This window comes from Diuraphis noxia, unplaced genomic scaffold (assembly GCF_037042655.1).
Source record: "Diuraphis noxia isolate RWA-SAM2 unplaced genomic scaffold, SU_Dnox_SAM2 contig0004, whole genome shotgun sequence".
Lineage (NCBI taxonomy): Eukaryota > Metazoa > Arthropoda > Insecta > Hemiptera > Aphididae > Diuraphis > Diuraphis noxia.
The window spans coordinates 52,775,747-53,352,462 of NW_028301714.1; the positions used below are offsets into that span (position 1 = coordinate 52,775,747).

The 576,716-nt window shown below is 27.8% G+C and overlaps 17 protein-coding genes, 2 long non-coding RNA genes, 1 other non-coding gene and 1 pseudogene across 28 annotated transcripts in view; 5 read left to right on the plus strand and 16 right to left on the minus strand.

The window, feature by feature from the left end:
• LOC107163325 (solute carrier family 25 member 35-like) overlaps window positions 1-4,685 on the minus strand; it is an 8,204-nt gene extending 3,519 nt beyond the window's left edge. Inside the window, exon 1 of the mRNA XM_015510693.2 lies at window positions 4,526-4,685. The gene's annotated coding sequence lies outside the window, so the exon portion shown is untranslated. The remainder of the gene's footprint in view (window positions 1-4,525) is intronic.
• Window positions 4,686-4,914: 229 nt separating this feature from the next.
• On the minus strand, window positions 4,915-5,742 carry LOC149056187 (uncharacterized). The gene has a single exon (XM_089227456.1). The coding sequence runs from the start codon at window positions 5,643-5,645 to the stop codon at window positions 5,010-5,012; it is 636 nt and encodes a 211-aa protein (XP_089083582.1). The 5' UTR covers window positions 5,646-5,742; the 3' UTR covers window positions 4,915-5,009.
• A 3,114-nt stretch (window positions 5,743-8,856) lies between these two features.
• Dd (CTD nuclear envelope phosphatase 1-like protein dullard) lies at window positions 8,857-10,866 on the minus strand. Its single transcript, XM_015510696.2, has 6 exons — window positions 10,666-10,866; window positions 10,364-10,558; window positions 9,992-10,058; window positions 9,732-9,922; window positions 9,423-9,651; window positions 8,857-9,349 (listed from the first exon to the last, which is right to left on the minus strand). Exons 2-6 carry the CDS (start codon window positions 10,460-10,462, stop codon window positions 9,201-9,203), a joined length of 735 nt encoding a protein of 244 aa, XP_015366182.1. The 5' UTR covers window positions 10,463-10,558; window positions 10,666-10,866; the 3' UTR covers window positions 8,857-9,200.
• Window positions 10,867-52,412: 41,546 nt separating this feature from the next.
• On the plus strand, window positions 52,413-99,174 carry LOC107163342 (uncharacterized). The gene is made up of 4 exons (XM_015510721.2): window positions 52,413-52,982; window positions 69,360-69,705; window positions 72,949-73,768; window positions 97,348-99,174. The coding sequence occupies exons 1-4, from the start codon at window positions 52,925-52,927 to the stop codon at window positions 97,603-97,605; spliced, it is 1,482 nt and encodes a 493-aa protein (XP_015366207.2). The 5' UTR covers window positions 52,413-52,924; the 3' UTR covers window positions 97,606-99,174.
• Window positions 99,175-116,326: 17,152 nt separating this feature from the next.
• Window positions 116,327-117,158, plus strand: LOC149056188 (uncharacterized). Its single transcript, XR_016191783.1, has 3 exons — window positions 116,327-116,521; window positions 116,622-116,781; window positions 116,874-117,158. It is a non-coding gene; the product is annotated as an uncharacterized LOC149056188 (long non-coding RNA).
• A 10,222-nt stretch (window positions 117,159-127,380) lies between these two features.
• On the minus strand, window positions 127,381-370,920 carry Epac (Exchange protein directly activated by cAMP). 2 transcript variants are annotated; one of them, XM_089225496.1, is made up of 20 exons: window positions 370,886-370,920; window positions 318,045-318,187; window positions 233,894-234,000; window positions 175,635-175,772; window positions 151,597-151,648; window positions 148,366-148,475; window positions 138,882-139,125; window positions 137,220-137,403; window positions 136,963-137,108; window positions 135,197-135,341; window positions 134,940-135,098; window positions 134,671-134,841; window positions 134,457-134,595; window positions 134,150-134,390; window positions 133,630-133,883; window positions 132,917-133,045; window positions 132,652-132,830; window positions 130,390-130,619; window positions 129,879-129,998; window positions 127,381-129,253 (listed from the first exon to the last, which is right to left on the minus strand). In XM_089225496.1, exons 1-20 carry the CDS (start codon window positions 370,903-370,905, stop codon window positions 129,129-129,131), a joined length of 3,036 nt encoding a protein of 1,011 aa, XP_089081622.1. In that variant the 5' UTR covers window positions 370,906-370,920; the 3' UTR covers window positions 127,381-129,128. The 2 variants fall into 2 exon arrangements, with proteins under 2 accessions (XP_089081622.1, XP_089081621.1); XM_089225495.1 differs by lacking the exon at window positions 370,886-370,920 and adding an exon at window positions 357,267-357,652.
• Window positions 319,672-319,754, minus strand: TRNAL-CAG (transfer RNA leucine (anticodon CAG)). The gene has a single exon. It is a non-coding gene; the product is annotated as a tRNA-Leu (tRNA).
• Window positions 365,976-369,913, plus strand: asun (integrator complex subunit 13 asun). Its single transcript, XM_015508296.2, has 2 exons — window positions 365,976-366,740; window positions 367,426-369,913. The coding sequence occupies exons 1-2, from the start codon at window positions 366,265-366,267 to the stop codon at window positions 368,975-368,977; spliced, it is 2,028 nt and encodes a 675-aa protein (XP_015363782.1). The 5' UTR covers window positions 365,976-366,264; the 3' UTR covers window positions 368,978-369,913.
• Window positions 370,921-371,455: 535 nt separating the features above from the next.
• LOC107161729 (uncharacterized) lies at window positions 371,456-378,475 on the minus strand (annotated as a pseudogene).
• A 3,169-nt stretch (window positions 378,476-381,644) lies between these two features.
• On the minus strand, window positions 381,645-385,172 carry LOC107161751 (glucose dehydrogenase [FAD, quinone]-like). The gene is made up of 3 exons (XM_015508272.2): window positions 384,382-385,172; window positions 383,607-383,922; window positions 381,645-382,462 (listed from the first exon to the last, which is right to left on the minus strand). The coding sequence occupies exons 1-3, from the start codon at window positions 385,117-385,119 to the stop codon at window positions 381,777-381,779; spliced, it is 1,740 nt and encodes a 579-aa protein (XP_015363758.2). The 5' UTR covers window positions 385,120-385,172; the 3' UTR covers window positions 381,645-381,776.
• A 4,917-nt stretch (window positions 385,173-390,089) lies between these two features.
• On the minus strand, window positions 390,090-397,000 carry LOC107172421 (glucose dehydrogenase [FAD, quinone]-like). Its single transcript, XM_089226300.1, has 3 exons — window positions 396,269-397,000; window positions 395,251-395,566; window positions 390,090-392,421 (listed from the first exon to the last, which is right to left on the minus strand). Exons 1-3 carry the CDS (start codon window positions 396,986-396,988, stop codon window positions 391,736-391,738), a joined length of 1,722 nt encoding a protein of 573 aa, XP_089082426.1. The 5' UTR covers window positions 396,989-397,000; the 3' UTR covers window positions 390,090-391,735.
• Window positions 397,001-400,125: 3,125 nt separating this feature from the next.
• Window positions 400,126-416,498, plus strand: Flo2 (flotillin-2). The gene is made up of 4 exons (XM_015508274.2): window positions 400,126-400,487; window positions 412,587-412,681; window positions 412,778-413,547; window positions 415,187-416,498. The coding sequence occupies exons 1-4, from the start codon at window positions 400,400-400,402 to the stop codon at window positions 415,545-415,547; spliced, it is 1,314 nt and encodes a 437-aa protein (XP_015363760.1). The 5' UTR covers window positions 400,126-400,399; the 3' UTR covers window positions 415,548-416,498.
• Window positions 400,357-404,376, minus strand: LOC107161750 (glucose dehydrogenase [FAD, quinone]-like). The gene is made up of 3 exons (XM_015508271.2): window positions 403,581-404,376; window positions 402,050-402,365; window positions 400,357-401,306 (listed from the first exon to the last, which is right to left on the minus strand). The coding sequence occupies exons 1-3, from the start codon at window positions 404,346-404,348 to the stop codon at window positions 400,618-400,620; spliced, it is 1,773 nt and encodes a 590-aa protein (XP_015363757.2). The 5' UTR covers window positions 404,349-404,376; the 3' UTR covers window positions 400,357-400,617.
• On the minus strand, window positions 410,449-419,424 carry LOC107161748 (glucose dehydrogenase [FAD, quinone]-like). Its single transcript, XM_015508270.2, has 4 exons — window positions 419,194-419,424; window positions 417,589-417,730; window positions 412,433-412,561; window positions 410,449-412,367 (listed from the first exon to the last, which is right to left on the minus strand). The coding sequence occupies exons 1-4, from the start codon at window positions 419,422-419,424 to the stop codon at window positions 411,010-411,012; spliced, it is 1,860 nt and encodes a 619-aa protein (XP_015363756.1). The 3' UTR covers window positions 410,449-411,009.
• LOC149056190 (uncharacterized) lies at window positions 418,789-425,085 on the plus strand. The gene is made up of 4 exons (XR_016191482.1): window positions 418,789-418,941; window positions 419,000-419,110; window positions 419,203-419,468; window positions 424,660-425,085. It is a non-coding gene; the product is annotated as an uncharacterized LOC149056190 (long non-coding RNA).
• Window positions 425,086-459,383: 34,298 nt separating this feature from the next.
• LOC107161747 (glucose dehydrogenase [FAD, quinone]-like) lies at window positions 459,384-469,320 on the minus strand. 2 transcript variants are annotated; one of them, XM_015508266.2, is made up of 8 exons: window positions 468,964-469,320; window positions 463,846-463,991; window positions 462,796-463,074; window positions 462,589-462,715; window positions 461,881-462,257; window positions 461,158-461,550; window positions 460,010-460,408; window positions 459,384-459,921 (listed from the first exon to the last, which is right to left on the minus strand). In XM_015508266.2, exons 3-8 carry the CDS (start codon window positions 463,024-463,026, stop codon window positions 459,562-459,564), a joined length of 1,887 nt encoding a protein of 628 aa, XP_015363752.2. In that variant the 5' UTR covers window positions 463,027-463,074; window positions 463,846-463,991; window positions 468,964-469,320; the 3' UTR covers window positions 459,384-459,561. The 2 variants fall into 2 exon arrangements, with proteins under 2 accessions (XP_015363752.2, XP_015363753.2); XM_015508267.2 differs by having other exon boundaries at window positions 468,960-469,320.
• A 40,341-nt stretch (window positions 469,321-509,661) lies between these two features.
• Window positions 509,662-519,573, minus strand: LOC107161742 (glucose dehydrogenase [FAD, quinone]). Of its 3 annotated transcripts, none has more exons than XM_089227144.1 (3): window positions 519,359-519,573; window positions 518,837-519,297; window positions 509,662-512,403 (listed from the first exon to the last, which is right to left on the minus strand). In XM_089227144.1, exons 2-3 carry the CDS (start codon window positions 518,972-518,974, stop codon window positions 510,682-510,684), a joined length of 1,860 nt encoding a protein of 619 aa, XP_089083270.1. In that variant the 5' UTR covers window positions 518,975-519,297; window positions 519,359-519,573; the 3' UTR covers window positions 509,662-510,681. The 3 variants fall into 3 exon arrangements, with proteins under 3 accessions (XP_089083270.1, XP_089083271.1, XP_015363744.2); XM_089227145.1 differs by having other exon boundaries at window positions 518,837-519,063; window positions 519,126-519,573; XM_015508258.2 differs by having other exon boundaries at window positions 518,837-519,573.
• A 4,020-nt stretch (window positions 519,574-523,593) lies between these two features.
• LOC107161761 (glucose dehydrogenase [FAD, quinone]) lies at window positions 523,594-536,310 on the minus strand. Its single transcript, XM_015508293.2, has 6 exons — window positions 535,925-536,310; window positions 530,946-531,637; window positions 529,019-529,351; window positions 527,991-528,162; window positions 525,320-525,846; window positions 523,594-524,382 (listed from the first exon to the last, which is right to left on the minus strand). The coding sequence occupies exons 2-6, from the start codon at window positions 531,586-531,588 to the stop codon at window positions 524,141-524,143; spliced, it is 1,917 nt and encodes a 638-aa protein (XP_015363779.1). The 5' UTR covers window positions 531,589-531,637; window positions 535,925-536,310; the 3' UTR covers window positions 523,594-524,140.
• Window positions 536,311-540,943: 4,633 nt separating this feature from the next.
• Window positions 540,944-559,993, minus strand: LOC107161730 (glucose dehydrogenase [FAD, quinone]-like). 4 transcript variants are annotated; one of them, XM_089227379.1, is made up of 9 exons: window positions 559,836-559,993; window positions 555,883-556,117; window positions 555,673-555,783; window positions 554,821-555,076; window positions 551,383-551,540; window positions 549,722-550,272; window positions 549,308-549,573; window positions 544,673-545,055; window positions 540,944-544,611 (listed from the first exon to the last, which is right to left on the minus strand). In XM_089227379.1, the coding sequence occupies exons 2-9, from the start codon at window positions 556,051-556,053 to the stop codon at window positions 544,594-544,596; spliced, it is 1,914 nt and encodes a 637-aa protein (XP_089083505.1). In that variant the 5' UTR covers window positions 556,054-556,117; window positions 559,836-559,993; the 3' UTR covers window positions 540,944-544,593. The 4 variants fall into 4 exon arrangements, with proteins under 4 accessions (XP_089083505.1, XP_089083503.1, XP_089083504.1 ...); XM_089227377.1 differs by having other exon boundaries at window positions 555,673-556,117; XM_089227378.1 differs by having other exon boundaries at window positions 540,944-545,055; window positions 555,673-556,117.
• Window positions 559,994-565,347: 5,354 nt separating this feature from the next.
• Window positions 565,348-572,246, minus strand: LOC107161743 (glucose dehydrogenase [FAD, quinone]-like). Its single transcript, XM_015508259.2, has 3 exons — window positions 570,987-572,246; window positions 567,272-567,777; window positions 565,348-566,780 (listed from the first exon to the last, which is right to left on the minus strand). Exons 1-3 carry the CDS (start codon window positions 571,723-571,725, stop codon window positions 566,127-566,129), a joined length of 1,899 nt encoding a protein of 632 aa, XP_015363745.1. The 5' UTR covers window positions 571,726-572,246; the 3' UTR covers window positions 565,348-566,126.
• Window positions 572,247-572,474: 228 nt separating this feature from the next.
• Window positions 572,475-576,716, minus strand: part of LOC107161744 (glucose dehydrogenase [FAD, quinone]-like) — a 6,952-nt gene continuing 2,710 nt past the window's right edge. Inside the window, exons 2-4 of one of the 2 annotated variants that reach the window (XM_015508261.2) lie at window positions 574,529-575,009; window positions 573,866-574,370; window positions 572,475-573,743 (exon numbers count right to left, since the gene is read on the minus strand). In XM_015508261.2, coding sequence (XP_015363747.2) covers window positions 573,044-573,743; window positions 573,866-574,370; window positions 574,529-575,009 — 1,686 coding nt within the window. In that variant the 3' untranslated portion in view covers window positions 572,475-573,043. The remainder of the gene's footprint in view (window positions 573,744-573,865; window positions 574,371-574,528; window positions 575,010-576,716) is intronic. The other variant, XM_015508260.2, reaches the window with a different exon arrangement.

The window sequence follows — 576,716 nt, forward strand, 5'->3', positions numbered from 1 at the left end:
TAATGTGCATTGCAATTAAAATTTTTAAATAATTTGATAAAAAAATAAAAATTATACTATTATAACGAAATAATAGAACTTATACTATATACGGTTACTGCGAATTAACAATAATTTAGGTTCGCACCAGATAAGTAAATATCAGTATTGTGGAGCATGTCTTCATTAGTCTTAGTCATCTACTCGTCTATAATTATCTTAATTATGATAGTATATAATCATATAAATGTATTAAAAGGTCGACCACACATTAGGTATTTAATAACACGTGTTTAATATAATAATAATGTTAGTATGTTACCATCATTAAATTTAAAACGATTAAGTATTATCTCTTATAGTGTAACTTATTTTTTTTCTTTAGACAAGATCATAATTTATGTCATAAAAGTTTATTGCTACACAATTTTTATGCTGTTATTCCCATATGTTTTTTAAATAAATATTAAAAATTTGGTAATGCTATTACGCAGCTAAAAAATCAATTTTTGTGTAAAATATAACGATCTAATAAATAATGTTATATTGCAAATTGTTCTGAATGTCAAACTATTTTTCCTTTATATTAGGATATTATATAAATAATTATCAATAATAATATAGGTATTAGATAATTTAAAATGAGTACCAATCTTGATTTAATTGTGTCGATGAATGATATAATATACAATAAAATACGTAATTACTGTACAACACCAGTCGATTATTGAATTTCAGAATTTGTTTTCAAATTTTAAATTTTAAATAATATATATTAGATTGAATAATCGAAGAATCATAACAGAATAATACCAACAGTTAGTATACATACGGATACGACTACTCACTGCGTAATAAAAATATATAACAGTATATATAGCATGAGTAAGCCTAGACAGTTGATAAGTTAATATAATTTGTTAGGTATATCTATTTGGTATGGTGTTTATTTAACATTTTTAAATCTTCTTATGTCGGGATGTATGAACAACCACTAAAAATGTAATGCATCAATAGTATACAAATGGTCCCTTAAACGTGATTTATTAACTATAATTTATCAATTAAATAAGTATTAGTAAACCATTAAATTAATTAAATTTTTATGAAATTCTACATTATATATAATTAAGCCTAAATGTATTTGTATCAAAATAAAACTGTTTTTAGAATATTTTAAGTAAAACTATTGTCCTACATTCCTAATAAATAATAATACTATATTATATTGTAAAATGTTATCAAAAACCATTAATATTATGGCTATCATAAAATTTGACAATTTTTGCTACATATCACCAAGACTTAACTATAATTCTGAATAGTAGATAATAAGTATACTTATTAAATTCAATTTAAAAGTAGAAATCAATTTATTCTTTAAAATAATATATAATTTGAATAAAAATTATAAAAGGTAGGTACGTTAATTAAAATGTTATGCTTTAATTATCTATAAATTATTTTAATTGACTGTATACTACAATTAGTACAATTTAACGATCATCAACGTCATCAATATCTATTATCTATATGGATACATAATTCTGAATCAAAAAAATCACAATATTGAATTATATAACGATATTTTTAAGCTGTGAATATAAAACTTAATACGGAATTTATTGAAAAAAAAAAATCTTTAGGTTGATTTGTTAAAAATTTCAAGTGGTTATTTGGATTATTGTATAAAAAATGACAATATATATTTTAGAGTATCATTATCAAACATTTTTCAAGTGGGTGTAAGTTACACACCGTGTAACAGTACTATTTGTAATGTACATTTGTTAAATAGTCTCGTTACACCTTATATATCGTAATATTACTTGAAATGCTCTTCAACATTTCAACACGACCACGTGTCCACGTGTCCACGTGTATAGTTTAGTTTACGGTCAACGGTTAAATATAGAGTTGTATTACTGTAGTCAACTGCGAATGATAGGTATGTGATAAAGTGTAATTATTGCAAATATCACAAATACCTAAGAAAAAAATAATACTTCTGAGTAATAAAACTTCAGATTATAATGATGACATCCTATATTTGTGTAAATTGGCAAATTACCTAAAGCAATACAATCGACGCAGTTACAACTTACAAGTAAAGACACACATCGTCACATATCGTACGCCAACCTGCAAAATCGACAAGATTTGAACATCCTAGTGGGTATAGGTACTTTAAAAATTACAGTACACCAATAAATCTACTTGTATATTATAATTTTATAAATATATTTTAGGAATGTTAGTTATCGATATGTATACTCCTTTACTCCTTTTATACTTCTTCGATATTTTTTTCCATATAGTAATTATTATTATAGTTTTGTAATTAGTTATATTGAAAACAACGATTAATTTACCAATAGGTACCTACATTTAATTAAATACAAAATTAATCTTCTTCTTATAATCGAGCCCGGTGCTAGACTTAATAAATAATAAATAAATAATAATAATTGTTAATAGAACAAAATATATAGGTACACTCGTAAAAATAAAGATCTGAATAAAGAAATCAGAGAATTCACTTTGCGTGTAGTAGATTTCGAGTGTATTAAGAATTGAGTTGGAAACTGTAGTCTGACTAGTCTGTAATGGATGTGTTGAATTTGAATTCAATGATACATTGATAAATCATATAGCACGAGAATTAAAAAAAAAAAAAAAATTATTAAAAACTTGTTTGGACTGTATTTCGATTATTTTTTTGACTTTTTCATTTATTTTTAACCCTCCAAAGTATATATCAATTAAATACAATTTTCTTCCAGAAACCACCATCAAAGTTAAAAATTCTAGCATTTTCAATGTTTCAATAACCAAGAGATGATAAGTGATAACAGACAAAAAAACTCATTATTGTAAAACCAATACATTTAAAACTCAGCTAAGAATCTGAAAGCATAGTAACAACCTACATAATAATTAATGATAATCTGTATATTTTATCTTTATGCGTGCGAAATTTACTAATCAATAATATATACCTATCAAGCACGGATATAAATTCTTATAAAAAAAATAATAATAGAACTTCAAAATAATCAAGATTACTCCAAAATACCTCAAATAATAAAAAAAGAAATAATAATAAGCCCCACGAGGACAAGCACATAAACACAGACTCTAAATAGTACTATTGAATATCTAAATGAATTCCATAAAATATTTACTGATGCCTCCAAAAATTATGAAGGGGGACGGGTAGGAATAGCTTTAGTAAAAGAAAATCTACGAACATCATTCAAATTACCTACATGTTCCAGCCATCAGGCCTATTAAGTTCATTAACAAAAATCAAAATCAAAAATACATTATTCTAAGTGACTCGTTAAGCTCCTTCATTAGTGTAAAAAACAAATTTAATTCTAGTGACATAGCAATACAAAATTCAAAACAGATTAGAGGAAGCAAAAAAAAGAAACAATACTATAATCCTTATATGGGTACCTCCAGGACACAGGAATAGATGGCAATGAAAGGGCAAATAAACAAGCCAAATTTGCTATCCGCTTAAATGACGCAAAATTCATAAACATTTCCCAGTACACTGACGTAAGAAAACAGATCAGACAAAACACATTCTCCCTTTGGAAAAACATTTGGAACATCCAAACAAACAAATTAAACCAAATTTAAAAAAAACTGTATTAAGATGGAAAAGAAACCCAAACATTAGTACCACAAATTAAAAAAAAACTGAATTGAGCTAGAATTGGACACTCAAAATTGATTCACGGATATTTTATGGCGAAAAACGAACCACCCATATTATGTCAAACTTGTGGCACCACACTCAAAATTAAACACATTTTTGAAGAATGCAGAATATACCAAACACAAAGAGAAGAAGTAAATATAAGCCACGACATCGGAATAAGTCTAGGTCCAAACCCTGAAAACGAATCCAACACAATAGAATTTTTCAAAACAATAAAAACAATAAAACTACTGTAAGTCACAACTAAAATATTGTTAGACTATTTAAATTATATAATTGTATTTTACTAAAAATGTAACGCTAGTGGCCCGTGTTGTCGAACCGGAAATTTATTTATGTAAATTTCAAGATCAATAAAAAAAAACATTCTTATAGATTTTTTTTAACTAGTAATAAATATACGTACTAGTTTATTTTAATTGTAATTCAAATGATTGGCTTACTGATGTGTAATTTAAGTAAAACATAATACTATATTTTTTAAATGTTAGTAATATTAGCTTAATTTATATAGAAAAAAGAATAGTACCTAGTTTTAATTAGAAAAATGATTATAAGATTACATCATATCGCCTCACACAAGTGTATAATCAATACATTAACAGTACGACTTGTGAATGAATAAACGAACGTTATCGACTAAATTAAATTACTACTAAATACTATAGACTATAGTCTATAGTGTACCTACTGTAGAGATCAAAATAAGGCTGTAAAGGTAAAATATGAAACAATGTAATAATTTAAAGAGTTAATCAAAACAGTATAGATGATTATACGTATTTATTTCTATAGTCACGTAGAATTTATTACCTTTATTAGACTTGAAACAAAAACGATCGATCGCCCGCCGCCAGCAACTTCAACACGCGGACTTGAAACGAGTAGTCACCACCAACCGACTGACGGCCAATAGCAACTCCATATTACACAGAACACGAACAAATCGTGAATTACAACTGACAAACGAGCGAGCGAGTGCCGAGCGTGTGGTGGTGCGCACGAGGACGAGGTTACGCGACGACACTCGTTAACGGCCACGGCAAACGCTCAGCTGATTACATTAATAATATTTTGTCACAACCTTGACAGTGATGATGCCTATAATAGCCCAGCACCAGTAGCACTTCCTTTGATCACTACTGTTTTTTTTTTTTTTTCAAAGTTTATTAAGGCTTCAACAACACAGGTTTTTAGCCTACTTTAGTTAAAATTTATACAAGAAAAAGAAAGGAAAATATATATATGTATACATTAAATTTTGGAATACATTTTACTACATTATTATAGTTATTATTTACAATGGGTGTTTAGTGTTTATATTATGGAAAAATGTACTGATTGCAACTGTGTTTTCATCTTTGAAGGCTTGATAGAGTGATGCTGGATTTTGGAGTATCTTGCGTGCTTCAGTGAATTTGGGGCAGATGATTACGATATGTTCAATTGATAGAGTTACGTTGCAAGTATCGCATATGGGTGCTGGTTCTTTTTTGATGAGATGTACATGGGTTAAGAAAGAGTGGCCTATTTTGGCTCGAGTAATTGTTACTTCGTCTTTTCTTTTTGTGCCGGGAGGATGGTTTAATTTCTTGACGAGTATTTTGGTATTTCTCAGTTTGTTGGTAAGGGGAATATTTTCCCAAAAAAGTTGCCATTCTTCCATTATTTTCCGATGGATTGTGCTGAGGATTTCAAATGAGGATGTAGAGTTGATTTTAATGGACTGTGGAGATGTAATGGCTTCATAGGCTGACGTGTCTGCTTTGATCACTACTGTTTTACGGCTTTTATTGAAGTATTCGCATATTACACCGCGATTAAACATTATAACAGGTACGATTGATAGTTTTGATCGAAATTCCTGAAACAAATTTCTAAAAGATTTGTCAGACCATAGATAAATTAAATAGGATATTAATATATCAGGCATGTTGCAATTGTTGGAACGCAGCCAGTAGAATTGTTGTAATTATTGTTGGGATCCGCGACCGAGTCTGGAATGAAAATACGATATTTAATCAATCATAAATTCGTGTTGATCAATACTTATAAAGTTATAGACGAATAGACGATATTACTGTATAGTCATAATTATATAATAATACTTAAAAATGTATAATTGATTATTATTTTAAGCAATTATTAAACGCGCATTAAAGCGGATGTTGTATATTATTATAGATTTTGATCAATGCATTTTTCGTAATGGCACAAATCCTATACAGGCATGTCATTGCCCATAGGTATACTTGCCAAATTATGATCGCAAGAAGACAAAGATCAGCACAACAACGTAATATTGTAACAAATCAACATCCAACATATGTACATATCGTGATTTACGATTGAGGTAATTAGAAATTAATATTAATCATATAATATATGTTTGACATCCATTGTTTGTCATTGCCAATTTCCGCAGCCGTATACTTAACCACTAGACATTCTCGATACCTACCTAATCATAATTTATTATTTAATCGATCATAGATTTTAAGCATATTGTTCATTTGTTCAATAATTTAATTTAACCGATTGAAATATTTCTATCTCACATTTAGCAGCGCTAATTGAAATGCGTAACCTTTCAGTATAATTATCAATAATAATTCATAATTAAAACGTTCAAATTATATAAAAAGTAGATATACATTTTAAATGGACGTGATAAATTAATTTGTCATCACCGTTTATTTTTATTACAGATAGTGTAAAATAATAATTTATTATAAACGTTCATAATTATAAATGAGTGAAATGTAAACATTATACATTGAATCTTGCGTTTAGCCACCTGTAACTGATATCTATTCGAAAATAATGCAATAGTGCCCGTAACCATTGTCGTATCTATGGGGGGGGGGGGGGGTGCTTTGGGTCTTTAGCACCCTCTGAGTCGAAATTAACCTATCCGTCTCTCAACTGGCCTAGACCCACACCACCGAATACATATTTTGATAGTGTTCAATAATTTAAAAATAAGTTCTTAGGCAAAACGAGATATAGAAGTACATATTAGAATATTATACACGATTTTCATAGACTTGGGCCGGGTGCACACCAGTGAGAAAAACTGCATAAACCAATTGTATTCCCACAACAATAACCTGGCCGCCCACTTCGCATTGCTTTGGTGTGCACCAGTGCACCGGGTCTTACGTAGTTTTTTCGGATTAAGTCATTATTTGATTAGGTGATCACCGAGATTTAAAAAAGTTACAAAGCAGTACAATTTTATATAACCATAAAATTTTGATTAATCAAAACTGAGTAACTTATTTTACTGTATAGTTTAGTAGATATTATAGTAAGTTATGACTTCTAAGTTATAAGTTATGACTTATTGTGATGTCGAGTTTTAAATATAATATTCCCGGTTTTAACTGTTTTAAGGAAAAGTATTAGAATTTTTTTAATTAAGCCCCTTCAAGCATCTAATCTAATTCGGTACTAGTAATCGTCTTTGAATATTAAGAATGAAGTAATTTCTCTGTTACACAAATCTTTGATACCTAGGCAGAAAGTAAATAAAGTAAAACCAATTACACACATCATTGCAGAATCAAGACATCTTCACATCATTCAAAATCTAAAATAAAAAACATTTTTTACATTTCATTATAAACACATAATTTGTATTTCATTGAAGACACGTTACAGTTTTTATGTCCATGCTAATGTTAAAAAATAACAGGTAGATTGAATACAAACAAAATTTAATAGAAAATATTTGCAAGTTATTAATTTTATTACAGTGGATTACAACTTGTATTAATTTATTTACAAAACATAATTTTTTAGTTTGTAAAAATTATAAAATTGTATTACAATATATTTAACTATTATTGATTTGTTAATTTTTAGATTAATATTTGGCTAAAAATTATCTCCTGATAAACATTATTTAAAATAGTTGATTTAACTGTATATTACTTTTTAATAACTTGCATAATATATACAAATATTTTGCTGTTATCACAATAATGAATGGTCCAAAATTAAATATTAAGTAGAAAAAAATGGAGAATAGTTGAAAATAATTTGGAAAACATTAAAACATAATATTATACAAATTACAGCGTCAATTAAGTAACATGAATATTTTTTTTAAAACCACAAAACTGTATACAAAGATTAAGATCTTTACAATGGTTACAATAATTTATACAAATATATGTACGTAAATTATAAAAACCAAATAAGACAATCTATTTACATCACGGTTTGGTGGCATAGACTTCACATTAAGTACTAAATGACAATGATAACATTAATTCTTGGACATAATTTTAAAATTATGTGTTTATACATAAATTACATGAGTGTTTATACATAAGAAATGTCTTAATATTTATCACATTAAGAAAAAATATTTCACAACTATTTTTGGGGACACACAGTAAGCACACAACTAAATAATAAATTAAATAACTATTCATTAAATAGTAAATCAAATGCAAATAAAATAATTATTGGAATAATATATTATTATCATGAAGTTAGGTTTATTTAAATGCTTACAATTGTAATAATTTTTTTTAGTTCTCAAAAAATGCTAAGTTTATTTTTTATTGGCTAGGTGCCATGATTTACGAGTCTAATAAATTTAATAATGTATAATATTTATATTTTGTTTTATTAATAATTGCGTACGTAAATTATTTGATGATTCAATTAATTTGCAGTTAAAAAATAATATTAAAACAAGAAAAGTTTACTTAAATTATTTCTTCTTATATAAAAACTAACAAAAATGACTTAAAATGTTTAAGTTAAAACTTTATTAGGTTATTGAATATCAACAATAAAAATATATTTTTAAAAGAGTGCATTGACAAAATATGTTTTCATTTTAATACTAAAAGATATGCATCAGAATTCGAGAAATTAACCTATGTAATCAGCAATAATTTGCAATAAATATTGTAAGGAAATTATAATCTATAATTTTGATCAAAATCAAGTGAATACATATGTTTCACATTAATGATTAAAGTTTATAAATTTTTACGAATGAAAAATTAAAATGAATTAATCATAGGTACTACTATACAGTTCAGTACTTATAATACTTTAACTTAATTTTACTTATTATAATTAATATTGTAAAGTACATATTACAGATAACAGCGACTAGAACCTTACAATAGATAATTTATTTTTATTTACCTAATAATAAAAACACAATTATTATAATCAATATAAACTTGGCCAGTCTATAGACTTAATTAAATATGTTTTATAAAATAACAAATTTCTTTTAAATTTTATAAATATTAATTCACAACACATGGACATAAAATAAATAAATGAACATTAATGTATTGCTGTTGACATAAAAAGTATCCTTTTTTAATTTTTATACTAATATAAATTAAATATTTGCGCTTTAAGTCAGTTAAGTTAGTTAGTATAATCTCATTATATCATTGAAATCGTCAAAAATATTATTTAATAAGTAATTCAACAGGTTTTATTAAACAAATCATTGCCATAAATTATGATTGTGTAAATTTCTACTTAATACACTGCGTACATCATCTGTAAATCGTAATGCATCCAACATTGGTAAGAGGTTTAACAATGCTGTATCTGAAGTATCTGAAAACCAAGATTTGATTGGTATAGCATTGTCTGAAAAATGTAATGAATAAATATTATTTTGAAATAAACATATTTTAAAACAAATCAAAATGTTTTTAATTACCAGGAAATGCTCTGTATGCCGCTGGTGAATTGTCGAGTATAAAGACCCTCGATAAATCACTTGAAACTGATGTTAAATCTTTAGTATAAGAACCCATTTCAGGTGTGCAATGTTGTCTATAGAATCGTCTTCTTAGTATGCCCCTTCGATTGTCTAATTTATCAGCGACTGCAGCACCATAAATTTGCATACTAGCTGTAAAGACTACCAGCTCATACCACTTAGAGACCTATATTTTGTAATATCCAGGAGTATGAAATTTAGAGTTTACAAGTATGTAATAAATATTTAAACATTTTTTAAACTTACAACGTCTAAGAAAAAGTCTACGTGGGGCCTCTTATGAACATAAAATCTTACTGGGTGCCGCTCAATGGTAACTTTTAGAATAAAATCTGGTGGCATTTCTGGTTTGGACGGATGGCGCAGGACACCTTCATGGTGTGAATGTATTAATGTCTCATCTAAATCTAGCACCAAAACTTTCCGCTTTACCATACCTAAGTAAGATGAAATTATTTAAATTGTCTTAATGACATTTGATTATGTAAAAATAATTTGTAACATACTTATTCGATGTCTGGACAATGGTAATAAAGGAAATACTCCATATTTAACAGGTTGATATTGGCGAACCTGCAAAAAAAAATTGCAAGGTTTAAATTTTTATAAAACTATGACAATGTATTTGATAGTAATATAGAAAATATTCACTAAATAAATCATCAAGTTTTTAATTTAACTTGTAAGGTTTTTATATACTAAGAGAATTGTAAATATAATATACATTATACATAATATAACACAATTTTTTTTTTTTTTTTTGAAGCTTATAAGAATAGAAACAGTAAGTTTATCCACAACACAATATTTATTTTATAGTGAAAACTATAATCGTTATAATTTATAAATCAAAAGAATATTTAAATTTTGAAACTTACAGTTTTTATTTGCCGTTTTATTAGGAAGCATATGCAGGCCCACACCTTCGAGGCTAACACCATGAAAGCTTGAATGCCCATCTGTATGACTTTCAACATTTGAAATGTAAATCTTATAACAAATGACTCATAACTCTTAAACAGTTTGACTAATATACATTGTATACTGGTACAAAATATGGAAAATTATGATACCTGGAATTCGTTTAAAATAAAACTGTGACTAAATATAGTGATTATTTATACTTGATTTTTGGAAATAAATAAAAACAAATGTGAACTAATTACTAATTCACTAATACCTTTCTAAATGTCAAAATGTACGTACTGTTTTGAACATAATATTTTGAACTTAGACGCCAAAGGAAAATTGATTTCGGTCAATTAAAAACAGAAACTGGTATACAATTATAATTCAATAGGAAGGTTTAATTACAAACAAAATTTATAACGAGATCAAATTGAAAACTGAAAAATAACTGTGAAACATTATTAATTTCCTACTTATTTTCTCATCTGTAATCAATCTTTTACAAACAACAACAAAACGAGATAAGGCCTTGCGCCATGACGGCCAAAGAGATTATAAGACGATTATTTCATCTGGTGGCGAATACATTCGTCGACTGTATTATGTGTTGCCTACCAGCGTTTATTTTGAGGAGCTGCATCAAACACAGTAGTATTTAATAATATTATTATTACACAACTATTACCTAACCGGCATAGTCACGATGACAAGACTATCAAATTTCTAACTATTGTCATTAATGTTGTATAGAATAACTTCAAATAGCATATTTTTTGGGTGTCAATTTATTTTAAACGAAATGTACATGTGTGAGTGTCAAATTTATCAGTTTTGCAGTGTTTCACTTGTGAATCGGTTGGGTTGTAATTGTTACGTATTTTCGCAGTTTTTTCAGTTGCTCTCGTCCTAAGTTAATGATAAATCATTTTCAGATGTAATTTTTAAATATTTTTTCACGCAGCAGTTTTGTAAATTACTATCTGATGTAAACGGCCATGTTAACTTGACGGAGCTGCAAGATAATATAGGCACCAATTCATCATAACTATGCTTTATAATATTTTTTGAACCTTATCAAATAAGTTTTAGATCAATTTCAATGAATGTATTGATTTTACACGTTGTATGTGCTTTGTGTTCGTCATCACCTTTTTGGGGTGCAATAAAAATGATTCGATTTTCTATATTAGCATCTTTACTGAAAGAAAAGTAAATTTGGTTGGTACTTTGGGGTGTCAAAGATAAAAAAAAAAAATCATAATAATTTATAAAAGCATCGGGGAAAACAAATAAAATTTAGGAAAAAAGATTTTTATTTAAAACTAGTCTCGAAAAATTGATTTTGACTAGTTTTGAAATATTTATAGACATTACAAATTTTGATTTTGATTATTTTTTTAAAATATTGTTGTCGATAAAAAAAATTAATATTGAATACAAGGTTCTTCATAAGTTTCTGTTAGTGGAAATTAAAAGAATAATTTAATGTAAATCCACAATAATTGTTAATGAGCTTTTGATGTTATAGGCATTGGATTATTCACTAATAAATTAACAAATTCTCTTAGAATGACTTTTATATTTGATTTTCATTCAAAAATGCTTAAACTTAAGTTTAACAGTCTCATCAAATATTTATTTTATTATTTTCTATACATGGTATAATTTTCAAAATATTTTAATTTGTTTTGAGCTATTTTTAGGTATTTTCAATTTTACGTAATACAAAGTTCCTCATTATCATAAGTTATTATAATATCAGTGAAGAAATATTAAAGACCTTAATTTTAATAAATATCTTAAAACGAAATTAGATATTTAAGTAAAGAATAACGATTTCAGTTACATTGTTGTAACTTAAAAATATTATTAGCAGATAACTTTTAAAGTATACTATTATATACATGAGATTTTTATATGCAATTTTCGAAAAAAATGTATTCAACCTACTTAATTACTACAATATCGAATAGTAAAATAAATTACTTTAATATCAATAACAATGCAAAAAGTCTGATTTAAACAAAATTCAAACTTTTCAAAATATAGCACTACCTACGTATATTATTAAATGCCTCTTTCTATATATGTACCTAACCTTATTATACATTCAGGTCAATAATGTACTATGAATCTAAATATTAATATAAACGTTTCCCCCTTTGCTTAATATCTCATCCCAATCTGCTTGCTAGAAATCTCTCTACTTCTACGATTTCTGGTAACTATCCAATAAGGTTAAAAGTTGTAACTTAAAAAGTTAAAAACATAAATTATGTCGTGATCTGCTTTTATAAAAAAGATATATGTTTATATACTATCAAACGAAAGTATCGCCAATGAATGGCTGCCTTCCTCAAACGTATAATGTACTATAGGTATCTATAATTTATTGTAAACTATTTTTTTAAACATCTAATGTTTTAATACCTTTATTCCGGCATCATTTTACTCATTGAGCTGTTATGTACAGATTTTAAATTTTATGTCAAATACATATCAATTATATTGTAAAATATATTTTGTGATATATGCAGACAAACCATCTCAACTCAGAATCATTTTTACGCGTAACAATGGTTATATGGTTAATGGTTATATGTATATCGTTCTCTATAAAAAATTCTAGAATTCTAGATTAGCTTCGTTTTTTCGAAAAAAAAAACAGTTTTATCATCAATATTTTTTAAACTATTTTTATTTTTATTTCTAATTTATACTTATCTTCAGCTAATAAGTTATTAATATTGAAAAAATGCTTTTAACATTTGTATTTGAACCTTATTTATGCACATCAAATACGAATATTATTTCTGATAACGTTTTGAATTATTGAATATTTTTCTTTTGTTTTACATGTTGTTCTTTTATAATTTATTGTGGAAACCTAACCGTAGTAACCAGTAGTTATATTAAGTGTTATTATCTTGAAACCAAACAACAACAACAACAACAAAAAAGCGGGAAAGTGGGTATCGCTCTGTTGTACATTAGATGGTGGGGGGGACCTCTTAGTAGGGTAGGTTAGATTTGAATGCAATGATAAGTACCATTGTATACGAAAAACGATTCTGAACGGAGATGATTTGCCAGTCTAGGATATATTATATTTAAATATTGTCATATATTCTATTTTGAAACAAATATTTTATTTTTCAATTAAGACGCATTTTGCATAAGGCATTGTGAATCAATTTTTCCAAAAACATTGCATGTAGTTATCATAATTCATAAAACCTTATATTATCATAGATAAACATATACCTGGTTTGAAAATTACCTTGGTGAATCATTACACGATTTCATAAAAATTTAAAACTCAAACGCTCAAAATATTTTTCCTATAATGACGGCTTCAAATATCCTCTATAATAGCTATTTGAAGCAAAACTTATGGAAAACTTAGTGTTAAATTTTATAACCTTAGATATAAAAACAAACAATATTATGAATTTTGAACTACAAAATAATTTGCAAATATTCATGGTTTTGACGAATTTTTGTCAATATTTGAAATTCAAATGCTAATAAAAATTTAATTTGAATTTCCGGTGGACATTTTTTTTTGTGATAAAGATTGAAAAATTTGTAAGGAATCTCGTATTAAATTTTCAAATCTTAGATTTAAAAAGAAAATTTTTTATGAATTTCTAGCTTAAAACAATTTGCGAATTTTTGTGATTTTTACGTATTCTGTCAAAATTCAAAATTTTAATTATCGACACTTCAAAAAAAAATTTTCAGAAATATTGAAAATTTCAGTTGTCTATAAATATCTCAAAAAAAGTCAAAATATTTTGAAAATTAAATCATGTAAATAAAATCCCAATCTAAATAACTGGTAAAATTTTCATGTATCTACGACTTATACTTTTTGAATAATAACAAATGTTTGAGGTTAAATCTTTATCGTTATGCTATTTCGTAAAAATTTAAAATTCAAACGCACTTAAAATTTTTCTTCTAATGATGTTTCGAGTTTTCTCTTTAGCTACTTGAAGGAAAACTATTAGAAAACTTAGTGGTGTATTTTTAATCCTTAGTTATGAACACAAAATGTTTTTTAATTTTTCAACTTTTACGACAGATTTCGTAATAATTTGAACTATAAACGCTTATAAAAAAAAATTGTGACTTACGATTTTTAATTTTTTTAACTACAATAAGAACATTTCATAAGGAACCTTGCATTAAATTTTCAAGGGTTTTTGGTCATCCAACATTTTTTTACCGACACTTCAAAATAAAATTCTCAAAAAAAAAATCGAAAATTTCAGTGGTCTATAAATAACTCAAAAAGTCAAAAAATTTTGAAAATTAAACTGTATATAGATATCACTAACATAAACATTTGGTGAAAATTTCAAGTATTTATAGTGATTAGTTTTTGAATTACAACCATATAAAAATATCGATTTGGTCGAAAACTGGTTTTGCCTAAAAATTACCGTTTTTCTGTCATTTTTTTTTTTGTTTTTCTCGATTTTTTTGAAAACTGTCGGAAAATGTTTACTTTTAACCTCTATAATGCACCAAGGATATTCACTTTTACATCGGAAACCACCCCCAAAGTTTGAAATCGAAGCATTATTTCGACTAGTTATGCTGTACACAGACACAGACAAAAAAAAAAAAACAAATCATTGTAAAATCAATACATTCATCACTTCGTGATGGAAAATGGAACATTAAATACAGATACGGGAGGTCTGTCATCCTTAAATATTTTATCTATTCTAACGATTTGACAGTTATGTTGTCCCAAAGTGATGTGCTAATCTTTAAGATTGTGTATTGTAGTTTACCTATATAAATAATATGTTATAGAAATAATTTTAATTAAAACTTGTTTATAAGAGCTCTTTTGTAGGTTATTATGAAATTATAACTTATTGGTTTATAAATATTTTTACATGATTATATTATAATATACATTTTTTAATTGAATGAAAATAAATTTAACAGACAATCTCATAGAATTAGAACTAAGTAAATAAACATACACGCACAATGGCTATTACAGAATTTAATATCAGGCTATAATAAGTAATCTAACAGCAAACAAATAAATAATTTTTGGTTTTACATTGGTTGCTTTGCACTTGCGAGTACTCTCGACAGGCATAATGGTTGTAACTGAAAATATCACACAATAACCAGGTGAAGAATAAAAAAATAAATCACACAATGATCATAATCGACGGTCATTATGATAGGGAAAAAGAAGCAGGAAACCAACATTACCGTCAAACATACAAATGAAAAAAATAAAGAAAGATGAAAAAGTTTTCAAAGGGAGATACATAATGTACCTACCTTTACCATTCAACAAATATAATTTATTATTGTTGTGAATCTCTGGGTGCATAGAAGTGGTACCGCGCACTATTCATTCATATTTTTTACTTGGATGATATTGCGGAGTTTTCTTTCTTAGTACGTTTTGTAAGTATTTGTATGTACAATTGGTGACGATTTCATTTAGAACCATAAATCAGAACTTTGGGTTTGTTATGGTAATCGTTTAAAAACCTGTGGCTATGTAATACTGCAGTGTCAGTGGTCATAGTATTCATTCAATTGTAAAATATTCTAATGGTTATTTTATATTTATTTATCTTTATATCTAACGTCTTTATTTTAATGTACCTTGTATTTAAGAAATATGTGGTTTAAAATAAAATACTTTTATAATTTATAGGTATTCTATGATGAAAACCATACTAATTTAAATACCAGTGATTTAGAAAACTTATTATAGATTACATTATTATACTATGTCAAAGTACTACTTTAAAAATAATACCTATCATTTGAATTTTCGTTAACCTATTTTATAATATTTTTTTCAAATCGTATATTGAATACCTCGTCTGATTATTGCTGTGTAAACAATGTTTTTGCATAATGGATAAACATTTTGTTGAAAATGAATCTTTCAATTGATTACAATAGTGTATAAAACAAACCGCACTGATTCCAAAATTCCTAAGGTTATCGGTTTGCCAGTAAAAAGAATCATTCTTTTCAAATGCATTTAGTGCTGAAAATGGTTGCTTTTATTATTATTGTGAATACATATACATGAGTAATACAAGTAGCCAATACACAATTGGATAGCATTGAAAACAAAAGACCCAGAGGCCCCAGAGCTGACCTGCGGCTTATTAACGGACCGGCAAAGAAGCATAGAACGCACAAGAGTTCGTATGCTGTTTTCCAGGTTTCCATAAATGGTTGCGTTTTATTATTATGCTCTTGGTTGAGGTTAAAATGTCACCAGTTATATGTAAATCGCGGGGGCACGTTCATGCGAGGACGAATGTGTCGGGCTCACGTGCTCATTACAGCGAACCCCCTGCCACCACACACATGACTATTGGTCATCGTCAAGGGCGTGGACTTGCATCTTCACACAAATGCATTCTTTAAGAAATCATTTTAACATAATACCCACCTTTATCTTTGTAATCCTTCATCTATACTATAAATATATACTAACTGTAGGTATCTACCTATTTCAATATACTGTGGTTATAAGATTCATTTATTATAATATGTATAATGATGTATAATGTATTTCTCGCTATAAATATACCTATATCAGGTATCTACTATGCCTTTTGAAATGTAAAGTGAATATTGTGAATAACAATCTATGCATAAGTTATATTATTAAAATATTTTTATCGTATCCAGTGATAATTTTAGTAAATACTTACTGAACTCAGTTTATTTTTTCTAAAATAGATTTTTAATTGTATAAATAGTAAAATAGCTTATATAATTACATTTAAATTAATTACAAGGAAAACTATTCCCCAGTAGCTTAATTCAGAAAAGTAAAATATTAATTAATTCAAAAGTCTTAAAATCGATGATATCCTTACTTTATTCTCACTTATTTAAAAAATAATAGTATACCTATTAGGATAAATAATTTGAATACTTTAAACCATTTTCTAAAAAAAAATTATAGAACGAACATTTTTCTTTTTCTCCTGGGAAATAGTCATTAGTGCATGTTATCCGTTTTCCACGCACGGTTTTGTATGTTCGTTGTTTAATTTCAGTTAGTCAGCAGTTCTTTTTTTCCTATTAACAAAGTAGCGTTCTTTCACGGTGGATGAAAAATATCTTGTTCATGTATATGGCTAGTTTTCGGACCACATAGCTGATTTTATGCCATGTTGGCATTTTTTTCGTTTTGTCTTTACTCAAACAGACAACCCCGTAAGGAAATAATGAATATAAGGTTACGATAATTTGACTGAAACTTGTTTGCGCACAATTTATAATTTTTACTTAAAAAACCGGAACTCGTTTGCGTACATGGTTTTTTATTAAATGTACAACTAGTTTGTGCACACAAAAATAATTATATTATTTTATCTCGGTGACAGATGGGCATTGATAATCGTGGATAAAGAGTACGAAAATGTAGACTAAATTAAATACTTACTAATAACGGGAAACTGTTATTACCGAAAATAATAGACACGTATATTTACCCATCATATTATATTAAAATTAACATACATTTGTAATTTGAACAAGTATTTTTATTTATTAACAATTATTAATAAGCAAGTATTAAATTATTAAAGTCTAAAAGGCGACTGTGCGCAAACCAAGTGTATGGTAAATGGTTACGGCTCAACTATTCCCAAACAAGTTGTCTTTTTGGTAGGTATGCCTAACCTGCAGTAGCGCCCGATAATTTAAAGAGTGATTCTTATATATTATTATGCCTTGTAGGTAATTCAGATTTCTATATTATATATATGTATTAGACTCTTTTGGAAAGAAAAGTAAATTATTTGGCTTTAGTTTCAACTAAATAGGTAGTTAGTTGGAAACTATTTCTTCTGTTCATTTATAAAACATAATAAATCTACGATTTAGGTGTATTTTTATTCTGCTGGGAACCAAGTCAAGCAAGGGCTTCGAGGACTTCTCGATAAAAGGGTTTCGTCTAAGACGACTAGCTAAAGCCGGTCTAAGAATGGAGGACCTACTTAACTCGACGCCCGGCGAGACGAACTTGGGTCAGTTCAGAAAGACTTTGTGTTAAACTGAATAAAATATACATTGTATAATATACTTAAATTCTTATAAGGAATTAAGGTACCTAGGACACGCTCTGTTTATTTCTATGCTACTGGTCGATGTAATTGATTTCCAGTTCTTATGATATTCGTTATTCACTCCTCCCTGGGCGGATGCTGCGAAAAGTGGACTTCGACATTATGAGAGCTTACCAAAGTTGTATTCATAATGATTTATTTATTATTTTTAATCAACGATTCTTAACGGGGGTTCAGTCATGTGAAAACGATTCGGCTTCCATGTCATATGAAAAAAAGATATATTTTTTTATAATTATTAATTAAAATAATATATTATATTCGTAGATATTAATTAATCAGAATTGATTTTTTATACTACGCGGAAACATCCATGATTAAATTATTAGTAATTAAAACGTAACTGTATTATTAGTCTACATTTAAACATTTAAATGTTTTATTTTTTTAACTTTTAAATAAGGAAAAGAAACATCAAATATTGCGAAAACATTTTGTGTGATGTAATATATAACTGTATGAGTAATAAACACAAAAAATTTGATTGCGTTATTTTAATTATGTCAAAGTATAAACAATTGAATGTTGGTGTCAAACACAATTTTTGTCAATTTTGACACAATTCAAATGTGAATATTAAAAATATTGAGCAAATTTAAAATAATATATAAAATATAATTACCTATATTTGATTTAAATAAAAAAATGTCCTCGTTATATTATGTTTGTGACCATTTTCGGTCAATTTGCTTATTGTAAATTTTTAACTATGTTAGCATAGTTAGTATAAATTGTAAAAATATATTTTATGTTATATCATTGAGTAGGTATATTTATACCTATTAACCAAAAATATGTATTTAAAAAAAGGATACTGTAATTAGGTGTGTATATTAATTTAAAAACCCAAATTTAAAGCAATTATTAGAATTCATAACTTATAGTATTTCAGATAATAGATTATTTGATTTTATATACTTAATCAAAACTATTTTATTTATGGTATCGTATATTATATTTGTATTTAGGTATTATCGTTATGTATATAATTGTAGATGTTTCTTTTTTAAAACAATGTCGTGAGTCGTGACTTAAAAAGTACATTGTTGTTGTCGCGATAATAATTGTAGGATATAAATTAGTATTAACTTGTGTTGAAGAAAAAAAAAATGATAATATTTGTTATTATAACTCGTATATAAACATGGTTCGGGTGAAAGTATAAATTTAGGCGTGTTAAAAGGCGTGACCGATCCTCTGAATTAGGTGTTTTTTTTTTTTTTTTTTTGATTTCTTATAAGTTATCAATGTGCTGCATCAAAAATGATTGATAAAATTGTGATATGTTAGGTACCTACTTATGTCTACCATCTTTGCAGCTTTTTTTTTATTCAAAATTATTTTTTATTATTTTATATATTCTTTTATTATATTTTTTTGGACGGTGGGGATTGTCCTTATTTCCCCCCTTGTATCCACTCTTGTTTTAAATTTCTATATAGCCTATTATGTATACTCTTAAAATTAATAATCATACAATTGATTTGTTTTTGAGGTCTTATTTATACACATTGTAAATGTATTGTTCTGGCCATTGTTAATGTTTATTAAACATTCTTGAATAATAGGTACACTGACATTTGAAGGGATGTACTTTAAGCTATTGTTGTTTTAAATAAGTTAATAAGTAGAGATAATACTTCGAAAAAAATAAAAAATAATTTATAACTATAACTGTATAATCTAAGTTGTAAAAACAATTACATAATATTCATATTTTATAAGTTTAAAGTAAATAAAACAGTTTAATTTTTTTAAAATAAATTTACTATAATTACATTATAATACAATATCATCAGATATCTTAATATATTCATATTGAACAGAATGAACCATTTAGGTAAATACTTTAACTATTTCTTATTATCTTTATTATTATAGTAAACAATTTGCATAAAAATACTGCAAATCAAAAGTGAAAATTAACTTAACCTGTTAATGTTATAAATTATAATAAACCTGTTCATTAATATAATGTGTGAAAAAAAATTAATTGTTGCCACATTTAAGTATTTAAAATATAGTTGATGTTTATATGGCTTAAAAATTACTCGCATTTTATATTACTACAAGTTATTTTAAAAATAACTTTAAAAACAAAGAAAAGTATGAAATAAAGTATACAGAGCGATCTACCAATTATTTTCATCCTAGTTTTCTTAAATAATGCTGTTATTTAAAATTTAATTTTTAGAACTTTTAAAAATACTCAAAGATCATATTTTCATATTTTTGAGTTTTTTTGTTTATACTACTCAATGAATGTCCAGTGGAGATCCAAACTTTTGTTTTTCAAATGAAAACATCCCCTTTTCAATTGTAATTTATTCTGCAAATAATATCAGAATCAAAAATCAAAATTAAAATTAGTATGAGTAGTTTTTGAGTTATTTAAATTTGTGTTAAAAGAGGATATAATATCCATGGTAATAAAGTTTTGAGGCTATGGTGGTTTGATAATTTTAGTCAGTAATACTAATTTATCATATTTATTAAATACTATAATAGTTCTAATATTACACCTTTTTTATATTTTTGTAAAATTATTTTTAATGATAATTTTTCTTAGTACAAACATTTAATAACCAAGAAACAACTCATTCGATTTTTAACTAGCTACATCAAAATTAAAAAAAAAATATTCATTAAATAATTTACAAAAAAAAGGAGTGTTTTCAATTGAAGAATATAAGTTTGTATCGTCACAATCCAAAAGACGCATATTGTGTAGTAAAAAATAATTTAAGAATTCGAAAAATATGTTTTAATGTATATTTAAAAATTTAAAAAATCAGGATTTGAATAAATTCATTATTAAACGAAAAAATGGGGGTGGAATGCTTAGTGAATTACCCTGTATAAATGTTTTTTTTTTTTATATATACCTATGATCTTTGTATGTTACTAATTTAAAGTTTAAATAAAAAAAAGACAAATGTGTATAGCGTATATGTTATAATATTAGGTACTAATTCAGTTAGTTACTTGGAATAATATAACATGATTGATCATTTAAAAATAGTATTTTTGAACTGAAAACCCACAATACTGAAAATGTACCCAGCCAGATGGTGCTGCTGAGTGCCTGCCCACAAATGTTCAATTCTCCTCTCACTTACCATTAATTATCAAATTTGCTCATTGTACATAATATGTTGTATAGATCGTAAATTACTTAAAATGTAATTTAAAAAAAATCTTTTAACTGGAAAAAATAACGATTTATACGTGGTAATAACAGTAAGTTCATGTCTCGAAAAGTTGAATACGGAACAGTTCATTAGTACCTACCTCATATTTAAAAAAAAATATTAAGATGCATTGTGACTTTTTTAAGTGTGTTAAATCACAACTATGAAAATGTCTGTTTATGAACGTGATAATGTTAATATGTATTTATAAGAGTAAAAAGTGAAAAAGTTAATTCAACACTATTGTTAAATGGTTAATCTATATTAAAACTGCTAGTGATTAAAAATTTCAATAGGTAAAAACATTTACTTAAAAGAAATGAAATAGTTATAGTTCAAAATGGTTTATTTTTAAATTACCCTAAAAATGTATTCAAAAAATTGGATCAATTAACTTTAAAACTTTTATTTTATATAAAAATAAAAATGATTGTTGTACAATGTCCATATAATTATCTAAACAAATTACTAGTGATAAACTTTTTTCTATACATATATAATTTGTATAATTTAATGGTTTATGCTATGTTTACAATATGACGATAAATATTAAATGTAATTTGAGTATTTTAATTAATATTTAATAGTTTGTAATTGCATGGTAAGTAGGTACCTAGTAATTCAATTGATGCAATGCGTCCAATATTGATAGATTTTAGTCATATTAAAGTTATGATATTATACAAAATATTCTCTTATCCTATTGTCCGATAAATAATGTCTTTGAAACGGTTACGGTTGAAATAGTCGCCAATAATTTTTTTTGTTTTCGTCTACGTTGATTTCACATAGGTTCACACATTCACATACAGTATCTCTGTATAATAAACTGTGAATCCATTGTTACGCATGTTATACTGCTACCACCGTCACTCAAACCTCAAAAGAAGTGTATAAATATAATGTACATATAAACCTATATATATATATTTAACCACATAGCTGGCGGTCACGTATCGGGGCCAAAATATAGACCAAGGGCGAGGGTGGGGGATATATGTGGTGTAGATAGGTGAAAAATAATCGACCATGATGTGTTGTGTTGGGAGACAAAAATATCATATTATCCGTGGCCGTCGCAGGTCATTGGTTTTCTTCTGCCAGCTAAAGAGTTTGAGAAAGAAAAGAGAAATAATAAACTCGAGGCCATTGTAACTGTTGGACTAAAAAAAAAAAAAAAATAAAAATCATAATAATAGTAATAATAATAAAATATATAATATTCCATGCTCTTAATAATAAACAGCTATAATAGGCAATAGGTTGACGACGGAACGCCCACAATAGAACTCGTCATGGGAAGCGAATTACACGAGATGACACCCTGCAGGATACGTCGAGTGTTTGCCACAACAATGTAATACGATGATTGACGTTAAAATTGATACTGAACCGAAAAATATGCGATACGTATTTATTTGAAATTATTAGGTAGGTATTTGTGATCGAAATAAAAGGGCAACATTTTTAAGTAGGTACCTAATACATTTTTTCTTTATGTATTCTCATGCGTAGAACAAATCGAACATTGAACAGCTTGGTGAAATAAGTCAAATCATTGTATTATGGTTAGTTTAAAATCTTATTTTCCGCTATAATTTGACTGTTATAAATACATATCTTTCAGTACAGATTATTCCGTTAAATGAAGTGTAATGTACTTAATATTTATTATTATAATTAATTCTAGAATTAAGCTGCAAAAAAACTTGATAATACCCGGTAGATTACTGTAAAAATTATGATAAAATATATTTAATTATATTTAACATTTAATTTGATTTTTCAAAATATTCCAATTTTGTGTACCTACAACATTATTGGTATTTTAAACTTAGGTGACTTTCTTCGCGGTATATGCCGTGTACTGTTTGCAGACAATTGAAGTCTTGATCTTTGTGTTTAAATAAATTTTAAAATAAATTAATGTTTAAAAAAATACAACTTATAAAATATGTTTTCAAAACTTGTCCATCCACCATGAGCGTATAACATAGCAAATTTACGTATCGAATTCGTACTCAGATTATTTACACTTAATATTGATGCAAATTCACTTATTTTTGAATTGATATAAATTCATTATTAACGGAAAAATAGGTCTTTCGTGGATTGAATAACAATTCAAAAATAGCTCTATGCCTATTTATGTACATTTTAATTACATTCATAACGATTTATATTTTATAAGAATAATTATGGCTAAAATATAATTGCCGTATTAAAAAATATCCAACTCTGAACCTCTTAAATCAACCACAATGCCAGGCCAAAAGTATAACTTAATATTATTTAAACAACTGAAAATCTAATAATGTTAAAATTAATGCATGCAATAGCTATTAGTTATTACTTTATTACTTTAAAACCACTTTAAATAATATAATTTTAGTTTTAAACGTTGTAGGTATGTTATATGGGTTTACTTACTCAAAGTTATAATGATAAGACCTGCTGTCTGCATTGATTCTATTTTAAACAATATTAGGTATTGAGAATCCTTTTAATGAATTATGCATTCAAGTGGTATAAAAATACTACTAACCTTATCATAAAGACTAACACATTTACATATTTAAAATCTATGTATGTTATTATAATCGTTCATATTTCGTATCGTCTAATATTTAATAACTATAGGTACCTACTATCAGGAACACTAGTAATCTAGTACACTGTTGATCAATTTCAAAATAATATTAGTTTGTTATCAAGTTATTATTTTTTATCCAATTTTATCATTATACTATATAGAGTTGACGACACCATGACAGTATTGTGCAATTCATTATTACCTATATTATAATATATTGGTGTCTGTCGTCTGGAAATTATAAAGTTCAAATTTCATCCTTGAACACAATGTCAAAGTCCAGAAAAAAGGTCAGTACAGTCTTAATGAAGTGTGATTTCCCGTAACTATTCAGTTTGAAAACTGAAGTTGTTATGAACACGCTAATATTGTTGTTATAATATAACGAATCATTTTTTTAATATTTCAAATTTCGTTATATTTATGAAATATGATGTAAAATGTATGTATGTTGAATATAATTCATTAATATTCTCTTTAGCTACTTAGTCGTATTTTGAAAATTTTAAATCAATACAAATAATCTCTTTTTCTCTGTTAAGTTTTCTATAATAAAGACATTTTATATAAGATTTCCATAAAAATAAGTAATTACCAAATAAAAGTCTCACGTAAATTATTGTGTATAATAACCTAGAGATTTCGTTCCGTTTAAAATCGATTTAACGCCAGATGTAAGCGTACATATTTTTTTCTGATATCGATTGACGATCAGTCACGATGTTGTTATAAGTAAAAATGCAGCTTATGTACAACTATATTTTACACATTATGTATACTGAGTACTGAGCACTATATACCTAATATTGATATGATTATTGCATATGTTTTTTGTTTTAAAGCAAAAGTGTTAAGTGTTAGTATATGGTTATAAATATATATATATATTAGTTTTTTGTTAAAATAAACTATTTATTGTCTTTACTCAAGTTTAAGGTTGAAAGTTAAAAGTTATTGGACTACCAATAGTATGCGATCCTCCTGTAAATATCGCGTTATTAGTTAAATCGTTAAATGACACCAATATTAAGATAATTAATAATTATACATATATTATTCGAAATAAAATCCATTCATTTATTATGAGTGATGGTTACTGTATGGTTATGAATGTTATGATAGTTTATTGCTATTTATTAGATAGTTTGTAATAATATCTCGATTTCATATTAGGTAATTGTTGTATTCTAGAATATGTAATTTCCTTTAGTTATCAATTGTTTTTATCGTTTTTATCGTTTTTTATTTTTATTAAATATTCAATCTGTTTTACAGTAAAAAAAAAAAATAATAAGAACTAGGGATAACAAAGAAGGTATAGAAACATGAATAACGTGAAGAGGAGACAGTTCATTAACAGAACCTCAGAATTTTTTTTTTTTTACCCCAGGGCTTATTCTAAGGATTTTTACCTACTGCCCAAACATACTGAAGTTTGTTTCATGAAATTTATTTGGAAAATTATACTTATCCCCCCCAAAAAATGTATATAGATATACAATGATATTGATATTATAATATCATATTATATTATTATTATGATATTACATTTGATATTTGAGAAATCGGAAAAAATATTATATGGAAAAATATATAAAAAATACGGATTTTTTCCGTTGTACCATTATTTAAATTGAAATTTTTATTACGTAACCCCAGTTAATAACTGTATACAATATAATATATTTATATATGCATTAGTTACATAAAAATAGTTTTAATAGCAAACATTTCGAGAAATAGGTTAGTGAGTATATTATAAGTTTTAACTAAAACATGTCAATATTATAATTTTGCTTTTTATTCTTATTAGATATTATTAATTACAATTTTACAACACTACAATACAATTCAAATATCTAAATAATGAAATTGTATTTTATATATTTAAAATTTTCTTTTTTTTGAATGATTTGTATCCTCCTCTTCTAGGACATCGTTTTGTAAGACCTGAGAATTCAATGATTGATCATAAATGCCTTTAAACCAACCTTGTTCTCGTGCTTTTGAAGTTTCTTTTAATCGTCGGTTTGATGAGTTTATCCATAACAAAGTTGCAGGTCTTGGATCCCATAATGTTAAAGGTGGCATGTTAAAGTGGACGAACAAATATTCATTTTCTGTTTCAACTATAAGACTTTGACGATCTGAAGATTTTAAAATATTACTCGTACTTATGAGACGTTCTACGTCTGCACTGTGTGGTTTGGCCACTAGAACTCTAGAAATAATTATTAATACTGTATTGAATGAAGTATAAGTTGCAAGATAATCTACTAATTTAGCCATAGGCATTTTGCGTAAATTTTCGATTTCTTCTAATTCTAGTACTTCTGCATACTCCAATGATAGTCTTGTTATATCTAAATCATTTCCAATAATCTGATGAACTTCTTTTAACTGAACTTGAGTTAATGATTTAAGGTTTATAAATGGTTTTAGAACATGTACTAGCTGATCATTAATATTAATTCGTTGTAATAAAAAATTAGCCAAACTTTCTACGATTTCTTGACATACAGCATTAACATTTCGAGATTCTGTCACAAATAAGTGATGTCGATTTTGTCTTTTTAGAGAGGAATTACTTTCAGTCAACTTTATACCTTTTATTGAATTTAAGGTTTGATCTAATTCATCTTGTAATGTGTTAACTCACCCTCCAAGTAAATTTTCTGTGTATAATGATTTTAGTTTTTGAGCAACAAAATTTGTTTCTTTAGTCAAATCTAAAATCGTTATAAAATCAGACTGTAACTTTTGCTGATAACGACTAAAAACTAGCAAAGTATCAGCTAAAAATGATAACAAACGTAAGTTATCAAGGTTGGTCAAAAATAACAGAAAGCCTTTTGCTTCTTTTTCCTTTGAATCTTGCATAAAAAGAGTAAGAGCGTGCCATGAAATCAGTATAGAATTTATTAGTGAAAAAGTAAACTCAGTCCAACGTACTTGAAAAAATGCTGGTATTCTCATAAGCTTACAATTATTTTTTTTAGCAGTATCATGAAGCTCTCTAGTTCGGATTGCTGAAGTATGAAAAAATTTAGACAATCCTACTAAAGTTTGGACGATATGTTTAACTTCAGAAACAGTGTCACTTGCATCTTTCCAAGCTAAATTGGATCGATGAGCTGCGCACCAAATTTTTATTAATGGAACATTTTGTTCACATAATGATCGCCATTTCTGTTGAAACAATGTCCATAGTCCTCCACGCTCGCCAATGTTTACTGAAGCACCATCGGTTACAATTGACGACATATTTTTAAAAATATACTCTGATACTTCGATACCAAGTATATTAATACAGGCAGTTTCAATTGATTCTAAAATACCTACAGCTCCACGTTTACACACCTCACCAGCGCCAAGAAAAAACTGTTCTTCTTTCCCAAATTTATTAATAACTTTAATAATTACATATATTTTATCAATCTGAGCTCGGTCAACTGATCCATCACATCTCAGAGATATGGCTAATGCATTGTTCATAATTTTTGAAGCAAATTCATTTCTATAACTTTCAACTATAGTTTTTAAAAAATGTTTATGCGCGGTTGGAGTCAAATATTGAAAATCATGGTGACTCTCATTGTTTTCTTCTCCAAAATTATCGAATTTAAATTTTGAAGATAACTCACTTGTTATTACTCTCATAGGATAGGAGTAAGCGCTCAAAGTTAATTTTTTTGCATCACCGTATACATGAATTAACAAGGACCCTATTCTATTGGCCAGTTTTTCTTTAGATTTAATTATCATTTGTCCCATAGTAGTTGATTTAGAAATTTCAGTTTTTGTCATTTTACGTAGTTTAAAAGCTTTTAAGCATTCTTGGTGGTAGGTTTGTTCTAAATGATCGATTTTTGTTTCTGTTCTGAATCGTGCTCCTAAATCTTGACATATTTTAGGTATTTGTGTTTTTTTCGAAAAAAGTTTAACTAGATCAGGAAATTGATAGCAAACTTGACACCTTATAAAATGTCTTCCATTTCTGTGCATATCAAAAAATATATTGGAATTTGAAATTTCATTTTTATCTATTATTGCTTCAGAAGTTGATGCACTAATATCAAAATGTCTAGTTGTATTATCAAGTTGTGGTTTTGTCGTAATCGAATTTGTTAAAGTGGTTTCATTTTCATAAGTCAATTCAGAATTCGAAGTGGTAGTGGTAGATTTTATGATAGGTTTAATTAACCAATTCGTTAAAGAATTTGATGTCATATTTATATGATATTAACCTAAAAAAAATTAATTTATGTAATATAATATACCCACACAACAATTATGTAGGCATTAGGCAATTCTTTTGTGTGAAAAGTAAATTAACGTGAGTCGTAATTTTCACCGAAAACGTGAACATCTGATAACGACGCAAGACAAGTATTAATATTATCTTTGATAATTAATATTAATCGATGTTGCATCGGTGTGTGCACAGTTAAATCGTGTAAGTGTTTTTTTGAAATTGAATGATTATAATATTATTTGTATAGAATATAATAAGAATTATTTTTAAAATTAAAAGATAAGAATAAAGGCTTAAAAATCGAATATAAAATATACGGTCTTAAAGCTACTAAAGTATAATTTATTAATAAATAATAATAAAAATTATGAAAAATAATAAAATAATTATTCACACGTACCTATCACGATGTACCCCTCTGCAAATTTGATTATATAGGAAATAGCTACACACCATATACACTCATGGAAGACTGGAACGTTATGACGAAAGTTATAGATATAATAATGAAATTAGGTACATATAATATCTTTTTCGTTCTATATCATAATATAGAATTTACTAAAAACCAAAGATAAAATAATTGGTGGTTATTCCGTTTTCGAATTTCGTATCCGTGCGCTTTAATGTGTGTACAATGGTCTATATGGTCGCGATAAGCTTAGTCGATAACATAGATAGTACCTAATCGTAATTCGTATTTCTATTTCAAAGATTAATCAATCATCGAAGTAGCAAAGATTGTAAACTACATAATTATTACTTATTAGGTACTAGGTTAAGTTTATAAATTACACATAGGTATTTCAAATATTCAGTAGAAATTCAATTATTCTATAAGAAAAATTATATTTTTTTAAGGTGCCCATATTCATAAAGTCAACTGCCCGTTTGATTTTTCCTACTGCCCAATTTGGGCCCTACTGCCCGTTAGAATAAGCCCTGTTTTACCCCCTATTTAAGGAGATCTCTAGCCCAGTTTCTTTTTAATCAACGGCGAGTTGGTAATGTAAGAGAGGACATATTTTGAATGACGGGGTTTGTGTGATTTTTTAATTTTGAGTGGAAAATTTTGTAGTGACTTTTCGCAAGCTCATTTACTGTTGGTATTTTTAAGTCGTTGTGGAGGGCTGCATTTGTTAAGTACCATGGAACACCGATGATGTTATCAATTGTTATTAATGAATATTGAATATTTCAAAATTTATGAATTTATTTAAATATTTATTAGTTTAAAGGCATACCTATTCATCGTTAATTATTACTCCAATACTACAATGATTTTTGTCTAATTTTCATTGCTTAAGTAAGTAATATACCTATTAATATGAATAAGAAAACAATATAAATTTTTGTTTATATTTTTTTTTGAAATTCATTTCGTATTTGATTTAAGCAAGTTACACAAAACTATAAGTGTACTTTTAGTTTTTATAACATATACTTATTAAATAATTAATGTTCTTTAATAATAATTCTATAATAAAAAATGAATTAAATTTACTAAATAATATTTCAATTTTTGTGTAATATGCGAAATCATTTGCTAAAAGTTTCTCGTGATCCATCTGAAATTATTAATTTTATTACGTACATCATATTATTCATATCTATGTAGAAACTAAACATCAAGTTAATTTTTTAATGATATGGTGTAGGCTATGAGAATTTTCCAGCTAATCAATCTAAAATGAGTACATGTCAGTGCCCATAGAACGTGTGCATAAACTCTTTTGCATAACTTTGTAAAAACCGGTTGTGATAGTCGATCTGGCCACTAATTGAATATAACGTGTGAACTTTGATTATATTTACCAATAAGTTTTAAGCATGATTATTTCGATACTTTTAAAATTTTTAACAATTCCAACAATTATTATTTGTAAATAATTGCAAGGTATGCTAATTTTATTGCAAAGTATAAAATCTATACTATTCAAATGTTTATATATATAAAAATTATGATTACAACTACTTGTAATTTTTCAAAAATATATAAACAATGATACATCTTATTGAGTCTTTAATTTACTGAAAATTGATACCCAGATTCGTAACAGATTCACGATTAGGTATAAACATTAAGAAATATATACCTTTTGGAATGTGAAAATCATTTTTTCCAAAAATTATGAAAAACTTACTTATAGTTATGAAATTATAACTTATATTATGTAGTATGCACGATATGATATATCACTAGGTAGTATTAATATTTTTGCTGAACCCATATGGGATATAATATTTATTAGATTATTAATTAAAACATAGGTACTATATTAGGTATTCTAATTGGTAGAGCAATTAGGTATTATTATTAACTATATTAAAATGCTCATAGTAATATTTAATATTTGCATAATGTAAGATATACGAAGTATGACTTATAGTCTATATAAGCTACACTCACTGTAGTCACTACAGTATAGATAATCTATAGTAATGTATGAAACATGAATCAAGAATTTTTAACCTTTTATTAGTTTGTTCTTTATCAAATAAGATATTTGTAAAATGTTATATGTTTAGAAGTAAAAAAAAATAAAAAATGGGGTAAATTGTATATTATAATAAATTATACATGACAAATTTGTCACCAATTTATAATTTATATATGATTTGTTTTATCAATACACTATAATACTATATGATGTGTGTGATGACAGAGTATGATATTATTATATGGAAATTCGCCCTAATAAAACGAAAACTTTAGAATTATATTGTAATAATTTTAGTCCATCATCTGTAAAAATTTTATAGCAATATAGTAGGTAACATTAAACATGTTTTAAATAGTTGTGCATTTATTTTTAATGCTTTTATTTACGATTTTCACTGTTTATATAGGTACAGATAAACAACTTAAGTTAGTCGAATAGTTAAAAAATAATAAGTTTATTTCCACGTATCTAAGTTTATTGCCTATATTAATGTAAAATGCACGAAAACGTGTTAATTCCAACTTCGGCGGTATGAAATGATACGGTATTAAACAGTTACTTAATTCATAGCAAGCACGTGCGTTCACACGTACACTTTGGGTTGCAAGACCTTTTGTGCGATTTATGAATTTCGGTTTCTCTTTCGGAGCAGCGATCGGTTGCATGTACAACGCAGACTCGTTACACATGTATAGAGCCGAGAAACATACCTATAAGTATCTATATATAATATAATATACATAAAAAAATATGTGTTCATATTTCATGTCTTAGAGAAAGTTTTTATTTCTTTTTTACAACTTGGTATCTATTCCACGTATACACCATTTGCGTTGACAGGAAATCGTCTAACAAAAAAATAAATAACAATAACTGAATATTATTAACAATGTCGTCGTGAGCCCTTCGACTGTGAATCTTAACATGATATAATAATATAATATGTCAATAATGCTGTGTACATTTTGATAATTATTTAGGTACTCCACGCGGGCTCGAATCGTATAACCATTTAATTATTTAAATAGACATATTAATACGATAGATAGATAGAAACGCGTGCGTATCATCCACGCATGCGCGTAACACAATAGCTTCGATTGTTAACGTATTAATATTATTATTGCCACGATCGCGATGGTCCATATATTGCGGGATGATAATGTTGTGTAATAATTATAATAATAAAACGTGATTTTATCGGCGTCAAAAACGTCGTCAGTTTGGCTGTTTATAATTATTGGTCGTCATGTACTTGCACATTAATGTACAAAAGACGGCAGATACTGAACGTCCGATGATAACACGACCTCATGGGTCTTATTATTATTATTGTAGCGTAGCGAATGGTTTTATGTTTTAATTATTTACAGACGAATCGCGCGCATAATAAAGGTGCACAGCATCAATTTAATTATTATTATGGACGTTATAATAATATTATTTACTCGCATGTCAGCGTACGGTCGAGTTATGTCAGACAGCACTTAACGTAACTGTTTTTATTTGTTTTTTCAGTATATGTTTACAGTTTATTTTCTCACACTATATAATCATTAAGAGAAGTCACCTGCTTGCCTATCTACCGAAAGGTAACACTCGAATATTATTAGTTTTAATCAAGTCGCGTAATTTCATTTCATAATAATAATATTACGAAGACATAACTGTATGACCGTTATTGTATAACGCAATCGAAAATTCTAGTTTATGTTAATTATAAATTGAAATTCAATTAAATAATAATCCAGTGATGAATTTTTGTGCAAAGTGATATTTAATTGAAAAAAAAAACCAATATTTTAATAAATTAATATTGTTTAATATTAAGTAGGTATTTAATAAATTTATTAGTACTAATGTCTGATAGGTACACAGAGTAATAGTCATTCGAAAGACTTTTAAAAAATCATATAATGTATAATACCAATATCTTATTGAAGCAATAAATGAAAAAAACATATTTTTTTTACTTACAAGTAAATAACAGGTACTATAATTCTTTGTCGTAAATAACATTTTGTTATTCACGCATTAATAAGCTATTATACAAGGTTTTAGGACAATCTAAAGAATAAAAAAGAAACCAAGACGATTCGACACATGATTTACTTTTTTTATTATTTCTCATGTGCATTTATCACCATATATTAGCCTCAAGATAAAAATAATATCATTTCAGTATTCAATAATCAAATATTTTCTGCATTCGTATGATCGCATACAATATATTATTATACAAGCCCGGTTGTAATAGTACATTATAATAGTATAATACTATAATATAGTCATTAAAATCATTATTCCAACGTGAAATGTATAAAACGACGAATGTACAGACGTTGCGGTCGTGCTCTAGTTTACAGCTAATAAAATTATTGTCATGTGAAATTTCGTAAAACTCGTACGGGTCAACCGCAGCGTTTTTGGACAAGATCGCATCAGGCGGAGTTCTTTAAATTCAACGAGTCATGCAAGTTTATCTCTGTTTCTTCCCGACATAAATTAAACGAGAACGTGTTAGGAAAATGAATTATGATTATTACGCAAAACTCGTCTGTACACTAAACACATAAACACAATACGCACCTATACCCAGGTGTATGTGCGTATAATAATATAATATAACGTTGTGCGGTCGGTATGTCATCATTTCTGATGCATTGTTGTTTAATCATTGTAGAGGTTGGGCCTTGTGTTGGCCCTATACAAATTTAAAAATAAAAAAACAATACAATTGTGTGTATTTTGATTGACTTGTAGTGTTGATAAAACAGTGTGATAGTTTTATAGGAGGCGCTATATTTTATTGTAACTTGTAAGTGTATTTTTTAAATAGCGGACAGTGTTATTTATCTGCAACGCACATATTCTACCCATTTCACCGGTTAAGTTCTCAAAATTACTCCACTGTTTTATGTACAGTATAATTCGTGATGCTAAACCAGTTAACAAGATGAATAATATATAAAGAGAAGCCAAGTACCTATCACGCATGTAACGTGGTCGACTTGGTCCGGCTTTGAGCATAGTTTTTAAATGGATGAATTCATATTAAATACCAACTAGGAGAAAATGTAAAGATAATATTAGCAGTAGTTACAATTCTATTATACACTTTTTAAAGCACTTGTAAAAATCCAAATTAAAATTTCGATTCATTTTTTAACAGTGTTAAGATATTCTCTCAAATTTATTGGTGCATTACGTATTTAAATATTTTCGTCAACTATTGAACATTAAAAGTCATTATAATATTAATATAATAATGATAATAATAATAATAATTACAAACCATATTTAATATTATATATATTATCAACATTTTTAAGTAATGCAAGTGACACACACAAATAAGAATAACTGTCTTAAGTAACAAAACTTTTCAAATTATGGTTAAGTCGTACGTTTACTAACTTTAGTAAGAAGCAATTTTCCGAAGCGGAAATTCATAGAAATTTCTGGGGGGGGGGGCAAATTAACTAAAAAAAAACTATATTCAAGTAAAATCACATTTCACATGAAACCTGGGGAGGGCTGTTACAATATTTGGGGCGCTACGTCCCCCACCATTTATACCTAGTATGAATGAGATATAATATAATATTTTGGTTTAGGATACAATATAATTATTTTATTAATTGGACAATGTATAGGCTTATACAAAGTAAGAAGTGACATTTTTGCTATTTACTATGAACATTTTTGTGACTCTTGCCAAATGGCAAATGCTACTATACCGAAACAAAGCATTACACTGTACACTACCTACGTCGTTCAAAAGAAAACAACATTCACTACTACTGTAGTAAATATACACTCTGCGTTGCTAAAAGTAATACATATTTCTAACCACAGGATGGTACTATTATGATGACCTGACAAAATAATTAGGTTGGATGGTCTGATATAATATGTCTCAAATATGGTACAACACTGTATAGGAGTTGTATTTACCGTAATAATATTCTAATTTATATAAGTGAACATATTCAATGTATATGTTTTTAAATTTATTTCTATTACTGTAAGTGTACAGTTCTTTCTTCTGCAGCCTTAAATTGTGTGAGTTTGTACCTTCGTCTGCAACCTACTAACTTTGTTCACATAAATAATTTATAGTGATTCTCCGAGCTAGCTCTTATATTTATAACACATAATTTCTTTTACTTTGTGTTTTGTAGGTACTCCGGTTTACTGAAATCGTCTGTGCATAATATTTCTTTATTTGGTCTTTATCTGTATAAATGTAAACTACTTTTACTAATTATTTTTTATTGTTTTCTTTTCTCCGTATTTATTATTATCATTTAATATCTTTTTGTAGAGTTTGATGCATTATTAGTATCAATAGTAGTACATAATAATATGTACGAATGTTTTGTGATTTAATGTTGATCCAACAGTTAAACCTATATTGTATACCTGATTATTTTATAAATGTTTACAGTCTTTAATCAATATAATCATGAAAACATAATAATTTTAAATAATTGTTCTCGAAATACACGACAAATGAAAAGTTTAGTAATATACTATAAAAATTATACAAGATTTATAAACTATGTGTGATACTGTAAGCGGTATACACTATACGTTCAACAATCTATACTTGTTGATAACTTAGAATTTTTATTTCTAAACTTAATCGGGTTTATCTTAATATTTATAATAATCTGACTACGTTCATATTATATTTTTTAATGATTTTTCATTTTTTTTACGACTTTTCGGTATTTATATGGGATGAAATGAATCTATGAGCACAATTATTATTGTACAAATAGGCATACCTATACCTAATACAAGCATTATAAGCAGCGAATAAGCGATATATATATATATATACGAGTATTTAGATACTTATATAATAATATAGACTAATATACTTTACCAATACCATAAACAATGTCTATAAACTGTCGACTGCTCTGCAACGTCGGTTGTAAACGTTTCAAACCCGTATAGGTATAATATATTAAAATCAACCGAAAAAAAAAATTAACTAACGCGACGTCGAGACACGTCACGTCGTGGCGCGGACACGAGTCAATTAAAATTCTTACAGTGCACCTATACCTATCTTATAATATCAATGTGCGCGCGTATATTATATTTAAGTAGCGATAGTGTATTATCGGACGTATATTACTGCAGTCTTTACAGGACTTTTTACACCGTATAAACTGTATAATATAATAAATTTAATGATATTGTGTGTGTGTGTGTTAAAAATCGTGACCAAACGCCGCTGCCGCAGCAACAGCTTGCTGGCCGTCGCGCAATCATCACTGTCGTCGTTATATATCCGAATAAATGTTGTTGTCATACGGAATCATTAAAAAAAAATATATAATATTATACTATTATATATACATATAATAAAAACGACACGAGCTCCTACCGCGCGCGAGGCTTACCCTCGGCCATCGTGTTGCTGCAGTATACCTGTAATAATATTGTGTTGGTCATATCTCTCGTGTGTGTATGTGTGTGTACACCAGACCATGACTGCACATGTTCTTCGACTTAGACGGAGGAGACTGACCCTCACCCCTCTCCTGCCGGTTAAGGGTCAACTCCCATAACTACATATAGCTGGATGTGTGCTGTGTGTGTCCGTACGTCCTCCTTGTCGTCGCCGCCGCAGCCGCGTGTGCGTTCGAAAAACGTAGTCTCTATTGTGCCCGTGATGAGTCTGCAACAATGTTTCCCCTCAGAAAAAAAAAAGAGTTCATCACGAAATACTATGAGATACTCTTCGGTCTCTTCGCATGTACTTACACGATATTTCTATGATATGTGCGTGCGTGTGCGCGCGACAGTGTGAGTGTGAGCGTGATGTGTATACGTTTTGAGCTGATTCACACGATCCGTGGTAAAAGCTCTTTTTTTTATTTCGTTTTCTTCTGTTTTATTTGCACAGATAACTCGGGTCTGTACGTATAACGTGGTCGTTCTTATCACACGCTTAGCAGCCACGGGTATTTGTGAAAGGAATTGTACCATCACGCGGATTGGATGTGATGAATTCGTGTTCTGAGTGTAGAAGTGGTGCTCGTAGCCATCATCGCTATATATACTTATATACGTATACGTAAAAAACCAATTGGTAGGTATAAAATCACTTCCTCGTTGCGTGCAACTATGTAGGTATACATAATAATATAATAACATGTGCAACTACACATATGTAGGTACCTGGTACATTTAACTAATCTATATTCTGCAGTACCTACTTGTAGCGTTTCAAATTTAGAATTTTTATAGGATGTTTTTTTACTAACTTTTTAATTATACGCTGTTTTTCTGTATGCTATTTAATAATTATTTTGATTATTCTTGGATACAGTTTTAAATAGTTTTGATTATCCATGGTTTAATGGTTATTAATACAACGAATTGTAATTTGTAATGGTGGACGACGCACTAATCGCACTATATACGCAACAAACAGTAATAACTACGAAAGATACAATAACAGTCATAGAACTCAAAATCTAAGCATATATTTGCAACGAACCGCTTATAAGCACTTGCAACTCCTATCGTACTTGTGACAAATTTCACAAGTGCCTACCTATACTGGCAACCAACCATTATTTGGAGTTTGTAGTGTGTTAGTGTCTGAGCGTTGGTAACTTATAGGGTCTAGGTCGTCTTTAAATGGTTTGTTGTTAGTACTTATGCCTTATGGTTTGTTTGTTTATCTGTCTAATGTATGTATGCGTAGTAATTTGTGTCAAAAACACAATGTTATAAAATAAATAATAATACTTAATTTATATTAATTTACGTATATTGTATAATACAGTGTACAGAACTGTGGCAAGCCGAATATTAAGAAATTAATAATTATAGCTCGTTGGTAAGTAGTACTTACCAAGTACTATGTATATAATATCATAATATCCACATTGATACAGTAATTATTTTAGAAATTCGAATCTCATAATTTGTTGAGATTACGGTTTTTATGTTTATTTTACTTCGAAAACTCTAACTGTATGTATAGTTAGTGTATAATATTTGCTGTTCATTAACAATTACTGTAATTAAAGTATTGAATATAATATTAATATTGCTAATGAGTTTTCATAATTATTTTCTCAACCTGTACACTATTTACATGGATAATTTTTATTTTTTTAGTCATCCCACATTCGTGAACGTACATCATGTTTCGAACGATAATCTCGTCATGGGCCTTAGATTATCAAGATAGTAATTAGTTTGTACATCCATATAGCAACAGTTTATACGTTAAAAGATTTAATGAGATTTGAGGAAATCGTAGAATGTCACAAAAAACTACCATGGCTACATCTATTTTTCATTGTTAATTTTCTACAAGTATACGGTTCGATGAATTTTACGAGTTTGCAAGCTTACAATGGCGCTCCACTTGTTTATTTTTAAGACGTGTTTAAGACGAGGATATAATAATATACACTACGTTAATACGTACCTACATGTAAATATTATGTAGGTAACATGCATATACATACATTATGAACAAAATAATATTAAACCATGATATAAATTTATTATTATATATATATAGGTACCTACGTGCGTGTGTTTAATGTTTATGACGGAAGGCTTAATCGCTCTTCTGACCGGTGTTGGCTCTTTTAATTGTTATTTTTGTACCAGATCGTTTTTTTTATAATAATATATGTAAGAAGTAGGATGGGTATGAGTATGATAATATATAACTATATGTGTACAAACGTACAGTAATCAGGCAGTATGAAAAATCGAGATCCCCGGTGCAAGAATAATTATTTATTCCGCAATTAGCCAGGGAACATCTGCATCATGGACGTCTTATTTACAAATTTCATTAGATAATTTTCTTTTTCATTTTTTCTTTTCATTATTTTAATTAATATACATAGGCGTGGGCGTGGTCGCTTGTAACTGTATCCATTAATTAATGGCAGTACATGTTTTATATTATAATATTGTGTACTTGGTATATAATAATATCGTTGACGAGTACCTATTATAAGCTACATGCCACGACTATACATGCTATATGTTGCTGTTATAATACTATAATACAAGCGATAGGTGCATAATATTATAATAAAATTAATATATATATATATAAATATATATAGAGTACCTATACTTGCCAAAGATTTCCAATGACCGATATTCTGATAATTATATAACAATATTTTATAAAATAAACGCTGTCTATTCTTTATGTTGAGTATGCGTATATATTATGTATCAAACAACGCTTATAATTTTCGGCTCATTAGGCGTGTCGTGTTCGCTAAATGGAGCAATCACAATCCCTTCACCGTATAGGTAATGAGATTTGCGGTCGCTATTGAGAGACACATTGAGAACGTCGTAATTAAGAATAATATTAAAATGGTAGGTATACATACCTTACCTATACGGTTATAATATTGTATTATAAAGTGCTATCTGGAATAACGAGACACCGTAACTTATAAAAATAATAAAAATAAATATTAAGTATTGTGTTATGAATTATTATTGTATATTATACGAAAAATTATACAAATATTATTTACTTTAGTATGATGCTAACAACGTTGTGCACAGATGATGTTACCCGCATAATATGGTGGGATAAAATTATAATTTTGAATTTTGAATATGATTTTATAGGTACCTAAATGTATGATATATACACGTCAAGGTGGCTATGAAATGTACAAACAGATAAATAATTAATACAAACGTATCGTGTAGTTAGTGTTATACACTTATACTTATATTGGTTAATCATTACTGAACAGGTATGATAACAGAGTACTTATAAATTATGTGTTGAGTTTTTCGAATAAAAGTAACGAGTTTAAGATAATAATACAACTATAAAAGATGTACTAACAATCAATATACATATATTTTAATAAATATATATATGGATTCCTAGCCATGTCAGAATCCCTGGCAACAAAACAGCAGACATCTATTCTGAAAGAGCTATAAGCTCCCCCGAAGCCTCCTTAGTGCAAATTTGCTCTCTAAATGACATCAAAGGAGTTATACAGTCTCCGACACTGTAACAATGATAACTACGTTGGGCATCGTCACAGATGAAATCAATCGAAATCAAACTTTCTATCGACCCTTGGACATCACCCATTACCAAAAGACGTCACGAAGTCATTATCAATAGACTCAGAATTGGGCATACGTGGCTCACATATAGCTTTTTCATGAGACGTGAAGACCCTGTCCATTGCTTAACCTGTGGGGTTAACCAAGGTCTTACGGTTAAACACATCCTTTTACACTGCCACAACTACACCGATGTCAGAACATCTCTAAACATTCCGGATCATCTATAATCTACAGGGTGATTCTTTTAAGTGGGTACACTAATTATCTCGAAAAGTATTTACTTTTTTTTAAATATTTTTTTACATGGTTTCAAGTTGTTAAAAAACCAACGTTTTTATTAAAAAATTATATTTTTAAATATTTTTTATCCTTATCATTTTTTAAGTTTTTTTCTTTTTTGAATGACAACATAGAGTTTTAATTTCATATTCCAAAGCAGAATATTTTTCTAAGTATTTTGATTCATAAAAATCGAATTTAGGGCTAGCAGTTTTTGAGTTATAAGTATTTAAAGTATTGAAACCATGTAAAAAAATATTTTGAAAAAAGTAAATACTTTTCGAGATAATTAGTGTACCCACTTAAAAGAATCACCCTGTATATGAAGCACTTGGACCCAGTTTTGAAAACTACAGCAACATTATAACATTTCTACAAAGAACTAAACTTTACAACCTTATATAATGTATCAATGCATCTTTATTAATGGTTAATGTTAACCAATAACCTTAGTTGTTGTCTTGTTGAGGCTTAAATGAATAAAATAAAAAAATAAATAAATATACTATGTATATTGTATAATATAATATTATGAGCCGAGGTTAATATCTAACATGATAGGGTATTATACTATGAGAATAAAAAGTGTAATAATATGTCCAAAAATAATCTTGTTAGTTTTTTACTCGTACTGTTATAATTATCATTCCAATTGTAGATATTGATTAATATTAATTTAATTAAGTATACTGAGGTATTCATGCGATTAAGTAAATAAATGTATAGTTTTAGGTACCAATTATTGATAGAATATATCCATAACGTGTAGGTGTAATTGAATACACACCTATAATCTATATAATATACATAGATATATCATATTATACTATACCTAGCAATAATAGTTTGAGTATAGATTATTTTTTTTTTTTTTTTTATCAGTTGATAATTATTATCTTTTATAATATATTTTTGTTTTAAGTACGTAATTTATATGACACTTTCTAACAGAAAAAATAAATTACAAAAGTTCGTTAGTAAATATTAATGGTTATTTTTCAATTTGTAAAAGGGAAAAATATTTTAAGTTTAAATTATACTTTGCAAAGTTTCTAACCTATCAAATTTGAATGCTATAAGGATTCAATTGGCAGATTTAGCTTTTCAGTTTATTTTATACAATTTAATTATTATTTTATAGTTATTACTATGGAACTGATAAATTTTCAATTATTGCACTTAATAAGTAGATAAAACATAAAATAAAGAAAGTTCATTTATTTTTAATTTAGGAAGTATTAGCTTGGTATTTATATTAAATATGTTCATTAAATTGAATTATAAAAACATAAATTATTCTATGTACTTTTTAAAATAGTTGGAAAAAATGGGGGAAAGTTGGTAACCGTTCTGCGTACTATACGAGTCAATACTATACCGCGCGATTGGATAGGCACTATAATGGATGTGTTAGATTTTAAATCATTTTAAATGATGAAAAACGATTTTGATCGAAAACCTAACTTTTAGTAATAATAAGTTATTTTAATTATAATAATACTACAATTTTAACAAATGTATTATTTTTTCAAATATTTTAAAATGTCCAAAGCATTTTCATCCAGAATTTGACATCACAAAAGAACTAACTAAATTCAATTTTCTACCATATACTTCTTTAGATTTTAATGATCAGATGGTATTTTTAATAGGAAAAGAGTCTTCAGACATACAAAAAAAAATCCTCGCCATTGTAAAATTAATATACGAGCATTGCTTCAATCAGAATCTAAAATATGAACATTTTTTGAAATTTTAATATTATTATTAAAATAACCCTGGTTATCAAAAATTAAACCGTCTCCATTCAGATTCATTTTTCGTATATGATAATAGGCGTATCATTAAATTCAAATTTATCATATCCTTTGGTGTTATCTAATTAATAACAAAGGTACACACGACACCGACTCGACAGCAAAGTTGTTATTTACTTACCCACTTTTAAAATTTTTTTTTAAATTTTAAAAGTCAATTCATTCTAATTTTTAAACTGACGGAGCTAAACGTGTTCTGCTGAGTGTGAATTTGCATTTGTAAGACGGAGACAACAAAAACAAATAGATTAGTATAGTGTCCTTTTAAGTAATAATGATCTTATCAAGCAACAAACGGTAATTGAACACTACGAAGTTTATTTTAATGACTAAGAATAGGTACATTTATTTTGTATCAACCCAGTATTTCATTATACTCGTATTTAATACTTATATTAGAAAATAGTAGAAATAAAATAATATTTACATTTCACACTTAAGTAACAGCTTAAGTTTCTAAGAAGAGGTGTTTACCATAAAATAAAGGTTTAAAATTAAATTATTATTATTGATTACTCAGTAAAATATACTTGATGGAGATAATAAAGGTGTGAAGTATAAAACATAGGTATTATAGGTAATATTATGGTAGTGGAATAGTATGGTGACAATAATATGGAGTCCAAACTGATGATAAAATTATTGGCTTTTATAATAAAACGTTTCCGTTATCGGTTTAGTTGTAATTTATTATCTTTCACTGTTCTACTGGAATTACTACCGGCTAATTAATTATTATAATCTACTGCCTATATATTATATTAAATAAAAACGATTTGTTTATATTGCGCAGTATCTCATTAAACGTGCAATTCAATTTGTTCCACGTTTTCCTCTTTGATAATTGTATTCCTAATACAAATTTACCATTTTCACGGTGTCATTGTGCGCGACCAATAGGTAAATGGTTTTTTTTCCACAAACAATTCCTTCTCGCACTATCATTACACGATTCCTGGTAATTCTGCGTATACTATAACGCAGCATTGGAAAAGTTATTTGTGTTTGGCATGACCTTCTGCGCACAAATAACTATAACATGCGTACCTATGCTCACAAAGATTTAGTGAGAAAGAGAGAGAGAGGAAAAAATCCAGTATAAAATACATTCCTCGCCTCGCTCAGAATCTAAAAGAAGCTATATAATGTAACGCAACTTTTAAATCATTTGACCTGTGAACCTTTTCCGGTTACACACACGGAGCACGTTTTGAAAACGTCAGTTATACTTGACAACCTGCTGTCGGTGCGAATGATGCGAAAACTTAATCAGTAGTGTGCCACTCACTTTATAAATGTTATAAGGTCGAAAAATAACCATTGTACCTACCTGCATTATGTCTAACGTGTATCGAATCAATTAAATTAAATGTGAAAACTCGATTATACAAGCAATGAAACACGATCACACACGATTCTGTCTTAGAATATAATATATGAATTGTATATTTATATAATATTATGTTTGTCTAAATAATTATTGTATTTAAAGCGGTCAAGTATTTTTTTTTTTACTAACGTAATGTTTACCAAAACGTGAACGGTTATTATATAGGAAATCTCAATTGTAATAATAATAACATAAAAGAATAAAAATTACAATTATACCTACTAAAAACTCAAACAAATATAACCAATATAAAATTATATTGTTTTTTTTTTCTTAATTGTACTTATACCCTCGGCAACATGGGTCATTGGGCTTAAAGCAAATATATTGTTTTGCTGAAGTACGTTTATAACAATTGGTTATATTATATATGGTTGATTGTACCAAAAACTAAATAACTATAATATTATTATATATTTATATGTCTTAGTTTTAATGATGTATGGAGTTTTCAACAATCGGTATCTTTTATGCTTACTATACCTATATTAAATAAACCAAACAAATGAATCATGGGGGTAAGGATTTAGAGAAATTAGTCTTTTCCAAACTTTATTTGTTTTAAACTAGATCCAATATTTCGATGCGATTTTGCATTAAATTTAGAGGATAAACGTGCATAATATGTATTGGAAATAGATTATTAACAAATAATAGGTATACATAATAATAATATATAGATTGTACTCATATGTTTTGTATTTTAATGATCAAATAAAAAATTATGTTACTTTGTAATGTGTTACAAATTAAAAAAAAGCTACGTGAGATTGACTTAATTTAAACTGACAGAACATTTAAATGTTGTGCTCGATTTTGAACTCAAGTGTTTACTCCACATGGCTCTAAAAATGGAAATTATATTCCATTGTTATAAATGGAAATTTAATTTCGAAAGAATCAACAAGAAAGAAATCAATTTAAAATTTCACAATAAAAATCTGATCATCTCACATGGTACGAGTTTATCAAATCTATATGCCAAAATGTGTTGAAAAATAATTTGATTTTTAATTAATATACTATTTTTCTTACAAAATTCTAAAAGATAAATAAATAACATGTCCAATAATAACAATAATAATAATAGATATGAAATAGTAATTTAAATGTTTTTCTTTTACTATAAATAATATTTCTTTAGGCGAAAACCAAATGCTTCATTTGGGACTAGGTAAATCGGGTCCGAGATAAGTTTGGTACATTTTGAAGGCGGTAAATTGAGTCATGGGAAAAAACAGGTAGTAGGTAAGTTTGGTCGCGTGAAAAAAAGATTGTCCTAACTACTAATTAAAAATTTAAAAACTAAATTTCATAAGATTATATATTCAATTTATATTAATTAAAAATATTACAAATACAAATTAATAAAATTAAAAAATAAATGTTATTATGGTATTTAATATAGTTCATAATGTACTCAGTAAAAACTTAATTATTATTGATTTAATAAACTCAAATAGGATTATTACATTACTGGTGTATTTGGTAATTTGCTCTCCTGTATAATAATAATAATGAAATTTATTTTTATATAGCATATAAAATATAATCATAATAATAATAAAATTTATTTTTTATTTTTTTCATTAGTAGCCGGGACGGCGTGACCTACAATCTTATTTTCCCGGGATCCAACTTACCTACCATCTTTTTTTTTCTGGGAATCAACTTATCTACTACCTATTTTTTTCCCGGGACCCAATTTACCAACCTCGCTACATTTGGGTGTTTAGGTAAGAAAGGTCATTTAGGCGAAAACGAAAAGGTCCATTTTGTACAAAAATAACGGGCGTATATCGATTCCGCCAATTTTATATCAACTCCGCCGGCTACTGTTTATAATATCTACCCATCGATTCCGCCAGACACTTTTCATTCCCCCCCTTCCCCATTGTATATGTTATTTAAAACGCATAATCTAATTAGAAAGTTTCTAAGTTCACTTACCTATTTAAAATACGTGTCCAAATATTATCAAAAGTAGTTACTTATATACATTTTAATTTTATACCTACATACAATTATTAATATCAGTTTATTCAATTTAGACACGTGACCAAATTTGATCAAAAGTAGTAAAATTTATATATTTTTATTTTGAATTATATAATTATTATAATTTTATACAATTTAGATTATACATTTTATAATATATTCACATATTAATAAGATTATGCATTTTCATTTTGAATTATATAATTATTATAGTTTTATTCAATTTAGACATGTGATCAAATTTTATGAAAATATTATAAAATTTGATCAAAATTAGTTACATTTATACATTTTAAAATAGACATACAATTGGTGGTGGGGGGGGATGAACAGTGTCCGGCGGAAACAATGTGTAGATATTATAAACAGTATACAGAGGAATCAATATGTAGGTTTTATAAACAGTAGCCGGCGGAATTAATAGCCAGTGGAATCAATATAAACCTTTTTCTTAAGCAGGTAATTTCGGCGGAATCAATAAATCCCCAAAATAACTAATATAATATAATATTGTATTGTATTTTAAGACATATTAATAAAGAACCTAAAAAAAAAGGTTTTTGAGTAAGAAGATAAATATTGTATTTATATATACTATATTATTCATTAGAGTAGGTTAGAATTTCTATCAGTTTTAATTTTTTTTAAGCGCTCTTTTATTGAATAGGTAAACTAACTTGGGCTTAACCTTAAGTATTTATATTGAATAACGGTTGACAAAAATATAATAAAATATGTCATATAAATATTTAAATATTATATTAAATGTAATGCTTATGGCCTCAGATGTAGAAAGAGAAATTATTAATAATTTCAAGATCAATAAAAAAAATAAATATATTTAAATGCTTCGTATTATACATAATAGGCTAATAGGTTATATACTATAGTACCTATAGTCTATAGACTATAAACTATACATGGTGCGATATGGCATCGTTGGCATGTAAATCACTATTTTCTATTTAAAAACATAACCATAACCAATCGCTGCTAAATGTTCATCAACTAATTTTTGAGTAAGATTTTTTTTCACATTTGATTACTTACTAAAAACAATGGTATTTTACATTATAGAACAAGGCTATAAATCGCTACTGGTTTGTATAGCCGTATAGGCAATATATTCCTACCGATTATTAATGTTCTTTTCACTCTTGTAAAAGAAGACAACACGTTAGACTCGATTTCAAATTATATTTATATAAAAGAAATACGATATAACAGTGTTCTCCCCTCCCCCGAAACGAAGTTTCTATTGCGATATCGCTTAGAAAAAATATACTTATAGGGTACCTCGCCTAAAAACCATTGTTTTTTCATCCTTTTCAAATCGAATATTAGTAACGGTATACAATTGTATGGAATGTCAATGCTCATTATTATTATAAAGCGGACCACAATGATAATAAGTGAGTGTTTTCTTTGATAGTCACGCTACCAATATCCTTGTGACCCATAGCATTATGTAGGTTCCAGAAAAACGCTACCTAATGTCCACTACATGGTGGTAGGTATATACTATGTATAGACTTTCTCGGTTTTAATTTTACAAGCATGCTGCATATATTATATAGGTATCCGTTACAATAATATTATAATTTTACAAATAGCACTTGTCCAGGTAATATAATATATAGGTAAATTGGACAGATACATAATATAAATATCGATTGCGATCAAAATCTATATAATGAAATGTCCATGCGATATATTTAATATTATCCTATTGCTACAGTTATTACTACAGTGTTTCTTTGGAATATAGCTATTAAATTGTGTATAATTTGTGAATACTAAGTATAGCGTAACTGGTCTAGTTTATATATTAATAACTACGTTAGTTAGATAACTACTTTATATTCATCGTAATAAATTATGTTTGTGTCAATTACTTTATTTTTATCTAATTATACTATATATCACAAATTTATAATATATAAATACGTATTTCACTGTATTACACATTTACACTAGTTTTCCTTGTTAAGTATGTACATAGTTTATAGTGTGAAACTGTGAAATGTAAAGTTGAATAATGTGTAAAACTTTTGACTTTAAAATACTATAAATAAAACGAAGTCTATTTCAAATTTTTCAACTTATCAAATAGATGTACACTTTTTTAATCAAATTTCTGATTTGCATATTATTTTTTATTACAATGAACTATATAGATAAAAAAAACTTCATTAATATAACGTGTAAAATAAACAAAATACAATGTGGCGTATTGTGTTCATGTAAATGTTAATCAGGATCAGTTGTCACAAAAAATGATTACCAATTTAATTAGTATTTGAAATAGCAAATATTAAATAGTTGATCTGAGAATTTTTCTTCATTGAATTTTAACAAAGTACTGTAATTGAATTTATTGAAAATATAGGACGACTAGAGAACTATCTTGATGAAAAAATTACATATACTAGGTATTAGGTTAGGTAAGACTTATTTTGTCTAGTGAAACTTAATTATTTGTAATCGTTAGCACCACCTCGTTTACATTACCCGGACTTGCAATATATTATTGCTTCACGTTTTAACAAGTACATACTATATAATAATCGTCAATCTCTTTATAGTCAGTATAAGAGATATTAAATGTTACGGTGACCAATGATTATTGCGACAATTTACAGACATAAATTTAAAAAAAAATACTCACAACAATATAATATTATTTAGTTAGATATAAAGACTTTATCAATGAATATGCTACTATTATTTACAAAATTGGTTGATATTACATAATTATACATACAAAGATTCTCATAATATCTATCTATATTTATTCCTCAATACCTATGATGTCCAATAAACACAACTTCTGATCACTGTGTAAATTATCATACTTCATACAGCATTGTTTATATTTTTAACTAGCAATATTTTACTATGTAGATTTATACATTGTTCTGTTTTCCACCACAAATATGAAATCGATGTGTGAAAGGGAAGCAAGTTCCTAAATAGTGAACATTAATCTCTGATAAGTAAAACCCAAATATTTTCATTAAGGATAAATATATTGCGAGGTACAATTGTTAATATAGGTAATATACTAAAAATGCTTTGATAAAATCCTATTAACATTCCTTTTATAATACTATGATAAGTAGTAGTATAATTCAAAATTGCAGTAGAATAACATTGATGAAATATCTTAATCATGAAGAATGGGAATCTGTTTCTTGGCTTTCATCCGTCACTAATTTCAGATTTGTTCAATAAAAAGCAAAGTGAGCTGGAACTATTAATTAGATATGTGACCTATGACTATATTACCTATAAAACCTACAATGATCAAAACGTGGTGTTTGATAATTTTCCGTTGTATTAAAACCTAAATATGTATCTGCAATAAATCTATTTAAAAAAAAAATGGTTAGATTATTATGTTCAAATTTAAATGTATCATGGTATACTTATACCTGGAATCCATTATTTAACTTTAAAAATATGAATAATATCAATGTACGATATAAATATCTAAAATAAACGTTTCAATGTCACGTTGTGGCATATGAAAGTATTAGGTGGGTATAATTTAGTTTTGTATAGTTATAACAATGTTGTTAAATTACAATATGACTTTATTATATGTAACTTATTTTACATAGTAGCAAGTATCATGATAAAAGTAAGCGATTATATATCTTTTTATAATAATTTATATGGCTTTTTATTCAATTAATCTGATGCTACCTACTTTAAAAGTACAAAAATTAAAAATCATTTTAACGCATACAAAATTGTATATATTGATATTATAATTAGGTTTTTTAAATACTTTATATTGTGTGGGTAATTGACCTACAATTATCGATAAGAAGTATAGGATAAGAGACTTTATAGGTATCTAAGTACATATATACGATAGATATGTTTTATTTTTATCTAATTATTTCTGTAATAAAGTGTAAATGTAAATGAGACTAACCAGGATTAAAAGTATTCAAGGCCTGTAGGCCAATAAATTGATCATTTGGTTGTTTAGCTTATTAAACAGTCAAATTTTAATTTAAGCCAATCGAACTTCTTAGTAATATGATTTTTTCATCACTAGTCACTACAAATAATTGCAATTGAACAGTATTTTTAAATTACTATAAGATTTATTTACCGTAAAATACTTAATAAAATTATCATTTTCGGTGCTACAACTTCTTTTATTTTTCAAATGAGAATCTCCAACCATTAATATACAATTTAAATTTCTTGAAAATTTATCACGCTTGAAGCTGGAATCTGGAATGAGTATATAGTTTAAGGGATATTAATTTATATGGCGTTCATAAATCTGAGATTTGGGTCGTTTTATTTTACGTTACAATGATGAGGGCCAAAATAAACATCAAAAGATTTTTAAAATTTTTGGATAATACGCCCACCAGTGACGTATTTCGGTATTTTTCACCTTAGTAGAAAAAACATTCCCATCCAAAACAAATTTCTTCAGAAATATATTTATAAACAATCAGTTACATCAATGCATTCTTCGTTTTACTAGAGTTTAAAAGGCATATTAGGGGTATTAATTATATAAATTGTACAAAATGTATAAAAATACAATATTGTAGGTTAAGTTAGACATTGTGGTTTTTTAAAAAATGATTATTTATCAAAATGTTCTCCAAAATTTACCACCCCTTAAATTGTCCAGCTCGAGGGAAAGCTCCCTCCACCCTCCCCTCCCCACAAAAAAAATATACTTTACTGTACCCTATGTTACACATCGAATTTTATTTATGAAAATAAGAATACCTTTTGAGTACCTACTAAAAGTGAATTTTTTTTAAAAGTAGTTATATAGGTAAAATATTATCACAATAATACAAGTCAAAATAATTATCATTAGGTATAAGGATATGGAAACACGTGATAGCATAAATGATTTACAAGGAATTATTTCTAACTTTTAAGTTCATATTTTCATGAAAATTTGTTATAGATACTAAGATACGTGATATTATATGTAAAATATTCCAGATTCTTTTGAAAATGTTGATATATCTACCTTTTAATCTCAAAATCAATATTTTTTATTTACAAGCCACAAGGTATTTGCTTTTTCACCAATTAATTATGGAATAAAAGTTACTTCATATACAATCATTATTTAATTATAGAATGCTATTAGTCAATTACAGTATATAGTATAAGCATAATACATAATTATTATTAATTGTGAACTTTAAAAAAAAAAAAATTAATCACCTTTACAAAATTATAATATGTATTTTCTGAAGCTAAACGAGCTTCAATTATATTATGTTTAGGATTTTATAGGCGGAACTTTTCTATGACTGTCATATATAACATTTCTAATTTTATTCATATCGTCATTGGTGAAGAAGTTAGGTATCTATGAAAAAACTATTTTATATTAACTGTTTTAGTATTTTTTTTTTTTTTTTTTGGATTAGTATATATGGATATAATCTATAGCTTTATGTTTACACGATGTAAATATAATTTGTTTATTTATTTCATTTTAACTTGATGGTTTGCTATCGTGTATTTGAATGGAATCTAATTATCTAATGCACTCGTTACTGTTTCATCAATATATTATTTTTATTTTTATTAAACAATTATTATGTTTAATACAGCACCAACGAATAGAGCTAGTTGCAATATTTCCCGAACCAAATTTATACTCGTAGTTCTTGAAAGCAATAATTATTTTTCCTCTTTTACTGACTACAATTATGGCCTTTTCAAGTAGTATATTTGTTGTAAAGTATCGGTATGTAATTTATCTCGAATTTTATTATATCCATACATTTAGCGGTAATTTAAAAATTCTCAAGAACTGAATTGTTAAAGGAAAAAATAAGATATTGAGCATAAATACATGGTTGGTTATAGGATAACTTATCCTATTTGACACAATGAAAGGCGATCTCTTCAACTTTTTTCAAAGAAACACAAGAAAAAACCTTCATATTAACCAAAAAAGATAATTATTATTTGATACAACACTGTCCGAATAGGTACTATTATGCAAATAGAATTTGGTATACTTGGTATAGGCCCCTGATTAATGTCTATATTATATAATAACATGTTACTATGTTAGTATGTGTTATTTATAGGTGTCGTACGTGTTTATATATAAGGTATCTATACTTGTGCGCTTGATAATTCGATTTATACATTATTATTTTATCTGGCACTCGAGAAAAAAAACGCATGCTTACACGATAACTCGCTCCGCAGCGTTAGGGCGTGTTTCCTGTGAATCATAATGTTTTAAAGTTATAATAATATAGGTATCTATCACTATTATATTATGTAATATGTACCTAAAAAGTAACGAAGTCTTATATTTTATGAATGACGCGTCGTTTAATAATGATTTGCCAACAACACAGCAGGTATATATAAATTAGTACCTAATATATTATAGTGTGTACTTTTGTTGTTACCGTGCGTGGTAACCGATATCTGGTGGATTGCAGTGGTCGGGTTACCGGATGCCGGGTGGCGTGGAGGAACGCTCGCGCGGTACGGCTGCGGCGGCGGCGACCGCGATGAAGACGACGATTATTACCACCTGATGACCGCTGCCGACGATGCGCAAGCGCACTTGTTTGTTCTCGTACAGGTGCCGCCGCCGGCCGAATATACATCGTGTGTGTGTGTGTGTTTGTGTATGTGTGTATGTGTGTATGTGTGTATGTGTGTATGTGTGTATGTTGTGTTGTGTGTGTGTGTGTGTGTGTCGCTACTGCCGCCGCCACTGCTCTCGTGTCTGCCGGCGCGCGCGTCGTCAACGGTCAAACGTCCTTGCCGCGCTCCAGTTCGTCCGCGACACGACGTGCGCGTAGTCTGCCGTCTTCTACGCATGTCCGTCGCGCTCGTGTTTTTTTTTTTGTTGTTTTCTGATATTTTTGTCTCAATTATAATAACAAAATCCTATAACGTTTTTTTTTCATTTCGTTTTTCTTTTTTTTCCCTTGCTATTGATGGAAAACGGTGATTATATTGCTATCACAACGATACATAATATTATCTTTATCACAGTACATTTATCATCTTTTTTCACGTCGATATCGAAACGGGAAAATCGTTTTGACGACGTTTATTAATTCTCATCATAACATTGTGATCGGTCCGAATTCGGTTTCTAGTGTTTCTCTTTCTATAGAGTGATTACTTAATACTTCCACACGTCTGAAGAAGATAACGCGCGTTTTTTAGCAATAAAATAAAATATTAACAGTTTTTTTTTTCAAAAATAAAAGTGTTCTTGTTTTTATCAAGTGTACCAAGGATTATCATGCCGGTGATAACATGATGCGGGATTTGGACGCATCCAGCCCAGTCGTTTGGCCTCCATGGTGTTATTCAGGTAATAATATAATTCAATATAATATATTTGTATTACAATAACAATAATATGATTATCGCGTTGCTTCTCGTAATAATTGCTCTAATTCATTGGACCTGGCGTTTTGTCTGCATACGGTGTGTTTGTCAAATGGTCTAAGCGATACAATCATACAGTCAAAATATTATTAATGGCGAGTAAATGCCGCACTTTGGCTTAATATTGAGTAATTAAATTTTTCGCTATAATATCAGTAGTGCAATAATTATATTACACTTAATAAAGTACCTGACAAGCCCTACGACCGAACTATTAAAAAAAATCTGCCAAGTAGTAGTAAATATTTTACAACTGCGTGTTTTGAATAAAGTTATTTATTGCCACCGGTATTAAAGGTAACCGTATAACCGTTTTAAATTTAATGCAAGTCGTAGAAGGTCGAAAAAAATCGCTTATATACATATATACATTTATCGTACAAATAATTATAGTTATTGTGGCCATCAAAATACCTATATTTGAATTGACAATTGTACAATGAAAGTCTGTAAAGTAGTAGACGATATAAATCTAAATTTTACAACAGGTTTTTTCATTTGGAATACCTAATTAAACTTTGATAAGGCACTCGAGTGTTTCAAAAACCAACATTTGTTATCTAAAGTCCCGGTTGTTCTATTATGAATCAGATAGGGTCATAAGTTCAATGGCCTTTTAATCCCATTAACTAGATATATAAAATGTATGTTTTCTATTTGACTAGTGTGTTCGGTTATCATTTTACACGAGGAGAGTATACCTATAGAATAGTAGCTCGACGTTATATTATTATTTAATACGTGTGTCCGTTAAACAATGGTCTGATATCGATCATAATTTTCCCAAAAGATGAAAAATTACGATTAACTGCTTGCGATATGAACCAAGTCACTAAGGTGTTGGATGGAGGGAGGGATCTTAATTATTTATTTGATTGATTATTACTATTTTGGCAATATTAAACCAGTTATATAGTTTTATAGAGATCGATATAATATTATACACTAATATCTCATATTATTATGTTGTAGATGTTGATAAAATTGACATATTTCGATTTATTTTGTTTTTCAACATTTTGTATGTGTTATATTTTGTTAATATTCTTTTAATTAGATTATATATCTATTACTTATAAGAATTTCGTATTGGCATTTGTGAGTAAAATGCTACAATGAATTATATCCGTATTGGGGTTTGTGAATTCTCAGAGGCAGTAGGTCGTGAACAGATAACTAAATCGTTTTAAATAGTTTCCTCGATAGAGAATTGCATAATTTAATTTTGACCTTTATGGTCTCCGAGAGTGTGTATGAAATAATAGGAAAAAATATATTATATCGGATAGGCGAATGCACGAGCACTCTGCAATCCTTGACCCGAAGACTTTTTAGACCATCACCCGTGTGACACATGACCCAATCGACCCGGTTCTTATCGATAATATATCCCTTACATGTGACGCAAAACTCTGAATTAGAGTAATTAATATATATTATAAACCACGATAAATGTTTAAGAAATTAAATTAGACTTATAAAGTTACATATAAAATGTGAGGTTTACACGAGCAAATTGTTAAGTTGTCATACGTGCCATATAAAACTTACATTTTAGATTCTGAGCGGAGCGAGGAATGTATTGGTTTTACAATGATGTTTATTTATTTTTTATTCTGTAAACACTTTTTCTCCTTCTAAACTTGTTCAAAAGTATCAAGTATAGCATATTTTCTGAAAGGTAATGTTCATGTTCTTGAGCAGGTACTTTAGAGAGGTAATTTTTCGATTTTCGAAACGGTACTCGAAATAAAAGCGGTTAAAGGAGAAAAAACGTACGATTTCACGATTTTATAATATTAAATAATTACGGACAACGTTTTCTACCAGAAATATTACTTCAAATAAAAAATAACAAGAGATCTTTTTGTTGTATTTTGCATTTTTGAGCTATTTATAGACATTTTAATTTTGGGAGTTTTTTGTTGTAATTCAGTGAAAAACATTCGTAAAAACTTGAAATTTGGGTTGTTTACTTATATTAGCTTTACCTAGACATGGTAAAATTTTCAAAATATTTGAATGACTTTTTTCTTTTTAAATCTAAGATTTGAAAATTTTTAATTATCTGTAATATATTCTAGACATATAAACCGTCTCCGCTAAGAATCATTTTTCGTATACTTATAATGATATAATATCATTGGATTCAAATTTAATTCCGTCAATTACAGTAACCCACTTGTAACCTACTATACAGCAGAGCGACATCCACGACTTACCCGCTTTTTAAGCTTTTTTCAATTATTATTATTTTATTACTTTATTTTAAATATTTTAAATTACTTATTAAACATAAACTATAATATTAAATAAATAATATGTGTATAATATATAATATGTATAAACTTTATATACTATAAAGTAATAAATATATGTAACGGTGTAATAATCGGAGTAGGTACCTACCATATAGTATATTAATTATATATTCTTTTTTATTATATATTTATTTTGATTAAAAGATGGAATACATAATATTTGATTAATAATAATCAACAAAAATATTTTTGTGTGATTTAAAGTAACCATATTAAAATATTTGTTGTATTAATAACGTCTTAATTGCTATTGTGTTATATATAAATGTATGTGTTGAATTTTGTTAGTAAATATATAGGTATATAGGTCTTTGAATATTATTATAAGACCTCTGTTTAGACCATAGACATAATATAAACATTATCATTTTCTAAAGATTATTGTCCCAAAATTGATCTCACTGTGTTCAGTCCATATCTTTATTTTTTATATGCTGTTGGTAAAAACGGTTCGTCCATAATTCGATGACAACATTCTCTAACAGATAATTTGTTACTCAATAAATGTTTTGAATGTGAAGTGCTGTATAGAATAATAATGAATCGTGATCGGTGACAAAATCTAATTCATGTCTGACCATTTCTGGAAACAATAATGATATTCCTATCTAAGAATGGCATTGCTTGTCAATGAGTAGCATATGGGCATTTTACATTGGTAAATTTAGATCTATAGTACCACCAATAGGTCTAATAATGACATATTAAAGCTAAGATTAATTTGGTGGTTTTTATTTTTCGATTACTTACTATAGAGATGCGTAGAAGTATTCAAAATATATTTGAATAGGTAATAATATATATAATTAGTTTTCGTTTTGCAATATTCCACAGTCACGTGAACTGCGTATAATAACGCATATTCATCGCAGTCAAGGTAACCGCCAATTGGTACGTCTCTAATTATATTCATATACCACTATACCTACACATTTTGTGGACTCGTTTTAGCCGAAATTTGTTTTTTCATCCTTTAAACAAAATATTAGTACGTTTTCGTTTATATTAGTGTGTGTATAGTATATCAGCACAACCTTAATATCACTCATGATAAATGACGATATATGTACCACTCTGTATTTCTTTGGAATGTCTTTAATTAGTTGTGTTTAGTATGATGATTTGATCTCTACCTAACCCCGAGGGAATCTAATGAGATGGTCACGGTCAAAAATAAATACACACTTACGTGTGTACTAAAAAAATGATGTTCGCTAATAAATCAGCAGTTTAAAAAAAACACCATTGCTCTTTTTATAAATTTTGGATGGGTAAACGAGCGGAACGAGTAAAATAAATTTGAATACGGACGTTAATTTATTTCAGTGAAAGTAGTGTTGTATTTCAGAGAAGAGGGGTAATGCCGAGATTTCGTATATTTATTATAAGAAACGTGGTTTTTAGGATGTTTTCTACTATAGGACATTTCTTTAAATTAATAAAAAAAAAAAAATTGAGAAATCGATTCGAATTTTATGCTAAGAGGTTAACTTCGTAAAAATAAAAATAATAAATCATATCGTTGGTCATCTGAGATAAGCTATTTATGAAACCCTATCATTATTTAGTACAACATTACAACTGGTCTACAAGAAAAAAACCCGTCAGAAAATCAGATCGCCGGTACATAGTGGGGATTTGTAATGGAAAAAAAGAAGATAGCCTATATATTTATGGATAAAAAATATAGGTAATAATTATGAAGGAAAAAAGAATATAAAAAGAGTAGGGATTGTTTTAAGCACAGGTGAAACTATAGATTACACTTATATTATACGTAGACTATTACGAATATAAGTACTCAAACACTGCACATAACTTGACACACTACTGGCTGAACTGGTCAGCTGATAAATGGCAATAAATATTTTATCTGGTAGGATTTTATTGTATCGATTATCGGGATAGCTACTGCCGTCTTTAATTATGTACTGGATAAAATATTATCATTAAAATGCGTATTACCTATGCTATAGTATATACCGTCTCGACTACGACTCTAGCTAAGGCGGCATATCGACAATCAATTATTATATTATTTATAATTCTGGTTGGTTTATCATGAAAACTGAAATATTACTCGTATATAGATTCGCTAAATGGTTACTATATTATGAAATTTTGAATTTTTAAAACAGAAAAAATGAGATTTTAATAACCTATACGATTTATAATTATATATTGATCCACAATGGTAAATGTTACCACTTTCAATGAAAATTCAGTAAATATCAAAGTAATGTATTTATCATTTGTACATTTATTTTTTGTTGTTTTGGAAATCAAGTACAGTTGTAAGTGCCTAATTCATATATTTTAGTAAAAGCGTAACAAAATTAAAACAATGCGTCATTTTGGTTATATAAATAATAATTTTACTAATTTTAGTAATTGTAGTAGGAGAATTACCATTATTTCTTGAACCATAAAGTGTAAATAATATTCCATTTGATTGAATAGCGTAAAGTAATTAAAAAAATAGTGTGATGATTGAATAATATGTATATGATTGTCGAATTTTGTCTTATTAGAATATTTATGTTTTAGGAAACAAAGTTACTATTAATTTTAATAAAATTGTTGCAGTTATGATGTTTTTGCAGTGTACAAATTTATTATTCACCCAGAATAGTCGACTTAGATATTTTCCAAGAATTTAAAAAAATATTTTAAATACGTCAAGGTTTGATACTTTAAAGTGGTTTAAAATTTTACGTTACCTAAAACATTGGATATTAGATCATTCGTAATATGTGAATAATTATGCTTTATGTCTTCAGAAGTTCAGAGTAAAATTTAGCGATGAAGATAATGTTTTAATTTTAATTTTAAGATGTTTTTTACATTTATCTAATTTAATTTAATAATTATAAGGCCTTGTTTTCTAATATTATTGCCAAATTTTTATTCATCATGATTTATTTTTATTGACTTTTTTATTATGTAAAAAAGTTTCTTCTTACAGCAGTATGGAATTACATCTATAGCACCGGTATAACGGTTGAAACAACATAAAGAAATATATCATATCGACCACGCCATTTATTGTCTTATAAAATAAACTTATCGTTTAATTAACATGATTTAGATTGAAAGATTTGAATCTTGACTTGTTTAAAAGTTTTAAATGACAATATAGATTTACAATGTTAAAAATAATTGTCCAATACGATAATGATTCGTAAAATATTTCGGCTGTGGTCTAAAAATATGACTTATTGTTTTCCTTGACAGCCTATCAAAAGGTGTTAATCTTAAGTTCAATCCAAAATCTGAAAATTGATAAAATGTAACACTGGATTAATTGTCACTTAAGTATTTCTTTGTTTGAAATATTTAGTAGTATTTTAGCTAGATATATCGATAAAAAGAAAGACGTATACACGTTTATATACATTTTGTTAGTACCTCTATATTTTCTTAAATATTTATATTAGTTTATAAATCAAATTTAGGTTAATTTATAATCAATATATACAAATACATTTTGAACAATTAAAAAAAATCAAAATTGTGATGTAGACATCTTATGTGGTAATAAAACAAAATAAACAGCTATTTAATTTATTCTATAAATTAAAAAAAAAATAAAAACAGATGTAAGCGAATTTTATGAGTAGTTTATTTAACATTTAAATTATGGGCTACACGGTCATAAAATAATAATACCTACAATGTTCGTATACGACTTTAGTCCTTTAATAATAGTTCGTAAACATGTAGACCATATTAAGGAATTTTAAACAAATTAGTACTTATAGATGAAATTATTAAAATAAAAACCAATTTGCAGAAAATTTAATCGATAGTTAACACTAGGTACATACACTTTTAAATATTGGAAACTTCAATTTTTCCACTTCCGAAAAAAATAAATATCACTTCTCAACGATATTTTTTAATCGATAGTTTTCAAAAACCATGATGTTCATTATTATTTAATCGATATATAATGATAATTTTGTGAAAGTGTATTAGTGGTAGATCATTGACAACAGACGGGAAACTATTTGAAATCAAGAGCTCGAAATTGGAGCGTTTTTTTCCCATTCTGCGCCTATAACCTCTTCAGTAAATTTTATAAGGTGAATGACGAAATATAGCATTTCTATTAACATGGTAGCTATTCAGACACAAACCACATTTGGTATACAGTCGAAGTACTTGTTTATTGTAGGTAATACGATATATATATATTATAAAATATTGATTTATTGCCACGCTCTCCGATTACGCGCGGCCGTACACATATGTACGTGTGACTAATTCATATTGTGCGTACATGTGTGGAGACCTACTTGCGTATTTTTTTCTATAATTTTAATTAATTTTTTTTACTAGCCTAACCTTTTCTCGCCTCCTCGTTATGACGATATTATATTCCGGACACGAGTGTTTGGGGCCGGGCCAAAACAATGGTATAGAATTATATAATATATTATGGTTGGGTGAAGTACTTACATAGGTATTAGTGCACATATTGTTGACCAGGGGTCAACGGATACGAGCTGACCATTGAGGTCGAATTGTTAATTTTAATAAAAATAATAATAAACGAATTTTGTTATGTGACCTAACACGATGCTATACTGTGTTTTTTAGACTCTAGAGGCTGAACGAAGGTCGTGTGACATTTAACACTTTTCACTGACCCGGAACGTTTGTTATAATTATTATGTTGGGTATAAACTATGACTACTATTTTATCGTTGAACTTATTTAATTTTCAATCATACATATATAAATATTTTATGGTTATATCATTTGTCGATTTATTTTTTAATTTCAAAACTTGAGAAACTAGTATGTAATATGGATATGATTTTTTTGCATAACATATAATTAATGCAAAATATGTATATAAAACAATTAAATATTTTGCTCATCCATCCAATTACACAAAATAATATAATATCTTACCTACGTCTATAATTTAATAATTACAACTGTTTATGGATTATGTGGCGATCGGAGTATATAGGTGACGCAAATCAAATAAAAATTTACTGATTAATGTTCATTAGAAAAAAGTCTAAGAGTATACGGTAGGTACTTGTATACTAGTTGATCTTAAAACGTGTAATGGTAACGCACAGACGAAATGATGACACTGTCTAGCTGACTAAAGAACTTCAGTTAGTGTAGTTGAAGAGATTTGCACTTCTAAGAGTAATTCTCTTTTTTTGGTGTCAATTAGAGAGAGAGAGAGAGAGAGAGAGAGCAATACATCAACACATTTGTCGGTGTTAGATTATACAAAAACATATTGAGTTATTATACTCCACAGAATACAAATAATTGTTGTGCCCATTCTTTTCATTGATGGGGTGGGTGATGATCAAAACAAGATTATAACCTTAAAATATTGGTCTTGGTCTTAGGTATACATATTAGTATTGGTCTTGAGGACTCAGTCTTGGAAGTTGGAATTAGTTTTGAATTTGCACAAATCTTGCAAAATTAAATACCTTTTATTTGCTATACGACTTCTAAGTTGAAACTTAAGTCCAATATAATATATATATATATATATATATATATATATGTATGATATAATTATTATAAAATAATATAATATAGAAAAAAGTAATGCATACCTGTTAAACATGCACGTATTAACAACAAGATGTATGACCAACAAACTTCAAGTTTATGACAGTAATTACATATTGACATGTTATGCACAGACAATGGTTTAGGATTTTTAGGTACACAATACCTATCCAATATAACAATACCACACAATCGACACAAACTATACAAACGAAAATAAAAATTTGTTTACAATTAAACGATACCTATCATAGTCCGTAATGACTTCTAGTAATTTATAATTACTAGTCTTTTTAATGGAATAATAATATTCGATTCAAAGTAGAGGTGTATTATGGACATAAACTATTCTTTTAACAAGACAGAAACTTTCGACGTCTATATCGATTTTGGGAAAGTAATATATTAGAAATATCATGCGTTATTTTAGCGTTTCTTAAACTGCGTTCCGTAGAACCCTGAGGTTCCACGTAGATCACATCAGGGTTCCACGAAGCTTAAGTAATTTTTTTTAAATGTTCAAGAAAATTACTTTAAAATATCCATTATGGAAAAAAAAACTTGTATATTAAATAATAATGTATAAGCCATATATGGAATAATCTATCAGCTAACTCTGTACCTATTCAATAATCTATACTTCTACTTAATATTATAATTTATTTGCAAATAATCCTAAAAAAAGCTAAAAAGCTAAAAACAATTAGTAGTTCTACGATAAAAGTGGACATCAAAAAGGGTTCCACGGATAAAAAAGTTTAAGAAACGCTGCGTTATTTTATAATAATAATTCCAACTATTTCTTATATTTTTCCAATAATTCGCCATTTTCTTAAATATTGACCAAATTTAATAAGTACAAAAATCATTTCTTATTATTTTCGTTATAAATTGTTAGTTAAATTTACATATAATAATATGTTTTCGGGGGAAAATGTTGTTTTCTTATAGTATTGGTCTTGTTTTGATATTGATCTTGCAAACCTTTAACTTGATTTTAGTCTTGGTATTGGTCTTGAACTTGTAGTAAGTCTTACGGTCTACGTAACATTAAGACCAATTTTAATCATTAATTAATGGGGAGGTGTAAATGGGTGTTCGTTTAAACGATGCTCAGTTTCTTTGGTTGGCAAACTTTGTTTATTTATGAATTTTTTTTTCCAATTGTATAATATAATAAATATAATTAAAATAAAATAGCAAGGCAATATATACTAAAAGTGATTTTCGACAAAATACATGATATGTTATTATTATATGGGAATTTAACTGATTAAAAATATTTTTGATTAACTTTTCTCTCTGAAAAATAATTTAGATAAATCATTCAAAGATATAAAATATACATAATATACTTATAATAGTTATAATAAACTTCCTGATTAAATATATACTTTAGTTACCAAAGTCTTAGAAATATGCAAAAAACATATTGGATTTAATTCAATATATCACACAAGGAGGATATTTATTAGTCTCTCCTATTTATTTAGTGTCAAAAAAAAAATTTGCGAAAAATGCTAGATGTCTCTAAGCCAAAAATTATATATAAAATAAAATTGTCACAACTGAAAATAAATTTTAAATTTACGATAAATGTATAATAATGTTTAGCAATATATCATATTTCAATTATCATTTGTTTATGTTTTTAAGACTAGCATGACGTTTTATTATTTAATAATTGTTTTTAAAATTGAAATCAAGTTTCATTAGTTTTTAACTGTAATAAGCATTAGAATAGTAGGTATACTATCTTTAAGTTTAAGTTCATATTATTTATTAATGTATTGTTGTGTAACCTTTTTATTACTATGTAATATATTTATATATTATTCAATATTTTAATATTCTCCGGCAACGATGCCGAGGGTTATCTTTAATAGTAATAAGAATAAAAAAAAATGACTAATAATATTTGTTTTTCAAGAATTAATTTATGACCGTTTTATTTTTGGTCTAAAACCATTTTAGTATTTAATTATATTAATTTACTGTAGTTGTAACTTGTAAGTTTGCTATTATTAGATGACTAATAAACGTTTGATCTTTAATTTATACTTAGTAGTATAAATACGAAAAAGACACGTGCGCATGTCAGTAATAACAATTAGTTTATACTTCAATGTAATTTTAATTTAAAAGTTAGATTTCTGGAAATTCAATATTTAGAAAGTTAAAACAGTAATACAATATGTGAACAGTGAACACTGAACATTCAATACTAAACCATTGCATACAAACGTGTTTCGTGTAATGATATTTAATAATAATATAGTAATAATCTTAACGCATTTTTTAAATATTGTTTTGTATTACTTATTGTACTAGTAAAATTAAAAACAAACACACCATAAATGATATTCGTATCGTGTTATATATAGTATCAGGTGATAAATTTGAAACGTAAATAATATATATATTATATAATATAGGAATACGTTTTTTTGAAATTCGAATTTGTTCGTTCTACGCTAAATAAATTAAATTTATTAGTTTGATAACTAGATGATAATGTTGATACGTTATTTTGATAATATTTTTAAAAATAAAATCATAGTCAATATTAATAATATGTAGATATTTTACCTATTGATGAAACACCTGGTCTTATCTATCGTCAAGTCTTTACTGTTAGTTATTTATAAAATACGTTTTATGCACGCGCTTGTCATAAGTATATACATATATATATATATATATATAAGGCGGTATTCTTTTTCTTTCAAGACTCTAGACACTAGAGTGTAGAACGTTCTCCTTGGAACAGTTAGAACACATTATAATGTGGTATATTGTATGTTCTTTGAGCTCTCGAGCCGCAACGATATTATACACACGTTCCCCACAACCAACAGCGTTGACCATCACGGTCCGTTCAATAATTGATTGTGCTTATTAGCGTGTCATAGTTCAAGCGCAGCGTAATCACGTAGGATATTTATGTGGCAGTCAACACGTCTTTTTCTTGACGTTAATTTCCCAGACACAAAGTTATACAGAAACTATCCGGCAGCTATTCGTTAAAATTAATGACAATTACTATATTATAATGTTATGTGTGCTGTAATGTAACAAAAACGAAAACTATTTTTTTTTATTGCCATACCTACCCTATCTTACCTGTTGCGCACTTGCCAAATACAAAACTAATATACAATAGGAATATTATAGAACCGCTATTAAACTATTATAATTATTATTACAATAAATTCGATTTTTGATCGAGTACAACAATATTTAGTCATGCTTCGCATAAATATATAATAACACATATAATTTACGGCAAAATTATACGCATCGTGATGGCAAAATAAAACAAATCACTAAGTACATAGTTTGAAGTTTATAATTTTGTAATTATTTCGATTAAATCTATTTATCATATAGCTTTGCAGTCAAATAACTGAATAATATGTTCTAAGTATTTAATAATATATGTACAAAACAGAGCCTTGCATAACGCGTCTATTTAAAGAGAAGTATTGAAAAACTCTACTACAGCTTACAGGTACGAAAAACCAAAATTAGGGTGTTAAGTTCATAATTATTCGAGTTTAGTAATTAACTTACTATTTTAGATTGTAATTATTATAAGTATTTATGGTATAATAATACACCAACTCTTTTGTTTGGTTATATTTTTAAAAATTGTATATTATCTGGAAAATATATTGCTATTAAAATTTGGAAATGTGTATTACATTCTTAGATTAAACCAGACATTATAATTTCAATTTTAGTTGCTGGAAGTCTTAAATATTGCTTATTATATAGATTTAAATAGTAAGTACTTATTTGAATTTTTAATATTCACATTTTATATTGTTATGCCTGTAATACAGCTGTTTATGAGGCGCGATATAACGTTTCTGTTTCGAAAAAAAGTTATACATTATGAGATTACAATAATGAGTTGCAGCAGATCTGATTGTGATATTATAATATTGCAGCGAACTTGCAGCATACTTATATATATAAGACTTTTATGCGTTGAATTTATTATACATAGTATACTTATATGTATCGTATAGTTCGTAAGTATTGTAATATTACATTTCAATCTCTATATTATTGCTTCAGGCAATAATATTATCTACCCACGATGGAGTAATATGACAATCAGTGAAATCTTGTGCGATCTTTATTATAATATCATCGTGATACATGGCTACTGTTTAATTTCTGATTTTGGGTGGATAAAATATAAGTTCAGATAAATCGGGACCAGCTTCGGTTGCATTATTTGTGGATATAAAAGTGTGTACTTACTATATACGCACGAATACCTTGATCATAATTAATTCCATAATATGTGTTTATTAATAATTATAAATAATATTTCTACAACCTACAATAGTATATATATATATAAATTATTAATCGGCAGCTGGTACTTGGTGGAATTTATACTGTACTAATATTATGTTGTTATTGTTATGAGTTATCATTTATTTGTAAAAAATTATATCTATTCAAAATTATAATATTGTCAATCGGTCGGATCACGTCACCACATCAACGAAGAATTATAATAATATAATATAAAATCAATGAGCTCCTCATGTTATAATATAACATTTTTTTTTTTCATATCATTTTTTATAGTACTGTGTACATATTATAACGCTCAACTTTCTGGTTTTTACTTATTGAGTCGAATTTGATAGATCCGCACGCTTCTCGTGTTTTAATGATAATATATACATATCTAGATTTATACGGTCGTAATAATATTATGTACTATTATTTGTGTAGGTCTACAACGATGGGACTCTGCTGCAGAGTGGCGAAGGCATATAATTCTAAAATATATAATAATGGCTGGTGTCCAATTGGCCGTGAGCTGCGAAAAAAGCGTGGAAAAATACGGCAGCGTGGGTGGATCATTTTGCGGCGTTATTTTTTTCACGCACGCACGCGCCCATATTACTTGTATAGTTGATAGTTATACATATTATATACGGTTGTACATACGGTCAATGGGTGCCAAAAAAAAAAAAAAAAAAACAAAAAATATATACAGACGGTCGTGGTATGCGCCTTATGTATGTATAATAATAATATGTGGGATAATATAATCAGTAATCACGTGTAACGAATCGTAAAGATTATAATAATAACAATGCGATCGAATGAGATCTCTTCGCGCAGAAAAATGATATATTTTGACGTGCGTGCCTATATAATATTATTATACACAAACAGTTGGTGTTATCGTTTCCGCTACTCATTTTCATTGTTGGAAATTTAATATAGGTATATTATTATGTAGTTTTATGTTTATTAACAAATAACAACGAACTATGTTCAGACGTTCTTCTTATATACTCATGTGCGAAGATTTTATTTCAACAAATTTGTATAAGCACGTTAAAAAAATCTATTACGTTATTGTCATGTGTATAATATATAACTATTAAGTATTATGTGAAGTCGAATAGACTAACCACGAATCAAGATTCAGATATCGTTGGTACATGAGTGAATTCAGCTATAAGGTTTTACATATAGATTATAAACCCTACAATGCCCGTATCATTATTACTTCCGCAGATTAAACAAACATTTATTAGGTATGATATTTCATAAAAAGTTTAATATTTGTATATACAGATATGCATCAGTTTTTTTTGTTTGTATTAAATACTGAAAATTCGGGATCTGTGGTTTTGTAGGTGTATAGATTTTCATTTAAATCCCTCAAGAATTGGTTGTAATACATAGTCGTCATGTCAACTTAAACCTCTGTACCTACTTCATATAAAAATAAATTAGTGAATTATTTTATTTATCTCTGACCTACGCGCAATATACCAAATTGCGTTTAACTAAACCATTTTTTTTTTTTTATTATTATCCCGTGGCAACTAAGGCCATTGGGAAGGGGGTAGTACTGTAGGTTCTTATGGAACTGTAGGTTGGTTTTACTCGTGGGTGAGAGTTTTTGGTAGAATTTCTATTGGGGCATCCGTAGGTTTCTGCTAATAAAAATAAAATAATAAAAACTAACTTGCCCGGAGAAAAATGCCTCCCGATGGTCGAGGATTGATTGGATCGAACCCGGTCCGGCTGAGCCACAGCCGACGCGGTAGACCACTCGGCCACCTCGTCCCCCTAAACCAATCTTGTTTTGTTAACTAATGGTATATCACTGTTACTGTAATTAATAATTTGTTTATAAATATATAAATTCATATTGATCCGTTTAAGAGTATTAAGATATTGTTTATTATTTGGTTTAAAAAATTAAAACATTCCTTTAAATTTTGTTTGAAATGATTAACAGTACCTACCTATAATTGTGTGTGGTGCGCAAAGATGAAAATTACTGTAACAAAATTAGTCGAGATGGAAATAGTAATTCAGTGAAATATAACTGTTCAATTTTCAGATGGTTAATTTTCAGAAGAATTATAAACGCAATTGGTTTATATAGAACATTTTTAATTAATATTCTTCAATTTAGATTTTATGCATAACTATAATAATATATACTTAAGTAAAGGAAATGTATTATTATTTACTACGTGTTATAAATAATTTGGGATTAGGATGGAAATAGGTTATTTATTTAAGTTACTCGGAACGGAACTGGTGCCTAGGTATATAATTTATCATTACATTTTTATTTAAGATTAAAATTAAACTAGTATGTTGCAGCAACTTCTACATGAACGCTGACTGTCTCTTAGCACACCAAGTGTACCAGTTTCCGTATTTCGTACTGCATAGTATATCTATTTCGATTTCATGATGCTGATAAATTAAGTTTGACGGTCATTTTGGATTTGTACTTACTGCATGTAGTACTGCATGAGAGGCTACGATTATCTATATTAGTCAGTAAATCGATGTCGAAGTGCATCCAAGTACGAGCTGATGAAACCAGTGAATAACATACATTACCTTGTGATTGATGTGTTTGCAATCTTCGGGAAACAGCTGGTGATAAGTATCGTTGGACCTGCAGAATAATGATGAGGATCAAACTCAGACGTGTATAGAAGACTTATCTTACAGAAATTTCTTTGAGCTGCACTTTAATCAAATCTGTTAAAATATTGTGGTTACTTCTTACTTTATATAATATACTATTATCCCTTATGCCGGGATTCACATCTACGCCATGTGATCTATAAATTGTATTGTTATTGGACTTTGTTTTGCATCATGTAATATCCAAGTTGCAACTGAGTATGAGTACTAAGAATTTACTACAGCTCTACTTCAATATAATTACCAATTGTAACCATTGTACGAAACGACACACGGCGTAGCTATGAATCCGGCTGAAGTCAGTTTCCAAGGAATCATTGAGAATCTGTCTGATACAATGAACAGCGGCCATAATTTCCTGTAACACTGATCTTTAGAGAATATCGCGGTTATTCGGTAACGATTTGATACTAAATATTTGTCTACAGTAGTCGATGTGACTACCGTATTTATTTGATGACTGCGGTTCACGGCATTGTACATGGTTACTCACGAGCGTGTAACCGCGACATTTTCTGTTGCTGATTAGTCAGCCTGAAGATAACGCTGTCCTCACTGGGATTTTCGAGTCACGGACGAAACATGTTCTCTAGTCTTTTAGGTTTTTGATTGTTATTAGTTTATTTGTTGAAGGAATGCGTAGGTACCCCTTTCCACACTTAATTATGCCCCTGGGCCCTGAAACTTAGCGTCTGAAATTTATGTATACTTCAAGTTGAAATAAATGGTAATAATTATCATTGTACTCTATATGTATATTATATATGGAATATAATGTATAAATAATACATAAAACCTTATGAGAATAATTTTAATTAAAATGATCTTATCAATGTGCTATTTAAACATAGGGAATCACAAGTTTAAATTTAACATAAATTAGTATGTCATACCATGTTTATAAGTATGTTTAGAGTACCTACCTTATTTCATCTTGTGATGATGATTAAAATATTTAGTATTTTTGAATAACATATTTAACAAATACCAATATAATAATGATTTAATTGATTTTTCCATACATTAATATAATACTTGGGTAACATTTTAGTTCTTAATCTGATTCTATACAAGTCGGACGTGTGAATATATAATTTGCATTTGAATTATAAATATTTATAATTCAAATGATTATTTTATTATAATTAGTACTGTTCAACCACGTTTGTTCTTAATAACCTATAAATATGTCCTAGAAACATACAAAATGCCTTAAAATATAATAAATTATACATTAGAGATATAAAACAATAAATTGAAAGGATGGTATCGAATATCGACGACAATCTGCATTATTTTTTTTTACCATGAAATTGCTGATAAATAATCCAAGACGTTCCAAAAACATATGTAAAAATTATTGACATTCAGGTCTAATAAAAAAATATTTTATCGGTTTCATTAACGATTTTGTTTGTTTTCCGCAGTGGACATCAAAAGAGACATCGACTTGTTTGGTTTGTCTAAGAGCCGACGTTCGGGGGTCGGTATGCAGATTGAGCACTCAGTGAATAACAACAATACAACCAGTGCCAACAACAATAGAGTGGCGACCGCGGCCGACGTGAAGACGGAACGCCTGAGCCCGGTGGCTGCGACGGGCGGTGACTCGGCATCGTCGCGTAGCGGCACGCCGTCTTCGTCGTGCTACCCAGGTACGCCACCCGGTGTCGCAGCCGCGGCGGACCGCGTGTCCAGTCCTGCGCCCAACCGAAACTGCAGCGACCTCATTCGAAGTCTGGCCGCCAAGTACCAGAATGCCAACCCTAGCGAGTGAGTATTAATTTACGACTTCTATTTTATATAATGATAATCTAATATAGACTTACTGGTTTTCTCTGACGGATCGTCGTGGATTATTTTCGAAACACCTACCAATTAATATTTCAAAACACATTTATATTGATACTTTTTTGCATGGTCTGTAGAATGATTTTCGCCTTTCTAGGAATTTTTATTGGTCGTATAAAAGGAACTAGCGATGACTATTTCGAAGTGATATAATACACATCAAAATTCAATCGATTTACATTTATTTATCTCGGAAATTCGTTTAAAAGACCTTGCAGTATTAGATATATATTGTTGTTTTCTAATAATTATTCGACTACTGTAAAAGAAAAACAAAACACTTAACCGATATAATATAGTAATTACATAATATTACAATAGAAACGACGAAGTCAAACAATTGGACATTAAAAATAATAGACAATATCCACGGCAGACACCCAACTATATTAACCTGTGAGACACGTTTAATAATAGCATAGAAACAACATGAGCTGAAGGGTAATTAAATTAATATTTACGATCAAACAACTGTTTGATGAACATATAGGATAAGCATGTTATTATTTTGCACAAGTTTTCCTTTTAACACGATTTTTATGGGGTTCATAATGTTTTCCTATACATAGCTGCAGTCCACATTAATATTTATTACGATAATACGATCTCATTGTATTCTTTTATAAATCGTATGTATTCTACAATATATATATAATATATATACTATTATGTATGTAGTTAAAATTGCGTAATTCGCGATGGACTAATTAATGCGGAATAATATCGCTAGTCGTTATTATATTATAGAAGATATTATCGTGTGAAGTCTTTACGAGATCGATTTTATTGTTTATCATCGTATATAATATGTATACCTATAACTGTTCGAAAAATTCGATTACCTAGCATAATATCATGTGTACTCTACATTTATATACAATTTTATACTATTTCAACCCAAAAGATTACGTTGAAATCGTGTTTGATTGGGTACTAGTGGCGCACTACAATATGATCATGCATTTTATTTAAAATGATAATTAAATAATGATAATTTCTGTAATATTATAGACGCATAAGTATATTATATCATGATAAAAGTTAATTGTGGACTTGAGCTTAGTATTGTAGAAATATACATAGTTGCAGGTGAGTTATATAGTGTAACTATACATTAGTGCTTAAGTTTGTGTCTGAAAATGTCAGTAAAAAAATTCAAATTTTCGTGTGAACATCGCCCTCCTCAATCACCATATACTAAATATTTATAATTAATTAGACGATAGGTTTTGTAGTTATAGTGCCGAAATCGTTGTCACTCTGCAGATGTAGTGGAGGTGAGAAAATAATAATAATAATAAAATGTGTGTCGATGCAACGAGCGTTCATTAAAAACATAAAAAGAAAATTATAAAAATTACTGTCACGATCTTCTCGTACACAAGTACACAACAGCTATTATATAGACGGAATAATTATTATCCGCCGTCTCTAGCATACGCTTTCCTTCCGTAAAAAAATGCGTTCGTTTTAAAAATCGACGGACAACGACGCTCGGTGGCAATTCTCACGAAATCAGCTGAGTGTTTTTTTCTTCTGACGATTAACAGGACTAAATTATGATTATTATTATTATTGCGTACACGACCCGTCTTGCAGTGCCTTGTAATCATTGTGTGCGCGCGCGCCAAATAGTGTATGAGCTCATTGAGCTCACTGCACCTATAATAATACTATATTTATAGTTACTTAGTAGTAATCATCGTCTAATAAACGATAAACGATAATCGTATTAAAAATAATAATCTAGCGAACATGCACAGTGCTTAATCCATTTGTGTAGTAAAATAGAGTTCGTTTTTTAAGGAAGAAAAAAAAATAATATCTATTCATCATCTAGTTACAGGTCAGTTGTATATCGTGTTGTACACTGGTACATACTAAGTACTTATATTAAGTATCATTACTCTACCTCTTAACTTAACATAACAAATTATGTGCACGACAAATAAATTATTACGTTGATTATGATGAAACGATTTCTCTGCAAAGGAGGCAAAGAAAATAAGTTTTTTAAGTATTTCAATATCCATATTATTTTTATCAATACAATTTTCAAGGATTTTTAATAATAATATACAATTTTTGTGTTATATAGACATTGGTAGTGTAAGAGTAGGAGACAAATTTAAGAAATCAAAAATTAACGTAGAAAAAACTGTTTACAGTCAAATGCCGAATTTTTTCATTAGAGTGTTGTGCATAAAATGGCCTAGATACAGTCTAAAGCACACATCTAGTTGAGAACGCGTGTATAGCAGAATGAGCTTAATCTTTAAAAACATGTGTACCTATTATGTACCTGCGTATTTTATCTTAACTGTTATACGATAACGTTTGACATTTTACGCCAGTCGTTCGGATATTTATCCTAATTAAATTAGGTATATTGGTATTTAGGTCAACGACGTGTATCATCAATTTTCTTTCATCACTCTATTTGCTTGAATCTCCAGATCACAACAGTACTACAGTAAAGTCATAGTCGTAGTAAATTAAACCTCTTTACGATGTCACGGAATTTCAATAGTATAACCTATATATAATACCTTTTCCCTGTTTATTTCATTAATTAATCAAGTGTTTCAATAACTTTGCATGGAATCTATAATATTATGATATGATATAATATGACATACTAATCGATTAATAAATCCATAATGGTATAACACTTGTCACTTCTGGTTGCGGAGAGGGCATATAATTTACTATGAATTCAACCTAAAGCAACCACTGTATTTGATGATGTGAATTTTTAACCTACTAATATTAATCGTTTATAATTGATTTTTTTAACGATTTTAAATTGGAAATTCTTTCTCTTCTTTTTGTATTAATTTATCTTATATTAATTCTTCATTTTCAAATAACCACATCTAATCAAAATGTTCGTACATTCAAAGCTTGATACTGCAGGCTTTAAAATTTTAATTTAATAATTCTTTATTTTTTATGCACACAATGGACATAATTTTGATCTTATTAACCGATTATGTTAATACTTATTTATTTTAATGGTTGGAAAATGAAAATGTGTATATAATAATACCTTTGCTGCTGTTTCGATTGGGTGGTTAGGTTAGGTTAAGTACCTAATAGTCATATTATTATAACATAATGAGGTTTTAAATGTATATTGAATTTGTTTGTCTTCTGTTGATGTAGGTACATGCCTTCGCGGAACGGTTTAAACTTGGGCATACTATCAGCTGCGACCGCTGCTGCAGCGGCGGCGGCTGCCGCGGCCGCGTCGACCAAAGACAACGGCTGCGACGGAAGTCTGCTGAACCCGGGATTTCCGTTTGCGACACCCAACATACCTGGGACCAACGTGCCTATGTTCCCGCCCATGATGGACATGTCGTCCACGCAGGCGCTACTGTCCATGGTCCGGTCATCACAGTTTGACGCGTACATGAGCGGCAAGACCGGCGGTGGTACCAAGCGGCCTTGCTCTACCTCGTCGTCGTCGTCCAATCCGCTGCACCCGCAGAACATCGGATCGGTGGCTGCGACCTCGGCGTCCGAACAGAACCCGCTTGACCTGTCATCGTCGTCGAGTCCGTGTAAAAAACCTCGCAAAGGCCATCTTCCTGCGACTGGCCACTGGGAAAGTGCCGCGGCGGCCGCCGGATCGTTCGCCGAAACGTTCCTCAACATACCAGCTTTCGGCCTAGCCCTGCAAAAGTCCCGAGAAAAGGTCGCCCTGACATGCAATGGAGTAGGCGGCAACAACAAGCGGCTGGGCAGCGTGTCTCCGAAACCGTTAAAGGCGCCGTCGAAACAGTCGCCGTGCCATCAGGCCGCTCCTAGCCGAGTGTTACCTTGCGCCTCGACCTGTTCCGCTCCGTTGACCACTTCTGCGGCTACCACCGATAAACACACCTGCCCAAATGCGGCCGACAAGTCAACCGTGTCTTCGTGGACGGTGGATGACGTGTGTGATTTCGTTGGCACCATCGACTTGTGCGCTGAGTACTCACAGGTCAGTAGTGTTGTATAATATATATTTGTTAAAGTATATAAGTAGTAGTAGTATATAAGTATATAAGTATATTAGAAGTAGTTATAGTTTTATTAATATATATTTAGAGCTCACGAAAGGTTATTGTGCCCTTAAAAGTTAAAACGTAAACATATTCATGAATATATTGTATATAATTGCAATATTATAAGCATACGAATCAAATTGTTTTAATTAAATTTTAAATACGGCTGTTGTGAAATATATCATAAACTAAACAATCCCATAGTGTCACTTTATTTAAATGTGGTAAGCTTGAGGGTATATTTTCTTAACTAGCCGCAATTATCTAATATTGCTAAATCGTATTTTGATGTGTGTGAAATTAATTTAAAAATAATAATAAAAGTTTAAAATTAATATACCTATGGTCCATCAATATAATTTAATCGTCTATAGAAATAATAATTAAACCTGCATTTTGATTTAAAGAAAATAATACATTTTGTCCATTATAAAGTATAAAAGTATAAACAACAAGATTCAAGTTATTTATAGAATATGATCGATTTTAATGCCTATTAGTTCGTAAAAAATAAAATTCATCTACCGTTCTTTATTAACGTCTGTAATTATTTAAGGAATTTGTGATTATATATATTGCACTGTATGAACTTCATGTACATATTCTTAATTCGGGACAATATTATAATGATATTATGTATATGTATTATTTTCTTTTATATCTACTGTTTTTTAAAATTTCAAAATGCGTACAATCACTATAATATATTTTATAACTAGTGAAAATTTTGTGTTAACGTTCGACCTTGCTCATCAAAATAAGATTTTTGTCTGAAAAATTCTATAAAATGGAAGAAATCCAAAAAAAATCATTATAAATATCTATACGATTATTGAATTATGGTCAAACTGTAGATATTATACTGTCCTATACGATATACGATTTTGCACGTGAATTAAATAATCGACTGTATTGTATTAATACTCTAATCTTGCTATCATTATGAACTTAAAACATTGGACAGTGAATGTAATTATATACACGTAACCATGGATCGCAGAGAAGATAACTAATAGTAAGCTCCAGTGTTGTTATTATTATTATTATTATTAATATGGGCGCCGTGACTTGTCCGAAGATTCAATAGTTGCATAATATTAAAATTTCTGAAAGGCGTTACGGAGCACGATGCACCACTAAAGCCATCAACACTGCATCAACAGTAACATCAGCAGGTGGTCTGAAGACATGACATATCGCAAATGAAGATTTAACTACCGTGATCCACATTATAGACATGTACATAATATACCTTTACTTTTTGTTTTCTCCTCTTTATGAAACCGTCACGACCGATTATTTTTATTTTTATTCCTTAAGAGGTAAACGTTGCGAAACGACAGTCGGTCGATTTTCGTGCCCCGATAGGCCCGCTATTTGCTCTAGTTACACACACACACTTGCGTGTACTCGCGTGTGCACACATATACATATCTCGCGAACGACAAGTGAAAGGTCACACGCAAAACTAACGCGAGGTCAACATATATATATATATATATATAAGTCGATTTATGTATGTAATATAGAGTGTACACACAAGCGAGAGGAAATTAAGTATAGTTTAAAAAAATATACGTATTTTTATCCTTTTCTCCATCCCTCAGACAAGGACGTGACAACAACGTTTTCATACGTGTAATACTCTTGTAATTTTTGATTTATCGCGACGTTTTTCTGCGCTTTCTCGCAATTTGTATTCCAAGTAACGTGGGTTTATTTTATACTGATCCCATCCAACGTCGAGGTGTGACGTGGTGAATACAGTTTTGGTTTAAACCTTTCAAATATAATATAGGCTGGGCTCAGAATTTAACACATAAAATTCAAAATAAATAATAATAATATTATGCACTTAAATAAGTTGAATTATGTAATCAAATATGCACCATCGATAATATATGCGGTGAAATCAGAAATATGCAATAATAAAAGTAGTTAAAGAAATGTATAAACCTATTTTTATTAAGCATATTTTTCTATGAATAATTTTTAAAATGATGTCCAAAAGAAAAAAATAAAGAATATTTTTGTATCATGTAAAGTATAATTATGTCATTTTATTCATATAATGGCAAAGCAGTTTTTTTTAACGTATGAATTGTTTAAATTATTTTAAATGTAATAGAAGTTATAAAATATGTAATAGTAACCTACACATGTCTATTAAAATAACAAATTAATAAAAATATACTCTCAGAAGTTTAAAACACCACGAAGCAAATTTGTATAATTTCAGATTTTTTTCCTTCAAAATTACTCCAATGCATAAAGTTCTGAGAATTGCACTGATAGTTGATCAATTATTTTTTGATTATATTATTCATATAATCATTGTAAATTTAGGTAAATATTCTTTAGTCCATATCCGATGCAAAACTGTTTATAATATTTTTCCATTTTTCCACATTGGGATAATGAACTGATATAGTGATATGATGGTTCATTTATTTAATGATGTAGTGCAAATATTCCGATACATTATTTTTATACCGATTTTAGCAAGGAAATTTCTTATCAATTGTTTTTGCTAGTAACATTTGGTGGATATTTATTCGATTTCATACTATTACTCACCTAACCTAACTGGGGCGCACTTGATTTCGCGCAGAAATCTGAAAAACGCCTATAATAGTATAATATACCTACGTTTTCGTTCTATTATTTTTTTACATTTAGACTTCACCAATTGTTGAACCCAGTTTCGTGAGGTTTTTAGTACGTAGAAAGCACAAATTGGCTTATGGCGTATATAACAATAACGTATTTATAATTATTTATATATTTGAGTGTATTATGTGTAGCGATATGTATAATAATATTATAGGAGTTGATCTCCGGACATGTCTGCACGTTCGTAATTCGATTGTGTTTCTGATGATTTTTTAAACCGAGAATCTTAATGATCCACAGCGGGAAACTCGTACGTCTTTTTGCGCCTAAGTCACGGGCAAAAAAATAGTAATAACCTCGTATTTCCGGTCCGCAGATTACCTGTAAATTATAATATATCAGCGCAAGACACAAACAGTGATCATTCCATCCAATAAGTCTTTAACCTAATACAAATGGCAAAAATGTTTTCATTTGTCAGCACACAATCTGTTGCAAAGTGTATAGTATATTTTGGAAACAGTGCAAATAGCTGATATACGGTATTTATAGTGGTTAGGGAATCGACGGATCTAGATCAAAACAATATTATTATCCGTTTATCACGAAAATTCTGTTCAGGAATTGAGAAAACCTTTAATATACGTTCACCCACTATCTGCATTGCGTGTAAAATATAATAATAATATATACTCTCACTACACTCAATTTTCGATATAGATGCAGTGAAATCCTAACGTCGGACAATGAATTATTATGGTATTATGATTATTTTTTGTGACGTGCGTTCGCTCATTAGATCTGTCCCAAGTTTTCTTTTATTATTCTGCCTAAAGGTCATATATGTATACTATATTATACGTAGATTGCACATATATAAGAGATTTTCACCCTGCACGAATTGTGAGTTATTGTTATAAGAACTACCGTTACAATATAATAATTACAGTTCTTTTCAATAAACGCATTTTCTTTTTGGAATGAGTTTAAGAAGAACGCCACGACTGAGTTGTATATCTATTATACGTTGTGTCTATCCACTCCAAAACACCCGAATACTTAACAATAGAAACTTGTGCAACTTACTGATGAGTGATGAAAATATGTAGACATGTAGTACTCATAATTATTAGCATTGCATTCATTGAGCATTTTGATATTAACACATCAGTGATGGACTAGGTACTGATATTTAACTTAACAAAGAAAATATAGGTATTAGGCTGACACTAATATTATAAAATTATTCCTGAAATGGACGACTGAGTTAACTATACATCGCGATGTATAATAACGATGCATCGTATTTATTCTTCTAGAGCTTTTTTTTTTGTTGGAAAAGTTAGATTTTAGGTTTTAGTAGATTTTATCGATAAAGATATAAGTTTGTTTTTACAACTTTTTCAAACATACATTTTTGTTGATATACCTAATTAATACGAGTATGTATTATACACATTAATACGTTAGACATGTATGATTATATATTAAAAATTAAAATCTGGTACAATTATTTTTATGTTTCGATTTATTGCTCGATTGATATACTAATTACCTAGTATAATTAGTTAATACGTACCTATAATTTAATTGCGTGGGGAAACGAAACTAAGCAATAAAAATTCTAAGTTTTAATTAAAATGTAAGCATAATGCTAATTACACTTACGTATACCATCTTAAAGCATTTTTTTTTTAAAGTAATTTAATTTCAATCAAAACTAATATATTTTTACAAGTTTATTACCTGTCTGAATTTTAAAACAATTTGAGTAAAAAAGTTGTGTTCTTGTTTGAAAATATACTATTAATCGAATAATTTCACTATTATATCGTAGGTATATGAACTCTTTTATACCTCCTCAAAAACACTAAAGTTTATGATTTAAAGATTTTACTGGTTTTAGTTTAATATCCTCTTGTGTGTTCTGGGATTATAACAACATTATACCGAACCGTACTAACTAAGTAGGTAATATTGAAGATATTTATAAAAATTTCTTTTGCACAAAATTATTACCTCATGTACTACAATACACTGGTAGTGTTAACTGTTTATAATTAGCACGGTATTTTAAAAGACACTTTCATTAGATTGTGAATAATATGATCTACCCCAGGCAATCATATACACGAGTAAACCAATAAAAACTTAATGAACTAACGTGGAATGTAATAAAACTCATTACAAAATGAAATATTGATACGTGTTTCCTTAAACTATATTTACAATATATTTATGCCACATTAAAAGTCCGAACATTTTTATATCAAGATATATTATGATAATTGTACTGTTATACAACAAATTGAATTGATGTATTGTGTACATTGCACATTGTATGGTATTTTTGCATTCTCTATACGTATTCATCAGGAACATACATTCAGAACAAAAAATTTTTCCAAAGTTGCATCGCATCTAATAAAGTGCATTTTTTTTGCATATCTACATAATTTATTACTAATATAAGGTAAAATGTATTTTAATTTATCACGTCCTGTGTAAATTTTCGATTCGCTCCGCCGACGCGACTATATAGACCGTCTCCGTGGTAGAGTTATTTAGACGAAAGTAAACGTAATGGTAATAATAATATATTATGTTAAGTCGCGTTATAAATTATTATGAGTTCAGGAATCATGACGTATAACCAGGTATACCCTCGTGGATGTATATTAGCCTCCGTCGGTTATTTTCAAGTTGCAGTATAGATAATAGGTATATATTAATAATGCGCGTGTGCCGTGTTCGCTCATCATCGTGTCCCATTCATATGCGTCGAGTAGACCAGGTTCGTGATCGACGATAATTGCCGGGCGTCATAAATCCAATATTCCATTTTACTATTGGCCAGGTGCAAAATTATTAATTGCCAATTACCAATCGCCAACGGTTGTAAACACTTCAAACGGTCGTCATATTATTATATTTTATGTTATTATGGTTCGATTGCGCGAGTATAATATTATTATTATGTACACGGCTCAATCAGACACAGGTGCGCTTTAAATATTATCATCGGAGAGTACATCCCCACGGGTGGTCATCGATGACAGCCTACTACCGATTATAATGTTATTACTTACACATATCATTACATCACACATGTACCTAGCTATTTCCTTCAATAATAATATAGTGCGGTCGTTAGGTGAAAACAGTTTAAAATACGATTTCAACATCTAGGAATGGCTGCACTATTATAGTACCTAAACAAAATATTATGCTATTATATATAATAGGTTGAATATATATTTTTTAAATTTTTATTTATATGAAAAGTACTTGATACCATCATTATACCTTTTAAAGGCTTAAGCCGATTAATAGTTAACATTGAATTTGGGTTTGTTACAAGAAAACAAATTGTATCTGTAAAAATAATCCGTTTCGATTTCAATATACCCCATCCAAACTTACATATATCTATAAATTAATTTTTGCACAATAATCATCGTAATGATATTGTAACCTGCAGTTAGGTTCATATAATTAATATCAGTGAATAAAAAAATAAATAACGTCATTGTGCGGAGAAATTTTCGAAACATTAGACGAGTCCGAAAGATGCTTATGATTTTAAATTTATTTCGCTTTTAATCAATTTTCGGAATTCCTGCAAAACTTAAAATATAATCTATAATATTATTTGTACAGTTTCAACGACTGATCGTTACTAAACATGTCCAAATGTTTGGAATCTGACATTGTGTTTAGATAAAATGTGATGGTACTTACATAATATAATATATTATAATAATTGTTTTGCGTCCCGCGAGAGGAGTTCCTACAAATATACGAAAAAACAGACCGTATACGTTTTCGTGGGCGGTGTTCGTGTATAATTTATACAAAGCAGACTCACACCGCGACCTATAACATGTAAAACCATTTACATTATAAACATCACACACGCATACATCCATACACACTCACTGCAAGACACGCACACTTATTAAATTATGCGGGTAAAAATATCGTATTATGTATTATAAAATAATATAGTTTGTCGGCGACACGGCACGATCTTGTCGACATCTGTGATTATTATTAGGTATAATAGTCATAACAGATTTTTATTTTTATTAAAAATTATAAAACACCATTGCAGTCATGCACTCACTCAGCAGTCGCCATATCGGGCGTGTACATTTATTAGTAGAAACGGGTGATCCATCGTATCCTGGGTTTTTTTTAATAATCAATTTATTCAAATTAAGGTTTTTAGTGTTTTTAAGTATGTTTTCATATTTAAAATTATTTAGATTTTTTGCTATTTAAATAGTGTCTTGTAGATATACAATCTTCTTTTTTTTAGATTATGATTTAAAAATTATATAGAAGCAACTAGTATTAGGTAAAGGTAATCAATATTAATTAATCAATCAATATTTTACTACATATTTATAATAAATACCTAGATTCATTATTAAATTTATTGTATATTCTTCTAAAACCATCTTTAAGCACTGTTTTTCTTATTTTAAATTTTAGGAACTACTTGTTTGAATTTTCATTTTATAAATTTTCAATAAAATTAACTTAATAATAATTTATTATAAAAAAAGTTGGTTTTCATTAGAAGAAAAAAAATGTTGAATCACCAAAGGACACTCCTTATATGGTATAAAACCTAAATAATTGAAAATATGGTAAGCTTAAAATGCCAAAAGTCAGAATTTGAATAAATTCATTATAAAGGGAATATGGGGGTAAGTTTTCTTGGCAAATCACCAGCTATTGTATGCATATAATATTATTATAATTAAGACTCAAACCTTAATGTACAATAACAACGTACTTAACGTAATTTATAATATCCACTATGCTGTCACGTGCTTCATAAACAAAAATTATGTGCTTATTATTATTTTTGTGATCTTGGATTTGCTTATTTTTACATTGCAACTATAGTAAATAAGATTTAAATTTCGGTGCATTTTATATCATAAAAAATATTAATATTATCATGTTCAAAATCTATTTTCATGAAAAGATATTTACAATAATAAAATATACCTAGGTATTGAATGCTCATATCATAATATTAATTATTCTATAAAATATGCACTTCAAATATTGTATTAAATCGGGAAATATAAAGTAATTTAACTAATATTTATAGCGCACTTAACAATAAATTCATAAATCTAATAAGCCGAAAAATACCTATTGCTTATGTGACAATAGTTGGACTTCTAATAAAAATAATAATTCTTGCGCCTGGAAAGTGCATGTGCATATTATGTTGTGCGCGTTATTATAATATTTAACGTGTGTATGCACCGAGTTTTACTACAATATTATATTATATAAATATATTATGATGTATAAGTAACAATGGCCGGGTGGTCTTGCGTGCCGTCCGCCTCCCTCTATATAAACGTTTCAATTAAGTCGTTACGCCGACAATTTTCTTGCGCACAGATATTCCGCGTGATTAGAGCACACTAATGGACGGTGGCTGCTACGGCGGTGGTCTCCCCTTCATCTGTATCCCTTATTGGAGGGGGCATAAGTCCTCGTTGTCGGTGGAACATTCGGCGTGACGAAAACGGCTTAAAGTCGAGCGTAATCTGAACCTATATAGTGCACATAATTATACAAGAGAGAGAGAGAGAGAGAGAGAGAGAGACTTCGTATTGGACACGTATGTTGAATGTGGTCTATATGTATATATAGTGTATATATAGACCACATGACCGGAGTACGGCGCGAATTGTGTGTACATATAATTATAATATATACGTACCAGGTCACGACCGGTGATCATCATATGTATATTGTCGTAATAGTGTCCGCCTGAGTCGTAGAAAATGATCGAGTCCGCTGCATTACGGTATAAATATATAAATATGTACCTATATAAATTAATATAGTGCTGCGCATATATTATGTACCATGGTAACCACAGCGGTCTGTATTCCGATGGACGGCGCCGCCGCCGCGCGCCGTCGAGTCATCCGGTGAAAAAGTGATTTTTCAATTTTACATGTGTAAAAAAAACTGATGCATGAGCCGCGAGTGTTGTTGCAGTCTCACCACGGGTGGTAATTATATTAATAATATTATCATCCGGACATCTATATAATAAATACCATTATATGATCTCATCCGTGCAATGATAGTGGGTTAATAAATAATGTATAATTTATTATTGTTATACGTTATGATACACTAGATACCTATTTTATTCTATTATATAATATAGACGAGGTATTCTGTGAAATGTTTTTATTTTATATCTATTTCAATTTTTCATTTATTTTTACTTCATAACTTTCGTCGATAATATACATACATTTTATAATATTACCTATAATAATATGTACTTCAGTGGAGCCTTATACTTATATGAAAATATATTTAAGCCCGAATTGAAAGTACGTACAAAATATGAACAGTTCAAATGTTAAACAGTTTCGAGTGGGGAATCTTCAATGATAGATGAGAAACTAGATAAAGGAAAAGTTGGCAATGTATTGTGCTTTATTTTTTTTTTTGGTACCAGTGTATTACTGTTACAAGAAAAGTTATTAGAGCCACTAAAGTATAAAAATGGTTAATTTAAAATATAAATTATATTAAAATTACAATAACTTTTTTTACACAGGTGTTATAAGTGATAAAAAACAAAAACAATTTGATTCAATTATTAGAGTTCTCTTTTTATGGCAGAAATTTGATTTACCACAAAGATTATAGGCATTATAGCCCACGCAAAGTATATCTAATAAATTATATGAACGCCCTATTTATATGACTGATTACTCTTACCACAATAATTGTGTATTTTTTTGATGGACGGTGGAGGTAGAGGTGGTAGTAAGCTCGCTATGGCAGTTTGTCCTACGCTGATTCAGGCGTCACCTGTGCATTGCACCGATTCTGGTCAACCGGTATTTGGCAATAGCCGAAAACATTAATTTTAGTCGTCAACGGTGGCGGCTAAAAACTCAGCCAGACGTTTTGGCACGATCCAATTCTGGGTTAAGGTCGACTATTATGTACGTTTAGCAAAATCTTATATTATTTTTTCGTTGATTGTTAATGACGCGCCTATATAATTATTAATTCCTATGTAATAGAATCATAGTTTCGCGCATTATACAAAAAACATCAGAATATTAAAAACAATTGAATACATACCAATGGCCAATATATTCTGCGTTTGCATTGTAACTGTGCACGTATAGACATTGATATTTAGTTTTTACACACAATGTTAGCTTACGTTTATCTATTTCACATTGCAGCTTATTGTTATTAAGTTAATGATTGCATACAAATATACAATTGTCTGTTTTGAATTTACTCAACTGTTGGTGTGTTTTATTTTATTTATGTCCATATACGCCAACAGCTAGAAATTATATATGTGTTTATATTTGGTATGATACGAATACATTTGTACAGTTTAAAAGGTGCGTGTGTTCTGTGCTTGTGTAAAAATGTAGAATAACGTGTATAATATTATATTTATGGTAGCTTCAGCGAATATTTTCTTTGCACCGCAACGTAATTTCTAAGTTAATTAGGTTAACGACTTGTTAGGAGAGCATACTAAGAAGCTGTCGGACATTTTAATGGCTTCTTGAACGGTCTAGTATTTTATTTTTTTTTCGTAATCGACAGTGGACATTTCAAATCGAACACCATAATGGCCGTGCGTTGAATATTCAAACTGGTATATAAATATATTATGCATATATATGTATATATAGTATTGACCACTTTGTTATTGCAGCTTAGATATACAGAAGAGTATATATTTTTGATAAATTGAATAGTATTATAGTTTCAAAATTATTATAAAACGTATTCATTTTCGATAAATTTCAGTGTTTTGTTTTAAAACTAAAAGTGATATCAACACAACATTTTGAAAGAAAAAATAAATTTATAAAAATTTATGTTCAGCATCATAATTCAAGTTTTAACTTTTTAAGTAATAGTAGATATACCTATATATTTTTAATTTCATATACTCCTATGTCAAATACTTTTCTGTTGATTTCGATAAATGAAATTCGAATTTCGAACCAATTTTCGTGAATTGGGTTGGAGTTGTCTGTTATGCACAAATATTTTGTGGAGTGTAGGGCATTCCTGTGTTACTTTGCTCAATAAAAATCTACATAATTCACGTCAAAATTTTATACTTTGTGATAATTTATAAGGTAATCATTCTGTATAGATACTATATGCAATATGCATATACGTAATGTATATTATAAATTTATAACTTATTGTAACACGCGTGTAGATGTGTATAAGTCGTCTATAAAAAAATTTTTTCATTGACATCGACGCACGTTGATTTGAAGGAACCAGTCTTACTCGTTCTTTGTAAAAAAAAATATTTCTCTTTAAATCGAATTGCTTAAAAATTACTTCGTCGCTCACCCACCCCACAGATGTGCTCAGCCTTCAGACGGCTCAAACTCGATATTTTTTTTCCGCATGACAAAACCGTCTGTCTGCACCGTATGACACTCTTTGCCGAGCTGTAATGGAGTGGTTTCTCCTAACTGATCGCACAAATTAATAATTAATAATACATATTTTATACCACGAGTCGTCTCATCGCGATACATTAAACGCGTTTCGGAGCATTCACTGATATAATGATATTTATGTCCTAATATTATTACTATTATTATTATTACTATATATAGTGACTACGACTGCCGTCCGAAAGCGGTCTCAAGCGGCGACTTTTCTGCGACGTGGCCAAACCGCGCGGTGCGTCTGCCGCGACGATCGTCCGCAAGACGATATTATTATTATAGTTTCAACGACCGACCGTATAAATCCGGATCGAATTCCCTTCGCCAAAGCCCCGGAGACTTCTTCAGCACGACCGTCCTTTCAGTTTTTTTTTCTGTTCGTCACATGCTGACCATTATAATAATATTCTAGATCAACAGACGCACACACGCACACACACACACCTGATTTTATATTATAGTTATTTTCATTTATCATTATTTGTATTCGTCGTCCTCGACTAAACAGCGAAGAGGGGAGGGCATGCAACACACGCACGGGTCGCCATTAACCGCCTACCATGTCGTCGGCGGACAAGGTCGTTTACGGGTCACAAGTCATCGCGGCGTTTTACCATAATGAGCACTGCGCCTTTTTCATTATTATTATTATTGTTGTTATTTCTTTTCATGACGTCTGTCAACAGTGGCAGTGGTGACGGCGGCGGAGAACACTGGCGGAGAACACTGCTGTGCCTATCCTATACACGAAACTTATAATATTATAATGTCCTACCTACACACACAACGACACACTAATGTACACGTATTACATAGTATGTAGAAGTGCAGCACTGTTGTATTTATTATAACACATTAAATTATTTTGTTGCACGTACAACACACCTCTTTCATTATCGTTGTATGTTCACCGTCGAGATAATATTGTATTGTCTGTATTGTTTACTCGGTGACATCATTTTCCGGAAAGTTTAATATTTGATTTCGTCTAAATAACTGGCTTATCCGGTGATAAAAAATATAAAAGATATACCTAAAGACATCTCTCAACACAAATTTAATAATATATCAAACAATATGTGACTACGGTTTTACGTCTCACACTTAAAATAATATTATATACGCCCACGATGTGAAACGAGCGTTCACGTTGCACCGGTTGACGTCGTTATCTATCGTTAATTTATTGTGTGATGCGTCGTATTGTTGTCGTTTTTGATATTTGTATAGCAATAGGTTCATCACACATTGCAGGTAATGTTCATAATGAAGCGTTCATATTATTATTATACATTGATAAGAACGCGGTGTACGCCAAGTCCACGTGGATGTTATACACCTTATACGATAGTATTTTTTTTATGTAATATAATATTATGGTATGACGTACAGCCGTACAGCCGTACAGGTACATTATATTAATTACATTATTATATCGTTTGACAATGACATTTTTATACGGCTTATTACAACATTATTCGTTCAGATTGTCGATCACGTTATATAAGTACGCGCGGTGCTGGTACACGATCGCGTGTACATAATATAATCGTACATAATAATTTTATTATTGTACATCGATATAATATGTATGATTACGAGCTGGTTAAGAGGATTATAAGTTTACCGCAACAACTGCAACACCGTGGGTCGACTGACGACGGTACAGCGGTTCGGAATGGGTGCCCGGAGGTCGGCAGAACCAGATCTCGGGTCAAACGGGTCATCGGAAGAAAAAACAACCGTAAAGATAATATTATTATAATATGTATATCGAACGCCCACCGGGATGATGCCCACGCCTTTACATTTTTTTTTTTTCGTTTTCGGAATTGACCTCGGCGCATATAAACATAACCCCCCGGGACAAGGATGTTGGTTTTTTATTGTATCTATATACATTGTTTTGTTAAATTTTTTATGTGAAATTTAAGATGCAAAACTGTGCGGGGATATGCCGATACAGGCTGTATAATATAATTATTGCGTGAAGAACGAATAATAAGATTCAATTGGCATAAAAATTAAATACAAATGTCGTGTGTGGTGCGTTTGCATTTGTTAGCTGTGTGTGTGTGAATGTAACCGAAACCAACTTTACGTCTGACCAAATGCAGAACAAAATCCAATGGGAATTCGTCATGGTTCGCTGTGGTTTTGAAAAAAAAAACATGTGAAAAACTATCGTCTTCGGAAACGCGGATGAACAATGAGTGTCCAGCAGATGACTGACACACAAAGAGATACAAACAATATTATACTATTGGCGTGAAGGTTACCTACCGTGAAAAACTGTGCATACAGAAAACCTTGAACTCTCCACCCTATCGTATAGTCCCGCGTTGTAATCCGTTCACCGTATTCTATATTATATTATTATTTATGCAATAAAATATAATATAGGAGCTTGTCGGCCGGCTTGTCTATTCCTCCGGGGAAACGATCGACTGGCGGCGGCAGTGGTGAAAAATGTTACTGTGGTTATATTTTTGTCATTAACTATGTAAAAACCTTTCATTTTAATGCAGTTAGTAGTTTGTCGATCGTAGAACATACAGATTTTGAAATTAGGTTTTTTACGTTTTGTTCTCTTCTGAAGCCGCTGAGTTCAAAGTTACGCCTGCAGCAGCGCACAGGCTATGCATAATATGATAATACTTGGGTAAAAAAAATCAAATGACAAAATTATATACTCATGAATAGCACAATAAATGGAATTCTCTATATTGTGTAATATAATATTTATTGAGATATAATTTTTGTTTTTTTGAATTATCAAAATGCGTTTATAATATTTATATATATATATATATATAAATAGCTAGTAGTTACTATAAATAGTTGCATTATTACTTGTATTATTACTATACCAGCAATTACTAGTGCGATGAATTTAATCAAGAACATTAGTATAAATCTTATTTTGATTAAAATAATTAATAATTTTAAACGTGTTCAATAATTATATAACCTAGAAAATAATAAAATAATGAAGGAAAACTTATAAATCATAAAAATAAGTGATTCTATCAAGTATAATATGTATAACTCGAATGCCCAATGTTTTTCAATCTGGTGTATAATTTTATAATAATATCTATAGATATTCATCGTGACATGCGAGTTGTATTAATAATATAGCTTAATATATTATATTTACTTAACTTATATTAATATATTATCATAATTTAATTAAAATACGTATAATATGTCATTCATATATTAGAGACTTTTAAAGATACTTAAAGATTTACCGTTTTACTAACTTAAGGCTAATACGTGTCTCACATATCAAAATATAGAGGTACATAAACATATATAAACGTATATTTTTAGTAAAGATCTGTTTCGTATTTTCTTCTTCAAAATATTAATTTAATATAAATCCTGAGGGCTGCTGATTCTTTAATGATACAATTTAATGTAGTTATTGTATAACCATATAATGTTACCCTACTTCATCTGCATATTTAAATAAATTGGTTTTTAATTTATGTGTAGAAAATCAAAACAAAAATCGTTATTTCGTAGGTTTATATTATTATTATGTGGAGTGTGGACCATTTCGCAATGGGAAGTTGGATAACACCATTAATATGGGTCAAAATAGAAAAGGTCGACGTGCCTTTAAATGTCATAGGACCATGAAATCAATCCATGACTAAATTCTACGGAGTGTCCGGACATGCAGTAAAATTTATTATTTTCAATCAATTCGTGTTATATATGTATAATGTATTACACTAATTAGATTTGTGTGTGTGTGAATTACGTATAGAAATTGAAGCCATTGTACAACGGCCCAAGGCTAAAGGTTCAGGATAACATTTTGTAAACCGTTCGTCATTCATCTCATCACCGACACCGACACGCAGTATATACGTACCTACTGCAACTGTTATACTCAAAATAATAGTCTCTGAACTTTACCCAATTTATCCATCCTAACGCGATCGCAATAATGGTCTTTCACCCTCACTCACATATAACATCACTGACGTGAACTATACACTTGACCGATCTTATATTATATAATAATCGACGCGAGATTATACGTGCAGTAGGGTTCGGATAAATCGGAGACGAAATAAACTTTTTAACAAGCACGTACACATGTATACATCGGTACGTCACACTTTTTCAAAAATGATTAAACTGGTATTCAGTATTTAATATTTATATATATATTAGTTTATATGATTTCGTACTGTTGCTTATATGTATTTGTGACTATACTACGATGAGTATTCTCTGTTATTTCGATAGTCTCAAAAAAACATGGTCAAGAACTCTGGATTCAACTCGTGAGTGTTGTTACCAGCTTGCAGCACCGCTCATATATGTGCAAGTAATGTTTTTATAATTTTGACTAAGCCGCATAATTAAGTACGTAATTCATAAACGGTCTTATGAAATCGTGCCAATAACATACTAAAAATGTTTGTTAAAAAAACGAATGGGCGTGATCAGCCGAGGTGATGTATGTCTTCTAAACAAACTAACTGGATAATTGTTCATAATTTGATCCTCCTTTGCAGCAGGCTTTGAGCATGTATAGTTAGCATGGAGACTGTAATTTTCTGTCGAATATTATGCTGCAGTAGCGCATAGTCATAAAAATTATATGATTATGTACAAGTCTTAAGAAAATATCATATCGAGTGGAATCTAACTGATGATGTTATATTATTATCACATTATATTTTTCACGAGTGAAAATATTACGCACGACCGTATTAATGCCTCAAACAAATCCTATTAAAATTAATTTACTCCCGTTTTTGGATACTAAATATACTGCAGTTCGGATCTAACTTGAATATTAACTGGTAATGACTATACTATTTCTTACGATATTATAAATCATAATATGTCGAGAGTTTTTTCGATGATACTTTTTTAATCGTGACGGGTGAGCCATACTTCGCGGCGGGTAAACTACCAATTATTATTATTATTCCATAAAGATTTATTATTAGAAAATTTCGCCGCAGTAAATCTATTGCTACTGCTACCGCCAATGATTTAAAAACCAGATGGCATTACCAAATAAATTTACGATGGTTATAAAAGTATGCGTAATTTGGCACACGGATGTCGTGGAAAACACCGCAGTTTTATATTTTTTATTTCGTATTTATCGGGTCATCGAAACCGGTCAGACGTATAATATTATACAAAGTGCAACAAGTGCGCCTAAAATACTTAATCGATTTTATCGGGCCCGGTGAATATCGGGCGATTTGCCCGATTTTTCCTCGTTTAAAATAATTCGCTGGGGGCGCCGAAAACCGATGACCACGTATAATAATAATTATAATAAGCTTACTTTTTTTACCACAAAACGCACGCTCAACGAAAACAATACGTATTTATACGATTATAGTAAATATATATATATATAAACATTGACTATAGCGTCGGCCCAGGGCGTGTTTTTTCCGAAAGACAATGCATGCAGCGCCGCATATCGCGTTTTGCGCCACGCGATGTCGACCGCACGTTACTGCACCGTTCGCAGTTGCTGCGGGGGAGGTGGCGGCGCCCCTGATCGCTGCACCGAAAATTACACGGTCCGCGCGTGCCCGACGATCCCCGGAGGCTGGCACGCGATCTCTTCCACCGTCGATGTAGGTATATAATAATAATAACAATAATATTATAATATCGCTGTGGCCTATCACTGTTGCTGTTGTTGTTGTTGTTGTTGCCGCTGCTGCTGTTGTTGTTGTAGGTCTCTTTCTAACGCTCTGCAGTGCACTCAATCTGTATATAGGCGCGGCCCCGTCCAGACGTGGTGCTGAGAGTCCGGTGGTAATTATTATTACGCCGGTCCGGAGGAAGTTTATTTTTTTATATATATTTTTTTATTTAGACAGATATGCGTCGGGTCGTTCTGGGGTCACGGCGCGCGTTGTACATGCGTGCAGGATATACACAGTGTATATTTTAATATACTGTGCACACACACACACACACACACACACACACACACACTGTACCATTAACTAGCCAGCAGGTATCTGATATTATAATAAAATATTATGTATATACGAGTTATGACGATACCTATATCTACGTATACAGCTGCAAGTACCTTATTTATCCCCGCCAGGTTATTATTTATCTACCTAAGATTTACCAGCAATTCCAGTAATTCCGAATTTCAGGAATTTGTCGATTGATTTCGGTAAAACCCAGGATATAAAAAAATAACTTGGTCAAATCCCAATTGAATTTTGTAGTTAGTACTTTTACACACGAGATTTGATAAATCTTATAGGATAAACAATCTGTGATGATAGAAGTCAGATACTTTGTACCAATTGTGTGATATTTTTCCCTTCGTTATTTGGTACCTGCCTATTATACTTAAATTTTTACTTAAATCAACGTAACGTCTTTTAATTATGTACGAGTTTTATTGCTATATAGGCAGAGGAAAAAATATCACACATTGGTTATCGATTTCGGTATTTTACAAACGATGATTGTTTATCCTAAGATTTTCCAAATCTCGTTTGTAAAATTCCAAACTTTAAAAATCGGAGTTCTCTCAAACTATTTTGTGTATCAGGAATCCGTACTTTTATCGTAACATAAATATTATGTTTAAATATTCGTTTGAAAACGTTCTTGTGGTGTACTTATTACATTATCATGAAGTATATATTATGTTCAAAAGTCTAGTCGTCAAGTCCAATTTTAAAACACGTAGGTATATGACGTGTATTTTTTTTTCTTATGAATAAATTTTCTTATAATATTTGAAAAGAAAAACCTTTACACAATCCTTCATATCCTACGACTTATAACAATAATATAATATTTAATGATATGTCGATGAAATAATAGAAGAAATAAATCAGTTTTGAGAAGCTAGGGAAGGGGATGGGGTGAATACAAAATTATAAACGTTAAAAAAATGCAGCCCGCTGACCAGTGACCACGACCGACGACGACGGGCGGTCGTGCGTACACTAATAATAATAGGTACACGCTGGACCGTGAAAAACGTTAATTTTTTATATCCATTTAGATTGTTTCGTTTTTTATTTTTACATTTCGCGCACAATACAATTGAACCGACAACTGCTGCGTTGAATGATAAAAGAAAACGAAAAAAAAAACAGTATTAGAAGGAATGGTCGAGCAAAGCAATCGAGCGAGGCTTTAAACTTCGCCGCCATAGTATTGACCTCTATATGGACGGTGTTTAGTTAAAACTTAAAAGTGTGTAGACCAATTTATTTTCAAAATTGTGTTTTTGACAGAGAAGTTGATTTCTTTTTAGTTTTTTACAGATTTATTCGGTAACACTGTCGATATGATACAACATAATGTAGTCTTTTTTGAAAAGTATTTATACTTATATAACACTATATAATATTATACTAACAATATAATAAATATGCACAGTTAAAATCAGACACCTTCGTTTTTTTTTGGTCTTTACTATGTGTGACTACTGCGTGTATACCCATTGCACATCATTAGCATAGTATAGTCAGCCGGTATAGGTTTTACTGTCGTCGTTAGTACAATAATATTATTTTATCGGACGGAAATCGTATTTGGAAAAAAAAATCACAGTCATCCCGAGTGCGTTTTATTGCTGATGCTTCCTCCAAATCAGTGACAATAATTTACAGTTCTATTGTTTCGGTTTTTATATTTTGCTACTAACGAACTCCTCCTTTAAAATACCGTAAAATCGTTATTATTACATTCGCCGCCACTGTTTCGGAAAAGTGACTAACCCACCCTTTATTATATTATTACTATTATCATTTTTATGTATGGTAATTACACGTTCCCCGAAAAATTACTCAGTCATATTATTATCCCTCATTTAATACTTACGTAATATACTTTTAAATCTCGATTTATAATCAAGTTTGATTATTATCTAATAATTTATTATAATATTTTGACTGTTTAAGTCTGAGCAACGTTATTTATACTGCAATATAGTTTAAAATATTAAAAGAATAATTGACATAAATACATGATTATAAAACGAATTGAATTTCATGAGTACAGTTAGATGTTAATAGTATGTATTTTAGCACGTATAGGTGATATACAAGGTGATTCTTTCGATACAACAAACTGTGACGAATTATTTAAAAAAAAATATGCAAGTTTTTGAAAATATTTTTTACATTATTTTTAATTCATTAATTTTCAATATTTTAAGGAGTACCACGATATGCGTATCACTCCATTCCACTTATCAGAACATTAAATATGCGTAATGTGTTACAACCTTCTGCTTATTCGAAATTTGATTTTTATAAACGAATATTCATTAAAAAAAAAATAATTTTAAATAAGAAATGGTTTGCTGGGCAAAATAAAATTTAAAATGATAAAAAAAAAATGTTGTTTTGTGATAACTGCAAACTATGAAATCAATATATTTAAATATTTTCAAACCATTGATGATTTTCTAAATGATGAGGATAATGAATGTTCTTTTTATTATTATTAAGCATCCAGTAGTAGGGCCTACCTATAAACATAATATAGATGTATACATATTATTTTATTTAAGCAAACCCGCGTTCAGTAGTCACTAGATATATCTTCAACGTGGTTACAGACCCAAATCTTAATCATAATTATTTTCCTAAATAAATATAATGACAACAATGTCTATGAAAAAAACGTGATATAATATATACTAAACGAAAGAAGCAAAAAAGAATAAAAATATTATAATTCGTAACAACAATGCGAGAAAAACATGTAAGGTATACATGTAACAGGTAACATGTAAGGTACGTGGAATAACTAAAAGGCGACCGGACCAGTTATTTTTTTAGTAGTGGTTAATTTTTTGTTTCATGTGGTCAAATTTTGACAGTAACAAAACGTAACAAAAAAAAAGAAGTGATTGGGCAACGGTAGGAACCAGCTGACGGCGGTGCGCGGTGGATCTAATCGCCGCCGCTGCTATATTGTATAGGTATACTATATGCTATAGGTATATGGTAAAGACTAGTTTTGAGTTTCGACGGTATAATAATAATATATACATACATATACGAACCGGTTGATCCGATCTGGTTTTGATCGGTCCTAAAGGCGGCGGCAGAGACGACAACGGCGACGACGACGATCGACCGTAGCTCGGGTCCCCGCGAGCGGAACGAAGAATGTGACCTCTACCTTTTGCCTCCGCCGCCGCCGCCGCACGTCGAACTTTTGAGGAGAGAATACACACACACACACTCATACATACACGTGCGCACGCACACATATGTACAACGCACACCCGTCCGGCCACGGCAGTCCTTGATCTCGTGAGGTCAGTGTTAAAGGTCAGACGTGATGGTTTCACCGTGAGAGACGTGTGGCCGTCGCACGTACATTATAACCAACGAGGAAGCCGCTCGTTCGGTGCAACAGTAGTAGTAGTAGTAGTAGTATAATCGTGCTAGTATGAGTAGTATATTATAAACTTGTGGTGTACCTACAGACGTATAGTAGTGACTTTATAATGTGTGTGTGTAGCTGTACAGGCAAAATATTATGTATTCAGTAAATAGTTGTGTATTATAGTTTTATTATATTGTTTTCCTTGTGCGTTTTGCTGTATACCTATATGTATACGAATTGGGCAAAACATAAATAATATACCGAATAAAATTATATATACATATATGATATAATAAAAAATATTATGATACGTGCGCGTCGTCGTCATTGGCTGTGAGCTTAGATTTTTCGATTTGTATATGATTATTAGGTTGGTATAATATCACCGTAAAAGTTATATAATTGAAATACTTTTAAATAAATATTAGGTATGTTTCTGTTAATTAGCTACGTTTTAGTTTCTGAGGGGAGTGATAAATGTTTAAAGAGTGTGATTTCAGAAAATTAGATAATATAAGGTTGGTACTTTTTGGAATAATTGAGAAAACAATAAACAAAAAAAACGAGTAAAATACCTTTTTAGACTTTTTTCGAGCTGAAATGACAGTAAAATGTACCATTTTTATTAGGAACCATAATTTACATAATATGTATTAGTGTATTACCACTCAGTAGGATTATAATTTTAGACAAATCATCTAAAATGAATTTAATAAAAACTATCAGATTTATCATGAAGTTGTCAAACACATTGATCGATGAACGCAGTTTCATAAAAACCGACTTTGGTGCACTTTTTTTTCGATTTGTCAAAAATGAACTGTGTGATAACTCTCTGACAAGAGCCAGGTTGATAAATTAAACTTCTGATAATTAACCACTGCAGGTACGATCGACAGTATGTCGTTCTGCGTGTTCGAAAGAATTTGAACAAAAAATTCTTATACCATTGGTGAGATTTATAGTATGAGAAAATACAAAATAAGTGAATTTCTAGAAATACCCATCGTCGCAGGTTATTAAATTACTTTTGGCGTACTTAACGTTGAAAAAGTCAGAAACTGTGTCTGGGTAGCGTTTTTTCATATGCGGAGCACGTTTAACTGTAAATATATGAAAATAATAATTTTCGGTCCACTGACAACTCTATATATAATGGTAAATGCTACACCGCAACAATCGAATAGGGTGCAAATCACGACTAATTGTATATACTTAAACGCGCAGTATTATGTCCATCGAATTGCAATCGATTGCAGTTAAATTTCATTTTTTTTTTGTACACAGGTATTCGATGGTATTCGATGGACGTTAGTGGCACACGACCAGTTTCTTGTTTTATAGAATGCCTGCATTTTATCATCACGTTCAATAATTATACGCCGTTTACTCATTTGCGGTAATAATAACATGTAGGCATCATATCTCCGGTCGTTTGGCCGTTTCTTGCACATTTTCGGAAAAATACAATAAAACAAAAAAATAAGATCGTCAAATGTAAGAAATAAAAATTAATTTTAGAAATTGCTAACTATGGGTATAATAAAATGGGGAAATTACTATTTGTGTATATCTCATATTATGTCACCTGAATTTTATTGCACGATATAGGTAAAAACAAAATTGTGTAATACTTTGATTCAAAATCAAATGGAATATTTTATTATGCTTATACAAATCTACATAAAACTAATAAGAGGTACTGTCGGAGACTCTAAATTGGCCTTTTCCTACTAGATTCTATACCATATAATCACGAGTAAAAGTTGGTTCTAGCTTCTCCATTCTCCCCAGATCACTAAGATTTTTGCTCCTGATTATGTCTGAAATGATTTGTGTTGAAAGTGTCTCTCCAACTCGTTATTTGATCCGTTTTCCACTCCTTCGTCTCCTCGTCCTCGATCTGTCCAAAAATCTTCCTTAGAATGTATAAATGTTATTGGAACGAAATAAACAGCTACCGTCCGTTTAAAATGAACAAAATGTTCAGTAGCTGTGCAGCACTCTGCAGAATATATCTTAAGTTTAAATACGTATGACGATTCCATTCGAAGTATATTCTACAATGTCACACGTATGTATATGTATATATGTATAAGATAAGTATACCGTCGATAAAATCTGATCGTTCCAATGAGATCGTGCTCTGCGTAATAATAATTTATATTTTATTAATAATATGCGTCTTAGAGTCACCTCGTCCTTGCACTGGGCGTAAAAGACTGGCAGTGGTAGACGATGTGCCAACATTCAGAGGCGTTAGGTCATACATATATAACAATATTAAATATTTTATTTTTGTATGGTTACCATGTTATATTATTTACAATATACCAACACTCACTGGCGATTAAGCATGAAAAACTTGCCATCCATCGTTACAAGACAAGTCATACCTGTAATAATATCACTAAATAATATATATACATATAAATACATACGTGATGTCATCTTTATTTCTTCTATAGTATAGCATACAACATTGACTGGTTTTGTCTCAATGCATCAGCCATCAATAGTGAAAGTTATGGCTATAATTATTGTTAAACTTGATCTTAAGATGCATGACGTAAAAAGTTGAAATGACAATATGTTCATACCCTAATCATTCAAGTTTTAGTAACGATTCCTGTAAATTAGTGTTAGAATACGTATAGTTTATATAAAAGGTCAATTTTATTCAACTTCTTGGACTTAAAGGTATGCAGTTAGTCGGATCTAAGTAGTGGGAATAATAAGTAGAAATATTGGCCAGATTTGAAAGTGGTTTTATACAGAGATAATAATACGACACTTCAAAATAGTGGCAAATATATTTTCGAGTGTGCATAGTTTTTGTCATAAAGGAAAACAATCTATATTAGTGAAAAGTCTAACAATTCATTTGTTATACGTATATTATAGATACATAAAAAATTAATTCTAATAATTATTATAATTATATTATAAATAAAAAATGTCAAACCTTCATGTATTAACGTACTTGTGTTTTTAACGTTTTCCAGTGTTTCCGGGAGCAGTCGATCGACGGGACAGCGTTACCACTGCTCAGCGAGGATCACCTGACCGGCACCATGAACATGAAGCTGGGACCAGCGCTCAAATTCCGGGCCGTGCTGGCTCAGAAGTTAGGAAACTGCGCGGTGTGCATGCACTGTGCCCACTGTCACGGAGCCCAGTCACACGGTGCCGGCCGAAACAGCCCCGGCCCCGGCGGCAACAACAACAACAACAACAATAATTCGTCGTCCGCACAGTGCTAAGCAGTACCGTTCGCGCCGATGGCTAAGTCCGTCCACATTACACGTATACAGGGAGTTCAAAGTGTTTAGAAACGGATATACATGGACGCCCTGTATGATCGGTAATATTATTACCGTCAAGCGTCTAAACTTAATGTATATTACAAACATTTATATGGTGACCGCGCAAATCGCCGTTCGCTTTACAAAAACACAAAACTTAGTTCATTAAATCATAATAATATGGTAAATGATACCAATCGTATTTGTGTCTATTGTGTCGAATTGGCTTAAAACAAAAAAAAAATACATTATTATTTTTTATTATTTAAATCATGGTAAATTCAAAAAGTCACAGATTTCGCTGTTTCCCTGACTTGTTTTTCTCGCGGTGGATTTATCAGTATTTTTACGCATAGGTATTTATTTAATAGTTTGCATGGTCGGAGAGCTGATGGTCATTTTTATTTTTATTATTCTTTGAGCTTTTGTTATTATTTTCTCTATTGTTTTACCTAAATATTCTATAACGCGATTTTTGTCTATATATAATTATTAAAACATCTGTAATTATAGTTAGTTTAGTTTAAAATCTATTGTATAATTGTAAAATATATGAAATATCATAGTTTTCTGTTGATTATTATTATTATTATTATTATTTTTTTTTTTTTAACGGTTCTCGAAATTAGTTTATTACGGATTGGCCTAAATGGTTAAATGTTATAACTTTTAATGTAATATGAAATAGTATGAATAAAATATACAGGTCGATTTTATTGTCAGGCTATATCTTGGGAAATATATGGTACTTAAAACACACACAAAAATAAGAATAAGAACATGCTATTTTATAACCTATTATAATTAATTATTCTGAAGAAAAAAATATTGTACTTCCAAAGATGTTGCCAGTGTTTAGTTCAATTAAATACCTTAAAAAAATTAGTCTTTACTTTAATGCTCAAAATTGTCTAATTATACTCGAGTATATTACAATAAAATAGTATGTTGTTTAAAAATATTCAAATCGTATATAATATAATGTATTATTTACCTACAGTGTACACAGTGCCTTTGTTGTGCCTTCGTTTTGTATTATATTTTTGTTATGTGAAACTGTTGAAATACTTATAAATTTGGTTTATGTTTTTATTTTCAAAATTATACTACATATTAAATATTTTATAACGAATGTCGATTACTCGTAAGACATTTAAAGCATTGATGTTATTTGCCAACTTTTAATTAATTGTATGACTTAAATGAATTTAAAAAAAAAAAAAAAATGTGTATTAATATTTGTGTACTGCTGACATTTGTTTAGATATGTTTAGTTTTTTTTTTAAATATATATATATAAATATGATTATTCATTAAGACATTTGTAATTGAGAAAAAAAAATTTCTCGGATTATCAGGGCTGATCTAGTGCAATTTTCATATGCAAATTATTACGACGATTTCAACCATGGAATCAGAAATAGTATTTGCATACATGTATGGCATTTTTTTGTTTAATTTTTTTTTAATTATGTGAAAAAAAAAACAAGAAAAATATAAGCTGTTATTAAGCTATTATGTAATTTATTTATGTTTGATGTGTTCTTTTTTACCGCGAAAACTTTCTAGAAAATCTTCGCGTTTTTCTCCTATAAATAGATGTTTTATTTAAAGCCGTTTGTGTTCATTTTTTAAACATGTTTTACCAAATATCTTTGAACCTAATATGGTAGCTAAGTTGGACGACCGCATGTATAAAAATTAGAGAGAAAACATATACGCGTAGAGTTACCTAAACAAATTGTTAATAGTTTACAATAGCTGGAAGTTTAACGAAAAGGTCGATGAGTTAAAATGGCTATCGAACGATTGAGAACATTATACCTTTTTGGCCGAACGATTGAGAACACTTAAAAATAACAAAGAACTTACCGCTGACCCCAACAAAACCCAAAAAAGGATACGATTGAGAACGAATTTACGTGCAACGTTGCCATATCATTTATTATTTATCATTTAACAAATATTCTTGAAGAAAATCATATGTAACATAAATAATATATGTTTAAAAATGAAAAAAATGTAGAATTATAAGAATATGTATTCCATATCTAAAAAAAAAGTAAAACATGTAGAATATAATAAAAATATGTAAAAAAAATGTAATAAATATGTAATGAGTATATGACAAATGAGTTACCTATGAATTAGTTAAAGCTGGATAGTATAAATAGTATAATCCAACATACTTTAGATATTTTAATAAATTATTAGAACTTTTATTTGCTACATTCCACATATATTTATTATGAATATTAATTATTTTTTCCTTTTGTAACCCTATTCTATCGTTGCTATTTTTAACCGCGAGTGCGACTATAATACGAATACTTCGTTGACGTTTTCATGTGCGATGACTAAAACGCCTATTAAGTCATTCTATCGTATATCTGGTATAAAAGTTACAAATAACATACGGTTAATTCGATAAACGTCCGATAAATATTAATAATCAACTGTATTAATCGTTCAGTCAAAAAGGTATAACGTTCTTAATCATTCGATAGCCGGTTATCGTGCTCAAATTATTGTTCGATTAAATTTGGCAACGTTGAAAAAAAAAATAAAAATATTGAGCGTTCTCAATAATTGTGTTACCAAAAATAACGTTCTCAACCGTAACGTTCTCAATCGTATTTTACCGGTTAAAATAATAACATTTAGAAAATAAACCATTTATCATTTATGATAAATATATATAAACTGCAGTTGTTTTAAAAATAATGAACGTGATTGATTTCACTATAAAAAAAAAAAATATAGAAAAATAGTTATAAAATTACTTTTTTATTACAATAATTGTTATTAATGAAATTACATTACTTCTATAGTTTTATCAAAGAAATGCAGTCTGTGTACAAGACAACGTGCAACGCGTTGATTTTTCAACTCGTTCTCTAAATTTATATATTTATTGGAATATTACAATCTAATGGTATTTATAATAAGCATATTATCTGCATGGTACATCCTACAAATACCTGAATATATGAGAAGAAAAGTTACCCAGTAGTACCACTTATAGAATACAAGATACGAAAATTAAATTAAAAGCAATTTTTTTCAAACACAACAATTTGGTTTATTTTACAAATACATCTTTAATTGCATGTAATTTATAAAAAACTAAAATAAATAAATAAGACATCAAATAAAATATTTTAGTATAATTCTATAATATATTATTTTTATTTTTATGATCAAATGATAAATCAACACAATCTTAGCAATCGGAAATCAACTTTTGATGCATTTCATTATACTACTCGAAATGAAATAAAATTCATAAAAACCATCGATCTATACTTTAATTCACGAATGGCTGATAAAAGCATTTTTTTTTTTATTATTTAATAATATTTAATTATAGTATTTAAATGTGATATGTCTTGGTGGAATGGGACAATTTTAAATAAATCTGTACAATTTGCCAAACACGAATCGTGCTGTATGGTTGTAATGTAAATTCAATATTTTGTAAGATGTGTACATTTTTTTAAATATAAAACGAAACTCATTTATTTTAGTTTACTATCAAATATCATTTATATTTTTTGAGTTAGAAAGTGTAAATATTTATAGGACGTAGCATTCAAAGTAGGTAGCGAAATTTGCGTTATTCACAATGGAAAATTGTATTGTCACTCTTGTTAACTCTTGTTCACTCTTGTAAACCTGATAGCATCACTTCAAAAGAAGGTGTGTAGTATCTACTGTAGCTTATCCTACTGATGTCGGCGATTCGAAAAACTCGATAGTTCGAAAAACTAAAAGCTATTAATATAAATGATGTTTTATGAATCACATAAAATGTCTTTTAAAAATTAATTTCATTAAAAATTACATTATTCGTACTAGATTTTAACTTAATTATACCATCATCGCTCGCTACGTTACTTATAACATTAATTAATACTGAAATCAAGCGTACAGTGCATTATGTACATAATATATTTACTTGAACCACATTGTAATTTATGGAGAGTGACATAGTGTATATATAAAATACAAAAAATTTTTATTTATAAAATGTATTGGAATCGAATGTATATATGTAAGTATGTATGTATGTATGTATGTATATATGTATGCAATATGCGTGTACTGCGTATATAGCCGTGTATGACGAACGCGTGTTGTAAAAAAGTTGTACATAATATATATATAAGGATTTATGTCTCGTTGCACATAGTTTCTGTTACTTTGATAGACGCATAATAAAATCGTATTACACTAAACATCAGCAATATTGTTGATTGTAAATACCTTATACGTACAAGTTCATATAATTTAATATATTTAGTATGGTATATTATAGGTACAAAATATAACATTCTGTGATAATTTTATGTTTTTGCGTTTATAATATTTTAGATTCTGAGCGGAGTGATTTTTTTTTATTTTCGTTATTAATAAAGTATTTTTTTGGTACCTAACAGCTAGTATATTTTGAAAAATATACGTATATTTTTATTTCAAAAATAACAAATTCAAACCAGTCCATAATGATCTGTCTTTCCTAACCTGTCAGAATGTTTTTGTAGGTTACTTATGCGTTTTCTTTACTTTTTTTATTTTCCTTAAAAATCCAAATATATAATTATATATCAGAGTTTTAAGATGAACAGTTGAGATTACGTTGTAGATGTTTTGAAATATTTCTAAGTAATTTATACAAAAATAAAATTGTAAATGAGTGACGGAATTTTTAAGACTACTGGCTAATTACAATATTCGCTTTGTTATGTAATCCTTATTGCCTTAACACACAGAATTCTGACTAAATCTACAACACAATGAAAACCCCAAAACAATATATACATACGTTACACAATAGTTATTCAGTCATTCATCCGTTCACGTGATTGAATTTGTAATTGTCAACGAATTATTTGATATCCTTCGATTCTTGAAGCTGCCCTTGATTATTTTTGGTAGGCAAGAGGTTTTCCACATTATTGATAGTTTAATAATTGATTTTTTTTTTCCAGATTGTGATGTCAAATGTGTAAACTGAGAGATTATAAGATTTAAAATGTCTGAACAAAACAAATATATAACTAAAATAAAAGATTGTGTAGAATAATATAGTTAATTAAAAGTATAATACATAATATACGACATATTATGTATAATATATATAAAATTTGGTTTCATTTAATCATTAGGTTCAGACTTCTCCTCCCATATTTATTGTTATTTTCGTACATATTAAAAGCGATTTTTAAACTTTGCCATTAAATAAATACTAATGCCAACCATTTCGATTTCGATAAATTCACATTATAGTAATTTATATATGTAAGTACTTTATCGAATGATCCGTTACATTTATGGTGGACGAAGTTTATAGGTTTTATTTCAAACATACATATATAAACCAATAGGGGTTCAAACATTTAAGTGTCTATAAAATAAATCGTTTAAGCCCGTGTACAGCATAATATAGGATAAAATATGTAAAAGTAGTACAACCATGCAGTATATAATGATAAATAATGCTATTGTACACTATTACTGTTTAAAAAGCATTCGGTGCCGTGGATTTTCAGCGTTTTAAGTGTTTGGCAATACAACACGAATATAATTATAATATTATGCTACATAGTTGGCATGTCATTACCAAATCTGTAATAGGTAGTGTAATATAGGGAAATGTGGAGGTCGTTTGATGTACGGAGTGAACCATTTAACTGCGGGACTCACTTAATATCGGTATAGATATTTGTGTAAAAAATAGACATTATTCTAAAAATAAAACGGAAGTGTACATCCATTTCTTAATAATATTAATATCTTAATTTTTCCAACGGAAACCTTAACATTTCTTTGAATATAAAATAAAATCAAAAATAATATATAACGGAAACGTTGATTTATTATACCATAAATATTGAGGATTAAGCAAATTGTTTTTTTTTTTAAATTGAGACGATTGAAGAAACTAATAAATACGCCTAAAAAGCTAGGTACCCCACTAATTTTAATTAAAAATATTTTAATAGATTTTGTTTGCTAACAGTAGAGTTAGGTATACTTGCAATAAATATCAACAACCCGCTTTAAAATGCCCAGATTATAGACAAATATTTTTTTTTTTTAATAAAAAATTATTTAGCCAGTTATAAGAAGAACTCACTATACACCACGTAAAAAGTGTATAAAATAAAAATAGTTGTACAATATTGTTGATAACAAATATTTTTGTCTTTAAATAAACTGATATCCACTATATTTCCTTCTGGTTTTGCGTATTATAACCAATACATTATCGTCTATCGATTTAGAAAAGATAGCTTTACGAAGAACGTTCACACCCAGAATGTCTGTATTGCAATCTCGACCCAGATTCGCGTATTCATACATACTGGATATAAGCGTGTCTGTGTGTAGATTATAATATTTTTTATGTGTTTCTATGTTTGTCTTCTTGTCGTTAATCGGGCCGACAATATATTGGCATACCGCTATCAGATTTTCTACACGGTCCGGTGGCGACGACGACGCTCGTTCGAATCTGCAGCAGAGCAAAATCATCATATTTTTTTTACCTATTCGGGTCGACCGCGTGTATACAGGTACTTGTGCTAAAAACTCTTCGTATCTATATGATATAAATAATGAGGCATTTGCGTTTATTTTTTCAATACTTATTACTTCATTAGGTTATGTAGAAAAATTCTCAAATCGATGATTTATAACAACACTTGATTACTTACTGCAGTGTAGATTTTAAAATATAATTATTAATTATATAATTACGATTATAGCTTTGGTACTTACTACCTATCATATGTTCTACACAGTAGTTGTTACTAATATGTATTACTAATTAATGTTCCAGGAAATTGATTAGTCCGTGATGTGATATAAATAATAAATATTATGTAAAAATAAGTACAACGCACCTGCGTAATTTTATGTTGCTTGAAATCGAATACAATTAATTATTCAGATCAAGGTTTAAAATTATTTACATTCCAAATAACTAACAAAATTACAAATACTCAAAGAAGTTAGCTGGAATAAGGTGTCAGTGAAAAACTGTAAAACCAACTTTAGGGTTGAATATCGAAAAAAAAATCTCAAGTAATATCTCATGTTTACATCTCTATTAATTCAACAACAATATAATATATCCTACATTTGCTAAATATAGACAGGTATACTTATGTACAATTATTGAGATTTGTAATAGTTAATACTATGAATCTAATTACTTAATTTGTATCATGCCCAATGGTATTGGTGATGTATAATGAATACGTGAACTGTATGAGCTTGTAAACTCACAGTTAATGTTATTAATTCCCATCAAAAATTACCGACGCAATGTCTCTACATAGTAGTGTAATGACGTTAAAAAGTTTTTCGAATATTTTAATTTTTCAGTTAAGTGAACTGGCCGCTGGTCACCTGGAGCTTCATGGTGTCCACACGTCGTCTGAAATGACAAATGACCACGAGTACGTGGTCAAGGAAAATATTGTACAACTGTAGACAACGGTGATGCGGTCCACAGACTTATGGAAAAGTAGCCGACATAGACAGGCTGGTTGACAGACAAGCTCGATTTTCTAGGGCAACCTGTTTTACTCGGTCTCCATGCAGCTAAAATTTCAGCCGAATATCACAAATAGCAGTTTAGCACTCTTACACGACACATTAGGTGAGCAGGCTGCTCGTATACTCTCTTTAACTTATAACAGTTACAATTTTAAATCATAAAAAACTTACTTAAATCTTAACAAATAACAAAGTAATAGGTATTATAATGTTAAAATTAATTTTTGTAGGTATTTTCATACTTATATACTTTATTAAATGGTGAAATCCAACAAAATAATCTAATTAATATTATGTTAATACATTTTTGTAACTTAATAGTCTAAAATTTTTCGTGAAGTGATAGTAAAACTTTTAAAATTTTAATACGTAATCGAATTCTTTATTAGATTATAATTAATTATATTTATAATATTAAATATTATTAAATTTATATTTATTAGTGAGATTAAAAAATTTAAACAAACCATTACTTCATTATAGACAGTTTAATGTAATATATAGTAATATAAATATCAAAATCAATTTAGTATGACACTTTTAAATAGTCTTTTCTACATTTATACATTAATAATTAACAAAAAACATATGCCATCATTATATTTTATCTAATAGTATTACTCGAGTGTTAAACTGTTAATACATTAAAGTTATATTTGTTGATTACACAAAAAATAATAATTATTTTTATTATTAGAAAAAAATTATAACTATTAATAAAATATTAAATAATTAATACCTGCAGTAATAGGTACTGGGAAAATTAATTGCTTTTTTATTTTCTCAATAATGTTTCCTTTTATAACTGTTCTGTTTAATATCCATTTATTATGTTTATTATATTCCATGAATATGAAATTTATTACACTACTATTATAAAAATTTATAATTTATTCTTTAAAGGCCATTACTAACAAGGCTTCTGTATGGATTTGTATTTGTAAACATAATTAATCATTATTAGAAACCAAAAATAATCCCAAACATTGACAGTACAATTTAGTAGGTGCCTATTTAGAATACATATTATAACATTGTACCAGTGATCAAAGTGGTTAAATAGGTAGAGGGATGTCCTTGATTTATATAGCTATCATGTACGACTTGAACGATCGTATATCTTGTACAAGTTAGAAATCCTTTATATTATTATAATTATAATTTTTTTTTTTTTTTTTTGTTAATAGTAAATTTGTATTCATTGCATTATACATTTTAATTTTGTAATTTGGTGTCTAAATTTAAATATATTCTGAATTTCAAAAATAAAAATTCTTCAATTTATGATGTATGGGAAATATATTATATATATATACCTAAAATTTACATTTAACTTATAAATACTAATATTTGGTACTATAACATGAGGTTACAGAAGAAATAATATAAATAGAAAAACTAAACTTTTGTGATGTACAAATTGTATTTATTGTGTATTTATTAATTTGTAAAATTAATCAAAAAAGTTAAGATTATAATATTATCTTATCAACATAAAATTGAAAGAAATAATGTTTGAATTCATTAGATCTAGTTGTCATCATATAGATTCGATTTGAATGAGAAAATAAATGGTTTTTTTTTTATCAAAAATGAAAAATGTAATAGGCAACATTTATTTTATTTACTTACATTATAATTCAATGTATTATTGTACAACTAATTTAAAAATCTGTCTTAAAAATAAAACTTTATGGAAAGCACTCAACAGAATTTGATGAATATTTTTCTATAATTATTATAAAGGGATATATATATTTTTAATGAAAAAGTGGAGATATTGCATTCCTATTAGTCTGTCCCTCACTTTGACCATTGCATTATAAACTCTACGGTTTATTTTATGGCTCAAGTATACCAAGTTATTGCAATAATAGCTCCCTACATCATTTTATCACTTTAAGGAATGAATAGAAGTAGCATAAGAGGACGATCTATACTTAAACCATTGACTGTACCATTACGCTGCCATAACACGTCGAAAGGTGCTGATTACTGGTTAATCACTTATCACAGTGGTTCTACCGTTTCGAGTGTAATGATATATGCTTTTATATATTTATAACAAATTAAATAAAATGGAACAGATTAATAAATGATGGCTAGACTGTCGTACGTAGAAATCGGACATCCTAGAAATAAACGATATATATTATATGGTAACGAATTAAGGAATCGGAATGTGTCTACTTGAAATGGAAATCGTAGGGTGTGTGGCTTTCTTATATAGGGCCAGAGAAAAGATATTGTCAAAAAAGGTCTTTGCCGCCGAGGAGAAAACACCTGGAGAAAGGTAATAGCGTAATTCTAATATTTTCATCTGGTATCATTCTCCAGCATTTATAAGTGTAGAAATTAATACAGGTTTTTAATAATTAATATAACTATTGACAGGAGTAATTTTGATAATTATGAGTGATGGGTGGAAGAGGGGACGTTACACCATTATATTTTTGTGTTATACCAAGAGACTGCGCAATTTTTCCAACCTCATTTATTAAATTTGTATTACGTTTAAATAATATTAATATCTCGAAATATATTCATATAAAAACTTATATTAGGAAAACAATGAATTCAACTTGGAAATAAAATCAACTAACTCATAATTAGTTACAGCTCATCGTGGACCATGGTTCATGTTACTTCTAAAAAAAAAAATAAATTCGTTATGTAACTTTATAACTTCTAAAATTAACTTTAACTTTTTGATTCGTTAATACTCGACCTTGCTTCCACTTATGACATTGTATTACACACACACACACACACACACACACACACACACACACACACACACACACACACACACACACACACACACACACACACACACACACACACACACACACACACACACACACACACACACACACACACACACACACACACACACACACACACACACACACACACACACACACACACACACACACACACACACACACACACACACACACACATACATACATAAAAAATAAATTCGTTATCTAGCATAATATTATTTAGGAGTTTTACCAATTGCGCTCAGTTATATTATATTTCTGAATTGATATATCAATATTGCGCTATTTACCTATAATAATTATTTAAAAAGAAGACATTAACGTGCTCACTCGAAAACAATAGTAAAGATTTACTATATGATTGTTTTTAAATGCAGTATTGCTGGTATTTTCATGTTATCTTATTGTTTGTTCTTAACTAATACTATTTGTGTAATCGTCCACCTTTACTTACACCACCCAAAGATAGCAAACATCGAGACGGTGAACCTATGTTGATTTCAACCGTGTATATTGTAATATATTTGCACAATTCGGAATTTTCGTTAGGATAATCATAATCAACAAATTATAATACACCAATATATTATGATGTTTAGTTAACTACGTGGCATAGGTGAAATTTTAGTTAAAATGTATAAATCTTTCATAGGTGGGGGATGGGCTATATTCTATACATTTCTACGTTTTCCTTAATTGGTATTTACTATTATTTAAGGAATATTAAATAAATGACAAAAAACATAATTTAATTCTATCATTATTGCTTATTTTGTTTCAGTTTAAATTGTATATTGTCAATATGAAAAAAAAATTCTTCTTATTTAAAATAGATAATTGAAGAATGCACTGAATGCAGGGTTGGGTGATTTATAAATATTGTTTTTTTTTCTTCATAAAACGATCGCTTCCACCTTTGCAATCACGTGGACATTACAATTAAAAAACTTAACTGTGTTTTTCAAACATCGTACCTACGTGTTTATCGTAATAGGCTATAATACAAGGTTATAAATTGAAATATTAAAAAAATAAAAAGACATTATTATATTATATGGGCTTGTCGATCACATCGATTCACTTCGCAAGTAATCATTACAATAATAATAATGTGTAACTATATACCTAGTTACACGAATGATACAAATTCAAAATAAAAATTATGTACACGCACATAATTGTGTTGTATCCGCGATCGTGCAATATTGATATCACGTGTCACCAAGTGCAAAAGTATAATACCTACTAGAAGTATATTTATACGTGTAATAAAAGCAGCTGTTGAGCTACTATTACAACAATATAATATTATTGTAACCGCGTTGAAGTATACTACATAATATAATACACGCCTGTTATACAATATGATACGTATGTGCACCGTATATAGAAAGGATATATTATAATATAAAATATATAATTAATAAAATATAAATAATTGGATTTGTCAGCACTATATGTACATAATATTATAATATATAAGTGATAGTATAATAACAATATTGTGTACCTACGCGCATAATAATGTATATGCGATCATGTATGCCTTATAATATAATATTATGTATAACGTTTTCTTATTATAATTCCCGTTATTTTCGTTTTGATTGTCTCGTGACGAGATTTTCGAATTGATAAGACCACCGGCCGCCGCCGCAGTCTTGTTAACAGCTAGCAGCAGCAACAGTAGGTATACTATTATTGTTATTATTATGACCCTCTGCAACAGAAGGTTTTCAACTTGTACGGCTCTTTTTTAAAACGCACCGCCGGCGTAGTACTACGTATAATTTCAATGAATGAGGCTAATGTAATTATAATCTGACCAATAAAAAAATATTAAAAAATCCATATTGATTTAAATTTTAAAAAATACGCTTCAGTTTCAATATATATATATATATGTGTGTGTGTACCTACATTGTACACGCACACTATTCTATTTGTCTTTTTAAACAGTTAAACAATATATTATATAGGTGTATACTGTATACTCAGTTGTAGCCTCGTGGTGCAGAGAGATATTTTGAGGCGCATGCAGTTAAAAAAAGTTATTCACCCTCACATTCATTTTTTTTTATTTAAAAAAAAATATTCTTCCTACATTCAACGGTCATACTCTCAAAATATCAATAACTCACTTCTTAACCAATGTAGTAAACGGAAATTGATTATTATAGATTATTTTAATATAATTGATGTATAAGCTTCCCTGTGACACCAATAAATTACACCAATCACCACATGAGAGCACATGCAGTTGCAGTACTTGCTAAACTGTATGGGAGCCACTGGGTATGCTATAATAGAATATAATACATTTAATATAATAAGATCCAATATTTCCTTGTAGAATAAGCTTGAGGAAATGTAAGTTTTCAGAATTTTTAACTTTTTAAGCTAATAAATATGGGCTATAAAACAAAAACATTAATGCAATAATTAAATAGGAATATAACCGACTTAGTTATGAAAATATTTAGAAAAAAATTATCTGTGATATTACTAGAATTTATATCTATTATGTTATATTAAAAATTACGATTACTGTCGAAGAAATTTAATTGCATTAGAGGATAAAATACGGGTAGTTTTGTGACATATTATAATAATATTTTTTTTTTTTTTTTTTTCTCGGGGACGAGGTGGCCAAGCGTTCTAACGCGTCGGCTGTGGCTCAGCCGGACCGGGTTCGATCCTCGACCATCGGGCGACATTTTTCTCCGGGCAAGTCACGGTGTCCGTAGAACAAGTGTCGCCATCCCCCACTCTGGGGCATGGCAGAAACCTACGGGTGCCCCAATAAAAATTCTGCCAAAACTCACCTAACCTAACATATTATAAGATCTTCACGTAGGATAATGCGTATACTCAACACATATTCTTATAAGGTTTAATATTATACATCGCATTTTATAAAAAACTTAGTTGGCCGCTTTTAAGGTCTAAAAAAAATATAGTAGTTCAGCGGTGGAGTTGGAACTTTTAACGCCTCACCGCAGAGTACGAACGCCACTGTGCGATACCATGAATAGTACTCGTCTATTCGCCTATACTTATAAAATACACAAACCAAGATCAAAGACGATTTGGTTGTTATTAGTGTATAAATAACGAACGGTTACTTAACTATTTATATTCCACAGTTAGCATAATAATACGTATTTATACTGTTCCCAAACCGTATAATTAACTGTTCGGGTAAAAAAACATGTCATTATTATTAATATGGTATAACAATATAATACGCGACGTGTGTACACTCATTGCGGTTGATAGGTGCAGTCGACTTTAGGATCTATTATGTTTTAAATCGGATTCGTTAGGTATTGCAATAATATGTATACCTGGCTGGTATATACCATAATATTATTACAACATGTTAAGTCGCGTTATATCTGTATGTTGTTTTATGTTTGAACATTCGTTTTCCACTCGGCTTCTATATAATATACCACACGACGTTTTCACGTGCATAATTATGTATATGATATAAACGATATCGGACTCATTAAAATATATAAAATATCAATTCAAAATAAAAACAATTTTAATTCGATTTCATATGCGTAATGCGTACATTATTATATGCGTTTATTACTATGCGACGTATGTGTAATGACTTATTTAACATTTTGAGCTACCTATTGGATTCTGTAGTTTTTTTTTTTTAGTTCTATGCATTAATAAATAATTATACGATTTGATAAATACACAGGCACGTGTAAATAATATAATGTAGAAAACAATAAATCGCAAGTAGTGATGAAATCAAAAGTAATTGTTAAAATTTTATAACGCAACAGCAAATTGCGTTTGGAACAAGGAATTAGTTGTTAACTAAATAAGCGTCTCGCCATTTTCGAATTTGAAATGTTTCACTGTCGAAAGGTAGTGAAATATAATACTGCACAATACTTTTTGAAACGATAATATTATTAAACTATATGCGTTTATTTGAATACATTAGGTAAGATAATATATATTAAAAGTAAGATCCGTATAATAAATAAGATTATCCATAATATTAAAATATGTATATACCATTTAAAATTTAAATTTAAATTTTAAATGAAAAAACAATTTTAATTACATTTGCAAAAGTTTAATGTTACTGTAGTTAATGTGTGTACCACGTACACGTTTCTAAGCTATTAAAATGGTAGGTACTTATATATTATGGACTATTAAATTATTTATGTTATTAAGATTTATAGCTTGTGGGAATTCGTTTTATATAGCATATATTTCAAATATAGTCGTGTTTAATTAAACAATTTTAGACATTATTTCATACGATGTATTATAATATAACTTTTTGACGAATATTTAAAAAAACAAAATATAATAAAAAAATAGATACATAGATTATAGATACGTATAGATACGTAGGCTCAAGTTTTGTTTCGAATAGCGCAAGGTAATATTAATATAAAGCTGTTTATTGCTCTGATAATTTGGCATATTTTATATGAATAGTTGAATGTTTTGAAAGTAGAATATTCTTCAAAAATTCAAATCTTTCAATCGTTTATAATACGATTAATACGTATATAATTATATACTCTCATATCTCCTGAACAAATATTATATAGGTATAGGTAATGTAGCCAGGTGTTTTATCCACTAAAAGTCCAAATGCCTTATGGCTATTTATTGTTATATTTATAAATGGGTGTATTTATTTATTTTTTATTTAACTACAAAAACGTTTACGGTATTATAGGTAGGTACCTTATAATACGTTATGTTGCGTTCGGGTAAACTAATTTTATAACGTAGGTGAACGAGTTTCTTCCATTTATAATATCACGTCTGCGTGTATTTTAAATGAAAGTACTTTTTATCGTACGCTTATAATATAAAAATAATAAGTGTATACCGTGCGTTTATATTATGGCACTGTAGATATTTGTTGAGCTTTATTTTGGGAGAAGGAGCCGGGTAGGCGCAATGAACAGCAATACTAATATAACAGTATGGCAGTCACATATTACGTTCGGTAATGTGGTAGGTATATTCAAATAATATAATACAAAACATGTTATAATATTATATGTATGCCAAACACCTATAATTTTAATTTGACGATTTAAAAAAAAAAAAATGCTTTGAGTTATATAATACAAACACAACACCATTATAATAAGATGCTAGATGACATTGTATCTGTTGCATCTTCTTAAAGAATGATTTTAAAGATAATTTAAATATTTTTAACGGCGAAATTTTAATCTTTAAATCTTAACCTTTTGTATTCTATGAATCCAACTTTACATGAAACGTTTTAATTTTTAAAATTTTTTAATTTGTTTATATACAAAATAGTTTCATCAATTTCATTATTTATACATAGAGTTATGTAGGTATATATAATTGAGTTTTTTTTTTTAGAGAACGTTTTTTTGGAAATAAAATAGACTAATAATTTCATTAAATTGGAAACATTAAAATTGTTTGAATAGAATAATTTTCAATTATTCATAACTTAATAAGATTTCATTTTTTCCAAAAAAACTTAGATAAAACAGCAATAATTATTTATAAAAATACACATTATTAAACATAAATTAAAATAAAATAATTACTGTATTTTAACGTTTTTATTATTATTTACAAAAATTTGTTTGAAAAACATACCTATAAATAACAGATTTTAAAAATCATGAGTTTTTTTTCTCACAAATGTGATATTCAAAAAAATGAAAATGATATGATACAGTAAATATTATCTTTTTATTTTGTTTCGTGATATAATAAATAATAAGTGCAGTAGATAATGTACATGTCGAACTATATATACGCTTATACATAATATATTGAATACGAACATGTTCAGTGGAGCCCATTATCTTCTTAAAGAATAAATTTAAAAAAAATCGTAGATACATAAAATATATAGTTTTTATAGTAGGTAGTAAGTACCTCTGTTCTATATAATTAAGATCTATATATTAGGCGTGAAAATGTTAAAATCAAACAAACTATTTATATAAAATTAGTAAAAGTTGAAAACAATAATTTTTGTAATCGTTTGAATTTATATAACATAATAATAGTGCTTAATCGAATTAACTACATCGATCGATGAAATCCTGTTCCACGGCACATTACGTCACCCCAGGACTTGATACTAAACGTCAAGAGATCTAAAGTCCAATTCTCCTATGTGTGTACACAGCTGCTATATCTATACTACAATAGCCGATGGTCAAATTGTCCATTAGGTATCATATTGTAACCATAGATTATCTTAACAGAAAGTACCATATCATTATTATAATCAATATAGTGCTCGGAGGGAGTATCTGAAGATCTATAAAAACACAAACACACACACGTAGGTATTAGGTACACAATATATATGCATGGTATATATCGACCACACCACATTATCAGGAACAAAAATAATAATCATCGTTACCAGGAGTATTTACTATTTAACCAGCACCTAACTTTCGTAATATAATAATATTGATATTATCGCGTTGTAGATTGCAGAGGGTCAGGTGTGTATAATCTTCTTGTCAAATAGTCGGCGGTGGCGGCACATCTATCTACGAGTGTTTGACGCGTACGGCGTGCCTATATTATAGGTATCATAATGTTTTACAATATGAGTAATAAAAAATGATATTTTTTCGAGTCATTTGGATTAACCCGTTTAGTACGAATTTGTAATATTATTTTTATATCATATATTGTGGTAAAATAAATAAAATAAATTGTAAATTATATTTCACAGCTTGTATATAGATGTATGTGTTTTCGATAAGAGGTACACCTAAATATGAATTATTCATCTGGATGCCTGGATGTGTGCTGTTCAAGGAAAAAAGGACTAATTCCGGACGTATTCGCATATAAGAAACCACAGTGTGTCACTTTCTACAGTTAAATTTCAATTAGTATAATAATATATACTAGACACATAATTTAATTCATACAATTACACTCGTTGATACACTATATACAGTCATAACTGCAGTATTAATTTAAATATTTACCATTTATTTTCTTATTTTTTTTTTTTTTTAATAGGCAAATCTTTGCGCAGTGATTTAACAACATTCCTACTGATACGAAGTTCATTCTCATTGCAATATTATAATTGTATAAGTATTTCAGTTGAAAACTACCAACCTATACTCAAACCGAATGCTTTTCCTTCTGTAACACTGCAAAAACCCGTCGCGGCAACTATTGTACTTAATATTTATATGTAGATGGGTACGCATATTTATAATGTAAAAATGTTTACACGTTATAACATATACTTTCCTTGTTTTATGTTTATAAATTATTTTTCTGAATTTTTTTGAATTTGAACAGTAATTATAATACTATATAAATACAACTGCAACGATTGGCATTATACAAAAATAAAAGGTTAAAGCTCAGTATAATATACTGTTATATATATATACAGTAGCGTGATGAACTACTTTTTGATCAGGGGCCAAATACAAAATAGCAACCTACTCACCCACCTAAAATTAATATTCACACTAAATTTGAATACTGGAGGCAATTTTATATTTATTAAAAAAAAAAAATCATTTTTGTACATGTATAGTATTAAATATTTTACCTACCCACTCACCCATTTAATAACCAATTGACGCTGAGGCTCCTGAAAAACCCCCTCACCACGCCACTGTATGTATTATTTAAGGATTTGTTATTTATTTAAGTGTGATATTTTAATAATAATGTTTTATTTCTAAAATTATATTTGACGTACTTACATAAAATGTACGTACAGTAATAATTATTTGCCAACGTTAGCAATAATTAACATGTCTTAACACTACGAATAATAGTTGGTAAGCGCTCATGCAGTTATGCACATGCACTCAAACAAACTCATACTTGGACGGATTGTATATTATAATAATATTATATGTATGTTTGTCTACGCCTCTACGGTAAAAATATCAGAAGAGGAAAGTGACGTTTTACTGAATGTGTTTTCATACCGCATCGTTGATACATGTGCAGGTACGAGCGTAGTTATATATATATATATATATATATGATAATATGTATGTTATCACTATATCAAGTATAAGTACTTATATACGTGTGCATATATATATAGTACATATATATGCATAGATTTTACGACACACGCAAAACCGTTGAGTGTGTATGTATGTGTGTGACACAGGACGTGAAAAAACACGTTCGGAATAATAATTATTATCGTCCGACTATATTATAATGTTATTATCTTTATATATATATATATATATACATATGCGATATGCGTGTGTGTGTAGGTATTAATACTCCTCCTGTCCCATCGTCTTTGGTCGCGACTATGGGCGCTGCAACACGTGCGCGTGCACTACACCGCACCGGTGAAACCATTGGCGTTTACGACAGATCCGCACCACGCAATACAGTAAATCAAAAATCGTAAACCGTTTGGTCTACGTCCGTCGGCAATGATAATGTTTACAAGTTTATAAAAATAAATATATAATAAAAGCATAAAATACGCGAGGAACTGGTAACTGGTAAGTAATGACTATTGTTCTAATAAAGTTTAATAGGTAGGTACAAACAAATGATACTATATAACATATTTAGTGATATTAAGTGTTTCACTTGTTATAGTGATATAGTGCGTATTTCACTAGGATGACTTAAGATAAAAATGAGAAGTTTTGATAAACATTTGATGTAGGTATACTAAAATACACATTTTGGAGAATTTTCAAAATGATTTATAGTCTCGGAAGCACATGCAAAATAAAAATCACATATTTTTTAAATGGTAAGACATATTATTATTTTTGAATTTCCAAGAAACTTTGTTGAGTAAACTTTTTTTACCTCAATGGTTAATTAAATTATAACAGTTTATAGTCTATGGTTTTTAGATAAAATGAAGAAGAAAGAGAAAAATATAATTTACCAACGTATCTATGTATAGCTATATGAAATAATCGGACACTCGGACCAGATTGCCATTCAGAAAACGTAATTTAGTCATTCCTCAGGAGGATCAAAATTCAGAAATATATTGAAGAGAATCGATTGGTCATTTAAACAGGACATTTTAAACTGTCGTCAGACGGACAATGTTGAAATCGATTTTTTTTTTAAATAAATAAGTGTTATCATTCAAAAGAAAATAATATATGTATTGTAATGCACAAGTAGATGTTGAAAAGGTTGTCACTTTGAAAATTGGCCTCAATTTTATTATTTAGTACTTTTTATGCTTCTCCAAAATCCCCATATATCTATGGCCATTCAGCAGAAATATATTATACTACTATTCAAGTGAATCCCACTGCAGTAAAATATTATGTGTAAGTATAGTATATATTATGTATATTTCATACATAAAAGTGTAAACTGTACTTAAACTGTACTCTCGTTGGCCAGTGAAAGGTTAAACCAATAGGCTATAAGCCTATGAGTAATACTAATAATTAACAGTGATTAAAAAAAACTGGACAGTTAACGCCTATTTAAGAAAATATAAAAATTGACTTCATATCGAATAACTTCGTCGCTATAAGGTCATTCACAGTTTTGATTTTATTTTGCTATAAAATTGAAGTACATAGTACTACATACATATTAGATTTACATAGGTCTAAAAATGTAATTGAAAAGTTATATTACAAGTAAAAATATCATAATGAGGTAATAAGCAAATTATTTTATGTTTGTTATTACTAATTGGATAATCTTAATAAATCCATGAGAGCCGTTTAATCTCAATGTACTATAGAAATAATAACACAAAATTAAGTATCTTAACTGCTTAAAAGTTAATATTTTTTTAATGATATAATCTTCATCCATGACAACGATAAGTGCAAATCAAACTAGTTTTTGTCAAACTGAATCTATTTTACTTATTTTCAAATACTCACGTGAACAGAACTAATGAACATTAAGAATTTAGGTGATATTCAAGTATTTTAAAATTTGACAAAAAACAAAAGATCTTGGGCTTAAATTCGATTTGTACATGAATAAAAATAAATATAAATATAAAATATAAAATGACCGATCATACATGCTAACGATAAACTATTGTACTGCCAAGTTTGCTTATAGTTGCAATCTATGTCGATGATATAGTGTGGATTTTGTGAAGTTTCAATCTCATTTGACAATTTTAAATTATATATTACGACACAGTGGTAATGGGGCATTGTAGAAATAAATATAAAAGTCCGTAACAATTTATACAACTCTAATCTCATATTATCATACATAACGTATTATTTATGTTTGGTTTAAAAATATATGTATAATATTCTTAATAGTATCGTGTATTCACTACTCTGTCCATAACTTGAAGTTTATTGTATTCCATATTTCAGCCACATGATTAAAATGATACTGGACTTTTTCTCGTAGTTTCTTACCAGCTGATTCTATTTCCGAGATATTTTTGTTTAGATATTTGTTTTCACGATCTTAAAGAACTGACAGCTACTTTTTACCAAAATATAAGTATTTATTTGGTTTAGATTAAAAAGGAGTTTAATACATACTAGCAATACGCTTGCTTGTATTAAATGTCAATATTATTTTTTATCAACCTTTTAATTTAACGATGTAACGTAGATCACTAACCTATATAACAAAATAATATTTCATGCGTGATTAATAATTATTTCGAATATTTCAGTTTCAACTTATAAGGTTCATAGAGCATATAACTCGTATCTTTTTATTCGGGCAGAAGTTAATGAATATAATGTATCAAAATATATTTTATCGTACACGTGACATACCAGAAAAACTAAGCACAATATTCGTGTACTTAGATTGCCTACCTATAACGCCGTTTAATCATGATATTATAATATAACGCAAAAAAAGTATAGGTACGTATTATGATTATAAAATTAAAATACTAGATAATGGTAAAATGTATTCAATGGTGGCATATGCAGAAACAAGTTTACTACTATTGTGTACACTGTGTATACACAATCTGTTGTCATAACAATCCAGTGATTTTTAAGTGGAAGAAAAATGTATTAATAGTAAGGTTTATACATACAATAAATTAAATCCACGCCAAACAGGTATAGCGTTATATCCGTTGACGAGCCTAACATTGAAAACCTTAACACCATATATGATAATCAAAATTAGGAGTAACCGAATACCACCGACAACACACTAAAAACAATTTTGCCTCCACCCATCTTCATTAAAGGGGTTATTAACTACATAGGCTTGCTAAACTAATTTAAACAAATCATCGGTCCAAACACCTTCTCGGGTGAATCGACCTCAACTCCTCTAAAAGTCCAAACTGATACCCCAGATTATTACAGAAAAATCATTCACTTATTGAATTAAATCAATGCGCAGTACCACACATACCATACCAGCTCTAATCCTAAAAACCTCTAAGAGTAGTCATAAAGAATTTTCACCCGTCTACTCCAGATCAAATATAACATCAGGTATAGAAGAAATAGGATACGTGGTGAGAAATTTCACCAATGTTAAACACTAACAACCCAAAACTTCGTGCCCATGTTCTTTGTTGACATAGACCCTATCTAATGGATAAAGTGTTCCCGACAAGCTTTGCATACAAAAGCAAAAATAGAAGAGCCCCATAAAAAACGACAGATACAACAATGCCAAAACTCTCAAAGCTATAGACACATACTCTCATACTTCGCTTACCCACCCATATGTGTCAAATGTGGAGAAAACCACCCTTCATCACCGTGCATAAAATCTCCAGATCCGCCAGCAAAATACTGCCTCTGTTAAGCAACGCATCCAGCCAACTACAAGGGAAACACATTATATCAAACAATTTCCCGGAAACACAACAACAACACCTCAAGCAAGAAAGCCCAACAGTTACCGCCGCCTCCTAATTTCAACATAAAAACCAATCCTGATCAATAGCAACAATTAGGCTCTGAAAACACATCCAGGTCACGTACATATGCAAATGTAACTGAGGGTCACCGATCCGCAAATCTGAATACCCACATAAAAACCAACGAAATCTCACTTCTAAAATTCTTTGAAGAGATCAAATCTATTATAAACCCCCTTATCTCTCTCTTCACCACGGTCCTCTCAAATCTCATTAACACTAACAATGCCAAATAATAACGCATCATCTCTTTCCTCATCCTAAATTGGAACGCAAATGGTATAGAAAAACACAAAGATGAACTCTTAGCCATATAAGAAAATAACAGAATTGACATCACACTCATATCAGAAACCCACTTCACCAACTCAACACACTTCTACCTATCTGGGTTCCAAGCCTTAAAAACCAACCACCCTGCACACGCGGGAGCCGCCATCATAGTGAAATCTTCCCTACTATTCTATCCTCTCCCACAATTCCGAACGGATCACATTCAAGCCAGTGGCATACAAATAACATTTAACAACATCCCCCTAAATTTATTTGCAGTATATAGTCCATCACGGCACACAAAACCTTAAACTAATTTAACGACTTCTTTCTTACTCTTGGTCATAAATATATAACAGGAGGTGATCTAAATGCTAAACATATATACAATGGGCATTGGGGCTGTCACGTAAGCAATCCCCATGGAAACCTACTTGAATTCACAACACAAAATCGGAACTACAAAGTACACTCTTCCCCATCACCAACATACTGACCTATTTAACCCAGAAAAGGGGCAAACATTTTGGATATATTTATATCTAAAATTTCCAACAGCTTCCACAGCCTATCTACACAACTAATCTCAACGACCTCTATTCTGACCATTCAGCCATCCTCTTAACAATTGACACTGTCCCTCTTGCGAAACCAAAATAACCAAGTCTCATCCTAGGCCAAATGGACTCGGTATAATTCAAATCCTCCCTTAATAATCAATGTAACTTCAAAATTAGCTTAACATCTCCAAACGATATTGATGAAGCCGTACACCTCCTAATCAAGTCTATACAACAAGCTGCTTGATCTTGCTCCTCCTCAATACCAACTACAAACCCCTTCACAAATCTTCCTCTTATAAGAATACTAATCTCAGATAAACGGATAGCAACCTGGCAGAGAACCAAATATCCCTCAGACAAACGCAAACTCAACAATTTAACTAATAAAATCAAAATACTCCAATTCCTAACCTAACCAATTTCACCAAGCGTCTTGTCTCCCTCTTATATACTGACAACTCGCTTTGGCAAACAATAAGGAATATCCTTCAAATACAGTAATCTGTTCCTCTACTAAAAAAAATCGATGGTACTTGGGCTCCTTCTTAAATTGAAAAAGTAAACCATTCTATCTCTCACCCTCTACCCATGACTCTCCCACCTAAACATATTCGACTTAGCAACGTTGAAATTCGATAAGAAACTCCCTTCGTCACAAAATCTCAGGCTATGACCTAATCACAGCTGAGGTAGCTACAAAACTTCCCAAAAAACCTTAATTATCTTAACACACATTTTCAACTCTATACTTAGAATGTCATACATCCCTGTTCTTTGGAAATTCTCAATCATCACTATGATCCCCAAACCTGGCTAACTCTCCAGATCTTCCGAATCATACAAATCCATCAGTCTTCCTCCCTTATTTTCAAATGTTTGAACGAATTATCCTAAAACGCATCCTTTCTACCATAGAAGACAGCATACCCAATTTGGATTTCGTCATAACCACTCCACAATACACCAAGTCCATAGTTTAGTGGGTGAAATATCTTATACTCTTGAAAAAAAGCTCTTTTGCACATCTACCTTCCTTGATGTATCACAGACATTCGATAGGGTATTGCATAAAGGCGTACTATTTAAACTCAAATCTATTCTTCCACCATACTATTTTCTATTATTTAAATCTTACTTATAAAACAGACATTTCACCGTTCGATCTGACTCTTCTTATCCGATTTATCACCAATTTACACGGATGTAGCTCAAGGATCTGTAATATCACCCCTCTAATCTTCAATTTATTAACCTCAGATTAACCTATCACCGCCAACACTACAACTAGTTATTTTGCAGATGACAAGGTGCTTTTAGCCATCCATTCTGACCCCGAAATAGCCTCAAATTTTGGACAAAACCATCTTAATCTCTCATAAACCTGGTATAAATACTGGGGGATAAAAATCAACAAAACAAAATCCATTCATTGTACGTTCACACTAAGGCAAATAGTTTGTCCTTCCATCTACCTCAACACTGTACCTTTCCCAACCACCCAAAATGTCTCTATACCTTGGTGTACATCTAGACTGCAGGTTAACTTGGGCAACACACCCACAACAAAAGAATTGCCTTAAATAATCACTCGGGCCAATTAAGTTATCTCCTTACATCTCAATACATCAACTTCTACTCAAACCGATCTGAACTTACAATATCCAACTCATCTTGGATGCAGTCAAAAATTCAAACCTAAACAAAATCCACCTCTACCTCCCCTAATCTTGTATACTCTCTCTTAATAGCGCATTAAAATCCTAATATTTTAACCTTAAGTGCCTCCAATGGGTGGCTTCTTATCTCCTGACCCTCAAGCCATGTCACCTCCATCACATACGCTTATAGTAAAATAATATTTAAAGATTGTGTGTATAATAATATATGATAAAAAAAATATATATTTTACAAACTACTATACAATTACAAGATCAGTACCAATATATCAATAACTAATATGACTTACACCACAAAAAATAATAAAATTATAAACAAACATGATATCGTATAATATTACATATCACCGATTTTCGTTTGCGTGTATTATCAGTTAAGCAGTAAATACTATCTTAACTTTTGTGTCATCGCTTGACATCAGCGTCGACGAATATTTAATAATATATTGTAGTCGATGATGTTACATCATCGACGATATCATGCGATGACGGGATATCTAAAATAGTATACCATACAATGGATAGTCACGAAAAGTTGCGATTAGATCCTGTTTTGCCGACACAAACGTCAAAATGTATATAATAATATTATTATTTCAATTGAAATTTCACTTTGGCTTCCGACATCGACATCGCATTGATATACGGCAGCTGCTGCTGTAATAATAACGTTACACGTTAACAGGCGTACGGGGTGAGTCGCCATATTAAATTTGGCTTCTTGGTATCTGATTAGGTATTCTATAGTACTAAACATAACATAATATTGTATTCCAACATTTATTTGTTATTCTACACCCCGTTTTCTGTTCAGACGTCAACATTCAAAAAATAAATTATGAACATCTCTTGAATATTAGGTACCTATCAGAATTGAATAATAATAATATATACCTATAGTAATAGTATATTTTAATTAAAATTATTAGCTGGTCATGTCAAGTAGTTCGAAAACACATTTTACCTCATTGGAATGTTATATTTATAACAGGTATAAGTACAGTTTCGTGTTTTAAGTTATGAAAATTACTAAAATAATTGGATCATTTATTTACAGAAATATTTAAAAAAATAAAATGCTATTGGTGGAGGAAAAACCAGCAAAGCATCTAGTTTATTGTATTATGTAAAATGTATGCACTATAATGGTTGCTTTCATTTTATTATACTATTTCCATACACAGATACATTAATAACATGATAAGTCGATAGGTGCAGAGCTTTTATTCACGAGCTACGATATATGCACATGGTGCAATATCCGTTGTACTAATCACTTATACAATTTATTTCTATGATAATATAAAATGAATTTGTGAATGTAATAATCATTTGACATTTGTATTATATGATGATAAATTATAATAAAATAATAACAACGCATTATTGACACATTACACATCCTGGAGTATTCGAATAGTCGTGAAATATTATCCATTGGAAAGATACAAATAAAAAAACTCTTCTTGCAACATGGTATGTTATTGCACACACATAATACAGTGGAATTTTAATATATTATATTCATTAAAATACATCCTCATATATTTTAATGTAATTATGATATAATAAAACCAAGTTGGTCATAATAATAATATAAAACTTGATCTGTACCATAAGGTAAAATCAGTGTTGAAAATGAGTTCGGTAAACTTCTAAGAAATGTTGATGTATCCAGGATAGATTCACATTTGTTAATTTGTTTAAAAAAACTTACTATATTTGTATTTTTGTTTAAACATTAAAAAGTTATTCAGTAATCCATTATTGTCGTTAGAGTCAATAAATATCATCAGATTTCTGTCTGATTCTTATTATACCTTACTTCAAGTTTATTTGAAAATATATATTATACACATATTTTAACAATGCACTGTTGTCAAGAATTATTACATAGAACCTCGCTACTGTCATCAATTTTAGCACAACATTTTGATAAAATTAAAGTTAGTTTACATAGACTGATTTTTATTCTTAAAACAATTCAAATTCAGCAGAACATTATTTATAGAACGTACGGAACATATTGAAAAAATTAAATCTCATACAATTGTAAACTGTAATAAAAATTTGAAAAAATTAACTTTTTCAAATCATAATTAAAATTAAAAATAGAAGTGTTATAGGTATATAGTGTGTACTGACATTTTTCTGCTTAATTCAAATATATGTTCAGAACTAATATCAGACAACGTTAACTAACTTCAACTTGTCAAAATAATTAGTGACAAAGTTGTCGTGAAATTCGTATAGTGAATTTTATATTGTTACCGAGTTAATGACAGGTGCACGTGCGTACAACAGTAGTTTTCGCTTTGAATCTCGTACACTCACACTAATGATAATTTACAATTTAGTGGTTCCCAACCTTTTTGGTACTACGGACCACTAGGAGAACTTTCGATACGTCACGGACCACCTAAATTTTATACCTTATTTTTCTTACAAATAAGAATTAATTTTTTTCACAGATTTTAGAACTTTGATTATTTTTATATGAATAATAATCATTTTTTTAATAAAATAAAATACAATGAAATTCTTTATAAGAGGCTTTTAATAATGCTTATAATTGTTTTTTTAGCTCCTGCACCTAAAATTTCCTCTACGGTAGTTAGTAAACGGTTTTAATAAATTTTCACCAATTGTGTGTGGTTTCTTTGATTTTACGATTAATTGTGAAATTTTAAATGACGCAGATAGAACTTTTCGTTTGACTCAAATCTTGAACCAATTGTTCCTAGTATAATTTTTTTTAAATTTTTTGATTTACCCATAAAAAACTCTGGTGGTCGATCACTTAATTTAGGATGGACACTTTTTTAAATGTCGCTCGAACTTGGCGGGTTTCAACTTATCATTACTGAGAACGGTGGCACATATTTCACACTGCTGTCGAATTTCACGGTTAGTTTCGATTGCGATAAATCCAAATTTTATGTATCCATCGTCATACTTTCTTTTCGGAGCCATATTTCGACAATGTAACACACGAAAAATTAAAAAGAGCACAAACGTCTACTACGGAATACGGTCGTACGGAGACAGTAACAACAAAAACTAACAATATTATATTCAACTTTGAACATAATCTGTTAAGTTGTGCCGATATAATCTAGTATTATAATATTATTATATCTATGTAAATTTTACATCAACTAACACATAGATTCCAAGTGGCTAACACGAGATTTTAAATTTCTGAAATGTTGACACTTAAATAATGGCCGTAGCCGTAGCAAGGCCCTTTAAATATGAATTTAATTAACTATTGCAATGACAAAAATAAAATGTGGGCATTAACTAGTTAAACGTTAAATTTTCTGATTACATTAATAACTGAATGAGTAACGTATATTATATTCAATAGATTAATAGTATGTACTGGAAGTTGTAAAATATAAAAAGTTTAGTCGATTCAATTATAACAATAAATTCAGCTATTTCTAATTAATTTATAAAATTATATTTTAAATTAAAATAAAGCTTAAACAAACTTGTAAGTATAGTTAAGACTATTTAATTAATTATTGTATGGTTATTCACGCTGTAAATAAAATTAATTAAAACGAAAATAAACAAATAGGATAAAATTGTTTGATTTAAAAATGTGATTGCTTACCTCAACAGCTAGTGCGCTATAAGAATGAATAAATAATAGTATTATGATGTATTTTTAACAAATTGAATGCCTAGTTATTATTAAACAATTTAAACCTATACAACCATTATATATTATGTGTTTTGCTCGTTTTGTAAATATAAGAAAATAATCAACTTTGTTTTAACTAAGTTACTTAATATTTGTATATTATATTTAATTATCAAATAAGCGTAATGAAGGTTCACCTTCTGAGTGTTAAGTATACATTGTTTGTTAATTATTAATACATTCATTTAAATTGATTGAACCTAACTATGTTACCTAAGTTTTCCATTATTTCATCAACATTTACAAAAATATACTGTATTTTGTACATTATTGTAGTCACAGTCATCAACGACATACTATAGTGAGTTTACCTGCGACTCACACAGATATGTAGGTACTATTTACTTAACACGGATCTTAAAGCGTAAAAAAAATAATATTAACTGCGACTTTTTCTAACATTTATTATGTTTACATACATGCATAATTATCATAGATTTAAAATTTAAATTCATAATAAAAATTGTTTCAGGATGACTAGTCCAAACATTTTACAATCATATTAGTGGTATAAAATTTAAAAAAATATGGCTTAATCATGTCTTTGTGACTTGAATGTGTGACTATAAAATATGTTACTTACAAAGTGTCAGTGTTTATTTTTAAAATTTCATAAGTTATCAGCTTAAAATATTATATATTATAAACACTTATTAGTTATTACACACATAACTTAGTACATAACTCAAATAATTATAAAATATAATTAAATACTTGTATTGTATTTTTGAGTATTTTACGATTTTTACGAGACAGAAAAAAATGAATGTTTAATGTTTTCATGAATTAGAGTACCTATACTGTGTTTATTTTTTAAGTGATAGTGTTTTTTAACGAGTTCTTTATTGACAATATTTTCTATAGATACTAGTTTTTGCACAAGTAGGTTAAAATATTCAATTGAAGGCCATGACTGACGTTTATTTTATTATCACAACTTAAGTAAATCGTGAACAATACAAGGTGACAAGATTTTGCCTGTAACATAACTTACTCTCTAGCCACTTAAGCTGATTTTGCTTTCATTTTGAAAATGATTCTATGGATTCTGAGCAATAACTTTATCAATGATGTTCTCAGCATTTAATTAGTATAATATAATTTCTATATATGCATAGACATTAGACTTTTATTAAATAAAAACAACCACAAAAATGTATAATTTTTTTTTATATTTGTTTTAGAACACATATTATATAATATCGTTTACATTTTAACAAAAATTAAATAGAAATTATAAAGAAATATGGAAAAAATTTAAAATTTAAATAACGCAACATCTAAAAAAATAGTTAATAATCAAAATTATAAAAATTTGCACATTTAATAGTATACTGTACGAAGATATACTATAATGTAATGTGAAATTTTGAAGGCAAAAAGTGATGGTTAACTTAACAATGATGTAGTTCTATCAATAAAAGTCCCTCAAAATAATTTAGATAGAAATTAGAACGTAACTAGAATTCTTATTATACAGTGTCAAAGAGCAATCAATAATACACAATATTAGCAAGTAAAAATAGAAAAAATACCAATAAATTAACAAATTATTGGTTTATTACGAAATATTGTTTCCAACTATGAATTATCATACTATTATAAATACACCTATGTAGCTATAATAATAATAATAATAATAATAAACGGTTTTACTTTTACAGTTTATCATCTGTTATCAATTCAATTGTATGCGAATTCATCTCATATATTATTATTGTATACAATATTTAAATCACTATATAGCTATTAAAATACAAACGCCGTTTAAGAAACACATAAAAAATGATCAAACGAACAAATAAACAATATTCGGAAGATAATTGTAAGTTGGAAAAATGGACCCATAATATTATTATCACAAAAAAATATCTGTAGTTGAAAAAAGTATACTATATAAATTTTAAAATAGACTAGATCTTAATAATGATAAGAATAAGTGTACATAAAGTCGATGCTTACAAATATTTATAGGTACCTATAAATGTATTATTATATTTAAATATATATTTATAATATTTAGAGTGTGAAAATTATCAGTTTAACAGCAATGCCGAAGAAAGAAAAACTAACGTTTCATATGACATAACATACTATAGTAATTATATTATCCGTTATCTAAAATAATATAATAATGTTTTTAACTTTTTTTTTTATAAAATTTATTATTGATGTTAGTTTTCGAAAAATGATATTAAAAGTCTCTCGACATGGCAGTAATTCGTACTGAATTTTGTCACACTCTATTCGTATATCTAAAATAATATATGTCTATGTTTATAAAGCTCTAAGAACCTATGGTGTTTCCGTGATGCATAATTTATTAAAGTAATATCATATTAATTTTATACTAATTATAATCAAAAACATTGTCGCGATTTGCAAACAAGACTTGCATCAGTACCTAAGTACGATGTAACTATAATAATTATATCTAATAAATAATAAATAATAACAGCCGTCTCGTATTTATTAAATTTCATCCATCAATGATTATCGTCGTTCTCTGATTGTCTCATATGTTTTAATATACATTTAAATTAAACGTAATGTTGGGAAAGAACGGAGAAATACATTTTAAGAAAAAACAAAACAGTACTGTGACGTATCTCCTTACCCTGTATTAACACGTCTAATATCCGGGTAAAAAAGAAAAAGAAAAGAAAAAAAGAGACACTTATAATTAATCATAACAATAATATTATCGTTTGAGAAAGGCGATTCATGCATCGTTAATGATAATTAACCGTACTACTCCTATGAATAATTGTATAATATAACTTACACGAAACAAAAATTTAAAAAAAAAAATCAAAAACAAAATTTATGCGATGTAGAACAAAATATAATATATTATATATAACGCTCATTGTGATATGACGTACTGCAGCGTATATACATAAATAAAATACTTGATACTCATTGAATTTACGCATGTGTGTACTTATCATAATATAATATATTGTATTAGGTGTGTCTATTAGGTTATGGTGCAGTCGTAGATGACTAGACGAGTGTTTAAGTTCTCCTGGGTTCTAGTTTCTGAGACATGCTCATCAACGTCCGTTCGTTGTTCACGCACCTCAAACAGCTCACGTACGACTTGACGTCAGCTTCGTTTTTCGACACCGGCGGGTCCAAGACTGAAAAATGCAATCGAACGAACGACGTGTGGTTTAGCGGTACATTTATAATATATACAAATATACATACATATATATATATATATATAAGGGCGTTTTTCATCTTGAATCTTTAGTTATTTGAATAACCATCTAATGGAAATTAGTAAAAACTTCAACTGCGATATTAATACTACTGATATAATTCTATAAATTGGCTAATCTGTAGGCTTTAATTACTAAAATATGATTTATAATGGTTTTTTTTTAAATGTTTTTATTAAAAAAAAATCGGAATTTATTAATAACAATTAAATTTCTTTAATAAGGTAATAATTTTCCATAACCGTACATGAAAACAATTAAATTGAAAAATGCATCATGAAGACAAAAATCTAAATGAAACGCATATTACATATTATAATAAAACACAATGCATACTGCAGTATAGTCACTTTACAGTTTGAGATAAAAATAAACTAACGATTTTACTTATACCGCATTTTTATAACAAAATTAATTACGATACCTATTAAATATAATTAATGGATTTTAAGAAACAAAAAAAAAATCATGACATATTACATCACTGATTCATTTCATAAATGACGTAGAACAGTATTAATAAGTGAAAAACTCGTCTCACCCAAATGCCTGGCTCGGCAATACCGAAGTGTCCTCATGGTTTGTGCCAGCATGTGCATTTTTTCAAAGTTAACCAAACCGTCCACGTGCGTTTTGTTGCCATCATGGGTGAATTTCATGTCTAGAAATAAGTTATATATTTAATTGATTATGAAAATATGATTGGGAAAATACCACTATTTAAAATCACATGTGAGACATTTGGTGGTTTTTTTTTATTTCAGTCCAAGTATGTGGGTGGATATAATGATTATGGCAAATAAAATACGTTTTTTAAACACATTACGTCAACTTTCAGATGTACTGAATAATAAAAATATTACAATTAACAAAAAAAAAAAGTGTTCTGTATACTCTCATAATTTTATTGTATTTAGTTAGACGTGGTAAACAGGCCAAGTGCACTACTAAAATAATATTATAGTGTTTATTATTATAAAGTGTTTTAGTGCTTCATATGACCAAATATTTGTAATTGAATAGTTAGATACTATATTTTAGTAGATTTCTACCTTTGATGAGAAGGGGCATGAATGGTATCATGGGAGATGGTAATTTGCCCACGGTGATTCTGTAAGCCCTGTGATTCCGGCTCGGGTCGATGAGCGTCTCATATTCAGTAAACTGTTTCCGTGATTTGGATGGCAACTTGTCCCAAGTTGTCGACAACCGACTGACAGCCACGTCGCTCAGTCCCATAAGGATTGCGAAGAATGCGTTGAAATTATAATACTCTTTGCAGCTGAAAACAATGACTGATAATAATTCAATGCCATAATTTTGCGAGGTTATAAACAAATATTAAGTGGCTTTTTAGAACTTAAATGGCTAATTTTTCATATTTTATTCAATATTAAAATTATTACTGTATACTGTTTATTGTAATTGTATACGAGTAGCTGCTCAGCTCTTTAGTTTTTCTAAGAGATTGTCTATATAACTGTCTGATCAAATTATACGTGACAATTATAGTATAAAAATATAAAATAAGTTCATAATATAACTTAATTTTATTCTCTTCGATGAACCGAATTATATATTGCGGTTGTGTGAATATCAATAAAATTTTATTTTAAAATTCATAGCTCACATAATATTAATATAATTACTATAATTAGTTTTGTGGACTGTAAGAAGTTGTAATTTTATTTTTCTATATAGATGCGTGATATTGTACTGTTAAAACTTTGAAAGGAAAAAATATGATCGTTCATCTATCACTCTTTGTTTCAATTATTTAATAACATCCTTCCACATATCCTCTACAACACCTAAAGTTGCATCATGATTGATTAATCTTGTGAGCATGTGACTATAGTAGTGATTAAATAATAATATTTTTCTGAGTAGTTGTTGCCAACTATGAAGGGGGTTACAATATATAGCTTTACTTTTTAAATATATATAATATGTAAGTACTCTTTAAGGCGAAGTTCTACCCTATTTAATTTATAATATCTATGCTTCTGATCAAACCACTACACCTCACACGCTGCAGGTCACACCAGGCTACGCTGGTGACAAAGGTACAATTTCCACTAATCCTGACATTATTATCGCTTTTCACCGCCTTCAAAATCATCTTTCCCTCATGAAAACTGATACACAAAGCTAAGGCAAAAAATAAATCAAACTAAATCCATAATACTATATACCATCAGACTTGCGCCTTGTCATTCAGTCCCATCTAATTCAAATTACAATCTTACAAATAGTTGAATAGATACTCAAAACAGTTATTAATTATAAGCCCACTAATATTTATACCTTAAACTATTATCGACCTAATACTTAAATAAGTCCATGGAGAAATTCAGATATATTACCAAATGCTTCCAAAACTTTCCTAACTCCAATAATGATAGTCTCTTACATTCGCGGAAACCAGCAATGACAGCACAAACGTAAATAGTGTCTTGATTTTCTTGCTCCCACTCCAAACCCCAAATTAAATCATAATAAGTTCACCAATAAAACTCAATAGTAAAAATTATTTACAAAAGTACTATATATATATATATATATATATATATACTACCTATATAGAACTAATTTTATCTCAAATATTTAAAATAATTAAGTTACAAATTATATGTAACTTAAAATACATGTTTGACAGTTTATATGTCTACACTCGATCCCTTCGAATGTTTGAAACTTTGAAACGTTCTCAAATATTAGTTCTACAATCGAAATCACATTTTGTAAACTGCTTACTTAATTATACCAAATTCAAGAATTCCCTAAGTACTAACTTGATTAATCATTTAAAATAAATAAAATAACATGGAATGAAACTCGGGTAGAGTTTTATTTCCAGTACCTATTTTCTGTATGTAAATAAAATTGTCATTACATAATATTGTCAGACACTATATACTTAAAAACTTAATACAGATTGTAATATGATGAAATACATTATTTATTTTTGTTAACGTTATTTTCATTTTATAAAAAACCAATTGGCATAACGATTATATAATTTAATGTATATTATGTTTTCGTTTAAAAAGTATTTATGTTTAAACAGTAGATTGCGCTGTTATATTGCTGTACATCAATTATTTTTAAAATATTATCATACCAATTCTTTTTGTCAGCTTATTTATTATTTATGTTAATATCGGGGATTAATTCAACCATTTGTGATATTTTTAGAGATCAATTTTTGAAAAGCAGTAAAGTTGTCATCATTAAAAATACATTTCAATTTGCAACTGTATTTGGACATATTTTACGACAGTTAACGAATAAAAAAGTAATAAATCACTTACTATGTTGCTAGTTTGATCATTTTTTTCAGTATATTCGTTCTTTTTGATATATTTTGTGACGTACATATCTCAGTTATAACCCAATATTGGATTTCGTTGAAACGTCTGAGAAATATATCCAAATTTGCTGTTATTTGTTGGAATCGATGTCTGCCAAACGTTAAGTATATCAATTCATACTAAACAAAACAATAACATTGGTTGGTTTTTAATAATTGTTTTTTTTTTTTTTGTGAAATCAAATATTATAATATATTGTTTGCACCTCATGGACGTTCCAAAACAATTCCCAGTCAAAAAGTGTCATGTGATATGCCAGTTCCTTGGTGCTTAGTGAATCAAAATCGCCCGATATATCCACTCCTTCAGATTTTTCTTGTTCTGGCACACACGTCTAAATCGATTTATTACTCATATTACTATATTAGTGTTATTTATACCTAATATAATATTTGAAATTGTGAGCATTGTATGAAAGACAGATTGTTACAAGAAATGATTAGCGAAAGTAGGATCGAGAAATATTGTATTGTAACTTAATGAACACAAATAATACAATATAAATATTTAGTAGAATCTGAAAAGAGAAAAATTCTTCAATTAAATGAAGAAATAATGAAAGAAATAAAGAAAACTCTTTTCTGAACTTAAAATTTCTTAAATTAATTGAACTCTATAATTTAAAATACATTTTTCTAAACCTAGGAACAAATAATAATTATTGTTAAACAACTAAATAACTTTATGAATTAGGTATATACTATATATGTTATTTTCATCATAGAATGTTATATTAATGATAGTCCTTTTTGAAGATTTAAAAATTCATATGTCATTCCTTAAAATATGTCAATTACCTATACTGCGTATAAATGTATGTAAACAAGATTTTTATTTTTTACTGGGTAAAATTTAATAAGCAATTTTTTGATAAGCCTATTTCTGTACAAGTCAATCTAAAAAATTTATTTAAATTACCAATGCATCCATGTGATCTTTTGGCGTTAGAAATATGCAACTGTTTAGTGCCACAGTGGTGGGTATCGAGTGTTCGCTGTCCCTGAATGGTACCCTTTCTCCATTTGATTTTACTTCCACTATTCTCAGATCTTGTACGGGATGTCGGAGACTGCATTTTTCGTACGCTCCCACTTTGATGGTTTCTGCTGTGGCATTTACAGGCAGTCGCAATGTGCAAAATGTATGATCGGCACAGTACACTCGGAATATAACTGAAATAAACAGAATAAATAACTGAATAATGAATACACTTCAAATAATATACAACTTTAGATTGAATATAATATTTTATGAAAATTTCATTGGATCTATTTTTATTTAATCATTTTAAATTATATATGTATTAGCTTCATATTTGAAATGTTTAGCGAAAAATGTGGTTAAAAATTATATGTTTTAATTTATAGCTTTAATGAACAATGTTCGGCGTTTACTTAAAACGTTATAGTAATATGCATTTATAATACTATGAGCTTACTGTCGTCGTTTGGTCGGATGATCGGCCTATTATTTTTTGACGGAGTGTTTATTGCTGAAAACAAGCAAATTGGTTGACCACCCGGTGGTAACTTCCATTTTAAGCCCGAAGTTTCCAATCGTTCGTCTTGATACCGCCTCAACCGAGACATAATATGATGCATTAGGCTAGCTTCCTCTTGAAGAGCTTGACTCTTGCCACCCAACATTTGACAATCGGCTTCCACGTCACTGGCCAGTTCCTAATAAAAATAAAAATAATTGTTTTTAACATACAAACAATATTTACATAATTAAATTTAAAATACCTCGAGAAATGACATTGAGACGACGTCGTCAAACACCGGATGCCTTATGGTCACCACCCATCTGTATACGAATTGTACTACTTTTCTTTTACAGTTGATGGTGTACTCTCTGTCCTGGGATGGGTTTTCCATATGATAAGTAAACATAAGCGTTAAGGAAAAAGATTAAAATATTTAACAGAATATACTATTATTTTCAATTATAAAAGGATATTATTTATTGAGTTCCGACACTAATGTTCTGGTAGGCATAAACACGATGTGCGTTAATAAGAAATCGTCTAGACACGGGTCGTTTCTGGAGCCAGCGACATTCGTACTACTTAGTCTGTGCTCTAGTAGATGTTCTAGAATTTTTTGCGGAGTTCCAGCAATAATCATGTATCTTAATCAGTGTTAACGCAATGATTAGTTACAATTCAATCGTATGTAATAAAAAGCGAATGATGAATTTTAGTTTAAGTTTTTATTGAAACGTCTTACTTGTGTAATCGAGGAGATTTTTCTAGCACCAACACGTCACTACCGAGTTCTTTCAGTCTGACGGTATTTGTTTCGATGTCCCTTACGATTTTATTGTAACTGTCTTTGTCTACACGCAGCAGATGGGTATTGTCTTCTTTGACAGTAATGGTGGCCGATCTAGATTTCAAACGAATCGTTATCAACACGAAATAATATTATTATTGCAATCGAATAATAGTCAGTACAATAATATTAAGTGCGTGCTTTACAAATACCTGGGGACGTTGTGTATTAACGCTAAACCACCGAAGTCTTCGCCCTCGTAAAGCGACTCTACGACGCCTTTGGAGTATGTTTCCACGTTGACCGCGCCCTGCATAATCACGTACCACGCTTTGCCTTCGTCTCCTTGACGGAACACTGTGACAGAATACACAAGACCCCCCGAGAGGTGTTACGATCGTGACAGGTATAATTCTACCACCAGAGGTTTGTCAATGAACGAAATGCATTGTATTATGTTTTGGCTTATGCGGCGTTCGTCGGGTTTACGGTTTACTAGGTTTCCAGGCGCGAGTTACATTATTCGTGAATAATCGAAGGAGAAATCATGACCACGCCGTATTTCCAGTTGAACGGTATTATAATAGTAATCGCCCGGAAGCGTTCGGAATAATCATAATAGTATTATTGTGTTAGTAAATCATTGTATATAGGTAGTTAGTAAAAACGTGCATCCCCTCCAACTGGTGGAAATTGGTTAATATTTTAATAATTGATAATATTTACTTGGAGAAGAGACACATGAGCTGTAATTTTTTTGTTCTATTAATTTTTGTTGACATATTGAGTTATTTTATTTATTTTGGAATTATATCGATTCACTATATGCATTGTATATTAGTAAGTATAATATTACTGAATTGAAAAAAAAATTATTTTGCATGTTCCAGAGATTGTTTTTGTATTTTAGATTCTGAGCGGAGCGATGAATGTATTGATTTTACCATGATGTGTTTTTTTTTGTGTCTGTCATCACGTTTTGGGGCAGTAAAAGTGCTTCGATTTTTGACTTCAGTACCTCGTTCGATCAAAAAGTGAATCTAGTTGGTACTTTGGGGGATCAAAAGTGAAAAATTCTTAATAATTTTCTAAATAATCGAGAAAAACAAACTAAAAATTAAGGGGAAAACAGGAAATTTTACGCACACTAATTTTTCGACAAAATCGATTTTGGTTTTTGATGTAATTTTAAAACAAATTACCATAGATACATGAAATTTTCACCGAGTGTTTATATAAGTATATTCTATTCACCTTGCAATTTTCAAAAATGTTCGACTTAAGTTAAACTATTCATAGGCATTTGAAATTTTCGATCATTATTAGTTTTTTTAAAATTATTATCGATAAAAATTTATTTGTTAGGCAGAAAAGCTTGAAAATTTAATACAAGGCTCTTAACATATTTTTACAATAGTAGTTAAAAAATAAAATAAATTCATAGTCACAATTCTTTTTTATAAGCATTCAAAGTTTGAATTTTGACAAAATACGTAAAAATCACAAAAATTCACAAATTATTTTAAGCTAGAAATTCATAAAAAATTTTCTTTTTAAATCTAAGATTTGAAAATTTTTAATAATTTATAATAAATTCTAGACAGATAAACCGTCTTCGTTCGGAATCGTTTTTCGTATACAATGATATAATATCATAGGATTCAAATTTAATTCCATCCATTACAGTAACCCACTTGTAACCTACTGTACAGCAGAGCGACATCTACGACTTACCCGCCTTTTTTTTAAATGGTGTTTTTAAGAAGCTTTGAACTATTTTGTGCAAAATATCAAAAATTATATATTTAAAAAATTTCATTTATTATTTTATAATAATTTTAATAATCATCGTTCATTTTTGAGTGTTAACCTTAATTCTATTGGCAACCTATGGGCCTATATATATTCGCCATCTACCCTCCACATCGTAATATAAAATATTAATATGCTTTAGGCACTAGAAGTGTGATGTACTTACATGTATGGCCGGATTTTGGGTGAGCTTCAAACACCACAACAGACGCCAATTCTCGTTTCACTGAATTTGGCAGGTGAGCCAGAGCTTTCTGCTCACTCAGCTCTTCAAATATCAGCTCCAAGTCCTCGGGCGTCCTCTCCGAGCTCCTACCAAACAAAACCGCAGGAATATTGTGATTTATTCAACATATCTATCTATATAAAATATTATATATATATATATATATATATATATATATATATATCGTGGTTACTCACGGTGATCGAAGAATCAGACGTAAGTGTGCATCCGGTCCCCTGTGGACAAGTTCCTGTAATGCCTCGTCTAGGTGCTCTTCGGCCTCGGCCACGTCTTGTATGGTGGGTGTGTTAAGAGCACCTTCTCTGTCTTGCCAAAAATTGTAGAATAGACACTTGTCCTTAAACGGATGTTCCCCGGTAGCTGTTTGGATAACATGGTATGGCGTAGTTTTTAATTGCTATATTGATCCATGTTAATATAATATGTTGATAATAAAATTATATAGCTAAGTTATATTATGCTAGGATGATCAGATATTCTTTTGTATATATGATTATCTAGTTTTCTCATATGCTAGTGTCATAGCTAGAATTCTGACAGTTATTCATAAACATCGAAAATATCATAATTTTATGAATTATTTGTACATAATAATCATTTATTAACTTTTGATTCCTTCGTATCTTAACGACTATATTAGGTTATTCACAAAGCATTCTCAGTTTTCACCCTAATTTTATTCTTTAAAAATTAATTTATTAAATTTCTGAATTTTAGAATTTTAAATATACACAACATTATATTTTAAAACACTTGATATTTGTACCATTAAAGAAGTTTCTTGTGGTGGAGGTAGTTTTTTTTTTAATGTGAACTGATGGTTGATACTACAAATTTTGTAAAGCAGATGATTTTTTTTAAATATTGATTTGAACAAGTAGAGTTTCCAATTTATAAAAATGTATAGTAGAAGGCTATGTGATCTAATGATATTTCTTATATAGGTTGTGTAAAGTTTTTAAATAACTTTTTTTAAAGTTTTAAATTAATAAATCAGAACTTCTTTTAGTTCTGTCTAGTTAAAAGTTATATAGAAATCGAAAATTAGACAAAACAGTTAATATATGATTTAAAATGTGCGTCAATCTAATAAAAAAAAATTTTTTGTTTTGAAAATTTCTGGCTTATGGTTTCAAGAAATAAATTTAAAAAAAACTTAACTGTTTATTTCCTTTTATGCGCATCATCAATTATTTATTTTGTTTTATTTATTTATAGTTAATCGCAACTAGGGTTTCAACGAACATAGGCAGGTCGTTATATGTTAAGTTAATATCAATTAAGTTAAAAGTTCATTTCACAAAACTGTAATGCAAAAAGTTATTAATTACTAGGTATATTAACTTTCAATTTTAAACTCATTTATATTCAGCATTAAATAGTTTTGGTATTAGTAATAGCCTTAAAAAATTGTTTGCAAAATAAAGATGTGACATTGGACTTTGTACTTTTGTATTTATTATATTTAGAACATTTAACAAATTATAATCATCAATAGTTGAATTATGGTAACCCAATGGCCTATGTCACTGGTATATTTCGTTTTAATAAAAAAAAAAAAAATCATCAATAGGTAGTTTAATATACTATCTCCTAAATCTACATACCAATGACCAATATTTCAACAACTACTCTTTCAAAATGCAATTTAGTTACATCATGTTTTTGCACGAAGTTTTTAAACGTAATTTTTTAATGAATCGAAATAATTCTAAGAAAGTCTCAAAAAAAATATATGTATATATACACATATATATAAACGCATTGGATACAATAATATTAATAACAAAAACAAAGTAAATTATCGTTGTGATGATATAGCATTATGTTTGTCTCACCGTGCGATATGACTCCTTCCTCAAGTAGAGCTTGCCACATGCCAATCACATCGTGTCTGCTGAACGAATCGTGGTCTGTGGATACTAGGTTCATTAGCCAGTCAATGAGCTCGCTGCCGGAAGCGCACCTCCGGACCACGGATCGGCCACCACCGGTCTTCCGGTCCCTGAGTACGGTGTTTTGATCACTGAGTAACAACGTGCGCAGTACCCAACCGGCTCTGGCCATCGGCATACTGGGGTTCTGCGCAAACGCAACAATTACGGTGCATAACAAAAATCAGACCATGTGTGTGGGTAAGTGCATATCAATACGATTATAAGAATTTAAACCACAGCGCAGACTGTATCAAGCAACCGAATGAGAGTGTTTGACAAAGATATGACTATGTTGTAGTTATTATACAGAGCGATTCACAAAGTATGCTCACCCTAGTTTTATATTTAACGTATACCTATGTGATTCAGTCAAATGCAGTTATTCTCGAGTTTTTTCTGAACTCTTAAGTAGAATTATTAAAGACCCTATTTCCAAATCTCAAATTTTTTTTTCTTAAACTTGATAAAAGTCCTGTGGTAATCTTTTAAAATGAAAATCGTTTTGCTGTAAAATTGAAAAGTCAACGATTATTTTGAAAAGATTGGTTAGGTAAAATCAAAATTTAAATAAGTAGATAATTTTAGGTGATTGATTAAAGAAGTGAGTATCGAGAATTATTATTAATCCGTGATGATAATTGATTGGTTAATAAGTAATGAGTACTTATAATTTGTTATAATTTGAAAAAACGAAATATTTGCACTTAAAATAAAAGAAAGAGTTTAAATGTTATACAAAAATATAAGTACTTTAAAATATGATGCCCAAGCTCAATAAAAAAATTCATAAATCTAATTAAACGATAAAACAGAGTTTATAGGTATGATAAGAGAATCACTCTGTATAGTGTACAGTGTACATATTAGAATTTTCTATCATCATTTTAAGTTAAGACCGGCAATGTATTTGTTTTACGCCTCCGTAACACGTTATTTTAAACTTGCGAGAAATCTAATCTCGTTGACATTGCGTAATCGGAGGTACATAATAATATAATAATATACTAAATAATATTACAGTAGTGTTTTTTTTCTCAATTTTCGTATTTAGGTACGCGTGCAATGGAAATACAGTCGTAATCTCTTGACGCGACGCTCTATTTATTGTGCAATACAGTCGTTTAAAGGTTTTTCACAGAACTATACGATCAATCGACTCGGTAAAAAATAATTGTTGTAACAACAGTCAATATTTAAACTGCCATCAAACAATCGCACGGTGCGCTGCGCCTTCGGTACTTTCGAGAAAAGTTATAGGTAATTACGTGCATTTACATTTTATATTTTCACCGGCAGCGCATTCAGTGCAAGTATACTTTAAAAATACTTAAGTGCGTTGTGTGCTTACGACGTTTTCGGAAGAACAATTTTTCGAAGTTAGCATTTTATTTTAATTTAAATAATAAACATTAATTTTATACAAGTTAATGCACGATTGAAAATGCTATGATACAGTAATAATTTGGAGATAATAATTAGGTGTTTTAATGCAGTGTTAAACGCTTCCTGTACAAAAGCTTATCCATCCTATATATAACATTAAACTAAATTATTTGAACATAAATATTTTATGTGCAACATATTATTCGCAGTTTTCGTATAATCGGTCACATGAACTAAATTACGATATCTTATACTAAATTAAAAAGATTTAGCAATTAATCAAAATTTTAGATTATGTTATAAAACGAACTTTTGTTTATTAAATTATTGTCAGTTTTATTGTTAAATTATGAATAGTTTGATTATAATATAGAAAAAAAGTTTAACGTATTCAATTAAGAAGTTTAGAAGTAACGATTAAATCTGTAAATTATTATAAATTGTATTTTTTTATCTTCATTATTGAAGTTATTCTTTATTTTATTAATTTAATATAGTTATATTAATTTAATAATATTCGTGTATATTAAATTAATTTTAACATTATCAAAAGTTTCATTTCAAAAGTTACTACTAGGTAGAATTATACTTTTATTATGTTATTTTATATTCATATAATTTTTACAAATGCAAAAAACAGCTATCATTACAGCTATCCTCAGGTACCGAATATAAAGCAATAGGTAGTAAGGTAAGATTAAAAAATATGTTTTATTTTTAAAATTTGTAATTTAACTAAATCACTATATTAGGTTACTAACCTAACCTAATATATATGGCTTATGAATGGTTTCATTCTCACTATTTTTTTGTTTTTACCGTAGTAATCTTTATACAGTTTTGACATAATATACATGTTTTATGCAATCACATTGATTTGAAATAACTTTACTGATGTAAATGGGTACATACTATAATATGTGTAAGCGTGACCTAACCTTCGAATGTATACACTATACATTGAATGATTGAAATAGCACAACTATCAGCATATATTATTGTATTATCGAATTCGAATACCACACGAAAATAACAGTATACGGGTAGGCGAATTGTTTGCCGGGCGAAAGGCTTTATATTATAAATCTATCCCAAAATCTGTAATAATAACCAATCAATTCGTTGTAAATTATTCGTACGTGAAATTCTATGAAATTTCTGTTTGAACCTATGCACGCTAATATTATTCATTCGGGCGTGAGTAGCTGTTAATTGTTACGATATTGATTTTAGATTCAAAGCAGAGCGATGTGTGTCAATTGTATGAATGTGCATACGTGTTATAGAATACCTAGATCTTCTACATTGAATCATTTTTGGAAACGAATTGAATCTTGTTAGTAGTTGCTAGAATCTCGCATCTACTTCATTACAACATTTTTTAACAACTATTATCCTTAGTAGGTATAAACATTTAAATAACTGAGGAATCACTAGTTCGAATTTTGAATAGGGCACATCTATATCTTTCGTTAGGTAAAATAACTTGAAATGTAACACAAGATTTCTCATAAATGAATGTTAGTATAAAAAGTTGAGCGTAAATCCACAATAATTTTTTATTAGGGTTAGAATTTAGAAATTTGACAAAATTTGGTAAAAATCATGGAAATTTGCAAATTATTTTAAATTAAAATGTATTACATTTTTTTTTTTTAATGACTGAGATACAAAATGCTCATGTATAGATTTTTAATTAAGTCCATGCGTGGACTATGACCTACAAATATGACACATTGCAAAAAAATCCAATGTGAAAAATAAAATTATTCGCAAAATCAATAATTATCCATCACATGTCTCTAATTTTAACACAGATTTAAATATATAAATAATTATTAAAAACCTAACCTATGAACGACTTCATTAATAGACTTTCTTCTCATCCCAATCCCCTTACATCAAATCTCGTTTCTCAAACAATTTCGGGTGACATTCCACGGCATTTGAAAAAAGAAATTGGTGTCGTGATTTACATAATGAATTATAATTGAAATGAAATGAAATAAACTAATATTCTAAGATTCAAAAATTCAACAAAAAATTCTCGTTAAGTTCTCCACATTCATTAAGCTTTAATGGTTTTAATAAGTTCACCGGACATTAAAATTATTTTTTTACAAGCGTTTGAAATAGGACATTGGATATTATTACATAATATAAAACAATATAATAAAATTATAAATTAAATCCAAGCTTATAAATAGTATATAACCTGTAAATAATTGTATATATATGTCACCGATTGTAAACCAACGCCAATGGCCTTTGACGCTGAGGCTTAATATATAAATAAAAAAAAAAATTATATTTTTTTGTTGTTTAAATAATAATAACCACAGGTACTTGACATTTTTATCAAATGGTTTGAATCGTTTTGTGTTTTATATAGAATATTTTGAAGTTAGATTTTTTTTTAGTTTATAGATATTTTTAAATTGTCAATAAAATTGTATTTGCTGAGTCAAAAAGTGTTAAAATGTAATACAGGGTTCCTCATAATAATAGTTGAGAATTTTAAAGATCCCTAGGTACAATTTTTTTTATAAGTACCTATCTACCTAAAGTTCAAATTTATACGATGTCAGGGGCGTAATTTCAACTTTTTGAAACATAATATGTTAACTAGAAGACATGCAAATATAATATAGACTAAAGTTATAACAAAAAAAAAAAATTTCGCAACGCTCGACAATTTTATCCTCTATAAATCTAATGATTTAAAATATAAGTACACTCACAACTTTATTTCATTATCGAATTATTTTATATTACATAATAGTATTTTAATAATGTATTATTCAACGGTTTAATTTTGAGCATGTTGTGTTATTATTATGGCATATTATAGTGATCAGCCGCAGTCATTTATTTGTTCTACGTTGCTATAAATAGGTTAGAAACTCAACGTAACATAACTAACCTACTATATACCTACTTACTACAGTTTATGACCATAGATAATAGATGCCGATGTTTGAGATCAATTATACAAAAAAAAAAAAATTATCTTAGTAGTATCCGGCGCAGAAAAATTATTGCCAGCACAAAATGCATCTTGATAAATTTTAAATATGCATTAGCATATCCTGCAATACCCCAAATGACGCCCCTGTACGATGTTCATTATAATCTTTTAAAATTTAATGTAGTTAAAAAAGTTATAATATCTTCAATTATTACAGCTTACGGTTGACAATTTAGAACAAGGATGCTCATAAAATATTCAATAAAAATATTATATCTGTAGGTATTTGAAACTTATAGAGTACATATTTTTATTTTATACAGCGTACCCGTGATTTTAAAATATATCGATCTGAACAAAAATTATTAGAATATGGTTAGTGCATAATATTATTATTGTTTCAGTTGATTCTGTTCCAGTCTGATTATAATGGCACGTGGCAGCCATACGAACACACGGGTAGTCCGAATGGTTTTTCACGGAAATACGGCGCTAAAAATAATGATGAAAAAAATCCTCTTTTCCATTTTTAACGTCGCATACGTGCGTGCATATGTATAAGATTTTGTTTTTATGATGAATTTTTGAATAGTGCGAATTGTGTATGGGGCTTTAACAATTATGCCACAGTTACAATTCATCAATTCGAGACTGATCCTTTGGACTAGCACATGTTTAATTTATTTTAATTAATTATATTAATTATTGTATGCGCGTGAATCCGTCAAACGTGTATAAAGATATTAAATAGACATATAGAATAAATAGTTCAGTTATTTTGCTATAACAAATATACGAGATGACAATATACTGTTCTGTAATTAGGTTACCGGTACCGGGGCAACTGCAATAACTTTTCGAGGAAAAATAATGTAATTAATTAAAGAAGATAGGGTACTCCCAATTGAATTTCGTATTACATTTTTAATAACTGACGCTATTGTTTGCGAAGTAATGGATCATCATTGAAAGAGAAAACGCCAATAAAGTTGGCTACTCCACCAAAAACTTAACGTCGTGTTACGAAAATTCGTACCTATGTAAAAACATTATTTCACTTTTAAATATGCTTCTCCAAAGCAGATAATTAAAGTAATTTGTGTCTTAAATTCTATGGTATAGATATGATTATCTATTTTTGATAAAATCTTAAAAGCAACAAGATTATTCCACTATATAGAATAGGCAGTGTTATAAACATTCTGTTTTTTTTTTTTTTTTTAAATACAAAAGATAAAATTCACAAACATGTATACGTATAAAATATTAATAAATATTATAACATTTCAACTAGATTTGATAACGTGAGTTGTCAGTAGGGAACGTCATAATAATATGATGTGCCTACGTTCGATTTTTTAACAGAAATTTTGCAAAAGAAAGAATCAGGTTTGAACTCGTTTAATGCGCAGTCAGTCATAAGATAAGTATTAAGATAGCTTGGTTACACATCAATGTTACATTATGTTATATTTATGTAGTTTATTGTTGTAACTTGTAGTTAATATTAGCATTTTTCATAAAAAGGCTAAGGAATATAATTCAAAATATGTATAACAGTTTAACCGGTAAAAGTTGAGGTATCATTAACATTTTTGTATACAATATACAATGACAAATATTTAAAATACCCACTAAATTATTATAATGAGCTATTATATACTGTATTACATGCAGCATAACGCGCATTATATTTAATGATGTCGACGACGGAGATGATTAATTGAAAATAACGTTCAGATCTTATAAATTATTTTAAATATGCAGCAACCCATTCGAGTAATAAAAATAATAATTTATTATACTACGTGTATGGTGTATGTCGTTGCAAAATCCTCAAGTACTATATATAGCACTTTTTGCGTCCGAGAACTTAAAAAGAAAAACTGTTTTATGCTCACGATGAAATTAGTATAAAATGCTAAAATAATATATTATTAGCTAGGTTACGTGGTGACCAAAACTTTTGGTTTGATACTGATGTGTTGTACTCAAACTTGATACTCATACGCGGATCGTGCATACGCTAGAAGAAGACTTTATAAACGCGATTCTAATAAACCCTATAATAACGTGTACACCGATTGTACCGTGGCTACATTTTATATTATACGTATCTGTTATATATATAAATGTATAAATTATAAAGTAAAAACATACATTTTTCATATAATGCATTTTTAATTAATTTTTTTTTTTTTTTTTGAAATACAACACTACCTTACACATATCATAAATTGTTATATTTGTAATTATATTTTTGACCCCGAAGTAGTAAAATGTAATTATAAATATATTACCATTGTTAATGGAGGTAAACTACTGCATACGCACAGAAATAATTGGGTGTAGTTTTTTATATTATTGTGATTTTATTTTCGAAACAGTAGCAAATGTATTATGTACGTTAGGCGAAATAATAAAAAATTTAACTGTATGTTTAAGTTGACATGTTTTAATGCATAAAATATTTTTTTTGAAATTATAAGGAAAAATTATAAAATTTTAAATTAACATTTTTAATAACGTACATTTTAGTTTAAAATAATTTAAAACAAAACAAATAATAATAATGTATGCATTATGTCTATTGATGCAACTCATTAAGCAAGTTGGTTTTTTTAAGAAATAATAAAGTTAACTCCAATAGGTATATGTTTAAGTGTAGGCACAGGTTTATAACGCCTCAGTACAAGAGTTTGACACGTGCATATCAAAATATACTCTTATAATATTGGAGGTATATAATATATTCAATGTTTATCATAATACCAATGATTTACACGAAGTCATAAAAAAAAATCAGTTTATTTTTGATGATTGAATTTATATTTGTATTTATTATACAACATGAATACAATTACTTTTAAAAATTTACATTTTTAAGGAAGAAGTGTCAAAAAAAATATTTCTGAAATGTGAAAATTATGAATATAACTAACTATATTATTATAGTGTTTGATGTACCGGCTTACCGTTTATCGTCTATATTTATAAATAGAAGTTTTTTGTTTTATTTATTATTATAAAATTATATTACGGTATCTATATTACCTAAATACCTATTTTATGTATTTTAATCAGTTGTTGAATGTGTTAAAAAATAATAAAAACAAAAATTCATTGATTTTACAGCTTTAAAGGTAAAATTAATCTATGACAAATTATATGGTGTTACAATAATTAATACTAAATTATATTTAAGGACGTATATTAAATATTATTGTGGTTATTACGGTTAGAACACATTAATATGTTATTGTGTTTACTGCAGGTTTGGAGGTTCCAAACAATAATACCTAAATTTTGAGTAGGAACCTATATACCGAATAAATTATTAGGATTTTCATTTTTTTCCAATGCTTTACTTAAACATAATTTATTCAAATCTATTTAATATGATACATATGATAAAAATTCTACGATTTACTAGGTTACACAACTAATTTTCATTGGTTTTAATTTTAATTTAAAAAAAAATCTATACGGTAGATTTCTTCTATATAAATATTATAACGAACAATCAGAAAAACTATCAATAATCAAATAAAAGTTTTAAATATGTAATATGTATATAATATTTTTATCCTGAAAACCGTCATAGCCTATATGATAGTACTATAATGCTTACTATGGCGTATGATTTATAGGTCAAGTTTATCTTGGATATTAAGGACACAGTGCTATTTTCCGTAACTCATCTACAAAAGTGCTAATGACCATAGTTTTCGATGCTTTAGATTAATAATACAAAAAGTAATTATCAATTCCTACAAATTATCTATGAATAACATAAAGCAACATAAAATAACACTATGTGCACTTTAATAACATTTAGCTCGATGGTTAAATCGAAAACGATACGATTGAGAATCGAATACCTCGGCTGATGTAAACAACTTAACCTACAAAATACTAGAACTCGAGGTATACCACGATAAGTTTGGGAAGGAATCAAAGAACAGATGGTTGGTATAAAAGAGCGTATCCTACACCATGATAGCCACTTTTATAGAAGGCGCTGCACATGGCCATATCTTTTGAATAAAATAACATTAAATATTTACCGAAATCAAAATATATTTTATGTCATTCATTCTGTTATTGTATATTATATCAAACTTACTACCTACTATACTAACGGTCAACTACTACTTCAACGCATATGATATTATGATGTAGGTATGCATGAGCAAACATTTATTTTATTTCTCGTGAGATTCAGATTTTTAACCAATGGCCGAAGGGTGAAAATAAATATTAGAATATTATTGTCGAGCATGTTAATCGTCTTAATAATAGTAAAAAATATAATATAAAGTATATAAATTTCACTATTTTTTCACTTGTAAATTTTCCATCATAATTAAAACGTGAGTATAATAACTTTTACCGTCTGAATACAGAATAATCCAAAAAATTAAATAAAAAATAGATTATAAATTATAAATTTGAATCAATAAATACATTTATTTGCATATATTTAATAATTAATTCGTTATTACTCTACCATAGTGCACACAACGATGTTAATAAAACCATAAAAAATAAAAAATATTTTTATTTATATAATTGCGACTGGTGGCTTCACGTCACTAACATCCAATGTTTGGAGAGGCGTGAACCAAATAGTTTGAGAACTTCTGCAATGTACACCGATTGGTCGTTATTCAAAAGCCTCCGTGGAGTTTATTAAGACATATATTTTCTTGAAATATGTAATAAACATAATGTTTAAGATTGTTATACTTTATGTTGTATACTTTTTGTTAAAATAGCTATAATGAAATTAATATTATAGTAATATTAGACATAAAACATAAATATTAAATATATGCGATTATACAAGGCTCTGTATAATAGAAAAAACTTTTAATATAAATATTATTATTAATTTTGTTGCTAACAATTTTAAAGATATTTAATTTCTCAATACCGAAATCACGGACTAAAGTGAAATCTATTATAGTACAATAAATTGATATTATATTCTATAAATGGACTAGTTAAATATGGTTTTATGTATATTTTTACCTCCGTAATGACTTCGGCTGGATCAGGAATATCAGGAGTAATCGTTCTGCGTGTCTGAGACATCACAGGTGGAGGAGATTGGCACTTGGCTAGACTTCCACTGGCCATACCTGTAGAAAAAAATAATATTAAATTTGAAATTGCCGTAAAGTCCACAAATCATAATAAATAAATAATGACAATAAAATTGATTACAAAAATAGAAACTGCAAAACATCATGATGGAATGAGACATTGAGTTTCAAATATTATTAAAAAAGTTTGATGTAAGTTTTTGTTGAAGTATTAAGATGATAAACTTATAATCATAATTTATTAACGAGAATTTTTAAATAATGGAGCACTGAATAGTTTGAAAATATTTCTAAAAAGAAATAATATTGTTACGTCAGTACTTATTGGGAGCATTGCAATTTGGAAATTACTAAATACCGAGTGAGATAAAATATCACGTTGATTGACTGGATGCCAATATAGTAATGCTAAAAATTTATCCGGGGTAATTTTTTAAGTATTTCTGCTGAAGCAGTAGTACAAAAAACCATCCAAAAATTGCCATTGCTATTATAGCAGTGATATTTTCAATGGTATCTTATGAACAATGGATTGTCGTTCTGACCTCAGACATTTCATTGGACTATTGGGCATTCTATTTATTTTTATCTTTTTTTGCTTCAGCAGTACTCAAAAAAAAATAATACTGCTACTGTAGTCATGAAATAAGGTGATTTTGTAAAAAAATAAAAAAGTAAAGTGCACATCAAAGTGATATTAACAAGTAATACATTTTTAATAATTATGAAACGCCTTGAATACATTTATTTTTCGATTATCTCTTTAAACGTGACTGTGAATATTATGCTTAAAATTGAATGAAAATATGTAATTATATTGCATATGTAATATATTATACATAACTAAATTATATCACCCGAATCAACATATCCAATATTGTATATCATAATATGTTAAGTACCTATAATAAATAATACTGGGCAGCTTATAGATCTTAAATTTTAACACTTGTTTACAACCGTTTTTATTTTTTAATTAAAAACACTATCTTATCTCACCAGCGTTGTTGTTCTTTTAGTGTTGTACGGAAAATGGATTTAAAACAATTTTTTTCTCTTCTCCTGCCGTCGCTTCGCCGAGTACGGACGGCAATCAAATCCTACAGCAGCTATATAATTAAAAGCTTTAACCGGAGCATCAACGAACCTTCCTACGAATTTCGTCTCCTTTTTTGTAAAAGGTAGTTTTTTTCACAGAGAGAAAAAATAAATTACGTGTCACTCCATTCATACACTTATATATATATATATATATATATATATATATATATATAAACCGATATTGGGGTTGTTGTTTCCCTTTTTAAAATGCTGTGGTAACGACAGGATTAACCAATCTGGCTTGATGTAACAGCATACGATTATACGAACGGAAAATTCGTCAAGCTCAATCCGACTTGAACGGTAGTGTGGTTGCGGCTTAGACATTGTGAGAACTCTAAATATAAAGGGATCCGATTTTGTGATTGTAAATAATTTATGGTTACTAACGTATATTTACACCGGAATTACATTGAAAGTGCTTCTAAGATCGACGTTCGTAATATATAGGTACCTACGTAAACTGTATGCACAACACTGACGCTTACACAGCGCACACTATCCAAATCATTGTCTATACAGAGGGGTTATTTTTTTATTTTTTTATAGTAATATTTAATTGTTAAATACTTGTGTTTTAAAAATAATTTATATTTTGTTTGATGTTGTGTGTAGTAATGAACTCAAATTATATATACATATATATAAATAATAATGTATATTTCTTCGGCCACATTAAGTACAATCATTTTATAAGAAAAAAGAATGTGGTAAAAGAACCACCTTGTGTTGTATTTAGAATTTAGATGTATTTAAATCTAATTACATAGGTTATTAATTGTTCTTGGTATGTATATAATCTGACCAAGTATACATATATTCAATTATAGAGCTTTGTAGTTTTCATATGATCTTTACTATGAACATTATTATATACCACCTATATGATGTACACAGTACACGCCAAACCTATTTGAGTAGCTTTAAGTAGTTGTGGAAGCACACATTTTAGGTAAAAAGTAGGTAATAATATTTTTGTTAAATATTATTACTATGATTTACATCGATGCTAAATAAAACTTATAAATAAACAAATAATATTTTTGTTTACTATTAATATTTCAAAAAATTTAAATATTTTTTGTATAGATAATGTTGACTGATGAAAGAACGTTATTCAAAATACGATATTATAAAGAAAGAACATCTAATTATTCATTTTTTACGCTCTAATATTTACATAAAAATATTACATTTATAATTATTCCATTTGTTTAATCAAAGTAATTAATTTTTATATATTCAAATGATAAACAATAATTTTTACATAATATTTGAAATTTCAGAGTAAATTGTTGATGTGGTAAATTTCTGAGTATTTCTCTCGAATTAAACTTAATGATCAACTCCGTAGCATACTATAGAAAGTTATTATATAAAACCCTCTCAATCGTAATGTATATTACTATTTTACCCTTTAATTAATGTTTTTTGTCAATTGTTACAGGTTTCTCCTTGACGCATTATTTATCATTTTTATCCCGCATTTGGTATTTTAAATTTTCATTTAAGATTTTTATGATTATATCATTATAATACATAGCCTATATTAACAATAATTAATTTTATTCATAAAATAAATATGAAATACTTATCTATACGAACTGAAAATATCGTGATAATAAATATCTACCTAATAACCATACAAATTTTAATATTTAAAATGTAATTACATAATGTTATTATTTTATCATATCGAACTATCGGAGTATATAAATAATTGGTAATTTTCCAATAATTATATATTATATATTATATTATTATTATACATGACTATTAATTCTAAAATCGTACATGGTTACAACTTGCAACTAAAGAGTATCAGTAGGGTAAAATAGTAAATAAAATCACCAATATTTAATTATTTGTTGTTTTAATCATACAACATCTTAAATAATTATAAGTACAATTTGTGGTATAAAAATTAACTTTTTTCTCAATAATAAATGACAGGTATTCCTAAACATTTATTTTTATATTTTTATATGATATAATGTACCTACTTAAAAACCAATAACTATTAGTAATAAAAAAATAAAATAAAAAAAATTCATACCATTTCTTAGTTTATTGCTAGCGAATAAGTCTTTCATCAGATTTGAGTGTTTCTGAAATCAAACAAATTGTACAACCTGTTAGAACATTGCAGCAATGAATTTTGTTAAAACATAACAATTTACTATTTAAATATTTAAGCAAAATAAACAACTATAAAAATACAAAAGTAAAACAAATTACATAACAATATTTCAAATGTAAACCACTGATGTGTTATATTTTTGCATTGAAGCTATTGCATTCCGCATATAATATATTAATATATGTATAGCAAATTAATATTTTAAAATAGTAACAAGTTGAAAAAGTTAAAAAAGTTCTGTATAGTGATATACAAAACAAGATGCTACCCTAAAGATAATAAGTAATAGGTAAATACTTGTCCGATGTACCTAAAATTGAGCTATACTTGAATTAATTGTTTTTATCCATCACTTAAAATCATGGAATTCACGGTAATGAGAACTTTCAAATAATATACATACTTCAATTTTTGCTTGATATATTTACTATTGAATTATATTCTTTTTTATTTTACATTATTTTCTAAACATCGTAAATATGAAAATACGATTATAACGTGAGTTATGATGAATATATATAAAAAAAATACACGATTCACTGAATGAAGAATTATTTCATTCAAGGAGATTGTAAATGTATGTAAATTAAAATAAATTATAATATTGATGAAATAGAACAATATTTTTACCATCCAGATAATTTGAATTATTACAAAACAAGTTCTATAGTATAATAAATGATATATTTTAAAAGTTCAGTCTTTATCAATTTAAATGTAATTAATATATTTTGATGATTATTCAACCAAAATGTTTGTGATTAAATGTCATAATATGTTTAAGGTGAAAAATTGACGAATAAGTAGAAGCTCTCGTAACATTAAAGAAATTTAAGAAGCGTCTTAAAAAAAAAAAAAAAAAACAAGGCAAGTATCATTAAAATAAAATTGTTACATTGTATAGCAGTTGTTATATATGCACATTGGACATTGGTTTAGGTATTTGAATATTTCATAAGATGAATGAGTTTCATTGATTTCGTAAAAACAACAGGGTAAAAATAAAAACACGACTGCAGAAAAAAGCAATATAATGCTTGGTAATATACTTCCCCGACTTTAAATTAATATATACGATTAACTACTTTTATGAAAATAAAAATCTTAAGTTTATAATGTTTACATAGTTAATATTGTTCTATTATTTGGTTAAAAAAAAAATATAGTGTTATTTTACTGTAGTTAAAACACAGAGACTACTTAAATTAAAATTTAATCTAGAAAAAAGAATGTCTAATTTGTTAAATTTTGTTGATATTTTATATTGTTGTTGGTGGTTACGTACTTATAATATTTATATTTTTTACCAATTTTCTTTGAATAGTTTAACTCGATTTCAAATAAATAGTTTTGTACAATTTATCAACTTTTTAATATCTTATGAATTCATTATAAAAACAGTCCAGTTAAAAGAATAAAAGATTCTTAAATTATATCTTTTGGGTACACACATATTTAAGATTAAATATATTTTATACGATTATTAATGAAAATGTCAAACAAATATCAAGAATCACGATTGCATTATTTTAGAATAATAAAAAAAAAGACAGTTTTTAGATTTTTTTTTGTCAATTTAAATTTAATACTCTATGAATGTAAAAAGAATAAAGGTTTTCATCCCCTGTTCACAATAAAAGCTTATAAGCTTATGATATATTATGTTATTAATATAAGATTTGATAATATATAAGTATAATTTAAGCTCCAGATTAAAATCTAACATGTGATCGGAATTGGTGAAACACAATAGATATAATACACATCACTCATCAGTACGTGTCTGTAAATAGTGATCACCCGTGCACACACCACTTTTACGACCTTAAACCGATTCTATAGATTAATGAACTAAATGAAGACATACTGAGAGAGGAATGCATGCACGTTTTAGCATCATCGTCATCGCCGCCATAAATATCATCACCGCTGTTTTTACGACGTCTGCGCGGTAAGAGTTGGTGTTTAACGTCTGTAAATGAATTCAGCTCGTGTTCACCTTTTTTTATGTGATAAAAAGGGATGAAGTATGAATACGGTGAAACACAGAAAATAAGAAACAGAAACGCGTATACAGTGAAACGAAGGAACTAAAAGGTTTTGTTATCTCAGGTTAGTGGGTACCTACTTCATACTTCCCTCCTTATAGCGCTAATGCCCCGAATCTTTTATTTATTTATTTGTTTTTTTTAGCATAGAATTTTTTTTCTTCTCTTTGACTTCGTAAAAATAAATAATAGGATATTTTAAAATACAACAGACTAAAGCAACAACAACAGAAAAAACAACCGCTCTCGCTCTTTAAAAAAAAAAAAATTGTTTTACCTTTCTTTTGGTTCTTAATAGTTCGGTTATATTGTTTACATCGATGTTAACATTTTCCTATAAATTAATACGATATAAACCAGAAATAACCGTGTTCAATCGCAAATAAATGATATATATATAATTGTATAAATTAAACTATATAAAATTTGCTTAAACCTACCTATTAATAATTTAATAACACTATATTTGTATATTCATTAATAATGAACGGACCTAACTAAAAACCTAACATTTATATTATTATTATACGTAAGAAATACAATGAAAGAGTATTAAGTAATATTGTTTGATAATATTTAATGTCTACTTTTTAAATACTTTTTTTTGTACTTGGTACGCTTAAATTATCATAATATACAACAGATGTATCAACTTAATATTAATTTAGTATCGAATTATAAAATTGAAAATTACAATAACATCAATAATATAATGATAAAAAATTTATTAGTAAGAGTGATTTTTTAGTAGTCAAATTTTTTTAAAAAGCACATATTATATTATCGTTTATGGTAATATTTTTTTTTTCTTAATTCAAAGTTATTACAATACAAAATATTTGTCTTAAGTATTTTAATACATATAAATATAATTTAAAATAAGTAGTTATTAGTGATAAATATTTAAAGATTAGGTAGGATTTTGTGTGGATAACTTCTACGCAATATCACGACTAGGTTCATCTATAATTGTTATTAAAAGTGTTAGCTAATTAAATTAATACTATTAATATTCTAAAGATATTAAACATTTTAATACTACTAGGAATAAATAGAAAAAATTACAAATTTTTTCTTTAAATTACTGTTTTGTAATGACTTCAAATAACGTAAAAGAAAAATTTTGAAAACTGTTAATACTTTTGAAGTATATGAGTATTTAAAATTATTAGGTTCACTAAATTTAGTGGGTTTGCTGAATATGGGAAAAAATGAAAATTTTAAACAGAATATATGAAATAAAATTATTTTCTTAAATTTTCAAATGCATTCGTGAAAATTATAGGTATGGTTAGAAAAATCAACTCAATAAAAAGAAATACGAGTAGGTAAATAACTCTTTGAACTTTGTTTTATTTTGAATCAATTTTCTACGGAATAGTAATTATTGTAAATTCTTCTACTATGTTTGAAATTATAAACTAGTCGAATTTTTTGTTATAGGTATTTTCAAAGTTTATTTAGTAAATATACAGCTGGTAAATAAATTTTATGTGGAAAATGAAATAAACAATACGTTGTAGTGGATTTTAACTGTAACGAACGACTATAAATTAAATATATTTAACGATCCATCCAATCTCGTCAAAATATTATTATTAAAAGTAGAGAAGAAATAAAATAAAAGAAAAGACCATCAGATCCCTTAATACCTATTATATGGTATTTTAAAATATAGTTTTCACGTTTATATGACATTTTAACCATTACAATATTATATTATAATATTTAACTTTTATGTATTACTATTATGGTTTTATTTTTAATATTTTTTCTATTTCATATTATTTTAATATTTTAAATAACTTAGAGTCAGTGTAATGGTAGTAGTTTTAGGGTAGGTAAAATTCGATCGAATCCATAGTGAAACTATATACCCTTTACAACTGTGTTTTGAGATTACATTAAATTACTTTAATATCATATAATATTTAATAATGTGGCATTCATCGTTTTATTTTTTTACAAATCTCGAGATATAAATCTAAGTCCCTAAACAATATGTAGATACATATTTTAAAAGCATATGGAATTACTAGCTGAATTTTAAATCAACTTATAAAAATACGCCTATACATATATAACAACTTTTAAAGAATATTGTTTGAAGTTTATAGATATCAAATATTCTATTGAATTCTAGCTGAAATATATACATAGATATAAATATAAAAAAAGGTAATTCTGAATTGAATTAGCCACATGAAATTCACACATGGATACCTTATGGAAAAGACATATACTCTCTTTTGCCCAATATGTAACATAAGCAACTCCATCAAACATACCTTCGTTTATTGCATTAACTTCGATCAAGTCAGAAATTTGAACATTCTGGAAAATGTATATGAAGCAATTGGTCCATTTTCAAACAATCTCAATACAATTTCTTAACTTAAAAATTGAAATGTACAGGTATAGTATAATGTAAAAATTGTAATATTGATGTAAGCTTTATAACGTTTTTACCTGACGAAAAAAAGAATTGTTTCCGTTTTTGTAATCTTAGATTTCAAACGGAGAAATTAATGTACAGAATTTCAATTGTATTTATTTTTTTACTATTTTGTCGTCCCGTGTCGTCATTTCACTTCACAAATTGGATATAGTTATTTCTTAAAGTGAGGGGTGGGGGCTCCAAAATAAAAACTGATAGTATTCTTTAACAAATAATTTAAAAGAACTAGGTAATATGTTACAAACAATAGAGGAAAAACTGTAACATAATATTTTAAGCAGCAATAATTTTTGATAAAATCGATTTTGTTTTTTGTTTCACCAAATATTTATATTAAAATATCCTATAAATGTTATATTTTTTTTTAATATTTCATTTCTTTATGTGATATTTATAGACTTATAGGCATTTTTGAACTTTTTAACATTTTCGATTGAAGTATAAAACATTTTTTTGTCAAACAGCTTTAAAATGTGATATACGATTCCTTGTATCTAGTGCTTATAAAAAGTATTTTTACGGTAACTATTTATTTTAAAATGTTCTGTTTTAAATTCAAACCCATCAAACAAGTATTTCAAATATCTTTTTAATATTTTCAAAAACTTTACATATTTTAAATGAAATTCTTCACAGGTGTTCGTTTCCACGAAGTGACCACGGTTTTATAATTTATTATTATAATATTTTATCATAGTGCAGAGGTACCGATGGTGCCAGATAGGCGAATAATTTGAATTACGCGGTCCGCATGATATGTAGGTATAATAGTAAACGGTGAACGATTTACTCGTAAATTTCCTTCAGAAATCTATTAAATCTATTATGTACGTGATTTAATTTCGTTTGTTCGCGAAACTCGTTGAATGATTGACATCAAAGGAATAAAGCACGTGACGAGTTCTAGACTGGTTATATATTATGCACTTAGTAATTTTAACCAAGTAAGGTGGTTAATATCGATAAATTAGTGAAGCATTGACACGGAAATTTTGTAATATAATGTATAATACTATTATTATACTGTATATACGTTTAAAACATGATAACGGAAGTCCGTATATATTGGATGTGCGCAAAACCCACCTTCATTTCACTTGAACCGATTCACGTAACTGTCCATCGCCAGATAATTTAATGATAACAGACGTGACCCAACGACACGTTGAGTTTTGGTTAAATTTCCGGTGAGAATATGTACGTGTTGCTAAAATACGGCATTTACGCTAGTTTAGGCCATTAGGTATGGAAACCTAGTCGATTTGTTATTGCAGGCACCCATTCTTAGTACGACAGAAAAATAATTAACTAAAAGAAAAAAAAATAAACGTAGGTAAGCATAAAACTAAAAAACCTATGGAATAATTTTAAAATCACATCAAGAGGACGCCACATCCAAATTTGTTGTCTACGTCTTACAAGTGCGTAACATAGCAAATTTACGCTCAGTATATTTCGTTTAGCTCCGTTAGTTTAAAAGTCAAACTGAATTGCGCTGTTATAAAACTTGATGGTAAAATTCAATTTATGTTGATATGTTTGTTTTTTACGATAGTTTAGTTTTTATGTGAGTTATGAGTATTTTTAATTTACTACGCAAAACTTGTAAAAAAATTGAACTATTATAGAAACCCAACATACGAACACAGATAATATATTTTGTTTAAATTATATAAGAGATCGATTCACTCTGATTTTTAAAGTAATGGAGCAGAACGTAATTTTCTGAGCGTAAATTTACTATTTTAAGCACTTGTAAGATGGAGACAACACATGGAGATTATGGTGTTCTCTTAATACTACTATTTAGTATACTAAACACAATGACTCACTTCGTCATTGTCATAGTACACATTCACTAGGGTCTTCTGCATCAAATTGCATCAAATTTATAAATTCGAGTTTAAATTTGTGTATACAATAATACAATGGTAATAATTATTATTATAATATTAAAATTTTAAAATATTCACATTAATGAGCAGCATGACGTTCAACCATATATTTGAAATTTAGCTCAAAAATTACACCAACAATAATTGTTATACAATTTGTACAAATTTATAATTTATAAACACAATTTTAATATTTGCACATTCCTCGTCACTACTCACTTGTAAAATCTTAAATCATTTTATTCTTAACTTCATGTTATAACACTGGTACTAAGTGATTTAGAATTTTATTGAACGGTGGAGGAGGTACACATTTTGAGATTAATTGTGGTCACAAATTTGTACGAATTAGTTATAATTGAGCTATGTATATAACTATCAAAGATTTAATCACTTTTTATTTTTCTATAATTTAATAGTAGATTAAAAGACACTATGCCAGTTCACAGATAGACTCCCAGCTGTATATAATTGTTATAGAGCAATCAGATTGTAATTGAAGATTTTGATCATAATGTTGCAGACGATTTCTCGAATAAAAAATATTACTCGACTTAAAACTTAATTGTATAGAATTTAAGTGGTACAAATAATAAAATATTATATTATATTAACTCAATTAATTTGGGTAGATTAAAATTTGACTGGTATCGGTGAGCAGTAGATATTAATTTAGGGTTGGATATATGTTATTCAAATTACCTAGCAAGTATTTAATAAGGCGATATTAAAATGAAAATATGATTTAGGAACACAAAATTAGGTGTTAGATGCATTAACGTTATGAGAAATTTTGTTTTTACATAGCTGAAAAAAAAATATGAAAATGTCATTTTATTTTAATTAGATTATTATATTTTAAATATGTATAGGTTTTAATTACGCTTTTATGATACAGAAATTGTTGTTTAATTAATTTTGTTAATTATATCTGTAGGTATGTGTACCTATATATATACATATAGTATATCACCTCAACCTATATGGATACATTAACAGTTTGGAAAGTTTCCTGTTTTAATACTACGAGTATTTATTACTACCGGGAACATCTATGATTTTCTTCTAGTGCGGATGTTGTATAAATAATTAAAATGGCGGTTTTTTATAATAAGTTTCTAAAATGCTAATGAACCTACGCATGTACAGTCAATTATTATTATAAAATAGATTGTGTAAATTTGGTTCAAATGTGAACTAACAACAAATTATTTAGTAATAATTCATACTATAATAAACTTGAATAATTCTATACTAATATATACGTTATATTGATGACTAGATAATATAATAATACTATTAGGAGTGTTTTTTGTTGGTTTTCACTGTAACATAGAACATAATATAATTCAACGCTATAAAAAAAAATAAAAACAATTATTGATTCTATTGTGAGAGCTTTTACACAAAAAAGTTGTATTACTACAAGTGTTTAAAAAAAACTGATTATTTTTCAATGGGAAACAATTTGTGACAATTAGATCGTCGCAAGCTATACACACTTTAAGCACTTAAACTACCAGATTCGCACTGTTTAGTAATCCATCGGATTAAAAAGAAATCAATAAAAGTTTGATGATTGTTAATAAATCCAAATCAAAGTAACACTGTTAGTTACGAGATGACTAGGTGGATTAAAAAGAATTGGAAGCGTGGTACATAATATAATAACTTTATTATATTATTATAACACTAGCATAATATATTTAGTAACTATTGCTAGAAGGGAAATAATTTTTAACGTGGTTTTTTTAAATGTCCAGATAGAAATATGTAAGCAGCGTGTATTTGACGTGTGCTTATCACCATTTAAAAGACATAATTAGCTCTTTTAATGTAAATAAATTAGTAGATATCTATAATTACCTATTAAATAATAAACATAAATGTTTTTGAAAACTAGTAATTTTTGTATGTAAACAATTGTATTGAATTCTTATATAATGCTATTCATTAACACACAGGTCCGACAGGTGGTACATTTATAAACCAAAATATAAATAACATAATACATCAATTTATTTTAACACGATTTGTCAAATGAATTTAAGCACATTTATTGTAAATCATAAATACTTTTAATAGGAGCTCTAAAAAAATGTTGCTCTAAAAATAATAATATATAATTGAATTCATTTATCACATAATATTATGACACTTAGCCCATGTTTAGTATTATTAATGGGTTAAAAGTTAGAACTACAAAAGGACTAATAACAATAAATTATTATTTTTTTTTATTCAAGGATAAAAACTTTTGAATGTATCGCTGATAAAGTCAAAAAAGTAATTTTTAAATCTCTAGTGTATATTCCATTATTCCAATATGATATGGTATAATACTATAATATTTAGATAGAAAATATAATAATTATTGAACAAGTTACTTAGTTTGAAACTTGACAAATTAGTAAAATTATTATCAATTGATTACATTAAATTTGAACAACAATTAATTAATCATTTAAATCTGTCAGAAAATTATTTTATGATATTATATTTATGACTAAGTTTATTTTAAAATGTCATAAAACAAAACATATTAATCAATAATTATACAATAATATATATAATAATTAGAGTTAGGATGTTGATAACTTTTGCATTTTTTCCCCTTTGATTCTATGCTATCCTAGCTAAAAATTTGTTTCATGCTCCCTTGATGCAGAATATTCTAATTTTATTTTGCATTTTTTTGTTCTTTAACATTGTTTTTCAACATTTGATGTAATTTTTTCAACTTTTAGGACATTTTTTGTACTTTTTGTACAATGTGGGGCATTTTTCTCAAATTATAGATTTTAAGGCAAATGTTACACCCAAGTTTGGAAACTAATTTAATTTATTTAAAATCTAACTTTGGATTTGGGCAAGTATTAAAAGATAATATTTTAATATTATTATTGTGTGGTTTTTGTTGTGATTACATTTATCGTTTATAAGATTTAATCTTTGAGTGTTATATATTGATGAAACAAGACAGTGCTCTTTCAGACATACGCCGATCATACACGCTTATTGAGTATTATATTTATAAATGTTATGGAATAAATCCGATAAACAATATTAAATTGGCATAGACATTAGACCTATTGGTTGACGTGCTTATAATCGCAGTAAAAGGAACTCTTGTAAGCAGTGATTCGGTATTCAAGTTAACAACTTTGAATTCCTGATAATTCATTAATATCTCATATTCCGGTTATTTGCGAATGAAGAATATTTATAGGCTAAAATTTATCAATTAAACGTTCATTGATTCTGGCCATTTTCCTTCGACGAGTTCACGATAATAGTAGTAACGCCATTTTTTGAATTTTATTTTTTCAACTCAGCCTTAGATTATACATGCCCAGTGTATTGAGTATAATTAGCGAAGAAGTATGTTATTTCACGCTGTATAATTTTAATAGTTATTATTTATAGTATATCTAAGAACGAGAACTTTAATACGATTCCCAACTAAATATTTGTAGGATTGAAACTAAAAATTCAAAACTTATAAGTTATAATAAGATTAAAATAATTATCATAGAATATATTCTTTGTGTAGTTTTTTTTTTTTAATTTAATGATATAAGACAAAATTAAAATACAATATCGTTTTAAAAATCTAATAATATCGTTAAATGATGAGTTCTTTTGACATATTAAATATTTTTGAAAATAATGAGTGCACGATGTACCATAAAATATATTTTATTCTTTGTTATATTTTTTATTTTTATTAATGAAAAATACTGAACATTTTCGATTTTCATAAACTTTAAATAAACGTACTGTACATAAACTGATCGATCGTCAAATTGGTGGTAGATTTTATGCTTTGATCATATTATTAATGATTCAAATATTTACTTATATAGTTATACAGTATACATATAAACATATTATATAATAGGTATATCAATAAGATATAAATTATAAAATGTTATAATATAAAAAAAATACTTTCATAGTAAAATCGATATACCTAGTAGCTTCCTCATTTTGCACACAATAATAAGTAATACTTTTATATAAATATTATTGAAAATTTTAATTTTAAAAGATAGACTAAGAAAATAAGCGCTCTTTTGTAATGCAATTAATTTAATTTTTATTTATTAAAATTATAAATGTTATTATTATTCATTATAATGAAGTTTAATTTAACTTTTTTATTTATTATCCATTTAAATTGTGTAAACTATAAAGTTGTACATATAGATCAATATGGATGGACTGGATGGCAAAGAAAATATAATTATACTATATAATATAAAAATTCTTCTTTGGTTAAATATTGTAGTTACGTTTCATTATACAACGTATGTATATTAAAACGAAATATAAATAAGTAAAAAAATTATTTAAATAATAGAGGATTCTGCTTCAATGTCGAAATTACATTTAGTTTAATTTTTATTATAATATCATATTATTATCTTTTGTTTTAAATGTGATTATTAAAATAAAAATTATAAAACTGTATAGCACGCATCTATTCATTGTATTCACAAGTGTCCTAAAGTTAAAAATCACACTATTGTTATAACTATATATTTCAGAGAAAATACATTCAAGTAAGTCTTAATCACTTAACAATAATGCTCAAGGTCTAAATTTTCGCTCGAAATTATGTCGAAAAGAAAATGGTTTTCTCTTTTTTGTTATATAAAAGCCATTTGGAAGGAAAAAGCGAAAAAAAACTTAACATAAAATACGTTCCCTATCATCTTTGGCTACTCGTGAAAGTTTTCAGCTAGGGATGATAGACAGACGTAGCGCGTCTAATTCGTACACAATGCATTGTATTCGGACATCCGGTCATTAACACGGCTTGCGCAAAGTTGTATCGTTATCGAAACATAATAGGACGACGAGCGTCGCAATCATAGTAAACGATTTGTCAAGGATATTTGTGTGGGGTAACTATCATTAATCGGCCGATCAATCGAAAAACGTGATCAAAAGATGTAGGTAGGTTTAAAAGAAGAAAAAAAAACGAGGAAAAAGAATATCATCACGATAAGACACTATTAAAGCGTTATGGTATCGTTATCGTGTCATCGTATAGCTTTCGACACTCCTTGCGTAGGTACATAATAGTAGGTACTTTATATGTATCTGCCCGAGGCGGTCAAAGTCATTTTTCACTCGGATATTCGATTTATTTATTTATTTCTTTTACCCCTTAACTCGAGAACAATTTAAGAACTATCCTTACTCTCACACATGTTATATGAATAATTCAATGGCTCTTTATATGGATATTGCTTTTGCGAACATATTATTATTATCATTATTATATAATAGTATCGTTTCCCAATTTTCAAACGGCGTATATGAATATTGTTTACATAAATCAAATGTAATCAACTGTTCTCATAATTTTGGACTATAATTTATTGGTACTATATTAAAATGAATTCACTATGGCTTTAATATGTGTTTAAAAAATATGGAATGTCAAATTTTAGTTTATGACTAAGTTACGCTATATTTTCAGTTCTATATCTATACATTGATATATATTCTAGAAACTTTGCAAATGCACACACTGACAAAGTGTATTTATTACATTACGTACATGGTAAGTTGTAGAATATATTTTGTTGTGCAATTTTTTTTATATTTATACATACAATTTTAATTGATGAGATAGCGTTGCAGTTTTTAATAAATATAGATGAGAAGCAAACCATTGTTTCTCTGAGTTGGCTTCAAATAGAATCTCAAAGCTTCCTGTTAATACTATATATTTTGCTACCCACTTACTTACCTTTTCCAGTAAATAATATAATACCATGTGAAAAATGTTACTTAAATAAATCTTGTATTTTTTTCTAAGAAATAAATCATAAAATGTTTAGGCAAAGTAAAAGAAATATCATAAACACTATGAAATAATGAAATGAGTAATGATTATTGTATGCTGTTTATATAACAAAAACTTTTAACAAAAAAATATTTTGTGCAAAACAGTTATGATAGTAAGTTATGACTATGGTAGTTTAATCCAATAAAATACTATATTAGTTTTATGAGAAAATATCAAAAAACAGACAATATTTATGATCATGGTCCGTCTACAATTAATATTTAATTTATTGTTACCTATATATGTTGTTTACATCTGAAATAGAGGATTTCTCACGAAAAAAATGTTGTTGCCAAATAACTCAAACATTTTAAGCTTGTAACATTTATATTTTTAGGATGTAAATTATGAATGATAAATTACGGTATATTTTGTGTATTACTCAAAATTATTATTCATTATGGTATATTTATAGTTTATACCGTTTTAGATTCTAAACACCTAAAACCTACTAGCTAGTATGTATTTATAATCAATAAAAATATCAAACATATTAAGAAGCTGATGGATATACCCTTAAACTAGAATTATTAGCTGGAGTGACAGTGACAAGTTAGATCTTTGTTGATAAATCTTTATTTTATATTGAATGTAATATTTTTGAATCACAATCGAGTACATATACATTTATTATTATATTTGGTTAGTTATTAAAAATGTCGGTTTGATTTTTTTATCTCATTTTATAAAGTAATTTCGGGTTTTAATACCCATTTTTTACTCTAACAATTCACCAAATTCAGTGTTAAAAATTGTTATTTAAAGATTTTATTCTTATTTGAAAAGTAATAAAGGCCATTTTAGAAGAATTCTTTAAAAAAAAATGTGACCTAGAGCATTTTTTTCAAATAAAGAGTAAAAAATAAGGGTAAAGTAATAAAAAAAATAAGCAATAAGTTGGTAAGTATAATGGATTATATTTTTTATCATTTATTATTTCCCTTGTTTTTTTTCATATAGCTAATAGGTAATTGAGTAAAAAATGGCAGTATTAAAAATGACCATAAAATACGAATAGAAGTAATATAATACATAAATTCTTGTGTAAAATGTGCAAAGTTAAATAGCGCGTGTAATGATCAGTCGTACGTAGATCATAATTCGTAATCTCTTGATTTTAGATTTCTTGGGCATTGATTCACAATACTTTTATACTGTAATATTAATTGGTACTATGGAGCTTATAAAACTTACTATTAAAATGAAATCGAAATTTAATTGCTTTAAATATATTTCATTAATTTATATTTTAATAAATCGATTGCCATTATAGCGAGTTAAATACACAATTCATTTAGAAAGCAGAACTAAAAAAGCACTTTTTCGTTCTGTTCAAAATAAATTAAACAATGTTTTTAAATATTATTAGATTTTTGCATGTAGATAAGATATTATAATACAACAACCAAACTAATTATGATTATAAATTAACAGAGCTTTAAATATTGTTAATACACAGTAATATTGCGTTAATATCATATCGAAAAACATTTATAATATAAAATTACTTCCAGTAGTTGCAATTCAACGATAAGGGGTAAAAAATATGTAATGTTTTGCACTCTAAAAATTTGATATATACATAGGAACATACCTACAATCTATATAACGAATTCAACACGATAGTGGATGATAATTTTTGTAGAGTGAAATGACATATTATTCCACATTTACGTATTAAAAAACTGAACGTCAATAAAGAAGTGTAATATAATATAAACCACAAAGAGGGGTGTGGTCTCCATGTGACAGTTGTAGATAAAATAAAATAATTAAACATACGTATGCATTTATAAGCTCTATGCAAAAAATACATCAGTCACCTATAATTCGAATGATTTTTCGATTACTAACTCCATAAATCAAAATTGAAATTGTCCATATAGGCATATAGGTTAATATTATAGTTAAAGCTTAAATAAGATTTAATTTATCACCAAATTTGTAGAAGAGAAAATTTTTAGATATTGCTAACCTTTTTTTAAAAATATTATCTAACCAAGAAATTCTAATAGTTTAAAAATAAAATCATATATCGATAAAAGAAAAATCAAAACGCCGTATTATATTTTTTATTTAATTATTATAAAAAGGATAATATATTATGTTATGTTTCTTGAATTTGAACTCCTTATTTTTGAACTAGAAAATTGTACGACCTGTAAAATAATGATTTAAAATAAGCACAAGTGATTTAAGAATTAGATAGAAAAGATAAAATAATAAAGATGATGTAACAAACAATAAGTTAAATTGAATTACAACTATTTACATCAGTTCGGACAGGGTGCTTGAGTGAAGAGGCCATCTATTGATGGTACCTACTTCATGTCCCCCTTTTAACATTTGGTAATAGCTATGTGTTTAGCCAGTGATATGGACTTTAATTGAGCTTTGGTAGGTACTTAAATTTACCGTTAGGATGTTGTATAGAAAAGAAACCAATGTATATGAGTACCATCCTTCATATTTAATGCCTTAGAAAAACTGAGTATTTGAAAATACGATCGTTAAGTATACTTGAAAATTCTTAAAATCCGGATTTGAACGAGTGATAAATTAAAGCATACGACGTAGTTGGTGGAGAGTTAGTAAACCTCGTTTTTTTTTTTATATTTAAGGATCTTAATTAAGGATATAATAATTGTATGTGTAAATAAACAAATAATAGATACAGGAAATACGAAGACGACGTTTTCATATTATTTGTGTCTTAATGTAATTCTTCGGTTATCCGAGCACTCGAATAATTGCAGTAATCGTCACGTAGCAGATTAAAACCATTTCTCCGGTATACTATACTTGTATAACTGTTGGAAGTGTCGGCGTACTCGGACACGGTAATTAGCCACCGGTAATGGGCATGGGTGTATTATTATTATTACATAAGTAACGCGTGTTTCGCAGTAATTAGCCAGCGATGCGATTGTGCCGCCGAGCCGTTGTATTTTGAACCATTTAATATACATAGTAATTTATTGTTTACGCGTCTGCCACAACCACTTCAATAATTTGTTCACAGACACACACAACTACCCGCTCCCACCCCAGTCGCGTTCCCGGTTTTCCTGTCGGAGACATAGGTATACAAGCCGGTGACATCCGGATCCCTCCTTGTAATAAATTGGCATTAAGCTTCGGTCGAACGACCATAATATATTATGTACGCGTGTGCGTTTGTTTTCACTTCGGTGTTCTTACCTACTGATATAAAACGTGTATAAAATAAACATGTGTGATGTATTTACCCCATTTTATATACTTACTGGCATATGCGCCATTACCCTAGGCCAAGTGACAGCCCAATAGACGACGTTATTGTTTATACGTCGATCGTCTTAGAATTCCATGATCGAATTACTCATTCGTATTAGGATGGATGCCCAAAAAATTACGGATTGAAAGAACAACAAAAAGGCTTTAAACTGTAACGGTATAATATATTGAAAAATTAAAAATTGAGGTAAAAGGAAATTAAATTGGTAAAAGTATAATATCTGAACGAGACGAATATCGGCACAATTTTTTATGTTACCGACGTAATATTATTATTAAACTACCGAGTCGTATATTACATTCTATGTAGAAAATATATTTTATAAAAAGTAATTTTAAAATAAGATTTTTTCATCTAAAATAATTAAACCTATGAGAATTCGTTGTGGAAATTAAAAATTAAAATAATGACATGTAAGTTTTTGAATCTTATATTATAGGTATCTAAAACGGTTTATTAGCTTAAAGTACTTTCTCTGTAATAATTGGTATAAATGACAATGATTATTATATAAAAAAAAAAATTAAAACCATTATTATAGCAATTATAATAGACATGAAGATGATATATAATAAATAATCTGTTCAATTATAACGATTTAATTACTAAAATACTACAGTGTGAGAGGAAACTTAAATAAACAATGTACCTACTATTATACATTATATCATTAATTTTAAATTATTTCTTTTAAAACATAAAATAAATAATACATTTATTATATTGAATTTCTTTAGTATCTATTCAGATTTTTAGTCATGTACAAATAATCTTCGACGCAGATCTAAATACAATAATATGTAATAGGTTTACGAAACTACCGTAAAATAATTTTCAAAGTTCACCGATGAAATATCGCTAACAATCTCCGATGTTAGACCCATCATATAACTAGAGACATTATACTACGAATATACCATTCGTGATGCATTTGCCTGTGATAGCTATAAACAAGCACATCACTGTCTCACAATGTCCAGTCGTTGATCATCATGTCTTGTCCGTCATCAGTCATCAGAGGCTGTATCTATGTATGTCCCGTTAAAATACAAATGCTTATCGAGATTCATCTCTCTCGTTAAACCTACGACGACGAAGGTTGATCAAGATTGGATTTTGTATCTTTTCACTAAATGGATTACTATTGTTTTGATTGTATAACAGATGACGTAGTATGGTCAGTTCCAACGACGACTTTGTCGTAAACGAACCACAACTGTTATAATATTAGGTATATAGTTTAGTTTATTTTATAATGAAATAGTTACGTATAATAATCGTCAAATATTTTTGGCTAAACAAAACATGGGTACCTACATGATTATAAACATTCACGCTATTTTCGGTAAGGTTATGAAGAAGTTCAAAACCAATTGAAGAAATTTAATTTATTTTGATATACTGCTATATTTTTTATTTCATATTATTTTCTCACAATTCCAGTATAATCTATAAAGCATGCACATATTTTATTCGATATCGTAAAATATAAATAATGAAGATATGCATGTGTATCGATTAAAAATGTATTTTTTTTATACCAAATGACGTGATAAAATTAAATGTTCTCATCCTAAATAAATATTTACATTTTTTTAAATTAATTCAAAAAAAAAAAAAATGTACTGACCTTAGTGTGAGACACCTACATAGCTTCATGGGAAAATTAGCGAAAAAATAGAAATATTTCTTGGATGCCAATATTTATAACTTGTGTTCAATTATAATTATTTTAAATGATAAACTTTATTTGTTGGAATTATCTTTTATAAAAAGTTTACTAAAGGATAATTAAAATACGATATAATATGGATGCAAAGATTCAGAAAAAAAATAAGTAAATATTTTATACAAAATAACAAGTTAAAAAAAACATGGAAATTGTATTTGTTTTATATTTAACTTTATGGTGAACAAATAACAATTATGAAGAAAGGAGTTATTTATTTTGTTTTGATTAAATTATAATGTCACACTAATTTATAAAAATGTATTTGTGCAGAAGGCATAAAGCATAAATATAAGTTTAAATTATATTTTATATTTTAAAATTTGTTTTGTTAGTAAGCCAGTAATAACTAATAAGCTATATATAGTAGTATAGCTAGTAATTAAACCTAAATTTCATTGTTTGTTGCTACAACTATCAAGATAGTACACATAGTGCATTCCCAGTTTTTAATTACTTATAAATTATGATATCAAAATATATTGTAATTATAGTAAGACAATTATAATTAGGTTTATTCTTAAATAGACCATCTTTGAATGTCATTATTTTATTAATAAAAAATTAATATTTTTAAAATATGAACAATTTTTTATAACTAGTTAAATCTCGTATACTTAACTAGATTAAAGTATTTTTAGTTCAACCATATAAAAAAGAATAAGATTAAAAAGTATTCTATAGCCGTAAAGGGTTTTTTAATTAATTATATTTGTATGTGCTAAAATATTTCCTTATTATTTCGATAGTTTCATTATACATGTACACTTTCAATTAATTTTTATATTAGGCATATGTAAGTGTAATATGTATTATATATAAATTTACATATATGTATGTAAATGTGTTTTTTGACTTAGTATTATATTTCTCATACGCTAGGTTATTATGTTTTATTGAAAAAATAATAAACAAATGTAACTTACTATATTGATTTATTTCATCACATACAATATTATATTGTCAAAAGTTACTATAAAATGTATACTTTATCATATTTTTAAAATTAATTATATTGTACGTAATATTTGAGTATCACAGACATTTATTGCACAAAAAGTTTTTTATACTTTTTTCAAGATATTTTAGATCTATTTTTAAGTTTCGTAAATTAAGTCTATCTGATGACAGTTGGGTATACTTTTGTTAGAATCATTACAAAATGTCTGCTGGTTTTCGAAAAAATTTTTCTAGACAATCATAATCTAAAAGTCGTATTATTTTAATAATTGTCACAATATTTGAATACTATCGTTATTTTCTGTTAATACTTTTATTATATAGGCACTACGTAACTTTTAAGATTGACCTGAGAGTAATAAAATGTTAAACATATTTTATAATGTGTGAATTACAAATAATTTCTCATACCTATTATTTGATATATAGAATATATATAGTATGTATCGTCATACAACGGAATTAACTGTTTTAATTTTTAAAGTAACTTTTCAAAAATGATATCATTATTTTGATTAATAATCTGTATCATATGGTGTCTTATGAAAGTAATACGTAGTTCATATTATAAATTTATTTTAATTAACCGTTCAAACAAAAAAAATAAAATGTTTTATAAATTATATTCTTATAAATTTAAAAGTAACGAATACGTCTACCAACCATCTACTAATTAAACATAAATAAGTAAATAACAAATAACAAATATATGTACCTACCTACTCTTGATAAATTAAATGAGAGAACATATATTTCATCGTATTTCCGTGTATTTTACGCATGTAACACACAATAAAGTGTTTAATTCAATTACAATTATCATAAAAAATGTTATGTTTGTTAAGTGTTAATTCAATATATAAAGTTGTTGGTAAAATTTTTTACGATAAAATGATAAAAAAATTATTACTCGTTGTATTTAAAATATTTTTAACAGCTTTAACACGAAAACTTATAAATCATATAATATTATTATATTTTAATTTTCATAAACAAGTCGATAACAAATTTTCAATATTGTTATAACTTAAAATAAAATAAACCAACTCCAATATCCAAATATCTAATTAAGACATCTGATATCAATATGATTTTGTACACGAAAGTACACTACAGTCTACGAAAATATCGACCTTGTCCTGTAGAATCAACCAAATTTAATAGATCCTTCATTTTTATTAATTAATGATAAAATTCTACAGGCTATGTTGAATTCAGTTTTTAATATTTGAATCTTAAACTTTCTAATATATCTTTAAAATCAATTAAAATCAAAAAACAATTTTAAGCTTTTTTTATAGATTTAATGAAAAAATTCCGAATTTAATGTAGGCTGTAAGTGTCTTCTGTTTCAGATAATAAGGCGTGGGATTTTTCCTCTTTAGTTCACTTATTTTTGTCGTCGATGCGTATCAATCCACAAAAATAGACTATTTGTCTATATAACAACAATTTTAAATTAATTATACATAATAAATTGTGTAGGAACAGTATTAAATTTGAAAGAATGTCTTCGATGACAAGAACAACGTGATAAAATACATTCTCTTTTATTATTGTAATATTATGTTAAAAAGTTTGTGTCTTACTAATATGTTTACGCTGTAAATATTAATGTACGATTTACTAAAATAATATACAAAATATAAGGGGATTGTAAATCAAGTCAAATCTATCATTTTTAAAATGATAGTGATAAAATGAATATATTAAGTTAGAATTCGTATGTGTAAATTGTGGTGCAAGGTAGATAATACCTGTATTTTCATGTATTCTGTTTTCCATAATCCTAAAAATATATTTACTTTAGTTTACCATATCGTTTAGCATTTGGTTAGATTCCCAGTGATATATATTTTTCTATTCTGCCGTTAACTAAAATGTATTGTTGTTATATTCTGGACTTATCATCTATTTCCGTGTAGTTGGATAAAAGTATACAACTTTTTAATTACAGAAGAAAGATATTGTGAGAAATAATACAAGATTATAACTTTTTTTTGTTTCTAATGATATCTAAATAGGATAACTTATCTTCCAAAATTTAAAATAAGAGTAGTAAGTAAAAAAGGGGTTTTCAACCTTTCAAATTCATTGGTATATTTTAGTTTTCAGATGGATGATGGTTTAAAAAAATATTTTCTAATAATCAAATATATTTTAAAGGGGTGTGGGTTGTCTGGCCGAAGGTTTTGTGATAAAAAAAAAAGCGATCGAAAAGTCATCTGGTTGAACAAATTTTTACTAAAAAATATAATATCGAAAATTTAAATGGTCGAAATTTTATGTAATCGAAATATGTCATGGTCGAAAAATATATAATTTGAGTTAAATATTTAAAAAAAAAAAAACACAAAAGTAAACAATTAAAAATTAACTAAACTAGGTATTATGTTATGTAAAAAAAAAGTTGTAGTGAAATATTAAAATAATTGGTAGGTATAGAATATAGATACTCAGTATTACTTGTAAGTTGTAAGTATTAGTATAAATAATATAATACCTATAATAATTAATTTAAATTTAAAATTTTGAGCTATTTCTCTAATAAATTATATTACTATAATAAATCATAACCTGGATCAGCTAATAATACGTATCGATTAATGCATGGGGAGGACCGAGGAGAGTGTTACTTGTTATCGAATATTCTCGATTATCGAGTGTAGTTTTACCCGTAAGTCTAGATAGTAGACATAATAATAATTATTAAACCATACACAGTGATACTATTATGTGAAAATATAATTCTGTGAAAGTTTACCTTAGATGATTATTTGTTTTTAGAAAAAAAAATTAAATATTTATTTTGTTTATTAAAAAACCTCAGTGGGTCCAATTTTACAGATAATCATTATCTTTACTTCGACCGAAAAACTCATTCGACCACAAAATATTTCGACTATATTAATAAAATATTCGACCATCTGTTTTTCAACCAAATTACCTCCGACCAAATGACTGGCACCGATTTTAAAGCAGGTTTTAGTTAAGCACATCACGTTGAGCTCATTTTATAGTGTATTATAACTTTTTACAGGTGACCAAAACTAAATAAATCTTACATTTTTAGTATTCACAACGATTTCAGATTGTTCTTGGAATTAAACTACACTCAAACATTTCATTCAAAAAACCATATTTTCTGAAAATAAGTTGACTGTCAGTTTAAGATATCGTCAAGTATAATAATAATAACAATGTGTTTTATCTATTTTGGATCCAAGATTTGAAGTTAATAACACTTAAATATATTTATACTGTCATTCGTGCATGTACCATCACACACGTGCATGTTAAATCGATTTTTGTTCGGTCCATATTCGTTGAATACGATAGGTAAATAATAATAAATCAACTAAAATATTCATTTTCACACTTCATACACTCAGCTAACATCCAATGTTTTCAAACTCTGTTTTTGTCACAACAGACAAGATAAACTGTCATTGGACCGAACTATAATTATTCTTCTGCAGAGGATAATAGCGCGTATGACGTGTGCATTATCTTTGTTATAGTATACTGTTTTATCATCCTGATATTACTATTATCATAATATATTATAAAATATACACAAGCAATAAATTTTCATGCGGTCAATTGACCGTAATAAATTGTCACGAGATGGTTGGCCACAATGTTTGATAAGGTAATTAAGGAGATTAACGAGTTGTTCAATTTTTTCTGATTTAATCTTTATGGAAGTTATTGTAATTTTTGCTTATTTTATAATTATTCACATTAACGGTTAAGATTTAAGTTAATATATCAAATACGATTATTAACAAAATTAAAATTAGTTTATATATTGATAGGTAATGGAATCAAAATACACGCTTACATTGCTTTATTTTATACTGTAAACAAATTTAGTAAGTATAATGCTTGATAATAATTTTGATATTCGTTGCAGACAAACAGTTGAACATAATAAAACAATATATCTAATATAGCTATTTAAGTTCAACCTTCAAAAATATTTAAAAAATCAAATGTAAGTCATGCCAGAACTCTGAGTATGGAATTTTAGTAATTTTAGTTCAAAAAGAAAAAAACTTTTAAAAATGTAACTATATTTTGTAACGGATTTTAACTACAATATATATTTTTGTTATTTGTTTCTATGCTAATTTTTTAAGCTGGATGCTGGAGTGCTATCACCCTAGTTTTATACTTTGAATTTTTATTTATAGACTTTAAACAGTCTATCAGACTAATTATTGTTATGAACGGGGTTCGGATTTTATAGAACTAAGAAATTCTGAAATATGTGCTATAATATGATTAAAAAATCTTAAAATATCCCTTAAAACATTTTTTTAAATGTAAATAAAAATATAGTTTTATGTTGCGTAATGCCAATTTTATTGTTACTATTCATTTTACAGTTAATCTTATGTAATACCTACTCTATTAATAATATTATGTTTGAACTTAAATAAAACAATATGTTGATATGCATATCTGTGATATTAGAAGATACTATCATAAAGACGGTCTTTAGAAGAAAATTTAGGAAACTACATTTACATTATAATTATCATATGAGAAATATTTGGAGTGTCCAAGAAAAAAATTCATATTTTAAATAGCAATAATATAGAACATAAGTATTATGTTATACAACATATCAAAGAACTTCCATATTAATACGGTACATTAGAACTTAGATATTATTATATAGAACTCAACGGATTTAGATAAATGAACAAACTAATAGCAAAGTAGGATTGAAGATGCGTGTAGTTCATTACAAATAGGCGTTGCTGGGTGAGACTAAGTAGCTACCTTAGAAGCGTCGCAATTACACTTTTCATCGTTTAAGTAACACGTCATATTTTTGCATAAACTATGTTTTCAGTTTTTGATACTAGTTACCTATAAATTATTTTTATCGCTGTTGAATATTATAATAATTGAATATGCAAGTTTTGTATCTTCAAACGCAGGGAAATGAATAATTATGTATTTATACTTAAAGTACCTATATTTATATTCATGGAGTGTTTATCCATCGTTGACTTGTACAATTCCCGGTGAAAATAAACGATAGTGTTAAAAAAAATGTATGATATTTACGTTATTTTTTATAAGTAAGGTTATTATGTTTATGGAACCCAAAACAACAGATTTATTTAATACCTTTACTATTGATCTATGTTTTGGTTGGCATAATATAGAAGTATTAAAATAAAACTATTTTGTTTGTAATTAACTATTATTAAATAGAGTGTTCCCTCCTTGATTTATTAATAAGTTTACTGTGTATTATAAATTATTATTATGATTATTTACGTAGAAAACAAACTTTTACCAACTCGCAGGCATTATTTTTTTTAGTTCACGTATAATTCCGAGTACAAAATAAGTTTAATACTTTTAACAATTGCAATAATTGTAAACATGATACTTAGTAATTAGTACTAACAATTAATACATGAAAAATATATAATATATTGCTTTGATGCAAATTTTACATAGAAAATGGTTTTTTTCTATGTTTAAAAAACAAAAAAATCATCAGTGGTTAAACATTATTATATTATAACGAAAAACTAGGATTAAAAAAAAATATATTATAATATTATATATATTTAATATTAAATACAAAAAATTTAAAAACAGCAATGCAGTACCACAATTGCCTATACGATGCGCCGTGTTACGAAAATGAAAAAGTTAAAGATAATTAATAATTATTATTTTTATTGTATCACTTACGTCCCAAATCTTTTTAAAGTCATTCTGGTGTATTCTGAGTAGCTCACATGTAGTTTTCGTGCACACAGTCATATCTCTGGGCAAGTCATGGACTATTGATTCGCCAAAAGTCGCACCAACGTCCAGACTAACAACGGCCTGGAAGAAACAAAGAATATGTATTATTCATTAGTTCATTACATAATGTACTTAATGAAAATTACTTCAATTTTTTACAGTATATAAGAGATACATCATTTTATGAGTTAATTTATTAAGATTATATATACATTCAATATGAGAGGGTTATTATGATTTTAATAAGAATTCAATTTACTAATTAAGTGTTATATCATGGATATTTTTAAATAATTTCTACCTTAGCACTTAATAATAATAATAATATTATGTTGATGTTTCACATAAGTATATTTATATTTGGACTATTTAACCAATATTTATTGCTAAATTATGACTTCACTAATATAGAATAAGTTTTGAATTAACACTAAAAGCTTAACGGAATTATAGTTTATACAAAATGTATTCATTTTTGTATTAAACTAAAAAAATTGACGTGAAGCACCCGATGTATATTAAAATTGTTAGTCGGGTTATAGTCATACTTTTTACTATACGCGTACAGCATGTAGATGATTTTATTATAATACTAATACATAGAATTAAATAAAATACATACATTAATAAAACGTATCAACAAATAATAAAAGATTTTTTTTTAAATATTCTAAATTTAAGATAAAATTATTTAATCTTGTTCAATTTAAAATGTAATCCAATTTTTCACAATAATTAATTCATCTAATTTACGCGGTATTATTATAAATATTTTTTTATTTAAATTTAAATTCATTTAAATATCTTAGGGAACAAAATTTGATTAATTTTCTTTCCGCTGCTATACATATGTATAGCCATAATAATATATTTGTATTTCAAAGGTATTTTTTCATTGTTTTTATATCTATTTCCTTTTGTATAAAGTGGTAGTGGTTATCAACGAAATTAAGCTTATAGCATTGAAATTAAATTAACTTTTGAAATAAATTTCCTGTAATACTTATGCCCTATATATTTAAGTACAAAGTAATCAATATAATTATTAACAAATTATATATTCTCAACATTTATCTAGAAATAACGTTGTATGCAATTTTAAAGTATTTGAACCATAATTATTAATTATTATCAAGGCAATTTATTACATGTTGAAATATTCGTTGATCAAATAATTAATTATTGCATTGAGTTGAACAATATGTTAATAGTTGAAACCTAACTAATACGCTGGGGGTGCATACTATAAACATTTGCCACAACAAAACTCTTCGAGTTTAGAATAATACAATACTAAGTTTTTCGACTTTATATAAAATTAATGAGTAAGCGATCTTATGAAAGACATTATAATGGATATAAAAGAGTATGTTAATATTTTCATAAAATTTAAAAACTACAATTATTTCATTTTTAAATTTATTTTAATGTTTTGCTAAAAAATGTAATTAATATATTTTTTTATTTGATTGCTTATTTGCACAGCTGCCTCCTTTGACGAATTACAGGCATTCTACAGAGTATGGCATAAAGGCCTTCTCTTAAAACTCAAATCTATTCTTTCACCATACTATTTTCTCATATTTAAATCCTATTTAGAAAACAGACATTTTGCCGTTCGATCTGGCTTCTCCTTATCCGAAGTATCACAAATCCATGCAGGGATAGCTCAAGGATCTATAACAGCACCTCTACTTTTCAATTCATTCACTTCAAAAGAACTTGCCACCCCAACACTATAACTGGCGACTTTTCCGACGACAAGGCTCTTATAGCGATCCATGCCGACCCCGAAATAGCCTCAAACCTCGTACAAAATCATCTCAATCTCTTATTAACCTGGTATAAAGCCTGAGAGATAAAAATCAATGAAACAAAATCCATCTACTGTACGTCTACACTAAGGTAAAACGTCTGCCCTCTCATCTACCTCAACAATGTACCTCTTCCAACCACCCAAAATTTCCGATAGCTAGGTCTGCTTCTAGACCGCAGATTAACTTTGGCAACTAACACCCACAACAAAAGACTTGCCTTAATTAAGTGCTTTCGTCAATTGCGTTATCTTCTCACATCACAACACGTCAACTTAAAAAACAAGCCACTATTATATAAACTCCTTCTCAACCCGATCTGGACATACGGTATCTAACTCTTGGGTGCAGCTAAAACGTTAAACTAAATCAAACTTCAAGTCTTCCAATCAAAATGTCTCCGCCAAACAACCAAGTTTCCTACTTTGTATCTAACAACATTCTACATAGAGATCTACTCATTCCAACAGTTCAATACGTCACAAAAACTTTGTAAAAACGTATAAACTCCAAGTTCCTCAGTCATCGTAATCCCTTGATTTCCGAACTATCCACAAATGCTATTCCTGTTGACCCCAGAAGGCGTCTTTAACGTACCTGGTGTCGTGACCTACTTAACTAAAATGTATGTACCCCTTCTTCTCCTTTATTCTGTATTCAAAATCACTCTCTCTCGCTAGCACATTAAAATAAATTCCCAGCTTTAAGTGCCTCCAATGGGTGGCTTCTTATCTCCTGTCAGTTGTCACCCAAGCCACGTCACCTCCATCGCATACGATTATTGTAAAAGAATATTTAAGGATAGTGTATTTTAATAATAAATGATAAAAACAAAATATTCAATATTATGAATTTTTAATTTTTATTTTGTCTTTTTAAATTTATATCAATTAGTTTTTTATGATGAAGGATAATATATTATATATTGTATGCTCAGATTTTTTTTAAAATTTAAACTACAATGAACGATTGAAAAAAAAATCACAGTACAATGTATCATAAATTAATTTTTTTAATTTCAAATTTATCAAATTCAAACTTAATTTAAATTCCAAAAGTGATTGAAACTATGATTTTTACTAACTTAAAAGTTTGCGATACTAAATATAAGTGAAAATACGAAAATGGGTTTAATCAAACTAAAATTATTTTAATTTGAGTACCTATATATTTTGAGTAAAAATTTAACCTTATGCAGAATTATGCATTTTTATAAGGTTTTTTTTACCTATGAAAGTGGTCATATGAATATCTAAACCTAATTTAGTTAATTGTGATAGTAAAGTCAAGATTTTCTAAAAACACAATGGTTGTTTACCAAATGCTTTCTCCAATAAGTTGTTATTTCAAGATCTAATTGAAAATATTTTAGGATATTATCGTTTAAATAAGGAATACCATACCAATAATTTAGCTAAGAAATAATATAAAGGTAATTGAAATATTTACCGAAATGTTTCCTGCTTTATGATTAGTTTTCCAAAAAAGTAAATATCATGATCTAATTCCAATACTTTGTATAATATGACTAGAATTGAAAAGCTATAAAATAAAAATAGGTTAGGCTATATCTGTTGGATGATACAACTGTAGAATAGTTTTTTTTCTAAATTTCAAATTTTATTAGTATCCAAATGTTTCGTTTTAGGTATCACGAATATTACAATTATAAGTTTCTAATGATGCATACATTATAAAACAAAACCTTATCTTTAGGATGAAATTATATTGTTAACCACAAGTCAATACAAATGATTTTAATATTCATAATGCACATAACTGTAACTTTGTAATTGCAAATACGATATTGAATATTTAACCTAATCTCTCAGTACTCAATATATCAGTAATAATGACATTCATTCAATATATTTTATCACTGTTTAATTCAATAATTGTGAGTTGTTATAAAAAGGTACCTGGTATAGTTAAAAAGTCAGTTTAATTTGATTTACAGAATGTGTATACTTTGATTGTTGGAATATTGGTACGGTCTATAGAATTATAACAAATAAAATAAAAAACACGGAATACTAGTACTCGTAAAATTTTTTTTTTATGTGTCCTAAAATATTCACAATGTTTATATAGTTTTGATAAATCACCATCGTAAACAAGTTAAAATTGAATAATATGTTCAAAACAAAAATATAATGTTAGAAATAAAAATGTCTACCCTTAATAATTAACTAGCGAAATTTCATTCAAAATTAAATTTTCACGGTAATCTATTGATCAAACAACTAGTCTTCATCTCACTTCCCGGTAATTTACGTAGAAGGCTCAAGAGACAGAAGCCTAGTGACCTACCCATAAATCAAAAAAAAAAAATTTAAAACAATAGATAATACGTAAAAAGTACCTGGTCGGGCGGCACTGCTAAATGCCAGACCATAAATGCTATCTCCTGTTACTAATTCTTGTATCTAATTTACTTATTATGCTAATTATTATATTGTATAGATTGTAAATAAATTAATGTTTAATTAAAAAGACAAAAGGATAAAAATAAGTAGGTACATATAAAGTAGCAGGTATTTAAAATAAATATCAAATATACAATTTATTATCAATAATAACTATTTTACACACTATACTATATTACTATACTACTATGCTACATTATTATTAAAAAATTGTCCCGTTTTAATTTCTTTATTTAAATTAATAGCTTTCTAATTCGTTGTGCAGTTTTTCATGCAAAGTATTTTTCTTCATAAAAGTTTGGCAAACTTTGTCTATCTTGGATCGTTAAACAACATGCTAGACGCAATTTAAAAATCAAAGAAATACGGCAAATAAAAAAATCATTGAATGAAACTCATTAAGGACATGAAAGTAGCCCTACAAAACAATCGCGTGTCGTCGTATAACAGTTATTTACTAAATATGCATCCGAGAGACTCAAATTTATGGAAGTAGACCAAAACGCTATTGAACCAAGAAATAAACATAATTCTCCCTCTCCGTACAGCAAATAAATTACCAACATTCAACGCAGACAATTATAACGTCTTTTCGGAAACGTTATACAACACATTTTCTACCAACCAAATGACTGATATAAATAATGAACAATGGGTCCGTAAGTTATTAGATTTACCTGATTATTCAATTCAAAACTACATGGATTACGTCACACTAAATTAAATTAAGCTCATTGTAAAAAAATTACCTAACAAAAAAGCCCCTGGTCATGACCAGTGACCACATCATCAATCTCATGTTCAAAAAACTTCCCTGCAAAAGGACTCGTCTTTATGACTTCATTATTTAATTTTTTGTTACACGTTGGACACTTTCCACTGAACTAGAAGTTAGCAACAGTTGCAATATGTAATAAAAAACCTGATAAGAATACAAATCAAATCCTGATAGCTACAGACCGATAAGTCTACTACTTCCGGGACCTCCCTATCAAAAATTTTCGATTTTGAAAAGTTAAACACACGAGACTAAAAAATGATTTGAATAACGCAGATTTTATCCCAAGATTCCAATTTGGGTTTAATTCTAACCACTCGACCATATAACAGCTTTTCCGTATAACGGAACATATCAGTACTTCTTTTGAAAAACATTGCCATATTGTTGCTGTATTTTTATATATGTCTCAAAAGCGTTCGACAAAATATGACACGAAAGTCTTATATATACAAACTAAAATCTTTCTATACTTCGAAGATATATATCTTTAATTTTTAATTTCTTCCTAACAAATAGTCAATTTTCAGTTAAAATTAACGACAATTTATCTGATCCCCTAATCTCTGCTGGAGCACCTCAAGGCTTCAAACTGGGACCTATTTTAGTATTATTTGCCATAGTCACCACGTACAAACATTGCTCTGTTTGCAGATGGCACAACTATTTGCAGTGAATCCCGTTACACATTGATGCAATAACAAACAACTTACAATATCATTTAAATCTACTAGCAAAATGGCACAAAAGCTAGAAAATATACATACACGCCTCAAAAAGCACAACAGTCATATTCAGCTTACGCCATTATTTCACTTCACTACCTCTAAGATTCGACAAAGATTACATACCTTGGCAGCTTTCTGTCAAGTACCTTTTGTGTCACATTAAACAAGAGGCTAACATGAGTGACTTATATAGCTACTAAACTACAATATAAGCTTACCAAGCGCTTCTACATGTTATTTCCTATGTTAAACAAAAAATTAGTTATACATAAATAATGTCCAATATTAATTTACAAGCAATTATTACGCTCACTAATCACCTACGATTGTCATGTCTAGGGTAACTGTTCAGTCAAACACTTAAGAAAAATAAAAAATTTCCAAAAGAAAATATTAAGAATAATAACGTGATTCATACGTAACGAAAAGCTACTCAAAGACCTTCGAATTATCGAAATTCGAGATCATATAAGTGTCCCTGCTAAAAATTTCCATAGTTCACTTCACAAATCAATAGGCTCAATTCACTTCAATCTACACTTATACGTTCACGACCACAAAAACGTCTAAAACGAGGCCGTTTTTAATTACTATAAACTGTAATGTAATTATAATTGTTTCCGTATTATTCATCTACACTATATTATTATTGTCTATATGTTTAACCAACCTTAACTATTACTATTGTTATGATCATTATTATTACTACTTATAATATTATCATGTTAAAATAGCCAACAATTAATATTACTTACATTATCCATAGATTTAGATAGTCTTATAGGCAAAGGCAAGGAATGTCTTATTGTAAATGAATTAACAATAATAATGAAAAAAATTTGGATCGTACCAATACTACGCGTTTATAAAGATCATACTAGTTTTCTGTTTACACTGTATAGTGTATAATTATTACTATTACATTTAATACGTAACCACATAGTTAAAATTGTGATTATTACCAAGCTATTACCATATCTGTTTTCTTGGCATTTCAAAAATTATAGTAGTTATATGTGTTATAACTTATAATTAATGTTATTATATTAAATATGACGAATTGTATACAAATAACTACATTTAGTTGTAACGTTTTATTTTAATAAATAATGAATGTGCTTCTGATGCATGCGAATTAAACGCAGTTAGATGAACTAGATACATAAATGTATAAAGTACAATACTTTATTGTATATAAATACCAAGACAATAAAAGATAATTTTAATTTTTTACATTTTTTGTTCAACAGCTTTTGTTTGAATACGATGTTAAAAGTATAATGATGATAATGATATCAGTAACATATAATGTTTAATTCTACATAATTTAATACAGAACGATTGTAATAATACATAATAAATTTTATATCGATATATTTTATACTCATTATTTTGGTTTTAAACTAGATATTATGTTCTAATTTTAATCAACAGCGCTTTGACTAAAACATATTTCTATGTATTTTTGTTTAACAATAATAATATTAGCTAAAGTAAATCTAATACCGACCATCTAAATGAAGTTTATAATTACAAAAACGAAGAATTCACAAAATTGTTACTTAGAAGTTAAATTAGTTAGTTGCTTTCTAAATATGATGATTGTGGTCTCTTGAAATAAAACTTTTAAAATAAAAATGGAACCTCCGTAAATGTATTGATGAGGTGAAGAAGTTTTAAATTCTAATACAGTCGACTCTCGATGATTAAAATGTTCAATAATCAAAAACCTTTGGTAATACGAAGTAAATGCTCGGTCCCTTGAAAATCATGTGGTAATTCCAATAAGAAAAATACACTCGGTAATTCAAAATTAAAATTTGGTAAAACTAACCACTACCACGTGACGATTTGAAGTATCATCTGTTGAACGCTCGGTAATTCGAAGAATATTAACCTAATGTAAAAAGTTATGAAAAAATTAAAATAAATTTGATGAAGCAGAAAACCATTAAAATTCTTTAATAAATAATAATATTTTAAAATCATAATTAAATTTATGTAGTATAATATTATTATTATAGTTTAATTTGCAATTTAAAAACAATATATAACTCTAATAATATGTACTATAGTAATACCACCTAATTTGCTAAAATAATTAATAATTATGTACAATTAAAAAAAATTTAACTCTTAACTCTCAGTAATTCAAATTTTGTTTTTGTTTTACTCTCTCGCTATTTCAAACTACTCAACAATTCGAACTATTGGTAATTCGAAGTTTTTCAATAGTCCCGTCAACTTTGAATTATCGATAGTCGACTGTATAGTGAAAAATTTAGGATTTTTCATTTTTCGCTTAAATTATTCCAAAAAAATGTGTAGCTAATTTTTTAAATGTAAATTTAAAACCATATTCTAAAATTTCAGGATGATTTATTTATTTCGAAAGTTTAAAATTTAAATTTAAAAAAAAAATCTATAAAAAATAATTTTGTTTGACCCACAATCTAGAATTTAATTATGTTATTCCTAAAAAACGAGACTAAAAATAAATTAATCAAACATTGAATTTGTGAAAGTATATTTATGTTCGTAACTTCGATTTGGGTGCTCATTAATAATAAATAATTATTACAATTAATTTAAAATTTAACGTCTAATGAAGGAGTTGAGGTTTTTTGTTATTTTAGTCACGATTGATTTATTATTTTATGTGTACCTACCTATTATGAATTTATAAAGTTAAGTGTGATTATTATTTCATAGGTTTATTTGCTGTAGGTATAAGTATTTATTACTTGTTTGATGAAATAATTTACTGTCAAAGTTCTATTTTCATTCGTGTTTTAAGAAGCCTACCTTCAAAGAAACACCATTATGTTAGAAACATTCATATAATTTGAATTAACCATGTCTTTGAGAGCACTCTATATATTATCATAGAATAACTTTAGGTCCATTATTTTGACATCGTTTTAATTACATATTAAGTTTTTTTCAGTTCTTTTGAAAAACAATAATTGAATTGTTTATACCTAAAATGAATATCGATATATTTATACCCATTTTATATTAGTTTATGTCTAGTTTTTACGCCCAAACACTTATAGTATATTTGTGTTTTGGTATTATTAATGAAATAAAAAATTGTTTATAACCACAAAAATAAGTCAAAAGAAAACAATAATGTTTTAACTCAACGTTCTACTATTTTGATTTCCACATACTTTAGTATGTATACAGTATACGTACATGATTTAAAAATATGTTTCAAATTTTAGTGAGACAGCCCTTAACTAATTTTTAAATAATTCAACCAGAATAAGTTCCATTTTGTATTTACATATATGATCATGCTTAACGTCAAATAAGATAAAACGAATCATTTTTAAAACGTTTTCGTAATGAATATTTTATTTTATCGGTAATTTTAGTGTATTATACTTCTCAGTCGAGTCGTGGCAGCGCTTCAGAGCAGACGTACTAAGTGGTCTGTAGCTCTCCAGAGGCAGTCACTATTCAAGGCATCGTTAAATCCATGCGCGCAGGTGCGTGCTAAACCAAGCACAGCGCCCAACAGCAGCAGCTCCACGCGCGCAGGCGCTAACCACGCTCAGTGGTCAACTACGCGCGTTCCTGTACGCGAAAGTGCACCAAACCACGCCCAGTGTTCGAGACAATCCGCGCGTGCAGGTGCAGATCATTACCCGTCGGCTACAAGACCCCGTGCGCGACCACCAAGTTCAGCCACGACGGTGAACAAGACAAGTTGGACCAGCAAACAGGCAGGCGAAGACAATTCAGTCCACCAGCGACCCGGGTCTTGGGCCCTTGGTAGCACAATGTCTTACACCAGCTCAGATGGTAAAATGGATCTCACAAACCGGGTCGTGGTGGCACTGACTGGAGCAGACACCTTTAATCGGAGATTCGACGTCCCATTTGTGCCTGAGAAAAATAAGATGAAGACCGCTAAGACCTCCCAGGCCACATTGGAACCACCTCAGGTCAACACGAGCGACTGGTGCGCAAGCCTCAGGGAAAAATTGAACAAATCGAGGTCCATACTCAAAGCGGCTGCCTCCGATACAAAGAAAATTTTCTTTAAAAGAGTTACTTACATAGCCTGCTAGATCAAACCAATGAGGCTCACCAAACGATAAATTCCCTTCTCTCGAAGATTGGGAATGTGCTGAACCTGTTCAGATCACCTCACACAGAACATACCAGCAATAAGAACATTTCCACTGCTGATTCCTCCTCGGATGTGATTCTGACCCTGGGCTATTAGGATAGCGACGTGGTTATAGAGTCGAAGGTGGCATTTGCTCGCAGAATAACATGGAAATCTAAGGTACCAAGTGGCTCGCTCCCGCAGGAAGTAGAGACGGACATTGCAATGGAAACTGACACAGAAATTTGGTCCCAAGTATTCAGTCGACGCACCAGAAAAAATCTAACGACGGCGGTGCGTCAGCCCACAACTCGCTCCCGCTTGCAGCCTTCAGGATTTTCCAAAAAAACCACCAGCGATCCTCGTCAAAAATTCCGACGAGAAGAGTTACAGAGACACAATACTGATGGTGTGCAACTATTACTGTGGACTAACTAGAGCAGAGATCGGCACCAGTGTAACCATGAGGCAGACACGGTATGGATGTCTTCTTCTGGAGATTCTCAAAGGAGGCAACTCAGTCACAGCAGCCAAACACATAGTTTCAGCCATGTCTCTAAAGCTAGAAGACTCAGTGGTTAAAGTATTTCAGCTCGGTGTACAAGTGGAAATCGAGGTGCTCGACATCAACGCAGTCACCACCGCTATGGAAGCCCTTGGAGACACTCCGCAACGCCATCCCTGGTCAAGGTGACCCAACCGTCAAGATAGACCGGGACGTAGTCGGTGATGTCAGGATATCGGACAGCAGATTGCCACGGTGAAAATGCTTAAACACGTCGCCACCTAAATCTCCAGGATTCTGATCGGGTGGACCTTGTGCCCGGTCCGGAGAGAGGTGCTTCAGGTACCAGGCCTTCGAACACAACGCCACAATTCCTTCTATAAATGCTCTAGGATCATCTAAACGAGCACGAGGGATGGGTAAGAGCCTCAAACCAATTCGGCTTCAGGAAGGGAGTCAGCACAGAGTCTGATATAGGCAAGGTCCTCAGCATCGTCACCACAGGCAGCCACCACCCCAAGAAAGAAGAGTCTCTGCGTTTTGGTGACTTTAGACGTCAGAAATGCCTTCAATTCCTTGAGGTGGCCTGTAATCGACGCAGCCTTGAGGCGCATCACCACCTCGGAGTACCTGGTAGAGATGCTCCGGGCTTGGCTGACCGATAGAATGCTGTTGACTGGCGAAGGGATGGTGGAGAGGCCGGTGACCTGTGGAATGCCACAAGGTTCTGTTCTTGGCCCAACTTTGAGGAACGTCACCTATGTTTCCTCTTAATTAACACCACCGAGTTTCAGCTTGTTGCCTTCACGGATGATCTCGCAATCGTGGGAATGGCCGCGACCGGGCAGAAACTTGAAGATGCAATCAATCCTACACTGATTGGTCATCGACGACTAGATGCGGAGCAGAGGCCTGGAGTTGGCTCATCTGCAGAAGAGTGAAGCGGTCATTCTGTTCCGCCTAACCTTCAGCTGGCCCGACCCGGACTGACGATCAACAGCCACCTGATCTCATTGTGAAATGAGATCAGATACCTTGGGGTCATTCTAGACAAGCGTCTGACTTTTGCAGCCCACGTTAATACTGTTGCAACAAAGGCAGCCCACTCAGCCGTTAATCTGTCCAGGCTTATAACGAACATAGGCGTAACGGTTCAATGGAAGAGGAGGCTGCTAGCCTCTGTTGTAGAAAGTCAGCTGTTGTACGCCACTACTGTCTGGATCTCCACTATTACAGATGTCACCAGAACCAGAGCGATCTTGATCCGTCCACAGAGGACTGCCGCCATGAGGGTGATCCGGTCCTACCGCACCGTGTCGGATCATGTCACTCTGGTTCTGGTATACATGCCACCCGTCGATCTGCTCGGATTGGAGAGACGCAGTATCAGGTCCCAACTGCCCGCTGTATTGGAGCCCAGCAATCAACGGCCTTCTACAGCAACCACTATGGTTGGTGCCTGGCAGGCTAGATGGCAAGCAACCTCGAAAATGGCATGGACGCGCTGCGTCATCCCTGACTTGGGAAGATGGCTAGGAAGGGCCGTCTCTTGGATGCCTCTGACGTTTCACATGACATAGGCATTCATGGGCCATGGTTGTTTCCAGTGGTACCTCTATCGTATGGGCAGGGCCGGTAGTCCGCGTTGCTGGCAATGTGCAGATGACTAGATGACTTGGACACCGCCGAGGGGCCGAACACGCGTTATTCCAGTGCGTCTACTGGGAAAGATTCCGGGAAGCACTAACCTCCCGGCTAGGCTGTTGCCCGAGCACCGTCGACGTGCCTGACATGATCTGTGGTCCAGTGTTAGAGACACTGCCACCGGGTCCAACCGAGAAGCACGCGGTTCTTAAAGAAGCGGAGGAAGTTTTCAATCTTTTTTATCAAATGGGAGAAAATATCCTTACTGCAAAGAAGAATGAGAAACGGCGTCGTCATGCCACAGAAAGACCTCTGGATTTACTGAACCAATGATTATTGATTGCGCAGTCAAGTTTCTTAAAAATGTAGCCGAAGGCAAATTCTCGAAAATTATTGTACATAACTACCTATTGTAGTATTGTAATAGCTATCGAACGGGAGATTTGCCCGTTGCAGCTACGTAAATGTGTAATTGGTTATTAATTATTATCATTAAAAGATGGTGGCCGGAGGAGAAGTACTGACACCATAGTTCCTCCTCCGGTTTTAGATACTAACGAAAAAAAAAATGTATTATACTTACACTACTAAAGAATAAATACATAAATATATATTATATATATTTCTTTATTTAAAGACATTTAAATGTAGTAAATTAACGTTATACGTTTTAAATACAACAAAATACCTTAATTTATATTTTTAACACCAATACACTTTGATGTTTATTATGTGAGATAATATATACCTACACTTATAATTACTTGGGTTTCGTCTTCGTATTTCACGGTTAATTCAATTACCTGATAATATCGTTTACGTACATTGGTAGTTTAATAATTTCCACCAATTTTATAATATAATAATCTTTGATAATAATGCCATATATATATATATATATATATATATATATAATATAATATAATACCAATGGGTGCTGTATTTTATTTTTATTTATTGATAGTGGTCCGTGATCAAGCGTGTATTTTTCTAAAAATCTCTCGAGTTTAGAGGACTTAACCTAGGCTGGTCTGTGAATTATTATAATGTTATAAACCCGGATGTAGGTATCAAAAAAAAAACAAACGCTATAACACGTCAACACGCGAGGCGGAGTTAAATGAATGACGATCGCGTGTGGGTAGGCGTTGCATCGTAAAAAATGCGTGGAGGGAAAAACAAAATGATGAAATGCCTTTTTTAGCGTCCCGTACGTGTGAAGGGATCGAAAAGGTTTCAAACAAACACAAGCGTTCGTAAACATGAGTTCTTTATAACTTACCTGAGTATTAGTCGAGTGAATAACAAAACATATTGACTATGATATATATATATATAGCAATCGTATGCGTGGGATAAAATGTGTAGGTATACTTCAACGGATATTTTGATACGATGATATGATTTTTATAGTTAGGTGCCTTACGCGACGTAATTTATATCATATTACTAATGCATCTTCAAAGTTATAAAAAAAACGGGATAACTTTATTTTAAAATTCTGAGATCATTGACGATATAGAACAAATATCGTTATTATAAATGTATGTCAATACATGATAAAATAAATAGCTATAATTTATAATAAGTGGGTTGTTTTTCATGATTTGATACAAAAAAAATAAAGAATGGCTTGGTGAGGTGCGTTTATATGCTCAATCTGCGGAAATGCACAAAGTGTATGTACCAGCCGCAGTTACTAGCTCCCGGATGGGCGACCACTACAATTCTACCAACTCACTTACAAATAAAAATATATAAAATTAACCACCCCACTCCCAATGGTCCATGTTGCCGCAAGTTTCGCTAATATATATATAAAAAAAAACTTAGAAGATAAAAGATATAGAAATACAACGAATGCCATGGTTTTTTTTTTTAATGTTAATGCTATAAACATTAATTCGGCGATGTACAGAACCGATCACAACAATAATTCTTGATAAGAAATCATATCTGATTTTCTTTTGAAAATAATTGCATTGTCTGAAATGAACAATAAACTTTTTTACAAAAAAAATTCCAGTACGTATTGATTAATGAAAATAACTAATAACAACGAGCAACAGTTTTATATTATTCAGTTTTGAAATATTATGTGTATTTCATATTGTTATTTTCAAATATAAATCGTGAATGACGGTTATGCCTATTGGTGCAAAATAAATGTTCTTTATTATGAATAAATAATAATTCACAAATAAAGACAAAATTATACAAATCTTAAAATAAATTATTTTACTGTTCCAAAATTAAGGTTATTTTAAAGGTATCCAATTATTTAGTTAAAAATAATTCACGTTTTGCAAGTTTTTTTTTTTACATAATTTTAAGTCATAACAAAAACGCTTAATATATTATAATTTTATAAAATTGCAAATAGCAAAACAATACATGCAAGTAATTTCATATATCATATTATATAACCATCGGTTAGGTTAGGTTAGGTTAGATAACCATCAGAATACATAACCAACTATATACATATAAATATATAAACTAATGATTGCATTGGTGAATTTACGCATTATTTTACTAGACATGATAATTAAAATTTTATTGTTATCAAATAAAAACTGAAACTAAATTATTGTTGTTATTATTATTAGGCATTTTAAATATGGATATAATACCTACCATATTACTTATCGTATGGCTCAAAATTGAAATTTTGTTTCTGTTCGATATTTATATGATACAAGCTTTATTTGCAGTAAAAATGATTTTATATGAAATGATTCAAAAAGGATTTAGTATGTATACTTAAACAAACAAAAAAACTAAAAATTTGGTTATAACATAATATGAAGGACTCATTATAGTTTTCATTCACGTTTGGTTTATAACATTGTTGAATATAAATTATTAATATCCATAAATAAATAAGATAAAAATATTTTTGTTTTTTTATACAAAGTTAAGTACACCCATAAATTTCTTTCGTTCATTTTACATTTTAGTCTTTAGTGTATCAACAGAAAGGTGTTTTGTATCTAAAGTATTTTACATAAACTCTCAACTAAACGTTGTATCGATCATACAACAATTTTAAATATATAAAGCTATTACCTAATACATAAATTTAAACTTATAATAAATACTTCTAAAAAAACATACACTTTAAAAATTAATATAATTTTTCAATGTTTGACACACTTTATTTTCTTTGTCTACTTATATTTTATGTTTTAGTATATTATTTTTATTTTTCATAAACATAATTTGAATTTTTTATGCACTGGTAATGCAATAATCGAAATTGTTTTTTTATCGCATACAATTTTGGGGCTTAAACTGATTTTAAACCGAACAGTTTTATTCAAATATTCAAGTATTCAAGTATTAATAAACTGTATATAATTTTATGAATATCCTATTTTGCATGTCTTTATAATTATTTGAAGTATTAATGAAGTTAAAATTGTTCACGAATATCGGAACACTATTCTACGGTATAAATATTTTAAATATGTTTAAATAATAAACTATTAATTTGATATCGATGTTCGTTTAGGCATAAGTAAATAGATATAAAGAAAAATATACTGATTTATAAAATACTTAACGTAGTATAGGTAATATTTAAAAATTAATAACTTAAATATCATTATACTTTGTGTTTTTTAGCAGATTAAAATACCTATTATTAATACTATAGTACTTTGGTCAAATGTTATTATTTTAGTATAATGATTTTCGATTTTCTTGTTAATTTTATGGCAGTGACAGTTATTATTTAATAATTTTAATCGAAACTGTTTATTAGGCTCAAGGTTAACGCTAAACTAAATAAAAGTATACGAATCTATAGTTAATCTTAAAAAATATGCTGAGTTGCTTAAATAAAAAAAATTTAATATCCATTTTAAATCCATAATTATGAATAGAAATTCTAATCATAATATATCTTGTTATGAAAATAAAAGAGACCCATAAATAACTCCAAATACATTTTAAATATTGAAAAACATGAAATTGCAATGTAATTATAAATCATCAGAAACATAAAATATAATTTGGGTATGGTATGAAGATTAATATTTTAATAAATTAATATTAGAACAGTTGTCAACATTGTAATAACGTAAACCGTACTGATTACCAAATTACTTAAAATTAGTTAAAGTAAACATTATCAAGAATTACTTTTAAATGATTTCACATTACCTTTTGAAATTAGCTATGTATAATAGCTGTTTGATAGTAATTTAATATAGTCCGAGGTAGGAAATATCAATGGTATAGCTGTCCATAACTTATTTGTTCATGAAAATAATATATGGTTAAAATGTATATATTTTCGAATAAACATATCTGTAATAAGTATCTCCTAACAACATTTTAGTTTAAAATAAATAATACAAACATAATATCACAAAAAGATTCACCAACTCTAAATTACATAATATAATACGTGTTTACATGTATTTATTTTATGTAACATTAAATCGTTATATACGAAATTATTGACAATTTGTTTTGATATAAATATTAAAATATTGATATAGATTTTCATTATAAACAATACAATATTTTATTAACTACTGGACTGAATATCTTTTTTTCCATTTCATTATAATATGACATATATTGCAATAAAAATAAGGATGTAGTAGGATCATATCAGCAGATAAGTTGAGAAAATTTTAAAATTTGACTAATATAGTAAATATAGTTTTTGATTTATTTACTACACGTGTTGTTATGGAAATTTGAACGAAATCACTGCCTATACGTAATCGATATAAAATATATCGTTAATAATATGCAATTTATAAAACCTTGAAAATATATGATTATATGATGTTGGGGATTGTAATACTAAAATAATGGCAAATACGTTTAATATAAATTATACTATTTATCCTATATCAGTTTATAATTTTAAATGCTTAATACTAGGGCTGTGAATTTAATGCACTAATAAACCTTAAAAAATGCATTAAATGAGTCATTACGCTATATAATTGAGAACATTTAATTTTTATAACTAACAATAAAAATGCCACGGAAATACTCAACATTTAAAACAAAATTACATTAAAGATATAAATTATTCCTCCCAAGGTAAAATTGGACATGAATACGTTTTATTATAGAACGCAATATTTAAAATATAATAAATAATAAATATGAATATAAAACAAACACTAAATATTAACTACAATGTATCAATAATAGTATCAGTCAAAATTTTATTTTAGTAACAATTGTTTATTTTTTCGTTTACAAAAATTACAATATTCAATAAATTACCCAAAGATAATTTTCAATCAAATTGGTTTGTTATTTCTGGTGGTGCATAGTATAGGTATATATTATAATATACACATTGTTATTTCATGGCAAGAATTTAATTTCAGTTAAGAATGGCGTTTATTTGTTTCTCATTTCATTTACTTGCTTTGAACAATAATCTACGCGTAACGCAGCGAGCTTTCTTGAATAGTAAAATCTCCTTTGAATTACTATACCTAACCTATTGTCTTTTGTATTATGTTTAAATAACGAGAAAACTTGGTCAAACTTCTTACACGCCACTCGCTCAAAGTTGCCGCAGTTTAAACAAACAACGGGTGATATGGAATGGTCATAAGTACACTGATGTGTTGCGTGTTCAAGACAATATTATATTCACTTAAAGCGTGTAATTCGTGATATTAAATATCAAAACTCTTAAGCATTTTCTTGCAAAATGTAACTGTGAGATGAACGATCGTGAAGTTGTTTACAGTGTATATTAGCAGATTTTTTTTCTGGAAAATTACTCAAAATATTCTCATGTTATATAATAATAAATATACCTACTTCAATTGCCCTATAATCTTTAAAAATAATATTTTCTATTTTACACTTGTAATATATTAGTCAATCCAAAGTATTGTTTCACTAATCTGGTAACTGTAGTTTGTTTGCGTCATAAAAATAATGTTTCACTCCGGTGTAGTGTGTTCAGTCATCAATTTGCATTCATATAATCATATGGTTATAATATATATATACGAGTATATATATACAGAGTAGTTATACGTTCCAAATACACTAATAATCAAAAATAGATGTGAATTATTTGAAATTGTTGAAATAAAACAAACTACGTTTACATAGAATGTATGTTACTATAATTCATTTTATTTTTTTCATGATTCAGTATCACCTTATAATAAAAGGTACAATGTTTTTTTTTTATTAGATCAAGTAGCACATGTTTCGAGCCTCACACTATTAAAAAGGTCTTTTTCAAGACCTGCAAAATAACGGTTCATCAAGCAAAATAGATAGATACTACAGAAGAAACACTACTACAATAGTCGAATTTATACGAATAAGTTTCAAGGCTGTGACAGAAGAAAACCACACAATCGAGGGGGTGTAAATATACTAAATATAGGCACATATCCCAAGATCAGTCAGTCTTCATCAAATCTTCAAATAGACAACATATTATTCAATACACCGAACAATAACGTGACCCCAAAGACCAGTCAAGCCGTAAATCTCGCAAGCCGAAACCACGCCGACCCACGGTGAGCCTGCGAAATCCCAACAACTATATTAGTGGCGCTGCTAAACGACGAAACCGCCCCGTGGCAAATACGCAACAACCGGCGCGTTTCGTCTTGGACCGACGTAGTAAATAGATGGGAATGTTACCACCACCATTCATACCAACTGAAGCCTGACACACGTTAATCAATGTACTAGCAAGTCACCTTTTCGGCGAAATGTCAACGCTCCACGACGACTTTGGAACAGTTCAAACGACCAATCAGCAAAATTGACTCGACACCACGGGTAGCCAGCCGCGCCGTTAGCTTCAATAAGATCATCAGTTAAACGAAATCAGCATCGCCGGACAGACCATCCGACGAGAGATCCGAAATCGCTCTTTTCAGGGCGACCATTTACGACACCATCAGCGCGCCTGCAACGGTCACGCTGATGCACCCGATCGACTTCCTCGAACCGGACACCACTTACAACGAGCGGGAACGATGTTCAAGGCCTCGGATACTCCCGCCTCCATTCACCTAACCGTGTATAGGAACCCGAACAACCCTCGGTTCGTCGGCACTGCTCCTCTTGTATAAATACCAACAGTTTCATTTGCTAATAAATCAAATCGAGTTATTATTTTAAGAGACGGTGCGCGTCCATAACGTGCGCTGTATCATACATATTAATAATTTTTAGAAATTATATGGTTTTGTTGATGTATTCGATTGGATTAAGGACTTCAAAGAGATTGTCAGACCTACCTAGGCTGAATATTATATATAATATAATAATTTAATATAAAATATTTATAATTTATACGCTATACAAGTTGATTCGTTTACATAATTTTACATTATTGGGAAAAAGAATTATATGTTTACTATTTTTATCGTAATATTTTTTAAATATTTTCAAAGCATTAAAAATAATAAATTTAAAATGTTTAAATCTAAATATATTTTTTTTATTACTTAATTTTTTATTTCCACAATTTGTTACATACATTTTGAACAATAAATGAAATTGATGAATTTGATAATTATGGCGTGAAGGACGGATTAAAGATACCTTCGAGTAAAGGCACTTTTACAATAAAAATTGGAAAAACATAAAATATTTTTTTTTAATTATGTTTTGGTATTGTATAAATAATAATTCGAAATTGTGAAAGAAAATAATTTTCAAAAATATTTGCTATTACTGTATATATTTATTATACCCAGTGATAGAAGAATTGACTTGTATTTTATATATACTTACTATAATATAGTGTATGTGTCCAATGATTATTCACCAACTATTCATTCAACTGCATGAATCACACATTATTCATCGCCATTTTAAACTAAGCTAACTTTGGAGGGACAACAGCTCATCCGGGTGGAATTATAGTGGCTCAAGAGATTAATTTTCATGATTCTATTTCCATAATATATAATGATGCTAGAAGTACGATAATAGCCGTATAGTTTTTAACGATCGTCAGTCGTCAGTGTATAGACGATATACTCGTAACATTATAATTTTATAATAAATTGATTTGTTGGAAACAAAAGGAATTTATTTTAATGACATTAGTGATGTTGTAATACTAGCAGCCAGATTAAAATGTTATATAAAATACCACCGATGGCTTACACACATACATTTCAAAAACGGGGGAGGTACTCACGGGTATATGTTTTTTTTCCTCATCAAAAGAAAGAGGGTTTAAACTTTCCGTATTTGTATTGTGGTTTTTAGTGCACCGCAACACAGCCATAAAGCCATAAATAATAATGATTCATAATAAAATTATTTTCAAATTTTAATTTTTGATTATTGTACCATATTGTATATTGACAAAAAATTTATTCAGGGGAATACCTCAGTATTTTTATTTTATTTTAAAATTAACATACTAATTTATATGCATGGAACCGATTTCCAAATTAGTTGGTAAAAATAAAATAAAAAAGTGTGTGACAACTTGTACGCAAAAACAAAATGTAAATTAACTGTTAAATGATACATTTTTTAAAATACCTAATCGATAAAATAATGAAAACTTATGTATACAAAAATCATCTTTATCTATTTAGTATTCAAACAAAATTATAATTATTATAAATATTTTATCATCTGTAGTCAATAGCAACCCGGCGTACGAGAGTCAAAGATGATTAAAAAAAATATATATATATATATATATTTGTATCCAATGACAACCCTATAAATATCAAAGTACACAAAGAAAAATATTTGATTTGTTTGAGACAAAATAAAATTCTTGTATGAGTTATCCTTTATCTACTTAAAGGGATTAAAAAAATACGCTATAAACACACTCCAGATTTCCAGGAATCATATATATAATTTATATTGAAAAATAGTCCAATGGCTTTTAAGCTTCTAGCTAACAGAAAAACATCGGTCTTTATATATATAGAATATAGATATAGATGATAAATATATATATTATGTTATGTATAATACTATATACTTTTTAATAGTATCATTTAGTTAATACATATTTTATTCGTCAAATTTAAGATAAAAAACAGTGAGTATGCATTATGGATCGGCGAATCACCCTGTGAAACAAATAATACTATGGTTTGAAACAAAAAAACAACGGTGAAATATAAAATACGTAAAAGATGGATCCTATGCAATTTATTTGATCTCGAGTATAAAATATAATATAATTATAGTATACACGCCACCACAGTGAACCACGGGTGCAATTGCGTGACTGTTTTTATTCTGGTTTATTATAAAACAAATACCATAGACTATAGATATATATAATATATATGTATATGTAAGTATGTATATATTAAAAATATTGTATATTGGTGTATGTGGCGCCCTTTTTTTGTGGATCATTTAATTAAAAATTTTGTTTTATGTAATAAAAAGGGGGGAAAAAATGTACTCACCAGTTAGTAAAATGATGGCCAATTAGATTTTAACAAGAAAATACACAGATGTGTCTAAAAATTGAATTATTTTTTTTTCGTATTCATTTGGATGATGGCAAACCGTCAAATGGATCATGTAATATAATAAATTATGATAATCATATACAACTGATTTAAAAATTATTCAGTTGGAATAAATTAATTTAAGCATTGGTATACACCAATTTATATATATTGTAAAAAAAGCAGAATTATTATATGCAATGTGTTTGACATATTTTTAAGTAAAATATTTCTCATGAGTGAATATTGATTTAAATAACAACGTCTTACTATTTATATTGGGGCGTGTCATTTGACTATAAACAGACTTATCAACATATTTTTAAAACTTCATTAAAATAAAAATACTACTTTTATGATAGTTATATAGTATCATGGTTTATGAAAACTAATTTTGATAAAATTATGCTACTTATAATGAAATTTTTATGTAATAGCTCTGCATCTTATAAGCCAAAAATATACCTACTTTACGTTTTATCCAAGAGCAGTAAGTCTAAGTTATCATCATTAACATAATTTACTACTTTTTTGTGTGGCGATCAAAAATGGATTGAGACACGCACACATCAAGTCATCTAATAAATTAAAAATAATTATTATGAAATAAACATAAAAATTATTTTATCTAGTTGTCGTATAAAAATGTGTTTAAAATATGAGTAGAGTTGACCGTTCTAAACATTTTGGACTAGTAGATACTACTCTATGTTCGAAATCTAATAACTCTCATCGTTTCCGTAATACTTAATAATTTAACGAAACTTTTGAAAAAGAAATCATCAAAAGTGACTCACCGTGGCCTTTATGTGAACTTTAGCTGACTGATCAAGAAAAAGTTTGTAAATAAATAAATAATTGAAAATATATATGTTTAGCTTAAAATATTTATTCTTAAACGGATTGCAAAACAATATATTATATAGCTAAGAATTTGAAGTTTTTTTTCTATTTCGTTAAATAAGTTTCTCTAGATGTCATGATACGAGATAAAAAAAAAATCAACCAGTATATTATGCCAAATTGAAAATCTTATACATTAATGCTCAATAGAATAGTACTTCGTTTCAACAAGAGAACAAGAAACTAACTGTATTAAATAGAATATTAATCTGATTTTATTTTAAACATAAATATTAAATATTTTAATCGTTTTAAACAATCACTAAAATATAAACAAATTTTTAAAACAGTGAATTTGTGGTAAGACAATTTTTCTAGTTTGACAATTCTTCAAAAATTAATATAATATATAATTAGAATGCAAACATTTTTTCACGATTTTTAGTGGCAATATATTGTTGTTTTATTTCACTCTCTGAAAATAGTTTATGGCAATAATAAAGAAAAATAGCGGAGAAAAAATACCAAGATAATAAAAGCACTTGGCTTGCTTTACTGACCATAGCGTAAGATTGTAATGTTGTTGCATTTTTATTAAACTTTAGAAGGCATTGATAAATGATCGTAGAATCCTAAAAAATTAATTATTCTAAGTGCATATGTGAACTTTTCTAGATATTTACAAAATTTAAGTATTTTTTTCTATTTCATAAGATTGATATGAAAAGAAAAAAACAATGAGTATCTTATGTTTATCTTTGAAAATAATCATAAATTAAATTTTAAATTCTCTGATTATAAGTTTAAAATTTTTTCAAAAAAAAAAATAACATTGTTTGCATAGTAGTAATATACTTTTATGAATACATAGGTATTTCACGAATTCAAAACTTTTAATAATAATAAAATAAAAACAAATATTGACAATTTTTAATATCATCAGATAATTCAAAAAATGATATTTTAAAATATTTTGCACAATTTAATCTAGAAAATTGATTTATTATTATTTTTAATAAACAAAAAAAAAAAATAGTTGTTTTTATTTTGTCTTAGCTGACAAATATTCGGTAAACATCATAATATCGTTAGTGTTATATTTGTATGTAGTTGATCTAAATACGAAACTAAAAAACAGAAAAACATAAAACACTGAAAACTGATTTTAGATACCCATCGGCCAATTTCACAATAAATTTCATTTTTAGTTAGAGAGAGGTAATTTCTATTCACTTGATTGATATTGAATACTAATGACACAGAGTGGTGGACTTGATGTATTTTATAAAGACAAAATAACCGTTCAGCATAATAGATCAAACTTTGATTTTGGACTTTGTTAATATGTTTAAATCATTATAACAATATACGATATATATATAATATAAATGTATCATTAATTATTAACAACACGTTCACGTTATCAATACCAACTTTTAACAATAATGGCACGTAATTAAAAATTCACGTTTCAAATAGGTCGTTTATTATTGCATAATTAGATATTAATGCATATCACCAAACATTTTTTGTTGTTAGATATATATTTTTTTTCCATATATATAAAGGGACTTGTCCTGGGTAATTCATATACGCCAAGACCAAACCACTGGGTCTAGAGACTTGAAATTTTGTACAGAGGTTCCTTAAGCAATGTAGAGGCCGCTAAGAAAAGATTTTTTAAAATTCGCATTTTATAGGGTCGCTCAAACGGGGATTTTGAGATTTACGATGAAAATTTTGCTATCACTTTATTATTACAGGTAATTATTATTTTTATTATCTTTATTAAATAACGCGTCTTCGTATATGCACACTTACAAAATTTATGTACAGTAACTACCTACCGGTTTTTTTTAAATATTGGAATGTATTAAAATAACAAGGTGTTTTACTTATTATTTTCAAATATTAATGCGTATTCGTATACGCACCCCAATTTACGTAGAGTTATTTAAGTGTATTAAATTAAAATTTTTTACATTCTTACAAATTAATAAAAAAATATAATTAATATGGTTGTCGAATTATAGAACATAAATGTCCCACACTATCATTCAAATTATTGATGACGGAGCTAGAGCAATATATTTTGTGTTATATGACACCAAGATATGGCCCAAGTAATACGAAAAAAGATAGTGGCCTATGTGATAGAAACATCCAGAAAGTTTCACTTCATAAAAATATGAGGGTCCATTTAAAAGGTGACACATCTGCTGAGATTTTTGCTGAGATGTTACTTAAAATAGGAGACGGAAATTTCCCTTCATTGGAAGGTGAGTTCTCTATTCCCTCGAATTTGAGTACAGTTGTTAGGTATCTCTTTATCAGAACTAACTTCCAGAATTTACCCAGATTTAATCAATATCAAGATTAAACCCATCGAATGGTTGTGCGAGCAAGCCTTTTTAACCCCAAGAAACGATAAGTCAGCTGTAATCAATAAAATTATAATAAAGGCATTTATTGAAAAACCTGTTGAATATAAATATTTTGATTCAGTGATCCATTTGGATGATGCTGTCCATTACCCATTAGAATATCTTAATACTCTGAATTCTTCTGTTCTTCCATCACATAAAATTATCTTTAAAGTTGGAGCACTTATAATGTTACTAAGAAATCTTAACCAACCTAAATTGTGTAATAGAACTAGATTGCAAGTTAAAGCTCTGCACAAAAATGTAATAGAAGCTATTGATATCACTGGGTGAGCAAGAGGAGATATAGTTTTAATCCCGAGAATAACGTTGATTCCAACTGATTATCTCTTTGAGTTTAAAAGAATACAATTCCCACTCAAAGTTTGCTTTTCTATGACTATAGTCTCAAGGACAATCATTGAGCATGGCACGGATTGACTTGAGAGAAGAATGTTTTTCATATGGACAGTTCTATGTTGCATGTTCTAAAGTTAGCTCTGCCAGTAGTTTGGTTATTTTAGCCCCAAAAGGCAGTTCCAAAAATACTGTTTATAAAGAAGTATTGAGATGAATAAAATATGTCAATATAAATTTTTGTTTTTGGTTTATATAACACCATATAATAATAATATATAATATAGTATATAATAATGTTACAACAACGTTGTAAAACTTAATTAGTTTTAAAAAAGTTTACAGAAACTTCTATACAATACATGGGCAACCTAGGATCAACATATCTAAAAGCAGCCTGTAATAAATATAAAAACTGATAAAATAAAAGTAATAGTAGGTAACACAAAAAACTGTATACGGGCGAAACCAGGTTATTGAGCTGGTATTATTATATAGGTTATATGAAATAAAAATGTTTTATTGATTTTTATGCATAGAAATACAAGTTACGTTTTAGATTCCGTAGCGGATGATGGATGATTATCTCTTAGTAAATCTATAAAATACAAAGATTTGGTCACACAATTGAACGGAAAAATATTTTTAAGCCTTTATGAACTTTTTTTATGGATCAGAGAATGAAACATACGAATAGATACAAACTGTAAACAGTAGTAATGGCCTTTTGGAAGTTTTCAACAAAAATTTGTGGTCGGAAAAAGTCAACCAATTTCACGGAAAACATATCAGTACATCGCACAAATTATTTGTAGCAAACATATTATCAATTTGACGTTTAATTTAGATCAGCGAAATACCACATAGGAAGCGCAAAACTCTGAAAGGTAGGTACAGTATATAGGTATAATAATAATAAAGTAGGTATCACATTATAAAGTTTCAAATCATACTATACAAAGAAAAAACATTGAAATACAATTGTGTCATCTTATAATATGAACAAACATAAAGCAATTATAGTAAGAAGAGAGGACGTAATAGTTAAGTTCGCCTGAAGACAATATTTCCACAATGTAAGACATGTGTTTCAAAGAATCGTTACAGCGGCAAAACGTTATTTTCAGCTCGTTATTGAAACGACGCGTACTCGTAATATAATGTTACTCATAGTTTAATTTTATATATGAGAGAAATTAATTCATACGGGTTTTTCATTTTGATATCTTTTGCCGAAAAAATAACATGAAACGATGTAAATGTTTTATTGTATCGCTTTTCCAATATTTCACGATAAAACAACATTTTCGTGTACTACTTGCAGGTTTTGTATTTTATATTTTAATATGCAATGTACTCATCGATTTGAAATAATATAAATACCTATATATTATTAACGATTGATGATGACTTAACGTAAAAAAAAATATTAAAAAATTCAAAATGTAAGCCCCATATTGTGTCAATTATAATAATGTGTTCCTGTTAATAACGTGAATTTTAGTGAAAAATACGGTTCAATGCATATAATATTCACTATGATAATTGTTATATTAATGATACAGATTGCATATAACTTGTAAAAAAAAAAAAATAATTGTAACTATACAAGTAATCTACACATTTTTATTAAAATTTTTAAATGTTCCATTAAAAATCCAGACATATCACCTGTCACTCCAATTATATATTTAATTGTTTAATGGAATTCTACTCACAATTTATTACCACCAAAAATTATTTTTTGTTTTTTATGAAATATAAATTATACTTATTTTTCACAAAGAATCATAATCCTCAAGTATGTTTTCTATTTTGAATTTTTAAAAATTAATATTCTGAATACACATTCATAGAAATTTATATTTTTTCATTTTGTTACAGGGAATGTATTAGATTATTATAATGTTAGTTCTATATTTTATATTTGGTCAAAACCACTAAATTTACTTTGTGTTAAGAATATGTGTATTTAACAATTATTAGAACCTTAAGAAAGGACAAATCCACTGGAATTATTTAATTGTTCAAGTGTGATGTCATGCAGAACCATCAGCTAGTAATTAAATAAAAACTTTTAAAATGTCTTTTTGTTTAGTTATGCATTTAAGTGAATAGTTAGAAAAAATTTAAAATCATAATTAATTAATTTGTGTTAAAGATAGTAGGTAAGTATTTTGTATTTGTCGATTAGAATAAGAACACCGTGATATAAAATTAGTTTTTAATTCGTACAGAGTTATTGTTTGATCGTAATTCAAAATATCGACAACTCTTATAACGCTAGTCTGTTGTATGGTTTAACTATTTAATTTAATGTAATAATATTTAATGTGTATAATATTTATTATTTTTGATCATTTTCAGAGAGTTACTGACTACTGAGGATTAAAATATAATTTATCTATAAAGTTTAAAATAGCATTATTTTACATGGTTATTTAGATCAATGACCATGCATTTATTTTATTTGTGTGATTAACGTTGAGTTCGTTTGACTATTTCTGTAAATTTCTGTATCATTTGGATATTTTTCAATGTTTTTATATAAATAATTTTTATGAGTTTGTTAATTTAATATACCTACCTTCATACCTATATAACTTTTAGCTGAAATTCAAAAAAAAAAAAATACATATTTTAATTTCTAGAATAAATGAATAAATAAATCTAGATTGAAACACTATCCTTATTGGTGTGTATTATTAATATAAATAATAACATAAACGTATTATATAGACATTTATTGTTAACAGTATAAATCGTAATGACGTACAATATATTTCTATTTGCTAATAACCGATGGATAGTTCTTACCGATCGTAATATGATACTTATGATAAATTGTTAGTATAGAGTGTATAGGTGTAATATCATATAATATAAACTCTGAATATGCAACATCTTTTTCCTTAAAAAAATAAAAATAAATAATATTTTGTGTATTACTTAATTGCCTATGTTAGTGTGTTAGTAAATTTAATTACATTAATTATAATCAGTTGGAGAATATCGCCGAGGTGGTTTTCTAGATCTAATTGGTCTGGGTGTTTTATTTATTATTATAGTATCAGGATTTTGTTTTGCACCTACGGTTTCGATATTTTCAGTATTTTCGTTTATTTGTCTAGTTGGTGTAAGTGAAATTGAATTATTCGATGGTGTCAGCGATTTATCAATGAGTAATTAATCATTGGGTCTCTTCTAAATAGTTCCGTCATCGAGCTCTACATCGTGTGTATTACAACTAATTGATTTGATAATTTTTCCCTTTTGCCATTTATTGTTATTATTTCTATAATATCTAGCTAAAACATTATCACCTGTATTAAATGATACTATCCTATTACCACCATTGTTTATTTGTGATATTTGTCGTTCAATAACCACTTCACTTGTATTCTGGCGTTTTTCGTGTTGTTGAATGAGGTGTATTACGATACATCAAAAGAAATTTATTTAATTGGGATTGTGCAGTCGAGCATTTTTTTAAATTTTTTTTATTGTTTTGACTGCTGATTCCGCACAGCCGTTTGATTCTGGGTGAAATGGAGCGCCTGTCATATGCCTTATACCTAGATTTTTGCAATATGCTTGAAATTCAAAACCTGTGAAACATTTTGCACCATCTGATGTAATTGTTTTTGGAATTCCAAATCGTGCTATCGTTTCTGAAAATTTTTTAATAACAATTTCTGCCGTCATAGAATTTGTTTGAAATACTTCTAACCATTTTGTGGTTGTGTCAATATTGACAAAAAAAAATATTTATTTTGAAATGGTCCAAGAAAATCGCAATATACTCTAGTCCACGGTTTTTCTGGCCATTTCCAAGATGATGTTACAGATTTTGGCGGATTTTGCCTGACATTAATACAATTGTCGCAACTTTGTGTGATATTTTTGATTTCTTTGTCCATTCCTGGCCACCAAAAGTATGATCTCGCTAAACTTTTCATACTGGAAGAACCCATATGATATGAATGAAGTTCCTTGAGTATATTATTTCGAAATTTAGCTGGTATAATAACATGGTAACCCCATAATAGACATCCCTGTTCCACTGCTATTTGAGTTTTTCGTAAATTATATGAATTAAGTTCTAAATTTTTAGAAAAATCACTATTCCATTCTCCTGTTTTGACTGCGTTTAATACTTTGGCAAGAATTGTGTCTCTACTTGTTTAAATTTTAATTTAGACCAGTCTAATGTGAAAGGTGATTGTTCGTGAATACAATTAAGACTAATACATTCTTCATTATGATTTTCAATTTTTAATTTTGAACCTTTTATTCGTGATAAAAAAATCGGCTGTATTATCTTCGGATTTCACATATTTTATGTCGAAATCGAATGATGATAAAACATAGGCCCATCGTTGTAACCTATTAGCCGCGTAAATTGGGATACCTTTCTTATCACCGAAAATATATATCAACGGTTTATGGTCGGTTTCTAATAGAAAATGCGGCTACACACGAATTGCGTCCCGAAATAAAAAATTTGATAAGCGGGTACACGAATTGCGTCCGGCATTATCTAATCTACTGCATGAATTGCGTCCGGTTTTGTTTAAACGATTGCATGAACGATAAACGTACTGTAAAGCCTATAATAATTTTAGTTCGATTTCGATCGTGTTGTTGGTGTACACGTTTGTGTAACCTTCATTCTCTATTAAATAAAACTTAAACTCTAAAAACACTATAAAATGACTTCGGTGATTTTAAGCGAAAAAAATAAAACATTATTTAATATTGATGGATACAAATTTCGGTATAATAAAACATTAAAAAATGATGTTCAATGTTGGAGCTGCTGTAAAAAGACGTGTAAGTCATACATTAAATTAAATAATGAAAATGAGATTATCGAACGTGCAAATGATCATAATCATATTAAAGATTCTGTTGAAGTATTTAATAGACAACAGTTAGGTAATAATTTAAAGCGAAAGGCTGTGGAAGAACTTTATGATAAACTATCAAAACTTATTTATGGAGCTTTATCAAAAGACATTCCAACATTGACAACTTATGATTTAACCTTGATTCGTAATAATATACACTACGCTCGGTCATCGACAATTCCAAAACTTCCAGATAACTTACCTGATTTACCTGATTGCCTACCATATAAATAGTCATAAAATTTATCTATGCCTCCAAGACCTGCTGTGGAAGTTTCCATAGCTTTTTGAAACTCCCCTGCTGACGAATTTATTCCAAAAGGGTTACGTGTATAGCTAAATAAACCTTTATGTGAGTTAATAGTGGTATATTTGCGATCAGATTCTTTAATAACCATTTGTTATGCGTCTTTTAAATCTATTTTCGAAAAATATTTTGAACCACTAATATTTGCATATAAATGTTCTATTTTTGGAAGAGGGTATTCAGTCCCTTCTAATACCGGATTTATTGTTATTTTAAAATCACCGCAAATTCTAACCGTGCCGTCTGGTTTTAATATTGGTACTATTGGAGTTGCCCATTCGCTGTGGTCGACGGGAACTAAAATGTTGCTTTTGATTAAACGCTCGATTTCGGTTTCAATTTTTCCTTTTAATGCTAAAGGAATAGACCTATGTTTGTAAAATTTAGGTACTGCCCCCGCTTTGATATTATTTAATGAAATTTCGTATTTGTTAAAAGTGCTTATTTCATCTTTAAAAACATTGTTATATCTTTTTATAATACTATCGACTCTATTACGTCATTTTCAATACTAAACAAGGTAAAACATTTTATATTTTTTATATCATTTCGACCTATTAATGGAGGACTACCAGTGTCGATAACATAAAGGTACATTGCAAATTTTTTATTTTGGTACACCGAATCGACAAATATTTTTCCCATCGGTTTAATTTCGTTTTCGACGTAATCAGATAGCGAAATGTCATTTTTTTTTAATTTGATATGACTAAACAGTTGATGATATAATCTTTTTGAAATTACGCTATGTTGTGAACCGGTATAAATTTCGAAGCTTACATTATTGTTTTCTACGATTAAATTTACTGTAAACGGTTTCACCGCTTTATTTTGAGAATTTTGATCAATTATGGAAAAAAAGTATTCGAAAGATCATAATTAACTGTTTCGTCATCATCATTATTATCATACAAAAATTTATTTTGTTTATTTAGTTTGTTTATTATATTTTTCCTTTCTTTCTTGCCCTTTTTACATACGGTGGACAAATGACCTTTTTCACCACAATTGTTGCACTCGAAGTCCTTGTATCTGCAGTCTTTTTGAAAGTGATTGGAACGGCCACAAATCCCGCATTTGATTTTTGATTCCTTGTATGTGTTGAACCCCTGCTTGGCAGTATGTCCATTATTTTATTTTTAGTACTTCAAGTCTGCGTATTCTTATTTTTTCCAGACTCTTGTCATTTATTTCAGCTTCTTTGGCTGTCGTGATTTCCATTAGATTTGAATATGTAACTCCAATTTTTGAGGGATCCTCTACTAACAGACGATCTTGGATTGGTCCTGAACCCATACCGACAACAAATATGTCTCTAATGACTGTTGTTAGTTCCGACAAAAACCCACATTTTAAAGCAAGATTTTTGACACGTGCACCCCATTGGCACACCGATTTACCTTGTCTTTGTTTAGCTTGATAAAATGTATACCTAGCCGCGAAGTACGATTTTATTGGTTTGAAATATTTGTTCAAACTTTTCATTAGAGTTTCATACTCAACATCGTTTGGCGTGCTAGGAACACATAAACTAAACAGTACTTTGGGAATTTCCTCACTGATTGTTGATAATAGAATGGCTCTTTTTTAAATATTGTTTTTGATTGCATTTGCCAAAAGAAAATTTGTCAATTTTGACTCAAAAATTGTGATATCCATACCTGCTTCAAAGTTTCTAGGTGACCCAACAACTTGATTGAAGTTCGTTATGGATTCTGTCTTAGGAGTTGCCATTTTTTATTAGTATGAATATAATACTTGAAACTTCTAATGCACTAGTGATGACAATTAAATTATTATTTTCTTCGTCACCAATTTGGTGTGCATTATTAATTTAAATAATAACATAAACGTATTATATAGACATTTATTGTTAACAGTATAAATCGTAATGACGTACAATATATTTCTACTCGCTAATAACTGACTGACAGTCCCCATCGATCGTAATATGATACTTATGATTATTGTTAGTATAAACAGTATAGGTGTAATATCATATAATATAAATGCTGAATATGCAACACTTATTTTACGAGTATAATTTATTGCTGAACGTAAATAAAAGCCGAAATGTCAACGACACAACTGGTTGTAATCTTCTCATGCGTATAATAATTCCCATGAGATAAAAGCCTTTAAACTTGTCGTCTTGGATAAATATATACTGTCAAATAATAATGAAATCAATATGAGAAAATTTTAACATGTCAAACACAATCAATTCGTTTTTTAACCGTTGGTATAAGTGTATCTATAAACTATATAGCTGCTTTGTCAATAGATTTGTATGAATTTCAATTTAAAGTGCTTTTTGTTAATGCATTATTCTGTGCACAATTTAACGAAACAAGGTGGTAGTAAAAATTCAAATTCAGTTCACAAAAATTATTTTAACCAAATAGAATGTTATATTATGTTAAAATACATTTATTATACACATAAATTTACATATTAGAGTTCTACCGAGCACATATTTATAAAAGTGCAATCGTTAATTTAAATTATTACCTGTTTCGATTATGGAAAAAACATAAATTAATTCATTATTAAGTAACACATAATAATTATAATTAATTTATAAATATATATTAATGATTAAATGATTTAGTTGTTTTGAATACATGAACATTGTTGATTTACACATAAAAATATACAGTGTATACAATGTATAATTTTAGAATATTAACTATGTATTATAGGTAGTTAATAATTTATACGTAATTCAATTAAACGAACAATATAGTTAAAAAGTGGTTTGGCTAAAAAAAAAATATAGTTATAATAATTTAACTTTCTAATTCACAAGACTCTGACTAATTGATAAATTATCCCCATAGTTATTGCTTATAATAGTTTATTGTATCGGATATGAATATTTTTGAGGTACAATGAAATTCTTTTTAGTTTTCTGTAGGTTTCATTGCTAATTTATAAAACTTTATTCGTACAATTAAATACAGTTTCGGACTATTATCATCATTAACAAATAATTTACCTGTTTCTATAATATAAATATATATATATGTTACCGCCAATATGGATAAGATAATCTGGTATTTTACAAAATACCTATGCGTTATATAAAATGCCAAAAAATACTCGGTCATATAACAAAATACGAACTTTGCCAAAGTATTATGTATAATGTCAAACGTGGAGTAGAAAATATGATAAATATATGCAGGATTGGGTATTAATTATAATTACCAATGACTATTAACTTATCGTCTATCTTAAATGCGAGTGTCATGTGTGACGATTTTACGCAATAAAGATTATGATTTTTATCATACTTTAAAAATAATTCTAAGGAATTATATGAATGTATTTATAACTTGATGAAATCATCATAATTTTTGTGTCTCGTCAGACTGTGGCTTTATTGTGTATATGATTAATATGAAGTCAAATTTTTATAATTAATACACAATTTGCCTTTCTTTTTTTTATTTAGAATTATTCTTATTATTTTATTTCTGTTGTCGTAGATATGATATTATACTGGTTGTACAAGGAAAAACAAAACTTATATTTCCTGGCTTTTTAAAATATGTTTGTAAAACTAAGAGTCAAAATAAAAAGTGGATTTGCATTAAAAATAATGCTTTGTGCACTTCAAAATGCAATTTTTCTATAGCATGTTGTAATAAGTAGTACTAGTAGTAGTAATAATTATAAGAATCTTAATATAATATTTTAACATATAATGATATATTGTTTTTTATTTTGTCAAAATAAAATGGCATTTTACATAATGTCTAGGTATTTTATAAAAAACTTCGGTTATATTATGTAAAATAATATTTAAAATCATATGTTTTATTTACATTGCCTCAAATAGGTTGACAATATGCATAATTCCTAGGCATTTTGCAAACTATCTAAATTTCCATATTGCCGGTGACATATATAAATATTTATATTATCATGACACAGCGGGTGGAGGCTAGATTGGCCCGTCGAGTTACCAAGTAAAATTTGGTGGGCTGGAATAATTTCAGATCGTAAAAGTCATGAGCTAGGTATCGATAGCCAAAAATATGTTAAGATTTATAAGTTGAAGAAATAGAGACTAAGTGTTGGACCATTGTATATTGTTATAGGTTGTTGATACTAAGTTTGTAAGTGAATCGATAATTTATTGACAACTCTATGGATCGAATTCATTCAATCCAGTCCTATAGACCATAGGTATATTAGTCTCATTATTTTTTTTAATTTATAAATATTACTTTTGATAATACATTTTCATCTTTAATACTTTACTAAATATTTATCATACATAAGTTTCTATGAAATAGCCTTTTTTTTTCCTTTTATATACCGGGAACGGGTGTCTATAAAATAGCCTGTATAAATATGTTTACAAAATTAATTTTTGAACTCAACCCATCATAATTATATTATACGATTGTTAATTGTATTCATATCGTTATAATACCATAGTAATTGCCAAACAATCGTCAAATACCGTATGTAGATGAGGGATGAACAGTTTGCAATATTGTACAGCACTATCTTCATATTATTATCCAAAATATTAACACACCATTCATAGAATTAACATTATTAACGATTAATCTGCCAAATTGTCATACGGTTAAATTGTATATATTTATACCTTTGTTCAAACAAATATCCCGTTTACAATAAGGATAATACAATATATAGTTTATTATGTTAATCTAATGTGTATTTTATTGAACACAATAAATTATATAATGCGCATTTTTTAATTTGTTATAAGGTCTCAGCTAGTGGATGCATTAGGCTAAACATTAATTTTGTATATGAGCTAAACTTACATTACAGTCCAACAGAAAATATTTTTAAAAGTATCCAAATACTAGTAGGAACTTGTTTTACACAAAAGTAAGTGTTCAAAATAAATATTTAAAATAAAAGTTTTTTTTTGATTTTCAATCTAAACATGGCATAATATTTTTTATAATTTTATAGATCCCTATACAATATACATATTCCATGGTCTTGATACTGCTAATTTTTAGTAAATTAAGTGAAAAGATTTACCAAAATTTGATTTACAGAAAAATATATAATTTTATATTTAATATAGATTCAAAAAATATCATACCTACAAATTTATTGATGTAAAAATAATAATTACTACGTGATTAAATTTCCTATCAATATGTCGTGGTCATCTAAACTCTGTTATAACAGTTCGTTTGAAATGTAAAATTAATAAATTTACAATCCCTATGGAGCATTTGACAATTATTTGGCTTATAACAATTGTAGATTAAATTTACACTAGACGATGTGCAGTTTTGAAGTGATAATTCAAATTTATAATCTGAATTCATAAAAAAAAATTAAAATATCATATTTGGAAATATATAGCTAACCTACCTATAATAGTATAAAGTATCTGATTACTTTTGAAATAATATCCATGTTTTGATTTGATCAATAAAAACAATAGTCTGAAAGTAACGTTGCATGTATCCATATATTATAAGTTTATTTTATAACTTATAATAATATTATATACTAACTAAGTATTATAAGCGAATAAAGAATTATGGTTAAAACGAGTCTTAGTGTAAGTAAAATAGATACCTACTGTGATTATTTAGAAAATAAAAATGTAAAAAGAAATATTTTTATTTTATAATTTTTATGTAATAATTTTGGATAGGTTAGATTTTGAACAAAGTATTTTGAACAAAAATAGTCGTGATAAAAATTAAGAACAAACACTATAACAATAAAAACTGTTTGATCGTTTCAAGATATCATAATTATAACGATTCATTGATATAATAGATATGATTTTATTGGCGACAATACTTTGTTTGATTACTTTGAATAAGAACTAAGAAAATCTATGAAAAATATATACAAATATGTATCATATATAATTAATTTAATTCAATATTAATCAAAAATCAAAATTTGATTAAATTTTTCCAATTAATGACAGTTAGTCAGATGCTTATGATACTTAAATGAAATAGAAAATGATCAATCCTCGGTTATATATCATGGTTATTTTTACACATAGGACGAACGTTTCATGTTTGCTAATATTGATAAATGATATTTCACCAAATAGTTTATAATGATAATAATGGTAATCATAATGGTTTGGTTTACAGATTGATTTTTTTAAATATTATTTATTTGTACTTCCTCGTTAAATGTTATTTATTTGCTTAATTAAACAACTTATTCAACATCATTTATATTATGAACATATTTTATTTCTGTCAGACAGTTTCAAACAATTAATAGGAAGTGATTTTTTTAATTGGTATATTTATGCTGAAAATTAATAACTTATAAGTTATATTTTAATTTTTTAATTGTGTTTAAATATACAATTTAAAAATTTAAGTATATATTATTATTTAATCAATCTGAAAAATACCTATGGCTAATATTAATTATTTCAAGTAATTTTTTTTTTTTTTTTTTTATTAAGAAAGACATTTTACAATCTGTACACAGTAATTACAATAAGCAAATAAGATAAAAACAAAATAAAGTAGCATGAATGACGTGATGAAGAAGAAACCCAATGGTAACACCTATTTCAAGTAATAAAAATCAAATGGTCATCTAAATGTATTTTTATGTTACGCAGGTGTATATATTTAGTACTTACTATAACGATGGAAACTTTATTGTTTACAATAATCATAGTTGACCAAAATAGATAATTAATAACTATTTAAACTCAATAAAAATACACAAAAAAGCAGAAACCTTAGTTTAATATTGAATATATAATATACATATTTATGGCAAAGACCCCCCTAAAAGCTATTGAATTATTATCAGTCATATTTATCTGGCAACTCCCCATGGGAGGTTGTGAAAATAATTAAACATGGTGGTCAAATAAATCACTTTAATATTGAAATAATCTGAAACACAATTTCCTTTGGTGGTTAGTTTTTATTATTATTTTTTTTACAGTATAAATAATAATTTATGATCCAAAAAGCTAGATGTAAAAGTAAAAAAAAAAAATTATTTATTTTATATTATTTACAGGTTTGGACTAATAGTATAGTGTTTTTTCTATAGCAATCAAAGGTAACAACCTAAATTTTAGTTTAACATTTGTGGTTTTCGAGAAAATTTGACAGGGCAAAATAAGTAATTTTTAATATTTGCCCATTTTTTTTCGCATCTAAAACGTTTTCAATCAAAGTTTTATTCTTAAAACAATTATACCATCTCACAACAATAGCTTGAAAATGTAATCAAAATAAATATGCAGCTATCAGGCAGGAAAATCAACCAAAGGAATGCCGATTAGTCACATTTCAAATTAAGCTGTGTGTCAGGTTTTTATATCGAGACTCAATTTACATACTTATATTTGATGAAAACCCTAGTTTTTCACGTCAAACCGTTTTTATGAGCTTCTGAAATTGGAAATGTTCATGTCAGATAATGTATCATATTTCATAAAATAATAACCAAATATTAGATCATATAATATTTTACACATTTTTAAATCTTAAAGAACATAATCGTAACAAAAAGTTACTTTTTAACTTCATTGAGAACCATTATAATTTATATTTTATCTTATTATGTAGGTATATATGTCATAATATGCTTTTTCGATATGGTTGTTAACACTACACTTTATAATATGTTAATATTATTCCTTTTATTGAAAAAAAAATGTATACTGATGAGCACAATTACTATAGACTCTATAGTATAGAGTAATATGTAAAGACAATGTGATTTTTTCAATAATTATCTGAAAAAATATACATTTTCTATCAGATATATGTATTTTGGGACCTAAAAAATGATATTCATATTATTTTGAGATCCTAAAATTACCCATGTACAGCAAAAAGTTAAAGCCCGAAGGTACATAATATTGCAATTTTAAAGTTTAAATGAGAAAAGTAAAATCGATTTATTTTAGAATTGACAATTGTCTGGATTGCAAATCTCAACTATTCCAGTCAAGAAACATTGAATATTAAATTTCATTTATTATTGTTATTATTTTTTATTTTTATGATACCATTTGATAGATAATTTTCATACTATTGTCTATTTCTGACCTACTTTAGTAATAAATGTATTACTACAGGCTCATTGCCAACACTAATAGGACTAAAACTAAAAATTAGTAATTATAACAATTATTATGATATTAATTTCAATAATATGATTCTTACGTCTTACTAAATGTTTATAACACATTTGTGTAGAAATTTAGAATAAGTGCGTATATGTTGAACGAATGTTAAAAAGTTATCTGTAGGACAGTATCGGACCAGTCTGACCTACTTTATACAAAAACTCGTAATAGATATTATATTGTCAAAGTTGTTATTACGTGAATCGAGGATGTGTACTGCAGCAATTCTCGTCGCCCACCCACACTCCAGACTATAGGTACATATTCGATAAAATTTTAGTATGATCATAAATAGGTTTATATCTAATTAACTAAAACATGTAATTTAAACTTAACTTCTGTGTAATACATAGAAAAATGATAATTTTACAGCTAATTCTCAAAACGGGACGCGTAAAAATTGCTCTCAGGAAAAGCCTATATCAGCCTGTAGTTGCACTTAAGAATCGACGGAGTTGGTCACAATTTGAAGTTCCTTGAAAACGCACTCACAATGTGGGTACCTAGTTGCGCACACTAGGGGGGGAGTCAAGGGTGCGACTGACACCCCTCAGAGAATTGGTGGGTGACTGGGTGAGTGTGACTGGTTCTGGGTGAATTCGGATGTTATTTTGATAAATATTTGTTTAATTTAATATTAATTGTTTAAAGAGTATAAACTCAGATTTTACTTGTGGGGTGGGTAGGTACCGCGAGATATATATTTTCGACACCCTTGTGTAAAATCTACTGTGCGCCACTGCCTAGAACAAAACAACCGCTAAACTTTAGTACCATGGACGTAAGAACATATTGTATGCCATCTTTGAGACGTTGATCAAATTTCGTAATAAATTATTATGATGTTTGCAACTAAAAACAAAATAGGCCCAGTATAACTAGTATTTTTTTTTTTTATTATTAACTAATACAACATGAATTATTAATTTTAATACAATGATACAGTGATGGTATATCAATCACCTGCATGTGAACAATGTATACAATGAGGAATGTCTAAAAACAAAAATCTTAACGACGGAAAAGTTAGATATTTTGTGTGCTCACAGTTGTTAGTGATAACCAGTATTCCAGGTTAGTTTTTAGCAAATATCTAAATACAGTTTCGACGAACATTAATACCTATATTTGTGCATGATAATTTTGTATTTGATTTTGTATTGTGTTAGATACTTAAATTTCGTCGAAAGTGAACACAGCGAGTTAAACTACTTAAGCTACTTATGTATTCGGGTATGTATCACCGTGTAATAATGGGTTTCAATTATGGCGCCAATCTATACAGATCCGCATCCAATGCAACTCTAAAACTGATCGACGCAGTAAGCAACAGTGGATTAAGACTGGCAATAGGAGCATTTCAAAGCAGTCCCATTCTCAGCATTTATAACTTAGCTGGCAAATCCCCACCTACATTGAAAAGAACAGAATTATTCATAAAATATATAGCAAGACTATCCAGACTCAACAAAGATAAAAATAGTGACGTAAATGACGAAATAACCAAGCTAACCAACGAAAATGCAGCAACCCCAATTAAAATTATACACAGAGAAATCAATAACACCCCCCCCCCCCATGGGATTACTCCTATGCAATCATACCGAACTAAATGCCCTCTCTAAACAAAATACATCACCTGAGATATTTAGAAGCCATGTCAACAATATCCTAGATGACTTCAAGGATCACCAAAAAACTACACCGATGCTTCAAAGGGAAACGAAGGCGTCGGCCTTGCCATCGCACTTGAAAATACCAAGATAACATACAAACTCCCAAACGAGTGCTCAATATTTTCAGCCGAAGCCATAGCCATTCTAAAAGCCATTGAAACCATCCAAACTATTAAACACACAAAGTTTTTAATTCTTAGTGACTCCCTAAGCGCCATAAAGAACATTCAAAACAAAAACAACCCAAATGACATCTCAGTCCTCATCCAAAACCAACTCGATGAAGCCAAAACAAATAAAAAACAAATATCAATAATTTGGATCCCCGGACATACCGGCATCGCAGGGAATGAAATAGCGGACAAATACGCTAAACTTGCCGCATCTAACAAAAACACAACCAAACTAAATATCTCCTCATACGATGATATCAAAAAGACAGTCCAAACACAAATAAGGAAAAAATGGCATATTATACTCTGGAACGATCAAGACACAAAACTAAACCAGATCAAAAGAACAACATTCAGTTGGGAGAACCATGCATTTAACCGAAAAGAAGAAACCACTATAAATCGACTCAGAATTGGGCACTCCAGATTAACACATGGATACCTCATGGCAAAAGAAGAACCCCCCACATGCGAAGGATGTGGGACCCCGCTCGCTATCAAACATATACTAACGGAATGCCAACTATATCAACAGGAACGAATAAACTTCAATATTACAGAAACGCTTGATTCACTACTCGGTCCGGATCCCGACCAAAACAGGAAAATACTTAATTTTTTAAAATCAACTAATTTAATAAAACAAATATAATGTAAATGTAAATGTAAATACAATTATGTAACAAAGTATCACAAAAAAAAAAAAAAACTGTAACTAATGGCCTAAGATGCCGGGTTGTAACAAATAGATCAATAAAAAAAAATAAAAAAATAATGGGTGTATAATTATGATTTTAAAGAAAAACGTCATTCATTATTAAAACCATTACTATTTATGATAATTATGTTAATTTAATCTTAAAACTGCACTAAAAATACTATAACACATATAACATATTATTATCTAGCGCGACATAAAATTATTCAAAACTAAGAACTAGGGAAGATACAACATTTTGTAAAGTTATTAGTTAGTATTAATTGTATGGAAACAGTTATATTAATGTATTGATTACCTACAGTTCATTCTATAACACTGAGTCACTAACTCAATTATGCAAGTATGTCAGTTCTATAGGTAACTGCTTATATTGTATAATAATAATATGGCTTAAGCCATTATGATTTCAGAATTAAATATTACTGTTATTGTAAAATGTATTAACTGTGTTATACCTCATAATATACCTACATTAATTTCACACTCGGAAGTCATAATTCTAAAAATAGACACGGGGTCACGCAGCCGTCCATGAAATAGTATATATGGCTTTTATTACGACTATTTGCAATGAAACCGATACGGTGCGTAATATATTGTGTGAACATGATATTATACACACAAGTACTGAATGCCAGTCGTAAATGTGAATTCATTTTATAAATTATTTGATTGCCCCATCATAAACTGTTGTGTGTAAACGGATTTAGGCATCCAAATTACAACATAACCAGCGGAGAATTGGAAAAATTCAAAGCATTCCGCTGCTTATGAAGTATTGTGTTGAAACACACAACTGCGACGTGTCGAGTTTTATTTCATTTATTTTTTTTTTTTGCATCAACATAAGTTTCAACCACAAACCTATAAAACAAGTTTGTACCATACATTTAAAAGTTTAAATTAAAATTCCTATTTCACCGTGTTTTTATAATGATATTACTACCTAGGTATCGTTCAATGTGAAAAAATAAGTTGTATACAGTCTTTATATTTTAAATAAAAACAAATTAACCCATAGAATAATATAATATGAAAGCAGTACCTAATTAAAAAATACTTAGTACATGAATATTCATACTTAGTTCCCTAGATTATTATTACAATTTATACTATGTACGCGCACCAAACTACCACATATTATAATGTATATTGAATGACAAAATTTGCTTTTTTTTAAATTAACTTATAACGTATTATTTACGTCAAAATTGTTGAGTTGAGTGCACTGATATTGTTTTTGGCAACATAATATACTATTTAAAGTATTGTTAACGATTTCTGAAAAGTATTTTACGTGTTTGGCAGTCTCGACAATCTGTCAGATATCTTGTACGTATGTGCATTGATAAAATAGAAATACAGACATTTTTAAATACCCATATTATTTATATACCTACTCATTCCGTGTATTTATAAATGTATTTTTTATTGAAATTTATAAATTTTAAATTATGGATATTCCTATTAAGTTAGAAATCTTCAATCATTCATTAATCATAGTTTAATTTTTGCTCAGCAAAATATACCTTCCTATAATATGGAAATTTCAGCCAAAATTGAATTTTTAATAACAAATCATAACCAGTTTTTTAAACGATTGAATGTACATAATAATTCACTTAGTTACATATTTATAAGTCCTCGTTCATTAATAAAATATTAAAATCATTTATGTTGCAATGTGAAATAATCCGATGTTTCCAATTTCATTTTAATCAACGGTGTATTTATGATTTTGGCGCCCCTGAGCGGAAGTTATTTTGCCATTCTCAGGGCTTTGGACCGTAGTAATTTTACTACTCTCACCCTATGTATAACTGCGTAGCCTCCCTAGAGTCCATAATAATATGTTGACCTATAGCCTATATTAATTAGTACATTGAACATTAGCCAGTATAATAGTAATTAAGTTGAATGTACTCATGTTTTAACTTAATATAGTGATTATAATATATTATAAAAACAAGACAAAAATTTATGGATTTGCTTTTTATGTAACTTTAGGCTTACTGTCATTTTTAATGTATGGTAAAATAAATTATTTTATTTTATTATGATGAAAATTTAACAATTAATTAATTAATACTTAAATTTTATGATATCACTGGTAACTACTTAAAATGCGTTCGAAATTTGGTATAAATACGTATGTCCAAAATTATGTTATAGAATTAAAATATTATTATAGTATATAAAAATGAGTCATTAAACAGCAAAATAGAGTTGAATAATCCAAATAATTCGGATTTTTCAAATCCGGATATGCCCACCACTAGTAAAACTACAAATATCGAAACTTACAATGTTTTTTTAGAAACAAGTTATTTAAAATAATCTATCAACAAGAACTGCAGCTTCAATAAGAATTTTTTTTACGATAATTCCCGATACCTACATTTTATTAAGATAATAATATTTTTTTTTTTTATTCATGGTACAGCTTCAACTGCTTATAAGGTTATTAGCTTGTAACAAAATTAGTATTTAGTACATAGTAAAATATGATTATACAATAGGTTCTTAAATTAGATTATAGGTACATATCAATTTGTTTTAAAAATGTAATTATTTTGTTGGTGTTGTTATAGGTAGGGCTGAGGACTTTAAAGAGGTTGTCGGGCAATTTTAGATTTTTTCTGGTATCTATATGGATACGGCAGTGGGATAATAATATAATGCCGAGATTTTTGCAATTTTAGGAATGTTACATTTGGCGGAAATTTCTATGATTTCTATTAAATACGTGAGGTTAGGTTAGGTATAGAAAAATGTACAGTGATTAATTATTATTTATAAATAACTATGCTACATAATTTTGGTAATCAAATTATTTTATCAAAATGTAAATAAGATAATTAACTTCTAAGTGATAAACAAATTTCAAAACAAGTTATCATTTTCTTTTTATCGTTTTATCTATGAATGATAAATGGGTATCAAAATAATTATAATAATGTAATTGGTAGACACCAAAATAAATAGAATATTACACATCATATATGTTTTGATCTAACTATTACTTAATAAATATTAATATAAAGTAAATACGAGTGATAAGAAACAAACCAGTAATTTATTATTGATAATAGGAATATTATAAATGTGTAACTCCTGCGTAGTACTTATTAGATCGTTTAAAGTGGTTATACCACAGAAACACTACTACCTTATTATTATACAGTGACGCAGTGTTATAATTACTGTCTATCATAAATATTAAATGCGTACGATTGTAAGCTACCAACTCAGTTTGCCAATATTTCAGTAATAGTTATGATATTTAATATAGGAAAGGTTCATATTTACTTAGCTTACCGACTAGTATTTGATATAAATACCATATTGCTCTATGAAATTGAGTGCCAACACTAATAACTTACCTACCCATAGTTATTATTTTTATAATCATTATTATTAACTTGAGTAGGTATCAATGTATATTTTGAATTGATTAGACGGTTATTTTTTAAAACAAAATTAATATAGATTAGAGCTAAAATTAATTGAATACAAATATTACAATATTACAATTCTGTTTGACAAAAATAATATTTAGATATATGTAAATTTAGTGTACAAAATATACTAATATATGAATTATATTAATCTAAACACGTTTATTTATTGATAAATAACTGATAAAATAAAGTTTATTATTTTTGATACATCTGTATGAGTATTAATTAGCGTAGAATAAGGGAAAAATATATTGTTTAGATAGTACAGAGATAATATATAATTATCAATGGCCATTATTATTATTTATCAATAATTTGTATAATAGTCTGTGACATATTTTTAAATATATATATTTTATATATATTATTACATGTACTATACGTCTGTACATTGCAATGTAATTTTTTTTTAAATAGAAAATAAATAATGATTGTAATATAATATATATTATATATATATATATATTTTTTTGTTTCAATTGCTTGTGTCATGTGAATAACAAATAATTTTGTACACGTTAAAAAACAATACCGAATTCATTGTATATTGTTTATTTTAATAAACAATGATAATTAAATGAAAATTTTTTTACGATATATAACAAATATACATTATAAAAAACATCATTAAAAATAGAAAAACCGTCGTTTTTAACTTTTATAGGTTATATTACACAGTTAAATTCGCTGATGTTAAACTTTGATTCATAAGGAAAGGGGTTCATTGGATTTTTGTTGACTTTTAAATACTTATCTCTACTTTCCCGCTAAACAAATTATAATTTCGATTCAAAATAGATATACTCATGGACATGTTGACATTATCATCCATCATCGGTGTTTATTCTGGAAATGCATAATTTTAATATCTGTAAAGTCGTTATCGAAATTATTTCCGTATATAAATCAGATACAAAAACAAATATAAATTAATACGTTATTTTGTCTCCTCCGGCCCATTATAAATAGGATATTACTTTAGCTCAAAAATGGATTAACAATCACATATTTTTGTAACAATAAAAACGAGAATTCATTTTACAGAGAATTGCTTTTTTTTTTTTAAATATTAATATTAAAAAAAATAAAAATATTTTTAATATTATTAAACTTAAAAATACAAAACTAATTAAATATTAAATACATAAGTATAAATTAATTTATAAAAATAACTTCAAGCGCCATAGAGTAATAAAAATACAATTGTTAAAAAGTAGTTAGTGCCCAATATCGTAATATTATAGTACCTATTTGTAACGATGAATGTAATATAATATATTATATAATACAAATTACAAAAAATTAATACATTTTATACATATTTTAATAAATATGTGGTATGTAACAATAGTCGGTTTGTATAAAAATCATGTAATATTTTGATATCTTTGTTATGATAGGTTCATCCATAATAATTGAAATAATATTCTACATTGTTTCATTTAGGTTAATTTTATTTTTTTTTCGTTAACTGCATAATTAGAAAACAGAAATACCTATTTTCTGAACTATGTAATTCGGAAAACTCGAGTAATTTATTTCATTAGAATAGTTAAACCACAAAGTTTGCTCTATGTTAATTTCATTTTTAACATAATGTTGACCAAAACAATCGTACCTGACTGTAACATTGCACAAACAGGACATAAACGTTAATTAAGAATCATAATATGTCATCATTTTGGCATCATTTCACAATTAACCACTTTCTTGTCAACAATCATAGAACGTAGTCCACGAACATAGAGTTTCACACACTAACAATCTCGAATTGAAATACCTAGTATAAAATAAATTAGGTTTTATCAAAGGATCTATATCTGATGGACCCACTAACTCTTTATCAAACTAATAAATGTGTAAGTAACCTAGAGTAACTACTTTAATATGATTAACTGGGGACACGACACCGTACGAACCTTTTCATCAATAAAATATTAAAGAACATTTCGTCAAAGGATAAAACATACGTAAAAAAGAATATTTATTGTATGGACATATTTTTATAATTTAAATTAATTAATTTTAGCTGAAAGTATGAAAGCGAGTTAAATAGAGCTTACTACATATTATTAAGAAGAATTTCGCTAAATGTCGTTCTGTGAACTTCATCATATTATGTTAATAATATTGGTACCAATTGGAGACGATTATACTCGTTATTATACTCAAAACGACTTTTTATTTTTTATTAATAAAATTGAAATATTTTCACATTTTCAATGGAAGTATATTATTTATTTATCACTTCTTATTAAATTACGAGCAGTAATAAATCGAATTTTAACATACATATTATATCTGTATGTTTTATTTATTTTTAGTAATAATATAGAAAAATTAAATTGAATTTCAATAACGGCGTACGTTTGTGCATTTTCAATTTCAACAATATAATAATAGCAGGTAATCAGTTATAATAAATATATAATATACGATTGTACCAGCTGCATAATTCGACATCGCCTGAGAAAAAAATAAACAAATATAAAAACCAGCACTTTCAGTGTATCTCAGTTTGTAAACTAATTCGACTAAGATGGGAAATTCGACTGTAGTGAATTGGTATAGCACTTGGTTAGTTTATGAATGTGGTTAAAACTACTCTCTATATTTCCGTGATTTATCATAACAATCTCTGAAATATTTGAAAAATCAGTTGAGTAGTATTTAAATATACAAGCTACAATTTATTTAAATATAAATTCATTTTTTTTTTATATAAATTAACCATAATATAATAGTCTATTATTAATTACAACCCTATATTTATAGAGAATAAATGGAGTTGAAAAATGAAGCTATAAACACTCCTCGAGTTTCAATGAATATGTTGTGCACAACATTTGGGGCCAATTAATTCAAATAGAAGTTTCTAAAATTACTTAATACTAACAAACGTAGAACAACTTCTTTTTTTTATTTGCTTTTAGTATCAACTATTACTGCTCGACAATTATATTATATAAATCTAGTAGAATAACTTTATAAATTATAATATATATTAAGAATAGGTACATATATTACTGTATTAAATTTATAGTCAATGAAGTATAGAATATAGCCGATCCAAGCACAGTGATGGAACAATTATTTTTATATCATATATAGTTTACTTCTGCACATCAATCTAAATTTAATTTGCACTGATAACACAAAATAAATTCCATTTATCAATTTTGGTTATTCACAGATTATAATAATATATATAAAAAATGTATAATACTAATTCAAATTTAAAAACATACAAATTAACTCTTATATACTAATTAATAGTATTGAATGGTGTAAGCCTGTGGATCTATTTTTATTTGCATGCATATTATATAAGTTTGAAAAAATATACACCCTTTAAAAAAAAATATAGTTCAGCTTTGAATAATATTTTTGTATTCTGATTATAATTTTACAAAAAACAAATAATATAATATAAAAAGCAAATTAATGATTTTTACAGAAAACTATAAAGATTACAAAATATAGGTTATAGTCCGTAGGTAAGGCAGTAAAAATAATTAACATTTAGTTAAAATAAGAAAAATAATGATAATTGTATATTAAAATTAACTGTTTTTACCCAAGCTGTTGTATAACATTCATTATGTTTAAATGAAATTTTTGTACTTGATGGATACTAAAAATTTGTTTTCATTGTTTATAATAATAATAATTGCGTTAGTAAAAATTAAATTAAATTAGATGTAAAAATACGCAGTAAATTAAAATCTATATTCATGTACAATGCATCCACAATATATTATTGTATATTTGTATATTTATTTATAAATTGTATATATTATGATTATTATGTTTGATTGCACGTCTTAACGATTTTTAACAAAAGTATTGAGTATTATTGTAATCAAAACAGATGATGTAGTAATATTTGATGAAACAAAGCGAATTGCTTGTTATACCTTTGGAAATGAGTATTAAAACTTTTAATGACGCTTATACTCCTACTTGCATTTGACTAACTCTGTAATTAATATTTTTTCGGTGACAATATAATAATATATTATTAACAGTACCTAACATCAGAGACCCTGATGATAAACTAATTATTTAAGTCATATGTTAGGATATTATAACATATAGTTTATTTTTCACTTCATATTATTATTATTAATATATAAGATTCAATATTTTGCTCTATTTTATGTTAATCATTAGAGTGTTAAACAGAAAACATGCATCTACGAATTGTGTGTATTGTAGGTATCTCCTTGTTGAAAATACTTTTTAAATCATTTAAAATAAATATTCAAATAATTGATTGAAAATGTATTTGGTAATTATTCTAATGTACTTAACAATAAGTACCTATATTGTCGTGGACTATTTTTCTTGAAATAAAAAAGAAATAATAATAATAATACAAAAACACTGATAAAGTTTTAAAATATATTTAGATACCTTGAATTTATTTTACATTTACTGACTCATTATGTTAGATTTCTTATTCGCAGGTCTTGTTGTAGTTAAAAATAAAAAAATGCTTATCTAAATATTAGGACTTTTTATTTTTTACTTATTCAAGATACGCTATTATTATTACATTATCATCAGCGCCATTACCCTTCAATAATTTCCAGGCGGAAACAGGAAAGTTCAATTACTATGAAGGATAGCTCCTACAAACACAAATCAAGAGCAAGCACTAAGCGTATAGAGAACACAAACAGGAATTAGATAACTATTAACGGGTAGCACACTTAAGTCAAGGAAATCTATCTGAAAACAACAATATAAGAAATATTAATAATATAGGCCGATGTATTGAGGAAATAAAAAGACATATCTATATATAAATATACTTTTCTAGGGTTTGTTGGATTACGATGGCTATATTTAAATATATAATTTAAGTATAGTGGTTGTATATTGAAGTCATAAAAAAAGCACTCCGTTCGAGAAATAATGAACTAATGTTCACTCGACATCTTGATTTTTTGATTTTAATTTATAACGCTTTTGTGACTAAGACAAATCTCAAACATACTAAAGTACTAACAGTCTAATATTTATATATTTATAGTCTCCAGATGTTTATAATTGTATTTGGTTATATACCTACACGGCTATAGTCGTACGTTTAAGGTGTAATTTATCGTCTTTGTATGGATTGCAATATGATAGTTCGTGTTGGTTATTCATATATTATATGAACATAACAGTGTTTATGCATGTTGCCAATTTTATTCAATTTTATATACTTTATATATGGTTTTAAAATAGCATAAGATTATTAATTCAGTTCGTGTTCAACGTCTGACCGTTCCACACGTGTGTTCTTCTATAGTATCGCATTTATAGCTACCGATAGCAGTAACACACTAGTCTGTTTTAGAACTCAGCGTTGCAGGTAATATGATTATAATTATTGCCTTAATTACACTAATTAAATAAACATCCCAAACCTTACGATGGGCGATAAGCCCACTACCATAACTGCCATATCTGACGATATGAACAACACCAACAGTGCTTCCCAACATCTACGTAACACTTCAACATTTGCAGAGATAGCCTCCAATGTTACATTACCAAAAATGAACCAAGAAATTGTTTTCAACTTTATTAACAACATCAAACAAATCGAATATGTTATCACAATCAGTAAAATTATACCCGCAGAAAATATTCAATTTGTATCACGCATTTCAAATAATCAATTCTGCATATTTTTTCAATAGTCAAACCGTCATGGAAAATCTACTCAAAACTCACTCTTCAATTCATGTCAATGAAACAGAAATCCCCATTCGTAGACTTATTAATGCGTCCAAAAGAATCATTCTATCCAATGTTTACCCTACTATCCCAAATCAACTTATACTAAACGCTCTCCATGAAGTAGGGATTAAAACCACTTCTCAAATTTCTCATATGAAAGCTGGATTTGCAACAGAACAATTCTCACATATACTAAGTTTCAGAAGACAAGTATACATTAATCAGGACAGTGTATCCAAATTACCTAGTTCAATCACAGTAACTGTAGAAAACACTACCTTTAGAATATTTATTACCGATGACACCGTAACTTGTTTTCAATGCCATAAAACCGGGTATTTTTCAAGCAAATGTAAAAATATACCTGAACAATTCAATATCATCGATATGACCGAAACCGACATGGAAGAAACTAATGACCTATCACCAACCTCAAATGTAGGAAAAAATGTATCTCTCTCGACACCTGCTATTGTTATTGCTCAAAATATCTATTCCACTCAGAATAACGATCCTGTAACAACAAACCAAGCAAATAATAATGGTGATCTAATCACTATTGATCATCCCAAAAACACTCTCTAGCCGAAAAACTCAAATCATCATCCAACAAAATTGTCAACGTAACTTCTCCAAACCCAATTAAACGTCCAGCGCCATCGACCACGTCTCAACCACCATCTCCAAAATCTTCGCACTCATCCAACCCATCTTTAATAATGAAGCCTCCCAACACACCTGAAGCCCAGCCATCAAAAAACCACAATCAAAATGTACACAAAAAACCGAAAGTCAGAACCAGCACCAGTTCAAACGATAGCTTCTATTCAAATATCGATGAAGGGTTAAATCCAACGAAAAATCTGTTCAACTCCAACCGTCAAATGTCCTTATCTCTCAATCAATTTAAAGATTTCTTCGAAAACTCGCAAGGTTGCATTGATCTTGAAAGTTTATGTATGGAGCACCATAGCAGTCCAAAAAATATAATCCAAATCATTACAAACATCTACCCCGTCGTAACAATTAAAAGTATTAAAAACCGTCTAACCAGATTATCAAAAGCACTCGAAAAAGTCCGAAACATAACTTCCAGTCAGACTTTCTGTGCTGACATTAATGATGAGGAAACCTACTAGCTTGTTCCATATCCATACACCTATTACGTACCAAATAAACTAAATATCAAACCTATCATGACAGTTAATAACAGCCTTAAAATACTTCAATGGAATCCAAATGGATTCTTCTCCAAATTAGATGAAATCAATTCATTATTAAACAAATACTCTCCAATCTCAATGTCTACAAGACACTAATTTTACTAACGACAAGGTCTGCTCCCTAAAAAACTACACAACTTACTACAAAAATAGAACTAATGCTGGCAGAGCCAGTGGTGGGGTGGCAATCTATGTAAATTCAAATTATCACTCCGAAGAAATTATCATTAATACCAATCTAAAAGTGGTCGCAGTAAATGTTTTAGTAAAAAATCCAATTAAAACCTGCAATTTATATCTACCAAACTCTCAGGATTTTGAGCAAGCCGACATTCAAAACATTATAAATCAATTCCCCTCCCCTTATATCCTCTTAGGAGACTTCAACAGCTACAGTCTTTCGTGGGGCTGTTCCTCTCTAGACTCACGAGGATCAAAAATCGAGCAAACACTATACAGCAACAATGACCTCAACATACTTAACAGTGGCCAAGCTACAAGAGCTAGCGCAAGCACGGGACACTTTTCAGCCATCGACCTTTTATTCTCATCATCTACAATTACTCCCTACATAGATTGGGATGTCATACCAGAATTATCAAGCAGTGACCACTTTCCTATCATTATGACGCTAAATCACACAAACTCCCATAATCATTATACTAGAAAGAAAAAATGGAAGTTAAAAAATATCGATTGGAATATATACCAAACGGAAATTGATAAAAATATTGATTCAACTCCGTGGACTAATACCAATAATGTAGAAGATAAGATTAAACTGTTCACCAACCTCATTATAAATACAGCCTCCGATGTTTTCGAACTAACTAGTTACTCTGGAAAGAGACCTTCAGCCCCTTGGTAGAATAAAACTATCAAACAAGCTATACGAAAAAAAAGACTGCCTTTAACAGATACAAACGAACTTTAGACTTGCAAGATTTTATACAATTTAAAAAAAACAAAGCGCTAGTCAGATACCTTATTAAAAGTGAAAAAAAAGTCATGGACAAATTTTACATCTACTTTAAACAGTCATATTTCCCCCAACCATAATGTGGAATAAAATTAAAACATTAAAAGGAGTCTCTTTTACACAAATTAAAACACTGTTGGTAGGGCAAATCGTTTATATAGATCCTAAAGAGATAACCAACCAAATATGACAGTTTTTTTATTCCAACAGTAGCAACTCTAGCTTGAATCCAGACTTTTGAAATTTAAAGAAACTCAAGAATTGATTACCTTACTGAACCCCACAACAACAACAAGTCAAGGTTCAATTCTCAACGATCCTATCACAATGTCAGAACTTAACTCTAGCCTAGAAGGAAAAAAAAGTAACAGTTGTGGACTAGACAATATACCGTTCTTATTTCTCCAGAACATCTCCTTTAAAGGTAAAAGGTTACTCGTCGAGTTGTATAACTATGTTTGGTTGTCCGGTATTATACCATCATTATGGAAAAATGCTAGCATTACTCCCCCCTCCCCTATTCCTAAGAAAGAGCAAGAAAAACATAAACCTTCAGGATATCACCCTATTTCTGTCTTATGTAACCTGAGCAAAACACTTGAAAAAATAATTTATAACAGGTTTAATTGGTATGTACAAAGATTCAATCTATTATCTCCAAACCAGCACGGATTTAGGAAATTTCACTCCACTTCAGATTGCCATGTTAAAATTGAAACGGAAATACTAGAATCTTATGCCAACATAAAAACCATGATTCTCATTATTCTAGACCTTCAGAAAGCTTATGACACAGTCTGGCGACATAGAGTCTTAAATATACTGAGCAAATGGCACGTCAATGGGCAAATGTTACAATTTATAACAAGTTTTCTCAAAGGGAAAAACATTAAATCAATAACACGTCAACTCCAAAATTGCTTAAACGATCTGTCCAAGTGGTGCTTCAGGTGATTAAGGTTTTATTTTCTCACCAGAAAAAACCAAATGTATAATGTTTACCACAAAGAAACAAAGTTCAAAACCAAAGTTATTTTTGGGAAACACGCCCTTACCCTTTGTAAACAACAAGAAAATTCTAGGTTAGATTTTTGATAGCAAACTTACTTGGAAACCTCATATAAGCAAAACCATAACAATCACAACCAAAAGTATCAACATCTTCAAAACGTTGAGCCATGCTGAATGGAGAGCTGAAAGTAATATATTAATCAACTTATATAGATCTCTCGTTAGGTCCAAATTAGACTATGGATCCATCTGCTATACTAACGCAAACCCCAATATTCTTAAAACAATTGATATAATTCATAACAGTGGTCTAAGAGTTGCAACCGGAGCATTTCGAAGCAGCCCCATTCCTAGTATTTTATCTATAGCTGGAGAACCTCCACTCCACATTCATAGAATCAAATTAGCTCTAAATTATATTGATCGCATCCTATCCTCCCCAGAAAACTCAACATTACAATTTTTAACTTAAAATCGTTTTGCAAATACATTTTGCTTCAATTCTAATCTAAAAAAACCACTGGATTTAAGGATGTTGTATGAAATGTCACACACCAATATTGATCCAAATTTAATTATCAAACGAGAATGCAGTGTGGTGCGTCCTTGGAGGGTTTCAAAATTTCTCGTGGACACCAGTCTAGCAGATCATAGTAAAAAAGAAACGTTAAACATTATATATAAAAATGTATTCAATGAAATCATGGATTCTGCTCCATCTAGCCCACAAATCTATACAGATGCCTCCAAAACAAACTCAGGTATTGCGATCGCTATCATAAACGGTGAACAATCCATATCGTACAAATTACCAGACCTTAACAGTATTTATACAGCGGAATACTTTGCACTCCTGGAGGGAATCCACCTAGCCATTCAACAGCCCGATTTCATTATTAACATTTGTACAGATTCACTCAGCGCTCTAAACAATTTGAAATATAATTTACACTCAAGCATCCTAGCAATCAAAATAAGCAACATCATTGAAAAAGCCAACCAGAACATACGGTTTATATGGACACCAGGCCATTGTGGAATAGATGGCAATAGAAAGCTGACAAAGTAGCTCGTGAAGCAGTAAACAACCCTCTGACCGAAATACGCACGTACTCATCACTCATCGACATCCACAGAAATGTCAACACTTTTTGTACCAATTTATGGGAATTGAATGGCGGCGCACACCCAATAACAAATTAAGATAAATAAAAAATACTACTGAATACTGGCCTAAACCCCATTCATCAAACCGTAAAGATGAAGCAGTTATCAGTAGACTACGTATAGGTCACTCAAAGATGTCCCATGTACATCTTATGTGCAGAGAAGAACCTGTAATGTGCCTGACCTGCGGAGAACCTCTCACAGTCAAGCATCTCCTTATCCACTGCCGTATCCATATAGATACCAGAAAAAATCTAAAATTGCCCGACAACCTCTTCGAAGCCCTCAGTCCTACCTATAACAATACCAACAAAATAATTACATTTTTAAAACAAATTGATATTTATATCTAATTTAAGAACCTATTGTATAACCATATTTTACTATGTACTAAATACTAATTTTGTTACAAGCTAATAACCTTAGAAGTTGAAGCTGTACCATGAATAAAAAAAAAAAGATTATTAATTGTAAGGAATGTTATTACAACTTATTATTTTTTGATTCATCCAAATTCAAAATAAAAATATTGATATTGCCGTTTTGAATTTCTGAATAATATTTCTGAAAATTATTAATAATAATGTATATGTTTTAAACATTTTAAAATTTCTTCTTAATATATTTACATTAAGCATCAAAATATTAAATAGTTTTAACGTTTAAAAAATAAAAATCAGCGCAGAAGATGGGTAAATGATTACCTTGCAAGCGGGATGATGTGATGTATTAGAATAAATAAGGTGAGACATAGTGTATTTTATTCATAATATATTCCATTATACTTCAGTACCTAATTTAATGGCTGCGATTATAAAAGTTTAAAAACAAAATTAAAATGTTCAAAAAATACATTTTGTAGTTTTTAAATTTTTTTCAACGTTATACATTGTGAAATTGTGTTAAAACTTAAATTATATATTTTTTTAAAGTGATAACTGTTGAATAAAAAATAGATAAATGCATTTAGTTTTTCCAGGTAGTCAAAATATTTTAAGTCATATGTTTTGGTATTATTTCTGACATTTTAAAAGAATTTTCATATATTTAAAATCATATCAGTTTTCTTATTTAACGTATATTATAATGATATTATCATGAAAGATGTATTAAAACAGCCATATTATAATATATTTTACTGAGTCTTACAATATACATTTCAAACAAAAATAATATAGATTTAACAACCTACGTTTATGTGCTTAAAATATTGTAAAAACATAGAATATATTTTTCATTTAATTAACTTGTTTATACCTTTTTCAGCCATGAAACTCTCTGCATCCACAAAATGGTATGAAAAACACAAGTAATGTATATTTTCTAGTAAGAATTTGGGTTTTACGTATCAAAAATCGATATAATAATATTAACGAAGTAGCGGTAATTATTTTAGGGTGCCTGCGTAGTGTTACTATCGCATTTTCTGAAGCGGTTTTAAATGAGGGCTACTATATTGATAAACTGTCGCCTAATCTCTGATAGTAAATACCTGACACGATCAAGGTGGTTTGTATCGTTCAAATTATTTATATTCGACAAAAACATAATTATAAGTTATATATAGTATTTGGTACGATCGATACATAAAACAGTATGTTGTAAGTCATAACCATTGACTGAAAACATAGCTGACCATTATTTATCTAACAGATGGAAATATTATGATGACAATTAAGTTTTATACCAACACAGACAAATTAATTTAATATTTTTTTCTTTATGGAAATTTCATACATTACCACAAATTAATAAAAAAATGTTTGGCATAAAAAAGAAATAACTAAGTGTACACAAATTAATAAGTATTAGATATGTCTAATCTTTGAAATCCAATAATATTGCTAATGGATATTGACACATAATGTATTTTAATGAAAATATAAAAACATATTTTATAAAATATGGTACAAATATTTACTATTACAAATTGATCTTGAACATCAAATATAATTTTCAATCATAAGTTTAATTCTATTGAATATTTAATAGTCAAACATTATTAATCTTTATATGAATAATACACCATCTATATCCTTTAATATTGATAAATTCGATGACATCGAATTAATTAATTATCGGTTTATCATAGAGTTATTTTACCCAACATTGACAAGAAATGCACGTTATTGTCGATGCCTGTTATAGATAGATTTATAATATTAAATTATTAGTGATAACAATATGTATTGTGTTGTTTGAAAATGGGACTATATTACGCGTATACCGTATCAATGATATTCGCTCAGGGTGTACCAATCAAGTCTATAACGAACATGCTGGTCTTATAAAAGGAATTAAACCATGCACTATACGATACTAAAATAAAACCATCGAAAATGTTCAAAATATACTATATTTAGTATTATTTACAAAATATGCAGTTTTTTTTTTTATCTATAATTCTGACATAATAATATTATAATAAAATTAACTGCAAAATACTACTTAAAAAGATTTGTCAATTAAAAAATAAACATAAACTAATTTTATCGCCACACAAAGCACATCCGAATACAATAAAAATGTCTGCACTAGCACTATATAATATTATTTTGTATTCTATGATAGAATAATATGTCACACCTGCATTGTCGAGGTTCAGTAATGTTAAGTAATGAAAATTGCTTTGAACTAGATATTTAAAATGATAACAGAGTGTTTCACACCAACATAAATAGAAGGAAGTATAAATTCTCTTGGGCATAGCCCCACCTGATATACGACGGTATAGATTCGCTATAGGCTATTATACTAAACTTCATAGACAAGTAAACAACCCCTACCCACATTTTATATGGAAAGTAACCTCTCTTTCACAACTAAAATTCAAAAAAAGCTTTTATTCAAATACCAATGTGTTACAGTGACCATCGGAAACGAAAGTGTAAAAAAAAAAATTGAAAAAAAAATACTCTACCCCATGTTTAATGTAAAGAATCAATTAGCATACAAACGGAATAGAACTGGTATAATGAAAGTACTTAAACGGCTAACAACAAGACAGGAATACACCTTTGAAAAAATGTAATATACTAAGAGAAGAAGTTTATGAATGCGTAAAATTTAACCGATGAAATTTTTTTAAATTTTACATTGTTCTAAAAATCGGGACAGCGACAACTGACATTAAAATGGTGAACGAATAGTCTACAATTATTGTGAATATATATATATATATATATAATGTATATATATATATATTGTCGTTACTTTTGTTTCTATATTAATACATAATACCTAATACATTTTTTTTTATCACAAAAATTTAATATCAATATTGTTTATTTGAATTAAGTCAGAGCCTACTCTCCCCCTCCCCCATTAATTAGAAAAAATATTGTATACTGCACTGTTCGATAACTCCTTGAAAATTATAATAACTCAGAAGGAAATATTATGCAAATAAAAATAAATATTTACTAATAGTAAATATATAAAAAAAAACCTTTTAATTAATTAATTGAGACGCCTATAGAATCCATATAGCCTTTATTTAAGTAAATTTTACAACTTCTCAATAAATTTGTAATTAGTATAACATAATTTCTGTTAAACAATTAAAATAATGATTTTTGTTAAGAGCAAACCTTGTCAGTGTTAGTTGAAGAAGTTTGAGTAGTATGCGTAAGTCTTGCTTCTAAACTTCCACCTAATACGGCGTACCAACTTGATCCGATTTCACCTTGTCTGTACACTGAAATAAAAAAAAAAAATAAATATTTATAAGATAAAATTAAATCTTTAGTTTAATTAATAATCGAGAGAGCAGAAAATAATAAAACTTCGTAGAGTAAAGTGTGTTTAAGAAGCGTGAATGGTTATTAAATACTTAGTATTAGGTACTTAACTCTTGTAATTGGCAAAAAGTTAAGGGAAATAGATTTTGTTTTATTTATCTTCTATATTCATAATATTGTTTATGCAAAATCTATTGATTTAACTCTATTTTAAATTAATAGGTATGTTGAAGTTAAAACATATAAATACGTATGGTTTATAGGTGTTATTAACAAATGTAAATTAGATAAATCAATGACTCAAAATTGTTTCGTTCATCATGATATCATTCATGTGAGGGTTTTGTTTTTTTGATAAAAAATAATATTGAAATTTCTAACAAAAATCTAATTATTATTGATATGCTGGAACAACAATGTATTCATATACCGTGTATTCTTGTCAATAAGGATATTTGAACCTTAGTTGTGAATAAAGACAATTTAATCGAACGTCAGAAAAAAATTTTTTTTGGTGATAAAATATATTTTAACTTAAAACTATCACCCTAATTTGTAAATAATAAATAGAAAATATATATATGATAATGTTAATTAATTTTGAATAAAAACTTTGAGTACATACATATAAAGTGAAAACTGAGGGAAGGACGTATAAATCCTTTGAAATTGCGAATAGCGTATTTATTATTATTATTATTGTGGTGTATATATAGGTATATACAAAGAGTACCTAAGTAATTGCCATACGTATATAATATATTGTATAGCAACACGCCCAGACGCACTTTACTAGTGGAGAGTGCTTTGTACATAGAATAGAGGTCAGCTTGCACGAGCTGTTGACATTTCAAATCTAAAAACGATCCTTACGTCATATAGTATATTATATTTATCAGTGTTTATAATAAGTAATGACTATCTATTATAGAGACATAAAGCATTGTATTCTTCTCTGAATCATATGTTTGCTTAAATTTTCAAAACGTTTCTTTCCTCGCAGACCTGACGGGGTATTCACGATATATCCCGTATTGTACATACCTAGAGTATAATAAGTATTCATTTTGATTTTTTTTCTCTTACGTTACCTTAAAGTGGATTTGTTCCTTGATATATATTATGTAGACATTTCGTAATAAATTCATCAAGTGATAGTCGTTTCGATATAAAATATAGATTGATTATTTATTTCTAAAAAGAGGATGTATTAAATATCTCAGGCACTTTGGATATTCCGAAATTTTGACACGCTTCGACCACATTTTACTGCAGTTCATTCCCAATCACTTGCAATATGTGCCGTTTGAAATATTTGGAACGCATTTACTACCTCAGAACGTATTCGGCATGAAAAATAATACCATCGTAAAATCAATAATTCCTATTTGCTCCAAACCAATATTGTAATAGCTTATACCCCCGATTTATCTAACGAAATGGTTTTAGGTTCAATTTCATTTTTACCGTAACAATAACACTTTAAAGACACGTTACGCGTTTTTATATCAATAGCTTTGTACACCTATCAGAAAATTTGTGATGTACAATTTTTAATTAAAAAAAAAAAAAAACAGCCTACACGTATAATAACACTGTTAGCAGAAAGTTACAGGATTTTTTTAATTTTCTGTAACGGATTAAGAAAATATTATTAACTATTTTCGAATAAATATTTCACAATCAAGATAATATTATTTAATGTAACACCACAAGCAAAAAAACTAGATATATACAGATTTGTTCAATGTACACAAAAATATAGATTAATTAGGTAAACTATGATACATCTGTATGTCACTCGATATCTAATAATGTAATTTTATGATGTTTTTCGATTGAAATAACTTTTTAAATATTAAAACTGTATTAATAACATAAAACAAATAAATAAATTTCGAATACAATCTTATTCAATGTGTTTTAAAATTAGCATTTATAATACTGGTAAGGAAATACTCAGTCGACTATAGCTTCAGAAAGTTATTCATATAAACCATTTTAATAATATAAACATTAAAACAATGGTTTGCACATAAATATAAAGAAATCAAATTTACATACAAACAACAAACTTAATTAACCCTAAATTAAATCCCAAAACACGCTTTGTGAATCTGAGGAGTGAACGGTTGAATATTAGTCTAGCAACGGTCTGATTTCTTTTGTCTTGAGACATTTATTATAATAACCATCTTTCATAAAATACAAAAAAAAAAAATCAAAATTCAGTGAAACTCTTAACTGTTAATATGGTATTATTACGGGGCAGATTATTTTAAATTATGGTTTGTGTTTTTTGATACTTGACATTGATTATGTCCAGGAAAATATCACATATGAAAATATATCAAGTCAACTGTTTTTAATAATAAGACAGTCAAAAATTATTTGTTTTGAATACAATGAAATATCATAATTTTTAACTTTATAAATTACAAACTCATTATAACAGTGAAACATAAAAATTCACTTAAAAGTGGCCATCAAATCAATTGATTATTCGGTCATTTCGTTGTAAATAATAAATTTACCACATAACAATTAATCACAACATAGTTCATCGAGATAACAATTTATCGAAACGGTGTTTATCGCAATTTACGGGAAACCTCGAGTTGAGTCCTAATATATGACCGCTTAAACTAAACATGAGTGGACCCACGTAGTCTTTACTAGTGATACTAATCGTACCTACTTGAATTGTCTCCGCGGTAATAATACATTGAATAGGTACTTTAAATTTAAAGTTAAATCTCAAAAAACTATCAATACATAATATAAAGTTCAGTCATTAATATAAATGATTTTTTTTTAAATATCTTGTTGACTTACTTTTTTTTGAAACTATAGTAATTATTAGGTTATTTTATTTATAATTTAATGGCTGTGAAAAAAAAAATTATGCCATGATCATGTGATATATATTAACTAAAAAAATTAAACAACCTACATAATATCAATATAAACACTATGATATAATTTAATAATCATTTTAATTTTTATACATTTTGTATGCTATACAAAGGTTATTATTTTATATTTTGTTTTATCACTATAATTATTGATGCATCTTTTTTTTTTAATCTTATATGATTGTTTTCGATACATTTGTTTTAATGAAGCTTCTTATTCACAGCATAATTGAGGACTATTTAGTGGTCTTTATAGATAATATAATATATTGCACTATGTAATATTTGTAGTATAAAAAAATTATTTTTGTATAAAAATGTGATATTATTGTTCAAATAAGACCTTAAGTCCATTACATAAGCTAAATTCATTAATCATTAGCACGCTAAAAAAAAAAAAAAAAATGGTTTGCTGTTTCACAAATAAAACAGGTACATACCAAATAATACTGAAAACAAACCAGAAGCCTTTTTATCTCAGGGCTCAGGCATTACCATTCTTACAAAATTTAAAATATTAATATTACCTATAAAGATATGTTTACTATAATTATTGTAATACTTTTGAATGTTGTGGATTCAAATTTTAAAGTAAGAATTTATAATGATGCAATAAATTTTAAATATAAAAGGTTTATGTTTTACATTACCTATATAATTACAGTTATATAATACATATTATATACCTAGTTAATATTATATGATTATGGATGGATTTATGGATTTGTTTAATTTTTTTTTTTTTTTTTGAGGGTATTAAATATTTCAGTATACAAAATAAAAAAAAACTATTTAAATTATCACTGGTTAAGCCTAAAACAGTAAAACGTGAAAACTAAACCGATGGTTTTTAAATGTTTTGTGTTATAATAAACTGTATTATTTATATTATCAGCTTGAACAGTAATAATTATTTATCATTATGTTGGCGGTATTTATTAATGATATTATAACAACGAAAAATCACCACACGATTATGTGTACAAAAATGCTAAAAAAAAAAAAAACGATAGTATTTTTAAGTTAGGATATAATATCTACATTCAATACTATAATTATTATCAGCTTTGCAATAACATTTTACAGCGATATAAAATGTATAAGTTAACATCTGTTGTATAAAATTTTTTTAGCTAAGAAAAATATATTCCCCCCAAGTAAATGATTGCATTATTGAATAAACCTAATATTTTCGGTATATTTAGTTGAATACAATTTTACGAGTATGCCACGATTACTTTATAGTACTATAAAATATATTGTTTTTTTTTTTTTTAAACCTTTTTTTAGACTTAAAACCGCGTGTTGTTATTATGTTATACCTATTTTTATTTTTTCCGACTAGATATTACGCTCTATAAACCACATAGTGTACTGATGTCTGATGAATATACCTAACCTAACCTTACCTATATAGTTATTACGCACAAGTGTATAACATCATGACCACACAAGACACCAACTCTTGAATAAAGAAAGAAACGCACGTGAAATATTTTGTACTCGGATTCCCACCACGCATTTGATGGAGCATGGCGGAAATACGGAATAGTCCACAGCCCGTTTATGAAACTCGGCCACCACGTCGTCGAGACTATTTATCATATTTTTAAGCATAAAAGTTGACACTTTTTGCTTTATAACTACACTTTATTTTTTTATTTTTACAAAAGTATAATCTACGCAATACTTTTGTCATATTGGTGCTCATTTTAAAATACATACAATTAGGGACAGTGGTTTGTTAATAATCGAACTACGCATACAACAAGATAATTTACAGGGTTTAAATGAGAAAACTCTATGTGAAACATTACACCGTTGTTCTTCAACTATATTTTTCTTTATATAACTCGTACCACAATTGTGGGGTTGAATACTACCTACTTATTATCATTTTGAAACCATTGGCCGGCGTGATGTGTAGGCAATTTCGGTACATTGGAGTGTAGTAGGTTTATCTTGTGTTATCGATAAATTAATTAATTTAACATGAGTGTATTAATAATATTGATATTATTATTATTATTATTACTATTATTATAATGAATTTTTATTCATTACCCATCACACATTAGTCAAATTTAAAGTTTATTATGTTTGTTTGCATTAGTAAATATTATATTATATTAAAATCCTCATATTGATATGTTTTTTTTTTTTTTTTTGCACAGCTACGTATTTTAACTCTTGTTAACCTATTTTAGAGAAAGTGTTTGATTTGTTTGAATCAAATAACATCAACACAATATAAAACTATGAAGCTGTATACATCTTCGTGTTATCTTACATGCCATCTCTATTTATTAAATTTATATATGTTTATTTGCAATAGGTAAAATTATTGATACCATTAATGTATTAGTCCCATGTGTTATAATTTCCAGTAATTAATTAATACGAAATTTTTAATAACAGTTACATAGAAATAAAAGTAGTTTTTAACATAAAACAATAACACACCATTTCATCACGGGACTTAGACATAATAATAAATTATACTTGTAATATTTGTTTAAACTAAAATGCATAATACATATTATTATGTAACCTGAATTATATTAACATACTTAAACATCATTTTGATAATATAGAACTTAAAAACTCTGAATAATTAATAATATATGTAGTTTATTGTAATATACTATACAATTATCTGGGTCTTTTCAACGAATTGTTACTCAAAAATTTCTCTGCACTAAAAACCACCAAAGTAATTTTTTTTTGATTTTAAGAATATAATGAGCGTCACCGGCTCAGCTTTACTCAGATAAAGAGTGCCAAACACTCAAAAGACGAGAAATTGTTAAGCCCTAGGACATTAAGGCTATTGTTTTCAATAATATGGGTACCTCGTATAATACTTTTTTTTATCGGACTTGATGCCACTTTAGTTTTTAAAGCTTCAAAACACTATAAATTGCACCTTACCTTCCAAGGATTTAACATTGGGACTGAAGATTTATTTCGTTTCTTTCTAAATTCCGCATAACTTACACTGATATAAAACAAAATATAACGATGTGGATGTATAAAAGAATTTTAGTGTTGTATTCAACTCCAAGATAAGTAATCTGAAGTATAATTAACATCTAATTTCAAACAAAATTGTATAACATATATTTTGTAAATTTTTCCTATTAAAATAAAAGAATACATCTTTCTCTTTTGGGAAATATGAGTATCAGAATAAAAAATATGTTTAGTTTAAGTTGAATATAAGTTTTTTCACAAATTATGTCCAAAACCACTTTTTTTTATATATATCAAGAATACGGAATCTATGGCTTTTATGCCATTATTTATGATAATTACAGTTATTGCAGATGTGTTTATGTGGATGATATATTGAGCTATAATAGTAGAGTGATAATATAAGTTGAAGTTATGATAATTACTGGTTTTTTTTCAATATTTATGCATATACTAATAAAATAAGATATGTAATAGAAAATATAAATATAAAAAATATATTTAAAATTTATAACTACATTATTTAATTATATATTATTATAAATTGACATAAAAATAAACGATAAAGTTAATGAACCCGTGCTAGCATCAATATTCTATTGATGTAACGATAATATATCATTGGTTCAATTAGGTAAAGTTACTGAGTTTATATAACAACATCCCTTTGATAAATTATACAGTTATATTTTTATACTCAATATAATATTTTTCATTATTTCAATATCGTGTATCTCTTAAAATTCGATCAATCAACATTATTTCAATACTTATAACATAGAAAAAGTTTGAATTATACATTTTGGTAACAAACATCGTTACAACAAACAAAACGCAAATTTTTCAAAAAATATACAACACTAAGGATCTTCAAAATCGACATTAGTATATTTACCAATAATAGTGTACGGAATGATTCATCAATAGACAAATTCCCAATAATATATTGTATCTATAAATAAAAATGGTTTATTAATATGTAATATGAATAAATCAAGGAAATCGCTCTGCTATATATAAGTAAGTTTTACTTTTTGAGTACCTACCTATTATACATGGTAAATATTATGTTGATTTAAATAAAATATTATGTATGATTATAACTCACACATAAATTTAAACGTATTTATCATTTTAAATAAATTAAACTTAATTCTTGAATCACACTTAAACATGTTTCATAAAGAAAAATACAAACAAATATCTCTAAATAAAGTTTTCATTTTTGAAAGACCAATTAATTAAAGTGTTTTTGACCTTGTTTTAGTAGTTGTGTGTTCTTTTGCATAATACCTACTGATTATTTAAGTTCGTAGTGACAAGAATTAATCGTAATTAAATACATTTTTAATATTTATTTTTGAGCGAAAGTTTCTTAATACTGCAATACACTATCTATGAACCAATTTTATCAAAATCAAATACATTAAACACCTACATTTTAATTTTATTTAAAAAAAAATTAATCTAATATTTTTTTTTGCTACATATCAACCTACATGTACCTATTGAATATGAAGTTGCTTTATTAACAATGTTTATAGAAAACACAAGTAAAACAAACCTATAATTTTTAATCATGTAGTATTGACTTCGTTTGGTGACAAATATTATTCTGCATTATAAATTTGATGTGGTGTATAGTGGCCGGGCGGATTAAATCGTCGGTTGTGACGCGCAATGTCGCTGGTTCGAATCCCGGTCATGGACGGCATCGCATTCCCGGCAGTACACACTGTCTGGAAAGAGAGGCCACCACCCCCTACCCGGGAATGCAGAAACCTAAGGGTGCTCATTCGAAATTCTACCAAAAACTCATGTGTTCAAACTAACAGTTCCCTCCCCCAGATTTCCATAGGCTAATGACCCTTGCTGTCGGTGCCTCAACACCAATAACAAAAAAAATCTAATATTAATCAACAAAAATAAATAAATAGAAAATGAAGTGTAAAGACTTATGAAGTTTTTTACAATCAATGATTTGGATGCTCCATTTTATCATCCGTTGAAACATGGATTATGTTATTTTAAATGTTATATTGAAATGTTATTTTAGATTCTGAGCGGAGCGTTGAATGTATTGATTTTACCATGATGTACATATTTTTACAATAGCAGTTGAAAAATAAAAAAAAAAATAAATATATGGTCACAATTTTTTTTTACAAGCATTCAAATTTTAATTTTGACAACTTACGTAAAAATCACGAAAATTCGCAAATTATTTAAGCTAGAAATTTATAAAAAAAATTTCTTTTTAAGTCTAAAATTTGAAAAATTTTAATAATCTATAATATATTCTAGACATATAAACCGTCTTCGTTCAGAATCGTTTTTCGTATACAATGATATAATATCATTGGATTCAAATTTAATTCCATCCATTACAGTAACCCACTTGTAACCTACTGTACAGCAGAACGACATCCACTTTACCGCTATTTATGTATGCTATGGACTAGCGTCCCGCATTGTATAGTTCACGATCAACTAGGTACCAGCCGAACCAAGCTAGGGTAGGGTGCGACGAACTTTGTAAATGAAGGAGAGACAGCATTTCGTGGAAATCATTAACATTAGGGAAACACGAAATAATGTGATCATACGACTATAAAAGGTCATTGATAGGGGTACACAAGGTGTGAGGTTATACATCAATACAAAAGTTCCAAGAACCAATGTTATAATGTAATATCATAATATATATTTTTACATAATAATAATATTCATAATAATATAAATTATCGAGGTCTGCAGCTGCATGGGATGCACATTTGGCTTGTATGTGGGCGAGTGGCATTTCCGTCAGTAAATATGAATATGTGATTATACCACATCCGTGAGAGCAGCGACAAGAACGAGTAGACTATGGGGAGTAGAGGGTAGCACTATATAAGGGACCCCGAAACGGCCTGTATTCAGACGCGACTTGACCAGACTAGCCAGAGCACCTTCACGCCAGTCTGTTCTTTAATTTATTAAATTGGACTTAGAAAAATTCTTATAAATAAAATATTCTGAACTTAGAAAATATTCGAGTCAAACCGAATTTATTCTAGTCATTCAGAATACTTAACTTGTTAAATAAATTTAGCTTTAATGTTATAAATAAATATATATGTTTTGTCAAAATAAATAATCAAATAATCTAACTAAGAAGAATTCCACGTTGTTTAAATTAACTCAAGAGTCACCTTCCAACATCATCCTTGACTACTGATACCTATAGGCGACGTGATCACTACATGTATTATGTAGATAGGTACTACAAGTACAACAATTTATTTTTCGGTGTTTTTATGATTTTATAAAAGCAAGACATTGCACCCGAAATAATCCAAACTCATAAAAGACTTAAGCCAATTAAAAAATCACTAAACATATTGCATACGAGTCTGCAATGAAGTACCACATTTTATGTCTTTGTTATCCTTCCTATCATATTATGTAGTACATAATAATAATATATGTGTACCGTCCACGTCCGACTTTTCCAACAATCGCTATATTATGCTCAAATGATCATAGTAGGTTAGTAGGTACAGTCGCACCTAACTTTCGTGTAATAAGCGTGTATATCGAGTTCGAATCACGTATGAGTAATAACATATTTTGCAATTTTGTTTTCGTAACGTAACGCTTTTTTGTAACGTTTTTCGATTTCAATTCTATGTGCCAAAGCAAAGACATAAAATGTCAAAATCAAAGACTTGAATCCTATATAGCCTTAATAGTATTTAACCCAAAAATCCCGAATAATTTTTTGTATACAAATGTTTAATAATAGATAAAATAATAAACAAGATAAATAATGTTATTTTAACATCATAATATTATATTATTGATTGTAGTAACATATTATGCGTAAATACGCTCAATCATTTGATCAAGGGTGGGGAATATATTATTTTGATAACATTATTCGTTGTTTGAATACCGATAAAAATAATTAGGATGTGAATTCCAGTCTATAATCGATTATTATTTATTAGTTTCCAAATTGATCATGATTAAACAGTTAACAAACAACCAACCCATATAGTTGATCATTCATAATTAAATTTTTTATTAAATCATGAAATAAGTAATGGAAATCTTTATTTTCAAGAACTGCTTTGTCTTACGTCCATAATATTTACATTTAATTAGTTGCATACAAATATACAATATATATATATATATATCATCTAAAGCACGTATAGATACTCTTAAAAAAAATTACAAACACATCCGTCAATTAAGTCTAAAAATATGTGTATTATAGATAAAAACTGTAAGATAGTATAGAAGGGGTGTCCAGACAATTTCCCCCCGGACATTTTCCCCTGACTGTTTTTGGCGTAGTAGGATATTTCCCCCCCAATATATTTTCGATGCGGACATTTTCGCCCCATTTTTTTTTTTTTTTTAAGTTTATTATTGAATAATATAATATTATTTCCTCTTTATTTATGGAATGTACATAATTCTACAAAGAAAAACACGGATAGAACAAATAATATAAGTGAAGGTTTCAATAATAAATTTAAAACTTTGGTAAGAACTCTGCATCCAAATACTTAGATGTTCATTGAAGCACTACAAAAGTCAAATTCAATGGCAATTAATAAATTATTAAAAATTAAAACAGATACGGTTTTTTTTACAAAAAAAAATAAATATGAAAGACTATTACAAAATATGTGCTTAAATATAAAAAAAGAATCAGAAATTAAATGTTTTTTACAAAATATATCATTTTTAAATCGACATTTTTAGACTATTATACTTATATAATTTTTTTACGTTTTGTCATACAATTTTTATTACATTTATGAAAAAAAAAATGAAATTTTTACCCTATTTTACATTTTTACTTATATACAAATTGTTTGTTTTATTATATTTATGAAAAAAAAATAATGTAATTTATAGTATAAATTTATAAAGTTAATTATAGTATAATTGATTATATTTATAAAAAAAAAATAATATTTTATTGAAAATAAAATAATTTCTTATTAAATAATAAATAATATTATATTATTGAATAATAAACTTTTTTTTAAAAAGGCGGGTAAGTCGTGGATGTCGTTCTGCTGTACAGTAGGTTACAAGTGGGTTACTGTAATGGATGGAATTAAATTTGAATCTAATGATATTATATCATTGTATACGAAAACGACTTTGAGCGAAGACGGTTTATCTGTCTAGAATATATTATAGATTATAAAAAATTTTAAAATCTTAGATTTAAAAAGAAAAATTTTTATGAATTTCTATCTAAGATAATTTGAACATTGCCGTAATTTTTACGTATTTAGTCAAAATTTGCACTTTAAATGCTTATAAAAAAAAAAATCGTGCCTAAGTATTTTTAATAATTTTCAACTGCTATTGTTACAATGTGTTAGAAGCCTTGTATTAAATTTTCAAGATTTTCTACCCAACAAATAAATTTTTATCGATATTTATAGAAAAAAAAACCAAAAAAGTTGAAAAATTAAAATTTCAGTTAACAGCTCAAAACAAATCTAAATATTTTGAAAATTTTATCAAATATAGAAAATGCCTATATAAACATCCAGTAAAAATTTCAAGTATCTGTGCTCATTTGTTTTAGAGTTACACCAAAATAAGGAAATCCCTAAAAGTGAAAATCCAATGATGTAAAAATTTAAATTTCAAACGCTCATAAAAATTTAATTTGAATTTTCGGTGGACTTTTTATTTGAGATAAAGATTGAAAAACATTTAAGGAATCTTGGATTAAATTTTCAAATCTTAGATTTAAAAAGAAAATTTTTTATGAATTTCTAGCTTAAAATAATTTGTGAATTTTTGTGATTTTTACGTATTTTGTCAAAATTCAAAGTTTGAAAGCTTATAAAAAAAAATTGTGACTATAGATTTCTTTTATTTTTCAATTGCTATTGTAACAATATGTTAAAATCTTTGTATTAAATGTTCAAGCTTTTCTGTCTAACAAATAAATTTTTATCGATATTAATTTAAAAAAAAACTAATAATTATCGAAAATTTCAAATGCCTATGAATAGTTCATTTTAAGGCGAAATTTTTTTTAAATTTCATGGTGGATAGAATATACTTTTATAAACATTCGGTAAAAATTTCATGTATCTATGGTCATTTGTTTTAAAGTTACATCAAAAACCAAAATCGATTTTGTCGAAAACTGAGTATGCGTAAAACTTCCCGTTTTTCCCTTAATTTTCAGTTTGTTTTTCTCGATTATTTAGAAAAGTATTGAGAATTTTTTACTTTTGATCCCCCAAAGTACCAACTAGATTCACTTTCTGATCGAACTAGGTACTGAAGTCAAAAATCAAAATCGAAGCACTTTTACTGCCCCAAAACGTGATGACAGACATAAAATAAAAACACACATCATGGTAAAATCAATACATTCATCACTCCACTCAGAATCTAAAATGGGGGGGGGGGAAATGTCCGGGGGGAAATTGTCCGCCATTCATAGAAGGGGAGGTGAGTAAGTAACCTCTCTGGCATATAGAAAGTTTGGAGTGTACCTTGTCATTGAGACAAGTTCAATTAATTTTTGTCGAAAACATTGTCGAATACTTGAGTAACGATTTCAGTTTTTTCATATTTTTGATTCTGAGCGGAGCTAGGAATGTATTGGTTTTATTATAATGTTTATTTCTTTTTCTTTTTTATTCTGTTAACACTTTTTCTCCCTCTAAACTTGCTTAAATGTATCAAGTGTAGCATCTTTTTTGAAAGGCAATGTTCTTGAGCTGGTACTTTAGAGAGTATTTTTTCGATTTTCGAAACGGTACCTACTCGAAATAAAAGCGGTTAAAGGAGAGAGAACGTACGATTTCAAGATTTTATAATATTAAATAATTACGGACGAAATTTTCTACCAGAAATATTGCTTCAAATGAAAAACGACAAGATTTTATTCTTTACGTTTTAATGTTCTAAATTTAAGCTATTTTTGAGCTATTAAAACCATTTTAATTTTGGAAGTTATTATTGTTGTAATTCGGCTAAAAATATTCGTAAAAACTTTAAATTTGGATTGTTTACCTATATTATTCTTACCTAAACATAGTAAGATTTTCGAAATATTTAAGCAACTTTTGAGCTTTTTAATTTTTTTTAATTTTTATGATATTTCCTAATTATAAATTATACAAATTACTTATATATAAATCGTTCTTAAGCTGTTCTTATAACGCTTTGTTTATCACCATAGAAACGAATAAAATTAAATAAAAAAGATTCCCTCGTCCGCTCAGAATCATTTTTATTGAATGCAGTCATTGCATCCAAATCGAATACAGTAAAATTACATTATCCTGTCCAAAGACTGAAGGGACGATTGACAAACATCCACTACCATAATGCTGACCTACTTTTTTTGTCTATTAAGATTATAAGTATAAAAAAATACCAAAAATACGATAAATTTTTAGTTTTTTATTTAAGGAGTACCAAACAGATACAAATTGCCTATTAGAAACAACCTCTTAAAATTGAAAAATTCTTACTTACTAAAAATTTAAATCCCAAAAAATTACTTATAATTATATTAAGCCAATGGCTGATCGCTCCACTTAAAATCTAATAATATCTAGCTATATAATATTTTTTTATAAAAATAAAAAATAGAAAAAATAATAGAAAGTAAAAGTAAATAATCATCCATCTTATGATTACTTTTAATTTATACATATTTTATAATTTTTCGTTATTGATTTAATTGTTCTATAACTACATATTGAAATTAAAAATTATATTAATATTAATATGAGATAGAAAAACTCGATTCTGCATTTTTGTATTGATTAAATAAAAATACTGTTAAAAATATGCACTTTGTTTGTTCAAAAAAATTTAAAAACAATCTTCAAATTATGTGTAGTAAATACTATAAATTATTATCAAAAAATAAATAAATAAATAGAGCAACCGGTCCAATCACAAAAAAAAGGAATGTTGTGAAGTAAGTTAAAAAGTTTCGAGATATAAGTTATTTTTTCGACAAAAATAAATTTAACCGTTTTACGTTCTTTCTTTTTCAAATATTAATTCTTATTAAACTTTATTATCTGAATTTCTCTTAAAATTATTCACTACAAATTTAATTAAAAATAAACAGATTAACTCGATGGAGTGAACATAAAAAAAATGAAGCAGTATTAGATCTACATATTATATACAAGAGAAAATAAATAATGATATGTGTGTGTGTGTGAATAGGTCGGCGACAAATATAGGCGGTTGACCTATATAATTGAAGACTGGCTAGGCGGGTGGTAGTGGCTGGGGGTTATCGGTTACCGTCCCTATTACTGGGCGCAAACACAATGTTTTTTATTACCTAGCTAGGTAATTGAATAGAAAAAAAATGTTTATTATAATTATTTGTATTTGTAATTTTAAATAATTATTGTTTATTATTTTCATTGTATTCTTTAATTGTCCTTGTATATGGTAACTGTATTTTCTACTTTTAACTGTAGTAGTATAATTATTGTTGGATTATGTAATTTGTATACATCACTTCTTTTTAAATAATTTATACAAATATACGTAAATTATTTATTCAGTCTTAATTGTTGAATTAGAATTTTTATTTGACAAGTATTAATAGTTCTTTGGGGGAAAAAACATCAATTTACTATAATAATTATTACGCCTACACAATAAAAAAAATGAAATAATTGGGAGAATATTTGAAACTACACTTTGATGTACAGCAGGCATTGAGTGTAGTAATTTACCCCATCATTGAGAAGGTAACTGTAATGAAAGTGTCAAAATAAATTTAAATTCAATAATACATAATTTCAAATGAAAAAAGCGTGTATGTGGCTAATGCTCTGGCTATGCATAAGGTATCTAAAGAGTCACTGTAATTGTTGTGTTAAATTTAAATTTAATTATGTAAAATCATTGCATGTATTCGCAAAACGAGAAAGCGAAGACATAGACGTTCCGTCAGTATACTAGATGATATAATTGTAAATTAAAGTAATCAAGTTTACTGTTAGGTATTAATATAACACTAGGCTAAATTAAATTTTGTTAAAAAATTACATTCGAAAACGTTAGTTATAGTGTTTAAAATATTACTTAAAATTTACTCTAAAAATCTTGAGTACCTTAGAACAATATTTTTAAATTACAATAAAAAACCTAAAATCGTCATTCTTGATTTTAATATGTAGTTTTTTATTATTGTCTAAATTTGAATTTAAAATTTCTATAAAAAATAACTGTGTTTATACCGTGTTAAGATTTTAAATTTCTATTCTTAATTATAAAAATTGAACATTTTATAGTTTTTAAGCTAAAAAAAGCGGAAAGTCGTGGATATCGCTCTGCTGTACAGTAGGTTACAACTTTACAAGTGGGTTACTGTAATGGATGGAATTAAATTTGAATCCAATGATATTATATCATTGTATACGAGAAACGATTCTGAGCGAAGACGGTTTATCTGTCTAGAATATATTATAGTTTATTAAAAATTTTCAAACCTTAGATTTAAAAAGAAAATTTTTTATGAATTTCTAGTTTTAAATAATTTCCGAATTTTCGTGATTTTCGTGATTTTTACACATGTTGTCAAAATTCAAACTTTAAATGCTTGTAAAAAAAATTTGTGCTAATATATTTCTTTTATTTTTCACTTGCTATTGTAAAAATATATTAGGAGCCTTATATAAAATTTTAAATTCTAAGATTTAAAAGGAAAATTTTTATAAATTTCTAGCATAAAATAATTTACAAATTTTCGTGATTTTTACATAATATGTTGTCAAAATTCAAAATTTGAATGCTTATAAAAAAAATTGTGACTATGTATCTCTTTTATGTTTCAACTGCTATTGTAAAAATATGTTAAGAGTCTTGTATTAAATTTTCAAATCTAAGAATTAAAATGAAAAACTATGAATTTCTATCTAAGATAATTTGAACATTGCCGTAATTTTTACGTATTTAGTCAAAATTTGCACTTTGTCAGTAAACAGCTCAAAACAAATCTAAATATTTTAAAAATTTTATCACATATAGAAAATGCCTGTATAAACATTCAGTGAAAAGTTTGAATGCTTATAAAAAAGAATTGTGACTATAAATTTATTTTATTTTTTAACTGCTAATGTAACAATATGTTAAGAGCTAATAATGATCGAAAATTTCAAATGCCTATGAATAGTTTAACTTACGTCGAAATTTTTTAAAATTGCATGGTGAATAGAATATACTTATATAAACATTCGGTGAAAATTTCATGTATCTATGGTAATTTGTTTTAAAATTACATCAAAAACCAAAATAGATTTTGTCGAAAAATGAGTGTGCGTAAAATTTCCTGTTTTCCCCTTAATTTTTAGTTTGTTTTTCTCGATATTTAGAAAATTATTAAGAATTTTTCACTTTTGACCCCCCAAAGTACCAACTAGATTCACTTTCTGATCGAACTAGGTACTGAAGTCAAAAATCGAAGCATTTTTACTGCCCCAAAACGTGATGACAGACACAAAAAAAAAAACACACAATCAATACATTCATCACTTCGCTCAGAATCTAAAATACTCTTACCGATCGATACACTTCATACATGAAATAGTTTGTTTTAAATCTTTCATTTACTTTTTTTATTCAGGCTATAATAATAATATATATTATGTAGAATTTATATATTTTACGTGGCCAACTAATATCTGTTGCTACGGAAGCGCGGCCAGCAGCATACTGCATACTATAATTTAATATTATACTGATGAGTCGTCCAGTAATGAATTTCAATGCACATGATACATATATTATGGACGCACTTTGTGGCAATGTCTAATATTTATAGTATTTGTAATTTCTGTAAATCATAGTAGGATCGCACATCGCTGTAATGTATGTTACCTACGTATAAAAGTATTTCTAAAATATAAATTAGTTAACGTAATTAACGTAATTATTTTTTATTTTATTTTTATGTTTACTTACAAAATATATGGCACAAGACAAATAGAGGGGTATGAACTATGAATATAATATAAAAATGTATAGATTTTATACTACTTCCACAACTATTTTAAACTATTACATTCGTTATTTCTTATTTAATCTTATTTAATTGTGAAGCATTTATAAAATGACACGCGATGATGATAAACTATTATTACACATATATATAATAGCTTATAAATACATTAATCACAACCATGCAGCTTCAGATCATTAGTAAGTACAGAGTTTATTTAATAAACATTATTATGTGTTTTATATAATAGAGTTATTGGGAACAGATATATAAAAATAAATGTATACCACATACTTGACTAGAAAATGTTATTGAAGCTGATCAAATAGTAGTCTTTATTTTCTTTCGATAAACTGACTTTTTTTTAGGTCAATACATGAAACTTTAATTCATTGCAGTGATAAATATTCAACTAAATTGATCGTATAATATTGTTGCCATAGACTTCAATTAGCGTTTGGAGGCTTTAAGATAATTATATACAGAATAATTTGGTATTTAGTATTCACATATGCAATGCTGATTAATATTTAATTTACGACTTTTTATTGTATTTATTATTATTTATTATTTTGTTTATTTTTATATATAAAAATAAACACTTTAATAAACATTTAAAAGACATCAATATTTTATGACATCTCAATTTAAATTTTATAAAATTGGAGACACGTTTGAAACAATAAATTAATAGATGTTTGAAAAATTGTCTATTAATATAATAATTATAATATTATTATATGTTGATTGAAAACGGGATTTTACAATTTATTTTTTTCCTATCTGTAGTTTTTATCACCGTATTATAATGCCATGATAAAATCATATATTTATAATTTTAACAAGTGATACAATATAAATGAACAATTTTCGTTTTTTTTTCGTTTTCTTGTACGGTAATACGCATTACAACATTACAATTGGTTGAGAACTATTGGTTTATTGAACTTAAGTATTTATTTTAAATTGTCTTATAATATATTTGTTTTGTTAAATATTTTGGTACTCGTCAGAATTACTTTTCGATATTTATACCTGAAATGTAGTGAAATATTTAAACTATAATAATATATCAATAATCTTTAGGCAATAGTTGAGCTAATTTTAAATTACAAAATGGTGAATTTTTAGATTGTATTTTATATTTTTAAAATTTTTAGTATTTTTGTTCTTTGTTTTTTTTTTTTTTTTTTTATTGTATTACTTATTTTAAATAAACCGTAGCCCAACTATTATTGTAGATATCTAAAATAATCCCAAACCCAAGTAGTTTAGTACCGGTGTTAACCCTTAGCGTGTTTGGGACTGAACTTAAAATGCACCGATGTTAAACACAAGATAACTTCTAATTTTTTATGTACCGTGCCATAAATTAAAAAATAAAAGGATCGTTTACTTTTTATTTTGTTTATGATTACTCGTATTTTTCTTTATTAGCCAGTCCTTTATAATAAGTAGATTTTACAAAAAAAAAAAACTTAAATATTCTTCAATTTTCTATGACGATATTGTCTGGCTTACGATCAGAAAACCATCCCCACATATAATATACAACATCCGTTCGCTTGGACGTAAATCACTCGCCGGTGGCGGCGGAAGTGGAAAAAAACACTGACGCAGTAGTAGAGTGGCGGTGACGGGACGGGGAAAAAATGCAAAGTCTTCTGATTCTTTAAGCTCGTGGCGGGACTAACACCTCGCAGTCGGGAACTTGAGTCGGGACGAGCAGGCGAGATGGGAATAATAGAAAGGGGATCGTAAATTATATGGTCCCCCTCTGGCATTTGCGAAAGAACAACCACCACCGCCTACACTGGACGAAATGAAGCAAGCCGACCGTTTTGATCTTAATCCAACAGCCTGTGAAGTATTTTACGCATGTGCTGGACGACGGCTTATTTTCATTTTCCGTTATATCAATATTTTACACTGGTATATTAGGTATATATACGTATTAATCTATTATAATATAGTTTGTGTGCACATATTGTGTGTACGCTGATAAAAGCCATTTCGTAGTCTCCGTTTTACGCACTGAAAATATTTCATTCGCCGTCAAAAACATACTTCTGACGCGGTAGTTTATGCTAGGCCACGAATAAGTTACCTATATAAAATATGTCACCGTAATAACATAATAATATTATGTCATAATATGCACGTTAAACAGTGTAAATGCAGTACGTGTGCATAATTCTGCTGAGATGGAAAAATAAAAAATAAAATTTTCCCACCACTACTTCCATGACCACACGCATTGAATGTAATGATATTACATTTTTTTTTTTTACGTTATTTTAAGCTTTATTTCTTTGCAGTATCATATTTATATTATAAAGCGTGAAACCTATTGCACGAATCGTATATATATTTTTACTTCCAGAGCAATGGTAATTTAAAATATATGATGCTTTCGAGAAACCATGAAGAGACGGTTTCGAACAATACGAGAATAATTTCACGTACTTTGCCCACGATCAATATTTTGAATTTGGTTTCGTTTTTGAACATATTTATATGCGTTTTATTTTATTATTGTAATTGTGGCGTTCGACAGGTATACAGAAATTATGTAACTTAAAATTTGCTCCAAACACCAATTCATTCGTTAAAAAATCACAAAAAATGATTCCACGCGTGAAACCAAAATCCATAACGAGATGCCGGTCCCTAAGGTCTAATTGGGAGAGTACGAAATGTGACATGTTAAACAATTGTGTTGGATTGATTATAGGGCATTGTTTGGTATAAAATAAGACTTATGGTTCAAAGCATTCGACAAACTCATTAGGCCTAACAAAACAATGCATGATATATTACCTAATAATATATTATATTATCGTCTCTCACATAATATCATCACTCGCATTAATACAGTTAAACCCCTGAATATAACATAGCATTATGTTTATGGAATAGAAATACATTTCAGTCAAAATAGGATGCACGTTATAGGTTTGCAATTAAAATCCAGGCGTGTAGGTTTCCTAACATTACAGTATTACACCATTTCATATTAAAATGCGTCAAACACCATGTCATCGAGCTGAAAATTACCACGTTCGAATCAAAACTGGTTGTTTGATTACAATATAACCATATTGATGTAAGCAAGTGTACGATCAATCTCGAAGCAGCTCAGTATATGATATGGATAACTTAATGTCGCGTCATAATATTATAGTAAAATATTTTTTAAACACCTTAAAAATACATTATCACATTAATTCCGCTAAAGTACGAGAAATGAATTAAAATAGATCAATGTATTTATATGTTTATTGATTTATTACAATGTGAATAGACATAGAAAATGTACTTTATAAACAATTTTCAAAACTCTTAGATTAATTCATATAGATGAATAATAAAAATAACGCCAATCCAAACACTTCAATAACATTTGACATTGAAATATGTAAAGGAATAAAAAATATTCGATCAGTTAGCGTCATAATATTATATACTACATGTATTAATCACTCCTAAGTTTTGATTTAAATTTAACCATAAACTATATAACTCTTCCCATCTCACAATGAAAATGTTATACTACAATTTAAATTAGGCACATTTATAGCTTCCTCGTACAAAGTTTCTTTATCTAAAAATATGACCCATTTTCCTTTATGCATCCTTTGATGCATTATTATATTCACCAAGCATATGTAGTTAATAATTATATTCATTTAGAATAACACTCACTGATTCAATAGAATAAACGATAACCTTTTGAAACAAATTAAATTAAACCCTGGACGTTCACCTCAAGTATCGTCTGTGATGATAGTAAAATTAATTAAATTATTTGACCTACAACAATATTTATAGTGGAGATCTCATTATAATAATATTTCTGCAGTGGTAAATTAAATATGTAATTAAACTTATATTTTTATAACATTTAGTAAACGTATCATATTTTACTAAATAATATTTTTGAAATAATGAGTATTATTATATTGCTATATTGATAATTGGTATATTATGTGTAAAACATATAATTATGTGTTTACATATGATATTAAACTATTAACGTTCAAAAAATAAAAAAAATAGATCATTATTTTATGAGAGGTAGATACAATATTTTAATGAGCCCAATTTTATTTATTTTAAATATTTTCATTTAAAAAAAAAAAATTGAATCTATTATATGAGTTATGTACGATGAGTAATTTATTTATCAAAACCCAAATTGTAAGATACATGCAAAATAAAATAATGAAACTCATTAAAAGTGTTATTCAGTGTTGTGAAAACCTAGTGATTTTTAGATTATTAATTATTCAAGTCACGGCAGTATTTCCGTTTTAAGACATATGGGTGAGTTTCCAGGAAGTGAGTTTGAAGATGGATGCATGACAATCTGGTTAGAAATGTTATGGACATTTTTAAAAATAGCGTGATGGCAGTTAATAATTTATTCATCAAAATTTGAGAACAGCTGCTTTCAGAGCCTTGTTTGAAACGAACTAGTGAAGATCAGTAATTAGGTGAAAACCTATATTTCCGAGGGCTTGAATCGTTGAATGATTCTATTATTAAAGTTCTTATTAGAACTCTTAAATGTCAATGTCAATGTCTATTATTGTTATAAGAGAGATTTGTATAGAATAACTGTAAGTTAGGTACGTATATTGTTAAATTTGAATCTACAAGTAACTTATAACAGCTTAGCTTTTACGTACGTTTACCCCAGTACGTTAACCTAACCACCACATACGGTTTTCATTATTTTTTTTTTTTACCAATATTTAGTATGCAATTCGTATAAATTGTATGACCATTTTTCAAATTTGTACGAATGTAGTTTTCGCCCCACAACCAAAAAAAAAATAATGAAAATTGTATGTGGGGGTGCTGGGGTAACGTTCGTTTAGCTTTTTGCAAATAACTTTAAGGTATGGCATAATATGGTGTTTAAGCGTCTGTCCAGTTTGTTTAAGCCTATATATTTAACCACAGATAAAATTTTAGATTTAACATATTGAATTTACATGAATCATTAACATTCACACATAAAAAAAACATATGACTTCTTTTGACAGAAATAACTATGGCGGTACAGTATTAATTTTTTTTTTTATGGTTAGGGCTTCGACAACTGAGGTTATTAGCCTAGGGAACTGTAGGGAAAGGTACAGTAAGGTTTTAACTCGTGGGTTTTTTTGGCAGAATTTTGAATGGGCACGCGTGGGTTTTTGCCATGCCCGGTTGGGGGCCGGCGGCCTCTCTCTCCAGACATCGCGTACAGTATTAATGAATGTCTCGTGGGCCGTAGATTTGGAAAATCGTAGATTGCAAATAACAGCAAAACAGTCATTATAAATCTTTGTGATAAAACTGTACTATAGCGCATAGGGTATATGAATAATCTATTAAAATCTTTATATGATACGCATAAGTTTCAATCCTAACCTTCATTGAACTTAAACGGAAACTCAAAACACCAAAGTTTCAAATGCATATCTATGTTTTCGTAATAAAATATGATGATAAACAACAAACTTTGACGTTCAGAAGATGTAAATTATACGGCCATCGATCAACACATATATTATGCATGACATAATACTTATAATAGTTTAATACTATTTATAAGATTAATAAAAAGTCGTTCCTCAACTACATAGATGATCATTATTAATGCATATAATATAATACTTTATTTTGTATTACGTCATATTATATTATATTACGTTATTTTTAAAATCCAAAAAAAAAATTATTAATAACCTAACAACCGAGTCTACAATATCGCGGATTCGCTATGATCACCTACCTAGTTGTACGAGTCGTACATTTTATTTACTGACAAATGATGGAAATTTACTTTGTTCGAGAATTATCATAAGATGTACCGGAATTGCATGTACATCGCGCCCGAAAACGGATTTAATTAATATTATTTTTTTACAGAATATCGAGAAATAATTTTTTTTATCAAACGGGAATCTTTTCATAATAACTCGGAGCTATATGTTCATTTTAGACTCAAAAATTGATATGCTTCAATAATACCTAACAAAAAATATTATTCAGACATTAAACTAAATTATAAGAGAGAGGTTATTTATTTTTCATAATGTTCAATATCATATTCTACTAACACATTTTGTATTGATTGTATGATAACATTAACCATGGCTGTGAATTTAACCTTGTTGATAATAATTATTTTCTTATATTAGCCTTGATTATGAAATCAGTTATTCACGAAGAGATACAATAATACAGTCGTCGCATAGAGGAACTATGTATAAAACATCTTATGGGTACCTAATGGAAAAGACCGAACCACTGATATGCCTCTCTTCCAATATTCCCCTTACGATCAAACACATTATAATCCACTGCCAGATATTCACGGAAACCAGGGAAAAATGCGGAATACCTGATAATCTATATGAAGCCATAGGACCCTATGTTGACTCACAAAAAAATCTTCACTATTTAAAAAAAAATTGAAATGTACAACTTAGTTTAACTTTATTATTTTTTGTAATTTTTTTTCTCTTTCTTGTTTCTCTTAACAATCATGTAAAAAACCTATGTATGTAACCTAATCAATTGTAAGCTAATAACCATGATGTTGATGCTGTACCAACAAAAAAAAAATAAAAAAAATAGTAATGTAACAAAATATTAAAATAGCTTAGAATCATCAGTCCAGGTTTGTTATATATAATAATTCTGTTTTGGAAAATCATATACATGGCATGCCTGAAAAAGCTTTTGTTCCGTTTGAACAAAATATATATTTTGCACCAACTTCTTTATATTTGATAACGTTTTTTGTCTGTTATGCATTATAAAATATTATGACTATTTCTGTTTTGTTTGTGAATTTTTTATGATTTTATTATGTGTCGATCGCTCAACAGATGTGGATTCACGTCACAGTTGTTTACTTGAAATATAAGGGAATAAAAAAAGTTAAACAATAAGTAAACCGGAGATTTGTGTGTTTTTCAAATTTAATTGGTTTCGACGGAGCCACTGCAAATCTTCTGTCACCAAACGAAAGTTTGGATATTTTTTTAATTGCAGTAAGAACAATACTTATCAGGAATTTCGTTTTAAATGTCAAGCTTTTTTTTATTATGAAACAAATACTATATTACACATAAATCTTTCAAAAAAAATAACAAGGTAGGTACCTATATAATATTATTCAATTATTTTATTATATTTGTATAGTTATGGATTGTATATTAGTAAATTGTAATAAACTTATAATTAATAAAAATTTAATGCATTTTTAAAGATATTAAGTTAGATAATATTTATTAGGTTTAACAAAAAACAAAATGCTTAAGCATTTTTCAATGTCTGTTGTTTTATATTAATTTTTTGTGATATTAGTTTTACGTCTGCTTACATGCGTCATATTAAACACTATAAAATAGCATTAATTTAACTTAAAATGTTCGGCAGTAACTTATTGCGCGTATTGGTCTCACAATTAAAGTATTACGAAAAAAATTGGATACAAGTGGGAAGTGGTACTGTTAGGAGTCAAAAGTAGAAAAGGTGAACAAGTGAGTACCATTGTACATTAGGTGGCAAGTAGGTCACTGTAATGGACATGATAAATTTGAATTCAATAAACCATTATATACGAAAAACGATTCGAAATGGAGACAGTCTGGCAGCCTATATTACTAAATATATTTCATGATATATATTTTTTTTAACATTATTTTATTATTATATAAATATTTAAGCTGATTTATAAAAATGTGTGAATATTTTATAACATGTATTAGGATGAAGTGCCGAACTCGTGTATAAAACGGAACAGAAACTACTGCGTATTTACGTACCCTACTTAAAACTAGCCACGATATTAAATTCATGCTTCTGATTGGCCTATTTGAATTGGGCGCGAAATTAATTTATTATCAATTGTTATCATTAGAAATAATATATATTATATTATATAATAATAAAATATAAAATTATACAGAAATATGCATTTATATTTGTGAAAGAATTAAAAACCATACAATATGCAGTATTATGCATTATTATGCCAAGTAAAAAATAGTGTACTTGATTCGATAGAAAAATGCATGGAATGTCATAAATATCTGAGCCCTGCAGTTTATTTATAATAAATATAGGTATAAATAATTGATTTTTGCAAGTTAGTTAAGAAATTATCAAGTTAAATATTACTCTTTGATTTACCAAAGATTTTCATTTATTTTTGTCCTGTTAAAACTAAAATATTTTAAGAAATATAAATAATCAGACATATAAATATTCAATTTTAATATTTTTTAATTTTTACACTACTTTTGTGTTACGTGGAAATAAATTCCTTTAGACTTTGTTTTTTATCTACCTAAAATCTATTTTAAATTAAAAAAAAATATATGTATGAAAAAAATAAAAATAAAATGTTGGTGCAAAAACTAAATAGGCCCACTTTTTCAAACTATTATAGAAAAATGAAAATATTTTATTGTACAAGAAATATGATATTATTATTAGAGGCTCTTAATATTCAATACATTAAATTTCATTATTAAAATCATAAACTTGATTTGGTATGGAATAACTCATCCGTTTTTTCTCACAATTAGTTATTTTTTTAAGTTTAACGCAAACAATGCTTTAAATATATTTTATAAAAAAATAAGAATATTTAATATTTTTACTTTGGGATTATCTGATTTTCTACTTTCATAAAGTATAAAGCATACATAATAGTAATATATTATATACATATACATATTTGAATTTTTAAATGGTTATTATAATGTTCAATTATAAATAAATTTGTATGGACTAATATTGTTGTGTATTAACTATTAATTAATTATAAATATTGATTTTCAAAAAAAAAAATTGATTCCAAACCCTTCATATAAGGATCTACATTACATAAACTCTTATAAGTGAATTAATTAATTCATTATAGATAAGAACCTAAATATTAGGTATTTTTGAACTATTCATAATTGTAAATTAAAAAATTTTTAAGATACCTATATTAATCATTAATATTAGTATATTATAAAATGTAATAAATTTAAATTGTAATACATATATGTACCTAATAATTTTTTTACATAGAATTAAGTTACTAAAACACCATATGGAATATGATTGCTATAATTTAGAATACCTAAATTGTTACAAACCTCCATTTATCAAACATTTGATAAACCTGTCTTTCAGTTGGATTTAATTGTGCATTGGCCAAAACTTTTATATATTCCATTTCATCATCCAAGTCATTGAGCGTGGTTAATTTTATTTCGTGATAGGTGTTTGCTGCTGCTGGAGTCATACCAGTATTAAAATAGTTAGTAAAGTGGTTTTGTACTTCATAAATCTTAAAAAGCTTTATTCTTCTGCATTATGGACTTTGTGGGAATGCATAAAATCAATCTTTAAAAAAAAAAATTTATAATACAATTATTTAGTGAAATATTTTTTTTTTTCCAATAGAAAATATAATGATTGGACAGTTTTGTACGATACTATGATGTGTGTCCAATTAATTAGGTAAAAAATAAATACGTAACTAAATAATTTAAAATTAACAAATACAAGAATTAAGAACATACTTGTACTTCGGAATTTAATCCTCTTTGTAGGTATTGATCTCTCCTTCTGGTATGTATTGTATCTTTTTTTATAACTATTTTTATAAATGCTTTGCAGTTTTTGTCCCTAGTCCTATTTTTTTCTTCAAGATGATTCTTACTTTTATTTTTTGAAGAATGCTGACACATATAGTATTTTCTATAAGCATAGTTAGTTTTATTTGGAAATGTGGTTTTTACAATCAAATTAGTTTTTGTGGAGGTCGAAAACATATGAACCCATTCATTACATGCATAACTGTAAGAATTTGATTCGATTTCAATTTTAGTTCAATAGTAACACAGAATTTATCAGTACTTAATCGTTATTACATTTTTTTATATAACAGTACAGTTCGAATCAAAATTTAAACAGTTCAATGTTGACATTTTAATTATTGTTTAACACTTATTTAAAAAAAAAAAAATAATTTTTAGTCATGTTCATTAAATAAATTGTTATCTTTATGATATTATATCCTATTTGTGTTTATAACAACTTGATAATTTCTTAACTATAACTTGTAAAAATCAATTATTTATACCTATATTTATTATAAATAAACTGCAGGGCTCAGATATTTATGACATTCCATGTATTTATCTACCGAGTCAAGTACACTATTTTTTACTTGGCATAATAATGCATAATACTGCATATTGTATGGTTTTTAATTTTTTCACAAATATAAATGCATATTTCTGTATAATTTTATATTTTATTATTATATAATATAATATATATTATTTCTAATGATAACAATTGATAATAAATTAATTTCGCACCCAATTCAAATAGGCCAATCAGAAGCATGAATTTAATATCGTGGCTAGTTTCAAGTAAGGTACGAAAATACGCTACCCGGAACACCTCTAGCTTCAACTGCTAAGGTTGTTAGCTTGAAACAAAAATGAAGGTATTTAGTTACATATAAATGATACAATAGTTTTTTTTTTTTTTGGTTTACATATAAATTATGTTTTTGTTACATAAAAATATATAATTTCATGGTATTATAATTATTAATAAAGTAATATATTTTTCTATTAAAGATATAATTATTAATATCATATAAAAAGTAAATATATAATTTATGCAAAAATATGAAGTTCTAAAATATTTATAGATATATTATATAGGTACAGGAAAATATTTAAAAAACAGAAATATTTATAAAAAAGGGTAAAAATATTTTTTGGAAATTATATCATCTACATAGAATATTCTAATACAAACTTCATTCAAAATTTTAAGTATCCATGGTTATTTATTTTTGAGTTATACCAAAAATGTATTATAGATTTTATCAAAATCCACAAAAAAAGGGTTTGTTGTAAAAATCTTTTTTCTTAATTTGATTTTTTTATCCTTCTCATTTTTGATGAAAAATACTTTTCATTTTTAACATTTGACACCATAAAGTATCAAATTAATTTTAAACCAAAAACCAAACTCAAATTACCAAAACTATACGCAGCTTAACTGATAATAAAATGATACAGTATGTGCAATAAGTAATATTAATAATTTACAGACATTTAACAATGTATATGTACAAGAAGAGAAAATCATACATTTGAGACACCTCTTATAAGTATTAACACAAGAGTTTTATGCCCATTAAATAATTTAATAAATAAATACAATGCTCGGAAATAGCAAAAATTAAATTTAAAAAAATATATATACAGAGTGATTTTTTAAGCATGCTCGCCGCTTGTCCCATTTTTTGCTTAAATTATGCATATATTCAAATTTTGATTTTTGGAATATTTAAGTGTAGTTAAAGGCGATATTTTTGAGTACTTAGATTTTTCACAACTTTTAAGGAGTATCCTGTAGTGATACCAACTTTGGTTTTTCAAATGACAACCTATATGTTTTAAAGCAAAATGTGATTCAGATAATTTTTCTGAAAATTTTGACATATTGCAATCAAAATTCGAACGAAAACTTCCAGAGTTATTCTACTTGAAATACTAAGGAATAAGGATAAAAGTCTAATACTTAAATGCCTACGTTGTAAATGGATACGATAATTATAATTCGGTATACAATATAAAAATAAAATATTTGTTAATAATCACTACTTATTACTAAATGGCCAAATATTGCATCTGAAAATTTTCAAAATAAAAGAAAATATGAATAAAATAATATCCTTTTTATTTTATCCATGTTACCTATACCTTATAGGCAACGTTAATATTTGTTTAGCATAGGTATACCTACTTATAATAAAATACCGAACAATAGTGTACAATAGCACAAATGCGAAATATGTACGCGTGTATCCATTTACAACGTAGGCATTTAAGTATTAGACTTTTATCCTTATTCCTTAGTATTTCAAGTAGAATAACTCTGGAAGTTTTTGTTTGAATTTTGATTGCAATATGTCAAAATTTTCAGAAAAATTATCTGAATCACATTTTGCTTTAAAACATTTAGGTTGTCATTTGAAAAACCAAAGTTGGTATCGCTACAGGATACTCCTTAAAAGTTGTGAAAAATCTAAGTACTCAAAAATATCGTCTTTAACTACACTTAAAAATTCCAAAAATCAGAATTTGAATATATGCATAAAAAAAGCATAAAAAAGCGAGCATGCTTAAAAAATCACCCTGTATATATATATTATATAGAACAGCGAGAATATTTTTTACGCAACACCAGTTTTCAAGAATATTGAATTTCATTTTTTTTTTTTTTAGGGTTAAGGCTTCGACAACTGAGGTCATTAGCCTGGGGGAACTGTAGGGGAAGGTACTGTAGGTTTTAAACACGTGGGTATTTTGGCAGAATTTTGAATGGGCATCCGTAGGTTTCTGCCATGCCCGGTTGGGGGGCGGCGGCCTCTCTCTCCAGACACCGCGAAATGACCAAAGAGCGATGCCGCCCGTGACCGAGATTCGAACCGGCGACTGCTTGCATGGCAACAGACGCCTTAGTCCGCTCGGCCACTCCACCCCCAATTTCATTATTTTAACGTAAAGTGTAATTCAAATAAATATATTGAAACATCAAACATTTAAATATTACTAAAATTATTATTTTTTACACCCAAATAAATTGTTAATAAATGTACATATTTTAAATACTTTTATGTATTTTAAATTTTTGAAGCATTTTTTTTCTATACATTTATATAGTTATTGTTTTTTCCATAAAAAGCTTAAATATTTAACACAAGGTTCCTAATAAGTTTTTCTTAATGTAATTTAATTATAACGAAAATATAATGTGTGAAGGTGTATTTTTTTTATAAGTATCTAAATTTTGAATGTTAATGATATTTAATCGAATAGGTTAGATTAGAATTATAGTTTTTAATTATTTTAAAAAAATAAATAAAAAATATAATATGTACTATAAGAAATATAAATATTTGACCAAATCTCACATTATCATTTAATCTATAATACACAGTTAAATTTTCTAATTATTTAGACTAATTGAAACCATACAACTATTTCAACATAACCAAATGATAATTTGTCGTATTTTTGTGTTGAAACTAATGAAATCTAAAAACATAATACAAAAAGTATGAATTAAGAGGAAAAACAGATTATATTAAAAATGGTCGTCATAAAGGACATAGAAAAATGTAGAATGCTAAAATTAGATGTGAAACTGTGTGTGGAATGTACGCGTAGTTATTGACTACGGCAATGGTCCATCTTTCATAACTTATATAAAGGTGAATTTAGCTAGACGCAGGAATGTTTATTAAAAATGCGCATAGAAGAGTTTAAAATTTTAATTCAAGTTTACGTGTGCAAGAAATTTATGAAATATAAGTTTTATAAATTTATTTAGGCATCAACAATTTTTCAATACATACAATGATTGACACAAAGAAAATTCAATCTTAACATTTTAGCTATGATATTTTTGAGAAAAATGTAAACTATATTATAGTTTTATGATTAATTATTTAATTATGTACAGCGACAGCACATAAACAGATAGATTATTAAAATATAGGCAATATCAATTACTATTTAGTAATAGGCCCGGCTCAAGGGGTAGGCGGCATAGGCCCACGCCTAGGGCGGCATTTTTTAGGGGTGGCATTTAACATTTTTGTTGTCAAGTTCTAATAAAATGTTTACATTTTTATTATGTTTTTATTAATTTTAGATTCTGAGCAGAACGATGAATGTATTGATTTTACCATGATGTGTGTTTTTATTTTTATTTTTTATTTTTTTACGTCTGTCATCACGTTTTGGGGCATTAAAAATACTTCGATTTTTGACTTCAGTACTTTGTTAAATCAGAAAGTGAATCTAGTTGGTATTTTGGGGGGTCAAATGTAAACATTTTTCAATATTTTTTCTAAATAATCGGGATAAACAAACAAAAATTAAGGGAAAAACGGGAAATTTTACGCACAATCAGTTTTCGACAAAATCGATTTTGGTTTTTGATGTAGCTTAAAACAAATGACCATAAAAACATGAAATTTTCACCATGCAATTTTCAAAAATTTTCGACTTCAGTTGAACTATTCATAGGTATATGCAAAGATAAACCGTCTCTGTTCAGAATCGTTTTTTGTATACAATGATATAATATCATTAGATTCAAATTTAATTCCATCCATTACAGTAACCCACTTGTAACCTACTGTACCTACAGCAGAGCGACATCCATGACTTACCCGCTTTTTTGTATTATAATACAGTTAATTTTAAATTAGTAGGGGTTTGCATGTCTATAAATATATTAACCTAATTAATTGTTAATTTTATGTAAATAAATAAAATGAACTCAAAATTAAGACTATTTCAGTATTGTTTATGTAAAAAAAAATTTGATGTAGTATTTACATGTAAGGGGCGGCAAAACTCAAGTTTGCCTAGGTGAGATTAAGCACTTAAGCCGGGCCTGTTTAGTATCTATTTAAGAAGACAATTTAGTATTCAAACGTGATAGAAATACAGAAAGCCGAACACGATTTTCATTCAAACTGATAACACCTCCACTCTACCGTCTCTACCATAACTAGTAGTTTTACGACGAAGAAAATTAACGATTTATTTGATTTATTCTTGCTCATAATTAGCAACTATTGTTGGTGTGATAAACGATGAACAACTTCATCTTTGAGTGACTATCGAGCAAGTACAAATCGTTCTATTTTGAAATGTGTCTGTGTGTGTGTACAACTATAGTACAAATATACATATATATGTGATTGTAATATGATATATATTTATATTAGTTATGTGATTTTATTCTTACACTGACTGACTGATTTATACTATATATTATATTATATTTTTACAAGCAAATACTGAACATTTCCATTACTAATATTTCAAAAATCTTAACTCATTTACAAAAAAAATAATGAATATTTTGAAATTTATTTAAAAGATTTTAAAGAGATAAAAAGTAGGTATAGACCAACCAATTATAATTACTTATCAATTATATTATTAACTTCAAGTTTAAATTGAGACTCACTATATATATACATATATTATTATACATCATAATATGAAAAAAAAACCAACTCCCACGACTCAGTTATATCTTCGAATGACAAATAGTCGTTGGAATGCGTTGTAATTTAAAAACTTCACTAGCTCAGCGTCTTATTTATTTTTTATGTTGTGGAAAATGTTCTGTTGGTACATTATATGGTATAATAAATATTCGAAACCAGCTATATATAATATATAAATTCTTGTTCAACCATTGAAAATTATAATCGATTTACAAGTGCGGTTGATGCGAATACATTACAGAATACCGTCCGACAGTCGTTCTACCGCACAACATCATACTAATAATACTATATAATACGCAAATGGCTTTTATCGACAGTTCTCTTTATAATCGAGATGGTGGATGACTCAAGGGAAGGGGGTAGGGAGAGTAGACAGACAAACAGAGACAGAATGAGACCACCACGGTAGAATTCATAAACGAAAATATATAATTTTTTTAATAAAATTTAAATTTAAATTCAGGATTTATAATGACGCATAATATAAGCGTCTACGTAGCTATGCAAGTGCAGAGTGAATGCGAAGTTCGAATATCTTTGTAGTTAAATCACGATCGGTAATGTGCCGTCGTGGCATGGTATCGCGCGGGGATGTTTTGTACTCGTCAAGGTAACTTTTCAACCGAAAAAAAATATAAAATATCACCCACAATCTGAGCACACGTTACTAGGATTGAGATGATGAAATATTGAAAGAAAAGTTATATAATGTATATATATATATTTACTTTTTAGCAGTGTAAAATGAATTTATATAGTTATTATCTACAGTTAAATGTATACTGAACTTTAATAATACAAATAACAGATAGGTATGAATTAATTGGAAAATATGAATTTGTTTTATTTGTGAAAATAAAAATGAATTAATGTTGAGTGGTGATTATCATTAAGTAACAAGACATAAGCAATAGGCATACATACATATAATATAATACAGTTCGAAGTAAAATGTAATATTGTAATGAAAACATTCTTACTTAATAAAACACATATTTATAAAACCAACATAACTAACAGTGTTTCTTTCACATATTATGCACATAAGTAAGTTAGTAAGTATATAGCATGTACTTAACTTACATAGCATATAGTAAATTCACAAATTTATAGTCGTTTTTGTATATATCGATTAAACGTTTATTTTTGTTGTTGGTTAACAAAAAACGAAAAAAATTATCAATTAAGTAACCTCTACTGGTTAAAGTAATAAAATGATACGGTAATAAATGTATAATGGACGGTGTCTACTCGAGATTAATAAAATAAAACATAATACCCTCGAATATTAAAAATCATATAATACTATAATAATAATTGTGTTAATATTATTTATGCAGTGCTTTCGATTCCTATATCGGACTACAATCGATAATTAAATTATGCGGGACAACGGTAATATATACATTTGTTTTCGGTTATAAACGTAATTAATTTAACCATTATTTTTGGGAAATATTCATAAATTAAAATGATTAAAAATAACTAACGGTTTAATTTTGAAAAAATAAATAACTAAACTTAAAATACATAAATTATTAATATTTTTACAAAAGATTGGGACATCAGTATTGTGTCGAATAAACAGATGCTTGTTTGAAAATACTTATACACGAAAACGAGTATTTAATATTTATACTTGGAAATACAGAATTAATTAATAGTGTTTACAAAGAGATTTTTAATTTTACTAAAATGTAGAAGAAGTAAAAACAAGTTTTGTTATATTTCGACAAATATTATTCTTTTTTTGTTAAATTTTAAACGAATGTTCGGTTTTGATTTATGTTTATCAATTTACGTAATTTTAAAATGTTAATTAATTTATGGCAACAATGATAAATTATTCAATTTCGCCAGAAATTAACTTAAGTACAAATATGGCATAATGCTATGTCTGCATCAATCATAATTACAATAAAAATAAAATGCTAATAGGTACTATAATCACGCGTGGATTTTATATTTGGGTAAGCCAAATTATCCGACTTCGGCTTACGACTATCTCAAATCAACCCTAATATTATTCTTGGACTTCTTCATTCGGGTTAAAACATTTGTTTAATATTTAATATTGTGAATCACAACACAACTTGTGATAAACTTGCACTTAAATTGTTCTAATAAATCGCGTTACGTTTCAAAAAGTATACTTGTTAAACTGTTAATATGTTTACGAGTGTTAAAATTTGATAGATCGAATCAGGTACAAGGACAGAAAAACGAGGAAAATATATCTCAGGGAGTTAAAAGACTGTATTATTCAATGGATTGCACTACCATCTACGTCATATTATATCCCTAGATCAGTTTTTATCAGTTTTCTATAGTTTAATAAATTTGTATGTACCCATGTGTAATATATGATTAATACCAAGTATATTTAAATAAACTTGTAAAATGAACTTACCAGGTATACTTGTACTGGTATGAACACAAACGCAATTAAAAATTATTACGCAATATAAAATAATATTAGGCAACCAACATTCCTTAATAATTGCATCATCATTTAATCACAATAACGAAATAACGCTAAAGCTAGCCATTAAAATTCCGAGATTCAAAATACAAAAAAGAATACGATAAGAAGATATTGTGCAACGCCAACGTTTGTCTATAATAACGCCGTCTCAGCTAGCCATTACCATACCCAGATGTACACACACAGAAGAGAAGTTATGCGATAACAAGTTATTCCGTAACACTAACACATAGTTACGCAACTAGTGATCCATACAGTATCTCTTACAGTCTTACTTATACTTACATATCGACACGATACTTAGGAATACGCCAAAATATCATTACGAACATCAAACCTAGGAAGAACAAAAGTACACACAATATGTTATAAAGTAGATATTGACACAATTCAGATATAATTCAGTGACTTTTTCTTGCACTTACCTAATAATCTATGCATGTCCATGACGGAATTGTATCAATATTTACATAATAACATATTATTGTGTGTACTTTTGTTCTTCCTAGGTTTGATGTTGGTAATGATATTTTGGTGTATTCCTAAGTATCGTGTCGATATGTAAGTATAAGTAAGAGATGCTGTATGGATCACTATAGTTGCGTAATAACTTGTTATCGTATAACTTCTTTTGTGTGTGTACATCTGGGTATGTTAAATGCTAGTTGAGACGGCGTTATTATAGACAATTGTTGGTGTTGCACAATATCTTCTTATCGTATTCTTTTTTGCATTTTGTGTCTCGGAATTTTAATGGCTAGCTTTGGCGTTATTTTGTTATTGTGATTAAATGATGATGTAATTATTAAGGAATGATGGTTGCCCAATATTATTTTATATTGCGTAATAAGTTTTAATTGCGTTTGTGTTCATACTAGTACAAGTATACCTGATAAGTTCATTTTACAAGTTTATTTAAATATACTTGGTAGGTATTAATCATATATTACACAATATGTTATAAATACAATTTTCTCTTTTATGAAATATAAAATATATTCTATAATCATTTCAGCATAACACAATAATAACTACCAAATAATAAAGTATTGACAACCATCTGCTGTTTAACTTTTTACAAATAAAACTTTTTACAGAAAACATTGTCAAACTAGAATATTTTTTCGCATATTGATTATTTTAAAGAATTGCATATTGATCAAACTAATATTGTATTTGATTTTATACGAGTATGATAAAAATAATATCTACTGTGAAGTGTGAATGGTGTGATGGCGTGTGAATATTATTTAGTAGGTGACAAACATCAGTGGTAATATTAAACACTATAAGTTAATAGTAATTTAAATTGTAATAAATTTGTAATCAATGTTATTAAATATAAAATAAAATGAAAACGATTATGCCTTCATATATATTTTATTAGTAAGTTAAAAATCTTTTCTGTTTTTGAATTTTAGGTTAGGTATAGATATATAACCTCAAAAATCAAAATTATGCGACTCGAGTGCAATTTACATGGTATTAAAATAAGTACAGAAACAATAATAAATATATTACAGTATTAAAAACGGTACTTAAAAAAAAAAAAAACAGTATTTTATTTAATCACATATCGTACAGTATTAGGTTTATCATCCGGTCTATAATAAAGTCTTCTATTGAATAGCAAAATATAATAGTGCCACCTAAACCCTAGGATCATATTATATCTAAGTCTCACTGGAGCAAACTCATGGAATATTACTCTGGAAAATTGTATTTACTCAAGTCAGTGCATGTAACTGAATTTAATTTCATATCAAGAGCTTAGTTTACTAAAATTAAATTCGACTATCATTCAACCATTATAATTATTAATTATATACTATCGTGGGTCTACAATAACTCGTTTATCGTTGATATTTAATTAGAAAACTAAACCAAACTGTTGATTTAAAATACATGGATGAAATGTATTAATTTACCATGATAATAACATGAGGAAACAAACCTTACATAAAATATAGTAAAAAAAACACTAAAATCGTTGAAACATTAAAACAATTAATATGTTTACTATACGGTACCAAGTGAATTCTTATAAATTTCTATTATATTATTTGTTAATTCACCCGCATTATTGGTTAAATTATATTCATCATTATTTGTTAATTCAATTACAACTTAACTTAAAATAAAATGAAAATGTATTAATAACTTATTAAAACATTTAAACACGTGTGACATCAGTAAGATTGAATTTAAAGCATAGTTTTACAGGTGACGAATTTAATGTAATAATAATAATTTTATGATTTGCAATAATTTTAATGGAATACAACTATAGAAGCCAGTTTCTTATGTTTAATTTGCTAAGTTCTCCGAATTTTAACCAAAGTTTAATGGTCTTATAAGGAGTGTCTATACCGTATATGGTAAGTTTAAAACTTTTAAGGAAATTGAGGAGTACCCATATAACCTCTTCACTAAATTTCCGGTAACCTTCACCTTTACAAGCATGACCTATGCATTATACCTACTTCACAATAGTACATTACATAAATATATATTTACTTTTAAGTTCGCTTATTTTTTAAATTTTAAATTACAATTAAAATGATAAATAAAAAAATTAATTAGAATGTTTATCGTCCATAACCATTTAGTTATTTATGAGGATTGAATTATTATGGAACACTAAAACACACTCAAATGATTGTATTTATTTAGTTGACATATACTGATGTATCAATACTGAATTTCCTTTTTTATCTAGGTGTTTCGTGTTTGATAAAGTTTATTTAAGAAAGTTTTGCAATGGAAAGCAGATAAATTCTCTGATATAGGGAAACTGAATTAAATTATTTACTTAATATTTTTTCTAACAAAATCTTATTTTGGTATTTAAATATTATTACCAAACTATAATAAAATCAACTACGTTGGATCTTGTATACGACATAGTTGAAAATTACATGCCAGTGCGGTTAAATAGAAGGTACCCATAGGCCATGTTAAGATGTTGGATGTACAATTAAGTGACGATATCAGTTTATAATAAGAGAAACAGTTAAAATAACATAACAGTTTCAGAGATACGAAGAATAGTTGTAATAATTTGAAGGGTATTTGGAAAATAAGATACTTTGATAACAAGAATTTATTTTATTAAGTTTATGATTTCTTCAAATATAGCTGTGAGTAAAGAATCCAACTGGGTTGACTGCGGTGAAGTTGAAATAGATAAATGTTAATGCAAAATATAATTTATGTGAGTAGGATATTTTAACAATGCAAAGTTCGATTATCATAGTGATTAAATCACTGATAAATCACTAGCAGGGTTTAGATTTTCAAGACAGGGATGGAAATTACTAAACCATTTGAGAACAGGAAATGAAAGGTGTACCTCATGTTTTAATGGTAAATAAATGACAACCATTTGCGTGATATCGGTAACGATGATCAAACAATCAACATAATATTCTGAATGAGTTACCAAAGAGGAAATTTCATGGTAAGACAAAAGAAATAATTGTAATAAAAACATAATATCTTGACTGGTTCATGGAATTATATTTTATTTGTATCATTATTTTCACTATGTGATTAATTTATTTGTATAAAATAAATAAAAACCATAATAGAAACACGGATTGAAGTTATAAAAACTCGATGTATTATGTATTATTCAGATGATGATAATTATGATTTTTGTATTAAATTTCATTCAATATAACAGGATTCAGGAAATGTTTATGTTATGTATATTTAAGGAAAACTTAATAAAACAAAAAATAGTCAATAATATTCCTATGTTAGTTAATTTATTATTAATTAGGTACACTCGCCCCAGAAAATAAATATTGGCGCTAATTAATAATTATTATAGTATTATACATTGGAACGCAAAGTTTATCGCAAATATTCCATATAATTTATGATTTAACCTAGAAACCCTGAGAAAATTTTTCTTAAATACGGTTGGTAAGTTTTATATATGTATATATTTGTTGTGATTATTAAACACTTTAAAAATGTAAACAATTTGGTATTTACTATTTATAAAAGAACTTATTAAATGATAAATATAATATCAATAATAGGTCTTAATACTATATAATGTTATCTATAGCTATGAAGGGTTTTATTTTGCTGAAAGACAAAGTTTATAATTTATATATTGAGTCGTGGGAAAATGTTTCCCCTAAAGTTTAGACCTAAACCGTTTCGATGCCTTATATTTTATTTATATAAATGTAAATAATACCCATAAAGGCTGATGACTAAAAATACTAATGAAAATTAATAATAGTTTTCTCTGATCTCGTCACATCCTTCCAAGTTACTTATTTTTCTTTTGGTTATTATTAACTATACAGTTGTAATGATATGCTCACATATCATAATTGTATATTGCTTAGCTATCCAATAAAATAAATAACGGTCAAGATGTCGCCCGCAAATAACTATTAAACCCCAATAAATTTATTTAATCACTGATGGAAGGAACGATCTGCATTGTTTGGTCACGTAGGAACCCAGACGTAGTTGTGACAATGTGTCGCCGCACTTTTGATCTATTTTGTGTGCCTGCGTGCCGCCAGAGACAAGGGATGGCCCAATGAGGACCTCTGCGACCAAGGATAACGGTAAATCTTTAGAAACGCAGAGGCCTTTGATGGAGCCACCTGCGACCCTGGCTGGCTTGACCAAGTCGTCTCCTCTCATCAGTGCTTGAGCACCACTCTCAACTAAAACTACCTCAAGAGTGCAGGAGCACCTAAAAACTTTTCGACACCAGACATTTCAAGCGACAGCTGGACCGTTTCCTTTTTAAATCGAAATTTAACAGTGTTGTTTTTCTTTAATCTGAGTGTTTAATAAAAAACCTTTATTTATCTTATTGCGTCAACTGCATATCAAACACAGCTGCGAATATGGTAAGGTGCATGCGCATCAATACTCATATACTTATATAATTTTATATATTAAAATAATGTATTTATTAAATTTTTCTATAATTTAATAATTAACATTTTATTATTACGGTGTACTTGATCGTTCTCAAATCACGACCTCGAGAACCCTCCGACGATCAGGAGGAAGATAATAGCGCAATTTTAATATTTATATAACGTATTCTCCAGCTCGTATAAGAGTAGAGAACATTACAGATCCCTTTAGTGTAACTCAATAAATCAACCAAACACCATTTTATTTTCTATTTCTAATATCCACTTATCTTCTACTATTTTAATATAACTATTGGCAGGAGCCTTAGTTATATTTAATAGTTGTATTAACTATTTTAGATATATTATATATTCTTATAACAATTTTTTATTTTATTTTATTTTTGCGTTATTACACAGTGATATTTTACAATATCATAATCATCAATTTCTCGTATTTTATAATATACTTCTGCTTATTTAACACTATTCATCAATAGTCAATAACTCAACGTTATCAACAACAAACGTTTTCAGAACTGAATAATAGCTATAGAGTACAGTAAAAACTTTTTATAACGGAATCGCATGGGACCAAACATTTTTCCGTTATAAAGAGTTTTCCGTCATAAAGAGGTAGAAATTACATAATATAATATGTTATTTGTACCGGGACTATTGATATTTTCCGTTATAAGGAAGATTTCGCTTAATAGAGGGTCCGTTATAGAGAGGTTTTACTGTATAAAATATAATGAATGTTTAATCAAAATGTATTTGTTTTTAATTTGTTATTATCATACCAAATGTTTTGTTGAAACGTAAATCAGTCATTAGTCTCATATATAGTATATATGCTAAAATTATGTTTAAGATAAATCATTAAGTGCAACAATTTTCTGCGCTAAGTATTTGTATATAACTGTACACAATTTCAATGAATAAAATATGTATACTACCATATCTTACCCTATTAGGGTCAGTATAATATGTAGACATGCAATATACAACTCTGCAAAATGTAAATATTAAAAATGCAATGGGAATTTATTATATTATATTATACTTTCATAATTCACATCTCAGAAACTCCTATAGAAATATCCTGATAAAACTATCTTTATTATGTTAAGAACCACTGAATACTGTTGGTAATATTATTCTATATATGATATATAATATGTTGTAGTATTAATGTATTTATAGCTGTAAAATAATTAAACATATTGTAAATTGATACGTGTGTAACAACATGCGAGTAGGACTTCCTTCCCCACACGACTGGTCTAAGGAATCTGCTGAATAAACCCTTTTTGAATGAACGACCAGCTCGTATGCGGGGACTCGCACACGTAGCAGTCAGTCTTTGAGTACCTAACAGATTATCATTACGGACTATTCAGAGCACCTCATTTATTAAAACGTTATTACAATTAAAATAAAGAATATAATTTAAAGCCAATATAATTTCTTCTCGTTATTTTTATTTTTGTACATGTCGTTAAGTGCGCGTCCATAACAATTAATATAGTATTATACAAGCATAAGAAAGTTATAAGACAAGTCTTTGTTTTCCGTACCTATATTATTTTGATTTTTTTTTCTGTAGGTACTCCTGATTCTTTAATAAAATTTAATAAAATATATCATAGTTTATCATATCAAGATATATTAGTAAAAATGAATAACAAAAGTATTTAAAACTAAATATATTTAGAATATTTAATATACTGCAGTATGTCCCAAAAGTCCCGTATCACCCTTAATATCTCCATGTAAAATCAATATATTTTAGCGCGGTTTTTTTTACAGTACTAAGTATGAAAATTCTGATTGAAAGGCATAATTTTTTTTTTTTTTTTTAATTCAATTCAAATTTCAAATTTCGAATTCAAATTATTACCACGGCTAGTCTTCGAGAATTTACAATTTACAATATATTAATATCAAAGAATGATTGGTCAAAGGAAATAAGTATTCGGATAAACAAAGCTCAGAGAACGTTCTACGCACTGACAAAATTTTTCACGTCCAAAATGTTATCAAGGAAGACGAAAGCAAGATTATACGTAGCCATTATAAGACCGACGCTAACATATGGTTGCGAAGCTTGGACGACAACCAAACAAACAGAGAGAAAACTAAGGACTTTTGAACATAGAATATGGAGGAAAATATGTGGACCTGTCTTTGATGAAACAACGGGGAATTGGCGGAGGAGGTACAACAGAGAGTTGTACGATATGTTGGAACTAACAACAGTAACAAGCTTCATTAAAAGCCAAAGGATACAATGGCTAGGACACATAATGAGAAGGCGAGAGAATGAAATAGTTAGAGTGACATTGGAATGGAAGCCAATAGGTAAAAGACCAAGAGGTAGACCGAGAAAAAGATGGATAGACGTGGTAGAAGATGATTTAAAAATCCTTGGAGTCGAGAATTGGAGGGAGACAGTTCAAGATAGAGACAGGTGGCGAAGTGTAGTAATGGCGGCAAAAACTCTTAGAGAGTAGAAATGCCTTTAGAAGAAGAAGACAATATATTAATATAATACTGTATAGTGTTACGTTCAATGATACGATAATGTTGTGAGATTTTTATTATTGATTGTTTTGTATTTTTGGCAATTTTTAATACATATCTCTAGACTGTCTATTGAGTCATTGAAAATGGAAAACAAAAGAAAGGGTGGTGCCGAAAAAATAAGAAAGAAAAAAATGAAACTATTAAAAAAGTCAAGTGAGAACTGTGTAAAGATTAATCAATGTTTTACACCAATTGTGACTCCTCTATGTTATAGTGACTCTGGTAAGTATAAATTTGATTTCAAAGCTAGGTATTTATTTCATGAAATTGCATATTTTTTTATCTAAAACCCATGTATTTCTATATTTTAAGTAGGATGGTGAAAATAAAAATTAAAGGGAATTATTTTTATACGACTTATGAGTGTATGATTATGACCAAAAATTTTAATAATTAAAATATTATTTTAGTTATGCAAGAAAATCTTAGCAATCAACGACTATATTTTAAACAATAAAGAAAAGATGATAAGTTCAAAAATGTGTAAATCATGTATGGATTGCTCTGTTTGTTGTTACAATGTCCTACTCAAGTATAATGTATATAGTAATGCTTACTCAAATCTTGCTTTAGCCTACAGATATCTTCTTAGTTCTTACACTACCATGTACTCAGGTAACACTTATAAATTATCTGTTTTAAATACATGCAGTGAATAGTGATATAGGTATAATAACTTAGTATGTCTTATTTTTCAGGTGGCATGTGAAAGATCATTTTCGATTCTAAAATACATTAAATCTCGCCTGCAAAACACCTTAACAGAATGGAAATTGGAGGCCTTCATGCTGATGAGCGTAAAGAAACAAATTTTATTTAAATTGATAATGATGATATTATTGATATTATTAAAAATCACAGTAAATTATTAAGTTCTAAACTATCATACTAAAATATTTTATGAAATGTTAAAATATAGATATAAAAAGTAAAGAATGTTTAATTTAGTACTTTATCCTACTCCTATAAGTTATTAGTACAATACTTATGTGTTATTTTACTTAATGTAAATATTAAATACTAATACAGGTAAACCTAAGTAAATAATACATTATATTCTAAAATACTTATATATACCTACTTACTAAATAATTGAGAATCTTAACAGTTATTTTCTGAGACAATTGAAAAAGTGCAAAGGATGCTTCTGTTTTAAAATAAAACTGGTATATTTGAACTTTTATATTTTTTGATAGCGAGGGCCGGTCAAAATATTTATTTCCCGGGCCGAAAATTTGCCCCAGTCCGCCCCTGATATATATACATAGTACATACATATATTATACATATATTATATATATATATATATATATATATATATATATATGTATGTATGTATGTTAATAAAATAATGATATGTTACATTTTATCTTTTGAATTTATAATAAGTTATTTAATGTCTGATTTCAATTGGATCAACATCAAATAATTTACGTTTCAGTTTTAAATGTATAATTTTTATGTTAACCAAGCACTTCGGAAATTATCACTGACAGATCTATCAATACCAAATATATATACCACATAATATTTTTATAGTTACCTGCCTGTTGAGTTATTTTTTTAAACACCAGGCACAAATACAGAATAAAAACTTAATATTATTTAATTTAAAATTGTACAGAACATTTTGATATCAAAAAATGTGACAAAAATTATGTACATACTTAAATAGTTCAATAAGTTAATTTTTACGTAAACTTAATGATAGCACTTTAACGTTAATTAATACCTACTCGATCTAACTCAGAGAAAATAAACGCTATTTCGTTATATTTAGTATTAGGAAGAACGATATGTATACGGTATTGTGGTAGTATAATATATAATATCTCCACGTCAAAAACAAAAGAGAAGCTCGACATAATATGTAATTCAACAAAATGTTCTTGTTTAATTTAATCGGTAGTTTATCGTCTGTAACAAAATGTGATGAACATATATTTTCTTACCCATTAATTTATTGTATTTTGGCAAATAATGACCATGCTATATATGTATATATAACTTATGACTTATAAGGGTCTTTTTTTCAGAAAATCGAATATTTTTCTTATGTATTGTAGTTATAGATTTCAATATTTTTACTTCTAGATATGTCATTCAAATGGATGACAAATAGACCGAATACATCTTTAACCAACGTCCAACACCATTTAGATTATAGGTATAGGTAACACTATTATAGTAAATCCTATGCAGCTAAGCTTTATTATTAATATGTGGAATAATTAATAATGGAGTTCATAGTTAAATTTTTACTAACGTTTAACGTGTTCTAGCTTTAGTTCATAATCTAGCTTTAATTTATTGTACATTGCATTACCAAAGACGGTAATCCGTGGTAAAATGAAGACAGCAAATCATTATATAGCTAAGGCTCAAATTAAAAAAGAGATACGTTAAATAGTTAGTTGTGGGTATGTTTCATTTTTATGTCTACACTTCTAATATTAACGTTTATTATACATAAAGATAATCGAGTATATGTGTTAGGTTGTACTAAGTCTGAACTCTATGACAAAATAAAAATAAAAAAATAGGAGTAAAACAACCACTATAGAAAGTGATAGTAATGTAATAGTAAAAGATCTAAAAATGATCCATGACAACGTAAAAATGGAAGATGCGAATAATAAGGCCCGATGGAATGAAATAATGGTGGCAGCGATGGACCTACATGGTCCGCTAAGCTGTTAAGAGGAAGAAAAACAACCACTGAAATAAATTATCTATTCAGTCTGGTTGCTATTCTATGGTAAATAAATAATTAAAACAACTAGCTAATTAATCGTTACATATCGTTATAACACATAATAATACAAAATTAATTTTATCTATTAACTAGTAATGATATAAGTAAATTGAAATGTCAACCTCAACATCCATAACACACCCATTTTTATTTTTATACTATATAATATGCTACTAATACAATTTATTGTGTATTTAATTATTAGCTGATTTTGTTTTAAATAATAATAAAGCTGAATTCACTTAAAGAACGATAAAATCATTTTCGTTCAAAATCAAACTCATTTCTCAAAATAATCATTATTTTATTATTTTTCGCCATGCAATTTTTCCCTTATAAGTTACAGCTAAATAAAATAAGAGTCACACACAAAATAAATATTTTGTAAACCAAATTTAAATTCAATTTTTTATATTTTAAACCACAATTACTTTAGTATTATACAATTTTAAATTAGCTACGATATTTCATGCTGAAAAAAATAAGTGGGAAAAGGTAATACTGTAATGACAACTGATTTATCAATAGCGAAGGATTTAAAATATATATTTACTTGATATTCCCCCACATTTGACACGGTAAGCCAATCTATATACCAAGGTGATTTAACCAGGATCCATTTCTATACATAAATAAATGGGAAATTAAAATAAAAAAGACAACAAAGGAAAGTACAACAAATGTCCTATCATCTATAAAGATTAAGAAAAATAAGAAAAGAAATGTAATAGGTACTCCCAAAAGAACAAACTGGGATAACGATGCATTACCTGTCTTGTATCCCAGGCCCATGTTTATTTATTCAACAAAGACAAACAATTTCGAAAAAATCTAAAAAGAATAAGTATACCGATTGATCAATTATGTATATTTTATACTGAAAATGTATAATATATTTATTAACTAAATCTAAAGAATTAATAAATTCAACTAAAAATAATTATGTTGTGTGCATTGCATATCAAGAAACTATTTTTAGTTTTTGAATTACAATTTGTAGAGCATCAAATCAAATAAAAAACTTATCTTATCAAACAAAACATTACTTTTAAAATTATATATATTCAATAGTGACATAAAATTTTTTTTTTTTTTTTTTATTTTGAGGTAAAGGCTTCAACATCAAAAGGTTATTAGCCTAAAGTTATAACATTAGTGTACAAGATAATATAATATATACAGATATTTACAATTTTACAATTTATGTGCAAGATGGATATGATGAAAATATTTGTAGAGACATAAAATTTATTTTTATACTTTTAGAACTGCAACAAAAAATGTGAAAAAGTTTATTAAACCCGAGAGAAATGTCATCTCATGATCTACCTAGGGTTAGGTATATCAGAATAATAATTTTAAAACAGAATGTTCTATTATATAATTTATTTTATTGCTAATAACGTAATAATATGACTAAGACGTCAACTATATAACTAATAAATATTTGAACAATGGATAAATATTTTATTTTAGTATTTTACAAAACCAATAAGTATTGAGTAATAACTGTTATGGATTCAACTGGATTGAGGAATCATATTTTACTTTTATCGTAACGAAAAATATAAAAATGGAGTGTAGTAATTTATTCGTGAAATAAATATTTTAATTTTCAGCGTGAAATGGTGCAGTATATTTGAAAATATATGTATTATATAAACGGGCTTAAGATTAAAATTTAATACTATGGTCTGATCACTTATGTAAAGTACATTGTAGTTCGATGTCAACCATGCTATGAGTAGTATCAACTAACTTTTGATTACACGAAGTCTAATTTCTTGGTCTTGCAGAATTTTTTTAACCTGTTTTTGGTGTTAAAATATTATTGGTCTTCTAAATACATACATACTAACTAAAAACAGTTGAAAGCAAATAATATTTTAGTGGCGATTAAAAAACTCAAATTACCTAGAAGTATTTTAATTTCGAACGTATATTTTAAAACCAATTATAGCAATATAAATTATTATTATTAAAAAGTTCCACATTAATAGGACCTTAATTATGATTTAATTTAATAATGAAATATTCTTTAAAATTGTATTCTTGATATTCAAATATTAGTATCTTAAGTTTCACGTAGAAATTTCTAATGTGAAATTCTACTCATTGAATTCTTCTCACCGCCTCTTTTTAATTATTACATTCATAATTACTTATTGTACAGATTGTAAATTTTCATAGATAAATGACATTTAAAAAAAAAATAAAATAAATAAATATCGAAAGTAATAAATCTCAATTGATTTATATTGTTATATATTATTAAATAATTAACAGTTTAGTTTTGGCAAATATAATATATTTAAAACAACATAATTTAATAATATATGATGATTGAAAAGTGCTTATAATGGTAAAACCATTGTTAAATATAAGTGTTATTTATTTATATCAGATTAATTACTGTAGTATGGATTTCAAAAAAGTTTTTAAAACTAATGATGTTATACAACAAAACTTATTAAGGTTTAAATTATAAATATAAAACTTTTTGCGTTTATTGTGCATGAAACAAATTAAGTTAAAAAATAACCTCCATACATCATTAAAAACTTAAAAATAAAGCACTAGAATTAGATAAGTTTAGGTCACGTTTTAAGTGATGGTAAGGTTATAGTGCTCTTAAGAGAACCCATCTTTTGCTTAAATTAATGTATGTAAATTGATTACTGAACTTGGAACTTGAAGGTGAAATAATTTATTTTACATAACCAGATTGTATAGTCCACTTCATAAAACGAATATAATAATATTATACATAGTTGTAAAATATAAACTTCTAAGTACGTATTTGAACATAAAAATTAAATAATAAAGTTAATTAGTCATTGTTCTAGTAGAATCTTTATATCCAAAAGTCAGACATTTCTAAATAAATTTTAAGTATACCTAATATTATAATATTTAAGTGTTAAGCCCGATTTTATTTTTGAGTATCACAAATTGGTATCAGAATAATAATTTCTAACTATGTAAACTTTTTATTGTGTACATAATTTCAAATATGAGTAGATAAATTTAAAAATAATTTTTTTTTTTTGAAATTACTCTAACCAAAATAATAAATTATGTTCCACATATAGGCATCGAAGAATTATTTATTAATAGTTAGTTTATAATATTTAACTGATGTTTAGAAGAAATAAATGTATTTTTTTTTTAAAAAAACCATTCTCTAATATTTATTTTAAATACTATAAGAAATTGCACATTAAATAATGACAATAATAGGTAAAAAAAAAAAAAACTATTATTTCATAAATGTATACATAATTTTAAGAAACATATATGTAACTTTTCGGGCTAATAACCTTTGATGTTGAAGCATTATTCTTTAAATAAAAAAAAAAAAAAAAAAAAAAAAATAGGTAAATTTATATTTTATTTCCACGTTCCATATCTCAGAAACGTATAACAGAAACGTATAACGGAAAAATATAACAAAATGTATAAATTCAAAATCAGTATTGCAATACAATGCAATTTTTGAACAATATTGTCGTAAAAATAACCAAGAACAAATAAAATAACGATAAATCATCAATGTGTAAATAAAATATTCATACTCCCAGAATTTTTCGAATAAAGAAAATATAATATTATGGGACAAATCTATACTCACGGGTAGATTTGACAAAAGTTCAAATGTGCTAAAGGACAAAAGGTAACTCACCGTAATGGCGTTCATAAAAAAATCACAACCGTCAATTGAACAAACAAAATAGAAAATTGTCCATTCCCATGAATATGAACAAATATTTAGACTCTAACCGTTAGAAAAAAAAACCAATTCCCAATAGTTAGAAGTAGAATAATATTTTTAATGACGCAAGTAAACTTTTTTTGAAAGATACTGAGTGTATTGATAGAATTCAGCCTAATGTTTTTCGGTGTTTGGTAAGAGCTCCTAGACGATTGTTTACTGTGAGAAGTATTATTTTTTATTGCTAACTTCTTACTCTAAACGCTTTTTATATTTTTTTATAGGTATCTATATTATTTAATACTTCCAAAATATTCATAAACGAGAACAAATAAGTTCATTCTAAATTTCAAAAAATAACTTTCAATTTAAATCATTTATATAAGGTAGAGTCGCATTTCGAAAAATCTAAGTTACATTTTTAGGAATACTGATGTTAGATTTAAAATATTTCACTATGAATATTTTTGGTATTCATGCCCGAAAAAAGTAGTGCATTTTGAAGCACCCACGTTACATAATGTTTAAAAAAGTGATGATTTTTGAGAATTTATATTACTTTTATTGTAATTTGAATATTTAAATGTATACAAACTTTTGTTAGTATTACCACTCACGACAATTAAAATTAAAATAACCATGCATAACAAATAACGTTCCTATAGAATGTTGAATAAAATTCTTAATAATTGTTTGTTATAAACTGAATAAAGTAGATTAGTAGTGCTTATTGATGAGACGCATCATCTGATCGAATAGATTTTCTAACTTAAATTAGTGTTATGAAAAGGAGTGACAACAAGTAAACATTAATTTAATAATATTCATAAAAGCATATTACTTTTACCTAGGTATTAATTTATTTTTCTATTCCCACGGACAACATTGTATATAATATTAACCTACAATAATTATTATTGTATATCAATACTTTTATGGATTAATATCTAAATCAATAATTTAAATTGTATCTAAATAGCTCAAAAATAGCTACCAGTAAGCTCCTTTGAAAATAATATCATATTCGAAAAATGCCTATATAAATATTTAGAGATGTCAAATATTTACATGTACTGCAGTTATATATTTTTGAATTACAAAAAATTAAAAATATTGTATATTTTGTCAAAAACTAACAAACTAACTGCTCAATTAATATTCCTTTTCTGTTATTTTTTTTAAAATCTGGAATGTTTTTGACAATTACCTAGCTATGCAGTTTAAATTCGTTCTTTTTCAACAAATACATTACATTCTACGCTTTACTCAGAATTTCAAAATATATTTCTTGCAAAAAAAAAGATCACACATTTAATTACAACATTCTAAATACCTACCATTCGACACCAGGATTTCGAGCATCAAATGCGCTATTGATATTGAGTATGAAAATATTATGTAGTACCTACATAATAGTATAGACAAAAACGTGTAAATGCCATGTGTATCTACACTACGAAAATATTGTGATCTGTGAAGAAAACATAATTGAAACTTCTTGAACACACGTAATAGTTATGATAGTCGAATAAACGTTGACAGGTATAAATATATATGTATATATTATAATAAGTAATAACCGACCATAAAATAATAAAAATGGAGTTCAAAGATTGAGAGCTATTGCGTACGCCAAAATTAAAATTTGGAGTTGGCATAATGAATCTGCAGACATTAGGATTGATGACAACAATAAGGCACACATTACACATATACTTAATTACGCAAATGGTTCATTAGGCATGCGATATTTTCGACCATTAGTTTGTATTAAGTATGTAATTAATACTCTGTGTGATAAACGCATCAAATGAAACAATAGATGAAACTAGATATAATAATATTATTATATGCATCTAAGTTATGGTTTAAATGTTTTATCTATATAATATTCCATCATCTGGTTGAGTTAGGTAATTTATTCATGAACTTGCCAAAACGATCACCATTGAACATTATCACCATGCTGATAAAACATTGGTGTGTATGCAGAAAAAATGACCATAGTGTCCTTAAACCTTGGTATTCGTGTCAGTATACATCTTACGTTCTATAACACCATAAAAAGTAAATATTTACTAATGTATATAATAATATATAATATTAATAATAGATAGTGATTGTATATTAATATTAATAATGATAAACGTAGTCGAAAAACTAAAATTCCACCACAGTATTTCGGGAGTGACGTTATGTTTGTAAATTCAATTATAATATAGCACATTGTCCACCAAACATGGGCTACTATATTATACTCGTATTGCATCAGTGGCCTGTCAGCGTGTGGTTTACTTGAATCATCGGAATGTCTGGCAAATAATACTAATTTACAGTGAGAGCCAGTTATACGAATTTTGGAGCGCAACCTGATGGTATGTGTCAAAGTGTAGTATTTTGTCTTTACAGAGGAGTGGGGAAGTGATTAAATACTGAAAATTAATAATATTAACAATATTCACCACACAAGAACGAATTTTTTCATCACACCAATGAATGACAATGTGCGGTTAAAGTATTTTAAATACGGAATAGTAATACAATACAACACAATACAAATTTAAAAGATAAACAAAAGCACGCATTTGTGTGTATTCGCGTGCGCGCTCGTTTGTGTGTGTATGAGTGTTTTATAAAGGTTTATTTTTTTTTTTGTACCCGAGTTAATTAATGAGTAATGTGCATAAAGAACGTCATGTTTATTTCAATGAGTTTTCAGCTATAACTTGAACTCTAAAACGCGTCCTCAAAACACGTCACTCATTATCTGAATATTTAATTTAGACCCTGGCTGTCTGAATATAATAATATCACAATAGTGTATTAGATTATTATTCTCCGGATCTATATTAAAACTCTTAACTTTGTAACAAACGAAACTTTACACATAGTACATTATATATATATATTTCAAATTAATTATATATACTAATAAATTATGCATAGTTAATATACACACAGATGCATAAATAAACTAATGAATAATGTGGTTATAACATAATATCATAATAATACGGCGAGTTCAGCTTAATATAAATATGTAATATTGAGTAATGAAATAAAGAATCAACCGCTTAGTAAAATCAAAAGAGAAAAATTCGATCAAAATATTAAGTTACTAATGTTAAATTGACCTTTTATTAGAATCACTATTTACAGAATAATTGAATTAGTATTATATCGATTTTATGACTTTTAAACTGATCAAGTTATATCTCTAACAGGCTGTACATAATTTATTACAATAATATTGATTAGACTATTCAATATTGTTGTTGTAGTTTTAGTTCAAAAATTGTTTTGAGTTGGATATTTAACTTAAAAATTTCAAATGTCTATAAATAACTCAAAAAGGGGGAAAATATTTTTAGGATAATAACATTGTGTCTAAAAAATTTTAATATACTCGGTGAAAATCGATAAAATATAACGATATTACCATAGGTATCGTTTTTTGTCAAAAATGTATCAATATACATAACCCAATTGGTTGTAAATTGTAAAAATAATAAATTACCCCCGAACTACAATAACTTTTGTTTAGAATAACCAATGATGAAGAAAAGTACTGAAAATTGTTGACGATTGTTATTGGTTTACAAAGTACTAACTAGATCCAATTGTTTACTAGACTTCACTCTCAAAGTTAAAGATTAAATCTTTTTTTTTCCTTTTACCACCTATGAATTGTATCTTCAGGAAAAAATGAAATTAAAACACACATTATTGCAGTACAACCAATACATTCATCATAATCTGATCATAGACTAAAATATAACATTAGGCGTTTCTTCAGAATAATTGAAAAAATTCCTGTTAGTCGGTGTTCACTTAAAACATTAATACATCCAAATTCACAAACAAACAAATTAACTTTTGGTTAACAGAAAGGATTACGACAACTAAAACGTTGTTATCATAAGCGATTAGCGTTGACTGAGCGTTAACGGCATAATATAATGTTATATGCATAATTCCTAAGGTTATTATTCACCACCAAAACCCGATGACTCATCATTTCCATCCTGCTTATATTATGAATCGCATAAAATTCATAATTTGTAATAAACCTTTTTGAATAAATTTAATTTATTTGCTACTATTCTCATCGTTCCCGCATAATATAACACTATTCTCATTGACATAACAAATATATGTGTTTTCATGAAACCATAGACTGAGAATACCAGCCCGTTGTCAGACCAATACAAATCTATACATTTTTTATATCATATAATGGTATTTATAAATGGATAGATCTTAGATAGTATAATATCAATTAAGTTTAATCAGAAATACATATTTGAATTCACGTGGTAAGTGATAACCTTAAAGATTATTTTAAAATTATTAAAATATTTATCATACTGTTAAAATATAATATAATAACAATATTATTTTTTGATATCTGTTCAAACACATAATTTTTAAAAATAATTCCCACACAATATGTATATTGGCTGGGGTGTACATTATATTATTATCTTAATACACATTTCGGGGGATTTAAGCATCAACATTCAACAGTTCAACACAATACCATATGTGTATAAAGTCCATAGTCAGTGCTACAGTATATTAATAATAATATGTATTATGCTTTTTTCCAATTGCAAACAAAAAAAAGTGTACATAGCAGTACTTTGTTGCATACATTTATTATTATTCCGGAAGCAAGATGAAAGTCAAATCGTACAAGATATTCGTACGTTTGTCTTTGCAGTGTTTTCAATTTATCATCCATACGTTTACCTACTGAAACACCAAACCCTTTATCTCTGAGCTATGTGTATACCTACATAATTTAAATGCAAGGGGGTAGATGCAGGGATCGAGGGCGCCTTTTGTTTGACAACGTTCCACGTGCAAATATTGTGGAGCCCCGCCGACTATGTAAATCAATTTACTCGTATATTTTTGATTAAAGAATGACCCCGACGCCAAAAATAATAGATATATTTATGAAGAATACATTTTGAAAAAAAACTAATTGTAAATGTTTCAAAAGAATATAATATTTTAATTGATGAATGTAGTATTTTTTTTTTTCATTAAAATAGATTAACCTATTTAATAATATCAGCTTGATTAGTAGTTTATAACATTATTGATTAACTATTTGATACTGATATTAATATAAATTATGAAAAACAAGTTTAAAAATATAAAATTTACATTGTACATAAGAATGATCTTTTTTTTTTTATTATTGAACAAAAGACATCGGCGACAAGCCGACAACGGCCATTAGTCGTAAACGTTACATTATAGATTACATTTTTTTTGGGGGGGGGGGGGGGAATTTCATGTTAAGAATGATCTGTTTATATGATTAACATTATAAGTTATTAAACATAGTTCTGATGATTAAAATAGGTTTTAAAATAGTTTATGATATTCAAGCTACAAAAAATAAAACTCATCAAATATTTTTATAAAGTTTATATTTATAATATTGATTAATATAACTACAGTCTAAAGTTAATTATACCCAAATATTTTATATAATCTTAGACTATTATTTAGGGTGATAATAAGTTACAAATAATATATCATATAATAATTATAAAGTTATTAATTTTATTAATTTTATATTACAATATTATAATATTTGTATAATATTTTATTTATAGTTATGGAATGAACTGTTTTTAATCAGTTGTGTCAGTACATTTTTAATGTGAACTCTGAAAATAAAATTTACTTTAAAAAATCGAGTTTCTATGATGTTAAAATGTATACTGACTTAATGGCCTTGTAATATAATATTTAAAACCATTGGCAAATTAAAACATTTTTTTTGTTAAATATATTTACTAATTCAAAAAGATATTTGTTATTACTCATTATTCATTAGTATAACATAAAATATATACAATATAAATTTTATATGGAATACAATTATATATTTAATTAGAAGTTTCTAGACTTTTAGAAAAAAAATAATAACCATATTCATTTAAAAATCTATGGAATTTATTTGAATAAAATGTATTTGACAAGACGTTATCATGCATAAAAAAAACATAACAACATCAATAAAATATATGAACCTACATTATCATTAAGAATGGAATGTGATATTTTTAGTCACATCTTTAACAAAAGGCATTTCATGAAGTGATTTGAACCAATTAGGTTGAATGTTATAGAAAATTTATTGAAAATTGTATGTCAACTAAAAGTAACACTTTAATTTTGTTTTAAGCATAAATATTACACCAATATTTATTAAGCGAGGATTTCTGGAAATTTAATATTATTATTGTTGTTAATATTAAAATATTCTATAAGAGATGACCGGTTCCAAGTTGGATTAATTATGCCTGTCTAATACAGGTACAACACTGTAAAACAGCATTTTATATTTCCAATACCATGGGTCACTGCCTCACTGGTTAATTACTGAATTTACAGAATACGTGGAGCTGTTGTAATTAAATTTAAAGAGCGTAGAGTTATGTATATTTTTCAGTAGCACATTTATTTGATGGATTAATTACTGAATCATAAATAATTTATATTTTATATTTTGACTTTAAAACGACTGAATTTAACGCTGGCCAACATTTCACACTGAAAATAAAGGTAGGAACCCAATAATTATATTACGTTTTATTCGTGTCTTAAAAATAATACGACAGATTCTGGCCCCAAAATTAACAATATATTACCCCTTTTAATTTGATAAAACGCTGAGATAATTTTAAACATATTATAGTAACAAATGATGTTTTAAAAGTAATCAATATAAAAATGTATTTTTTTTTAATTTGCCGCTTTTGTTGGTTGTAGAAACAGTGACTGCTTGCGTGTATACCATTATCGGTTGTTTGAACAGCCAACGAGTATTCAAATAATAATATTTCAAAATATAATATTATACAAAACCTAAATCAATTGTATTTCGACCATATATTTTGTATATGCTGTTAAAATAAACATGCATTCGAAAATACGTTAATATTACTTCATTGTTTTATTTCATAAAACCAAGTAGGTACGCATTATATACTTAATTACAAAATACTTGTTATGCTAATTTAAACATTAAAACATTAAACAATAATATTTACAAGTAATAAAAATTAATTAATACAAAATCATATTTTAATAGTTTATTCCCTGCAATGACAAATTATTTAAATTTATTACAGTTTATATTATATATACTAACTATTATGAGAGATAGGATATTAATTATAATAATTAATTTGATGGTTAAATGTGTTTTTTGTACCATTCAATATATAGTGCTATAAAAAAAATTGTGATTTATAGTACCAAAATTCATATGGCTTGTTATTTCATATTTTTAGCTATTTCAGCATGATATATTTTACAAAGATATTTTAATCGATATTCAGCATCAGCAATGCTAACTAAATTTTTATAGCTCCATACATTTTTAAATAAAAATGGTCGTGTTTATCAAAATAAAAACGTAGTATTTTTATTTTTTTATTTTATTGAACATATTTTACATTAGCAGCAAAAGCCATTATAGTCACAATTAGTAAACACAATTGTTTTTTATAGATTTTATTATACAGATTGGAAAAACGTAGTATAAAAGTAGGTAAAATTATTAACCGAGTCACTATCAGAACATACATAACTTATTTATAAGCTAATTAAATAATAGTTTGTTTAAACGGATAAAAATCATGTTTATAGGATATATTTTTTGTTAGTATAGTTTGATAATTGATGAATGTTTCGGGTTTAACTCAAATACATAATAATTAAACATTAAATATAATTAAATATTAATATATTTTACGTAAAAATGTTAAGTATCCAAATTATTTTCACTTTATTACTCAGTCAAAATTTACCATCATACACTTAATTTGGGATATTGACAATAATCTATTCAAAATATGCGTTTAATTATTGCATATTACTATTAATATTGTATGATGTGCATACGATTTTACAAAATAAATACAAGATCCTATTGTGTTACTGTGAAAAATCTGATACTGTTGTAAAATATGATGAACAAGTGAATGTTTACATTCACGAATACTTTTGCATTGGAATTTGAAATTCTTAAAATATTTTTTCAAATAATTATGATCAATTTTATTTAGTACTATGTTGATAATGATCATAATTTTGATTTAAAATAACAACACATAAATAATTATAACAGTTTGACAAGCAGTTTAAACGATGTTTGTATCATAATAATTATTGCAGTAGGCATTGATAAACGATTTTGTCTTACCAGACACCAGTTATTGTTTTTTTGTTATAATAACAGCTTATAAATCAGACCCTTAAACCACAAACATTAAAATACTAAAATTAATACAACGCTACACAGAAAACTATAATATCCTCAAAAATATGACGTTCTATGTAATTTTACCATAATAGTGCAAAAATATAATTCAGAATAACTTTTACAAACATAGTTTAAAATTTTAATAATTTACAAAATCATAAAATAATAAATATCTATACATGTTATGTAATAATCGTCAACATAAATAATACGATTCTTGTTCATTTTCGTTACCAAGTATAAAGTTAACAAAGTGTTTTGTGTAAATCAATTATCAGTAATCAAAATTGCTTATTTTAAGTTGTTTACAAATTATTAAGAAATCACAAAATATTGGCTCGTTTCAAAAATTTAATTTGTGAACTGACCTATTGCTTATGATACCAGGATATGGGAATTCTGACTATAAGACGTCATTGGATGCAGTTTTGATTTCACAAGATCTGTTATACGGCGTTATGTGTAGGCAATAAAGTTACACATATAGTATCCGAGGGGCGTATATCGATTGTGCCAAAATTACCTTTTTACCTGTAAGAAATCTATTGATTCCGCCGGCTATCGACTCCACCGAACTTTTTTTACATACTGATTCCGCCGGCATCGACTCTGCCGAAGTTTATCGCATCGGCTTTCATACATTATCTTAATCAATCAAGTCGTCTACTAGTCCGAGTAGTCCGTAGTATCGGTCGGTTGTTTGTGCGCTTCCGTTATCGGGTTGTCTTATCGTCTTTATACGTCTGTATAGACGGTCATTATGGCACCTACCTCACGAATTACTTCGAATGATGATAAATTCAGCAAACTTATTGTTATGATTATTGAGTTAAAAAATTCACAAAGTAAAATCATATCGTCAATTAATTCATGTCGTGAATCTATTAAATTGCAGGATAAAAAGCTGGCTTCATTTCACTCCAAATTTGACCTATCATCCAATCAAATTAATTCGGTAATTGAGGAAAATAAGTCGTTAAAATTGAGAATTAAACAACTTGAATCTAAACTGTCGTCAGTTAAACGATCACAATCCAATAATCACTCTATCATTCAAGAAAGTTTGTTCTCTGGATTTATGGACCATCAATCCAGGGCTCATAACATTATACTATTTAATGTACCAGATCTTTCAACTTTCAACCGGTGCTGACCAGTAAAATGACTCTAGTTTTGTTGACGAAATATTTAATATCATCAACGTGCCTACTAAAGCTCTATCTATTCATCGATTGGGAAAGGCTTCAAATACGCCTCGTCCTATACGTGTTGTTATGCCGTCACCATCGGATGTTTTTCAGATTTTAAAAGTCAGACGGCAGCTATTTAATGTTGGCAAATTTAAAACTGTTCGAGATTTTATCTGATCAAACGTTACAACAGCGTAAGCTATATTTTTCTGTTACCACTGAAATGAAATTGCGTAAAAATGCTGGTGAAACTGATCTTTTTATTAAGTTGGTTGATTCGACTATTTCAAAAAACGGTCAACGAGCCCAGCAAATGTATATCAACTTTCCATCTACTACCAGAATATTCGGAGTATTAATACTAAACTAGATTTGTTTATTCGTAATCTTTCTCTCTGTAAATATGATATTATTATACTTACGGAAACACAGTTATCTACAAATGTTATTATTGCAGAACTTGGACTTTGTCCCCTATACAATATTTTTCTATGTGATCGTTGATGTTATTACAAGAGGTGGCGGAGTACTGATTGCAGTTAATAGCTGGTTCTCATGCCGTCGTATCTCAATCTGCGATAACTCAGTTGAATAATTGTTTATAACTATGTATGTATTAGTGATAAATGTTCCTCTTTAATCATTGGTGCTGTTTATGTTCCACCTGCTTCTGATATTAATGTTTATGATATACATTTTAATAGTATTGATGTTTTGTTAAATGAAAACTGTAGTTCTAAATTGCTAATTTGTGGTGATTATAATCTTCCAAATATTAATTGGCAATCTGTTAATGGTTTAGTTGTCCCTGTGGGTGCTCGTGCTAGTTCACTTGAATTTAATGTTTTAGCTCATTTGTCTTTTCAAAATTTAATTCAATTTAATTTAATATATAATCACTCTGTATCGCTGCTTGATCTTGTTTTGTACAACATGTTTGATGTCGATGTAACTAATGAAAATAACACGTTACTACCATTAGATTCTATGTACCCCCTCAGCCCTGACAATTGAATTGCCTATTTTATCATTTAGATACTTAGACTATAATGAGCAAATGTATGGTTTTATCAACTGCAATTGTAATTTTATTAGATTTAATCTTGCATTGTTAGACTGGAATGGCATATTTAATGGTTTAGATATCAATGATGCAGTAAATACATTCTATAAAAACGTTTTTAAAATAATTAATACCTATTGCCAAGTTAAAACTCTATATTTTCCAAAGCACCCTCATTGGTTCAGGCATTCATTAAAGAAGTTAATTTTTGTAAAAAAAAAATTGCTTATAAAATGTATAAACAATCGCCTACTTCACATAATTATAAAAATTGTTATAATTTACGTGCGCTCTGTAAAGCTAAAAATAAAATAGATTACAATACGTATATCCAAAAAACTCAAAACTCCATTACTAGAAATCCTAAATTTTTTTGGCAATATGTAAATAGCAAACGGTCTACTCAATCTCTTTCGAATTCTACGTATTACAATAGTAACACTATTATCGGTGATGATGATATTACAAACAGTTTCGCACATTATTTTTCCCGTGTTTAAAATATACCATCTGACTCGCAAACTATTTCGAATTCTTACAATAACAAGTTTTCCATCTGTTGATTTTAATTCGTGTACGCTAACTCTCAGCGATGTCTATAATGCAATCATTGAAATAAATTATAAAACTTGTCCTGGTCCTGACAAATGTCCAATATATTGATTTACTTCGTAAAGCCTTTGGCAGAGTTGATCATAGTATACTGGCCAAAAAATTGTTCCAATCAGGTCTCCATGATCCTTTATTTTATTTTCATGTGTCCTTTTTATCAGGTCGGAAGCAGTACGTGATATTTAAAAATTATAACTCATATATTTGTATAATATTACTTCTAGAGTTTCTCAAGGTTCTCATTTGGCCCTTCTTCGTTTTAATATTTATATTAATGATACTGAGGATATAATTTCCAATATATTGCTCTTTGCTGATAATGGTAAACTATTCCGTATTATTAAAACTGCACTTGAAACTAAATTGCTTCAAAATGATTTTGATAACGTGAGTGATTGGTGTGATGCAAATAAATTGTACATTAATGTTTCTATATGTGAATTTATTACTTTCATTAGAAAGCGTTCGTGTTTATTAAACAAGTATTGTTTTAAGGGTGTTGAATTAGATCGAGTAAACCTCTTAAAAGATTTGGATGTATATATTTTAGACTCTTCTTTTTCATTCAATGACCAGTATATCCAAATTAAAAATAGAGCGTCCTCAATGCTAGGGCTTATAATGCAGAGCAGTAATAATTTTGACAATCCTATAGCTCTCAAATCACTATACGTACTGTGCCTTTGTTAGATCAATTTTGAATTATAATTCAATAATTTGGTCTCCTTACACATCTGGTCCAATTCATTCGCTAGAGGCAATTCAAAATCGCTTTTTGAGAATTATAAGTAATAAATGTAATATTCAACGTTTGCCTCATATTTCATATGAACCATTATAATCATATTTAAACATCGATACATTTCAGGTCAGAAGGGTTAAACATGACATTTGTTTTATAAATAAACTTTTAAATGGTTGTGTTAGCTGTCCAGATCTATTGTCAAATATTTCTTTTTTAGTTCCTAGTCATGCGTCTAAACAAACTGATACATTTTTTGTGCCATTTAAGCGTACTTCATATTATGGTAAAAACACCCCTTTAATTAGATCCATGCAGCATGTTAATAATTACAATATTGATATTGTAACGGTACAAACCACATTAAAACGCCTTTTCTCAAAGCCAACAAATAATTTGACTAAACTTGGACATTATACCAATGTAAAATAATACCGTTGAAATCATACGCTCCACAGAAGCATGTGCAGATGGCGCGTCAAATACGAGCCAAGCAGGAGATAGATTGTATCGACAAACGGGTATATATATATATATATATATACAGTGTGATCACGATAAGTGGAAACACTCAATAACTATGTGCAAGCTTCATATATTTCAATTCTGCTTTTTCGGCTAACTAATAAACATTATTATACACATTTTCAAATAATTAGACTATTTTTTTGACACTTAACTTTGCGCATGCGCACAATAACTTTTTTTTTTAAATGGCATGATCCATTTTTGACCACAAATTATTTTTTTTGGTATTTTTTTATGAATTTTAGTGGTTGAATTTCTTTTCTAAGTCAAAAAATGACCGAGTTACAGCAATTTGATTTTACGTTATTACAATAGGTAAACAGGTATTTCATAAATTGGATTAGTTATTTTTATTTTTTTATTATTAACTAAGTATTTTATAATCTGTTATACCCGTGCAAATAACGTAAAATCAAATTGCTGTAACTCGGTCATTTTTTGACTTAGAAAAGAAATTCAACCACTAAAATTCATAAAAAAAATACCAAAAAAAATAATTTGTGGTCAAAAATGGATCATGCCATTTAAAAAAAAAAAGTTATTGTGCGCATGCGCAAAGTTAAGTGTCAAAAAAATAGTCTAATTATTTGAAAATGTGTATAATAATGTTTATTAGTTAGCCGAAAAAGCAGAATTGAAATATATGAAGCCTGCACATAGTTATTGAGTGTTTCCACTTATCGTGATCACACTGTATACCAGTCCGTTTGCCGAGATCAACCGCTCTTCTCCAAAACTTCAAGCCTTCAGCAACACGAATAAGAAGAAAGCGAAGACTAAAGCTGGAAAACCCAATTAGCAGCGATCCAAGCATTTCTAGCTCTAGCACGTTGACTGCCATGCAGCCGCCGGTGGCCTCAGGAATATTTATCATGGATACGCCAAAGACATTTTTCAGTGTCATTATAAATTTGTATTTGTATATATACTATTGAATTTGAAAAAAAATTAAAAATACAAAAAAAAATGTTAAAATTATGTTTATTACACCAAAAAAATTGCAACTATTCCCACTACGCCACAGCATATTTTCAAGATCATTATTGTAGCGCCATGGAAAAGTTAATAATATAAATCCAAATTTATTTACGGCAGCCCGCGGCCGTATGGCCTCCTACGAATGATATAGTGCGGCAGCCGGCGGTCTAAAAATTATCAATACCTAATTATTATTATACGGACGCCGACGGCCGCAGGCAGTCAACGTGCTAGACGACGATTTCAAACATCATCGAAAAACGACCCGATGCAGTGCCATCAGCCGTTCCAGTACTGCAGACAAATGAACCAGCTGTTAACATGATATTGTGGGTTGCCACCTCACCAGCTGACGGCAGCTAAATCGACAAACATCTCTCAGGGTTGATCGATTATTGGCTACGGTCTAAATCCAGACGTCCGACGAATGCCCTCGACGAGTTACAGATTGTGCCGGTCATCTATGAGTCGAGCATCCGTGGTGCAACAGACGTATCGACTGTGAAGCAGCCAAGCAGTGGACATTGAAGACAGCTACGTTAATCATTTTCCTTCTGTACGGCTGATTCCCGTACAGTGCCAACGAGAAACCATAAAATAGCTCTTTTCAGGGCTTACAAATCAAAGTCCCCCAGAGCGCACCTATGTAGGTCACGCACCCCAGTTGGACTCTGTTGCTATATATTTAAGCGATCCTGACACAATGGTACGTGCCCCATCCGGAATAGTATAAAAACACCATTCCCGAATTGTCAACGAAAACCCCGCTCGTTGAATCAAGGATATGAAATCGTCAGGCCTGCGGTACTCCGTCCTCTACATTTGTAAATATTTCAGCTAAATAGAAATAAACTACAATTGATTACACATAATTTGTATTCAAGACTAAATTATTACCAAACAGTGACTCGCGAATGGTGTGCACCGGTTTAATATGTTTATTTGTAATCCTATTATTTCTTTTAATTTGTATCTTAGTAATTTAATCAATTAACTTATTGTATAGAACAACCCTCATCTATGTAAATATTTTTTGTTCCACATTTAAAACATATTATTTTACTTACGAGAATGTTTGAATTTTTTTTTTAAATGTTTATATTTAAATTTAAAAAAATATGGTAAACTGGTTGACTTTATACCTACACTATTGATTTAAAAAAATACAGTCAGTGGAATCAACATAAACAAATATCCACCGAACTCGATAGTCGGTGGAATCAATATAAACAAATATCGAGCTGAATCGATAGCTGGCGGAATTGATATTAAACCGGTAGAATCGATAAAACCCCTATCTGAGTATATTCTATAATATTCAGTTATTGCAGTTATGTTGTTACACTATATGTTATAATATTTAAGTAATTTTAAGTTTGAAATATTGTACATTTTAGGTTACTGATTTAATAATTTAAAATGTTGAAATTATTATCTAGCTTATATCAAGCTTTATAATCCACCACCCGTAAAAATTATCCAAATTTTATACATATAAAATTATTCTAAATATTTGGAAGTAATCATACATATGCTTAATAATTCATAAATATCAAATTTATTTTCAATAAAATGTAAAAAAGGTTGTTTATTTTTAATAGTTGAAAATAAATTTACTTTCTTAACATTAGTAGAAACAAAAACAAAAACCGAATCTAAATTTAATATTTATTTCTAAAACAATAGTTAAACAAACAAATATTTAAGTTAATAAATTCATGGTAAAGCTATAATAAATTATTAAAACAGTCTTTAATGTTTAAGCACTGGATTATGAATGTAACTATATAATTGTTTTCTTTTCCATGGTGTACAAAAACATTTTACTGTAATATAAAATACACTTTTGTTCATTCCTACGCATGTTATAATCTGTGAAATGACAGCTACAAATACGAGCACCTGGTACATGTTTATCTGTTCTTCTACGCGAGTATACAAATATACATATATATATATATATATGTGTGTGTGTGTATATATATATATATATATAAATTATCATCATAAATATTATTTAAGACAATTTAAAAATGCATAGTAATATACTATCATCTAATATAAAATAAGTTACTATATATATTTTAAGCAATACCTATTGAGATTAAAAAATCTTAGCAATTTTAGAAAAGTGATAAAATTTACAACTTTCCTTTTCATTATAATGGCAACACCCAAACGCCCAACATAACACCGTTTTTAAGCTTAAAATAATTTAATTACTGCATACAACTAAATTTAAAAAATATAGTTACAATAGTTACATATTATGTTAAAAGAAAAATAGGCAACTAGCAAATAATATAGGTAGTACAAAATATAATAACTTACCACAATATATTCAGGATTTAACAATAAGTAGAAGCATATAACACACAATTACTTACTACTCGACCTTATATTTTACTTCAGAAACATAAAAAATAAGAAAATCGTAGAAAATTGTACCTTAGTCTTTAGTCTATGCTTGTAATACACATTTAAACATGAAAATATTGGTTTGTTGGGATCCAGTTAATATTATCACCGATAATATTTGATACCAAGTATGACGTAGAAACTAAACACGCGTATTGATCGTATAAAATATTTTCGAACACATAGATAGTTTATTATTTATAATTTCCCCGGTAGAAAACTTTGGTTCGTAGTGGATATAATAGTAAAAATCCTAAACATGTAACGCATCTTCAGACAAATCAAATAAACCTATTGGGAATACGTACAATCTAAACTATAAAAGAGACCATCCGGAAGAAAAGAAATCGTCGTGTATTAGGCGTTGGTTTTCATACATCTGACCTAATCGCTATTTCCCTTCTTTCCCCAATCTTTTATTGGCAGCCATATTTTTGTGAACTGAAAATACACATTTATCTCTCAAAGGACTGTAAAATCAATTGAATCTGACGTGATTTACCATATGGTCACCACAAAATACAGAAAATAATAATATATGATTATATACCCCTGGAAAAAAATATTAAAAATAAAAATGAAGATCATAGTTCAGTTCCTCGAAAACATAAATTAATTCCATTCATCTATTTATATCTAAGAACACAGTAATAATGTGTCAATAAGAAAAATATTGTGTTTAATATTTTTTTTTTTTAATTTATTCAAAATTATAAAATTACCTATGATTTTTATTTATCCAACACCGAATCGAATTGTATCATTCATACTTTATTGTTCCCTTTGGCAATAATTTAATGTTACAAATATTTATGCACCATAACATGGGAATATTTTTTGGAAGAATTTTATTTTTATCGATCTAAAAATATTATTAATACACAATAACTATTAAAGCACACAATATGAATTATATTCTCTTCATATTCAAACGCATCATTATTATTCATAATAAATATAGAGTAATTTCTCTCGATTAAAAAAGTACAGCTAAAGAAAATTTTAATTATTTGAACTATGATATTATACCATTATTAATAACACAATGAAATTAATTTAATAAAAAAAAGTTTTAAATTTAACCATATAAAAGAAGAAGAAAAGATTTCATATTTTTACAATAATTTCTATTCAATGCATAATTATATTTTTTTAAAGTTGTTCAAATAAACTATCGAGCATAGAAAAATATCTAAACAATTTTTGTGACAAAAAACATTTCATTAAGATATAATTTATATTAGGGCATTATTGAAGTAAGAATATTCAACTAAACAATAGAACATTTTAATTACAATCTATATTTGTTAGTGTTGTTTTCTGTTATACGTATAATACTCTATCATAGATACCTACACTATTAAACAATACCTCATAATAATATATATAAAGGGAAAACAATTTATTCGAGATATTTAAATAAATAATGGTGTTCACATTAAATTTTCAAATGTTTTAATGTAATTTAATAATTATTATCACAGAACTTTTATAATTAAAAAACCATTAGGGCTACAAGTACAGAGTATAAACATTTATAGTTAAAAGTGTGAGTAGGTATATAGTAAAATAAGTTTAAAACCAATTAATTGATAGCAATCTTTAATTAATTATACTTAATTGGATCTCATGAAAATTTATAATTGCATAAATTTGACGAAATTGCAATATGATTACGTATACCGCATATAGTTCAACAAATGATTAAGAAAATATAAAAAATAAGAATGACAAAAACATCTATATTGAAATGCCTATTGATATAATGTTATATTTTAATATACATAATATTCCTTACATATAGCTTTAGGAAAAATATAATTTGACACAATAGCTTTATTTTTTAGATGGGAATGGTTATATTTCCGGTATACTGCATTTTTTTAAAACTATATGATTGTAATTCGCTGTTTCTAATAAACGTTTAGTAAATCAAATATGTTTAAGTCACTAAAATGTTGATTATTATAACAAATAATATTTAACTCTATTATTCATAGTTAATACTAGACATTCTGGTCGTGGTTTTACTGGACGAAATTACTAACTGTCAGTATAATACAGTAAACGATCTGACATTATTATGGTTTAAGATTTGTTATAGTGTTATTACGTTACTAAAATATAATGGACCTATAATCTATACACAATGGGATTATAAGGTAAAACGTTGCGGATTTAATGTGATTTTGATATGAAACTACACTCATTACTCTTTTAAAAATGCAAATTACAATACAGATACAATCCAATAAACTTCATACGCCCACCAATATATTAATAATGTCATCTACTGTTGCATAACATTGGTGGTGTGCCTCCAATTGTAAATTTAATACATTATAAATAAGTTTAATATGCACTGATTAACGTGTATCTATATGTATATTATATATAGCATACACGACAACTATAGCGTATCTACGCATAGTTGAATATTAAAACTTTGATTGCTAACAATACGTATTGTAATACATACTGTACAGTGTACACTATATTATGAATTTTACACTGATATACGTGTGCATAATATAATAATCTATAATTGTGAATTTCGATGTATTATGTAATACATATAATACCTATTAAGATATTAGCTTATAACGAATTCCAACTTTTTTTACATCAGAGCATTATATACCTTCATATCATAGACAATCACATTTCATAAAATTAAATTTACAGACTTTTTTTTTAAAAAATATTGCTAATAAAATTATTTTATTTCAACCGTTTATCTTAGAATATATGAGATTTTTTAAACATATTATGATTTTAAGAATAAAATTTAGATTCGATTTAATTAATAGGTATAGTTATATTATTAGTATATAGAGAATCAATTTATGAAAAGATGAAATATAAATGTAATTCAGTATGTATCAAAATATATACTAGACGACTAAAATCATTTTCATAGGTTTGCCGTTTTCCGTCAGAAAAAAATGCAGATTGATAAAAAAAATGACTTTGTTATAGCGTGAATTCATGATAAACCACACATCATGCTATAAATATAATATTTTAACTGAAATAATCGTCTGATTGTTATCGATCGGAAAAAATTTTTCGTTCTAAATTTATTAGCCCGATTAGGTGAACAAGCTAGGTAGAAGAGATTCGAGTATTGTATAATATGTATATAATATAAATTATAAATAATGCAATAAAATATACAAAATTAGATACCAATGTGGTTTAAATAAACCCCATACATCCTCACTAAGCATGTTATTACAAAAAAATATTTTCTATTTCATGCAACTTTAAGACTTACGTAACCTAACACTTTAATACTTTATATAATAGTAAATACCTAGTAAAAATAAATAAAGAAAATCAACCTATTCCAACAATTACTATACCACCTTCATCTTGAAGAAGTGGAAATGAAGCCCCCAGTCCAAACTCAAAAGGAAAACCGTCATACGCCGAAATCGCAGCTAACAAACCACCATCCGATCAATCTCTACACATCATCACCAAATTCCTCGACGAACTAAAATCTATACTTAACCCCCTTCTTACTGTTTTAACATCCCGAATAAACAAAATAACACACACACACACACACACACACACACACACACACCACATATTCCGTACATCAAACACAAACACACACAATATTTATTTTTTTATTAATTAAAGGCTTCAAATACAAAGGTTTATTAGCCTACAATGGTTTACATGTTTAATACACAATATATTATATTATATATATATATATATATATATATATATATATATATATATATATATAACTAAATTAAATTGTTATTGTTATTGTTATTTAACTAACTTGTTGTAACATGTAATATGTTGATACATTTTAATTTTAATAAATAAATAAAAAAAAAAATTCCTAGTTTTATTTATTGCACATTTAAATATAACATGGCTTTATTACCTTTTTTCCCCATTTTATATCTCTAAGAAACACGAAATATGAAAAATGTTTAGGTAAGTATAATTTTCAAAAAAATTAATTAGTAGACAAGTTATTGTCAACAGATATGGAATATTATTTATTATGAATATAATTTAATATCATATAAAAATAATCGATTTTCTACAAATGTATTATAAATTATAATTATTAAATATAAAACGTATGGAAGAGTGCTGCTATACATGGGAATTCTGCTGAGTAAAAAAGTATTATACCACAGACGATCCTTTAATCTTCGATTTGCAGTCACATGCGTGCAGATCCGATTTAAAAGACGACCGCCCTGATATCCAAAGCTGTTCAATATTTATATTATATATGTATCTACTATAATATAATATTATATAATATCTACCATACCAAAATCATTAAATTGAATTATCGTATATATTGAGGATTTATGCTTCAATATACATAACTTCGATGGTGAGCTTCACTACCGAAAAGAATAAAGAAAACTTAAATATTACTAGAACATAAGCGAATATACGTTAATATAATATTTTCATGTACTAAATTATTCAAAAAATATGTGAACAGAATGGTACAAAATCTATAATACTTTAACAAATCTCTGCGTTCCACACGCAGTCAATAGTTAAACATGTTATACATATGTGATTCCAGTGTTATATTTAGAAGGAACAGAACAAAAACAATATTTAAATTAATAATATTTTTTTTTTTTTTTAATTATAGTTATCTATTCATATATTATAATAACTCAATGGTTGATTATGATGTAGTTATCAATCTCTGGTATCAAATGCATTTTTAGACATGTTATTTTCAAATTTTATATAAATGTATTTTATAAATAATTTATATTTATACATATATATATATACATTTTATTGTTCATTCTAACAACTCAATAAATATTATGGTATTAGCAGTATAAAATATTTTAAAAATTCAAAAAAACAAGCCATTACTCTAATTCAGCAAATAAAAATTTTTCTCTTTCTTCAGTTTTTAGCATACAAAAATTATATGCATAATTAAATTTTGTTATATTATTAACTTAATTCGCTTTCATAAAATATATATTACGATATTAACTTCGAATTTAGTCCATAAGTGGAAAGACTGGAGCTTATTATCATTCAATTGTAATATAATCTTTTCTTCTTAGATCCTTTACGCTCATAAACTCTTAAGAAAAATGGAATGAAGATAAATTAAGGCACTTTCTAATGCTTTATTTGATATTATTTTCAAAATGTCTGCCCATTGCATTGTTTAAATACAATAGCGGATTTTAATATTAATATAATATAAACACAAATATGTATAAAATATGTATACATAGAGCGTGATTACCTTAACGTAACTACGTACCTAACTTAGTTTAAAATAATTATATTAATATTATAGGGAAACGATTTAATATTTTTTATTTTTAAAATGATTTGAATCTGAACTTAGAAAACTATTGATCTGGTGGTCGTCTGGGCTTAGAATCAGTATATTTTAATTCTGAAAGCTATGATTGATTTTTGTATTTTTAGCATCAGTTCTAAACTTCATTATAATTAACGAAATGTCAGAATTCAAACAAAAAATAATCGTAATCACACATATTATTATTTATAATTATTCATAATAATATTGTTATTTATTTTTGTCAAAGTCTATTAAACGGATTAAAATAATCAATATATTTAAGATTATGGCCATTATAATATTTTCAATTTCCAATACGAAAAAATTCTACGTATGTACTTTTTTGCTATTGTAGTGTTATTTCTCAACAAAGTGTAATGGAATCAAAAAAAGTTTCTCAGCTCACATTTATCTGAATAAGAAAAAATTTGTGCACAAGAAACGGATACAAGGCAATTGTGAACAATCTTTATTCTTCGCTTCAATTGGTACTACGAGCCAATGTGATATTCTTTTATTTTTAATTTGTAAGAAATAATAAATCGCTTCATTCAAAAAATTATTCTTAGCGAGGCTCAGTTTAGTAGGTACAATTTATAGAAAAAAAGAATGGTTCTCAATTGAAAACAATAACTTTGTTTCACCACAGGATACCTCTTATAAATAGCATACAAAAATACAAGTTTTTGAAAATATATGTAGGTATACACTAAAAATTCCAAAAATCAAAAATCAAAATTTAAATGCATAATTAAAAATTAAAATTGTGGTTGACGTACTTAATGAATCCTTATCATGAAAACCTTATGTTTTACTATACAGTGTTGAGTACTACGCAGACGATTCACGACTGACGTTAAGTGTGCATATATCTTATAACGTTATAACATATTATACTTACGTAAAAACGTTTATATAACAAATAGACGATGTCTGTGAGATGCGCTCGTAGTACCCATCGTTTAACCGCTTCTCGTTTGTAAAAAGTTTAACGCGTAACCAGAACTAACGCTAGGCAACCACGTGATTGATGGCTAAGGACGAGAGAGTAGTCGGACCTAATCCAATATTTTCACACACACATAATATAACGGCTACACTATTATAGTTACCACAACCGCGGTCACGGCCAGTGGATCGCAATAACTCATCGGTCTGCGTAAATAGTAATAATAATAATACATATAACAGTTTGCCTCTCTACGGCGTACTCGAGTGAACACCCCTTGACTCAACACTAACACACACGCACATTTGCCACCTGGTGGCAGGTATGGGACGTCCCCACGAGTTCAATTAGACTAAACCGATGCCACAAGTGAGTGACGTCATCGTAGCTCTTTGGAGAAAACTGAGCGAACATTATAAAATGTTCATAACGACGTTATATTATGACGTAGGGCGTACAAACGATATTATAATAAGTATAAACTGGGTAGTTCAATATTAGCATGCCCATTTAAATTTGAACCTTTAATTATAATTTTATTTAAGTAAAATAAATAAAATATTCCTGTTAAACCAAAACCCAGATATTTTTTTTTTACATAACAAATTTGAATAGGTAATAAATTAAAATAAATAATAGTTGGAGATTTTATTTAACAAGTAGTCATTATAAAATTGATAATAACAGATTAATAAATATACTCAACATTTTGTCATGGTAGAGGAGGCTAGGTTATTTTGATAATATCTGAGAAATGTTTATGTATCGTGTTTATATATTATATTTACGTAACGCACACAATAAACTATGATGGTATATGGTTAAGTCTGATAAAACTTTAAATTTTTCTTAGATTTTACCCATATTAACCCAAATAATAATTATGGACAATGATTATTAAACCCAAACCTTTGTTTAAATATTTCATTCCAGTGTTAGAACATTAAACACCCAAATAAATTATTCAACTGTAGAGCTCAGATATCTATACGCACACGACCATACGTACATAATTAGTTCATAAATTGGATTTTTTGCAAACGTTAATAAAAAAAATATGGATATTATCTGATATAATATATAAACCCAAATGTATGAATGAAACTATTTAAATAATTTAATTTAAGCTAATAGGTAACCTTGGAGTTGATGCTCAAAATAAATTAATACTTTTATTTATTTAGTAAAACATAGATTTCTGTTGTTGACACTTCGATTGGCATAATAATTTTCCGTTACCTACTGTTATATACCTAATCTACTTTTCATCATCTAAAATAAAATTATGAATTTGAATATTGAACAATACCTATTTATCCTATAATATCAACTTAACGGATACTAATCTGTTAGAGTGATACATTATTGAATATGTCTGAATTTTTAGTTTGTTTTTTTCGATTATTTAGAAAAGTATTAAGAATTTTTCACTTTTGACCCCCCAAAGTACCAACTAGATTCACTTTCTCATCGAACGAGGTACTGAAGTCAAAAATCGAAGCACTTTTACTGCCCCAAACCGTGATAACAGACACAAAAAAAAAAAAAACACACATCATGGTAAAATCAATACATTCATCGATCCGCTCAGAATCTAAAATATTTCAAGATTGGATTACTGTGGGCTTCAAATTTCAAATTTAATATTAAGGCACTTATTTATTTTTTTTTTTATTGATCTTAAACAAAACATCTATTAGTTGTTGGTGTTAAATTAAATACAATTTTTATAATTATTTATATATTTTTATATTTAAATACACATTTTATAATCACAATTAGCATAGTACAATTTTGGCACCAAAGCATTCGACATACTGGCAATTCTTTACAACAAAATTTTATCCAAAGGTATTATCTGACCATCAATGCTACAGGCCTATTACCTTACTCAATACAATGTGTAAGCTTCTTGAAAAAATTATGAACCATAGACTTAGCTGGCTATTAGAAAAAAACGTCCTTCTTTCACTACACCAAAACGGATTTAGAAAAAACCAACGCACGATTGACAATTTGATCCAAATTAAAGAAGAAATCACTAACATTTAACAACAATTAAATGATTGCTATAATAAATCTTGATATCGCTAATATGAACTGGGCAAAAATACCAGATTTCATTTCTCTCTAGAAAAATTCAACTGCGCCTTATTCACAAAAAAAGGAATGTTGTTGCTCTGATAATAATCATCGACAGTACTGAAGTCGTACACAAAAACGCCGTAAAAATGCTTGAAGTCATTTTCGACAAACGATTATCACGGGCTCCTTATATAAAACATTTAAAATCATCCTATAGTAACTCAATCAAAATTTTGAAAATTCTTTCTCACACTACATGGGGTGGAGGGAAAAAATACGCTAATTAAGATTTACAAATCATTAATACAGTCCAAACTCAACTACAGCTCATCACTGTACAGATCTGCATTCAAATCCCAACTTAAATATCTTTACAGCGTTAATAACTGTGGTCTGACACTGGCACTAAGTGTCTTTCAGAATAGTCTAGTATAATACAGTAATTATAATATTGCTGGTGAAACCATTCCTGAAATAAAAAGGACAGAGTTACATCTACAAATACGCAGCAAGATCAGCTAAATCAAATAACACCATTCACAAAATAAACAATCACTCTTCACAGAAGAGTCGAAAGATATCAACCTTTATTTATCGCAAATCATAACTAAAGAAAAAAACGTTCAACCTCCGTGGGCTTGCTCATACCCAATTAATATTGAATTTAGCTATCTTTGTAAGCATCAAACTCCTCCCATTATTTTCAAAAACGTCTTTAAAAGCATACTTGATAACTACAAAGACTTCCAGGAAGTATAGGTACACTGATGGATCGAGGTCTTAAGAAGGTGTCGTATTCTCGATAATTTTCCCAAATAAGAATATATTACGAAAATTACCCAATATTTGCTCCATATTCACAGCCAAAGTATTAGCTAGCTATCCTCTCGGCAGTCGAAATCATAATTCATGAAGCTCATACTAACTTCATAATCCTCAGTGATTTTCTGAGTACGGTAAAAGTCTACTAAACCATTTTAACCCCGGGGACATTGCTTCTAAAATTCAGAAAGTTCTCAATAAAGCTTCCCTTTTTGGTATACGTATCATCATCATGTGGATTCTTGGACATTCGGGCATACTAGGAAACGAAACTGTGACGAACAAGCCTCATTAGCCATTAACGATAGCGAATCCGTTTTAATAAAAATATCTTACAATGACACGAAAAATCTCATAAACGCATAATATACAAAAAATAAATGGTTAAGTATTTGGAATACACAAAATTCCAAACTAAATGAAATCAAAAGAGATACCTATCGATGGGTAAATCCAAAGCTTAACCGAAAAGAAGATACATTACTCAACAGACTTCGCATTGGACACACCAAAATCACGCACGGATTCCTGATGGCAAGAGAGGAGCCTCCCATTTGTCAAACCTGTGGAACTATGTTAACAGCCAAACACATAATTACCGACTGTTTATTGTACAATCAAGAACGATTTGAGCACAGGATATCATACGATCTGGACTCCGCACTAGGTCCCAATCCTAAAAATAACTTAGATTTATTGAATTTTTTAAAACACTCCAAATTGTACAATCATTATATATAAAAAAAAATGTACATCCCATTTTATTTATAACTCATCATTGTAAATATCGTTGTAAACATTTATTCATGCATATCTTTTAACTTGCTGTAGCTATTGCTGTCAATGTTTTTTTATTTAAAAAAAAAAAATTAAAATATAAATAATATACATATGATTATATTACCAAGTAAGCTATGATACCGAGGATTATAATAATAATAATTGCGAGTACATTTAAATGTAATATGAGTATAAATAGTCATTGCAGCGCTTTATGATATTATGAGCGTTTGCTTTTAGGAAGTCTTCAACATTTATTTCGTCATTTGGATTTTTTCAATCTTCTTTCTATACATTGAGTCAAACCTAGTTTTTTTTTTTTTGTTAAACGTCTCATCTACATCATTTAATGCTAAATTTGCTAGATCTGCAGCTATTTAATTTTTCGAATTAACTTCCATATTGTAGGATGTTTTTGACCAACTAAACGTGCAAAGTGATTGTTCCATTCTTCAATAGAATTGTTTACCCTGTGGCTACCATGAAGAGTTATATTATAAACCTTTCGAGTATTAAGTGGAAACATAAGTTGTAGCCTTCGAAGACGCACATTAATATTAATATTAAACATCCATCTATGACGATCGTAGAATGTGGTAACTTATTCTTTTTTTTATACCAAAACTCAAACGAATAACAACTCATTTGGTTAGTTGGAATTATAGTATTATACATCTTGATCACGTTTATTTCAAGTATACTGTTTAAAATGTCAAAAGTTTAACAATCAAAGATTAATTTCTGGGTAATTTTTTTCCGCGATTTGGCTTGAATATAAAATTAGGTATGAGCATAACACATGTTATAGCCTGACTACAATGTTCAAACATATTTAAGGAAATTTTGGTTTTGATCAATAGGACATTGTAAACATTACGCAAGAATTTTTTACATTGGCATTTCAATTTGTCTTACATTTTCTTTTTTGGCACGTAACGTCATAATATAACATATTATAAGTAACCTAAATATATAATATTTTCAAAGATATAGGAGATAAAAACTTGTTGAACCATATAAACTTTTACTTTTACAGACAAACAAAATTGTTGAACTGTAAAAACTTTTGTGGCCTGTACCTATCCTCCAACAATACTTTCCAGATCACACCTGTGTATCCCAACAGTCATAAAAGGTCGTTACAACCCTACAAAGTACAAATAAACTTGAAACCCTTATTTTAATCACGTTTTTGGCTCTACAAAACAATTCACAATACAACAATACAATACATTAATATATTAATAGGTAGTGCATAATATTTTATAGTATTCTAACCTATGTAAAAATTAAAAAATATTGAAAATCAAGCATTATAAATAACGTTTAGTAATATATTATATCATGGTATTATATTATTTCAACATGAATCAAAAATAGTACATTACACCTATTGATCTATAATATGTTACGTTTTAATTCAGTTTATATCTGTACCTATTGACATTATATTCGAAATATGTATACATTATTTGTGTACATTGTTTATAATAAGAAGCATTATTGTAGAATAGAATGAACATTCAAATCAGCCAAACAAATAGAAATAATGTTTTGATGATCGTCAGACTATAGATGATAGATTTTAAGTAAACGATTCAATAATTTATCTTATTATATAAGCTCATAACATAAATTAATATAAAACTATAATAATATATTAAAACTGATCATACATTTATTTGTTTAATGTATATTTGAAGAGTTGAAATCAAAAATCCACTATTGCCAAAATTGCCAAAATCACCAAAATTTCCCAAATTGCAAAATAGCGAAGGTATCGATTCTTGTGGAAAAACACCAATAATAATCGATTGGCGACGTTTGAATAGATCAAAACGTACTATTTCCTGGTCAAATCCACTATTTGAAATAACTAGTTAATCTAAAATGAACTTTTTCCATACACAAAAATTATATTTAGATCATCAAAACGTACTATTATCCGTGTTGTAAGTATAGGCAAGTAAAATAGTAAGTTAATCCAAAACGTATTAAAATTCGTTAAAAAATTTTCATATTCCATTACACAACTATGCGTCATTACATTAATTTCAAAACTAACACACCTTTAAAAAAAAGTTCATTATAGAACAAGAGATATTATTGAATACCTAGTTACCATATAATAATTGTATAGGTATGTACCTACTATTTTATTTTGTAAAGATTCTTTTCTTTTTTTTTTCATTAGCTTTTAGTACAAAACTATGATAACTCAACAATCATCTATAGATAGTTATACAATAACAAAAATAAAAACAATATATAATGATAATTTAACAATAAGAGATATATAAAGTATATAATATATACTTAATTAATATAATGTGAAAAAATATAAGCCAAACTAAATTACGAAGCTAGCTTCCAATAAAAAACTAATAATTTTTTTTAATGACCATTTTGGGTTGGGTGTTGAGCAATGAAGGGAGATTGGGAGGAATGTTTAGAGCCTTAACATGATTGAATAATGGCATACGCTTGGCATATAGTTGAAGGACAGTCAAATAATAAATGAGAAATGTCGCAGACGTTTTCAGAAAAGTGTAGGTAGTCTGCAGGGGGGAGAGTCGTTTAGGCCAAGTTTATAAGCATGGTCGGGAAGGAGTAAGTAGCCCACGCGGAGATGATTAAAGCGTATAATGGTTGATCTTGGTAGGTCTAAGTTATACAACCAAGTTTTTTTTATTAGAGATGATGGGGACAATAGTTTTATATTTAGAAGCAAAGTGAGCCAGAAAGTTGTTCCAATAGTTGAACCAAAGAAAGGAAATGCGATGAAGTAATGTGAAGATTCTTACAAATGATTTTTATACCTTAAACAATAAAACTATGCATCATGATAAATATTTAAAAATGTTAATATTAAATAGTAGTACCAATAAATAAATATAATAAAAATTAAAAATCTGCATTTAAAATTATTTGTTAATAATGAAAATGTAGTTAGATAATCAAACAACTACCAGTTAAGTGCCATTATAGTAGGTGGCTTCTTATATCTTATCTATACTCATGTGGTTTTCAGCTCTTAGCACATATGCTTATTGTGCACCAATTGTACAGATTATATATATTATTGTTAAAAAAAAAAAAAAATAATGAAAACTAATGTTAAAACTTTGAGTCATTGTCTCAGATTAATGTGGATAAAACATGATTATAGTCGTTCAAATTGTATACACCTTATATAATCTATACACCTTCATTAAGAACACGACAAAACTATGATGAAATGTTCGCATTATATCACAAAAATATTTAAAAATAAAAATAAAAAATGATTATTTATACAAATTTGTGTAGTATATTTGAATACTTTTTGTTTGTCTATGCTTTTTTACAATGAAGTATATACATATACACATATCACATAATAACAGTAGGTACTTATAATACTATTGTTAAATCGAATCACATCTGTAATATATGCTTAACCAATAATAAAAAAAATAATAATAATAATTATAATAGGAGAGTCAGTAGGTTATAATAATAAAAAAATCCCACGTCAACCATTAAAAATCATCCTAAAATGTTATGTAAAATTAGTCGTATTATACTACAAAATACGCAGATATCTAGTATTGTGGTATAATAAAATACTTTTTTTTCATCTTATCTTCTTTCTTTTTCTAATAAAATACCTATAATTATTAAGTATATTAAATCTGGAAAAACATAATGGCCCATTTGTACCTACACAATTTAGTACCCCAGAAGTCACATTAAATTCACCAGGAACTTCCATTACCTTTATTTTACAAAACACAATGCACTTGCAATTTAAAGGCCATTCACACATTTTATTTCTATACAATACGTACTAATTTTGGTTAATCTCTCGAGCTTTATATTTTTGTAACTAAAATATGACTTATTATTATAAAATCTTATATAACTATAGTTTGATTAAAAATCAAGAGTTGCATTCATTTATAACTTGTAACTTAAAGTAGTAAAATATGAAAAATAACAATATTTTGTATAAAAAATGTGTAAAAAAAATAAATGTATTTAGTAAAATATTCACGAATCATAATAACTTTTTTCTGTTTAGAAACATTGAACCGTGCTTAGACCTGAACATTTTGGTATACAACTAGCCACTATGATGCAATATTGTATAACAATTTTTTTTTTAAACTTTATTTTAAAAACACTATAACTATTGAAAATGATTTAAATGATTTATTATATTTTGACTTTTTTTTAACTATATTTAACCGTCGTGTTTTTAGTTGTTTAGGAGGTCTCTGCACCATTTTCTTTTTAATCTTCGACCTTCGGTGAGGATTACCATATTTTGACTTAAATATTAAATAAATATTCTAATTAATTTGAATTTATAGGGAAATTTAGATTATTGTAAAATATACTATGGTATTTTGTCATAATATATACATATTAAATTACCCCGTTACTTAAAACAAATTATGAAATTTAGAGATACCCAGTTAAATTTTACAATTTTTAATCTGTTTAAATTAAAATATCACAGCTGAATTCTACTATAAAAATTGTAAAAGCTGTATTTTTATATTTTAATATCATTTAAAACATAACTATATTTTAATTATTGAATTTCTTTAATCATCAATCATCATCAGGGCTGTGAATTTAATGCACTTAAAAACTATTAAATATGCATGCATGTATGCACTAAAATCTGACAAAATATGTTCTAAAAATTCTTAAAATATGCTAAAAAAACTACAAAAATTAAATTTTTATTTTTATTTTTTTCATTAGTAAATGTTTTTTTTATTAATTTTAGTTTAAATATTAGTATTTTTACTTCTTGATATGAGTATATGAGTTATTGATCTTAACTAGTCTTGGTCTTCGTCGAGTTGATATCAGCAAATTAATTTAATCTCGACTTCAATAGTACAATAGGTAGTCAATAATATTATACATTAAATACCCGAGTAAAAATAGAATTATTTCGATAAAACTATAAAAGTTATAGTTTATACCTACTATAAGATTGACCGAAAAAATGTAAATATTACGAAAAAAAAAGCATTTAAACAAAAATATTATTAAAACATGCATTTGTATGCCCTAACCCATGAAATATGCGAAAATATGCAAAATAAAATTTAGTATATGAATTACAAATAAGTCAAAACAAATTTTGACCGAATCCATTTTTTTATAAAGTGTAGCAAAAAAAACATGCAAATGCATTAAATTCACAGCCCTGATCATCATATACGTAATTTCTTAAGATATTTCATTCACTGCTTAGCTAAATATGAAGGTAAATATTATATAGCTGTTGTATGTTATACCGAGTGACACTATAACCTGTATTATAAATGTATAAAGGTATATACTAATATTTCAAATAATTACTCAGACTACCGAATATATTTAATGCATATTATTTATGTTACAATGTATTTATTTTTATTAATAAAATCTAATCTATTTGAAACTTCGAAAAGAATATATTTATAGTTATATAATAAAATATTCTTTTTGAAAGAAAAAGTTTACAAAACATAATTTTGAAATAAATAGGTATTTCATTTCATTCGACATCAAAATATTCATCTATATCTTGTTCTATATTAACTATTTATATTCTTGACTCATAAATACACTATTATATATTTATATTTATTTTTTGGGAAGATCCAATACATTACTAATTTTTATATTTTCACTGAGGATGTATTTGAAGTAAATTAGTTGAGTGCATTTTAGTGTTTCTCGGGGTTTCAAACTCTTTAAACAAACTTTACTAATTATATATTGTGTATTTGAGTGTAATGTATATATGCTTAATATATTATCTTCCGTTACACATTTAAAATCGATACAAAGAAAACTACATAATATAGGATACTGTATACTTCTACAAATCAAATTTTTTTTATTGACATTAAATTTATGAATAGTATTTATTGATATGGTACTTTACATTTCTATAAATATACAACATTATATACTAATTACAATTCTGTAGTTACATGTATCATTATTTTTTGACTTTTCTCAACTGTTTTATAAATTTTAGAAATTTAACTAAACAAATAGGTTACATTACTCATATTATATTATAATATATAATACTATATTCAAAACATTTCATAAATGTATTAATACTTAATGGAAGTAAATAGTTGATATTGTATTTGTTGCATACATATTCGTACATCATGTTATAAACATTAAAATAATGTTTGAAAAAAGTGTACACCCTTTATTTTATTTTGATCCAGCTCCCACAAGGAATTATCCAAGATTATGCCTAAGAGAATACATATGTAAAGTTTGATGTCACAACAAAATACATTTTTGAATTTAAAAAATTTAAAAAAAAAGTAAAATCACTATTCTTCGTTTATTCATCTAAACTTTATTTTTATTCCATCCAAATTCTAACTTAAAAAATCTACTTAAATATTTATTAGATTTTTTCAGCTTCAGTATGATATTATAATTACAAGAAACACCTTATAATTAACTTTTATACTTTTTATTTGAAAAAATGTAGTTAATCGGAAATAATTATCTTAAAAAATATTAAAAATTAAAGCAAATTCAGCATAGGTACCTATCTATAATGATGAGCTCAAAAAAATACAAAATATTAACTATTCCATACATATAAGTGACTCTAACGCATTCAATTTGGGAACATTTCAATAATCTACAATAATTTTATTTTTAATTATTACAAAATGGAAGTCTATTTTGTCAAACACTTGTTTTGCATAATTTGTATTTCTCTCAATTATTAGGAAAATTATTATGAATTTTTTTTCTTTTGACCCCCAAGGTGTTGACTTGTTTTTGATGTTTAAAATTGAAGCAGTTTTTCTAATATTTACTGTGCCGGTATAATTTTTAAATACAAAAAACACACATTGTAAAATCAATACATTCATCGTTCCGCTTAAATCTAAAATGAAATTTAAATATATATTTTTTGCTGTTGATATAAATAACAACATATTAATAAAGTATGATTTCTATTTAAAGCAAATATAACCATTACAACTAACACAAAAACAATTTGTATACAATATACAATATACATCTCCAGGGTACAATACAATAATAAAACCTTTCACCTATTTATAATGGGAATTTATGAACAAATAATTTTAGTGCTTTCTCGGCTATCCAGGTGGAATCTATAGATATGCTGCCTCCGGGTAGAACGCTAAAATCAACGTTTTCTGAAAATCTATTTCAATTTTCTTTGAACAATAAAACTACACTAAGAAATATAGAATACTACACTTATTTAATATGTTTCAGTTTATAAATGTCATAAACGGAACTTCAAACTACAAAATAATTTCAACAGCAATTTGTTTTATAATTATTATAATTAATCCAAAATTCACAACCTATATTTTTTTTTTTTTTTTTGATAATCATGAGATAATATTTGATTGGATATTATTATCAACGTAGCCTATAATACTCTTAAGCTAGTTTTCTAATTTTTAAAAAAAAAAAAAAATGTTGTACTTTAATTGTATGTTATATATTTTTCGTAATTCGTTAAGCTATCCAAAACCTATATGCCCGTGTTAAAATTATTTGTAGCTTACTTATAGTATAGTTAAACTTCAAGACAGGATAAATTCACTGGCATATTATTTAATTTGTCACGAGCAACGCCGTCACTTCATAATTATTAAAAAATAAATCTTAGATGAAAATTAAAAGCATAAAACCAATAACTCTAATGCAGAGATTTAGCTTTTGACCAATTTTCATTCAACATTTTTGTAAATAAATTCACAAGATATATATCTAGTAATAGTTATTTTTTTACTTTTCAGTTCATAAATGTTAAACTTTAGTTGACTTTTTTATATATTGTTACAATTTATTATTAGTTACAGACAAATGAAATATTCATTATTATTGGATGTACTTTTTGACCTTAATTTTATATTTGGTAAAAAAAAACACTCAAATAATTGTATTAAAAATTAGTGAAGCACACTGAGTTTCATGGAGTTTAAGAAAGGGTAAATCCACAGGCATTAAACTCAGGAGCAGCTATAGTATAAAATAATATTATATATTGTGCACCTTATTTTTGTTAAAAATGAGTGTAGCGTATCACATTACTAATATAAAAAATTTATTTGCAGATACAATGTATATAGCTGCTACATAAATGTCTGTAATATCATTATATAACTGTTGAATATACTCAAGTATTTATATATAGACTGACAGACCAGTACCTAGGTGGCCGGGTCTCCACTCGGTGTGGTTATTCGTATGCAATTATTTAACAACTAGCTGCTTAGTTTTATTACATATACCATTTCGAAATTTTTTTTATCAATACTTATTATTACTATTATCGCATCTTATTGCAATATAACGCAATGACATACTAGACAAAAGTCAATATTCGAAGTAAAAATATATTCTTGTTGGGTTTTTATTAAAAAGAGTTAAGACACCATTGAGGCACTATAAATATTATATAAAACGTATCACAAATATGTATAGACTATATGATATAGTTACATAAAATATGAAAATTTTTCAATATTTATCTATTCGATATTACGTATTTATATTCAAAGGAACATCTTCGCCGCATCAACTGCTGTGGTCCAAAGGATACCTATCCTGGAATTATATAACACGGGTTTATGTATAATGAAACGGGTGATTTTGAAAAATGCATATACGGTTCGCACCTGTGCCGCATTCCTGTGGCGGCGGATTGTTTGAATATTTAAACTTGAACGCGTACAGCGTACATACTACAAAGCTGTTGTGGGACGGTAAAATTTTATATATTATGCGGTCCACGTACCCGAGCAAATGATCATATTGCGTTTCAATGTAACATGATGAACATACATTTAACTTAATTTTTTTATTAATAAAATAAAATATTATATTATAATATTTTGTTATAATTTAAAATGTTCCGTGGATTGCGTAGTCATTCAAGTAAATTGTGGTCAGTATGTATTGAAACGCTGAATATAATGTATTACAATAGGTATATAATGACACGGGCAAATATTTTTACGCATTTGCATTTTTATTTTCTCAGATGAAAAATACCCAAATGATTGTATCAACATTTTAAGTATTATGATCTAAAGAGATAATTATAAATGTATTGCCTCTAGCCAATAACATTATTTAGTTTTTTTTTATGAAGTACGTGTCATAATTTTTGTTTTATTTTAATGATCACACAATTAGTTGGTATTTTATGTATAAATCTATGAACAATTAAAAATTATTATTTTATATTAAACTTTAGTTTTAAAATGTAATTTTACTTTTAGAAAATTAATTGTATAAGTAAAGTATATTTTACGGTCGTATATTTTTTATGTGCTCTAATAGTGATAATATTTTATAACATGCTCTATATTCTATGTATTTTTAATTTATAGTTTACAATATAACCAACTAATGAACTGTCGTGATTTGTGTAGTTTCAATATTATAAGAAAACAGCATACAAGGATATATATATATTGTGTGTGGATAATAAAGTTTATTACATAATATTTTATATATTTATTGTACGTATTATTGTACGTGACATTTTATTACTTTTGAACCTAACAGCCAGAGGGCAGAAGCGCTTGACCCGGAACAGAACATGGGTCGGTATATACCTACCAGCTATTATACTATATTATTACGTTATATTTACGATACAAAAACGGTATGACTATATGTACTTAGTCTATGGATATGACTTACGCATAACGCCACGTTCCAGGTCCTCATAGAAGCCTACAAACGCCAACTGTTGCAGTACGTTGTTTGGCAGACGGTTCAGGGTATCCACTCGTCTTAGTCGTGACGTAATGGCCTCCACGTCTTTGACGCTCCTGTCGGATGGTCTGAAACACGTACGAAGTGTAAAATGAAAAAAAAAAAAATACAATTCAATGATATTATTATACCGAACATCGAACACAAGATATTCGCACCAGTTATTTGGTTCGTAACTTAATACTTAGTAGATAGATACTATACCTCAACATTATTTATTCTATTGAATATCATTATATTATAGTGTTGGATTTGTTTAGGTACTTACTACTGAAAACATTTTTTGTTCTCATACAATTTTATACCTTTATTTTGTGTTTTTTTAACTGTTTTTATGATTTTAATATACTACATTATATAATATAATATATAGTTTTGAAATAAAAAAAATACTGTATTATGTATTGTTATTATTTTGGCTGTATATGAATCATTATAGGTAGGGTATTTTTTTCTATATGTTGACACTAAACGGTGTTATGGTAGATTGTACTATTGTAGATATAATATATAATAATTTAATACAACTCACTTGTACGATTAACTGTTTGGTATAATACCTATCAATACCCAAAACATGTAATCTCCATTAGGTACAACAATCAATTAATTAGTTGAAATCACATCAGAGACATAATAGTATTATAAAACAAAGTCAAGCATAGGTAAGTATAATAATATAATATAATTTCGAAGTAAGCGTATAATTATGAGTGTCATATTATTTTACATAGGTAATACCACAGAATATAATAATACATAATAGTATACTTTAAACGAATTACAAAATACAATATTATATTATTATCAGTGTTTTGTTAACTTAGAGTTTTATAAGCAGTTTCCATGAACCAATGTATAGGTATACAAACAAGGTATAGCAGCTGTACCACGGTATCCTAAAATTATCATCCAAATTTGTATTGTCAAAAGATGAAAAACAGTAAACACAATATTCCGAGAACATACATTAAGATTTTAAAGAGCAGTTAAACGACACCATATATTTCATATTCTTGAGAAGAATGTCATTCGGAGAATTTAGATATATAAAATAAACGTTTTGGAGAAGTAATTCATTCTTTATAAGTATTTAAAGTTTAGATTTGCGGAAAAGTGGACAATTTTTTGCGGGGTACCCCTTACCACTCTTTTTCGCTAATCTAATCATTAAATGCTTATAAATTATAAATAATTACTATTTGACTACTTCTCCAAAATTTGATTTTTATATATTGAAATACTCCGAATAATATTTTTCTTCGGAATGTGAAATAACAATTTATGACATATTTAATAAAGATAGAATTGTTCGAAATAATGAGTCTTAATAGACTCATTCCGGCCTATTTATTTATTTTATTAATAGATATTTATATAAATTGTATACATTATATAAATAATATACATTTATATAATTTATATTAATAAGAGACACGTAAATAGATCTCCTCCAATGAAAATTAATTTTAATTCTTACGATGGTAATAATATAATAGTCTTGTTTAAATATTTCCTTTAGAAAAAGAATTTGAATAAAATTGAAAAAAATTGTCAAGGGTGGGATTTGAACCCACGCCCACAGAGTGGACTGCGACCTGAACGCAGCGCCTTAGACCGCTCGGCCACCTTGACTCAACCTCAATCATTAAAAAAATAACACAATAAATTGAGCACTGTATATATTTATATTATTTTCATAATTTGAGAAAATTAATGATAAATAATCATGCATTCAATATTCAAAGTTTGTATAAAACAATAAAATGCCAGAATAAAATAAAATAAAATAGAATAATATAGCAAATGAAATTAACAAAACAATATTGAAATAATTATTATTTTGTCTATATAAGTAGGTATTTTGATACCCTAATAACAACATACCTATATGGCTATATCTATATTGTATTAAATAAGAAACACTTTGTAAATAAAACTACTTAATAATTGATTGAAAATAATACCCACTGTCCAATGTATTTATGTAATTGCTAAAGTGTATTATTTTTATTGTGGCTAATTATTTTTACAACAGGTCCGTCTTGCGAATGATAAACATAGCCAATGAGGCTCATCACTTCTAAATTATTTTTAATTACTTTTTTAATATTTTTTGATTACTTTATGCACATAATATGTGTTGTGTTTCATAATTTCCATAAGGGCCCATTCCGTTGATTTATATATAAATAAATAAATAAATACAAATAAATATTACATAATATCAAGTATGTGCAGACATTATTGTTCGGAATGCAGAGTAGGAACACGCATACATTCACTCAGATGTACATACTTGCCATCGATTCTGCTGAATGATATTATAAGATGTTGGTCCAGCATAATATATATATATATATATATATATATATTATAGACTAAGGTTATATACAGATATGTATAATACTATGATTTGTATATGTATATTTATATATATATATATATATATATGGGAACTTTTTGGTATCACGTCACCAAACACCGATCCATTATTTAAGACTAACACAGTATTAAGAATGAAGCGAAAATTGTTGTTTCTGAATATATTTTAAATTGATTAAATTTAATATATACCATGAGTGATGAATTTAACCAAACATTAAGTTGTCAACATTTTTTTAATAGTTAAAATTAAAAGAACCTATAGTACTGTACGGCTACACATAAACATTGCCTAATAATAAATTTAAAATATACAGGTTATTTACCAATATATTTATTCAAAGTCGAAAATCCACTAAAATGTCAGATAAGGGAGCATTCTTAACATCAACTAACCTTACAACTAAAAAACTGATTGAGGAACTAGTAGGATATTTGCTAAAATATAATATTATATGAAATTATCTAAAATTATCGTTTTTTAAACTAATAAATGTATGATATATGTATAACAGTATACAAATTTACTAAGTAAATATTGTATTTATAATAGGTAGGTACCATCCTTTTCTAAATTTGATAGATAATAACATTATTTTTTTTACGTAAAATTATAAAATATGAATTTTATTAGTTATAGTTATTTATATAATCTGTCTTATACAAGCTACCTAATCTTAATACAATAATAAATTAATAAAAATGTGTGATAATATGCCGATATATTTTTTATATTTTTATATGCTGAAAGAACAAATTATATGGAATCATAAGCTAAAATTTGTATTGAGTCGCTATAATAGTAGATGATAATTTATATAAAAGTGAAATATTACATTTAGTAGAGTCCACGCATAATACCTACTTTTTACATTATTACAATTTACAAAGAAGCTAAAAAATATATTGTTTGATAATAAATCTTTATTATACACGTGAGTATCCAATACCGTCAAAATTTAAATTTCAGACACTCATAAAAATGTTTGTATAGAATTAAACTTTTGAGAAAAACTTAAATTGAACTACGTATCAAATGATAAAATCTTAGGTAGTAACAGCCTTTAAAGTCGTAAGTTATTGCGTTTTTAGTTTTTATCTGCAGAGAGGTTTTTTTTTTTTTTAACACATCATTACGAAATCAATATACATTTACGCGTAAACATATGCGTAATGGTGGTAAGTTAGGTGTTATGTCCTCTCCTTCCCCATTGTTAGATATATCCCCTTATTTGTGCCTTTGGTACCAAAATGTATTTTAATAATATATTATTAGCTATAATATCCCTCCCCCCCCCATTAAAAATTCCTGGACACGCCACTGTACATCATCGCTACACTTAAAATCTAAAATAGTTAAGTGACAATAGTGACTTGTGGTATGCATTCAGTATAATATACTGTGCAATGTGCATAATGTATATGTTAATTATTAATTACTCGTAATATGACCCGATTAAAAATGTTTTAATTGAACACAAACAAATAAATTAGTGTGTTCGCGAAAACAATCAATTTCAATTAAATTATATATAAATATGAAGTATGAGTGGAGATAACTATATAATATGAGGTCAAATAAGGCAAATTGTATAATATATTGTAAGGTTATATCAACTTTTATTTTCGACATCATATCTCATTGCAAATGTTTATTTTAATGATTTATTAATTGTTTTTTAGTGATATACTTAGACCAAGATGTTTAAATGTTACAATTCATTTCACACTAACGTTTAGTTTTTATTAGTTAAATTTGTAATAATATAAAATAACTACCTATGTGAAATATATTAATTATTTTTGGATACCAGAGTAAAAAGTTTTAACGTGTACCTATCTAATCTAACCTTACCTAAGTAATTTTATTATGTTTTTGCCTCGGCGACTATGGTTGTGTGGTTTTTATAATGTTCATAATATACATTATTTTTTATAGTTAAAAAATGTTATATTTATTTCATGTACCTAAATTGGTTTATTAATTACAAAAATATAGAATTTACAAGAAAGATAACTGATTATGTGTTGTAACATGTATGCGATTTTGAAAAAATACTGGATATTCCCGTTTCTCGTCTCTTCTTCTTGTAATAAATTGAGATTCGGTTATGATATGTTTTATCGTAAGAAAGGTGCTGCATTGACATGGTTTTTGGACGTTTTTCCCTCGTGTCTTTATGCCCACGTTTTTTTAGTAGTACCCGTTATTTCCCTCCTGAACTGAGAACTTTCTCCTATCTAATCTATTACTTGACCAAACTTAGCAATTATTGTAATAGACAAATTAAAGAGTATTATATATGTATAAGCTATCAATAAAAAATTATTATAGCTTAACAGTTACTAGTAAATATACATTAACGAATAACAAGCGAATGAATAAAGCCAAAAGAAAAAAAAGAAGCAATAAAAATAATAATAATGAAAAAAAAAACAAATCAGTGATTAAAAAAAGTTTAAAGCATATTATAACTAGTAAGGCTGTTAAAAATAACTTAAATCTAAATTTATCAACAAAAAAAAAAGTAAAAAACAGTTGAATAAATTTAAATTAACAAGAATGCAGTATTTCCGAAAAACTTCAATATGATAATAATAATGGATCTTGAAAAGAAATCAAGAATAATTGTTGGTTCTAATTACATAATATTGGTTTTATGTAAAAAGTGAAGAATTTTTTATCGTGAAGTAGAGAGTGATGGGCAATTGGTGAGACCGTAAAAGAAGTCACAAAAATTAAAGAGTTATAATTGCAAAAATGAGTCGTCAAAATTCAAATTTCAAACACTAAAAAAAATTATCATGAACTTATTCTGTTGATATTTTTAATGGCGGTAAGAATAACTTATGAGAAGCCAAGCTTTTTACTTAGAAAACAAAAATTAACTAGGTACCTATCATAAATAAAAATTAACTAAAAAAAAGTACCATGTTCAAACATTTAAGAATAGTAAAAAAAAGAGCAATAATTTATCTATTAAAACTTTAGAAATATTTAGTGAAAATTTAATGTGTCTAATTTTTAAAAACAAAATAACAAAATGTGAATTTAAATTATTTTAAAAGTAGATGTTACGATACTATATTACTATTTTTCAGCAAGTACAATCGCAATGTTAATTTTAATTTTTTATTTTCAACGAATATCAGAACATGTAGAACCAATTCGCAAAAAAAAACCCTTAAAGTGGAAGATTGAAAAATTGATTTAGCTTCAAAACTCGACGACAGACATGAAAATATTAAATAAAAAGTACGAACATTAAAATATTTATAAATTCATCGATCCGCTCGAAATCTAAAAAAAAAAAAATGTATAAGAAATTCAGCAGACTTTGAAGAATGTAAGCACGCTCACTATATTTAAACCCTCGTTTATATTTCAGATATTTCTTTATTTCTATTGATACATGACACATAAGTATAGTAGTACAATTTATGTTCACAACGGACATTGCACACAGTTGATCAAGATTTAGGATTGTTATTGTATACGTAATATATATATATATACAGGTTTGTATATACTTATACGTATACCTATCTATAAGTATAGAAACTGTTTCCCTGCGTCAGATTCTTTGATTACCGTCTCCTTTTCCTGCTTTTTACAAATCTTTTTTTGACTCACATATCCTCTCACGGTTATCTCTCGATATTATTTAACTTTTCACTTGATACCATCGCCATTGTTGTGAATATAATTTTCCATGTATTGGAATTTTTTTCCATTTTTAATTCTGGGTAACATTTTTTTTTTTTTTTTTTTGTTTATTGAATATAATATATTTAAATATAAACTGTTTTGGTGGGATCTTAAATTTAAATCTTGCAAAATATAATGAGATTTTATTAATACTAAAAGTTTAAGCATTTGAACCAATTCTAAAAATGTTAAGGTATTGACACTTTTGAAAATGTCTTAAAAATATTTTAAAATTAATCTTAAAATTTCTAAAACTTCGTTGTGTGTTAAAAATAATAATATAAGTTATATCTATTGCAATTTCCAAGTTTTTATTTCACGTTTATTGAATTATAATGATTTTCTGTAAAAATCTGAAGCTTTATTTGTGGAGCACGTAGATCAAAACACTAGATATGATTAAGTAGTGATTTTTAAACGAGCAGTTTAGTTTTTATTTTTGATGTACTTAGCTGTTATATTTTTAAAATTAAGAATAAATTATCATTTTAGTAAATTAACTTAACGTGTGCATAGTGAAAAATTTATTGAGGATTTAAGTTAAGCTTGCAAGGTACTTAAATGGTTGTATTGAAAGAAAATTAAAATTAAAAAGAGTGGTATCTAGACATGTATGGAAGTGAAGATAAATGAGATACAAGTGGACTTGGTTTATTCTACTTTGAAGCGCCATTTTATATTCCTATCCAAAATTAGATCAAGACGGTTTCGTAGGTTTGAGATGGCAATAAGTAACTAGGTCCTTATGGACTGAGATAATAATCTTGTCGTCAGCATAGTTGCGGCAACGATTGAGTTTGTTGTGAGTAGTTGATCGGAAGCACATATTGCATACATATATATATACCAATAATAGGGAAGTGTATTACACCATGTGGAACGTTAGCGGCCCAGAATAAATATTAGTTTATTATATCAAAAAAAGAAGATCTACAACGAATTTATAGAGACTGATTGGCTAACAAGCCAAATATGATTTTATTAGAAGGAAATATTTATGAGAAAGAAATAGTATTATATGTTATAGTGGAACGTTATGTATTATATTTGTCTACCATATTATTTTCTAACAGAGATGGATACAATTGATGAACTATAATAAGGACAGAAATGCATTAGAAGAACCCACTATTCCAAAGATACATATTTTCTCGTTCGTTAGATAATTCATAAAAAAAAAAAAAACATAAAACTCATAATATTGGCCAACGGAATAATAACTATATTTCATATGCTATTTGGTTTATGGATCGTTAAGCACTTCGATTGTTAAATTTATATTTATATAAGTATTTTAGATATACCTACATAAGAAGGTAATTTGTTTATAGCCTCACACCTTTTTTTTTCATTTTTAAATCTATTTCCTTCCTTCCCTGAATTTCCAAATGTACACATCCATAGGGAGTTCCTTTTAAGAACGTGTTGAATTGACACACGCATCTTGATCCTATATTGCGTGGAGGATTCGTCTGGTTGTTGCACCATGATCACGCACGCAGTCCGTAATAACAGCTATAATACGAGTACAACGATATGAGGTACACGCCCTTGTGCACAACGATTACTCTCACCCGGCACGTATTTACATCAGCAAAGGATCCCTTGAAACAACACAACGTCATAATAACAATCGATGAAAGCCCTAAGCCACTCGCACATAATCCATCGGACCACGTTGTAATGAAACCGCGTGATACCTATTGCCAACCGTCACCTCGGCTTATTACTATTATAGCACACTGCTACAGTAAGTGTGCAACCTACAACGAGGTTGTTTTTTTCTTAACCACTAAACAGCTATTATAGTTTTCTCAGTAAATGTATGCGTTTTTTTTTCCGGAGATCATAATTTTAACTTTTAGGTCATCGAAAAACCACAATTATTTAATATAATAATATCTAAATCTTTTATTACTTCGTCGTTATAAATTATGAAATTTTTCACATAATTTTTAGACATATTTTAAGACATATTTTTTACTGCACATTTTGAAGAAGATTATGCTTTTGTTATTTACGATCCATAAATAAATAACTGTATAGTCACTAAAAACGACTATGAACGAAGTATAAGAAGGGTCAGGTAAATCAGTCTCTATCTCCTAATTTAAAATGTATTCAATGTTCACATTATATTTTAGATATTTAGTAATTACATAAATTTATATTTTTTTTAATTAACAAAAATTGAACTAATTTTTCCAACAATAATGCATTCAAATCGGTAATGGTATGAATAGATTCAGTGTATAATAAAATCATAGTAAATATTTTGAAAAGTTGAATTGTGTATTGAAATTGACAATATAAGTAAAAGTGGAAGGTATAGGTTCAAATATTTATATGATAAAAATTTTTGAATTTAAAAGTATTAAATAGCAATGTTCAAGAAAAAATAATAATAATTAGTAAATTATTGTACATTTCAATAATAGTCATTGCTAGTAAGTGCATACGTATCCATACTTAATATATTAATTTATAAATAAAAATTAATAATTAAAACAAATATATTTTGTTTAGCACAAAAACAAATTGAAATTGAGAAAACATAATGAGTATGATATTTTTTAATTGCAGCAAGAACTATTTCATTAATTTGTGTCATTAAAACATATTTTAAGACAAAGCCATATTATAAGTTTTGAAATATACCTTTCAACACTAATTATTTAATGGTAAAATTTGAATGGCAAGCAAAACTTGATTTAAAATTAATTCTTTAATTTTATCTTTCATAACTAACTTTATAACTTTCAGGATACTTAGTTTATAATTTAAATTACATCATTATTCATTTCATATTCAACTTTGAAAATCATTTTATACATATTAATTTCTTAATATTTAAATTAACTCTGAATCAATTTCAGTTTTCTTTTACCAATTTTTATTTTTATTTTTAGAACATAGTATATTAATCATTCATGACCCATTAAAAATTGATATTGATACATATTTGATTTGTTCAATTTTACGATACCTATTATACTTTCTTATAGAATAGATATTAATTTTCTTCGATATAATATTGTTTTTATGTAGGTATACTTATGAATGATATCTGCTGCCTGAATTAAGTTAACTTTTGTTAAAGTTAAGAGCTCAAAGTCTAAAATGTACTTTTGATACAAATTACAATTTAGAGCTAATTGTTAGATAAAATTTAATATCATGCATAACATCATGGCATAATACTCTTAGTTTCGACCAGCTGTATATTCTAAAGATTATTAAATAATTATGATTGCTTTTTCAGTGATTTAACTTTAATTACATGCGTTTACTTAATTGCTCGTATATATTTGAAACATTTATAAATAACATTAAACGATTTATATTTAAAAACACCAGAGCTCTTGTTATAGTTGTTATGTCATATTATGAAGAAAATTATAAACTAATTTAACTAAACTAATACATTTGCCATTCAAACAATAACTACTTAAATACTTAAAACTATCAAATTCACTTATTAAATTAGAGGAATATTGTTTCAGAAGATAATAAATATTATGATAGACCAAAGTACATTGCTGTGGTATTTTATTTTCCTTGAAGAAATTTGAACATAAATTTGAAAAATTTGAAGATCGAGCATCTCGTAACACGTTTCAAGTTATCAGTGGTTATTTTGTATTAGAACTTAAGATTTTCTAATAATGAGTAATGAGTATAGTGTATCAAGTGAGATAACTGAAAGTTGTTGTTAATATCCAAAGGACTCATATTTTATTGAATAAGGTGGCTAGTCTGTACTAGTTAGCCAGAGTCTTATATATAATAGGAATGATATATATATATAATATATATATTATATAATTATATATGAGCGGTTTGCTTAATCATATTTTCAAAATTACTGAAATCAATTTTTTTTTTTTAAATATGTATTTAATTACTATTAATCTAAATAAATATGTATGATGTTTCAATAGTGTGTTGTTTTTTCTCTTCATTGAGTATAAATTATTTTAAAAAGTACTGGTGTTTCGTACCAATGCCTGAAATTATGACTGAAAGTTGTGACACGGACATTTTTAATGTGTGCATGAACGTATGTTTATACAAATGTAGACTATAGCGGATTACAACTAGAATGAAAGATATATTGTACAAATTGATATGATATTAATATATTGAATAACCAATGGATAATAATATAATAATACACAGTACGTAAAACCTAAAATCATCCACTACAAACAATTTGTAGAGTTAAATTATATTTTATATTCATTGCGTCTCATTAAGTTTGCTGATATACGAGATACGATCCACGTGAACGATAGGAACCGGGTCATTTAATCATGGATTATGTTGACTATGGCACACCTACGCATGACCCTATGTTATCAACAACACATTATGATAGAATTATTATGTTATATGTATATATATATTATATTTAGAGTCATACAGATAAACTTGACATGCAAAATATTTACAGGCACAATAATGTTTTTATAACGTTACACGTACTACGTACCTAAAATTTTTACAGGTATTACTACGGAGTGCAAGTTATTTCACCAATCGCACGTAACATTCCTATATGATTAGCGAAAGGAACTTTTGTAGCAACCGAAGTAAATATGGACGTATATGTTTACATAACAATTGCAGACAAGCAATGGCTTCGTTTAGAACCCTACGTCGAAAATAGCACGACAATTTGTGCACAATTTCAATCTTATCTTATAAATTACATAACAATTGGGAATTTTTATTTTTGACTCTTGCCGAGTACCAAATACATCAAATTTTTGCACCAGAAATATCTCATAGTATACCTAACTATTTAAACGTTATTATATTACCACGCAGCTATTTTAGGAGGATGAAAAAATATACTCTATAATCCATAGGTATATAGTATGTGTAAAATTAGTATATAATATATATAAATTTGTATATACTATATACTATATTTTTCGATAAATTTTAAAATATAATATAATATAATTGGTCTTTCAAAATAATAATACCATGAATCAAATACACACATATTATGTTACCTCAAACTAGAAAACGTTTTTAAATTATATTTGTTAAAATAGTTTATAAATTAACCTATACTTATGTTTATCTATATACATTATAATAGTCAATATATCATTACGTATGAATGTGTTTGAGGATTATAGACTAAAATATTACCAACAAATAATGACTATTTATAAAGACACCGCAGAAAAGTTTAAAATAAATTGAATAAGTAACACTGCATAATCTTTTTTTATAATATATTCTATTGATGATTAGATGCCGTATAAACTTCTATACTGTCAATAATATCAAGAGCCTTAATTTAAAAATATCCATTTTTACGGATAGAATGTACACCTAAACCGACTAGCACATGAAGTTATTATACTAAAACCAATATACACCAAGAGTTGTACATCCAATCCGCCGCAAGAAAATTTCTCACTTTGGTCAAATTTGTCCAAAAGTCGTGGTATAGATACTGACACCAAATTACCCGAAGACTGAAGTTCTCTAAAACCAATATATACACCGAGTGTCATATATTATAATTGATAAATTTTCAAAGTTTACGTTAGGTATTTAACATTTTTGATCGTTTTTAAAGTGTTTAATGCGTTTTTGGCATCTCTATATAGATAAGTTATAAATTATCAAACTTTATTCAATATACCAACTCAATCGAAAGCCATTTAAACAGATTATGGTTTAAAATGTGTGACTTGACAGGATGGTATCGTAGTACTACTTTAGAAATTCTCATAAGCTAAATCATAAACTTTTATCATGACTAAGCAGATGAAGAGAATTTGATGTCGATAACGTGCCTTTCGAATATACAACTCATTAAATCTTACAGACTAAAATGAATTTGAGCTTAAACGTGTATCAGGATTGAAGGGGAGTAAACAAAAGGAGTTACAGATGAGTATACAGTGTGCACATGTAGCGGCTATTGTGGGTTGTACAACATGTTGGGCTATTTTAATGGGGACCCCGTCAGGTCGTTGTCAATGGTAACGGTGAAAAATGCATGACTTCAGGGAAAGCGGGCATATACATTTACAATACAGAACAATGTTAACGGGCATATTTTTATACATCACTTTCCGTTTTAAAAACAACGACGACTGGATTTCCAAAAAAAAAAAAAAAAAAAATGTTTAAACGTATAATAGTAGGTACGAGTTAGGTTAGGTTAGATCATCTGCTATTCATGATACTATTTTATGAAAATGTGGTACAAATATAATAAAAGATTTCTTGCAGGTAGGTATAAATCGTACTTAGCTATATACACATAATTCATTTAACAATCTAAAAAGAGTTTGAGATGAAGTAATTTTAGCTATTTAAAAATAAAATAAAATTTACTAAATAAAAGTTAAAATCTTTGTTACACGCAAATTAATTGTCTCACAATTTTTTTAAGCATATAAAATATAAATATTCTGTGTCAAAAAGAACTTATGTAGAATTTTAAATTGTATTTATCATGATACATATTATCCATAAAATAATATGATATTAATAAGTTAGGTACAAGTTACATTTGTTGTACTTTTATTCAATATCAATCAAAATTTTTATATTTAAATAGTTGTAGATAATTAATACGAGAGTATAAGAAATTATCATAATAGAAACGAGTTGATTTAAGCAAAATCTTAAAATATAAAGATTTAGTTGATAAAACAGTTTAAATCTAAGGGTGTATCAGGTATATAAAATAAACTAAAAAAAAGAACAAAGAAACAACCTTTACATTTTATAAGTGTAATAAGCACAACATTTTTAAAAGAATTTACTAACAATTCAACAAATTTATTTTATCCAAAGTTTTTTTCATTATTTGATTTAAAAAAATGACTGAAGATGTTTTAATTCTGAAATTTAGTATCCATGTTTAATTACAAATGTATACACACAAACACATAAGATAAGTATAAGAACATAAGCTTATATAAACCAACAGCTTTTCAAATACATCACTTCCATAAATATTATTTCAAAGGATAAATCAATCCTTGTGTATCCAAAAGTTACTTTAATTTCAGTCGTCATGTAAAAAAAAATGTTAAGTTTATTTAGTAATATTTATTTATTCTTAAAAATATATTAAATAAATATGCAAATTATTATAAAAATTAAATTTAAAACATTACTAAAAAAAAACGTTTAAACTTCGCTGATTACTGAAAACCATTAATAAATATTTTACCCACATAGCACAAGATAAAAATAATACATCTTTAGAAAGATTGATTACCGGAAATAATCAATCGTCAAATCTTCAAATTCTATACAAATACATTTATACATATACCCAAAAGCTATGTCATATTATAACACATTTTTCAATTCATCTTCGTCTACAATCAGAAAATTACATTCCTCGTTTGGTTTGTGTACTGCATCATAAGAAAGTATCCAATTTTACTTTTCGTCTGATAATCATGATCAAAATTCAGTTTCATACAAAATAATAATAATACAAAATATGCAGATATACCTATCTACATTAAATTCAATTAAAAATACATACCGAAAAGTTTCCCAACCTTTTACCTTTTTAGTGTAAATTATCTAGTATTAAATGCAAAATATAATAAACATAAGTAGGTATCTATAGTGTACAAATGCATTATTTTCTATATTTCCTTAACTTTTAATTGGATAAGATAAATGTAACGTTATTTTTCACTAAACACTAATTTAATTTCATTTTGAATCGAGAATAATGTATGGTTTTATAATAAATTATGATTAAGTAATGCATATTTTTTTGATTTCACCCTCCACATATACAAATGCTGCTGTCTTGAATAAAAAGTAATATTTTGCTGTACACTGTACAGTAGGTTTAGTGGTTGAAATACATTTTAATTCAATCATAAATCATTGAATACGATGAAAAACAATTATGAGCAGAGTTAGTCTAACATGATGGTACCTAATCATTGATAAAATGATGACCAAGCAAATATTTCAGTAATATAAAGATATTATCAAACATTCGTAGTTTTTTTTTAGTTTTTTTCCCAATTATTTTAAATAAATATTTGATTTAATATTCAATATTTCAAAAAGCATCATTTGTTTTGAAAATACGATTTTTTTTTTTTATAAGTTGCAAATATCATTATAAAACAATATTTTTGAAAAAAACTTAATTTTTAACATTCAAATTGTATACATTGAAATATATTCTGCTTTGGAATTTAGAATTTATTTATGATGTTATTGACAAATATTTTAATTAAAAATATAAAATAATAAATATATATGATTGATGAGATATTTAAAAAAAATATTTTATTTTATAATAAATACAATAAAGAATCAAAAATATATTTCAAAAAAAAAAACGTTAATTTTTTCAAAAAAAATAATAAAAGTAATTATCATTAGTTTCGTAACCACTAACCTATAATATGATTACTCAATGTAATAAATAAAGATAATCAGTATTAAGTTTCACGTATCAAATTTACATGATATGTTAACATTTTAAATTGTGACATGGAATGATTAAACGCTTACATAATTTACAAGTAATTTTAATATGTAACTAGCTCCATTTGTCTGGAACATTTATATAAAAGATAAACCGAACTTGAATTATAATATTTAAAATTTTGAACTTTTAAAATAATCTCCTATTACAATATGTTTAGGTAAATTATATTTATTCAACAATTATAAAACATAAATCCGGTACCTTTATTATAAACAAATAATTTAATACTCTGATTAAGCCTTTTTTTTTTTAGAACCGTTGTTATTTTCACTTATGCCAGGTTTGCCATACGTCCCGGTTTTGCCGCAACACTACCGGTTTTTAATCGGTTAATACACACACACACATACATTACAGAATAAATGAAAATTATTATATTTTTTAACAGAAATTTATTTATAAAATTGGATTACTTTCACAAAGCTTTAATATATAAGAGAATGGCAATAAGTACTACTTCATTGAATAGGTACATATATTTTTATAATTATAATATATTATGTAAAATTATGTAAAAAATATAACTTATGTCGATCAGTTTTGCCATCCTTATTACGTATATTGTTTTTATTATGTAAACAGATGGAGTATATTTAAATAAAAAAAAAATATATCAAGAAGTTGAACAACACCCACGTGCCACGTGACAAATAAATAAAAATCATTAATGAATACTGACAATATTTCTATTAACTACAAATATTACTTAAAATAAGCATTTATTTATTTTTTAAATTTATACGAGTAAATAACATAACTTCTAAAATAACCTATCTAAATCAAATTAATCTCGCTCATATCTCAACGTTATTAGATATTGAAATTAAGCCAAAATAATATCTTTATTGTAAAAAAAAATGGGTAAATCGTGGATGTCGCTCTGCTGTACAGTAGGTTACAAGTGGGTTACTGTAATGGATGGAATTAAATTTGAATCCAATGATAATATATCATATGTATACAAAAAAGATTCTGAGTGGAAACGGTTTATCTGTCTAGGATATATTATTGATCATTAAAAATTTTCAAATCTTAGATTTATAAAGAAAAAATTTTATGAATTTTCTAGCTTAAAATAATTTGCATATTTTCATGATTTTTACGTATGTTATCAACATTAAAATTTGAATGCTTGTAAAAAAAAATTGTGATGAATGTATTTTTTATTTTTCAACTGCTATTGTAAAAATATTTTTGTATTAAATTTTCAAATCTTAAATATAAAAGGAAAATTTTTTATGAATTTCTAGCGTATAATAATTTACAAATTTTCGTGATTTTTACGTAGATATGTTGTCAAAATTCAAACTTTGAATGCTTATAAAAATAAATCGTGTCTATGTATTTTTAATATTTTCAACTGCTGTTTTTACGATATTTTAAAAGCCTTGTATAAAATTTTCAAGCTTTTCTACCCAACAAATACATTTTTATCGATATTTATAGAAAAAATAAACAAAAAAAGTTGAAAAATTAAAATATCAGTAAACAGCTAAAAAAAACCTTGAAAATTGTATAAAAGATAGAAAATGCCTATATCAACATTCAGTGAAAATTTCAAGTATCTGCGGTCATTTGTTTAAAGTTACATCAAAATAAGAAAATCGCTAAATGTGAAATCCAGTGAAAATCCAATGTTGTAAAAATTTAAATTTCAAATGCTTATAAAAATTTAATTTGAATTTCCGATGGACTTTTTATTTGAGATAAAGATTTAAAAACATTTAAGGAATCTTGTATTAAACTTTCAAATCTTAGATTTAAAAAGGAAATTGTATATGAATTTCTAGCTAAAAATAATTTGCTAATTTTTGTGATTTTTACATATTTTGTCAAAATTTAAATTTGAATGCTTATAAAAAAAAAAAAAATGTGACTATGAATTTATTTTATTTTTCCAACTATTATTGTAACAATATTTTAAGAGCATTGTATTAAATTTTCAAGCTTTTCTACCCAACAAATAAATTTTTATCGATATTAATTTTAAAAAACTAATAATGATCGAAAATTGCAAATACCTATGAATAGTTCAACTCAAGTCGAACATTTTTGAAAATTACATGATGGATAGAATATACTTACATATATAAACATTCAGTGAAAATCTCATGTATCTATGGTCATTTTTTTTAAAGTTACATCAAAAACCAAAATCGATTTTGTCAAAAATTGATTGTGCGTAAAATTTCCCGTTTTGCCCTTAATTTTTAGTTTTTTTACCCGGATTCTTGATTATTTAGAAAAATATTAAGAATTTTTTTACTTTTGACCTACCAACGTAACAACTAGATTCACTTTCTGATCGAACGAGGTATTGCAATCAAAAATCGAAGTACTTTTATTGACCCAAAACGTGATGACAGACACAAAAAAAAATTTATAAATAAAATAAAAACACGCATCATGGTAAAATCAATACATTCATCGCTCCGCTCAGAATCTAAAATCTTGCATGAAAAACATGTATCTTTTTATTATTCTATATTTAATAATAATATTATCTGATAAGATACAGTATTATAGATTGTTTTTTCTGTTACATATCATAAACTCAGATCACAGAAATGCAAGAAATATTATTTTGTTTTTCAGCGGGTTTACAGGTATAGTAAAAAGAATAAGTCTCAAAATGTCTCTGTATATTTTTCATCACGTATAGGTACATAAGTATTTTTATCGTTATCGTAGTCATCTTAACCATGTGTAGTAGGTATACTACACAAAATATTACTATACTAGTATGTACAGCACGAGAGTTATTCGAAGCACGTAGAATGCGTGCCATACTCACTCTCATAGAAAACTAATGCAGCCCTAGAAGCTGTATTCCCATAATGCAATCTACGACAACAATTTAATCTAACATGAAGAGTCTTAAGAGAAAATCCTATAAGAAAAAAAACTGAATATACGACATGAACAGGATTCGAGACTTACAGCAATTACATATCCGTATTGGGTGATAAAACACAGATGATTTGGGTATGAAATTTTATATGTAATTTTGCTGCGTCAACAAGTGAAATTTATCGCCTTTACCCGTATTTTTCATGGATAAATTGTTGAATTAAAATAGTTTAAACTTTCTCTGACAGAATTAAAAGTTGGCGAACAAGGTCTTTAATATACATTTTTGTTTTGACTACAGCAATAATATTTTTAATTCAATTTTAGTTAAAAAAAAAAAAATAATATAAAATATCAGTTTATTTTAGATAGTTTTTCTGTTATCAAGCTCCTATGAAATTTTTACTTCATATCCAATGAATTACACTTTCTCACGTTTATATAGTTCATAAATTATTAATTATTAACTCTAGGTAATGTTTTAATAGAATTTGTTTGTTTGTGGTTCTAATGAAATAAAATACATTTTTTGACATGCGTAAATTTTAACCGTATCTTTTAACTTTTTTCGTACCTATTTGAAACCCCGAACATATAATTTGAATACGATGTTTTGATATCGTTTGATGGTGTATTTAAATAGACGTTACAGAGCGAACTTGAAAGAAATACCTATATGCCCACTTATTTCTGCATCAACGGTACACTTTTATATGAAATGTTGAAAAATGAACTCAATGAATTGTAATTTTAAAATAATAATACACCGCTTTATTAATAAAAGTTTATTTAACAGAGATTATTTAATCAGAAAAAACTACGCTTATATATACCTACATAAAACATAGTTGATATTTTTGATTCTAAAAATTGTAATCGGTTATAGATTACTACCTATATTTTATTTGTGTATTTTCCCACTTGCCACAATATTTTTCTGCGTTACAAAAACACGTATCCTGTTTATTGTTTGATATTTTCATCTAAATAACACTATACACAATCTACAGAAAAGACGTAGAACGAAAATTAAATTGGTTTTGAAAAAAGCCAAGTTAACAACATAAAAATAGTTTGCAGAAATGATGTAAGCACAATGATTAGCTGATATATAGTGATCGTGATGTAAATAATAAAATAGCAATATAATGACTGTAGGTATAAAAAATATATGTATTATTTACGCCAAATCCACGTTGGTATGTGATTTTAAAATAATTAAAAGCAAGTACCTATATTTACATAATCTGTTGATTTTTACTTTGTAAAAACTAAATCGAATTATGATCAAAAACTATTTTATTTATTGTAAACTAGAATCTTATTTTTTTATTTTTTTTGTGGCAGTGGGCATGCGTACTCTCAATCGCATTTCGGACTAATGTTAGCAATCACGTCACGCCAAGCCACACATTATTTTAATGCTGTCTCGAAGCAAAATTATTAAATCTATTCTAATGCATTTTAAAGAATCACTATAATTAAATTATGTTACAAGTTCTACAATATTGTGTCCATACTATTTTAAGTATAAAGAAATCTCAGAATTTCCAATCAATTAATCTTAAAATATTTTAAAATTATACAGGTATATTATGCCAAAGTTATTGTTTAATGTGTGATAAAGCATTATCTACCCCGATATGTACAGCCTGCGATGGCCCAATCACCATCAAATACATACTCACTGTCACCGAGTGCTGAAAATTCCACATCACCAGAACTAATTACCGAGGTTAGGTTACCTGAATCAATTACAAGTATTCACAACAATCACCGCCAACATCACCTTTGTGAGACCTATTCATCACAGCCACCAACCTTTAGATCAAGTTTAAAATCAAATTTCTTTTTATTTATATTGGTATGTTTCAATAGTTTTATTTTTTGTGTAAATCCAATGGGCCATGTTGCGGAGGGTCTAAAAAAAATTACCAGATAACTAAAACATTATAATAATTTTCAGTGTTTTATATTGTGTTACCGGTGTTTTGTTAATTTTATTTGAAATGCGTACGCTCTATATTTTTGCTAAAATTGTTTTACTGTTGATAAATAATAAATGGATCTATAGGTTCGATAAAGATGTGTTTACAAATTTAACAAACTCTTTTAGTAAAAATTAGTGTTTTTACATACCTATACTTAACTAAAGAATTCAAAAAATATTTTCAGACACAAAGCAAATAATACATCGTGAATGACTATTATAATATATTTATATCGTATTTTACATAATTGTGAATAATATTTACATTTAAATATAAAACCTTCTTTCAAGAAAAACGGGAAGGTTTTCAATCATAATTGAATTTATTTCCAGAGTTTTCCCTAATCAGATATATTTTATAAAATGATAAACTAAAGTAATATTTTTTTTTTTTTTGCTTATTCCGGGCCTTGAAGGTCCATCGCCGCTTCTACTATGCCTCTCCACAACTCTCTGTTCTTCGCCAGTTGTTCTCACTCTCTAACATCCATAAGCTTGAGGTCTTCTTTGACTCGGTCAGCCCATCGCTGTCTTGGTCTCCCTGTCGGTCGTTTTTTATTTGGTTTCCACATTATGACATCATGCACTGTTTGGCCCTCCGCTCTCCAGACATGCCCGGCCCAGCTTATTCGTCTGCTTTTAAGAATTCCCACTATGTTTCGTTCATTGAATATTGCCCTCAGTTCTGCATTAGTTCATCGTTCATATAAATTTTCCTCGTTTCTTTTGGGCCCATAGATTTTACGCAGTATTTTTCTTTCATATAGTAGTAATCTTTTCTCGTCCGACTTTGTTGACGCCCATGCTCCACAGGCATACAAGACTATAGGCAACTAAAATAATATATTTTGGAATATTTTTAATGAAAATTCAAAAAAGGGTAAGCAGTTTATTTCTAATTTTTACAGTGTTCAATAAAGCGTACAGTGTTTTATGTTTATCATTAGATTAAAAGCAACAAAGGAGTAGGTACATATGACGCGGGAAAAATGTGCAATATGACTTCAAGGTTTCTATTAAAAATACCGATTTTGACGTCAGTATTACACTAATCTAATAATATTTTTTGTGTAAATCCAATGGGCCATGTTGCGGAGGGTCTAAAAAAAATTACCAGATAACTAAAACATTATAATAATTTTCAGTGTTTTATATTGTGTTATCAGTGTTTTGTTAATTTTATTTGAAATGCGTACACTCTATATTTTTGCTAAAATTGTTTTACTGTTGATAAATAATAAATGGATCTATAGGTCAGTATTACACTAATCTAATAGTATTTTTAAATTTGAGTTCAAGTGATATTAGTTTTACACTTATAAACATTTTTATTTCTATGTAGTTAGCATTAAAAACTAGAGAAGGTGCTCTGCTATATTGAATAATTCAACTTTCAAGTACATATCGTCATTTAGTAAATCATTGTGATTGATTTGTTTTAATTATTTTAATAAGCAATAAGTAATATAAAAATGTATTTTTACTAAAAAAAAATGCATTAATAAAAAATTACATTTCAAAGTATAACCGAAAAATTCATCGCTTCGTTAAGAATCTAAAACATAAAACTAGTGGATAGAAATATTGTATATTATATAATATATTATTATTAATACGCGTATAATAACTGTAAATATTGCAATAAATAAATAAAGTGTGCAAGTGGCTAGCGCTATTCTGTACAGTAGGTGTCTGTCCAGAGGTGTGTTAACTTCGAATTTAATGAAATAAAATCATTTTATAGAAAAATGACTATAAGCGTAAACGGTCTGTCAGCCAATAATATTTCTAAGTAAATTTAATCATATTATTGTTATTAAAGTAATTATTAATTGAGTATTAAATATTCAGTAACACAGTAGGATTGATTAAATTTTCCCGAATACATTGTATTTGAAAATGTAATTGTTACTTTAAAAGTTACCATAACTGAAGAATAATATTCTTAAATTACAGCAAAATAACTAACATCGTTCTTCATCTCTTAAATATCTAATTATAATATCCAAATTTGAACTTTAAATATCTATAAAATATAAAAAACCGTGTTTGTATATTTTTTTTCGATTTATTTAATCATACAATATGTACTACTTATAAGAAACCTAACCTTTTCTTATTATTTTCCAAATTCTTTTGAAAATTTGTAAATTTTTTACTTTTGACAACTTAAAGTACTAATGAAATTCACTTTCCTACTAGAAATAGTACCAAGTTAAAAATCTAAGTATTTATACTACCCCATAGAGGATGATAGATATTAGGCACAAAAATAAAACACACTCATCATTGTCACATTTGGAACTCTACTCAGAATTTAAAATTAGATAAAAATAGTACCTTTCACATTGTTAAAAATATTAAAATTATCAAATGTACCTACACAATAATTTAGTAGGTATTATATAATACAATTCGTTTTAAATTTGAATATATTTTGAATAATAATGGCATTTATTTATAAATATACATGCTATAAACATGGTTGTGTGAATACTTTAAACATAAAATAAAAAGCAACTCAATTTTATATATTTATTTAATAGGTACCTACCTATTTCATAACATTATAACCGATTATGAGTACCAATTTAAATTTATGCTAAGTATAAGTTATAAATTAAATCTTGAATTGTTATTTAGAATTACTTGCCTCGATGGATATTTACAATGAATATATTAATATTATGTACAACGAAAACTAGCATAATTTACCAGTGAATTCCTTTATTCTAATTAAATTATTATCATTTCAACATTGTTTCATATTACCTAGTTATGTTTTAGCTATAGTCTGGAAATATTAATCGCCATTTGAACATATTCAAAAAATATCTTCACTTACCTAATTTAATTAATTTTCTGTATGTTAACTCTAAAGATATCTTATAGTTACATTTTATTTTTATAAACGTGCCATCACAATGAGATTTTTTTGTCTAATGTATTGTTTGGAATTAAAGAAAAATTATTTTTAAATGCATTTACTGTTTTTTGTTCTACTAAGTATATGCCGCTATCATATAAGTACACAACGTAATAAAATTAAACTATAACGAATAATTATTTTAATATTGTTCTGTTTTTTTCGTAATACATTGTTTGTTATTTTGTTTACTACACCCACTCACACCCCACATAATGTATATTGTATATATAAATATTTTTTTTTTCTAATCAATAATCATATTATGGATACATTATAAAGATATATTAATACACATATTTGAACAAAATATAATTGAATGTGTTTGTAAATACTTATAGAAGTTTATATAAATTATTGCCACGTATAAACTGTTTTTAACGGTTGCTCAAATTTAAATGTATAGATGCATTTAAATTTAACACTTTTAATTTAATTTTGTTAAAGTTTAAATTTCTGACCATAAAGTGTTCATAAAATGCCGTGAATTATGAATAAATGGTCAAAATGTCCATCTCCTATATGCTCTTAACTTGTGTGATAAGTTATAAAGAGCATATACACAAATACAGAGCAGAATCGTAATTTTTGGGAAAATTTTTTTCAAGATATTTTCATGGTGCATACATATTTAATTAACACAACTCATAAGTATATTACACCTTTTTGAACATAAAATTAGGTTGGGAGAGACATGGGTAGACTCTGTTAGGAAATACTACATGAGTACTTGAGTGGAGTGGAGGACCTCTCGATAAGTTGCATATCCCTTTGTATTTGCCTCTAATGAATGTTTATATATTATAAAAGTACATGTAAATTTGTACCAATTATTGAATAAATAATTTTGCAGAATAAGGTTGAGTAGGTACATGTTGATGATGAGAAAGGCATGTTGTCAAAATAATTGATTCAATATGACACTCTCTATTTTTATTGAGTTCTGACATTAAGTGTGTAATCCAAAATCTTAATTGTGCTGTACGGATTTTAGAAGTATGTGCTAATAAATATTATACATAAGTATATAAGGTATGATGAAATTCCATTATTTTCCTGAGAAGAACAGCAGTGTGCAGATTTTTTCCTGGAAGCAAGTCCAAAAAAGAAGGATAGTAAAAAGTCAAGCGTTGGATAAATACATTTTTAAGTCTATTTGACTAGTATCAAGTATCCGTTAATTTGTTACAAAAAGTAAAAATAGGAAAAACCGCGGTAATAAAATATAACAGTAATAAAATTACACATAAATGAATTCTATACATGAACCTAATAAAAATATATTGTCGTATACGCCACGCAAAGGCTTGATGTATATAACAGATATATTTTGGTTTCTGTTTCTCAAACCTTCAAACGATGAGTAAATTATTGATACCTGCTGTATGAGTTTATTTAAATTCTCCTTTGGTGACAACGATAATGAGTACTGAACAAAAAGATAATTAAACTAGGTTCAACAGGATTCACACTATACAACTATAAGATTACTTTGCCCTTGAACAACTGCAGACCACGATAACGAATACTAGATGTTCGGGGATGAGATATCTTTAAGCTTGTCAAAGTCTTATTCTTTCTCAACTGACCACAATAACGAGTACTGGACGAGAAAGTAAGTACGACAGTGTCTTACTACCTTTTCCAAAAGTTTTATTCTCCACAAACATCTCCGTATGCACAAATAATAAGACTCTAAAATAGGAAACAAGTAAGACTTAGTTAAAAGAAATAAATTAAATATATTTAAAATATTTAAAAAAAAATAATAAAAAGAAACGTAAAATGCTAGTCGTTAGCTACGACAATAAGTGAAATGACTCCAATAGCCTCGCTCCCATCGTAGACGTCACCTTATGTAGTCATTTTAATTTTAATGATTCGGCTTGATTGACTTCTACTTCGTATGTAATCGCTATTTTAATATTTTATAATTTTGTTATATATATAAACAACAATATAAGAATACTACTTAAAAAAAATCTGAGACAAATTACCTTAAATATATTTGTTAAAAACTACATATTGTGCGTAAAAATGTTATTAGTAAATACGTACTTTGGTAATAAAAACCGAGATGATTCTTTTTTTAAACAGACAAATTTCGTTGAAATTAACCTCACTAAACATAACAAGATCGCCAATGAATCACTTCATATGGTATTAGATAATAACCAATATTTAATAGTGATTTATTTTAACTTAGACTTTTGGAGGATAGATAATACATACAAGATGACAGATATTATTATAAATTACCTTTCGTTCTGAACAACATAATAGAAATTTTTTAATAAAAACTACTATTCAATTATTATTTTAAGACTATATATACGTGCCAACTTTTGAAAAAATAGCAAAATTGTATGATAAATTATAGTATCGCTTAATCATAAAAATGGATACAACAAATTACATTAGATCTTCATTTATAAATTCTATGTTAAACATTGATATTATTTTCATCTTCTTTAATAAATAAATAAAAAACCTTTTGAACATTAAAAATATACAGATGATGAATGCAATTTTTATTTTGTATCCTTTATTTTTCTATTACCATAAAAAAATATGCCAGAAAATGCTATTATTTACAAAATGACATTTGTTACAGTCTTTTTGTACTTGAACACTTTATAAGATAAATTTAACAATTTGTGATAAAAGTTTAATTTTATTTATTTACCCGAAAACCTGTATACTTATGTACCTAAATGCTGTGCACCGATATACCTATAATAATTACACATTTAAAAACATTATAGGTAATCATATTTATTTGAACATAAAATTTTTATAATTTATCTACGATTACATTGTAAAATAAAGTTAATCGTCCAAGTTTTAGATGTTCCAACAATACATTTTCTAGTGAGTAAAATATAATAGTACGCATCTTTATCTCAGAATAGCTTTAAAAATATTCACGTAATTACAGATAAAAATATCATCTGTAAAATAAAACGATGGGTAAACATTGAGCTTGACAAAATAATATCTCAGGACATTCGCTTATTAGATTTAAAGGATACAAACATAATATATTATTTTATTTTTATTTTTATTTTCATACATGGAAACTGTTTAAATATAACTCATAAATACGGATACCATAATATTATAATTAATGGGATTATTAAAGTTATTAGATTTTACATCTGGATTTAATACAGCTACCTATGCGGCTACGCGTATAATTTATACAATAATAACATGCAATATGTACCAATCTATGAATCAAAAATAACAAAATAAAAGGAAGTAATTCTTGTATTAAATTGAAAATAGGAGCAAAAAAAATAGCGCAACTATATTTTGGTTTAAGCACATTAAAAACATAAAATGTAATTAATAATAAAATGATTATAAATAATTATTTTAAATAATACCATGATAAAATAATATGCATGTATTATTATTTATATAGCGTAATATGTTTCAACCAGCAGTAACTGACGATGAGTAATATAAGAATTCAGTCAATAGAAGTAATATAATATGGTGTGACATAAAAACGTATTTTATGCAGCTTGCTGCTCGCTATTCAAACAATCATTTAGGTTTTGAGACTTGGATTCTTTCGTCCTTGGCCGCTCGTTTAGATATTATTATAGCCATCGTAATAACTATTATCAGAGAGCCAATTACATTGGCAGGAATTACTGAACTGTAGCTTCCTCGAAGCTGGATCCTAAAATTAAACTCATAACTCGATAATGTTCAACACTTCCATACAATAGTAAGAAAAATATTATGAGGAATAGCTATAAACCTGAAACAGATATTGATCCTGGTAAAATGAATGAATTATATTTTTTCAATAATAATAATTATTATAAAGTTAACCTTTTTTTTTTTTTTTGATAAAACCCAGCTTATGAATTCATATCGAAATTCACCATCTCTATTGCATTGTTAAGTAATAATTATGTATTTTGACAAATATTTCGTTTTGAGTATAAATTATTTTCATACAACAGTATTGATTTATTATTAGTATATATAATATATATACTAATAATGTGTGTGTGTGTTTATTAAATAAGGCATTTTACTGTTATGAATGTAAAAAAAAGTTGACAGCACTCCAAACCAAGACAAATTGTATAAGTACCAATATTTCTAAAGTACATTATTAGATACCAATATCTTATGTATATTATATAATATTGTATATAATAGAACATAAATAAACAATATGGTATTGAATCTTTTGAATCCAAATATATAGGTACATATTTTGAATATTTCGGGATTAAAAATGGAATTCAAACTCAGTCCAAACCATCAAATTTGATTGACAATTCTATGATTATACTCGTAATTACAAAGTTTTATTATAACGTCGAATGACGGGTAATATAATATATAGTAACATAACTATAATTTAATTTTTCAAATCGAAAAGAATACATAATGTAGTTTATTAAAATAATAATAACCCCCCTATGTCACTGTAAATTATATGTATAGCGGATATTTTTTGAGAATTTTTATGTATTAAAATCAAAATTCTAATGAGTAGTTTTTGAGTTATTTAACTTTATATTCGAATATAAATTTTATCATGTATAGAAAATACTAACATAAACGTTTGGTGTAAATGTTGAAGATCTACGGATCTAAGGATAAAATATCCATGGTTTGAGTTCATAAGATATGTGGTCTATGGTCGATTTAAAAATATTAGTCATTAACTTTAATCTATCAACAAAAATAATTTTTAAAAACAACCTAAGTATCATAAATACTAGTGATAAATACGTGTGTTTTATACTTTTTTTTAAATGATTTTTACGGACTATTATCCTTAGTAAAAATATTTTAATAACTAAGAAATAACTCATTCGAATTTTGATTTCAATACATCAAAATTCTCAAACAAATAATGTACAGTAATAAAGAGGAATTTCAATTAAAAAACAAAAATTTTTATCGCCACAGGACACTTCTTGAGTGGTACAAAAAATCTGAAGAATTTGAAAAATATAATCTTTGAGTATATTTGAAGATTCCAAAAATCAGATTTTGAATAATTTTATGATGAAAGAAAAAAGAGGGTGAGCATAATTGATGAATCACCCAGTATACTTATAAAAGAATCAAGTGAAAAGTGAAAACATTTTTAAAATGTGTACATATTTAACAATTTTGAATTAAAAACTACATAGATCAATTATGATTTTAAAATTTAAGCAGTTATTGATTTGTAACTAAATCGTCATTGTTATTTCCATAGTTTTTAAATTTTTTAACTGATTTCTAAATACAATTTATTAAATAAACATAATATTTTATAACTTCAAACTATTAACATAGGAATTATCTGAATGAGGTATTACTTCAATTATAGTTAAGAGAACAACTTGGTTTATTTTTAATGATTGTGTAGTTTTGGTCTTTACCCTTTGTTAATGTATTGGTATATATTAACAGTGTATTCAACATGATGTTCTTTACTTCCTCCCGTCATGTTTATATACTATTAGTAGTATTACTGTACGCTGAAGTGCTTATATAACTATTAATTTTTTTTTTTTTAACATGAAACTTTTAAAATATCTATATTAACTCATTTGTTGCAAAAAAAAATAAAGTATGAAGGTAACCACATAAATATAACTTACAGTATTAAATGTTCAATACACACATTACATAGGTGTCATAACCTCCCAAAGAAAATTGAGGTGCCCTTGTTAATACCAGTGATATCTACCATATTATTAAAATTAAATTAAATAACAATCATAAATATATAATGAAATATCCTTAGATATACTATAGTGTGATGGATCATTTTTGATCAGAATCGGTACTTGTACCTACTACCAATCCAAAAACTTAAAGTTAAAATTATACATATTATACAGTAGAGCGAGTTTTTAATATCAATTCACTTATACCTATATGCAATTTTTATTAAAAAACATGATATTAAAATATATAACACATTTAAAACAATAAATACGAGGAAGGATATTTACCATCAAACACGTTTTAATCTCAAATACGAATACAAAATTAATTTTATGTTTAATATTTAATGTTAATAAATATTGCATTTACAACGAAATACATTTCTAATTAAAAAAATGGGGTCAACTTAATATATTTTATACTTATATAAATAAATAATATAATAATTAAGTATAATTTTAAATTTTAACTTTGAACTAAAATTATGTATTTGTAATAGCAATATTATTCAATATAAGTGATTACTTAAGCACATCGCATGACGCATACATAACTTTATACGAAAAATGTTTTGTTTTAAATATAAACAAATTGGAAGTAGATAATTTACTTTTTAAAAATTTAATGAAATATTAAAATTTTTTTTTTAATAAAAACAATATAACAATTTAGTACAAGTATGAATGTATGATATCTAGGTATACTAACTGATATAAGATTTTTTTTATTTATATGCATATAACATATGATAAGAACAGTGAATTAGCAAAGGTATCCTTTGAAATGTGAGATGCGTTGAACCATTACAACTATGCTCAACTAAACATTTTTAGAAAAATAGTCTGTAATTTTCACCAAAAGATGTTTTTCTATAATGTACATTTGTAAATACCATCAAGCATTTAAAAATAATTCCTTGCAAAATTGTGTGTTCAAGAGGTCACTGTTTAAAGAATTACTCAGTAATTTATGTAAATTAAATTAATGAAGTTTTCGAAAAAATAAAAATATATATAAATATAAGTCCGGATCGTATTTACCTACAGGTGTGTTAGTCGTTATGAGTAAAACAAGTACAACAATATTGATCTGTTCACGGTTTGCCATGCCAACAATCCCTGGATAATAAAGTACCAAGTCATAAAATCCTATACAGATGCATGTAGATTTCTCCAATATAAATATTTATAAAATAAAAAAAACATATGTCTACATATTGTTAAAAATAAAAAGTTTTTGGAAATTATAACTGAAAATTTAATAATTTTTCAATTTAATAATATATAAATTTTATAATTAAAAAAATTTGAAATACTTAAATAGGTACGTATCTTATTAGTTACAATTTTCCAGGAGAGAGCGTTGACGAAAAAAGTACCTAGGTAGTTACTACATACAAGTATTAGGTATATAAACTGAACTTGTATTCACTTAACTCATAATATCATGAGAATACTCTATTTAAATACCAATATTTAATTGTTTTAACTGCATAATAAAGTTAATTTTTAATTAAATAACCTTGTTATATATGGTTGAATAATAATTTTGGAAATTTCTCAAATAAATAATAAATTGTTGCTGTGTGAATTATAATTTAAATTTACTTATACAGTTTAGTTAAAATGATTTTGTAGAATTCAATTGGATGTGATTGTATTTGCTTTGCAAAATTCGTGAATTATTTTAATTTATAATGCATGGATTCTCAAACTGTGGTACGCGTACCCGAAATTTTTTAAGGGGTACGAATCTGGCCAACAAAATGTGTTATATGTGTATAATTTTATACATATATTTTAGTTGATTAACTAAGAAGGGGTACCCCTAAAAATTTATTTTGTAAAAAGGGATACAGTTTTTCATAAAAGCTTGAGAATCCCTGTTATAATGTATTAAGTATTAAAAAAATTAATGTTTTTCATTACTTTCTATCTGCGGTTTATAATATTATACTAATAATGGTCATCAATTTATAATTAGTCGAGACGAGTACTAGAAGTTACCTAGAGACCTTTTTTTTGTAGAATAAATTAAAATGTTTAATTAGAGATGTGTGCAAAAAAAATATATGGAAATAAGTTGGTAGAAGATAAATATTATATATTATACCTACCTATATCAGGGGTCACCAATTAATATTTTCCGCGGGCCACATTAAGAATTCGGAAAATTCTCGCGGTCCATAAAAATTCAAAGTACATAGTAATTATTTATTTATTATAATATGTCGGTTGGCCAAAAATATTTTATTTTTAAATAAAAAAATTTACTTACACTAATTAATTATTTAACTAAAACTAATGAAAATAAAGTTAAATTATTTTTTCTCTCGGTCTGCAAGCCGGTTAAAATGCATTCGCGGGCCGCCATTTGGTGACCCCTGTTATATATTATACTAGCTGAACCCGTGCACTTTGTAGTCTGTTAATAATCCTACTTCTTATACAATATCTCAAACTGTGTGTTGAATTCGATACCTGTGATTATTCTAGCAGTATATTTTTATACACATAGATAGATAACAGTTAAAATATACTAAGTCATAATCTTGCAACGGCATTCAATTTAGTTTATCATTATGTAAATTTATTCGTTTTATCGAGGAACGTCTGAAAATTCAAATATTCAAGTCAATGATATTCAGGCCTGTCACCTTTTAACTCAACTTATATTCTACACATAGGTCTAATATACCTCTGTACCATATTTTGTCGCAATCAGTCCAGCACTTGGAATGCTATGTAATTCTGGCAATTTTACTTTTCAGCCAGCACAGCCCATACCTGAACCTCATTCTTAAATTTGAATGCTCTACAGTATATTATGTATTATTTATCAATTTTTCTTAGATGAATATTACTGTAATTATAACTATACCAAATGTCATCGCATTCGGTCCACCAATTGGAATTGGAATACCTTTATGTATAAACCCAGGCTGGGTTGTCAGAAGCAGAACTTTTAACAGGCTACAAAGTACCTACACGTGCTCAGCTAATATAAATATAATAAATTTAGATAATAGATCAATATTATATAGATCTGTTTGTCACACATTCCTAAACTGCTAGACCTATTGCAACAAAATTTGGTACAGATATATTAGACCTATGAGAAGAGGATAGGCTATGTTAAAAAGTGACAGGCCTAAATATCATTCAATTGAATATTTGAATTGTTAGACTATCTCGATAAAACGAATAAAATTACATAATGATAAACTAAAATTAATATCGTTGTAAAATTATTACTTAATATATTTTAACCATTTCTATATGTATAAAAATATACTGCTAGCATAAACACAGGAGACGATTTTAACACACAGTTTGAGCCATATAAGAGGAAGGATTTTATATAAAATGTAAAATTTTAGCAACTTTCGTTTATCATAATAAAATTCATAATATTCCAAAATCTATTTTTAAGAGTCATAACTGTATAGAAATGGCGTAATTACAACAAAAAAGAAACAAAAAACACAAAATATACATAAAAACTGTGATATCATAGACGCACGTGTAATGGAAACAAATAATAAAAAATCATAGAAAAAATTTAGGGATAATTATTTCTTTCACACTAATATCAACCCTCGATAATAGCAACCATTTATAAATAAACAACAATTTCCATCGTAATCTCAAAATGTCTGTTTGGGCACTTCCCGCAGGGTTGAGCCTATGGGCCTATCACTTTTTTAACTTAGCCTATCTTCTGGCCATAGGTATAATATGTCTCTGTACCAAATGTCGTCCCCATCCGTTTAGCCGTTTAGGAATGCATAAAGGACAGACAGATAAGCAGAAATTCATTTTTATATAGATAATATATATTATATAATATAAATAAGATAGATAAAACGTTTATTATATTTTAAAGCTTGAAAAATTGAGTTATACAATATTTATAATTATATTTGTCAGTAATACACTTTAAGTTCGTTACATATTTTAATATAGTTTAAAATTATAATTCATAGACATATTTTTTATAATTTTATTATTTTAAGAATCAAAAATAATTGTTTCAATTCGTGTGAATCAATTTCATGTCAAGTGAGTTTTTAACCGGAAACACATTATAAAGGTAATCACATAGACGGATTTTTTTAGCGGAAATGGATACGCCCAATTATAATAATAGCTTACGTTTCAAGTTGTTTAACGGAAGACATTTATTAACCTGATAGACACTAGATATATCACGTGGATCTTAACACCTTAACCCTCATTAAATGCTCGTAAATTATAGTTCGATGTATCTATCACTATATAATCTGAGTACTACTTATCAGTTATATGTAAGTACCTCTTTAAAATTTTAATATATTAAAATTTTAATTACAAACCACTTATTTGAACAAAGTTTAATCAACTGTTAAGATAACAATATTTAGGTATCTACTTACTGATAGGCATATAGTATGAACTTATAAATATTTCGAATTAAGATATTATCCGTACCAAAAAATAAAAATAAATTATTTTTTCAACACGTACCATTATTTTGTTTTTATTGAAAAAAAATTAATAATTAATTATTATGACTATTTAAAATTCAAATAAAATATTAATTTAAATGTATTTCTATAACAACATGGAATTTATTTTAAAAAAAAACTAGACTATAATAAATGTGTTGAAAATTAATAGTAGGTAATTATCACCGACTTCATGAGTATTTATAACTATTAAACATGTTTTATAAACATTCACCCACCTTTTTTAAACTAGGTATATAAATACGAAACACCATGTTAAATTGGACTCCACTTAGAATAGTCTAAAATGATCTATCGCTTATTTTAAATTTGAAATAATAATTCAACACTTTTTTATAATATATAGTTAATTTAATATACCAATATTAATCCAACTATCCAGCTATCCACTGAAATAAATTCTTTACTTAGCAGGGATAGAATATCGAATTTAATAATATGTACTATAAGAACCTTTTATAACAATAATTTTTAATACAGAAAATGTTTTAATGTATTATATTAATCACTGCATGAGAAGTGTGAATATGATGAATATTGGTAACGCTTCACGCACTCATACCATTTAAAAAAAAAAATGGATCCTTTAGTCATAACTCATAACTAATGATTTATTTACAGTTACGCTCCATTTATACCAATTTTTTATTTGAATAGAAATCGTTAACGTCGATATTTATATTTTTCTTAATTGCTAGTTATTGGTGATTCTAATAGACTAACAAGACATTAGTTTAACATAGAAACAAATATATCATGTTTTTAATCGTAATCAAAAATCAACTACTTCAATATCCATGTACCTAATTATATTTTTTAGATATTATTAGTGTACAAAAGAAAAACTAAAGTTATACCTATAGGTACGTCAAACTTTAAAATTTAAATAGCAAATTAACTATTAATATTTACTAAATAAACTAGGAATTAAATATATTTGTTGCGATTTACAAAAAATAATATTTTATGTATAATATAAAACTTATAACCTATAAAACTTTTTTACCGTAATTTAGCCTTTGCAAAATTATTAATTATTAATAACCAATTAAGTAAATAACTGTGACATAAAAAATAAACAATGTTCGTTAATTTTTACTTAGTACTAATTCACAATTATATGTTAGATAAGGTTAGAATGGTTTAGGATAGAGTTAAAAAACTTCTAATTTATGTCTAAATAATTTAATAAAAATAAATTAGTATTATGGGTGTTTGTCGTTTAGTCTTTACGAATATTATTAAGCCAGATACAAATTTAATAAATAAATAAAAGCGAATTGATTTAAAATTTTTAAAAATCATGACAATTTGTAAAAATTTTATTGTACGAATTTATTTAACAATAAATTTTTATAGTAATGGACTGAAAATGTAATAAACAATTTTAAAAAAAACTAAACTTCAATATTATATTATAAGTACGCAATGTTTCTGTCAAAAATAAAATCAACCTATACCATACCTAATACTAATTCTATTATAAATTAATTTACTATAGGCAATACCTACGAATATAAAATAATTATATACAATTTTATAGAAAGACCTATTTATAATAACATTTATTTAGCAATATTTTGAGGAAATTCGTCAAACGAAGATAAGTTAGATACTTTTATTATGCCTATGATGGCTTCCAACAAAAAAGTCCTGCAATAATACAGATTCTGATCGAACTATTGAAAATTAAATTAAATTGCATCACCGAGAACTTATATGCCATACTGAGTGTCAGACGTTCTAAGAATAACTTTTTGAAATAATTATATTAATGTGTTCATATATTGTGTTAGGCGTCTATCTAAAAATTACATAGCAGTTTTATTTATCTACGAATTACTTTTAAATTAATTTATGACTAGTACTGTATGTGCGACTTTATAATTTAAGCGTAAATATACAAGCTATTAAACCTACAAACTAAAAAAAAATTATAGGATTTATGAATAAAATATAAAATTTAATAAGATTCATATTAATTTCCATGATAGTAAATAGCACCAACCCACCTTTATATAAATATTATTTTTATAGAAGTGATTAAATATAGTTATTAAAATACATACGTAACATTTAATGTGATTAACATTAATTGATACAAAACAAGGTGGATAATTTTAACAAAATTCATTAATTTCACTATAAACTAACATTGGATAGAACTAATAATATTTATACTAAATTAATTTTGAATTTATCTTTGCGAAGAGCAAACAAACTTATTTTAAAATAAATGTATAATAATTATACTTGCATAAAATATAAAAGAATAACTTGTAGGTATTAAATTAAAAATATGCTTTAGAGGATGCGATAGATATCAATAAGTAAAATTAATCTCAATATTTCTGATGTGAAAATACAAATCTTAGAGAAGTATTTAAATAAAAACAATAGGTAACAAAAGAACTAACAAAAAAATTAAAATTAAATGAAAATAAATAATGAGATTCTTTTGTTCCAGAATTAAACTATGTTAGAGGTATAAATATACAAAATAACAATCTTAAGAACAAGTTTTAAAGGTATTGTACATTTTAAGGAATTATCTTATCAAACCTAACTTGAGAATTCATAATAGGTACATATCAATTAAAAAAATTTTACTTTCATAAAATATTTCTGTTCCTTTTTGATACCCAAGAAACATTACAAGATTTGTAAAGTTAACTAATTTGATGAAAATAAAAAATAAAAAATATATTCCCATTTTGAAAAATATTAAATTTCAATTAGAATAAACTGAGTAATATCGTAAGTAATTGAATTAAAAATTTACTCGTTAACATTTAAACAATTTTTATGCGGGTATAAACACAATTTGATAATTTATACTTTTAGGATTTTTTAACAAATTTCAAAATATATATTGTATACTAATATCAATATATACATTTTTAAGTGTAAAGCAAAAGGAATATTATAACATAACACATTTACACACTATCTCAGTAAAAATTTTAAGTGTACACCAAATTGGGGTAAGGAAAAGTTTTATTGATTTAAACTATTTTTCATCGAAAAAAATACTTGTTAACTAGCTAGACTATTAAAAATATATAATTAAACAATTTAATATTCGTACCTATATCATTTAGAATTATAATATATAGGTCCCTATAGATATATCTTCATAACCTAAGTTGTATAAAAAGTATTTAGTGCTCATGCAATCTATGAACACTAAACACGTCTTACGTCTTACACACACGATTATATGTAATAAAATGCCAATAATAAATTATTTATTATTTTTAACATACACAATAATTTCAGATTTATATTCTATTTGATGTTCTCAAAACTGTAAATGTCCATGCAAGTTCTGAATACATAATAATACTCACAATAATAATAATGCAAGACAAGTTCATCACAGAGGCAGAACTACAAAATAAAATATGAACACTGTAAAATAATATAGTTGTCAATGTAAATACAACCCGATGTAACTGAAATTTTGCAACCCAATGGCCTATGTCATCGAGGGTATATTACATGTTTAAAAAAAAAATAATGCAAAGCCAAAATTATTTCTATTGTTAAGGAAAAAGTATTTCTTAAGATACCTTACAACTAAGAAATTTAAATTTTTACGACATAAAAACTTGAAATAAACTAAAAATGAGCAAATTATATACAAATGTTTGCATTCTTTAAGTGTTTTTTTCATTAGATTACAAACTTATAAAGTCTTGCTCTACTAAAAATGTAGGTAATATGATTTGAGAACATAATCATAAAAAAATACTTGAACAAATCTTAGGCGATGGTACAATGTGGAAAATTCCGTATAATATGAAAAACTTACATTTTGTAAGAACTACAAACAAATAATACGGATGAAAAACTAAAAACAAAGATTACTGCTATTCTATGAATTGAAAGTTGAAAATGCTTGACATTAACTACAGAAGAGTTCAAATGCAGAAAAAAATATAAACAGACAATAATTACAATAACTGAAAATATGGAACAACCGAACAAAATAAAATCGAAAGAGATTTTATTGATGAAAAATATACAAAAACACCAAAGACTGTAAATGTTGGAAAATATGAATTGATTAAATTGTCAAAAATATTTAATAAATCACTTATTAATAATATGCCGTTAGATTTTAATAGTTACTGTCCAACATACAGTATAAATATGCTCTATAAACAGTTAGTAAAATACATAAGATACTAAAAACAATTTATATATTATAATATACACGTATTTTATAATTTATTATCTAGAATAAGAAATGTTGACTCGTGGATGTTTATCCATATTTGTAGGTGTGAGTATAATATATGTGTATGGTTTTAAACGCTGCTTATTAAAACATTTGAAAATAGTTATGTTTTACAAACTTTATTACTAACAATTTTTTTCAAAAATTGAGTTAAGCAAGGAAATATTTAGTTAATTTATTTTAAAATCACGTTATTTCTTGGACTTTAAAACACTATTATATACTCTCATTTTAAATATATGCAGAAAAACTATTCATACAAATTAGATTTTGAGATAAAATCTTATGAAAAAATAACATAATGTTAATGCTAAAATAATAACCTATATTCTTATATTTTCACGCGATTCTATAGAATTCAAAAAAATTGATTACATTTTTAAAACTTAGTTTATAGTAGATTACAAATTATGTACAAAGATGGTTAAATCAATATGTCATACTCCCCAACTATTTTTAATGTATATTTAATTAAACATTTATACACTCAAATATAACTACGTTTCTGGTAAAATATACTAATTTATAAAAAACACAGTATAATAATATTAAAAAGAACCAGTTAAGTTAAGTGGTATTCATCAGTTTAAACTTTAAAATTGTAGTAAAGTAATAAACATCAATATAAAATTGTGTTTACTAATATAACCATAAGATTGTACTTACATACATACGAGTACAATGTACAAACTACATTTAAGGGGTATCAATCCACTTGATTTTTCTTGTATTATTGTAGATCTATGGATACCTTTATGCCAACGGTTCTAACGGTGGCATAATGGAATTATATAATCTTATAGACAACACAGAGCTTTGCACTGACCACTTTATATGATATAAATGAATAATTCCTATACTATAATTCCTATACCTAAAGTAAATAAAAATATATAAATCCATTTTCATTAAAGTTTAAGGATTTCTATTACAACAAGGTTCGGAGAATACGGGTATTTGTCTATTATATACTATTATATAAGTACCCAACAATAAAGTCCAGATATACAAATACAGATAAAACACTGTTTTGTTACACATTTTTAAATGGTATAGTAAATAGTAATTTTAAATATAAATTCCCTTAAATCCAAAACTTGAAAACATTATAATAAATAATAACTAATAATCTTTTTACCGATAAAAATATGTATTGAATAATTATGATGTTATATTAATTATTTACTGATACAATTTAAAAACATAAAATGGTTAGCGATGATAGGTGTTAAATAAATAATTTAATTTATAAATATATATTATTATCTAACTTGTTCTAGGTAGCATGTAATTCTTTAAATCATTCAAAAATAATATGATACATAAAAAAAAAATTATATCGATAAACTTAATAACATCAATCAAAATATTTTTAAAACGTTCTGATAAACGACTAATATAAAACTTAATAATATAAAAACGTTATATAATTTAATTTTAAAATTCAAATAAATATTTATGTTTATTATTTATATTGAAAAAAATAGGTTATTATTCAACATAATACATGGTTTACCAACCAGAACAAAGTTATTATTAGTGCTTGAAGTTAGAATATCTTAGTAATAACTTGTATTAAATAGTTGAACAATTTTCAAATAAAAATATTAAATACTAATTACTGGTGATAAAATTTAAGCAATTTTGTATAATAGCCAAACCTTAAACATATTTATTTTTTTCGTAAAAGCAATATTAGTAGCTGTAAATCGTACTAGAATTAGTGAAATTTAATCGGCAGTTTTTTAACGGAGGCTATGTAGAATAATAGTTATTTTATTATTTTAAATATCATAAACCGTAGCAGTGGACTAATATTTAATAAATGTAATATGTTTAAATTTTAAAATAACGTGCATTACTTATCAACTATTAGTTTACTAAGTTGTTAATCTATATTAACAAAAATAACAATTAAAAATAAACGTTACCTATAGGTTTTTATTTCATACAATTATTTATATGATATTTTGTCCATTATATTAGGTAATCTACCTACTAATATATTTATCTTCTTATTGGATTGTACTTATAACTACTATAAACTTATAAAATATTTCAGGAACTAAAACCCCCCGATGATCTCAATTTACACCACTGATACTTTGATAAGAAAATCAAACCAAAAATATAAATTTGAATTATAAAAATAGTTATAAATTTATAAAATTGAGTCGATTACTTTTTTTTAACAAACCAATAAATGATTAAGCAAATTAAAAAACCGAATTTCTCGTAGTGTAATATTATGTACATTGTACATCACATTTGTTATACACATAAACATCCTAATCGATATACACCGTATATAATGTGTCAATATAATACCTTTTGTCGATAGCCGTGATCCATTCGGTAGCTGCCATTGGATTAACAACAACAGCAACGTAGGTAACAATTTGCAATTTAATATGTACGATGCAAATGAAATGCACACACCGCACACGCGATCGAGAATGACGCGTATTCCAGTATCGGTATAGGTAAATTTAATACACCGTAATATATTATTGTATGATTATAATTATCGACTGGAGTATACACCATAGAGGTAATGTATGTTTGTGGTTTTAAACGATGATAGATAGCTGCACTTAAAATACAAACACAATTACTGTTTCATCGCCGGTTCCGGCGGTACCGACCGGTGACACGACGGGCACGACAACCGCGGTGTACACATCGCGGCGCGCGTACTACTACGACTGCCGTCAACGCTACCGCGGTGTTTTGGCCTCCAAGCCCTCGTCGCGGAGGTATTCCGTGCACCCTGCGCGCCACAGCGGCTGAGGGATTGCGCGGAAGTTTCTACTTGTTGAACGATCGGCGGCGCGCCACGTAACTGCACGTGCGACCCGTTCGCGACGGACGGTCTCCGGTTGGAGTGGAGAAAAGTGAAAACCCGATAAGTTGCCTTCCGAAAATAATATTTGCATTATATTAACTCTATTATTCGAAAAGGAATTCAATGGTTAGGTATATTTTTGAACTACGAACATTTTGTGGTTCCTTGTACCAAGACGACTTTAACACGACTTTTATTTAAAGATAGGTAATTACAATTTTTACGAAATTTAGTGTGTACCTACTTCCAGAGATTTTCAAATATTATTTTTCATGGACTATATCATATTACACGTTATGCCTTGTGCCTTGTGCCATTTAGGTGTACCCAGGAGGGGGCAAAACGGGGCATTTTCCCCTTAAAATTTTAAATTTGTTTTCCAAAGTATTATCTGTAACGCGCCAATTTAGTAAACATAGATTACTTTTAAAATGTTAGCATTAATTGTATAAATAATCTTTATTTAGTTTTTAAATTAATTTTGTTCCCTCTCCCTTAGAAAAATGTCAGGTGACGTCCATGCCATATGTGTATTGCAAATCAATTACGTAGTTCCACTAACGACTAAAAACCAAACTATTAAAAATGATAAATTGTTAATATAGATATTATTTTTATTTTAATATTCGTTACGTATCAAAACTTGGTCTCTAGCGTAGGGACATCTCTAGTGGTATTGTGTTTATGACAATCTGAGAACGCCTGCAGGTATTTATTTAATTAGTTTGTTAAATCCAAATAAAACCAAGAAAAAATAGTCACAATAAGTTATTCGCTTACAGTGGAGGATATATGGGGGGAGGTAATTATTGGTGGATCACCCCTCTTGGGCTTTTCACCACCACTATACATTATTACAATATAGTTAGCTACAACCACCGATGACGGATTTCTATATAATGTAGTATAGAATTCTGTGGCTACAACCATTATGTGCTGTCCTGCTGATTGATTTTTCACTTGTACAATATTATTTTTTGTTCTACATGAAATTTCAGGACAAGACGACGTGCCTAACGTGAGTAATGCCTCATAGAGTATCACTTTGTTTGATAGCACGATTAAAGATATAGTACTACCACCGGCACGTTACGGCTGCGGTGCGTCTACACGTCTTACCAAAGCCGTGTCCGATAGTAATAATAATTGTCATTATCTCTGTGTATTTAAAATTCACCCCCCCCCCCCCTTAGAACTAGGATATATCCACCACTGTTCGGTTATAACTAAAATTCGCAAAGTTAAAAGTATATATTACTTATGCTCATATCATAAATTATTAAAACTTTTATAGAATAGTAAGTTACACTGAAAAATTTTAAAAATATTTATTTTAAAAACATTATTTAATAATGATGATATTAATAAGCATCATAAACATAAATTAAAGGGACTAAAAAAAATCATCCTTTGTAAGTATTATGTAGGTGATAATTGATGTATATAGGTGGAGGAGAGGATGTTCAAGAAAGAAAGATCACATGGGACTGCACTTGGCACTTATATGGGCATTATATTTATAATTTTTCATAAATGTTTATACATTAATAAGAATTATAATAATGAAAAGAACCATTGAAACGACCATATTATGACTTTACAATATGTATGAGTACGGTACACACCTTTCATAACGCATAACTTTCACACAAAACATAGAATGAAATTCCCACCTATTTAATGTATTTATTTTTTGCATACATACGCAATGAAACATGTTTTATAGTTCTTATAACTTTAAAATCTCAAAACAAAATTTAAGAGAGGATAAAAGTTGTTAAGTTGTTCTCGAGTAAACTTCATGAGAAATTCGGATTTGTTTTCAGAAATATTATAGCTTAGTTAGTTTGATCAGTACAAAAATACCGGATTAAACGAGATAGAATGGGAACTTGCCCCGAGTGCTACCAGTTTTTTTTTTAAAGAAAACAGTTTTACAGTTTATTGTTTATATTATATAATACAGTATCCCCAATTAATATATAGTTTAAGAACTTTAATACAAATTACATATACAAAGTTTTAAAAATGTTTAGATTGTTTTGACATTATACGAATATTACTGACTCACGTGATGCAAGCCTTCCAGAATTATGTATTTCCCTATCACAAAGATTTATATAAAGTCTGTAATTTACTACTCTTTCAGCAATGAGAACAAATATGTCGTACAACTAACGAGTGTTTCATAGTGATCGATCGGAAAATAAACTTACTATTACCACGACCACGTACATAAAGTTGGCACCACGACTTGGCGCAAAAATTTTTAAAATTAATACAAACACAATTGTAAATGAATTATAAATTCAATACCCGAATTCGTAAACACCCCCCCCCCTCAGTATTTTAGTAACGTGCCTATATACACTTATACACTGTACTACGAAAGAAAGGTATCGCTTCGCGCTAGCAAACCATTTTTAGTATTTATTTCACTTTATCGGCGAAGAAATTTTTTGATTTTCACTAAAAATATTAATTTTACGAAAAAAATTTTGCTTTATGGGATTTATAAGTATTATTGCTTAATCTAATCAATTATTATCTTTATATAATAATATTAGAATTGCAACAGTGAACGATACCAAAAATAATACCGTATACACACATATTACCTATTCTATTTTATATTTCTATAACTTACTTATGACATTTTATCATAAGATCAATTCTTTTTTAAGTTTTTGTTTAACAAGCTTTTATTGGGTCCACGAACCATGGTAGTACCATGATGGTACAGACCATAGACCATATATGAGTATAATTAACACGTTGACTGCCATGCAGCCACCGGCGGCCTCAGGAATATTTATCATGGGTACGCCAAAGACATTTTTCACTGTCATTATAAATTTGTATTTGTATATATACTATTGAATTTGAAAAAAAATTGAAAATACAAAAAAAAATGTTAAAATTATGTTTATTACGCCAAAAAAATTTCAACTATTCCCACTACGCCACAGCATATTTTCAAGATCATTATTGTAGCGCCATGGAAAAGTTAATAATATAAATCCAAATTTATTTACGGCAGCCCGCGGCCGTATGGCCTCCTACGAATGATATAGTGCGGCAGCCGGCGGTCTAAAAATTATCAATACCTAATTATTATTATACGGACGCCGGCGGCGTATATATACTCATATATGGTCTATGGTCTGTACCATCATGGTACTACCATGGTTCTTGGACCCAATAAAAGCTTGTTAAACAAAAACTTAAAAAAGAATTGATCTTATGATAAAATGTCATAAGTAAGTTATAGAAATATAAAATAGAATAACAGTCTATGTTACAGACTTAAGATATACAGTTTTATTAATAAGATATTAGCCTGAACAGCAAACGATATGTTTTATGTCCCTTACAATATTTGACTATAAATTATTTTTAAATGGTCGAGTTTTATAGTTTTAATATTATGATGTATTCGGCATAACCACTTACAGGAGATAAGCGATTTGCCGTACTGTTGTAATTATTAGGTCACATCTTAAGAAGTTTTTTTTTATTAAAAGAATAATTACAAGATATACATAATTTTGTACAACAAACAATTTTGTTGAGTGAAATAGCGTTGAATACTTGAATATAACAGAGTGGAAGGTACTTAGTAGTACCACCCGACAGGTCATGTCAGCAAGTCTCTAGGCTAAGAGCGTTTAAATCCTCTTTGAGGATTGTCAGGAATTGCACAGACGGACAGTCTTTTTGTTAATGGGTTAGTTTTGAGTGAAATAAATCTTATGAAGTTATAACCAAATACTATAATATAAATTAATTATTGTTATAGTACTATAGTACCTATACTTACCTTACCAATTACCAATTACCATTGGAAATGGCTCCACTTTTAATTTATTTATATTTTTAACAACAGATATCACTGCAGATAGAACATTATCTATAGTATAAGCATTAAAATAATATAATGATAACATTGATAACTTTTTGTGAAATGACAATATGTCCTGTACCTTGTACCTATAGTATACATAAAAATGAATTTTAGTAATGTTTGTATATCTCTTATATTTTCCTAAATCGTTCATCCGATTGTGAATTGTGATGAAACTTTGAGAAGTGATTGAGTACAATCCCGCAAAGGTCTTTAACATATTACATTCAAATATTAAACATATTACAAAGGGTAAGGGGGGAGGTACGAATACGATACAATAGTGACGCCATCTGTCTGTCAAAATACAATGTAAACATACACAAGTGGTGCCATCATTTCAATAAATAATATAAAATTCGATAGGTTTTAGTTTTAGTGAAATTACACTAAATGACAAAACTTCAAAACGTATGAACTTGAAAAATGGAGTTTACTCCCGATAGCTGATAAATAAAAAAGATTTTCTATTAAAAACACTGGAGAGTTAATTCAAGCTTCCTCACAATATATTATATAATGTGTGTATTTGTAATTTAAATTTCTACACACAATGCCACCATCAAACTATTTTATACTTTTATTACACCGATGTATGTATACTCAAGTATATAGGTACCTGCTATAGCTTAAATATTTTATATATATTCTTAAAGCTTATATAGAATAAATGATTAAAAGAAAAGTTAGTATTAAATATAAAGTTTAATTTAAACATGGACGTTCAATGTCAATCGAATGAAGAATAATAATAATTATTGATTTTTACGACACATAAAAACGCCATATCGACAGGGGCGTATTTAGGCCGGGGTCGCCGGGGCCTAGGCCCCGGGCCCCCTAGGTGTGTCGAAATCGGGGGCCACAGGGCCTTTATTATTACAATATTACATCAAAAAAAATACTGAACATTTTTAAAAAAAATTACATTTACGTAGAAAAACATTTGATCTAAAATATGAAACGAAAATAACGGTGTCCAAACAAAAATAAAAGCTCATTGTTCTCTTGTAGAGTATATTCACTGTAACTCCCATAATTTAAACTTGGTTTTAAATGATACTATAACTGCCTCAATTGAAATTCAAAATTTTTTTTCCATTATACAAAAACTATATGTTTATTTTGCGTTAAATGGAAAACGCTGGAAAATTTTAACTGACATTTTACCAGTTGGTGGAGTAACACTTAAAAAAGTTTGCTCTACCGGTGGTCATCACGCCATCAAGCTATTTCTCCTATTCGATTTAATTTTCTAAATATTTTAAAAGCTTTAACAAAAATAATATTATTGTCTAAAAATAAAAATGAAATTTCAGAAGCTAAACAACTTGTAAAAAGTCTTGAAAGTTTCAGCTTTGTATTAACGTTGTTATTTGTAAGTGATATACTAAGAAAAGTATATGGTGTTCACAATTATTACAACAGAGAGATATTGATCTTCACAAAGCTACTTCACAGGACTACTACGAACATTAACAAGTAATTTGAAAATTATAAGAGGACATTTTTCGGAATTTTTCACAGAAGCTACAAATCTTTCGAAAACATGGGGCATAACACCAACATTTAAAAACCAAAGGTATAGCAAAAAAAATGTTTTTTTATGAGCTTTGTGAAGACCAAAGATTAAAATCACCGGGAAAAAAATTTGAAGTTGAAATTTTTAATATAACACTTGATCGTAGTAGCAACGAAATGAAACGTAGATTTCAAAGTTTTAATTACGTTTCTCACTTTTTTAAATGCTTACAACCTATTTCATTATCAGAACTAAACGACGAGGAACTACACAAGGAAGCAGAAATACTACAAAAAAAGTATAACCACGATATTTCTCCAGACTTTGTTCATCAGATTCTATCTTTTCGATCATGTTTTAAGGATATAATATTGAAAAATTCAAAAACAACAAAAGAAATTGCAGAAATGTTATTAATTGACAACAACATACCCTGATGTATGCACTGATTTTATTTTGTATTTGACGTTACCCATTACAGTTGCAGCAGCAGAGCAATCGTTCTCAAAACTAAAAATAATAAAAATTATTTACGGAGTACGATGGCAGAGGAACGACTGAGTGGTTTGGCAAATATTTCCATTGAGAATAGGCGGGCACGGCAATTGAATTTAGAAGATGTAATTGACAAGTTTGCTCAAATGAAGGCTCGAAAAGTTAATTTTTAAGTATAATACAAAAACATATTATATGTTTTTATTAATAAAATATGTAATAAATAATAAAATAAAAAATATATTTTATAATTATTATTAGCTCATAAATCATTATTGAATAATTTATATTTGTATTATTATTAAATTTCTGTGTTAAAAGGGGCCTCTGTCTCTTAATGCCTTAGGGCCACCAAGTTCCTCACTACGCCATTGCATATCGTGTACCTAACCCTTAATAAATAATTGCTTTAATACTAAAAAGTAAATCTAAGCTCCAAAATAATATGAAAACAAATTTAAGTTTAAGCATCTAACCCTTCCGGTAAAACATAACTGCACCATATCTGGAGTCCAGACGTTCAGTACATCATCGAAAAAGACATAGCTTCATCCGTTTTCAACTCGCTTCGATCTGAAACTTGAATGAATCGAGTTATTTTATGAGAACAATTTTATATTTTAAATCACTTTTAACGACTTATCCATTTTATTGTTGGATTTTTTTTTTATTCAATGCAATTATTATAATTATTAATCATCTCCGGACCCCGACGATTGGGATTTGCCATAGATGCTGAATAATATTATCTATTATTATAATAATATGATAAATCCATAGACCTTATACTCGGATATAATCAAATGTTTTTTTATATATTCTCTGTACATCTTGTTTTATACAACAATTGTTTTTAATAATGTACCTTCAGCAAAAAAAGGAATAATTATCATTATTTTTCATTAAATATCCAATTTATTATGAACACATTTTTATTCCTTTTTCAGTAAAAAATGTAAGTACCTGTCCAGATTTTTTTTACTCCTATAAATGTCAAAACCTAGTTTAAATAAGTTATAGTTTTTCCATTAAAATGAATAAAAATTGTATTGTCAATAATCAATATTGTGAGATGACGGCAAAATAATGGATTTACGACAGTATTGTAGCTATATGAATAGTATATTGCGTATACGCAGAGTTCCGTGCTATGGATTTTATAAATTTAAATACTCCGAATAACATTCTGTTTTCAAAATATTAAATAAAAATGTATCGTTTCATTCAAAGAAATAAAAAACTTGAAAACTCATCACAATATCATATAATATTTATTATCCATTAATTAAACGCCAATCGTCATAATTTCAATGAACAAAAAAAACCTTAAAAAGCCAACGATAATCCGACAACTCGTTTAACAGTTCTTTAGAATTGTATGTACAACATTTACTCATATATTCTATTCTACTAAAATTATTTTTGTAAAATATCTCAAAACATCGAGTTCGGAGTGAGATGAAGAAAGTTGTAGGTACAAGGAAATGTACATTCTCGATGACACAGCTATATTTAATCCGATGAGTCAATGAACCTATACGTTTATACGTACAAGTACTAGGTATTATAAGTTTGATTACCTATTCTTTTGGGGCTTATATAGTATAATTTTAGTTTTAGAATTTATATTTACTGTCACGGAAAATCAGTTCCCGAATGACGTACTCATAATTTATTCCTGAGCACTTAATGCATAAAATTCGTAATTAAAAAGTACTATCAGATCTTAGAATAATAATATATTTAATGTTTATACAATAAAATATAGTGTTGTACCTATACATACTAGCTTTTTGTTTCAATCTTAGATGTGTATACACGAGCATTCATATGCCCCTCAAAATTCTTTAATTTTGATAGTTAATATATTAATGTTTAATTACATTAAAATATTTAAATGCTACTTATACTACTCCACCACAAGAAGCTCGAAGTCCGGCAAAAAGTTCTTAGGGCCAAGGGTTGTGGTGACTTGGACGAATTGAATAACGAGTAAATAATAAAATATAATATGAATATTATGACAGGTATAATAGGATCTCAAAATAAACCTAAAAGACGTTAATATTATGATTTAAACGTCATGTTACTTGCCGGGGACCAACTGTCCAACTATATTGTTGTGGTTGGTGTGAACCAAACGCTGTTAGTTCCACTCACCCATTAGATAACAAGATCACGGTAAGCAAATGATAACATAATATTTCCCGGCAGGATTGTTGATAACTGATAAAGTGATAACAAATTAACATCAGAATATTCAATATTGTGATCAGAATTCACATAATATCATTTCCACGATATAGTTAGTACTATGTAGTTACTAGTTAGTCGTATATAGTTATAAGCAAAATACAAAATTACTTTCTTCTTACTACCTGCTAGTATCAACTGCGTAACTTATAAATTACTTATTCGTGATGTTTTACAGTTTTAGTAAAGGAATATCAGGTTTTTTGGTGACAAATGATGATGTAGCCAATGAACATTCATTTTGACCCTAGTTTAGGAAAATAAATTAAGCAATTAACTATTCAAAAAGTATTTTAAGTGCATAAATATGAGTCTAATGGATCAACTTTTTCCAGCAAATCATAAAACCACATTTGTGGTGGACCACACTCCATATTTCGGATTGGCTAGTAACTCGCATATCAAAATGGACTTCACCAAACGGCCATCTGGTGGAATTCCACCCCCACCAATATTCAAATCAATGTGGACGTGTAGTATTGAAGCTGTACTCGAATACTGCCGTATTGTCTGGGATCTGTTTCCAGAAGGGAAACTTATACGTGTTATTAGTAGCGACATGCAATCTCGCAACTTGAATAATTGGTCATCTAGTCAACAAAACGTTAACTATATGCTGCATCATTTGTCATCTTTAGGGCCACCTGCAAAGCTTGTACCAAACCCAAATCGAGACTACAGTGTTGTGTATGGATTTCGTACTGCAGCCGAGGCAATGATTGAATGTACAACAGCACAAATGGATCAAGGGGCTAAGAAAAATAATATTGAAGTGCAAAACAAGTAATTTGTTTAAATTATTTTCAATAATTTTTCAAATAGGTTAGGTTGTTACATGTTATAGGTAGGTACAGAATAAGTTATTAATTGTTTTAGAAATTAATAAATTAAACTTTAATGGTTATATCAGAAATTTAATTTAATGCTGGAAAGAGAGGAATGATAACTTTTTTGTTACCTGTTAACTATGTAAAGTAATAATTATTTTGAATTTTAAGTTTAAAATTCTTTTACCAAGTAAACTTTTCCAAATCCCAATTAAAGTTGGGTTAAGAATAATTGTTTATTATTAAGTATTTTATTTTTCTCAAATTCTTTATTATTTTAGTACATAAATCTACATTTTTAATTATGTGTTAAAAACTATCTTTTAGTAATATAAAAAAAGCCATAGACAATTTATCAAAATAAATAAATATTGCATTGGTATATTAAAAAATATAATTGATTAGAAATGTTCCCCGTGCCGTCTTTAATTTAATAATAATAAATAATAAATATTACCTAAAAACAATAATTTAAACAATAGTTAAACCCTGTTATACTATATACACAGCATATCATGTTTTTTTTTTTATATATAATTAAAAAATTGTTTTGAATACCTAATTACTTAATTATTTTAATAACCAATAACATTTAAGTTATATCTATATGTCATACTAAATATTACTTTATCAAATTTCAGATGCAGAACAGTAATTATCACATCAGCCAGGGACAACCCATCAATAGATAATCTCATGTCCATGTTTCATAACGAAATGATCAAAAGCAACAAATATGTATCTCAACCTAGTTCAATGCCTATTCATCATTGTCACTTAGTTATAATTAACACATATCCAGATTCTATAACATGTGAGGTTACTGATCGTCCACCTCATTCCATATCACCAATACTAGATTTGGAAGTGCATTCAATTCCTGCATCCAAAATTGGTATTAAGATATCAAACCTTTTATTAAAACACTACAATCTAGCTAGTACAACAGTTACTGGTATTCCCATGAAGGAAGAACAAAATGCAAGTTCATCAGCAAACTATGATGTAGAAATATACCATGCAGCTACTGCACATACAACTATTTTAAATGCAAATGTAGCCGATGCCAAAGCAGTGGTTGCAAAAAAGGAAGGAGCTGACTATGAGACAATTAAATTAAAATGGTGTACGCCTAGGGCAAACAACAATTTGCCAGATATTCACAGTTGTACAACTCTACATAGAATCACTCCAGTTGATATAAACAGCAGACCGAGCGCATGTTTGATAACTTTTTTACTGAATGGTCGATCAGTTTTACTTGAGATGATAAAACAAGGTGGTGGTAAAAGCATGTCACATGTTTTAAAATCTTACAATGGTGAAATATATATACATACAGTGTCTTCTGGTCGCACAGTACTTGAAGATCCACCAGCCATTAGTGAAGGCCCTGGAGGAAAAGTAACTCAATACAGAGTAGCCGATTTTGGTAATTTTATGAGGTTAAATTTACTACAACCATCAAAAAGAAAACAGGCAGAAGACAGAAACTATATAGATGAGGCAAAAGAAAAATTGAAAAAACAAACTGCATATTGGCCACTAATAACATCCTCAACTATAATATATAATTTAAAGCAATACACTGAACCAATGTTGTCATTAATAGTTAAAGATAATATTAGTGATCATGAAGTAATGAATTGCAAACAATGTATTTATGCTTTAATGACTGCTGAATCAAAAAATGAACACCTCATTACACCCAGTCTATCAAATCCACGAAAAATAATGAAAAAAGATGATCAATATAAGTCTATGTGGGCGGAGTTGGAAACATTTTTAAAATCAAACTTATACACTGAGAATCACTGTAAAGTTTTGCAATGTTTATTTGAATGCCGTGGTAAACTTGATGAAGAAAAAATTATTGAGAAAACATTAATGCGTTTCAAAAAATCTTTGGCTGACAGACCGAGTGTAATACGAGCCACTACTGATTCGCCTATGTCCCCGCCATTAACTCAACAGACAGGAATAAAACATAATATAGCACATAAAGCTGTTGATGTTGATCCAAATAGTGTTATGTATTTGCAAATAGTTCAGGATCAGGACAATCGTAAAGTTAACCCTTCACGTCCCCAGTTTGCTGGTCGATTAAAATCTATTCAAAAGAGGAATGGTAATTTATTTGCAAAACTTTATCAACATATAGATGACGACACAGATACCAAGAGTGTAAAATAAAACTGAAAATATTTATCAACTGTTTGATTTTGGTCTCTAATAATATGGTTTTGTATTTTATCTGTATTGCAATACGCCATATTGTCTGACTTGAATGGAATAATTATTTGAATATCTATCAAAAATTATAATTAAACATTTTGTGCTGTAAAATATATATATTTTTTTATATATAGCTAATTGATAATAGTTATAATATCACATTGAATTGCTTCAAAACATTATTGAAACTTAATTAAATCAAATTAATAAGCCACATTAAACATAAAAATTTGTTTGTTTTCAATCTTTATTTCTGAACCACATTCTAACTTTAAACTAATTAAATGGCAATATGTTTAGAAAAATGGGTTTATTAGCAAACAATGCAATCAATTCTTCTACTTTGATAACTGCTCTCTTGTACCAAGACATAAAAAATGTATAAAAACACTCATCACCAATATGTGGCAAATGTCTTCAGATGCAGTACTAATAACTATTAAGCTTAAAGAAATAAAAAATTAAATAAAAAGATTGCATACCAATGCTAATATATCTTGACACACAAGAACCACAAGAACCAAACTGGAGACATCTACCTCACTCATATACATTATATAATATGTAATATAACATGAAGAACAACCCTACTGCGGTCTAGAATCCCTTATAGAAAAATAGTCCTTAATTGTCCACTTTTTATATCTGCAAGAACCATTCACAAACATCTTTCAACTATGGAAGAAGCACTCAAGAAACGTAACACCTCAATACACAACTTTTTTTTAAATCAGCATTATTATTACCATAATTTATATTAACATTACATTTAAAAAAAAAAAAGTGTAATCACTGTAATCACTGTAATTAAACTAAGTATATTAATTAATGTCAATACCTTTTGTGCTTAAAAAATAAATAAAACTAATGGATGTTTGAAAAAATAATATAAAACTACCTTTGAAAATCATTACATTTACATTTTACCCACATTTAATTTAAAAACATGTTACTATATTGTATACTTGAAAATTTACTTCATTAAAAATGTATGATAGTGTTTTTAAGAAAAGAGGATTTTTTTTAAAATTTATGTTATTGAAATAAACCTAAAATCTATACATATTCTTTGTACGATGAGTAGGTTTGTTAAGTATGATAAGTGACAAATAAAAGTAGTTAATATGAATAATGGGATTATGGAGGATATCCAGTGGTAACACCCTAACAGCGGATTTAAATAGTTTATGTACCTATAATGCTTAACTTAGAAGAATGTTAATTATGAGGTGTCAATAAAATGAAGCAAAATTATTACTGAGAATACTTCAAAATTTAATAAAATATTGAACTATAAAGAATTCTCTATTATAAATTATTTAGGGTAAGAAAAATAAATAAATAAAAACTGAAATTAATCCAAAATAAATAATTATTTACTAGTGTTGCGTACAGTCATATGCACAATGATTACATAACGATATTATATTATTAACTAATATATGCGTACTCAGTGTGATGACCCAATGAAGATTTTTTTCAATTTCAAAAATCTGGGTTTATTCATCTTATTTTTAGGACATTATCTTAAATGTGAAAATTAACACTCAAGTTGTATTTTTTTGCAAAATGCTCATACGAATCGAGGCTTTACATCATTTTTACGCTTGTTGCGCGTTTTTCACGCTTGAATCGTCGACTAAAAAAAAAAAATGGTGTGACACGTCGATTCGTATGAGAAACCTACAAGGTTGTAGCCTTGTAGGTTGATGATAGTTATTTGTTGTCTTTAACCATAATTACAAAATGAAATGTTTATCTTATCGAGTCGAAATAATTATGTTACTATGATATCCAAAAACTGAAATTTCAATATACATATATAGGAACACAAATAGTTTCATTTATCTCTAACTTATGACTTACCTATGACATTGCGGATACATGTTACCATATTATATTACCTGTACATCTAAAACACATACCTATTTAACTTAAATTCGATCATTTACAACTCTGTTAACACTAGTTTTTTTTATTATTTTATCATTTTTATTAGTTGACAATGTAAAATAATGCACTAATTAATCATGTATGTTAAATGACAATAAATAAATAGTTATTTTATTTTATACATTGATGATAGCATCAATGTTTACCTTGTAGTTATCACATACGAATCGGCGTGTCACACCATTTTTTTTTTTACGTGTATTACATTTTAAAATAAATAATTTTTTTTTTTTGTAAGGAGAACCCGCGGCAACATAGGCCATTGGATGTGGGGTGGTACGGTAGGGGTTATTTTTGTATGTTTGTTTGTAGGTTTTTAAGTGGGTAGGGTTGTAACACGTGTTTGTGTATGTGTGGCAAGGATATGTTGCTAAAAATCCCGGGTGGTCACATTATGCGTTTTCAGTGCGTTTCCGCAGATTGAGCGTACGACCGCGCCTCACCAAGCCACAAATAAATATTATAAACATTAACATTCATAAATCACTTCAAGTCTCCAACCAATAACCTTCGAATCATATCAGCACCTTTTACAACAATCATTAAATTCGAGGCATAATTAATATGTGCATGGGGTATATGTGGAAATATCAATGTGTCCACTACCTACTCTTAGCCCTCGAATTTCGAAGTTTGTTGTTGACAACATCCTTCATCCTGCAAGTATTACACTGATTATGATAGGTATTTGTCTAGTGTTTTGATACACAAACCCAATAATCGTCGGAACGAAATGGTAAACGATCATCACATTTCGGATAATATGGTAGGTACATGATTCAGTTTAGCGGCGACATATCTTTGAACGCCTGTGTTTTCTCTACTAATTTTACTACGTATTTAAGCGCATAAATATTGTTTTCTAGACCAGTGTTGCAGTAATTATAATTACCTATAGGACATAGTGGGTAATTCAACGGGTTAATGTTTTTCAAAGTTACGCTTCCGCGAGCATCTGGTTGTAGCAACTGTGTTGCTTGTGAGGCTCCACGCCTTCCATAAAATGTCTTTGCCCCCCCCCCCCCCTATGACCACCCTAAAATTTAAGTATAATAATTCTAAATTAATGAATATAATATAAATGTTTTTTAAAAAATTCATAACTGGTCACTAAATATTATCTTATGACTCACTTAAGTGAATATAAAATTATTGTAATTATTGTAACATAAATACCTACATATTGTATAGTTTAAATAGTTAACTTTGTATGCATTTAAACATAGATTTGAACATTGTATACTATAGGCATGGGTTTCAATAAATGTGTAATAATTATAAAAATATTTTTTGTTTTAAAAACTTGAACTTTTATAGAATATTATGTTTAGCTATATGTTGATACCTGCATATAACATATAAGTATGAAGTATTAAGAAATTATTGGCCAGGCTTCTTAAAAAATTTTGGCCTAAGCCTGTCCCGCCTGATGCAAAAGTGTATCTTCTACAGTAGGTTAAATTCATTTTTCCCCCAAAAATACAATTGAAAATGTCATTGTGTGTATAAAATACAACAATATGTCAATATTTTCTTAAAAGTTTCTTATATCCACTAATAATATTTATTTTTAAAATACAACAAAATAACCAAAATCGATATTATTGGATTTAATATGTAATTTCGTCCAAATTTTTTTTTAATAATAATAAATTTGTTTATTGCTAGTAGTTGATAAATGTGAACAAAGTGTATGATTAACATATGAATTTACTAGCTTTGCTCTATATACTGAGGTAATACCTCTTATCGACTTATCGTAGAGCAAGAATACTAATCTAGATGTAATTAAAAAATTTAATTTAATTTAAAATAAAGAAATAAAAATTCACAATTTGAATTTAAAATGTCTATAAGAAATTACTGTGTTTATATATTTTTTTAGATTTGTTGGCCATAATAAGAACAATTTATGAGAATCTATATTTTTAATTTTTAATCCTTAGTTATAAAAACTGAACATTTCATAATTTTTTAATTACAATGATTGATAATTTTCAAGATTTTGATACATTTTGTCAAAGTTCAAACTTTAAATGATTATAAAAAAATTTGTGCCTATGCATTTTTTATATTTTTCAATTTTATAAAAAATGGTAATATAAACATTCAGTCAAAATTGCATGTATCTATGGTCATTTTTTTTAGAGTTACATCAAAAAATAAAAATAATTTTTCTTTTGTTTTTCATGGCACTTTTGAAAACTACTGGAAAAACTACCAACTAGATTCACTACTTTCCTATTAAAAAAGATAATGTTGAAAAAAATCTAAGTATTTTTTCTGTCCTAAATAAAGGTGATGACAGACACAAAAAAAATTTAAAAAAACACACATCATTGTAAAAACAATACATTCATCGCTCCGCTCAGAATCTAAAATAGTTATTAGGAATACCTATAGGCCGAGCATTTATATGACGTATAAAAATATATTATATATTTAAAAGGCCGTTAGTATATTGAGGGCCTCTACAATTATGATTTTCACAGGCTGTGTTATTCTCCCAGTCCGCCACTGCCTATTACCATTGATTATCAGGGACGGATTGGAATTTTGGACCAGCCCGGGAAAATAACTTTTTAGCGGCCCCATGTTTAGATGGTTAACTAATATGTATATTTATAATTATATCAATTCGATACTACTTATTACAATATTATAAATAATCTAAGTTTAAAATAAAAACATTTTTATTGTTCAGACTACAATTCCATGCCGACTTGCATTGTTAAAATTCGTCGTCGTTACCCGCCGACAGGCGACAAAACGAAGACGGAATATCAGATTATTTGTAGATTTACTGTTCACGGAGATTGTTTTATTTTTGATTAGAATTATTGCTATAACTTTAAATTATTATTCAGTTTTTGTTAAATTTATCCTGTTATACAATATAATAATTAATATAATAATATTATGCGTCATAGACTTTGGTAATATTTATTATTCATATTTTGGTTATTGACTTATTGCTTTCTAGTTTGCAATAATTGATATGAATAAAATTTAACATCGTATTTATGAAAATCTATAAATTTTAAAATTTAATTTGCGACAGGTTACAGCCGTAGTTTGGTAACGCATGCAGCGGCCCCGTCAACTAGTTAGCACGCGGCCCATCGGGAATTTCCCGATTTCCCGATGGTCCAATCCGTCCCTGCCCAAGGTTAATGTGCTTAAATATTAACGCAAGCTCCGATTTAAATGTTTTTTGTAGTTAACTATTAATTGCCATAAAATATGAGAAATTTCTAATGATAATACACGTATAGGTATATTATGAGTTAATCATCATCAGCTAGGTAGTGAAAAGGGTATTTCAAAGTTTGCAAAACATTTATGTAAACTATTACTTATTGCAGAGCTTCAACATTTTGTTCAATACTTTTATTCGGTTTCACATACAACTAGGTCTATTATTATTTAAATATTTTGGTAAGTTTAATTATATGTGCACTATCAAAAATCGTAAATCTCAGGTACTGATTTATTGTACGGCGTAAAGAGTAGGCAACAACGTGTAGTTGAAGTACAGCGACATGCAACCATAACAATATTAAATTATTATAACACAATTAATAATTAATACATTTATTTTATGATTTTTAAATTTAAAAACATTGTATTATTTCTAGACTATGTAAATAAATATAGCAATGTACATAATATAGTAAATACTGTGTGATAACAACAAAACATTGTACCTAATACAAAATAAATGCACAATTAAGGATTTAGATACTTAATATATATATAGGTATATGCTGACGCCTGACACTGCGGGTATTATCAATCAAACGTAGTTGTAAATATATAAACAAATTACATTAGCTACTTAATTTTATATTTTACAATAAAAATTTATTTTATGAATCTTAAAAATATCAATTTAATCAATAACTTTTAATCATATCTGCTCCTTTTTCCCCCACCATTATAGTAGGGGCATAAAGATGTGCGCTCGGAATATGTGGAAATATCGAAGAGTCCACTACTCGTAGTCTTACAATTAGTCTGTACAATTTAGCACAATATGAATATGCGAGAAAAGTAACAACAGGCGAGAAAGACGTGATTAAAGAAGCTACCCATTTGTGACACTTTAGCTGTTGTTGATATGCATCGTTTATATTAATTTAGAGAATGTCGCGACACCATGATATTTTCAACCTACCTATGTTGTGGATTTGAGATGGAGAGAGCTTTTATGAGTCGATTGTAGTGATTCGCAAGTTTGAGGTGAAATCTGTTGTAGAACGTTATGGTTTCTTCGTTAATTGTTTTTTTTTATGAAGTTCGTCATGGAGGGTTAGATTAGAAATGAAATAAGGGGTTTTTGTAATTTTTCGAAATTAAATATTTTGCAAGGTTTGAATTTTGTTGGTATTAGATTTTTTGGCTACTCCCCAGAGTTGTAGTCAGTAAGTCCATAATATAGGTTTTAAAAGAGATTTATAAATTATTATTTTTGTTTTTAATTTTGTGCATTGGTTATAGAATAGAGTGGTTTGAGTATGCGGGAGCGTAAGTTTAGTTGGAGTCTTTTTGTTTTTAAATGCATATTCCATGTTAAGCGTTTGTCAAGATGAAGACCTAAGTATTTGACCGTGTCAGAAGTAGGGATTGGAGTATTATTTATGAAAACGTTGGGACACTGACCTTGTTTTAGAGTGAAGGTAATGATAATATATGTGGACTGATTTTGAGCTATTAATTTTGACCCTCCATTTTTTGTACCAGTCCGCCATTAGATTATAATTTACCACTGTTTTGTATGTTTAAATTGTTACCTACATAATGTTCAATTGATATACAATACATGCACAATTCACTGTTTAGACATTAGGCATCAAATAACAAAAAAAAAGGTAATATCAACAACAGCTTAACTGAACATTATATAAAAACGGAAAATAAAGGAATTAACTGAATTTGGTGTCACGACTATACCTTAACATTTACAATCTTATTTTGATCCACTTTGAAGGACTGAAAAAATCTTGTTTACAATTAATAAAATATATTTTTATATTATTCATATAAAAAGTTTATACATTTTTAAAACCATACATTTATAATATATTTTTATATTGTCGAATGTTATTTTTTATTATTTGCTTACACAAAATGTAGATAAAAAAACAATATTTTAAATCAATAGAACCGTATGGGTGTGGCCTTTTATTATCTATTTATAATTTCTATTTCAAATTGTTATAATATATTAATTGTTGCGTATCGAGTTGGGTCCGATTTTCTATATATATATATACACATATATTATTATTATCGATATTGTCGCGAGTTGCGACTGATAATATGTTGTTAAAGGTAGCCACACACGGTCCGGTCGGCCTGTCAGTTATGCCTGCACAGGCCGCCGGAGACCGGTCGGCCGTTGCGTTTGTGGGTTCCGGTCGCCTGAACAGTTATATCTGTACAGGCCGCCGGAGAAAATATGAAAACTCGTTCGTCCATCCGGTCGACCGCGGGGCTGCGCAGGCGTATCGAAACGTGTATGGGTTCCGGCCGTCCGGCCAAATTGTATTATAAAACTTGCCGCGGCCGGACAGATTCGCCGGAACGTATGTGAGCGCTGCGTCAGTCCGGCCGACCGGTCTCCGGCGGCCTGTGCAGGCATAACTGACAGGCCGACCGGACCGTGTGTGGCTACCTTAACGGAAATCGGCACACTTTCGAATTAAGTTGGTTAGCTTTAGATCACGTCTTGTCGTATATAGACTACGAAAAGCGCTATACGATAAGTGCGCAACATGTCGTCCGTACTATTGTCAATATTATTATAATTATAATTGAAATTTTGTTATAATATATTATTTCGGATACAGTCCATTAACACTTTACAAACGCGTTTCGTTTCATATTATCAAACTCACACTACCAAACATTAATTATAAAGGTATAAAAATAGTACAATATTATGTAATATTTTAATAAGAACTCGGGACCTTCCGTTGTGTGTCGTGAGAGCCTGCTCGAGATAATACGTCATTATTTTTTCAAATAAAAATATATATTTACTTGAAGCTCATTTATTGTGTTAGCTTGTATACTCGATATTCCGTTTTCCGGATCAATTGTATAGTCAATATTTTTTTGCAATCCTAGTTCACCACCTGCATCAATAAACATGTCAACGAGTGGTGAACGATATTGGGCTCGTTCGATATGAAAATATCCTTTTTGTGAATGGAACGAGAAATTTTGATATTTCCGGGGTATTGAACTGTTCTCTGATTTTAAGAAATATGGCAGTACCACATTGTAAGCCCATCCGACATTCCCAAGTGCTGCAATTGTATCATAATGATATTTTTTTCCTCTCGACGAGAGGCTCTCGTGTAAAACAAAGCATTAATTATCGATGACCCTCCCATGCCTTTTCCCGTTGGCCATAAGCAACGTTTATTCTTGAAACCGAGACAACCGTGTTTTGTTGGTTCTGTGCGCTGTATCCCCAACTGTAGGCATCCGATGTTTCTAATAACGACTGTGCACCATAGGCGCACATAGGGGGGTGCTTGGGAGTGCTTAGCACTCCCAGGTTTAAAATTAGCACCGCATAAACTATTTAAAATATTTATTACATTGTCATATCTTTTGAAATATTATTATATAAATCTGTTTATGTATATCAGGATATTTTGAAAATATCAACAGTTAGTTTATCAGCAGAAATGATGGTTTTAATGAATAGTCTACCAGCCAGCTTTATATATGAAGGCATGAAAAATCAATGTTATAAAAGTTCGTTTCCAAATGTCTGTAATCTATTGGGAATAACAATTCCAATTTCTTCGTCAACGTGTGAACGCTCCTTCTCAGCTATGCGTAGATTGAAAAACTGGTTACGCACCAATATGGGCCAAGAAAGATAGAACGATTTACCAAGCTATCTACGCTTAGCATTGAGAGAGATCTTACCAATAAAATAGAGGGGGAAATTATAATGCAAACATTTGCAATATCAAACAGAAAATTAAATTTTGTCTAACATTAATAATTAATGATTACATGTTATTATAACTTTTAATATAATTACAAAATATTTATTTTTATTTTTAATAAAATTTATAATTATTGCAATGCAATTATTATAGTATTAGGGTGGTGTAGTGGGGGGCTTCGCTCCCCACGGGTCTGTGTACTATAAATTATTTCAGCACCCCCTAAATTCACACCCTATGTGCGCCTATGCTGTGCACACGGTATATCTGTGAATAAGGATTAATCTTGTCCTGCTTCCAGCACTAGTACTGACCAATTTGGATTTTCAGATAATCGATTTGCGACCACACATCCTCCTGGGCCTGCACCGATGACAACAAAATCGTATTCACGTGAAATAGGTCGATTGCCTAAGAAATTGTTTTCCCTGAAGGGAATTCCTTGATGTTCATATGGTCCATAAGTCGACTGTGTGTGTATTGAAAATATAAATAAAATAAAAAACACGAATATTATAAGATTTAATGTCATGACGAAAACATTAGTGTCCATGCACTTTTGTACTTGGTATTTTTTAAACGAGATTCAACAAAATATCTGTAGTGCCATCGAATTGTACCGAATACTATTTGATGTAGGCCAAACTCTCCACTATATATAGGTAATAGATACTTGTTAGCTGTTGTTCAATATCACGGAAATGTTTACCTACTTTTACGTTTCTCCTACTAAATATAATCGAGAAATATCAACATTTCGACACACAACTTACCCATTAAATATAAACATTTTAAACAGTATAAAAGTTAAACTTTTCAAGTTATTAGATAGTATGATACTATGATATGGTTATCACTTCATTTGTTAATAAAAAAACAATGTAAATTTCGATGCAAGAGCTTTCTTCAAAACTGTTTTTGTAGGTTAACAGCTAATTATACATTATATATAACAAAAAGGTGCTTTATAGTTTATGTTTTTATAATTTACCGTTAATCCTACTAGTTTTTTTTTCCAAAGAAATGTAGGTAGCTGTTTTAAATTAATTTTATGCATTTTACAAGTTTTTTGTACTACCTATATGTATGTACACTTACTTGAATAAATTAGCATTTCGATCTTCAAATTGACAATTGTGGGTTAACTTAGGAATTTATATACGACAGTCGACAAGGACTATTACAATAAAATATGTCAACCAGATATGTTATCAATGTTTTAAAAAAATATTTTTTAATTTTACTTCAATATAACATATTATTATGAGCAGAGAATTAAATATTGGTATCGAGTCATATAGTAGATTACAATTATTTCTTAAAGAACCAAGTTTGCACAGTGTCGTAAATTCTAACAACAAGCAAAACAATATTATAATAAATGTACATCGTTTGACCATCGGTTTTTTATATTCATTATTTGGTTTGTACCTACCTACCTACATCATGTCGGAAGTCAATTTCTATGACTCATAACTACCACAGCTAAATTCATAAGATGGGAAATATTTGATTAACAATTATTAACATAATTATATAACAATTGAAATTGTACAAATTCGATAATAGACAGTGTAATATTTACGGATATACGTCAATAGATAGCGGATAATTGATAGCGGTCAATTTATAGCGCATAAATTAATCGCGAGCGACTTTTGATAATATGACAATTTGTAGAGCCCTGAAGAATTAAATAACCAAACAATTATTTAATAAAATATACTATAGTTATAAATATTGCAAGTCATAATTAAAATTATATAAGCAACATATTGCTCTATTTTCATTCTGATTACTTGCTTCTCTTTTTGCAACGCATTTATGAACTTCCATATTGTTGGGTGCGATGAGGAGTTTAACATTGCAGAAAAACAATTGTGCCACCCTTCTACGGAGTTATTTGTTCAGGGTAAATCAGCAGACACTAAAGAATAGCAGTTCCATATATTTATTGGAAATGGTACATAAAACCACCATATATTTGAACCTCTTTCAATTTTTATATATTTTAAAGACATTTTAAAATTACTATACATAATTTTTAGAAGTAGTATACTGTTGTATGGTGTTGTACCGACTGACAACTGATATAGTGTATAGTATTATATAGGTACCTATTATACTGTACTAGTGTAGGTATTGAATTAAGTGGTCTCATTATTTATATTGCCCATATTATTTTAGATAGTAATATTAAGTTTCCGATTATGATATTTTTTATCAGTTTTATTTGGTTTTTTCGGTTAATATTTGTTGTATTATTGAATTCTATACGACGCTACAAATTGTCATACTATCAAAAGTCGCTCGCGATCAATTTACGCGCTATAAATTGACCACTATCTATTGACGCGCTATCAATTATCCTCTATATCTATTGACGGGACACCAATATTTACGGAGATTAAAGACACCAAGTGGTGAGAATGATAAGGTTTTATAGTGGTGTAGGATGGATTTTAATTTAACATAATGCTTTAAGGAAGGGGTCTGTAACCCACGGACGCGTGTGGCCCTCGTTTTACTTTTATGTGACCCACGAGTGAAAATTATAGTTTATTTAAAAATAAGAACTAACATAATATATAGTATGAACTAGAAACTGCGAATTAAAATTTGTTGTTTTTAGATTAAAGAAACTAAATTTCATATGATTATAAATTTTTGTTTAAAATAAAAAAATGTGTATTCAAATTGTGGCGTGTAAAAAAATGTTACCTATACAATTTATTTATGGCCCTTGACATCAAAAAGTCAACCCCTGTTTTAAGGTGTATCAGTTAAGGTTTTCACCTTTAGACACATATTAATATATTATAATTCATCACATATCAACATTATAAACAAAGGTTTTTTTTATGTTAAATAATTATTATTTACATATTTATATACATTTATATGTAATCATCATGTTTTTCTTCTTTTTATTAAAATATTAAATAACAAATAACTGGAGCTCTCGATCTGCTGTATAGTAAACATGTCAAGAATACCATGCCATAGATGAGGTAGCCACTGTAATGAATGTGTTAAATTTAAATTCATTTAAAAATAATATAGTATACAATGAACAATGATTCTTAGCTGCGACAAACCGTCTCCACTATTTTTATAATACCGTCTTTAAAAAGGAGCTTTGATGTACCTACCCCGTTTATCGAAATAAATAAATAGGTATATCATACTTATTATTGAGAAATATAATTTTAAAACAAAACTTTATACCCAAAAATCATGTTGCCCATATCTAACTAGTTACCTATTAGTTTCTTATATTACCTATATATGACTATATTATACTTTATTACTTTTATTTATTTTTACTTATAAGTCTAGCTAAACAGATTATATACTTATTAAATAGGCGAAGGTACATGATTAAATGTATCAATATTAATTCTAATGGGTAGGTATTACAAAGTTTTATATGATATTTATCATTGAATTTAAATTTAACACATCTGTTACAGTGAATCCTTATTAGCACGGTTATATCTAAACTGTTAGTAGGTGTATGTGTTATGTGCAGAAATACTAAAAATTCTATGTTATACATTTAAACTTTAAAAGAATTACTGAAAATTAAATTTTAGGTCACATAGAAAAATTAATTTGAATTTATTATATAACATTAACTATTAAATTTTAGTAGGTAAACATCTAAAATACCTACTAAAATACATAATTTAGAAGAGATAAAACTTTTATAGTGAAAGTTTATTTTTTAGTAATTTTCAACATACATAATGATAAAAATATATAAATTTTGAATAAAATACTTGAATATAAATAAATAAATATAATAATTGAAAAATGATATGAGTAATAAATTACTTTGACCAATAACTTCGAATCATATCTGCTCCCTTTTCACCAACCATCAAAGTCGGGGCATAAAGATGTGCATGGGGTATATGTGGAAATATTGATGAGTCCACAACTCTTAACCCTTCAATTCCGATTACTTGTAACTTGTTATTGACAACATCTCCCATCCTGCATGTATTACACTGATGATGATAGGTATTTGTTTGGTGTTTTGACACACAAGCCCAATAATCATCAGATTTAAATAGTAAATGTTCACATTTTGGGTACGGTTTTGGACTTAGTTTAGCTGAGACATCTTTAAATGCCTGTGTTTCTTCTACTAACTTCACTGCATATTTAAGTGCAAATACATTGTCTTCTAAATCGGTATTATTGTTTTCGTAGTAATCATATGACATAATGGGTGGATCCAATGGATTTTTACTTTTCAAACTCACGCTTCCACGACCGTCTGGTTGCAATAACAATGTAGCAACCATAAACATATTAGTTTCATCTGATGTGGGAATAAAGATTAATTCAATCCCTTTGCCGGATGGTGCTCTTATATAACCTAAGCCATCACTTCCTGCTGGTGCTGTTAAAGGTCCTCGGCCATATTTGAACCATTCTTCAAATAGATGTGGGTCTGATATGGTTTGTTCCGTCAGTGCTGGTCCAGTTTGATTTACTTCAAATTTTATACCTAAATAGAATATTTAAAAACATTGGTATATTATATAATACGTAACATATAACTAAAAATAAATCTACATTGTTTTTAAAAAGCGCATAATTTTCAAAAAGTCTCTAGACAGAAGCAATTTGAATGTATTATATTTAAATTACTGTATTACGTATAACACATTTTACTACATTTGGTATATATAGATACAAATAATAAAAGAAATATATTAAAAAAAGAAACATCATAGAAAATAGCTTTACTTAAAATTGAATTATCCAGGACCAGAATAAGTTGTCTATTGGATTTAATATAGTAAATATGTAAATGGATTTGTCAACAACACCAAAAAAATGCTTATATCAAATACATAGACCCATTTTTCCTCGGCAAAGCATCACGGTTCCATACATTTTATCATTTCGGTAACATAATTCCGTTAGATTTTGATCAGATAATGTATTATCAAAACAACCTACTAAACAACACGATAATGTACGATTTTCTGTGTAATGTCACAATTTATTTTTTTCAATATAAATTTTACTTTCAAAATTGGTTTGTATTTATACAGAATAATAGTGTCTTTGATAATGAATCGACCAGACGCAACATGCACTAGCTGCTTAGAAATTTTACCCTAATAGATTATGATATAAATTTGTTAAATTTTTATTGACGGAATAACGAATAAAAATCATAAACACATACACAGATACGTGATATAAGCTGATATTTCAGAATATTAAGTCATACCAGTGATGGTTGTTCTTTTTCTGAAGTAAGATAATAATAAATAATAATTAACTTAGATTCGTTTTCCATATTGTCTATTTTAAAAATTGATATTGTAATGCAATGTTATAATAATTATTTCTACCTAATGATATTTTAATTTCAATAGTGTAATAACAATAAAAAAATTATAGACTACAGAAAGAATAAAATATATTTCATGAGTGTAAGACAAAGATTAAATTAAATAATTTGGAAGTGAATTTCAAGTAACAAAATCATGACAAATTTAATTATGTTTTCATATTATCATTATCTAAATAGTCGGTTCTATTGGAATTTATACTTTAAGTTCGAATATACTTGGTAGAAAATTATAGATGTTAAATTTGAAAGTTATTCAAACATATTCTACAAAAATTAAACATACCCAATGTGCCGTAGTGATCGAGTAAGTTTTTCCCAACTGGTAAATCTTGGATTACTTGTATACCATGATGTTTTAAGTGATTTTTCGGTCCAACGCCTGATAACATTAATAATTGAGGTGATTTAATTGGTCCAGCAGATAAAATAACCTCTTTTCTGATATAAACTGTTCTAAGTTTTCCTTTTTTTATAAATTCTACTCCAGTTGTTTTTTTAGTTCTTGGATCAATAAGTATTTTTGTTACTTGGCTCAATATTGCCACATGAAGATTTTGACGATTTTTGGCTGGACGAATAAAGGCTTTAGATGCACTTACCTATACAATACAATATTTATTTAGCAGATAAAAAAACATACAAACAAATACAAAGTTGTACATTGACTTAAAATATAAGTTATACCTATTATTGTTGAAGCTCATTTACGAAAAACAATAAATAAATAACGCATAAAAATTAAAATTGAAAATCAAAGTACAATTTCATTATTAAATTACGTTACTTAATTATATTTTTATTTTTATTAAAGTAATTTACCAAGCTATCAAGTAATGATGTACAATTGATTTCAAAATAAAATGAAATAGAATGGATTACAGAAAATTTATGAAATATATAACTATGCTCAGTACTTTAAATGTATTTATACGTATAGGTCGGTTCTTTCTTAAATAAATGTTGACTTATAACTTAAAAGTTTGAAATAAATTTTATGTGACCAACTTTCTAATAAGATTTGAAATTTGTATTCTTATTAATTAATTGATTGTACTCACTCTGTGTCCATTTAATGTTGTGGCTTGTACACGAGATACTCCATATTCCGGATTAATTGTATAATCAATATTTTTTTTTAATCCTAATTCTCCACCAGCTCCTATGAATTTGTCAGTGAATGGTGAATGATATCTGACTCGTTCAACATGTAAATTTCCTTTATGTGAATGGAAAGGCGAACTTTGATATTCTGGTATTGAATTGTTCTCAGATTTTAAGAAATATGGCAACACGTCATTGTAAGCCCAACCGGCATTTCCTAGTGCTGCAATTGTATCATAATCTTCTTTTTTTCCTCTTGTGTAAATCATGGCATTTATAATTGACGATCCTCCCATGCCTTTTCCTTTTGGCCATGGACAACGATTATTTTTAAAACCCAGACAACCGTTTTTTACTGGTTCAGCGGTATAACCCCAATTGTAGTTTGTTGCTTCTAAAAATGGTACTGCCGCTGGTATATCGGTGTATATAGTCTCATCTTGTCCTGCTTCTAATAAAAGTACTGACCAGTTTAGCTGTTCAGATAAACGGTTTGCAACCACACAGCCTCCTGGACCTGCTCCGATGACAATAAAATCATATTCATCTAATATAGGTCTATTACCTATAAAACTGTACTCCCTGAATGGAATTTCTTGTTGCTGGTACTGTTCATATGTTGACTGATATGCTTGACTAACAGTTAAATATAAAAATAAAATTAATAATGTGTACATTATAAAAATATCTTTCATGATATCATGTGCATATAAGTGATCGACTAGTTGGTTATAATAACCTAATATCAACCGTATCAGAATCTTAAAAATCACTGTTTTACGTTCTTCCTCCCTCCACTGTAATAATATATAATTTGTATCTTTTATTATACAAATATATGCAAGTATCCTTACAAAGATCAATAAAACTAGGTCAGTGTCTAATACTTAAGTAGGTTATTGGAATAAATTAAAGTGGTTGAAATAATAGTAGTAGTTGATTGGTTTTTCCTGTTATTGAAATAACAGACATTTATTTAAAACCTTTAAGATCTAGGACAAAAAAACAAAATATCTATCAATTAAAAAAAGCTGGTAAGTCGTGGATGTCTCTCTGCTGTACAGTATGTTACAAGTGGGTTACCTACTGTAATAGTGTAATGGATGGAATTAAATTTGAATCCAATGATATTATATCATTGTATACGAAAAACGATTCTGAGCGGAGACGTTTTATCTGTCTAGGATATATTATAGATTATTAAAAATTTTCAAATCTTAGATCTAAAAAGAAAAACTTTTATGAATTTCTATCCAAGATAATTTGAACATTGCCGTAATTTTTACGTATTAGGTCAATATTTGAACTTCAAATGCTAATAAAAAAATTGTGCTTATGTATTCTTACGATTTTTTAATCACTAAAAGAATAACTTATCAGGAACTTTGTAAAATTTTATCGACACTTCAAAAAAAATTTTTAGAAAAATTGAAAATTTCAGTTGTCTATAAATACCTCAAAAAAGTCAGAATATTTTGAAAATTAAATCATGTAAATAAAATGCCAATCTAAATAACTGGTAAAATTTTCAAGTATAATCTACGACTTATACTTTTTGAATAATAACAAATGTTTAAAATCGTTTGAGGATAAATCGTTATCGTTACGCTATTTCGTAAAAATTTAAAATTCAAACGCACTTAAAATTTTTCCTATAATGATGCTTCAAGTTTTCCCTATAGCAACTTGAAGGAAAACTTATGAAAAACTTAGTGCTGTATTTATAATCCTTAGTTAAAAACACAAACAAATTTATGATTTTTCAACTTCAAAATTACTTGCAAATTTTCGCGTTTTCGACAGATTTCGTAAAATTTTGAACTATAAAAGCTTATTAAAAAAAATTGTGACTTACGATTTTTAATTTTTTTTAGCTACAATAAGAAAAACTCATAAGGAACCTTGTATTAAATTTTCAAGTTTTTTTGGTCGTCCAACATTTTTTTACCGACACTTCAAAAAAAAATTCTCAAAAAAAGTGTAAATTTCAGTGGGCTATAAATAACTCAAAAAAAGTCAAAAATTTTTGAAAATTAAACTGTATATAGATAACACTAACATAAACATTTGGTGAAAATTTCAAGTATTTACAGTGATTAGTTTTTGATTTACAACCATATATAAAAAGTCAAGTGTAGATCCAAAATAATATTTTTTATGAGCGTCTTATAACTCTTTATAACTCTGAAGTTAAAATGTTGACAAAACACGTAAAAGTTACGAAAACTTTTTTATTTTAATTTAACAAAAAAAAGTTAACCGGAAAGTCAAATAGATTTTTTCCAAGCATTTAAAGTTAGACATTTGGATATTCACCGTAAATTAATAAGTTCTCATACAATAATTTGAATAATTTACTTATTTTGTTTTTATTCAAAAACTTATAATAATAGGTAGGTACTTAAATTTTTTATAGTATTTTGACTTATTTTGAGATATTTTACTATAAACTTTTTTTTTAATTGTTTAGTTTTTTCTCTATAAATGTCAATAAATTAATATTATATATTTATAGATATTTTTTATTTTTTTTGGAGGGGGAGGGTTAAAATGCCTAAAAATTCACTACAAGGTTATTGATAAGTAATTATACTTACAGAAGTTGAAAAATATTAGAGATCCGCGCACATGAATTTTTTTTATGAATATTTAAAGTTCTAATTTTTACAATATTTATCAAAATGTTGAAAATATACAAATTATTTTTTAGCTTAAAAACTATAAAATATTCAATTGTTATAGTTAAGAATTGGAAATTTAAAATCTTAACACAATATAAACACAGTTATTTTTTTATAGAAATTTTAAATTCAAATTTAGACAAAATTACATACTAAAATCAATAATGACGATTTTAGGTTTTTTATTGTAATTTAAAAATATTGTTCATATAGGTACTCAAGATTTTTAGAGTAAATTTTAAGTAATATTTTAAACACTATAACGTTTTCGAATGTAATCTTTTAACAAAATTTAATTTAACCTAGTGTTATATTAATACCTAACAGTAAACTTAATTATTTTAATTTTACAATTATATCATCTAATATACTGACGGAACGTCTATGTCTTCGCTTTCTCGTTTTGCGAATACAATGATTTTACATAATTAAATTTAAATTTAACACAACAATTACAGTGACTCTTTAGATGTGACCTAACCTTATGCATAGCCAGAGCATCATTAGCCACTTACACGCTTTTTTCATTTGCAATTATGTATTATTGAATTTAAATTTATTTTGACACTTTCATTACAGTTACCTTCTCAATGATGGGATAAATTCAGTGCCGGTCCAAGATACGGGCGAACCGGGTGGTAGCCGGGGAAGCTACTTTTTTAGGGGTGCATATAATATACGAATATTTTATAAATTTTAGCGTAATATATTTTATTCACATTGACAATAATATAGCTAAATGGCTAAATTATCTATGACAGAATATTCTGTTATATATTTTTTTTTTATAGATTTTACTCCACTTTCCAGTTTTTATTATTATATTACAAATAATATACAATGATAATATATTATATTCATTAACTCGGGAAAACCAAAAATGAAAAAAGTATGTGCTACAGCCGATAAGTCTATAAATTGTATCCAAAAAGTTGTGCAATCCTTTACCTATCCATAAGTTTAATTTTTAACAAAATATGTAGGTAAGTATAAAAAGTATTAAATGTTTTATGGAGCCTTTGATTAAGGGCGCCTTTCAAAAAACTGCCCGGGGCGTCAAAATACCATGGGCCGGCCCTGGGTAAATTACTACACTCAATGCCTGCTGTACATCAAAGTGTAGTTTCCAATATTCTCCCAATTATTTCATTTTTTTAATTGTGTAGGTGTAATAATCTTTATTATAATTATTTACATTATTATAGTAAATTGGTGTTTTTTCCCCCAAAGAACTATTAATACTTGTCAAATAAAAATTCTAATTCAACAATAATTAAGACTGAATAAATAATTTACGTATATTTGTATAAATTATTTAAAAAGAAATTATGTATAAAAATTATATATAATCCAATAATTATACTACTACAGTTAAAAGTAGAAAATACAGCTACCATATATACAAGGACAATTAAAGGATACAATGAACATAATAAACAATAATTATTTAAAATTACAAATATAAATAATTATAATAAACATTTTTTTTCTATTCAATTACCTATCTAGGTAGGTAATAAAAAACATTGTGTTTGCGACCACTAATAGGGACAGTGGGAGTTACCCGTTTCCGCCAAAAGTGTACCTTTCCCTTTTCCCCCAATTCACTTTTCCGCCAAATCATAAATTGTTCGATTCCCTTTTCCGCCAAAACCCTACCTTGCCCTTTTCCGCCAAATCTAAAAAGTAAGTCTAGTATAATTTAAATATTATATTATATACAATATGCATGTTAGTCATATTTTAATATATTATAAATTATAATTTTATTTTAATTTTATATACATTAAAAAGTTTGTACTATAATGATATATATATATAACGTACCGTAATTTCAACCAAATGATAAATTTATCACTGATTATCGGGATTATTTCCCAAACGCTATCGATTTATATTGCTAATCTTGCTTGTTGTATCAGTTATATTGTTACAGTTGACAGTTGTATGATACGTACGAAACCAACCGTTATTGTACCTATAATAGTACGCAGCCTAGTCGCTTTCTAACCGTTCTCGATAAACTATAACTTACTATTGAGTTTATTACTTCTTTTGAACCTAATCGCGTTATTAACAGTAAAATATAATATTCATAAAATAACATTTTAGTGTATTTCATTAGTTAAATTTTTTAACTTGTCAATAAAAACTACACTTTTGATTTTGGACAATCTATAAAACACACATACCGTAACATAATGGCTGACCTCATTGAATTCATTGTAAGTAAACGTGGAAAACCATTATTAGTTTTAAATAATTATAAATTCTGTATTGGATCAATTAACAAATCCACTGGTTCAACTCGTTGGCGATGTATTACAAAATATTGCAAAGCAAAAGTATACACGGAAAATAATGCTCTAGTACACGATGATTGTGAATATTTAATTCACACACATGAGCCTTATATTCGGCCAATAATATCTAGGCAAATTGTAAACAATATCTGTAAGAGAAAAGCAGTGGATGATACCAGTAATAAACCAAACAAAATCATACTAAAAGAGATTGGAGAAAATGTAGAAGCTTCTCAATTTACTACGACAGACATCAAAAGGTTGAGGAAAAATATATATGAAGCTCGACGAAAAGTGTTACCTGCCAAACCAACAAATTTACAAGAAGTCCACGAATTTTTAGAAACATTAGATTTAAAAACAAAGCAAGGTGAAGATTTTTTGTTAATAAATGATAAACAAAAAAATATTGTTATTTTTTCATGTTATACGAATATTTTATTACTAAAAGAAGTTGACACATTATACATGGACGGAACATTTAAGTATTCTGCACGGTTTTTTACCCAACTGTTCACGATTCATGGGCTCAAAAATCTAACACAATACCTAATAATGTTTATTTAGATACCAACCTAATGGTTTTTCAATTATTTATGTAATGTATATAATATATTATAATTTTTCAATCTTTAATAGATAATGACAGACATGTATATTTTATATAATATAATATTCAAACATTATTCAAATTCTAGACTTACTTTTTAGATTTGGCGGATAAGTGAATTGGGGGAAAAGGGCAAGGTACACTTTTGGCGGAAAAGGGAATCGAACAATTTATGATTTGGCGGAAAAGTGAATTGGGGGAAAAGGGAAAGGTACACTTTTGGCGGAAACCGGCCATGCCCGGGACAGTAACCCCCAGCATCTACCGCCCGCCTAGCCAGCCTACAATTATATAGGTCAACCGCCTATATTTGTCGCCGACCGATTCACACACACACAAGCACACATGTCACATATATCATTATTTATTTATATTATTGTTTAAATTTGTGTTTTAATTGTTATGTGAATTATATAATAGCAAGATTACGTGCGAGGAAGCACAATCAGTCGCTGCCAAACTACCATGAAAAATAGCACGGTCGTCGCAATTGTATGTCTTCCCGTCCGTCCACGTCGTCCGTATAATATTATAATAATTTTAGTCTTTTCTCCAGCGTTAACAAAACAACGCCTCTTACGTGCGCTAATCGGACAATTTTTATTGTTTTAAATTTTATTTTGTGTGCGCTAATCGTCACATTATACTTCGAAATTGTGGGCGCGAATCGCCACCAATTAATATTGTATTATCGTTTTATAAGCACTGATCGCCAATTTTATTCACTTCTACTATTATATTGTGTGTACAAATCTCCACTGATTTGTCCCTAAGTTTGTTATTTTTTATTAATTATTGTTACTTATACTCTATATTGTGAGCGCTAATCGCTCTCCGCATATATTGTTTTATATATATTTTATATGCTTGTCACAAATTGGCGTATTTATTATTTAATTTATTTTTCATGTATTATATTTTTCAATTATTTCGTGTTTAAACGTGTGAAATTATTTATATAGGCTAGTTTAGGTAGCAGCTGGCCAGCCAAGCACCGACAAAATTGCGAGTTTTTACATATGTTATTTATATTTACGTATATTATTTCTATATTATTATTATTATTATTATTATTATTATACCTTTTTACTTGTTGGGCCAAAAGGCCGTAAAGCATATTATTATTATCATTTATTATATTGTAACATTTGTAACCTTTTACAATAATTTCTACTGCGCGTTACCAGTTATTCATTAGAGTTACCTGTTCGTCTAGTATTTAAGTTTCAAAACACACACACAATATACACACATACACACACCACCACACACTAGAACTCTCTGGTCTTGCTCGGCGACCCCGTCCACTTCCTTTGAGTCGCTATACCCGAATACACATTTTACACAGGTCGGTCGGTGTGTGTGTGCGATACGAAGTAGCCGGTGACCGGACACGCATATATCTATTATTATTAAACGATCCCGGCCCGAACACATTGTATCATATTATATACCCTTTTTACCAACCATTTAAGTTGTTATGACTATGTGCATGCGAAAAATGCGATAATACTGAAAATTGTATATGCCATGTTAGTTATATACTTATATATTAAGTTATAATTTTTAACTTATTACATAAAAAACTTAAATACACATTTTAGAAAATATACAACTTTTATAAAGTTAAAGTTAATTCTTTTAGGAAACTTATACACAATTATAAAAATTAACATCGTAATAAATATGATAATTCAAAAACGATATAAGTAATAAATTACTTTGACCAATAACTTCGAATCATATCTGCTCCCTTTTCACCAACCATCAAAGTCGGGGCATAAAGATGTGCATGGGGTATATGTGGAAATATTGATGAGTCCACAACTCTTAACCCTTCAATTCCGATTACTTGTAACTTGTTGTTGACAACATATCCCATCCTGCATGTATTACACTGATGATGATAGGTATATGTCAAGTGTTTTGATAAACACACCCAATAATCATCTGATCTAAATACTAGATGGCTACAATTTGGATACGGTTTTGGACTTAGTTTGGCTGAGACATCTTTAAATGCCTGTGTTTCTTCTACTAACTTCACTGCATATTTAAGTGCAAATACATTGTCTTCTAAATCGGTATTATTGTTTTCGTAGTAATCATATGACATAATGGGTGGATCCAATGGATTATTGCTTTTTAAACTCACGCTTCCACGACCGTCTGGTTGCAATAGCAATGTAGCAACGAAAAACATATTAGGTTCATCTGATATGGGACAAAATATTAATTCAATTTCTTTTCCAGATGGTGATCTAATAAAACCTAAGCCATCACATCCTGCCGGTGCTGTTAGTGGTCCTCGACCATATTTAAACCATTCTTCAAATAGATGTGGGTCTGATATGGTTTGTTCCGTCAGTGCTGGTCCAGTTTGATTTACTTCAAATTGTATAGCTGTAGAATATAATATATATAAACAAAAGTTAATATTGAATTGAATCTAGTTCAGTGTCTACATTGTTTTTAGAACTATGTGTCTATGTACCTACAATTTTTAAACAGTATCTGGGCAGAAGCAATTTGAATATATTATATTACATTACTGTATTCCGTATAAACTATATGTCGAAAACTCCTTACCCCAATATACCAAATAGTTATCTTCTATTTCATTACCAGAATTCGGTAGTAGTTTAGTATTTGCTACTTAGTGAAAGATACATAGACACCCTCCAACCAATATATAATCATAATAGGTCTTATATTCATAAACTAGTCCTGTGGATTTAAATCGGATCCATGATGAAGGGTGAAGTTAATAGTACGAACTAATACTATATATTCCTGATAAGCCATAATCCTGACAAGTGACAGTTAAAGATTTTGAATAATCATAATTTTGACCTATTTAATTTTAAATATAATACAATTTGAGCAAGTGCATATCACTCTGCTGTGCAGTAGACATTGAATGAGCCAATATAATGGATATGTTAATTTTGAGTTCAGTGTGATAAAATCATTGTAAGTACATTATACGAAAAACGATTCTGAGTGAAGATGAAGTATCAGCATTTATTACTATTTACTTAATACAGTGAAACCTCTCTATAACGGAATCGCATGGGACCAAACATTTTTCAATTATAAAGAGTTTTCCGTCAAAGAGAGGTAGAAATTTCATATATTATTTTTACTGGACCTATTAACATTTACCGTTATAAGGAGGATTCCATTTAATAGAGGGTCCAATGTAAAGAGGTTTTTGTATACATGTATATATATAATATATATATATATATATATATATAATATACATTATGTACCTATAGGTCTTCAATTCATATTATTACTGTAACATTTTAGTCTATATCATATAATTGTAATGTTTAATTTTGTACCTGTACAATCGTAATTGTCGAGCTATCATAGTTTCAACTAATAGCTAAAAAAAAAAAAAATATATATTATATATATATATAGAGAGAGAGATAGATATTATTGCTATATCTGAAGTGATTAATTTTATTATCAATAGAAAAGTACATTCAATTTATTTTTGCTGTGTTGTAAGAATATAATTAATTAATAGTTTTTTAATAAATATTGCATGTGAAAATGTTTTTTGTGTATAAGATTTAAATAATATATAATAATATAATTAAAACTATTTAATACCCCGCAAATAATATTTTTAAATTTCAACTGTAATTCTTTGTATATGTTACATACAATGTCCGGAATTGTACATTTCGCAATTTGTACAGTGATTTTTGTACACATCGCGAATTGTACAATGTTGGTGTACAAAGTAACTAGATTGTACAAGTTTCATTATACAATTCGCTATATGTACAATAATCAATGTACAAATTGCGAAATATACCTTCATTGTACAAATCACAAAATTTAAAATCATAATTACAATATAATAATTAATAACTGGTATGTTTTAAAAGTATTTTCTTAACAAATATTACATATTAGTATATCATATATATAATTAGATGCACGGTGCATCATGCACCTGATCTTTACGTATTAGTAAACTATAATCATCGAACAAATCACAACATTTAAAAACATATTATAAAAATTACAAATCGTATAAAACTACATATTACTGTACAGTTTACACAGTACACATTGTGATATGAAATAAAATACGTGAATCTATAATAAGATGTATAATATCATCTCTTATAGTCATATGAGTTGTTTTTCCCACATAATGCGGAATCTAACATATTAGTAAAGGTATAATGCAATAAAAATGACAACATTTATCTAAACGACTTTACGATAAGTAGTGTCGTTGAGTCGTTCAGAAATATAATTTAAACAGATTTTAATACGGACTAGTGCATTGTAATCGGAGCTTCTGCAATATTTCAACTTATATTATTGTGATTATAGTATTATACAATCAAGAAAAATTAGTGAAGTTGAAAATAATATTAATTAAAAAAAAAATTTTTTATGATATACTAATATGTAATACATATTTGTTAAGAAAATACTTTTAAAACATACCACTTATTATATTGTAATTTATATAACTTTACATTAAAATATCCAGTATTTCTATTTATTTGTTAATAATAATTAAGACTTTAAAACTAGCAGTAATCTTGTGATTTGAACAAGGTACATTTCGCAATTTTTACAGTGATTATTGTACACATCGCGAATTGTATAATGAAACTTGTACAATCTAGTTACTTTGTACAGCAACATTGTATGTAACATATAGATATCCAAAATCACCGAAAATTTGACTTAATTTATCTACCTATAAAAAAATCTAGGCATAAATATTTAATAGATTGTTTGATTACAGATTACAATTTAACTTTCAAATATTATTTATAAAAAGGAAAATGTTTATGATTTTTTGACTCAAAATAATTCAAATCACACATTATTGTAAGTTGCTCCACGCGGAATTGATTTCTCCAAAACCTGAAGAAATTATCTAATGGTTCAAATATACTAATGTCATGACCGGATTCGTTACAAATATCATAAAAATTGTATAATTATATGCGAAAATCAACTTTTTTCCCTTAAAACATTTTTAAGAAGTAAATTTACTTCAAACGTGACTTGCTAAGCGTAAACATAATATGTATTATGCTACGTACTTGTAAAACGGAGACAACACGTCATGTGGGTATAAGCCATGAGGCCCTCTCAAGTTCAAATATAATTGGTAGAGAAAAATAGATCATAAATCTGAAAGTTATTCAAATTTCAAACACGTTCTACACAAATTAAACATACCCAATGTGCCGTAGTGATCGAGTAAGTTTTTCCCAACTGGTAAATCTTGGATTACTTGTATATCATGATGTTTTAAGTGATTTTTCGGTCCAACACCTGATAACATTAATAGTTGAGGTGAATTAATTGGTCCAGCAGATAAAATAACTTCTTTTCTGATATAAACTGTTCTAAGTTTTCCTTTTTTTATAAATTCTACTCCAGTTGTTTTTTTAGTTCTTGGATCAATAAGTATTTTTGTTACTTGGCTCAATATTGCCACATGAAGATTTTGACGATTTTTGGCTGGACGAATAAAGGCTTTAGATGCACTTACCTATACAATACAATATTTATTTAGCAGATAAAAAAACATACAAACAAATACAAAGTTGTACATTGACATAAAATATAAGTTATACCTATTATTGTTGAAGCTCATTTACGAAAAACAATAAATAGGTAATGCATAAAAATTAAAATTGAAAATCAAAGTACAATTTCATTATTAAATTACGTTACTTAATTTAATTTTAATATTAAATAATTTTATTAAAGTAATTTACCAAGCTATCGCCTATCAAGTACTGATGTACAATGTAAATTTATGAAATATATAACTATGCTCAGTGCTTTGAATGTATTTAAATGTATTGGTCGGTTCCTTCTTAAATAAATGTTGACTTATAACATATAAGTTAGAAATATATTTTATGTAACCGACTTGTTAATAAGATTAGTATACTAATAAATAAACTAAATTATTACTATATTTAGGTTTATATAAAGATTATTTGTATGTTTTTGTTTTAGAAACTATTGTTATCATATTAATTCAACTTTGAAACTTTGAATCTTTAAATTCAGACCTAATTCATAAACGTTCACACAAGTCACGAGGTTGTCAAAAATGATCCCTGTACCTTCCTGAATAGCTGTTGGTTCAGAACTTCTAAGTGTAAAATACATTGTCTTTGACTTGCACAAGTTAGTAGGCTTAAGTTGATTATTATTTTTATTAATTATTAATTGCACTTACTCTGTGTCCATTTAATGTTGTGGCTTGTAAACGTGATACTCCATCTTCCGGATCAACTGTATAGTCAATATTTTTAATTAAACCTAATTCTCCACCAGCTTCTATAAATTTGTCAGTGAGTGGTGAATGATATCTGACTCGTTCAACATGTAAATTTCCTTTTTGTGAATGAAAAGGTGAACTTTGATATTCTGGTACTGAATTGTTCTCAGATTTTAAGAAATATGGCAACACGTCATTGTAAGCCCAACCGTCATTTCCTAGTGCTGCAATTGTATCATAATCTTCTTTTTTTCCTCTTGTGTAAAACATGGCATTTATAATTGACGATCCTCCCATGCCTTTTCCTTTTGGCCATGGACAACGATTATTTTTAAAACCCAGACAACCGTTTTTTACTGGTTCAGCGGTATAACCCCAATGATAATTTGTTTTTTCTAAAAATAGTACTGCCGCTGGTATATCTGTATATATAGACTCATCTTGTCCTGCTTCTAATAAAAGTACTGACCAGTTTGGCTGTTCAGATAAACGGTTTGCAACCACACAGCCTCCTGGACCTGCTCCGATGACAATAAAATCATATTCATCTAATATAGGTCTATTACCTATAAAACTGTACTCCCTGAATGGAATTTCTTGTTGCTGGTACTGTTCATAGTTAGTCTGATATGATTGATTAACAGTTAAATATAAAAACAAAATGAATAATGTGAACATTTAAAAAATATTGTTCACGATTTCACGTGTATATAAGTGATCGACTATATTTGATTATAATAAATTGATATCAACTGTGTTAGAGTCTCAACAAGTACTGTTTTATTCACTTATTCTCTCTTCTATATATACTATATTATAGTTTGTTGATTTATTATTAGTAGTATTTTTTTAACAAATATATACTTGTTACCTCTGTATCTTTTCTCTGTGATAAAAAAAATCTAGGTTAGTGTTACTCGTAATAATTAAGTAGGTTATTGCATTAAATTAAAGTCGCCTAACAAATATGCAGTTGTATTGATTTATATTTTCCAGCTGCTGATATAACAGCCATTGAATTCAATTTTCAAGATTTTTGACAATAAAAGAAAATATTTTTCAATATAAATTTTTTTTTTTAAAGTAAGTTTTTAGAATAGTTTTCTGCTGTGCCAAAAGTAGGTGTCGACCTTCGACTGCATAGGTGCAGAAATAACTGGACATTTGGGATATATTATAGATTATTAAAAAATTTCATATCTTAGGTTTTAAAATAAAATATTTATGAATTTCGAGTTTAAAATAATTTGCGAATTTTCGTGATTTTTACTTATGTCAAAATTAAAATTTTAATGCTTGTAAAAAAAATTGTGACTATTTATTTCTTTTATTTTTCAACTTCTATTGTAAAAATAAGTTAGTAGCTTTGTATTCAATTTTCAAATCTTAGATATAAAAGGAAAAATTTTATGAATTTCTATCTAAGATAATTTGAACATTGCTGTAATTTTTACGTATTTAGTCAAAATTTGAACTTTAAATGCTTTTAAAAATCGTAGATGCCTGTGTACTTTAAATATTTATCAACTGCTATTGTTACAATGTGTTAAAAGCCTTGTATTAAATTTTCAAGCTTTTCTACCCAACAAATAAATTTTTATCGATATTCATAGAAAAAAAAACTAAAAAGTTGAAAAATTAAAATGTTAGTAAACAGCTCAAAACAATTCAAAATATTTTGAAAATTCGGTACTTGTTTGTTATCACCCCGCCAATACACCGTATAAAATTTATCTCCCCGCCACTCTATGTTTGTTATCGCCCCGCCATAAATAAAATATATTATAATTCAATAAAAAAATGTAAAAAAATTTATTATTATTATAGATTTACAAAGGAGGTCATTTAAAATTAAAAATGTATTACAATTATAAATTTAAAAAAAATAATAATATAAATTTACAAAGGAGGCCAGAACTCAGAAATATCTTTTTATTATTGCATTTTATTAAGCCAGCAACGTACTAATATAATATTATTATTTATTTGATATTATGATATAAAATGTCTCGCAAAGTGTAGTTATTTCCTAAAATATTTCCCAAAATAGATCATCTATCATGAGCTAAACACGATAACTATATGCGGGGCGATAACAAACAAGTACCGAAAATTCTATCAAATATGGAAAATGCCTATATAAACATTCAGTGAAAATTTCAAGTACCTGCGGTCATTTGTTTTAGAGTTACACCAAAATAAGAAAACTGCTAAATGTGAAATCCAGTGAAAATCCAATGTTGTGAAAATTTAAATTTCAAACACTCATAAAAATTTAATTCGAATTTCTGGTGGACATTTTTTTTTTTTTTTTATAAAGATTGAAAAACTTGCATGTATTACATTTTTTAGATAATATAAATATTATGCTGTTGTCGAATTTCCGTATTCGTAATTATTTCAAACGCGGAAAAATGCATCGTGTGGCCCAAGTTTAACTACCATTGGTTGTGCTGACCGTAATTTCCGTTATATTGTATTCATGTTTTTTTTAAATAATTTTAACTATCTCCAATAAACGGTATCTATGATTATGCACCCCCGAAACCAAAAGTCTGCACTCTGCGCACGCCTATGTTTACACCATAATATATAATATATTATTGTAAATAAAATATACTAGGTAAGTACCTATAACACGTCTTGTATGAGTGATGAATGATGATTATCAGATTATAATTTTTAATTTTTATAAAAGACTAGCTGACAAAGCTGGGCACTAACTAGCTAGAAAGTTAGAGTTAAGTTAGAAAGTTATTTTTTATACGTAAAAATTACTGCAATGTTCAAATTATCTTAGATAGAAATTTATAAAATTTTCCTTTTATATCTAAGATTTGAAAATTGAATACAAAGCTACCAACTTATTTTTACAATAGAACTTGAAAAATAAAAGAAATAAATAGTCACCATTTTTTTTACAAGCATCAAAATTTTAATTTTGACATCATACGTAAAAATCACGAAAATTCGCAAATTATTTTAAACTTGAAATTCATAAATATTTTATTTTTAAATCTAAGATTTGACCAATTTCTAGACTAACTAAAATAACTATAAAAGTAAAATAAAATAAAATAATAATAATAATAAAAGTAATAAAAAAATACAAAACGAAACAAAAAATGTGAAAACAGTGCAAAAAGTTTTAGTCATCGAAACTGGTTTGAACTCTAGACACTCAGTAGTCAGTACATTAATCCTACCGAAGTGCTATTACGACAGAATTTTCGATACCCGACGATAATTTTACGGTTTTTTTTAAATAGCAAATTCATAAATATCTTATATATTCTTAAGTTCTGACTTAACCTGTAGACTTTCTAAAAATCTTATGTAGCCCGTGGCATTCCTAAATAAATGGACAATCCAACAAAAAAATAATTTTTAAATTCGAACCAGTATTAACTGAGATTAGTGCGTTCAAACTTTTTTAGTTCTTAAATTTTATAATATTATATAGGTAGTATAAATACTATATTAGATAAGAATTGCGATTTTCACAAATACTGATAACAAATATGAACGCTTTTGATTGGACGTGACATTTTCCCCCGAGACGCTTGTCAACATTATGGCAATATATCGCAGTGGTACCATAGATTCTTATTTCACTATTTCAGTAATGTTTCATTTAATCTGTGGTAATATTATATTTCATATGCAGTACCACTGAACAGTTTGGCGTCGGCTGTAATGCTTTGAATAAATAATAATAACATACATTATTGGCCATTGCCAATGTTATGTTGTTATCTACTAAGTACATCGGTATTCTGCATATTATTCTTATTTAAAATGTCGATAACTATTTAATAATATTAAATTTTTTTTATCTTTAAAAAATTGTCTATAATATATTTTTATTTTTGAACAATTTTTGAGATTATTTATTACATATTTACATTTGTCTCATTAACCATTAGTCATCATTACACAAGATAACAAGCCAATGGTTTTTTTTTCAGTTTTTTGTGAAATAATTGTAGTGAATAGTAATTAAAAATCAACCGTTAATTGTAATAATATAGAATTAACACAAGTAATTTGATTTAATATAATACATTTTTGTACTTATGTATTTGTTGTATGTTAAGAAACATAAATATATTTATTAATAACACAAAAATGGGACAAATACACACTGTTGGACCCAATAAAGCTCTAATTGTATCTGGTAAGTTATAATATTTATATCAGTTATGCATGTGTATGTAAATTGTTATTAAGTATAATATTATTTGAGGTATAAATAAATAAATAAATAATTATTGTCCATTGATAAAGGTCATTTTTTTGGTTTTTGTTCATTGATTGTTTGACCAATAACTGCGAATCATGTCTGCTGCTTTTTCGCCAACCATTATAGTAGGGGCGTAAAGATGTGCACTAGGGATATGGGGAAGTACTGAGCTGTCTACTACTCTTAATCCTTGAATACCAATTACTTGCAATTTATTGTTTACTACATCACCCATCCTGCACGTACTGCATTGGTGATGATAAGTGTTAGTCAAGTGTTTTGATAAACACACCCAATAATCATCAGATCTAAATACTAGATGGCTACAATTTGGATATGGTTCTGGGTTAAGTTTGGCTGCAACATCCTTAAATGCTTGTGTTTCTTCTACCAATTTTACTGCATATTTAAGCGCATATACATTGTCTTCTAGATCAGTATTATTGTCATAATAACCATAAGACATAATTGGCGAATCTAATGGATTATTGCTTTTCAAATTTACACTTCCACGACTGTCTGGTTGCAACAACAATGTAGTTATGAGGAATGCATTTGGTTTTTCCGATAAAGGAGCAAATATTAGTTCTATCTCTTTGCCGGACGGTGATCTTATATAACCCAAACCATCTGCTCCTCTTGGTACTGTAAGTGGTCCTCGGCCATATTTGAACCATTCTTCAAATAAATGAATATTTGATATAGTTTGCTTGTTGAGATATGGACCTGTTTGGTTTACAATGAACTCCAATGCTAAACAATAAACAATACAATATTTTCATTAAATATGATTATTAATGATTCATTATATATGATTATTAATGATTCATTATATATGATATTAAGTTTAAACTATAAAAAACTAGATTAATTCTAAAATTGTCTTAACATATTGGTATTTTACTTAACTAACCTAACCTATGTTAATTCTAAGGGAGCAAAATGTGTTCAAACACAATTACCTTGTGAATTATTGAAAAAAAAATTAATTACTTTAAGTTCTATATTTCACATACTTTTGCTTGTTAGATAATTTCATACAAATACAGTCCTTTATAGTCAGTTATATTAAATTAACCAACCAAATTGAAACTGTGGTACATATTTCAATGTACTTATTAGTTATTATGTATATAAGTGCCATTAGATAAATTCCAATTTATGGAGCCATATAAATACTTTTATACCCACTTTTATAAATTAAATTTAATATTATCCGAGATATTATCCTACCAAAATAATATGTTTTAAAGATCTTGAAAACAAATATCAATTGAAATAGATAATCAACTAATATTTTGTTTCTTTTTTTATAAGTGAGCTGTAGATTTTTACACGATTTACTCCCCTTTAAGATTTTTCTAGCGCATAATATGTTATTAGGTTTATTAATCAATAATACAAAAGACATAACTGTTTAACTTTAACAAAATAATAAAAATAAAACAATTTCAAAATTAAGCTAGTATGCTATAAAATTAATTATGTGTATATACCGACTGTGCCATAGTGGTCTTGTAAATTTTTTCCTACTGGTAAATCTTGAATAACTGGTATTCCAAGATTATTTAAGTGATCTTCTGGTCCAACACCTGACAACATAAGTAATTGTGGAGAGTTTATTGCACCAGCAGATAAAATAACTTCTTTTTTAACATATACTGTTCTATGTTTTCCTTTTTTAATAAATTCTACTCCAGTAGTTTTTTTGGTCTTTGGATCAATAAGTATTTTTGTTACTTGACTGAATATAGCCACGTGGAGATTTTGACGATTTTTGACTGGGCGAATATAGGCTTTGGATGCACTTACCTATACAACAAAGATAAATTTTAACTAACATTAATCACAAATAACACTAGGTTTATATTTTTTCTTTAAAATAAATTAAGTTAAGAGGTCAATTTTATAGATGCTATCTTTACACTTATATTATTAAATTAATCATTAAACAGAAACAAATAATTAGATGTATGGATAATAGTTTATCTTTTTAATCAGCAGCTGGTATAAATTATTATGTTGATATTGTTGGTTTATAATTTTTAAATCATATAACTAAATACCTAGTAATTATTATGTTAACATGGTAAATTGTTCAATGTTAAACCCAGATTGTCTAATTAGAGTTACAAAAAAGAGCTCAAAATATTAAGATTACATTATATCCGCTTGTGTTTTCTCCGTCTTATGTGCCTAATTATAGCAAAAACGGTTTCATCCGGGAAAGAACCTAGAAGTTTACAGATATAAGTTTATAACTAATAAACCAAATTTTTACCATGGAATAAAATTGAATTTCAACGGCGTTGCAGCATTTTTATTTTTTTGATGAAACCAGTATGTCAAAAGTTATTGAAGTTTGGAAAATTTTAAAATATTAGATTTTTAAAAGAAATAATAACTTTTTTCTTATAAATGATATTAAACAAATAAAAACACTACGACACAGAAAATATTATCTTCTATATTGTGTTCACTTTTGGTGTTTCTATTTAGAGTACAGACTGAGTGGCTCTATCCTGCGCTAAACTATTTTTGTTGCGTTTGTTTAATCGGCGCGTGTCATGAGATCACTTTATTCTATTAAACTCAATAATATACTGAACATTATATGAATTAAAATTACTACCTAGATAAATACATTATGTTAACAATAAATAAATATTAAACAAGAAATAGTAAAATAATCTAAAACTAGTCAAAATTTAGGTACTATAACCCTGTACTGCCTGTAACTAATGATTGCTATATTTAGTTTTATATAAAGGTATTATTTGTATGTTTTTGTTTTAGAAACTATTGTTATCATATTAGTTCAACCTTTTTTGAATCTTTAAATTCAGACCTAATTCATAAGTGTTCACACAAGGTTCTCAAAAATGATCCCTGTACCTACCTGAATAGTTGTTGGTTCAGAACTTCTAAGTGTAAAATACATTGTCTTTGATGGGGTCTTTGACTTGAACATTAAGTTAGTAGGCTTTAAGTTGATTGTCATTTTCATTAATTATTAATTGGACTTACTCTGTGTCCATTTAAAGTTGTGGCTTGTAAACGTGATACTCCATCTTCCGGGTCAACTGTATAGTCAATATTTTTATTTAAACCTGATTCTCCCCCAGCTTCAATAAATTTGTCAGTGAGTGGTGAATGATATCTGACTCGTTCAACATGTAAATTTCCATTTTGTGAATGGAAAGGTGAACTTTGATATTCTGGTATTGAATTGTTCTCCGATTTTAAGAAATATGGCAACACGTCATTGTAAGCCCAACCGTCATTTCCTAGTGCTGCAATTGTATCATAATCTTCTTTTTTTCCTCTTGTGTAAATCATGGCATTTATAATTGACGATCCTCCCATGCCTTTTCCTTTTGGCCATGGACAACGATTATTTTTAAAACCCAGACAACCGTTTTTTACTGGTTCAGCGATATAACCCCAATTGTAATTTGTTGCTTCTAAAAATCCTGTTGCACCGGGTATATCTGTATATACAGATTCATCTTGACCAGCTTCTAATAAAAGTACTGACCAGTTTGGCTGTTCAGATAAACGGTTTGCAACCACACAGCCTCCTGGACCTGCTCCAATGACTATAAAATCGTACTCATGTAATATTGGTTTATTACCTAAATAAGTATTTTCTCTAAAAGGAATTCCTTGTCGAAGATACTGTCCATAAATTGACTGGAATAATTCCACAAGTATTGAAGATGTAGATGAAATAAAAAATATAAAGATTATAACAACAATTTTCATTATGAACCAAGAGTTGATGAACTTGGTCATGGACAACGAATGTCAGTGTCAAGTCTTTCAAACAATACTGTTATTTTAGGTCAATCTCCCCACTATATATACTTTTTATTTAATGTTCACAAATATACTGTTACTCCTACTAAACGTGATCAAGTAATATCTAATATCATTTCATATAATTTAACGGTTTAAGATGTAAAATGTGGGTGGTAGGTTAATGAACTTTCAATATAGGTTGTTTGGCATAATACATCATTTTTTTCTTCATATAAGTTCATACAGAACCCAATTAACCAACAACTATATACCTATTTAAACTTATTAATTGTTTTTAATATATTATAAAATTACCTGATTATTTTAATGCCTGTATTGTATTTTTACTACTTTAGGCGTTTTGTGTATTTATTTCTTGAAAATAAAATATATTTTTTCATATTTACATTATCTTGTTAAAACTGCTTTTTAAATAAAATAAAAATAAGAAATGTAAATATTGTATAAATATTTTTAGTATGAACATAATATAGTAATAATTAATCATTCCTTTCACCTTAAGAAAAGTATCCCATCAAATGAAAGTAGACATGTTTTAGGTTCTAAGTGGAGCGATGAACGTGTGAATCTTACAATAATTTCACACGTGTGTGTGTGTGCGTGTGTGCGTGTGTTTTTTAGTGTTTGTCATCATATGAGACCCATCATTAGATGTAGTAAAAATGCTTTCATTTTTTACTTCAGCATATTTTCCTGTTAGTACTTTGGGAGGCTAAGATTCAAAAATTTCAGCATTTAAAAAAAAATTAATTTTGTTTTTAAGTATAACTCCCAAAAAATAAAAGTAACTGTTATAATAGTAACGACGAACTGTTATAGACAAAATAATAATAATGACTGTTAACACAATTATTTACATTTAATATTTCAGTCAGTCACTATACCTTTTATATAAAAATTATTTCTATTAGATCACTTGTCTTATTCTTTAAAAAAAATATAAAATGAATTGATCATTATTATTATTACATTTAAATTTATTATGATGTTGTTTTATTTTATCTTTATAATTTTGGGAAAATTTATAATTTCATTTTAGTTTTAGATTTACATTTGGTGATTTAAAATAATGCGGGACTAGACGTCCTATGGGCAGTGATGTAGTCCTAAAAAAAATCACGCCTTAATTATTGCAAAAAATAACTTAATATATTTGTTCAGTCAAAAAACTTAGAAATATGTTTCAAAGTTAGGTTATACATTATAAATTGTTAATGTAAGTTTAAAAAAAAGTTTAGTGTAATTCCACAATTTTTTTTTGTGCGTCTGAAAGCATAATTTTAACAAAATCACGAAAATTTGTTAACTATTTTATGTTAGAAAAAGATAAATAAAATTTTTATTTAAACATAAGGTTTGAATATGTAATACAAGATTCGCCATAAGATTTTTTACATTTATTAAAACAAAGAGTCTACCGGAGAGTTATATTAGTTGATTTGCTAGCGACTGAAGCTAGATATTGGATAATGTATTGATTTGTAAATTTAAAAAATCTCATATAAAAATTTACTTTTTTGTTGAAATTAAACATCTATTATCCGTAAATGGTTGAAATTGTATCAAAATGCTTGTTTTTTTTCGTTTTTATACATGATAATATTTTTTTTTTAGAACTATTTAATATTTACCAATAGACCTTTTAAATATTAAATTTGTTCAGTTTTTTGTTTTAAACGATATTTAAATGTTTTATTTGGTAAAAATGCTTAAAAGTTATAATATTACAAGGTTCCTCGTAGGTTGTTTTAATAGTAGTCGAGAAATAGTTAAGATCCGTCGGCACGATTTTGTCTTATAAGCATTTTAAGTTTAAATTATTTTGTTAATAAAAATGTTTAAATTTTATATTCAAGAAATGAAAATTTAAAACAAGTTTTACACAATATTTCACACTGTAACCAACAAATCTAAAAATTATATACACAGTTTTGTTTTAGTAGATATTTTAAGTTTAATTTGGACGAAATTAGATAAATATCTTATATAACAGGGAGTACATTATGATTTTAATAGTTTTTTTGTAATTTAAAAAGTAGGTAAGTATATAATATTATTAGGTATATTTTAAAGTTTAATAAGTTTAAAAAAAAAAACAAGACTACATGCTTAAAAATATTTGTAGAATGTGTCTATAATATTTTTAAAATTTACAATATATGCTTATTATGCTATACACTGTAAATATTTTATCTATTCAAGTATGTGATAACTTTTTGGTACGAAGTATATGCTACTGCATCTAATGTTGTTTTCTCATTTCATCTGAGACTAAAGGTTTTGATTTTAAATATGGAAATTATAATTAATTTATGTATATATTAAAATAATTGTGTTCTATTTCTGTTCAAAAAAGAAATCATTTTTAATATCTTCAAAAAAACAAAATATGAACTAACATGACGTGTTTCAGTAAATATGTAAAATTAGTTTAATAATTAAACCTAGGTAGTTTTTTAATATTGCTATTGTATATTTTGTATGATGGTAAATTTCAAGCAGTTCTCGTATCATTTTAGAATCTGAGCGAATGTATTGATTTTTACAGTGATGAGTGTTTTTTTCGCTCTATCATCAATATTTGGAATATGTAAAAATGCACGGACTCTCCACATCAACATCTTAGGAAAGTGAATCTAATTATTACTTTTGGTAGCTCAAAATTGAAAATTTTGACAAAATTCATCAAATCTCGAAAATTTTCAGTTAGAAATTCGTAAACATTTTTCATTCCGTACCTAACATCAAAAATTTAATGGTAGATTCCCCAAAAATGTTGCTACCTAAGACAAAAAAAGTTTACCGGAAAGTAACATAAATTTATCAGCGTTTGAGTTTAAATTTCTTATGATATTGGATTTTCACCTTAAAATTATGAAATTTCGATGAATCAATTTTTGATACCTATTTTGTTGTAATTCTTTTGTTTTAGTTAATAATTTAGAAATTGGTTTTCTTTTGATATCTAACATAAATTTTAATAGAAGATTCCCAAGAAGTGTTTCTACAATTCTACCTCTATCAAAAACAAAATTTGTTCACCGGCTAGTTATGTTATTTATAGTCATTCAATAGTCAAAATATTATTCTCTGTTATGTTTATCGATTCTTATTTGCCTGTAAGTAAACTGATTTTAAAAATAACTAATTAGTAATAACCCCTGCACAAATCTTAAAAAAAAAAGAGGAAAAAAATTTTTATCTAGATAATAATATGTTAATGGAGTCTGTGTTATCAATGATTTTCAAACTACATTCCGTTTAATGATGCAGGATATATATTAATATAAATCATATAATATTCAATCTGTATAACCTATTAAATTTTAAATTATTTATAATTTATATAGGTATTAGCTTAGCCATTAGGTAACTGCAACCTAGCTACTTGACATTTAAAACGTTTTCTAACTAAACAAAAGCAGTTGTCGGTTACATTTCAATGTCAGCTTTAAATTTTAGTTACCTACCTACTTATTTTTATATCCAGTTAAGTCTGTATGTATAGTTATTGAATATTTTACCTTTCATTTGCATAATAATTATTAGTCGGACATGATCCAATCTCCTTTTCTATATCAAATTACCGTAGAATTTAAAATCTTAAAATAGCAAGTTAATTGCGAAGTTAATTTAACCATATTTAACTATATAAAAAATGTAAAAATTGAAAAGGCGGACAAGTAGATACCGCTCTGCCATTCATTAATTGTTGATTGAGTCACTGTAATGATTATTTTAATTCCATGATAAATCATTGAATATGAAAAACGATTATGATTATTTAGCCAATACTATAATTGCTATATTTTATAATATTATTGTTATATTTCAGTAATTTTAGCATAGAATATTGTATTTGTCAAATGTCTATAAAAAAAATGAGCTTATGTATTAATATAAATATATGTATATTATTAGAGTGTCTCACGATGATCTGGCATATTGAATAACTTATGTTGTATTCGATATTTAAAATTCATATGTATATATATAGAATTCATAGACACGTGCACTAAAGTTTTAGTATATTTATTTTTATTTATTATTTTTTAATGCTGAAATATTTTGAATTAATAATTTAATGCTTAAAAATAAATTCAAAATAACCTATTTGTAAATCTCATTATAAGAATAATTTTAACAGTAAAAATATTTATCTAAGTCAAGCAGTTTATTTTTTAAAATTTTTTTGGTTAAATTAATTTTGAACGTAATAATTTATTTAAAAAATTATTTTTGAGAATTTACTAATATGAGTATATTTCTTAAATTATTTAGGTACTTATCAGTTATCATATAATACTAACAATTTTTGTGGTAAGTTTAATTCGCATAACTTTTTTTTCGGATCTTTCTGAGACATCTTGTATAAGATTTTTGATTTTAGTCGGTAGTTACGAGAAACCTTGTATTAAATTTATTAAATTTCAAACCTTAGTTAAACAAATTAGCTGAAAATTTTATAAATTTTCGTTATTTTGACAAATCTTGTCAACATTTAACCGCGTTTTAAATGCACTAAAAATCCATACCTATTTGCATATTATGTATATGTATATTGAATATTTTTTAATAACTTATCTACCTAAAATTATAATCAACAAGTTCATTATAATATGTTGTAATGTTTATATTTGAAAAACTTAAGTGTAAATTTACAGTTACCTTTTAAATGTGATTGAGATTAGAATTTTGAATAAATATTAAAAATTAGCAAATTATTATGTTACACAGTTAAAATTCATAACATTTTGAATACTCATAAACAGGCCCGGATTAAGATCTACAGTGCCCATAGGCTGTAAAAAATTTGGTGACCCTATTTAAAAAAAATATTGTACTCATTTCTCTACTCGATACTTGATTAAATAATAAAATACTATTTTAGGTTTATTAACCACAAATTGTGGCCCACAATATGTACATGTATATAATATATTAATATGTGAAAACAAGTAAAAACATAAAATTAAAATTAAATAAAATACATTTTAGATTAATAAAAATATAAAATAATCATATTATAAAAAACCATTAATTTATACTTTTCTTTTTCTTGCTTTTTGATAGGCAAATGTGTTAATAGTATTAAAATCTAATTTTTCAACCCCAATAATTCTGCTTCAATGCTAAATATTGCTAATGTATTCAGCTTTTCCTCCTTCATGGTTGACCTCAAATAGGATTTTACTCTTTTAAGGACTATTTCAAATTTCCGATATATTTAAACAAAAATTTAAAATAACATCAGGATAGTATGCGGTGCCGTGCCCTTAAATCCGTGGTTGTGTAGGCTGAAGCCTATACACTGCTTACGCCTTAATCCGGGCCTGCTCATAAAGCTTAAAATCCTAAAACATATGGTTCCATATGCAAGCACCGAGTTAAGCACTATAAACTTACCTCAAATGTTATGTAATAGGTATTAGGTATATATTTTCTTTTAATAAGTTTCATTTTACATATAAATATATCATTCATTGTATTCTTTCTGTGTCTAATCAATCTAAAGCATTCTTATCATTACTCCTTTCCGTAAAATTAGGTAAAGATTTATTCAAATTAGAAACTGCTTGTATTACTATAGGTTCGTGATTTGTATTATTGTTTGTAATGAAAACAAGTTCATCGCAGGATTTTATTTTGTTGTATTTATTATTTCAAAACAAAAGCGTTACTTAGTACTGTCTACTGACCTCAAAATCTAATGTTATGTTACTATAATCTCTATGATTTTCTTTATAGTCTTCAGTTCTAACATAATTTGTTTCAGTGTATCCATAGGAAATAATAGAGGGGATGGTCTGTAAGGGACTAAGCTTTTTTTATATAATTCAAAGAGTATTAATCGCACAATTATTATAATCTTCTACACACTGAATGAAATTCTCATTATATTTAGACTAGCTATTTATAGGTATTTAAACATTTTTTATGTTTTTGATTATTTTATTTTCTTACAAAATTGTTGTGCTTTTAAATGAATTTTCGTAATAGTATGTTAAATATTATTGTATTTGTACATAATATTATACCACTAAGGTATATAACTAATCTATGAAATCGATGATTGTCAATATTATGATTTTATTGTAAGTAACGTATGGTTATTTACCATTGATCAAAGACCATTTACATTTTTTTAGTACCATGAAATCTTACTAGGCTGGTTCTACCAGCCAATTTTTAACAAGTATTTCATAGCTACAATCAACATACACTTATTAATACGCACGTATTACTCATTTGGGTTAATGAAGCAAAAAAAGTTGTTTTATTTCAAACAATGTTGATTTTGAACAGGGTCCTTAAAATGTAGGTAATTGATAAATATTTATTTAAATTTTTTAGTCTATTAATTAAGATAGGTATAGGTAAATAGGTTTACTTCATTAACTCTTAATGGGCTTTTTAAATTATCTAAAAAATTGTTATACATGTAATATAAAAACATTTACCTATAAAATATAAATGTACCTAACCTAATATAAATGTATTTAATACAAAGCATATCTTAAAACAATTAAACTAGAAATTATACACTATTTATAATATAAATTATTATTAACATGATTATTTTATTTTTATCACAGACAATGTCTTATTTATTCTATTCTAAATTTATAAGTTTTTAAATGGTAATACCCCAATCTTCTTTAATTAGATCTGATCCTTTTTCAGCAATCATGATAGTTGGTGCATTAGTATGTGCGGATACAATTTCAGGCATGATTGAAGCATCAATTACTCTTAGGCTTTGCAACCCATGGACTCTTAACCTTGGGTCCACCACAGCTGTAGGATCTCCTATCGGTCCCATTTTACAAGTTCCAGCCAAATGATATATGGTAAACGTCAGGTGTCTGGCTGCACACTTCCAATAATCGTCTGAGTCAAATTGAAAATGTTTACAACCTGGTATTGGCTCATTCCATAATGTCGCATCAATACGTTTCATAACATCCGTTTGTGATAATTGTTCACTTTTTCTTACACCTGATACTATTACATCCAAATCTCTTTCGTCAGAGAAATAATTTGGGTAAATCGCTGGATATCGAAATGGGTTACGGTCTTTTAATTCTATCCATCCTTTGCTTTTTGGTCTCATAATCATTGGAAATATCATGTATGTATTTTTTTGTTCTGTATTTTTAAAAACACTGTTGTATACGTTATCATTAATGCCAAATGATTTTCTAAGCGTTTCATCTGAGCTCACAGCGCCATTTATAAATAATAACTCCAGATCAGCATGACCATCTACATCATTAGGACGATTCAAGTCGAAGAAAGCCAGTGCTTCGGTTCCTCCGGGTATTGATATAGGCCCCGAGTGATATTTGAGGAAATCGTGCAGATTTTTGGGATTTTCCAAAACCCTTTGCGTTTTTATTGAACTTGTATCGTTTACAACAAATGTTAGTCCACCTAATGCGACATGATCCATTAAATTACGGCCTACGTGTAGATCGCGTAAAACATTTATACCTTTTGATATCAAGTGATCTTTTGGCCCGATTCCTGACAACATGAGTAATTGTGGAGAATTGATGGCTCCGGCTGAAATTATAACTTCTTTGTGTGCAAAAACTCTATATTTTTTGTTTCCTCTGTAGTATTCTACTCCAATTGCTCTACTGCCAGTTTTATCAAACAGTATCCGAGTTACGTGACTTTTTTTTTTTATATATAAATTTTTTCGTTTGCGAATCGGATGGAGGAATGCTACGTTGGTGCTATATCTTAATCCGTTTTTCATAGTCAATTGGTGAAAATTAAATCCTATTTGATTTTTTCCATTTAAATCTCTTACAGGATATTTAAGCTCATATCCTGACTGAACAAATGACTTAGCTAAAATACTCTTATATGGTGATTCTGATATTGAAAGGTAGCCTCCCTCTTGATGGAAACCATAATCTTGAAGAGTGATATTTGCATCTTCTGATTTAAGAAAATATTTAAATACTACGTCTGCATTCCAGCCTAAAATATTTTTAGTGGAATAAGTTTTATTTATAAAACATTTTTTATATAATTTTTAATCTTACCAATATTTCCTGCGTCAGCCCATCCATCGTAATCTTTTTTGTTACCCCTTGTATATATCATATAGTTAAGTACGCTTGAACCTCCCATTACTTTACCTCTTGGATAATTGCACTGCCTGTTTACATGACCTAAAACATTGAATTTTATTTTTAGGTGGGTTTTGTGGATCGACCAAGAGAACAACAGTTGTTGGTGGTTGGGCATGGGCTTGGTGGCTTATTACAGATGTTCAATATCTATCTCTTGAGGTGATTATAATAATTAGTAATAACTGTGTAATTTATGTTTATTTATTTAAACATTTTATGTATACTTATATATAAATATATGTATATTTGTTTTAGGTTATGACTTTAAATCCCATGTGTGAATCTGTTGAAACCGTTCATGGAGTTCCGTTAACTGTAACAGGAGTAGCTCAATGTAAAATAATGAAAGCGGACGAACTCCTACAAACAGCATCTGAACAATTTCTTGGTCGAACTACCAAGGAAATTAAACAAACTGTGCTTCAAACTCTAGAAGGTCATTTAAGAGCTATATTGGGTACTTTAACAGTCGAAGAAGTGTATAAAGATAGAGATCAATTTGCATCTCTTGTAAGAGAAGTAGCTGCACCTGACGTTGGTCGTATGGGAATTGAGATATTATCATTCACAATAAAAGATGTTTTTGACGATGTTCAATATTTAACTTCACTTGGAAAATCTCAGACTGCAGCAGTAAAAAGAGATGCAGATATTGGAGTTGCACTTGCCAACCGTGATGCCGGTATAAGAGAAGCTGAATGTGAAAAGTTGGCGATGGATGTAAAATATGGAACAGACACAAAAATTGAAGATAACTCAAGAATGTTTAAGCTTCAAAAAGCTAAATATGATATGGAAGTTAACACTGCAAAAGCTGAGGCACAGTTAGCATATGAATTACAAGCAGCTAAAATAAGGCAAAAAATCAGAAATGAAGAAATACAAATTGAAGTAGTTGAACGAAAGAAACAAATTGAAATTGAAGTACAGGAAGTTGAACGTAGAGAAAGAGAACTGAATTCTACTGTTAGACTGCCTGCTGAAGCTGAAAGTTATCGCGTTCAAGCAATTGCTGAGGGAAAGAGGTAAAATAACGTCAACTATTAATTTAAAAAACTAGAATATGTATTGTTTATTATTTTAGATTCTGAGCGGAGCGATGAATGTATTGATTTTACCATGATGTGTGTTTTTTTTTGTGTGTCATCACGTTTTGGGGCAGTAAAAGTGCTTCGATTTTTTACTTCAGTACCTCGTTCGATCAGAAAGTGAATCTAGTTGGTACTTTGGGGGGTCAAAAGTAAAAAATTCTTAATACTTTTCTAAATAATCGAGAAAAACAAACTAAAAATTAAGGGAAAACGGGAAATTTTACGCACACTCTTTTTCGACAAAATCGATTTTGGTTTTTGATATAATTTTAAAACAAAAGAGTCTATTGAATAGACCATAGGTACATGAAATTTTCACCAAATGTTTATATAAGTATATTCTATCCATCATGCAATTTTCGACTTAAGTTGAACTATTCATAGGCATTTGAAATTTTCGATCATTATTAGTTTTTTAAAAATTATTATCGATAAAAATTTATTTGTAAAGCAGAAAAGCTTGAAAATTTAATACAAGGCTCTTAACATATTGTTACAATAGCAGTTGAAAAATAAAATAAATTCATAGTCACAATTTTTTTTTATAAGCATTAAAAGTTTGAATTTTGACAAAATACGCAAAAATCACGAAAATTCACAAATTATTTTGAGCTAGAAATTCATAAAAAATTTTCTTTTTTAAATTAAGATTTAAAAATTTAATTTAAGATTCCTTACAAGTTTTTCAATCTTTATCACAAATAAAAAGTCCACCGGAAATTCAAATTAAATTTTTATGAGCATTTGAAATTTAAATTTTTACAACATTGAATTTTCACTTTTAGCGATTTCCTTATTTTGGTGTAACTCTAAAACAAATGACTGCAGATACTTGAAATTTTGACTGAATGTTTATATAGGCATTTTATATATTTGATAAAATTTTCAAAATATTTAGATATGTTTTGAGCTGTTTACTGACATTTTAATTTTTTAACTTTTTTAGTTTTTTTTTCTATAAATATCGATAAAAAATTATTTGTTCGGTAGAAAAGCTTGAAAATTTAATACAAGGCTTCTAACAACTTGTAACAATAGCAGTTAAAAAATATTAAAAATACGTAGGCACGATTTTTTTTATAAGCATTTAAAGTTCAAATTTTGACTAAATACTTAAAAATTACGTCAATGTTCAAATTATCTTGGATAGAAATTCATAAAAGTTTTTCTTTTTAATTCTAAGATTTAAAAATTTAATACAAGGCTCCTAACAAATTGTTACAATAGCAATTGAAAAATAAAAGAAATGCGTAGTCACAATTTTTTTTACAAGCATTCAAAGTTTGAATTTTGACAACATATGTGAAAATCACGAAAATTCGCAAATTATTTCAAACTAGAAATTCATAAAAATGTTTCTTTTTAAATCTAAGATTTTTAAATTTTTATTAAAATTTATAATAATCTATAATATATCCTAGACAGATAAACCGTCTTAGTTCAGAATCGTTTTTTGTATACAATGATATAATATCATTGGATTCAAATTTAATTCCATCCATTACAGTAACCCACTTGTGACCTACTGTACAGCAGAGCGACATCCACGACTTACCCGCTTTTTTTTTTTTAGAACTCAAACAGTGGAAGTCGCAACAGCAGAAGGTGAACGTATTAAGAAAATTGGACTTGCTGAAGCTTCAGCAATAGAAGCTGTTGGTAGAGCTGAGGCTCAAGGTATGATGTTGAAGGCAAATGTATTTAAACAATATGAAGAAGCAGCTGTTATGTCTTTAATCATGGATGCATTACCAAAAATTGCTGCTGAAATAGTAGCTCCTTTATCAAAAACTGAGGAAATCGTATTATTAAGCGGGAATAATAATGTAACGGCAGAAGTTAACAGATTAGTTGGACAATTACCTCCAGCTGTTCAAGCTTTAACTGGTGTTGATTTAACTAAAGTCTTATCAAAACTTCCAGGGGTCAAATAAAATGTTTACATGGAATTGTTGTTTACAATTTCTATTAAATTCTTATATTTTAAGTTTATTGTAACATGATCAAAAACTTATAAAAGCTTGTATTTGTATAAGATTATAATTCCTTTGCCTAGGTTTCAAATGTTCGTTATTATTTTTGCCATTTTATGGGTAACCGTTATAGTAAAATATTTAGTCATTATATGTTACCCATTATATTTATTTTAATTTAATTTTGCTTGATCATAACATTTTACTATATTTATTTTTATTATCTTAATTATTCTTATTAATCTTTTACTTTTTCAACTTTCAACAAATGTCATTAAATTATCTATAGATGTGTTTATTATATATTTTTAATATGTGTATGTATTATTTGTACTAACATTGAAGTTAGACATTTTTGATAGAAATTCCTATTGAATAATTCTAACTGTTATGTTTTTTGCTCAGCTAAGTGCCGTGTTGATCAAAGTGTGTTGCACGAGGCTGTGAATTGTTACCAATGCCTCCTATTTTATTTATATAAATCTTTTATTTTTACTTTTAGGTATAAATAAAACAGTCTTTAACAAATTATATCATTGTAAAGCAATTTCGCCCTTCCATTATATTAACACAGCACTAGCTTATTATAATTTTGAATATATCAATTTAAATAAAACATATTTTTTATAAATATTTTTTAAATTTATACTATGGTATGTAAAATCAACAACTTTATCCTACAAATAATGTTATGAAGCTTAAAATATATTTCATTGTAATAGTACATTATATTATTATAATTAATTTTATAAACTGTATTTATTTTACCTTACAATTATTAAAAATTGTAGTGTAAAACAATCGACTATAAAATCAGTTGTAAAATAACTAATATATATATTTATTTGTAATAATACAATTTGACATTTTTTATTATCATATAAAAGTTAAATAAAACAATTTTGAAAATTATTTGGAATTAGTTGCTTGTGATAGAAAAAAGTTGACTTTTACAATTAGTGTTTGTGAAATTGTGAAGTAAGTAGTTATTTAAGACTTTAATATTACTGTAAACCTAAATTATTTATTTTGGTTTCTCAACAAACGTAAACAGTGTTTATAGTTGTTGTACAAGTTACATTTTATAAACATTAGTTATATTTCTATGGGATCTGTGTAGACAAATTTAACGTCATTTTTAGAAAAATTATATTATATTTTACTATTGGCCTAAAATGATGATTATGGTACAAATATCATAAGATCATTTGATCGAACATTAAAAACGTGAACTATTTACAGTGATAGTGTTATAGACTCATAGTCATTAGTTATTACGTATACCTATTATTTAGTGGCTAGTGTACCAAAAAAGGATATTAAAATTGAAAATATTTGTATTTTTACTACAAAACGAAATTGACAAAACATTTTTATTTTTGATTGAAAATTACGTTTTTAGTGAATCGAGGTATCTTAATCTCTTGAAACACATTTTGCCATATCACATTACAAATTAAAATGTTTTAAATCACTCGCCCAAAACGCATTAGGCTACATTTCCTTAAAGGTGCGGTTTCCCTGCAGCGTCTTTACAGTGGAACAGTCAGTATGGCCATGTCAAACGCCGACTTGGATCCGGACTGATACTGACGCTAGATGCTTCAGGAAAAACGCACCTTAAAACTTTGCGATTTTTCGAACAAGCACAGACGCTAACCTCTCATTTTATTAGGCGTTTCAATGATTTACCAGTGGAATGTGTAATCTCGGTTCATGATTTAAGTAATCACAGATTTGAGCAAATTTTGTGAATTTTTAAACCTTATATTAAATGAATGTATGTATACAATTTTTGTTGATGAATGATGAGTGTACCATATATAACTATATATATGTTGACAATTTAAAGATATCTATGTGTGGCAAAAGTGTAAAACTAAGATTTACTTAATATAAGTTTAATGTTTATATAATATCTTAGTCTCGTATATTCTAACTAAATACCAGCTATTGTTAAAAGTAATCTTTATCTATTATAGACAAATATTAGTGTTATTACCTATACAATAACTATCGGAGGGCATTGTTTTGTACTTCCAATTAGCATCAGTGAACTGTAACATGTTGGCTAGTAGAGGGACGTCCATCGCGAAATGTTCTTCTTCGCCGGCTTCGATTAACAGTATATTCCACGCATGCACCTAAAACAAAAAGTAAGCGTGTCATTGTCTCAGCTGTTGATTCGCATTATTAAAATAATAAAAACCAATCACAACGATATCGAATGTATTATTGTATTGTAATGATAACTAAACAATACGGTTAGGTATAGTGTTTATAACATATTATTTTGTTTAATAACTAAACAACCACGTTTGGTTAGTGCAATAGAAAGTATTGTGTACATAATAATAACATTCTGTATCCACTGAAAAAATATTATTTTTACTGTTATATTAAAAATGAGTTGTTGTAACATAATATGTATTAATTTTAACGATTGCAAAATTATATAGTAAAAATTACTCAAATGTTTGCCTAGGTTTATCAAAATATCGTACATTTTATTTTACTTGGTAACGTTTACAGCTTAGTTGTTGGATTACATCAAAAGATTTGTAATTGACAAAATAATGTTTGTTACTGCTATTCTTTACATTCTGGCGATTACAATCTAAATTGGCGTACTGAATATTATATTATTGTTGTCTCTACATGAATACACTTAACGTAACAGTTATGCTAAAATATACCTAGTCGGTTATTTTTTTTTGTGTATTTGTCGAGATGCAAAAACCTAACTCGTTTGAAGCGGCGGCAGTATAATAATATTCTGATGTTAAGTTATTCAAATATACTTTATTTGTACGTCATCATAACCTGAGTAGACAAGTACCTATTGAGATCGGTGAACCACGATTGCGCCCGGCTTACCTTTTTCCATTAAAAAAACGCAATGCGATTGCGCTCAACCAATTAGCAATATTGCGCCCGTCTATAACCTTTTTTACCTGCATAAAACGCAACACGATTGCGCTCTAATATATATATATGTGTTTGTCCCGTATATGTATATGTTATATAACAATTTTCTAGTACACTATTTAAAAATACAGTCGGACTTGGTTTTCCTTGGACTTGATTTCCCCATATGTACAACCGAGTAATCGAGATAATGTTTTATTGTTAATTTATCTTATTATCCATGGACTGCAGATATCAGTATGCGTCAACGATAGTGTCGTGATCGGATTTTACATTTGAGCTGCAATTGACTGTTGGCTGTTGACTGTTAACTATTTTAAACCGTGTTTAACTCACTAGCTGTTCCGTAAAGTGTATATCGTCGTGAAAATAATAATAGTGTAAAACATGGATCTATGTATATCAAAAAAGTTCGAGACTGAGAAAGGTAAACCATGCATATTAGTAAATGGTCATAAATATAGATAAATATAAATTTTATGCAGGTAAAAAAGGTTATAGACGAGCGCAATATTGCTAATTGGTCGAGCGCAATCGTATTGCGTTTTTTGAATGGAAAAAGGTAAGCCGGGCGCAATCGTGTTACACCCCCAAGGGTAAGATATGTATTAATATTAAAATTTAAGTGTTAATTAATATTAGGTACCTATCATATTGTGATAATAAAATGTTCACTTACTTCCGACAGACGATTTGCCAGTACTGCTCCGGCAGAACCGGCGCCGACTATGATAAAATCATATTCAGTAAACTCATGCCGTTCGTCACGCGTCTGACGTTTCTCATAATTTAAGCCTTCTACTAGGTAATTAATCAAGTCTTCGAAAAGTGGAGGATATTCTGTGGTCCTACCATCCAGTTGACTGATAAACGCTGCAAACAGCAGAAAGGCGACTGCTGGCTTCAACATTGGGTATCTGTTCGTAGAGGGTCATTCGCAAAAACCAAAGATCAGTAAGTCCCGTATACACCTACAACATTATATAACACGAAACTAATGATGATTATTGATTTTTTTTTTTTATATGCATTTCGTAATACCTACTTTATTTTTAAAACTATGCAATTAAATAAACCAGTGAAATATATTTTATTTTTTAGCTATTTCATGTACTGTAATTTATAATTAAGGTATCTAATTATACATAATACTTTCGTATATTCCAAGCTCATTTTATAATTTTTAATTTCTCACCATATAATTTACTATAACAGAGGTAAAAGTAAAATTAATGATATGGCCAAAAGACTTCGCCCTAAACAAGGTCGTCAAACTTAACTTAACACTACACAATATTGAAACAAATTCAAGATACATATTTTGTTCCTTGTAATTTGTGATGACATATTGACATTATGTAACTTATACAGGGTGGTTTCTTAAGTAGAACTCATTCCGAAAAGTAGTTTTTGGAAATAATTAATTTTTAAAATATAGCTATTTATTTCTTTGTATGACAATATTATATATAGGTACGGTATTATATCGTATATAATATACAAGGTATTTATATATTTATTTAGTTTAAATTTCATATTTTAAAGTAAAGTATATTTCTAAGAATTTCGATTCATAAAAACAAAATTATAAACAAAAAGTCAGTTAGTAGGTACTTACTTAGTTAATAGTTATAACATATAATTAGAGACCTGTTGAATTTACCTATGAATTAATGGAACGTGTAGATACTTAAAATCGTTTATTAAAAATAATATAGCAACTACTTAAAATATTATGTAAGATCATATACCTACCGAATACGTACCTATTTTATAATATTATACAGAGTGTCAGGGTGTTCCGTGAGGATTACCCATATCAATATCTCCCGAAATAATGGTGATATCGAAATTCTGGTTTTGTAATAATACTCACAGGGATAAGAACTACAATTACCTATTTCATATTTTAATTTATTTTAATGTTTTGGTAAAAAATTTAAAAAGTATATTCTTTTATTTAATTATTTCCAAAAATATTAATGATTGCCATTTTGTAGAGTTTATTTTTCTGAAAATATTGACATTTTGCCAATATTGACATTAACCCACCGCGTCGCGCGCAGTCCCATACGGCCGACCGAATACCTTCGGTGTTCCTAATATTGTTATAATCATATTTTATATCTTCAAAACTAGAAAAAATATTAAAAATCAGGAAATTAATGAAAATTAAACTTTGAAACGTCAATATTTTCAGAAAAATAAAGTCTACAAAATGGCTATCTTTAATTTTTTAGGAAATAATTAACTAAAAAAATATACTTTTTTACTTTTTTACCAAAACATTAAAATATGAAATAATTTTAGTTCTTATCCCTGTAGCTGTGAGTCTTATTACAAAATTAGAATTTTGAAATCACCATTATTTCGGGAGATATTGCAATGGGTAAATCCTCATGTGACACTGTATATAGATATTTTTTGGAGGTCAGCAAATTATAATGTTTTTTTTTTTTTTTATTAATTGTTTGAGGCATCAACTGCATGGTTATTAGCCGGTGCTATATATTTAATTTACATTAATTTCTTACATACTTGCTTAATTTCTACTTATTACCTATATTTACAGATTTACATTTTAATCTAAGTTAGAATAAAATTATAATTTTATGACATAAAATAACTAATACCAATTCCTACCCCTGTAAATTAAACGTACTTATTAAATTTTATCTGTTTTCATAAATATTGAAAAGTAAGTAATTAGGTAAAACTCACATTTTTTAATTATTGAACGTGTTATAAATTTAAATGTTGTTCTTACGTTGATGCATTATTCTTATCAATTAGGACTAAACCTGCATATAAATGATTCAAAACGGATTGTGGTAATTGATAATCTTCATAACCTGGTTATATTGTCTTATATTTAAATATTTTATATAAAGTTATATGCAGGGGTGCCATTGGGGGGGGGGGGGCACAAGGGTATACTTTGGCTCCCCTATTTTTGTAGTCTGTGTCTTATTGGTCTGGACTATAATCTACAATGCGCCGACCAAAACCGTTAGTTATAAGCACTCTTCTATATAGTGGCATCAAATGAAATTTTTTTTCACTCAAAAGAGTAAATTCTTATCTTAGATCTTCAGACTTTAATAGGTGACGAATGAATAAGCGATTTAATGATAATAGTGGTAGAAAAAGAGGATGCTTAATAAATTTAGATGTAACAGCAGATAGATTTTCTAGATTAAGAAGTAGAAGGTAATATATAAGCTAGAAAAGCATAATTAATTTAAAAAACTAATTATATATACCGTATGATGGAATATTCTATTGTTGTTTAATTCGTTAATAAATAGGTATAATATATTTATTTTATTTGGAATAAATTGCATTGGTTAATTAATGTTGGCACATATAATAAATAATTTCAATGTATTTAAATATATCCTTCAAGAGTTTAACCTCATACAAGTGACTTACAAACAATCAATATCTGTATTTAGGAATTTAGGATCTATTTTTAAAAACAAGTGGCCTGACGAAGAAAAATTGGCCTGCTTAAATGTTGGAACTCTTATTAAAACACTGAAATGGCGCCACTGGTTATATGTCGTTAATTTCTATATAACAAGAATAAATATACTAGGTATACAGTGTAACAGAAAGAAGACCTGACCAAAAAAAAATATATACTAATTATTAAACGTTTGTCAAAAATTATTAACATTATATGATCAGTAAATAATTTAAGAAATATACTCATGTCAGCGAATTCTCAAAGATCATGTTTAAAAAAAAATTATTACGTTCCAGATTGATTTAACCAAAATAATATTGAAATTTAAAAAAATACTAAAAAATGAACTACTCGACTTAGATAAATATTTTTACCGTCAAAATTATTCTAAAAAACAGTTTCTTTTAAGGTAAAATACGCAAATGACAAATATCCAATTTGAATTTAATATTTTTACATATTTATTTTATGATCATAAATTCATAACAAATATATTTTGTTGTTTAAACTAAACCACATAATACAAATAATAAACAAATATTTTTGGTATGTACCTATTTAAATCACGTATGACAGCAAAGAAAAATAAATATTCAAACAAATTATTAAAATTATTTCATACACCAAAATTAATAGATATTTTGTATTTCAAAAATTAAAAATTTCACTTTTTATAAAACTATAGAACATGACGTATAATTCCTAAACTATGTTAAATTGCTATTTGTTTTATTATATTATGAAATATAGAGGCATGTATTAATAACCTTGAACAATGTCTTTAATGTCAATATTATTAATTGATGTGGATTATAATTTGTAATATATAATCGGGGGTCTGCAAGAAATGCTTTGCTTCCGTCAATATTCGATATTCATGGCTGAGTATCGTAATTAGGAGGAAATCACCGGGTAGTGATGGTAACACCTCGTTTCGTATTTTTTTTTAGAATACTTAAAATGTAAGGATAGAAAGCTACACTATCCCATAGATCTATAGGATATATTATTTTTTCTTGATAAGTAGTCCTCAATTTTTTACTGCAAATTTGAAATTTTTTTCTTTAAATATTAGATATAAAAAAAAAAAAAAAAAGAAAAAAAAAAAAAAAAAAAATTAGATATAATAATAATAAATAAATAATAATATATTTTTGTTTATAATAGGGTTGCTATTGGTTAAACGGTACAGTATGTATGTATAAGAAATTATCAATTGGTTATAACATATTAAGTACCAATTTTAAAAATTGTTTTACCTTTACAAAGCTAAAAATGTGTGAAAAAAAATTATGTTTGAATAAAATTTTAGTCCTGTATTTTTATGACTGCATTGAAAAACTTTTCAATAGAGAATAGAGATTAATATGGGATATGGGATAAGTTCGCGGGAAGTTTTTATCATCATCATCAGTGATGATTCATCGCTATTCACTACACTGGGTATTAAATTCCTTAGAACACTTGAAACAGAAATTTACTAAATAAGAGGGAACGATCACTCAAATGTTTTTTATTTAATTTTAATTTTAGATAAACTAAGTGCTTCAGACGCAACAGTGAATCAATTCTATTTTCTTTATGTTTAGTCATATTAAGCAAAAAAACCATAGGCGTATTATTATATAAATACATTTTGTTGCTTACTTAGATCCGGATTCTAATGATATATATACGAAATATTTAAGGTAAATCGTGAAATCATAAATTAGATTAATAACACAAATGGCTTTAGCGAAGCTTAGGGAAACTGATAAGTTAAGCGTTAATTTTTAAGCATTTATTTTATATTTTAAATGATAAATATAATATATTGTAATTTTTAGTCACGATTTATGTTTTATATGGGTAAGACGTGTGTTAACTTTAAAATGCGATCGTGATTCGTGACGTAAAAGCGTATAAATGTATAGTCCATTGTCATATGGTTTTTCTTCACGTATAACTTTTAGCCTACTTAGGCATTCGATAGGTGTATTATAATCATATTCTAACTATAGGTACGCGAATAGCGTATAAACAGAGTACACTATTACATAATCAGAAGAATATCGAAAGATATACAAGTATAACGTACGATTTATTTATTTATTTACGTATTGTTGGCTCGAAAGAATTCAGTATTTAACAACTTATGACCCTATTTTTCCGAGTAAAAAATTATACTATTAACAGTTCAGTTATGAGGTACAACGGACAGTTACCAAAATAACTCTTACTCATTATTATTGATTTTAAAAATAGGTACACTAAGTATAGAAGTAAAATGATCTAGTATTCTAGATAGAAGTAACTAAAGACCTTAAATTCTATACATTTTGAACTCTATTCACGTTTCACATGTTATTCATTAGTTCATTACTTACTATATCACGTAAACTTATTGTTAATCTATCATAGATTGGTATTTCCAAAAAATAAAAAAATATTATCAAATATTGAAACAATTTATTATTACAGTGTATTTGAAAGTAGGTATCAAACAAATTTAAAACACTAAGATATACAAAGAAAAAAACAATGTTCGTATATGAAGGCAATGATGAGTTAGAAGATCCCAAAGAGGATTTAAATTGTTCTTATTTTTTAGTTTATTGGATGGTGCTATTGAATCAATCATTCGACGGTTTGAACAAATTTCGAAGTTTAACGAAATCATCGGTTTTTTGTTTATAGGATTGGGAAACTTAGTTCAAAGCCACACGATCAGCTGAAAGCAAATCATATGGACTAAGCTACTAAGCATAGTATCTACAATCAGAAGATGAAAAAGATATTTTTGCCTATGATTTAATTGAAGAATTTTTGATTTGCCAAAATATAGTCGATAAATCGGTAACTCCTATTTATTTGAATTAAATTAAACTTAATTTTATAAAAAAAGCAATAAAACTTTTATAAGTTAAAGTTTATAAAAACGTATTTGAGAAGTACCATAACCCAAGAGTGTCTTTCTGGCTTAGCTTTATTAGCTATAGAAAAAGAAGAATTCAAAAATTTAAATTATGAAAAAATCGTTGAAGATTTCACGATTAAAAAGTCTAGAAAAATTAAGTTTTAGTAATTTTTATAAATATGATTTTATGTAATAAGTATTTTATTTTGTTGAAGTAATAATTAAAAGCATACTATTCGTAACACGTATTGACTTATTATTTTAGTATTTTAGTTTATTAAATTTTTACGATTAAAATATATTTTTCCTTTAAATACCTACTTAAATAATAATTATTCAGTTAAAATTCAGGTTAAAAATGAAACTCAATTTTATTTTAACATTAAATACTTTTCTTAATAAATTATTAAGATATTAAAAACTATATTAATATTATTATAAGCGTATAGTGTATAAATAATCATTAGCTATATAGGTACTCGGGTAAATAATTAGGAAAATATAATGTATCTATTAGTTCCTTTCTTCTTTAGTGGTGAGTGGGGTTGTTAAATACCTAAATTTTCTATAAATTTAAGGTCTCGAAAAACCTAACGCTGGCCCTTGTTCGGATCTTGTTATTGATTTGTTATCAAAATGGGATAAATGGGTTTAGATTTAGTTAATATATACTTACTATAAATATTAAATAGTATCGCTTCAATGCTTGTTTATATTTTTAAACATCTGTAAAGTTGAACTATTACAAATAATACCAACGTACTCACCACAGTGTGCTAATATGTTTTGATTTTACGCAGAATCATGAGTGAAAACTTATTTTTAAAAGTGTCAAATGTGGGAGAGTTGGCCTTACAAAATATTAAATGCTTTACATTTTTCTTGTATTGTTAATGTCTATTCTACAAATTGTTTAGGCATTCAATTATTTTAAAACCATATAATTAGGTGTATCTAAAACAATTCATATTGTTACAGCCCACTATTTCCAAAGTCAGTAAGTGGGCTTGGATGATTCTATAAGGTCAAAACAATTTGACAACATATACAATATAATGGATCCAGTGTGATAACATACGCTGTTTGTATAGTTATATGCAAAATAAGTATTTAGTATAAATTAATACAGTATATATTATATTACGTAGTTTAACGCTGAATCAAACGTATAGACTGCGAAACAGCGCCGCTAAGAAATTGTGCTAGCTGTTAAAATATAACATTATCAATGCCATACCAAATAGCTAATACAACTCCTTTTTCTTAATATTAATTAGTACATATAGCGTCGATGTGATAAGTATATAATAAATATAATGATAAGTTCAATTGGTGTTTAGCTAAGCACCTCTATAGTTACCCTGGACCCTCAAGACAAGACAGTTGAAATCGTGTAACTTATATTCTAAATATTGTGAAATTTATATTGCATCAGTTGATAATACGAATAGGTATTTAAAGAGTCGTATGAACATATTTTGAAGCATATAAAACTATTTCTATAATATTTCTATGGGTATTAAATCAAAATATTGTATGCATTATCATTTTCATGTAGAGACTAACTTAAGGTACGTATTTCTTTAAAAAAATATATATATACATTTATACATAAACGTATGGAATATTAATTTAATATTTAATATATATGTATGAATTATTCAGTTTTTTATGGTTCATAATTCCAAGTTCCAATCAGAATTTGAATTAATGTATGTAATTATTCGTTGTAGTCATGTTTATTATAGTTGCATTCTATTTACATATCCTTTAATTAGATATAATAATTTGCATTATATGCGATTTTTCAAATTTAATTTATTAGATTCCTCAATAATTTTAATTTAATCAGGAATTTGTTTGTAATTTGTTCTGAACGGTAAATCAAAGTTATGTGTTATGATAAAATGTATATAGTTTCATCAAATATTGAGTATAATATACTTAGGTATTGGGCATTGGCTAACTATTTGCTTCATTCTGCTATTATTTATGTTTATGATTTATATGTCTTATATTATACCTACTAAGAGAATAATTCCTTTACCGGATTTGCACAGCGGCAGTTTTTCTCTTTCCATCATAAATCCGTGATTGATCCTAGTTCGACCTATATGTGAAGTCTATATTGAATTACTGTTTATCCTTTGCTTTAACTTTTAGTGCTGAAATCCACCAAGTTCCACTTTGAATTGATTTAATTTTGTTCAATTTTTATACTTGGTTGTTCCAAATATTTTATCATCTTTCTTCAATGATTTATTAAGATTTTAGAGTAATTTTTACATTTTCGTTAAAAATTTGTTTAATTAATATTTGGTGAATTTTTGGTTCTGCAACTTAAGCTTGTTTGTTCATTTAATCTTCTTTTCGAGTTAGCTGGTATCCATATAATAGTTATTAATTGTTCACCGTAGTTAGTGGCTTTATAAATTAATTTTTATTTGACAGTTTGACACTTTATAGACATATAATAACTAGTAAGTACCTACTTACTATCTTTATACTAGCATTTACTATTTATCACGTAAATTATATGATATTTAGTAATTTAATTTTTATAACCAATCTCAGTATATAATGTACTTATATTTAATTGATTTTACTTATAGAGATACTTTAACTCTCACCGTAAACCCATATTGTATAGTATACAATACAGTTTACGCTAGGTCGTACATTCTTTAATATATAATACGTCTGATGTCCAATAAATTTAACAACACTTATGAAATAGGTAGATTATAATATCAAGTATTTTATTTTCTTTGGCAGGTGTATAATCTACATTGTACATCTAATACGTATAGAAGCTGTCTCAATGGCCAATGTTTCTGTGAGTTATTTTAAATAAAATATAATAAGTATAACTTACAACTGAAGTCTGAAAAATATTTATTTTTATATCTGATTGATTCAACATCATCATTTTACTATGTTTTCATTGTTTTATTAGCTCATATACCAATATACCTACATAATATACATACGTTGAACTCCAAGCAAAGACACTTATTTTGTCAAAATTAGATACCTAATAATTTTTTGAAAGAATCAAAATGTAGTTACGTACCAAATATATTTAGTTATGTTTTTGGCAATAAAAGACTAGTTTGAAGGAAATTTGACCTAATTATACGTATACTTAGTAAATTATATTTTAATTAAATTTAAAATGTCTGGAGAAGATATAAACATAGCAGAGTCATTTAAACAAAATAAAGTGCTGGGTGAAAAAATGCAAAATTATCTTAAACTCTACAAAAAGTACAGTAGTATTATTCACACGTTTTCGACCCGAAACCCCACCCCCTTTAGTACTTAATGGTGATAACATATATATTGATTTCAAATTATAAAATATCTAAGAGTTATCTTTGACAAAAAATTAACTCAGAACCCACACATTTCTTTGAAATTACAACAAGGTTACAAACAGCTTAAAATTCTTTATCCCTTAATCAATCGTCAAAATTTAAGTTTAAAATGCTCCCTGCTTCTTTTAAAGCAAATTCTACGGCCATTATAGTACGCTATGCTTCCCCTATTTGAGGAAACTGTGCCAAAACCCACATAAATAAAATTCAAGTATTTCCAATCAAAAAATACTACGAACAATATCCAATGTGCCTTAGTTCGTTAGAAACGAAGCGCTACAGTAGTACAATGGCGTAGCCAAGGGATATTCTATACAGTAGAATAAACTGTGAAAAAACATTTTTTAATCATATCTTTGGTCTAATGAGATCATAGACAGTCCTAAGTATGTTAAAATGGAAAGGAAAATGAAATTATGTAGTACTCACCAAAAAAAATAAATTAAGAACCTATAAACTAGTGTAGTACCTGTAAAAATCCTGGACCAAACTAGTATAGCAATTCTTAATTTGGGGTACAACTCGGATGCAGCCGATACCTTATCTTCACCAATCATAAATTTAATTTAAAAAAATATTATTCGTATATAATTTTATACTATTATTCTATTTTTCTATTCTATTGCACCTTTATATATTTATCGATGTAATTTGTTTTTAATAATTTGTGAATAATTTTGCATTATCAACTGTTAAACTGTTAAAAAATGTTAAAATATATCATTAATGTTAGATGACTTTTCAGGAATACTTTATAAAAAAAAACAAACAAAAAGCATATTATTGACTACGGTATCATATTATTTGCTAGTACCCTTATTTTGTACAACAAATAGTCAATATTAAAGATAATTCACCTGCTGCCAAGTATTATATTATTTTTATTTATATCTATAATGTTAAGATTTTTCATTATTTTTAAGATACATTTTTGATTTTATAAAAACGTTTTTGTCGTTTTAAAATGAGAACACTGCAATCTTCAATTAATTTGATTGTTCGTTAATATATTGTTAAGTTAATATATTTAATGATTGTTGATTCGAGTTAAAAAAAAATCAATTAATCGCTCAAAAATGTTACTATAGATAATAGATATATAAGTAGAATTGCATTTTGGTAAGAGGAGATTGAGTTATTGGCAAAATTGCTGCGGGGCATCGTCATACAATCGATATAAAATTATCTATGTGGCAATGCAAATAATTCACGTTCCGAGTGAGAGCTTAACAATAATTATAGTATATTGAAAATCATTTTTTGAAAATTCCTTTGGTAATTCATGGTTTCTGATTTTAAAGGTGTCAACATTTCACTAATATTCCTAATATGCGTTCATAAAAACACTAAAAAGTATTTAAGTCTTTAAGTTTGGCACCTATTATAAAATGTCGGTACTACTGGAGAATATTGGATAACAATATGATACAATATTATGTAGTTAGTAATTACTCAAATAGATGTGTTCTTTGAACGAGGTGGTGCAATCGTTGTTGACTAGGGTATACTTCGTGTCGAATTGATGTTTTTACGGAATAATATTATCATGAATAATGTGAATAATAATAACAATTTAGACTTAAATCACTACTGTAGATGTGCTAACCTGCATTTTAAAATGAGTTGAATACAGTTTTGGCAATGTTTTAGTAATGTATAGGTACAAAATAATTGAGTATTCGTAATTATTAATTTATGATCGTATAATACGTAATATGTAATACGACTTCATTACTTACAACAGAAAAATATTCTTTGAATTTCAAACAAAGTTAATGCGTTATTTTCAATGATATAGTTTCAACTAACAGTAACGAATTGCTATATTTTATAAAAACTTCAAAGTGAACTAAAAGATACCGGCTTTGATACATTTAAAATTGGAGTTCGTGCCCCCTTTAATTCGTATTAAAATGTTGTTCAATGACAATTATTACTGTGAAGCATCGTGTTTCAATAAATATCTTCGTGATGTCTATATGATGCAATAAATTGTACAAAAGTTACAATAAAACAATAAATACAATTTTAAGATAGTTGCACAAAAATAAGTTGTTGAAAGTAACCAAAGCGTATGTAGCTACTTTATTTTGTTATCAAAATATAACAAGTTACTGTAACACAATCTTAAAAAAATCGCTTTAAATTCTAACGGTAAAAATAAAATTCATAACCGATACAAATAGCACCTGCCTTTTTGGTTTCTGTATTAACTGTTTAATCTGATAACCCATATAATTAACTTATATATAATTTGTATAATAGAAAATTCTAAAAATATTAATTGGAGTGTAAAAAATTTACTCGTGTTGTCATGTAGGTCAAGATCGGCAAAGAGTGTCGTCATACTATTATTATGTATATTTAATCTTCAAGATATTAAAATTTGGCGTTGCGTTTATATGTTTTTTTTTTATTATAAAATAATATTTTACTGTTAATTAATTAAAGTTTTTACCATGACGTATTATTTTTTTTTTTATATTATTACAGACATTGAAATACGCACTATTAATGGTTAATAAATTAAAGAAAAATTGAGTGAATCTTAAGTTAAAACCAGAAAAATTCTCAATTCATAAATCTTATTTACAGTTGCGGGCGTTACAGTACCCTAGTACTATAAATAGCCAATAACAATATGTGTAAATTAATTCTTCAATATAACATAAACATGTAATCAAACAATATTTTAAACATTTATTTTCTATTAAATTTGTTTAAAGCATAAATAACATTTGAAATGATTTATACTAAAATAAAATAAAATAATCTGTGTCAATAAATAGTAACGATAAATAACAATATACGTAAAAAAAGTACATATTTATATATACATTTGTTACACCTAATATGACTTATTTATTAACAACTAAAAAGGAATGTGTAAGATATACCTACATTGATAGATGAAGATAATATGATATGATATAATATGATAGAGGCATCATGCCACAAACTTGAAAATTATTATTCATTGAAAAAAAATCAAAAAGTATAATTTTATTAAGTATCAAAGAAGAAGATTAAAGAAGGTATAATTATTCTGACTTGATGGCATTACAAATGGGCCGCTATTATACGCCATTTTATTTATTACATTTTATTTTATCAACCTAAGTAACTCATAATACCTAGTTAATAATATCATTCATTAATTTCTAAATAAATGATACATTGTTAAAAAACACATTGAAAAGATGCTAAACCTATACCTAGTTAACTATCTTTAGATATCTACAACTGATTGATCTTTCATATTTAATTTAAATACTACAAAATGTAAAAATCGTTTTTGCTATTAAATATTGTCTAGCTTATTTACTAAGTGTATCTACTTGAGTAGGGTTTCATATTATACATCCAAACTCTAGTAAAGGGTGGGCCAAAGTACTGACGCACAGTAGTGCATTTTAATAGTGGAAAGGAACAATTATAGGAATATTTGATACCTAAACTATAGAATATACATGATTTCAATTTGGGGTTTTGAATTATTTTCCAAAGAATATTTACGTTTTTGGAAATATTTTTTTTTTCATTTTTTAAAGTTATTATAAAGTAACATGTTTAAAAAAATATATATATATTATACTATTTTTTAAGTTAATACAGCCGTATATTTTGAATGTTGAAAATAAGTGTCAGAATTTCCTATTCCAAAGCAGAATATTTTTTCTAAAAATCATAAATTCAAAATTTTCAATATGCAAAACTTGAATTTCAAACGAGTAATTAATAGATAGTTGTGAGGATTAAAAGAAAATTTCAAATTCCTAGTGATATATAATATATATTATACATATACATTATTAGTAATATAACTATATAACTTATAGGTAATTTAAGTATTGATGTGATAAACAGGGTACCTACCTAAATATTAATTTCAATCTACGTCTTTGGTTAAGTATTCATATTTTTAAATATTTTTAAGTTATAAATTAATACCAAATTACATTTTTGCATAATAATATGCCATTTCAGAAAAAATATTATTTTAAAAAATCTATGAAATTTTTTCTTAAAATGTTAATACTTTTAAGAAAATTGATAATTAACTTAATTAGAAACACCTTGAATAAATATTTATTTATTCTTAAAATAAAAACATTAAATTTAAATTATTGTTACTATTTTTTTTTAAATGTTATAAGTTAAATATTATTTTAGTGTATAATATACAGGGTGATTTTTTTATCGAAGAGCACTCATTATTTAAAAAAGTATGAGTGTATGAGTATGAGTGTTCTTCGATAAAAAAATCACCCTGTATATATATCATTTTAATTATAAATAATTATATAATATAATAAAGATCAAGACAAGTTTAAAATTGATGATACCTTAGTATAATAATTTATAAATAGTCTTATAGAATAAAATTGTATTCACCAGTATTGAACACGCACTTGAAAATTCGAACTAGGTACCTATGAGGTATACACAAACACAAACTCACGATATTAATATTTTATATTGAAAAAAAAATGTTTAAAACAAATTTAAAGTGCATAGAACTAATATGTTAACTCAAAAAATTTTGTTTTTGATTAAAGGTACAAAATTACCACTAGTACTTCGACATACTGCTCGCGAATGTTACATGTGCATAACGCACGATATTCGAGGTTGCTTGTGACATTGAGTTGTCTTCCACCACAATACAGTTCTTCCATATGAAAACATTTTAGGAATCGGATTATGACACGTTATTAATATGTTTATAATATTATTACAATTTCATTGCAGATGCACACTAATTTTTGTTGTTATATATTTGTCTCTGGTAGTTCACAATTATATTATGTAATCCCAAATAGTACCTACAAAATAAAAAATAATGTGCGTTTATTTATCTAACAAATTACACAATATGCGAATGGGGTGGATATAATTATCTATAGTGTAATTTATTATCTACAAGATAGGTCCTTCTCTTGCTATGAAAAATTATGATTATATTTTATATTTTATATTGTATAATTTAATCTAGTAATTATTATAGGTATACTCTGACAACTTTTACAACATTTTTTTATAAATATAATGCTAATTAGTAATTACTATAAATTTAAACTAATTATAAACTCAATAAATTTCAAATATATTTTTATTAGTACACAATTTTAAACAACTCAGCAATTATCTAACTCTTTCAAAATTTGGTTTTAGTGATTTTCTCTTAGAAAAGTTAATCTTGTTAAAAAATGTACAGGAAAAACGATGATTCACAATTGAAAAAAAGTCTGTGTCACCAGAGCACTCCTAAATGGTATAATAATCTAGGTACATAGTTAAGTTATAAATTATGTCTTTAAGTACACCTACTTACTTAAATATTTAAAAAAATCAGAATTTGATTAAATTTATTATTAAAGACGAAATTATGTACAGTATATATATATTATATACATTGTTTTTATGTAATTAACTAATCTGAATAACTTTAAAAAAAAAGCCAAAATGTATGTATAAGGAAACAAAAAAATTATTGTCTAATGGAAAAAATATTCAATTATTAAGTTACTATTATTAAGTTCTTCATAAATTAGCACCATTTAAAATATATTTTCAAAGCCTACAAATAAATTCAATAGTTTTTACTATGTTGATAAGTAATTTGTTTATATAACCTTGAGAATAGCTACTATAATATCTATTATTCCAGTAATAGAATTTAATTTTTTTTTTCGTACAATGTAGTGTCAAATAAATATGTTAATGATGTACACAGAATAATGGTCAGTCTTTGGAACATTCGTTTCAACTTCATACTCACGTATTACATTCACGTAATCACGTTCATTCAATTAAAAAAATAACGTAATACATATTATATCATAATTTATATTTTTTAAATTTTAATATAAACTAATAATCTACACATGAATTGGAAAAACAGTATAAAGGAAAACACAATCTTGATTTTTAAAAAAGATATTTCCTAGAAAATAATTTTATAGATTCGTGTAGTATTATAGTTATAAGTAAGTAAATTCACGACAGAGACTTAACAAAAAATAATATTTATAACTATTTATTTTTTTGCATTAAAATATATAATTATAATAATTAAAGTGAGAAAAAAAGATCAAATCGGCCGCTTAAGTTTTCCGTTTAAATTTTTAAAATAACTAAAATGGTTATTCTATTATGATATAGGATCTAATATCACAATAATTATAATAAATAGAATTCGAATTTGTTTTAGTTAATCAATTATTAATTTCACTAGTAGTTACCGTAGAAAGTATTTATTTTCGGTCAGTGATTAAAGGGGTTGGTATTTTAAAAATGAAAATATTTTTATTTTTTTTATTTACACAATGTTATATACAATCTGTACAATTATGCACAACTAGCATATTTGATAAGGGTTACAATAATACATGAGTACATGAGTAAGAAGCCACCCACTAATGGCACTTGACTGAAAGTTGTATAAAACTAGCTATGTTTATATATACTGATTTTTATTTTTTTTTTTATATTAGTTCCCTAGCAAGTCACGGCACCAACTCCTTTTTAAAAAACGAAAATATAAATTTAAAACTTCACCTTAACCTCAAAAACCTAGAAAAAGAATATTATATAAGTACATTATATTTTCAAAACTAAATTATATAGTTATTATTTTATATACTCTGGCTTATTATTTATTTTGTAGCTTGTAAAATAATTGCTTAAAAATCTTGTAGCTCTAAGTTATTTTAACTTAATGATACAATTTGTAAGTATATTTCACGAAAACATTGATTACAATACTAATATTATGACTTACTTGTTTGATAGATAGATGATGTGTCCAATATATAATATTATACACGCATTTTATATCATGTATGATAATAATAAGTAGATAATCGATTTAACGAGGTGAATAATCATGTACATGAAAATCTATAGAAAGTAATTAGATAATATTTTGACAGTTCAAGTAAATGATAGGATTTAAATTTTATGCGTATTTAATGATTTCATTGACGCAGGTATCATTGATAGATTGAAAATATGAACATACAGTAAAAAAGACTAACAAATGTTTTATCAAAGTACTAATAATTTTAAATTAGTGTTATACTGTTATTATATAGGTCCCCAGAATGTTGCAGATAATATTTTATGTCAGTGACCATTTATAAATATTTCAAGTGTAGAAGAAAATTGCTTTTTATTATTATGATTAATTTATTAGTCGGTTGATGATCAATGTGTCATGAAGTAGTAGGTATATAATGAATTTATGATACTATATGAAACTAAGTAGGATGCCAATATCAGTAGGCAATGAATATTTTTAAAATCTGTAGCAAACCTTAGAATTTTATTTGCGCCAAATTAATATTCACAACTAAAATATACTACAAATATTCAAACAAAATATTTTAAAAATGATCGGTTTCACGGATTTTTTGGTATCAAAATTACAAAAAAATAATGAAATTTAAATACCTATTAGGAATCTATTCTGACCCACGCTTATCCAAAATATTTCTCTTAACATCATGCTTTTTAAAATATTTTTTTATACTTGAAACTTGATTGAATAACATAAACATTATTATGTCTTGTTGCCCTCACATTTCTTCAAAACCACATCAAGGATACTAACGACTCAAAATACTTTATATGCTTTACCTTTTAATCAATCGATAAACTACCCGAAGTTCAAAATGTCTATGTTTCTCTTGTAAACATATTCTACAGCCCTCAATACTTTATGCTACCCCATTTGAGGAAACTATGCTTAAACTCTTATAAATACAATTTAAGTTTTCCTATCAAAAATAGGTAGGTATTACGAACAATCTCAAATGTACTCTGGATCGTCAGAGATGATGAAACTTTTACAATAGAATTCGAGTTTTAAACATTAAAATTTACATAAAAAATATATCAATCAATTTTATTGACCAACTAAAACATTCAAACAGTTCATAAAAGTGAGTAGTATAGCCTCTACTATAACTGTATTATTATTATGCTCTTTAACTCTTGTATTTATGTTATCATCTGGAAAATTAAAAAAAAAAATTAACACTAAGTTTAGAAAACTTCATGTCAAGAAAACATTCAAAAAATTATGCAAATATATCATTAAAAAAAACCAGTTTAAAGTAGTGTCAATGGACGTACCCTTCACACAAGTCTCCAAACCTTGTAAAAAATCTCAAATTTACTTATTGTTTTATTATATAACAGATTGTAAATACATTTATTTATATAAAAAAAATATGTTATAATTGTTATAATTATATTCCTTAAACGCTATAAATTAAAAGTTAACGTATTAACGTGATGGACAATTAATTTTTTTATTAATTTATTATAGTTATAACATAATATAGTATAATATAATATGTATTGTGGTAAAAAAAATAATTTCTGATAAATTTTCATTATGTTGAGGTGTAAAATTTTAACGATTTGATCTCTGTCTTTATTTAATAATATTTATATGAATACGTATTCATTCATAGATAACAATTTATTGTGTACAAAAATTATCATTAATATTTTTAAGTTATAGTTATTACCTACTTATTAATTATTGGTAATATTCATATTATAATTATTGTATTAAAAAAATAAATGTACAATATCTTTCTTGTTAAATATCTAAAATATCTGATACTAATTTATATTATGAAACACAAAAAACTATTTTAAAAAATAATGTTTTCTTGATGTGTTCTGGTGTATAAATTGATATATACAAGGTTTAATCAATGAATTAAAACCGGTTATCTTAGATTCGTTTTCAATCCCTGATTAGTGATTATAATACGATCATATTATGAAGATTATAAAATATGTATAAACATAGATGACATATCATGATATTAGATTACTTATCTTTAAATAATTAAATATGTATAAATTTATTTATTGTAGACTAAACATAATTATTCAGTAGGTTTGGGACATAAATATAAACTTTGGTAGTATTATGAAGAATAAAACAATTTAAGTGTTAACATACCTCTCAAAAACGAAAAAAGCATAATTTGGTCATTAAGAGTATAATATTGTGTACCTACAATAACTCTAGAGTCTAGGTACAACTGGTACAAGTGTTAATTAGGCAAGTAATTTATTTAAACAATAATAATATTATATTAGCATATAGGTATAAAATAAAAATATATCACTAGATCACTGAATAGGTATTAATTGCCTAAGTAGATACATAGTATCATATTATAGTCAACACTCAGCTATATTAAAATCACACAATATAAATTAATATTACAATTTGATTAAATTCTCTTCTCCAGGTTTTTTCTTATAAGGTAAAATGTACCTAAATATAATATGGAGTACCTATTGTTTGGTATCACCAGAGTTGCGGTCAATACCTTTTTGGTGGCACTTGCGGTCACTAATTTTTTTTACATATATGAACTGGTTTTACAATATTGATAATATATCTAATAATAATAAAGTTAAACCTATACTATTTTAAAAATCGAACTTTCCTTTTAGATTCAGAACGGAGCGATGAATGTATTGATTTTACCATGATGTGTTTTTATTTTTTGTGTCTGTCATCACGTTTTGGGGCAGTAAAAGTGCTTCGCTTCGATTTTTGACTTCAGTACCTCGTTTGATCAGAAAGTGAATCTAGTGGTACTTTGGGGGGTCAAAAGTGAAAAATTCTTAATACTTTTCTAAATAATCGAGAAAAACAAACTAAAAATTAAGGGAAAAACGGAAAATTTTACGCACACTCATTTTTCGACAAAATCGATTTTGGTTTTTGATGTAACTTTAAAACAAATGACCATAGATACATAAAATTTTCACCTAATGTTTATATAAGTATATTCTATCCACCATGCAATTTTCAAAAAATTTCGACTTAATTTGAACTATTCATAGGCATTTCAAATTTTCGATCATTATTAGTTGTTTTTAAATTAATACTGATAAAAATTTATTTGTTAGGCAGAAAAGCTTGAAAATTTAATACAACACTCTTAACATATTGTTACAATAAAAGAAATTCATAGTCACAGTTTTTTTTTATAAGCATTCAAAATTTGAATTTTGACAAAATACGTAAAAATCACAAAAATTCACAAATTATTTTAAGCTAGAAATTCATAAAAAATTTTCTTTTTAAATCTAAGATTTCAAAATTTAATACTAGATTCCCTACAAGTTTTTTGATCTTTATCACAAATAAAAAGTCCACCGGAAATTCAAATTAAATTTTTATGAGCATTTGAAATTTAAATTTTTACAACATTGGATTTTCACTTTTGGCGATTTCCTTATTTTGGTGTAACTCTAAAACAAATGACCGCAGATACTTGAAATTTTGACTGAATGTTTATATAGGCATTTTATATATTTGATTAAATTTTCAAAATATTTAGATCTGTTTTGAGCTGTTTATTGACATTTTAATTTTTCAACTTTTTGAGTTTTTTTTTTCTATAAATATCGATAAAAAATTATTTGTTCGGTAGAAAAGCTTGAAAATTTAATACTAGGCTTCTAACAACTTGTTATAACAATAGCAGTTAAAAAATATTAAAAATACGTAGGTACGATTTTTTTTTATAAGCATTTAAAGTTCAAATTTTGAGTAAATACGTAAAAATTACGGCAATGTTCAAATTAGAATTTAAGATAGAAATTCATAAAAGTTTTTCTTTTTAATTCTAAGATTTTAAAATTTAATACAAGGCTCCTAACATGTTTTTACAATATCAATTGAAAAATAAAAGAAATACATAATAACAATTTTTTTTTATAAGCATTCAAAGTTTGAATTTTACAACATATTATGTAAAAATCACGAAAATTCGTAAATTATTTTATGCTAGAAATTCATAAAGAATTTTCCTTTTAAATCTAAGATTTAAAAATATAATATCATGGCTCCTATCATATTTTTACAACAGCAATTGAAAAATAAAAGAAATGCGTAGTCACAATTTTTTTTTACAAGCATTCAAAGTTTGAATTTTGACAACATATGTAAAAATCACGAAAATCACGAAGATTCGCAAATTATTTCAAACTAGAAATTCATAAAAATTTTTCTTTTTAAATCTAAGATTTGAAAATTTTTAATTATCTATAATATATCCTAGACAAGTAAACCGTCTTCGCTCAGAATCGTTTTTCGTATACAATGATATAATATCATTGGATTCAAAGTTAATTCCATCCATTACAGTAACCCACTTGTGACCTACTGTACAGCAGAGCGACATCCACGACTTACCCGCCTTTTTTTATGTTATTTTTATATGCAAATTATTAGTACAACGTTATCGATGTCAATGCGAAATAGAATAATATCCAAAGATATATGGAATTGCTTCCAAAAAAGACACAGGACAAATAATATCGTTGAAGGTTGGAACAGCAGATTAAATAAACAATTTAATAGACCTCGACCAACTTTTTTATAGCTCTTTACAAATGTCTTAAATTAGAAGCTCAGCATGGAGACTTATTGTTTGATCGACAATTTTTAAACTTGGAAGGAAAAAAACGGAAAAAATGTTACATTACACTTGACAGTAGAATTGAAAAAAAACATTAAAATCATATGAAGAGGACAGAGACTTAAAAAAATGTCTAACAATTCTTTCTTTCATACAAAAAATTGATTAAATAGGCAATAACAATTAACCGACATGTCTCAATAAAATAATAGCGTCTACAAATTAATAATTATATATTTTATATTTATATCATAATAGTTTACAATAAATATTTAAAAAAAAAGAACAACTTTTAAGCACACCAGTAAATATTAAATAATATTTATTGCCAGTCCTAAGCCTGTAAAAATTCGAAGGAAAGTTAATATAGTATAAGTTTAACATTATATCAGTATTGTAAAACCAGATCATATATGTAAAAAAAAGATAGCTAGAGACCGCAAGTGCCACCAAAAGGTATCGACCGCAACTGTGCCGTAATCCTATAGTTTAAATCACGATATAAATATTTACATCGCTCAAATGTATTAACAATTGTTAGTTTTCTTTTAATTTTTAATAATTTATTTTAACTATAATTTTGAGCCTGTAAAATAAACAGTCATGTTAAATGTCAATACTAGCCATTTTATAAATTATTAACATTGTACAACATTATGTTTTCTATATTGCTTAAAATTAGATTTTTGTTAATTTATTATTATATAAGCATTATGAGCTGTTATTTTATGATTTCATGAAGTATATTTGATAGAGACTCAGTTTTATCTAAGATATTTGTCAAATACGTTAATCTTTAATAACATTTGGAATTCTGACCTTCAAAACAGCATACAGCTTAAGGGAAGATCCAACTAAAAGTAAAATATAATTCAGTATTGTCAATTATTATTGGAAATATATTGAAAGTCACTAGGTATTTTGTTGTCGCCTTGAAAGTATTGTATGAATACTGTGAAGTGAGAGTCAATTTAGATTTGTATCTAAAGAAATTAAAAATATATTTTATACATAAAACCTTGAACATCTTAAAATAATTTAAAACAAAGAAAATCGATTAAAAATAAAATAGAGATTGACAAAAACTCAAAAGTAAAGAGTGAACGCAAATGCGTGAATGGAAATGTAAGATAAAAATATTAACCAAAATATAGAGTGAAAAGATAAAAAATACAAGTAGAAAATAAAATTAAAATTGAACATTAAATTTTATTTTATTCATACTACTTGTCTTATAAGTTATAATAATTAAAAAAATGTATACATTTAAAATTGAATCTATTTTTTTTTTTTGAATTGAAAATGAATTTAATGCCTTTTAATATTTTACTACAGTTTTACATAGACAACATAGGTACATATCTCGTATAAAATATTTATAAACAAAAAACGTAGATGATGGATGTTTTTCGGTTATAGTTTTATTACCTCGTAGTTTTATTTGCTATATTGGTGGGCATACGAGATACCAATTAACAATATTATGTATAAATGGTATAATAAATTATCTGTAATTAATGGGTATTTCATAATTTTCGTGATATACCTAATTTTATTATCTCTATAAGGGCTAGGAAAAACTACAGATAAGTTGGACAAAAGTCAGACAAATACCAAAAATATAACTTGTTTGGGCACAAAACTACCACTGGTTTGGGAACAGTTGAGCCGTAACCATACACACGGTTTGCGCAAACTTACCTTTTAAACTTTAATAGTTTAATACCTTGCATATTAATATTTGTTTTATAATAAGTAAATTATTAAAGTACTTACTTTCCTTCCCCCTTAAGAGGACGCTACACCCGCATACGTTGTCCCCGTCTTACAAGTGTAGTAACATAGCAAATTTTATGCTCAGCAGATCACGCTTAGCTCCGTTAGTTTAAAATTTAGAGTAAATTGACCTCTTACAAAAATTAACATTATTATCGAGGGCATAACATAGGCTTTTTATTATATTTTAATTTTAAAGTGAGTTATGTGTATTTTAAAATTGTAAATTGTTTGTATATCTTAAAATACACATAACTCACTTTAAAATTAAAACATAATAAAAAGCCTACGTTATGCCCTCGATAATTATGTTACCTTTAATTTTTGTAAGATGTCAATTTACTCTAAATTTTAAACTAGCGGAGCTAAACGTGATCTGCTGAGCATAAAATTTGCTATGTTACGCACTTGTAAGACGGAGACAACATATTATGCGGGTGTAGCGTCCTCTTAACAGAATTAGGACTGGCTATTATGTATTCATAGGCGTGGTTAAAAATGCATATTATAATACTTGCTTATTAATAATTATTGGGAGTAAATAATATTTAAGTATTTGTTCAAGTTAAAAATGCATGTTAATTTTAATTTTAATATAATATGATTGGTAAATATACGTTTAGGATAAAATACGTGTCTATTATTTTCCGTAATAACAGTTTCCCACTATATTGTATACATTTAATTTGGTCTACATTTCCATACTGTTAATCAATGATTATCAATGCTTATGTGTAACTGAGTTAAAATAGTATAATTATTTTTGTGTGCGCAAACAAGTTCAGATTTTGCAGGTAAAAATTATAGATTGTGCACAAACAAGTTGCAGCCTAATAATGCTCATACTATGTTTGTTCTTTCTCAATTTTTTTTTGTGTGTGGGGGGGGGGGTTTATCATTGTAAGTAGATAATTAATTGAAAACGTCAAATTTTTCAAAACTCTTTTGTATAAAAATATATACCTAATGATCTGAAGATAAATAAATGTTAAATCTTAAACCATGGTATATTAATAAAATCTTTTATTTGTTGTTATCATTATGTATTGAATTATTAAAAATTGTTCAGATCACATGGTATAAATATTTTGTTTGTGAACTCTTCTTTATACAAAACAAGAAAATACTCAAAGATTTAAGTATGATTAAACATCAAGTCTAATAAGGAGATATTTTTAACTTTATAAAAATATCTTAAATAATTGAAAAACCTAGTTCTAAATGCCTAAGTCGGATCATGTATTCATGTTGATCCATATCCATAGATAACAAAAATATGAATAGGCCACGATTATGTTAAATATATTTGAGGCCGCGTCCCCGGAAGGAAACGGCAATTGATGCCTTTTTATCAATGCTTTTATATCGATAGTCAATACTTGATATACTTATTTGGCCTCAATTTTACCCGTTTATTACCGCTGATAAGACCGTTATGTCCTATCCATTTCTTTATTATCAATGTGTTGATCTAATGAATCGTATATTATGTCAGCTTCATCATACGTAATTCAAAAGGAATTTATAATTTGCATCAAAATAAAGATATATACCTAAAGTAATCGAAAATAGTGTCTATAATTTGTAACAAAAACAGTATTTATGTATAACGAATTTCATCATTTCATCGGTACCATTATTGACTTCGACACTAGATAAACTCGAATGACAATTAACAATTATAATAATATTATACATATAGGTCATAATTTTTTGGGATTCCTAATGACCCACGCCCTTATCAAGGTCCGGTAATTATTATAAAGTTTGACATGTCCGATTCGTCTTAATTACGTTATGACCAATTATTATAGTCCTTAGATACCTACTAATAGATGAAGCATATAATATGTCAATATGTAGACCGTGGGGTTGGGTGGTGCAGTGACGGTACATCTCGTCACAGTAATACATTATTTCAAAAAATAAATATAATGAAAACGTTTAAATTAGAAACCAGATAAGTTACTACTTTACTAGTAAGACTCATTTATGATGTTTTTGTTTTTAACTATGCACAATCTGGTGTGGTCTACGCTGTCTTCAATAACCACTATAAGCAATAATCCCAAAAACGAACGTCTTTTAGGAAACAATAAAGCTGTTCTAGTACTATATAAATTAGTCCGTAGAGTAGTAAAAATAATAATTTCTAAATAAGGTAAGAACTAAGCAGTAAGATTTAAAGTCAATATTGATGTACCGTAAAACGATGTGAATAGATTTGGTAGTGAAACAACCATTTGGAATCTTCTGAAAAATGGAATATTCTGTGTTATAACCTTCTCAAATTTATATCATCATTATATTTCAATATCTTATTGATTCTCTATTATCAAGATGTGTATGTACAATCGAATGAATAATCGATTTTAATTTTGGTCCAAATTATAGACGCATTTCAAACATATTAGTGCAAATTATGCGTGTCTCATATATTTTGGAGCAATTTTGGTGCAACGAATTACCTACTTAAAAGTTTAAATCAAAACCCCAATAATCTATATATACATAATAATTTATTAGACCCATAATAATTTGCTAAATTATATGAAGGCGTACGTGACACGATGACATGTGCCACTGTAGTACCTATATCGTATTTAAACCATCTTAATTTAGATTTGAAGGCCAATATGAAATAGCTCTAGTACCTAGTATTAAAATATTAATAACTAATAATTATTCCACTAAAATGAAAGTTATGCGAATTCTTAAATATGCACTTCAAATTATAAAAAAAGGTGAATTGAAAGAAGACGGGGTATGAGATCGTTTACTTGATATTGGAAATAACGCTAGAAGCTAATAATGAATGAAACATGAATTCTGATAATATGTTTAACGATAATCCGAAAATTGCATTGTGTAATAATTTTAACTAAAATTAAAAAAAAATTAATAATTTTTGCTGGACTCACTTTTTATAAGTACAACTAGTACAAGATTAACTATTTTCATAAAATAATTATCAAATAAGCTAGTTGTGTTAATTAACTATTAGTTATTTGTTATAATATGATGAAATACATGATTTATGGTTCTAAGACTTGACAATAGGAAAACTTCTGAGCATTTAAATTATACAAATAAAATGGCTACACAAATGTAAAAAAATATTTATTTATCATGGCATTTTAAAATTTTAATTAAAGTATTAAGTGTCTTGAATAATATTGTACCAAATTATACATGTTATAATGCAAAGTTTACCATGATAATATTAGAATTTACACTAGTTATATGTTGAAGTATTAAATAAACTTGTACTGATTTTTCAATATTTAATTAAACAAAATATTATTAATAATTTATGACACATCAAACATCAAAAATACTTTGGAGAGTTATGAATATAAAAAGTATCAGTTATATTCTAAGTATCTATATAATTAGAAAGTTAGCAATACACAATGGGAAATTAAAAATATTTACTTGATGAAAATTATAATGTTTTTTTTTTTGCAATTTAGAAAGAAATAATCTTAACCTTCAATTTCATTATTTCAAAAAAAAATATTTTTTTATCATTTTTAAGACATTATTTTTAAAACATTTAAATTTTGGAAGAGATACTTATAGACAGTTGAAATTTAAAAAACAAGATGTTAATAAATATTATTTTTGTTTCTCAATAAAATATCAGATTTTTATGTTCTTAACAATAATTAACTATAGGTACTTAATAGTTTATTGATGCGTTAATAATAACCAACAAGGGGATCTTATTATGTTTATCGTATGACATTTATCTAAACACCTAGACGGAGTTAACAATATTAGAAGATTCTATTGTGATTTTGAAACCGATAGATTGTTTTCATATAATATTGTGAATATTGAAAATATTAAGATTTGTTTTAATAATAGAGATACTCTAATGCCTTAATTTTTCTAAACAAAAATTATTCATAGTTAAAAACATAAATTTTGGCCATACATTTATGGCTGAAACTAAATTTATAAAAATAGGTGAAACTTTCACCATGAAAGTTTAGTACAATTTTATTTACCAGGAAATTGATTTTTACGAGTATATGCTTTGAACTGTTTTTAAATAAGTTGATTATTACCTATCCTAAATAATTATTAAGTTTTAAAATTCAGGTTTAAATTTAATTTAGATAAAGAAAAGTGAATTTAAAAAATAATAGAAATGTTAAAATATTATGTAGGTACTTTAAGACCTTCAAATTAATTTTCTTGTACATTTTATTGTTTTCTTCTTTTAATCTATAGTTTGCAAACATTTTTTTTTAAAGAGGTTATTAATATTTTGTAAGAGGTTATAGACCAGTCATTAAATAATAACAATTGATTGTATTTTACATAGAGTTTTTTTTAAGGTTGGACGTAAAAATTTAAAAAAAACACATATAAATGTATTAGGTATGCATTAAAGTACTAGTAGATTAATTTCATGCGTTTATTTTATAGTTTGTTTATTTCGTAAATAATACGTTCAATACTCTATGATGGTATTTATATATATAAAATGTTTCTTTACATATTGACCTTCGCTTACCCACGATTAAACATTAACTTTCAAAAGCTTATAATAGATAATCTAAAACAACCACACCAACAAATTGTAAATCTTTTAACAGAAACTCCATAAAACTGCCTTTATAGCAGTATTCTCTTAACGTTTACATTTATAGTATAGAATTATAAAAATAATATGGTAGAATAACGTTATATAGAACCTATATTAATATTGTGTAATAATAGGTACATTTTTTTTTTTGTCACCTCGTGATCCTTACAATGATAGATGATTAACTAGTCATACGCAACAAATGGAGCTTTCTGTGATATTTAACAATGCAACCTTTCTACAGCCACATTTTATAAAGTTCTTTATTTGTTAACTTGAATACAAATTTGAACCGCTTAATTTTTATCTTGATGAGAAAATATAAATTTAGTTTTAAACTATTAAGGTAGATGTTTTGTTTAATAAATCAATTCAATATTATAATAAATTATAAGTACTTAGTACATGCATATTGAAATATTTATAATATTACAAATTATTATATAATAATGATAACATACAAATATACAATCACAATGTTCAGTTTAGGTTATGTTTATGATGAATACATAATCATAACGAGTTCAATATAGCTATAAGTTGTATACGCTATTATATACACTAGACAGTAACATAATATAAACATAATAATAATTAATAAAGAAAACAATTAAAAGCAACAAATTACTATGGGCTGTCATTATACCTATCAGCTAGTAGCTACCTTTTACTTACGTCTCGGTCGTTTTAACAACATACATTGAGATTAAAGAAAACAATTAACCGTCGATTTAACTTACGCAATTAACATTATATCTATAGATAAGTAATACTATTTGACACTGAAATTAGTTTACAATGTCGATTAATCATTACACAATTTACAATTATGCAGGCAGGTACCTACACGAAGCACAATAGGTATGTATTTTAGGATTTATTATAAACTCATAATATTTTAAGTCTAACCGCTAGGTAGGCATTTTCTAAGTCTAGTAATAATACTAATAACTACTGTGTATTATTATAAGCATTAACAGTTATTGGTCTCACCTTGTGGTTTTAAAAATCAACAGTTAAAATTTGGGTGATTCTATTTTCTATTTTCTAATACATAATAAATTGAGAATAAGTTATTTTTATGATTGCTCAAAACATATTTAAAAATGCTAATAATAATGTATAAAGATTTTTTTTTTGATTTTTCAAAAGAGTACCTTCGTAGTCCTCCGTAGAGTAAAAGTGAAATTTGTAAAAAATAAAATTTTATTTTTATAATTTAGGTATAGTACCTATAGGCGATTATGGTAATAGAAAGAATTAATATATTACATTTGGAAACAATAGCGGTTTTACTAGGTAAGCATTTTTTCGATATTCAACTTTTAGGACAGAATTAACGTTAAAAATGTTTTGTTGGCCCCAATTTTTCGATTCAAAGTTGAGTATAGATGGTACTTTTTAAAGCAATTCTCAAATGTAAGAAAAAATTCAACATAATTGTTGAATAAATTGATATGGATAAGTCTATATCCAGTTCAGATCGATGTTTTGAATACGATGATTTATCATTGCAGTTTTAAAATGCAACTTACGCATTTTAGTGGCCAACCCACCTAGGTACATACTAGGTCATACTTAGATAATAAGGTGTTACATATTTTATTAGGTTTATCTATAATACTCTTATATTATATTGTGGACGTCTTATGGTTAAGGAGCCAATTTGAAAATTATATACAAAATTCAATCAATTAGGTCAAAATGAAAATTATTATATCTCCTCAGTGGCGTGTGTAAGTGGTGGGTAGAAATTAACCCCCTCCACCCTTCGGAAATTAAATCTTTTATACGCCATTGTCGCACTGTATATCATACAATATTCTAGGCACCGTAATGAAATGAGTTCAAATGACTAGACAATGTATATTGCACTCAAAAACCTGGGGCCTATGTGAATTATCAAATTATCAAAAAAAAAAAATAACAGTTATATTTCACACGTTGTGCAATAATATATTATAATTTTAGTTTGTGGATATTTATCTATTTAGATTCCAAGGATATAACTGCTGTATGCTGTGTAAGATTCCGCGTAAAACAAACGAGTGTAGTTAAAAAAAATAATGGACCTCATTACAATAAGTTCCATAATAATGGTTTGTGAGAATAAATAAAAACATTAAAACGTAGGTAAAATTTGTTATTTTGTAAAAAAAATACGTTTTATGTTAATGCTCATATTAATAATCATAGATCATCATTGTGATTAATTTACTTAAAAAACATATTACAAATGTATAAATATGTATCTACCTATAATAGGTATCACATACTATAATAACGATTATTTTGGTTTAACTTGTTTATAAATACTTCCGTGTTAAAATAAAGTTTTGTTTTACTTTTATAATATTAAAAACGTAAAATTAAAACAATTTGGTTGTAGGTATCACCAGTGTCGACCTGGTATTTAAAGGACCCAGGATGTATTTCTTCAGAAGGGCCCCCAAAAATGTTATTTCATAAAATAATGAAAAAAAAAATGGTTAAAGTAGTGAAATATTATATTTTTACGTTTTTAGTAATATCGGGACCTCTCGACACAGATACGTCCGGGAGGCGGGGGCCCTGGATGCGTTCGCGGCCTAGCGGCCATGGCTAGGCCGACACTGGGTATCACGTATCATAACAATCAAATTATTTTAGATTATTTTGTTTATAAATACTTCTAAATCGGATAAAAACATTTTTAACTTTGCCTGTAGGTACCATAAAAATTATTATAAATTCTTCTTATTTTCTTTATCAGAGTAAAAATATTTGTTTATTATAAAAATAAACGTCACATATTTACTTGTGGTTTTTATTAACTATTTATATTTTATCAATTATATTAGATAATTGTCAGAAATACCTGTCTTCTTATGGCATGAATTTGAAGATACATGCAATTTGAAAATGTTTTATAGACAAATTCACATAATTTAACTATAATTTGTTATCAAGTAGATACCTATCTTGTTTAAATGTTAGGTATAGGAATGATCAATATCATATTATGGTTCATTGTTTTCTTTTTTAGAGATTAAGATTTTATCATTTTAATTTGTCTATATATTAGTTCGAGACTTCGAGTGTTCTTATTGCTTGTTAATAGTAATTCATTATTATGGTTTTATTACAATGTCCAGTTCCTTAGGGTCTGAAAGTCAAAACAATCCATTATGATACCTACAATTCTAAAGGAACTCTATATTATACATGTACCATATTTTATTGGCACAGTACATGCATTGGCTTGACCATGTTACTCAATGACATTCTAAATTGATGTACACTTTTGAATTTCAAAGAGACATCCACAATAGTATAATACTATATAGTCTGTATTATATTATTAACCTTTATGTTGTTCAAGGTCAGTCAAGTTTACCTGTAGGTACACCAAGTTATGTTTTATTTTATTTTAAATAATGCTAGTATTCACTTATAATTGTAATTCTTAAGACATAATAACCTGTACCTACTGATAAAACATGTACAGAAAATTGATAATAGTAATATTTTAATGATGATTTTACTATCCATTTGTTTCTTAAATTTGTTGAAACTTGATTTTTACATTTGTTGTTAAAATTATTTTGTTATATTTATAATATATTAATTTTTTTCTATAAGTTTTCTATTGTATCACAATCCTCCCTTAAAAATATATTATTGATTGTATTTTAAATGTTAATTGCACGATCTACCTATATGGTTGTATGCCTATATGTATATGTATTATTAAGTATATTATATTATATCTATTTAAGTCTTGCCTCTTGCGAGATAAAAAACGTATATTTTACTTAAAAGATAATATAAGTACTATAAAAATGTAATTATACATAATTAAATAAATTAATGTACATGATGCACACAAAAGTAAACCTTGACATTTTCTACTGAACATTTTTATTTATAACTATAAGGACTAATGTTATTATATCTATTATTTACTATACATATAGTGTCATCTGTTTCAATTAAAATAATAAGCTTAAGTGATAAAAATAACAAATAATGACACAGAGAACTCAGCGAAGGTACTTTAACATGAATATATGTAGATTAAAGATTATATTATATTTCAATATTTGTAATTCATAATTAATGCTAATGATTATTTTAATGCAAAATAAGCAATCCAGTGATAACAGACCTGTTGTGTTTACAATTATTAAAAATGGGATCACATTAAGGGTTACTTTGCCTCTCCAGTTCCCAACATTCCAACATTCCTCATCACATTTACTTATAATTAATTACTATATTATATGTTACAGTCTGTAAATAGGGCTCATCATCATATATTTTAATTATAAAAATTATAAAAATAATAATGTGGTATAATAATTAAAGTACATCATCCCCACTTTTATGAAATAAAGAAATATTTTGACGATGTATTCTATCCACCAACGTGTCCTAGATGCATATTTTTTATGGTAGCCACCTACGCATATAAATGGCCATTGTGCAATTTGTGAAACGATTCTTACAGGTAATACATTTTAAACATTTTGCGATGAACAATGGTAGATACAATAGTTGTATATAAAATATAGTAGTATAATACTAAATGGCGTCAATAGATTACGATAAATGTGAAATGGCGAATATGACTAGATAACATATTTAATTAATACATTTTTATTGAAGTTATTGTTAAAATTTTATCTTAAATTGTTTATGTTTCCACATTTATTGTGATTTTTATAAATCATTAATAGTTGGGTACTTATGGATTACGATAGTAATAATTTATAGAGGCCAGTATGGGCGTATACATAGACAGTTAAGAAATTTCCTTTCTATATAAATTATGCTTAATTATTAATTACAATGCACTATTGCTTAAATATATTTACCCAGGAGAATCTTTGACTTTACTTATAAACGATACAATACATTTAAAAATATATTTTATAACATGTATTTTGATTACAAAGTGAAACTCAAAATTAGTTATTGGAAAGCAATTTAAAGTATAATGTTTGATGTGTTATTAAATAAACAGATAGGTATATCATGTTTATTTTAAGTTTAAAGTGTTATGATTATATACTTTAAAAGTTAAATAATTAGAAAAAATGTCCCGGAATTAATATTATATATATTATTTTTTTATTATTACACTTAACCATAAAATTATAAAATTGTTTAATTTTTATCTTTAATCTTCCAATTCCTGCGAACTAGTATATTTGTGAATTTAAGTGGATAGGTACAAATAGTCAGTGCACTATTTTTGTTCTTTATCTTACCTACGCACAACTTAACAATGTATGTGTAGGAGAATCAACCCTGTGTTGTCACATTTAATTTTAGAGTAAATTTACCTATTACCAAACTTTAAATTAAGAACATAACCTATATTGGTGTTTTTACGATATTTTATTGTTAACCATTTTTAATAATTTTTAAAATATAATAATTTACACGGTCATATTTAACATACAAATTTAAGTATCACATATAGACACACGGACAGTAAAAGGATACATTCAATGTTCTTGACTCAAAGTTTCATAATAGGCGATTTCAGTCTAATATTAAAAATATTAGCACAGGGTTGGTTTTGCTAAATGTAAATTTACCATGACGTCATAGAGAGAAAAAAATAGTGCGCTGACATCATCTTAATATTATATTATGATGTACATTTTTTTAAATTAAGTATATGTTGTATATACGATGTATGCTGTGTAAATATTTTTCTAACTTCAACCAGTAAAAATTACCATTTGACCACATTTTTTTATTTGGTTTAAAGCATCAGAATACTATAATACAGATGGTTTCTAACCATAATATTAAACTATAACCTTGGCTATTTCCTCGATAAAAGTGCGTGTACATTTTTCTTATTCTCCGTAGTCGTTACTTGTAACTTTTTACTTTTTACTTTGCGGTAAATGTTTGAGAATTAAACCGACTATCCACAACAATGAAGTGAGTTGATGACTTAACAAATTACCTACGGAATATCCTGAAGTAATCTTTTTATGATGTACGAATTCTATTCATTAATAGGTGTCATCACGTAATGTACGTTGTACACATTTTTGATATTAACCACCAATACGGCCGTCGTATACTTGAGTACATAAATAACATTCTGAAAATAGATCATAACGATTTTGTAATAACCTGATGTAATAATCTGACTAATATATCGTTATTTTTTTTTTTTTTTGTCATCGTGGTTTAATCAATACTTAACTGGAATCAAATATTCTCATATAAAAACATGATTGCGTCGCTAAATTCAATTATTATATAACCCACTGCCTGGTGGATGGGGGATAATATGGTAAAATATTTTTTCACGTTTACTTACTACACACATTATACCGTATCTTTGGTATTCTGTATAATATACTTTAGTCAATGAGACAATTTCACGTGAATGTTTACAACAAGACTTTGGACGTTTTCTGAAAATCGCAAAACGCACCTACGCACCCACCGTACACACAAAGTAAATTAATTTATATATATAGGTAGTGCACAATTTGAAAACTAGGCCACGACTACAACTACGTTTTGAATACACGCCTCACTACAACTGTCATTATTGTATTTTACAAATCGAAGTCCTGTCTAAGTATGTCGTGTCAAATCTAACATCAATAACGATTAACGGTTGTTAAAATTAATCTGACGTTTAATACTTATACTGAATAATGATTATGCGTTTTGTGTGCTGTTACTATACCTATATCTATGAATATATTTTTATATAGTTGTTCATGTATGAATGCAATAACTCATATTAAATCTGAGGAATGGGAATACCATGTAATGTCCATGATTTCGCTAGTTGTATATTGTTTGTTATTAATCAAGAAGTATAAACTGAAAATTGAGTTGTTCTTGCCCACGTCCTTGTATACTGTGCTACTATTAAATAGATAAGTAAATGCCTCATCTTCATAACAATTGACACTCATCCTGAATCCGGGTAGGTATGTAAAATGTTGTATAATTATACTCCATAAACTAAATCATAGGGGCCAGGCATAATTATAATATAGAATGTTGAGTAGGTACTTACTCCTAATGTTACGCTCGTTTAATCATTACTACACAAAATAATACATTTTTATCACATTTAAAAAACATTTACAACATACTATGTGTAGGTATATGTGGTTACAGTCACGTTTATAGAAATTGAGTACTTTTTGGTGGTTTCTGGCCTACGTTAATGAGAAAATATCACTTCAAAATATCTATATCCAATAGTATACATTTTAAATCGATAGACATATCCAATATTAAATTATATAATGAATAATGATAACTTTTAATTGTTTTACACTATTAGATTAAGTGTTGACAAAAAAATAACTTAACAACAACGCCACGAAAAAATGTTAAATAATGTTTTGCAAATTATATAGTTAAAAATTAGCTCACAATTGAATGTAAACATATTTTATTCGGTAACCTTGGCCCTAAAAAGGATTACTATGTTAACTAGTCTACGGATGCAGAAGATGCATGTTACATTATTCGTTCCTTCGATGACCTCGCACATTTTACCTCTGCGGTCGTCAAAGGAAATACCAATGACTGTTTTTTAAGCTGGATGAAGAAAGTTAACCATTAGGTGACTAGGAGAGTCTGAGTCTCCTTCATTCAAAATGACTAATTGTTTTGGTAAGGCTGATTGAATAATTAAGAGTTAAAGCAATGTTCACTGGTCGTATAGTGTAGTTTTTGGTCAATATTTTATTTGGTTCACACTTTTACAGCTTAGTACCTTAGTCAGGCTATTATAAATTGTTCTTTTAAAAGAATATTTTTTAAACCAGTTTTTTTAAAATAAAATATATAATACAATACCATATTATATAATATAATCTATTATAAAGTTTTTAAAAGTTATTTTAAACTATCAGTTTACATTACACGGCACCCATACTATTTTTATTTTTAGATCCTCACAAAATACAAGTAAAATATTATTTACCAATCCAATCAAAATTGATTAAAATCTAATTTAAAATATGGAAAATGTTATTTTTGTCTTACTTATTTTAATTATTAAACATAGAAGTAAGTTATGTTATTATATATATCTACTAAGTACGGTAGGTACATTTTTAACATAAATATTATGCTGTATACTTGGATAGAGTAAAATTTGTTAAATGTGTGAGTACCTAGTACTGTCACTATTGATATTAACTTCAATGGGATTCAATATCACATCATTAATTATGAATCGATAATAGATATCGAGTGCTTATAAGTTATATAAGTTATTAAATGTGAGCTTATATTATTATTGAAATTAAACTATTATTATTATTGTATTTGTATAGACTAGTCTTGTATTGTTGTTAAAGTGTCACCATGTGTGGTTTTTATTCAGAAAATAATTATTTTTAAATTTAATTTACACAATTTGTTATCGTATTTGAAAAACATTTTGCATTATGTAGTTTTGCTTACAATAATTTAAGCATAAAGTTATCAACAGGGTTTGAGACTTATAGCATTTGCATATCCATGATAGGTGATGTAAAACATAGCAGAGTGATATAAAAATACGTTTCACAGTACGGAGATAACTTATATCAACAATAAATCATATTTTTTAATATACATTGAATATAAAAAGAGAAGAATACAAATATATATTACTATATTAGTTCATATTATGATGTACATTCAATATGGTTCTTAGTTTATAGTTTTGGTCAATATTCATTCAAAACTTTGTTAGAAATTAGATTACATTTCACACGGTTGATTTGTATAAAGCTCTATTAGTAATTTAAATGGTCAATAGGTATTCCAAATTAAGAATTTTAATGTAAAAGTGATAAAGTATAAGCTATAATGTAGTATTTAGTATTAATTAATAATAAGTGGCTAGTGACCTATTTTTATAACAATCGTTGGTAATAATTATAATATATTCCATTCCGTGTACATGGTATTGATAGACCAACCATGACCCATTTTTCTTCAATAATGCAGTTATTAAAAATATTTTTTTGAAATTTTTCAAAACTTAGTCTATATTTCAATTTTTTAAGATTTTATACTACTTAATAGGTGTCTTGTGGAGATACAAACTTGTGTTTTTTAAATGAGAACCCTTTTCTACAAAAATTATTTAACAGATAATTTTTTATATAAGTTTTGACGTACCTAAATCAAAATTCTAACTATTAGTTTCTTAGCTATTTAACATTGTGTAGGATAGTATGTGAATTTTAAAGAGTTTTGGGATATGGGGACTGTAATTTGAAAACTTTAGTGATTAGTAATAGTTATAATCCACGAATCCATAAATATTAATAATTTGTAAAAATGGTTTAAATATAATAAATGGTGGTTCCAGAATTACATCCATTTTATATTTCTGTGAAATCACTTTTAAGAAATATTATTCTTGATATAAACATTTTACTAACTATGATACTAATCATTTACATTTTTAATTAAGTACTTAAATAATTAACAATAAAAACAAGGGTTCTCATTTTGTAACATCGCAGGATATTCCTTAAAAAAAATTTAAAAAATTGAGAATTTTATATGTTTGAGTATCTTTTAAAATTCCAAGAATCAGAATATAAATAAATTCATCATTAAAGGATAAATAGGTTAAAGAATCAAGCATATAGCATGCATGGTAAATCAACCTTTTTTTAATGTCACTTTTAATTTTTTGGTATAATTTTCACACTAGCATTTGCTACAAATATACAAAAACACGATTTCACAACTTTTAAATTCTTAATTACCTAGTAGGTAATATGATCAAAAGAATTCTGCTTTAATACGTGGTCTTGGTTCAACTTTACATTAAGAAAATTCTCCTTTTTTATACTTTAGCTTTATGCATAGTCTCAGATTTTTAATATTATATTTAAAAACATTTTAGTGCATAAGTGCATTATTATTTATGAATTTTTTAGTGCATAATCTTATCCTGTAATAAAATTGTAATTATTAAAATATGCAGTTATTTGATACTTAAAATGTTTAAGTCATGTTTAACTTTTAAAGCCTGAAATAAAATCTAACCAAAGAATATCAAGCAATTGTAATGGAAAATTAATAACTGTTACCAACTAAGTATTAAACTTGATATAATAGTGTATGAATCTATTAGGTAGGTAATATGATGGTAAGTATAACATAAAGCTAACACTTAGCTGTATAATGTTATTATATTTAAGTATAAAAATTTAATACTACCTAACATACGAAATTATGGTGTTTAATAAATAATAAATATTATGATATATTATTATGTATTATAATGTATTTGGTAAATAATTAAAAAAGTGTGCAGTTATTTTTTTTTTTTATTCACAATTTACATTTTATTATACAAATCGATATTTTTTAAATAAAATATTATATTATGGTAGTTGGAAAATGGACCAATTGCTTCGTACAGGCTGTCAGGTATGTCGAAGTGTTTCCTGGCTTCATTGAAGTTTGGGCAGTGGACGATGATATTTTGGATGGAGTAGTTTTCATTGCATATTGGGCATAACGGATCTGTCTTTGCCACAAGGTGTCCATGTGTAAATTTTGTGTGGCCAATTTTGAGTCTATTAAGAATTACCTCATTTTTTCTGTTTAGATCAGTGTACTTCGGCCAGAGTTGTGCAGTTATTGTGATGCATAAAAAATAATTATTCTCTGTTTCCTTAAATTGATCAACGAATAAAGTGGTAATTGTGTAGGTACAGATGTAGAGTTTGATCTAAGTCTATACATGTAATTAGACATTGGCTTCAACAACCTCTTAAAATGACAACAATTCAATAATAAGAAATTAATAAATAATAAATATGAACATAGTTAATAATAGGTAACGTATTTATTACAATAATCTTTCAATATTACCATGATATGTAGACAGATACAATGTAGGTACATTATACACACATAATCAATAACAAAAAGTTACTATGATAAAAATAAAATCGAATTATTTATTACCTCTATTAATGAAAAGTTTGTTTTCAAGATATGAATAATAGGAATGGAACTATCAGGTAGGTAGATAATTTATAAAATATTAATTTCTATTGTATAATTGTGCTGTCAAAAAAAAATTAACTAGGTAAGTATTTAACAAAATATAAGTCCTTTATAGTATTACATATAATTTTAAATATATTTAACTTATAATGGACTGTATAATGCAAGAAAGTTACGCTGAATTATCTATTGCTATTAAACTTGGAAAATGCATAATAGGTATGTGTATAATAATATAATATACATACATATTATATTATATTTTATATGAATTAATTTTATTCAGACATTATTATTTTTGAATAAACCTTAATTGATTACTGTAATAGAGTTATTCATATTATGATCTTCTGGTCAGTTACTCAATCTGGTATATTTCTTGATATTTTGTACAAGTATACTGTGACATATTAAATAATTAATACTATAATAAATAAATAGGTAACAAAAAAAAAAATTCATAAAGCCAGTTTTGTTTTTCTACATGTCTGACTGTTCAAAAAATTTGTCATATATATATAATATAATGCTTAATATGTTGTGTACTATAGATATAGATAATATGTATAAAAATATATGTTGTTTATTGAACTAATATAGCTAATATAGGCACGTGTAATGTTGACATAATGGAGATTATATCAAACAATTATGAACACATTTTTAATTTCACACAATAAAATATTTATGTATAAGTATTTTCTGGAATTACCTATATCTTAAAAACTCCTAATTTATTTGTTAATTTTTATACTAATTTAAAAATTTTATTTTTATCTTTGAACAAGCATGGAATAATTTTATAATCAAAAATAACAAAATGTATTTGACTGGTTCCTTGTGATTTTAAATAATACCTATTTTATTAAGCATTGATATGAATTCTTATTTTCATCATGGCATAGGTATTTAGGTATATGATAGGTAAATAATAAGTAGGTACTTTAACTTAACTTTTAAATTAACTCTAAGTTAAGATTATTATTGTCAACTGTAGCATTCAAATGATAAACCAATCATTCAATAACAATATAATATTTAAAAAGTTTAACATTGGAATTAACTATTATAATAAACTTATTAACTTTAAAGAGCAAATTTTGTAAAAATAAAATTAAACTTATTATTAAGTAAACATTAATATATTATTAGGTTAATACTGATTACAAAAAAACTCAAAGGTATCAACATTTTGATTGTTTGTAAATAGGATATTAATATTATACATTATTACATAAATAGCATGAAATATGCTGTTTGTATTTTATTTATAATGAGAATTATTTTTGATAAATGCAATTTAGATATTTTAATCGAGATAAAAAAAAAAATAAATAAATATTTAGAGTAATATGTTAAGTACCCACTATCCAGTATTATTTATACATATATTTTAGATTTAATATTAGAATAATATGTATAGGTATAGGAGATCATGATATAGAAAATTAAAATTAAACTTACATTTAGTTAATATTCAGTCATAATAGTTATTACCTAAATTATTTCACTATAATAATGAAATTATAAAACATAAATAGCCTGTTAAAAAGTATTTATAGTTACTAAAATAATGTTTATATGCCTACCTATTTGTATAAGTAACTTTCACTATGTAATTAATTTTAAATTGAAATAGTTCCGTTTATTTGTTTTTTATCAGTATTATTGTACAAGCAACAAACTATGGTTTTATAAGATATACCAATTGATGGATAGCTGTTTGATTTGATTAATAATTTTTATTTTTATTTTTAATAATAAATCAAGTTAATCATTATAATATATTTTGTCTTATCACCTTCCAAGCAAAAAAGAACACATTGAGTACAAATCTATGCTGAGTAGGTTATTTTGAATTTTGATTCGTTTAAAAATACAATATTATATAACTGAATATCTTATCAGTGGATTTTTAAAAATATCGGTAAATCGACCAAAACGAAAATAAACTAATGTAATCATTGATTATATATAGACAGTTATAATTTTCAGACGATTAACGATGATGACTTGGTTAATTTATATTGTTTTTTATTACCTTATTGCTTATTAACTGGATGTATTTTTTTATTATAATACAATGTCTACTCGTTTATGTTATATGCAATATAACTCAGTTTTAAAATTTTCATTATTTAAATCTCTATTGATCGTTTGAGAATATTTTATGAAAACGTTGGTACACTATTTAAAATATACTAATTTATCAATCCAATGTGAATCATACATCATTATCTAGAAGTTGACAAATACCTATTAATAATATAGCCAAATACAAAAACTTAACATTTTAATATATATGTACAGTAAAAATGGTAACAAAATTCGAGTACAGTATATTATAGCAATATTTGTACATGGTAAGTATGCAAATGTAAAATGGCACAACTAAAATATGTATAGTGGCATGTTGTCGAGGTCAAATATTCAGTCATTATCAGCTGCCACCCTTCAACCATGGTAACGATCGTTGTTGAAAAACCAATCTTGTTTGATCATGTCAGATGCTTTTTCGGCGATCATTATTGTCGGCGCGTTCGTGTTACCGCTAACGATCGTGGGCATTATCGACGCGTCGACCACTCGTAAACCTTTTATGCCATACACTCGAAGTCTTGGGTCCACTACGGCAGTAGGGTCACTGGGTGGTCCCATCTTACATGTTCCCACTGGGTGGTATATGGTCATGCTAAAGTGGCGGATGGAACATTCCCAGTATTGATCGGAACCGAACTCGAACCGCGCACATCCGGGTATGGGTACCCGATGGAGTCGTGAACGGTACTGTCGGAAAGCTTTTCCCTGGCCAATCTGTGTATAAAATAAATAGTCAGATCAAAAACTAACTAAGCACGATCCGATGATAAAATATCATTTTTTACATTGGTCCAGCACTCACTTTTACTGCCAACTTGACACCCTCCACCAAAGTCGCTATGTCAAGAGGGTCGTCAAAATAATTGGCGTCTATATAAGGATAAGCCAATGGATCTCTAGATCTCAGCCTAATACTTCCTCTAGATCTTGGTCGAAGTAAAAGGGGCATAATGGTCCATGCATCGTTTTTGGCAATTGGACGGAAAACTTTGTCGTATATGTAATCTTGGACGCCCAGGATTTTTCGTACTTTAATGCCGTCGTCGGAAGCTATACTGGCTGGAGCCATATGGAATTGAATATCAGGATATTCTGTGTTGTTGGCATAAATGGTAGGGATGAATCCAAGTCCTTCGACACCACCGAGCGTGGTCATCGGTCCATTTTCTCGTGTTAAATACTCCATTGTAACAGGAACTGGCTAAACATTGTACTTAATATTATTACATTTTTCTTTTTTATTATTATTATTATATACATATACACACACACACACACATATATATATATATATAATTAGGTATTTTAGAAATATACTAGAAAAAATGAGACAATTAATAACACTTTTATGTTGTTATAATTACTTAATTTTTGAATGTTATTTATCTTAGCTATAGGGTATTTTATTTTTGTAAATATAAACTATTATTTTTAAAGAGTGAAAATACTTTATAAAATTTGTTCTACAAATGAGATCTTTACTGATGAATTAAGTTGATATTTTAATACGAGTTAAAAGTATAGTGGGTTCATTATAATGCTATATATTTTTTGCATATTTCATGAACATTTTAGTCACAATATAAACACATGATATAAATTATCATAATACGTTTGTTATATGACATGTTCATAAATCAATAACATAGAATATATATAAATTAATCATTATTTGAATTAGGTGAGAACTAATATAATGTTAAAAACAAAAAAAACTGTTCTACCATAATTTAACATTGATATCAAACGCTCTTACTATAGTCGAGAATGTATTCTATTACAAAATATTTTACCTATATACATTTATGCAACTCATGGTTATATATATGTGATGTGAATTATGCCAGATTAGGTTACCTAATCGTGTGGGCCGTACCTAAACTGTTACTAGGTATAAAAATAAAAATAAAAAGCGCGTTCTTGATTCAAAAACACAAGTTCACCACGTACCCTCAGTCGGTTTTGTACTATGGCCACGGGCTTGTCCACGATGAATGTTAGCCCGAACATTCCCACGTGGTCCTGTAAGTTGTCGCCAACGCGCAGGTCCTGCACCACGGGAATTCCTAGTCGTTGCAGGTGTTCACGGGGACCGATCCCGGAAAGCATTAGAAGTTGCGCGCTACCAATGCTGCCTGACGACAGGATCACTTCCCGTTTCGCATGCACCAAATGCATCCGGCCATCTCGCAACAGTTGCACACCTGTAGCTCGATTGGTCGCTGGGTTGATGATCACTTTAGTGACGTGCGCTTGCATGGCCACGTGTAAATTGGGCCTGAGCCTAGCCGGCCTGAGGAAAGCCTTGGCAGTACTGCACCGTGTACCTCTCCGGATTGTTCCCTGTACAGGTTGGATAATTAAAAAAAAACAATGATAACATAACTAAAGAAATCAATTTTTTTAATCTTACAATATTTTATTTGCTTAGGTCTTGTCAATGTTTATAAGATAACAAAGAAAAAATATATATATATATATATATATTATACGCATTGTATTACGACAGAATAGATTTTAACTGCATTTAATTTAGTTGATACTTAAATGTGTAAGATATGAATGTTGGTCAATGAACAATAAAATAGATGCTATTTTAATTTCAATATTTACGATAATTTCAACGAATTTGTTAGCGGTGCATATAAGCATTAAACAGTAATTATCAATTACCTGTGCGATCATGAACCCGGTTTGATATTTCCCGTTGATGTCTCTGTTCGGGTAACCCGTCACTTCTTGGCCGGATTCTACAAATGATACCACTAATGGACTTTTCCATGGTGCTTCTTGAACAGTCAACAAACCACCGGCTCGGTGATACGGTGATCCAGGCCTGGCTAAGTATGGATTACGATTATCCTCCGATTTGGTGAAGTATTGTAATATTTCACTATAGCCCCAACCTTCGTTGCCCATGTCACGCCACCCGTCGTAATCATACCGATTGCCTCTGACATATAACATATAATTCAGCACGCTTGACCCACCCAGTACCTTACCACGGGGCCAGTTGCATCGACCATTTTTTAAGCCTAAGCATGCCTTCCCTGGAAACAAATTTACAAGATAATGTTAATGAAACATTCTCGTATTTTTTTTTACTAAGGTTTAGTTTCTACTGAAGAGTATTGAACAAATAATTATGTAGATCAGTTATATAAATTTACGTTTTATATATTATCTTATCAATTCCAAGTTTGTTATCCTTCGACACTTCGTCGTTGTAAAATTAGTTCTCCAATTTTTGCCTAATCGTAACATAATTAGTAAATTACTCTCACTTACCATTATATGCATTTGTTTTTTAAAATCAAATTTAATTTAAAAAAATTATTTATCAAATGAAAATTGTGTTTATTTTAGATTTTTGAGGCTTACCCGTTGGTTCGGTTTTATACTGCCAATCCAGACGAGATAATTGAAGGTAGGCCGCCAACGAGGGGACATCGGACAGTTCGTTTTCATCCGGACCGGCTTCTAATAGTAAAACACTCCAATGTCCAATCTGATGATTGGTGAGGAATTAAATAATACAAATAAATGTTTGAAATAAAACCAAATTTCTAGTGAATATATATTACATACCTCCGATAGCCTACTGGCAACGACAGCTCCTGCTGATCCACCGCCAATCACGATAAAGTCATATTCTGACCTGAGTATTTTCTGATTGAACGGTCGTGACTCAGGATCATAAATGTCATACCGGTAGTAGGCCATAGCGGCTATCAACACCGGTATCATCCATACGCTGGTCCCAACAATAGTCAGGCCAGCCTTTAAAGCTGATCCGGCCGCAATTAAGGCGAATATCATATCCGCTAAGCGTGGTCACAGTAGGGCCATTTCTTGTAGATATGGGTTCTAAAACCAAGTATTATAATGTTAATGACAGATTCTAATTAATATACAGTTTTCGATGAGTATACATTTTTATTTTTAAAACATCAAATTAAAATATATGGATATTTTACATCCGTCTACAGATTTTAGCATACATTATTTTACTTTTGTAACTATTTTTTTTCATCATCTAAGAATTATATAGTATACCTATGTATTTCAATATGGCTTGAAAATCTTATCTTATCAAATAGTGTTAAAAACTTAAATATAATACAAATAAACATTTAATAAATAATGATTATAATTAGTTTTCTTAAATACTTTATTTTTAATTTACGAAAAAGGTGTAACAGTAAGATTTAAATATATTATATATTTTATTATGTACATAGTATTTTAATTCTATAGCTGTTTTTGAATATCACTATCAGTATGGATTTTTTAATGTATTTAATTTTATTTGTATTACTATAAAATATTGTATTTTTAGACGGGAAAAATAATGTTCGTTATATACGATATAGTGTCATCGATTCAGTTTTCCATATTAGACTGAGTCAGAATAATGAAAAACTACCTCGTTGAGAAATTACTGGGTGAGTAAAAATAGAAAAATACTAATTTGATCAAAAAGAAAACAGTTTGATGAATGTTAGGAGAGCATATACATTATATACAACATATACATGTTATAATAGTATATAATAATTAATATTCAACGTTTGCCCACCAGCTGTACTATGTATGTTATTAAATAAATTATTACGCGGACACGTAAAGGTTCAATACCTGAATTTTGGATTGTTGTCGGTGAAACAGTAGCAGTAAACGGATCCCTGGCGTGTCCGTCGATACACATTGTCCACACTGACCTAATGTACGTGTTTTTCTGCAGCGATTTGGCTTTACATAATGTCCAAACCTCCCTTCGGCACCTGCACAAATCACACGGATATTATACCTACATTGTTTCGACGGTTTTCATAATACGTCAAATTATTCGGCTATTAGTCGTAGTCGTCGCCGACCGTTTACTACCTGCATATAATATTATTATGCTTAATACGATTTTCTGAAATTGCGTCACATGTCAAATGACAATTGGAACGATAACGTTGTAATTTTATTCTATCGAGGTCACCTGGTATTAAAATATATATATATGTTATACATATATACATATACGCCTATATATATGTAGTTTATACAAATATAAAATATGTGCAAGTTTTTTGATGGGGATACAAAATATATAATATAATAATGATGTAATCCAAGGATACACTTTCACCTGACCGGCAATCCGACTGACCCCTACGGGCGTTATACTCGCGTATAGGTAACCAGTCTCATCGTCTGCCCACCGGCCACCGTTTGCTGTGTGTCCAATTATTACATAACCATTTATTATTATTATTGACTATTCTCTTAAATCGTATGTTTACAATCGAGAGTAAGTTTCCTGTTTTACGAAAGTCACACGTCATCGTTGTCGTCGTTGTCGGTGCAGCGGTGTTAAAGTTCACGACCATCACGGAATAACGTGTGCGTTATTTTGTGATGATTATAATAATAATAACAATAATAGTATTAATAGTGATATTTCGTAACAAACAAATCGTGAGTGAAGCTCATCGGTCGTGAATAACTAGCATATACAGAATCCATCTTACAGTATTGTAGGTATATATTATAAAACTTCTGTTAAATATTTTACTGAACTGGACAGTGGTTTTGCGCGAGAACTGCTACGTGTTGAGACGATGTCGTATCAGATTTGCATAAATTATAATATTATATCAGTGAAAACGTCGAGTAGACTTATTATGTGATTTGTCCCTCTCACGAGTTCGATATAATGTTTAGGTATCGAGTTGTAAACATTATGTAAAATTGAAAAAAAAAACACTGTCCATTATGATGATGCGGCAAATTCATTATTACGAAATCAAGAGTCGATGTCGGTGTTGTGCTTATTTGCCCAGTGAAACTGTTTGCATAAAAAGGAAAAAAAAACAATAGGTAATAAACGAAACAGTGTCTTCCAATGATATATCATTGTTCAAATGCATAATTCATTCTTTATTTTTCAGATATTTTGTTGGTTGATACAAATTGGATGTAGGCCTTAAAATATTTATGACGAAATCAAAGAAATAATAGGGAAAAACTTTCTAGATCACTCTAAATTGTGTTGTAATTAAAAAGCAAAATGTTTTACAACTAAAAAGTTCAGAAACTGTAATTTAGTCTTCATTATGAACCATATTCATGTGTACACTATTCTAATAATGAACGAATTGTCTGAAATGTTGGTTGTATTTAAGTACTACTTTAAATAGTATATATTATTGCTCAAATTATTGTATGAAAAAATGTTCATGCATATCAAAGAAAAATATGTTTGAGAAAAAATCAACGACTTAACAAAATCAACAATTTAAAATAACTAGATATTTTATTATTTATTATTTTATTACTGTATACCTTATATTATTACTGTATATGATTTTGTTTTTGGATAGAAAATCCAAAAATTTGAATATTATTTTAAAATGGCATTTACATATTATATAGTGTTAATTAATTATTTAAGTTATTAAAATGAAATATTATACTTAAATTACAACTTTGATGGATTGGTAGCTTTTAAATAGAAATTCAATAATTATATAGCCTACAGGAAAAACATAATGTAACACAATTTTTTGACGTTGAAGGTGTAGGTATAAATGACCCAGTATAAACGCTATAGGTTAATTAATCTTTTTTTTTGCTTAAAAAAAAATTTCTTTTTTAACCACCTTTAAGTTTTTCCAAGACCTCCTATGACACAAATGGTACAAATTCAACATAAATATAGGGATAATTAACATTTTAAGCAGTAATAAAATTAGGAGATAAATATGTTTTAAAATATCACTTACACTTAGCAAATTTTATCCATTTTTGGATTACCCAAATTTGCTCGGAATGATTTTTTGATTACAATGATATGTCATTTTTTTTTTAATTTGAAAAAATCACAAATTTTCCATAAAAATGTTTTTTTTCAATATCTACAAACTAATTTATATTAAAATACATGTAATGAACTTTTATTATAATTAATATAAAATAAGTATATACTAAAATAGTTGCGAAAGCATTTTAACCAATCATATATCAACGTATTAGTTGAAAAGTGTATATCTATAATTGAATATGTAAGAAATTCACAAACATTTTTATTCTGTATATGTATTTGGATTATAACAAGAATATAGATGTATTTTATATTATATAATGCAAATACACGCAATTACATTTATGAATTTGAAATTATACAGTTAGGAGTGCCTACCTACGTATTCACTATAATTATAGTGTACGAAAAATACATTTTCACATATTTGCGATAAATTACAGTAGGTACCAACAGATTTATTTTAAGTAAATAGTTTCAAAAAAATCAACAATTTATTCAGATGAACTAAGATTAAAAATAACTGTATGTACTATACATACCTAAAATGTAACTGTCTTTTTATTTTATTTAAGGTGATGGAAATGTTCACATATTATATTATGCTATAAATCTACTGCCATTAAATATCTTATTTAATATGTACTTTATTTTATTAGTTATAAAATATTATATAAATTAATTGGTAATTCCTTATCAGATATAATAAAGGTAATACTATGGTTTTAAGAAGATTAAAATATAATATATTGATTATATAATTTTTGTGAATGTGTTTTTGCTTAAAATAAAAATAAGATGAGTTTTTTTTTAAATAGTATCTATCAAACGGATACTTCATCAATGAAAATAAGAAGGTGGTAGTAAATTTTCATGAAAGGTATTGCATAATGTCATATTTTTTAACATTCTGCAACGCTATGGTGAATTGAAACCTTTAATTAAATGCTTATTCTCTAAAAAAAAATTAAATTAAATAATTGTTGGTGTTAAGTGAAATGGAAATAAAATAATATGAATATACGTTAATTCTACTATGGTTTACGAGCAAAATGTTATGCGTAATAATATTGTATAATTGATTATAAAATGTAATCATTATGTCATACATAGTATATGACTATGACTTATGAGCCTATATAATATGTACGACGTACGTATATGATTATAGATATATTTTAAGAACTATCGTTTATCAATAATTACAATAAATGGCAATCTATGATTTTTTTTTTATACCAGGACAATTCACGCTTACACGATTAAATTATAGGTATAGGTAGAAAAATTTACAGCCGATCGAAAAAAATTAATTCCATCAACAAAACGAAGTAAGTGTCAGTTGTTTCAATTTTTATTTCTGAATGCGGTAAATTCCATAGTACAATTTTATATATTGGGCGGATGGGTATGACGTTGAGATTAAGCATATTATTATACATTTTCTTCAATTTTTTCGATTTCACAAAAAATAATTGTTTCAAGTCATCGAGTGTACAGTATATTATTTTAATAGGTATATATAAATATTTTATTTAAATATATATATATATATATATTTTACGCTAATCGGTAGTTAACTATTATACATGTATGTAGGTAATAACAATTGAGTAGCAAGTGACAGTAATAAGGCTTAATGAAAGCTTTCTAACTTTATATGACGATATATTGTTGGAGTAATTTCACCACTAGGTATAGAGATGGTGGTATCGGAGCATAAGCTGTACTAGGTACGTGTAACGATATTGTGCTAGAAACTTCATGTTACATAGTCTTTTTAGAGGTTTTTCTCACCGTTTCAAATACTTCTTAATATGTTGATTTAAGTAAAAAATATATTTCTGGAATTAGTTAAGGCCTATAAATAATGAATGTTTAACGTTAATAATTAATATAAAAATAGGTATTAAATTAAATTATCAAATAAAAACTCAAAATTTTGGTACCTAGGTGAATTATAAATTAATTTGTTAAGCTACTATTTAGTATTTGAAACCAGAGGGCACTAAGCATCCCCTCCCCCTCCCTTATCATTCAGGAGCGCCTATGACGTGTCCATTAGTATTTTCAGTGGTGTTCGTCAATTGCGCCGGATTTGGGACACTACCTGTATAGTATACATCTATTGCGCCGCTATAAAAAAGGTATATAAAAAAGGTAAATTAAAAAGGTATACATCAATTGCGCCGGAGCATTTGACAATGACACAGACTGTCTTGGTTAGTTTTAATTTTTATAATAATTATATTATATTATATTTTATTAAATATTAATTTATATTAATTATGTTATATTATAATATATTAGTTAAAAATGAATTTATATTAATTATATTATTTTTATAATAATTTGTACAACAATAAACAAAAATATATACATTACTCACAATTTAAATAATTTATAATCTTAAAAGTCGATGACTGTAAAAGTTTTAAACCATTTGATATAAAAGTGACTTATCTGGCAACATCAGCTTCATCATATTGTGAGGCAATTAAAAATATGACGTCGAACAAAATATGGTCAAATATCATATTTCATTACACACGTAAAAACCATAGTTGCAAAACCTATTTGTAAGTTCCTTATTTGCCAAATATACAACAATGATAATCTTTAAGTTTTGTAATCAATAGAAATAATAGGTATTACACATGTTTATAATATAATGATGTATTTAAGAATCGATCGGCGCAATTGACGTACACAATTTATAACATTGAAGTATCGATCGGCACAATTGATGTATACCTTTTTCCTATCCCATAATTTTTCTTTTTTTATCTGCGATTTACGGCGCAATTGATATATTATGCCCTATTTTCAGATATCAAAAAATTTTGTTTAGACGGTTATCATCGTACAGGGTGGGTACTGGGTATATACACAGGATAAATTCAACAGTGTTATGATATTATCATAATATAAGTTTTACCCACTAATCGAGAATAATGTTGTGGAGTATAGCTTTTTCGACGTCTGTCAGCAACCACTATACGGCATGGAGTCACGGGACTTGAAAGCAACGAGAAATACAATTATCGCGAACACTATACGCGTTGTGATTTATCACTGAGACGGTGAACAATTCAATCAGAAATTACTGTGTAAGCAAACAAAACTTTGAACGGACAGAGATGACGGACGGCAAAAGTTCGCGTGCGGTATAATCGGTCGGGTAACCGCGGCGGCGCGCACAAGGACGACGCTACTATACTGCGCGGACGTTGACGTGCGTCTCGAAGCGCGGCGGACACAAACGTACTTTAGTGCATCGCTAAACGACCATAGCCGCGTGGCAGAGTAGACCGCAAACGCTTTCCCTTTCTCCTGTACAGGTGTCCGTCATAGCAACGCTGTCGCACGCGGTCTGTTGCCTAGAATCCACGCGTGGTGCGGCGGTATGGTTTATACGTAGAGTTTTACACGAATCCGAGAAATGGGGGGGGGGGCGGGTAAATTTCTAAAACTAAGCTTACAATGATCAAAAGGGTGAATAAATTCGCTCAACCTTCAGACCTTCCCAAAAGGGTTTTTTAAATGTATACCAGATAGACGAATTTCGTATAAAAGTTAAGAAATGTATATATACACCTAAAAGTGATTAACTACATATTATATCTCTATACATAGTATAAAAGCTAATATGAATTTGGACTATACATTGCATACTACGTTATCATTTTAGATTTTGAGTGCTTAGAGAATGTATTGATTTTACAGAGAGATCTGCTTGTGTTTGTGTGTGTGTTTTTATTGTGTCTGTGTCAATATAAGTATTCGAAATAATGATTCGATTTTCAGGAATAATGATTCGATTTTTAGTATCTTTTCTGGTGGAAAAGTATACTCAGTTAGCGCGTTGAACATTTTAATTCCCAGTAGTTTTCAAAGGTAGATGGAAAAAAAAGTCCCAGAAAAAAAGTCCAGACGTAAAACGTCCCACCTTTAATAATATAGAATCGATTATAATTGATACCTTTTATTTGTGTACCTATAATGATTGGCAGTCAAACACATACTGATAACCCTATCGATATAATTGCTATAATAATAATCGATATAATGGTAAAATGTTATGATGAAATTACATATACAATAGTCAATAATACATAAATAAATATAAAATTATTATAATAATACAATAGGTATACGATATACATATCGAGGCCCTGCTACATAATATGTATGTAGGTATGTGTGGTATAATAAAAATAATAATACATAATGTATATCGATACAATAATGATATAGATACGATTATCAGTATGAGTTCGACTGCCAATCATTAGGTACAAAAATAAAAGGTATCAATTAAAATCAAGTCATATTTAAAGGTGGGACATTTTACGTTGGGTCTTTTTTTCCGTGATTCTTTTCAAAAATGACAAAAAAAATTAAGAAAAAAAAAGAATTTTTACGCAAAATCTGGTTTTCAACAAAATTGATTTTGGTTATTGGTGTAATTCTAAAAAAAAAATTGCTCTGTATTCATGACATTTTCACTAAATATTTATACTAGCATTTTCTGTGCATGGTAATATTCTTAAAATATTTTAACTCAGGTTGAGCTATACAGGATATCCCGTGAAGATTTACCCATTGCGAAATCTCCCGAAATAATGGTGATATCGAAATTCTAGTTTTGTAATATGACTCACAAGGATAAGAACTACGATTGTTTTTGAAACAAAAATAAAAAACAATTTGTTTCATATTTTAATTTATTTTAATGTTTAGGTAAAAAAGTTAAAAAATATATTTTTTGATTTAATTATTTCCTAAAAATTGACCATACCAATTTTGTTGAATTTATATTTCTGACGTATTATTGACGTGTTTTAAATTTAAAATTTTATTTCCATTAATTTTCTGATTTTTAATTTTTTTTTAGTTTCGAGAAAAATTGGGAATTATTTAACACCGTAATGTTATCATACATGTGACCCGCCGCGCCGCGTGCATTCCCATACGGTTGGCCGAATACCTTCCGTGTTCCTAATATTGTTATAATCATATTTTATATCTAAGACTTTAAAATTTTATTCAAGATTCAATTTGTCTACTTTTAAAACACACAGACAAAATATGTCTTCCAGAAAGTCAAATTAAATTTTTAATGTTTAAGACATTGAATATTCACTCGATTTTTCAAAGATCGATTTTCTTATAATCATTCAACAGTTGTATTTTTGTTAATTAACATTATTTTCAAAATAACTGATGTTTAAGCGAAAATAGAACAATATATGTACTTAAGGTTTGGATATTCCATATACAATACGTAATTATGGACTCGGCAGTATTTATTTTTTTTGTGATGCGTTCACCATTATTGTTATTCTATTGGTCGATTTATTAGAATTTATTATCTATAGCCGTTAAATTACTGAACGCTGTACAATGTACATTCATTGATTATAGATATATTTCTACAGTAATTTTATTATTTTTATATCTCTATATGGTTTGTGTGGTTGGAGAAATACTTTAAAAGTTTCTTCTTGTTGGTATCATTAATGTAAATCGTTTGTAGTCATAGTTTTAAGTTAAATACTTTTAAGAAATATCAGCAAGAGTTGCAGTTTACACCAAGCCCCACGCAGAATTGATTGGGCTCTCATAACATTAAACATCGTGGTATGGTACACGCGTTCATAATTTAATTTTTATAGATCTATAGACTACTGAATAGAATATAATTATTTGTTTCACGTACCAATTCCTGCTATTATATAACAGAGAGCTATAGGACACGCTGCGAAAATGCCATAATATTGGTAAAAGGAACACAGAGAACAGATGGAACAAAATTAAATGACATATACAGTACACATAAAGAACAAAATACAATAGAAAAGAATAACTCACGACACCGTGGTAATAACAGGAATGATGATGGGTTGATGGTGGTAGATGGTTGTAGATGGTTGCAGATGGCGTATATTTGCAGATGGTATATAGTTACAGGTGGCAGAGAGTGACCAGTATGAAGATCAATATAATATGTGTGTAGTGGAGGCGACTTTGGCTTGATGGATGAGCAAGACAAGATACGAATATATATATAAAAAAAGATGCCAGTGCGCACACGTTGGACGAGACCGAACCTTTTACGTCGATGACTTCGACGTTGCGTGTGTCACAGCAACCCGACGCACGCTGCTTTTGCATACACACACGCACGCAGAATAATATTGCATTAGTGTTATCATATTATTATATATTATATTTAAATTTACCGTCGTTAAACGGTCGGAAAGCACGTGCGGATGTCTTCGCTATTTACAAGCTACAGCGTATATTTATACATGCGTATACAAATAATTATATTATAATGTATATTATCACTATACTATGGTGCATTTATGCAACATTATTATTCTGGACGTTTTTAAAAGAAAACGTTTGAAAAAAAAAATGTCAACGTTTTACAAGAATTATTTCCCGAAACACCAGTAAGCACAGGCTATGTAATGACGTGGATCGTGAATACAACAGAAAGACTTAAATGAACATGAAACCCACAATCCAATTAGCAAGTAGGTACTGTTATATAGTAGACACCTGCAGGTTATAAATGTTATAATACGCGTACAGACAGAGCACGTGTCGTCCAGAAATTTAAAAAAAAAACCTACCCACTTGTATGCATTACTCGCTGTTACGCGAACAGCTTCCGTTTGCTAAACCAATATTATAATATACCTAACTCGTTGTTGTTTTTGTTGTTGTTGTTGTCGTAGTCGTATTCCCAGTCACTTCTGCACATATCATAATACTATTATCGCACAAGTTCGCCGGACCACATAACCCCGGGCTCGTCGGAGCTGCGTGTCGTCGTCGAGGCGCCGTCGTACAAGTCTTTGCGGTCCTCGCGTGTCAAACCCGACTACAAACCTTGCGGCGCACTTAACGATAATGATGATAATATCTACATATGATAATAATACACACGCCACATGATATAATGATAATGTATGATATAATAATATAACAGTACCGTTGCCATCGCAGAAACGCTCGAATCGTTCGTATTATTATTCGGATGTCTACTCCGCTGTGACGACATAGACTCATAGTAGTTTAATATATCGGTCGCGATAAAGCGACTCCCTCCCACCACATGATGTCTCTAAAATCAGTTTCTCCGAACAAGCCACAACCACCAAATGAAAGAGCCAATTTTTTGTATGTAATATACGCAATAGCCGGTATGTTATGTTGGATACGAAATTAACAAAACGTGAACAACTTGGTAAATATATTCACAAATCGTGATCATTATGAATTATCATATTTTTGATTAAATGAAAACCATTGTTATGATAATAATTTTACAAAATTATCAGATAAAGTATTAGGTAAGTACCAAAAGTCAGAACTTTAAACTCAGCACACGACGCCGTTTAATAATATTAAAATGTGATTTGTTTGAATTATATGACTGTGATTTAAAATGCATTGTGTTTGTCTTGAAATGTCCATAATTTAGAAATCATTACGTATATCTAGTGCTTACATAATATTATTAGCAGTATGGAGTATATTATTTCTATAAAAGTGGCTAAGCATGATAAGAAAAAAAAGAAATATTATTCAGAAAAAAAGCATTTGGGAATAAAATGGCTTATAAATAATAATAATTATTATTATTATTATTACTACCACGGAATTCAATTCAGTTAATAACAGCTAGGGGTACGACATTCACCCAAATCTTAATGCTATTTGAAAAAAGTGGGCTTTGAATTCATGGGCAATACGCCAATACCATTTCGATATTTATCAAAATCATCTGACACTACATATAATTTTTCAATAATTGATAATATTTAAACATTTAAAAAAAATTTTAAAGTTGTTAAAGTAATTTTTAAATGTACCTAATAGTCTTTAATACATAATCATATATTAATAGGAATCAGTTTTAATTAAATATTCATAAATTTCCACATTGTTTATTGTTTAAAAAAAATCGTTTATAGCAACACATCATGCAAACTAAGTGATATTATCAATCGGCCTTGATCAACCTAACCTCTAGCAATCAGTATCACGCAGAGTGTCGTTTTTATATTGTTCTATGCTATTAATGTACCTATCCGTCCTATCCAGCTAATAATTTGTGTAGGTATATTAAAATGTTGAAATCTAATAATATATAAACATTGGTGTTTATAATTATTGACATAAGCATTAAAACCTACGTGTTGATTGGAAAAATAGCATCTATAAAAATATAGTGCTAGTGCTAGGGTTAGTGTGCTTTTCAGTTTGCCATATACGATCAAATAGCCTAAAATGGCACAAAATGGCAAAGTTTACCTAATGATCTACTGTGGTTTCTTTTTTATTTTGAATTTTCCATACCTACAGTATTGTTCCGTACAAGGAGCATGTTTTTAGGAATGGATTACTTCATTAATATTTTAAGAAATCGATCTAAAAAAATGATAAAAAAAAAATAAATACTTAGTATAATATGATCCCAAATTGAAAACTTTAAATATTAATCTATGATTTTAAGACATTATTTCTGTTCAACGAGAAAATCAAAAAAAAGTGACAATACGTATTCTCAACATTCGCTCAGATTTTATATTGTTTTAAAAATACTCACTAAATAAACAAGTATCTAACAACAAGTTTTAATTAAAATTTGAATTTTTCTAATCTAGATATTAAATGAATTATTGTTAACTTTGGTGAGATATTAATTGTATAAATAAAATAAATATAGTATAGTATTATTTCAAATTACTAAAATGTAAGCATCGCATTAATACTATAAGTAATTAAACTAATTTTTATTATATATATATAGTGTAAGGTAGGTATTATAGAAAATATTGTTTGTGCAGTAGCAAATCACATATATTTTAAGTGCTGCAGACCTATAATGTATATACCAACGTTATTTGCACGTTATATAATTATTCTAATCCATCCGTGCGAACTCTGAGTATATGAATCGTGCGTAAATAAATAATTATTATACATTATATTATTACGGTTTTTTTGAAAATAAGATTTCCTTTTTTTTTCGCACGAAGTTGTAATAGTGTTCACATAGCGTTTTTACAGTGTTTATTGTGTACTGCATAATGCGAGTTGGTACCTAAATTTATAAGTTATAGCTAGTAGATTATTACTAATAAATTATCTTTCTGAACGTATATTCATTATTCTTACATCATGGTGTAATATTAATGTGGGTAGGTATAGGCACTCGGTTCCCTGATGAAACGTCAAGGATACATCGGATCGAGACGTTGGCGGAAAAGCAAAGGCTTGCGTTCGGCAGAATGGTGGAGGCAATTCTCGGGCAGAAAGAGACTGCTGAGCGAAACTGGCAGGCAATAGGTGTATGGATAGCGGGATAGGGTAGATGCGTACCAATTCTGTGGGCTGATGGTCATATTTTAAGGGTGGTTAGAGGCCCCCGTGTATTTATGACATTCAAGTTAGTTGGTGAATAAACATTATGTGGCCGGGTGTCAGTATCGTGTTAAACAGTTTTCACCCAGTTATAATATTTTTTGATACAAACAAAGTAAAAGCACTAGGTATATAATCTCAATTTTTTTTTTTTACATCATCCATTATGGTTATTAACTTAAATTAAATTGTTTACATATTTTGATTAATTATATTCGATTAGGTGCTTAAAGTTCAAACAATATATTAATATCATAATAATTTTGATTAAGTATTGAACTCAGTCGTTTTCAATACAATCATTCAGAACAAACTGCATAATCAGTGTAAAATACTAATCTGTACATAATTTTGTTAATTGGTTATAGCTTTATAGTTTATAGGTTTCAAAAACAATTTTCTGCAGACTGCAATATTATATGAGTATATTTATACATAATACATTATTACAGTGTTATTGGGCTATAATGGTTATATCGTGCATTACAGATGGAAAAAAAATTACAATAATAATATAGAATTGTAGTTATTAATTAATATTATCCTGTAAATGTAGAATTTTCGTAGGTACGCCGTTTAGAAGGTAATAGCCACGGTTTGTGAAAATCAATCAATTTTTAATGCTGTGTCTCTCGTTCCATACGGTTAAATACGTTTAAATATTTAATATATAGGTATTTAGATGTCTTTTTTTCTGTCGATTCATCAAAACATCTAAACACATCTTACACCGTCTCTTTAATAATGGGTTCTTAAACAACTGTTTGTGGGAATACATACAAAAACTTTAACTCAACTCATAATATTTATATATAATTATAGTTTATACAATTAAAAATTATTATTATTTATTATCATATTACTTTTTTAGAACTATTTTCTTATTTTAACGTGCATAAAAATATGTACAAATTTGCGCAAAATACAAAAATATTAGTTATATTGAATTAAATCTTATAATAATATAATACTATAAGAAGAGTTTATTGTCATTTGACGGTAAAAATATATTTGCAGAAATTCGAATGTCATCTCGATTATGTTTATGCGACAAAGAGAGCATATATTTTAATTTGAGGGAGAGGCCTAGCTTTCTAAAAGTTTACAAAATTTAAAATTGTATAGGTACAATATTATTAATGGCTTAATTATAGAAAACACACATTTTGTGTAGGAACATTTTACACACTCCTAAAATTCAATTGAACTTTTAGTTTTACTGGTTATGGGGATTAGCGGGAGGCACATAGAACACTAATTTGAGTATCTTGTACTATTTTTGTTTTAGTAAGATCTCTTATCAACAAAAATGCATAAATATTCAAAATCAGCTCATTCTTAGTGTATTTTTAATTTTCAACACTCATTAATTGAATACAACAATACTAATATCACTTTAATTGTACAACAATCAAAATGTAACTAGTAAGTACCAAAAAAATTCATTTTAATTTGTTTTATGAAGTGACAAAATTGATGTTTTTATTTTCAATTATAAACGTCATTATTGACAATAAAAATAATAACAGAACACACATGTGGTTATTTCTGAATTGCACAGAAGTTTTTAAAAACTATTGCGGTATTGATCGATATTATCGAATGGGCAACATTCAATTCTACGTATAAATAAAAAAAATATATATATCATTCTTTTATACACCAGGTATAACCCATTTTAATAAAAGAGTGAAACTGAAAGTGTATGTTAAAATATTGTAGTCTATCGTATCATTGTTATAATATTATGAAATAAACACAAAATAATACTACATTGATCACTATGGTTTTAAACTCTTCCTATAGGTACTTCATATATTCACCGTGGGATATCAATGTACAATAGATGAACACTGATATAATTAGGTATATACACTATCTATATAATATTGAATGGATGTAGGACAGTTTTACAGGTTCCAAAAAATATTGTATATTGCACTATAGTCTATAATTGAGTGTTGGGAACTCTTTCAATCAATTCATTATTACATTACATAATAAATAGTGTTAACTCCTCAAAAAAGTGATTTTGCCTAACATTTTTAGAATCTTGACTTCAGAATTACAAATATATGAGTACTTAAAAATGAATGCATATAAATACTGAATAGGATATTAAGACCATTAATAGGTGGTTAAGTAAGTACTTTAAAACAAAATAACAAATGTAATATTAAATCTCGTGAAAAAATATTGCAATAGTTCATGTTACATATACCAAAATAGTATGTTAAAAATCATAAAACAATATGACTCGCACAGATTAGCCTGTAAACAAAATCAATATAATTTTTTATAACGTTATATTATAATAGATAAATCTTTGCTATACAAATATTTAATCTAGAAGTTTTATGTATATTTCAAACCAAATTATATAGTATTTTATATATATATAATATATATATATATATATGATAGTATAAGTAATTTTCATTTAATTTTTTTAATCTGAAAGAAATATTTTGTAGTTATATTTTATAAAAGGCAAAATATTAATTAGTTTTAGTCTCTTCTAAACAATTTGTCATTTTGTAGTTACGTGATATGTGCAGTGAGGGTCGGTGATAGTCGCGGTTAAATGGTTCATGTACCTATATCATCGACCATCGATGTTGTTTGTTTTATCGTTAGGTTTGTGTCATTGAAACAGAACTATTCATATTTAGTGAAGTTTCTCATTTACTATTATTATATAGCAATCAACATGCATCGTCAAGATTGGTAGATTACAGTGCACATTTTACGCGAAACTATAAGGTTTAATATCTATTAATGTTGTTATCAAAATATTATAATTTGTATTTTGCTTTAGATGACAATAATAAGTACATAATATGATTTTCCTGTGCCACCTTTTTTTATCTTTTAAGATTTTATTTTTAATATTTTATTCACACACACACACACACACAAATATATTATATAAATATATTGTAATTATTTATCAATTTTACCTATAAACACAATGAATGTTTGGCTAGATGGTACTTGGAGAAAAATCATTGAAAAATCAACAAAAAAAAAAACCAAACACATGAAAACAAAAGATTAAATCATATGGATATTGAAGGATCATCAATTGTCAGTACAAAAGCACAGAACTTTTCTTAGATTCACTTATTAATTAAAATTTAAAATTTATATAGCGTTTACAATAAGTAAATTATTGGAATAATACGAGGCTGTGAATAAAGAACAATAATAGGCGTTTCACATTACAATTAATGCTTAAAATTAATGGGAATAGAAAAAATCTTAAGACATTATTAAATGGACTCGGCTAAGCTGATAATTGTCGAAAGTATTGATTAACAGTCGAACAATTAGAATCCATGATAAAACATAAGCTAAAACAATCAAGATATTTAATATTATTATTTAGTGGTATACGACCAATCACCAAATTAAATCAATATTTAGATCCCGTCCAATGTTTAATCTGCGGCGAAGCTCTAACCATTAAACACGTCCTTCTACACTGCCGCAATTTTGCTGATACCAGAACCTCCTTAAAGATTCCAGAACACCTTTATGAAGCACTTGGACCAGATTATGAAAATTCTAACAATATTTTAACCTTTCTAAAAATAACCAAACTGTATAACTTTATATAATTTTATATTTTTTCTTTGTTCTTTTTCCTTTTAAACATTGCACATATCAAAAATAATTATACTGTAATATTGTAAAATGTATTGTAAATTGTACCATAATGTAGAAGTAATATTTAAATATGCAAGTTAATAATTTTAGTTGTTGAGGCTTTAAAGTAATAAAAAAAAATCAAGATTTTTTAGAGATGTAATCACCTCAGACCCACATCAATAAATTGTTTTGAATATTCGTATACCTAACAAAAGCAGCTATTTTAGCTATCTGACAAGATGATCTTTCAACGGACCCCTTATATTATAACGTTCCGTCAAAAGATCGGAGGCTAATGTCTAATGGAAATGCAAAATATGTTAAGTAGATTTTAGGTTAATAGGTATGCTTTCAACTTTGTACCTATGCTTTGTCTATGGAACATCAATAAGATAAATAATTTCTTTACTTTTAATGCTGTTTAAATCTGTACATAGATACATGTAGGTATAGTATATACTTAGAAAGCTTAAAACACGCTGGAAAACTATAATAAAGCTATACAAAATAATGTTCTCTTAATTTCCCTGATATTTTAAGAATATCACTTTTGGCACAATTTGATCCAACTGATTAACTGAATCAGTTAAAAGTAAAAGCATAATACATTTCAACTGGTAAATAAGAGGTATGCCTAAGGATTATTTTCAGATGACTCTACAAAGTTCTGTTAGCGAGATGAGCTGAGAAATAGGTTATTAGTTTTTATTTTTAATATTTATCTGATCATTAAACCACTGATTGAAACAACTGAACTGTATCCGAAAAAATCATGAAGGTTCCAGATCTTGGCTCAAATATAATAGGTAGTATTAGAACAATGTCTGGAAATAAAATTATTTAGTATAGATACTATAAATATTATCATATTACTTATAATAATTACAAAGCTAATGTAGTATAATTATTAAATAGAATTTTTAAACAATTCAATGTACCTACCTACCAAAACGGTTATCTGAAAGCTTAATTCAATATTGTTCTCTGAAACATTTAAATGAAATGCATCGTATATATTTTTTATAGAGCGGCTGATCACTTAGTTTTTCTCGTTTATCATGTTTGTCATATTTTCTATTGGATTTTCAATTCCGCTAAGGCATTACATCGACAGGTGAGGCGTAATCGTAGCATATTTATTGTAAGTGTATTATTTGTGTTTAAAAAATGGTTTTTGCGTTATGTGTATAAACGATTTCTAACTGTATTTTAGGCATGCAATGGGCATTCACTGCAATTCATCAGCCATTATATTAAAATACAAGTAGATACCTATATAACTCTATATGCATACAAAATAATTAATGTGTAACATCTGCACGCAATCTATCTGTTATATTCGTCTCGTCACGAGTGTCTGTACTATGGATGTTTTTTTTTATTTTAATAACAACAACAGTAATAAGTAATATATTTCTCGTTATCAGCACGGAAAAGCATAGATAGTGAGTGGCTAAACCCACAAGATCACACCCGTGACGCAAACCCGTTTAATATTAATGTAATAATTGCTGGCGTAGAAGTTATGAGAGAGCACACTGCACACGATGAGGAAGAACCTAAATTTTATAACATAGGTAGGTGCATTGCACAGCGAGTATATTATCTTATTCGCGTGCAAATATCAAACTATATTATAATATTGTATGTGAGTATCTATAATACGTATACATAATATTGCTACCGATTGTAAATGACCCAGTCGAACTTGCATAACTCGAGTTTGGCCAGCTTGGGACCGGTTTATCGCGCGCTTGCAATAATAACATTATAGGCACTCACTCATAATAATATAATATTATCATGTAAACTCGCACACGTGTCTGCCAGCACGTTTAGGGTCACAATTATTATTATTATTATTATTATTATTATTTCCTACCCATCCCCTGCCGCCTACGGTTTACGCCATAATTGTTGATGCCTCGAGAGCACGGTAAAACGCGTCGTAATAACCGATCCTCATATAATGTTAATAATAATAATGTGTATGTACGATCCATCGAGTGTGTTACACACGTACCTTAGAGTAGGTACTTATATTATATACATTTATTGCAGCACTATTGTTACATCACAACTCACACGGAAGAACAGACGGTTCGTGTATCTACGTTGTTATTGCTGTTGTTGTTTTTACTTGTTTCGCGTCCATGCGATAGCGATCGAGCTGAAAACCAAAATGCAAAATATCGTCGTCGCGATGACGCAACGTCCGCGTCGCCATCGTCGGTCGGGGAACTCCCGAAAAAAATTTACTTATCGACCTCTTCAGTCCGGAAACGGTTGAAGATGAGAGAATCGTTGGCTTGTGTCTGCGCACCGATAGGAACCTATGTGCCTGTATATTATATCATATAATAATATAAATACGTACCTAGTACTTAAATACGTGCACATAATACATATACAATGCATATATTATTTATACTTATACATCATATGATATCAGATATTATGATGTACATATTATATATTATAATATAGGCGGTAGGCGTGTACAACGATTACGTTTGTAGTCGATGATTTTCGGAGTGTTTTGGTGGTATATTATTTATTTTTATAACATGTATATATAGTATATAGTATATACCTACCTATTATATATTATTATTATATAAATTATACCTACGCATGCGCGACACCGGAATTGTACCTGCTAGAAAGCGGAACACGACCGGACGACAAAGACAACTACAAGTAATTAATGAGAAAGAATGAGGGAAAAGGGGCAGGGATTAGAGGAAAGAAAACAAAACTTTGTATGGAAATATAAATAATCATTTTGTCGTCTTTCGCGTGGAACACGCACTGAGGATTCATCATTGTGCAATTTGGAACAATTTGTATGCATAATAATTTGAATTAAATCTAAGAAGTCCATATATGAATTGTAGTCTGCAGAGAAAAGTAATCAATTAAAAAATTAAGTTTATAATATATTTAAAAAATTATAATGCATTTATGTATTCAAAAATAATAAAACAAATCCCTACAACAAACACATAAATTAACTAATGACACAATATGATGTATATTGTTAGTAAGACAGCCAGCTGTTGGACTGCAGGTTAGAGGCATTTGCGACGAGCATGTTAAATTTGTTTCTGATATTTATATTAGCTAATATATATAATATATATATATATATATTTATCAGTTTATTAGAATATTATATAAAACACTTAAAAAGATCTGAACTGAAATAATCTAGTTTAATATAGATATCTGTGGATTTATTCATTTATTAAAGAAAAAACCAGAGACCACAGCCTACCCACCCCCATCTTCCGTGCGCACGTCTCTAGTAAGAACTTAGGAAGACTAGAAAAACATCTTACTGTTCATAAATAAAATATGGGCTAAATAAAAAAAAGCCTAAAATAATAGTGGGCAGGAAAACGAATTATATTCAGTTTCAACATAAAAATAGATAACACACGCATTATAGAACAATAAAGTATAAAAAATAATTTATTATTTACTGCTTTAACTGTTTCATAATGGCGATATATTTACCAAGGATTCCTTAATGCAAGTACACATTTTTAAGATTTCCATTATTTAGAATTTATCATATCTTCAGCTTAAAATATTATTAAAATTAAAATTAGAACTGAAAAATTTAATTTTTACACAGTTTAATTGGGTTATTGAAAAAAATGTTGTTTTAATACTATAGGTAATATGCTATTTTGACAAAACGCCGAGTACAAAAAATAATAATAAATACATTATAATATGAATCACACCAGTCACAAAGGCGTGTTACCTCATATGTGTATGTGATTTTATGTACATACTACATAATATAATAAATATAATGATATACGGAGATTCTCGAAGTGAAAATACCACACGTACATAGGTACACACTCATCGTCTCCTGAGCAATCGTGACCTCAAGCTCGGAACGATTGCACGGCGGTTTGTTCGCGATTTACATCGACCGTTGTATGTATAATAATAATATTATTATTATTATATACACTCTGCCACGTTTTATTATGGTTGTAAGCTGTGGACCATTGTCCTAATATTAATAGTATAAACAATAATGACACATCGAAAAATATAATACAATTATTATGCACAATGTGAAAAACGTTTTTATCCGATCAAACGTATATCTAAAAAATAATGTATGGATTATAATTTATTGATCTGCTTACAAAAAATCATTACCTGAGGTTGCGTCACGCGTCAGTACCACGACAACGACTTCGTTAAAGAGATATTAATTATTGCAGATGACTTATTCATTGTTTTCTCTTTATTGGGTAGTAAACGCCTCGCGTGAAATTCATTATCAGTCATCGATACATCTGCGATTGATTGAACTTTTTCCAACAGTAAATTTTTTCAATACCTAAGTCAAAGTAGGCTTAACTAGATAACCTTAAATACTTAATACTTTCTCGCATTTAAAAAAAAAAAAAAATGCAATAAGTAATATCGAAATTGACATATTTTATTAGTGACAATTTGAAGAAAAAAAATTTCACTTTACTTACATTATTAGCCATTCGTAGGTATATCGCTACTAGTACTACTGCATATACTCATATAGGTGGTATCTAATACTATATGTGATACATGTTATTACTAAATAAAATATATATTGCACTCGACAATAATTCACCTTATATGTGAGTATATTGTAAGTACTTATATATTTTTTAACATAATATATAATATGTTAAAGAAATATTAACGTGATTCTGAATTTCTGAATAATGATTTTAATTTTGCTTTATTTCGTGATTTTTGTGGCATTTAGGGTAATGAACAAAAACTGCAATTGACTTCACAAGCCTAAGACTTGTAATACACTGCCGTCTGCTACTGATCTTCATAATTTATTTTTCTAATTAAATAAATTGTACATTTTACTCATTTTAGTATCTTTAAATGAAAAAGTTGTGTTCTACTATTAAACATGTTACCGACAAAATTTTTTTCATCAACAATTGCATTAATAAAGTTGGATTTTTTCTTCAATTTCAAGTTCTAATTTGTTAGCAAATATACAGGATATTTAAGACTTAATATCTTAATATAATCTATCTTCTAATATATTATAATTAAAATATAATGGTAATGGTATTTAATAACGTAATATTTTCATATTCTTTTGAAATATGTCATCTGAAGAGTGGATGATAATTTATTGAAGACACAATGCTTTAATTTAAGTTAAAAATGGAATCGCATCATTGTAATAATACGTTTATAGATCATCATATTAGACTAAAGTAAAATGTAAAATGGTATTAATCTTTCTTTAACAAATACGCGGGCTGGAAAACTTTAACCTCATTGTATTTGAATTGATGATAATATTATATCGTATCTTGTTTAGTAAATTAAGTTTTTTATAAATATTTAAAACTCTTAATTAAGTTAACCTGGAGGTAGAGATCTGGGGTAAGTTCTGTTTTTCTATAAATATTACTGCGTTATAATACAATTTCTTTCAGAGAAAATTGTGATCATCCGCCTTATGTAAATGCATATTTTGTACGTTTTACATTTAGGTATACCATCCATCAATAAATCTGAAAACTATTTAACCTATTTAAAACAATAAATCATCGTATGGAATTTGAATAATATTGCATTTTATTCAATATAGTTTGTTTAGCTATTGAAAACACTTTATGAAATGGGTATTTAATATTCATACATAATATGGGGATGCTAAAAAATGTACTAAACTATAATTTAATTATAATCAAAATGTATATTATTATTATCCTAATCTGAATTATACACCACATTTGTGATAGGTATCTGTGAATTTTATTCTAAAATTTATGTTTATCAGTTTTATACAGTTTTGTGTTTAAAACATGTTTGTTATCCAAAGATCATGATAAAATATGTTAACATGTTTGTATTGTTAACCACTTTATCATGTGTGCGGAATTGACGTACCATTTATAATTTATGAATCTAAAATTATATAATATTAAATAAAAATATACTACATTGTTCCAACATTCAAGGAATTTGTACATACAAATTAAGTTATAGTATTTCATACTCAAAGTAAGAATGAAAGTAGTCAGTAGCCAGTATATATTAATGCTGTAGCCTTGTAGGTAATATGAAACTGTATTTATGTGCAAACAATATATTTGTGTTAATGTTTTTTTAGGAAATCATAATTCTACAGGATGAGTAAAATATTCTATTATTCCCATGGCGTAAAGTAATGATTGTTTACGCCCATGTAAAAGCCAAAAATGTGATTATAATACATAACATTATACATAGGTGAACAATTCACTTGACTTTAAGAGAAAATTATCTGAGAACCTCATAGACTATAATATTACCCTCCACATTTAATATGTATACTTACTATACTTAATAATTAATTTTCGCTTTTGTTTTCCCATTGTTCATTAGATTTAATGCGATTCGTATGCAAACGATAGTTTACCTTATAATGAGTTAATGAGTACCTACCTACTACCTACTAAATAAAAAATAGAACTTTGTTATTTTCATAATAAACAAAAATTAATTATGAAATTAATATTTGTAATAAAATTGTAATTGTAAATACATGATATTAATTACTTGCCTAATAAAACCATTTTTTGTAAATCGGATTTCAAAATAAAATTATTTACGGATTAAAATGTAGGACTCTTTTTAGTTTTTAAAAATAGAAATTATATAAAATAATAGTTTATAAAATAACTATTATATTATTGTATGAACGGTAATTCAATTTCCGTATTAGTGTGGTCGGTAAAAACACAAGAGATTGGTTAACAGTTTATGAATGTATATATCTAGAGAAATCAAATATATTTATTGAACCATAAACCGTATAAATGAAATTATTAATTAACACAAACCTAATTAATTATTATCTATTTGAATTAAAATTAATTCTCATTATCCATTTATCCATTAAACAATAATATTATGATTTGATTATGTTGCCCAATAATGTTAAAATTTAAATAAAATCAAACGATATTGTTAAAAAAATGTTGTAATTAAATTTCACTGAAATCGCCAAAAAATAACATTAACAATTATGGATCCACTCAAAATAGAACATGGTTTTTTCAACATGAAAACATTGTCTAATAGTTTTTTCATTTTTGAGCGTGAGCTCAATTATTTACAAGTCATAATATATCTAAAGACCAAGCGGAAACCAATCCAACACTGCAGCACATCAATTTGTATAATATTATTATAATGCAGACATACGTGAACTAAGCGAAAACGACAGAATATATTATTCTACGCGGATGTAGAAAATATATAAATCGCGACGATTTTCACTAGTGTCGTATCAATCCGGTGTGATATATTTTTATTCAATTTATTTTTATAAATGACACAATAAAAGTCATATTCTTTACAACAGCTAGTATATGAGTATAGGATCGTTTACGAATGTTGCATACCTATACCTATTATATTCACTGTACATATTGTATCTTCAGTTAAATTTATAATCAAATATTATTTATGGGAATAATATGTTTTGGATCAGAATTCACAAACATCTAAACTAAATAAAATTATTCATTCATGCATGTATTGATATGTTTATATGAACTTGTCGTATTTTGTTTTTATTTATAGGAGTAGAAAATAAATAATAAGCATAATAAGCTGAGTATTCTGCTGTTTAAAACTATTATACGCACAAAAATCGGAATAGGTAAATCAAAGTTTGGTTACCACGTTACCACGTTACCATTATATAACTAATGAATACTAGTAAAATCATAATACTGATATAACATTACCTAACGCCATTTTGAAATAAAATCAATCTGAATTCAATTTTAGCATTTTATGCTCAAATGTAGAGATTTTTGTATAGCATCGAATAATGCATATAGTTTATGTTGTGTTTGTTATATCATCAATATTATATTTGAATAAATAAGTTGCTTAGTTTTGAAATATTATTCTATGTTATTATTCAAGTTTCGTCACAAACCCATAAATACTTATAGATAAACCCGTACGTACCTATAATAGGCCAAGCTGATTACGGTGGTTCACATTTCAATTTGCAACCAGCCAATGAATGTATGTTAGTGGATTTTTCAACTTTACGTAGTTGTCGGAAGACTATTTTGTTATTACCTTCAACCTTGTATCATAAATAAATTTCTCTCAAGTATTACATATTATGTCATAAGTATGCGTATCTATGTTATAATTATTTCTAAAATCAAAACAGTTGAATAAGGGCGCAGTATTTTTACGTAGGTACCTGGTAACTATATAGTCATTTTTAAAAAGAATTTCTTCAGCAGGGATGAAGAAACTGTGTGTTTCCAACTCGTCTTGGTTCACTTGACGTCTATTCGTTCAGTACTATATCAATTCAATTCCCAGTCGATAGAAAGGCAATATTATATAAAACTTGTGCAGCTCCTCCTATCTCAGCAATAAAAAAGCTAGATAAAACAAATAGAAATATAAACAAATACATATCTTACTTATCGTTATTATTATTTCTTATTATAGTTGAAGAAGTCTTAAATTAATTACCTACTATAGATATCATAAATACATTTTTTGATGTCTAAACATATAATTCTTAATTGTAATAATTTATTTAATTTTTGTATTACTATTCTAGCATGATTATCTTAATAAATATATTATGTAATAAGTAATGACATAATGGGTACATTAGTATTAGCTGAAATGAGTTATTATTTTATTAAGGTTAAAATTTGTGAAAGCCGATATTATGTTGAAGTAGCGAATCACACAAATTGACCAAATAATTTATTTAAATAGATACCTACCTATGTATTAATATTATAAACTTAAAGCATATAAATAATTATGATGATTTTAGTAAAGTTAAACTTCAGATGAATTTTGAAGGTTTGGCAAAAAAAAAATAAAAAAAATATAGCAACTATTATAATTTTAAGATGATCTTCATAGGGATCTAACAGGTTACGTATCTATATATAAAATTTTTATAATATAAGTAAAACGATTTATTCTCAGAAATATTCTAAAAATAATATACTTACACATATTATTTAAATGACTAAAATATTTCATTGAACATATAAACATTAAACATATTTTATATTAACGTTATATACTTATATAGTTATACCTTTGTGTTCATACAATTTTTATAGCATTGTATATGCCACGTTCTATTAACTATGAAATCTATAGAAATTAAAAGTATTACCTACTCGTTATTGTGATTTTACGTAATCGCATGTGCCTTCTTATAGTTTATGTAATGAGACGCGACTTACATATGGTGGTATACTAGTAAGGCAATCAATTTTATGATATACTACTGGTTTTGTAAAATATATAAAATTACATGTTTTGCAAACTAAAAATAAAAATATTTTCAAATCTTTGGTTCGTAATTAAAAACTTATTAAAAGGTTACTAATTATCGCCTTATCGGGCATTAAAATTTAATTTAAATTTTATAGATATCTGTGAAGTATAATTACACAAAACCCATAAACTTAAAATGTCTAGGCAATTTATGTTTATTCGATATTGTAAAATTGACAAATTGTCAGTGGCGGTTATAACTGGCTTTTAAGGGGGGGGGGGCGGAAATTATAAAAATCATAGGACAATAATGAGTCGTTGGAATTTTTCCCCAATATTTTGAAATAATCCAAAATAGGTTCACCTTGTACTTACAATTAAATTTAAAAAAGTATAGTCACAGATGCACAGTTAATCAACCATTTTAATAATAAAAATCTACAATACAAGCATATTATGTCTTTTTTTTTGTTTAGCAAAACGTGTAATAATATATGTGAGTTTATGAGTATAATATAGCGTTTATTATATTTTTAGATTTATATTAAGAGGACGCTACACCCGCATGTGTTGTCTCCGTCTTACAAGTGCGTAACATTGCAAAAACTGTTTCGCGCGGGAAAGAACCGAGAAAGATATAGTTATAACTTATAACTAAGAAACGAAATTTTCACCACATAAAAAGGAGGATTGTGTCTGTGCAATATCGTTTTTATTTTTTCGATATCCGAACTACAAAAAAGTTATTCATGCTTAAAAAACACAAAATTAATATATTATAAAACAATAAGAATTTTTTTTGTATAAATGATATTGAAAAAATAAAAATGATATTGCAAAGTCAAAATTCTCCTTTTTATATGGTGAACATATCGTTTCTTAGTTATAACTGTATCTTTCTCGGTTCTTTACCGCGCGAAACAGTTTTTGCAATGTTACGCACTTGTAAGACGGAGACAACACATACGGGTGTAGCGTCTTCTTAAAATTATCGTAATATCAGAATGGGAAATCAAAAATTACATTATTGAGATTATTCCTAGCAGCCATATATAAATATATATATACATAAATAAACAATGACACGCAACTTTCCGAATAACATATTACGTAGGTAGTACGTACATATACTATAATAACAAAAATTAATAAAATGTACTACAATTATTTAAAGATAGGTATACCATATTATATTGTGCAAGACAAATTTACAAATTGCTGATACTATTTCTATAAATTAGAAACACAAAAAAATAGTACCATGATTAATACTTCTTTCAATAATTTATTATAAAATTTCAATAATAATTTATTATAAAAAAACACGGACCAGGGGGGGGGGGGGGGCGATCCACCTATTACCCCCCCCCCCCCCTTATAACCGCCACTGCAAATTGTATAGCTAACTAATTATAAATGTCATTGGCTACATATTAATTAATAAATTTTATTTTTTTTTAAATATTTATTTTAATTTGTACAATCTGTAACAGAAATTTACAATAAGCACAATGGAGGGTTATATGTTAGGTCGTGGTTGGCTTGGTTGAGAAGCCTATTCGGTAATAGCACTTCATGACATATTCATTTAAAAATTATTATCTTGATTTGATTTTATTTTAAATTTTGTGTTTAATTACCATTTTTATCAGTTTCTTTTGTATGTGATTTAAAAGAAAGTATCGTTTATAATAGTGTGATCGGATTATCAAACAATAATCGATTAATTAAAAAAAAATCATGTTAAGTCATATACAAGTATAACATATACCGATACTTTCGCGATTCATATCATATCTCTCCTTCGATTAGGAGGTATCTACCAATATTTTGATAGTATAAGAACAAAAATTAAACGTTTTCGTTATTTATAATATTTAGGTGATGCATTACTATATGTTATATGCTGTAGTATAATATGTAAATTATATATTTAACCTATTAGGTAGTTACTAAAAGTTTGAAAACAAGAACTGTACCGATGTATTATTATTTTATTCTTAGTACTTAAATACTACACATACCTACAGTACAACTATAAATTATACCTATAGAACTATTTTTGTTTTTAATGTATTTTTACATTACATCATACAACAATAATTATAACACTCGTTCATTACATATAATTATATTCGTTAATTATAGCAATATGGGTAACTTACCTATAGTTTCTACTACAGGTTACAACAGGAAAAATATTAAAATTATAACATATTATAATTGATATGAATATGAAGTAGTTCGTCATTTCGTTTTTTTTTTTTTGAGATACGGAAATAATAGTGCAATTAGTGTAAATCTATAACTATGGCAGTCCAGTGTTTAATTTTAATTATTTAAATTATTTTTTTAAACGATCTCATTTATCGTGTTTGGTATGTGCTGGATTAATATTTTAAAGTAATGTACAAAATATATTATTTAAATTAGATTTCAAGACACGAAATGCAAATTTTTGGCAATGGATCAGATAACGTCATGTAATAACCATCGTATATTCGTTACACATTTTTATTTCTGTTTATGGGACTAACTACGTAGGTAGCTGTAGTTTGTACGTTTCTAGATACAACAGATATCATAAATGCGAACGCTTTTTATATATAAAGGAAACAGTTTGTTCAATTCAGTCACGAATGAATAAATATAATGATCATAATTCATAATAAAAACATAATATAGTTAATTTAATCACAGTTGAAAATAGTAGTAAAATATTTTGAATATTCTTAAACCTAGGTAAAAATGTATAGAAGTTATGTTTTTACAATGAATAGAGAAAATTACATAATAATGAACTCAAAAGGCAATTTCAGAGACCTGATATAGTTAAGGAGATCACAAAAAGAAGACTCATGTGGGGGGTCATGCCTGGCGTAAGCAAGAATCTCTAGTTAAACAGGTAATAGAGGAAGAATCAATATGTAAAATACCTTTAGGAAGACCCAGATTGAGGTGGGAAGGCTGTGTAAAAAAGGACTTAAAAAGTAAGAACCAGGAATCAGAAGGAGAGAAGCTGCAGAAGACAGGGACAGATAGCAAGATTTGTATTTAGCGGCATGGTCTTAAAGGCTAAAACCAAAATGAAGAAAAGGAATTTTTTTACAATGGAATATTTGATAGTCAATATTATTTGAATATCAAACTATACTACCAATTAGAGATGGGTATGAAATTTGAATATCTGAATTATGCGAATATTCGGATTTGAATCAAATTTTTATCCGGATTTATGAATTTGCCTTTTAAGTAACTTTAGACTTTCAATTATTTTTAACGTATGGTAAAATAAATTATTTTTAGATTCTGAGCGGAGCGAGGAATGTATTAGTTTTACAATGACGTTTATTTATTTTTATTTTTAATTCTGTAAACACTTTTTCTCCCTCTAAACTTGCTCAAAAGTATCAAGTGTAGCATTTTTTCTGAAAAGTAATGTTCTTGAGCTGGTATTTTAATGAAGTTATTTTTCGATTTTCGAAACGGTACTCGAAATAAAAGCGGTTAAAGAAGAAAAAAAGTACGATTTTATGATGTTAAATAATTACGGACGACGTTTTCTGCCAGAAATATTGCTTCAAATGAAAAATGACATGAGATCTTTTTTGTTGTATTTTGGATTTTTTTCCTTACAGTTTGAAGTTTGGAAATTTTTGGAAGTTTTTTTGTTGTTATTCGGTTAAAAATATTCGTAAAAACTTGAAATTTGAGTTGTTTACTTATATTAGCCTTACCTAAACGTGGTAAAATTTTCAAAACATTTGAGCTTTTTCTTATTTATTTCATTTTTATGATATTTCCTAATTATAATTATATAAATTACCTATTTATATAAATCGTTCTTAAGCTGTTCTTATAACGCTTTGTTTATCACCATAGAAACGAATAAAATTAAATAAAAAATTCCCTCGTCTACTCAGGATCGTTTTTTATCGAATGCAATCATTGCATTCAAATCGAATACAGTAAAATTACACTATCCTGTCCAAGAACCGAAGGGGCGGTGGACAAACGTCCTCCACCGAAATGCTGATCTACTTTTTATTTTATTAAAATTAAAATTAAACGATAACTTAATACTTAAGTTGTATGATATCACTAGCTGGTACTTAAAAAATACGTTTGAAATTTGGTTTACCTTTGTCTGAAAACTATGTTATAACATTAAAATATTGTTAGATTATAAAAATAAGTCATTGAACAGCCAAATAGAGTTGAATAATTCGGATAATCCGTGAAATACGTATTTGACAAATCCGAATATGCAACCACTACTACCTATACATTGAGTTGTTGAGATTAACAGGTATTGTACATCTTTAATCAATAATACACCTATTAAGGTGTTCACTGTTTATTGATGAATAACTGTAAGCGATAATATTATTATTAATGATATGTATAGTTATTTATGTATTAATATTATTATTAATTAAAGGATAAATATTATGGAAATATTAGATTAAAAATTTGTATAAATGTATATTAATTTCTAATATTTTTGTAACGTTAAAAATACGTTTTGAGTTTTCCAATTACTTAGCTTCAACGTATTAGATATATGTGTAGCCATGAAGGTACTAAATAAATTTTTTTTCTAATATTTTATAAACCACAATTTATCCATATATTAATCCAACTACAATCCCTTTATACAGACCACAGTTGAAATTTCTACATATTAAATTATATACTCTCTGAGGTAATATTGTAAGATTGGAAATTTACTGAAATCGTTGGTATTAATGTTTCTGACCGAGCACATTGTCAGATGGTCCAAATCTTGAGTTAAAATTCACAGCACGTTTTTCGTGAACTGCCGATTATCCATTGTACGTATCTACAACAAGTAAGTTGCAGTTCACAACTATCAGTCGTATTCGTGCAGCTAATAAATGTCATAGTCCTAGGCAGTTAGTATAATAATATCATTCAAATTAAAATTTCCTATTCGGTTATCCAACGCATCGGCCCCCACCCACAGATTTTTTGGATTCTGTAACACATTAAAACGTGACGTACTGACGTGACTAAAAACACGCTGTATGAGGTCTGTCATACACACAATCATATGCATTTTTATTGTATGAGATAATGACAGATAGTCTATTATACTGCATTACATTCATTCAAATATTGTATACACACACATACTGTCGTAAAATGTATATAGCTCATTCAGTTACCGTAATAAAAGAAATAAATTATTTTATATTGTAGTATTATACCACATGGGCTGGTTACAAATGAAACGGCGAATTAATATCCTACTGTGTTTAATAAAATAAAATACTTGGTAGGCTAATACCTATCACATTTGCCTAATAGTTAATTAATAGCTAATTAGTGACATTCACATTACAACTTACAAGTAGGTACGTCCATAATATGTTATAGTAGATCTTCGTCACCGAAACGGTGAATATTTCGATCTAAATAAAGGTGGAAAAAGAAATAGGTAATAAAATAATATTTATACTATTTATTAAATAATAAAATATATTATTAGCCCGTTAGTCATAGTAATTTTATTGAAGAGAAAGCGGGGGTAAATATATCGTGTCACCCCCTTTTCAAATTCTAAACTATATATTGCTACACAATTTATTTGTTTTTTTTTTAAAGTTATTTTTTCTTCTCTGTTTGTCTTATGCAATTACTAAACATATTCATTGAAATATTTATGTTGTTTATAGGTACGCTTATTTATACACATCATAATATGAATATTGTTAACTTGATGTAATAGTTTTTTCATTTATTTCACAATTTTACACATAGGTTTAATTAATAATGTGGTTAAAAATCTGGAAGGGATAGTTTCCTTACACTCTCTCGCCCCAATTTACGCCTATGATTCAACAATACTTCGAGTACCGTTGATTATATATTATAATATAATGTCTATAATATGCATATATTTATATAAAATATATTATTGGTTAATTATGAGGACTAGATAGGCAAAAGGTGTCACATATTCACATAGTATCTTATTTTTAGATGTAATAGGCAAAACTCATTTACTTATTAATTCCCTCCATTACCCATGATTTACTCCAAGTTAGGTTAAGTCAGAAAATTATATTTGAAGCATTATAGAAGACAGTGAAGAGAACAACTGTTCCTGTGTAGTATAATATTTGTACTACTGTTTTAATAAATTATGCATACGATATCGACCATCGGTGGCGTCCTTGGTCCGTGTGTATATACAAAATGTATATAAACAATAGCGGCGTCACGCAGTCGGTATCGAAAATTGTGGTTAGAAGAAAATGTTTGCAGTATATTATTATTATTATATTTTGTTACACACGGATAACGTTTCTGCGGCAAAAACGCTAGAACTCTAGCAACCCGCGCATTGCCACGGTTCAGTGCACCGAAATATATTATCTACGTGGTGATAAATAATAATAATATTTCTTTCGGATATAATATTTTATAGTCTAACGTTTCGGTTATAAATATTATTAAATCGCAATTGGTATTACACGCCTATAATATAATATAATACCTAATATACGTATCGGCAGCATACAGAATATATTATTACGTCTTGCTTGCTCAACGCGTTTCACGTGCATGCTTATTGCTCACTGCAGCCTACTAGATAATCAACTCAATGGTCAATGGTTAAACATCTATAATATATTAATAAATAAAAAATATCTAAAAAAATATAACATATATAATATATTCTATATTTTATATTTACTGATGACGCGTGTGAGGACTGTGGTGGCTTTTTCTAGTTGTTGAATGGCAAACATTTCATTCACTGATCCTAATACAAACTTAACTTCCATAAATTAATAAATGATAATCCTCGAGTCTTCTTGAATAATATATTGAATTTCATGTAACATGGTTTTTTTAAAATTTATTTATTGATACGGCTTCAACATTAAAGTCATTAGCCGGGAACAAAAACATGTTTACAAGTTATTTACAATCATGTCACATGGTTTATGAAGCGCACTTTTGCAGTATTATAGGTGTAAGTAATTGTTTGAATTATACACCTCTGTGTATTGAGTGTTTGCTTTTATTCATAAAATATTATGACCGTCGATTATCGATTTGTGAGTAATATTAGTATTTTGTCATGAAATTTAGTTTAAAAAATATTTATAATAACAAAATATTTGATAATATATACGATTTACCAGCTTATGTATAAATATTCAACATAACGTTCTCCGCTGTATTTTTCTACTAAAATCAAACAAATTTAATGGACTAGTGAAACTGGGGTAAATACAAAATTAAGATAGACGGTTTATCCACGGCGGCGTTACACCTAATGGTATTAAAAATGATTTTTCAGTAGTTTCATCTGGGAGACATTAGCAATATGCTATATGCCAATATGAAATTTGGTCTCCCTGTATATTAATCTTTCATAATAGTTTTGCACAATTTTAATGCTAAGAAAATAATATACAGTTTCAAAATTAATTCAATATAAGTTAATTATTTTTAGATCAAATAAGTTAATTATATGTCACATTATTTAGTTATAATAACTTATAAATTTATGATTTAAATTTAAAACACCGAAAAACCAAACATCCTATGGCTAATAATAATTCTTGGAGACCAAATGCTCACTGTAATACTGATGCTACGGCAGAAAAAATGTTCTTAAACTTAGTTTTTTAATGTGGGGTGAAATAATGGGGTTGAACTGACCTAAATTCATATAAATATTTAGTAAATAATACATAAATTGTTTTACTATTTGGAATAATAATACCTAATGTAAAAATTAGAAGTTGTAAGTAAAGGAAAAACGAATTATTATCATGAAAAATAAATTTTACTGAAATATCTACAAAAATATTAGGTATTTACCATTTTTAGCTAGGTCGTGAATATTAATGCAAAGTACATTATTCGGTAGATCAGTATTTAATTGATATCATTACGAAGAAGTTATATACCTATGGTATGGAATTCAATGTAACTTACCTTAATACAAACTTAACGGCGAGTTATAAATTATAACTACCTATATACTTCTCTTTAAATATTAGGGTAATTGGTTTATATGCATTTTGAATAATAAAAGTACATAATATGTAAATTGACCAAAGAAAAATAATGACAATACGATTTATGATGCATATTGTAATATTGTACATAACCATTGTGAGTTTTATTGTTTAATAATCAAATAAAAAATTGTAAAAAAATATAATATATCGGTCTCTAAATTACCGTAAGAAGTCACAATATAGTACACGGATATTCCAATTTTTTTTTATTGCTATTATTCGGGAGATGGATTTTGTGGTTAACAACCTGTAGTATAATGCCACTATAATATACAATGTTTAGAACCTAATATTATGATTTCTGATGCCAAATCCGGTTAAGACCAAAATATAGGTATAAGGTACACAGGTGAACATGCATTGTTGTTTTTTCCTATTTTCTTATACTAATACGGTATGCACCGTAAAAAGACATTTCCGTTAATGGTTGTATGCTCATCACGTTCTTATAGTTGTCATATAGTATAATGGTGGATGGGTTTGGCAGTCTTCTGCAATGGTAGGTATCAAAACTTTGATCGAGTAAAAAAAAAAAAATCGCATCATAAATGCACATCAAATTTACCTATAATCTGCTGTTTATATCAGCAAATAATTATATATATAAAGACTGATTAAATTTATTATTAATCAATCTCTAAAATTTAAGTAATCTGACTTAGTTAAGGTTTCTTTTCATAGTTATCGAATTTTTCTGACTCGTAAGTGCATTTCTAACATATACTAGTAAACGAAATATGAAGATTTTCATTGTATAAATTATGAAACAACAACGATAAATTAGTCATGATTCTATAAATTAATGGAAGTTTTAGCAACATTTTTTGGTTGTTACTTGTTGAGGTTAACCCTACATAATAATGACATACCTATTAAAATAGAGTTAAGTTACAAAAACAAATGAAACTCGATGAAAAAAAAACAACAAAAAAAAAACAAATTTCAACAGTAATAGATATTAACCAACTATAATAAAGCATTAAAAAATTATTGTTTTTTAAATATAGGTATATAATTAACAAACTTTTTTACTTATTGATTGTGATTTATGAATGAAAGTCAAATACTCAAAAAATCAATTTTTCTGTTTAGGTAGATGACATTTACTTCTTTACGTACAACTATGATGTCAGGGTTGTATTCATGTAAAATATTTCATAAAATTCATTTATTTTTTTGCAGGAAGATTTCCGATTGAATAGAAGCATTATTCTAAATCATAGTTTCAATTTTTTTTTAATTACAAATATTTGTTTATTGCATATCATATAGTATTAAACTTATGTATACATTTTATGAAACCACTGGTTGTCATTATAATGAATATTAAAATAATATTATGTGGTAAATCGTTAAGTTTGGACTATTCACTAATTTAGTAATACGATTGTCAAAAATTTAGTTGGTATTTTTAATGAACAACAACCAATAAAAGAATAAGTTAATGTTATTATAATATTAAAGTATCATGTTAAAATTTTCTTATCGATTTTTGAACCAATTTATATGGATACATTAATCATAATTAAATATTAAATACGAGAGTGGAGTTATCTAGAGTTATAATTACAAGCTAATTTGTACAAATGATTAATAAATTATATATGAAACTATTAAAATAATTATATTTCAAAATATGAATTATTACTTACTCACAATCTATACCTTTATTGCTGTACTATAGAACACACGTTATTATGATTTGATTTTGTAATTTTATGCTTTATTTTCATGTTGATCAATATAAAAATATAATATTAATGACATTAATTTAATGTATTACAAAGTACATGTAATTACATTATGTATATTACTTATATTATTTTATATAACTTTAAATGGCACCATTATTTAATTGTGTTCAATATTTGATTAATTCAAGGTTCGTTTTTTCGTCGCGGTTATAAACAAATTTATTAGTTATTATTATTATAAGGTTATTATTTAATATTTTAATTCATACAAAATACATTTCAATACAAAATCGTTTTACATATCGTATTTTTTAAATAGACCAAGGACAATTATTTAGAAAACGATTTTAAGTTTTAACACTAATATTCTCAGCTTCAGTTAAATATATATATATAGTGTAGGTAATAGGTATAAATTAAAAGATACTAGACGTATTAAAATTTCTCATATTGACATAATAGTATTTTTTTCATAAATAAAAAAGCGGGTAAGTCGTGGATGTCGCTCCGCTGTATAGTAGGTTACAAGTGGGCTACTGTAAAAGGTTCTAAGCGGAGACGGTTTATCTGTCTAAAATATATTATAGATTATTAAAAATTTTCAAATCTTAGATTGAAAAAGAATTTTTTTATAAATTTCTAGCTTAAAATAATTTGCAAATTTTCGTGATTTTTACATATGCTGTCAAAATTCAAACTTTGAATGCTTTTAAAAAAAAATTGTGACTATGTATTTCTTTTATTTTTCAACTGCTATTGTAAAAATATCTTAGTAGCCTTGTATTAAATTTTCAAGTATTTCTACCCAACAAATAATTTTTTATCGATGTTAATATAAAAAAACTAATAATGATCGAAAATTGCATATGCCTATAAATAGTACAAAATAAGTCGAAATTTTTTGAAAACTGTATGGTGAATATAATATACTTATATATAAAAAATCGGTTAAAATTTCATGTACCTATCTATAGCCATTTGTTTTAAAGTTACATCAAAAACCAAAATTGATTTTGTCGAAAATTGATTGTGTATAAAAATTCCCATTTTCCCCTTAATTTTTAGTTTTTTTATCCCAATTATTAAGAAAAATATTGAGAATTTTTTACTTTTAACCCTCCACGTACCAACTAGATTCACTTTATGATCGGATGAAGTACTGGAGTCGAAAATCGAAGCACTTTTACTGCCCCAAAACGTGATGATAGTCACAAAAAAAAAAAAAATACAAAAAAAACCACACATCATTGTAAAATCAATACATTCATATTGCTCGTATGATGGACTTAATTTTTGTTTGTAGGTCTTTGAGTTGGTAGGGTTTTAACATGTGTATATTGTATAAATGTGGTATACGGATATGTTACAAATATTCCCGGGTGATCACCCATCCGGTAACTAGAAATTGTGGCCTGTACGTACGCTCATTTCGTTTCCGCAGATTGAACGTACGACCGCTCCTCACCAAGCTACTTGCTATATTATTATTATAATGTATTATATATCGGTATAAATTTGAGTAATATTTCTTAAAATAACTACTTATTTTTAAAAATTTAATTTGTGATTTGTTAATATAACTTATATTTTAAATATTGCACTTGTACCTAATTTATATTCTATACATTGTGCCATTGTCCCTCGCTGCCCATCGGCTCCAATTGGCCAAGTATCATAAATACAAAAAATACACATTTATAACCATTGTCTATTTGTATGTATTAATTAATTATTGAACAAATTTAAGATCAGTATTTTGGACTATGTCCCCCCACCAAAAAAAAAAAAAATTAAATCCTGGTTCTGCCACTGCATTGTACCTACATATATTTTTAGTTGAGTCTTACGCATATTATTTCAATCAATCAATAGATAAATTTATTCAATACCAAGTAGAAAATTTCACAACTAACAAAATAATTGCATGTTAATTCAATTGTTTTGTCAATATGTACCTATTATACTTATAATATGTATCACGAGTGTAACAATTTGGTAATTTGGTATATATGTAGATTGTAGAAAACATATTTGTAATACTTTTAATAATGAAAATTTTTTTGACTATACCTACATAACTTATTTTTAACTTTGATCGTGGTACGCAATATATTTGTTTTAAAAAATATACGTTAATATCTTTAAAAAAAAAAATGTTTAATCATTATTTACTATTTTATTGTAGACGTAATAAATTTAAAATAGGGATAATTAATTTAGTTACTCGCTTAGTCATTGACCATTGTTTAAAAGTCTAAAACCGACTACTTTTGTAGCTACGTTTAAAACTGTTAAGTAGTTCATACAATATAAGACAAAACAAATGTATATCTACATTAAAAATATGCACAATCTTCTATACTTGTTGGTACGTTATTTTTAAAAACTAATTCAATCACTAAATACAATTGTAAGCATGAATAAACATGAATATTGTGCCAACTTAAGTCGTAATACATTTCATCATAAGTTTAGTATGAAAGATATTGTATAAAAGTATTCGGTTAAAGAGCTGACAAGCCATATAATATAAAATGAATCATAAATCCAGGTAGTTATACATCAAACTAAAACATTTTATTTCAACCAGAGTATATTGTATAAATGTATAATTATTATACGTGGAGTATTTGACCTAAGTAGTTAAAATTTAAAATTTAAAACCTACGCACTACAAAGTTAGCACAACTACCTAAAACAATTCCAACAAACTCTACTCGGACTTGTTGGACATTGTTGGACAATTGTTGGAATTTTTTGGAAGCTATAAAAAAAGTTATTTGATTTCAAAGTTTTTAGTGCCAACTACATGACCAGCACTACATTTATAAAAAAACATTTTAAAAGTCTTACAACAATACTCATTTAACGTTGTTGGACATTGTTGGACAATTGTTGGATTTGTTGGAAGCTATATAAAAAGTTATTCAATTTTAAAATTTGTAGTGCCAACTTCACAACCAGCACTACACATTAAAGTAAAACTCTAAAAACAGATCCAAAAAAATACACGTAACACTTTTAGATGTTCTTGGACTATTGTTGGACAAAGACTAACTAAATTTTCTGAATTTATACGATGTTAAGTAATTTAATTTCTTTTATGATAAAAATAATATAGGTATTTATAATGATTTTTTTTCGTAATTTTGAGTTCTGGTGTCCAACAACTTTGAACACTGTGCTAACAAAATAGTTTACAAATTATAGAAAAAAAAAATCACTCCAACAATTTTCCCGAATTTTTAAATCACCATTTTCCTCTGCACTACATTAATTGACATTTTAACAGATATGTATTCCTATAATTTTTTTTTGGTTATTTTGAGTTCTGATGTCCAACAACTTTGAAGACTGGTCCAACAAAGTCGTTTACACATTATAGAAGAAGAAAAATCACTCCAACAATTTTCTTATAATTAGATATTCCTATAATAAAACTTTATTTTCGATATATTTAGTTGTTGTGCCCAACAACTTTGAAAACTGGTCCAACAATCTTTGTTGAACAAAGAGGAATAAGAAAAACCACTCCAAAAATTTTTCAAAATTTTTTTTCAACGATTTTCTGTTAGCATTACGTGTTTTCTTATTAAACATGACATATTGATAATGAAACTTTTTATTTTCGATATATTAAGTTCTTGTGCCCAAAAACATTAAAAACGGGTCCAACAAATTTGTTTACACATTATAGAAGAAGAAAAATTAATAAAATAATAATGGTAGTTAATTTTTACTATTATAAATCAGCTATCCACTTGGATGCATCTAAAATTACGCCTTTACATAAAATCATGAAAATCCTCACTTTCCACAAAGTAGGTTATTATTATTACAATTTTCATTTTATGCCAATTATTTGTATAAAATATTATTTTTATTATTTATTACCAAATAGAATATCAGATATTATAATTGCAAATATCAAAATTTGATTCTATCATATTATGCTATTTTATTTTATTTTTATAAATAATTTTATATATTATTTATTGTTTATTGTTTGTCTACCTAAATTTACCTCCCTTATTTTACGAGCTACATATTGTAATCGTGTAAATACGATAAATTAACATAGAGGGTCACTGGTAAATTTGTTTTGAGGCAACTGATACCTACATTTGGTAGAGGTCAACTGGTACATGCCAAGAATTATAAACCTAAACAATGACGTATTTTCAATACATCAATATCATTAAAGACACATATTTGTAGCAGTCACAGCATTTGTCAAGGGAGTAGAAGAAAGTTTGCCTCATTACGTAACATATTGTAGACGAATACATGGATATTGGCAACACCTGACTACTTGTCCTTACGAGTTGATAGATGTAAAGAGACGAAAAAGATAAAACCACACACCATGCTGTTTACAAAACAAGAATAGTCAATGTTGCAAAATCAAAGTTTAATGAAAATAAAATCATTACAAAAATAAATCTTGCATTATTATAATTATTTATTTAGCCTTAAACTCGATATTATTAAAATAAAAATGTTTAAAAGGAATATAATTTTTAATATGAAAAAACGTAAAAATAATAATATTAATTTCAATAATAGGTGTAATAGGAGAAATGTAGTCATAGAGGAAAATTATGATTTAAAAATTTGGGAAAATTGTTGTAGTGATTTTTCTTCTTCTATAATGTGTAAACAACTTTGTTGGACCAGTTTTCAGTTATTGGTCAAAAAAACTTAATATATCGAAAACAAAAAGTTTCATTATCAATATGTCATGTTTATTAGATTACCTACATATTAATATTATTATGATTAGTCGATTCACCAATCACCAGGTACCGTTTCACGGTACATGAAGATACTTCTGATAATAAGGAGAACATACGTTTTTTTAAGTCATATACGTACATGTCCTTACTAGGGTTCAGCGTCATAGAATACAGGCCCTTGGGCTGCCCACCAACGTGCACGCAGTCCTAGGCTCAACTCTGGTGATAAATACTAGGTAAATAGTAAGTACCAATTACCGTGTTTTCTCTTTAAACAAAACTGTGGCATCGGAGTTTCAATCAATATTTACCAACAAATAACGCTGTGTAGGTACCTTAAAAATAAAATACAGGTCCACAGAAGATGCCGTAGAATTAAATTATTATAAATAACTATTATAACCTAGCTATGTCTTCGTTTGTTATACCTTACTATACTTTGAGGATTGCACGTCTAGCTAACCCATAATGTATAATATTATTATTAAAATATTTGAGTTCTTTTTTTTGTTACTTAAGAATACACATTTTCAATTTTTTTTTCGGTTTTTGTGAGAATGATAAACATTTTTGTAGATAAAAATCTTGAAAATGTGTATAAGGTGCTTCATAAAGTTTTTCTTACCACAATCAAAAAATTCTTAAGTCAATTTATTTTATTTTATAGATATTTTATATAGATACATACAGTTTAAATATTGACGAAATTGTTATTTAAACAAAAAATATATAATTTAGTAAGTTATTTTGTTGTGATACGAAAAAAATTATTCAAAGGGGTTCTATTGTGGCTATGTAAATTATTATGCATTAATCATAATTTAATACTAGATAGTAATTTATTTTGATCAATATAGCTACCTATTTATACTCCAAGTCTTTCACACCGTTATACGGTATGCCAGTATACGCTTAAAAGTTAATAACAGCTAGTAATATTATATGAAATAATAAGAGTCTTATAATATTAATATAAAAAAAAGTCAGAAAACTTAATAATTATTACAATTAGAAAATTGTCAAGAAAATAATATTAACTATCACTATTTGTAATCTGTTACAAAATATTGACTTAAAACATTATTTTCCATATACAAACGCCGTGTTATCTACAATTAAAATTACATATAAATAAATATATAGCATGTACTACGCCTAAAAAAAATATTCTGCATGACAAATATATTATAATATTTTAGACGAAGGAGTCAAGTATAGACATACAATGTATCAAACGCGTATTTTAAGTTACATATAATTTGTATCTTATTTATATTGAATTTAAAAAATTTAATTAATTTAATATTTTATACATAGTACACACATTACTTTCATAAATAATTTTTACTGTAAATTTAGAAGAGAGAGTATTTAAAGTGATAGGTAATTGATAAAACGATTAGCATCTTAACTAATTCGAATATACTGTAATATTACTAATTAATAAAATAGGTAATGTAAATGTAAATATATTTAAATAAATAATTAGCTGAATACTTAGATCATTCGTTTAGCATATTATTACCGTATAGTATAATTTTGACTAGTGATACTCGAAGGTCTAAAAAGGCCCTTAACATTATAGACTCAAAAAATAAACTATTATCTGACCCTCTCCAAAACCTCGACCAATAAAAAAAATATTTTTATCATCCTTAATTAATCACTATTTCATGACGTTTATCAATCATATGGGCGCCACTACAAGAGGTGCAGTGTGTGTAAAAAATTTTCAGAGGCTGTTTAACAAGGGGTGATGATTGCCGAAATATTTAAGTATATATTTTTTCTCTATAAATTGTAAGAAAATAATATCTAATATCTCACTAGGAATGTAAAACTAAAACTTAAAATATAATTATTATTATTATTTAACATATAAGATGTGAGTTTTTAAATGAATTTATTTAATTGTCACAGATATCTTTCGCCATATATAGGTACATTCCCTCAATATATAATAAGGTGTACATTGAAGAGAATACAATGAATTCACACAAGATTTCATTTTATTTTATTATATTTCTGTCACATCTGACTTGACCAGTTAAGTTATTAACATTATATAACTACTAATTTGTAAGCACTTGAAGTATACCCACTTTATCTTACATATATAAGTACTTAGCAATCGATTATTGTTTTCTTGTTTTTCATCCTTCGACTATTCCCTTCATCTTTCGAAGTTCATACACATGCACAATGATCACGAGTTTGATTATAGCAAAGGAATTGTTGTCTGATATTTTTGCATAAATGAGTCTCTCCTCTCCATGAGTTTGGCGTATGGGTTGGTGCCATTTTTTTATGAATTAGTATTCAGCACTGTATGGGCGCGGCTGTGTTATTAGGTTGAAAGCGATTGTGCAGTACACTGTTATAATATAAACTACAATTTACATTATCGATCATAATGTCACATGAAAAGTGACAAATATCGACTAGGTGTTATAGGTACTTGATATTATTACAATATTACCCCATGAGTGATGTGCATGTGCTAGTATACCATTGGAAAACGCTGTAAAAGCGTCTGTCACGTCACGAACTTTTCTACTTTCTAAAACCCGTTGGCAAAATAATATCATAATAATAATAATTTAATTGTATGTGGCCGTTTCGTTTGGTAATATAACGTAATATATTATACCACGCATAAATATATATGGAGTCGGGCGTGGGCCGCGTAGATGTACGTCACCGTACTGATCCTAGCCATGTACTTGCATAAATATAGAACCAGGCGTTCGCGCCCTGTATATTTGTAATGTAATAATTAAACAAAAGTAAATTAACGTTCTTATAACTTAATACGTAGTCACAGCAGATAATTGAAAATGTAAAGATTCAAGTGTTAGGTATATAAAAGTAAAAACCTGTCTAGTTAATATTTTAGTTAATTTATAAAATACATTGGTTCTAGATATAAAAGTATACTATAGAGAATCGATTATTCTCGTCAACTTAAGTTCATATGGCTCTTATACATTATTTAAATTGCCAGTGACTCATTGCTCCACTGTTTGATGATTTTATATGTATTAAAATATACTAGGTAGTAGAAGTGCAGAGCTATTTACTCCCACACAAACAATTAAATCACATTTGTTGACTATTAATTATTAGTTATTATGTAACTATAATTTTTACTTAATAATAAATTAACTATGTTGACTATTTAACTTAAATGGGACATTCAATTTAAAATCAACTTGTTATTTATACCAATTTGTAAATAATAATAAAAACTATGTGTAGTAATGAAGTTAGAAAGTTAAAATCGATTTTTCTTTATCTTAATAACTTGTTAATGACTAGACGATTTTGGATATTTTGGTAATAGTTAAAATATATTATCGTAATTATCACGCCGAGGACTCCAGACATTATACTGCAGTACATCTATTATGAGTAACATCACTCACATTTCGAGTGCGTCTATTTTTATTATCGTATCGAAATACGTTGAAGACAAAAAGATTGATAGGTATCATCATTACGATTGTACATAACATATTATAGCAATGAATAATGAAGTCAGCCATTCAACCACAAATAATAATCCGAGTGGATGCCAAATAATTTTCAACCTAATATTAAATCATTCATTTTCCTATAATCCTCTCCCTTGTTGGTATAATCACTAAAATATATTTTCCACATCAAAATTAAGTTATTTTAAAAATCTCTCCTGGTAGACGTCCTTGCGCGTACTATTATAGTATCCACTGTATCCAGTTGATACCTATTCATCGTAATAGAACAATTATTATTGTCACATCTTATTATTATCATTATTGTAACTGTCGGTTTATTCTTGAAGTGTAACACATCGACTACACGAGGTGTTAGAGCGACGCGTGAGGCGAAGATAGTAGCAGTTCCTTTTTTCTTTAGAAAGTCAATGACGGACGATGCACTGCGCACACACCGGTCTATAAGTAAAACCAACTATAGTCTTATACATCATTAAAATGGAAAAAAAATAATAACAACAATATTTAAAGTCGCGTACGAAATATTAAGATGTACGAATTATTACAAAATGCTTGTGAGTACACATTCTATTGTACCTACATATATTTATTGAGACCATAATAGTTATAATATCGTACAAAATTCAGTGAATGCACAATGCACTCTGAATTTAAATTGTATGTATATATGTGTTACTGTGTGTACTTATGAACATAGCTTGCCAGTTTGTTATACAACCAAAATGCACTCATAGCACTCTCTCTATACGTGATGCACTTTACGTATATTTTTATGGTTTCGCTTTTTGAGTTTTGTTATTGGTTTGTATTTACAAGGTCGTCTTTTGTTTTGACGCATGTGTTCTCGATTATGCAATTCTTTAATTTTTTAATGACACAGGTTTCGGACGCATGACCTTTATAATTATAATAATTATTATATGTATAAATAAGGTGGTAATTTACCAAGGTCTGTGTACTGTACAAAATTTCCAAAAATTTAAAGAGGCCTATTTTTCGAATAAGTATTTCTGTTTTAATTATTATAATGAAACAATGGATAATTTTTTCAGAGTACGATAAAGAAGTTATAATATTAAATACATTTTCACCAAATTGAGTTTTTTTTTTTTTTTTGTAATTTTATATACTTGACAATTGTAATAGCATATTGATTTTAGCATTCACTGGAAATGTAATAATTTTCAATATATTTTTGCTCTTTATGTACTACTTAACTATTTATAGGGATTTATGTATGATTCAATGTTTGTTGTAAGGTAAAATGCTGAATGATTTAATACAATATTTTCTTATATGTTAGAATAAATATGTTGGTTAAAAATATCGAAAACAAATAATCACAACATTTCAAAAAACTCTTTAAAGTTGGGATTTTGACAAAATTCAATACATTTTGACTACAATATAATATCAATAATACATGATACATTAATAATTTTTTAATGCCTGATTATAGTATACCTATAATTGATACGAATGTAAATTAAATTACTATATTAATTATTAGCAGTATATTTTTAAATCAGTGGAATATATTTAAATTTAAAAAAAAAGTAGCAATATACTTGTAAATATATTTAAAATATATTAAATAATATAAAACTTAGACTCATATAGACCGTCTCGTAGTGGCGTGCCCAAGGGGGGGAGGTTAGGGGGTTATATCACTTATATCCCCCCATTGGCTTTTTTTTGTTAACTTCAACTTATTAGAATTACCGTAGACATATATAAACATTTATATATAGATATGAATATTACTTTTAAATATAATAGTTAAGTTTAATTTTGCATTTATATTAAATAAATAATCAATGTAATTATTTTTGTTTTATGTTATAAAATATTGAATCACCTGAAGCTATAGTAAAATAGTAAAATTAGCTAATCCAAAAAACGAATCAATTCGATTTTTAAATTTTTAATATAAGAATTATTTTTCTTTTGTATATTTATTATTTTAATAAAGGTTATAAATGTTTTTAGTTTAATGTTGTCATTTTATTTAAACAATAGTGTATAGTGTGTGGCTATTTAAATTAATTATAATTGTAGAATGATACTCAATATGCATGAATGTACATATGTTTAGCAATTTTTGTGTTTGGATAACCATGATTAATTTAAATGTACTTTTACTAAAAAATGTATAACATATATCCCCCCCCCCCATTGAAATTTTCTGGGCACGCCACTGCCGTCTCGTCTTGGCTTAGAATCGTTTTTGGTATGCGATGATTTATCATTGAATCCAAATTTAACATAATTAAAAATACTAAAAACAACAATAATTGAGCAGAAACAACTATCACAAGTATTCACAAAAACATCGTAGCCACACTTCAAAATCTGAAAAAGTAGAAGAAAAACGAGTTGATGGTCACTTCTGTACCGCGCGCAGTAGACAACCACTACGACGAACATTCCTCTTTCATCATTTCAGCATCAATCATGATGACGGGTGAGTATGTATTTCCGTTGAATATGATGCTCGCCATCTAGAGACTGTATAGTGTATAGATACCACGTACTCACCGCAACCGGGGGTACCTGTTTGAACATGCATATCCAGTACAGCTCGTATTTCTTACTGTATAAAAAATGAACGTTTGACACCTATGACATCCTAGAAATATATTTAGCTATGTTGGACACATTTATGTGAACATAACTTTGTTTTTATGCAGCTCCCCTCACATAGGGTCTATGAATAATATCAGTTCATCTATGCTCCCATGATTCAGAAGTTTATGAACAATTCATCCAACTTGGACAATGAGATCAGCCGATCCAATGCCAGATACCATCAATATCTGCAGGATGACCCAAAGGAGCCAGCCACTAGATCAACTGCTGTACTCGGGTAAACTGGCTGTTCAGTGACAAGTGAATATTAGATATTATATTGACTGAAAGAACGATTTGCTGAGCTGCACAGTGGTACGTAATAAATATTTTGGGTGGAGCACTGTGGCTTGTGTGTGTTTTGGCTACGAGCCACCACTGGTATAGGTAAATAATAAGTTACATATTATTACATAAAAAATGTAAAAAACAATTTACATTTCGTTCCAATCAGATTAAATAATAGTTTTATAAAAATCACTACTACCAGTTCAGAACGATAACGATGATACGCTGTAGCGTTTCATTCCGGCGTTGCATAGGCATACGTTTCACCGGGAGAACCAATACTTAGGTGAGTATTTTTATTAAATTCACAAATAAATAAAATTACTATTCAAAACAATAATATATATAAAATAATTTCAAGTTAAGTATTTAACAGTTGTTAACAACAAATATTTGATCAAGATTTATCAAATTAAAATCTTTTAGTAATTGTAAAACATTTAAATTATACAAAAATATAAAAATAATATATTACTTATGTTACACATTGTTGTACAAAAAATAGTTACATAGTCATAAGCACACGATATTATCATTCTTATCGAACCTATAACTTTTTATACAGTTCTATACTTGTTTACATAATAAATTACTATTGTTATACATTTATATCACTATTTTCTTAACACATTATTATTAACTATTGTATAATATTAATTCAATAGTTAAATATTATATTATGATAATTATATATTTATATACATTTCAAACAATTGATAAGATAAAGAAAAAAGAAAATCAATTACATACTAATAAAATTCACATTTTATAATAAATCTATGTACATAAAATCTCACTATTTTAGGTTTATATACCTTATCAAATAAATAATAAATACATTTTGAATCGCTTGTTGGAAATCTATTTCTTTGTATAGGGGAGGTTTTTTCACATAAATCACCTTCACAATATTATGAACAATGCATTTAAAAATAGCGCACTCTAGTTTAATAGGACGTGACAAAAAAACTATAGTGAAGTAATTTGTCGGTTTGAATCTTATGGCGTTTCGAAAGTTTTATTTAACACAATTAGTTTGATATCATATTACGTACGTGTATTATATGATTTGTATTTATATGACATATAATATATATAAACAGCCATTTAAACCATTCGAATAGATAAATTAGGATCCAAGTATTTAATACAGATTAAAATAAAAAAATACAAAAATTGAGCAACATCAATAACAATATAACAACGACAACAACAACAAAAACAATGTTAATAATAAAACACATCGAAATCACATTTCAAAATTATAGGAAGAAGAAAACACGCGAGAACTGTCACCACGCCGCGCCAACTCACATGAGATGACAACCGGTTGACGGACGACTATAACGACCAATCTTTTTTGATGATATCGGCCCCTTTTTCACCGATCATGATGACGGGTGCGTTTGGGTTTCCACTGATTATGTTCGGCATGATAGAGGCGTCTATCACTCTGAGCCTGTCGATACCGCGCACGCGCAACCGGTGGTCGACCACCGCGTCTGGGTCTGAGTTCGGGCCCATTTTGCAAGTACCGGTTGGATGATAAATTGTGAACGTGAAATGGCGGAGTGCGCATTCCCAGTACTCGTCGCTGAACAGTTCGAACTTCTTGCACCCCGGCATGGGCGTCAGTAACGGCCTGGAATTGTATTTGCGAAACGCGGCCGTGTTGGAAACGTTGAACGCTATCCGGATACCGTCGACCAGCACCTGTACGTCTTCCCGGTGCGCGAAATAATTGGGCTCGATGACCGGATGTGCCATCGGATTCTTGGATTTAAGCCGTACCCATCCGGAGCTTTTGGGGCGCAACAGTAGTGGTAGTAGAGTCCACGTCTCGGCGTTCACCAACGGCTTGTACACGGTATTGTACACGGCGTCCCGGAGCCCGGTGATCTTCCGGATCTGTTCGCCATCCGAGTTGACGGAACTGGGCGCGAAATGGAACTGTATGTCCGGAAACTCACCAGATGGATCAGCGTACTTGGTGTTGACGAACGCTAGGCCCTCGACGCCACTGGACGTCAGCGGGCCACGTTCGTTCATTATGTAGTCGAGGGCTACGGACGCGGAGGTGAACCGGGACTTTTTGAACGTGATCGGATCGTCGATGAGAAACGTCAACCCACCCAGGCCCACGTGGTCTTGCAGGTTGTGGCCCACTTTCAAGTCGACCACGGGCTTGATGCCCAGTTCGGTCAGGTGGTCGGCCGGCCCGACGCCCGACACCATGAGCAGCTGCGGTGACCCGATAGCACCTGCCGAAAGTATCACTTCCTTCCTGGAGGTGACCGTGTGCCGCTTTCCGTTTCGCAGGTACGTGACACCGGTCGCCCGGAGCTTGTCACTTCCACCGTTACCACCGGAAAAATGTATCCGGGTCACCTGGCTGTGCATGGACACATGTATGTTGGGACGTAGCCTAATCGGTCGGAGGAAAGCTTTAGCAGTGCTGCACCGGCTGCCTCGGCGCGTTGTGGTTTGCGTGAGCATGAACCCGTTCTGGTACTCACCGTTGATGTCACGGTTCTGGTAACCCAGCTCCTCGCCAGCGGCAACGAACGCTGTGGCCAGTGGTGTCCGCCACGGCGCCTCCGACACGGTCAGGTAACCACCGCGGGCGTGATACTTAGTCCGGGCCAGGTATGGGTTCCGGTTGTCTTCGGATTTTAGGAAGTACGGCAGTACGTCCTTGTACGCCCAGCCAGGGTTGCCGGCCGCAGCCCACTGGTCGTAGTCCCTTCGGTTTCCTCGCACGTACACCATTGCGTTGAGCACGCTGGAACCACCCAATACTTTTCCGCGGGGCCAGTTGCACCGATCGTGCACCATGGCCAAGCAGTATGGGTTGTCACTGGATGGAGGTGCCGTCTTGTACTGCCAGTCCATATCAGAAAGTTGAAGGTAGCCGACGAACGATGGCACGTCCGATATCTCCGTCTCGTCTCCGCCGGCCTCCAACACCAATACCGTCCAGTTTTGCACTTCCGACAACCTGTTAGCTACTACGGCACCAGCTGAGCCTGCACCAATCACTATGAAATCGTATTCGTCCAGTACCTGAAATACCAATATAACATTAGAGTTTATTAACGATTTACACGTCTATGGTATACATTATTATTATATATTATGTTTTGACCGTGCATCGGCTACTATTTTCGCCCCATGAAATCAGACTTGAAAAATAAAAGTTAAACTTAACACACACAATTATTTTCGTTTTTGTTTAAAATTTAACACTGTAAGCAAGTCCTGTGTTCATATTCATAGTAGTCCTATGTATAATATAATATATTCCAATGAATCAGTTATTTACCATGTGCAGAAGTACACGTCATATTTTCGACATATAAAGAATAAGCCATAAGCGCGGGCACAACTGGTTCGTTTTTTGATTGCCACCGCCATCGCTACAGCAACCAGTACCATGGTATTAATTACCTACTATTTTGTTCTTAATTTTTAGCTTCCACTGTAGAATTATAGTGTTGTTTGTTTTAAACCCATTTTATAAAAAATTATTCACATTATGAAAATGTCATTGTATGGATACTTTTAATGCAATATAATATAATGTACAAGTAATGGCAAGTGGAACATTTACGAAGAGTTTTAACTATTATATCTATGGTGTATGAATACATCGTAATAATATAACATAATGTAACTACTATATACACCTACTGGATTAGTTTATTTTTTTTTTTTGATTACAATTGCTGAACAGCGATAATTTCATTGATAATCATTTAGCTACATATCAATACTGGAACAATACGATCGAATTGCCGGATAATAACGAACGTCCTAGTTTTTACGCTCATCGATTAAACCTTTAACGATTAACCTATACTTATCTCCTGGGGGGGAAATTTTAGATTTGTATACAAAACACAGGTACAATAGCAATCTATTCGTAGAGAGTTGAAGTTTGAGAGACAAGGGCATCTTAAACTATTGCAGAGTCACTGAATACATTCGAAATATACCATACATTAAAATAAACTAAAATAAATATTACAAAGTAATTAGTTATGTTTACATATTATAAAATATGTATAAACAAGTAATAACGATTGTGTACCATATTATAAACAAAATATTAATTTTAAAAATATTGGATAGGTACACTTATGCCATATGGTTAGAATAAAACGTTAGAAATAATTTGTATAGTTTTATGCAGCCAATAATGACAATAATAACAAAATCGTATTTATTTTTTGAACATATTCATTATTTTGCATATTATTACATTTGCAAAACAATATTATATCACTTCACAATTTTTATTTTGTTTCAAGTTGAAAACTTTCTAAATAGGTAAAGCTACTGAATTTATAATGTTATGTTACTTGTTTGCCAATATAAAATTTGTAGTATCTCTATTAAAATATTGTGTATGAATATATGATTATAACCCATATGCATAAGTAATAAGTAATCGGATTTTCAACTACATCTGCCAATAGAATATTATTATTCAAAGAATCATCTGTTATCTACCATATAAACTATGTACAATTAGTATCATATCTGTTATTTAATTTATATGTTGATATTCTAGCTTCAAATTAAGATCCATGGACGAAATAAATTATTTAAATATATTGGAATTATAAATACTTCATAATATAATTCTAATTTTAATAACCCTATTAAAAAAATAATGTTATAAATGCTGTTGTTAAAAACGTATTCAAATCAGAGAAGAAATATTAATATAAATAAGATTAAAAAAAAAATTAAAATAAAAAGCGACTAAGCAACGTTTTTCTATACAAATATAATATAATGGTGTTATGTTTTATTTTATTTAAAATCTAGAATAAGATTTTCTCCTAGTTTATACCTATTGGTATAACATAATACTGAATTGTGTTTATAATAAAAATTTAACATTAGAATATTTGAGCTTGGTAAAAATAATTTTCCCACATTAAATAATATTTATATATTTATTTTAATGTAATTAATAATGTAATAATGTAATATATATATATATATATATTCTTTTTTTTCTTACCAAAAACTAAGAACTTAATTGCATTATTATTCGTAATTTAACATAGAAATTATCTCCATGTGAAATTATTGCATTTGACGCATTAAGGCATAATCGTATTTTACAACTATTCGAATATAATATAATATAAATTATAAACGGATCTTTCTGTGAAAGTAAACAATATTTTAAGTACAGTACGTCTATTACATATGTATACTCGTATGTACGTTATTCAGAGTACTATCTTAATAGTATGTAGTTAGTAAGTAGTATAAACATGATTTATTTAGCCAAACGTAATCGTGTTAAGATTTACATACATCATCAAGTACGTGTTAAGCTCAAAAACCAGTATTTTATTACCTGATTGTTGTAATAATCCAATTCCTAACAATTTTATAACATAGAGGTAGTAAATAATGCTATATTATTATTGTTACTATAATGAATAATGACGATTCAACCACATTTCGATTTTATTCGATTCACAATAAATAGCGACACAATGGTTTTACACATTAGTTTCCAAATTAAAATTATTTGTATTATAAATGTTATCATATTATCTATGTTTAATTTTTTAAAAGAAAAAATATTTTAACTTATATCAACATATTATAAGTGTTAATAAATCAAAATTTATGACTTTGTGTTTGTAATAAAAAAAATTAATATTAAAATGTTGATTAAATATTTGGAAAACAAATGGTTTGAATGAAAAATGAAAGTAATCTGCACATGTTTTGTACAAACATTATATTAATCAACGATTGCATGAATGGTATATCAATAACAATAACTAGAATATGGAGGATATCTATTATCTATACCTATTATACTGCAAACTGCAGCAATGTTAAGATTAATGATTTGTGTTATGTAACTAATATTTACTTGTTTACAAAGGAAGAATTAATCAATTTATTAGTTGAAAATTCAAAATATAAATCTAAGCTCACATTTTTTTTTAACTTTTCAAATTTTTTCTTTAATTAATTAGATAGTTCAACTAATTAAAGAATTCATTATAACAATTCTTTTTTTTCAGCTCATGAAAAAAATAATACATTAAATTTAAATGTGTATGTATACTATATAGATATGAGATAATAATCAATAGTGAAAAGTGGACACAATCTTGTAATTATTGTTAAATCGATTAAGCCCTAAGAAGTAAAGCTAGTTAGAAATTAGAAATAATAGAATAGGTAGTATGTATATTTAACAAAATAACATTTTATGTCTGAAAAAAAATTTAAATTTAAGGAATCCTTAATGCCACAGGTTCAAAAGGTGGTATAAACACAGTTATAATTATCTTGGTTTATGTTCAACAGCTTACGGGATTACCACACCTATCGTGATCGATAACTAATCAAATTATAAAACTTACATGGCAGACTAAATGGGATTGAAGAAGCTTCCCGTTTCAAAATCAACGAAAACCCCAGATTAAAACCCATAGATATGCCTCAAGATATTTTTCTAAGACCACCACGACTAACACAACAACTAATAAATCCGATATTTATAAAGTAAAATTTGCTATGAGTTATATCTTTGTAATAACATTTTAAAAACATAAAGTATGTTTACCAAAATCATTAAACTAATAACAAGAAAAAAAAATTAACTAACATCTTCTTGTCTATATGTAGCTTTAAACTTTCATAGTTAAATAGATCAATTTTAACTATCAAAGCTTTTGTTGTGGCTTGATGTTCTTAACGTTAAAGTAACTTATTCAAATTGTCTTAATTAACTAGACCATGTTTACTAATTTATTAAGTAAATAATGTTATTTATTAATTTGCCAATTCCATGTTATATTATAGATAGGGGTTGTAAAAAATTTTTAGTAAGTGTATTACAATTTTTTGTGAGCCTTGCTTCGTATCAATTGGTAACGCTTTATGATTGTAAATATGATCTCATGGTGATAACCTAACCTTATACAGTGGTTTATGAAAAAAAAAAATTAAAAATACTGGTCAAAAAATGTATAAGCCTAGAATATATTATTTATTTTTATATATTATTTATTATCCGAAAAATAATAAAATATACAATTGGTAAATTAATTTTTATCATGTATAAATGTTTTTTTTTTTTATTCGATATTCTAATAACATTTTTTACATATAAGTATTTAGTATATAGGTACCATGACTTTTATTTACGGTCTAATGAAATAATGTTTCGTGGAGTTGTAATTTTTTTTTTTATTGAAATAAGTTTTTTATTTTATAACTAAATTAATAATTATTATTGGTTTAATACGTGAAGGTTTATTTCTATCAGAAAATATTGTAAAAAAAAAAGGAAATATGTTAACAAAAAATTGGTGTATGATTTAGGTCAATCTCATAAATAGAAACAATATTTATCGTAATAGCTAATAATACACTTATAATAAGTATTCAATTAATTAATAATGGTTCAATAATATACATTTGTACAGATATCGAAGATATTTAAAAATTAAAATCATAATATTCATTGATTATTTACATTTACATTATAATTTTAACTATATAACTTTTTTCGATAACATTAGTAGGTATAAATGGAAATTTAATAGTATTACGTTAAGTTGTAAAATATAGTATATACGAATAATATTAACACACAACTACACAAGTGTATAATTATAAGTAAAATAACATTAGTGACCTTGTTCACCTGTTACCTGTCAAAATTGTCCAACAATTTGAACAACAATTATAATATAATATATAATAGATAGTATAATATTTCATATTATCACATGAAATCAAATGTAAACAAGAAAAGCAATAGTGTATGTCATAACTTAATTAAATGCATTATTTAAAAATAATAATAATATATATATATATATGTAGGTATTAGGTATTTATAATGTGTAGGCGCATGTTACATAATATTATAATTTATAGTTCAATACAAATAAAACTATCATGTAGCTGTCTACATTTTCATTACTATTGTAAATATCCGAAATGATTCTCGTAAAAAAGTTATTATCCTTTTTTGTGTTACAATGTTTTATTACCAGCAATTACGGTTTATTATTATTCAAACACTTTTTGAAATAAAAATATATCCACTTATATAACCAAGAGTTGTATAGAAGTATCATAAAGTTGTAATAAGTAACCGGTTGACGGTTTCTATTAAAATGGAAAATATTTAAGAATCTTGGGTATATCAGCTAAGTAACTACATTGATATATAATAAGTACATATTATGTACATTTTACCAACATAATTATGTAGTTATAACAACTTTCGTGTGTATTGCGGAACTAACTATAAAATCTGTTTTCTAGACGATTGATCATGTGGATATTAAAAACAAAATAAATTAAGAAATTGAAAATAATATATAAATCATTAATAAAATATTCCAAAAACATAAACCCTCATGAATAAGTTTAAAACTGGTTTGATTGTTATGATAATAATGATAACAATGTTTTTTTTAGGATTACACTTTTATATAATACTTATATATAAACTTCATGTGCACTACCTATTATAGAATAATATAGAAGAAGTTTGTGAATATTATATTTTACGGTGACGAATCATATACAGTCATATTGATAAATACCAACACTGGCAACACTATCTAATACATTATACAAGTGATCCAACCTGTAAATCGAAAGGGTTGACGGCAGTGAAAGGAATATTATTCGGTTATATTGTTATTCGTATACTATGTTATTAGGTGATCATAAAAAAGGATGATGAAAACAATAATAGTAATGTCAACCTCATTGCCAAATACCAAATAAAGACTCTTAAAAAAATTTTTACATGCAACAATAATAGAAAAAATATATATTGTAATCCGAAAAAATAGGTATTTGAACATAACAAGTAACAACAACGTTACTATAGGTAATCTATTGTTGTCAATATTCCAGCGTGTTATCGTACATTATTTGAATGAGGTGCCCTCAAATCGACCATCATTGATTTGATTTTTAGATGTAAATCATATCCATTTGCGATTAAATTGTCTTCGATTTACACAAATTAGCATATTATTGTGAGAACGTGACAATGACAATAATAAAGAAATAAAGAATAATGTTTATGATAAAAAAAAGAAAAAATAACGATGAAATTTAAAGTGACGGCTGGGTCATATCAAAGCATTTATAAACCATAACATTATAATTTATCCGCGGTCGAGTGAAAATAAAATTAGTGTTAAATCCCTCTCATAAGTCGAATGCCACATTAAAAATATATTACTATACCTCTCAATTTTTTAGAATTCAATCGAAATGAAATTCAGTCCCTATGTCTGGCGTAGAAATACACCCTGCAAGTAATTCAGTTGAATAAGAGTGTATTAATTATATAGAATCCGTACATCCTGTGTAGATGTTTCTGCCATCCACAAATTCTTAGTACAAAACCCAAAAATCGCCACCATGTAAAATGTGAAGTCACTTGATAAAGTGTTTAGATCAATGTAATATTTACCTCTTGGACGTCTACCACACGTGACTCGGGGTCATACATTGAGTACCGGAGGTACGCCAACCCGACGACGAACACGGGTATCATTCCGGCTCCGGTCCATGCGACGCTGTTCATGGCACCGGAAATCAACGACGCCATTGCCGCTATTTTTTTTTTTTTGTAAATTTGTACACCACCTCCGATTGATCTTTGCGTCACCGACGTGATCAACGCGTTGAACGACGACACTAACAATAAAATATGTTGTGAAATATAATATAGTAAAACTCGCGTATTATCGGAACAGTACCGCGTCCGGTCCGTCTTGTCTTGGGCAATATCCGTTCGGGGCACACTGATGACCGACCCGCGCGGTCTTCATATTTTTACGACGATTTTCCGGTCCGCGATAGGCACGAACAACACCTGCACTCGTCCGGATACCCGGTGTCCACCATCGCGACAACTGCGACTATTGCTTTCTAAAACCGTAAACGCCAACTAAAAATAATAAAATAATAACGATAATAATACTACTACTACCTAGTATTTCTACTGCTACTACTACTAATAATAATAATAATAATAGCAAGACGACTATATGGGGACGCGACGCGCTCGAGGACGAGTGAGAGTTCTTCCGAGACGAGACTAGACGACTGCGGCAGTTTCGCCGGGGCCAGAGTCCCACCACCGCGGGAATGCATTTCTACATATTATAATGGTGTGATATTATTATCATTATTATTATATATATATATAAGTTACACATTATATTATATTATACGCGCGGAATTGAACGTAGACCGCCATCGCCACTGCCGCCGCCGCGTACGATATTAACGTGCCCGTCGCGTATTAACGTAAGATTTGTTCGTTCAAATTTTTTTTTTTTATATTTCACTTCCCGGCCGACGCGAGTAAATAAATATACGCGTATACCTACGTGAAAGTGGTCACGACCCGGCGGGTTCGGGTTTCATGTGTACCTATATAATATACCTACGTATAATATATATATATATATATATATATATATATATATATATATATTATATATACGCATGTACAAGTTTAGTATACTTTTCGTTTCACTTTATAACGGTCCTTGAAAACTATGCACGTAATAGCAATCTCCCCTCGCAAATTTTATCAACTACGCGTTTATTAAAATGTACGTTTAAAACGAAAAACCTAAAATACCTACTAATTATCTCGTATTAATATGACTATACATTCTACGAATCTTCTATGAAAAATAATTTGTACCAACCTATATCTTCGCTTTAAAAATTCGTGTTAGGAGTATTATGTTAAATATCAATACGTTTGAAATATCATCAACTCCTGGACAGTTAATTTTTAAATGTTGATCATGATTTTTAATTTTTAAGTACTGTGTTTATTACAAATATTATTATTTATTATTTTGTTCTTAATTTTAGCATTTTAAAATTTATTTATTTGTATTTGATCGGTTTCGTCATAATTTATCAAGCTCGTTTGAATAATTTAAGATTATTAATATCTACCTACAAAACGCGTTGTTCTTTGTACACAATCTCTATTACGATTTGTGTCTTTGGTGGTACTTTCAATTAAGTACGTTCGATCAGTTACATGAGGTACTCTTCAGTTATGTGATTTGTGACACATATTGATTTTGGTTTCGTGGTATTAAAGAATAAAGTAAAAAAAACAGTTGAACCATATGTCGATCTTAAACCTAATTTATGCATAACTAAGTTAAACGAAATTTTTAAGAGTAGAACATTTGCCTACCTACTTTACAGTCTTAGACCTGATTGTACACAATATGCTGAAAAATGTATTCTTATAAAATGTATTGAAGAAATATAAACACCAAAAAATATAAATATAATAATTAATAATTGGTTAATCACATACACACATTTTATTGCAGTTGAACTTTTCTTATTCATTATTGCATTGTCAAATATGGCTACAGAATACTGACTACTGACCGATCCACAAGACTATTGATTAATAATTGTATGAAATATATATCTTATATTACACCGTAGTTGTCTAATGTCATTAACAATTAATAACATACATAATATTATAACAATAGGAAAATCCAACATCAACTAGGTATCTGTTTTATCAAACTTAATCAGTCGTATTAATTAACAGAATTCAGCCTTAAGTATATAGTTTATGACACGGCAACCTTCTCATCTCATTCCGACTCCACAATAACATACCAAAACCTCTAAATATATCTTGATAATATTTTAATATGGTCAACCAAGTGGAGAATCAAAATCAATTCAGATTAGTCCTTTCATATCCTTATCACATCAAGAAAATCTGTCTTACCTGCAATTTATTTTCAAAACAAACGAATCCCAATTATAACTCAAATCTAATGCTTACGTCTAAATCTTGCCAAGCGTTTAACGTAGGACCCACACCCAAAAACTAAACGAAAAGCTCTTAACACTAGACTTCATCTATTACGCCCTATTCTCAATTACAAACACATGATTGCAGACAACAAACTATGAACATATAAATCAATGTTCTGGGCCTATAGCATCCAAATACGGGGATACGCCAAGCCTTCCCAAATACGTACAGAACAAGCCTTCCAATCTATTTATCTTCACCAAATTATATCTCCACCATGGTACGTCTCAAACTTCTCACTGCACAAATATCTTAAAATTGAAATAGTTTCAAAAATAGCTAAAAAATTACTACGAAAAATGCTATACCAAACTTGCAGTTAACCACACAAATCCATTAACATCCAACTTAACCATCGAATTCTTGATGAATAACCCTCCATGTCGATTAAAAATACAATGGTGTCAAGGTCTCCTGAATCCCAACCTGTATTAATTCAACAAAAAAACCTTCTTTCCCCCCAAATCGGAGCGTTTCCACACTGGTGAGCTTCCCTAATTACGCTATTTCATGTTATGTATATTGTACATTAGCTATCAAATTTGCTTATTGTATTGTTTATAAATATTACAGATTGTAAATATACTTTTGTTTAAAAAAAAATTTTAATATTTTAATAACTCCAAATCGAAATATGAACCGTGTAATATCTTAGAAACTATTGCTTGAATCTGAGTAAAGTCTTTGGGAAGATCATGGCTGGATTAATGTATATACCATATAGTAGCATATTATAAGACATTTCATAAATTCCAAGTTGACAATTTCTCAATGGCAAAAGTTATTATCAACTTAATATTGGTAATGTTTTTTATGAATGTAAATAAATTAATGATTATTAAGGATAACTAATATTCATGATATTATCCATATTTTAAATGATTAATAATATGAAAAATAAAATAAAACTGTATTTCTATGTTTTTTATCGCTTACATATTTTCAATGTAATTCGTGTTTTCTACTCGTAATTATAGGAAATAATATAATCTACTAACTAAAATGCTATTTGGATTACTGTGACAGATATCATAGACCACATAAGTAGGCGTTGATGTATTTTGTGTATGTAGACATATTTAAAATAAATCAATGTAGGAACGTTGTGGTTTCTATTTGAATATTGAAGATTAGAAAAATTATTGTCTATATGCACCTTTTTCCTAAACTGAAGATAAAGTCCATTTTGACAAATGAGAGCATTTTTCATCGGTTTATTAGCAGCTGAAATCAATTAATTCTGTCACATCAATAGTTAAAAAAAAAATTTTAACTTGCACCAAACTTTTTACGTTATGTGCATTTAGTTTGTTATTAATTTGAAGTTATTTTATTAGTACTTTATACGTAACACGCGTATTTTTATAATAATTTATAAAATAATAATATTATCATGTTATACAGGTTTGATATTTGTTAACTAATATCTATAAGAAACGTTAGTTAAGTTTTAAAAATCTATTGATTTTAAAAAATATTGAGTAAAATAAATAAATATAAGTTTTATTTTTAATTTAATTTAATCTGATATGAATAAAATATAAGAAGGCACAACAGTTTGAATTTATTATATTAAATTTATTTAATGTAATATATAAATTGCCTAATTGTAGCGCCTTTAAAACCAACTGTCCAAACCTTAAAAGTTAATTTTCATACAAATAAAAAGAAAAACACAAAATTACGATACTTATTTATGTAAATCCATAAGTAGTGAAATTTGTTTCTCATAAACTTATTAGTTTTATTTTTATTCATAACTTAACTGGTTATTCGATTTATATTAATAACCTATAGGTTTGGTTAGGTACTATTAAGTATTCAATGTTACCTATTAAATTGTTATTACCTACTACCAACTATCAAACCTTTCAACTGTTATGTGTAACATAATTTGTATAAAATGCATATAATTTATACAAAAAAGTATAAGGAAAATTCTATGATAACATAAGAATGTGTTCATAAGAAAACTTCATGATTATAAAACATAAACATTAAACAAAGAATAAAATTAAATATTATGTTTAAATTAAAATTTAAGTTTCAGTATCAAACTATTTATTTTTTTATTACGTTAATATTTAACTCACAGTCACATCTGATATTAAAAATAACTATTGAGTATATATAGCAATGTATACTGAATGACAAAACTATATATTGATAGAATATTCTGCATTCTGAATAATTTTAAAGCAGTTTTTACATTTTAAAACACTGTTACCTTGGTATCTATTAGAACAAGCGTGATGTATCATTTTAGATAAATTCAATCTTAATAAGTCATAATTCCCAATACATTTCAAATAATTATATAAATAGATTTTTCTGTAAGAAGTCTGTTAATGGTCTAATTAAGGAGTTTACTCAAAAGTCATGTTCATAATATTTTGATTTACAGTGTTAGCTTACGAATACTACTAGTTATACATACAACAAATATAAAGAAATATTAGAGCATAAATGATTCAATACAATACATATACAATGCGTAATTAATAATTATACAACAGAAATATCAAAGAGGTCCACAATTAGGTATAATAAAACAATAAGAAATATAATAGTAATAATAATAATAATAATAATAATAATAATATTTATAACCAGACTAGAGTAAATGATAACATACAGTTAGTTTTGATAAGTTTTTCAAGTAATTCAACATTTTGTTACAAAATGTTTTTAAAAAAGGTTTTAACTATTTATGTGATTTTAAAGATGTAAAGAAGAAGTTATCCATTAAAATAGTATAATCATAATAGTCGTTTGATCTTATAATAATTACATACCTATACATTTTTATAAAAATTGAGCAACACAACTTTACATAAGTTTTGAGATGATCGATAAGGGCTTAACCTAATAGGCAACAAATGGTAATATTGACTAACTAATGGTAATATTGGCACTTCTTCGTCTTCTTCTTTTCGCGTCAATACCATGCCAATAATTGATTATCATGTCAGAACCTTTCTCACCAATCATTATTGTCGGGGCATTTATGTTACCGTTAGTGATCTGAGGCATAATGCTGGCGTCAATCACTCTCAAGCCTTGAATTCCATACACTCTGAGCTTGGGATCGACAACTGCTAAAGGATCAGTAGGCGGTCCCATTTTGGATGTACCTGAAAAACGAATATATGACGATAAACATGAATACATTATATTAGTATGATATTCAATCGATTATATTATTTATTGTATGAAGAATATACTATATGAATCCATGTGTTGAGCAAAAACATATTATGATTTAGTTGATTTACCTATAGATTCCCAACCAGACTACCGCGAACTTAGATTATGGGTACCGAACAATTATTTAAAATATAAAGCAATCTTACATATTGTTTTTTGTAATTAAAAAAAAATGATTTGATGAAAGATGTAGCATGTGTTTTCTGTGTAATACTTGTGCTTAATTTATTTTATCTTTAACTAGCTTAATATCTTATTCAAAGATGCCGGTGATAAATTAAATGATAGCAGATTTAACACTTACCCCTTGTTAAACTCCATTAAATATAAGTTACTCAGATTTTAAAAAAATGTATTTTTTTGGTGAGTTAATCAAATATAATACTATATAAGTCTAAAATTATAAACAATTATAATGTCTATTTTATTTTCTGTAACCAATGTTAAAACTGTACCAAAAAAGTATTCATTTTGGAATTTTTCGCTTTTCAAAATGCAAAATTGAAAATACTGGATTTAAGATCAAAATTCTTAGACTTATGAATACTTATATCCTATATGCATTATTGTAAAATACTTGAGTATTTAAATAAAAGTATTTAAATACTTTTTAAGTACTCAAATACATATTGTAAATACGTTTTCAAAGTATTTGTAATTGAAATCAAATACTAAAGTATTCGTTTTAGTTTGTTATATAGTTTCTGTTTAAATAACATACTGTTAAAATAATATAACGACGTGTACATATAAACTGCATAATGTATAAAAATAAATATATCGTCCGTAAACTCATAGTATGACATTTCTCGTGGTAAAAAAAAACTTATAGATTGTGACACCGATCGACTGGCGAGCACTTACCCGACATGTGGTATATGGTCATGGTGTACTGACGTATCACGCACTCCCAATACTCATCGGTGAAAAGCTCAAGGGTCTTGCAACCGGGCACTGGCCTGGCGTGGAATCGGGCGCCGAATCTTTTCATGGCAGTCGTCTCACCCACCGCCACCGCTGCCTTGACGCCCTCGCGCAGCACTCGCAAATCGTCTGGGTGTGAGAAATAATTGTGGTATAAAAGCGGGTATTGATGAGGGTTGTTATTCCTGAGCAGTATGCGACCCCTGCTCTTTGGTCTCAACAGCATCGGAAACACGCCGAACACGTCCTTGTTGTTGAGGTCTCCAAGCAGCTCGTTGTAGAAATCGTCCCGCAGACAGTGCGCCTTTCGGGCTGCCGTTCCTCCGTCCGAGTTGGTCGACGTGGACGTCAGCATGAACTCGATGTCTGGCCAATCGTCCGACTGATTACCGTATTTGGTCGTGATAAACGCCACCGTCTCTAATCCTATGGACGACGTTAGAGGTCCTTCGCCCAGCACGGCATACCTATACGGAAGAATTATAATAATGTTAATATTAAAACATACACGATACATTAAAAAGCCGAGTTTTTGCTACCTATATTTAGAATTTGACAAAAATGATATGTAGGTTAAAACTGTAAGAAATAGTAGTTGAAAAAAACAAATATATTTTGGGTTTATTGGTTATACAATTTATGTGTACAGTGTACTTTTTGAATACGCAATATTAACGAAACATTATATAATTGTAATTACAATATCTATACGTGCTAGAAGACATATTATTATAATTTAAAAACTCGTTGAGTTTGTACAATTTAATGATATAGTATGTGTTTTACTGCTATTTTCGTAATTTTTTAGGTTTTTATGATTTTATAATAAGGATGGCCTATAAGGTCTATTAGAAATTAAACTTTCAGATTGAAATTTTAATATACGTTATATTTTAAATTTTTTTATAAAAATACGAAAGGTCAAAAGGTAAATAAAAGCTTTGGGAATGTAATACTAAGAACCTATGAGTCTCAAAGAATCTATAAATGCAATTTACTTATATTTAGTCTTTTTATGCATAATTATAATATACTAGGTTTAAATAGTTATTAAATTTAGAAAAAAATGTATTATGTAAGATTTACAATATTGATTTCAAAAATGTAAACCTTAATATTACACTTATGGGCTATGACGAGTTTTCAGTAAATCGTGGTGGTGCATGTTTAGGGTTGTCACTTGCCATACGTCCCAGTTTTGCCAGTACACTACTGTTTTTTAACCAAGTGTCCTGATGTCCCGAGAAAGTGTTTTGGGACAGCGATTTGTCCAGGTTTAAAAATTTTACTCGATAACATACCGATTTTCAATTATGAGAAAACATTATCGACCTACACATTACAAAATTCAAGATTATACGTGCGATCATCATAGGTATTTTATTTTAAAAACTTATTTTTAAACTTTGTATGGTCAATTACCGCGGGAATCATAAACTTAATGGTTTTTATTAAAACTGCTACCTATTAATATACAGTGAAAACTCTTTATAACGAAACTCGTTACAACGAAAAACTCTATATTACGTAAATAACATTAAGTTAACTTATAATGGTTTGTTTGATTTAAAACCTATTAATTAATCTCTATTACGAAAACTCTCAATAACGAAAGAAATCACATCGTCCCTTCAGGTTCATTGTAGAGAGTTTTCACTGTATATATATATAAACAAAAAAAGTTAATATTATTTTATAATTATTTATCATTTATAAAATTATAATATATATATATATATAAGGGTAACCTTATGCATATGAACTGTTCCCATCACCTACATAAATTCTATAACCTCTATTAAGTATTAGGACCTACTTAATTCTACGATCATTAATACTCTATGCTGCTCCCATCTGGGGTAACTGTGCCAAAACTCACATAAATAAAATTCAAGTCTTCCAGTCCAAGATTCTACAAATAACATCCAACGTGCCGTGGTTTGTCAGAAACTAAGTACTTCATACAGAATTCAGACTCCCGATGGTTAAATCCTACATACAGTATCTCTCAATAAATTGTTTTAGCCAACTAAACAACGCCAAAAGTGCAAAATATTTCAAACTCAGCGATAAGCCTACCCTCCGGCGTCTCAAGCGCGGACGTCCTCATGATGCCCTTTCTCAACACCAATAAGATTTACAAAAAAAAAAAATACACTTAGATTAACTAATTATTATGATGTCATATTTTATTATTTATTTATTCATCTTTGTAATTTACTGTAATTTACTGTATATATTGTAATTAATTTACGCTTAACAACTTAATGATGTTAAAAATTCTTTATTATATCAATAAGTCCGATGACCTTGTATGTCAGAAACACTTTATTTAATAAAAAATAAAAAAGGACCTACTTATATTTTTTATATTAAATGGATTCATATAACATAATAGTTGTAAACTCAAAACTTACGTCATCATTAGACGTGCCTCTCATTAATTATATTATTACATTATAATTTATATAGTGTAGCCTATATAATTGTTTTTAAAAGTGAGATTAATTTTTAAATTGGTATTACGATGTGTTTCAGGGGATCGCATACTCAACAACAGTGTCTTACTCATAATTTCCCCTTCTAGATTCAAAAAATATTTTTATTTCACCTCAATGCTGCCGGTATATTGACTACACGATTCATGACCAAGCTAACTGGATAGTCAATGGGAAAGACCAGACCGCCAACAGCCACATGGTCCATAAGGTTTTCACCAACGCCCGGCGAATGATGAATTACAGGTATATTGATACTTCTTAGGTGTTCTTCCGGTCCAACGCCTGGAATGTTAAAAAAAATCTAGTGGCATAATCATTTTAATTGTATATACGGTTTGTGAGCGAATCGTCATCAGAAGCCGGATTACAAAACGGTTGCTTTCACTGCGTGGTTAAGTCTATACGTGAATCCCCTTGCTTGCGTACGCATATCTACTCACGTAGACACAAAAAAAAAAAACCAACCACATAATAATATTATTACTATAATATTATTATATATGCATCTTGCAACACACACGCAAAGTTACTCAATTTCAAAAATGAGTAAAGACATAAAGCCAAATGTTTAATGTTAATAAGAATTGAAATATTTTCATTATTTTATTTTTTATATAATTTTACATTTCCGAAAGATTTTATAATTTATTAACGATTAAAATATTTTAACTTTTACGTTCAATGTTATGGTCATTTAAATTTTGTGTGAAACATTATTTTAATATATTTTAATTTTATGCAATACCTATATTTATATTATCTAATCGATGATATAAAAAATTGTCTTAACGTGGCAGAAATTTCATACAACATTTTTAATGGATATTCTTCACATAAAAATATGTAAAGAAGTATTTTACTGATATGATGTGTAAATGTGTATTAAGTAAAATTACATTTTGTAGTGTAATGTGTAACTAATTAAAATGTGTTTTTCGATTTGATTTAGATAGTCAAATATCTTTTTACAATATTTTTAATTTTTCTTTTATAATAATTATAATCCTGTTATTTGCTTACATATTATTTTAGATACACTTAAAATTGCAGTATTTCTTTCAAAGTATTACGTCATGATAATGAAATGGCAGATGATATTATAATATGATAAAATTATGATATAACCATGAATCCTCACCTGAAAGCATAAGCAATTGAGGACTGTTGATGGCACCCGCGGACAGCACGACTTCTCTTTTGGCTAGCGCAACCCGCTTTCGTCCGTCCCGTTCAAACTCCACACCATAAGCTCGTTTGCTGTCCGGGTCGATGAGAACTTTGGTCACGTGTGACCACAAGGCCACGTGTAGGTTCCTCCGCAGCCTCACTGGTTGCAAAAACGCCTTCGACGAACTACATCGGTAACCCCGGCGCATCGTGAACTGGTACAGCCCGTACCCGGTTTGAATGTCACTATTGGTGTCGCGTATCTCGTAACCCATTTCTTCGCCGGCTTGCAAGAAAGCGATGCCTGCATTGAGATGCAAAACCAATTATTAGACTTAGAAATCAGTAAAGCAGTAAAGCAATGATATTATCATCAAGGTAATTATGTATTTGGTGACAACGTTTTAACTGCACGGATAACAGTTTGATACGATTTCTACGGAAGCTAAGATTTGACAATCTACGAGTGCATTCAAATTGTTCTACCAAAACCATCAAAGAAAACTCAATAATACATTTGTGGAGCCCTCTCCATCACTTCCCCATAATCTTAGCACGGCGTTATTATTCACCGTACATTATAGGTGCATTTATACTGTCAGCAGTATTACTGAAGTCTCCAAAATATTATGGCTGCAAGTCTTCATAATATCATTTGGGGAGTGCAAACAACAGTTACGCGAATTCACGAAATGACGTTCAAAACAATCCAGATACATAATAATTGTATCAGACTGCAAGGTAGATCTGATAAAGTGGTTTGAAATGCAAGTCATTTGATTAAATAACCCCTGCCAATAACATTCTAATATCGATTTCTGTTTTTTTTTTATATATATATATTAAATCACAACGGTATTACATATCGAATGTTAAATTCTAATGATAATTCAATTTTTATTTGCATATATTATTTTTAGCAAAAAATAATCGCATGTTATTATTAATTTAAAACAATTTTGAATCCAAGTAGAAAATATTATATGTGATTTATTCGTAAACGAAAGATAACAAATTTTGATGAACAATAATAACCATTTAGAAATTTAAAAATTTAAAAATTAACTAACTTTTTTGAGGTTGTTACTTAAAATATAAGAGCTTATTTCACAAAGAAATTATTGAATAATCAATTCAAACAATAAAATTAGCTTTTTGCTGGTAGTAAAAAATAATTAGTCATGATATAAGCCATGCCTACAGCTAGTATAGTTACTGGGTAGTGTTTTTTTATTTTACAATAGTTTATTGTGTCTTTTATTGTTCTTAATACCAACATAACAAGTTAAATTGTATCAACTTTTATTAATTATCATGTTTAGTTAATTAATTGTAGTTAACACAATATACAAGTAAACCGTTAATGCTACACACGTGTCGTTGCACTATTAGGTTTGTCATTGGCCGTGTAACCAATATTACCGATACAATAATATGACATATTTACGCTGTATTCGGTCATAAGAGAGTCTCGTTTAAAATGGTGAAGCATCTGATCCAAGGACGAGTATTGTGGTATGGAATATTATTAAGAAGAAAAAAACCCGCCCACTTTTCCAATTTCTCAATCGTTCACGTAAATATAAAATTGCCATGCATTCATCTGCCTGCCTGCCAAACGAATACCAACACTGTTTTACCAAGTAACTGGAGTGTACGTTTCAACACACGTCACAATGTTATATTTGTATACATACAACGAGTAATGTCAAAACTTATTATACGTATGTTTACTCTGTCTAGCGAGAGAATACGCCGATTCTGCGCATCTCCTTCTCTCGATGCCATGCAACCGGTTCCACTACACTATAAGGTGACGCGTGAGAATGTTCAGAAAAACGTTTTCGTCAAGCCGTGTTCTCTCGCTCGACAGAGAATAGTCTGAGATTATGATTTACCCAGAGGCGTGTTCCACGGTGAGTCTTGGACAGTCAGATATCCACCGGTAGCGTGGTATCTGGTATTCTTGGCCAGGTAAGGATTTCGTTGGTCCTGCGATTTTTTGAAGTATGGGAGCACGTCCTCGAATCCCCAACCAGGATTTCCCATTCTCTCCCAGTTGTCATAGTCTCGCTTGTTGCCCCGCACGTACAGCATGGTGTTCAGCACGCTGGAACCGCCGATCACCTTACCCCGAGTCCAACAGCACCGATTGTCTTTCATCGCTTGACACGCCGAGCTGTCCGGCTGTGTCTTGTACTTCCAATCGTATTTGCTTCCATGTAAGTACAATGATATAGCGGGAACGTCTGTTATCTCGGACTCGTGTCCACCAGCCTCCAGCAACAATACGTTCCATTCCGGGTTTGCGGACAGACGGTTGGCGACCACAGCACCCGCCGAACCACCACCCACCACTATGAAATCATACTCGGATCTCAGGTTCTTCTCGTTCACTAGACGATTCTCTGGGTCGTACAGGTCATAATTGTAATAGGCTAAAGCAGCCAAGAACGTAGGCAAAAATAGTAGCTTTCCACCTCCGGCCACCTTGGTTGCCAACTTAATGGCACTTATGAGCACTGTGCCTGCGTGCACCATTTTAAATCTAGGTGTCACATTCTATTCGTAATAAATATAACAAATAAACCTGAAAACAAACAATAATAAGAATTAAGAATTTCAAATATTATAAACTATTAAATACAGCATAATACACATCCATAATATAATATAATACAGAGTTAAGTATGTGCTAATTTACTTTAACAATTATAGGTACTTTATGCACAATAAATACCTTCAATTAAACTATATTATGATATCCAATGTAGAGTAGTATGGTTGGTATGTTGTGGAAGATATATAGGTAATTATAATTGTCGAAAATGAATGTCAATTAAAATACGATTAAAACTATTTATTATTTACGTTCCATAGAACATTTTATGAGCGCACGAACCAGTGCGTTTTTTTTCAAAAACATTTTTTACAGGAAAAACTATCAAGCCCTGTAGAATAGGCGAATTTCATTCTTTTATTTTTTTCTATAAAGACTGATCAAAGACAGATTTTCAAAATTATTATTTTAGGTGCTAAAATATGCATTTGAATAATAACAAAAACCCTCTCTAAATAGGTACCGGGCAGTAGATTAGCGGAAAAGTATTAGGATTAAGGAAGCAACTAAAATATAAAATATAATTTTCAAATTTTCAAATTTCATAGAATTTCGAAAAGTTGGAAAAACCAACACCAACAACCCTTAGTAAAATACATGTTATAATATGTAATTATATATTAGTTGTCTATAATTTATAATTGATAATTAAATCGGCAGATGTTTTTCAAGACCTCTAAATTTAATTATTTACATAAAAAATATGAAAGTTGTAAAATCTCAGAAGAAGTTCTTCTTTTTAGTTGCGTAATAATAGGTAAGGTGATATTTAATCTAAATACTCTCTTAACATTATGGTGTGTAAATTCATATGTTCTGGAGTTCTGGACCGAAGAGCATAATTAACATTAATATTAATGTTGCTTATCTTAAATTTCTAGTTATATCAAGATATATCTACTATTGTCTATTTGCATTCAATTAATTATATAACTTAAATAACCTGAAATAAAGAATAATTAAATTTATTTTATATAAATTTATAATTTTAAAAATATTAGTTATTAAAACTTACTTTGCTATCAATAATTTTACTTCATAAAACTATTTCCACTAATCCAATTTATATCATTTATATGACAATTTTAATAAAATATAGACAATTTAAGTAACTTCATATTTTTACAAACAATATTGTTTAGAAGGAATTATTAGCAAAATGTGATATATACTCTTAGCATACAACTGCAACGTGTATATTGTGAATACCTTCAGTATTCGACGAAAGAACGAGGATTGAAAATTTACTATTAACAGTGGTTCTCAAATTTAGTATTTCCTTTACTGCGTGCCGTGTATAGACGATGTATAGACAAGATAATATTTCTACAACATTCATGTAACGATATGTGGGTCTAGATTATCAAAAAAAAAAAAGTGTTGGAATGTAGGAATTCAACTAGAAGATTCTATAGTGCAGTTCCGGTGCATGATACGATCGGAATAATAATTTTAAGTGTAGTCTGGTTTTTACAAAACGTTTTGGTTGGGTCAAAAAAATAACAGGTTGATTATTCGGATTTCTTGATTATACTACTATCGGGAGCATACCTCTCGGCAAGTGAATATTATTAATAATTACCTACCCAAGACATTGGTACGACTAAATTGTCATAATATTGGATGATAATAATGACTGCGCCCAAAGACAAATCAAATTGGCTATTGAAAAGCTCTGTAACGATAAGTAATTAATTATTAACACTTTTATCTAGATGCATTATATTATAATGAAAGAGAAATTTACTGAATGACACGATTTATGAAACAATATTCACTTAAAGTAGTAGCTTATACAGAGTTCATGGTCAATACTTTCAGTTTTTATTAATATTTACTAAATTTAATGATAATATTATACAATTGAACTTGAACTGATATATAAATATATATATAATCGTGTGAACAGTGACAAGTCACGACTGATAAGTCGGTGACACTATGTAATGGAATTTTTATTATTTCAAATATATATATATTATATGCGTACTTAGAGTTCGTGAATGACAGATGTATTAATTATACGACGAAAATCATCGCGTTTTCATTATGCATGACGTGTTTAATAATAGTGTAACATACTCAGCCTTTTAACATAGTGCCATAGGTATCCACTATCAAAATGTAATTATTATTATGAGCTATAACCTGTCATGCATAATGTGGTTTTTAAAATATTACGTACCTACGTAATCATATAATGTTTTAAGCTCAATAGGCGGTTATATTTATACAGGTACCTATTTATTTTTTTTTCAATATTAAATTTACGTAAATTATGAGATTTTCATTTTTTTGATAGAAAGAATTTATACATAAATGTATATTAAAAATAATATGAATTGCTATATTGATTAAATTTCAGTTAATAATTCATTATCCTCATATGTTCAGATTTATTTCATAACAATTAAATTTATACAGGAACCTAGTATTTCTAGTATTATATATATATGAATATACAAGTCCGCCAGGCATAACTGAAATATTTTTTAGTACATTTAAAAAATGTAATTATTTGTTAAATAAGAATGAAAAAAAAATAGTTAACCACATGCTCGTGACTGTTTTATTTTTACACTATTTTGCAATGTACGTGGACACAAAATGGTGTCATTTTATGACATAAACGTTCCCTCTCCTTTAGTAAGGCCAAGGCCACTCTCTCATTTCCCCCAAAGCACAAAGCATACATAACACTTTTCAATTAACTAAAAAAAAAAAGTGACATAATATTCACATTAATTTATCGTAGTCATTATCATAAGGTATAATTAGATACCAGATACTTGTTATAGTTATTTAGTATACAGATAAGTATTTAATTTTTTTTCAATATTATTACTTATGAACAGTTACATGAACATGTAATTATATTACATAGTGTACTTAAATTAGTATATAATATGTTGAAAAACCAGAAAACTTTTGAACTTGCTTGTTTAACGTACGATAAGCTCCCGATTGATTGTGTTCTAGAGCAATATTGCAGATGTAATTAAGTTCTTATGGTGATGTATATATTTCATGGTCACAAGTTCAAATGGTTAACACCATTGAAGTCAATTTATTGGCGTACGTGACAATATGACATGACTGGAGTTACGCACGAACGGCAAATATTTAATGATAACCCGATTATTATTGGTGAAAGCCTTATACAACTTGGTATTTTGTCTTTACCAGTTACAGCGTTTAGATACATATGAACTAACTGACGACATAACTTTACTGTAGCTATTGCTACACCACGATGTCTTTGCGACCGTCTCGTTGCGTAGTATCAGTGACGTACACGCGATATTTTTCTTAAACAATGATAATAATTAGTTATCGAAACGAAAATATGTATTTTATAATAATTCTTGTTATACCGGATGAAATGAATGACGTGCCTAAATGACATTTCGTCGTTAATGCCTGACGATTGCAGAATGCTTATTCGCAAACAATGTTCAATCCACCAAGATAATTCGATTACGCAACTAATACATGTTTTAGCACAACTATCGAAAACACCTAATCTAAAAGAAGAAAACTGCGATGGTAACCGGAAGTCAGTTACTCCGATGACGCCAAAACCTACGTTATTTGAAATCATCGTGATATCGCACGAACACGTGCAACACCATGTAAACCGGTTGCGGTCGTTAATATTCCACTTTCGTTCTTACATTTCAATATGATACACCTATAACATTATATGTATCTTATATTATCGTCGAACGTTGCATTAAGCCCGCCGTAGAGTAATACCTACGACCGGAAGGTAAAGCATATTACATATTATTATTAATATTATACTTTTATAGTATCACAATATTATGCTGTAATAATATAGCCTATAGGTTAGTGGAATGCGTTGTTGCAGGCGGCGGTGGTAGACACAATATTATATTATTTTCTCAACGACCAACCCGGTGTGGTGTATCTAATCGTCTTCGCATTCGAAACGCGTGAGATGGGTAAGATAAATCGATTGATAAATCTCTCACTTGGACCGACAAACACGTATACTATGTCCAAACAGTCGTAAATAAAAATCAGATAGGCGTACAATAAAAAGTCACTCGATACCAATACAATATGTATATGATAGATATATGGTATATTATATATGTATAAACACACACACACACAACACACACACTCATATACACACGTATATAGTACAATTACATGTGTACGTATCCGAGTGTAAAGCATATGAATTGAGATATATATAATAACTTAACATATGTTATATTGATGATTTACCTGCTGCGGACGTCCTGTTGCGGTAGCGAACAGCTACCTATATACTGTTACACACTTGGTTTGTCGTCGGACGGTTTATTATATTACGAGTATGATGATGATGATTTACTGACTATGTGGCGCACTGCAGTAGATGAAACAGACGAGAAAAAAAATTCAAAACTGCTAAAATCCAATAATATAGATTTCGAGCCACTTTGACGGAAATCTCGATCGCTCGAAGAGTGAAAAATCAATTTAAAAAAAAAATTAAATTTCTAAAGACGAAAAATACCGAGACCGATATGAATGTAATCAAAAAATCTGCGGTGTACCGAACAAGAGCCGGCAAGAACCGGCTGACCGTTTTTGAGTGGACGCACGCCGACGTTTGAACGCGAGTTTATCGGTTGGCTGTGGCGATGCGGTGTCCGTCCACGATCATTTCCTCTTCCCTTTGGCTGTCGCAGCACCGTATATCCCCCTCCCCACTCCCAGCCCAGTCGTGTACAAGCAGTGAAAGTAACCACCGCGCACGACCAACGACCACGTCGTCATAATATTGTTATAGGCGCGTACGCACATTACGCATCGATGATGTATTTATTATTGTACGGCTACATAATAGATGTGTTAGGATTTAATCACAGAATATATTATCTTTGTAACATATTGCAGAATTAAAAAAAAAAAAAAAACTGAAAGTAAACCTTAATTAGTATTGTGATTATTAGGTATTATATGTATATTATTATACTAATCATTACCGCAAATTGTGATAAACTAAAATGTTATATACTTTTATATTAGGTATATCTTATTAAATCGTTGCAATTACTTTTATTATTAGAATGTGTATTGATGTGTTGCAAATAATTGTGTTTTTCAGACAATAGATTCGACGCCTCGACACCTATTTTAATAATATTATATTACCCATAGTGTTAATTTGCGCTTGTGTGTTATCCAACAAGACCGTTTGTAATTGTAAACAGACGACTGCGACGTACTACACTACAATAATGCACCACTTTTTTAACTGAGCGTGACGAATCAATGGCAAATCGAAATACCAAACACTGTCTATAAATTAATTAAGCCCATTGAACGTGCATCATTGTTTGATAACGCAGCTCATGACTTATAGCTTCTATATGGGCGTGCTGCAGGAGGGTTATTTGCCCCGGGCGCGTTGAAATATTCGAGGAACAAGATTTTCAGCCATTTAATTACTTGAATATTGAATATTTCATGCTTTGCAGCACTCCGACGGGTACGAACATTTTGGTTGTACAAAGTGTGCGGTAATAATATTGGTTAAAAAATATTTGTGAAGGAAATTATAGTTAATACATTTTAAACACTTTGTACCTGATCATACAAAAATATGATGAAAAAAAAACATGGTTAAAATAATTTATGATTTAAAAACAGACTTGGAGCAACGTATGATTTATAAATATTCATATAAGAATGTTATGATTTTTTATTAAAATGGCCAATATGTCATTCTTAATTAAATAAGCATATTTTAAAGACAAGTAAGAAAACTTACACTTTATATGCGAATGTCTTGTTTTTTTTATATAGATTATAGATTATTACGAGTTAAGGAAAACTGAAAAAGATGGAAAGTATTTTTTTTATCTCTCCTTCCAGTTATATTGAATTATCTTGTTACATTTAAGGTTATATTATTACTAAATAATTGACACATTTAAATTGTAACATTACAATTTACAACGCATTCATTGTAGTGAAAATTAAACACTAATTAACTGTTTTTCAGTTTTCTTGAAGATTTTAGTCGATTCGTATTTAATTATCATTGATTTAGTCTCTACCAGAGATTTCATTACTTCTACTTGCAGAACAATCATTTTAGACCCTATAAACAAATTCAGCGATAACAATACATTATATAATATGAACACTGAACGAAATGTTACAAGACAATATGGTTCATATGATTTTACAAACACTATTATGCGATAGAAATAATCGAAACAACACAGTCTTAATAAACAAAAAACCAAAATAATAAAGCCACTTGCCTCGTGTATATCACAGTATAATGATTCGATATTTAATACTGTAAAACAATGAGTAATTAGCTTGTCTTTGTGAGGTGAGGACTATAATACGTGAACTATTCGATAACACGACTGAGTACGACACGTTTCAGATATTACATGTACGACTACAATATCATTATATTTATGTCCTATATATGAAAGATGCATAGAGTGTCACGAAGATATTTCGAAAACCCAAACTATAACAAGCATTGAATTTCAGATCAATCGTGGGCCATGGCGACCCATGACGTAATTTTGATCAACATCACTTAGCCACTTGCGTACTTCAGTACATGCTGCATACGATTTAAATATTATTCTAACACCACGACTCGCCGTCATTAAAAACGAATCATCAAGTCATATTTTCCTACCTATTTAAAACAGGTACCAATGAATAATTTCATTTCACATGAATTTAAATTACCCTATAACCGCCGAAATAGTTATGTTATATATATATATATATGTTTAAATTTTTCTATCCGTCTCTTTATCATTTATATAATATGTCTTATTCTTATCATATAATTTTGTTCATAATTATTTTATTTTATCACGTAGGTAACTCGGTATTCTCTATCAAATTAGATTTGGCAGTCCCTAGTTAATAAATATAGAAGGTATAATAAAATATTCAATATTAATATTTATAATATATCTATACGATAACTGCAGATAGCATTGAGAATATTGAAATTTTGAATTAAAATTGTATTCATCTTAAAGAACTAGGTATTTACACATATAAAATATAGATAACTATATTATTATTATTTTTATAAACATTACGAAAATTGTACTTCATATTTGATAACAGTAAATTATATCTTAAAATAATAATTATTTTATATTTTATTTAGAAGGTTTACTTTTTAAAAGAAATCAAAATTTAATCGAGTCAATATATAGGTTGCTGGGTTGAAATATGAAACCTTATAGACATAATATTATTGTATCACAAGTTGATAGTCAATTAGAATGTTTGAATTTTTGAATTTTAAATGATTTTACCTCTGTTATAGATTAAATATTTCCATTCTTCATTTATTATTATTACAAAATGATTAGGTTGATATCTTGCATGTTTTAATACTTCGGGTTTTTTCCTATTTTGTCTACTCTTATTACGTAAAAATGTATTAATATTTTTTGAACATATTTAAAATTAAAAATAGTATACGCGCTTTTTTTTTAAGTTATAAATAATAGATAAAGTAAATATTACTTTAGTTTTGATTTTTAAATGTTATTGGTAAAAAATGAACGATTCGTATAAAATATTATCTTTTGAGATCATATTTATTATAAGTTATATATTGAATATTATGTATCATATTATCATTATATAAACTATTATAAATACAAAAGTTTTGACTTTAAATAAAAATTAAAATGCAATATGATAAAAATATACACAAAGTAACTTACTAGCTATTACATTTAAATGTAATTATTCTTCTTAATAAAATTGATTTTTCTCTCCCCCCTCTGATTTTTAAATTTCAAAAGATATATTTACTTTAATACTTGAAGTATGGTGTAGTATTAATAATAATTATACGTATAGACCAAGTGATTATAAGATATTAATAATAACATTAATAACTGACATGTCTATTAAGTATCTATATAATATGACTATAGAAAAATTGTATAATAAAATATAAAATATTTGAATTAGTTCAAAAATTTCATTAGGTTAAATCCAAAATATACAATTTGCCTAGTGTATTGTTATTATGCACCTACTACTGATTACACTGACTACTATATCTATTATATAATATTTGGTAAATCAAAATGAAACAGTAGTTACAAAACATAAACAGTTACATGATTAATTACGAGTTATTATTTTTAAAACAAAAGATGTTGAGATGAAAATCCTTGTAAGTAGGTACTGCCATAGTTGCATGACCAATAGTGTACGAGTCAATTATCTTAAATAAATTTTAAACTCCTGCAGTTTATACAAAATATGATCTATGGATCTACTTTCTTTTATACCTAATTAGCGAAATTGTATAATAAAGCTATTTCGGCTTTTAGAAAATTAATATTGATATTACTCAACTTATTACTATAAACTATTAAAAGTTGACATATTTTGGAAACAACTATACTTTAATTTTGTAAAGTTTGTTTTACCTACAGGTAAAGCTACAAGTATTGCTATGTAGGTATTATAACTTTTTAAGGAGTTCTCTCGACTTTATGCGTACCTACCAATCATATAGTTGAATATTATATAATATGTTGTTCATGTGCTCTAACAGCTGGTTACTATACTATGATACCTACTCCGTTAGGATTTACCTAAATATGAAACAACTAATTAATTTATAACACTCATACTTAACAGTGTATATAACTTTCTCATTTTTATAAGATTATGCCAATATTATTGAATCATTTTTAGTTTTAACATATGCAACATACAATAAATGAACCTTGATGAATATTCCAAAAAATTATTTGTATATCATTTAACTTATTTGTTTTACATTTTAATAACAAATTTATTGTCCAAATTATTAAAAAGTAGTTTGTACTTTAAAGTTTAAAATTAAGGGCACGTCAAAACAAAAATGTAAATGTGTTAAAACTTCCATACAATAAATACCCAAATTTTACACCATTTTGATATCTAATTTTTACCATAGATGAGTACAGCAAATGTATTACATAAAAAATTATTAATATTATAGTTTAAAATTATAACTTATTATTGGATATTTCAAGTTGTTAAAAATCTATAATACTAGAAATTACATTCACAGTTTTCACAAAAATTTAATCCAATACTTTTTAGTGTACTTTTACAATATTTTATAACTTATATGTTAAACTTTAATATCAATAATAAGTAGTTTTCGTTATACTTTATATTGAGCAATTACTATTTCCGTCGATTAAAACAGTTATCAAACAATGTACATATAAATGCACAAATGCACAATATTACAAAAAATGTATATTTAATATGTAAATAATAAGGCAATTAGCAATAATATTACAAAACTAGGTACGTATAAAGAATACAAATCATATGATAATACTTAATCAATAATTATTACTCTCTCAAATTCTACTGTTAAAATTGTATCGCATAATAATACAAATAATATTATAAATTAGGTACATAATATAGTATAGTACACATGCATCAAAATATTTTTCAAAAATATTGACTTCATACAAAACACGAAGTAAATACTTAAATTTCTACTTTGGTAATAAGGGTACATTAACGTACTCACTTAGCTGAGATAATGTAGTTTGGCAAAAAATAATAAATATACATTAGTAGCTATTCAAATATTTAATACTATTAAAACAGTATTCCGTTTAATTTAAAATGTATAGATTTCATTTTATCTCATTAAAATTATTTTTAAACTAATTATAATATAATATTCTGATTTAAAATTATAATATGTATTAGTAATATAAATAACAATAATTTATGATTGATTCTGAGGTAGCTTTGTATTTAATAATCCAAATGAGAAATTTAAAGTTAATTTTCAATTCGTACAAACTTTCAAACTTACTCTATATATACATTCAATATATTTAATTATTAATTTATAATATCATGTTATTAATCAATAATCCAATAAAAAAAATAAAAAATGATAGATAAAAAGATTAAAATTTTGAATATTTCAATCTAATAACAGGTATACATATAATATAATATAATATATAAATAAATTACACATTCATATACATATTATTACGAGAATTCTAGTTTTAGCCAATTTATGTATACACAATGTTATATAATGTAAAAGTAGATTTCGTATGTACAGGTTCAGTTCATATTGATGCGCGGATAATAAGTAGATATATGTAAAACGCCATTCTAAATGAATATTACAACTTAAGTCAATTTTAGAATTTTCCATGTAGGTAATTTTTTTTAATCTATTCATTTATAATCTTTAACAAGTCAAGGGTTTTTATAGATTTTTGAAATACAGAAAACGCGTGTCAAATATACGTAAACTATACGAATATTACAGTTTAACTATTATTACATCGAGCATTTCTTTTATTTCTTAATCAATTCAATATACTTATGCACGCAAATACGTGATTCTTATGTCATAAAGTTTTTTGCGTCTTTGAAATGTTCTATGTTTTTGATGAATAGATTTGAAATTGAAAAATAGCAAACCTAATCTAATAATTAATGAAGTGACTCTTTTTATGATTCAAGTTTTTGGATCAATCAATTATTATTTATTACGTTCTCATAGTATATAAATAGGTACGCTCAGTGTTGGCTTGTTTCTGTTTTTTTCTACAGTTTGCATTGAAGTAAGTGAATTATGAACACACATCACGAATCATGTATATATTACGATATCTACTTGTTATCACTGTCACGATAAAATTAAAAAGAAAAACCAAGTTACTGGATACCTAATAATAATACACTATTATTCAACTATACTATTAAAATTATAAATTATAAATATATTTTTTATCTTCAAATATTTTACAAAAACTTATAGGTACCTATTATTAGTTTCATATTCATATCATTGAATCAATAATAAATTACTGTATCATAGTATTTATTAAAGCTGAAACATAAAAATACTATATAAAAACACAAAATATTGTGTACTTTTTGGTTTCAAGTTTTCAACTTATCGCCCGTGAACCTATAATTAAAAGTTTCACTAAACTTTAATCACTATATTCATACTGCAGTCCAGCATAAGTTCCAAATATACATTATATTATACAGAGTAATTTTTTAACCATGCTCACTCCATTTGTATGCTTATTTGAAAACCATATTTTTGAATATTTGACATTTTTTGTACCACCTATAAGGATATTCCAATGACGATATAAATCTCTATTTTTAAAATAAGAAACCTTTTTTTCACTTTTAGTTGTTCTGATGATATTTTTTTTTTTTAGAGAGAGAATTTTGATATATTTAAATCAAAATTTGAACGAGTAGTTTTTGAGTTATATAACTATGTGTACTAAGGCTAATACTTCTTTGATAATGAATTAAGTAGGTTAGGAAGCTTAAATGATTTGAAAATGTTAGAAAACGCTATTGATTTATCAATATAAATACTTTGTAAAAATTATATATCACATTTGAGATATATAAAAACTCAGAAACTAATTATTAAAATTTTGATTTAGATACATAAATATTTTCAAGAAAATCGCTCGCTAAAAATTAGCAGCAAAAAAAAAGAGTTCTCATTTGAAAAATAGAAGTTTGTATTACCACAGGGCGCATCTTAAATGGTAAAATAAATATCAGAAATTTGAATAAATGTATTGATATATGATTTAAAATGGGGTTGAGTATGTTTAAAAAATCATACTGTGTATTTATAAAAATGCAATTATATTTAAATATAAGAACGTCTTCACGTTTTATTTTCATATGTTACCAGTCGTTGCCGGGCTTAAGTATAAAAATGTTTGTAATCTCGCAAAATTAAATAATAAATATTGTTTATTTTATTTAAATAAAATTTAATTAATATCGATGAAATAATATTTTATACATATTAATTATTAAGACAATTTTATTATTATCATAACCTATTCTATAAGTTATTGTTTTTGACCATAGCTTCGTCTGAATATAATTAATTTTCTAATGTTAATAACTTAAAACTTTTTAACGTAACATACTTTCGGATACGGTGTGTTCCTTCAATATACAGAGCGATTGAAAAATATAAAATTATAATTATCACTAATTATTGAATTTATTTTTAACTATAATTTTATTTACGATTATTTCTTCTAGTGGTGGTAATTCTCATTGGTGAACGAACCAGTTACCAATGACAGTATAATTGTACCACGTAAAATATTTAGTTATTGTCAATATACGAAACGTATTTCACGAATACCTAATAACGATGCATAGTCGACCGGATGTATTTTCAGCGCGGTGACACGGGCTATGCACCGATAATAGCTGCGGAGCTCCACGTGTTAAAGGACCTGCAAACGTGCGTATTTTTTCCTCATTTTTTAGACAAGTTAAAATGAATTAAACATACTTTCTGTGGTCCGACACTTTTTCTATGTCCTAGAACTGTAAACAAATCACATTTTTAATTGAAAGTGTTTCCTAACAAATATAATAGTCCAGACACAAAAAAGACTACATTCATTAAATCGGACTTCAGGAAGTATCTTTAATTAAATTAATTAATTTAAAAAATCCTTTCTTAGTGTATGTCTACACCATAAAACAAAAATACTGTCAGAATTTCATAGTTCTAGCTACAGCGGTTTCGGCTAGGTGGTTTTTTCTATTTTTACATTTTTCAACCCTTTTAACCACCTTTAGTGGTCGAATTTCACAAAATAAAGTTTATAGACAATGTTTATTTGTGATATAAAGTATGCATACTTAATTTCAAAAAAATTGGAACAAAAAAGTTTTCAATTTGTACTCCTTTTTACCCTTTTTAACCCCCTTAGGGGTTGAATTTTCAAAAATCCTTTCTTAGCGGATACCTACGTTATAATAGCTATTTTTATGCCAAATTTCAGCCTGATCTGTTCAATGGTTTGAGCTGTGAGTTGATAGATCAGTCAATCAGCTTACATTTTTATATATACCTACAGAAAATTAATAATATGATGGTTATATCACACATTGCTATGGTTATTCTTCGATTACATCCGAGTTAGCGCCAGATGATGTGTGTTGATGCCATTCATTCTTGATCATGTCTGACGCCTTTTCCGCAATCATTATGGTCGGTGCATTCGTGTTTCCCCGAACGATAGTCGGCATGATGGAAGCGTCCACCACTCTAAGACCTGCAACCCCATACACGCGCAGTTTCGGGTCGACGACAGCCTCCTCGTCCTGTTCTGGTCCCATCTTACAAGTGCCAACTGGATGGTATATGGTGGCCGTATATTCGGTGGCCACACACGCCCAATACTTGTCCGAACCGAATTTGTATGCCTTGCATGCCTTTGCTGGCACATCCACTAGTTCCGCCCCCGCTTTACGCATTGATGCCGTGTTCACCAGGTTCGCTCCAATCTTCATACCTACACATATTATATATACCACGCGCACACGACGACACGATATATACAAATTATAATTAATATGATAATTGAAAACACTGCAAATATATAATATTATACAGGCTTGGGGGTGGGCCCTTTATTTAAGAATAATCTTATTTCTTTTAAACATTTTTGAAAATATTACTATATTTTGTTTTGATAGTTCTGCAGTATACGCCACGATGTATATAAATATTTGAATTATTAATTTTTACGTATCACGGGAGTTTTTACGTACCTACTAGAGCCTTTTATTATTACTACATTTTTGTTACGTCCATGAGCATACGAGTATAATGTCGCATGTCGATATGCCATGTATCAGATATATGAATAATGACTGAGTATTTAGGACTATTATATTACTATATTTTATATCAGATTTAGTTGAATATTAAAATCCTTTTTTTTCACACAAATTAGTATTAGGTACCTATGGTCTTGATTCCATATTGAAATATACAGCAGTGGTAATGATTGGCGAGTACGTACTATATGTTTAATATTTGATGATTTGGTTTAAAAATAATGTTTTACTAAAAGTTGAAAATATCTGATCAAAAATTGGATATTTATTACAAAAATACAAAAAAATTAATTTTTGTTAAATATTTTTTTACCGTTTATGTTACCTTACATTTTGGATAAAAATCTTGTGAGTAAATTGAAATTATTGATATTGTGAAAGCTTTATATTAATTTAGCAGAAAAATAGTAGCAAAAGTGATTACAATTTTAATTTATAAATATTTGGAGGTTTCACTACGGTTTCCATACAATGCAACTACTGAACTCGTGAACTTTTAGGAAAGGATGAGTGTAAATTAGTGGTGTGACATGGAAGTTTATGTAAATTATAAATTATAATAATTAATTTCTTTAAACCACCCATAATAATTTATTATACAAATAAATGATATGTGTAATTGTTCTATAACTCGATAAGTCATTTTAATTGTCATATATTGATGTATAACTGATGATGATACAAATGTTATACATTTTTTATAAACTTAAGGTGATTTCACACTACTCCATGAACCATGAACCGTGATCTCCGGAAAAAAAATTGAGCGCTGTGATTGGCTGAATCTTTTGGTGGAATAGTAGTTAACCATAATGGTTATAACTTATAAGTAAATACCATGTTATATTTCAGATACCAGAGAGAAGAATTTAATCCTATATACTTAAATCGAATGTTTATAATTATGTGGTTATACTGGTTATGAAACCGATTATCAAATAAAAATTTAAACCGATAGTTGATTATTTCATTCTGATAACAAGAAACCAGTTACCACTTACCATTATGTCCACAACTTAATCATAAAAAATGAAAAACATATAATTTTATGAAATCACTCATTTTCCGGAATTCACGGTACATATGGTTCATGGAGCAATATGAAATCAACTTTAATATTTACTTGGTTTAATAGTATGGTTTACCTAATCCAACCTGTCTACTTATTATTGAAAATTTAATTTAAAAAAAAAAAATGGAATAATAGGTAGGTATGTTTGTTTTAATTCAAACAAGAAACACTACTGAAGACTAAGAAAAAACTTGTATACATCAAGAAAGACAGAAAATTCACCTACGCATGTACTTGAATAACTTTGAAAAGCATATTTTACAAGACTGCACTTATGATAAAATGATAATAATAGCAACTTCAATAATTTCTATCTATTATATTATAACTTATATAGTATCATATAATTTAATTATAACAGAGACAACATTTTAAAATCACAAAATGTCCACATATAGTACTAATTTTTCTTATTTAGAAATAATTAATTGTTTAATTGTCTGTATTCCTAAAAGTATACATATATTTATCTTCGTAGGTTATGGTATTTTTATATAAGTGGTAGTAGATGTTATCATTTGTCGAGTCCAATAATTTTCAAAAACTATAATAGCTATTAATGCTTATTAAAATTGTTTATTTATTTTAAGCTGTTATTATTAATAATTAAAAAAAAATTTATTTTCTTAATAAATTTATTCTAAACTTGTTCTTATTATCTTTCTGCTTCCTGAAATGCATTGTGTAACGAGAAATTATTTGTTAACACACAATATTGTGGAGTGTGATAATTTTGTATAAAGCATAATGTTTCGATAAAATATGACAATGACTTCTCGAAATTCAACAATTTTATTTTAATATTACACACACACTTATATGAATATGTACACTAATACACTATACACTATACACTAGTCATTTGGATACTATTAACCTAATTTTAGCACTAGAAACAAGTCATTAAACTTGCACAAATCACCGTTTAAGAGGATGACCATAACTTGCCAAAATTGTTGCAATTGCATTGGATGAAAGCATTATGGCAGTTGCCTAAAACGTTACGTAATCAGTAATCACTAATAATAAGTAATTATCTCATCAGCGAATGTTCAGTTTCACAAATCTTTCGATTAAACACCACTATGATGATAATATTATGCTACATAAATAAATAAGTAACAGTGAATTATTTAAAAATTCAAATTTACGTATATTAGTATAATTAAGTGGTTAAAAAAGGAATATAATTTTTGAAAACTAGGTCATGACGAAAGAGAATCAATCCTAACCTTACATGAAATAAATTTTGTTTAAACCGTGGTTGACACATTTTTCGTTTTAATCTACCTATATAAATGTGTAAAATACATTATGGCAACAATTACTAGTTTACTAGTACTATTGTTTTTATTTAGTGTTTAAGTAATTTGTGAAAAGATTAATTTAATTTTAATGAATCAAAATAGAATTAGGTATAATTGTTTATACTATAATAAAATCTAACAAAATAATATGTAAATTTAAATTAAAAGATAATAGGTTAGGTTTAGACATAATGAATAATGATACATTGATACTTATTTAAAAAAAACTCAACTGTTATACCTTAACTTATGTCTAATTATTCATTACACTAACATTAAATTAAAGCTGAGACCTGGGAAATAGCTACGTAAAAATTAAGTTGCAGATTACTTTTTTTATGATAAATTCTAATAAACTATAATTTCCGTTAAATATATTTATGTTCCTATCTATTAAATTAATTAATTAAATAATTTTACACTGTATTAAAATGCTCACGTGGATCAATTATTGAGTGCAGGCGCAGGTTAACTCTTGAACAACTATTAGGATAATATCTATATCTGACCACAACTTTGAAAAAATGTTTTTATAAAATGTAATAAATATTTTTTTAAATTTATTAATTATATATTGATTTTATTTTAGATTTTCTTAAACACTTAATACAATACAATAACAATTGTTCTTTTAGGCTGCTTATACAGATACACTGAAACTCAACTGTTTTCAGTAAATACGAGTATAAAATCTCATAAGAGGGATGGTAATTAAACAAAAATAAGTAACTTATTTTCTTATAAATATGTTACTTGGCATAGTTATTCAAATTAATTTAAAGTACAAAAAAACTTTCACTTCATTAACTTTTTTCTGGGGATAACTTAACTTGAACTACTTGAAAAAAAATGGTCAATTTTCCCAGATTTGCAGATCATATATCAATATATCAATAAACTAAGTATTGTTAATTGTTATTTAAATAAAAAACTATTATTGTATTATTTATTCAATTATTTGTATTATAATAGCAAGTACTTGTATGTGGATTATAGTAATGTTATTTTTTAAACACTATCAAGTAAGTACTGTAAAGAAAAAAAATTATAGTCAATAAATTATTGTCAAGAAACTATTTATACCAACCAATAATTGAATAGTGTTATGACTGAATGTAAAACAAGTTCTATACACTGTAGGGCGTAAGTCGTTAAAAATAACTATAAAATAGACTAGGTTATTTGAAAGGATCTAGCTGTAAAATAATTTTATATAACTTGTATAATCCCATTAACTATTATTTTATAAAATTTAATAGTTATTTATTTGACGTCAGTTGTTTAATATTATTGTTTTAAAGAAAAACTAATGTTTAACAAAATACTGCTAACAATATAAAATATCATTATACAACTAAGGTCTTTAATAATGTTAGAATGTATTTTTGCATAATTTATAATAATATACCTAGTTTAATATATAAATGAACACATTAGTTGTAAATGACTTTCGAAAATTCTCTATGGTTGTTTTTTGATTTTAATTTATATTATACCTACGTATAGCCGTATTGGCAAAAGATGTATAATGTTTACATTACCTACCTTCAACGAGTATATTAAGATCATCTCCTTTAGTAAAGAAACGTGGATAGATCAGTGGTTGACCCCAAATTGGATGAGTTTCGTTGAGTAATATCCATCCTCTACTTTTTGGCTTCAACAAAATTGGTCTTACGTTAATTGCTTCGTAATAAGAAACTGGAGACATACCGAATTTTGTGGCATTTGCAGGGTCGATAATCCAATCTTTCTCGTTAGAATTGTCAAATGCATAATTAATGTCCGGTAGATCCAGTGTATCTTCATATCTACAAGAAATATTATTCAAATATAACATTTTAGTGTTAAATTTTTTCCCTCCAGACGAACGAATATGTTGCGTTCGTTTGCGCCGTATATTAACAATGAAAAACAGTATTTTTGTATAACATTAATAATTAACTGTAACCAACGTACTTGGTTTGAAGGAATACGCCACATTGTAATGGGCCAGTGGCCGCCAGTGGACCTTTTCTTTTTTTTTTGTACAAAACAGCGTCTTCCTTTTTCTCTTTGAGTGACTTGTCGGTAGCGGTTTTCTTCACACGTATAACGACACCGTCAGACGTTACGTGATCTTGTAGGTTCTTTCCAACGGCTAAGTTCTTCACAACTTTAATTTTCATATTCGTCAAGTGTTTTTTTGGCCCAATACCGGAAAGCATAAGTATTTTAGGTGAGTTTAGACTGCCAGCACTCAGAATAACCTCTTTTTTTGCGAACACCGTTCTTATTTTTTTCTTGTACAAAAACTCTACCCCGATAGCTCGTTTCTTTTCAATCAATATCCTAACAACGTGTGCATCTGTTAGAACAGTTAAGTTTTTTCGTTTTTTTCTAATCGGTCTTATGAACGCTTTGTTAGTGCTCATTCGTTCGCCATGCCTAGCTGTCGATTGTAAATGAGTTACACCTATTTGATTTTCAGCATTTACGTCTACATAATTTAAACCAATCTCTTGCCATGCCTAAAACAATAACATAAATATCACCAAAAATAATTAATTTTAACATTAAAATTGTATCGTATTCCTAAAATTACTTGTAAGATAATCACTTAATAAAACTAAATTTATTATTATCCAAAATTATTACTCGTAATTTATTACATTTTTTGAAGAAAATTTTTGATGAAATCAAAATATATAATATAGTCTATAATAGAAGAGGCACATATAAATTTAAGCTAAATTTAACACATATGTTGCTAGATTGTGAGCAGAGCAATGAATATATTGGTTTTACAATGATGTGTGTGTTTTTTCTTGTTGTGCTTAACTCTGGTAGAAAAGTGAATCAAATTGTGATAGTTTGATCGGTAAAAAGAAAAAATTCTGAGTACTTTTTTAAATAATAGGGAAAAGAGAGATTTTTATGTGAATCCATTTTTTGACAAATCCGATTTTTATATACTTTGTAACTCAAAAAACGAAATGTTTGTAGATATTTGAAATTTTCACAAAATGTTAATATTAATATTTCCTATGCATAGTATGTTTTAAATTTTTTTTTCATAGATCATATTATGTTCTTGTGCAGTTATAGATTTTTTTTCTAATAACTTTTGTTGACGATTTTGCTTTGCCTTCGGCATAGAAACTTAAATCAATAAAAAAAAAATATTTATTAAAAATCAATCTTTAATTCTTTATTTATTAAATTCATAACTAAATATAGCACACTTACAAATATTTTTCTACCTCTACCCTTAAACATATTTATTTCAGATGAAAAATATTTAGTAGCATGTACCTACTTCTAAAAATATTGAGAAAACAATTTTCGCTTAGTCAAAAAGCTTAAAAATTCGATACGTGGTGCCTCATAAGCATTTCATACTAAAATAATTAATCTTAAAATATTTAAACACAATTATTATACACCCATTTGCAATTTACATATGGACGAAATTATATATTTAAACGAAGGCTAATGATTTTGGTTATTTTTTTCTAATTTAAAAATATTATTCATAGGGACTTGAAACTACGTGTACGACTATGTTATATAATTTTGGCAAATTTAAAATAATAATACCTCCTTAATACTTATAGTGCATCACGTTATATATTTTATACCTTTATTAAAGCTACTGCTGTAGGGTCTACGTATGGAAACCACTCCACCGTCAGATATCCACCTTTACCATGAAACTTTGGGTTTTTTTTATAAACCTCTGGATCTTCATTATCCTCGGATTTCTTAAAATAGTGTAGAACATCTTCATATCCCCACCCTGAAAAAATGAATTAGTATAGTACCTATGTTTATGTATCTCACAAAAAAAGAAGAAGCAGTATTCATTCATTTCTCCTCCGTTAAAAAAAATGTATGCCACGAATGATCTAAAAAGTAAAATTAAAATAGTTTTATTTTTAGGCAACTAATGAATTGTGTATTTTAATATTATAAAATGTGTCTTCTTAAAATAAAATATAATTTATAACCTTCATACTATAAAATATATAATTTTTAAGCCAGTCTTAATATCAGCTATATTTTTTATAGTTTACTATATTATGTAGGTACAGCATATTATCATTAACGTTATTTTTTTTTTACAAGATTCTAGTATGTTGTATAATAATATAACTTTTTCTTGGTATGAAAAATATCAATTGAATACTTAAGTGTATTTATTTATTAGCTCTATGTAAAAGTAAAAGAAGCCACATTTCATATTTCTAAGCATAATATTATTGGTAATATTTCAATCTATGAAAATTAAATTTTACACAATTTGTTCATTAGTAATAATAATTTTAAGTTTTTGATGAGAGTAATAAAGTAATACTGTATAAGGTATTCCGTAAAATGTTGTACACTCCGTTTGCTAATCTAAACTTTAAATGCTTAAAAGTTATAACTTATACTTAATGAACTGCTTTCTGAAATTGAATTTTTATAGATTGAAATAAATTCCGAATAATGTTCTGATTCTAAATATGAAATTAAAAACATATGATTTCATTCAAAAAAGTAAAAACCTTAAAAAATAAAAGCGATAAAAAAATAGTCATCGATATTATTTCAGAAATGTTGTTCTGAAATTACTTCAATTTACATTAACAGAGTATTTTAAAAGTTAACATTTTTCAAAATGTCAAGTTTAGATCCATAAATGGATTACCGGCAAGTACATATAATTTATTTATAGTAGCTGTTTAAATGCAATTCACATGGAAAAAAAAATAATCACAAAATACAAGACTAATATGACATGTAGTCACCTCAGCTTTAATGTATCTGAGTTCACGGAAAAATCGGCTTCGGTATATAACTACTTTGCTTTGAAGTAATAGTTGAAAACCTGTAGGTACAGCTGAATTTCTTGTAGCACTTGATATAATTTCGAACATGGTTCAAACTATTCTCTAAAATTTCCTGATATTTTTACAAACAATTTCTGAAATTTTCGTCAAAATCGGTTGAGTAGTTTTTTAGTCAATAAGCTAAGCATTGCCTTTTTGTTGTATATTTAAATTACAAACAATAAATTAAATATTATTGTATTTTATTTATTTTACCTAAAAAAGTAAAAAGAAATCCCATAAAGACAAATACTACGGTCAGCTACAGTATGTTTTTTTATTTTTTTTATTGTATTTATGTAACTTATGGCAGCCTTAGATATAAACAGAAATTACATGAATTTTATAATTTCTATTCAGATTGAACAAATAAACTTAAAACTCACTCCGAGTCCCAATTGAGTCCTTATTGATATAAATTTTATTTAAACGGTCCTGTAGTTCCTGAGATTAGCTGTTAGTAAAAAATTAATTTTACAAATATATTATACTCGTATATACCTAGTATCAGAAATTAAAAGTAATTATTGATTGCTTATAGGTACCTACAGAATATACATTATTCTCAATATATACCAAGCACCACACTATCACAGTACAGTATAACCGTCCCTATAGAGCAAATTTAAAAGAAACTACCAACTGTTTATTGCCCAACATTCTGCAATAGCAAAGAACTAAGTGAAATAAAACAAGCTAATGTTGTCAACGGTGAATATAGGTATACAATAAATACGCACCAAGCATCTTATTCCCATAGAAATTACATAATTTTGATAATACTTTCTTTCAACACGCTCCGAGATCCAACGATATAACGGATATGAACATAATACTTACCTACATAATATCGAACATCGTACTATCGAAAAATGTTTAGAATACCAACCTATGTTTTATTTTATTCTTACGCAGATCAGTTAAACATTAACTCTAAAGAAAATAGTTTTTTTCTCAATAAAAGTTATTTAAGAACAATGACAGTCGATAATTATATTTAGTTAAAATAGTTTACTTAGTAGTTGGTGGCACAGCTATATGAAAGAAAACGCAAATATTATAGTTTAGACAACATTATTAAATATATGTATAATCATTATAGGTATCAAGGTGACTGAACTCTATCTTTCATTACTAACTTGTACTTATACTAATTGCATAATAATTTTAAGTTTTTAAGATTATATCTTATTTTATGCTGTGAAATACATTATATCATATAATTTATAAAATACATAAGATAAAATTATTTGCCAGGATAATAATATTACAAGTTTTGGATATCCCAAATAAAACTAATAATTGTGTCACTACTAACAAAAACCTATTGTCTATTGGCCTATTGGCTATTATTATCATTATTTTAAAGTAGTGTAATATAATATATCAAACCAACGAGCAGCTGTAATATAAGTATATAAAACTAAGTTTAACATATATAAATTCATAATAACTAATAAAGTTATATGTATTATACTAGTGTATTTATATATTTGGTAATACTTTTATCTATATATATTATGTACCAATATACGTTTATTATATACAATTGTATGTACCAACAACTCCACTAGGTATCTAATCACATGTATGAGGGAAGAATTTGTTAAATTGATTTGCACGAAAAAAATTAGTTATTTTATTTTTACATGAAATTCAAGGTAAGATGTTAAGTTTTAATTTCAAGCTGGTGAAATATTTCTTAAGAGTGCGTGATACCCGCAAGCGTTGTTTCCGTCTTACAAGTGCATAACATAACAAATTTTATGCTCATCGGATCACGTTAAGCTCAGTTAGTTTATAGTATTCAAAATGAATTGACCTATTATAACGTTTAAATATAAGATTAATATCTAATTAACATCATAAGTTTTTTATCATATTTTAATTTTAATTCGAGTTATGAGTATTTTAAAATTTACATACAAAATTTACAATTTCAAAATACAAATAACTTGAATTAAAATTAAAATATGATAAAAAACGTATGACTAGATATCAATCTTACATTTAAATTTTATAAGAGATCAATTCACTCTAAATTTTAAACTAGCAGGGCTGCACATAATTTTCTGAGCGTAAAATTTGCTATGTTACGCACTTGTAAGACGGAAACAACACATGCGGGTATCTTTAGTCCTCTTAATGTATTTTATAGTTATATCATATTATGTTCATACAGTCATTTGATAATAATATACGTACCATCATTTCCCATACGTTCCCATTCATTATAATCGTCCATGTTTCCTCGAGTATAAATCATATAGTTGATCGTACTTGACCCACCCATTACTTTTCCTCTAGCCCAATCACACATACCTCCAGGTCTGGACCTACATATGTGTTCATCAGGCTGTGTTGTATAATTCCAATCGATCTTGCTTCCCAATTGTAAAGGTGCAAGACCTGGCACAGAAGAAAATTCTGGTTCCTCAATCCCGGCTTCAAGGAGTAATACCTATCGAAATGTAAAATCAACACTAATTATATGTAGCCTATAATAATTATTAATAGATTTATTTTGTCTATGAGATATATTACACTAAAGTATAATATTATTCTCTAAGAAATATATGATTTCGCATTGTTTTTAGTGATATCCTAACTAAAGAATCAATTACATTATTATCAGTTTTAATTGATTGTAAATGCAACATTAGTAACAAATATTTTTATAAGTCTATGGTAGCAGATGACAACGCTAAATGGTAAAAATAAAAATTGTACCAAAGAAAAAACTCTACTATTATGCTATTTTTTATTTCATTAGAGTAAGCAATTAATGCGGAAAAAAAGCCACCGCATGGACGCATGGTACTAAGACGCTCACAGCTCTTCAATAATTAGGGCTGATTTCATCACTATTATTTTAGTTTACTCGTATAGTCCTAGAATAATTCCATAAAACTAAAATATAATTATATAATCCGTAGGTTCCTACGTGTATAGAACAAGTGAGGTTAGGTTTAAGAAATTTATGATGGTAAAATGTATGATCCTACAAAACCAAAATGGATGGATATTAAGTCTTGTAACTAAACATAAAGTATGTACCTTCCAGTCTTTAATCTCCGACAATCTATTTGCGACGACGCAGCCTGCAGATCCGGCACCGATTATCACGAAATCGTACTGATCGTCCACGGCTCTTTTTCGCCTCTTTTTCTGGAACACGGACATAAACATTTCATCGAATAGATGTTGATAACCCTCCAAGAAATGTAACTCGGTCTGTGTATCCGTCGTGGCGGATTCTATAAGTACGTGTTCGTCTTTCGGCGTCGGTGGTCCATCGACGGTGTACCCAAAAAGATGCATGAGGAACCTAAGGAATACGAAGTTCTCTGTGTGACAGGACGACAGCGGCTTTCTGGCCTGCATGCACATTTCGGTCGAGTCTTTGGGCGTAAACGGCGTGGGATAGTATTTCGTCATAATTTTCAACTGTTTTGTCGAGGTTATCGACAATAATAGACGAATATGTGATATTCAACAATATCTAGAACAGCGCAATCAAGTTACATGCAAAACGAAAAAAAAAAAATGAAAATAGCAGGTAAATACTATAGATCAATATAAGTGTCGAGTGTCCTCATCAGTCAGCATGTCAATTAAAATGTGTTAAATTTTAATTCAACGATAAATCATTATTAATTTAAAAAAAAACAATTTTGAGCGAATATGGTATGTCAACCTATATTACTATTAATATATTATATGATATATTTACATTGCTCATGTATTTTACTACTAATAATATGCGATAGGTTGAATTAATTTTTCCGGAAAATATACATTTATATTATTAGTATTTAATTATTATAATAGTGTATACTTATATCATTATATACTCGTATAATTGTTATTAAACTCTGAGTTAATACCAACCTACCATAGGATAGTGAAAATAGGTCCGTGCTATAATATTTATAGGTAGGTAATAATATAAAATCAAGTGTGGATCCCAATCTATTTGGCTCACTTTTATGAAGGAAACAAATGTGTGCAATACTACTAAATCTTAACCTTTAGAAATTAATTTTTGACTTTTGGTTACACACGAGTAGTGGTTACTCACTATAATCAATAGTTGATAAATGTTTTCAAAATTTCAAATTATTTGAGATAATATTGATTATTGTTTGTAATTTATATGTATTTTAAATCATAAATCATAGATAAAATCAATTGGTTTAGTTAGCTTTAATTAGGTTTGGTTAGGTTTGATTACGTTTAATAGGGTTTTGTAAGGTTTAATCTAACCCAACACTGCTAACGAAATTGACCGGTATTATTATTTATATAACTATAAATTAATTTGATAATAGCAGCGCCATTACTAGAAAATATGATAAAGGATGGGAACGAAATTTTTTGGATTAATAATTTAGTTTATCTACAATCAATACTCCATACAAATACAATATGAAAATATACACTAAAAATTTAACATTACTCGTATAAGTTTCTAGTCTCCTTAAATAATATTCAAGTATAACAAAATAATAAAAATCATTAATTTAACTTCGTTTAAATATCTAATTTCGTCCAAATTTTAACTTAAAAAGCTTATTAAAAAAATCTTAACAAACAACTTGTCACTATAATTAATAATATAATACAAGTATCTTGTATTAAATATTCAAGATTTTGAACCAATCAAAATTTTTTATCGATATTTATAAAAAAAAAAGAAAATGTCAAATGTTTATATACATATAGCTCAAAAAGAGAAAACGTTCATTTTTAAAATTAAGCCACGTATAAAAATTTATAATACAATCATTAAGTGAAAATTTCAACTACATCATGGTCCTATTTTATTTAAATTTTCTACAAACAATTTTTGTTTTTTTGCTCCACTCAAAATCTAGAATAATATTAATGATTTAGTATTAACTCCAAATTTATTAAACGTCGATGAATAATTAAAACTCGTACATTACGCTCACACATTTCGATAAATGATTATATTTGGTTATCTCGTTTATTGTAATAAATCTGATAATACTCCAATATATATTTTATTTCGATATTGTTTTGAAGTGCACAAGCATTTATATCAAATCGTTTAGTCGCAATTCATTGCCTAAACTCTAAAGAATGTAGGTATCATCAAAAAAAAAAAAAAAAAATTAAACGGTATTAATATTCATCTATCAATGACCACCCGTGTCAAATTATATTTCTATATATTTTCCACGTTGCATAATATTGATTATGTACATAAATAGATAGAATTTACACAGAATACCACGTTTAACAGTATTTTTGCAATGTTTTTACATTCAATTGCACATTTATACAGCAGTTTATTTCTTCGTAGCCTACTTATTCAATAATAAGTGCATATATATATTTTCTTAAATAAATATTTACAATTGAGATATTTGTATCATATATTTAGACATGGTATATAATTGTTTGATAATGCTTTAACAGTTGATAGGGATTATGAAAATGTGTTTAAACAGTTTAGTAGAATACAATACTGAAATAAGTAATATTTTATAAACCTATTTATAATTTACTTATCAATATTTTCATGACAAATGGTACGGAAAATAATTTACTATACATTGAAAACTTAAAGTCGTATCTAATCATTTTATAATTATATTTTAGAGCCATCTGGACAACAAATATTTTACAGAAGTAAAAGACGTACTTATATTTTTAAATTAATTATGTTAGTTTCAAAAACTATTAATAAATTAATAAAAATATTCGTCATATAACCATCTAAGTATATTGAATGTACTATCTAAGAATCTTTGATTTGTAATAATATTATTTTCCAATATCCGCTTTAAAAAAATGTGAAATTATTATTACAAATCGCTTATTAATAAAATCTACAAAATATTTATTTATTATTAATTAAAATCAAGAGTTAGTGAAACATAAATCAAATTAGATAGGTACTGGTAATAGTAATAATGTGTTTTTTATTTTAAAGTAGTTGTTGTTGGGTATTTAGAATATTTAGATTTTAGAATAATGCTCGATTTAATACTATTTTTAACATGGATTGAATAAAATATTGATTGAATGACCATGTTTAGTTATTTCTTATGCAACTCAGCATTAATAAAAATCAAATATATTCAACACTGACTAACGATCCCCAAAAATTTGAGTGGTAGGTACATAACAAAAAACAATCATAGTTATAGAATATTGATACTGGAATATAAATATATATTATAGAAATAAGTATAAATACATACTAATTGAAAGAAATTATATGTCAACAAAATAAAATGAAATATAATATTTTACAAGGGACCTTTTCTGTTGTATTGTATTTGTGTACATATAAGTGTACGATCATATCAATGAGAAGATCTCTGTCGGTATGTTAAATTTGAAATAATTGATGAATCATAATAGGTGATGTATATGAAAAATATTACGTAGTGTCTGCCTCTAATTCTAACCTACCTAACCTATATAAATCTAACCATAATAAGTCATTTTTTTTATTATTAAAAAACGTTAAGTTCCACTTGAACTGATTTTTAACAAAATCATCACATAAATTAATATTATATTTTTATAACCTGATAACATATCATCCTAACTCATATTATCGATATTTGTTTACTTAAATAATTAAAAATTAGTCTAAATGTTTTGAATATTTCTTTGTCTATAGAAAAATAAACCAAAAGAATATCATCTATAAATAAAAAGATAAAAAAGCCAACATTTTTAAATTAGCATTTAAATTTTTTGTTTTTTTTTTAATGCAAATTTATAAAATATATATCAAATATTTAGCAAAATTTCAAGTATCTATTGTTATCCCTTTAAGAATTAAAAAAAATATATATAGAAATTTTCTGAAACTATCAAATATTTTTTGAATCTTGATTTAAAATACACATAAATGTAAGACCAATACATTCATTGCACCCCTTAAAATGTTTACATTATCTTTAAGCCACCATATTCTATTTAAACCCTATTTTGTCCTCAAAGTAAAAATAAAAAAATCCTTGGCCCTAAAGATATAATATATATAAAAAAATTAGTTATTTTCAAAACAATTATATTTTTATGATAGTCCCATTAAAATTATTCACATTTTATAAACTTAAATCAACAAATATCTACAGTATAGGCCTTACAATAATGTGTTAGGTTAGGTTAGGTTGTATTTATAAAACTATATTAGTAAATAGTAAGCGATAAGTAAATTAATTATTACATACCTTGGTAATTATATTTTTTTATGATTGGTGGTATTACAATGGTTCACCAGAATAATTATTTAATTCGTATACATAGGTAACATAAGCGAAATAAAATAATTAATTTTCGAAAGATGAATAAACTAAACGCTACAAAATTAAAAATTAAACATTCCTTGTGATCCGCTCGATATAGATTGATCATTTTAGTATTGCTGAGCCAAGCGTGATATTTCTTCCCTCCAAGTGTCAATAACATTCACGATAAAACCAACAAACGATAATAATTGACTCCTATCATAGGCTATAATTCATAGCCACATAGTTACGTGCTCTAGTATTGACAACTAAATTGTATATCACAATGTTTGTTAACCAACACTAACAGTAAACTCAGTCATACAGGTACCTATAGTAAAAAAATTTAAATATCTTACTTGAAAAAAAACATATTTCATTGTCTTTATTTTAGTACAGAATTTCTTAAATGAAAATTTAAAAATCATTTAATATAAATTGTATATATTTTATAGTTAAAACAATAAAACTTTACAAGGAACAACTAACAATATATCAGCAATTAACATTTTTGAACTCACAGAATAAACTTAAAATTATGGAATTTGGTTTTCAATTGAAAAGTATTAAATATAAAAATATATATGAAAAAAAAAAACAATTTAATGTAGTGTACTTAATAAATATTTTTAATTAAAAGCCATACCATGTTGGCATTGGGGACTACCTATGAAACATTATGTATTTATTTTATCATTATAAAAAAAGCCTATTTAAGATGTTTATAAGTTATTAATGTAGTATTAGTATGTTTTATTAATCATTATTACAAATGATTTTATTTTAATAAAGAATAATAATAGTATAAATTATGTATATACGTGAAAAGAAGTTAAAATATTTTTGACAGGCTGAAATTATAATTTATATTATTCCGTAATATTTTATGAAATTGTATAAGCAATATAATATAATCAATTAAATATGTATTCAATTTTGGCCAAACTTATTTTATATTATATTTCTGTAAGTTCCTACTGTAGGTATATTTAACAATAATGAGTTATTGAGATTTGTTTGGTGGATTTTTTTTATATGTACCTATAATATTACTAAACGGATAAAAAATAAACCAAACTATTTGTATGGTATTTGGTAAGTATCACAAATAGTAACACTAAAATAAATATTACATAATGTTTTATATTGCACCAATAAATATTTAGCAATATACCTACTTTGAATTCATTTTTTGTTTTTCATTTTTAAATAAATACAACTTTTATGATAAATAAGTTTAAAATATTGAAAAATGTTATTTAACATATTGAGTAAGTAATGTGTATTTAACCACCAATCTTGAAAATGTTATACATTTTTATTTTACAATAATGATTATCTGTATCATAGATAGATAATAGTGATAATGTTGACGAAGATCCGCTCAAAAAATTGAATTAGATGTTTAAATTTTAAATTCGTAACTGAATAATACATCATTCGAAAAACCAGCATATGTTTAAAAAAAAATTTTGAAATTATTTTCTTTTTCTTAAATTAACGAAATATATATATGTGTTAACATAACAACCACACTCGTGTAGTCATCTAGATCAATAAAAACAAATAAAGCAAATAGTTGCTCTTAACTCAGACTTGACCTAGGAGTTATGCTTCAGTAAATATCGATAGTAAGTGTTGATATACATACCTAGTTGAACAATTATTGTGGTGAGCCACACACAGACTGCCGACTGGTAAGTTATTTAGGTAGTAAGTATCCTTGGTATAAAAATGCGAAAATCCCTTGAATGGTTTAAATTAAAAACCATGGTATATGTTAATGGGTGTCATTGTGTAACCTTCAGGAGAAATTTTAACAGATATCACTAGGTGATATTTGACCAAAATAATACCTATACCTGCTAACTATTGCCAATCTAAAATAGGTATTATAATATTATCTGTAAGCTATACCTATAAGGTTATAAATATAATGTAATATAAAATAGAATTATATCTTCAAATGCAATATGCACATCATTAACCGTTATAAATATTTTCATTTATAATCTTGGTACCTAGTTAATTTATGTTAAAATAAGTAAAAATACGTTAAAAACGTTATATTAACTTTTAAAATACGAACATATTTTACAAATTTTGATTATTAATAGACAATAGGCATCAATATACTACATACGCACATTGAATTCTTCGATAATAGTAAAATATTATTACTCGTAATATTATTAATCTATATTTTTTACTGTATTGTATTTTCCATAATTATAGTATACAATCACCTATAATTAAATTATAAATTTTCATATATTATAAAAATAGTTAACTCTCTACCTTCAACACAAGCTATGGTTACGGAAGGCAGATAATTTAATCTTATGTATTTTTATGGTTATGTGTGTAATTTAATAAAAAAAATAAAAAAAATAATAATCTACCTATCAATTAAAATTAAAGAAAAAAAATACAATTTATTATCCATTAATGTGGGTTTTGTATTATTATGTTCTAAAATATAGAAGTTGATACATTTTACGTGTACGAATTAAATTCTGATTGGAGCCCATCACCGAAAATAAATTCCATAATAACAATAACTTATTATATTTTTTTATTAAGTAAAAGAAGTTCTTCATATGTTTCATAATAATAGGTAGATACTTATTATCCAACCATATAGAATTCAAATAAATAATAGTCAGAGATGGCACTAAGTTACGTAGTTCAACGTTTAACTGAACAGGCAAAAATTTTTTAATTTCCTATTAATCTTCCTGAACATTTGAAAAATATGATCTTATATAAGTTTTTATATGAGACTTATCGAGTAAAAAATGTACTTAAAATGTTATTCCCTACATGGCAGAAAAATAATTACTTATGTAAGTTCCTATGATCTATACTAATCGTTTACCCATCTGTTATAACATATAGCATAATAAACTTAATATTTAATATTTTAAATATTATGAGTAATCAAACTGATCAAATGTCTTGTAAAAAAACTATGTATACAATATTATAGTTCGACAACCACAAATAAACGATCGATGTAAGATTAATATACGATTGTCGATTGATGTATATGAACTAACATAATTTGTTTTCTGTGTAGGAACTTACACATACAACTATTTCCGCCGTGTAGAAACACTAGAAACTTACACATTTGCTATCATTTTTACTATAGTAATCGACTAGTTAACTTAATATTCACCAGCCAATAATTAGTAACATGGTTTTTTTTTTTTAAATTTAACTTATGCAATAAAAAAATTAAAATTATTATTACTGTAAAATATATAATACACTTTAACTCTGATTATAATTATTTAAGAACTCCATATCCTTGAATTATGAAGTAAATATTTAAATATTTAATACCTAGTATTTTTATATTACATGTACTTTCACTATTCTTTTTAAAACAAGTATTTGCCACATAGTATAAATTGTATTATATATTCCGATATCGTTATATGACATATACTACTGCAAGTGTAGTATAAAAGCATAACAATGACGTATTTTTGTGCAAGCATATTATATTACGATCGAAAGCTTATATTATACTATCATAAAAAATGCTCTTTGTACGTTTATTCAAACATTAAAATAGATTAATATTAATTTGTAAATGAAAAATTTGAGAAGAAGATAAAGTAATATGCACTAATTATTTTTGTTGGATATAACAAGTCAAATTTAAAGTTAATAAAATCTTAAAAATCTGAATTTAAATAATTTTTTGGGATGGCGCCCTAAAATTAACGTTTCATCATTGTGCACCTATAGTCTATACTCCAAACCGTTTTGTTATTATTATGACGAAATATAATTCAACGAAAAACTAAAATCTAGGACGTATTACACTGAACTCATTTGTTTCGGTCTGATGATCATCCTGGACCCAAATTGTTTTTAATCATTATTCGTTGTTTATACGAATGCGCATAATATGATAGAGTTTTCTCTTGACTCCCGCATGCGTTGAGAAATACTAAATTCTTCAAAATGCCCAAGAGAAACTATAATAATTTAGTTGTATCAATATCCGAACAAGCCACAACCTGCAAGAATCACTAGCCAAAATACTAAACAATCACCCTCAATCCATAGCCAACATCATCCAATCCATTACAGCCACTAATCTTCACACCAACATTTAATTAACACTTAGATTTAGTATACAATATAATATGTAAATTTATTATTTTCTCTCTTTAAGCCTAATGGCTTATGTAGCCAAGGGTATAAACATAAATTTTAAAAAAAAAAATATATATATATATAGTTTTATTTTTATATGTTAAATATATTTATAAATATTTATTTACTAAAAATATAGCATTGTATGCAGGTCCAGTCTCGATAAAATAATTAATGATTCGATGAATTCTAACTACGAAGATTCAGTGTATCAATGAAACGCACAAACTTTGAACAAAATCGTTAATGGCTAACGATAGTATTATAGTAATAATAATTTGTAACTGTATCTATAATATATGCAATAATAATTTAAGTATAATATTAAACAAATCAGTCGGTAGATTAACAATAGATGAACCAAAACTCAAGGAATACCAAACAAATTATAAAATAATACTAATAAAACGATATACATATATACTTATTATAAAATAGGGCTCGAATTTTATAGCACTAAAAATAATTAGAATATGCACTACAATAATATGACCTAAATACATGAAAAATAGCAAAAATTGAATTTATTCTGTTTGCAATTTAAAAAAAAAAACACTTACGAATGTACGACAGAATATTCTACACAATAATTATATATAGCCATAATTGTTTATTATTCGATAGACCAATTCGATGAACTACTTTAAAATAAATTTTAATATTAAAATAGCACTTAAAACTTAAAACACTTAAAATATGAAAAAAAAAATGCATTATTTAATTTTATACTTGGATTCCACCATGCATAAAACAAATTTAGAGCTTACTCTACTATTTTTATCTATATTCTATAACAATTAGCAAATGCTACAAAATCTGAACCCTGATTATCCATACAATAAATATGTATAGTATTATATATATTATTATTCATTATAGCCTCTATAGTCTATACTAAGCAGTACCATATTTTTTTTAAAAATTCGAAGGGTGAAAATCAAGGATGGGTATAAATTAGTTACTCCACCGTTAATTGAATTGGTAGTAAGTAACTATTGTTTTTTTTTCGGTAACGTGTTATCAACGAATTACATTTTCATTATATTAAATACGTTTATTTATTTTGTTTTCAATTTTATTTTATTTTGCAATTCAATTTTTTTTTATTTAATGATCCCTCGGCAGCATAGGCTATTGGATTTGCATAAGTTTAAATTGTAATTCAATTTATTTTGTTTCCTTGTTAACGATCATTTCAGATAATTTTTCATGTGAGTTAATTAATTAAAATTAACTTGCCGGAAACAAAACTAATAATCATTAACAAATGATAAACACAAAATAAGTATAGACTATAGTTTTATTATTTACGAAGACTGACGTAAGTCGAAAATGATATCATCTATTAGTCACCTTTAACAATTCCCTACTGCACCTAAAGGACAATATGCGTTTAATAGTGTATACTTTATTATAAATCATATTAACAATATTATCATACATAGGTATATAAATTAAATAGCAAATTATAAATATTAAACTTCTATAATTACTAATTGTAACAATTTTTATTCTTTTTTTAATAAAATTCAATGGAATACTTTATAAACAGTTTTGACTTGGTAAAAATAATGTTGGCTAGGGTCTTTATATACAAAAAAAATATTTTTTTAACGTAATAAAAAATAAATAATTCAGAACAATAAAAACACTTAAACATTGTAACTTATTTAAGTGGATAATAAACTAGGTATCAATAAAATTCTCAAAGACTTAAACTATATATAATATATATATATATATATGTTTTTATCTATTAAAAGTTATACCCGTTATTAAATTCTAATAATAAGTATCTACTCAGTACTCAGAGAAATATCTGGTAGAACTCATTTTATATTGAGGATTTATTTTTTAATATAAATAAATATACAATTAAAAGTTAAAACATGTCTGTTTTTCAGAGTTGTTGTTGTCACAATAATCTACTATAAATACTTAATGTACATTACAATATTATACTTCACATCATTCGAAAAATGCGAAGTGAAATGGTCCTATATACATATACATGGCCACACGGGTCAGGGATATCAGTGATGCGAAATTAAAATAATAATATTATGATGCCGTCCTAGACTTTATGTATGGCGGCACGTTGTTTTCGTGCGCGTATGCTCTCCACGTCTGCTTGATCATGTCTGAGCCCTTCTCGGCCACCATTATGACCGGCGCTATAGGATTGCAGTTGGGTCCGGTGGGGAACACGGACGCGTCCATCACCCTCAGATTGGCCACACCGAGTACCCGGAGCTCCGGGTCGACTACCGTATCCGGGTCGTCGATTGGTCCCATCTTGCAAGTTCCCGAATGGTGGTTCTCAGGCTTGGTGTCAGTGACCACCACGCAGGCCCAGTACGCGTCCGTGCCGTACACGTGCTGTGCGCATCCTTCATACGGCGTAGTGTCCGGCTGCATGTCCCACTTGCTCAATGCCCGCGTGCCCATCAGTGCCAACACGATCCGTATGCTTTCTACCATGGCCAGCACGTCCCGCGGGTCTTGGAAGTAATTGGGCTGGATGATCGGTTCGTCCATCGGGTTGCCGGTCCGCAGCGCGATATAGCCCTTGCTCCTTGTCAACAGGTACGTCGGTCTGGCCCACACGTACGCCCTCGAACCCTCATAGTTTCGGTACGCCGGACCGTCTGGATCCACGGGGATCTTGTCACAGTTGGGTGCAAGGCCATCAAAGTACACCTGTGCATCGGGTACCTGTATCGGAAAACAAACATATTAAGTAAGTATATATTTTTTTGACCATTTTACGTATAACAAAAAAAAAAGGTTGAATCGTCACTGGTGCCGAAGTGTTTAATATATACTATGACATCAAGGGGCCCCAATTATCTACCCCTATTTTTATAATTTAACCATCAGATATAAATCAAAGCGTCTACAAATATAGTGTAGTGTAACGTTTAACCGTATACTTATAATATGTTTAAACGTATGTTCTGTATGCTGTACACGGAAATATCTCATGGTGCCCTCCCCCCCCCCATCTGAAAAATCTACTATGACATGTGTCATATATAAATTAGATGATCGGCATTATAACTGTGAATCGTTGATCGTCAGATTTGACTTGTGTAGCGATGTACAGTATGTACACATTGGAATGACAACATAATCGTTCGCCATGAGTTACTCGTCGCCATTCTTATACGACAACCTATCCAAATACCTAGGAAAATATTACTCACCCCGTCGACCGAGTACGACGTGGTCAAAAATCCTGTGGTCTGAGTGAGGCCTGTGCTGGCCAGTGGACCGGTACGAGTAGCTAAAAATTCTGATACCGCGTCCATGGTCAGGTAGTGGGCCTCTTCAGACGCGTTCACCGTGGCAGCGACGCTGACAGATACATGGTGCTGCAGGTTCCGTCCAACCGGTAGATCCTGGAAAACAGTGACACCAGCCCGAAGCAGTTCCTCGGCCGGTCCAATGCCGGACACCAGGAGCAAGTGCGCGGAACCGACCACGCCCGCCGACAGGATCACTTCCTTCCGGGCGCGCACCATGTGCTCACCATACTGGTCCACGTACTTGACGCCCTGCACGCGGTTGTTGAGCTTATTCAACACCAACCCGGTAACACGGCTGTTGATCTTCACGAACAGGTTGGGCCTGTTGTGGGCAGGCCGCAAGTACGCTCGTGAAGTGCTCATCCGCAGGCCATCATGTACCATCACCTGAGCTATGGAGAACCCTGCGGACAACCGAAAAAGATGGATTAACCTCACAACCGTCGTGTCATTGGTGCTAAAAAAACATATCATAATCTATATAATTTTTTATTTCAGAGCATATATCAACAATACCTATTAACATTTTCTTATTGAAAAAAAAATTGCTCATTATATTTAGAATAGGTGATCTAACTAAAGCGATTTTTAAAAATAGGATTGTATATTGATATATTATATAGCAATACGATTTGGCATCACATTTTTACGTTTTCAGGTTCTCCCAACTCAACACGCATTACGCTCAATAGCGTATTATATAGGTATGACTGTATGAACAACAAGTGTATATTACCGTGTCGGATTTGTTTGACAACGTACAAAAAAATAAACCCAATGTTCAACTACACAACGCTTTGCTATTCAGTGCACTACCGTTAGGTAGCTAAATGTATATATACATATATATTTGCATCGATAATAGCCTATGGTGTGAAATTCTGTGATGAAATCGACCAATAAACTGTTTATAATAATATATCATATTATACGAATGTCTATCGTAGGTATTACTTAAATGTCTTGTAAGAAATTATTAGTACCACGTAGGTACTTTATAGACGTATAAGTACAGACAATGCAGTTATACAGATTTGTAGTAAGTTTGTTGATTTCCTCTGGCGTGAAAACAATAAATGGGATAAATACTAATAAAACGTATCATATGACATGCATTATTTTCTGCCAAACTTTGACTACACAGTACACGTATGTATGTGAATTTATAATGCGAATTCAATGCTACGAATATTATATTTCCTATCCACTACCTATAATAAGTAGGTACCCAAAACACAATCATGATAAATTTAAATATACAAGTGCTAAACAAGTAACAAGCTTACTCTCCCCTCACGTGTGTCTATCATGACATATTATATAAATTTGTGTCACCATTTGCAAATATCAACTGAAATATTTAAATTTGATATGCTAAGGAATCTTGCATGTTCATACCTAATGTATTCATGAGTTAAAATAAAAGAAATATTTTCAAATTATAAGTATTATAATGATTTTTGGTACGAGAGAAATTGGCGCTTTAGGACATTTGACACATATATTTCGATTCATTATAAGGCTCGGAAATGAATGATTCCGTTATTTGTCTCATATGTATTTCGTACAAGCAATTTTAGTCGTCGTCAAATAGGATACAAATTTATTTTGAAATATTTTGCATTTTTACATTTTTTAATTTTTTATTTCTTTAATGTTATTTACCATAGTTTTATATTAAAATTTAATAAGAAAATTATATTTTTAATTCATCAATACAATTTTAAAATTGTATTAATATTAATAACATTTATTTATTTTAAAAATTATTAACGCAAACTGGTTGCATTGTATATTAGTGATAAAATATTGTATACAAATTTGAATAGTCTTACAAGATATAAACATATATTTTTTTTAATAGGTAAGAAAAACTTCGATATCAACCAATAATTTCAAATACTAAAAATTAATATGTTTCTATAAAATGGCAATTCAACCAAAATCATAAACCCGTTTCGAATACATCGGTATATAGATATAATACTGTGATCTTTGGTCACAATATTGCAAAGTTTAACCTACACGTGTTTCCCCGTCCTAGCTAGACGTACCGTTATTATTTTGTGAATCTCTTTGCATATAACTTGTACCTATAAAAAAAAATACGCCACTGTGAATCTCGACAAACAACTTTTTCTAAAACTTTCATTTGTTGTTTTTGTTTTAAATATTATAATATATTTTAATTTACTGATTAAGATATAATGTTTATTTTATCTGCATCATACATTTTTTTTTTTATCAAAAACGACCAAAAAAAGTATTTTCCTAAAATATTTATACTTATATTATATAATATTTTTGTAACAGATAGAATTAAACATTTTTTTTTTTAAACTTACATTATATATAATTTTTTTTTTTGAGACATAAACTTCCGATTCCTTATTGTATATAATAGGTATTATAATCATAGCACTAAGTTGATCCTTTTACGGAAACACAACTAATGCTTTGGTAATTGGATGCGGTGTACGAATTCCAAACGTACACTTTATTATTAATCAGATAACTAATCATGGCTTCGGATTTTGGGAAATCAGGTCTTTCAAATTTAGATTACAGCAAGACATCACGAGCACGTATTAAATAAACATTAGTTGGGCTTATTTCAAAATTATAATAATACCTTTAAGGCCCTCAAAACACACGTACACACAGACACACAGACACATACACACATACAGGGTGTTCCACAGAGATCTGACATTCTGACAAATGAAATAACTTTTGTTCTAATCAATATTTAAAAAAATGTCTTTTAAATATAATTCATAGACACTTGTGCATTTTTAGAATACATTTTTTATTTTTTATTTTTTAATACTGAAAATAAAAAACTTAAAAATTGATAAAAATTGTTTTCGAAATATTCAATATAACTAATTTGTAAATCTGATTTTTAGAAAAATTTATATAGTAAAAACACTTATTTAAGTCAAATGGCTGATTTTTTACGTTTTTTTTAAATATCAATATTTTCGTTAAGTAAATTACGATCTAGTTTATATTAGAAACCTTGTAATTTCAAATAATAATAAAGTTTTTTAAAGATATTTTATAAGAAAATTTTTAAATAAGTGCATGTTAAAATCTAATTATTTTTTTTATTGTATTTATTTTAATAATATATGATGTATAAACTATAAATTACTATAATTTACCTAACGAAAATATTGATATATAAAAAAATTGTAAAAATCAGCCTTTTGACTTAAATAAGTTTTTTTACCATATACATTTTTCTGAAAATCAAATTTACAAATTGGCTATATTGAATATTTCGAAAAAAAAATTATACATTTTTAAGTTTTTTATTTTGAGTATTAAAAAATAAAAAGTGTATTCTAAAAATGTAGCGCAAGTGTCTATGGATTATATTTAAAAGAAATTTTTTTAAATATTGATTAGAACAAAAGTTATTTCATTTGTCAGAACTCTTTGAGACACCCTGTATACACAGACACACACACAGACACACACACACACACACCAAACACAAATACCTACACTTAACAATGATATTGTTTTCTATTTTATTATGTTATATAATATTATAATGCGTATAACATACAATACGTGGTCGTTGCAATTACAGTATTGTACGTACCGGTTTGATTGTGTCCGTTGAGGTCACCGGTCCTGTAGCCTAACTCGGCGCCGGCTTGCACGATGGACTCGGCCATCTCGGGACGGTGAGCAAACCGCTGTACGGTCACAGGACCATCGAACCCATGATACTCAGGCTCCACCATGTCGGTGTCCATGTTGCGCTCTGACTTCTTGAAGTACGGCAGCACTTCATCGTAGCCCCAGCCCACTGCCCCTGATTCGCGCCACGCGTCGTACACACGCCGGTGGCCCCTCGAGTACATCATACCCGTCATGGCCCCGGTGCCGCCCAACATCTTGCCCCTCGGCCACACGCATATTCCGCCCGCGCCCAGGCACGCATTGCCCTGTGGCTCGGTCAAGTACCGCCAGTCTAACTCGGTGCCCATCGCGGCCGACGCGAACGCAGGCACTGACGTGGTCGATGGCTCCTCAGGACCAGCCTCCAGCAGTCCCACCGTCCAGCCGGCCACCTCGCTCAGCCGGGACGCCACCACGGAACCGGCCACGCCACCGCCGACCACCACGAAATCTAATTCCTCCGGGTACACAGGACCGGCCGGGAACTGCCGGCGCCCGGTGGCCCGACGACATGAGTCCGTCACTGAACACTGCGACCGGATTACCAGGTCCACCAACGACATGAAGAACGCCAGGCCGCCGGTTTTACCACACGAACCGGACAGGAACGACGAGTCGGACCACGAGCACTCGCAGCTTCCGCCGGAAGACGTCATGATCGGCAGTACAATTTGAATAATTGTATTATCACGCGTGAGTGTTTCGCTGATTTAAATTGAACGATCGATATTTACGCACAAACGCAATTGTGGATTTTAGAACACGCTCGGACGTCGAATATGTATGTCGTGATTTAGGTGCCAGTGCAGTAGTACAACAGTGAAACGAGTCGAGCAACGACGACAATCCGAATATAATTATCCTGCGCAGTCATTTCATCAGTAACCGAAGGCTCCGAACATTTATTCTACACTGAACTCGATATCTGGTCTTGAAAAATATAAACGAATATCGATTGAAATATAATATATCGACTTGGCGCTTAGATGTCCCGTGGCCAATCAACTTTCTCTATTGTTTTAAGCCCAGTAGTGCAGTATTATAAACATAATAATCTGCAGAGTGGGTATATAAGAAAGTAAAAACATAAGGAGAAAAACAGTTTTTTTTTTACTTTCGGATATCCCCGTCGAACGACTAACGAGTTTTCTAGAAACCAGTTTTGAGTACATGAATGAAAAATAGGCTTTTAAAAAAGTGATCCCAGGAAATTAAATTTGATCGGTGTGAATCTTCGTGGTTCCATTTATGATATATATATATATGCTTTATACATTCTCGAATACTGCTTTAAAATTAACGTACGCATATAATGTAGGTACGGTATAAATACTATGTATTATAATAATATAATAGCATGCATTATACTCATTTATTTCACACATAAAATAACTAATTTATACTTTCAGTATAAGTACCTATTAACTTACAAAGCTACAATGTATTCATAACACTTGACTTTTTTTCAATAAATATAATATTTTAACTATTATTCAAATAAATATGAAATAGTTTACACTTAAAACTAAACAGTTAACAGGGTTAACAGTTTATAATAATACTTATAAGGTATTATGGTATTTATAATATAAAATAATAATTTACTAAAATTAATTTTTACGACCTCAGTGTCAGAGATAAATAATGACATTAATAAAAAGTGTAAACAATTTAAAATTATATACGATTTATAGATGTTATACATTTTATGGTATTATAATATACATCTTAAAGATTATCATGTTTGAATAATTAGTAAAAATGCAACTTAATGTAACTGAACAATAAAAATTCCATACTTATTAATAGGTATAGGTTAGGTACACAAACAAAATATTGGGATAATAATTGCGATTACCGATAATGTATACAAAAATACAAATATCGATAATAATTGCATTCTTTAAATTCCAATTTTATAAATATAAATATCAATCAGATTGGCACAGTATTCAAAAGTGTTTGGATAAAGGCTTACCACCATCTCCTGACTGTCTTCTTGATGTACCGTGTCTTAAATTTTTGCGTGTGTCCGGCCCAATCTTGCTTGATCATGTCAGATGCCTTTTCCGCGATCATAATCGTTGGAGCATTGGTGTTTCCGTTAACTATCGTGGGCATTATAGACGCGTCGACCACTCTCAATCCACTGATGCCTCTCACCCTCAACCGCTCATCTACCACGGCATATTCGTCATCCACCGGGCCCATCTTGCAAGTGCCGACTGGATGATAAATGGTCATCGTGTAATGACGGGCCTGACATTCCCAGTATTCGTCGGACAAAAACTTGTAACACTCACACCCCGGCGTGGGGATATTATGCAAAGTGGTATTTATCTTGCTCATTGCTACTGTGCGGCTGATGGCGTATCCGATTTTAGCACCCTCCACCATAGTTTTGATGTCCCGCGGGTCACTGAAGTAGTTTGGCACGATTTTCGGCGCCGTGTACGGGTTGGAACTTGTGATCTCTATGTAGCCTCGGCTGTGCGGCCTCAACAACAACGGTGCTATCGTAAAAGCATCTCGGTATAGTATGGGTTCAAAAACTTGCTCGTAGTATTCGTCAGTGATTCCCACATCCCGTTTGTTCAATAAACCCCCATCGTCGTTGTCTCCGGCCGTTGCCATAAACAGCTGAACGTCCGGCCAGTCGGAATCATTGTTATAGCTGTAACGAATAAAACAATGATAATTAAATAACAACAGACCAAAACAAACAAAAGCTAGAAAATTATGTTGACTTTTTATCTTTATCTATTATTCCAATTCTCAAACTGAAAGCTTGCTCACCGCGTGTTTACAAAGCCCATGACTTCACCAAGTGGTATCCTGTAGAGCGGCCCCATTTTGTCTCGGAAGAATTGGATGAATGAGTTTAGCGTCAACACCCTCGGCAAGACTATGCCTAGACCAAGGGGACTGGATTCATCGGGTGAATCGAACAAATATGTGACACCGCCCATCGCAATGTGGTCTTGCAGATTTTGCCCCACACCGGGTATGTGTTTGGTGATTTTGACGCCGGCTTTACGTATCTTATCGGCAGGCCCTATACCGGACAACATCAAGAGGTGGGGTGAGTTAATTGCGCCAGCCGACAGCACTACTTCTTTCTCGGCTGTCACCAGCGTTGGTATTGTCCCCAGTTTAGATATCAGTACGCCCGTGGCCCGGTCATTTTCGATCACGATTTTTAAAACATGCGTGTGTAAGCTGATATGAAGGTTTGGACGATTTTTAATTGGCCTCAAAAACGCTTTGGCAGTACTGCACCTCAACCCGTCTCTTAGAGTCCCTAAAATAATATATATCGTAAAATTTTACAAATCGAAGTGTCGTATGATCTACGTCAAAGAATTTTAATGCAAAAGTTAAAAACCAACATGGGTATTGGTAATGCACATTAAATGTTTTATCGGGTATCTACCACATATTGTTATATAAAATAATTACCTTGAGATCGCGTAAATCCTGTCTGACTCTGACCGTTTATATCAACTTCGTCGTAACCAAATTCCTTGGTGGCCTCCAAAAAACTGTCCACGATCGGTGAGTGCGACCGGAAATGCTCCACGCTCAGGTATCCTCCAGTGCCGTGATACTCTGAATCCACAAGCTCCGGTATCCTCATATCCTGGGACTTTATAAAGTATGGTAACACGTCCTTGTAACCCCAGCCCTCATTGCCAGCGTCTCTCCATGCGTCGTAGTCCTTCCGGTTGCCCCTGACATAGAACATGGCGTTTAGAACACTGCTGCCCCCGATGACTTTACCTCGGGGCCAGCTAGATTGATTCCCGTTGAAGCCCAAACAAGATGAATCACTGGGTTGTGTTTTGTACTGCCAATCAACAGACGTGCGCTGGAGAGAAGGATATAGCAATGGTATGTCAGACAATGCCGGTTCGTCGATTCCGGCCTCTATTAATAAAACCTAATAACAAACGATAATGATTGTTGTTACTCGTTAATTGTTATAGTATTCGTTTACTTTCTAGATACATTTTTTTTTCATTACCTACGATCGTTTCATATATATATATGCAGCTATAGACAGAATTTAATTGTATTTTAAATTTCATTTTTACCAATTACAAATTGAACACGAATATTGTTTTAATAATGATTTAACGCATTGATTTATAGAAAACAATAACAATTACGGTGTTTTAGAATTTTTCTAGCCCAAATATCTATATCATTTATAATTTTAATTACCAAAATAATATTACATAATATTATATCGACATATTATAATAGTACACAATTTTATAATAAGATGATTCAAATATTTTATTATCCGATTTCACAGTTCAAATAAAATTGTATTATTATTATATTTGTATAGGTAATATGCAAATAAAAAATAAAAAATGTAATATGGAAAGCCAGAAAGACTACATTTTATTTATTATTCACCATTCTAAAAGTTTAATGAAGTCATTGACACTATTCTACACATTTATAAATCACGACATATTAAAAATATTTAAAAAATAATAAGATATAAACCATTTTATTAAAATTTATATTTTATTGATAAATAAAATAACGTTTAAAGAATTCATTAAAGTTTAATAAATTTAATTTAAATAATTTAGTATAAGTTCCCAATAGGTTATAACTATATCTGGCTTTTAATGAATACAATTCATATAAAAAAAACTTATTGAAGCTTAAATTATTTTTACAAGAAATAAAAATAAAATGTATCATAGTCTTATCGTTTAACATAATTTTTATTCGTATAATAATATATTAAATTACCGAAATGACTAATAATAAAAACCAAGAATTATTATCTCATAAATTTATACCAATAATTGTTATCATTACTCAGTATGAAACAGTAATGTCTAGGGCTCAGATTTATATGTAAACTCATATTTTTACCGTGACTTAATAAATTAATTTAGGTAACTCAAGGTAAGTGATAAATTCGTTTCAGATTTCCAATGAAGTTGTGACTATATTTTATTTTAAATATTTTGGCATAAGTTCATGTTTTTACGTACGAGTATTTCTCAATAATTCCATTTTTTCCTATATATTTCGACAATTTGTTCATTTACGATATTTTATTATTTATTAATAATTATTAATTGTATACGATTGTAATTTTCAATTTTTTTTTCAAATTTCCCGAGTTTCCAAAAATACAAAATAATACCAATTATTAAACTTAATCTACTGTCGATATATATTCTCCTTTATTTATGACCTCAATAAACGATAAATTACGTTTTATTAATACGTGTTTGCGTTTGAGCCATAGGCGTGTTTACAGAAGGGGCCAAGGGAGCACAGCCCCCCTCCCCGGTGAACTATGCTTCAAAAAAAAATGCCAGAATAATAAGAGTCGTGCTGTGTGTACCCTACAGTACCTATAGATTTGATTGATTGTAATTTTTATACCTTGTTTTATTGCTGCTCACAAATAATAGAAAATTTTATTGATATTAAAGTCATTATATTTGAGCATTTATTAATTAGTGATTATATTATCATATAATATTATGTTCATCAATTCTAACTAAATAACATGGTAAGGTAATATTATAAATATTATGTATCTGTTTTTAATTTAGTTTTAAATGTATTTGTATTGTTTTGAAATTGGTTATACTTGTTGATCATAATC

Bases quoted from the DNA above. Each gene is read 5' to 3' on its own strand.
- LOC107163342 (XM_015510721.2), top strand. From the start codon at position 52,925: ATGATGCGGGATTTGGACGCATCCAGCCCAGTCGTTTGGCCTCCATGG. The intron at 69,706-72,948 runs GTGAGTATTAAT...CTGTTGATGTAG, and splicing joins CAGAATGCCAACCCTAGCGA to GTACATGCCTTCGCGGAACG. The intron at 73,769-97,347 runs GTCAGTAGTGTT...AACGTTTTCCAG, and splicing joins TGTGCGCTGAGTACTCACAG to TGTTTCCGGGAGCAGTCGAT.
- Flo2 (XM_015508274.2), top strand. From the start codon at position 400,400: ATGTTAAGAAACATAAATATATTTATTAATAACACAAAAATGGGACAA. The intron at 412,682-412,777 runs GTGATTATAATA...TATTTGTTTTAG, and splicing joins TTCAATATCTATCTCTTGAG to GTTATGACTTTAAATCCCAT. The intron at 413,548-415,186 runs GTAAAATAACGT...TTTTTTTTTTAG, and splicing joins GCAATTGCTGAGGGAAAGAG to AACTCAAACAGTGGAAGTCG.
- LOC107161750 (XM_015508271.2), bottom strand. From the start codon at position 404,348: ATGACCAAGTTCATCAACTCTTGGTTCATAATGAAAATTGTTGTTATA. The intron at 402,366-403,580 runs GTAAGTCCAATT...TTTGTTGTATAG, and splicing joins CAACTTTAAATGGACACAGA to GTAAGTGCATCCAAAGCCTA. The intron at 401,307-402,049 runs GTATATACACAT...TTTATTGTTTAG, and splicing joins AGACCACTATGGCACAGTCG to CATTGGAGTTCATTGTAAAC.
- LOC149056187 (XM_089227456.1), bottom strand. From the start codon at position 5,645: ATGCCTGATATATTAATATCCTATTTAATTTATCTATGGTCTGACAAA.
- LOC107161751 (XM_015508272.2), bottom strand. From the start codon at position 385,119: ATGAAAGATATTTTTATAATGTACACATTATTAATTTTATTTTTATAT. The intron at 383,923-384,381 runs GTGAGTACAATC...TGTATTGTATAG, and splicing joins CAACATTAAATGGACACAGA to GTAAGTGCATCTAAAGCCTT. The intron at 382,463-383,606 runs GTATGTTTAATT...TATTCTATTTAG, and splicing joins CGATCACTACGGCACATTGG to GTATAAAATTTGAAGTAAAT.
- LOC107161730 (XM_089227377.1), bottom strand. From the start codon at position 556,053: ATGACGAAATACTATCCCACGCCGTTTACGCCCAAAGACTCGACCGAA. The intron at 551,541-554,820 runs GTACGTATATTA...TCATTTTTTCAG, and splicing joins GGAACGTATGGGAAATGATG to GGTGGGGATATGAAGATGTT. The intron at 549,574-549,721 runs GTACGTTGGTTA...TATTTCTTGTAG, and splicing joins GGCGTATTCCTTCAAACCAA to ATATGAAGATACACTGGATC.
- LOC107161742 (XM_089227144.1), bottom strand. From the start codon at position 518,974: ATGGCGTCGTTGATTTCCGGTGCCATGAACAGCGTCGCATGGACCGGA. The intron at 512,404-518,836 runs GTAAATATTACA...TTGGTATTTCAG, and splicing joins GTGTGGTAGACGTCCAAGAG to GTACTGGACGAATACGATTT.
- Dd (XM_015510696.2), bottom strand. From the start codon at position 10,462: ATGTTGAAAGTCATACAGATGGGCATTCAAGCTTTCATGGTGTTAGCC. The intron at 10,059-10,363 runs GTAAGTTTCAAA...TTTTTTTTGCAG, and splicing joins TAAAACGGCAAATAAAAACT to GTTCGCCAATATCAACCTGT. The intron at 9,350-9,422 runs GTAATTAAAAAC...TACATTTTTCAG, and splicing joins GGCATACAGAGCATTTCCTG to ACAATGCTATACCAATCAAA.
- LOC107161743 (XM_015508259.2), bottom strand. From the start codon at position 571,725: ATGACGTCTTCCGGCGGAAGCTGCGAGTGCTCGTGGTCCGACTCGTCG. The intron at 567,778-570,986 runs GTACGTACAATA...GGTTGTCCGCAG, and splicing joins CAACGGACACAATCAAACCG to GGTTCTCCATAGCTCAGGTG. The intron at 566,781-567,271 runs GTGAGTAATATT...TTTCCGATACAG, and splicing joins CGTCGTACTCGGTCGACGGG to GTACCCGATGCACAGGTGTA.
- LOC107161747 (XM_015508266.2), bottom strand. From the start codon at position 463,026: ATGATATTCGCCTTAATTGCGGCCGGATCAGCTTTAAAGGCTGGCCTG. The intron at 462,258-462,588 runs GTAAGCCTCAAA...ATTTGTTTCCAG, and splicing joins GTATAAAACCGAACCAACGG to GGAAGGCATGCTTAGGCTTA. The intron at 459,922-460,009 runs GTGAGTGCTGGA...TTTTATACACAG, and splicing joins GTGTCAAGTTGGCAGTAAAA to ATTGGCCAGGGAAAAGCTTT.
- Epac (XM_089225495.1), bottom strand. From the start codon at position 357,304: ATGGCAGCTACCGAATGGATCACGGCTATCGACAAAAG. The intron at 133,884-134,149 runs GTAAGCTCATAG...TGTTTATTTCAG, and splicing joins CATCCGACCAAACGACGACA to TTATATTCCGAGTGTACTGT. The intron at 129,254-129,878 runs GTGAGACGAGTT...TGCATTTTTCAG, and splicing joins TTGCCGAGCCAGGCATTTGG to TCTTGGACCCGCCGGTGTCG.
- LOC107161748 (XM_015508270.2), bottom strand. From the start codon at position 419,424: ATGTTGAAGCCAGCAGTCGCCTTTCTGCTGTTTGCAGCGTTTATCAGT. The intron at 412,562-417,588 runs GTAATAACACTA...TCAATGTTTTAG, and splicing joins CTCCGATAGTTATTGTATAG to GTCATGTAAACAGGCAGTGC. The intron at 412,368-412,432 runs GTAAGATTAAAA...AAAATATTTTAG, and splicing joins GGCTGACGCAGGAAATATTG to GCTGGAATGCAGACGTAGTA.
- LOC107172421 (XM_089226300.1), bottom strand. From the start codon at position 396,988: ATGTTCACATTATTCATTTTGTTTTTATATTTAACTGTTAATCAATCA. The intron at 395,567-396,268 runs GTAAGTGCAATT...TGTATTGTATAG, and splicing joins CAACATTAAATGGACACAGA to GTAAGTGCATCTAAAGCCTT. The intron at 392,422-395,250 runs GTATGTTTAATT...TATATTCTACAG, and splicing joins CGATCACTACGGCACATTGG to CTATACAATTTGAAGTAAAT.
- asun (XM_015508296.2), top strand. From the start codon at position 366,265: ATGAGTCTAATGGATCAACTTTTTCCAGCAAATCATAAAACCACATTT. The intron at 366,741-367,425 runs GTAATTTGTTTA...ATCAAATTTCAG, and splicing joins AATATTGAAGTGCAAAACAA to ATGCAGAACAGTAATTATCA.
- LOC107161761 (XM_015508293.2), bottom strand. From the start codon at position 531,588: ATGGTGCACGCAGGCACAGTGCTCATAAGTGCCATTAAGTTGGCAACC. The intron at 528,163-529,018 runs GTGAGGATTCAT...TTAACATTCCAG, and splicing joins TCAATTGCTTATGCTTTCAG to GCGTTGGACCGGAAGAACAC. The intron at 524,383-525,319 runs GTAAGTGCTCGC...TTCGTTTTTCAG, and splicing joins GACCATATACCACATGTCGG to GTACATCCAAAATGGGACCG.